A 556,162-nucleotide genomic window follows, 5' to 3' on the forward strand; every position below is an offset into this window, starting at 1 on the left:
ATGATTGATTATAGGCGCTGCTTTTCAACCGGAATTATATAAATCTTATTCTTGATTAACCGCTGCATATATATAGTACACTATACATATGCATACAAATTATTTACCTCATTTCTGCAACTTTTCCCTACCATTTATTTCTCAAATTACTCGCTGAAAATTCTCGGCCACTAGAGTACTAATACAGGGTACAGAGTTCCGGTGGAATAAAATATTCTTCAAGCTTCATTTGCTTTTTTCTGCTTTCATTTGGAATCGAATGAACCGTAACTTTTCCGCTGAATTGACATTTTTTCATCGCGAAGGAGAGTGTAGGGACGGAAGAGGGGGGGGGGGAGAGGGTGGAATATACTGCAGCTAAGAAAGTGCCTTTGCTCGATCACGGGAGGTGTGGAAGACGGATACGTTTGTCGTGTAACACCGTTGGTGCTTGAAACGTACACGCGAGAGGTATAAACCGTCGCGTAAGTTATTTAAGGAAATATCGAGACGTTAGGCTCCGTCGTTTCTAACCGATAAGCTCGTTGTACCTCGTATCTATATTTTTGTAAAACCATTGAAGAAATTGATAAGTTTGAAAATTCGTCCAGTGATTAATTATCGTCGGATTTTGATTAGCTCGCGACACACGTTAAGTGCCTCTAGGTTATATTTGTATGGGGTGCTGGGAATAATTGTTAGTTTATGCATTTAACGCCGGGCATTAATATTGGTATTTGTCCAGAGCTATTATTGTTGCACAAATGGGCGAATGGGAGAGTAATAGCTGGAGAATAATAATTAATTGCCGGTTAGTCGAGGCAAAGATATATTTGCGGGATAAACGTGTAGGCAAACTCTTCTTAGCGCATTATTCTTGCTCCGTTTGCCATAATTTTAGGTATGATGGACGCGTAATGTAACAAAAGCCTGACCAACGTGCCAAGCACTACCGACCAATTTTTGGCACGTAAATGAAAAACAATTAATGACTGTTGCATCAAATAAATTGCAAAGTCTGTCCAAATGGCAACAACTCATCGCGGAGTGACAAGTATAGCTGATAATCAGATTTCAAAGCTACGTACGCGACGTTTCGGAAGCACGCAATTGCAACGCGTGCAATTCCGAATAAGCAGGTAATTTGACTAATCCGATTCAACCTGCCAGCTCCGCTTTAACGGAATATGTATGTTTGTCGGATGCAACCTGCATTTAAATAAATCAAAAGTAATCATTCATTATTAACCATTTTGCAGCGTTGAAACGAGAATATATTAGGTGATTAGGAACTTATTATGCTTGTACTGAAAGCCACACGGTGTAATACGACATTACCCCTATATATAACTACAGTCTATATATATAGTAGTATACTGAAGGGTATTACAACGAGATTTTCTATTGAAACGTATCGGTATTGGCTTACAGGTGCATGGTGAACTATGGAGGAAATCGACTTACGTCTAAGTCTCTGAAAGAAAGAAAGATATATATATATATATATATATATTTTAGCATACACGGCGATAGTATCATGTACCTATATAGAGATACTGGAACTTTGGCAGTGTAATAACTTTGAAAAGTTGCCATATTTCCAGATTGAATTTTCTCAAAGTTTGCTTTAGTCGTGTTTCGTCTTACGTGTGTGATCGGCTTAAATTGCATCAAAGTGTCATTGAAACGTAATTAATTTGGAGCTGAATTTTTTTGTAGAATGGGAAAAGGCGAGGTGCTTTTGTTCGTAGATATAGATTGTCGTTCAATCGATCTAATTAATATAATTTGAGGGGGAAGCTGTTGTAATAAGTCAGCGTTGAAGCAGCATAGACATAAAAATATATATATAGGTGGACGCAAAGAATAGTTGGAAGGAAAAACTGGGTGATTTATCGCTGTGCCAGTTTAAACGAGCAGATCTGTATTAGCAGTGTTGTATATAGTGGAAGAAGCTTATGCACGTATAGTTTAAAGCGTAGGGGGCAGCTGTTAGCACGTGGTCCAGTCCAAGACTTGCAATGTTGGTCAGAAAGCTCTCCTGGAACGCCTCTAATCGGCAATTTGCTCCGCGTAGTGGCTTGCTCTCTTGCTCCCTTGAGTCACATCTCGACATTCCGCTATACTCTTCCTTTTTCACTCTGATCTTCTTACGTCGAATAATGTCCGGCACGAAGCTTAAACGAAGACAAATGTGCTGCGTGCTCCCTGTCTCAATCATTCAATTTATTACAATCATTCTACATTTTATCATCTAATAAGCAATGTATTTCTCGACAAATCTGACAGCAAATGTATTAAGTAAAATTTATAGTAAGGGAAAAAATTGCGAAAGATCGTCACTGGTATAAAGATAGAAAAATAACATCGACCCAAGCGCCAGTATAACGTTCTCTCTAAAAGTATACTGCTTCTATAATTACTGAATTAATATTGATCTGAACGAAGGACCCTGGGCACTTTACTTAAGTGTGAGAACCTCGAGATGAAATATCAGAAGCACATAACTTCGTTATTATTCTGTTTCCAGCGACCATATCAATGTTAATTAAACCAGTCCGACGGACAGAATGTAGCTGGTTATTGGTAATTAAGAATTTGCATCGCAAAGTGAATATCGCGTCTAACGATGCTTGACAATCCTTGTCCCATAGCGGACAAGCGGGTAAAGTCACGCCAAGGGATCCTGTACTTGCTACAAATTACGATCGAAAGTGTAGTATAATGGAGTCCATTAAGAGCTTCTTGCCAAAGTATTGATGAAATTCAGTATCCATCCCTCCATTATTATATACATATATTATATATAGCACTAGAGCACGAATGAAAATCTCTCCCTCTCTCAGGACACGCAAGATTGACAAAGAAAATGGCTAATAGGAGACGGGCGTGTAAGATATTAAGCCAACCATTATTACCGACTCTGAGACTTCTACCAAACAATTTTTCATCCGGAGAATGATTTTCTTTGAACCATTTATCACCCCCCGATACGGCTTATAACTTTTACAGGAATACTCTTCGATGAGATTTTTGATAGAATTTCCATCGACGTGGTCTCTCAGACACTATATATATATATATATATATACGCTTCTTTTCACTAAAGAGCTGTATCGCACTAATAACGCAGGAACCCCGTAGAGTCGCGACAAGGATGTGCGATTGCATACTGGAAGAGAGAAAGAGGAAAGACGCAGTGACGAGAGGGAAAGAAAAAAAGAAAGGTTACCGTAGTTTACCTTGCCTGATTAATGTACTGGGCACCGCGAGGGATCGGCCTGCTTGTCCAGGGCGCGGGAGTAAACGAGTAGCGTTATTAATTGATTTATAACGCGTCATCCCGCACAGCGTATGAAATGACTGCTCTGCTCATTAATTATTGTATTAATTATACCAAGTTACGTAACTCGCTTAAAAATTGCTCATATAAAATACCTGAATCTAAATGAGTATACAATGGTACTGCCAGTTTTTTCTCCCTACACAATATTTGCAGTCAATCAGAGAATATATGAGATGCAAAAGCGTAAAAATGTATAGCGTTTGTGTAAATAGGTGTAATTCTAGGGAGATGGCAAGTAGATACAATGTATTTCCTGCGAGCTTCTTCGTAGTTGAGCTCGGGACGTTAATGAGTTAATTTGGTTAGTAGTCAAACGTGATCCCGCAGGTCTACCGAGAGTTCCAATCGGAATGCATTAAGCCGCTATCGATCGAGAAATCGTGCTCGCCTGGGATCCGAATAGCGTCGAGGCTTTGACCGGCAATTTAAATCGCAATGGTGCACGGGGTGCATCCAAAACGTTTACTTACTTGTAGCTATATAGCTAGCGTGGGGAGACGCTCTTTGTTTTCTCACAAAGGGAACAGAATTCTACTGTTGACGCAGAGAACTTCGAATGAATATGCACGCACCAATCTGCTTTCGGAAACGTCAAAAAAGCAGTGACGTCGCCTATCTGGTTCTTCCCACCACCCCGGAACTCATCTCCGTAAAGTCAAAACCCTGCCCCGTGGCGCATTAGCATACTACCACCGGCTTAGGTGGAAAGTAACGCTGGCAAATTGAAATTTGCATTTTCCTCATATTTTCAAATGGGATCCAATTTAGTTGTAGGAATCGGTAAAACCATTTGTACATTTTCCACGGTACACCTTCCGTTATTCCAAATCTTCCTCAATGACGTTTTCTCTCATAATATTTTCTTCAGACTTTTTATTAATTCCTTACACGACGGTACGCATATATACGTGTTTTCACATTTAACGGGGCAGAGTGACTTGCGACTAATATATATATATATATAGGGTCGAAGCATACATGGCGCGAGATCCAGTAGCTTTATTGTGACAGCTGCGGACCGATACGGATTATCAAGTATGAATATTGCTATATACTCCATACTATATATATAGTATGGGAGGATCTCAGCAATCAGGTGGACAAATCGGTCAACTGATTTTAGCCGAGCCACCTCTCAATCAATGTTTGTTCACGATGCATCGAGTTCGGTTGTTCAAAACAATAACTTTGCGCGCATAATGGCGAGTGAACTGCAATCCTGGCACACGGTGGATGATAGGAATGCGTTATCATCGGATATCAGCATTGCAAATATGCGAGTTGCACATACGTGGCGACCCACTCCACTTACAGTTGTGTCCCCTCTGCTAGTTTCCTCCGTCCCATCCCAACTTCACCCTTCCTCTCCACATGCACATCTCCCGAATCAGCCCTTTCCCCCGAACAACTCTTGCTTCACCCTGGCATCCTCGCGGCCCACACATTCACGTCTGCCATGTTGCTCTGAATGAAAACAATATGTGAATGCCGATGCTAATGCGACTACAATACAAGAGGAAATATGCACTACACCACGTTACAATGTAAACGTATTATGCACGGATGAACAAATATGTTTTCAAATTCGAAACAAATTTACTGGAAGATTTTCAAAGCTTCCACGATATTCAGCCAAGTTCTCTCTCGTTGAATTAACATTTCTCAAATGTATAGTTAACATTTGATATGCGAATCTCTAACGTTTTACATCGTTTCTATAGGCTTTCTTCAAAATATCCAGTTTATAATCAAACGGATGATATATCATATAGATACTCGCATTGGTCGAAAGTTTCGAATTAACCCTTTTAGGAGGTACCTACCACTTCGTATATGACCGTAGCATGTGAAAATTTACATAATTCGATCTTTCAGGGTAATCTGATGAAGCTACGTTGCTGTAATATCGATTGTTACTGTTATCGCACGAGCGTTAATTTGAATGTGTGGTTCATGAGTCGCGGTTCGACGGTTCCATGCTCCTCTCTGCAGTTTCTATTTAGCATATCCTCATTACCATCAACGATACCCATCGTAAAGCAACGCTGCCGATAGAATTACCACTTTGCAATAGCGCAGTGCAGGAGCTTTAAAAAGGGTGAGGAGGGGGGGGGGGGGGGGAGGAGAGAGAGAGAATTGAAAAGGGAAAGAAAACTATCAATATTCAATTTTTCTACGTTAATTAAAGGCGACCTCTTGTCGGGCAACAAACGTATCCTACAGATTTTACAAAGAAACATTAAACGTTTTGTAATGTCTGCAGAGAAGAGAATAAAAAAATGTTACAAAGTCGAGAATGAGTGAGAAAGGGAATGCAGAAATGACAGGAAAGAAAAATGGGAGGTATTATTACGGTAAGAAAAATATTTTGGTTCAATAATATGAAGGGTGCCGAGGTTTTCTTTCCTGCGAGTCTCATTGGTTAGCGCGAGCACTGCTCTTGTTTAAATATAGAATAATGTACGACGTACTCGAGGAATGAACCGGGTAAAGTGGAGCGCAAACAATTTCTTGGCCGTCGTAGGTAGAAAATCGTTTCGGTTGGACCAATGCGGCCTTGGCAGGGCGAATAGCAAGAGTACCAGCAACTATACGACATCAGCAATGGTAGCTCTGAGAGAATCTCAGAAAAGGTTGCACGGCTTCCTTCCTCTTGACCCTTCCCCCCCCCCCCCTTCCTCTCTTCTTCCTCTCTCTTCGCCTTATCTCAAGACTCGTTTATACATCAGACCTACCATTTAATTAGAAACTTCTTTCCTAAGCGAAAACTAACGCTGGACTTCTTTAATTAGGGGTATAATATTCTTAACAGGGCATAGCAACGGAAGCCTACTTTAGCAGGCAGAAATGCAGTGTAAGATTTAATAGAATAGCTTGTTTTAACAGAAAAAACTCCAATCCCATCTTCCCATTCTCGTTGTTATTTTATAAGTTTTAATCTGATGTTCAAACTAATATATATACATGTACACACAGCAGCTCCAGCAACAGCTGTCTGTGAGCTTATTTGGACTTTGTTAGAATAGTTTTTAATTGCGTTAAGATTAGAGTTCGAACGATTGTAAGAGTTTGAATGCAGTAACGATCGTTGTTGTGACGTATAGCATCGAGGCATATTTTAATAAACGAGCTTGTTCCATCTCATGGATGTTCATGCTAAACAATGGTCATTGGCAGAACGGGCCATAGCGTGGTACACCGTGCATGAAACGCGAATTCACTCTCACACAAAACCCATACATTCTCGTAAACCGACCGCCAGGTTGGGTGATTTTGCAGACTACCGTTTCTCTACAGCATTAATTAGTGGATGATTTTGTCGACTCCGTTCAATGTGCTCACATTCGGCCAATAGCGTACAGTTAATGCGCCCCCTCGTTCCCGCGATAACTCTTAACCGTGTAGCGGGTAGTCGCGGGGTTGCGAGTCACGAAAGCATTGCATTCGTCCATATAGACTATATATATACACATACTATATCTGTAAATCGTCTTTAGTCCATCCCCATTAAGCCACAATTAAAGTTTTCTGGTATACCCCACACACATTTTTCCTATATTTTCATTATTCGACCATTTTGTAAAAACCCATTATATAATATACGTAAGAATGAATCCTTCAATATTTTATCGTAACACCATTGCAGTCAGAATTTTATTTTACGTATGATCAAACGACCCTTCGAGGACCCCCCAGATGCTTATTCAGTGATGTTTGGTGATCTTTCGATGTTTTCGAATAAAAGCTTTCGCGCGGGATGTTAAGCCAAACGTGTTTTCGATATTCCTTTCAGGTAGTGGCCGCTTTCTCGGGATCTAGCCAATTTCCTATCCATATTTTGCGGAAAAGATAGGATCGGACAAGCAAACAGGGTGGCTCAAAATTGAAGCGGAATCGTCGACAAAGAGTAAATATGCGACCTTCTCTTCTAGCATCCGCAGCACATTGAATGGTGGTACTCGAGAAAATCCGAGAAGAAAAAGAAGGAAGGTGTCCAACCGGCAGCGTGCCACAATCGTCCCCTAGGCCCCCGTCGTGAGGGACAGAGAGAACTTCAGGTAAAATATACTACATATACTAGTGTTAGAGCAATGTAGGGTATGGTCCATCCAGGCTTAGCACCTGGCCGTGAAATATCCAAAGAAATGGTGAATAAGCATGCCAGGTAGGCGTGAGCACATTTTCTCAACTACAACGTCATGTATATATAGGTTATAATGCCTGCGTATAGGTGTCTCCATTATTAATGGTTTTTTAAGCTCCAGACATTTCTGTAAAGAGAAAACGAGATTAAATATATATATGTGTGTCATTTCGATAAGAGCGTATAGCTATGTCAATGAGCAAACGATGAAAATTGATACGTTACCACGATACTTATTGGTCTATGTGCTCGTCCGAGGCTCTTTATCCTTTGCGTGAAAGCTCTAAAATAATTGGGGTTATCGAAGGCAATACGAGTAGGAGAATAAGCGAGGCTATGCAGAAATAGAAAGGAGCGTTAGATCGATAGTACCTTAACTCTGGCCCTGGGGATACATTCCTGAGGAGAAGTTTGCGTCCCTGCTCCTAGCAAGAGAGGCAAGGTTCATTTAACACTTGGACTAGAAGACTAAGTGGAAGGAAAAAGAAGCTGAAATCGACAGGGAGTTGGCGAAAGGAAGACAGACTGTTGGTCGAATGGTCGGGAGAAGGACGGACGTGGAAACCTGGCTAGAAGCCAGAGAGCGCTTGACCCTTCCATACGGTCACCCTTTAGCTTGGTTTAGTTCAGTGCTTTGTCCCCCGAGGGGCTTTCTAGAATTATCGTAACACTAAACCATACGTAACTCCTGTAACGCGAGGATGTTGTCCCTCCACTTAAAGCCAACGTCTTCGCGAGACTTTAGCGAAAACAAACTTGTCGACTTCGTTACTCCCAATACCCGTGACGTATGTAATATATATATACACTTTCCACACGCTCAACTTTTTTCCAAACCTCATCACTATTATATATTATATCGAGTCTAGTTGTTTACAGCGAGACAAACTTGGTTTATTATAATCGCGTTTAATTAATAATTCAAATTTATTCCAGCCAGTCGACATACGTATAGTATATAGAAGTCCACTCTCCGGTATCTCATCGAAGAGGAAAAAGTGGAGAATCGTCGAAAAGACTATTTTTAATATCTGTCTTCGCCGGTTGAATTCTACGAGTTTGCAAAGTCTTCCGAATGAGGAAAGTCTCAATGAATGCAAAGCTACGAAGAGCATCGAGCTTTCGCGCGCGCGCACGAGTGGAGATATACATTAAATCCTAACTCAAACAAACATTCAAAGTTTAATTTAGCGTGGAAACTGCTATTATTGATGCGGACTTGTTTAAGTGAATTATTTGGCTGAGTTGGGTGTTAAAACTCGATTGTTCTTCCGACGTACTTAGAGGAGGGTTGGAAGCCGCGAGACACTCGGAGAACCATTTTTCTCGTAGCGAAAAACTAAATGAATTACTTTAGCGACCGTTATTCACTGGTTTTCGGCACCCACGGCTTCCTGATGTATGGGAGACGCTCGTATAAGGACCATGGGGCGCCAGGCCACTTAAGAAGGGTGCGGTAGGCTCCCGAAACCACCATATTTTTCGCTAGTCTTTATTTATTGTGTGTTTTCCTCGGTGTACTCTCACTCTCTATCCGCGACTTCCCCTCGCTAGGTTCCTCCGTCTGCTTTTATTACCGGCTGAATTGTGATTTCGTCACGGATCCTCGACTTTGGCAAGATGCGCGCGGGCGCGCCTTGTGTGTGTATTTGTGAGTAGGTAGACGCGAGGCTATAGCTACGACGCTTCTCCCGATAAAAGGAATAAAACGGGAGTGAAGGTGGTTGCTGGGGTCTGAGATGAAAATGCCGAGTGTTTTGAGTGGACCAACAGAGGTGGTAAAATGGAATGTGCCATACACACGCACCGCGCGGCGACAAGAGATAAATGGTCATTATTTAGAAATACCTCGCACTCACACAAACGCACATTCGGCCACAGTTGCTCACCTCGAAGAATCGCTGTCACGCGCTTCTTTGCTTCCAGCTTGGAAAAAAAGCCTCGAGGATTAGAGACACAATAAGAGCTGCGGCCGGCGCTGGCGATGCTCTATGTGGGCGGTCCAGCAACAAATTTATTCGCCCCTTTGCCTCCACTATTAATAATCACCGTAATATTCTTCAGCCGTGCACCTCTCTTATCTCCGTTATATTCCAATATTCTATTATAGTACACGCGGACAAGTGTGATTTCTTTTCTTTTCTATTTTCATTTATTTTTATTTATATAATCAATGGTTTGCTTTCGTGAATGAGACTCTTCGGCAATTCTCGGAAATTACCTCCAAGAATATATTCCGTATCCGAAGCTATTTTCGAGTAAGCTAATAAGGCAGATCTAGCTCGGAAATTTGACTCGGGCAGCTATGATAAATGAGCGAATAATTGATTTACCGCGGATCAACGTAATTGAAGTGGAGACTGATATTAGAAGCTCCTTAACTTATTTGACGATCCAAGAAGCTCTTTCTTCGAGAGACCGCACACCGAGCACTATCTAACTCGCTCGAGGATACCAAATCGACGTTCCATAGAAACGCTAGTCGGAACCGTAAATTATAGTCGATACGTTATTGATTTATAGTTAATAATTCCTGCCAGTCGACATACAATCTTTGTGCTACTTGCTCGAAATAAAGGCAGAAGGAGGAGGAGGAGGAGGAGGATCGGGCTATAGGAAAAAACCTTTGCGATTGATTATATATTAATTATATAGCTTTAAATTATGAACCCTAATAGAACATTTATATATACACACACGACTTTCTCTGCCATTTAATGATACACATTAAGAAAGGATGGAACTAGAATTACGTGACCGCTATACGTGTACCTTTGATATACGTCGAAGCTCACTGAACTTGATAGCTATAAATCCGGATCGAGCGAGCGAGCGAGCGAGCGAGCGAGCCCTTAGTTTTAATTTTGCATGTAGTCCGCAAAACTTTTCTACACTAATAGCTCGCATGTTTTTTGCCCAGCTCCTACTTTCTCAGCGAATAAAGAAAGAACCGCATAGCATTCTGAAATAAACCTTTATCCGACAAATATTTAAGCGCGCACGACTGAAAAACGTATAATTTTTAGCTCCATATCGACTGTTAAAAACTCTCGGTCTCCGTAATTCAAAATTTATGCATCTCTACTATGAGAAACGGGTCATTCTGTGCTATCGCAAAGGTCAATGCTCATCGTAACAGCTATAAGCTTATCTCATAAGTGCAACGTATAAAGATAGTGATTTTATGGTTATACGCTTTTACACTCATTTTATTCGCGTAAATTTACGAATGCTTAAATAGACTCACGGTGGAAAAAGATTGAACTTCTCCAGTCGTATTTCTATATTATCTGCGCGCTTGTAACAGTATAATATATTGTATAATGATTGCACGATGAAGTGTTTATAATGCTCTTTGTTCATCAAACATTATTGTGCGTAATACGGGAAATCTTTTCAATTCCCTTGGTGATTCGTGCGCGAATGTCCAGAGGAATTTTAGAGATGACGTTATAACTCTGGTAGGTAATATCGGGAGTGAGAGAGAGAGAGAGCGAGAGAAGCGGAGTGAACGAGAGGCTGTGACGGAGTGACTGGAAGCTCCAACTCGACGGTCGACCCAATGCCAACTCCAACAGTCCAACTCGCTCGGACGGCTCCAATTGGAAGTGGAGGAAGTGGAGGCGCCCTCCCCGCCGGCTCCGCTCCCCGTCCGTGCGCGCCGCGCTGCGCGAGCGACCGGCGGGTGTGCGCACGAGCGATGAGCGAACGGCCGGTGTCGAGCGGAGCCGAGTCGGGCCGAAAATTGCCGAAGGGGCGCGTGGCGCCCTGTAAGAATCTCAGCATCACCAGTCGCGAGTCGGCCGCCGCGTTGTCAGCATTGAAATCCTGTGTCGTAGTCGATTTCCTTGTGGAATCAAATTGCACGTCGATCTTTTGACATCGCGTATTTTTATGCAGTGTCAAAGCGATGTCGTTGAGAACCAGTGTGAGAACTAAACCCTGCGAGAAGCGATCAAACTTCCCATCTTGAAAGTCAGTTGTTGAAGAAATCGAGAGTTTCGAGTATTTTTACCAGCCAACACTGCCTCGTTCACCTTTCACGATATACGAACGGATTCCGCCGATGGTACTTTGCATGGGATAGCATTGTCGGCAGAAGCGTTAAAAATAGCGCGCGAACGCACGGAGAACCAGTTGGCGAACCAACAGCAATGATTTTGCAGTCTCGATCGGTCCGGCAGTTTTTCGAGCGACGCTGTTAGTGGCGGTGTTTGGTCTAGTGCGGGGAGCATGACAGTATGCGGATCCGTTCGCCATTGTTTTTAGCAGAGTGAAAATTGTTTGATTCGATACTTGTGCGGGAGAGTTGGAAAAAGCAATGGGAGAACAACGACTGGTATCGCTGGCAGTTGCTGCGGGACAGTGTGTTGACGTCTCTGCGTAACAGCAGCGAGGGGTTATATTATATCTCGTTGCTTTAGAAAAATTAACGTGTTTCTTTTTTTGATAACAAGTGTCAAATTTCGGAGCATCTTGCATAGTTCAGTGTTTCGATCAGCAGTGCTTATATTCAAGTAATGTGTCAGTGAGGACGAAGTGATTTTCGTCCAAATTTTGAATTTTACGAACAAGTACGGATAATCGGCGACCATGTTGCATCACGGGCTTAAGCTGCTCTTGCTGATAGCAGCAATGGGAGTTTCTATACAAGGTAAGTCGAATTTTATTGGAACATTTGGAGCGACAAGGGCTTATTTTCCATCGCGTTTCAAAAGCAAAGGTCTCTCTTATTTGAACATAAAAATACCAGCTATTTTTATAGGCAATGCTCCGTTTATGTTACGCCGTGTTGTTCATACGTCCAAGCTTCGTATTACTCGACGTGCATTTTACTTGGTAGGACAAAGTAGAGGAGAGTATGTGGAGAAGAACGCGGAGCACACGGAGCGAAACTAGTAATAGGAGCGAGGAAGAGAAGGTCGGAGGTGCTAATAGCTCGTGTCTGCGAGGAATTATTTTCACGAGAAGTTTTGAATGGAGGAGAAGCGCGTACCTATCATACTCCCTCTTGTACTTTTCCAGAGAAAATTGTTTCTAGTTTCAAGCTTAATGCAAGAGAGAGAGAGAGAGAGAGAGAGCGACTTTCCAACTACAGACCCTACTCTATTTCATATTTCCGCAGTCATTAAATTGAAATTTGTTCTCATTTTAAGCCCTGATACTATATAGGATTGGATGAAAATTTCGAGATAAATTGTTGCTCCAAAGTTTCTCACGACGAAGGCGCTCGTGTCGAGAGATAACTACCTGGTTTTCAAAATTTTTCATTTTATGTACAACGTGGTCCAGGTAAATGCAAATAACTTATAAAGTATTGATTTTACTCGAACCTTTTCCAAGTGAAAACGCTTGAAATTTTCGAACGTGACAAAATTCGTACAGCCACGTTAGAAATTATTTACGATTAAGAAGATACGTGGACCACGTTGTATAATCGGGTCGAATCTTTGTTTTTCACCTCAAGAGTACATATATCGATCGCTTGATAACCGTTCGACGACTGTATTGTTCACTTTTGTCTCTCCTGATTGTTCTCGATGGATTTTCTTTGCTCTTGCCGCGAACGTAAACACGATGCACTCGTTGTCTCTCGCTACCTGAGGTTATCAAAGGCCAAAAAATCATTTGACTCGCGATAAGCGCCGCCGCACACATGTTTATCGCATTCAACGAATTGTTCTTCCTAGGTCAAGCGGTTTCCTCCTCGGTCGTGCATATATAAAAAGCCAACCGATCAAAGTGCATCAATTATCAATCGACTACTTTCCAGCGATCGTATTGGCACAGAAATATCTTTTTACAAAACAGCTCAAAGCGGTCTGCACCTTTTAGCGAAACGTTCAATTATCAACGCACATATAATTTAACGAAATGTACCTGAATGATGATTGATCGACAATGGATGATGTTTACACTCCAGTGGTTAACGAGGGAAATATATACAAGTTCTGATAGAAAAAATCAAACCATGACGTAAACGCTCCGATTTGTTTCGGACCTCGAGGAATCCTTGCACTCGGAAAAATTGTGCAATTATTACAAATTTGTTATTATAATAATGAAATTATTCACGATAAACTAGATCGTTAAATTTTGTTTAGTATTGTAGTAAAAACATTTACTGCTTGCAATTCTTTTTATTGTGTTAAGATGGATCCAGACACGTATAGCAAAACGGAATAACGTAAATGTAGAATCTGACGTTTACTCGCATGCGAAGCTCTTCATTGTCCTTATAGTACAGAGTGACTAACATAAAATGCAACCAGAGCATATATGCGTTAACTTTACGCTATCTCATTAACCATTACGTTTCCGGACTCACCTTAAGGCGGATCCAGACGTGCATCGGTTAATTGTAAAAGAAACGTGTTGCATTTAGTCGCGTATCACAAACTCTTCATTGTCGTTGTATTACGGAGTGTTTATGTAGTGTCATTTATACTTGATACGTGATATGGTTATGTACGTTCAGCTGCCACTTGCACATGTGGATTCACCTTAATAATGGTTACCATAGCTACTACAACGTTTTTATTTTAAACTTTATAGAAGAATTTTTCTTTCAACTTAGTGAAAATAATTTTAGTTTCAACAGAATCGCACTCTTCTTCCAATTATAATATATTGCATTATTCTTATATTATTCGAGATTAAACGTTTGGACGTTAAAAGAAATCCTCCGATTTCCGTAACAATTTTAGCAGTTGGAGAGTCCCATTCTCGTTACAAAGTGCGCGAATATAGCCGCGGCTGAGGAACGAAAACGGTCAGGCGGCAAATAATTTATGGTCGCGATTGCTATATAGACGATCCAAGTTTTTCTCATGTCGTACTAGCGCGTTCCGTACACGAATAATTAATCGACATCTACGACCACAGTCTAAAGATAGCTTTCCATGTCTGACTGACGTGTACATATGGTTTTCTGTCCTACGATCGTTTGTAGAAGCGATGCACTCTAGCTATGCATAATTGATACTGCTGCTCGCCCAGGTAGAACGTCGTCGTCGTCGTCCTCGTCGTTGTAGGAACAGTTTGTCTCTCGCTCTCTCTCTCTCTCTCCTTTCTTTAACGAAAACGCAAACTGAAGGCCTATTACCGGTAATTCAGCAATTCCCATGCGCCGTACGAGAAGTCTCTCGCCTGGCGCCACTGATTTCACCCCCTCCCCCCCCTCCCCCTCCTATCGACAGTTTCGTGAAAGATCGCAGGTGGATTGATTCATTCTTACTTACGGTGCTTACCTGAAAATGCACACCTCCACTACTATACTAGAATAGATTCTTTGCAAGTGAAAATAACGGTACTAATAAAAATTCCTATTATTCTTTTATCTCACCCTCCCCCCCCCCCCCCTTTAGTCGAAATAAAAGACTATGGTTTTTAGCGTGTATGTGACACATTGTCCTTTACATCCCTCCTGAAGTTTCCAAAGAAAGTTGTAATATATAGTGGAATGGAGACTCTCGCGTTGACAAAATTTGTCTTTCTCTCTGCTTCGTCGATGCGTAAGCGAAGATAGGGGTGCGCCGCATAACTTTGGAAAAACTACTTGAGCAGATTTCGTAGGACCCGCGTTCGCGACTCCAAATAAGCCGCGCGACTGTCAATCCCCGGAACGAGGGAATCGACACTTCCAATTTAAATATGTAAAATACATTCGTAAGTCGAGCTCGAGAGACGAGCTGCCGTTCTCCTTCTCGCCGGCGAGCTTCCGTTCTTCGTGCTACTTTATCAATTTAACTTTTTATTCGTCTGGAGAAGTACCTACGCTGCTGTCGCATGCTCGATCAAGCACTTTCCACCGTCCGGTGTCTGTATTACTGCAATTTTTAGTTCAATTACCCATCCGCGCGCGATCTCCCACCTTACCTTTTCCTCCCTTTTATCTTGTCGTCGCTTCTTTTACTTGGACTTGATCCTCGACCACTGTCATCGCTTCTCCCTCACCCTCACTTTATTCGCACTTTGAAAATTACCCCGCATGGATCGATCAGTTTTATTGTATAAATCAAACTTTATAGAAAATTGCAAATTATATATATTTTTCTTTTATCCCTGGTATATTTTCATTATATGGATACTATATATACCTAATTAGACGCACCTCTTGACTCAGCCACGTTTGAAATTCCTACAATCACCTATTTCTCTACAAATTGCAGTTACCACTATACCTTGCCGTCAGCACGACTATATACGTTTGGGAATGTAATTTGGCGAATGTAAGATTCGAGAGTAGGCTTTAATTAATCGACGAAGCCAATTCCAGTATTTAACTGTAAAAGGCAAACCTATAGTACAATATATAGTCTTTCTAATATTATCTTTCGTGCATCGCGCGTTTCTTCGTGCAGCTCTGTAATCGTTGTTGAAAAGCAATTAGAAGCAAGTTGGCCGGTCCGCGCTTATCCTAGCTGGTAAATTTTATTCCAAAGTCAGATGAAGATAAAAATGTATCTCCGTTGGGAATAATCAGGCTTGCAAAATAGTAGGGCGTTATTTTATTATAGCCGTTGTGCGGAGCGCTGGAGAAATACGAGGAGATAAGGCCCTCGCGAATGGAGTAGCCTGGTCGGGGCCCCTTTGATTTCCTCGCGTGGCCAATTATTGAACAGAAACTATCCTTTCCTGGCGTAATGGACCGTGACACTTGATGCATACTTGCACAGTAGCATTTTAGCCTCCCTGCACCGCCGGAAATTCCTTACCACCCGGTGCGTGAAAACCCACTCTTTTTCAGCAAATTGCGACTGACTGCACGCGTGCTTTCCACTTTCTACATTATTAACGAAAAACTCGGCTGACGAACGACCATTGAAACGAATATATATATATATATATATATATATATACCTATAATACATCCACACGCACTCTAATCACCCTTCGTTATAACTTTGCGTGTGTACACAAAAACTGACACCCGCAAATCACTCTAAAATAGTAAAAATATTACGAGCTCCGCGGAGTTAATTCGCTTATCAAATTGTGTGCCGTTAAAGAAAAATGAGTCTCGATTGAATACGAGTAGCGTGAATAAAATTTCATGCCATAATTGACAGCTATCATATATAAAATTGCTCGTAATTCGTTTAACAATTGCTGTGCATCGCGAAGGAAAAATGTTTGTCCAAGAAGTCTGTATTATCAACGTTCGCGTTGCGTTCTGATAATAATGCGTCAGCGAACGGCGTAAGCCTAGGTTGTCCGCAGATCCGAGCTAGTATCGCGTGATCAACGCGTGATAAAAAGCACGGTTTTTTCTCAAGCGTTGATGCACATTGCTGCGTGGGGATCACTCCGTTTACAGCATACTCAGCAGCAGTGAGACTGCGCTGAGCGAAAAAACAGAAGTAACGAAGAGGGTGCATGAAGAATAAGATTGGTCCGGGTCACCACCCTGTGCTCGCTGCCTGGTCGAAAGCACGATTTCCGCCTCTATCGACCAGATGTATCGCTTGTCGACTATCCGATCTCTCGATCGATCGATTAGCCAGCGATCCCTACCACTCTAACTGTTACTCGCAACCTGCTCGGATTAAATATCAAGCTTCTCTTGTCGAAGAACGACAGCTTTCAGAAAATACCATAATAAGACCAAAATTACATTTTCCAATTTAAAATCTCAGCGAATGACACTGCGTCATCTTACGATCAGTGACTTTAACTCGAGATACTTTTCAGGTGCAGCAGTGGTTCAATCAAGATCAGATTTGACAGCACGGTACGACGAGAAGATGCTCGTTCTCTTTCTGTTCTTTTTCTCTCCTTGTTTTTTTCAATTACACGCTTTTGGAGAGATGTTGTGGGAACCCAGGAAAGTCGTTAACGATGCGTGTCTTCCCTGGCCCTCTTACCATGGCATATATATATATATATACATATATACTACTTTACACCGTCGGCTACGCTTTTTTTCTCTTTCTCTCTCTTAGGCACACAATTTTCTCCTTTTCTATCGTTCTCTCGTTGTATGTATACAGAGCGCGAAGAGTCATCCACTTCTCCCTTTAAACACAGATGCCATCACTTGCCAAAACACACATTCACGCGTATAATACGTGCACTTGACGCTTACTTAGCTCGCCGCTCGCCAGTTGCTTTGGAGACATTATAGCGTACTCGCACGCACTTCGTCATCAACAGGGAGATTCCAGTCTAGCCTACGTCGCTATATCGTCTCGTCTCGGCTCGCCCTCCTCTCTCTCTCTCTCTCTCTTTCCCCTTGTCACAGTCCTCACGTAGTAGACATTGAATTATTATCAACGTGGCTCAACTTACCACAGCTACGATACCTTACGTCAACTTGAGAATCATCTCCTTCTAACCAATGCCATTATTTAGTAAAGGACGAGGTAAAGGGATTCTAATACCGAGGTATCGAGGTATTCTTTAAAAATCCATTGATATATTTTTGAATAAATTTTCAAAATAAAAATTTGAAGTTGTTTTGATAATTTTTATTCCATATATTATTTACTCGAGATTACAGTTCAGCATATTATTATTATTTTAATATATATATAAATATATATATGAATTACTTTTAATAGTTTGGTATGCGAGAATTTACCAGTCTCTGTTTATGGTGATATCCGTTAAGAACTAATTGATTATTTTTTAAAAAAGTGTTCGAAATGCGATATTAAAATGCAAAGTGATATTGGTAATTATTTTGGAGATATTATGACATACTCGTATGCACTTTGTCATCACCAAAGAGATTATACAGTCTAGCGTATACGTTATTGCTATCGTCTCTTTCGTCTAGAATCCCCCCTGTAACTGTAATCACAGTCTTTGCAGACGTTGATTTATCAACGCGCTACAACTTTCCACGGCTTCGACACCTTACGTCAACTGGAATCCTCTTGACCATTATTAATACCAAAAAGGAAGAGAAAATGTTTAAACTACAGCGATGATAATCGCTGCGAGAGTAACTGCGTTTGTTAAAAATGCGAAATGAAAATTCGAAAGGATGGTATGCATTTAATATTTAATTCAATCGTCCTGTTCCATTTTAAGGGAATAATCAGTGAGCGTAATTATTAATGGTGAAACGCACTTGTAAATATCATGGCGTGCGTCCAATTATTTAAAATCGTAGATTGGTGATAATTTTCCACTCATATACTGGTCCGAAGATCCACTAGAGTATTTTCAATATTGGTATTTAAAGGATGTCCAACTATTTTTAATTCACTCTGATTGCTGGAATATTGAATACCGAACTCTCTCTCTCTCTCTTTGCCTGGATAATGCCTGGTTTTCCAGGTAAGTATTATCGATTTACGTGACTTTAGCTCGAGTTATTTAAGCTGATAATGTTCTATTCCAGTTATGCCGCGTCAGTGGATATCCATTTTCGTTATAATAGATCGTAGAAAAGCTGCGTCTCGCTAGGAGGATGATCGGGGATTCGCATTGGTTGGGAAAAGAGCGGTACGTAAGGTGAGAATCTCGGGTGTCTCTCGGACTCGCACCGGAAACGGAGTCAAAGCTTTACGCGGTGTCGACACGTAGATGTATAGACCGTGCGACGAGCACGTTATGCGCAGCCAGCCATTAATAATTTCAAGTCCAGCGAGGAACTCGTATTACCAAAGCAAATATAACGAAAGACTCGGGGTGCTCTCTGCGCGAAGAAACCGAGGAGGAGAAAGAGGAAGGGACAGAGCACTTTCGTACAGCCGCCATGACCCCTTGTAAATATTTGTCGTCAAGTTAGTACCCATCCACGAATGCCTATACACTGTGTACGTCTGTTTGTTTATGCAGGACCACCGCTGATATTTAAACACAACTTTTTCCTCGAGAAAAACCAAGTAAAGTGTATATATATATTTATATATATATATATATATATACTATATTCTGTACCAATGTGAGGAATAAAGTCGTAGCCCCAGAAATGTTGCGACCGTTGTTTATTAAACTGCTCCTGGGGACACGTTTTAATATTCCTACATGGCAATGGTGTATTACGAGACCTTATATCGATTGATAAACAAGCTACCAAAACACACAACAGAAATAAGTTTCCTTCATGAAAATTAATGAGGCGTGGTTCGTTCGTTTAACGACTGGCGCGATCAGAATTTTCTGGATATTATTTTTAACGAGTCAGTAGAAATGGTCAACGCGCAAGTCTCTTGTTATTATAACGGATTATGCTATATTTGAGTAAGTTCTGTCGTGTAAGGAACGAAGTAACGTCAAGGTGCTATGTTTAACCATGCAAGCAAATGGCTAATCTTTGGTCATTCCAGGTTAATGATGCAAGTACGGTCCTTTCGGAGGAAAGTATATAGCTATCAGTTTCCGATCTAAGCAGACCACACAGGAACATCCTCGAAGTAGTAGCAATTCTTCTTGGTCCTGAAAGTTTTGCTGAAATGTTTCGAGTTTAGTCGTTGACGTTTCTTCGATGACCTTCTCTTTCGACTCGCTAGCATCTTCCTTCAGTAGCGTTTGCTTTGAACTTTACCAATTTTCTGGTTTCTAACTGTTATCCGACTTGGGTAATTTCCACTCCAGTACGTCATTAGTAGCGAAGTTTTCTTTTCGACAAAGGGGTCTCGTAAAAGCGCGGAGTAATTCGAAAACGGAATTTGAGGTTTTCGGACGAAATCACGCGATTTCCGTCGAAGCATCGGTAGTTTTAACTTGTGCCACTATTTTAAGGATATAACTCGTATAGTCTCATTTATATACAACATGTATAATATTCTCTACAGTGTATAATAGAGGCGAGCTTTCCTCGTTCCCCGAAAGCTCGCGTATGAATAACAGCTTCTTTCATCGGACACCCAATACCGGATGGCACGAGTGACATATTAGGCGAGCTTCGCTTTAAGCACGTGTATCAAAAACATTGGCGTTCTCGGAAGTCGGTCAAGTTAACACACGGCCGAAATTGCCCGTTCTAAATTTGATTTGGAAAAGGAAGAAGCATCGGCGAACTCCGTGTGTCAACACATGCAGGATACGAAGAAGACTGCGCATGCGCGGATCGCTCCGATGCAAAATATAAACGTCATTTGAGTATTCCAGTTGTAAATCAAGATATCTTAATAAGACGTTCCTCGCTATTTGTTCTTCGGAGATTGAATTCGCTGGTTACCCACGACTGCGGGGCTGGCACCTTGAGCGATGCAATAATTAAAAATCAGGACGATTCTTGGATCAAGAGTCTTGTTTACTTACGTCAATCCTCAACGGTGAACGGTGAGCGTTTACAAGTCGAGCAACTGGACTGCAGCAGCATCTTTCAAATGCGTGCCGCAGTTATGTATATTTGCACTCGGAGCGCTGACATTTATTTGCACAGAACTTCCTAGTACTTTGAAGTCTGCAATCTACTCGCACTCTGGGAATTGGACCGATTTTGCAGAAATCTTCAATCTTTCAGCAGCGATTATTCGAATTACCAAATGCTAATGCATACACAAATATTATTCGCTGGATTACCTATACATATACATACAATTATACACTTTCATGATTGCGTTTTAACAAATGCTTGAAAATTGTTTTCTCGCGATACTCGCGGTGGACTATGTTAAAGAAGGACGGAAGGGGGGGGGGATGTAGGAGAAAAGAATATCGCATTGTGCGCTTGATACGTCGATCACTCATCGGTACAAAGATCGTTTTCTTCTCATAATTCGTTACGCAAGTGCGGTGCTTTGGAGCAATATCAGTGTTTGGATTGAAGTTTGATATAAACAGCGTCGCGTAGGCTTTGATGGTTTGGAAAGTTGGCGCCTCGAAGAGATGGAGGCTCGGTCGTTTATTAAACGTCGCGAGGAACGCTTATCAGTGGACGGTTGTGGATCGAGGACAGACGGATCGAGTGAGATCCCATTTGCTTTGGAGCTCTATATATATATATGTATATTAGGAACTCGGGGTGCGCGAGCTTGCAATGGTAACGGTGCGATTGTCAGCGGCGAATGGGGGGATGTTATCGCGTGAACGCAGCTTCTCAGCTTTAGCTTTAGCCGAGACTTGGACTTGAAGTAGTGGAGTATAGCTGGGGCTAAACCAAAGTGTATAAAGAGAGCGTCAGGCTGACACGATTCTGTCGTGACGGCTAATTACAACGGAGCCCGTTTCTGAGAGCGGTAATTGGCGACAGGGTGGTGTCGTTTGGAAATAACACGAGGCGAATCGTGTGTCGGAACGGCAAGTTAACGCGCGCGCGTGCCTGTCGAGTTCGTTCGGTTGGCAATTTCGCACGCTCATTATCGTTTTCCTCTCTCAGGACGCGCGCTCTCTTGGTGGTCGTACTTCTTCCTTTTCACCCCCACCCCTCTCTCTCCCTCAGCTACTTCCCGCCTCTCCGTTATTGTTAGATTGACTCGAAGCCAAGAAAATTGGCCGGAAATGAGCCATCAAACTTCCTCTCCCGCATTGATTCAAAACTCCTCCGTTGGATACTACTCTGCATCTATGCGCGAATCTCATTAGTCGATTATGAAAATAATATATTTATTTTATCCTCTATATGCTCTTTTTCATTATAACGAAAGGTACATATATATGTATATACTCTGTGAATATAATTAGTGTACCGATCAATAGCGAGTGCTCCGAGTATAATCTCGATGAATGACCCTTATTAAAATTTTCTGTCCATAATAAATATGAGCTTTGAGATTATTTCGACATTCTTCGAACACGTTGAAGCAACCCCATCCTGATTCCATCGAGATGTTATTAGGCAGAACCGTACATAATTATCTCCACGTTTGAACATTTCAAAAATTTAGAGAATTAACAACCAAACGAATGAATAATCCTTTAAGAAAACTCCTATCGACGATCTTTCTCAATACAAATACTGTCACGTTTGCGAGTGATTCGATAAGAGACAGAGAGGATCCTTCTGGAATATCAGTATACATATATAATCCTTATGGAAATTCGTTTGGTCGGATCGAATTTGCGAAAATCTATGAATTTATAGGGATATATCCTGAAGAGAGTGGAGTGAAAAGTGGCGGGGTTCATTCATCGTGCAAGTTTCCCTCGATATCTGTAATTGCGTTGCCAAGTCAATCGAGTTAATCTCTTATTCTACGAAGATGACGCTGTAATGGCTTGGTGAATGGCGCGGAAGCGTCGATAAATTAGCCCGGGTCACACCCACTCAGCGATCCGCAAGCTCCACAAAGTATGCCACCCTAATTCAATCTTTGCTCTTTCAGTATACTAGGTACCGCGTGCCGGTGCCACCCTGCTTGCATATACGTATGTGTATGTATATATAGTAGTTGTATGTGTGTATTATTATAGTATAAAGCGTCGCTTATGAGCAAGTTCATGGGTTCGCATTGGGGTGAGACTCTTCTGTTTGGAACATCTCCCGGCTATTCCAGCCATTCTGCGATCGAACAGTGAGAATAGCCGGTGATGGTGTCGGTGTCGGTGCCACTGCTCTTGTATATATACAGTTCCCACATTCCGCTATCTAGCAGCAGTATTCACGTAGCGCGCGGTGCCACTGGTATTGGTACTTGGTACTAGTATCGGTATATAGACGGTGTACACTGTTGGTAGGTGCTGCGTATATACGCGGAGCATCCATATGTCGCATAACGCCATATGGACGAAAGGGAGAGACCGTCGCGTTATTCGAATTACATTATATTAATTGAATATGTCGTAAACGCGCATGAATCCATATAGCGATGAAGGATGGGATCGCGTTAAAGGGACTCGTATTTATTTGGAAACTCCCATCGATTTCCTAAAGCAATATTAATCCGAAGAATATATGCAGCCTTTCCTCCAGTTGAAAGAAACATTGAAAAATCAGTGTTTTAAATTTTACAAATCGATAGCTAGAGATTATCGAGTAAAGAGGTTTGGTTATTATTAGACTCGTGTTAAAACTTGTCATAAATTATAATGCGATATTTCATTTCAATGAATTTATTAGAAAGAAAATTCAATTGGAAGGTTATAATTCTACTGATTGGGGTGATATAATCCAGGGTATAAAAGTATTGGGTAGCGTTCTCTCGTGATTTCTTTTGTTTTTCGATTACTCGCCTCGCAGTAACGCCGCGGTCTCGTGTTTCTTCGTTCACGCACGAATGTCCAATGAAAATTTCACTCAAGATTATCGCGGATGCGTATATAGATGCAGCGCGATAAATTCAATTGTCAGAACTACTTGGGAAACGATTCGCTAAGTTTTTTACGGTGGTAGTTTTTTACAAGCGTCGGTTAAAAGCACATTTGCGCTTTCACAAGGAGATGACAGCGACAGCCGTGCGAGCGTCAGAATCCGCAAAACGTGCGAGTAAGCCTCCAGCACGCATTTGGCCAGCTATCTATCAGAATCTAAAAATAGGGTCTCGAGGAAAGAAAGGGAGAAGAAAGAAAGATGGAGAGGGAGAGAAAAAATACAAACTAAATGAGGAACACGGCACGGTTCAACGTGTACGCCGCTACAGTCGCGCGACGATCATTGCTGGAGCGAAGAAAAAAAGGAGAAGAAAAAAGAAGGAGAAGAGCTTATTTATCCGAGGTTTTAAAGAACAGAGGGTGACTGTTGAGTCTCGAGATATCGCTAACATGCGGCTCGCGACAACTTCATTATGCTCGATCTTCCCCCTCCGGGAGAACGCTTTTAAGCTTTCTCCGAGGCTCTGACATTTTTTTTTGCTCAGCCCGCAAGAATTCCATCGTCGACGACATTAAACCTGCATCCCTCTTCAGAAATTCTCTCATCCCTCTCTCTTCTTCTTCTTTTTTTTTCCTAATTTTTTACCTTGCCATTAATGGCCTATTCGTTAACTACAATATTATCGTCGGGAGCATTGTTCTTGGCTATTTGCGAGATATCGGGTAATCTCGCGTAGCGAAATTTTTACCCTGGGAAACGTCGTTACTCCTTTACGTACACACCTCGACCGATGTATTAAGCCTGGAATATATAAGATAGCGAAGGTATTATCACTTTGCGGTCTTATCGCATAATTTTTCATGCTTCGGCACGCTCGTAGAGAATCAGGTAAGAAGCATCGAGGCAGTCGAGGACCATAATGGTAACGCTGTGCCGCTCTTGTGCTAGTAAGGTTGTCGTGGGCGAGATCTTACGTTAGCCGCGCGCCGAACGTTCATAAGGACAAGGATCGTTCCTCTAATACACTTATCGCACGAGGGGTATATTAAGTGTCTATAAATTGTTTGGAAAGTGACCAGCCTCCGAGATAGAAACGAATGCCGCCCACTCAGGTCCGATCGGGAACGGGGAACGTACGGGAACCTACCTATATTTATGAACCCATAAAGACCATTCGAATAGTTAAAGTCAGTTAAACCGAACCACGATGTTACTTACCTAATTTCAGATATACCTCGTTATCCGAGATCTTTCAAAGGCATTCTTAATTGACAAGCCTTTTCACAAATTTACGAGTTACGACACTTGCTTCCGATCCACGCACATATAGTATATATACATACCTTTTAAGAATAATCACATTGGATGAAAAGAATATCTTGTATCTGTACAAATATAGAACACGGATAAGTCGTCGATTGATTCTTTCGATGGTTCATTGAAAGCTTCGAAGAAATTGATAACGCGATTTCAAGTATTAAAATAGATATCATCGTGAGAATTTTTCCTCGGGATAACAAAAGCTTTCCTACAGGAATATAAGGCTTGACAAACGCTAGACGTATATAGGAGTGGAGAGGAAAGATTGCGAAGAGCGATTTATTATTTATTATTTGCGTCAATAATCATGCAAGTACGGTGTCATCGTATATCAGCGAGGAGTTTGATTATCGAGGAGATTAGATCAAAAGCAATCGCTCTAATGAGTTTGATTGTTCCAGAATCTATTAGACGAGCTGACACCCGGCCAGATTTTATTCATTATTAACGTAGTTCGTCGATTTAGTAGCTGGATAAATTCAAGCTGACTCGCGTCCCTGCTATGCAAATCTCGCTGATTCCACCGAGTTCCAAGGAGAGCGAAGCTGAGAAGGGGTATATAGGGGAAAAAACGATAAAAGAAAAGAGTGAAAGGAGTAAAAGAAGGGGAGCATGCCGAGAAGGAACATCTTGCCAATTACGTACGGAAGGAGGGAGAGAGAGAGAGAGAGAGAGAGAGAGAGACGACAGTAATGACTAGTTCCTCGCATAATAACGATACGTTTACCTGACTTTTAATTTGCTCAACCGTCGCCCCTTCACCTCCTTATAGCTACTACCTATATATATGCTCACTGTCATGTCATGTTCCCCCTTTTCATTCGCCATCAATGATTACATCTCGATGTTTATCCCTTCCTCGAAACAGCACTCCACTGACATCATATGAACAATTTTTTCGATTTGCTAAAAAGTTAACGTCAATCCGTAGCCCAAGAAAATATCTTGTATCTTTAAACCAGCTTTTCTTTCTTTTGCCAAGTTTAGCCTCGATCAATTAGCAATTTTAACGCGCTTCTCCCTGTAATTACGGGAAAGATTGATTTGTGCGAACGAGTATCGGTTTGCTCGAGGATTCCCGATTCACTGCTGCATCTTCCGGGAAGATGAGAGAGAGAGAGAGAGAGAGAGAGAGGTGTACTCGTGGAAAATGTAGAGGGAAACCAGGGAAACTTAGGATAGTATCGATTGCGTTGCATATATGAGTGAATGACAGGCACGTTGCAGGTATGCGTGCAACGCAGCTATCTCGCACTATATATATATATATATATATATAGCTATATTGACAAGCAGAGCCCGTGTCGCGCGTCCCCTGTCTCCTAGACAAACAAATTAACTCCGCATCACGTTAGATGGCTTTGCACGATATCACGCACGCATCAGGCTGGACAAAAATTGATTGAACAACACGTGTAATTGGATTCTCTACTCTTTATTCCATTTGTCGATGTGCCTATTCGATGAAGCGAGCACGCTCGTCCGAAACACAACGGTGTTTCGACAGTTTCCTTTTCTGCCGCTGACCAAGAAGATTCGCCGAGGAATTTAAACGCTGAGTTTTCAACGATCGCAGCCTGATAATATGTAAATCAGTGGTAGAGACTCGTGCGATTATAAATTTACACGAGTCGGATTTAAATTTGTCGAGAAGAGAGTAAGTTTTGGTATCTGTTGAGCAAGCAGACAGTGCAAGTAGGGAAGGCAAGTAAGCAAGCTAGCAAGTATAGACATGGAAACTAGCTCGAGGCGCACGAACGAACGAACGAACGTACAACGGCAAATGCAGCAGCAGCAGCAACGGCATTATCGCACGAGTATCTCCTCGCTAGGCCGAAGTTTCACAAAGGTAGGAATTACTACGTTAACCCCGTGTGGGAAGGGAACTATGCAAAAACCTTGGAGGAGAAAACTATTTAGCGGATCTGTCCCCACGTGGTCATCGCTATATATATATATATATATATATATATATATATATGCTATCTTTTCGTTCGAATCGCGCGAAGGTTGCTCGCTCGTTCGCTCGGTTGGTCGCGTGCAATGCGCAACTTGCCAAACTTCTCCAAAGTATACCTATACGCTACATATACATAGAAATACACAGGTTCGTACACACGGTGACACAGAGACAAACGCGAATGGCCCAGTGTGTGTGAGCACGTGCGCGAGTTACTGTTGTAAGCCGAGCGTTCTGCACGTACCGAGAATCTCTTTCGTCTTCGTTATCCCCATTACGAGTTGGGCCGCAGCCGAAGTTGCTAAATATTTTACAAAGCAGCCTGCGGACCGTGTACGCCAATGCTACGAGAACGCTGGCAAGCTTTACCGAGCATGAGTACGGGCTTTAGCAAGGATTGGCCTATTGTGTATACTGCGGGAGGAATGGGAGAGTGGGGAAAGAGGGAAGCTCCGTATAGTGTAGTATGTTGTACTATATATATATATATATATAAAGTATCTGGAGGGGAATCTCCTTGTAATTCGTCGATGCCCTTTGGCACTTTGGGTCTTTTTACTATCATTTTAAAGCTTAATTTCCAAGGACAATGAGCACTCGTGGAAAAGAGAGCGGAAACGCTCATTAACTTGCCAACGTCAATGAAACGTCTCCTGCACTACTCGTCCAACTAACTCGAGCCCGAGCCATCTCCTTCACCTTCCTCCTTCCTTATTAGTTTTAAGTGAAATTTAAAGGTTCGATGCTTTATAGAACACAAGCCTTACTCTCCTTTTGTCATTATACAGACTTAATTGCTATCTACTTATCTCATTTCACTTTAATTTGCTAATATTTGTACCGAGAGGTATATATCACGGGCCGAAGGGAAGCTTTTCGGCATACAACTGGCTTTAGCATTTGTACACTTTGTAAATATCAATTCCAATCGTCTGAGCAAGCATAATTAAGAAACATGTATTTGAGCGTCGCGGTGCTCCACGCCCCTGAATATTCCGTCTCCGTTCGTTTCCCCCTCCCTCTCATCTCTACCTCCCCTCTGTCGGTCCTTCCCCTTATGTTGTAATTTCGACCGAATCCTTGGCTTTGTAAACTCGCAATACTACCTCCTTGCGAAACTCTGCCGTAGTATCATCGGAGTTAAGTTGCCGGACTTGGGAGAGATGCGATTGTTATTAACGGAGTAATCAAATCAAATCTTGTCCCTCTTCCTTTCTCTCTGCTTCTCTTCCTGTAGTCAACCGTGTATATGATCTATTACATATAGATTCGTCGAGCGTACTGGTTACTTGTGAAATCTGCGTCTCGAACGAAACGATTCGGAAATTAATTGGCCATCTCGTAGTCAGGACTCCCCCCCCCCCCTCCCCCACCTTCAGTATCTGGTCAAGAAAACACAAGAAGATAATTAGACGAAAGGGAGTTTCGCCTTACTGCTTATACCTTACTATACCAAACACAGCCACTCTGAAACCTCGCGTGCATTATTGTCTTACGGCCAAGTTTCACTCGGCGGCGCAGCGGTTTTCCCCTCTATGAATTTAATCAACGTAATTTTCCAACCACGCCCTCCAGTCCTGACAGAGTCGCGGCCTGCTTCGCATCCAACCATGGGACTTTCCCGAGGGTTGCAAAAGTCTCGAGTTAGAGAGGGAGAGGGGAAGAGGAAAGGTCCCGGGATTTCGAGAGTTTCTGGATTTAACGCACGCTACCCAGTGCTTCATCGAGAGTAAAACTTGTGCAGGATGAGAATATTCGACACGCCCACGGCTATCCACCTTGCTCATCCTTGGGTTACGTTTATATCTCCGAATTGCCCGTCAGCCCTTTCGCTGCTATATTCAAATCAAGATATGCTTAATGAACAGGAACGGTAGCCAACCTGTCACACGACTGCCTTCAAGTATACACATATGTAAGTGCAGACTGAAGAACCAGCACAGTGAAATATTAACACTTTTCGGTTATGACTTTGGGCTCAAGATGGAGAAGCCTGCTTTTTATTATTATACGTTTCGTGGCAAAACGAGGAAAAAATTATTATGAACTTCGTGCTAAATGGTACCGCTGGGATTAAAAGGGTTAGAACCGGGACAAGGCAGAGAATTTAATGAAAATTTCCAAGGGTTGGAGATCAAGCTAGCGGTAGCTATAGGTCGCCCTTATTATCACGCAGATGTTCTGGAAACTCTGCAACGGCTATCCAGGACTTTCCGCTTCATTAAAATCAAGAAAAAAAGCACAACTATCGAATAACGTAATTCGTCAAAGTAGACATTCCTAGAAACGTGCTCGAAATTCTCGAGCAAATTTGAGCTGACGCTCGTTTTTCATACCGGCTCGCCCGATGATGAGTCCGATGACTAATCGCTTTAAACGCCAAGTATTTGTCAATCGCTGGGCCCATAACATCTACGAATAATAGTCGAATCGGACTATAACGCGAGACGTTTCTAACGACATTCCCAGTCCGGTGAAACATAAACGTTCAACGGCCGGCCATAAAATTCTAACCGCGAGATTATGGTCCGGTTCTTTTTCTTCTTCGAGTGACGTATACCCAAGCATCGACTCTCACGACGGCGAACACGAAGCGTCGTTCGTAGGTCTTAGGCAAGCACGACATTCGACACTGGGACCGTGTAAAAACACAGAAAAGATCTCAGCCCGGCGCCGCGTACTGCACCGTCATATTTCATCCCCGGCTCATCGACCCTGGAACGAACTTTCCGAGCACCGGTTCCTCGCTCGGAAGCCCTGCGGACACCATTGCGAAAAAAACTCTCGCGCGTACGTCCTTTTATTCGTTCAGCCCCCCCCCCCCCCCCCCCTCTCCCACTATTTTTGCATTCCGCTCCTACGTCTCCGACGCGTGCCACTCGCGGCGGCAAAAATTTCATCCTGCGCGCGACCACTCTTAATATAGCTCCCCGTGGAAAACCAATAACTCGAACGTGCGCGCCGAAAGACAAATGTAACCCGGATAAAAGACTCGAAAGCTTTTCCAACCGGCTTTAAACCATTTGTGGAAAAACATTTGTGCCAATGCGAAAGATAAATGTTATCGTTCTTCGCAAGAGACTTCTCTGGATACGGTATAACGGGCCGATACTTTCACTGTTGACTCCGAATCATTCGTCGGAAAATATTTTCTCAACGTCAGGGGGACGCCACTTGGTAGCTGCTCTCTGCCTGCGCCAAAAGAATCTAAAATATTCAAATATAGTAGCAACCTTGTGTGTCAAGACACAATTGATCATTTTCGTGTTCGCCGCAGGAGGCTCCGGAGGGTTTTCAATGACGCCCCTGTATACCTATACCCTCGCCTATACCTATACATGCATGTATACATATACCTGTAGACAGGAGCTACATATCGGGCAAAACAAATAAAGAACCAAAAGCGACTAACCGTAAGCGACAGTTATTTGCTTATAAAATGCTTCTAATTATTTCTATACGGTTCGGCGAGTGCCTATATTTTATTAGAAATATACGTGTTGGTTGAGTGGCTCGGATGGTGTGCGTCACGGCTAGTCGCTAGACGTTGCAGCCGGGACCGAGGAAGAAGGATAAAAGAGAGGGAAGTACTGATGGGGGGAAGAGTGAGAGGGGAGAGGGGGGCGAAGTCTTTGAAAAATACTCGCGTAGACCTTTTTACTAGCTGATAATTTCAGTGTTGGAGCGACGCGTGGCACGAGGAGAACATTTTTAGGGGTGAGTCGCACGCGGCACGTGATACCCAATGGGACCCTCGTCGGGGCTCGTAGTCCTATGCATGTACGTATTGGTCCGGTTGGATTCTCAACCAGACCGGGTAGGTACGGCCCAACCATGAACCATCCAGAGTCCACCCTTACCTCTCATACTGGTAGTATACATACATACTGCTACGTCTCTCTACCACTACCTTTTAACTCTCGGTCTCGTTGCGCAGACTTCAACTCGGGGCACGAACAATGGGGACCCCTCTTTGTCATGCCGCAGTCGTCGTTCGTCAGATCGATATTGTTCTTTCCCTATATTGATTTTCTTTTTTTTCACCAGACTTTCTCCCTTCCCCTCTTCTTTACCCATCATCCACAGAAACTTTCAAATAACTCCGTACCGGTGTGTGCGATGCGATGTGTTTCCTCAAAATGTTCAAAGCTACTGAATTCTACCAGCAGCAGTCTCTCAATCCTAAACTTTTAAATTAGTTTATGATTGTTATTAGATTTTCGATAGTAATTTTTGCCGAGTCCATTACGGTTTCCGACTGTCCCTTATTTAGTCTCGTAACAATACTCAGCTGTGCTACCGCTTGGAACCTGATAGTTTACGCGTGACCTGTGGCAGTACCATTTCGCAGAAGATAAAAGAATTTTCTTGGATGGAGAGAGAGAGAGAGAGAAAGAGAGAGAGAAAGGGAGTCACGTGGTAATCGCGGTTGAAGATTGTCTTTGTGGCGCGGCGGAAGTTTGGGTCACCATAGAGACAGACAGTGTCGGAGGCATCTTTTTTCTTTTATTTCTTTCTTTTTTTTTTTTGGAAGACGGTGTCACACACCACACGTTGATAGCGAGGAAGAAAGGGAAAGAAAAATAGGTAATCGCGGCGGTTGGTCTGTAATTACCAAAGAGCTAGCTGCGAGTCAATACACAGTGATTAGAGCGTAATTGTATTAAATTGTACGTACGCATTGAAAGCGAAAAATCCGGGATTAAATAAGCGGGTAGGAATGTTTCTCACGTAGCACGTAGGATAGTTGATGGTGACTGGGTAACTTCTCGTTACTGCTTTTCCTTCCTTATAGCTGCCTCCGTGAATTTCTCCAGCGTTACACATTGGCCTGTTTGCTACGGCAGATATTTCCTTCTTCATACACTTGACTGCGTACAACCAGTACTTAAACTATAGTTTGCCGAGTTACTTCTCCGAGATGCCATCCTCCAAGATGCGTAGTTTTCAAACTCGAGTTAACCTTCTCCATCCAGACTAGACATAGCTTGTAAAGTTATCGATCTGTTTTATGCCAGAGCGCTTTGGAGCTTAGAGTATGCTAATTCTACGTCGGAGAATCACCGGTCTTGCCAATTAATACGCGTTTTTCTCATTTTTTCCTCAATTTGCATCGCTGCATTTTTACTCGCTGGACACTCGTCTCGATTTAGCAGCAAGGATAATGAATTTTTCTGCGATTGTATTCGAAACTCGTGCGTACAGCGTTATTCGAGTATTAAGATAGCTGGACACGACGCCACATGCAAAGAACGTATTTACATATGCAAATCCATATAGGCGGCTTCTTTTCCTTTCCAGTCATCCGTTGGATTCTTACGGCATTCGCCACTTTGGAATGACGAGCGAGACGATCAAGCTGCCCAGTCTGGCGCCAAACTCACCCAGCCGGTCATTAACCAACATTTATCTGCAATTTTTACTCCAAAACGCTTCGCGCAAAAATCTCAGTCCTTCCGTCGTCTTTCCTCTTTCGCAATTGCGATTGTCGAATGATCGTAATAAACTCAGTCGCGCGTTTTTCTTCCGTGATTCGGAAGAAAGTTTTTTCTCCTTTTTTTTTCTTTAAATCTTAAGTTATGCGAAAAATGAACAAGTTTACGCACGGTGTCCTCGTGGCTCGAATGACAATGTCGACACCCGCGAAGAAAACGACGACAATTCGCAAGATTGTGTATACGAAAATGAAAATCCTCGCGTGCGTGTTTTCTCTTCAGGATCGTTAGATGATTATACCGTTTATTCGCACCGCTTCTATTAATAGTGCTTATTACTCGTTTGTTCGTGTACTTCTGTTCTTTCGAATATTTCGCGACATGCAACACACGTCCCAGGTGTTTCGCGCTACAAGAACTTTCAAACTAGCTTATCTAGCCGGGATGAAATTTCGTGTCTTCGTGTATCTGCGCGCATTAAGTAAGCGTGGAATTACACCGAACGTGACGGTTTAATTAAGTTATTCTGTTGAACATGCCAGTTCGAGACACACAGAGACACGGTCGCTCGCGAATTTTGTAAAAATTCACAAAAAAAGTAGAGTTAATTGTAAACGTTAGTAAAATTTAATTGTATCACAGCATTATTATATAGTTTATGAGATATTTGTATTGATATAGATTAATAGTATATAGACAAAATTTTCTCGACAATCGCATCCCAGCGTAATTAAATTTCAACATGCACGCGCATACATTCCTTCTCTCTCTTACACACACACACACACACAAACCCTTATACTATATTAATAATTAATTAGTAATTTTGGGGAATTTCACTTCTCATCTTGGTTTTGAGATGACACTATCTCCACATGCATATATGCTTAAACACATTAGATAAACTCCAAGTTACACGAAACATCGTCAGTCAACTTACGTATACAGTACACATCTATGGGTTTGCGTATGTAAAGTTGGAGAGAGCGTTCGTTCGAGTCGGCTTCCTTGAAGAGGGTTTTGCTCGACTATTTCCTTTTGCGCGAATCTAAGCACGCGGAAATTCCGCAGCTATTCCATCCAAGCAGTTTTTCACTTTGTTTCACGCGAATGTATATTATATCTCAATGGGAGATTTACGGGGCCACTTTGGCTGCTATATAGTTTGAGCCGGGAGTAACGGAATTATTTAGGAATCGCGAGGAAACAAAGTTTAGACAATTTTGGGCAATGTATAATACGATTATCGGCTGACTATAGCAGCCATGCGTAAGAGCTCCGTTAAGATATATATATATATATATAAACGTCACCGGTGACTTAGCAGCTGCAGTACTATATATATATAGTTTGGTGAAATGTGGTAGCTTTCTCTCTCTCTCTCTCTCTCTCTCTCTCTCTCTCTCTCTCTCTCTCTCTCTCTCTCTCTCTCTCTCCTGCTGCCAGTCGATGCGAGCGATGGAAGGTTGGCGCAGGCTTCGATTTCACGGCCATTCGAATACGCGTCGCGTCGCTCCGCGTCGGCTTTGTGGGGTGAAAGGGAGGGAAAAGAGAAGAGACGATGATGCTTTCTCTGTTGGCTCACCGAAGCGCGCTGTATTCGCTTTTTCCACCCTTCGCCATTCGGACCCTCCCGCGGAAAGGGAGAGTCTATGCGTGCGAGAGAGGGATACAACGGTATTCAACAGGAAGTTAGGAGGTTTCCGGGGCTCGTGGCAGATAGCACCCACAGATACCTCGCGATGCTACCATCGGAGGTGATTTATAATGATTACCGCATTGTGCCAGACACGTCACTGAATAATGTATTGCTCCTATTATCATTAGAGAGATACCGCCTCTCCCACCACTGGTGCACGGGCGACGAAACTTTTAATATCATGCGAGACGCGGCTCGTCAAGCAGCAACAACTTCTGACGCGCCCGCCCGTCCAACAGACTCTCTGCCCATATCTGTCAAATGTTTCCAGACCCTCCCTTTATACACCTCCCATGCTCGATGACAATTATACACTCGCAGAGTAATTCCAAAGATTTCCAAATAATTAATTTTTAACTCTCCCCGTAATATAGCACAGGAGTATAAAGACAATGGAAAAATCTGTAAGCTGCAAGCATATCGCAGTCTCTTTTGATTAATCGTTCGAATCAACGTTCGAGCAAAATTCTAAACGTTAAATTTAATTAGAGAGCGGAATTAAATTGCAATGCGTTAGCAATTATTCGAAAATGGGAATTTAAATGGTGAATTAGAGAAATCGATTGTTGGTCTGGGCATGCAGGAAAATATATGAATTCGGTTGAAGATATATGTTACCGAAACCCACGTGCATGCGTTTGGTCCAAGTCTCGCTTGGGGAGCCCACGATCACGTAGACCGCGTTCAGAACCGGTCATTAGTATCCAGGGAGCTCTTATCAAGATTTAATATCCAATATTAAATGTACGTGGTGTGCAAGATCGAGTTTTAGATGTGGAAAATAGACGCTCTCGAATTGGCTAAAGGCGCCAGAATATCAGTGGCACTGACTACAACACCTGTCGTTATCAATGATAATCTTACACTCGACCGATCATGCGATCCCTTTCAATAATCTATCGCAATGTGCAGCGTGCACTTTAGATAAACGTCCTTTGAAGTTTTATCGTATTGCGATACTCTCTTTCTCTCCCTTTCTCTATATAAATTCTGTCCAGAAACGATTTATTCAATGTAGCTATATAGTGCCTTCCTTATTTATTGTTTCGCAAGAACACTTTTTAAGTAGAAAAAGGATAGAGATAGAAAGAAAACTAACTGGACCGAGGGTGGTAGAACCTACCACTATTATAGTGCAAGAGATTCGGTTGACATCTTAAAAACCACTACGTAGAAAGGCTTTTAGCGGTTAGGACAGCGTTGCGTCGTTGACGTACACACAGAAGGAACATCTCTCTCCGTTGGAGTCGGACTAAAAAGTGCATCACTGGTGCTAACGAATCCGCAGGGAGTAGATTAGAGGAGAGGACTAGCCAACAAAGAGGGTGGAAAAGTGAAGGACGGTATAGAGAGAAAGTAGAAGCTGAGGGGAGGGGGAGGGGGTAACAAGAGTAGTGGTGCAGACTAGTATTGGGGGACCATTGGTTTGAAGGGAGTAAGAGGAGGTGGGGGGGGGGGGGGGGAGCCCCTTTCACATTGCAGGGGTTTCTTGTTGTTTGCTGGTGGGGTTCCCGTTCGGGACCCGGTGTATAGTCCGTGTAGCCACATCCCGCAGAGGCGCTAATGCGCCACGAGACGTTGGTGTTTCGGATTTGCCTCGGTGAATCGATATACGCCGTCGGATTCAGTGGGAATTCTCCAACGTGGGTGACGCTGACCCCGAAATTTCGCGAGACTAATCCCCCATGTCGAACGCGATTCCGATTCTCACGGATATAGCTACCGCGACTGGGTCACGTCCTGTGATTTATTCGCGACAACCTCGAAAGGAGATAGCTTCGGAATACATTAAACTGTACCACCAACTATAAGCCGTGGCCCCGTGGATGTCCTTGTTCACCCTTGTCCAATCGAAATCTCGATACGCTCCGATGTAAATTATCGGAAAATCGCCGACCGTTTTGCTCCCTAAAATCGTGCCACTGATCGGCCTATTGGGAAATATAGATACCGACGACAAAACTGATCTACCCAGAACGGAATTACCGATCAGCTGACCTCCATTCAAATCCTAACTGGAATTAAACTCAGCTTTGGGATTAGAATTAAATCGATTGATATCTCGATCGTTGAGGGGGAGTCATCCGCAGCTTTATCGCTGCACAAACTTTTATGCTATAGTCTTATCACTCTAATCAAACAAATGTGCTCCCTGCTAGCTCTGTAAATAGCTTTGACCAGTTTTGAGAAATATCCCGAACGACGCGACCACTTGTCTATATATATATATATATATATTATATTCGCCAAAAAACTGATAACAGGGAATTTTGCTATTCGTGGGAATCGAGCCTTCCGGATTTCTCGCGTGTTTCTTCGTGTAACGGTTGTAGCGTGTATCGGACAGCCCGCGGATGCAATTGATGCAAATTTTAACTAACTTAACAGTTATAAATATAACGCATAATGGAGACCGCTTGGCGTAGGAAGAAAGAGCGCGTAAAAAGTTGGGAACTATTTGCCTGATCGGGAGAATAAGTTCTCGTCGAGGTTCTCGTTAACTGTATAACCGCGTATCAGAATAAAAAGAAGTTGTACGTGTAAGAAAGGATAGGTTATCTCTTATGAGAGCAATTAGGTCGAGTTGTGGAGGAATAAGGCGAGCACGGAAGTATATAGCAAGCACATCTGTCACTTACTTCGGATCTCAGACCTCGTAGAATTCGTTTAAGGTTTTGATCGAATGCACCCTTTACTCGATCATGGGTACCCGCCCATTTCCTAAGGCCCCTCGACGTTTAAATACTTAAGCGTTAAAACATCGCGATGGCGGTTTCCGGACCAGAAGTGTATCAATGCTCTCTCTCTCTCTCTCTCTCTCTCACTCTCACTCTTTCCTTCCCCCTGAAACTGGTCGCTGTATAATAGCTGGGTCTCTTTCATGCCCCCTCGTGCTTTTTACTCCCACTCGGCCGCCGCCACGGATTTGCCCGTGGTAAAGAGCACGACCAACCTCCCAGGGACTGTGGAGGCGCGCGTGTAAACTCTTGACCTCCCCGTAGCAAGCTGATCACGCGGGAACGGCTCTCGGTCGATTACTTTAAACGAGCTGGTGGTACACGATATGGAGAAATCGCCGCGACCGCTACGGCAAAATGACCAAGCGTGCGCTTTCCACTAACCTCGAACGTTAACGTCGCCCCGTCGCGTCGTCGCGTCCCTGTCCCCGTCGACGTCGACGTCGCCAATCTTCAGCCGCACCGTCATTTCCTACTCCTTCCCCGAGCAAATCGCTTGTCATCGGGGAGATTGTGAATCGTGCCACACGACATATAATCTTCGAATTCAGCAGGAAATCTACATATATTTACCTGGATATATATGTATATAGTATATATACCTATAGCTTTTTAGTCAAACTATACAGTAATAACCTATTTAAATCGAGAGTTGATTTGAGTACTCCATTATACGGCTGGATATTGCCATATATGTATACCGAACGTGAAGAATTTTGGGGGGGAGTAGAAAAGCTATAATTATAGTTCGAGCTAGAGGAAAAATGAGAATCGTAAAGGTTTTGATTGCGTTTGAAAAGAGTTAAGAAGGCGGCAGGCGCCGCAGTGAGGGTGAATTCGGCCGATGGCAAATTAGAATTAGGATCGATTTATGGACGTGCGGAGTGGAATGGACATACGAAGCCGGTGGTCTGTAAATTCACTATGCCAATAATTCCGTGGCATTCTATTCGGAGGAGCGAAGATCAAAGCTCGAAGGTATATCGATGTACAAAACCCAGTGCGGAAGAGATAGGAAGGGTAGTAGTGGGAAGGGGGGGAGGGGGAGGTGGAGTGCATAGACAAGCCCAGGCCGTAGTTCAATGCCCCGTGGGTCACATCAAAGCGGGAAATGGACGTGAAGCAGTGCACCGGCACTAGCAACGCCACTGCCAATGCCACCGCGGTTCACCCCCTCCCATCCTCGAGATCCCAGTACCACCGAGAGAGAGAAGAGATCGAGGAATGAAAAGTAACCAAAGGGGAGGAATAACGGAGTAGAAAGCTTCTCTCCTCTCTATTCCCTCTTCTCTCTAGCCCTTTTTCTACTTTTCTCCTGCTGCTACTTTCCTCCACTTTTCCACCCTTCTATACATATATATTCTTCGCGATTCCTGCGCTTCTTTCCATCCCATTTTCCGACCATCCGTTCATCTCTATCCGGCAATACCTTTCTCTCCTACTTTCCGCCTCTCTCACCCTCCGATGGTTCACCTGCACCGAGCGGCGCCCCTGCTTTTCCTCCCCAATTGACAATGCGCACGCCTTACTCGCATTGATATGGCAAGATCAGCCGCAAGATTCGCCGAAATTGAAAAGTGCGCTGCTAAGCTTTCCAAGCCCCTCTCGTCGTATTCTCGTCTGCCTTCTCGGATCTGGATAGACTAGTTTTTCAATTCTCTTTCTCTCTTTCTCTGTTTTTTTACCCCCCCCCCCCCCTCTCCACCTCTCGTTTCCCGGCTTTCTCAGTCCGAATATGTTTTCCTATGAAACCGGAACATTGAATAATTCAGTGTAGCTCGTTGGTAAAACGAGTATATACGCGTATATCGAAACGTTTCGATGGTTTGATATACACGAGAGAGAGGTAAATCATAACGAGGCTTGCAATAAAGGTTTTCGAATAAAGATTCTTTACGAGTGCAATGGCCGCGTATAATCCAGCGCGCGGTGGATATGCAAAAATGTTAATCCAATAGGCGCCGCGACTAAACGAATTATGCACGATAATTATTGATTATAGCGTCAATATTAGTACGGTGGCTTCCATTAAAAAGTCGCCTGGTAGAGCGCACAGCATCGGCATCCGCCGATAAATTTATCGATGAGATTTATCGGGATAGAGATACGTAGAGCTACGGCCTCCGAAAGCTCGCCAGAGACGGTTATTAATGTAGTATTAAAAGCGCGTCGTAACCTACCAAATACGTCCTCCCCCCTACCCTCTACCTTTCTCTCTAACTACTTTACGCCGAGTTGATCCTAATTTACGACTCGTCTAATACTACTCCAACTCCCCCCCCCCCCCCCCTCCCCCCTACAAAGAGACCAACATATTTTTTTAATGGCAATCGAGTCTTTGCTTTTTTTAAACACAATGCACAAAAAACATTTTCAACGTCACTTTTGTCCACGTCGTAGGTTTCGCGAGTAAAAGGATGGAGGAAAATACCATAACCTAAATTTGTATCACTCTCGGAGTCGATCCTCCACATGTTTCTCAGCATCTTCCATATTTTCTTCTTGGATTCGCGAGCTTTCAAGCTTTTACTACTTGGCCATTCGCCGGCCATAAACCTACCGACACATCATTCCCGAGGATCGTAGAGTAAAGTGGTTCCGAATATCCGCCAGCATTTATAGGAGCAGCGAGCCAAGGATCGTGACTAATATTTTGTCCACGGCGCGCTTTCCCTTCTCCTCTTTTTTTTTTTCCTTCTTTTTAGCCGGCACGCCACGTCGTGGCCCGAGTGTTTCTGCATTCCGGGTATTAAAGTGCACTCGCAAGTTCATCCACGGTGGATGCTCCGGTGAAAACGGCGCGAAATGCGCGTGTCAAACGACCGTGGTGTCGTTTCTATTGCGTATAGTTGCTCATAGTTGTGCTCCCGCTTCTCTTTCCTCGTCTCGTCTCCTCTTTTCCTCCTGGTGTCTATTATATTCTCTTCCATGGCCTTGCGTAAATTGCTCACCGAATAGCGATACATAAATTTAGAATGCGCGACCGTGAACTACGGGGATCCCGCGATACAACTGTCGTCTGCCAACTACTCTACAAAACTATGAGATATTACGAGATGGCTCCAAGCTGTGCAAACTCGTAACTGCTTTCTGAAATAAACCAGGATAAATCCTGGGGTTATTCCTTTCTTTATTCGATGTGCCAACAAATTCTTTCTCTCTCTTTCAGACAGAAGCTCGTTCTATGGGTGGTCCTCGGAAATAGCGAGGCAGCTACATCAAACTTGAAAAATTGCTGACACTTTCTCTGGGAATGAAAGATTTGCGAGAGTTATTATCATTCCGATATTATATATGGATACAATATTTGCATATTAACCGAGGAGGCAGAAAACAGAGGTTTTATCAATGGGATACCGTAAAAGCGTCGACTGTCACGCGCTGCAAATGGTCAATAAGATGTTTTTAGTTGGCAGACGAATAAATAGTTGCGGCCGAGCGGCGTAAACTGCTAACAATGCGGTCCGCATTTGCACCAGCGAGAATATACGTGACGTTTTTACGAGTCCGCCGAGAGTCTCGCGTGCCGACGATGCTAATGTAATCCTCTCTAATTAATAACGGCCTATTTATGATTCACTGTTGTCCCGTTTTTTCCCCCGTTTTTCGTCGCTCCTCTCCTCGACAAATACGACCGAGCGTTTCATCCGTTAGCGTTTTGTTTCGCCGCGCAAGCAGCGGAAAATTATACGCGCCCTTCATAAGTAGCACCGATGAGACACGTTATTGCGCGCGCGATTGCTATTCGAAACTTGCTTAATCTCCTCAACATCCACACCTGCGTTGCTCCATGGCTCTATTAAATATTTTACCTGTGCGCGCGATCGACTCTTCTCGTTTTTCCCCATTTTTCCGAGAACGATTAAGCAATAACCTTAATAGTATTCCCTTTCGCAGCACTATATATACACGCAAATCCACCAGATATTACATTACATACGTATATACGTACTGGTATATATTGTAAATACCAGTTTTTCAAGTTTTATTAACGATTTTCAATTATTTTAAAGCAGAGAGCAGAGCGGCTTCCATGCCATTTCCAATTTAATTATTAATTCCTTTTTTCGATCAGCTTTTGTGGTATTATTGAAAAAAGAGAATGGGGTTACGCGGATGTAGCATAGAGAAGCTGGGGTACTATTACAATAGCAGTTACGCTTCGGTTGTATCCGGGTAGTGGCTGATCAAATTGCCGGTCATTCGTAGAATCGGAAAAGTTCGGTAATCAAGAAAGTTTCGCCAGCTCCGAAGAGAGGTGGCGGTACGATGGGTGTAAGTAATGATCCGATATACCGATAATGGCGCCGGGCATCCTGCCTTATGTAACAACGTTAACACAGAGGGTAGCTGTTTGTATCACGATGCTTATACTCTGATCATCGAAGAATTTTCCAACTCCAGAGTGCACTGCGCCTCTATACCGTTGCTGTGCACTTGGAACACAACACTCGTCGTCGTCGTTCTCCATTTCCTAATTTGTACTCTTGCATCGATCATATTATAGTAGTCATAAAGAATTGGCTCGTTATTATTGCTTATTAAAACCACGTGATAATTTCGGGAAAATTGATTTTTTCGAAAAACTCTACGATATTGCATAGTTTTTCCAAAAGCCTATATACATACTCGTGTTAGATAAACGAAGCATCGTGCGACGAAATCTAAGGTTAAAATGCTCAAGTTAGTTTTAATTTGCACAAAGTCCTCGTATTTCACTTTCTGTTGAAGCCAGTGCAGCACAGTCGAGGGAGTGCTTGTAGCGATCAAGAGTTGAATTAAAAAGTTTTCTTGGACTTTCCGGAAGTTACAGGGTTTGATCGTTGACTATAGAGGGAAGGTGAGAAAAGATCTGGTCGCAGTTTGCTCGGGCGAGCAGTTTTCGATAGGAACGAAGCTGAGAGTCGAGTTTAATCAAATATATGAAGTGGATCTTAGCTATATATATACCGAGATTCTTGAGTTAGCTTTGGGGGGAGCTGCAGCAAACGGGTCGGGTCGATGACGTCGACGAAAATCGTAGGCGACGATGTCGACTTCCGGCCAAGTGCGGAGTTGCTACCTATACCATTTTCTTCATGACCACCGCTCTCGTAGCTGCTACGGTTTGTCGCCGCGTTCTTTCCGCGACACCGAAGACTCAGGACTCCCCAAAGGCGTCCGCCCTCCTCAATTTACCAAAACGCACCAGCCTAGCTATAGCTCCTTCTCCTAAAACATTAAACCCTCCTAAAAGTTTTCCAATATTAAACAGATCATAGACGTAAAATTACCTAAATTTCTTCAGAATTCTTCATTCACCGAAACAAACATATAATCTCAAATCGTTAATATAATTACGCCAATTATTAATTATAACCTGTATCGATATATCGATCAATATTCAGCTTTTGCTATTTGCATAACGCCGAGTTGTATAAATTTTTATAGATATAAATAAAAAGATTTTTTATGGGTCGATGTTGCATAAAATTTCACTAGGTTTAGCATATATTTTGAGTGTGCTCTTTGGGTTATCGACCTGCAAAGTGCCACGCGGTATTGATGCTCGCTACGCCATTGCGATGTCTTGGTAAATATACGCGTGGCCGTTTCGTCGTTTTTCCTGCGTGTGCGTGTATATATATATATATATGCGATAGAGGAAGGGAAACTTCCACCTTGGCGAGGCAACAGACCCTAAGAAAGCCCAGGCAAACCGAGGAAAAGACAGCGAGTTGGTTGTGAGAAGGGGAATGGGTTGGGTTGGGAGGAGGATAAGGAGAAAGGAGTGGGCATGGGGGGGGGGGGGGAGTAGGCATCCCTTCGCAGAGACCCAAGAACTCTCTATGGGTCCCCCGGGAAGCCTGCGCGCCCAGCGTCTCTCAAATTTCGGCAGAATTCACGTCGAACTCACCGCTTTTCTCTCTCTACTATCCTCCCTCCCTCTCTTCTCTGTGTATCCCTCGGTACCAATCCTCTCTTCAGGATTCTCTATTCTCTGGAGCCTCGTTCTCCTATACGAAACGCAGTAGCACCGCTTCCTCCGCCACCCTCCCCCTCCCCTTCACCAGTCTCCAGAAATTTCTAACGATCGATGTTGCCTAATTAACTCGGAAATTAACAGGCACGCTAAAATATTCCACGTTTCATTTGATTTCTGGAGTTTTGCTTCGATCTGGGACGTCTCTTACCGACTTTCACAAGATGGTGCACTTTGTCCATTGGAGCGTTAATCCAAATAGGAAAATGCAGGTTTATTTGGAGGGAAGAGCTAGGGTACCTTTGAAAAGATCGGTCACCGAGATTCGAGACGGTCCCGTGAAGCGTGTCGTTGCTTTTCCGTAGATACCAGGCCGGACATTTCTCAAATTGATTTGTCGGAGTACGATCTATGCACCGGATTCATCGAGACACGAAGGCCAGTTTCTGGACGACGCACAAAACACAGAGAACTCGACTACGCGTCGAGATGCCTATCGTCTTTTCAAACATTGATAAAGCGTCTCTCTCTCTCTCTCTCTCTCTCTCTCTGCGAGAATATGGCGATCGTAGTTGGCGATTCGCGAGCTATTTGCTCGTCGCATTAGAAGTCAGTAGAGCAATTTCCAGTTCCTTCCCGGTGGCTGCAGACGGGTCCTCTGACCTGGAACGAGACGAGAGATATCCTGCGAGATAGAAAACTCCCTTCCTTCGTGGACAGAGAAGCTTTTGTGCAGACTGAGCCTCTTTTACAGTGGCCAAACGCTAGAATGCTCGATATATATACGTATATATATAGTAATAGTGGATTGATGGAAAGTCTTGATCAATCTTACGAACTAGTAAAAGATACGAATCTAATACATAGTAAATGTACACGCGAAAATGATATGGAATGCTCGCTAAAATAGTAATGGACAATAATGGATTTTTCTGCAGGGGACATAAAATACGCGTAAATATTGATCAGAAGTTGAGAATCACTGTAATAGCGTAGCTGCGACGTGAGTAGGAAGGAAGAAGCGAACGTCTTGGCACGATATGGTTTTTTCTCCCTCCTGGATTTTCCGTATCCAAGGGTGGCCCTTACATTAGAGCAATATAGCTTTTACATCGATCTTCGACTCGACCCTACGCCACCATACTTGCTTTGTTCTTCCTTGGATAACAAGAGCATCATTCACACCTTCTTAATTTCTCTCTTTCTTCTTTCCTTCAATACAGCACAAATTTGCATTATTCTATATCAAATATTCACCATAAAATCTCCACATAATCAGTATAATAAACGACGTTGAAATTTGGGAATATCAAACCTGGCAGATATTGAGGTATCAGAATCGATCTGTGCTAGAGTTATAAGAATAGAGTTTTCTCTATTTATGCTGGAAAAGTTTTGTTGCGAGATAGAAACTATAAAGAGATTAATAAAACTCTGTGAATTGATATACAATGTATATGTATATATATGAGTTCGAATGCTGTAATTGTAAGCAATATAGGAGCAGCACGTGTTGGATGGAAGAAACGTCTTAGGACGAAATGGTTTTCTTCCCCTCGTATAGTTGATCCTTACCGTACGGGAGTCGCCCTTGCGTTTAGTCTTGGCATGGCAGCCCCTTAGGACGAAGAGCCATTCCTGTCCCCGAATTGCCGTTCCTTACGATGCCAGAGAAATTATTCGCACCTTCCTCCTCTGCTCACGGTATTCTTCATTCTCCCCATGGCTCAACGGAGAACCCCAGGAAATCAGGCTTGAGAGAGACGCCTTATCCCTTATCCAGGCTCGCCCGCGGTCCAACCAGAGGAAACTATTAATCTAAAGTCGAGAAGCGATCGCATTACTGCACTTTACCATTATGAACTTCGAGAACTCCTACATTCCCTCGAAAGCAATATAAGCCTATGAGCCCAATAGGCGTGGGAGGTGGAGGGGGCACTATATTACTTTTCTCCATATTATTACGTGCGTGCTATAGAAAGATAAAGAGACTTATCCAATATCACCATTACAACTCTCAATAATTTCTTTTCAAAGACAATTTTATTTCGCAATTACACACACACAATTTTCTTATTCTCATCCCTTTTAATTCATGTAACGTATATATCTCATTAAAGTATTATACAGTATACGTATGTATATGGCTGCGAGCAAAAGTTTCAAAGATTAATATAAAGTTTCTTTAATAAGAGTACCGTCCCTTTCTTATAATATTAGAGAAAAGATCGTTTTATGACGGTCACAGACCACTGAATATCGTCGTGTGCCGCAGGAATACCTCTTGAGAACGGTCGCGCTCGTAGACCGAAAGCTATTAATCCAAAGTCGAGAAGCGATCGTATTACTGCACTTTAACCATTATGAACTTCGGCAAGTTGGAACAGCTCCTCTGAAAACTCATATAAGAAGGAGGAAGGAACGCGTGGTGGACGTACTCGCGTAAAGGCGCGGCGACAGTGTGTATACCTAGCTTAGCTACCATGTCGCGCCATCCCCTTTCGTTTTTCTGTTCCAGCCGACCGGCCGCCATTAACTATATATACGTATAGCGTCGTAGCATCGTAGCGTCGTCGCTGCTAGCATGGCGCGAGGAAACTCGAGGGAACGAATTTGTGTGTAGAAAAAAGTGCCGGTGGTTCCTTTGCGCCGCAGCAACGGCGTGCACCATTTTCCTCGCCGTTTGTAGATGCCGTCTACCATTATACTATATCTAATGCGTTCAGGAAATAGTAGTACTTAGAAAGCGCTCGCAGGATGCGTTCATCATTCCCGGATCTCAAATTAGCCACGTCGCTCTGCCAGCTTCCCGAATAAAATTCAACAGAGCAAAGTTGGGAAGCGGCAAAGTTCGATTTAGTGTAAAAACTTAATGCATTATGTCAAAGTAAGTTTTGCTGCGGTAGAGAATGGTTTTTAAGAAACTTTTACAAGGATGATTTACGACGTCATATCGTCGTTTTTTTTGTCTCGAAGCGAGTAATTATTTTCCGTGAAATCGTCGGAGGATTTGTGGGACAAAATGGTCGGGATGCTATTAGTGTTATCGGTGCATGGGGGAGGACAAGGGAATAGTCAAAAGGACAGAGCATATACTATATATAATATATTAGTTATATCTAGACAGATGGTGTGGGTCGTCGAGTAATGGAGCGCCGCGCCGAAATGCGGATATGGTACTTAAAGAAATGTTTACCAGTAAAGTGCTAAAAGCATTTCCGGTCTGTTCGGAAGACTTAACTGTAAAAGTGTAAAGCGTGCCGCCCTAGGGCTACGTAAGAGGCGGCGTCTGGTGCAGGTGCTTGCCAAAAGCACGCAAAAGTGCTATAGTGGTGCTGGTACCTCTGCTAGGGTCTCCCGGCCCGTCTTTACGCACGCAGATGTGCTCATCTACCTACCTGGAAATATACAAGCGAAGTCGACCATTTACTCTCACTCCTTCCTCTCCCTTGGCATTATCTATATACCAACGCACCGCGTAAGCTTCCCTCAAAGTACCAGCATTTTCGACCAAGTCTACTCTAAATACACACACACACACACGCATAGGATCGCGTACAGACCCATCTAATACCTTCTCCAATATTAGTAAAATAGAATTATATCCTCGCAAAGCTCATCCTCTCGAAAAATGTTTAATTCGATGGCTGTATATATATAGTTTACTTTTCAGATACAGACGAATGAGAGAACGTAGGGTGAGCAGGCATATATATTTTATTGTGAAAAGGTTGAAAAGCTCGTGTTTTCATGGTAGCTCTTATGTCTACCGTGAAATTTGCAAGATGGGAAAGCTGGTGTTTCGTAATAGTAAACAAATGTTTATCCATGTACGTCTTTGACAGTGCTGGCTAAACTGTTGCCCTTGGTAGAGTCGTGCGTTTATAGGCGACATATAGGCGTGTGTACAGAAAGGGAGAATCGTATATACGTACTTAAACAAGCTGGCGACGGGCAGCTGGTAGATTTTGGGTTCCCGTAAAAGAGGGCCCATTCACGTAACACCTTGTAAGCCCGCAGGGACATCCTGGCCAGGACACCGGGGTGGGGTCCTCAAAAGTTGATACTATTGTCCACAGAACCGAAGAGCCTTTCGTCTCTTAACGGATTCTTCCGGTCGTCTCACAATTTTTCTGGCGTAGCGAAATCCCTGCTTTTAGCCAATTCACTGCACAGCCAATCTCTTACCTGCAAAAACAAATTTTCAATTCCTATTCGTTCTTCCAATACCCTGCACGAAATACGTATAAACATAATAATAAAAACTTCTTTATATCCGTTACGTGATATATTATTTTAGGAATTATGCGTTCTCCATTGAAAAGAGGCAAATGTCACTCGTCTGGATTGATTCATAGACTCGGTAGATTTACTTCCTCGTAGCTCGTACCGTCATGGGACGAGATCAGATGGTACATCAGATGTTTGAGGCTCGCGCATAAGGAACGAACGGTAGGAGCAGGGTCGTACATCATATCAACGTTGGCAATGGACCGGTAGAATACGCTTTTTTAACGTCCGACTATACTTGTGTGAAGAGACGCAATTAATAAAGTGTTGCAATCAATAGATCGTGATTGCTTGGGCCAAGGTTTACGTAGCGTTCCGCAATATAAGGTGGTATTATACGGTACTATAAGTTTAATATGGTAGATTTGCGCGCGTGTCGGAGAATGCTTTCGTTACCTGGCAACGCCAGAGATCTCAAGCACTCATTACGAAGATTAATAGTTGCGCGATATTGTGATCTAAAATATTTTCATTACGCTGCATTATCGGCGAAAGAATGTGCGCGGCCGTATAGGTTAAGGCCCCTCTCTAGATGTATATATGTATAGTATGCTGTGCATGTGGAGTTCCTATATGAAGGAAAGCAAGTTGAATCGAGGGTTCTTAGTTTTTTCATCAAAACGTCAGTCAGTGTATACTACACAGCAGCTTTTGATGATGTCTTAAGAGCCATTTAAGATCCTGACTCTCTCCAACAACTCTCGCTTTAAATATATTACTGAGAAAGAATGGGATAATTGCCAATATATAGAAGGATCGAAATATTCCTTGTGTGACAAGTTTAATTCGAATGATTAAAGGAGAAGAAGCAGGTAGGGAAGTGGGTTCATCGGATACTTGAAAAGTTGGCGAGTCTGTAAGAGGGACAGTGATCTTGTTCCCTTGTTGCCGCAGCTCGAGCCAGCTTTTCGAGAGCATAATAAACTCAATATGAATATAAATGTATGTAAATATCGGGCAAAGCCGGCATTGATCCTTAAACGCCTTTAGCTCACATTTCGATATAACGATGTCGGCTACTTTAATTGGACGTCCAAGTTTTTAATACAAATGGAAAATCGCAATTGAACGGGGAGAGAAAAGACCGCACGCGGAGGGTCAAGCAGATGCTTTATTTTTTTTCCTCCTCCCCTTCTTTTTGTTATTCCCTTTCTTGTAATTTTTGTTTTCTTTCCCGGCTATTTAAGTCCCGTTGCAGAGTGGCAATAATTCAGCAGTCGAGGGCGATGTTTTGTAGAAATTCATTGTTGTGCCAATAAATTACTCGCTTAAGGGTTTCTGCGATAGAGAAAAATGCTGATAAAATATGTAATCGTGCGTTGTGCGCCAAGGACAAAGGAAAAAAAGGCGTAAAATATACCGAGCAATAAATGTGTAATAAAATTGGAGAAAATGTAGAAGAAAGAAGTGCGTGAGCACGCAAACGCACGCATGAATAGATATGCGTGCGAAGGCGTTCTAGAAGGTTAATGCGCTTGGATTTTTTGCGAATTTCAAATTTATGAGCTCGATCTCGGCGTCGACGCTTATCCCGCCGGCTTTATCGCCACTTGATTATGCTCTCCCTGCCATATGCATCGTGCCCGAGCGTCATCGATACGCCCTCCAACGGTCATTACGTGCCGCGTCCTACGAGTACACACCGCGTTAATTAACACCAATTAACAGCCAGTCTCCCATACCTCTCTTTTTTCTCCCATTTTTCCCCTTTCTTTCCTTTTTCACTCCCAATCGACGTTGCACCACTGAAAGCTCACTATTTTTGTTATACAACCATTCTAGGCTGCACTTCGCTGATCAACCTCGTTCATGGAATTTATCGTAGTTTTATTCTTCCAAAGCAACTGCGCGCGAGTGGAGCTTTGGATAATTTCACGTACAAAAAACTCGATCTGTTCTCTTTCTGCTTTTCAATTCAGGCGATCCAATGTTTTCCGTCAGTTGTCAGGTGTTACGGTATACCGTCGATTGTGTAACATTGCGAGTTTTCTTATCTGACTCGATGTATAGAGGGGAGTTGTAGGAAGGAAGAGTGGATTTGAGTGGCGCGCGCATGACTAAAGCAAGGTGCCTTTTTCGCAGTGTAGATGAATGAGAGGGTGGTAGGAGGGGTGGGGGGAGTATTATAAGTAGATATTTATAGAAAGCAGCGGCGTTTGTTTAACGCGATCCTCGATGTGCCTCGGTGTCGAGCGTGCACAAAGAAGGCCGTTGTGTCGTGATGCTTCGGTCTGAAGTGAGCTGGCTGGTCCCAATACCTTGCCCATTGCACAGGCTCCTTACTGTATGACGTCACTTCGCACACGACCAGCTCGCGCGAGTCTAATATAACGTCGAAGCGTGCTTCGTTTCTTTCGCTTCATTCACTCTTTCCTCTCTCTAATATAGTCGTATTTACCATTGCACCCCTCCACCAATCTCTCTTTCTCTCTCTCTCTCTCTCTTTCTTTCTCTGTCCATATATATATATATATATATATATCCATTGTACCCGCAAACGTTAGACGTAAATGCTCGAGACATTGATGGCCGCCCAAGCTAGCCAGTTAACGTCAAAACGCCATGAATCACCAGTTTCCTGCATTTCGAGCAACTAAGATGCACGCCGGACAGCAAAGATCGATGAATTATGACTCTGTGTCAAAGCAATATTTATTGCGCATTATAATACTCTGACACAATACTCGATTTACGCTGTCCGATCCACGCTCGTCGCTCTTCTCATTAATCTTTTAATGTTTCGAGAGAATGAGAGGGGGGGGGGGGGAGGTAGAGTTGTGGCTTTTTGCTTGTGCAACTGGATGAAGTTTTTGGAAGCGATGGCTCGAAAGTAATCAATGCTCCGTGAGCTCGGAATGAAATGAAATGCTGCCTGCTCTCCCTTTTCTCCGTTCTATTATACGAAGAGCTCTCCGCGTCTGTGACGGACGAAAGGAATGAAATATGGCAGAAAGTATGGAGCTCTGTGATATTGTGCGAACACACCACCATTATACCGTGCCAATTCCAATCTCGATGCGTCTATCGGAGTGAGTGAGAGAAGAGAGATCCGAGATCTCTCGCATAACCGTTCAATGATATCCGACGGAAAGATTTATCCGACATTTTTCCCGTTACGGTTAAATATAACGCCATACACACACACACACACACACACGCACACATGGTTTACTTTCGAAATAAAGATTCTGCAATATTCAAAGTACTCCAAATTCTCCTCCTGAGAACTTTGGAGCTTTTAGCACGTGTTACTTTCCCCAATCAGCGTTAATAATTGAGCAAAGGGGATTTTCTTTAAAATGCTAATACTCTCAAGTTTCCCCGATTTGTATTAGTATTGGTGTATAGGTGTTCGGCATTCAGGATCTTTAACGATTATCTGCTTCCGCTCTGTTCTTTTCTCTGCTTTTTTTTTGTTTTGGCAGCGTTTACACGGGGATCTAGGGAAAGAGAGAGAGAGAGAGAGAGAGAGAGAGGACGACCTTCGCAACGTCATAAGTAATGCACACCATAATTACTGGGTCCATTCATTCGTGTCTTTCTAATTTAACGAGTTTTTTCCAACAGCACCCCCTTTTTCAAAACGGTTAAGACGATGTCGAGAGTCCAGACACCTCTGAATAAAATACACATCTCGCAGCGTGACAACGGAAAAAATGTATCTTTCTCTCTCGCTTTACTCCGCTCACTTACACGCGTACCGTACAAGAGAACCTGCATGCGTACAGGCATTTAAGCTCGCACGAAGATCGAACACACACATGCTGAAAGAGGTGCGTGCCACGAATTACAACTGCACACGTCTGTATTCTGCTTCTTCGTCTGATATTTATGATAGCCCGATTGTATTTACCAACTCGCTACATCGCACACCCACTCGCATGCATATCCACACACGTAGACACATTTGCGCGCCTTGCGTTACGGCGAATCCTCATCAAACTTCGCGGATTTACGTGTGCTTTGTAAGACGCGTTTTCCCACAGAAGCGCCACTACCAAATTCAAACGGAAATGTATGTTTGTTTTGTAGGTATGTAAATGCACACACACACACATACGGGTACGCGCGGTAGAAGAGGATACCCGTTAAATTTTCTACGTCACGTCGAGTCGCGAGATGCGATATTGTCGACCTGACACGTGCATCGCCTTGAAATTATCTTTGTATAACCCTGTACATACAAGCTAACTAACGATTCTACTTTGTCGTCTCATAAAACTTTTCGATCATTGAATGAAATATCAGCACCCGCGAATGCTACAGCTCATAAATATTCATCTAATTTTTATGACGCTTTACACATCAAATACTAATTTACCATACCGCTATTTGAACGGTGGTTCTAATGAACGCAGTGGGAATTTCTGTTTTCCGACAAAACGCCACGAAACGCGCGAAATTCTTACAATTCCTACTCCATCTTACGATACATTGAACTACCTGTTGCTGCAAAGTGCATTCGAGTCATAATAATCCAACGGACTGTAAATCGGACAATCGACTGGGTAAACCGTCCAAAGCATACATATATATTGACACTAACAGAAATAATGTTCCGATTACTCACGAATTATCTAATCTTCCATAGATACAAGTAATCTATACACACATATCACTGTAGTATATGCAATATATATATATATATATATATATATATATATAATATCTAAAAATGCAATCAAGTTTACAATAAAATTGGCTTTGAATTTCCGTGAGAAAGTGGCGTATATAAAGCGACGTGGACTATTTTCTGATGGATTTTGGATAAAATTGATCCTTCGAAACGCGTGCACAAAAGGGTCTTGGCACAGCTACTAAACGGTGAAAGTGACAGAAAGATAAATGCGTTTCCAAACATTCGCCATATAGGTATGTACTGGTTGAACGACACCATGCACTGCGTCGTGGACCTTTCGCCAGCCTTCGCTTCGCCTCCCCATTAGAGCACACTGGCCCTTGCTATATATATATATATATATATACCTATGTTCTGTGCCGTCTAGCTAACACAAGGATTAATCCCATAAGTAAATCTACGTTAGCCATTATCGTTGGTAATTTTACTCTAGCGGATATATTATGTATATCGTTGTACTATATCTCGAAACACGTGCACGTCTCACGATGGAAGAGTTTGCCTTTCGTATCAGTACAGACTTTTCAACGGAGCATCGATGATTTTCACACAAAATGGAGAACGACGTATAAAGGGTCCAAATGTCAATCGTCGCGTCGTTTTCAACCGTTGGTGGCCGTTCTTCCGCTCGCTAGGGTACTCATCCCTTTAATCTTGGCGTCGCGCCTCGTAAAAGCTCGTTTACGAGGTGCAAACTGTCTCCAGTACCTGCGCGAATCTATATCTATACATATATACGTGATTGCACGCTTTGCATTTCTCCACGCGCCATCTCGCGCCTCTCTCTCTCTCTCTCTCTCTCGTTAGTACAAGCGCTTTTCCTTATGTTTGACACAACGAAACTGAAAATAGTAATAAAAGGAGAAAAATGTAGCGCAGAGTTACTTAGGCTGAATATTTGCCATTTTTTGTATTCTCTATCCACTTTTCATGTTTATGCGTTAAATTTTATTTATCGTCTTGTTACAGCACGTAAAGTCGTACCCTTATTCTCGGTCATTACCTTTATTTAAATTTCTCCGAGTAGAGTATTTTATGTAGAAAGGCGTGCGAGCAATAATGTTGAAGGAATTCTGGAAAAACTGGTTTCGCGCAGGTTTATATGATGGGCTATCGGCTCTGCTCTCATTATTAGACTATCACGCTGTAATTGTGTTCGGATATCGATAAGTACATATATACGGTGGTGTAATTTTATATGTCGCCTTTAATCTCGGCGAGGATTCATCCGTCTTGCTTCTCTCTCCTTCGCGTCGCCATCGCAGCAGCATAATCGAGCATTTAAGCGCGATTTGTCACTCTGCCGCGGCAGGCGGCTCACTCCCCAATTACTTACTACGGATTAGACATTCCTGACAGCGCGGAGGGGCGTGCCGCCGCTATCCGATAGATAGCGAGATTGGCTACTCGCTCCCAGCCAGACACGAGAAGTATTGCATCAAGATAACAAAGCGATAAAAGAAAAATAGAAAGAGAGAAAATCGAATCATGCGCTGGTATGTCTAATACATGTGTGCAGGAGAAACAAAGCGAAATTGTGGCAATGAGGGGCGTCCTCCGTATATAGGGGGACCTCGATCAGATATATTACCAAATGCCAGGTTCTGCTTTTACTCACTGCGCGTCGTATAATGTACAAGCACGCACTTGCATTTTGAAAGAGGCAGAGGGTGCTAGAGAGAGGGAGAGGGAAGAGAGAAAATTGTAAATACACTTTTATTTGTGCAAGAGCCACTTAATGCACTACTATAAGGATATATATATATATATACGTTCACTGGCTGAAGAAAATTCAAAGAGGTTGTGAAATGATATTTGGCATGGGGATGGAGTAAAAGTTTTACAGAGTGGACAGAAAAACAAGAGATAGCGAGAGGATTAGGTGTGTATTAAAAAAGGGCAGGTAGCGTAAAGAGTAACTGCAGAGAGGGATCGACTAGGCGGTAGTAAAAATGCAAAATGCACGCCTGCACATCCTTCCACCCCTACCACCTCCCACTTTTCTCTATTCTAGCTACCAGTTTTCCAGAGCGCTTGCAGCGAAGCACGCACGAGTCTCCCCTCGTAAAAGGCTATGGAAAAAGAACTACGAGAGAGAGAGAGAGAGAGAGTGGGCAGTCCTTTGGCTCAACTTCCACCTCCACAGTTTTCTTTACGTCCTTTTACTTGCAGTTGCAAGCTTTCTAGATGCACGCATATATGGTAAACGCTACTTGTGCAAACGATCACTACTCACCCTCGACATCGTCATCGCTATCGCACGCAGCGGGGTGCTGCCTGTTAAATGCTAACCAAAGAAACGCAAGGAAAAAGTAACGGGATCGTGCATTCACCAACGTATCGAACCAGCACATCAAAACCAACATGGCTATATTTTTTTCTTTCTCTATCTCTTCCTTAAGAGCCGGACGGATCTTATCGACTTATCCTTCTTTATCATTTTTAGCCTGTTAAATTTGTTTTCACACTCTTTTCAATGATAAAAAACTGTATTGAACACACATGCTACACCGTTTATGTTAAAATTACTTTTTCCAAGTTTAGTCATTTTCTGTAAAAAAAATAGCGCTCTTTTATAATAATGGAATGCATATTTTTAATAATCCGGTCAGTGTAAGATATGAAGGAACGATAATTTTATCTTGGGAATTTTAGTGAAAATTCTTTCAATATAAAATTAAAATTGAGATAAAATGTCTCTGATCTCGTAAAAGTGTAGTCACTTCCGCAGGTTAGGTAGCTTTTGAAAAAGTTTGGTTTAAAATTTGCATATCCGAGTTAAAGGAAAAAGTTAGTTTGGATATGATTTTTTGTCCGATCACAGAGAAATTCCGTGAAACTGGACAAATATTATTCTCTGTGAGGGAAGAAAAATAAATTCGTTGGTCCGGAGGGAAGACGAAAGTTGAAGAGAGTGAGCAAAGAGTGGGAGAGGGGGAGGGGGGTCAGGATAAACATATGCGCAAAGCTACGTATGCGGTGTTTGCCAAGAAGATGGACTTTTACCGATGCTCCCAACTTTGACCAATAATAATTTAACGCATGCCACTTTTAGCTGCAGTGTCTCTCCCTTTTACCTGATCGCTGGCCGTTTCTCCCATGCAAAAACAATATTTGCCAGGGCACGCGAGGTTTCGCGATGGCTATGATCAATTATAGAGCGACTTCCGTATATACTCGCGGCGGGCGCATGTTCGTATCGTCTTTCACTGGCCATTGTTGCACCGACGCAAATTTATTATTCGATAGAACTGCACAAGCGGATGATCCGTGGTTATTGCAGTTCCGCGCTTTATCCTTCGTGCCTCGGAGGACGGTCTAACGGAGGATCATCGATTATTTTCCGAGGCGACAACGCACGCGTAGTCGTTGGCTCTCTTGCGCGCTGACTTTGCCATGCTCGCATGCCTTTCAGTTCCTTTTGCGCGCGCGCGCGCGCGCGATTCTCCAAAGAGGATCGGATCGAGAGTTTGGATCTAGCGGGCATGCAGAATAAGTCAGGGATGCGCGGCGCGATTCGTTGCGCGACGAGGAGACTGTTCACCGTGCCGCGCCGTGCCGCGAGCTAAATCATATCTCTCGCTCGGTCAGCCGCGGCAAACGCTCGCTCGACGCCGCGCTGCAGCTATACAATCACGACGCACAGTCTCTTCTACCACTCTTTTCAGTCTTTTCTCCTGCCCCTGCCTCGCGTCGAAACGCACACACAACGTAGCACGTAGCACCGCGAATAAACCTTTTCATCCTAGCCCTCGACTCTATACTACACCTGCACGTATGCATGTATGTAGCTATATGTACCTGGCAGACCATCCGACAACTCTTTCACCCTTCCATCTCTACATGCCAACACGCATCAAAGTTCCATTTATTCAATTATATATCTCGGCGATATGCTAATTAAGTAGGAATTTCAATAATAACGCAATTTTCTTTCAAGCACATCGCCCTCGATATTATTCCTGGAAAAAGTCCATTATTCATTAATTCCCGCATTGCCCGATGATATTGAACAGCGCGAGATAGTAATACAGTACCTCGAGATAAATCATACCTGGTGTACCAAAGCATTGCTCGAAAGCTGCGCGTTTCATTCAAATTGCAAAAGAGAACGCGCTATTCCATTGTCATCGCGTTGCTTTGTAGGTATACGCGTTTCTTTATGCCCATTGTCGGAAGCACGGAGAATCAAAGCAAAAGCAATGCGAGCGAATAATGGATGTTGCATTTTTCCGAAAATATTGCGCAGCTACAAAGTGGCGAGAGCTTTGAAAATTCAATGTTAAATAAAGGATGGCGGTATAAGCTGTTTGTGAATTAGACCAAAGTAGCGTAGTTAATATTGAGCTTAATGAGGTTAAAGCTGAAAGAGCTACGGTGCGGTGGGTATATAAAGGAGGTGGAGGGAGGGAAGTGGGGGGGGGGGGGGGGGTAGTGTAACCACAGGTAAAAGCAAACTGGCCCGAAGAAAGGGATTAATGTAGCTTGCGGCAGGACATTTAACGCGCGGTCAATCACAGGAGTTGGGCGGTCCTCGGTCGACCCCCGTCAGCCCCCGTGTGCTGGCTGCTGGCCTGCTTGCCGCGCGGTAGTGCTCCTCCATTGTTCCTGCCACGCGTCGTCCCTCTCATAAGCGCAACGAGAGTGAGAGAGAGAAGTCTCTGTGCCTCCTGCCTGGCCTGGTGTCGACGTGGTGGACACCAGCCAGCAGCAGCAGCAACCTAAATGGCTCCTTCGATCTACACGACCAATTGCTGTCACGTGTCCCTTTCATTTATCCCTTTGACGAAACGCACTGGCGTAAGAACGCGCGATGCAGTTCTACAGTCTTATTAAAAACCTACATTCTCTCTCTCTCTCTCTCTCTCTCTTTCTCCCTTTATACCCACTCGAAACACGCTTCCACGAAAGATATTTGCACTTCCATCCTATTTAATATTCCATCGCGATAGCCGAGAGCTTCGCTTTATTCCCATGCCATCTTTAATTGCGCACGAAACAACAACAGCTGTGAATATATCGTACGTAATTCAACGCTAACGCATCGCTGACCTTTGCGATTGCTTTCGATGAGAGACCAGATAAGAGAATTAATGTTTACAAGGATCCCTGTCGTCGCTTTTCGTTGATTGAAACTCTCGAGCGAGCGAGCGAGCGAGTAGAGCCAATATATATTTCAACGAATTATTCTCACTTGGACGAGAGAGAAAGTGACTGTCCGCTATGTGGCTTCGCCGTATTTGATTCGAGGAACTCGGCCACGCTGATCCATATATGCCCGCGCGCTATCACCTAGTTCAGACCTCGCGCGCGCGTGCTGCAGTAAATAACTTTTCTTATATATATATACGCGAAGACACATTTTATTTAACCTAGTCCCGCGATATGCTTTCAACGGGAGGGCCATAAAATCCACGTTGCTTTTCATCCTGCACATCGGGCTTGTGTTTCTTTAATAAAGTCAATATTAAAGGTTGGATCTCTCATTGAGAATAATATTTACGTAGTCGATAAGCTTTCCTGGGAACTATGGGGAGAAAAGCAAGTTTCATCACCGTTCCACGAGGAATATCCCTTTTAACGATTCGATGACATTATTCGCCAACACGCTGTTGAAATGCTTGGACAGGAATAATTTATACACTCCACACGCTAAAGTATCGGATTCTACGTGGCTTCTTCCAGTCGTTATTGAAGTTTGCCAGGAGGCTAGCCAACTGGGATGAAGTTTACAGAAGTTAAGAGAGATCGAAAAGCGTGTTGGCGGGACTATCGAGTGCTTATACGAAGCAGTGCGCAACGCGTACAACTGTGCAAGCACTCGAATCTCTCGTCTGGCCGCTCGTGAACCAATGGAAAAGAATAAGCGAGATTGGAAAGCGAGCTTCCCGGGGAATTAGCATTTTTCCACTTGCTGCTCGTTTTTGCCGGAACGCGCGAGCGCGCGCGCATCTGCCAACGTTCGGATCCGCACATGCAGCAGTGAGAATGAATTTTCTAATATGGGATTTTTCCCTCCGACTTGCTTTTTGTCCCTTTGCCGTTTTTATACGTGCCCATTGACACAGGCACTCTCTTCTCCAATCTCACAACCTCGTATGTAAATAAAGCCCCCTCTATCATATCACTATATACGATGTCTCAGGAAAGAACGCCTGGAATGGTTTTTGCATATATTCCTCCTAGCTCTTCTGCACACGAATCTCGCTCGCGCGCGTTCAAGACGATTCTTTCCCATGATTTTTGCGTGGTTGCTGCTCACTGCTCGATGCATATTCAGTTTCAGACATGCTGAAACGCATCGTTTCCATGCAGCCTAGAGTTACCGTGTCTTCGCACTCGAGCACTGTTAGTTTTATGCGATCATCTCACCGTGCGATAAACTATATCTCTGTCATTGGAGAGAGGCTATACACGCTTATCATTTTTCGCCCAGCACGTTTTAAACTCCACGCGGGTTATTTCCGTCTCAAGGTCAACTTAAAGTGTCACAGGGTGCGCTCCGAGTTACGCATGGGCGCGGACAAAGCGCTTAACCTCCTGCACATATAAACTATATACTCTGTAGAGAGAGAGAGGAAGAGGGAGAGTGGATGTGCACGCACAAGCTCGAAGACACACGTGTGTGAAGTATTTTTTTGGTGAAAATTACAATACACTTGCAGAGAAAGATATAGGGAGGGTAAGCAAAGGCACTTACGCGCGTATCGCTTACGCCCTCGAAAGAGAATCGGACGGGTCGGGTCGGGTCGACTTCTAGTACTTCTCGGTATCCAAGCTCTAACCCCCCCTCCCTCGCACTACTCTAGCCTAGTCGTCTCTCTTCCGGTTTCTATGGGTATCCGTTTCAGGACTGAAACCTAAGAAGTATGGAATGTAGCGGCTCGAGCAACGCCGCCACCAATGCTGCTGAAGACGGCGAGCATTAAACGAAAGGAACCAAAATGCAGCCACGTAATATTCCAACTGGCAGGGCATAATCTGACGCTGATAACTCGCTTACCAAATTACTGAAGCACGACGACAATTAATTAAGACCTGCTGGCCGAGAATTTGAATAAATTTGAATAGCAAATTGCTAGGAGGGGTCAGGCGTATTATGACATTCATTTAACTTGGTACTATGGCATCTCTATCTTGCAACGCGATGTGCATCAGCTTACTCTGCCACATGTGTCACGTACCTATATATACATACCTTATTGCTTTCGTGTTGCGAATCTCGTGCAATACCGTTTACATTCGCTTAATGCGACATGCCAATTCCTGATGACAGTCTCTCAATCTCTCTCAGCATAGGATGCCCCCACACACTCCTCTTTTACAAACCTTGCAAGATTATCGCTTGAAAGAGAATATATATAGAGTCAATAGCCGATGAGGTACAATGAAATGTATAATACGTAAATGAAAAGTACATAAGGCTACTATATATTAGTGTCGATCAAATTTGCCTGGAACCTCGAGTTCTCCTCCTGCTATAGGCAATCGATGCACGTTATGCCTTTGGTATATATATTATTGTAGCTACACTATATGTATAATAGACTGCACACGGTGAATAGAAAAATTTAACTCATAATAGCTATTAGCTTTCAATGCTTCTTTTGAAAGAGCAAATCACAGTTCGCCGCTCACTTTTATATATTGCGAGCAGCTGCAGCAGCCGTGAGTATAATTTATGGGTACTCCGTATCTAATTACCGTGTTCAATTGTGATTCATACCTTATTTGGTCACGCGAGTCTCATTTGACGTATAAGCTAATGATTTCGCAAACACTTTAACTTTCCGTGAACGTTTGGAAGAAGGAATGCCCGCGTATGTACTATGTATTTAAGTTGCTAATACGTGACTATGGGCATTCGCATCTCGTGTCAAGGACTACGGTGCCAGAGCGGAGATCGCGAAGATCGCGGAGATCGCGCAGCCACTCGCTTCTTATACTACTTGGTCCCCCTCCCCCCCCCCCCTCAACCCTCTCTTTCTCGCCACCCCACATGGATACGTCGGATGCAGTCACGTACGTAATTACGGCTAAAGCGGGATACCGGTCCGCAAGGAAAATAAATAAATGCCGTAATAATGATAGCGAAGCAAAGAGCGAGTTCTAGAAAGCAAGAATAATTTTAATCTCGCGGAAGCTATCACGGTCAGGCTTTGTTGTCAATGAAAATACAAGGTTTCCCGATAAACGAAAGCCACTGGATAAAATAACTTATTTATTTATAAGATAGTACACACTCTTTCTCGTAACATATGCTAAGAAGAAATCCTTTGATTTATTTGTACAATTTTAATAAAAGAATGATTCGATTATAAATAAAAATTATTTAAATCAAATGGTTTTTTCTCGTGTATATGTATCGCGTATTCATATAAAGTGGATGAAAGGAAATATCTTGTGTTATAATGGAATTTCTATCTTTATTTTTCAGGTAAGCGTCATCTCACAGTACTTGGAGATAAAAAAGGGGGAGAGATGAGTCGCAAAGCAGAGAAATTGCATATCATTCAAAGGTGAGGGAAATATCGAACCGAGGTGGCGGCGTACAGCGGTGCCGTACGTATAATAAAAGAATAGAAATTCAGCACAAAAGCACCGCGTCGAGAGCGTCTTTGCTTTTTTTTTCGTCTTTTTACATATTCGTCGAAGATTATTCGGTTGAGGCGCGCGCGCCACGAGGGAGCGCCGCCGAGTCTTCTCTAACCAGCTGGAGGAAAATTAAACTTTCGGTAACTCTTTAAAGAGCAAAGTGACAGTTCAATTTTCCCGAACGAGTCTCCAGACACTCGTACGCTTTGTCCTCGTTATTATAAGAGAATTCTTCGCCGTTGAGTAGTCCGGGGTACTTTCGGTACACCGGGTAGCCTATAGCCTCTTTCCTGGTGCCTTCAGCACGGTACGCGGCGGCACGGCGCGGCGGGGACAAAATTGCAAGCGGCGAAACTGCGAGCAAACAGGATTTGTCTTGCTGCTGTTGCTTTTCTTGAATAACACGGTTGCTCCTGGCTAAGAATTTTCTTCGCTTCTTTTCCTTGTCATTTTAATTTCATGTTACGTGTCTCTCAAGCATCCAATCGCATTTACCGCGTATAAAGCCTTGACGTCCGCTGCATCCCCCTTGACTTATAGCCACGAATTCTTTTAACGATTTTGCTATTCATGCTTGAACTTTTACCCACGTCAAATACCTTACTCCATACGTTTGCATCTATCTAACCTTTTTTTTCCATCGTTATTATTGTTGGAAAAGCCGACTCGGTAATTACCGTTATATATTTGCTTTCCAGTTACAGTACTTTACCGGTACATGGTCAGGATTAATCACGCAAACCACTATTGTGGCCTCATCACGGGTCTTCCCAATCAACGAGAGCGAAGCACCCCAAGTGTATCTCGTACATAGGCCGCATTGTACAATCCTAATAAGGATTTTTCCTGTGTATATGAAATATACTTATAATATATGCTTCGCCCTCCACTAGACTCTAATTTTAATATGCACTTAAGCTTCTCGGGACGATCGATAGACGAGGTTTTCTTAATCATAATTAATTGCGCAGGATGAAAAATTTCAACTAATTTCAATGGCCAATGAGAAAAGCTTGCTTGCATGATTGGGCACATCTCGAAAGCGCGTATCTACATGATTAGTGAATGGAAATGTGGGTTGCTTCCCCAACGATCGACGCATTTAACTTCATTAATTCCTGTCGTGGAGTACAATCCGGTGAAAGTGGTAGTCTCCAGCCTTAATAACTTTCGGCTCATCCTTCGGAGGATTCACCCTACTCGCTTACGAAATTTCAGAGAAATGCTCCAAGATACTACACTACCCCCGCATTTAGCTTCTTCCCTTTACCCCCCCTCTAAGTCGATTGACGATGTACCGTAATTTCTTCTGGACCGCCCTAGGGATAATGATTTTTGGGGAACTAAGATTGCTTTCATAGCGTAACGCTATTAGCCGATGTAATATCCAATAGAAACTCGAGTTGTTCACAGTAACAACATGTCAGTCTTCGCCAATAATCGGCCAATTAGTATCTTCGTTACAGATGCTCTTGTATAAAAATTGCGAGTGGTTGAAGATGATGGAACCGAACGGGCAATCGTTATAAACGTGAGAATAAAAGAAAAGAAATAAAATGTAACCAACGTTGACTCGTCGGATAATTCTCGACGGGATAGAGGTGGATGGTCCGGCAGTATATATATATATATATATATATATCTATCTAGTACGTATAGCTATAGGTTCCCACTAATTTCGTCCCTTCTTGGCCTCCCTTCAGCCGTTGGACCTTCATTTCCTGGGGATTCTCTGGCGAAGCCGCGAAACTCGGGCAAAATGGCCGCGGGTAGCCTCCCCAGTGCTTATATAGTTGTTGCTAAGTCGATTGCCTGGCGCGTTGCAATTTCTCCGCTGTAGCTGCTACGCCACCTCCGAGCTAATGATTTTCGAGATTCTAATCTCACCGAAGGAGAGACACGCTTCGTTTAGATTTCCCGACTCGGCCCTGCTGGCCGTCCTCGTTGCTCGAACGCTCGGCCGATATCTCGCCACGTCGACGTCGATGACGTCTCTCTTCTTCCAGCTTGGAGGATCTTCGCCTCCAACCACGCCCGGAGCTTTTCATTAGAGTCGCTTGCCTGACTTTCCGCCCGTCTGCCTGCCTGCCTGCCTGCCTGCCTACCGGAGTAGACTCTGCGCTCTATCCGAATCTTCACCCCCCCCCCCCCCCCTCCTCCTCCTTATCCTCCTTCTCAAGAGAGTAGGACTTCCAAACGCGCCTAAGAACTTTTCTCCTTCTCTATCTCACCGTATTTTTCCCTCCGGCCCTTTCTCTCTCTCTCTCTCTCTCTCTCTTCCTCTCCTGCTTCTATTCCGCCCTTTGCGTTACGTTTATCAAGCAGATAAGGACCCCTCGGAGAAACTCGAGTTTTTCTTTCCTCGGAACGCGTCCAGGACTATCGCCATGACGAATGGGTTGCCGCAGCGAGGGATCGTCTGGATCCTTAATGGCAGAAACGTCAGGAAAGATCTCTATCCTAGCGTGCTGAGAAATTAACGATATCTATCCTGGGACGATACAATTATGGCCTCCCTGGATGATACGAATCATTTTTTTCACACTGGATAACTAACTGGTTTCACCCTAAATTACGCTGATAGTGGAAAAATAATAGGCGTTAAATGCTTTAATCTCTCTTTTTGGCCGAAAAGCGTTGGAACTTTAGAGAAACAATAATACATTACGTACACACGTAGCTGTCCGTACGGATGAAGAGGTCGACAGTAAAGGTTTATATTATTATTATATTTGTTCCTTTCCATTTGTCATTTGACAAGCGTTCTATCAGCGGTGGCTTGATTTCCGGCTGGCCATTTTAAGCGTCGTTTTGAAATGACGAAGAGCACGAAGCGTGCTGTTGCAAGTGGGCGAGCGTTGCTAGGATTTCTGACGGCGAAGAACGGACCGTGATTAAAGTGGTAGGGGGTGAGGACCGAGGCGAGGTAGAGTTCGACACTTTGTGCCTAATTAGCTTTGGGCTCGGTGAGAAATGGCGGTTTGTCTCTCGCCTACGTAGATAATTTCTCCGCCACGTGGCGGCTAATGAGAATGGTTGGCCTGCCAGCCTTTTTCTACCTCACAACCACCGCTTTTCTTCCCTTCTACCTCACTCTTCGGTCCCAATCTCCCCGCGTTACATCTCTCTCTCTCTCTCTCATCTAGATATACCGATCCCTCCTTTTATCTGCTATCTCTCTCTCTCCCTCTCCCTTTTTCTTTCACTCGGCTAACGCGTGCTCGACGTCCAGTCAGCCCAAAGAAACCAGTAATCACGCATCGGTTAATTTTCACTAATGTATCATGCCATCCTCCACATGCATTACATACATGTATTCCTCATCGTTCTCTTCTTTATTTTTAGCCCACAGTGATTCGCCGCTGCAAATAAAATTACACCATAATTTCGCGCACGGCAGGAAGCCTATTTATATTCGCTCCCCAATATATTTCGTCTACCTACAATTCTCTTGCTCCGATACTTTCCTAATCTTAAGCTTTCTCTCGATCATCGTGGCATAGACCGCAACCACGTGTGAAATTATCATTAGACAATAATGCCTGCTCGTTTCCTTTCTATCTCCTGTACATCCGTAAGATCATGCCGCAAGCAAATTGCCAAGTGACGTAATTTTGTTAGTCTCCAAATGAGTAATCACCCACAAAATGATTGATGAGTTTCTGACAATTCGAATCGTACATATACGATGTTTTTCGTAAGAAGAAGGAGGAAAATGGGGAAATTGCGCGATGGTTATCGTAATAATTGGTGCGGTTGATTGGGAATTGAAGAAGCGAGCGACTACTTTGTATAGATAATTGGAATAAGCAGAAGACTGTCCTAAGAATCACGTTAGGTGGTCGTTACGTCGTTGATGATCGTTTATGGGGAGAATTTTATAGTTGGCGAATGCCACGGAGGAGCAGGAATGGAATATTCATTATAAGTTTAAAAGAAGCGTAGAGGGGTGGTGGTATATATAGTGGTGGTGATGGGAGGTTGGAGGGTTGATCGTGCGAGCCACCGGCTGCTGCGAGCAGCTACTCCAGGAAACATCAGGGAGGACGAGGGCGAAAGAGCAAAGTCCTGGCGAGGCTGCTTACTTGATAAATTATGCTAGGAACGTCCCGTTGCCCTACGATGTCGTTCGTCTTTGCAGAGCCAGGCCACCCAACTGGAGGTACTACGTACCGTACCGTATATATATACGCGGACTGGAAAAGCAGCCTTCGAGCCGGAAATGACGGACGCAATCCGTGCGGCGATCGTGCACGAGAGAGATGCGTGACGACTCACGTTCGGATGAAAGCTCCGCTCCATAAGTTTACACTTTAAAGGAACGTTCAGCCATGCTTCTCTGAAAACTCAATACACACTCGTGCAAATATGCATACCCATACATATATACTGGATACGAATCCGATCTGTCCCGAAAGAGCGCGCGCGCACGATTCTTCACTTATTCGCGTCTGCAATTTAATAACCATCCAATCCACGTTATTGATTCTATATTTCATCGACGATTGAATCCGTTCGTTTAATTGATGATAAGCCTATTATAAGAGGACAAGATTGTTCAGACTTATCGATCCGGTGCATCGAAGCTCGCGTAACGCAATTCGTGTTTAAACGTAATTGCATTTTTAACGGTCGCTTGACCACTGACGGATTCGTTCTGACCATTTCGTTTTTGCCAGTCCCTCCCTTTCTCTCGGTACCACTCGTGTTTTCTCTCCATAGAGCAGAGCAGCGCGCTCCTCATCCCTCTCCCCCCCCCCTTTCCTCCTTTTTTCTTGCTTTTCGCGGTTGGATGCGTAGAGGTTCGCGCGGCGGCCGAGAAGCGCCACGCCATTAGTTTTTTAGTGGCTCAGCATCTTCGAAATGAGTTTCTCTCAAAACCACTTGCGCAGGCGGATTCGCCCGGAAGAAGTGGGAAGAGGAGTGTCTGCGGTTGCACCGTGTGAAAAAGTGATAAATAAAAGCTAATTTTTTTCTCAGCCTACGCCAGTCAGCCAGCTCCAAAGGATTTCACCCCCTTGAAAAATTCAATTACCTTTCTAGATAATACGACGAGAGTCTCTCTCCTCTCTAGCTTCCCTTCTCATCCTGCAATTTTTCCACTTTCTTGTTTTTCTTATACTAATGACAATTCCAGTGTCTGGGAGATGAGCTTCGCGAATGAGAATCGTCGGTGATTTTCCCTTCGTTTCTCTCCTAATGCCGCCCGCCTGCCCGCCTGGCTGTTTGTGTGCTATATAGCGCGAGAGTCGATAAGTCTCATCTCGGTATAGAGCTAGAAATCCCATGGAAACGAAAATAAGGATGCGGATGAGTCTCCTTGGGATAAATGCCATATGCGTGGAAACTTTTGGCCAAGGGGATGAGGGAAAGCTCTACTACGATTAGCGGCATCGGAGCAGCTTAATAACGTATTTTGATATTTTTTTTTAACAATTTTGGCGAGGCAATGGATTTGCAAAAAACCCTGTATACATTTCATTGAGGTCGTATGTCGCGTGATCCTTCGGTTAGCCCAGAAAATGACGCGCGGAAACGGTTATTAGGCGATAAAGCTTCTTTCGACCGTCTCTTATTCTAACTTCCCACGTCGCGTAGTTATTTTGCATGGTATGTGTAAAATTTCGTTAATATTACTTGCAGACCATACCGGCTCTTCTAATCTTAAAATACCGTACTGTGCGTTTCTCTTTTTACCTTCTTTCAAATAGCTCCCTTCCTTTACAGGGGTTCGCTTTTTTTCGAGAACGCTGCATTAAAAAGCCAACACGTTCGGGCAATTATTTCTTGAAAAACATCGATGAGTAAGAGTCTCGGGTTATTTATGCTAATGTCTCGAAACGTCACAGTTGCGAATAGCTTTTTGAAACACGTGCTGTATGGTGTATTGTATAGAGGAGATTAAAAGTTTGGTTGTGGAGCAGCTTGTACCTTGGCCTCCCGTCTGCCTGACAACACTGAGTTTTCTTGTATCCTAGCTATTCCTTAGACTTGCTTTAGCAACGTTGCCATTTTACAGGATTAATGCTTAATTCTAACAGCTTTGCGACTTAATGTTTTGGAAGACTAAAGCGTGGATTAAGAACCGCGAACGCGTCCTTGTAACATCCTTCCTTTGAGTGGCCGATGGCCAGGTTTGTTTGAGCCAAAGACAAATTTCACTCGAACGATTAAACCCCCATCCCTCTTATTCGTCTTTTATCCATTAAACCTTCGAGCTTCGAGTCCAAAGTGTTTCGCGTTGCTGATGACTTTACACGGAAAGTGGGACAAACCTTGCTATGGTAGAGCAGACTTCTCTCCCATTCCCACCAATTAAAACATGCTTCTTCTATTCCATAAGTGAGTTCACCCATTCATGTCCCTATCAATATAATGGCAACACTGCTTTCATCTGCTTTTAATCAAGCGAGTGATGGCGTTATATGCTGAAAACTTTCCCCCTGATAATAAAGTACACTATACGTATGGATATTCAACATAGAAAACAAAACATTTTTGCGTAGTCTGCTGCATCAATATTCTATATAGGATTCCATACATGAACATATTTTGGTTTTTCCTATACGATGGACAGATTTCTAGAAAACTATTTTTGGATTCAATTGGATAAACAGTATTGAGAAACTATATATACGTAATAGTAGTCACTAACTGATCTATCAATCTTTATAAAAGCCATCTGTGAAAGATTTATAAAAATTGTTCGATAATAACTGATTAGGAGTATTTTATTACCGTTTTTGTTATTTTAGACTATAAAAATTGATAATAATTTGACAAAAGGGTTCTTGCATATAAATAAGCGTTAAATAAAATTATTCCACTTAATGTACGTCGAGTTTCAAAGCTTTTTAAAAAACTACTCGATGCATTCAGTAACCAGCTATTTCTATGCCACATTCGCTTAGCACGTATAAGCAGTTATTAAATACTAATTCTTATTAGCTCTAACTTCGAACCTTGGTACGTATATTTACATTGAAAAATCAATTATAATATAAATTAAAATGGAGATTATTGGAAAAATAGCGAGTAAGACGAACAATAACGTTAATTGAGACTCGACGAGCAAAACTTGTTGATGGATGCTGAGGAGTTTAACTGTTTGACGAGCACTTTTACATGTATCGAGAATAACGGATTGGTAAGCCAGCTTGAAATTGGCACTCTGGCTGTATCTTCGTCCCGTTAAAGTGCGGGTGGAATTTGATTTACATCCTAATTACGTACGGACAATAATTGCTCCTCTCGCACGGCACACGGATAAGGCTGCAGCACGTCGAGTTAGCCGTGTGTTAGTCGTAAAAGCAACGTTGCCCCGTCTACCTAATCTACATTCGAGGCATAATTTTTCCCCTCCGAAGATTCTTCCGTGAGACGAGAGGGGGATGAGGGGGAGGAGGGGAGGTGAAGAGAAAGAGAGAGCTTGGAGCGTTTGCCCGGGCATTTTCTCCGGCGAAAAAATATCCGCGTATATACCTAGGTTGGCGCGCATCGTAAAATTTATGAGACTCGAGGGAACTCTGGCCTGCGAGGAATTGGAATCAATTATTATAACCCGACTGCGACGAAAAACGTGCGGAATGCCTGTGAGCAAATGCCAACCTTGGATATACGTATATCCTGCCTCTGATAAATATCGTGCACGGTGTTCCTGTGTATCGTATCTGTATACCATCCTGTAGATTTCTGATTTGTCCGCGGTCTAATTCTTACTATATATATGTATATAAGTCCCAGGGGCACCATCCACACCCTGACATTTGTCAAAATGGTTCCGCCGACGAATCCCGTCCAGGAAATTAAAAGTAAACCGGGAGTGTCTCCGATCGTAAAGGGAAAAGTCACTCAGTTGCTCTTAACCGACAAGGAATGAAGATAAAGTTGAGCGCCCGTGACGATATTTGCGATCATCGGGGGCCGATCGGCTCAAACTTGATGCAAATTTATCGAGACGTGACTTTACAAAGTTCAATTGGTTTGCTTTCAAGCTGTCCGCACCGATTCGCGTCAAACTGTGTGGCCGATGGATTGTTGATGAGAAAGCGGAAGTCCCAATTGAATCGATATATAGGCCACTGCGCGATCATCCAAAAACTCGCGAAATGATAAATCGTTTCGAAATAATAAAAAATACGTACCAGAGTAATCTTGAATATAATTTGATCCTTGTGTTATTAACAATAAATAAGAAAGCTAGAGAGAGTTCAGTTTAAAAGAAATAGGATAGATAACGAATTGTGGCATTACTTTCGTGGATATCGGAGGATTTTGCAGACGCGACATTTCTATAGATCATTCATAAAATACATTGGCAGAGAGAGAGAGACAGAGTCAGATGGACTGAGGAAAGCTCGGACTGGAAAAGCTCGGGTGGCGCGTGACGTGACGTTCGAGGGAAACGGTATTTTAATGAAATCCGTAACCAGAGGCGACTGCGCGTCAGGAAGTGGCTCTTGACGGTGTTGGGACGATGCGCGGAAACGAGGCCACTAAGAGGGCAAAGGGCGAGAGAGGAAGAGCGCGCCTCGCGTATCCGGGGCTATACTCGACGATTTCTTGCAGCAGCGATCGTTCGTACGTCGGGACCGGATCCTTTCTGAAGGCGCGCATCGCATCGCTCTTCATCTATGTATATCTATCTATCTATCTATCTATCTATCTATCTATCTACCTACCTACCTACCTCTATCTTCTTTACCTTCCTTACTTTTTCTCCCTTTCGCTCTTCCTGCTCGGTGAAGCGGCTAAATTCGATCTGGGCAAAACGCGGGAGATCAAAAGGGCGGAGCCGCCGTGTGTTTCAGTCGCCCCGAGGCGCTGGATTTTTTAAATCAATTAATTCGGCCTCCACTCTCTCTCTCTCTCTCTCTCTCTCTCTCTCTCTCTCTCTCGCAGAGGGACCCTCGATATCACGCTTGGCAGCCGGCAGACGATTAAAACCTCCGCACAACGAACTGCCCTCTGTATAGTGTCTACCGTACCGTACCGTGCCACTCTCCAGAAATCCTTCAACTTCTCCAAGTCTACCTTTTATCCCTGCAGCTCCTTGCGTGACCTTCTTTCAGAACGAAAGAAAGAAAGCCTTTTAACGCCACCTCCCAAAATTGGCTCCAATTCCGAGCTGAAACTCTCGTACGTCTCGTGTGTCCTCCGTCAATCCGAGTTTGATCTATAGAAAATTAATTTATTTCCTCTCCGACACAAAAGAACATTCCCACTACGTGCTCGCTTTGTACGTTTGATGAAATTGCTCTTGTAATTTTTATTTCATTAATCTCGAGGCAGATCCGATTAAAAGATATACGAAATGATTCCTCGCCTCGCCCCGCCTCGCCACGCGGTGAAGACGAAGCTCGCCTCTTTAACGTTACAGTGTACGTACCTTCGGCTAAAAACATCTCTAGAGTCAGGAGGTGGGTCGAATGACGTTTCGTCGAAATTCAGGGGTTGCCGAGCTCTATTTTATTTAGCTTCTTGGGCTCCCTGCTCCTTTCGCGCACCCTCGATTCTCCCTTCTCGCTTCTAGGAATCGCGAAGATTCTCCACGCGAAGCAAAGCTTCGAGAGATAATGAGAAAATGTAGCAAGTCTGGTGGTTCCTCGTAGAGACCGGCCTTAATCACGGAAATACAAGGGATAGAGGATGGTCAGATTGACGAAATTATGGGGATAAAGTGGATTCGCACCCTTTCTCTTGACAGCTTCGCTTATATCGGGGGCGTCAAAGTAGTATTAGCTACCAAACACGCAGTTTGCCATGAAGAATTTGATTATTGCCAAGCTACCTCGTTCAAAAGCCTATATTACAACATAATACATTTCATCGAAGAACGTTTTCGTCAGCTTTATTTACCGTTATCCATCGTCTATACTGGATTATTTGCCAATAAGTCTGTATAATACGAAACGCTTTATTGAACTTGCAGCGTAATTGGCTTTTGGCTCAATTAATAATGTAGTTGTTCGTGCCACTCTGGGTAAACGAAGGGTATGATCTTGAAAATATTTGTACTGGTTATGACGTGACTTTTTCAGGCTAGTTTAACGTGGAGGATACGTGTAGCACGTGTTTTATATGGTGTGTGTGTGTGTATATATATATATAAATAATATTCAGTGTCACACGGTAAAACTAACGGAGACGGTTTTGAAGCGTCGTCCGTAGAGAAGAAACGTTCATGAAAGATGTAAGCTCGGAAAACGTCTTCGGCCCCCACAGGCAGCTGTCCTCCCCTTTTTTGCCCAAAATAAGGGTGCGCAGAAATCGCAAGAGTGAGAAACGCACGATCGATACGACCGCCTCCTAAGACAATTTCTTCTCTGGCTGTATAGGGTCGTGCGATGCTCCTTGTGGCCCTCGCCATTATCTCCAGTCACGTGTGTGTACCCGATATACAACTAAGCTCCTATATTTTTATGTAATATCTCTGCGTATCTTTTATGCATAAGATACATGCATACGCATGCTTTTCTCCCCGTTATTCAAGCTGCGAGCAAATGATTACTTATCACCACACGCTACTTGTTATCTCTAGACAAAAACCAGGAAAAATCACATTTTCCCAAAATCATCCCCTCTGCCTCTGCGAGATTTACCTAGAGACATCTCGCGTAACGTAGGAAATTCTCGCGAGCTTTGCCATTAATAAATAATTAGTCGACGTTATTTAGAATAAAGCGAAGCATTTATCGAGTAAACTAGGATCGTGAACCGTGAGTATATGCGAAGCTTAATCAGCTCGAGGCTTCTACGTTACGATCTCGCGTATATAAATACTCTGTGATATGATGAAATATAACCAAGACCCGTGTGTGTGTGCGTAAACGCGTGTTAGTATGCGCCAGGGTACCTGCACAAGGCCAGCAGGCAAAAGATCAGTAGGGGATGAAAAGGGATAAGAGAGAGAGAGAGAGAGAGAGAGAGAGAGAGAGAGGATCTATCCGATATGGTCCTATTTTTTTATAGGTTTGGACAGCTTCGGAGGTCGAGGGAGCTCCGATCGGGTCCCTTGGGGTTCCTCTCGTCTTAGGTTTCCCTCGGCTGGCTTCAGGAATTCAACGCCTGCACGATCCTTCAGTCCTCCCCTCGTCTACTTTCCAACTCCCCCCACTCCTCTTTCTCGCTCCTTTGGCTCTCTTACCCAGTCGAGGGATCGAAAGTAATGAAACTGTTTCTTAGGAAGGCCGCAGCTGACCATAGGAACCCTCGCGCCCCTATATTGCCTACGAGAGTAGAATTCCAGACACCGATCTTGTATCTATCGCTCCTTTCCTCCCTTTTTGTACCCCCCCCCCCCTTCCTCAGGAGCTTACACAAACTCGGAGAATCGCTGGTAAAGTTTCATGAAGTCTTGGGATCCAATCGCGGCTTTCGTTTTGCTCGATACGCGATTGTGTACGGGACCCTAGAAATCGACTTGACTCGAAATCGAACGAATCCCACACTGCTTGTTCGCCGAGACACTTTACCCGATCCGACGAGAATTTGAATTCTTTTCGATAGCCCGCTGCCACTCGCCAAACCTTCTTCCCTACTTGAAACTGGACCAGTCTCCTAGAGAATATATTCTCCACCTGAATTATTTCACACTTTTCTCTCTGCTCTACTACTCTCTCTAGCCTGTCAACTTATCTTATCATTTACTGTTTTCTGCGACTCGATATATTTTCCCTGTTTTTATCAAAACGCCACGCTGTTAAATATTTAATAAGCTATTCGCGCGCCCTCCTCTCTTTGTCTCATTTATTTTTCTTGAGAATTGCCGTCGTGAAATCAGGAGTCGAGTAACTTTATCGAGTTGTGGTTGTTAGGTGTGAAGTAGCGAAAGGTATAGCTAGCTAGGATATTGAGAAAGGGTTGAGAGAGGGAAAGAGGAGTGGGGGGGGGGGGGGTGTGTAGAGAGAGATGCTTGCCTACCGGGTACCGCTTACGGGCGGCAATAAAATGAAATAATACGATTTCCAGGGCACCGGTTAGCGGCCGCGATTCCATTCGCGTTCAAGCCCAGCATCGTGCCATGCATTAGTTTTATCACGTACGTACAGCAGACCTGAGCATTCTATGCCGGCCAATTCACCATTCCACAATTTAAAAGTCAACCTAACAGCTCAATTCAAGCTGATCTCGTGAGCTCCGACAATAACACTTCAAAAGCATATATTCAAATCATCGCACGTTTTCCCTCATGATTCTGCATTATCACGCTTTTCCTGCACAATTGTTCTAGAACCAATGTAAATTTAATAACTTGACGCAGTACTCCTTGTTGCAGAAAATTGTTAAATCGAATTTCTTTCGCTCATTCTCCTAGTGTCGAGATTTTTGGATCGAAGAAAATGGGAAAAGTAATGGGGTGAGAGGGGAGTAAGGGGCAGAGGAGAGGAAGAGGGGGGGATAAGAAAAATGAAGAAAAAGGAAATGAGGTGGGGGAAAATGGAGATAAAAAACTGCGCAGGCGTTGCCATGGGAAAATAAGCGTAGCAATTTCAAGAATAAAGTAGAGCTAGAAGGAGGAAAAAGGAAAATATGGAGTAAAGAGAGAGAAAGAGGTGGGAGTTACCTCTCGAGGTCGCCCTCTCAAACGTTTTAATTAGCACAAAGGCCTAGGTGATGATTAAGCCAACGAGGGATTTTCATCTTTCCACTTGGCACGCTCGTTGACTCTAGCCTACCCTCTTTTTTAATTCGTCTGCTTCTTTTTATTCGACCAACCATTCCCCCTTCCCCCATGTTTCTCCTTTTTTCTTCTTCGATCTGAACGGCAAAAACCAAGCAGATAAGCGTCCGGAATAGGGAGACTTATCGTGCCATAGCATTAAATAATTGCGACGGAATTCCGTCGTCCCAGAGACGACGTGCCTCGCTGGCTTCGCGTGCTTCGTGATCGATCTGCCTCGTTTGTATATGAAACTGGAAACAAAATATACAATCGATGACAAAAACTCCACCTGTCACTCGATTATTTATTCGACTTATTACTCGACTCGACTCCTTTGCATATACATCCTATATACCTATACTCTCGAGTTACAAAAATCGTGCTGTTGGAGCGAGAGCAAGACTTTTGAAATAAATATATCGACTTATGCTCTCTTATGAAATATACACACTTTGCTATTGCACGATGGGTAATAAAACATTTGGGGTATTTGTGGAATATATATTGCAAGAGGTATGAGGAATCCTTTGAATAAAACGGCGAGGGGGTGGGTTGTCTCTCGATCTGACATTTAACAGCGTGAATATATACGGATATACGTATGGCTGTAGAATATTAACCACGTAATTACGATTTGGGTCCTTCCTTGGGTAGACGATATTCTCGTGGTGGCAAGTTCTCGAGGGTGTTATTGCAAGGGTGAAGCTAGAGGGTGTCGTGGGTCTTCCTCCCGTTACTTTTAGCCCCCCAATTTACTTGGTGGCGCGGTAGACAGGTAGAGACGTGGTGGGCGGGTAAAGCAAACACTGCGATCCAAAGAAACGAACGTCTCCACTTCTCCGGGAGAGATACGCAAGCTACGCCGGCAAATTCGCAAGTTAGTTTCTCATTGTGAGATTCAGCAAAAGCTGAGCAACAGCAGCAAAAAAGCACCGCCTAGCTGAGTAAGTGTTCCGTTTGTCTAGAAGGCTGAGAGGGGGAGGGGGAGTGGGTACAAAAAGAGAGTAAGAAAATTGTCCATCAGCCGAAGGGTGGGTCAGAGGAAAGTAATTTTCATTTTCCCAGATTAAAACGGGATTTAATAAAGCGACATACGAGCTTTTAATCGGCCTCGAGGTTGCCGAGCGTATACGAGCATGGGACCGACTTCATTTTCTTAATTGACAGATATGAGATAAAATAAAGAGAAGGGAAAAGATTGCACGAGGAAACGGAAAGACTCGGCCGTAACGATTGCGTACGACTGCAGGGAGATAGGACAAAGAACCGTAAATTTTCCATTAGGAAACGATTTTCCCTCGCTCATTGATAATTGATATTTTCTTCTTCCTCCTTATTCGGTATTCAAAATACACGTCCATGGGAGGAAACGGTACGTTGAAAGATCTACGAACCTTTTTATTCATTTCTATGCCAGTTTGAGTATTTGTAGAACTTTACCAATTTAACATCTAATCTCGAATTTTAATTAACTGTTGGTATGTCAAGGTGCACCGAGATATAGGTATATACGTACAGAATTTCTGCTGCTGCTGCAACACGCGGTAGAATATAATAATAATAATAGTAATAATAATAATAAAAAGAGGGGTAAAAATGTTATAATAACGTAGCGGTTTGCTTTCATTAGAATAATACCGGAGTTCTCCGAAAACAAACATTTTCCTTGGCCGCAAACAGAAAATTAGTGGCTTTCGCGAAGCTATCACGAGCATGTCACTTAATGAACCTCGCGAAAATTAAGAGTATAACTTCCTCGGTAGTCTCGGTATGACCTCGTTTCCGTGAAACCACGGAGTAAAAGAGAAAAGAGAATGGAGGAGATTAGGTGAAAGAATAAGCAACGGGTTTTTAACGAGAAAGTAATTTTCTTCTAGCAGGGCTCTCTTTAAATAAAGTCAGAGACGTAAAATAATTCACTCGTGATTAAGAATCTGCGAAAAAAATCTGGAAATTTCAGCTTTTAAGCGATGCTGCTGGATATCGACTGACTGACTGGCTGGCTGGCAAAGAGAATATCCAGGATGGATGGATGATACACTATAACTCATCGCTCTCATCGATTTCAATTTCGCATAAGAGTAAATACGACGAGTGAACCGGCAAGATTGGCACGCCAGCAGGCATGGCCTACTGAAAAATAGAACGAATCGTAGGAAATGGAAAGAGTATGGCCGAAGCAGATTAATGAAAAGTCCACAGACTGTGTTCGGCTGCCATACCTGTAATTCCCGGGTTTAATTAACGGATTTGATCGATAAGCGCATCTTCTTTGTTCCGCTCGAAGCGTTCGACAGCTCCCAGTCGTTTCGCTGGAATCTAAACGCGACCGAAAGCTCGATTTCGTTTTGACCACGTGGATCGCGATTAATTCGCGGTTCCGATTACAAATGGAGTATCGGACTGCCTATATATATATATATACGCTCCGCACTGGTGTCGTTGCCAAATGAAATCGTAAATCTCTGATCGGTTATGCTGCCATTCGAAAATGCACTCTCCCCTGTCACTGCGCTCGCCCGACAAAGATTTGCGATTCCATTGGTCCGGTTAATATAGCCTCGTGCTAATAATGCCCGATCGTTAATCCTGCCACCTAATACATCCTTTTTATAGACTTTTATATCTCCGCCGCTTCATCCGCGATCATTTCACCGGCTTCATGATTTATTAGTATCTATGATATATGTATATGTGTGTATATATATACGTGCGGTTGGAATTTAAGCAGGTTTCTTTGTAATTTGGCATTCGGACAGGCAGTAGATCTATTTAAGCGATTCTCATAGCCATGCTTTTTCGTTCAAGCCGTGAAAGAGACACGTATAAGACAAGAGAAATAAAGAGATAAGAGAGAAATCGCCGGTTCTACGGTGGAGCCAAGAGAGTTGCTGGAAAATCAGTTGCTTGGACCGTTTCCATGCGTGGAGTGGGTTTCCTTGGCGTGCCAAACCTCTCGGATTCATTCGTTGCGCATACGTGTCCTCCCATCCACTCTACTGTAGCTATAGGGCCTCGCTTGGAGCTTTCCTTCTCTCATACTACTACCCCCCCCCTTTTTTATTCAATTTTTTTTATTCTCCTACCTCTCTCTTATCGCGTTCCCAGTTTGGCAAACCCCGCGTTTCCATGCCAAATTCTTGCTTAGTTCGTTGACTCCCCGCTGCCCGTCAAATTTTTCACACCGGAAAATTCGGCCCTCGTCATCACACACGAATGCCTCCAACCGATGAATAAAGATGCGCCGTGGAGTTCCGGACACTGTGAAACACTGGCATTTAAGCGGATTCCAGATTAAATCTTGCAAAATGCTAAAATATATTTTTATATAGGATATTTCGAAAGACCGCGGATTTGCAGTTCATTACCTCTGCTCGTATCAATCCCCGTTGCCTCTCTCTCCCTTTGTCCAGTTGTGAGTTTAACGGAAATTGGATGTTAATTACTGACCTTAAAACTTTGAATTAAATGATACGTACGGTGTAATGCATTCCCTCCATTTTGCGACCAAGTTTCGAAAATAATGGCGCGATCGCAATTTATCTCTGTAGTTTTGTTCGCATCTGCGGTAGAAGAGGGAGAGAGAGAGGTTAAAGGTTTAATAAATTTATCGGATCGTTGAATATTTAATGGCACGAGAAACATGTTTGAAACAAAATACAATGTATTCGAAGCAGTGAAAAATCTCGTAATTTTTGCGTTTCGTTCGTTTTAATCACATATCATTAATTGTGTTTATTTTGCTACGTGGTACAGGGAAGAGGAAGTACGAATTCTTGCTTAGGGAAGATTGAGTATGAGCAAAACCAACCGCTCTGCTGCTGTGCTTACTTTGTCAGGATAGATTTACCTACATAGCTGCAAAAACGCAAACGCGCCTGACAGTTGGAGATTAAGAGTAGATCGTATTACCGCATAGCCATATTCCATTCCCTCGCATCTTGCCGCATTTTCCAACTAAATATATATATATATATACGTACACACGCACACACCTATTCGGTATACGTACATACCTACTTTATAGAAACGTATAGAGAGCGTGTACGAAACAAATGAATCGTCACCGAAATATCTCGTGGTCTGGTAATTAAATTAATAGCTTATTTCCGAGCAGTCTGCTGGTGTGACGGTGAGCGTCGTGATAAATTTTTTCTCCTCGGCAGCTGTAGAGCTGTAGAGATAAAAAAACTGACGAAAGCTCGACGGAGAATAAAATGCGTGTCGTGTTAGTCCGGAATAGACATAGTCGTAGAGAGATGGAAACACAAGTTGGGGGTGGGGGTTGGAGGGTCGTAGATAGAGCTGCGTGTTACCACTGCGGTCGTAACTTGGCGCGAGCTGTTAGGAAGAAAAAAAAAAGAAAGAAACCGGTGGTGTAGCGTTTGACATTTTTACGATTGAGCCGCATGGTGGGGAGCGGATAAAAAGAAAAAGGCTGACCTCGGGGCTCTTTCTGGGGTTCTGCTCGTCGTCGCTCGATGCGCGTCTCTCGTTGTCATACCGAGAGGGGGGGGGGGGGAGGGGGAGAGGCAGAAGGCAGGAAACAGCGCGCCGTAGCGAACCGCGCTGTACTTGGCCGACTTGATTATACGGTTTTACTTGGAATCGTGGCTTACAGCGAAAGCTATCGTTCACGTGGAATACCAGCCCGGTGTATAATATAAACGCGCGCGTGGCAGCCCTCGAACTTCCCGGAAAAGCTACAACATCGCGCGACCAAGAGGAAAACGAGGCAGAACCGTGGGCCGAAATCAACGCGCGTTTACGGTCAAGGTGCGGCCTCCTGGCTTTACTCTCTTTGCCTCTCTTTCATCAGCAGTGATTTACGCTTGTTTAGCAACGTCCGTATTATTAACTCCGCTCGCCTGCTTATTCCCTTTGACTCAGACACGCCGCCTTAAGACGTTGCTAGAGGGTATGTGTGTGTGTGTATAGTTTCTTGAATGAAATCGCGTCGAGATTAAGAAAAATTACGAGATTGCACAGACGATCCTTGGATATATTGAATTGATCTTGGCAAGTGCGGAAATAGCAAATAGAATATTGAGGGCTGCGATGAAGTAGAAATGGAATAGAGGCTATATATATGTATATATAGCGGTGGTATATACAAAAGCGTGCTTGCTCCTCTATGGGAAAGCCCAGCGGATGATAATGGTTTTCGAAAGGGGCAGTTCTCGCGACAATTAGCTGCGGCGTGTCTTGGCAATCTGCCAAATGCAGTTTCGTACTTTGGTGCGAAGCTTCCCACACAGTTCTGGATATTCTCTCTTCTTAATGCTACAACGTCTAGTACACAAATTCCTTCCGAATTTTCCTCCAATCTCAGCTACTGTAACAACTCGAACATGCTTCGTCCACCTTATTGTTCTTCTTATCGTTCTTCATAATTTCAAGAAAAAATAATTAACGCTGGTCGTTAAAATTCCAATTGTATATAATTTAAGATGCAATTTCAAGGAATGTTTTGTTTGATTGTTAATAAACTACACCTCATTTATACTTGATTCGCGACGATAAGTTTTCTTTGAAGAAAAATTCTTTTATGTGTCAATTATCCAATATCCCATTATCGTTGAACTGAATGGACATAAGTCGGATATCATGATCCATTCTTGCGAGGTACGCGAGATTAATTTCGCGGACGGCGCTCCGTGGCGAGGAAGGGAAAGCCTTTAATCGTATAGCTATAGGTACAATCGAGTTTTTTCTCCTGGACTAATTGAAGCGCTCCGATCGGAGCAGCTGCGAGTAATAATAGATATAGCGAAAGAAAAGTGTCGGCGATGAAGAAAAACTTCCATCCGTGGTTGATTGCAGCAGGAGTGATCGACGATTCGCTGGATTTTTCGTAAGAACGAGAGCTGTCGGTAGACGCCGGTAGAAACAGACGTTGCCCCGATTGCTTTATAATTTTATCCACCTTTCCAATCCTTTCCCCTAGCTTTTTCGCCTCGCGTCACTTTATACAGCATTGCTTTTAAATTTATTGACATTAAATCGTTAATTCGTACTTTACAGACCACTCAAATATACGTATCGGTTGTATAATTACAGCTTTCGGTCGTTTAATTAACAATAATAACAATCGAACGTCGAATATTGATCAATTTTAAAGTAACGCGGTCGAACGCCACAAACACGATATTACAATCTGCAATTCTATACACATGTGCATGGTAATGTAGCCGGGATACTTGGCGCACGTCGATGCTCGATTGATTTTTATTAATTAATATAGGTGAGATTACACGGCGAAACTTAACAAGCGATTGGGGGGAGAGCAATGGTGGAAGTTATTGGAGCTAAATGTGAGAATTGAGCGATCGACGGATGGCATGTTGAATGTAGCAATTAGTTTGACAAATAAAGGCATCTCTTTCGGGCCATTTGGTTCTTGGGGGGGGGGGGGGGGGGAGGCGAGTACAGGAGGGAAAGGGGACGCGAGGCGTCTGAACGCTAATGGCGCGAGGCTTTATTAGCAGTATGGGGTAGATATAACGCAGGATATGGTGGTAGCGTGTGTCCTATTGCGTTCTGATAGGATGACTCGGACCTTCTGCTATGATCCTCCGACACATCTCTCTCGTGCAGGGAGCCGAGTTAACGTTGCTTCCGCGAGAAAATGAGATCGAACTGGAGATATACAAAGGCGATTTGGAGATTAGATCGACTCTACAGAAAGCACGGATATATCTCTCTGTGGTTTCTCCTTCGTTACTGGTTCCCTAGCTCCTTTTGTCCCTCGCCCGCCCCCTACGTGTCACACGCTCGTATATAAAGCGCTGCGTACCTTCCTTCCTCGAATCACCGCTCCTCCCCCTCCCACTCAACCCCTTACTCTCTTCCACCTCCCTATACTCTTCACCCCGTGTTCACCATTTTACTCGACGAAACACAAAACGCAAGACATCATTATTGATACGCCTGTGCGGGGTCGATGATAATTTAGATCTTTTCTTCCATTTCTTTTTTGACCAAGAAATTTCTCAATAAACCAATCTAATTGCGTATCGCGTTATTTGATATTTTCATTATCGGTCTTATCCAATCTTTGCTTCTTCTAATTTGGTGGGATAGCACGGTTACGAGACTGTGGTGACGGTGGTAAGGTGGGCGGCGTAACTTGATTAAGATTCGATGGGGATGGAAAATCTTTTCTGAAAGATCTTGTAAGGATGTAGGGAATTCCTATTCGTTTCCGAAGAAAATTCCGTCTTCGAATCCCAAGGAGGCAAAGCGAAGTCACGTTCCGCAGATTTGTTGGGAAAGACGAGGAGGAAAGCAAAGACGATTCCGATGCCGATGCGGGTGGATGGGGGTTGTCACGCGCGTCAAAGAACCGCGAGCTAAGACTCTGCTGTCGTAAATAGCTAATAAACTAGTAGGTGTGGAGTGAGAGAGAGAGAGAGAAGGGGTTAAGTGACAAGGTTGCTGCCTTCGAAGACTCTCTTGGCAAAGTGTCAGTCTTATCCCATTCTCCGTGCTTCGCTTGTCTTCCGATTACGATCCGTCGTCTGAAAAATCACACCAGACGTTCGATATCAATTTCTCTCTTACAATATATATATATATATAGATGTATCTGTCTCTTTGTCTCACGTTCGGTCTCGAAAAGCAATCCATTCTAACTTTTACGTTCTCTCTCTCTCTCTCTCTGAAACTTTAAAATCTTGAACTTTTTTCAATCTCTGGAGTGTCTTTCGAAAATGAATTGAATTCCCTGCAGGCTAATAAAACCTCAGAGAAATCCTTTTTTTCGATTAACGGCCAGCCGTGTGAGATTGAGAAAAAAATATACCTGACGGATAATTCGCGACTGCTGTGCGTTTTCTCTCGTTTCTCGTTTTGGCTTGTTGTGTGTTGTGTATGATGATCCTGGTAGCAGGCTCTATCAGCCCTGGCGTTAATAGAAGAGGGTAGGCAGGGGTCCTCGTATGGCATCGTCTCAGCGACGAGTAAGCTGCGACGGAACACGAAGAATAAACGCAATAACCGCAGTGTCATAGAGAAAGACGAAGAGAGGAAAAAAATTTGTCTCCCCCTTATATATAGAACGACGACGCTATAGGGTGTGACGGACACCTACCTGTCTCTCTCTATCCACAAGGAGCAAGCATTTCGCTCCTCGTACAGCCACAAACCACCCTCCATTCTCCAATTCTCTTTTCTTTTGCCACTCATTCACGCCCACGTTTTCCCTTCTATTCCAACCCCCCTGTCACCCTCCCTTTCTCTCACTTTTCCTTCCGCCTTCTCCCTTCTCTTCGTCTTTCACCGTTAACTCTATATATCCAGCAAGCTAGCTTCCCTCCTCCCCATTTTCCCAAGTCGTGTTCTTATATAGCCTTAGCACACTTGCATCTCTCCTTTTCTATCGCTCTTCTTCATCTAGCCTCAAACTCCCCTTCTGTCTCAACAGTGTCAATCACTCCACTCTTGACTTCCCTCCTGTCTGACTTTACCGAAGGTTCAAGGTGGCGAATTAGAACGAAGGAGAATTATAAATAGTGGAGTAGCGAATAGAATAGTTGCGTCTAGTATAATGCGGAAAAGCAGAACAGAACGAGACAGCGGTGAGAGGGAGGGAAAATCAACCAGCCATCCTGCCATCCAGCAATCCAGCAATCCAGCCAGCCAGCCACCAGACACCAACGGCAAATCAATACTCGCGTCGCAGTCGTGAAGCCGTACGCTAAGTCATCGGGCATTCGAACACGCGTTGCCTAACCTTCGATTCAGGATATCTCAACATTTGCTTTAAGCTCAAACCCTTCCAATTTGCGTACTAATTATTCATTCGTCTTCCAAATACAACCAATTCTACGCAATAATACACAGTGACACCACTCTTATACAGCTACTGTACCCTTGCAATCAATTAAATAAACTTTTCATTCGTATCGCATAAATATTTCGCAAGATTTATATTCCATTATTGCTCGTTTATAAAAATTTTAGAAAATATAGGAGAGAAAAAGTGATTTTAAATAATACTCAGTAAGAACTTATGCCTATTTGAAATTGTATGTTTGATTATCGGGTAGAATATTGTTTTGGGGAAATGGTAGATGCATAGGTCAGATAATAAGAGGAAGAAGATATATATGGTAAAATATATATATATATATATAGTAGGATGAGGAATGTCGTGTGATTACAAGGGTTCCGGTATTGTCGCTTGTACAGGACTTATGGGTATCATTCGTGAAACAGGTTTCGTATACTGGAGATGTAAGCTGTTCGGCTAGCCGCATATTCTGATATAGTGAAAAAAGTATAGAAGTAACACGTTTCAAAATCTACACCCAACAGAAATTTATTACTTTACTTTAACGAATGATTATGGAAATAACGAAGGATTTAAATTCGTAATTTTCCCCATTTTATTACATCAATTGCCTGTTACTTTGCTTACATAAATCTAAAATGATTCTTTACAACCATCTCGCACGGCAGTTCAATTCTCCGAGCTTGTAGAATTTTCCAAAACATCCTGGGTAGTATCATTGTCTTCCAGGGTGTGTGCTGATAGAAGGAAATTCACTTAGGAGACCAATCTTCTCGCGGAGAGACTCTTGTGAGAAAACGATTTCTTGGGTTCGCAGATGCGACTGCATTTCATGGTAACGATGGAGATTTGACCATGACCGCCATCTGGCACCTCGCTCCCTGCCTACCAAGTATTTCACGCATTTTATCGTCGGCCCTTAACATACGATCACACCATTCTTTAAACTTTGAAAATTCAATAGTGGCTCTCAAAGAGTCTGGAAAAATTCCGAGAAAGTTTACAAGGCTCGAAAATTGATTTTGAAGCTTGAGAAGAACAGTCGTTAGGGAAATGACGTATAGGAATTTTTTTTTCTATCGGTGTAGGCGATGCTTTGCTCGCCGTTGCGAATCGAATTAATAATTAAGAGACGCTTGAAAAGATTCGGTGTGAAAAAAAAGAGGGATGCGCTTCCGCACGATGACGATACGTCAGGCTGAATATATAACTATAAGAATGATGCATGCACGTACAGTACATGTACAACGGAGCTAGGATGACTGTACGAAACTATCGTAGATCGTTGGGAGGAGAGTTGAAAGAAGTCAGAGGGAGAGGGGAGGGGGGGGGGGGGGGAGCTGAAGAGCGTTCAGCTCTTTCTAGCTCTCACGCTCTCGTCTCTTTTCACTCGTCTCGTCTGGCGATTCTCTTGTCGGGCAGCAAGATTTATGATAGTGCGATTTACGTCGGCCTAAACATCGGTGCCCGTTGTCAGAGATCCTTATCGACCGTATCACTTTCAACCGACCGCTCTCTTATCTGCCAAGTACCATGCATTATTGGTAAAACGCATTTGCATAAAGTGCGCACCAATCTTTTTTCTCCTGCACGTCTCTCTATGAAGCTGAAAAAAAATCTCTCACTTTCCTCCTTTCTGCAAGTTTGCCTTTTATGCGATACCCTTATACATGCTCGAGCTATATAGTCTCTTTAATGTCAACATTAACCGAGCACAATTTTAATAAATACGGAAGCATGGGAAAAATGGAGACTAATTGACTACAAATTGTAAGAAAAAAAAAATTAGAAGAGCTTGAGGTTTATTACAAATTATATTAGATATAGCTGTATGACATTAATTGCAGTGCCGCCAGCGAAGAATTTCTATAAGTAATTGGCTGGCAAGGAAAACGCGATCATATTTCCTATGGGGCTTCCTCGCTATGATTCTAGAGTGCAGCGTAGAGAGCAGTGTTTGGCTGCTGCTTCCTCCGTGAGTCGTAGAACGCTTTCTATCCGATTTCTTTGAAGCCAAACGCACGGTATCCATTGTGACGAGTATTTTACCTTTTTCCCCTCTTTATAACGACATCAAGGCAAATGAGGTCGTTAAAGGAAGATTTCCTAGATGCCTCGTCGTATTAGAAGAGAGTTCGCTGATTCACTCGTTTACCCTAGGCTTCTTGAACATTTCCTTTTCTCTTCTTCAATATCCGAATATTCCACGAGACTCTTGCCAAGGACTCTATATCCACTTTGCCAATCGTTACGGAAAATCTGCAGTGCTTCGTAACTCCTTATAAGCTACTATAACTTATATTACAGCTTCGCCAGTCCTTCCTCATTTTTCTCCATCAATTAAAAATGCATCCTCAAGGAAAAGATTTTTTTTTAACGATGTTTATCATAAGCCTGCACACTTTTTAACGAAACCGTTTCGAGTCAACTTATTTTTAACGAGACGTGATTTTCAAGCGATATCGAGACAGCTGGTGAACATTGATGGGAAAATAGGAAAAGAAGGAAAAATTTATCCTCCCGGTTTAGAGTGGTAGTATATATACACATATATGGGTGAATTATATTAATGCAACGGGTGTGACAGGTTTGCAATACTATAGACGAGTCGTGGCTGCAGTGGTCGTTATTATTTGTTAAAAATTACACGATCGCATCACCCTGTCGGCGTCGATTTTATATCCAGCCGTAAACACATTCCGGCAAAGGGTCAGGTATCCCTCATTGTCAATCACGCGGCTGGACGAATTGTTTAAATAACTCCGCATGTTTACATATATGAGGCGAATCACGTTGAATGATTGATAACGCGCGATCGATCTAGCTTGTATAGATGCGCTTCGCTTGATTCCAGAGATAAAAATGGAAATAAAACAATGCAATTGCTACATATCCGGATGGTTGCGCGTGGGGGAAGCCTTGTATTTTTTGCCAATGTATCCCGGCAAATATCGACTGTTCAAAAAATTGGATTATCGCGGGCACACAAACCTGTTTGTTCCCTGTCACTGGACTGACACTGATCCAACGACGACACCACCGGGCTCGAGTGCCATCCAATGAGAAGTGCTCTAGCTGGCACTGGCTCCGCTCCGCTCTGCTCTACTCTGCTTTCCTATACCGACCAAATATTGAAAATGAAACAACAAAAATCCATGCGATTTGTAATTCTATACTCGCACGGTATTCCTGCCACTATCGATTCCTCCCATCGGCCATTCTTTCTACCGTATTTATCGATACTTTATCAATTATTTCTTTGCTCGAGTGTATAGACACTCGGTGCCTAAAATAGGAGAATATAAGCTGGACAAATAATATAATGGACGGGACAGCTCGGGGATTTTTTTTAAATTGTAGCACAGTTTCATTGAAAAACTTTTGTTGGAGCTGCTTCGAGCATAAGCTATTCTATATAGGTGTATTATTTGGTTGTTCGCAACACAGAAGCCCTATGCACGCGAGCGTTACAATGTTATACGATAGTTGCACCAACTAAACAATCTGCGTATTTTATGTATGTATATATATATATATATATACCAACAACTGGATGAACCAAGGCAAAATGTTGCCGGAAACTCGCGGATGGATGGTCAGGGAATAATATTGTAGCCGGTGCACTTGGTTTACTTCTTTAAAATTTTATATTCAGCGTTATAATGCAATGGACTTGTGCCGATTGACCTAAATATTACTACAGTTTGTATTTCCCATTATGGATAAAGTTTGAGACGGGAAGTCAAAGAAGGAAAAAAGGGACGAGAGCTGAACGGAATGGAAAAAAAGTCTCTTAAAGCAGAACAGTATTATAAAATGAAATTTTCAACTTTTCTCGTCTACCCCAAGTATTAATTCTTCATGGAGAATCAAATTTCAGTCTCGGATGTTCAAGGGAGGAATGATTTTAATAATAGAAGTGGAAAAACGTCGCAAAGTTTCTTCGGAGTTGGATAATGGAGCTTTTTTTGACAACACAAGTGACAAATCACCGTTTTACCGCGACTGCGCGGTAGACAGGTGTATTTGTTCTTCTTTCTCGAATCTTGACTGGCGCGACAATGAACCGGGCACGACGTCGAGCTGACCTAAATGCAAAGATGGGACGGGACCATTGTGCATTCCGCAGCTCTCGGAATATCCTGCAGCCGAAAAAGGGCTGCTACGAAAATGCAATGAGGTAGGAGGCGGATCGCTATAGGATATGACGGTGAAGGGAGTGAGAAGTGTGGCCGGGTAGGGAGATTGGAGAGAAGAGCACGGAACTTGTCGAGCGCCGCGCGGAGAAAGAACGGGCAAGAAAGGTGGAGGAAAAACGTTGGGAGAAGCGCGCCCCGTGCACGTGGTGACAGCGCGTACCCCACCGACCGACCGTCAGAAATACGGGAATTGAAATGAACTGAAACGCCTCGAGGTACAATGGCCGCGCCAGGAAAACCGACGAGGAGAGAGTGAGTGTGTTAAAAAGCAACGGGGAAGAAAAATTGTAATAGCGCCAGCCTGAAAGTCGGATGGAAAAAGAGCGAGAGAGTGAGAGAAAAGCAGATATATGTTGAGCAGCGAAATATGAAAACTCTGGAGGCGCTTTTAATTTAGCCACAATGTCTATTGTTTCTTGTGTACTTGCTCGGTCGGTCGGGGATATAAAAGAAAATCACGCGTGCGCTCGGAGCTTCGTTAAATCGACAGGGGAAGAAAGAGATTGCTGCGATGGATGTTGAAAAAAATAGATCGAGCAAGTAACGCACTGTGAACGTTCAATTAAATTTTGCCCACATGTGTGTATATATATATATATATATGCTACAAAATATAGCGCAACGAGTGTAAAGACAGTTGAAATCCCGTGTTGATGAAAGGAATAGTGAGATTTATATGAAAGTATACACTATATATATATATATATACTTTGAAGTATCTAGCGAGTACAAATAGGAGAAGAGGAAAAGAGAAGTAGGAAGAAAGACAAATAGAGGGAGATGCATGTATGTATAGACAGCTATAGGTGCATGGAGATCGAGCTAGAAGGAGATTTTTTAATATCCACGTGGAGTGTGGTCTCCGCACTCTTGTAGCGTGCAAACCCGCCTTAGTCAGGCTAATACGGAATTGCGTTTTACGAGCAGCAACGTTTTTTCATCCTCTTGCGAGGGCCGAGGGCTAACGTATCATTGTATATATATATATATATATATATATATATATACAGCGTACAGCGAGCAGCAACACGATCGCCCATCCGATTTTTAACGGAAGCACGACGCGCTGGAGAATGCTGAACAAGCCAACGGACAATGCGAGAGGGTTAATCTCGCAGAGAAGCTTTGAGAGTCCCTCGGCAAGATAATTGCTTTGCCAGAGATCCCAAATAATGGATTCTTCTCTGCTTGATTTGCTTTTCCTCTGATAGGGGCCCCCCTCCCCCCTCCCCCTACTACCCGAAAATCCAGCTTTTATTAAACTTCCGCAGTCAAATTCGGTCTTCGTGCACAAGTTGCAATGGCACGTCAAACTACTAATTACTCTACCGCGCAACGAGTGCAATTTCGTGCCGTGGAAATTTCCGATTTATATCTATGCGGACGAAACTTCGCTTTTGGAAGCTGTTGCTGTATCTGATGCGGCACGAAAGCAAAGCTCAGTTTTCGCGTTACAAAAGCGTTAATTGTAGCTCTCCATACATACACGTGTATGTGTACGTACGGTGGAATGGACTGTGCGGACGAGTAGCTTGCACGGAGATTGAGATGGTTCGTTTAATTCTCTGAGGAAGTAAATGGCGATAAATGCGCGCCCCAATAAGGTAGTAGATTAGTCATTATTCGGATGACCATGCACGACCCTGCAGCGAGAGGTTCGCGTCGGTTATTGCTGGCTGCCTCTGGCTAGAATGGTCCAGCTTGCGTCGGGTTGACGCTATATATGTGCATGTGTGTGTGAGCATGGGTGTGCGCAGCAGACATGCATACACCCACGCGTACCACGAAGGAAAGTGCAAGTGACCTTAAAACGACGCTCGTTTCTCTAACGGATCTGCTGCAGGCTTTATCCCGAGCTCTGCGAGCGAGGAAAATCGCTCGGTAATTCACGCTCTACGTACGTACAAACGCACGGCTGCGCAATGCCACTCTGTGCTACTGAATACGCTAGGCTTTCTTCATAGACGCGTACCCCTCCTTTGCTAATAATCCAATCAAACTGTAACTCTTGAGAGAACAATTTAAACCATATATATACATAGTATTATATACAGCGTGCACGAAAACTCCTCTCTTATTCCTATATTTAAAGCCCCCCCCCCCCATAAAAAAAAGCTTCAATTTTAATCCCCGTATAAGCAACATTTAAACTTTTTTATACTGCTATATTACTATTCAGCTAGCTTAAGAAAATTAGATTTACATTTTTGCCTTTTACTTCTTCGCGCGAGAATGATGTTTTCATCATGCAGAAACGTTGCGCGGAGGCAAGAATTTTCATAAAATTCTCTAACGTTGGGTGTAGTATAACGGCAGAGTTATTTTATTATCGTATCAACCTTAACATTTGCTGCTTCGAACGATACAGGCTACATTACTAAAAATTTCAGTAGGGGATTTTAAAAAGAAATATAATTATCAGTAAATTACGACGTGTGTTTAAGAGAACTGGGTGCTTGGGTTTTTATATTTCTTACGAGCAGTTTTGCAGCATTTACGACAAGTCGCAAATACGCAATATCTGCCTGTTCGTCTTAATCGCGGAGCCTTCCATTGTTCCACGTTATACAGCATCCCCCTGCGCACTGTAAATTATCGTTCTACTGCAAATTATTCCGGTGCTTCATCCCGTCCCTTTATTTCTCCCTTCTTTATCCGTCTGTCTCTTTCTGCTTTCTCTGTAACTAACTTCGCTCTCTCTCTCTCTCTCTCTCCCTCCCCCCGACTGTCTATACTGGCGAAATGGAGCGCTGCTGGCGGACGAAGAGGAGAACGCGAGTGGGATCGATGGCAAATAAATTCGTAGGGATATAAAGCCGCTTCGAAAGGCTTGAAAAGGGCTGAGGAAGGGGAGGTAAGCCGAAGCCATGGCGACATGGCTCTCTCGCACCGATTTCCGGCCATTTCCGTTATCTAAATGCCGTACATTAGTTTCCCACTTTCCCTGTCCTGATAAAGACGACTCCCCCAAATAAAATTGGTCGGACCTCCCTTCTGCTTTTTGCTTGTAGACTCGAAACTTTTTCCACTCTCGTTACACATACGTTCAACCTCATCCCTACACTTCCCTCGCGTAATCCCTTCGAGAAATTTTACTAAATTGCCCTCTCTAATTTGTAGTTTTCCAATAATCCTTTCGCATGAAAGCGTCACACGTGTACGTACCTTTAGAAGAGAGTATTTTTTTACAAGAGGGAGAGCGACGAATATAGCGTATCAGTAGAAATCGAAGTATCAATAATAGTTGCATGGAATTGTATCTGAAAAATTGTATTGGATATCAACCGCATTTTTCTCCCGTTTTCCTATTTGTCTCCAGTGAGATTGTTTTGATTTGCATTGACGTTTCCCTCTGGCTGCAGTTGCCGGTTACCAAGTGCCACATAGTACCGCTGAATAGAAATCGGGATTGTTTATTGGCTTTCGATAAGCCGGTACCATAAAAATAACCGTAAGTTAAATATACAAAGCCGGGGTTACGAGCCCAAAGCGTGGAAGGAAGGAAGCGTTATGCGAGAAGAGGGGGACGGCTATTTACAGGAAAGAAAGCGTGTAAGCAAACGTGACGCGGCAACACGGCTACGCGATGCGCTCAGAGAGATCTCATGTTTTCTAAGCAGTGTCAAATCTATAGCGCACCGCTATAAGCTTCGATCTTCCAACGGGAATCTATGCTCGACGCTCGAGAGCAGAACTCGCTCGTTCGAACAATCATAACAGCCTGGAGAGATTTTTCCCTCCAACATATTTCAGCAGGGACTTTTTGTATATCAATATAGACACACGTTTATCGAGTGAATTAAACGGAGCTGAAATCGTGACAATGATATAACACAGGTGAAGGGTCGGGCAGGTTGCTATTGGTTGCCCAGTGTTTTCCGGTTGACCGTGGGACCGTTTCGGGCCATAAAATTGGCGCGAGCTATCGCGAGGGGCTAAGCTTTCCGTGGATTGTTCGTTCGAGCATGTCTCGACCCCTATAGAGTGATTTTTCGTCGTCACCCGACGGCCCGGCCCCGCACCACGCCGAGCTGCTTCTGCCCAGCTCGATGATCCGGATCACGATATTTCAACAGCTATCCTGCCCTCCAATCGTCTGCTGCTGCTTCCTTCTTTCTTCCTTCCTTTATCCCTACTTCGTTATTCCTTTCATCCTTCTACCTATATAGTAGTCGCTCGTTTTCTACTCCGACAATTAATATTAGCAAGAGACAATTATGATTATTGGCAATATTTACGACTTGGATTCGTGTCATACTTGTTTCGATAGACGCGAGTTTATTCTTGGCTAATATTAGTAATATAGGGATATAGTACTTTGAATATACACGAAAGTATCCTCCAAATTATACATCTAAATGTATCTGTGTAAGTGGGTACATGTCCGATACAGTGACTGCTGAACTCTGATCAATAATCCATTGGTACAAAGACGCGATCGCCTGGAGAATAGGGTCAGTCAGACCCAAGGCTATTGGTCAATCTTGGCAGAGTCACGTTCCCATTGGTCTATTCCCCTGGTGCCCAATTTGTTGGTCAAGAAGAGATAGAGAGAAAATTGGCTTTATTATGTTTGGTCGGTCTCCCATGAGGCTAACGAATGTACAAGGTACGCCCTGTAATAGAAGAATGAACGAGTTTTTACAGACAAATTTTCCTCCATTTTCAAAGTTTTTCTTTAAATCTGTATTCCCGCGAAAAATAATAGTGCCGAGGAAACCGACTATTTCAGCAGAAAAGAAAATCTTCATCAATCCTTTATCCAGAGTTTTTAAGGTTTTCGTAACTCGTTAAATCTGCTGAAAATCAGCAAAGTTATCGTATGAAATAACACACTCTGCAAATTGGGCGTAAGAAGCGGGAGAGGATTTTTCAAGCGATGCAGGGAACTTTTGGATAGTCTTGTAAAAAAGCTCGGCTAAAAAGTATCCGAGTGCGAGCTGTTATAGCGAGAGAAAAGTTAAAAATGGCAGTCGGACAGACGGTGTAGAGCTCGGGTCAAGGGTGGGAGATGGAAGGAGGAAGGGCAGGAGAGTGGTGGGGGAGGGGAGCAGAACGAGAAAAACAGAGCCTCATTTTAATCCTCGTGGCGTTGGAGGATCTAGAGGGGAATCCAGTATGGTGGGGAAGGATAGGGGAGGGGGAGAGGCACGGCTTAGTGGCGTGTGTCTACGTGGCTTAGCTACGAATAAAGCCTCTTTCCACTGGCTCGCACCCCCGCCCACCTCCGCTCACCCCTGTTCTATCCCCATTCACCGATATGTGGAAAATAAAAGACGGAAAGTGAAAATAAAATGACCCTGAAGAGAAAAAGGATCTGAGTATAGGAGGAGGAAAAGTGGAAATAACGCATATACATCGGGTTTGGTGTAGCGCGCCGAGTGTGCTGGTAGTGGTATATATACATATAGGTACTATATAGTGGACGCAGATTATACGAGAGGTAGCTTTTGCATAGATGTATATATATGCATGCGAAATTCATAGGTCTGTGTATGTACATATTTCACGTGCGTAGAGGCACGTTTGCTGGACACATTTTGTGCAACGGAGTCGTGCCGCGCGTGGGTAAAGGACAAGGACGAGACTCGATCTTTCCGCCCCCCCCCCCCCCCATTGTATATATATATATATGTATATATATCTAGACGCGCATCTTTGCTACTTTTGCCTCTTTCGCCGGCTTTACTAAACGCACGAGTGCACAGCTGTCACAATCCTTCTTCGAGTGTTTCTCCATTTTTCGAGTGCTCCTACGCGATACCGTCCACTTTGCCCACCCAAAAATCTCGCATTTTCACGTAAGCTGTATTATATACGCGCTTCAACGAACCTTTTCCAAATATTTATCAGGGATGCGTATCTAAATAAGACAGATATAGAGCGTGTTATGTGTATTTTGCGTTGCGCGTCGCTCTCTCATTCAAAGCCCGCTCCAACGAAAAACTCACTATCGACTAGACTACTATTTGCTTTGTAAACTAACGAGTTTCAACTTTCAAATATTGTTATATTTTTAAATCTGTGCAGTCGACTATCTCCATCCACCGCTATCTGTATATTATTACGGATATTGATTAAAATGAATCGTACGCAACTATAATAGCAGCGCGATAACACCAAATAGAATGTGTAAATATTATTCTGCTCTTCCATTATTGCGAATCAGCATTTCAATTTGGAGAGCTGAAATTAAGAATAACTCGGGCTGCGCTTTGATCTGGCTTCGGGACTCGTATGGCATAAAAATAATATTCCATGGTGGCGCGGACGCTGCGTAGTGTGAAATACTGTTTTAGAGGTAGTACACAAGGGGGCGGTGTTGTAAAAGAAGAGGGGGAGGGACAGAAAAATGACAAAACTGTATTTACACAGATATATACAAATGTGGATGGAGGTGAAAAGGGAGGGAGGAAAGAGCGAGGCATTTGCAATAAAGCAATCGCTTTTCATTAGTCAGGTTTGCGGCACATGACACAAACCTGGTACGAGCGGAGATATTCGTTAATTAATCGCTGCTATTTTCATAAAATGCCAGGCAAGCCCATTTCTCTCATCCGTTTGGTACGTAATGATCCTCTAATTTTCGGTAACCAGCTATATATTATTGTTCCCCGCTTTCACGCTTTATCATTATTTCTTCCTCTTTTCTATATCGATATATCCATCACTAATCAATAATCCATATTGGACAGTCGTACGTCGAAGATAGGAATTTCGAAATTTCACCATTGATAATTAAATACTTGCCATCTTCCACCAAGCTTGTCCGACGAACACTTCGTCTTGAATCATCGAAAATAACGTGTGTGATCGAAGGAAAACGTTGGTACGATGGTATATAGGGGATAGAGACACGCGCGGATGAGGCTGAATAAACAAAACGATCGCGCGCTCGATTCGGCTCGGCTCGGACAGTGTGGCGCTATATAACCGCTAAAAGCTATCGACCGACCAAGGAAATGGAGAATCGCCGCGTTAGTCGCGATATTTACACGTTTTGTCGCTCACTTGCTCGTGAAAAAAACTTGGAATTGCACTCTCGGCGAAACTCACCAGCCAAATTGACCGCGTGCGTGCGTGCGTGCGTGCCTGCGTGCGATGTCAGTGCTGAAAAAGATCGATGCTGCGTCGTTTTACAATTATACTCGTTCAGTGTCAGTGTATATATATATATATATATATATATATATATATAAGTTTACACATGTGTGTACAACTCTCGCTCGTTCCCTGCGTCGAATCTTTTTCCACCTTTCAGCGCACTCCTAATACCTTCCTCGTTCAGGCGCACTAATAGCATAGACATATCGCGCGCGAGAAATGGCCTGGCTATCGCAGCTCTGAGAAGCGTCGAGTGTTAAGGAAGTACTTTTTGGTCCACCTGCGGAAACCTACGAAGAAAGGGGAGAAAAGGGCTCGAACGGCTTTTAGCAAACGCCTTCTCCTCGCAAAAGCCTATAATCCAACTCGTTAAAAATCCCCCAAAGCTTTTTCGCCTACCACGACTCTCTCTCTCTTTCACTATAGGATATATATATATATATATATGTACTGTATATTACATCGTAATCCTTCGTGGCTAATTTAGGAAAATCAACTTTTCGAAGGATCGAATTGTTTAGCCATAAAAACTCTTATATATATATATATATATATAGCTCTATCACTTTATTATGCAGTAGATTATTTTGTAAAAGAGTTTCCCTGTCGCGGCTCTTTCTCATTATTTCGCGAAGCAGCACAACGGCGCTTCAGGAATAAAAAAGAGCGCTCGTGCAATTGAGTTAGCCGATTAAGGCAATTTTCTGGATGACGTCAGTAGTGACATATTATTTATTTAGAATTCGATATCCATCGCGATCGCTGTATTATCAATCAGACGATAAAATCTTGTTTGTGGCTTTTTCGAAATGGCCAGAGGGTTCCATTAAGTGTTTGCGTTTTAGCCCAGCTAGTTTTATCTTGACGGATCATCGACCTGCTTGGCGATTGTTCGTCGGCGGCAGCGGTGAGTACGCGTCCGCCGCAACGAAGCGTTAATTCGATTTTAACGATTCGCTGCGACGCGACGCTTTATATTAACGCTCTAGCTATCTCATCGCGTAGCAGCAGGCTATTTCTACCGGTACCATTTCGCACGCAATACACCATACACTACACACCCCATAGCCATAGCCACCGTTCATCATAACCGCATTCTATCGACGAAACGTGCCCGGCCAGCTGGGATTTCCAATTTTCTCACCATACAATTGCCCACTCGTTTTTCGCCACAGTTAGCTTAATGCGTCGCTATCTTTTCCAACGCGTTCCTCACCTTCCTACCATTCATCATCCACGTTATCTATCTCGAGAACTCGTGAAATTGGCAGAAAATATATAATTTAAATTCTGGACCACTGCGTGTGTTACAAATCTTTAAGAAGATTGAATTTGATGAATTCTGCAGTAATTTGACAGTATATTATAGTTTTAGTAGATGCTGTATAATTTGTAGACTCTGAGTTGTGCGATGGATGTATAGGGGTATTAAAAGAAGAAAGGGAGAAGGTAGAGGTGATAGGGATCGTTGAAATGAGCGCAGATAGCGAAACGAAGACTTTGAAGAGGGAAGGAAAATTCGCGCATAGGCCTATACCATCAAGCAAACAGAGAGAGAGAGAGAGAGAGAGAGAGAGAGTGAATAGGATCCTCTCCTGGCCACTGAAACGACGAGTCACCGGAAGTACTTGACTCTTTTAAGGGCGCTCGTAACGGACCCTTTTACCGCTGGTAAAGCGCCGTCCAAGGAATATTTCAGTATCTCCGGATGATAAAAATTTTACAAGCACCTAGCCGGACGCTATTGCGGGACCGTGACGATCCGCCAGCGACTCCACTCGCGAAGCGAAGAAAGGGAATACTCGCGCGACGACAATAAAGATAACCATGGTAAACAGAGCTAAAGCTCTTAGATTTGTGATACGGATGCTGAAAAGTATCTCGTCAAGAGTTCGCTCCGCCAGAAATAGTAGGTAATTTATAAAACGATCCCATTGCGAAAACTTCTCCATTCTTAATCCGCTTAGGAGTTGACGCTTGTTCGTTTCTTTTGCAATTACTGCCTTATCGCGTCCCACGGGATAAAACTTACACTCGCAGAGGCTTCCTTCGAAACGCTGACCAGACCCCGGGATATAAAATTAACGCGTTCTCTCTCTGTTCTGCCATTAAGATATTGGACTAATATTCGAAAATCCTTTCGCTGATTGCTTTCGACGAGTTTCTCAATATAACGAGAAGAGGAAATAATCAATATATAAATATATATATATGTAGGGACGTAAGGCGCGGTGCGATCGTTCGTGCTTATATATGGAACACACGTGCAGATGTATATACATAATATATATATATACGTTTACGTTTGGAGAAATGATGCGTCGTTGTTGCTCCAGACGGCTGGCCTCATAAAGCGGTCAAACTGGTGAGACGGCGTAGCTATCATGTCATTCAACACTACAAACGCCTCTGCTGAATTACGTTATTATTCCAGCCTTGATATAAATTTCGGGCTTGATCAATCTTCATCTTCGTCTTTGTCCATCATCTTTGCCGTCGCCGTCGTCGTCGTCGTCTTCGTCGTCGACTCGGTCTAATTGAATAAGATGGAAATGCTGATTAAACCATCGGCGCTTTTATCCCTGTAAAGTAAACAATTATACACCATCCACTCTTCAACCATCGCTACATGTATATATATACATACCCACGCGTGATAAAATTAAACGCAAAGTTTGTCGAAACGTCGGATCTTCGACGACCACGTGACTACGCTATGAGTTTTACGAGAGTTAATTGACAGCTGGAAATGTTTTTCTTCTTGTTTTGCAAAATAAGCCGTTTGCGAGGTTTTTCCAAAGCACACGAGGGAGCTAGGCTATAGGATGCGCGCGGCAATGAGCCGACGCGTCATGCTGTCGAAAAGCCTGCAGCACGCATTCTGGTCGACTCGTCATGGTATGGAGTTCATTAGTCGGTGCAAAATGAAGCAAAACCGTCGAAAGAAGCAAGAGCGTTTTTACTTGGTAATTTTCTCCCATGGTAAAAGCGAACGAACGAACGAACGAACGAACGAACGAGCGAGCGAGCGAGCGAGCGCGCGCGCGGCCACCTCGCTCGCTATAGAGAGTGCATGACGCTCGATCGATTCAGCACCGGAGAACACCCCCTGTATATATATATATATATATATAGATTTGCGCTAGAATATAAAATTCCTTCGCACATTTGTCCATCCCTTAAAACAGCTTCTTCTTAAACGCCACATTATTTCACAGCCTCGCACTATTCTTTTATTTTCACTGTCGCTGCACAAATATATTTGGAAAACGTTATCCGAATATTAAACGAGAAATATATCGTTTCCGCGTTGAGTTGTCGCGCGTGTACCGGAGATTCTCCCGCGGTTCTTCTTCTTTTCAAGCCTGCTCACCGCCGTGTTCCGTCTGCTTTTCACTATTCCTCAGGTTTTGTCTTCTTTATTTGCTTTTTCACGCTCCCTCTTTCCTCGAGTCTCCCAGTGGCACGTTCCCGCTGACGTTAACCCGGGAGAGCGAGAAATTTAAATAAATTTATCGTTCCTTTATCCCGCCCCCTCGGCCACTACCGACTCTACCCTGGATTTCCTTACTCCCGGAGTTCCGCGATCCCGAAAATCTCCATGAGAGTTATCGCGCCTCAAAATTTGCGGCTCAGGTGCTTCCCTCGAGCCCCTTGCAAGCTCACCGGGACTTGTCACTACTCCGAAATTGTCAAGCGCGAGGGCCACGAAGAAATACTTTTAGGCGCTCATAAGTAACGCGGAAACTCTGGAGATGCGTCTTTCCGAACAACAAGCGCGCGATGCTTACTCTCCGCTAGACTCGGATATAATCTTCATATATATGTGCATGTGGTGTATCTCTCTAATAGAGATACGAATCTCTCACATTTAATAACTAAAAAGACATTACAACAAAAAACTATAATAAAACCGTCTATTTCTGTTTCAGGTAAGCGCGATTGATTGATTACCACATATATGTATATCGAGAGAGGGAAGAAGCGAGAAGATAAAGCCAGAATGGAATATGGGTACGTAGCAGTTAAATTTGACTGAAGATTTTATGAGAAAGGAATAGTTTTTTGTTGCAGTAGATATATATATATATAGTAGATTTTATTTTGTTTCGTGCCGAACGATTCGTGCTATTTCGCAAAGCTCTGTTCCTGGCCGGAGCCGGGACCGGAGACGGACGTCTGCGAATCTCACAAACCCGTGACACGGGTTATGTCTTCCAATCTCGCGAATCCTTCGATAGCAGTGTGGATAGTAGAGGGTGAGTGCTGGTACGGCTACGGGAGCTAGGCAGCAGCACACATCAGTCGATCGGCGTCTATTGAACTACGCCCGTAGAAACCACTGGTATCGTTCGTGTTACACCATATCCCCACACACTTGGAAAAGCCATCTATGTGTGTTATACCCACGACGACACTCGTGTGTATATGGTGTATACATAGCTCTCTCTCTCTCTTTCTCTATAGAGCACGGCGCCGACGCTCTCCGCCGCGCAGCACCACTCTAGCGTCGCGCGCGTTGTTTCATTTCCTATTCCATTTCCGATGGGCCATTTAAATCGCAGTTACCCGAACTAACTGGAAATGGAAGTCGTCCGCCATATTCCATCTTCGAGATTGCCAACCGGCAGAAAGGGCTCCCCATGTCCTTGGACCCCAGCGTCCACTAAAGCACAACAATGGCAAACATTGTCTGCCATTCCCTTATCACTCACAATTCGCTTTTCCGTATTCCCTTTTCGCTTTTTATTCGCTTGAAAATGTTCTACCTTATTTCTTTATATATACACAATCTCTATATCTTTTCTTTCCTATTAATATTATTTTTATATATATGCTATTTCACCGTAATTAAATTGTTCCGCAAGAAAATAAGAAATCTTTGCAACAATCTCCGTTTCGATTAATATTCCAAAATTGCGATGCGATCGCGGATGCCTATATTGGAAACATAATCTGCGATTAAAACCCGATAGCATATTTCGTTGTACCGAAATTATACAGGGATCGAATCATTTCTGCAGCATGAAATTGAGCTATTATTTGTATCGCTTTGATGCAATTTCATTTTTCGTTCTATTGAAATGATTCGATCTATTCTGGTATTACGTGTATTCTTCAATTAAGATCTATCCAATAGCATGCGTATTAATTTTATCGATAGAAAGCGATTAGGGACCATTCGTACATGCGGCCTAGTCGATAATAATAGCAAGCTCCATCTTCTTTCTATTTAAAATTGTATTCCAATCGCTTCTTTTTATAGGTCATTGCTGGAAACCTTAGAGTGTCGATGGAACGATTTTATTGGAAAATGGCGAAGAATAGCTGGCTTGTATAAATATTTGCTTTTAATTTGATTGGTTCATTAGCAACCAGCTATGCTGTCTCTATATATACGATAACGTGTGTAGTTTTATAATACGCAATATACCCTACCCATTCAGTCAATTTGAAAAATTTGTTTAGAAAATCGCTGTATAATACTCGAATACAGAAATGAAACTTTATTCCTTTGTTTAATATATACGTATATTTGGGGTGTACGAAAGGTAGGAATAATAGGTCGCGTGAGAAACACAATTTATAAGCAAAAATTCAAATTTAAAAATATATGTGGGAAAGAGGAGAAAATCCTTTATGGAAGTCTCTATATATTCTCGACAAAGCAATGCTGTTTTTGATCCCTGCCCAGAGAATAACTGGAACAAGTGGTATTTCGCGAGATTTCATACGCTGGTGAACTTGTACGCGAATCATATTGAACCTGACATTGTAGGGAAGTAAGATGGATGCATTGAAATCGTAGGAGGTACGTTGTTACATCGGCGTGTACCAAGTTGAAGAGCGACTCGTTTGAGAAGTACCAAATCGCTGCTAGCACAATATGTTATGTAAGGTCTTTGACAGTAGAGTAGACTCTCTTGACCTGGATGGAGAACAACCGATCCCGCCGATCCCGCCGAGACGCCAAGACGCCGAGACGACGATGGCTACTCGAGCGCGAATCAAGATTATAGAAGTAACAGGTGGCGCATACTCAACCACCACGTCCAATTCTATCATGCATAAACGCATGGTTGTGTGCAGACACTTGTATATGCCTCGAAGAATGACCTATAAGCGCCATTATAAAACCAATGCGATAACTGACAATAATTTCCTACGCAAACAATTTTTATTTTCCCATACCGAATGCAGGAATTTCTAAATGACTCATTGATGGTAAACATATAATAACATACACCCAAAGTGCCTCTCTAAATAATCGCCTGGTGCACCTCGATTTATCGAGCTTTTCCAGATCGATACAGCGATAGTGGTGAAATTGAGATAAAACAGATGGAGAATTCTATAGTCGGCAGAGCGGCACGCTTTTCAAGTAACAGGTGGTGCGTGGTACGAACACGATCATTGCAGAGGGACAGCGTCTATCTAAATCGTGTCAAATCTATTTCTCCGAAGGCATAAATGTGGCAGAATTATAATAGTGGCAAAAACCTGCTTCGAGCTAATTGGGAAGCGAGTGAACAATTATATGCTGGATCGGTTATCACTCGCAAACATCTGTATGTATATAAACGTGAGCTGCAGACCCGATAAGAGACGAAGAAGAAGTGGACGCAGGACGAGGTTTCCCTCGCCTCCACTACCCCCTTACCTATCTCGTTATAGGGACCAAAGCCAAGCGGAAGGGGGTTAATCTTGATTTGTCGATCTTACCGGAGACTGCTACCAGACTGTGAAGGGATCCGCGTTAAAAATCTGCAGGATTTGAAGCTGACGCTCTTAGGCTAATTCCATATGATGTATGAAAATCATTCGTCATCCTACTAACGAGCGGAGCGAATATTTGCCTCTCTCTGAATAAACGAGGTACGAAGCAATCGTGCTATTTTACTGTAGGCTTGTTTAACTGGCGAATATCTCACGGTCCAATTGTAATTTTCAATTAGCCTACGGCTGGTCGTGAGCAATACTGCTGTGTTGTTAACGCATGTAGCTCTTACTTGGACCGACTGTCAGCCCGTGTCAATGTTATCTGTAATGGACACAGTGAGCCGCGTGGGTGTTCGGATTGTGCAGAAGTTACACTCACCGACGACAGTCTGGCACCAGCTGGTAAATCTTGATTTGTGAATCCAAGAATGACTGCCATGGCGTACGTATTACAGGGTGGGGGAGGGGGGGGGGATAAAAAATACATATATATATGTACGCAGAACGCAGAGACGCGCGAGTCTCGAGTGTACGGCAAGTCAGCCAGGGTCAAGTCTACCTTTTATGGCCGGCGAAAAATCATTTGCTATATCTTTGTGATTAGCCAGATAGGAGGATCAAGACTGGAGAGACTGGAGGTTAGATTAATTCCGCCTGATATTGAGTAAAGTCATCCGTCATGTGTATACGAGCTGGAGAAGATATTCGTTCGAGCAGAGACGCGTAAACTTGTGTAAGGGATGGCGCTATCAGTCTTCGAGTATCTCGACCCAGTTTTGCTCGGGGACCGCGTAAGGACAGATTTAGTGCAGATGCAGGTTTAACCCTGGCTCATTGTCGACCTGAGTCATTGTTGACACTAATGCAGATTACTTAGATGTTTATGGCCGTTCAAACACGTTACGTTCCCACAGAGTTCGCCCGGGTTAGTTTCAACGGATTAATCTTGATTTGTCGATTCGAGGCTGATTGTCGGAATGATTGTAGAAGCTGCGGAATCCTGACTTAATCCGGATTTGTCAAAGGCAATTTGACTCGAGTTGCCGAATCATCTGTCATCTTTGTGTCAAAGTTATTAGCGAATCTATAGCTGCGAGAAGATTTATATTCGTTGGAAAAAACAGGGAAATTAATTGAAGCTGCTATTATAGCGCCGGGGCCATCGGTTCCTTTAATGAAGATACTTAAATGTAGGTATATACTAACGAGCTTTGTGCAGCTGTTTATTCAATATGCAACGAGCAAACATCTCGACCCAGTTTTCCTTGAGTCTCCATTGAGAAATAGCCCGTTCGGTTAAATGTGCGCTGAGTCAAGTTGGGCCAGTTGTCGGTTTACCCGATATTGTCAACGCTAATGTAAATTACATGGGTGGCGCCCATCCGTTCCAATAGTCCTGCTACAGCTTGTCGCGAAATACTCTCCTTCCCTTTCGGGGGCGAAGACTAATGCTGATTTCTGTGTTCAAAAGCGCTGTGCCGCAAGATGCTTCAAGTGCGGCAAGCGAAATGCGGCCAAGTCCGACCAAACTAGTGCCAGAGATAATTTCCAGATGAATTTACGTTTATATATATATATATATATGTGTGTGTGTGTGTGTGTGTGGAGCGTTCGTATCCCATCTTGGCAACAAGAGTACTTAACTCGCGATCTACAATGTTTAACGATGATCTATGGTTGTACATGAAACGTGAAACTGTGGATTATTTCTTTACGAAAATGAATCTAGGGTTTTCCAAATTGTTATGGATTTATCGTAAACTCTCCATGATAGTGATCATTTTGTCGTTAAGAAGTTCGCGAGAGTCTTATTTCTCTGAAAAATTGAAGCATATATATTCGACCTACGTGCTCATTCGGACAAGATGAAATGTTTCTAATGTAAGACAAGGTCCACAAAGTTCTGAAGCTGATATACCAATACATCCATTTTACCTTGGGCATGCAACAATCTCTCTTCCTATTTCTCGCTTACAAATTCTCATCGGCCTAGATTAACTCTCCGACTATAGAAGCAGTAAACTATATGTATATACTGGAGCAAGAGGTATCATGCTCGTAGACAGTTTTTGACATGAGTTTGCTCTTATTCTATAGAATTCGTCCATCAGTTCTTCGGTAACAGAATTATCTCCGCAGACTTGGTGGAATTACACGACTATGCAGCCAATTTCATGTAATTTCTGACCTTGTTCGAAGTAGAAGCATGTAATAAGGACAAGTCTAATTAACTATCTGCTAACACCCTAGAGGTTAGGCTACTTTTACGGTGTAATATAGATTGCGTGCTCTGAGTAAATTTAATCAAGATGTATCGCGCGACAAACGAATGTACTGTGTGATGCGATTAAAGTGGAAGGCACGAGTCGGCCCGGCCGTCCTACTCTCGTTTCACGCCTCGTTTTCTCACTGGTCACGGAAATAACCCTGAAAATCAACTAACCAAACAAACAATGTACCTATTTCAGGACTATCGTTGCCAAAGTAGTCAATTGCCAAACGAGTCTATCGCTATATCGAAGAATAGCTGTGTGTATAGGATCCGATGAGGAGCTTGGCTTCTTCGAGTGAGTTGTCTTATCTGTATATTTTGATGATTTCTAATTTCATGGGTAAATTCGGTACTCGGATATACTTACCTTTGACTAGCAGCAACGATCGAATACGAATTTCGCCGGGGGTCTGTTTGCCTCTTGAAAATCGAGCCAAGTCACGTTTAGCAACGGAGACCGACTTTCCGTGCGGTGAAGCTAAACCGAGCTTTGGCGTGAAAACACTGGAAATAATACATTGCTCTTCTAGTCTTAAATCTTTTTGATCTACCCTGTCTGATACAGCTATAAAGCTTTCTTTTATGATTCTAGCGCATGCGATGCTGAAGAAACCCGTGCGGCTAAAAATATTACTCTAACCATCGATATTAATTAAAGAAAGAGCTTCTTCTTCCTCCGCGTATCTTTATAATATACTAAATTTAACTAATTTTCAGGATTATTGCAGTGATATTATGTACATGTTTCTCGGAAAGAGCAGTAAAATTATAGATGATGAAATGTGTCGCGCAGACGAGAAAAGGGGGAAGAAAAAGGCAGCGCTGTCTCGCGTGGAGTTCGGCCACTCTCTTTATTCATTCGGATCGTTATTGAAATCGTTGTGCTTCGCTCACAATATCTTGGTCGCGGTATCATCAAAAGGCCTTTGAGAATGCGGCGGCACGGCTGGGCAAAATTTTGTTGCGAATCCTTTATCGCTAATTCATAGACGCGAATAAATGATCCGCGAAGAAGCAAGAGAACAGTGATCGACCACTTTACAGTTGAGATTGGGACAGAAATAAATGTAATCGTAAATTCTCACTTTTCGCACTTGTTTCACGTTAAACTTTTGTCGCGTTCCTTTCTAGAACGTTCGCTTCCTTCCCGCTTTAACTGGCAAAATGCCAGTCTCGGAAGGAAAAATATTTACTCTCTTTCTCTGTCCCTTTTATGCTGCAACGAAAGGAATAGCGATGTCTTTTTACGTTTCTTCTAAAAGTTTCTCTTGTTTTGCCGAAGGTACTTAGGAAAACGTTTGCACATTTTTATACCGTAGCTTTCTCAATACGGAATATTGCTAATCGTGCCAATGTGTTACAGGGGAAACATTCTTTCTTCCACTTAATTAATTACTTTAATGGAATTAATACTCTATTTTAAAATGCATGGGAGCCGTATTTAAATATTAATCCTAGCGCACGAAACCATCGTAGAGAGACATTGCAGTAATAAGAATGTATAGAGTAAACCGTAGCTGTGTATTGAAACAGAAAGGACACTGGCAAACGAGCAAGACCCTCAAACCTTTGTATAATACTATAGTATATACATTGGTTAAGAAAAAGGAATGGTATTATTTGCTTGGTCCTCCTTGGTCCGCACACCGTTATAAATCTTGCACGAATACCGAGTGCACTCTCACGACTACTTTACCTCATTTCCCCGAGGCAATAAAGGATCGAGAAAACTTGCAAAGTATGGCGTACCAAGGACAAAGGAATTTTGATATTCCGAGACATTCTTTCATGCGTGTTATTCTACTTATTCCATGCTTTATTATTATAAAATATACCCTCCTCTTCCAGCGACTTTTATATCACCATCCATGTTTTTAAGTAGACTAATAAATATTCGTATACGAGATGGTTTGTTTTTCAAACAGAAGCAAGAAAGGAAAACTTTATTAACCCAATTAAAACTTACCTGATACTAAAAAAAGCTGTAAGGCATATTTGCAGCATTACAGCTTATTAGGAGATTACGTAAATACTGCAGGGAGAGTAGCATTCGTTTAAGAGCGCAATGTTCAGAAGCGGTGAAGTGTGATAAAAGGAAAACTATCTTGAACCGTTGGAGTATTTTCTCGCTGAAATTGGGCAAAGTAGCAAAGCCTCCTATCATCCAGATGAATTTGTCAGGTGAATCTTCTTTGGGAGGCGGAGCGAAATGTAGTGTATATATATATAGTGTATAGTGTATATAGTTGCGTTGTTTACAGTCGCAATTTTGACGAGCTGCGCAAATCGCCCCGACACCCGTCATAAACTTTATGACACTCTTCCGAGCACGCACTTCTCACCTGCCTATCTCGCGCGCGAGTCCGCCTATAGGTACATATACTTTATAACATGCTATATTCCTCCTACCTTTCCTTTCGTTGTTCTCTTATTCGTATCGCTCATTCGCGATGATCACCTGCTCGCCCGTGGCACATCGAGAGTCGAGCCTCCATCATCCCCATCCAACTTTTTCCTTACGGCCTTACGAGGACGTTCCACGGAAAGAGCCGTCGATCTCTGCACGAATCCTTCCGAGTGCGTTTGCGAGGCTTCTTGCTCGCTCGCTCGCTCCCGCTTTATTGCGCTCCAGACAGATTAAACTCCAGAGCCGGCGTTAACCCGCGGCTTCCGGTTTGCTACTTCTCCAGATCTTCTCTCAACATGACAGCGAAATAAATGTATAGTTTAGCTCCGGTTCCACGGGGAGCCTTTCCACTCGACAATGCGGATATGCGCGCTTACACCAGCTACGCTTAATTACTCGGGACCGCCTCCATGCCAAGCACCTGTCCTGATATTAAACGCACGCTCAAACATCCTCTTTTTATTTTAACAAAAAAAAAGAAAAATAGCAAAAGAAAGAAAATATATACTTTATTAACTGGCAAAAACACTTGCAGTTTACCGTTTCGTCAGAAATTACTCCTAGCTACAGCGAAACACTCGTTTTTCTCGGTGGGTCACGACTAAAAAATTTCACTGAAAAATTTTACTATGTAATTTCGTATCCACGGGAGCTTTTACGCTCGCTCGTATATAGTCTGAATGATAAGCGCTTGCGCATGCGCACGCCAGTCCAGCGATAATGGTAAACGCGACGCTCTAGTTTTTGGTTCATGACACACTTCCAAGTGTGCGATGCTCGATGGTTTGAATCGCGGTATATATCGATCTGCAGTTATCCGAAGAGAATTTCGCTCAACTATATATATGTATACAACATAAACAGACTGGATGACTGCTTGTTGTTTACGGCAGCCGAGGGTACGGGAAGCGACGTCTTCGTAACGTTGGGAAATGGGAAAGAAAAACTGAGTAAAAGAGGAGCGAGAGGTGGAGGGGTTAGTGAGTGATGGTTGAGTTGGTGGATAAGAAAAAAATAGCAAATGTGTGGTGCTATAGAGGCTGGCTGGCTCACTCGCGATCCTTGGCGCGTCTCTCGTCGCGCGGTTCAATGATGTATCATCCGCGGAGGCGCGTAGCTAAGGTGCCTGCCAGCCACATCAGAATCCTATCATAGATGATAAATAATTCATGCCTGCGTCCGCTCCCCCCCCACCTCCCCCTCTCCTGACTTTCTCTCTCTCTCTCTTTCTCTCTCTCTCTCTCTCTCTGGCGGCATCTGTCTGTTGCTTTTGCTTCACCGCTCTTACCTCACCCCTTCTTTATCCACGTTTCCTCTTTAACATCGTGCCCTACTACAGGCAACATCGCTGCAAAGTAAACGCTTGCACAAAAGCCCTACTGCACTTTTCGCTCTTGCATCCATGTCACGATGCTGTATCGATCTTAACACTACAGGTGGTTTATTAGGATTCTTTAGCTCTCCCTCTCTCTCTCTCTCTCTGAAAGGGTCAAAGGTTAATCATTCTTTTATTGGAACCAACTGATTATTCATTTGTCCGAATTATCAAGCATTTCCATCCATTTATACTCAGTATTATATTTTTAACTTAATAATTTTATTAATATAAATATTGTTTAGTTTTACTGAAAATTATTTGTTCAGTGTAATTATAAATTTTTTCTATTGAGCGTATATTAAAAAAAAACTTTCAAAAAGTACATTATATTATTTTCGTAAAATATGTTGTTTATTAATTAATAATATTATTTCAGAATATGTAAAAATACAAAAGCTTGTAGAAAATAAAAGATGAATAGTACACGTGTCTCATTCGAGTAATCGGAATAAATGAGGAAAAGTCGAGAAGGTACATCTCCCGAAGCGATCGAAAAGAAGTCTAATCGAATTTTCGAATAATGGTAGGAAGAAATAGAGGCTTAAAAGTTGTTGAAAAAAGTAGATATGGAGTTTGAATTGGCAATCGGGATGAGCAAAGGGGAGGATATCTTTTTTTTCTTCGCGTGGTTTTCTTTTGTTATGGTATCTCTATGCTCCGGTATACTATAAACCTTTCATGGTAGAATGGACGTTGGATGGGTCACGTCGAATGCAGGTGCCAATGGTCATCGTAATGTGTGGGTGAATAGGAGTAGCGCGGAAGAGTTGACGAAACTCGTGTATGTATATACGCGCGTCTGTACTACACGCGCAGTGTTCAAAAGCCCTTTCTCCGAAGCTTTTGGCGTAAATGCGCGTATGTTATTCGCGTCGGCACTCGCCAGACTCGCCAGATTCGCCAGATTCGCCACTGCTGCCGCTAACGTCGCTGATGACAGATACCCCCCGGTGCTTTCGGACGTGCGGGGGTCTTCGTGAAACTCGCCACGTACGCGCGGATCGCTTGTTTGTCAGAGCCAGAACCGATCGAGAGTTTTCGCCTCTTCCTAATGGACCGGTTCGCTCGTCCCCAAAGAATCTCCCTTTCCTTTTTTCCCTTTTTAAACAGCAAATAAAATCCATCGGGCTTTTAGAGCCATGCAAGCACGATCGCCACATGACTTTCATTTTCTACTACCGAAACCCTTCTTCTCTCTTTTCAGAGATATCCTCCACTTTTGACACTTCTCTGATAACGCTATTCTAATTTATTCCTAAGGTTATATCCAATACTCTTTTTTTTTATAATTTATCGATAATAGGTTACGGCGGGGAACACGGTACACACGAGAGGAGGAAGAAAATTAGTTGTTAATTAAAAGAAGGATTATAGTGCAGGTGGCTTCGGTGTGTCGTTCGATAAGAGAGAATTGGCAACGGAGGATAGCCAGGGGAAAAGTTGGCCTGGCGAAACCAAAGAGGTATAATTCGAAATAGCCTATAATAACTCGATAAGAGGCAGACCTTTCGAATCGAGATGAAATTCAAGCGCGGTCCACTCTTCAACCTATCCAGTACATTAATTTTGTTTCAGCATTATTTACGTTCCTTATCGTTCGCCCTTCGTCGGTTACCAAGGCAACCCTGCACTGAAATTCATTCTGCCCTGGATAACCCGATAACGACTCTAAAGATTTTTCGTGATTTATCACATGCATGCTCGTCGTCAGTTATCTCGCACGCATCAATTAGCGTCCCTCAGACGCGTACGTGTATGCCTTTCTTCGCTCTCTCTCCCTCTCTCCTCTCCTCTGCACATTTTTTCTTTATTCCTATAACCGAGCCATTCTTGCCACGCTTTTCAACCTAAGCTGCAAAAGCACCATTCCCTTATTTATACCCGTCGATTTCCAAGCAGCGCGGATGCACATAACAAACCTTTATCCCGTACAGATAAAAGTTTCATTTTTTCCAGGAAAAAAAAGCAGGTTAAATTGGCCCGTACATTCGACTTTGGTCTCTAGCAGGGATTAAGCCAATTTTTCGCAAGATAGCCTTTTTTCGTTGTTATTGTCCAGCGAGTCGTTCCGCTTAGCCGAGTAAATTGTCAATTAGATAAAGTTGTTTCGCTCTCGGGGAGAACGGGAGAACGCATGCGAAAAATCTACAATTAATACGAGACCGTGTGGACGATACGACCTAATATCATTGCGGGCTATGAAACGCAAACGGGAAAATGCAAGGTTTTATCGAAGACGAAATGGAATTTTTATTTGGCCGAATTGCATCGCGCGCGAGAGACGCTTAGCTCGCAGCGACGCAACGCTACGAGGCGCCGCGCCGCGCCGTTTTCCTCTTTCCGCCCGCTAGAAAAATCAAGAAAAAGGAAACAAAGAAATGGCAATGACGGAGAGCGCTAGCGAGCAGAACGCCAGTTTAACGACGCGTCTCTATCGGTGTGATTTATTTAACGCGCGTGCATCCGTCGTTGACGACGCTGCGAAAAAGCGCGCTATCAGTGCCTTCGTGGTGCGCAGGACGCGATTGCCGTAACGAGCCGTGCGTTAATACGTAGATAAACCGTGTCGCCCTGCACTCTCCGACGAATATCATCTCGTTCACCGATATATCCCGTCAAATCCTGCTACCATTTCATTGATCGATTCGCGCTATAAAATACGCGTAAACCAAACGCTGTAATTATTCCTATACATTTATAAAAATTCTCAAGTATCTCGAGTGGATCATCTTAAACACAGTAACGTCATCAATATAGCGAAGCAGCTAGTCCACTTATCATCGTGAGAAATATCTAGTTCGGCTTGTCGTATACGGGGGAAAAAAGGAAGTCGGCTAATCGGGAAATTCTCTCTCGGAAACCCTTAATAAATCTCATTACTTCGATATGATAAGGTATTCCTATATCGTGCAAGTTGAAACGGTAAATAGATTTATAGTCTGACCTTTACATAGTCTGCTAGATGGCGTAACGGAAAATGTGGAAAATTAATACCGAAGATGCTGGCGCATAAATCAGCTTACGGCTTGCCAGGGGAAAAAATGGATAGTTATATATATATATATATATATATATATATATATATTTTTTTTCTTTGCCGGGGAAAAAGAGAGGGAGAACAATAAGAGTAGTCATTTAACTTGGAAATCCAAGATAAAGTACAATACGGAGTAGAAGGAAATTCGAAATTCATCTTCCTTTTAATCGGGTCGTCGCGCGGGACGACCTGTACCTATGTATATAGCGTATGTTTATATACACCAGAATACGCAAGAGTCTCACGGGAAGAAAGCGTGTCGTATTCTGGGCGCAACTGGCGTGCCAGCCGTGATTGGCAAGAAACGTCAGGACGGTAGGGAGGGAATTTAATTCGTGCATTCGATTAATCAGGGCCTTTTTTTGTTTCTTGCCTCGGGTTCTCGAAGGCGTACGCGCGTCTCTGCCTGCTTCTCTCTCTCTCTCTCTCTCTGTCTCTCTCTCGTACACACGCACGCACAAATACACATACCCGGTGTTTTTCTCTATCTTCCTCAGCACTAGGAACGTCGCATCGCGGGGTCCTCCACACGCAGATGGGTATGTCATATCTTGACTAATTAGGCTGGCATTGTCCGAGCAGCCCCTGGGACTCTCTCCAGTCATGAATTAATCATTCGTTCCCCGACACTCAGCCACTGACCAAGCATCGCCTATATAGCAGAATTTTCTTTGGCTTTTCGTTGATCCCTCTCCCCTTTCACCCTCATTATTCTCTGTTCGGACAGAATTCATTCGTTCGGAAAACGTTGCCTCATTGACTTTGTCGAATATTCATGTAATAAAAATTCAATTCTAATCATAGCCAAACCTTATTAATATTCAGTATCGACAAAACTTTCCCCCAATCAGAAGTCTAATATTATATAAAAGGTCGTATTTCTTTTTTCCAGACCAATTTATCAAATTCCATGGAATTCGAAAGATAAAAATAGAGGAGGAGCGCGAATAATGTACTACCTGCTCTTTTATTTTGCATAAATATAACGCTACTGAGTATAATTCTTCAAATGCTCTGCGACTACCTCGTCATTTGTTGCTTTGCTTTTTTCATGCCAGCGATGTACGCCTTCGTACTCTTAATCGGAAGGCGCGCGTTGCGGTCTTATTTCTTGCTCGACGCAACTGGCTCCTTTTAACGTCAGTCGTTTGTCAATCAGTTTCTCGAAGGCTCGCACGACTGTATATTGCCAATCGATTGGAGAGCCTGCAATTTTTGAAATGTTCAATAAAAATGATGTCCGACGAGAAAATTGAACACGTTTAAACGCGACCATATTATATAATATAGTAGGTTGATTGATATGTATATAAGGAATTTTTATCGAACGAAAAAATAAGTAGATGCATGGTAAGGGAGAGAAATCACCGAAGAGAATTAGTGGGCGTTGCTGATAATACATATATGGGTTGAGAGACGAGAAATCGTCATTTCGCGTTTAGCTTGAGCCAGCACGCTGACGACGACGACGACGACGACGGTGTCATTGTCCTCGTCCTCGTATCTGTCGCCGCTTGGACGTTACTCGCTGTTTTTACAATTCATAAAGTGCTTGGTCGTCGAAAATCCTCTAAAGCTGGTTGGTCTCCTGCCAGTCTCGATACTTTTACGTTTCTCTCGGTTTTTTTTTACTAGAAATAACTGCGCTCTATACTCGGGAAACGCCACATTTCGAATCTCAGGAGAGAGAGAGAGAGAGGACCATTCCTTTTCGTCTTTCGTCTCATGCTTTGCTGCTTGATTTCTCCCTTTAGGATCCAACCTTTCGAATAACCCGTGTGTGCGCTCTCTAAGCATTCTCTCTTCTATTTTGCACAATTTGCTCCCACCCCCCCCCCCCCCCCCTATTCAATGTCCTCCATTTCATTATCCAGTCATTTTCTACGATAAAATACATTTAGTTCCTAATGCGATGATTAAGATAAGACTGTGACAAGGAAAAATTTAACTTAATAATCGCAAGATGGGATGTGATAGATGAGTGGAATTAAGGAGATGCTGCGTGGGCGTAGACGGTAGTGGCAGGTAAACGGACAAGTAAATCATTGTAATTTATTCGAGGTATAGCTTTCAGTGGAAACAACAACGAAGGTAAATATGCACGTCGAGTGGAGTTGAGGCAGGAAACGGAAAAGAGATAGAAGAGAAGGAGGATAAGGAGGGGTTGGAAGGTGGTGGTGGGGACGATGAGCGAGAGTGAAGGACATAGAAAGGCGGTAAACGAAGAGAAGAGCGCCTCTTAAAATTCCTGTTGCTGCTCCCAGGTTGAATGTGGACCGATCAAAAAGTCCATTTAAAAAGATAGTTGGGGAGTGGGTTTGGGTTTGCTTTCGCGGTATGAGAGAGCATCTGGGCTCTCTGCGAAAGTTGGCCGTTGCTCCACGAGAAAGGGGTAGAGAAGAGGGCAGTTAGCTTTCCCATGGGGTCTACCTAGGAATCGGACCGAGACGACGCGACCAGCACGTCGCTTGACTCGTCCACTTTCAACTTAACTGCCCCAACGTAAACTGTACAGCTACTCGCATTCCCTCTCTATGTATATGCATGTACATATGCATGCACCTATACCAATTGCCCATCTCCTCTTCTCCCCCCCCCCCCCCCCCCACCTTATCCTTTTCCCTTATTCCAGCAAAGGAGCCATTTGCACAGACTGCGGACACCAATTTGCACTGCGAACATCGTTACGTAAGAACATTCAAAATTATACCTTTTTGCATTATCGGATTTTTGCCTTTTTTCTCCGTGTTCATTATAGTAGTATGAAGCACTCGGTGCATGCTTCGGATGCAAGGACGCCTAATACGAATATCGTTGACGTAATGGAAGGGACGCAGCGTTCCTCGCTAGACAAAATGCTGAGCGAATCCAATAGCGAAGAAGAGGATGCATATAAAGCAGTCCTTTTTCAGACACACACACACACACACACACATATAGGTATCTCTGCCACTGCGTTTTCTTCTTTTGACGTGGGCGAACTATTCTCAGTCAAAGCTAAGTCCCGTTGTGCAAGAAAGAGTGTTTTTACAGGCGGCGACCAGATTGGAAGCGCGCGCGCGCGCTCGATGCTCATCGTTGTCATGACCGTATTCGTCATACGTGCCCTTACCTCGTATCCGTCGCCCTATAGTCTTCTTCTTCTCCTTCTCCTTTTTTTTCTTCTTCTTCCTCGAGTGCCAGATACCAGTCGAGTGGCTAATAAAAATTCTACGTTTCTTGCAGTTGCAATTTTGCGAACGGTCGAGATCTAAAGTCGAATATCGATATACGAGCTAGTCGGGACTGCTGGAACCTCGTGATCATGCAGCAACACGCGTGACTGAATGTCAACGAGAAGGAATTCCACATCCCTTTCATTCCTCCAAATTCTTTTTATATCTCAAGCCGTATGATTCTACTGCGAATCCTGTCCAATACATTCTGACGAAAATAGCAGTCCTCCTGTACACACCGAACCACTAATGTCTTGATCCTTTACAAATTTATTTAATGTCTTCATCCCTGGCTGCTTTTTCAAAAGCTTTTCGCTCATTCATATTGAAAAGCTTTCCACTCGGCTCTTACTGCCCAGCAAAATAGAAATTTAATTACTTTTGCAGAACTTGTCAGTTATACCTGAAATTTATGTAAGGCTTCTTCGATCTCAATCGTATTAACTTCTATTGTTCCTTAAGATTGCCAAGTTACGACTGGAAACTTTGGTCAAGTGTAAGAGGAGCCTAGGGATTTTCCAGCCTTGTTAAATTTATTTCCAAGGAAGAATCTGTGTCTAGTCGATTGGCCAAAACTTCATTAACCTTAACATCGAAGAAGCATCGGGATAGAAACTTTCCTCCGTAGCTCCATGCCGAGAAACAAGGACTGATAAAGCGTCAGAGTCGCTTCTCCAGCTTGCTCGTCATTTAATAATATTCTAGCCATTCTGTCTATTGAGGTACTTGCAAAAGAGCCAATTACGGCTGATAGTTGCGAATTTAACGTCAACGCCAAAAAGGATTTATAAATAACAAAAGATTTAATTTATTCTATTGAGATCTTACGACAAATTAATCTAACATTGCCTAGCTCTTTATCTTTGACTGTAGACACAATCGCGCGTGTAATTAATATTTCTTACGATGTCGATTGAATGTAACGTATGCTCAAATAGCGATTGGAATTTGTGAAACAAACGTATAGACGAGCTAGGTGCTCGATATATACACAGGTACTGCTAGCCGAGCACTAATTGCCGCATAGTTGTGGTACATTTCGTTAGCTGTAGCCATAGGTAACTCGTTTAACACTATAGTAGACACGTGCACCTTCACGAGGTCTGGCTTTGCAAAACCAGTGAGCTCGGTTGATGTAACGATCCTGAAACGCGTTACACACAATTCGCTGTAAATGCCTAAACGGCCTAACAATAATTTGATTGAAAATACGACCGTTCGCACACTAGTCGTAAAACTGCCTTAACGTATCCACCCCCCCCCCCTCCACCCCCACTCCCTCCTTCACCACTTAATGAAACGAAAAATTCATCAATCCCTGTAACATTTATAATTTTACTATATACGAAAATATCATTTATTTCCTTTTCTTTTGTTTCAGGTGAGCCAATAATCCATACAACGATAGTCGCAGAAGTTCCAATAAGTAATGGTAAAGTTTGGTAATATTTAATTGCAATTAGCGAATTAGCGGTAATTTAAAATATTCAACGTAGACAAATTGAAATAAACTTAATGATGCAACTGTATCCTCCTATAATTGATTATAATTGAGCGCGTTAAATGGGAGCGTAATTTGAAAATATAGGCGTATTCGACGCAGGGTGCACGCGGGAGTATTTATTTATGAGTTTAGCGATTAGCGATTGGAACGGGCGCAGGCTGCAAGGTTAAAATTTATCGGAAGGGGAATACGCGTTCGCGCGATACATCGCGTTTATGAATCAAGATCTGCGGCAGAGACGATGGGAGCAGATTCGAAGGTAGAGCCCGTGTAGGAGCGAGAAGAGAAAACAACCAATGGGGGTGGGGGTGGGGGTGGGGGGGATGCATGGGAGTTGTCGAGACAGTACCGTATACGGGAAATATAAGTGCGGGCCTCGGGCGGATCGCGCGGTACGGGGCGCTCTTAACCTCGTTTTTAATATTAAATCAATTGCGCAATTTTAGCATCGAAAGCAATTTGGCTGTCCGTGCGGGCTCTCGAGATAGATGAAGCTTACAAAGGTTCTTTGAAGGCCCGGAGCGCGAACTCTCCATACGCAGCGCGCGTAACCCTTTAAAGCTGATGCATGCGTGGCTACACTGAAAGACAAGGTACAATCGGCTCGTCAATCAGCGATCGACATGATTAACGACTTTCACGTTTGGCTGCACTCCGCATGCGACTTTCGTCATTAAAATAATACCTGGAGAATCCCCTCTAACGGATACTTGCTCTTTTGTCATTAAGATAACATCGCTAGGCTCCAATCGATGAATTAGCTTGATCGATAGAAACGATGTTGTTGCTGTTGCTGCTTGGGCATCCAGATGAAATTAACGCTGTGTGATATATTGATTACTCGCTCCCTATTAACTGCCTGGCCAGACTTCTCTTTCACCGTTACAATAACGAAGCTGGATCAATTTGCATTACCTGACTTACACCGCTGGGCTGCAGGATTCTCGCACTCTCAACCACTCGCTCCTATTTGTTTCATCATTCATGGCTATAGCAACTTTACGATATAGCGACGTGTCTACTAGTTCGCTATGTGCTGCTAAACTCACGCGAGCCGATTCATCCTTCGAGGGGGGTCTTTTTTACCCTACATCCTCCCTGTTTCGTAGCTCACGACATTCGTTCGTAACGAGCTGTTTTCACGTACAACATTTCGCCCAATCGAGAACCAGCTCTTTTTCTTCTTCCGGTGACTTCACCTTCGCCTTTTACTCGACACACCGTTCTAGCAATTTCAGCAGTTTTTTAATTCTTTTTTTCCATTTGTTTTTATTGACAAATAAATCAGAAAAGAAACGTATATACGGTGCTGATTCATTTCTCATTTTCGCGTGAGATCCGCTTCCGGAATATTAACTGTACGGTTTTAGTAAAATATTAGGCTATTCCACGAACTGGCCGAAATTTATTGCAGTCTATTGCGTCGCGTTTGCAGTGATTTTAAGCACGCGCCCTTGAAGCAAGCATCCTTTAATTCATGGTAGTAACAGTTGAAACGCGATTCATCAAAGTTAAAAAGACGATGTCGAGGGCAGATGTTCAGGAATTATTTATAAAGCATGGATTATTTCGCTATAACGACTTGCCGAAAGCACTCGACCATCTGTTGCTGGAATCTTAAGCTCGGTGCTGTCCTTAAACTAAAGGTAATATTATTTTGAAGAAGCCGCCGCTGGCGCGGAGTAGTACGCGTATACAGGTACCTCCAGTGTAATCTCGATACTCGTAATGAAACCTTTCACCAAACCAGATGGCGAGTATAGGTGTAGCTGTATACAGCAAATTATTGCTATTTAAAGTACTTTGTATATAGTAACATTGTAATTATATTCACATACTCGGTCCATTCTTCAAGAGCAAGTATGGTTATATAGCTCATATATAAACCAACCAAAAATTTCATGGGAAAATAATTCGTAATAAGATATTATTGTTTCGGGAGTGCTTTATATTTAACGAGTTTTTTTTCAATCGATCAATCATCGCTTGGCAAATAGTGGACTGGCACAGAAAACTTGGAAATAAGAAGAATTATTTTTAATCCTCCATAAGTTTTTAATTAAGGATTTTTTGTATATATATATATATATATATATATATATAGTTTACGAGCGTCTGGTCCCGCGATAGGTCGCTCTGTTGACACTGGTATCGAATGAGAATATTACGAGGTAGACGCTTTAACACAGGCGTGCCGTGGCGTGTCGTCTGAGGGCGCATTTAATGATACGAGGAACCACAGGTAATGCAAGCCACCCGCGCCGTCGGTGACTAATACATCGACTGGCGCGCTAGCTCACGCACATGGCTACCTTGCGTCAACTAGAGGCGCCGAGATGCTATCAAATTATATACCTACGCATACACCGGCGACCAATAATTCATTCGTAATTCAGTTATCTAAATAGGACACCCGGTATATTTCGTCCTTTGCGCCTACAATTCTACACTTGAGCGTGTATGCCAGCCATTTAGTTTTCCCTCTCTCTCGCTCTCTTTATTCTCTCTTTGTACAGGCACGGCATTCCCTGCATTATGCGCATCCCTCTCACTGAAAACACAGCCAAAATGGAAAACGGATATCGTGCATAAAAAGAACCTCGTGAAAAAGGCTCGTACGCTTTACTAGAAACGTTATATCTACCGTCAATGCACACACACATGTACACAAACACCGAATGGCTTGGTTAATCTACGCAAGAGAAATAATTTGTAGAATACATTCAACGTTCTCCTGCATCATTTAATATTAAAGTTATATTATCGGGAATAAATTCTGCACGATACGACGCATCAATCCCCTTCGTTACACTTGAAAAACGTTAAATAGGAGGAATATATATCTGCGCTCTATTCTTGCTTTAGAACTATAAATGCTTACGCAATTCTCTAGCCGGTAAATTTGTGGTTCGTATATATATATATATATATATATATGTACGGATATACTGTTTAGTTCGTGGTACTTTGTACCTGGCTCGATGATAAATTTTCATGCGAGTTTGAAATAAAAGGTAGGGAGGAAGAAAAAAAAGGAGAGGAAAAAGATCGGTGCAACGTATATGTGCGAGTAAGTTGCGGCTCTGAATAGTTGGTAGCAATAAATTGACCGTTATATGGTGGTAGTAACTCGGCGGACACTCGATATTTCGAGTTTGACTAGCCAAGGCGTTGGCTATACTCGTGATCAATATTGATTTTATGCGAGCTGTGTGTGTGTGTGTGGCTCTCCGAATGAGCCGGGCTACTTGAGATTTTGGCAGAATGAAATTGCTCGATTTGCAATCAATATGTAAATACGGCGGCGAACGCATTTCTCAGTGGCACGATCGGCATATTACCGAATCGAGAGCAGACAGGACGGTGAAATAATTAAGTCGATGCCAGTATCGTGCGAGAGACGAGCCGAGTCGAGCCGAGCCGAGCCGGGCCGAGTCGTCCATAAATAATTTATGTTGGCTGTCCATGAATTTTTATGAACGATCGATGCATATATACAGGGGCTTTCCTACCAGCGCCTTTGTCATAACTGATCGGGTTGTTGAATGAACAGACCGCGGCTTAACTGGCGAAATAAGATGTTAACTATCAATGAGCGTTGTAATAACGATCAACGCAGCATTTTATTATTCTTAGTGTCAATAATCGAATCGCGCGACTACGGGTCGCGCGTATATATAACCGCATTATCTCCTATATAGTAACCTAAAAGCTCTTACTACTCCTATATGTATGATTGATACAGATATAGCATTCCTTCTCATTGATCTCAATCAATCTGTTACTTATTCCACGAACTTTAATTCATACCAGAGGCGCAAAGTGCCCCTCATCTGGTTATATATAATACCGCGACTGGTCTAAAATCCATCTAATTTCTTCTGATTTATTCTTGGACGCGGATCAAACGTCCAATAATCTGCTGGAAGGATTAATATCCCGAGTATTTTATAGGAGCCAATTAAATTGGCCGGTGGAGGACCAAGATCCTGCAACCACGTATTACATCGGATTTTTGCTCCCGGTCTAAAAAGTCTCGATGCTCGTCCCAATTTCCTCGGGCAAATTAGCAGCCGTTTATATGCAGCCAATCAATTCCAATTTCGATGATCGCTTTATTCAATTTAAATTGAAATTCATTTATCGTGCAGCGAGGCCGGCGATCGATTAATTTTACACTTTGAGCTGGGAGGATCTTGATTGGGCAGTGGTTTTTTTCGTCTGGTCAGAGGAAACGCATCAGGACGATGAGATTTTTCAAGAGGCGAGAGAGCACGATCGAATAGTGCTTACGTTAACGAAGTACGCTAATGCTTCGGGGCGCGTTAAGGCATCGGTCAGAAAACATGGCAGAGCAGCAGTTGGGAAGAGGAGAGAGAGAGAGAGAGAGAGAGAGCGAGAGAGGGAGGGAGAGAAGCTTGGGGCAAGAAGTTTTACGTCTGTAGCTGCGAGAGAGCAATTGCTCGGTAATGGCGACTGGCACGGAAACTGGAAAGTGATCAGGAAGGCGGCTTGCGTAATTTTTCAGCTGTGGCCGGTATAGGAGGCAGGAGTGAGCAGCAGAGTAGCGACAGAAGGCAAAAAGTCTAAAGTGGAGAGCAAAAGCGTGGAGGAAAACTCGTTGGTCCGCGACGCGCGATAAATTCCAGTCAAGCTGGCCGATACGATTGGTGGCGCCCGATATCCTCGTGGCAGCCCATTGGAACAGCGAAATCGCGTCTCATACCTGTAATATACCTGCCTATTACTAATACGCCTGGCTTTGCCCCACGACGACGTATTCATGAACGTCGTTGGCAATGCTGAAGCAGCTCATAGGCTTATGGCATCTATAAACATAAAGCTGCGAGCAACCCACTTCCACTTACCCTAGCTGCCTGTGCATAGAGTTGCGCCAATACAACGTTCCACCGACCGCGACGACGACGCACGGCGCGCACAGCGCCTAGGCCACTCTCGAGCATGCGCCGCCATATATAAATTAAGCTTCGCCGAGGAATCTTTCTCACCAGATACGCCATTTTCCTTTTAATTGCCAGCGCCAGACGACAGACTTTTCAAGAACGAGAGAGCAACAAAGATTCAGCGCGCAACTATGTATATATATATATATATATGTATACAGCTTACCACTTTCACGTACCGCAATAAATTGCCACTCTTAATGCGATAAAATGTCACTTAATTTCGTTACGTCATCTTTCCTCCCCTTGGATTCTTTGCCGGTCGAATTAGCATTTTACGCAGGTTCGGTCGTGCATTTATTAAGCAGCAACGTGTATATCCCTATATAGGTGCTGCTGCTCTGCTGCCGCTGCTGTGCTGCATACCCTGATGCATCAACGCTTTTACGCTCGGTACCAACGCTGTCGCTCTAATTGCATCAGGAAATTGAACGGAAGCAATGAAGATGACATCGGAGTGACAGCCTACTTCCTTCGAGATAAATGTAATAAAATCATTCCGCCTGTGCAATCAAACGTGTTAAATTCTTGTCGCGCATCATTATTTCTTTTAATCGTTCCTTTATCCCCCTTTCTCCAGCAATATATATATATAGATGTATAACTTATATATAGTTGCTTTTTCATCAAAAGAATCTCCGAGCTTCTGGCTGTTGGCTCACGTCTCGATGCATTATCCTCTCGTGCTGAAATGTACGTGTTAATCAAACTAATACCAGTTTTATATAGATATTTGCTGCGCAAGAGCATTCGCACCTCATCGAGTTTCATAATTTTAAACTAGGCGACAGTGCGAAGTATATCGTGTCGTATATAGAAACGAAAGAGGGAGAGAATGACGGATTGCCTCGTCGCGATACACATATATATGATTGGAAGGAATCGAGAGAATATCAGTAGGTATGTAGATTTTATCAGGTGGATTTTTACTTGTCACTCTGCTATATAGCTTTTGTATTCTCTATTGAATATTCGCATCGATAATTAAGAGAGAAATGCAGTAATGACTTATCAATCGAAATAATTAGCATAAATTTCAATCCATACGGAGTAAAGTGCGGCTAGAATATACATAGGCGGGGAGACATGGATGAATAGCCTGGGAGGTACGGGAAAGATTTATACTGCTGGGACGAGAGAGCGCACACACGTACGTTTAGCGATCCGATCGACAGGCTTTAATTAGTTGCACTGGTCTGTAAGCCTCCTTTCCACGACGTACAACACAACCCAATATTCTATTAGCAATATCATGGTCTGCCCAAATATATTAGAATTTACCATCGATTATATACGCCAATTGCCCGAACCTTTGACACGATAAAATATCCTAATTATAATATAACAATCTGCAAACAACCTTGCAGCAGGTGCTTTATTTGTAAACGATACGAATGTTCTAAATCAACCTATATACACATATGTGTGTAAATACTTTTGCTGCAATTTAATCGAGGAATGCATCGGTATGCAAAAGGCGTATATTATATATCTACATACTTATCTGGATAAATAATTTTACACGCCCTTCGATCATTCATTTGCCAGATGCTTGCGTGATACTTCAAACTGTCGTCTTACGTTAATCGAATGTTTCGAGTATCCACTAATTACCCGGCAATTGCTCAATCATCGAAAATTAACGGCCGTTAAGTAATTCGCTGACGGGTCGATGAAGCATTTGTCATTTCATTATCCCCATTAGTAAAGTTCGTTATAACGAAAAAGCTAATTTTATCAAGGTAGCCGACAATTTACATTAATTTAGGGCAAAACTGATTAAAAACAATAATACGAAATTGATGCTTACAGCACAATTTAGGAAATTATCAGCGTTGATTGCAAAGTTAAAAAGGGACGTTAAGAGATTGGAAGAATGGCTTCTTTCATTATTCTCTCTTGGAGGAAATCATAGCAATAGAGACGAAGCGTGCAATCAAGGCGAGATGCTGGAAGAAAGGAAGAGAAGCGAAGGAGGAGGAGGAGGAGGAGGAGGAGGAGGGCAATAAGAGGCGTCAGCAACAGTGGCGATTGGCTTTACCGTCTTGGCAACGGTGAGAGACCGAACGCGCCGTTAATAAATTAAACTAATTATCGCATGAGAAAAAATAAGCAAAGGCCACCCGCCGCGACGACACGAGGGACTCTCACCGAGCACAGCTGAGTAAAGCAGACCGTGGAAATATCTTCGCAGGGTATTGCGAGGATTCTTCATTCTCGTATAGTGGACGATAATTTCAGCAGGGTCTCTCTTGCGACTCGCATCGACGTGCGTGCGTGCGTGCGTGCCTGCCTGTGCGCGCGCTCGTCTCCCCCGGGATCATCCGGATAGGCCTCCCTTAATTGCGTCAATTAATACACGTCTTGAGACTCCACAGACCGCCACATTAACGTCTGCTCCGCGTTTCTCCCGAACAGCCCGAGCCTTCAGTCTTCATTCTGATCTCTGCTATTTCATTTTTTTCACTTTCCTTCCACCCCCTCCCCTCCCCCTCCTCTTCCTTCGCTCCATCTCTCTCTCTCTCTCTCTCTCTCCCACGTTTCGACTATCGAAAAAATCTTGCAACTTCACACCATACACCATCCCGACATTTTATTCTCACGTTCCAAGTCAATTATTTTGCATTGCCGACTAATTAAACACACGTCCGTGTTCATCTTATTCTGCGTCGTACCGCATGCAGTCTATACGAAGCGTGTGCACGTAAACAATCTCTCCACTCGGTAATATTTGCCGCGATATTTTACTTTCAACGAAGGCTCGTTTTCTTCTCGTTTTGTCCCTCGGCGCTTGACTAATTAAGCTCGAGACCTCGTCGGTCCTGATACACTCCAACCTCGTAATATTTTGCGCACTGCCTTGCATACTGAGAGAAACACTAACCGACCACGTTTCTCTCATGCAAAACCATTACTGATTAAGAATTAACCGTTGGGAGAACAGATGCCAGGACGTAGATGCTGTTGACCTTTGACGCTCCACGTCTTAATCTTGGCAAATCTCCACCAGTTGCTGGATACCTCTCCTCTCTTTCTACCTACCCCTCCCCTATTCCTTTTCCTGCCTGCTTAATCATTCTCTTTCATTTTCTTAGCCTCGAGTTTCGCGCAAAAACTCGTGTAGAATATCTGTATTAATGACTTAATTTATACCGAGGCTCAATATCGAGGTGACGTATACGATATTAATAATTTTGACACGGCTCATTTTTCCATTGGTTCGGCTTCGTCGTTGTTTTAATTAAGAATCTAACCATACTCGAGTTGAGACGCAAACGTGTACGTGTAAATAGTTTATAATTTCTGTAATATTGCAAATGTGTGTATGGATATAGCAGAGACACGTATATTAAGAGGATATAACAGGAAGGGTAAGATTGTTATAGCGTTGAGCGTATATATAGTTATATATAGTTTGGGAAAAATGAAGAGAGAGTGGTTTAGAGAGGAGGGATCGAGTGGAAGGTTTGGGGCGTGGAAGGAGTCACGATCCAAGCACAGGAAGAACAAGATCGTCCTCGTTGAGAGTCCTATTAATTAGCGAGCAGGAGAACCGCATCGGGACTGCCTTAGATAGGTATACCTAGCGAGCTACACGCTTCGCAAGACTCCAAGTTGAAAGCTAAGCACACCGCAAATAGCAGTCAAAGCCCCGATAGAGCAGATATTTAATTAAGCTATCCCTAGAAGCGACTGTGCTATCGGCATGTGCTTCCACCTTATCGCCCTTTATAGTCACTCGCAATTTTCTCGCACGCATATTCTATTCACCTAACGTAATTTATACCTCTCTTTATCGCTCCAAGTTTATCACCAATTTAATAAGCTCGCGCGAGCCCAGATAGAATGTATAAATGTATGGTATAAACCAAACAACGAATCTTGCCACATTTTCCTTCTTTCGGGCCACGAGTCGCAACGTACACAATATATATATATATATATATATATATATATACATATATATAACGAGGCTGAAAATAATTATGCAATAGCAAAAGATTCACCGAGAGACAGTGTCTTCGCTTGGCCAGACTTCTCGTCACAGATCTTGGTTTTCGCTCATTAATTTTACTTCTCTCGTGCAAAATTCCACGCAGAGGTGCCTCCTTAATGCACGACCCGTTATTATTCTGTTTGCAGACCGCGTGCGCGTTTGCAACGTCAGTTTCCCTCTTGCTATCTCACCCCTTCGGTTGCCCATCCACCACAATCCCCACTCACTATCTCTTTCTCTTTTTGCCTCTCGGCTGACGCTTCTACACTCTCTTCCTTAAGGTCGACTAAGATATTAGAGAGGGTGGCTCATCTCTCGGCCTCAGTAGCTGAATTGCAAGACAGTTTTTGCGATAATCCCTTGTCTCGCGCTACGAAGAAACAAGCTCCAAGGTCCTACCGCGCTCCTCTCGGCTGGAAACTTGTCAAGCTCCTTGCACATCCGTATATTCAAATTATTAACACGTAGCCTGTCGAGCAGCGGTCTATCGATCGTACTTAACCAAGTATTATAGCCCATTTGGGACAAAGTTTCTTTGCCAAGTATATTGTTTGTCTACGATCAGTTCAAATTTTATGGCATTAACTTCAACAGCTTAAACTTAACTTACCGAATATATCACTGCACTTTAATATACATGTACATATGTATAAGTGCTGCCACTCGATAAATCCACTTGTTCCCTAATTAACATTCTCCTATAACATTAACGACTGCGTGTCATATGGAAAATATCGGTAAATATCCATAGGGATCGAGAAGGAAAATTGTCTTTCCGAAGATGAAAACAGCGGGGACAGAACCGGCCGATATTAGAGCAAGTTAGAATGAAGCGAAGAGCGAAGAATTCAAAGTTATATCATTCTGAAATATGAGGGCGACGGTGAAGAGGACGACATAATTCATCTCGGGCAAACTTTCCGCAAAATTTAACATTCCAGTGAGAGTTTCTTTCGCCTCGAAGGTTCCCGCACCGCATCAAGATGTCTTCATCTCTATTCTCGGGGTGATACCAGTTGACAGACTGATATTATGCATGATGGAGAGACATTACATTCTGATATGTATAATTCCTGGCAAAAAGTGAAAGCCTGCGCAGAATATTAGGCTATCGAGATAGAATTGAATTAATAATAGCTGATCATTGATAATAACCGTATATGCATGAATTTAGTTTAGAGGGAATTTAGCACAGGGGAGAAATGTACGTTTATCATGTAATCCTACACGTTTATAGCGTATAGACTGCAAGTATGGAGAGTATACGCATTGTGAGCAACCAGTCGATCGGATACAATCAATCTATCCATGAAACTGTGTATATATATACTAGTAGTAATCTAGGCCTGGAATAAAGAAAGCGACTGGTACCTCGATAACAGCAGGATCCGAGCTGTTGCAAGGATCGATACTCTCGCGGTTCGACGATTGGTGCTCGGACCAGATATTGGGCTGAGGAAAGAATGCGAGGCTGGGGCGAACGAGTAGGTGTGATAAAAATGGAGGATGTTTGACGGTGAGAGGAGGAAGTGACGTAACGTAACGTTGCTGCGGACATCACATAAGCATCGAGACGCAGCGCTAAGGTGTGGATCAGCTTTTCGGCAGGTCGAAGATGCGGACTCCCACGGAACGTCCAGGTCCTCTCGTAAACACTTCCTACGCGAGTTGTACTCGCTAAGTACAGCGGCACACACAGGTTCGACCTCTTCATCGTTCCAAACATAAATCTCAAGTTTTCTGCGAGCCAAGCAACTGCAGCACGCGCCTGCAATGACGTCTTGATGCGTCGCTGCGTCGCGTCTCTCGAAAGCTCAGCTGTCTCCTTCGAGTCATCCTCTCATTATCCCATACTTTATACTTTGCGCCTTAAATCCTCCGGCCAACAATTTATCCGCTTATTAACGTTCAAAGCCCCATCGATTCGTTAACATTCCTATCGAATTCGACCGATCGTGGATTATCGTCTTAAAAGGATTTTCTCCAACTCGATGCTCGATGCTCGATAATTAATTATGCGTTTCACGTAGAAGCCCTGTGTGCTACGTGTCGGCGCTTCCGATTCTTCGTCGTTCGAGAGATAGCTCAGGCAGACTGCTATGGCTCCGGGAGCAAATTATTAGTTGGAGAATAGCGCCCCGTTAAAATTCGTGCTTCGCCAATTTGGAATAGTTTTTCCTTTTTTTATTTTTCCTCTAATTGGCTGGAAATTGGAGAATATCAGGTTGTTAGGGTGGGCGCCAGGAAAGCGTTGAATTTGTACGATTTTTTCTTTCGTGGGGGGATAAATAATCGGCTGTCACGGACTCGTTACGCGTATTGCCCACTCGTTTCTGTCTCGCCGAAAAGAAGAAAAGCTATACGAGAGAGTGGAGGAAAAAGTATTAAGAGCGAGAGAGAGAGAGAGCGAGTCAAGGCAATACGTAGGCGTTCTTATACCGCGATTAAAGGTAGCCCGATGCGAACGAGAAAGCATATATCGAGGCGCGACTGGCGCTATTAATCTCCCCATATAATTTTCCCTCATTTGCACGATTCCTGAGCGCGCTAAAGCTGGATGCACCGGCCAACGCAGCGCAAACGTTTTAATAAATGCACGCGCAACGCCGACCATTATGGTCAGCCCGAAATTACAAGCTGGAAGATTTAATCGTGTTAGTCACGACACCATGTGTATATAAGAAATGAGAAAGGCGCTTCGTACTAAAATTGCCCTCGAAATAAACTTAATAAATGTAATAGTCCTCGCTATTATCCCGAGATAAATCAATATTTTGCACATGCATGAAATATTAAATTACTTTGCCGAGAGCTTGTATCCTATGCTTTCGAAAACCTCTTTCGCCGGGAATAAACGTTAATTGCCATTTCCAAGCAATCTCCGACGTTCAATTATGCTTCATAATTTTTCTATGAGGCTTTGCTTGATTTTTTCTTTCGTGATACTCCGTAATAGGGAAGTGGGAGGGGGAGGGGGACGGGACACAAGGAGTGGTTTATTATCTCGCAAGCAGGAGGAGGACGCGTGGGCTGGTGGTAAGCTCCGAGAAGAGCGCGAAGGTAGCCATGATCGGAATCGCAAAACCATCAAATTCCACTGCTCGATCCCACGATGTTCGATCCTTATCCAAATTTTATTACGCGCGTCTGTATGGGTAAATGTAGAAATGTAGCTATGGCGATCCCTATACCTACCACGCGCCTTTTCGCGACGTCTCCAAACGTGTTTTATGAAGCGATGCTGGAGATCAAAGATCCCAATGATTTTCAACATCGTAAATCGTTTGCCAAACGTGGGCTGACCACTCGTTCACGGTAAGACGATATTCTCTTCCGGCGTGAAACGTGTCATCGCATCCGGTCCCACCCCTCCAACGCCAAAGCGTCCACGATACTTCCTACCATTGCGAGGAAATACAATCTTTTACGTCTCTCTTTATGGCACATCCATCTCAAAAGTTTGCGCACTCCAGCGAACAATGGATTTTCTATTTTTTCTTTTTCCGTCAATCGAGCTTTACATATTTTTCGACGGTATAGCGCAGGAAATATTTATTTACATTTATAGGTTGGATCGCATTGCAGATTTAGCGAGAAGCATTGAAATATATACACACACACACACACATATATATATATATGTAACGTCGATTGGCTTTTGACCCGTGATGTAAGGCGTCCGTTCACCCGGTAACTGCGTTACTCGACAAAAGTCTTCAACGAAGTATATAAGTATATATTTCGCAAAGCCCGTGAGTCCAAAACGCTCGATGGAAAAAGTTTATCTTGCGAAGGGAATAGAAGTCATTCCTGGAGTAAGAAACGCGCGCGAACCACTCTTAACTTGAAATGAGGTTTGCTGATGTTGACGCCTATACACACGAGGAATCAGTATTCTTCGCAAGTCAAGCTTTCTTCTCAAAACTATGTCAAACCACTAAACATTGAACGATGCTACTCTCTTCCTTCTACGAAAAAGAAAGAGAGAAAGAAATGAAATAACAAAGGAAAAATGCGTAACGATGCAAGTGCAGCAACATCGCTAATCAGTTTGTTCAACGTTAAATAAAATCCCCCTTTCAAGTTAATGAAAACATTCAATCCGTATAAACCGAAGCTTTAAACGCTTTATTTATTTCCAATCTGGGTCATAAAGCCAAGAACGAACGATCGTTTGGGAAATGGTTGATGTCCGACTATCACCACATAGATTTCTGGAAATCCCAACGGTCGAAGAAATCCTCTCTGGAAATAGTTTTCCAAATAGCCTTGGGAATTAACGAACTTGAACGCTATATAGTAAGCCTTTCCCGAGCCGACCGATGGATCGAAGAGAACGAACGAGCGTGTCCTATTAGAGCTGATAATCGTATTCCCAATGACGAAGTTGGAATGTGGACCCGATTCGAATAGAGTGAGCATAAAACTCAAAAGAGTTGGTCGCGAGTCTTGCATTTAATAGTGAAGAGCTGAAATTATCCTCCTGTCAGATTTATCATCCGACTTGTGCGTTCTTATACGAACGAAGGTAGGTGTGCGCAGCATTGACATGGGAGAATTGAATTTACGTGGAAGAGGAGTGTACAGGGATAGGTATAGCGGAGGAGGGAGGGTTGCTCTTTCGGCATTTCTTGCAGGAACAACAGGAGCGATCCGATCCAGCCGAGAACGATCGGACAAACGGACCTTGGCGAGTGGGTGGTGAACGGCCGGATCATTGAGAGAAGAGGGCCTATGGGGCTGATGTGGAATTGCCCGTTTCCATTCGGTTTTATTACCTGCCCGCCCCCATGCTCTTCCAACGAGCAAACGTTCTTCCCTTCAATCCAGCAGCGTCGAGAGCGCGCATGTGTACTTTCCTTCCTTCCTTCCTTCCTTCCTTGCAGATTGAGTTGTGGTGGCTCCTAAGCTTCTATCCAACTACGTAATACAAGAGAGCCGTCTGTACCCCAAGAGCAGACGCTCCAATAACGTCTCGCTAACGGCCAACGTCGTAACGCGATTCCCATACTGCTGTAACCTCTCTAAACGCTCTTCTCATTATACGACCTTCATCTTCCTACATCCAGAAAATAGCCACCTAGTTCCAACGGTCCAATCAGTTTGGTCCAGATAGAATCAATCTTCCCGCATCTCTGCCGATCCTTCATGACTATATACAATTAAGATCCATGGGAAATAAAACAAATCGATGAAGACTCATTAAACGATTACTCGTTATTATGTGGTGCTTTTATAATTATACTCTCGTTTCAATATTTATTAACAGTTTACATAAATAGTTTGAACAACGGTGCGGTTAAAATCCGAGTATGCTACGCTTCTAAACTAAACTTGTCTCTGAGAGTGCTTTGGATAGAACAAAGTCACGAGTGCTTGTCCAACTACCGCGTAACCTGGCTAAAGCTGTACCAGGCATTTGTGCCTGTCGCAGGCACAAGGAAAATTTTATTCTCGTCAAGTATCCGGTGAAAACCGTGCGTTAGACGATCCAACAGAAGCACAAATGAAAAAGTCACGACTAACCGAAAACTTTCTCTAACCATCCAAAAAATTTTAACCTTTCGTTCGTCAACATCTGACGCATCCCACATCCACCGAGATTTATTCCACTCTTTTCAACGTCGCGAAATTCAAGCACAAAAATTCCATTAGTTTGCTTTTGGAGCATCAATAATACGACGCATGGCGCGCGCGCGCGCTTGACGAACTTACCAATTAAAATTTTACTGGAGAAAAACTTGTTGGGTAGAAATTAAAGAAAGGATTTATTGGTCAGTATTTATATTCTATGTTTATATACACACGTATCTATGTATACAGAGAATAGAAACACTTCCGGCACACGGAGGAAATTTTATTGGCTTATCTCGAGTCTGCACGGAGGACTATAATGCTGGCGAATACTGGAGCGAGTAACCGTGACAAAATGTCAGCCGAAGCAATGCACGAATCTCGCATAGATCGCAGAGACTCTTGCGGAGACTGTGTGATTTATAGAAGCTTGAGTAACAGGCTCGATTATATCTCGATCAGCCGACAGCTGTCGCGAGTTGCTCGCGCGAACTCTTTAAAGTGTAAAAAGGTGTAAACCAACCTTTCAAAATACACGCTTCGTGCTCTTCGAGATGGTGTTATACATTCTAGAGAGCAATAAGCATATACACGAATCTTAAAATTGGACAAAATTACTAGAGATATATAGTCACAAGGTGTTCCTTTAAATTTGCCTAAAAAATATGTTTTCATTGCAGGTTAATTTTAAGCGTAGGTAAAGATTAATTAGACAGAATTTAATTAACGAGCGGGTGATATTGCCATATCGGTCATTCTCACGTTTCCATCTGACACGTAGCATTACGCGTATGAATCTTTGGACGATCGAGGCTACTACGTCCAGTGACAGGTTTTACGGGTGCTCGTGTTTGCAATTCGGCTGGCTATAAATCGCGCGCGGTGATAATTGGCTGAAATGCGCGAGCGAGGCACAGCATCTGGTTCCGTAAGTGGATTCGAGTCTCCGCGTTTATACCGGAACAGTCACGTTCGTCATCGGACGGTGAAGAAGTGCAGTCAGAGCAGCAGCAGCAGCAGCAGCAGCAGCAGCCTTGGTGTCGCTGGAAGCGTCGTTCGCCGTTCAACGCTCGTTTCGTCGCTTTATGACTTGCACCGTCGCCACTCAGCTGCCAAATTCACTCGCGACTCATTCGCTTTATAATGGCGCGACCGTATTATGAAAGATGCCAGAGCTAGGGTCCAGTGCGATGGCCACTCGAATCTAGGGGATGAAAGAGAGAAATCGTTCCTTTCCCACCGTAGTAGTTATATATACCGTATAGTTACGATGCTCGTGTCGGAACGGAAGAAAGAACAGTGGCAATAATACGGCAGCTCTAAAACATATCTTTATTGTCTCTCTTGAAATCTAATAATTTCAGCCTCGATTTGATACGTTCGAATTAAAGGCTTCGCGTGCAAAGCTGCAGCGCGATTTCGCACACTCCATACGGAGGAGGGGTTGAAATATTTTCATTCGGAAATTAATGCATGGTTTATCGAGAGGCACGAAGGCGCAATAAAATTTCCGTGGGATGGCCGTGAAAATTAAAGTCTTTTTATTACGGCTCGGCGAACGGCGGTATAAAATGTAAGTGGCGAGAAAAGTATTGTAAGCAAGACTTTTATCTTCTTAGTCTTTATATTTTATAGTTTTTCGTTCTTTTCTTTCAGCTTGTCTTACGCCCCTGTCGATTATCCTCGCCAACTTACCGAAAGTTCTTTTTTTATTATTTGCTTCCTGTCGCCGTGTCATTGTTGTCGAACGAACGGAATCTTTTTATTTTTGTCCGTTTTATAGCCCAATGTGTGTTCAAGCGAGTTTGGTTGCGGCTGAATCTATAAAACGGGTCGACTCGTAAAGATACGACGCACGTCTCACTATCCCTCGACCGTATAGCTTAACGAGTGTGTGACATGTCGCGCTTGCGGTCCGCACAGTGTTCACTTTTCTTCGTCCGCTTCAGTCCACAACCATCCCTGCCCCTATCAAGAATTCACCAAGTATGAGAGGGAAGGAGGGGGGAGGCAATCTATTCGAATTCGATCCCCCTCTCTCCTTTCCTCTCTATTTTTCCATTTTCTCCTCCAGCACGCAGGGGGCGCGTTCGTCCAATTTCAATGTAGGCACTATACACCCACTACGCACGACCAAGGGGTCCCAAAACACGAAATGCGTTTCTTCGTTAAGAACCGCCCGCGCTTGATGGACTTTTCGGATGAGGGGCGAAATCTACATTTCGCGTGACAGACTCTTACTTAAACTTTTTTAAAAAGCGAAGGATGTCATTTTAATGCCCCTGTGTATTACGTATACGCTCTTAAAGAAAAGGGAAAGTAACGTTGGATGTCAGAAAATTTACCATCGATAAATTAATTCACTTTATTCTGACGTTTCTCGTGATATCTTCTTTTCGTTCGTTTTCAGGTAAGCCTGACGCAAAGGGAAGAAGGCAGAATAATGTTACGATACAGTTATAGATTCCACAAGTATTATTTAAAAAACGGGACATTTTTGTTGGTGCGTTATGTAATTTTCTATTTTTCACACGACATATGGTAAATTATACAGGCTTTCAGTTTAAATCTGCCATTGCCTTATCACATATTGTTAATCGAAACTAGATCGTTGGGAGATATAAAGATTTATTTTGACGAAAATTGATTATGAAATCGATCCCTATTCACATGGTAATAGAAAGCTGTGTTGAACCTGAACTAAAATAAATTGTAACATCCTCTTTGATACGCTAATTAAATTCGGTTTATCGTGTGTAATTTATAGTCATAGCACAAATGAAATACTATCATTGGGGTAAACGAATTTACCATATCTGTTTAAAGCTAAATAGATTCAAACGAACCTAATATCTGGAGAACTCCATTAAACGTTTAAACAATTCCCGTCAAAATTAAAATAAATCGTTCCATGTGAAACGATTGTTTGTACGAGTGAATAAGGTTTATGAGGTTGATTATTATGTTCAGTAATCACGAAACAATAATATAAAATTTTGACGTGAATCGCGTGTTCGGGAAATTATTCGTGGATTATAACCCCAATGGTAAAGACGTTTCCTTTTCGCGTTCAGCCGATGAAATATAATTCCGTATAATCGATCTTACCCAGTTGGATAAATGGAGCACATTTGTAAGCACTCTAGCATGGTTTACGTTTCCGTCTTAATTAAAGCGATTCATTAATTTTCATTTTCATTCTTAGTCCTGATAAAGTCTCAACGATATTTGACATTCTCGTTACGCAAATGAACTATTAGTTTGATTTTATAAAGTGTGTCCTGAGACTCGAAGAAACTACGTCGTTCATAGGAAAAATGTGGGTAAAAATGACTGCTGCTGTAACTCGTAGAGATCCAAGTCCAAAATATATTCTCACCTAGTTTACGAGAAGACATCTAACTCTGTCGAACTCGGTCAATGATATTCAATATGGAAATGTAGCATAGCGAATTCCGTAGTCATGAATTTTTCTAGTCCAAGATCCAAAGATGATCCGATTCATCCTAAGATTGTTACAGTTCACCTATTTGAATCTCTTTGTTAGTTGTACTCTTTCGTCTGAAGTTCTTTGTGATTACCTAAATTCTTATTATAGTATATATATGCTATTAACTATAACTATAATCCACTTTTATCTCGTTCTATATATATGCCTGAATAGTTTGACACAGGTATGACGATAAAAAAGCTACAGTATGGTCAGTTGGCAGATTTTCGAGATATTGACTTATTATCTCCGAAAGCAGATTAAAATAAAAAAGGTTAGGCAGTCATAGGGTGGTGCAGAGATAACATCTGGCGTGCTTTCCGTGGTTCGCGACGTAGTTAACGAAAATTCATCTGGGGAATTTGATATAAGAGTGGAGAATTCGCAGGCTGCTAGGGCTAATCGTTTTCTCATCAACACCCCGCGTCTTTGCGCCTTGCACGCAGAGGTATCCATCTCGATCTCCCTTCCTGGTGTGGCGTTGCTTCTGCTGCTGTTACTACTCCTCCTTTTGCCCGTTAATGTCTTTATCACGAGACCATGCGCGCCTCTTGCCATTTGTCGATTCTGCCTGCCTGCCTGCCTGCCTGCCTGCCTGGCTGTTCCTGCCTGGTTTGGCCTCGGTTGCTCGTTACGTGTCCGCCAAATATCCGCTCGTTACGAAAACTCGACCCTGCGCCAACTCGCTTCTTGCTTAACTTCTTCAGTCTTCAATCATCTTCCTCCCTCCTCCCCTTCACACCAGCGTTATTATTTTGATACCATTACTGGTAGTTACGCACCATGTGGCCACCCCAACGTCATACAATTCTCCAAGTTCTCGGAAGCGTAGCACATTTGCCCCATAAATAATTACACACCGCTGTATCGATTATTCCCTTTGTTTAATTGCTCCTTTCACGCTCCACGTTTTCTGCCGCAAAATATTCTTTGTATAACCTCGACTGAATTAATTCAGATTAATATAAAAGTAACTTAACAATAATAACTCTCGCGGGATGAGCGATATTTTATCGTAGATTTGATAGAAAATCTTCTTCTTCAAAATGCAGTATTCTCGTGCAATCCTGAGGCCAGATTTAATTTTCAAATTGCATGCAGTTTCAGGTAATAATAAACTAGAAGCGGTGAATCAGAGTCTCTGGTTCTCTTGCTCTTTCCGTGGCAATTGTATTTGTCCTGTTTCATCGTCAATGACCTTACACCGCTTTTTCACGAATCCGTGGGGAATGCCAACATTTTTTCACCTCGCACCGCATTCATAGCACCCCCACGTTATTCTCTTTCGTCGCTGCCAACCTTGCACTTGGCTCGGTTCCCTTTTTTCCTCGATTTCTCGATGCTCCACCGCTAGTAGACCAGTAAAATCGCTGGGATTTTGCGCGAGCACCGAAAGCTTTTTTTCCCCGATTTATCGTTTTCATTTTCATGAATTTAATGAGCGAACGCGGCTAGGGGTTCCGTGGATTCTGGAACATATGAGTATAAAACACACGTTGGAATGTACATCGGGTATACACGTATCGCAAACACCACGAAAAATATCGTCCTTGTAAAGAAAAATACCAAAATTGAATTGATAAACGAAAATTATTGGTCGTTACGACTAAGCTTATTTGCTCGAGCTTAATCGATGCTAATGGAACTATTGAAATAAATCACTGCCTTCGTAAAAACCGGAAAAAAATATCAGGAATCCTGGACTACTGCAGTGATGCTTTATCGCGAAAATAATTATTTAATCCAATTTTATTGAACAATTGCAATGTGGAAGTGTATGTCGTATAAAAGCGAAGGCTTTTAAATTTCTATACATTTAATGAGCATTCGAAGACTCGCCAAGGCTGAATGAAAGCTTCCATTTCCCTGCATATACTATATATAAGCGCATACATCTGGTCCATTGAATTCTCAAGAAAAGCACCACGAATAAATATTTAAAATGGATGATAGAAGAAACGCAAGCGTGTGTCGGTAGAAATACACGCGTCAATATCGCGTTAGTTAAAACTCAAATCTGAATACAGCCGGCTCTCGCGATATTAGCTTGCGCGAATCGTGTATCGCGCATGGTTATAAAATGTAAATAAATGCTTTTAATTAAATTCTTGGCTCTTTTATTGCGAAATGTGGCAGGGGCGTATGAGACTAGGTGAAATCACGGAAACAACGGTGAAGTATGCGAGGATTGGCGAGGCTCGTGTAAGAATATATTTTTCATGGCGGAATGCTCTGCATATGGAGATAAAAAATAGAAGAGTATCACGCGTGCAAAAGAGAGAGCGTGTATGGCACCTGTGGCGAGCGACGACATAACGCGAAGTAACGGTACCGAAAGGCCGCGAACAGTAATATCGTTTGCGAGATTGCATTGGCAGGCAAGAGCGACATTGGCGGCAGCGATGCTGGGGGCGAGAGAGAGAGAGAGAGATGTAGATGCAGAGGAGCAGGAAGAAGAGTTGTTATAAAAGCACAGCGTCGCACCGCAACCAAACGTCGCCGGGTGCTTGATAAAATATGCTTCCGCCCTTTTTAAATAAAACTGGACACTCGCCTCTCTCCCTCTCTCAGTTTCTCTCAATACGAAGCCTCCTGCAACCACGTATGGACACGTCGTACATTCGCGAACGCGAACCTATGTTTTATGCATAACCCTGAATAAAATATGATTACAAAGTCCTTTTGATTTGGCGTTTCCAGCGACCTTCCTGGAGAACATCCCCCCGCCCCTCTTTTTACTCTCGTCGTCTCTTGCTCCGAAATATAGATACAATATGTATACGTGTGCGTTTGTGTCGATACGTTAACCCCTTTCCCCCTCACCTTAACACTACTCAGTAGCGGCGTTCTCCTACGTATATCTATATATATATATGTACATCCGCGTACGGAAAACTTCGCTACCTGTGCGTGTTTGCACTTGTTCGCCGCTCGGTACACGTGGGCGCTTTTTATGAAAGAACGCTTTTTATACGGCAGCACGTGTATGAATGTGTGTGCCTTTTTATTATGAAAAAAAAAGTTTGTATCGCAAACCCGCGGATTTGCATGCAGGCGAAACTAAAGAGGCAAACGCACCGGAGTAAGGTCTAGGGCAAGAGTGAGAGTAAAAGGGACAGGGGCTAGATGGTAGGGGTGGGGGGTGCGAATGAAATTGGTAGCCGAGCAAATCTATGGCGACCGAATGATGAATAAATTCCACGTTTCGTTTGCTCTCGCTTCCTTTTCTGTCTCTACTCGTACGATCCTTTTCAACCTTGCTCCTCCCCTCGCAACAGTCTCGCACTCCCTTCCTCTCCTCTCTTTACTTTCCCCGTTACTTCCACATCTATTGAAAGCGATTCTAGTCCCGGAATGCAATTATCGCCTGACGACGAAAATTTTCCCGAGCTTATATATATATATATGCATGTATATATACCGTGTGAAGGTTGCTCGGTGAAATGTTTGTCTGGAATGGACAACATTGGGAAAGAAATTGCACTTTTTTCGATAGCCAAGGTAGGATTTAGCGCAGTTTTAAGGTTATCGGGATAGCCGGAGAAAGTTGATTTTCCCTTTTCGCGTATAGGAGAGATCATAAATTAAGGTTCTCGGAGTATATCGTGACCAGAGCTCGCTTCATTGTACGAGGGTGACTCGTGCCATCCGACGAAACGCTTAAATTGATGCTGAATAGCCGAGCACGGGCCCCTTATACGACGACCCGCTCCATTATCGGGGCATTAAAAGCCATCGGCGGACACATACCACATGCACGGCCTTGAAACCAATGCCCGTGTATTTGTTCCACGCTGTTCCGAACTGTACGAGAGCTAGTCCGAGCCGAGGTAGAAGGAAGGTAAGAGAAAGAACGCGCGGATAGCCTGTGTATATACCACCCTTCTCCCATCTTTATGCAGTAGGCAATTCTTAGGTAGGAAAAAAATTTACGCCGAGAGGCTATTTCACCACTCGTAAAGAGCAAAGTGTGCTTTTATAGCATAATCACCAGCTACGAATAAGTCCTGGAACCGGAGATAATGTATAAAAGATAGATACGATTAGTACTTATACTGTCCTCTCGACTCGAGACAAATTCAATTTCTCCAAATTAATCATTTCTCTGTTTTGTCCAGGCGGACAAATTCGAAACTCGTTTCGATCCCAGTTTGACATCTGGAACGAAACAGCGACGTCGTAAAGTTCATTTGGAAGGGGGAATTTTTTTATTATCTTATATATATGTACGTCGGATATTATACGCTGGTAGAGGATTGCAGAGCAAAACACGATAATTCGTATATATATGTATATGTGGCGAGTCCTCGAGAGGATATGTCTCGCAGCGTCAAATGGGATTATCATAAATAGCAATTACGTAATGGCTGAACAGTCTCGCGTGTGTGGGGTGTATCAATATTTGTATGCGAATCTCATTGTGCGAGTACTCGTGCCACACAGGGCGACGATGCTTATTATTGAAGTAAGAGCATTCCTTACCGGGCGACTCGCTGCATTATCGCGCCACTAAAACCGATCGATCGACATCGCGTCAATAGTCTCACAAATAACCAATGAACGAGCACACGAAGCTCTATACGTATATATATAACCTTTTTACCTCGATTCCCTGAAATACCATCGATGCAGCTTTTCTCCCATGAGCTCATCATTGATAAAGAAAGAACAGCGAAGTATAAGTATAAGAAGAAAATTAATGACTGTCAAATCAATGAAGCATTGATCGAAATGTATACGGTTTCAATAAAAGTTTCAATACTCTCTGTTTTATCAGTGTTGGAAGAAAGGTGAATCTTGCAAAGTTTCGCGGCGAGTGCGCTGCTAAAGTTTCGTCAAGTATATTTTATAGTTTGACAGTGAGTGGATAGTTTCGATCGGAGAGAATTCCTTACGTATTTGCGGAAAGTAGCCGGGGCGAGAGTATATATATGTATATGCCACTGATACTCGCGCGTCCAGTGGATCTCGCGTACTTGGCGATAAGGTTGCTTCTACGAATGTCTTGGGAAGGACGATAAGTATCGCGGTTCATCGATTATTCGTAGAACGATGTGCTTTATGACTCCAGTCCGCTTAAACCCTCGCGCGCAGAGCTTATAGCTGGAAGCGGCCGATAAGGGTGCGCCGAGAATTCAGAATGCAACGAGTTATCTTAGTCCATAGAGTTCAACTGTTCCATACGACAAACATTTCTGTCTAAGACGTTGGAACTCGGAGAGTCCTCTGTCGTGATATATACTTCAAAGTACATTGTTATATATATCTATACCATATATAATGTATATGTGTATTAATAGTAACTTTAATCAATTTCATTTTTCAGCTCAAATGAGGCCCCCACGAATTACGGAGCATCCGTCGGACATAATCGTAGCGAAACACGAGCCTGTGACGTTAAATTGTAAAGCGGAAGGGAAACCCGAGCCGGTGATAGAGTGGTACAAGGACGGTGAGCTTGTACAGACTTCACCGGGTGACTCAAAGTCCCACCGTGTCTTACTACCCACGGGATCCCTCTTTTTCCTAAGAGTCATGAATGGCAAGAAGGAGCAAGATGGCGGAGTTTATTACTGCACCGCAGCCAACTCGGTCGGACATGTCCAGAGCAGAAACGCCACACTCACAGTAGCAGGTAAGATTTTTCCTCATTTTCCTATTCAAGCTGAGAGAGACCGTTCCATTGCTCAATTACGTCTCGCCAAACCCTCGCTTATTTCTTAAGCGTAATAGCCAAAGACGTTAAACGATCGACAGCATAATAATAATAATTATTATATAGGCTCGGTCGACTCGAACGGAAAGTGGACAATTACGTTCGAACGCTTCCTATCGAGTTTTCTCGCTAAATTTATTCGACAATTAAGTAACACTTTGGTTACTTTGCTACACATATATTTCTGCAAAGAACTCAATCGATTATTATTTCTTATACTTGAAAAAAAAAAAAAAATATCGTGCTTCTTTATCGATAAGGTTACGCAATTTTTATATGTTTACCTGTCGCTATAGAATCTTTTTTAGCGTTGTTTTCCTATACAAAAAAATAATAGCGAAAGATGAAGAAAGCTCGTTTTCCAGTTGTTCGCGGTATCAAGTTTTGAGCTGGGTTTGGGATATTTTGGAGATTAGAGCTTAAGACGGTGCTTAAGTGGCTTAATGGATAAGGTGGCCCTGGTAAGAGATAGGAAAGAGCAGGTCGCGTTGACGCGATATCGCTTTGTGTGCCGGCGGGGTCATCGAAAGGTCGATGCGTTAAACGACGCCAGGAGTCAAGTGCGGCAATTGATCAACGTTATTATTCCAGCTCGTTCCCTCGGCTCGACGTCAATTAAGAGATAACTCTCTCCAGCCGCTTCCCCCTCTCCCCACCCTCGCTCTTTATCCTTTCCACCCTCTCTCCTGCACCATCAACAATCTCTCCTCTCGATTCGCAATTCCGCCGTTGGCTTCGCGAGCGACGACGCACCCGTAGCAACCCTATAGCTCTAGCTATAGCTATATATATATACGTAGCTCTTTCTTCAGAAAAGACACGGTCCGTGTTCCTTCTCCGCCGAGGGACTAATGAGCGACCTCGTAATTAAATTTCATTCGCTAACGCGTATCTTCAACTGCCTTTGCCAATTTCAGACAATTTCAGTCCCTCGCAGCAGCTCACCTTGGATAAAATGATTCAGCGGTTCCCCGCTCGAATAACGTATGTCCCCTCGTCAACCCAGATTTTCTCTCGATCCTCACCGTCCCATTTCAGCCACTTGTATTATTTCTCAAGACAAACATCGATCGCGCTCTTTTCAGCACGTTGCCGGAAACGTTCCCTGCTACCTCGGGTGGCGACACGAAAAATGAATTCGATCGTCCGAATCGCTCCATATAAGCGCCACGTGACTCCGAGGCAATTCGCCACACTTGGAATTATCAGCCTTATTGTGTGAACCCCGTAATTCCAACCGTGGGACGTGTTTTTTGTCGGGCTTTCGCGTCCAGGAGAAGTGACTTATTCACTTCGCTTCGACACGTGGCAAAGCTTTTTGCGGAGAAATCGGATCGAGTAATTTATCGCGCCGTATATATGTATATGCCAATAGAGAGAGAGAGAGAGAGAGGGAGTGCAATGTGGATTCGTAGAATTTGTTGGAAATATATTGCTAATAGTCTAGCTCGATCCCACTGAAATTGCGTTAAATTGGGTAGAAAAAATTCAGTGCTTATCTCGGATGAAATCTAATGAAGCAAAAAAGATTGGAAGGAAATTGCATTCATCCCGGTACTTTCATGTAGGTTTTAGTATGCTAGAGAGAGAGAGAGAGAGAGAGAGAGAGAGAGAGAGAAAGGGTGGAAAATAGTGGGAGTTTATTGGTCGATTCACGAAAGGTAGACTATACGCGTTATCTAGCCGGTTTGATACAGCGAAACGCTCGACGCACGAGCGTATTATACGCCGCGGTACATACCAGCTTATTGGCCCGTCTCGCACGTTGGTGTCGCTGAGGGCATCGCGACGCGTAACGACGTCAAGCCGGAAAGCATTGGACTATCGCGAAATTGCATAATTCCCGCGTAAAAGCTCAGGGGAGCGATTAGCATTAATTATGTGATACGATGGGCTACATCGCGGCTTGTTTACAATTCTCCTCCGCGCTATCGAACGACATAATTTCACGGCGCACGCCGCACCGAGCTATCTTATCCCCTGACCCTTCTCACCCACCCACGCCATGCCACGCCACGCCACACCACGCCACGCCACGCCACGCCACGCTATCCTGCATAGAGTGTGTGCCCTGCAAAGCCACGCCATATATATACATATAACAACAACGTCCAATCCTACCGGCAGCTTTTCTTAACAGCGCGCGCGATTCGTACCCGACACGAAGTTCGTTCCACCTCGTAATCACTACTAGTGTTGGGTAATATTTGAAATAAATCTATTTTTAGTAGGCTATTTCGTGATAAAGTCGCGGTTTATGCTTACCTGCATAAAATACAGCTGAAATAATTGTGCCCGGGGTGCCCTTCCTTCTGACGCAACGCGTAAAACTTTCCTTACGAGATAAATCTCCATGGCCAGCTGCAAATAACATCTATTATTATAGGGGGCGTGTTTTGCCTATCTCGCCAACGCGACGCTGAATTAAAATTTGCACCCGAGACAGACATCCCCATCCAGAGAAAATTGCATATGATTACGCTCTAATGTGATATATAAAATTTTCCTCGATGATAATTTCATTGCCCGAAACAAATGTCGTTTAAGTATAGTACCATACACACCGTATCGGTTTAAGATTGTCGCCCGAGTAGACCTGAAATTACTACTCTGACGCAATGTCGTTACTTGCACCAGCTAGGATATCTCTATCCGTAATACGATACGATGTAGTACCTATGTATATCCTGCCAACTTTTCTTATCGCAAAAATGTCCACTTTCAAATGTTTCAATTAACGATTCAGTTTATACGACTCAAGTGTAAATACGGAATTCATCAAACTAGATAAATTTGTCGTGAATGTATATTACTTTGACGATTAAATATTAGTTTATAAACATTTGCAATTTTTTCATTTATTTTTTCTCGCATAGCTAGTTTATGCTATTTCGAGAATGTAATAGTGGGAAAAATGGAATTTCCAACGGTGTGGCATTCAAGAAATTAAGGCTTTTGTGAAATATGGCCAATTGAGTTCAACGACGACGACTACGGACGAAGATATAGAAAGTTCGTATTTCGTTAAGATTCATGATTAATTTTTCATCTCGTAATGGAAGATTCTTACGAAGGCTTTAATCATATTTAAATTTGCATCGAGCGAGCATCAAAGGATCAATAATAATATTATTTTAAAGGTTCTCAAGAATCGTGTGAATCTGTCAACTCGAAGATGAAACTTTACTGGTTCTGAAAAGGTTCGTAAAGTGGTATACATATATATATATATGTATATAGCATATGTTGAACCTGTGACCGCGGAAAGGTCCGAACGGGAATGAATATACCACATAATTACGTAAATGACTTTCGCTGACTTGTCAGCAAGGTGGTATAGTGACGCATGAATCAGGAGGCTCTGTACATGGTAGTAGAGTACGTATACAGTTGAAATTATTAAATTGTCCGAGCTTTAAACTTTTGCCCCAGAGCACAGAAGAGCTTACGTGTACATGGTCCGTGCAGTTGCACTGAAAACAAGAAACGACTATCCCACGAGTACGTAGAGATCTGTCTGCAAATTAAACAATTCGCATTTGACCTATATCCTGTTGAGATATTCCCCACACCGGTATGCAAACAGCTCAACTACCTTCTGCTTCGTCGAGGAGAAACTTTACGTGCGATTAATAGACACGGAAGCTCCTGTTGATCCACAGTCGCAACGACGTAAGTGTTTATGTACACTAGAAAATGTGCTTCAACAAATACATTTCCTCGCCTTAGAGCCTCGTTAAACTGAGACAGCAAAGAATGATTAATGGACTAAATTTATTCTACACATTATAAATACAAATTTGTGGAGCACGTCCCGTACAAGAATAACGAGACAGTCTTTGACATTGAAATTGTTTACAAGTGCAGTAAAAGCATTTTGTTCCATAAATTTAGGCGATCCTTGTAATTAAATAATTAAAAATTTAAACGAGGCGTGACAAATATACAGCAACAAATCACTGATCTGGTCACATGTGGAAGCATATGCGATGTTTCGCATTGCTCGAGCAATTTTGATTTGCAAATTATGATAGAGTGCTTAATTGATCCAATAATTTACGTAGAGATTGCTTAATATTAGCGTACTATTAGCGTCAAAGTGAATCCTTTATTTGATTTATGGAATTGCACAGATTACGATTTTAATTCAAATGAAAATAATATTTGCATATTTACGTGTCTTGTTATTTAGCAGTTATATAGCCGTAACATAGATTAAATATCCTAGCTACTCATCACCTAAAACAGAATAGAGAATCGTGTGGAACGAAACTGCATAATGGAAATTGTTAATTCTACCTTTGGAACTATACGAACAACTGCTTGTATTTCATTAGTTACTAAAGCCATAATTTATCTTCAGTTCCGATTTAGACGGAAGCTCCGTACTACGAACTCGAGAAGCTTTGAACAGAAACTCGGTAGTTTCCTTAAACTGGCCCTGCTATTAGTACTACATGTACACACACACACACACACACACACACATATATATATATATGTACAGCTATTAAATTTTCATGAGATGGTTATCGACTGTGGCTACTCTATTAATAATAATCATAATATATACAGAAATGAATTTCAATCATAAAGGAGTGGGCTGGAAATGTTTGATTGGTATTGCACTATTTGGAATTGGAGAAAGACCATAATTACAAATTTTATGTGAGCTCTGGATTAAAGCAATACTGGAGCACGACTCGTAAACTTATTATGAGACAGCTAGGGCACAAATGAAATGATGAGTTTCGATTTGATTCTGAGAAAAGGGTATTCGAGAGTATTTTAGATAACTGCTTGGGCGGAAGTTTGTAATTCGAGCGAACGGCTGTATCTCTGCACGGTCCTATCGAATTCGCACGGACCAACCGACGTGATTTATCACTGTGGACGTTGTATCTGGCGTTTCGGCCGCGTAGCTGGTCTATTATTCCGAGAAACAGAACTAAGTAAGGATAGCAGAAATGTTATCAGATATGCTAGTCTGTACAATGAATTGGTTAAGAAATTACAAAAATTAAAATACTCCATGTTGGAAATTAAATAACAATAGAGAGAATGGTTTGCTTAAGGCGATCTTATACTCTCTGTGAGTACTATTGCTGCAAGTAGTTACTTGGTAGAATTTACAACTGTCATTGCATACCTGAAATCAATACGGAAGGTGACAAACTGATTACTTGTCAAAAAGAAGTTCACAAAACAAATACTTAATATTATTTTGGAAAGAGAAGCTGTAAAATGTTTTTTCTTTCACTTTTTTATGGATTCAAAATGTACCTTTATTGGCCTATAAAATTATTTTACGAGAGAGAAAGAGTATCGAACAAAAATGATTTTTATATTTGGCAGGTGAACCTTCTCTCTCTCTCTCTCTCTCTCCCTCTCATTTCGGATGAATATAGCAAAAAGGTAGCTGAAATATATATACTGATATCCACGTGAAACTTCTCCTTGAATGTCTCAGTTTACTTATCTAAATATAAATCTGACTATTCAACAGAATTTGATGTAATTTTTAGGACATCATTATAATTAGTCGACTGAATGCTGGTGCATTAAAATATTCTCTGAATCCTTAGAATTTTAGTCAATGTCTCGGTGAATGTGATGGGAGTTATTTGAACATTTTACTGGCCTTATCATGTCTTTGACAAAAATATCTAATGTATATCTGGAAATTTACTAAATAATATATGCATTGTCTAAAGTTGTGTGTATGCCATAGTAAAATTGGTGTGATTACAAGGGAAAAGATGGCAAGAAACTAGTCGATGTTGAACGGAAGCACACGTGGCGGCTTGTTGCATAGTTTGGTGTATGCGAGTTGTTGGGTACCTGCACTCTTCAGTCCCCCAGTCAAGACACGACAATAGGGCGGAGGCCCTGAGCACGAGCACCCACACATACGCCCGCGTCTATCCCTATAGGAGAAGATCCTGACCAAAGGCATTATAATGCGTAGCTCGCTGCTTTAATGGGGACGTATGTAGAGTAGCCAGCCATTGTTCCACGAACGTAAAAATCTCATCGGGCTCACCTGACCGACGACCGGTGGATCATGGGCACCAGTTGCACGGCCCATTGTTTCGTTCCCAAGACCTCACGCGAGATCTGACAAACCCCACCGACCTATTCTCCTTTTACAAAATATCCCTACCGATACCAAATCAGCCCATACGTAGACTTTTAATTTATTAGAAAATAATCGTGTAATTTATTTATCGTTACCCACTCACCAACGATATATATATGTATACTATATAGTATAACCGTGTAGCAGCTGTAGGAAGTTATGTGCATAAATGCCCTCGTTCGTTACATTTACTTATTTATTGCCCATTTAACCTTTGTTATCTTTAACACACTCTTCATCCATGATTTGAATCGAATTTTAATTATTTTAACGATCGACGAGAGCGAAGGAGAAAGAACGAAGTTGATAAGAGGCGAGAGATCGTACGATTAAGGACTCCTGGAACGTTATTTTCGTGTTGGGCTGTTATGGCTACGAGTTAAAACTTATTGGAGTACCAGTGTTTCGTGTGCACGTTTGTACTTGCACGGGAGGAGTATAAAAAAAGGAGCATCGACAGATCGATCTTGAGATTCTCCGTGAAAGCATGATCGTATTAACGATCATCCTCCCTAGCGATGATTTTGCATTTTCAACAATCTTTTCTTTGCCAGACCGATCGGGCTCTCCGATGACATGCCTTTTCGACTCGATTACTCTCAGCTGCCTTTGCTGACAGAATTGAAAACGTGATTTTTCAATAATCATAGTCAGATCAATACGTTTCAATCGTGAGCTTCACTTTTTTCTAATACCGTGTTACGTTTCCAGTGTATAGGCATGCACTAAGCCAGAAGAATCAGTTGGATTCAAATAATTTATTCGGGGTTGCGTGATGGTATATTATTTTACACTTCTGCAAAGATTGACGAACCTTAAAGGAAAAGCTAGACTCTCTCAGCGACATTTAAATTGTATCGTATAAAAGAGAAAATGAGACTTATTACAGTGAAATTAATAATAGTCCTTTGAAAAAGACACATTAGTTTAAAGTACGTATATAACACATAGGATTTTATAAACTTTGTAAATAAACAGCATGGAAGAGTATTATTGGCATAAAATAAGAGATTTGAATAAAAATTTCTAGCGATGCGAGTAGAAAACGAAGGCGAAAATTGAAACAACCTGCGGCTGATGTCGGTAGTTTAGTATTTGAATAAGCTCAGGTAAACGATGCGCGGAACGACCATGCATTCACGAGTCATCATTTCGTATTTTCGTTGAAGGCAGACCGTTCGCACTTACGGTCTATCGCGCTTTGTAGCCTCCATTAGCTAATAGCGTGCGGCAGAAAGCTTTGGCCTCTGTTCTCTGTTAGATGCTTTCGATTGGATGAACGTTAAGACATGTAGAAGTTGTGATGTATAGAAGGTTAAGTGTACGAAGAGAGAGAGAGAGAGAGGGGGGGGTGGGGGTAGCACAAGGAGAATTAAGAAGGAAAACAGTGGTGTGGCCGGAGGAAAGTCGAAGAGGGGGATTATTTCTAATCTGTTTTCCACTACAAGCACAAGACTGAAGAGTCCATCAACTAATGAGCTATAGGGGATGACGAAGTGAAAGTGCTTCTTTCGGTCAAGGAGGCCTCCTGCTCTTCCCTGCTTAAACGAAAGAACTTCATTAAGATCACGCGTGGAAAATCACACGTAGTCACTAGCGCTTTGGAATGTTGCGGATCATCCTAATTATCGAAAGGGATAGCCTCAACGTCCTGCGGCAAGAAACCTTTCATCTCGACTATAAAAGTCACTATGGCCTATCAATGTCCTCTCATCAATTCTTTAAAAATCAGCTCTTTTCTTCTTTTCCCTTTTTTTTTAATGGTGATTCCCAAGTTACGATCAATTCGGTAAATTAAGACCGGGCGTCACATTGACGAGGGTTTGTCAAAACGATACATTTCCGTAGATCATGCTAATTGAAAGCCGAAAGCCGCAGTATTAATTTAGATTTACAGGAACGATTATTATACAGTTGTGTTTTTAAGAGATTCAATTTAAAGAGGGACTCATACTGGCGAGCTGTCTCTCTCCCTGTCTTGGAACATGTTTTCTTAACTGTAATTTTAACTTGGATAACGCGTTGAAATATAGACGTTACTGAAGCGTTTGAATAAAATTTGTATAGAAAGGAATCTGGGAGTTTATTGTATGTTCGATAATTTAACAAGATAAGTATATGGATAATGATAAACCGAGTCAACCCTGTAGCTTCACGATTCTCTTACGCACCGAGTTAGAAGGGGAGAGAAGCGAGAGATATCGGCAGGGTAAAAAACTTAAAAATCTTTTACGCTTATCGAGGGCATATACGAGAGAATTTCTAGTAACAAAAAGCCTCTCGTGGGAATAGTAACTACTCGCGTGGTTTGGACGTGAGTCGAAGTATCCTGCGTACGTGCTCGCTATACTGAACGTGCGTAACATGAAAAGGGAAGAGCAGCAGAGACAGCTAGCAGGTATAGAGGTGTTCCGATAAATAGAGATGCGGGTCAGAGAGAAGAAAAGATTTTTCATGCTAAGAAAAACGTTTCGTCCAGGGAAATACATTTGTAGTCTCCGATGCTACTACGTCTTATGGTACTATGCCAATCTAATGGATTTTTTAACCATATTTCTTATAATATATGAGCTTGGCCATTTTATTCCCGACAGTATGTTGCAAACAAATGATTTATTATTTGACGACGGCATACACTCCATGCAGCTACATTATTTAACGAGAGCATTATATAAATCGCTTTTTGCATAATTCCCGATTTCCGAGAGAGCAAGCGCTAGGACTCGTTACAGATGCTGTAGTGGTAGAATTTGTAAATATTTCGAGAGAGTAAAATATATAATAGTTTATGCAAAAATTTGACTGCGGTTCGCACGAGGGTTGTTTAGCGTAAGAAGCTTTGTTGCGGGGTTTAAAACGCTTAAAAATGCACACAGCTATAAATAAATGTAGCGCCTCGGGAGGATCCTGATGGGAAGTATCTAAGCAACGTGTATCGAGATATGGTGTGTGGTGGAATCGAAAAACAGGCGGGCGAGTGTACTGGCAAGCACCCAGCAGGCTGGGTAAGATTGCGCGCTGTGAATTCGTTGGTTAGGATATAGGTGGGGTAGAGAGCCTGAAGAAGCGAGAGAGAAACGGGAGAGGAAATTTATAGGGTCGATAGTTTTCATTGAAGAGGGATATTTCACGGAAATAACAGCCCATCCGCGAGTGGTTGAATGTGCGCGGTTCTCTTTACTTACAGTAGGTGCATCCGCGCGACTCTCCTCTCTCTCTCTCTCTCTCTCTCTCTCTCTCTCTTTCTCTCTGGCGGTAGCGAGTGCAACACCTCCAATCGTTTTTATCGAAACCCAATAGATTCTACTGTCAGCCACCGACTTGAAATTACAGGTTGCCTCTGCTACTGGTGCTGCTCCTGCTCGACACTATACCTACTTCTACGTACCCTATATATATACCATAAAGAGTGCAACTGCGGCTCGATCGCAAGCACCGTACTCATTCTCGATATCTTTACACGATTGTCGACTAAAGAGCGCTTATTTCCATTACACCTCGACGAACCCTCGTATATATACGGCACACTTCTTATTCCCAAGCAGAGCCTCTATTTACGATTTCCCATTGAAATTTTTAGCCGTCTGCTCATCGAATTATTCCTCGCTCGAGTTTTTATGATTAATCAACCTCGCTCCATTCGCTTTTATCGCCGAAGCGAGAATATTTGAAAATTTATAGTTCCTCTTTACGCCCTCGGCTTTTTTTCTTCCGTGCCGGAAATAAATAGCTGGGGAAATTTTCATGGCTAAGGGCAAATCGTCGAGCGGTACTCTCGCCGGAGATCAAATAAGAGACGTATCCATTGCAGATCCGGGGGAACTGTAGAAGAATCGCGGTGCACGTGTGCGCGCTATATCGCGCCCTGCAGCTCACCGCCACCGCGTCGTCTGCCACACTCACTCAGCCAGACTCTGGGCTATGCCATATAGCCCATAGCTACGTATATACCCTCGATGCTCCATACTCGCTCGCTCCGCGCGCGCGACTTTTCTAAACTTGAGCCATGCACTCACGCTCGATTCGCAGTTAGAGACTGAAGCAATTGCACCAGCTGAATCGTTCGAAGCGAGAGCGGATCCTCCGAGTTCTCGTTTCGAGTAAAGATCGTTTAACTTTTCTCCTTCCAAGGAAGAAGCCGCTACCATTCGGAGAGAAGAAAACTGAGGGATATCAAAAGAGCCTCCCTTGCTATATATATATATATATATATAGCTAGGCAATACCCTTGTCGGCGGATTCTATCGAAAAAGTAGTATAGGAGCATCCTTTCTCTCATCTGATTCCAAAAAGGCAAGGATTACAATTAAAGAAAAACTCAAGTACCTATTATTATAACTTTCTATTTGACTTCTCTTTTGAAAAATATGAAGAAGAGCTTAACTTCTTCTTTCGAATGCTGTCTACATAAAACCTTGCCGCAATGATAAAGCCAAATTCCATTTTACAGCTGAATCAGATAAAGAGTATTTTTATGTGAAAATTTGTTCGTGGTTGCATTTTTCTTTCTTCTTACTCAGTAAGGAAAAAAAGGGATGAAGCAAAGTTTTCCAACAAGGCAAAGGTTAAATTGGCTTTTTCCTGGAAACAGCCAGTAGTTTAAGTGCTTCTCGAGTTTAAAAGTTGATTCGAATGGTTTGATGCAAGCAATAGAAGTAAACCTAGTCTATTGAAATGGTCTTACATTAGTCCGCTTATCTACTCGACCATTCAACATACAGGCTGACTACGATGTTACAGCTTTTCGAGCACATAATAGTATCGCGTAGTCTTTCGCTTTATTCGCGCTCAAAGCGTATTGCCACTGGCAAAACAGGTGACGAAATTGCCTTTATTCCATCATTGTATATATTTTTTATCACGATGACCTTGAAAACAATCTTGGCAATAGTAGAACGTTAAATGATAATAACGGACTTGGCGAGAAAGTTTGGAAACGAGTAAACGGGAAAATAATTAGAGTTTGTTGGAGAGCACCGGGGTAGAAAATCCATGAGCAAAGATCGTTTAACTCTTGGCGACCAAGCTGGGGATCAAAAGACCTTGAGGAGAGAGAGAGAGAGAGAAGAGTAGGAGAAGAGTCAGGCACACGACGACAACGAGTCTCGTGACGGTGCAGGAAAGCGAATTCGCATAAGTAGCAAGAGGCAAAGAACGGAGCAATCGAGCAGAGTGCAATCTAGCCCGGATAAGCCTATTGAAAAACATAATATCTCGTATGCCCGCTCGCGGAGAGATTTGCCTTTTACGGGAAAAAATACGAGGCTCAATTTGCGCGATATAGTCAGGAATAAGGTGGATAGGTAGGCATCCCTTTTGATAGGGAGCACTTTAGACTTCTCTCCACCTCCTTCGCCATCTCTACTCTTTCTCCTCTTCTTCTTATACTCCTCCTTCCTCCATTCTTTCCCTATATATACACTTTATTCTTATTCGTTTACGTGCAACATTTCTCCATCTACCGCTTTAGTCTACCTCTTCGTATACTGATATATGTATAGAGAACACTCATACTGTACATAGTGTAGAGAGTACAGTATGTGTCAAAAGAGAGGCTAGACTCCTATGTTTTCCTTATGCTTTCTTTATAACCTGCAATTCTGTGTGGCGGCGGCAACCCGTGAGGTGAATACCGTTTTAATATGGGTTCCTGCGGGACACTGTAATTTACTAAATTGAATATCGCTGCAGGGTGAAACTGCTGGTGCTACCTTGGTGAGCCGACGAGCCACAGGATACCCTGGATAGAGAAAGAACGACGAAGCAAGGAAACGTGTAAAGGACAGGATCTTCCGAGCAAATTAAGTGGACATCGAGATAAATATACTCCACGAAATTTGCAGCTTCGTCGAAACTAGGAAAATTTAATAAGTGCATTATCCTTTGATAGAAACGACCCTTTGTACAGTAGCTTTTTATACAAATCCAACGATTTGATATATATAGAAGGGATATAGAGGGAAGCTTTTGCAATACAATTTCAAGCGCTGTGTTTTTTTTTTGTCACAGAAAAAAGCTATTATTATGCAGAATTAAATTGGTTGGTTCTATATTTATATAACGTGTGCTAATCCATTCGCTCCGATGCAAAAGATCTTCTGTGCAGGAATTCTGATAAAAGAATGATATAAGATCAATGTATAAAAAAGCGTGTCCTTTGTCGAGCAATGCGTGGCATCCAGCTGTAGCCCATTGTGTAGTGTATACTCCCGCACTCATTACACTCTCAGTTATTAAGGGGCATGCTCGATTACCGCGAGGCACGTAATAAAACACGATGGTCCACTATAATCCTGCCCCGCTTGCTTGTGTTAGTCAGATCGGTCATTCTCATTCTCTTTGAGTGGTTCGGTAGGCAACCGATTTAATCGAAACCCGCTTATCCACCTGTGAAAAGGGTCTAGCTCCGTCTCTAATAGAGATGCCATGACTATTGATCTTTTTCCATTCTCAAGACTGTCCAGCGTGAATTTTCTCTCTGGACAATTCTAATTCGTTGCTATCTCTTCAGGATCAAAGCTCCATAGTGGCTTTGATGACGGCTATTTAATTATTCGTAGGGCAAGAGGCCGCTTAGAGATCGACGAACCGGAAGGAGTGTGCATTAAGCAAACCTCACGCGCGTACCTCTCGTCTTCCGCTTGATGCGCGTTGCGGAACGTTAATAAGTCAAGGCGCGTTAAATCGCGGAAATCCTATGCGCATCGAGCAAGCCTAGACGATATATCGCACAGTTTTCGAACAATTGGCAAACTTCTCGGCCATTTCTAGGTGCTCGCCGAAGAATTTTATAAATATATATACATGTGTGTGTAGAAGCACAGGAGCGGGCCGAGTAAAACGCTCGTTAGAGTTAGGAAAAGACCCATATCGAGGCCTTTTTTGCTACTTGCTGGAAACTCACCTCTCATCCAACTTGGCCCATTTCGCTTAAGCATGCTGAAAATACTTAAATTGGCTAACATATATCACCTCTTGTTCCTCCAGGCCTCGTTATCTAAGCGACCCCTTTTTTCCTTCGCCTCACCCCCTTCTGTCGGCTATCTTCCTCTCTCTTCTTTCTGCACTCTTTCCCTTTCAGTTCCTCCGCGTCCAGTGAATTCGGAATTTAAATGAGAGTCCCGTCAGATTTACGAGGAATGCGCGCGGAAGCATGCGCGATGACACCTCCGACTACAATTAATTTGGCGCTGCTGGCTTGCAACGTTTTGCCCGTAGGACCGGACTGGACCGAAAGAGGTAGCTTGTACAACGTGTGCAAAATGCTGTTTTTCACCAATGCCCCGACATTTTATGGCCACGAGAAAATACGACGACCGACCCTATATACCAAAGATGCAATTAAAACCGAGCAACACATTTTATTTCCATACAAATATGATGAATACCATATATAGGTATATACTACGTGAAATACGATTGTGCGAAACAACCACGCTGATCCGTAAAAAGTTGGACGTTGATTTAAGGTAAAAACGTTTGTCTCTGCTGAATGCTCTAGCTAGAGGATATCCATGCAGCTCGGGGAAATCATTTCTGAGACACGTGGTCCGTGCTCCCGTATAGTTCCATTTATTCAATCTACTTTGGCGCGATCGATCAGAAACGAAGCCAGCCTAACGCCAGAGAGTGGCGTTAACTAACATGAGACCGATTAACGCGTAACCTTGAATTAACAACGTTTCGTCTTAATGATCGATTTACCATATATCAAAGCGACAAAGACGACTATATACTAAGATAGAATTTCGTGTTGCCAGCTGTATGCATATGGCTCTATTTCTTCATTCCGCGACTCGAGTCGTTTCACGCTAAGTCAGTTTGCAACCAAGTAGGTAATCGATCTCCTTCCTTCTTTTACTCCTTGATTGTCCTTTGCTTCCCTAAACCTTACAAATCCAACGTGTTATTCCTAAAACTGGAACAGTTGCTTTTTTCTCGACCCTCATCTTTGGCCAGTTTTCCCTTTCTCGTTTCTAGCAGATCAGACCAGTGAACGTAATTACCTTCGTAATTGGTTAGAAGATGCATCTTGGCTCTTTTCTTTGGTACAATGTGCAACAGGTGTGAGTACCATAAAATCTGATTAGAGAATCAGCAATTTTTACGAGATTAATAACCGCGGAAAATAAGTGCACCGAGCTACGAGGATTTTCGTGGCATTTAGAGTGTCATGAATTGATTACGCAAACATTTTTCGTCCGTACAGCTTCTATTTTTTGATATTGATGAACCGGTTCTGGATGATTTTCGTTTGCTTCCGTTTTTTTGCCGAGGGACCGTCGGGCCTTTTATGATCCATTACCGGTGGCCGCTCACGAGGATGAAACTCTCGCAGAGCTGGCCGAAGGCACGGACTTGCAAAAACGAGCAACAGGGACAGATTTTTGCGATGTTCTCTATGGATATGGCACGCTCGCATTCCATGCTGCTCGTTGGATCGAGGAGTCATCTGGATGAAACGATACAATAGTCACCTATGGTTTTATTGTCAAAGAGAGAGAGAGAGAGAGAGAGAGGGAGGAATTCGCTTAACCATTGCTGTGTTCGTCGTCGACTGCTTGTAACGAACGTGGGTATATCTATATATACCAAAGTACTCTTAGCTATGCAGTGAACAATATGCTTTCTTCCTTTCCCTCCGGTCACCTGCAATAAATGACCAATGATACAATTTTCATTATGGAAATTACTTGTAAAATATAATTGGATGGTTAACTCGTCTTTTCATGCAAGGTTAACAGTCGACAGATCTATAAATGAGTATATATATATATATCGGTATAAGATTCGAAACAAAGTTTTCTTCGGATTCCATAAAGATGAAATGTATATATAAGAAAGTTGAGAGGCTCTTGGAGAATCAAAGTACTCGAACTTGACAAGAAGAACAATTTTGCCTGTGTCGATTAAGCAAGCTTTCGCTCTGGACGAATAAAACTGGATTGGAACGCCAAGTGTGCGCACGCGCGCTATATATATACATATATATATATATATATATATATAGGTGCAGTGTAGCTGGTTCTGTTGTGTAGATAGAGCCCATGAAATATGGTGCAAAGATGACCGATACCGGTAGCCCACGAGAGAAACTACCTTAGTGCCTGCTTTTCTACCCTCCCTCCCAGTACACTCCCACCTTTTTCCTCATAGCAGCCTTCTTTCTTGGTTCTTTCTTTATCCGAGCACAGTCTTAAACCCCCCTTTGTCGCGCAGTCTTTGGCTCGCCAACGAAATCTCCAACGGAAACTTGCCAGCGGCATTTTTCAATAGCCAGGGACTCTCGCGTTTCGAGCCTACGATCTGTATTGTGTTGTCAATGTTCGCCTTCGTATATGCTGAATGTAGATATAAACAGGGCAGAGGAATGTGTCCCGGTCTGGTCGATGCTAATAAATATGGACGGCGAGAATCTAAATATATACCGCGCGGAGATCGATGTTTTCCGAACAGTTAGATCGTATTTTCTGCAATTTATCGCCGAGTGGCTGTCACTTTCTCACGTCGTACCTCCAAGTTTATTGCAGGCGCTACGCTATAGCAAACCTGCTTATTATGCTTTATCTATAGCTGGTAAAGGGTTATCTTGAGAGCGCGCTAAATGCATGTCTGCCATTTGGGAAAATACATTGTTCTGAAAAAGCACTCGGTGAACAGACGAAACTATTCCGACGATTCGTGCTAGACTCGCTATACATATAATAACGTTGATTCTTTCGTGAGAAGAAGAAAACACGCGCTTATATAGCTATTGGTTAAGCAATAGTTGAATTCAGAGTCGGAGATCCAAAGGAAGATCTTTAAAATCTCTTTGGAAGCAGGTTTTGACTCGAATCGGTGGGATCGAAGATCGGAAGGGATCTGAGAATAGAGGAGAGAGTTAAGGAGGGACGTGCTGTGCGAGGAGCGGGAACGCTGGAGAGGGGGGGGGGGGAGGTGTGCGAGTTGGCAGCGTTGGCGCACGGCTCCACGTTTAGCGTCGATTCTCGACGGATCGCACCAGATCGAACGTCGATTTCGAACGAGAGGGTTCGTTATCAGTTCGTTCGGTCACGGGAGGATACCCCGTCGATAATTTATCGGCTACTGCAAACTACGTTGAAGCCTCTCCCCACTCCCCTCTGCCGTCCTCCTCATTCCCCCTCCCCCGCACCCCCTATCCCATAGCCGGTGCAGCCACAAAGCCAGAGACCAAACTCGATTAGACTTTGCCGGTTCGACGAGAAAACGGAGATTCGGTCGACCAAGCAGATTTCCTGGGAGATCGTACGTCCAACCGTTCTCTCTGCTACTCTTCCCTACAATCACTTTGCGCCATTTCCGCCCTTCCTCCAATCTAAGCATTTACCAAAACTTTAAACACAGTTCGGAATAACTTTCCGGATATATAGGTCTCGCTCTCATTAAATTTTATAGATCATATAAAATATCTGCGGGCGTTATTGGAACGAAATTTGTGACTGTGTGGTACAGCAGTGTTAGAACGGATGTTAAAAGGAATGAAAAGACCTGTGAGCAACGGTGGCAAATGACTTTTTAATAATACCCCGCCGCTGCGAACAAGAGAGCCGATATATAAGCTTATACTATGCGCGATCAATTATCCATTGCGTGTTGATAATAATTTTAGTCGATCACAGTCCCTAAACTCGAAAATACTAAATGGATTTTAATGTGCGAGTTAGCAGATTGTTAGACCGGTACACTCCAGATTGCTCCTTAAATTCATCTGCATGACTGATAAGGAATTGATGTAACGAGTGATTGAATCTGAGAGTTATTACAATACGAGCCTATTAGCATTAGCAATCGTGCATCACATTTATTTATATATACATATACGTTTATTATTTAGTCACGTAATATATTATACATATATTTTTAAAACTGTTCGATGGTTCTCTATAATAATGTGAAATACGTATATCGAAGGATGGAAAAATTTAGACTCGTTCTTAATTAAGTACGTGATATAATTAGAAATACCTTTGCAAATAACTAGGGTATATAACAGTATAATTTCGAAATAGTGTCGAATTACAGGAATCGATTAGATAGACTGGTGGAGATTTAAATTTAGATGTTTGTGATCGCTCTTACCTTTTACGGTGGCTAGAGCAATATGATTTTTTGTGTGTGAGGGGCATTGGTGGCACGAGCTTCCGATAGGCAAGCAGCAGGCAGAAAGGCGCCTTAAAGGGCATTCCAGAGGCAAAGGAAGCGAGATTATGCGTGGCGTGACACGGTCGGTATTACTGATTACAGATTAGACCGCGAGAGAATAATGCCAGTCACCTTGCCCTCTGTTAGAACGATCCATAAAAAGCTGGCCCCTTTTGTGGCGACTCCAACATTGCCTTAACAACGACCGTGCCATGATCATGGTAAACCTATAATAATATTTATTTATCAATCCATATAATCGCGCTGCAAATTCGACAGAGAGCCGACCATCAAAAACCATAATAAAAAGGCTCTAAAAATCTCAAGTATTTTTTTGCATGAAAAGGGGAAATTTTCAGTCGGTTGAGTTCTCGCCGAAAGATTCGCTCTCGTGGCAACTAATCCGTAACGTGTATCGATAAGGGTGGAAAGATAAATATTTGCCAAAGATTACCTGAATGTCGTTGCGACTAATTGGAAATTCGTCAGGTTGACTGGGAATAACTTTGAGCGTGCATTTCGGGGGTAAGCATATAAACTGTTGATCGATAGTTTGCTTTCTTAGGTAGAATGCGAGCATCGCACTTAACGAGCGGTATATCGTCGTAATTAGCACTAACATCTACGCTCAACTCTAATTAGGAGATCGACTGGCGAAATTTTTTCGCGCATCTAATTACATCGTCAATACCTAATTATCCGTGGCAGTCGAGACATTGCCAAATCAGATCGGTGCTGCTCGTTAGTCCATTTGTATTATACCGATCTAGAGAAACAAGTTGCCTTATAGAAGCAATAAAATTATTTTCCGTGTAATCAGATACGGATGAATAAACATAAACAAGTCGACGAAAGTCTCAATTAGGAAGATTTTGTCGATTTCCTTGCAGTGCACGGCGTGGTGAATCGCGTTGAGAAATCGTTGTATTTGCGCAAGCGAAGAGCACAGCTGCGTCGAAAGTCTCTAGCCCGGCTATTTACTTGTTAAAGATCGTCTGCTTATTACATCACCTCGTAAAAAACAGTAGGACCATAATATGCGGCTAATCGCAGTTTGACTACCCGGCCATTAGGTCTGGTAATGCCGTGCTCTACAACCTCCGGAAGATAGCGACCTACCGGTATTAAGAATTAAGACATTACGGTTTCGATACAGTTTTTTTTAAGAGCGCTCGTTCGTGTTTAAGAGCCAGCCTCGTTCTCCCAAACGTGCTACTTTTCTTCTCGTATGGTTATCCCCACCTTGTAAAGAATTCACGGTAACGAGGAGTCGAGGCAGGACCAACGATAATTTTACTGGCCCTCGTTTAAGCAGATTTGTTGTTATTCACACTTCCCAAGCAATTTTCCTACCCCATCTTATTTTTATTTAAAGCTGCATTTTTTGTCTGTTGCAGGTAAGAGTCCCGCAGCCTTTTTATTAAAAGTGCCTACGCCATTACGTTTATATGGTAAGTCCGAGGCTTAAGCGGAGAGTCAACGTGCCGTAATTATTCTTATTAGCGATCGAGAGCATAGAACAATGCCAATTAAAAGGTTTGCTTTGCAATAGAGCATTCTTTTATGTAATTAGCATAATTGATATAAGGTTAAATGTAAGGCGCGACACAGAGATCGAAGCCTAGGATAAATAATAGCGAAAGGTTGGGAAATAAGCAGCGCGCGGTCTGGCTACATTTTGAGTAATAGCGAGGCGCATTACAGGTTTGAGAATATATTACCTATTAAGCAAAGATATATTAAGCCCTTTTATTGGATAGAAATGAGGCTGCGTTTATTCACCTACACATGGGCGGGCACATGTGTTTGTAGGAGCCCTCGGTTTGCTGGAGAATTACTGTAGCACATCGATTTTACGTTTAGTACGGTGCGTGACAAAGCACCCTTCGTAAGTCATTAGAACAATATCGAAGGTCTGAAATAGTGGCCCTTGGGCTAGGGCGAGAAGCGAGCGTGCCCCGGGGTCCTTCAATGCGACGTGGCATGCCAAGCCAGCCGCGGGACCGCCGGGACCGCCGGGAGACCGCCGGGATCACCGGGACGTACCTCCTTCTTCCACTCCGCATTCTCTCCTTTTCTATTGGATTACCCGATTACTTCGAGCGTAACGTTTGAATTTCGGATTTCGATCGGCGCAACCACCATCCACCCTTGCCGCGAGTCGCTCTCACAAAGTGTTTCATCCGATTACTCTACAATCTCGTCTCTCTCACACGCACACAAACACGCATACACCTTCTCTGCACAACTCTTTCCGCTCTTCAGCTATATGTATGTAGAGCATATATATATATATATACTCCGCAGTCTCCTCTTCAAACAGACTCACATGCTCTACGAAGAGTCGCCTAACAAATATTATACAGAAATCTCATCTCGGTGTGTGCCTCGTCATTCTTTAATCATCCTTCCAATTTCCCTTCTTCCCCAATCTTTTCCAAAAAAAAGTGCATTTTTATGCAAAGAGCGCCTCCCTCGATCGTCATTGCGATACTCGCATTGCACATACGGACACGATCGTTTTACCAATCACCATAAACGTTTGAGCGAATAATTATATCGTGAAAGAGTGGCTGAATGCTTCGTGTTAATATTCGCACTATCGATAAATTTTTTGTCCGTTGCCCTTAATTGAAGTAACATTTCGTAGGCGAAATAGCCGATAAATGGGGAAAATTTGGGCATTGCGCTAAAGTGCTGATAGTGAATTTCGTTTTTCGCAGGGAAAGCCAGAGCAGAGGCTTCGATTGTGTTGGTTCCGACTCATTGGACGATGCATTTTTACGAGGCTATTGCCTCGGCGGTTTAGCACTTCTCCGGATGGCCAGTGGCACGCGCTAATGGATCTCATAACGTTAACCGAAAGGAGCCGAGCCGAACCAATACGAAAAGATTCCACTTTTGGATTTCCCCTATTATCCACTATCGTTCCGACCCAACTTTAACCAAAATCATTGCAAATTACCAACGTGAAGAGAACGAACAGTAGTGAAATGTGTCCTTACACATTTTTACGCCTCGATCGTATTAACGTTTATGCGTGTATATAAATATGTATATTTATAGGTTTTTAAAAAGAATCCTTTCAGCTTTCAAAGCGCAAGGCCGAAAAGCCGATGATCGATGAAGATTTTATTTAAACAAATGGTCCTGGGTATAGTGCCTTTTAAAAATGCAACGAACAGAGCTCGACGTTGAGATTTCCAAGAGAAACAACAAAAAATTAACATTAGCTTGAATTTTCCAGCAATATACGTTTTTCGTCTGATGAGGATCACCTGTGCATTTTGCATTTTGATACAGTCGCCTGACGTAGGAAAGAATAATAAGCATCGTCTACTAGCACCTTGAAAATGGAGATAAATTTAAGGAAATAAGTAGCAATGGGTATATAAAGTCGCTGATGTTTAATCTTCGTTAAGGACGAAAACGTGGATCCTGTCGACCCCGTATACTTACTCACTGCAATTGAGACTGGAGTTGCCACTTTTTTGAAGGAATCTTCCTCGATCGTTGCTTCCACTTTACTCGAAAACATTTTAACGAGAGACAAGAACTTTGACATCTTGCAGATCTTATCAGTCAACTAGTTTGCTCGTTACAGCTTTTCGAAATTTCAATGAACTTTTCTTTTAAATTAAATTATAGGACTTTACTTAATAAATACTCTTAACAAGCAGGGAAATCTTTCGATCTCTAGACTCTGCGATGAAAGGGATGATAATCTTTACCGTATTTACATTTGTGAAAATTTTGCAGTATAAAGGAAACAATGGAGAATTGAAATAGAGGCAACAATTGCGACTGCTTGCATGTATATCAAAGAAATGTGCGTTTACATAAATTTCAACAAATATGTGCTTACATAAATTCAAACAAAAACGCGGGGACATAATTTAGGGAAGCCTCGCGCGGATCCCTCCTGAACCACGGTGTACAGGATGGGGAAAAGTGTTAAGGGTGAGGGGGAGGGTTGGATCAGTTTAAACAAACGCAGACGAGTCTTCGTTAAAACAAACATGCGTGTACATCAGCTTAAGCAAATGCATTGTGAGCGAGTGTTTGTCGGAGTAGAAGTCGTAGTGGAAACGCGGATCGAAGCCGCCCACTGATTACTCAATCAGAGCATTTCGCATTTTCCACGCTCTCCGGCGCACATTGTGTCCCGGCACGAATCGTGGCACGTGGTGCCTGCATCTGTCGCACCAGCAGACCCTGTCCCTTCTCTGCTCGTACCCTCCTCCCCCCCCCCCCCCTTCCCATTTCAATATTTTTTCTTCTCACTCTCGACAACACCAGTGCGAACCCGTATGCGCGTCCTTTTCTCCCCCTCATACTCAACCAGAGAGACTTCTATTAACCCTAGGATTTTTATGGCACATGTGCCACGGATGCGCCGAAAACTTGAAGAGGGGCCACGTGATTTCGCGAGTGCGAAACATATATATGTGAGAAACGTATGTACGAAGAGCCAAAGCCTGGGGAACAACAATTTAATGCGTATTTGGAATATAAGGAAGAGACGAGAGAGCCAGAAGGAAATGAGAAAGGGATGGGAGATCAGGGGAAAGAAACAATCAATCGAGATTTCTATTGCAGCCAATGCACTGACTTTTGACACGTGTCCGAGCATAGGGGTCTTTGTGTTTGTTGTTTATCGCGTTGTCTAATTGGCACGTGTAGCTATCGAGTCTCAGCTGTACACTCGTTAACGGCCTTGCTGACTGCCTGCTAGTCCTTCCACTTGCTCACTTCTCCAACCATAAAATATTGCCGGAATATGAAAAGCTTTATAAGGGTGTACGCGCGTGGGCCCTAGTAGCATGCGTGTACGTGCATGTGTGCGAGCGTCTGTAGGAGGGTGAAACCTGGGCCAAAACTTACGGTAAAATATATTCACGAATCACCAGATTTATCGCCTCCTTCATAAATTGATAACATTATTTTTCGATATGAATTTCAAAGGGTCGGATGGAATGCATTTTTCTCGCGCAAGTGCGTCGTCGCATGAATATGTCAGACGCTGAAATATCAAGCATTTGCCACTCCGGCACGAATGCAAATTTGTTACATGCTACAAAAGTTTTCTCGCTTCTGCGTGTGTGTGTATATGTGTATTAAACAAATCTTAAATTTTCGCAGAATCAGATGGATTTGATGAAAAAAACTCTATGAGATTTTCACAAATGACTGGCGTATATATAGAATACATGATAAGCTGAAATAATACACCAAGTAAGAGATTTACTTGAACGCTGAAACGGACGCAGAAAAGCATTTTCTTATTAGTCCTATAAAGAGTGGTGAAATCAGGCAAAGTCTTGGCGTTGCGAAACAAAAGACGAGCTTCTTCTTATGAAGGTTCTTGGTATAAAATGTAAGATTGGAATGCCTCTTGCCGGGAGATATTCAGCCCCGGCAAGAGCCCCAGGTTCGCCATTCGCTCGCAGTCTTGCTTCGCCCCGTGAAATATGACGTCCTTATATTAAACTGTTGCCCGGGCTCTTTATACTTTTACACCCCTTTATATACGGTAAGTAGAAGAGAGCCGGAGGGACGAGAAAGAAGCTAATCGATCAGAAAATCGGAGCATTATTAAATCGCGATAACGAATTTAATGGTATATGCCTTGGCCCCTGCTTCGCACTTGGTGCACAGATGCGTCGGTGCGTCGACTTTTTTCTCTCCCCACGCAATTTGTCCCGTCAAAAATCGACCCGGCCCTTTGTTATATACGCCCGACTCGTCGCGTACAGTAATTAATTGCTCGTCTTATGCTGCATCGTCTATAGGATGGACTGGTGAAAATTTCAATGGCAAAACGAGCCTTGATTCACTTATAGTCCCCGCAATATCCCTAGTGCTTTTGCTTGGCTTGCGCAAAAACTTTCATTAAATTGCTAAACAGACTCTCACCGAGTAAACTAACCATAGCCTACAGTTTATACCTCAAAGTTGTTTCAATTTTGCCTCTTGCGAGTCCGTAGTACATTAATGTCATTTCAACGCAAACACAAGCAGCGAGTTATAAAACGATTGCACAAAATTTTCAAAGAGTCATCTATTATTTGACCATAAAATATTAAATCGTTTTTTTTTCTTTTTTATAGGAATATTGAATAAAATTTTGTAATTTTAACATTTATAACACGATTAAAGGTCGTTGTAAAATCTGGTGTATTGTGTGAATTTGATATTACAGCGAACGGTATGATATTTGGAGAGGGTAATCAGCTTGAGTGGGTAAATATTATTCTAGAATAGGAATACGGAATTTTAATTAAAAAGGCTGGACGCGCGAAGGCGGCTGGATATATTTTTGTTAATTTTTTTTCATCGTTATGGGTTTCACGCCGCAATGATACGCCTCGTTCCGAGTAAAGGTTATTCGGTGGTCGTGACGGGCTGTATTTTTAAAAGACGGCTGGGGTTTTCTTGCCCTCCGCATGGCTTCTTCGTTTCGTCTCGTCTCCCCATCCCCTCCCGTCCCTTACTCTAGCCTCTATATACCTCAACTCTCGCGGGAAAAGAAAAAGGCAGATGATCCTTTGACGCGTGCGTGACAACCGTGCCTCCTCCTATCTTCAACCGCTATAAACCGAGATCTTCTTTCTTTCTTCCTTCCTTCCTTCTCATCCTTCACCGAACCTTCGCTATACTTTTATTTTGAAATTCTTCCTGCACCTAGTCGACTACTAATCGTTTTCAGAGAGAAAAAAGTACAAGGCCCCAACGTGATAGTTACCGAAAATCACTCGCCCGTTTCAATTAAACACTCTTGTCTAATATAAAGTGAATCAATAAACGCTCGAATAAATCAGTTTTCGCGCTATTACGACTACGATTATTCTATAATTATGCATAGACCGATAATCGAATAACGTGGCGCATTTGAATATTGTAATTAATGGATAAACACAAAAACCTTTTTCACCTGTTGACTCGCATAACGAATTTAGTATAGTATATATATATTGTATTATTCCACTCTGCGCGGTAGCTTTATAAATAGCCGTTTCAAATGGATCTCGCAGCCACCTACTCAACGTGGGTGGCTATATTTGCGTTTTTCTAAACGCAAGGATACGACTAATCCGGTTCAGCAGTGCATTAGCGGCTGGCAATTTTTTCAGACGAAACGCGAGAGATTCAGCCAAGGCTGCAGGGCTTTTTATTCCAAGTGCGAGACAGCTCTCGATGCTCGCCCCGCACTTCCTCCGATGAAGCAAAAGCGAAATGATCCTTTGACGCGTGAGTGACGTCCGTGGCTGGCTCCATCTGTCCCTATGTACCATAGTCAGAGAGTTCCATATCTCTCTCTCTCTCTCTCTCTCTCTCTTTAATTCTAGCTCCGTTTCTTCCACTCTCGCTTTCTCACTTTCTCCCACCAATCCCTCTTCATCAAGCCACACGTGATCCTTCTACTTTTATTTTGCCGCTCTTCCTCTCTCTCCCTCTCATTTGTTCGCTTTCTCTCTCTATCCACCATACCAACATCGGACTTACACTCGAGGACCATGAATGGGCCTTTGTATACACGCAGCTCGGTATGCGCACGAAAATAAACTCGTCGAATAAGAAGAGAAGGAAGAATCGACCGAAGAAGGAAATAAAACGAATCGAGAGGAAAAGGCACGATCCAACGGAATGGACAGGAATCTGACAGCGGGAAGCGCTGATTCCGAGAAACCAATTGCCTCCTAAAACAGTATTCCAGCTGGAAAATAAGAGCAATTTCTGACACTCGAATTAGCGGATTTATCACTGCGCACGCTTTACAGAGAGGTACGGCGTACGTGCAAATGAGGGAGGAGGGGCAGTAGGTGGGGGTAGATGAAGCGATAAAGTAGAAATTGGTCGGGAGAGGACGCTACTCTATATAAGTAAAGTAGAAAGTCGCTTTGCGAGAGCGCTAATTATCCGTTTCGCCAGCGTAGGAATTTGGTAATGGAGATATCTTGGTGTGTCGCATATATAGCTTATGCTGCTCGCTTGCGCGAGAAACAACAATATGTACGAGAAGGACAAACGACGTCGACGTCGACCGTCAACGAGAAAACCTCTAAACGTGCATGTGTTTGTGTATATATATATATATATAGGTTTATGTAGACTACCGTAGGTTCACGTAAAAGGAGTTAAAGACCATCCTACCGCTTACATGCCACGGAGATTTGCGACGTTTTAAACACAAACCTCTTCTCAGACTCGCCACTTAATGAGGATATCCGTGCTTGCTTTTACGATTCGTCTAAAAGCATTTTGCTCTTGCAAGCCGAGCAGTCCTCTTCCTTATTTACTCCCGAAGCCATTGCTCTAAACATTTCTCTTGCAAAAAACCTCGATTTGCATTTAACAATTAACCTTTTCTCGTTGTAATATCAAACCAAAGTTATGCATGAAATTTGCTGGAATATTTTAAGAATACAGTAGCAAATATAAGGTTTGGGAGGGAGAGGGAGTAGAATTGTTTTCTGGAAGGTTGTTTATTAGAGATTTTACGCCGTACCCAAGTAACACATTGGGCACAGTGCCTATTATACTGCAAGCTAACTTGGAGTAAGCGTATCTCTGTAGTCGTCCATTGTAACGTTTGTTCGTTTGGGATTTTACGCGATACTCGTATAACGGATTAGGAAGCGTGCCAGGAACTGGGCTAGAATTGAGATAAAAGTCAAAATAGCCGGGGCCAATGTACCGGCCAGTAGTAACAATGGTCGTTCCAGGGTGAGTTGCAGGAGATAGGAATTGCTGGCAGAAATTGATTCTGAGGAAAGCATGAAGCCTGGCCCATTGCCATATGCGAATAAAGCGGCTATGGCGTACTTTGCGCAAAACGAGACGGAGCAAGAAGGAAGGGTTGCTCATCTTGGGAGCATCTACTTGTCGGAAAGACACATTTTTATGCATAGCAGTCTTCCTTCGCTATCTTCCACTTCGATCTTGTAATGGGATCGTTTTAATCCGTATTAGGCCTCGTCTATTGTGCAGACGATTCGCTTTTACTCTTTTTTTTTACGTTTATCTATATCTATATGCACATGCGTGTTCTTCGACTCAGACTGCTGCCAACCCTTCTCATTTTCTTCATTCGCTTCTCTTCTTCCGTTTCTTCAACCCTCTTTTTTTTCTTATCTTGTATTCTCCAGAAGACATTTTCACATCGCTCGACTGCAGTTTCGAGTGAAAGTGATGAAAGTTGCGTGCCAAATTAATGACCTGCTTTATTTGCATTTCTTAACTGCCGATGCGTGATTGCCTCGCATAAATAGACGGTAATTACCTCATGTTGGTCACGAGTCACCGAGAAAATATTTGTTCTTTGAAAACTGTACAAGTTTTGCCATTGATTCACGTATATTTCACTTTTAGGCCGGTTATAATATCGTTTCCACTTCAGGAGTGCGGAGTCTTCGTGGTTGTAAGAAAAGCTATAAGTTTACAGTGAGATTTTTCGTGTCGTTTGAAAACCAGCGGTATATATATTAACGTATAAAGCGCGCTACCGTAGCTCGCGCTTAGCTTTCTCCTTTGACGATTGTTTTGAAAGGATTTCCTCAGCTGCGTACATATATATATATATATATATACATCGAAGAACGGCCCATCGGGACACCGAGGGTGTATATTTTTGGCCAGAAGTCGAATTTCGAGTGCACGGTAAACAGTGTAGACTCGTGGGGTTTCGTGCGTTGCTTTTATAGTTTTATGCGGTCGCGGAACGAAAAGTTTACTTTGTGAGTTCATGGCATGCAAGCGGGATTGAGTCTCCGCTGGTTCAGCGGGTGTAGCTTACCAGAAATTTCTTGATCCAATCCGAAGGTGAAGAAGGTCAACTTTTTCAGGCAGTCATTACTGGAGTCGTTTCATGACTGAAGTCAATGCCGCCTGACAAGCTAAATAAATATTGAAAGTCGAGAAATACGACACCGTGAGGGGAACGTTAGAGATATTATTCTTTAATTTTAACCATCGATGAACACAATCTACCATCAATGGCAATATTAATAGACAGTGCCGATCACCGAATCCACATCAAAGTTGAAAAAACGCTGATCGAGGAAAACTATATAAACAGTATTTTCCTACCATATCGTTCATTAGGAACAAAAAGTGAAGCCTTTTTTACTGTAGCTTTGGTAAAAAAAAGTTTCGAAGCATTGCAAACCCGTTTGCAAATGAAGCAGGCAACTTTGCAGTTGGAAATTCCAACCCAGCTATTTCTCAGGGAAAATTCTCTCTTTCCAGCTTGCTAAGTGGAACAAAGAGGTACGGTCAAACAAAGTGTTAAGGCCTTAATACACTTTAAATGAATGAGCTCGGGGCATTCGAATAGAGCAGTGCGCGTGACTCTGCTTTACGAAAAGTCTTAATCCAACAAGAGTGCTGGGCGTCGAAGAGCTTTTATTTACCGTTCTGCCGAATTATCATCTTGCCTCATTTTCTAATTATCGTACACCAATTTCCAGCAAGTGTTATGATGGAAATTTAATAAAACATTCCACTTGCCCAGCTGCACGTATAATCACACAGTTAATACACGTGAAATAGGAGGTGATGAAATTTTCCGGAAAGCATTTTCATAAATCACGTTGCACATCCACGTTCAAGAGTAGTAGCTATGCGAAAATGAGACGCTTCAACAGTCTCCATTTGAAAATCCGCAGCAGCCATTACTCTCTACGAAAATTTTCTCTTCTTGGCAAGCAAAACGATCGAACTGAGCGCTAAGGCTTTAACGCACGCCTTAAACTAATGGCGCGTCGGAAATATTACAAACGGAAGCTACAGACGGTACGAACGTTTTATCTCCAACTAGAACCTTAATCCGACCAGTCCACTTGTCCCTATAAATTATATTTAAACTATACGTTTGTCCAAATCCACGCAGGCTTTTCGTTACCGAGAATGAGATTAGCGAAAAAGCCTCGCGACGTTCAGCAACTATTTTCACTGTAACAAAGACCGTACATTGTGCATTCAAAGTCGTTCATTTTATTGCCCAAAGTATAAATCGCATTCAGCGATAACTCTACCTTCTTTTTACCATATTACCATAAATTTCTACCAACATTTTACTCATATTTCCATCTTTAAATACTTCATGACGCATCATCGATACAGCAAATTATGAAACACGAAAGCAATTATTTATTGCGTGGTACGCAACGAGGCTAAAGGACATTTTACGCCAAAGCTCAAATTAATCTTTCATAAAGTCGACCATTTTGATAAAAGGAGAATTGGAAATGAATCGGAGCAAATTTAATTATTGATCGCATTAATTTATTTCGAATAGGCCAGTATAGGAATGCTTGACACATTATTCTCATCAGCCCGTCAATTCATTCTCCATTCAATTCAATGCAAGATAAAAGTTTTGCATCTGTAGTATAAAAACTTATAACTGTACAAATCTCAGTTCATTTTATAACAAAATCTACTTATATATTTTTACTTAATAACACTTTTGACGTAAATCTATTCTAATACTGTATACATTAATAAAATTTTATTTTACTGCATTAATAGATAACTACATCGCAGTAGAAGCAAAATTCTCTGTGACTTTTCGAACAAAGCGCTCCAAATTTCTTTAGTAGAGTTTCTTGCCACGTACAAAAAACTTTCATTCAAAAATTTCATTGTTTCTATGAAATATTTTATAGTAAAGTTATACAGTCATGAAATTGAAATTGCGTATTGCAGAAATTATTGACTGGCACAAATGGGGAAATCGTTTCAATTTTTAGAACGGCAAAACTGTAAGTCCCTGTGTATTATTATATTATTACACATGACGTACATCACTACGGTAAATTATACATATATAGAATATATATATATATATACAATATACTGAGCGAAATGTAAAGAAAAACTGTAAATTTACGGTTAAAAATAGAAAAAGGAAGCGAGGGTTTCACAGAAACGCGAATGAAGCAGCAGAAATAAATGCTTTGAAACAAAGTGACGTCGAAGTAAAGATTGGATGAGAGGCTCGCAAATCCCTTTAAAAAATTACCAGCTCGTCGCATCGGGTACGTAGCGTCGCGCGTTGCTTCCATTAGCGGCCGCCATTCCTAAAATAACAGGTTCGTCGAGAATGCAAGGGGCTTGGCAGCCCTTTTAGCCCCCGCTCCTACCGTTTGTTTCTATAGTGTCACCCGACCAGGAGGGTTGCTTCCGATTACTCCCTCCTTCCCCTCCCTCTCCAGCCATCGCTTCTTCTTCTTCTCCTCGTAGCTTTCTCTCTTTCTCTCTCTCTCTCTCTCTCTCCTGTCTCTACATTGGTTTCGATCCCTATATCCATTTGCTACTGATGTCTTCTGACTTTCTGCCTCTGACTCAACCACCCACAATCGCCGTCGTCACCCATGTCCTTCGACGCCTATTTCGTCTTCCGTCCGATCATACTATACATCTTCATACTGCGCGACACGCCTCATCCCCCTACCATGTAATTTCATTTTCAACACTACATTGCAATTTTCCAATTTCACCAGATCCAATTTCTTCTGCTGATTATATCAGTAATACCAATTCATTCGCCTCGCAATCTCTGAATCGAAAGAGTCGTGCTAAATTTAGAAATCTGACTGTTCGCTCCTTTAAAAATACTCAAAGAAATAACTGTTTTTAAAGGGGCTGTGGTATTGCAGTGGAAAGTTTAAGACCGATTGTGATGGTGGGTACTGCAGTTGTTGTGATGTATAATCGCTGCTACGTGTTGGTTGAATTGCGCATCGCATGTGAGTCGCGAAAAATATCAATGTTACTGAGAATTAGTTACGTGCGAGATTTGGGAAGAATTCAGAGTTGAACCACTTTGCTCACTCGGCCTTTAAGAAATCGTTCGTGCGCGATAACGCGAAGACAACGGCAGCATACCAAAAAGGGAGTATATAGCGTTGGCTAGACACACGACACGCAGGATATTAAAATATTGAAACGCCGACTGCCATGCTCAGCTTTCCTTTATTCCTTACTGAAAAAAGCCTGCTTCTCCGCACTTGTGCGTTTTTCCGAAACTAAATTCGTAGGGGAGCGTCATCCTGCGTACCGTCAGGAGCTTTGATTATCGTTTGGAATTAATGGCCTGTCACCGATATAACCCTATTCCGGACAATAACCGATCTACGCGTTTCCAAAAGTTACGAGTTCCCCATACTATGTGTATAGAGAGAGAGAGAGAGAGAGAGAGATACAGCCTCTTGTTGTCCTATATACTGTTACCTATAACGTGATGTACATAGTACATGTACACGCAATATATCACAAACGTTTTCTTTTAATAGACTATTACAAATTGTACGATCGATTTTAACGAACTCTTTTAATTATAATTAAGATTAATTTTCTACCTCTCTATTTCTAATATCGCTGTATTCCTTGTATCTCATTGTTGGTATATACATTTTAAGTGCAATCAAGGGTTTGATTTATTAATACGCGGTAGTATCCGAAGGCTGTAAAATCTTCGAAATGTTTTTATCGAGTGTTACCTGTCAAATAAACGATTAAATCGGGTATTGTCGAGGTGTCATTTCGAGCGAACTGCTTGTTTTACGAGAGGCGTCTGTTGCACGCAGAAATCTCGCCCGAGTTATACGAAGGAGGCGATTCTAGCTGCGTCCATAAAAAAGCAGCTTCGCCTCGCGGTTCATATTTACGGGTGTCAATATGCGATAAACGCGCATTTATCGCTTGTGTTCCTCCGTCGCGTCGCAGCGATCTCGACGCTTGCAAACAGCTTAAAATCCGTTCGACGATTTGCCAACGGCAGAAAGCTTTACGAGCACCCTATTCGCTTCACTGTACCTACAGCTTTCCTGTCTATACCTGCTATGCCGAACCAGCTGATTCATGCACCCACGCACCCTTATTGTTCTTGTCCTCGGCCGTTTCCTTCTTAAATTATATACCTTCCAATCAAATAAGGAATAGTTGACATATATTTATACATGCACACACTGCTCGTCCCTACAAAATGATTCGCATGCCGACAATGTGTAAGAAACGAGTACATATAATACTCTCTATTTATATGTCCTGTGCCGTTATATTTTCTGATAATTGAGTGTCGAATAATAAATACAAGTTTGCGTTTATTCAGTTGCTATCGTGGAATCCTTCCTCTAAGACTGCACGAATATATTTTGGAGCTTGGGATGCGGACCCGTAAAACACCTGCGTCCTTGACTATTGAAGTTTTGTTAAAAAACATATCGATATTTCCAAGAATATAATAAGAAGGATTGGAATGTTCGATTATTCACGATAAAAATGAGCGATCGGTTATTTTCGAAAATAAATTTGACACGGAGGTATAGTCAAATTAAGTCTAATGACCTGGCGTGTTACAGGCGAGAGCGTGGTATCTGTGTCAGTTTACTGTCGTATGTTAGAAATTCTTGGTTCGACAGAGCGGGAAATGGGACGATGAGGAATCACGTGGTCATATTTGTGAGTCACGCACGAAAGGACGATAGGATAATATAGCTGGGCACTTGTCACGCGACCAAAGTCAAAGAGTCGAATCGCGCCACGATCAGAACTATATATACATATATATATATATATATATACACGCTACGCGTGCTACATAGTCTAAGAAAGACACACACACATATATATAGATATATAAGTAGATTGACAGATGAACGGACGAATGGATGGTCAGCGGAGATTTTTGATCGTCTCGTTGCTGCCAAGCTGCAAGAATGATCGTCTGCTTAGGTGAGGTCGTATAGATAAAAAGAAGTCGTCGCGTCGCTGTAAAGGAACAAGAAGAGAGCAAGTCATTGAGGCTATTCTGAACACGTTAGACGTTATCTGCCGTCACGTCGGATACGACTACTTCGTCCTTCAGCAGCAGCAGCACGTACGGCCACTCGCGTGTCCCTCGCGAGATAATACTCCCTCAACTGCACATCTCTACCTTTACTGTTTACTCCTCTTGTTTCTCTCTTCTCCTCCGTCTTTCTCTCCCTCCTTCCCTCTTTTACAGCCCAAGCCACGAATCCTTTTAAATTTCCCGCAAAAGTAGCCCACTGCGCTGATCGTCGTTAAAAATATTTAACTGCTGGTGAATCTTACGAACGTCGTGCCGAGCAGCCTATATTGGCTAATTAAAATAATGAATTACGTCGCTGCTACTTGATTTAGCCTCATTTTCCTTCACAAACGGATTTTATTATCCCGGATGACAGTTTGCTTTGCAAATTAAGAAAGTTTTCTCGTAAAAAACTTACTTTCCGTAATAATTTTATTTTACTTTATTTATGGAAAATACTTTGCGTCGTAAAGTGTCCCGGGAAGAAAACCAAATGTGGTTGGAAGAAAAAATAAAGTTTCAACGTGTACGAGTGGAGATCGATAAGTCGTGTTTTGACGCTTAGTCGATAAAAATACAATGCGAACAGAGAAAGTGAATCTTCTTGGAAGGTTATGATATGAGATACAGAAGTATCTGTTTGTTTTTTACTCTTCTTCTTCGTACCACGCTACGGACAGTTGGATGAATCCCTCGATCATCGGACTCGGTGTTGAAAAATGATGCGACAGTCTCGGCTCGGCGAAGGAAGCCAATAATTTATCATCGACGCCCAGCCAGTCGACCTTCTGACAGATTTAACTCGCTACCGTACGAAATTTCAAAGTGTGACTTTTGACACTATGACTATCTTCCAACTTGTCATAGTCCTGCAGAAAAGTACATACGGAAAGATGCGATAGAGTATAAAATGTACAGTCCTGTTGAAAAATATATAAGATCCTTATTTAGCTCTGCCTATGATGCAAAGTAGTCTTGATTGTATCATTAAGAAATAATAAGGGATTGTAAGTGACATTTGTAAGAGACTAACGAAGAATGACGGACGTGATTCGGAGAAATGATGAAAGCGGAATACAATGGTAAAAAATGTGCTTGGTATACTTTAAAAGGATGAAGGTATGGTGGCAAAAGAAAGGCGAGAAAGAAGCAGGAGACGTAGGTTGATAGGGGGCTGAGGGGGGCAGAGAGAGAGAGAGAGAGAGAGAGAGAGAGAGAGGGCTTGTGTGTATGTCCAGTCGTGGACCGTGGTGTGTAGTGCTATATATATATATATATATATAGGTACGTGAGGAGGGGCGTTCGCTTATTACCAGTTCACAATACGCAACGACGCCGCCAGGACGCCAGGTCAGACTTTGACCCTGCTCGGGGGAGCTTCGAGGAATATGCAAGCACGTTCAAATGGTAGTCCGAATGGCATGGAGCCGGCGTACCTAGACACAAACGCGTCACGTATGTGCCGGAGCAAGGTTAAAGAGGTCCTTAGCCAACTGGAGAAAACGCCATATTACGTATTCCTCTCCGTTCCTGCATCCAAACCGTGCGCGATTTCTCTTTTGATTATTTCTATCTCTCCAATCTGTTTCCAATTCACCTCTCCATCCACCAACAATCATCCCTCCTTCACTCTTTTTCATGACAAATTTATCCCTTTTCAAAAATCCATTTATTGCATTTCGTCAAAAAAGTCAAATTTCCTTTCATTCATTTTGTATTTTAATGTTTGTACAAACAAGGTAAAATTTCAGTGTGGGATACATTAATCATAGTGTATTATCGAGAAACGCATAATATGGTTTTTAGTTAAATATCTACATATGTAAATTAATAACGAGGCACACGAACGAGGGGGCTAAGAATAATCTATATGGATAATTTCAGATGTAAATATTGTTAGTATAAACAAGGTTATGAATTGGTTAGACGAATGCTTGGTTACGCCAAAGCTGCCAATGTTATAGCAATTTATTAGTTTATCTAGTGCAATTATTAGCAATATGTGGTGAGTTTAAACTCATTATGCCATGATCCGAAGCTTAAAACCGCTACCATACTAGCAGCGATAAATGGCTGGATTGCAATTGCGGTTCGTGAATATCATAGTACTTTTATTCATAAGATAGAGCCTCGTATAAACGATGACGAGGCAATTTCGATACTGATAGATGGACGCTGACAGCTCGGGGAGAGGAGGGGGGCAGAACAAAACGTTCGCTCTCAATGGACTCGAATTACAGGAGTAAGGACGATTTATAATGTTTCATCGAATGCTCGTTACCCCTTATCTAGAATCTACAACTTGAAACATTGTTGCAGTTACTTGCAAACGTTGATGGCTAGTCGAGCTGCGATATCGCGACTATCAAACGCTGCAAATTATTTGTCCTCGTTTCCGGTTCGAGAACGACGAAAACCTCAGGATTTTCGATAGTCGAACGATCCACACATGCACAGCAATATGGTAGCGAATAATATAAATATATATATATATATATGTGTGTGTGTACGCTAAACTGAAACGTCCATATTAACAATAGCCTTATGAAGCATCGGCGGTTACAAATTGAAACGTGTTATCGATTTGTTTCGAATGAGAAACTAGCGGAAGGCTTGTTGCCTGTTACGCGTGTGACTAAAATAGAAAATATGTTTTTTCCCTGTTGGCACACGAGTACCGCGAATCGTATTTCGAGCCAAGCAAAAGCGTAATTATGAATGAAAGTGCAGTGATCGCAGAGTATGTAGCGCGCTCTAATTATAGCGAGGTTAATTAAGACGAGGACGATTTCTTGACGGAAGGCAGACGTATAAAATATGACGTTCACGCTTCGTCGCGATCAAGTTTTAGTCGGGTCGTCAATGTCCGCGCGTCATCATCCCCGGAATCCGAGCGCAGACGGTAAGATTAATCCAATCAGCGACTGATTGACAAAGCCGCGCTAGCTAACTCGATCGCTGTGCGGTAAAAAGCTTTCATCGCCAGAGCAAAAGCTCTTCTACCAACTACGTAATCCTGTGGCAAACTTAATGGCGAGCGCTACAATAAGCTCGCTTGTCTTGCAAGCGGATTATTCATCGAATCCTATCTATATCCCCCACGATGTAAGGTGGTTAAAAAAATTCGCATGGTAATTAAACCATGCGCAACTGAAATTGGCAGAGAATCACGTTACCAGCAGAATTATATATATATATATATATATATATATATATATATATAGTAATTAAGTGTAATTGGAGACACGTAAGAGGGGTGAGGGACTTTGGTTGGAAGCGTGGAAAGGATGGCGAGGAATGCGAGCAAAGATAGGTGGATGGGACAGGATGGAAGAGCTGGAAGGAGGCACACAGAGCAGACAGGTCTTTTGAGAATGTTGCTGGCTTTGAAAAGTGAGACTGGGAGTGGTAGAGGCCGTTGGTATCGCGAGATCAAGCACCTGACCGCGATGCTGAGTCGTGTCCCAACTGTCTCATTAGCCTCGACCAACCGAAAGACGTTCTGCCGCCTGTCATTCTTTCCTCTCCTTCCCTCTTCTTCTTCTTCTTCTTCTTCTGCTAGCTGCTTTTACTTCTGCTTCTGCTTCTTCAATCCCCTTATCCCCCTGCTCTCCCATCCATTCCACTTCCACTACACCGTGCATGCAACTCCTTTACTCTCCTCGGTCTTCCTAGCACGCGCGCGCGCGCGCACGCCGCCGCGCCTCCCCGGCATATGATGAGGAAGACGTTTTCAACGCGCCAACGAATATTTTGGTGTCTCTTGGATGTTTCAGCAATATAATACTCGTGTTTTCAACGACATACTCCGTTGCCCGTCTCTGCTTAAGATATTTCTGTCAGGCAAATTGTCCTTATTGCCGTCGCGCTATGGCAAGCGAGAAACGACGTCGTTACGCCTTAGTTGCGATAACATTGCGCATAATCAGAACGTAACAACGGAGATATCGAAATTTCCTGGCTTGTCGTCGCTACGAGTGACACGTCACGGTTGATTCACCAATCCCAGAAGATAAGCAAAAAATCAAACTTAAGATTAATATGGTCGTGTTTATATACTATATATATTTAAGCTTGTGATTATTCTTATATATTATATATATGTAGTACTTTGGAGCGACGAGCGTTTGCGCGAATGTACGGTTTCATTGATCAAACACTCTACCTGATATTCTCCACGTGATATTCCAAGTGACGACTAGTAGATGCGATAGATAGACTCTCGAAAAAGTTGGTTGGATCATCTGGCAAATATTTCTCTTCTCTAGAAATTCGAATATCGTGGAAGACAGAGTGACAGAGGAATAACGCGTGCCTCACGTACGTTATTGTACGTCAAACAGATGTTATCGATAGCCTAGCCAAAGAAAGTCGTACACACGTGGAACGTAAGTGAGGCGGCGAGTCGCTATTAGTGTCGTCAAAGTTTGTTCAATTCCAACGAAAAGATCTGTCTATGATGCAGCACGTGTCCTCAATGTGGCGGTTGCACAAGAGCGGAGGAATAGAATTCCCTGGACTCCTTGGCTGCCTCGTGAGAAACGAACTGCTGACTTGGAAGAATCGTCACTACCATAACGTAGAGAGCTTTTTACCAATCAGCAGTGTTCAGAGTCAATTTAATTATCTTACCATTCAATGAGTTTGACTTAATTACTCTTTTCATTATTCTTATCAATCTACAGTCAGTTTTCAACAGGCTTTCGTATTTGCAAGCTGGATATTCTGATGTTTTCTTCAAAGATATATTAACAACGTTGCTCTACGACTCGTCTATACCAATGTCAACATAATAGATAGAAATTAATTGGAAACATTCCCAGAATGGAACGATCAAACGAGATTTATAGTCTAGCATCAATAAAGCATAGAATATATTGGCTTATCTCGATCATTGGTAGATACAGGATACATCTCGTAAATGCAAAAATAGAGTCGGAGATTTGGTATACGTATATATTATCATGCAAGCATCAGGAATGGTATGAGGGTCGTAAAGATTCCAAACAAAATTCTGCAATTAGCCGTTACACGCGTATTTCTCACGTACAAGTTTGCTTTGAATAGAGAGTGACGTTGAGATAAGAGCTGACATTAGCCGAAACTCCTATTCTCGACACTATACTATATTAGCTCTTCCGTCGAGATTCATGTTTCCTCTGGCTCCTTTTCATCGTTATTCCCTTCAGCGTTACTCTCATTGTCTCTGCCGTATCGTACACTTTACCATAAGCATATCCGTATAATTTGGACTCTGTCCACTATCGACGTTTCCCCCCAAGACCATGACATTCGCTTTCTACCACCTTGTCAGCTCGCACCAATGCCGAGAGAGTCACTTGAGCAACGATGTGTACCCTACACGTCGCCTACGTAGCTTGACTCTCTGTCCCTCGCTTTCCATCCACTCCGTGCTCATCCTACGTCGCTCTTTGTGCGTGTATCGATTAGTAGGGTTCCTATATATACATATAGTGTGTTGGTTTCGCCATGCACACAGCGCTACCCTGGAAAGGGCTCGTAGCTTTTAATCCACCGGCCGCGCTGTTCGGTGGCGAGCAACCCGGCCTCTATCGGCAAATACGCCAGGTCGACGATATCGTCCTCTGTATCTACCCTCGGCCTATGACGTCCATGACTTTTCAAGTCACTCTCCCTTCAACATTCCTCCCCCTTTCCTTCCTTCGGCAAGCAACCCGCTCACCTAAACTTTTCCTCCAATGGCCTCCGCAGCACTTGGACGAATTACACAGGAATCGATCGGTAGGAAAGATTCCAGCCATCGTCAATCTGAGGGTGTAGGCTATTTACTCCGAATTAACCCTAGGGCCGGAATATCCAACGGGGCGAATTTCTTTCTTGTCCTGACTAAATATTGTTTCAACAGGACTAAATCAATATTGCTACTAATAGAATTTTAGATAGCGGAACTTGTATATTGGTTCGGAAAGAGATACGTACGTATGTATACGCCGAGTATAAAGTTCTTTTGTAATTCACCCCAATTTTTCGCTGTAACATTTAATCAGATTCTTAAATACTGTTTGGCTTGCTTAGTCATGGTCATGATACTATAGTATTTGTACTGCTATAATAACATAGTGGTAAACGCACAGGAGAAATATTATTGCAGGATCATGATTTTCTCCGTATTTTATGCGACCATTATTTCAAGGGTGTAAGTTAAATCAGACAGCGTAGGATTATTCCATAATTTTTTTCCCTGGCACTTTATGTATACCGTGTATGTGTGCGGTATGACGGTATTTTATTGGCGTTCGGAGACCATCCTTCGCTTCCTTGAGTTACTTCCGGAGCAGCACGACATTATTGCTTTCGTTGGCTGAATTAATAATAGAAATCGATCTACAAGGCTGGAATACTTTATGGAGGAGCGTCCAATCTAAGGCAAGCATTAATTATTCCAAATTAAGCCCTTGGATGAATTAGGCTAACCAAGTTTTCAAGGGTATAATCCCACCTCGGTCTCTTCCCCATTCTGTTTCTGTATACCTATGCATTCTTGCTCACCATTCGTGGCACTTGAGCGCGGTGGAAACCGGGTAACTGCCTGGGTTCCCCTAGCTCCCTCGTAAGTCATAAAGGCTCTCTCTCGAACCTATGCGGGTTCCTCGTTGAGGAGGTGAAGCGGGAGAGAAGAAGGCAGGAGTGGCAGGAGGGCCGAGAGGGTCGTGAACGATGATTCTCCGGAGAGCAGGGAACGCAGTCTGGAAGAGAGGAGGAGAGCCGACAAGCTCGCAGAGAATGGATTCAGTCTAGGGATCAGGCTATAACCAGCAAAACCCTGAGAGACCTGAATAAATAGATAAATAGACTGAGATTTCTTTATTAAAGTGCAAATCTAGGATTTCGAGATTAGTCGAGTCATCCATATAATCGGTCCTATCTCTCTTTTAAATAACTGCTGCAGCTTTATTACGCTTGCTCGCACGCAACCAACGCTGTCTCGTTCCTCGGTGAATATGAGGGAAGAGTTGGTAACCTTGTGTCATGCGGAGAATATTCGTTGAACAAGGATCAGGCAAGTGGATAGCAACCGTGTGCTGGAATAGAACCTATAGCAATGATAGAAAGGCCAAAAAAAAGAAGCAAACTAGTAACACGCGTTTCTGAAAACTCTACACCCTGAGTTCGGTGAATTTCTTCGTCAAGAGGGGTCCTTCAACTCCAGAAAGAATACACTAGGGAGGCAAATTCTTTTTCGCGGCGTTAAGAGATGGGAGGATTCCTGATGCGCTCACGCGTGGCCGCACTGCAGGGGGAGCATAAGGACTTTGACAGCTCTTGGGAGTTGGATGGATTCAAATTAAATAGGGAATTTATTGAAATAATTAAATTCCACTCAGTCTGCTGATAAGAGATAAAGCACTGGCTGGCTGGCATACACTACAGGAGAGTACAAAACATTTTGTTCCACCCTTTAATTCCTATTTCTCTTTTTCAATAAGACGCGATAAACGTGGTATAGGAGAGTGGACGGAAACCAAGTGAAAATGTGGTCAGGAATGGCGTGATTCGTGCGTGCACCCAGCATTCAGGTAGTAGTAGAAGAGAAGGGGTCGTAATGAAACCGATTTGTCTCCCTTACAGGACCGTCGCATCGCATCCCACGCTCGCATCAGTTGTCCACTTCCCGTAGCTTTTCCTGACTTCCCTCATGCCACCTTCACCATCGCTCCACCCGTAACTAGCCCTTATTTCCCCCACAATTTCCATTACCCATCGACCAATACCCTATACATCTATATATATCCCCTGCACATTCTTACTGCTCCATTTCTCTATTCAATTATTTCTATATACGTATACAGCTATACTGCAGTTTCTGCCAATAATGGTCAAGTTGCATTTAACTACTTTACCTCCCACCAACGACCAAAAGCTTCACCTGCGAACTTTCTCACGAATATTCCTGCACAGCTACTAACGAACTATTAATTTCCAAGGATTAACTGGTTACACGAAAATTTAAGCAAGAGCTGAAATAGGAAAATTGTTTTTCGTTTTATTACCGGAATATAGATATACATAGAGTTAATACTTTATAACTTTGCACGATCGTGTACGTATATTTCACTTATTTCCATATCCGTATTTCAGATTTGCATTGTGATCACTTCGTAAAATATTCAGGGACACTGTGTGCACGGAGAGATTATTAAAATTGGTAGAGCGAGAAATAGACAGAGAGAAATGAAGTGGGGATGAGGGATCACTGACTGCTCGTCATGTGAAAACAGCGCGAAAATCACTGGTACGTCGGTGGATAATCTAGCGGGAAATGTCGTGTTGCGATAAAAAGGTGTCGTGCAGCCCTTTTTCCGACCATCCCCCCTTCGTCTCGCTTCTCCCTTTTTCCGTAAACTGCTTTTTATCCAGCCTGCGCTAGCTTATCGCACTGGCCGCGAATTCACTTATCTCCTTTCGGGGAACATTACTGGCTATGAGATCACAGATATTCTTTGCACGAAGCGGGCCCCTCGCTTGGGACCAACTGTTTATGGGAGGAACGGAGGCGGAAGAGGGGACCGAACGAGGACAGAGGGCGTCTGCGATAGGGGAGGAGGGCAAGAATTAAATGTTGCGTTTTTCTCTGCTTTCCTTCCTTTTTTCACGTTAATTGGCTGCTTACACGAACCCCCTCCATCTTCGAACGCGCTTGCTCTTTATTTATCCTACTTAAATCCCCGATTTTACTCCAGATACCAACCGTGTCTTTAACCGACTCTTCCCGGAGAAAGAAAAATACTTTTCGACTTTTACGACTGCATTCGTTTTCCAGACATATTTCTCCTAGCTGTGAAAATCGGCCATTAGGAAAGTTTCCTCGATTTTCGCCCATTGTCTATGCATATATACAGCGGAGCAGAACAAAAACATTTAATTAGCAAAATCTTTGGAGAATAATTTGAAAGCATGATTTATATTAGACTTACAATGAAGTAAAAAAGCGAAGGAAGGAAGGAAGCATTGAGAATGTATATAGGACTATATAAGTGGCTCGCTTCGATGATCTTATGGGAGTGAAAGTGGAAAGTAATCCTGTTTGGCGCGCGCGTATAGCCGAATAGCTTGCAGTAAACAATCGTCAAGAGATTTTTGTCGTAATTAAGCCGACTGGGTGGTACTGAAGCGAACAATGCTGGATTTGGAGCATTGTTACCGACCTTATCGGTACGTAGGCAGCTCCGAATACAGCTAAATGCCGTTAAATGCCGCTTTGTTGGCTGTCGCGGTTAATTACTATAGCGTCGCCGAGGATAATGTTGGCCCGACTGCACAGTCCGACTAAAACCTACTCAAACCTATAAACTTTCCAGCTCGAATCACGCTTTCTGCATGTTATCCCGTGCCTCGCGAGGAACACCACTAGCCGAAACGACGCGACGGAAGAAAAGTGTCGTCTCGAATCGATCATAAATCACCTTAAATTTGAGCAACAATACTCCTACAGCTTATGTGTGCATGCTCGTATAACGCTGTATGTACAGCCAATACACTCTCGCCCTGGACCTTACGCCACCGTTATTTCTCGTCTATTCGGCCGTAAACTTGTTACGAACAGCCATAAAATTTTAGCCGTCTGATTATTACGGTAATCATTCCCTTTCAACCACACCGCTCCACGAACACCGGACTTCATTATTATTCAAACAACGCAACTTATATATTCTCGGCATCACTCATTGGCTTAATTAATTTCGAATGCTTGTTATTAAGATGTTCATTAAATCAATAAAGCTATTATCAGGAGTCTCCTTGTTATATGGGTTGACGTGAACCAAAGCTTTGGCATGCATTTCGTTTTATTAGTATACCTTCGACGTTGCTCGGTCCGTCCTTCCTACTGTTTTAATACATATAGCTCTAGGTACTTTGCATGCATTATCTCGGTTGGGAGTCTGATTCGTGCTACTTGGAGAGTTTGATGTTGGTGAGGGAGAGAGAGAGAGAGAGAGAGAGAGAGAGAGAGAGAGAGAGAGAGAGAGAGATTGACAGCACTTAGCAATACACGCACAAATATACCGACTACAGAGGCCATGCAGCGATAGCACATTGCTTTTCTCGATGCTCGCACTGGCAGGGAATGCAATTTCTGCCGCATAGATCAGGTATGGGTATGGCTGCTGGCGTCATTTTGGGAGACGCCACATGGCAGGAAACTAGTTGGGTAGCCACTGCTTTATTAATCCTCGGACACCTATGGAGGCTCTTGGGTTTTACACTCCGTCGCACTTTCCCTCGATCCTCTCCTATTCGAGTCTCCGGACTCTTGCAGGACTCTCGGATTCGGTATACTATAATGTACGTTCCGTTTACACTTTATTACCAGGATTTATCCACACGCTTCTACACCTTTGCCCTTCACACCCACATCTACGACTCTATGTCAGATAGATATATTTACTTAGCTATTCGTGTGCTCCCAGCCGGCAATATATAATATACCTTCTGGCTACACTGCGTTGCTTCTGACCTTACACACATTCAAACATCTGTGCACTTGTACGTGTCAACATGGAAAGCCGGTAAGTGTGTGATACACGCTGATCCCTACGCAAAGTCAATAATACCTGTTCAAAGCTACATAATATCGCGATGAAGTTTAGTCCCAAGTTTACCGGCATACTCTCGATGGTTTCATCATTTTAACCAGCTTTTCCTCAAAATTCATTCCCTCCTATAACTATATACTATTTTCACGTTATTTAAAACGTGTACTGGAGTGAATAATAATAGTATTTGATGTTGGAGGCAATGACCAAATTTCAAAGTAAAATTTACATTTTTTTTAATTCGTGACACTTTTGAAAAGTGGTTAAAAATTAAAGGAAGTGTATAGTGATAAATTTCATGAAAATCATTAAAATAATTTCAACAATTTGGAAAGTGGTTGAGAGGCAGAGATGTCATGGTAATAGGTCATAGGCAATGCTTGAATTCAGGCACATCCGATTGGGAGGGACTTTGATCGCAGCTGGGATCGATCGAAAGAAAAGAAGCAAGGATCCTTTTTCAGCAAGAAAAAAGGAGCCCCATACCCATTATCCCATGGAATACTCGTTTTCTACGAGGTATTGTGTCTGGATAGCAACGGCCAATAACGACTCCCCCCTCCCCCGCCTTCTCTCTTTCTCTCTCTAGATTTCTCTCGCTTACTCTTCGACGATACGCCATCTCTCACCCATTCTTCTTCCCTCCTTTCCTCTTTACTCTACTCTACTCTACTCTACTTTGCTCTACTCGTCTCGAGAGCTCGCAATTACAAGCAATCTGACAATTATCGTCGAGTAGTTCGACCAATCCCGTCAACTCCCACGATAATGTCGCATTGCACAGCACCCACTACCACCAAAATAACATCATCAGATGAAGTAACGAACCGTCGACGACTGAATTTCCTGAAAGCATCGGCAGCTTCTTCCAGTTAAACAGTCTCACTAGAGAGCAATAATGCTGCCACCCTGGAAAACGAAGCTGTTTGTGCTTCCCCACAAATCACGTGACGTACATATCATATATATAAAACAAACTTATATCCATGAATCAGTTAGCACGATATATATATACATATAACATAAATAATAATCCTAAGTGCAAAGGATCATTTGGAGAACGGAGGTGGGAGAAGAAGGAGGGATTCGGGTCACTGCAATGGATGCTTTGGAAAGCGCTTGTATAGTCGATTTTTCCACAGGCACACGTATACATTTTTCTCCATTCCGACCAATCCCCCTGGAAGCTAGGACCTTAAAACCTTGGACGGAATGAAGCGATCATGGGGCTATTCCACCACTGCACGCCTGACTTATCCACAATCTGGGAGGATTAGCTTGATACGATATTCATAAGCTACGGAAGCTCTCCTGTACCCTCCCCTCCCATTCCTCCAGAGTCTCTCTTTATCTCACGACAAGTCGCAAGCTTACGCATTCCCCATTCCTTGTTTGGCGTACTATGGGCCTGCCGTCTTTGTCCCATGCGATTCCCCTCTCGTTTCATTGTACTCTATACTCTATTTCCTCGATTTCCCTGCTCATCCCCTTGCAGTATAGGAATACGCGCGCGCGAGTCGACGCTGTCGCGTTTCGCTCTCTCGCTTCTGCACTCTGTGTTTGTGTGTAGGTGTACTTGTCCATTACGGACGGCTCTTTCGACAAACTCTCCCTATACCATCGGTATTCACAGTGTCTATGTAAATGCACCCTCACCACAAAGCACGCGAGCGAGATCCGGGCACACCAAAGAGCATTACGGATATGCGTGGATATATAAACGGTCGTATCGAGGGCTCCCGCGATATTTCTCTCGTCTAAGTATGAGTGATATCATTCATTTGTGGGTGCGAGTATGCGCGACGCACGTACGTAACAGGGCAAAGTTGCAGCGTGTGCGTTAGTGGACCCCTTCCGAAGGGAAGTCTTGCGTGGGTGAGAGGCAAAACGCGACGGGATTATGTCTCTGAGTATGTGTGCATGTGTGAGAACATTTATGGAGCGACCGTTGCGAAAATCTGATGGAAAAAGATTTTTATTTGGGGATAACCTATGCCGCGGCTCGTTGCTCGATAAGTTTACAGCCAAAGTTTTCCATCGTCGTCGACTCGTCGCACCACTCGTGCTAATATTCACGTATTCATGCTGCGTTCTGCTGATTCACAGAGGTGATACACGCTCGTCAGCACACCGAATTGCTTTGTAGACCGAATTGCCATGTTTAATAAATCTTGTTTACGGAAACGTGTATCATTATTATTATTAATGTTATTATTATTATTATTATTTACCTTGGGCTTATATAATACGCGTAATTGAATATCACGCTGCTGTCGTGACGAATGAGAGCGCAAAAAAATCCCTCTCCCGACGTTAATAAAGCAACGGGCCATTGAATATTCTGCAGCGAAATGAATTAGCGCACGTTGAAAAGCTGACGTTTGTAATCCTTTTGTCTACTTACTGCAAAATTTTATTTATTATCCTCGAACCTTCATTCATGGCACAGTGCGTTATTCGACTAACAAAAAGGAAGAGAATTTGCTAAAAGTTTTATTTTCCATGCGATTGCGTTGAATTAGATGAGTATATTATATAGGAAAATTGGGGAAAGTTGAGAGGAGAAGTGTGGGATAATAAAATATTGGGAAATAGTTGTGCACACACACACACAGAAAATAGAAGGATTTCCTAGGGTAGCACGAACTTTAATCCTTAATATATGTGCTTGCGCGAAGAGTTCGAATATGCGTCACACACTGCGAGGACCATTCGGTTGTATAGTGGAATTGAGGAGTGGAAGCAGGGGGACGTACGGACGGTAGGAAACAGTAGATGAGACAGCAAACGTAGATTACGTCCACAAGAGTTTCGGTCGTAGAGAAGTCCGTCGAAATTTATTCTAGAATCAACCTCAGTGCAAAATCCAGCAAGCTCGTTTGATCTTAACTTCGTTTTGAACTTTCGAGCTTCTGAACGAGCACGATTACGGCCAACAATATCCGTATATCATCGGTTTTCCCACGTGGATGGCGAAACAGGTGGATGGTAGCAGCGGCTGGCTTATGACGATATATATTTTAACGAGCGCAACCCCGCTACGAAAGCTTTAATACACACACATATATATTTAATCTGCACATCATTTAAATAATATTATGCACCCACTCTTCTTTTCGTCAATTACTTCAAACGAATGAAACCTAAGAATTAATTTACTCCTAGGTTTTGGAAAGTTTTATATATTTTTCGTTATCAGCCATACATATCTCTCGATTTTTTTCCGCTGTATATATAAATTGTTTTATTTATGTAGAGTAAAACCGTCAGAAACAACGCAGAAATAGCTACACGTTTTTGAGCTACCCGCATACGAATCAACAATCAAAAGCTCACCGATAATCCCTATAGTTCAACTACGAGAGCTAAATTAACTTAAAAAGAGTCATTCATTAAAATACGTCTTAACAATTGTCGCCTTTACTTGATTTCGTCATCTGAAGTATTTACGTAAATGCATGTACCTACGTGGTATGGGTATACGAAGTCAAGGCACCAAAGTTTAGATAAAAAAAATCCAGGGCAGTTTGGCCATTCGTTTTGCTATATTTAAACGAGAAGCTCCTTTGCAGGTGCATCCTGTCTCGCGGTTATCCGGCATTTCGTGAATGAAATCCGGAGCTGCGCCATCGAAAATAACCGTAGCGATCCAAGGCGTACGGGGGATAAGCGCGAATTTACATATTCGTGAACAAGTATGAATGGTACGATGGCGTATCTGAATTTTCCTATCTTCGATATTCTATTAGACCCCAACAGCGAGCGAAACCACTTTCATCCGTGCGCAAGCCAGACAGCGGACAAACCCGTGCTCGTTCAAAGCTTATCCTATAGCGGCCAACAAAGGTACCAATCGTCCTTTTCCCACCAATTTTTTTCACCATATATCCGCTTTTTCGCTAACACTTTATCGCACTAGCAAATAATAAACTTTTATTGAGATTCATTTACAGTATAATATACTACCCTTATACAGACAGTCTCTGTTGTATATATCGACTGACTAAATCTGTATAGTGAATTATTCAGCACAGTCGTTATTATATTTATATTTAATTCAATACATTTTTTTTATTATCCTCTCTCACATTTTTATTCAAATTTATTGTGTTTCGATTAAATAATTTTCGTGGTTTTAATATTTATCTTTTGTAATTTTTCAATAATTGACAAATAACATATGTGGTAAAAAAGTTTTGTTAGCTCATCAGATTATACGAGTATATATGAATCCAGTTGAATACCATTATCATGCGTAGTGTTCCATATACAACTTTTGTCCAGATTCACTTGTTTAATGCAACAGGTTTTTTTTCTCATCGAGCAATAGAAACATTTATAGAGTAGACTCGTGACAATTTAAGAGAGTTTACTTGTATTACTTGGCGGGTAAGCTGGTTTATACTGTAGAACTAACGTGGCGCGCACCGGTCCACTGAATTACTTGGCTAACCTCCACCATGCCGGAAACACATAGCTCGTGTTGCTCCCGTAGATTCTACCTAATCCACGTAGTATCATGCTTAGAACGTTCCTAACAGCAAACGCGAAAGCCTTGAATATTTCCCAGTTTAATTACATTCAAGCAGGGCTAGATATAGCCGGGGAGAAGGGGGGGGGGGGGGGTATATAATCATAAAACTGGAGACCTCGCACACCGCTGCCCGCTACTATGGATGGACATTCACGCACGCAAACCGCACACGCAGAAATTTGCATGCGTGAACGCTCCTACGGACGAGCGACAAATCCCGAAGTTTCGTGTTTCAAACAAACTCGCGTGACTGCGAATTTTATATGTAGGACGAAGCCAATACGCGAAGCATTGACCTTAGGAAATTCCACGTGTCGATTATATGCCAGAGAATTTTCTGTTTTCAATTTTTCACACCGAATCTGTAATCAACGTATCTATGACGAGTTATATTCTATATATTTCGTATATATACTATACTGATTGAAAGCCGTATTAAACGGAGCTTTTATTTGTGAGACAAGTTAATTAAATCATCGAGGACCGCTACTTTTGGAAAGACCCTTGAGGAATTACGATCCTTAGAATTGTGAACGAGCGGGCAGGAATTCACGCGCTCAACCCGTACGTATATATATATATATATATATATATATATACATACGCGAAACGGTTATTTGCGCGCGAGTACGAGTGTTCCTGTATTGGAGCGGCGCGGCGGCCGAGGGTTCGTGAAACATTTGAATACAAGTGGCCCTCGTTCACCGCACCGAATCCAGACTCACCCGGAGGGAACAGAGTTTTCAAATTGCCTCTCCACGTGAGGAAACGCAATCCAAAATTGAGATCCTACGTGGTAAAAGTACCCCAGGACCAAAAAGAAAATAGTTTTCTACCGAAAGAGGAAAAACTAATCTATTTTACCACCTCGGATCCTATTTGTGTGCTTAGCTTGATAAATATATCAACGTAAATCTCTTATGAAACTCGTGACAAGAATCGTGTACAATTTAATAGCGAGATATATATTTGTTGAAAAACAGGGAAAGTGATTTTGATATACGGTAATAAAATAATTATTTGAAAAAGTTGAAGAAAATTGTTTGGTTCATCGATAGATCTCATTTATTATGCATTTTATACACTCGTGCTTCCGTGCGTTAGAGTTTTCCTGTTTTTGTATATACCTACTATCGTTGAGAATTTTCGGGAAAGAGGAATAAGGTTTACGAAGCTCGTAGAATCGAATACCGGAAGAGAGTCGTCGAAATGAAGGGGGGGGGGGGCGAACAACGAATGCGTCGACCTCTAAAATGACACAACCCTTACGACTCTTATGCTCGTGACTGTTTTCGACCTCACCCTCTTATTATCCAAGCAAAATCGAGAAAACGCATCTGGATATTGTGCGAAAGAAGTTTTCCGTGAAAATCACATTGAACGTCAGCTTCCGTTACGTTTTCCGTGCCGAGCGTTTCCAAAATAACGAGATTATGCTTTGTACAATAGCGCATCCTTTCCTTTATAACGATAAAACCTTCAAAGCTTTACTTTTTACCCGTAGACATTACGTAAAATTTAGATATGTAATATCTACGAAAGCTTTAATACATGCGAAAACTGATAGCAGTATTGCTACCTACTATACATAACATTATTTTAACTATGTCAAAACTATTTCGACCCGCATTAATTTTCAATAAGAGGTTTTACACTTTAATCTATTCTCTTAAGTTTCGGCAAAGCGTTTCTTCTCTACGTGTTATATGTATACTCTGTGTACATTGTAATTAAAGAACAAAGTTTCCTGTTATACGTAATTCTTCGTTACCCCCAACCCCCTCTCTTCCTCTTCAGTTCTCAAAATCATTCTATTTTCAAAGTACCGACTAATTCGGGAAACTCGAGAGCAACAGCTGCCACGTATTTAACGTGAAATCTACAACAAACAAAATATTCTACTGAAACGTTAAGTGCGTTTATCAAGGTATTAACGGAGGGATCTCGCTAGTAAAACTTTTCAACCTATCAGGAGGAAGCAGCAATGAAAGCTGCTCGTGTAAGCTTTCGAGGAAATTAAATATTACCGAGTCTCTCGATTACGTACCATTTTGCTCTGACAGTGACAGAGAAACGATGGAATATTATCGCAATGTCCATAAAAAATTTGAAAAACATTCGAACGGATATAAGACGAGAATGGCAGTATTAATATAGTATATATATAGTTTGTGTGCGATATAGCGTATTAGGATTTATCGTAGAAAAAGTCAGCAGCACGAGCACTGTCCGGCGTTATAAATTTTCACGCCTCCCTGCCAAAGTAAACTCGTCCTGACGAAAAATTTCCAAGAACGCCCGTGTGAGAGCATCGAGCCATGCTGGAATCTTCGGTTGATGCGAAATTCGACACCCCGGGTCGCGTATAATTAAGGCCTTGTAATCTGGTGAGGATGTTCGAAAAAGAGGCGGTGGTCTCCCAAGTAAAAAGCGTTATCCCAAAAGCGAATAAAAAGTTTAGCCTGAAACTTTAGAGAAAGAGAGAGAGAAACAGCGAGATGGAGAGGTAGGGTTACCGCTATCTACTTGCAGTATCTCAACGAAATCTCCGGAAATCTTATTAGCCACTCGGGAGAGATTATTTTCACCGAAAAATAGAAATGTCCAATCGGAGCTCTCTCGGGCTGGCTGCTGGTATAGAGCAAAAAAGCAAATGATGTATTTTGCCGTATCAATTAATGGCGGCCTTATTAGGGCAGGTCGATCCGTCTTAGCTGGTGCAACGAGTTATTTGCATCTAGATCGCCTCGAGGGAGACAACCCAAGTGTCGTTCCGCGCACTTATAACGTGGCAGCAAGTGACGTGGAAAAGTATACACGCTCTTTTAATTAACGCGCGAGTTTTTCTCGTTGGAAAATTTGATGGAAGAGCTCGCGATTGGGCAATTAATTTGAAAATTAATCATACTGAGAAAAAACGAGTCAGAAGACTCTGGCGAATCAGCTTGGACTGACTCGTTCGTTTAAACGCGTTGGAAGTCAAAGTGAAGTTGGCTGGAAGTTCGAGGAAAGGCGTGTGTTTGAGACTCGAGGAGAGAGAGAGAGAGAGAGAGGAAGAGGGAGAGGGAGAACTGTGGGGGTACGCGCGGAATGAAAGATGTATCGCCAGAGGGTAAGAAGGCTGCAGCTGCATCTTGGTACGCGTGTATGTATTTGTTTGCGTCGAAAAAGTGAGTGTAAGGAAAAAAAGATTACAAGTGGCCAGTGTGAAAAGTGAGAAACTATAGTGTGCGCGTGCGTGTGAGTCCGTGTCATTGGCATTTTACACGGATGAATATTGGCGAGATCGTTTAATAAGGACCGGTCCATCGAACGTGACACGCTTCTTGGGGTTTTGATGCGGGGGGGGGGGGGGGGGGGGGGGAAGGCGAGAGAGGCGGGACCATAAGTGGACCCCGGTCCCCAGCCCCCGGCCCCCGTAGCCCGTACACTCTGCCATAGTCAAGCCAAGCAATATTCCGAGAGCAATCGAGTTCTTGAGCCTTTTCAAAGCTCTGCTCGGCGATATCCTACAATCGCATGATCTCGGGAGAACGCCCAGTAACCGAAACGATCACACCGTATCCCATACATACAACCTTACCTGATGGCATACCCCAGACCATACTCATCGTTCCGATCCCATTCCACTGTCGCGTCCCACCGAGAGCTCTGATTTCTCCACGATATTTATCGATTTTATACCCTTTTCCAATTTTCAAATCAGCTTCGCGAAAGCTTGAAAAATGCACTTTACTCCTCCATTTATTCAGACGCTATTGAAATTTTTTCTCAATTTGCTTTCAGTTTACAGCTGCGGCGCTTACTTTTCCCTGAAACTCGAGGTGTTATATACTTTATTCTGAGAAAACATTAATTAACCGATTGAAATTATTTTACTGGAGCACATGGAATTTATGTCTCATTATTTTACCTTGTTTGTTGCAGGTAAGACGACCGTTGCGTGTATTATGTACCATATAGACTACTCATATATTTCCTACATAGGACTTGGTTTATGGTAAGTTTTAGTTGGGTAGAGAATTAATTTAATTAAACATCCAATTAAGCTAGTTTCTCGTCTACAAAAGTATGATTAGATCTAAGTATAAGCTTCATACAAGCCCGTCTGTATTCGATAGAAAGATTGCTTGTCGCTGGAAGCAATTTGCAAGTCAGCGGAGTTCCCGGTAAAGTTATTAATGCACTCTACTGTGACCTCGCGCAGGGGAGAATCTTCTTAAAGCAGCAACGTGGCTTTTCCTCGGATTTTATCGCGAAGACGCAAAATTTAGATGAACCTTGCGAGAGAAGCTTAATGAAAATTTATGGTTCGCACTTCGCGGCTGATCGACGAATAATCGCTGCGAAAAGATTCCGTTTAGAGTTTAGCGGTTACAGCTTGCCGCGGGTCAAGCGCGAGGCACGCACGCATTGCTTACAAAGTGTCTATTTCGAGCAGAAATAAACAACGAAGACAAGCAGAGCGTCTTGATGCGCGCGCGCTTTCACGTCTCGAATCAACTCCTTAGAACAATAAACCTTCCTACCGAGGCTCTTTACGTTTCATCGTTTTTCCTCTTCATTACGGCGCCAACCTCTTTGTACCAACCAAGAGTTGGCATTCGAACGGATCAAAAAGGAAGAGAGAGAAAAAAAAGAAACGAGAGAGAGAATCGATGTGCCTATTTTCAATGCCCGATTCGTCCCTTACTCTATATGCTCTCTCCGGATTTCGACATCTGAAAACAACGCAAACTCCTCTCCTCTATTACAAGAACATTATTCACACGTGCAGAATCCAATCAATGGTAACTGAACTATATATACTGAGAGCACCAGCTCTTCTTCGTTTTCCTTCAACTTCGTCTTTCCAAAGCACGTGACAGATGGAAGATTGAGACCATTTTCCGAAGCTTTGATCTAAGCGAGGGTAATTACGAAGCCTAGGAAATAGATGCGGAATTATATCAGCGGGCTACGAGATCTCGGGCTCGAAAGACAAGTACCAATCGTCGGGTTGGCTCGTAAAGCAACGAGAGACACGAATAGTTTACGTGATATTTCGCGGACAGCGGCAATGGACATCGGCAAGTACGCCCGGTACGCTCAGTTTGGCTTGTCAGTCGTCACGACGTCGTTGGTGTCCCTTTTACGAGAACATCTGCTATCCTATTTGACACGGAGACACGGGGATAACGCATCAAACCATCCTCAGCGTTGTTGGCTTATTTTCCAACCTCGTAAATGGTATATTAAAGAGACCGAGTTTATTATAGTCGCGACGATACCGAATTCGCCTGCAAAAATAATCAACACGTATATATTTATACACACACACACATATACTTATATGATCGACGGTTTCTCCGATGACCTGCTAAATATCTCACGGTCAGCACTTGCCACGAGTATATTTAACGACAGATTTATGTTTAACACGCTCGCGCTAGAAATTCATTTTATTCTTCTTTTGCGTGTTGCTATTAATCCTATAGATACATATATACACAAGGTGTATGTACACATGCACGATTTCTAATTATTTGCGGAAAAAAATTGTGCAGCGCGCGGACAGAGATGAATCGTGGTTCGATCTGATAAATATATCTCTACTGTACCGATGGCACAAAGGAAAGCAGACGAATCTACTTGGGACGATTAACGCATAAATCGCATCGACTCGCGTCGCTGCTTTATCGCGGGAGGATTCACGAGTACATTATACCGGACTATATATCGTCGGCGAGAGAGAGCCCACCTTGTTCTCTTGGAGAGGAACGGAAGGAGGCGGGAAAGGGCGGACCACCCCCGAGCTATAACTCGAAGAGAGCGGATCCTGTCGATGTGGTCTCACTTAGCTAGGTAAGAGGTAGGCAAGACTCCAGCCAGCCAGCCAGCCAGCCACCTAACCAACCAACCAACCTGACCAACCAACCAACTACTCGCCTATCAAGTCGATAGCAGTTCATTCGACGTTGATATACATGGATATATATATAGTACTACATCTCGAAATATCTACCTACACCTCATTTCTACTACCTACGAGATTCAATGTCTCTCTCTCTCTCTCTAACATTCTAAACATCTGGGAATAATTTATTCGAAAATATGCAACTGCTACTTGTAACTATTACTCGCAGCTTATTGTTCCATGCTCAATATTGTATGCTTAGCATTTCGCGGCAAATGAAAATTATGTAAAAGTTTTAATGAATATTGATCAGAGAAATTCATGAAAGTTAATGCAGGCACGCGGGCTTGTTACAAAAGAGTAACGGAGAGTTTCTGTAGCAGAGGCATGACCTTATAACTTGATCGCGAGGAAGCGGATGGTAAGGGTGGGAGGGGGGGGGGGGGGACCAATGTAGTGGGGAATATAAGAGAGTAGCGAGTATGGCGCATATACATATAGTTCCTGTATCTATTTCAGTAGTAGTAGCACTTGCAATTCCAGCTAACAATGCGAGGAGGAGATGTAGCTCACAGTCCATGTCCCATTTCTATTTCTGATTCATTCCAGAAAATGGAGCGACATCCTTGATAACTGGCGAATCACTCGTGAAGATTGGCTCGGGGAAATAGCCTCGGTTTGGATGCTTGGCGCAATTTTTCTTTAGCCTTATTGTTGCGTTTACTTTAATCTGCGAAAATCCTCTTGCCCTTTCTCGGATTCGAAAATAGCGCCGAAACGAATTTGGTCGGTGGATCTGGCTTTTCGGTCTGGGTTACGAATGGGGTCGAGCTTAATGTTTGCGCGCAATACTCGGAGGCATCTTCTTTTTCCATTGAAGTTGGCGCCATAACCGTTTCACAGTTGCAATTCCAGTCGCGCTCTCGTCGCTCTGCTCTCCACTATTTTTGGAGCTGGTTAAAGGTTAACGATTTTCTGGCCAATCGCTGATAGCCAACGAAATGAAGATAAGTTCGGAAAGTCTCGTTAGCAGAATGTACATCTCCGGAAAACCGGAAAAATCCGACAGTTTTGCCAATTGAAAACATTTCAGATTACAAACTTCGTAACATGACTTTTCACTGCCAAAACTCAACTCGTATAAGATTTCTCGAGGTACCTTTATTAAACTTCTCTCGTGCATCCGTCAAATTTTACAAGTAAAACGCGAGAACAACTTTTTTTGTCCAAAGTCTACATAATACATGTTTGATAAATAAATAATGTTTAATCATCGTAGCTTCCTTACAACAGTACTGCACGTATTCACATGTTTCGCAACTCGTAGAAACTTCTCACCGAAGCGATATTCGAGGCATATATAGTTCTTTTTTTACGATGGAAAATAAGAAAGATTTGTAACAGTAATTTGTAGTGGAAAAAATATTTCATGTTAATATATGTATATATAATGCAATATCTCGGCTTGGGTATTATCGGTATTTTATGCAAGATCGGCATCCACTCTCATCAAAATAGCTGCTTGCTCGTTAAAAAATTTCAAGATCGAGCAGTTGAGCAGCTAAGATGAAGCATAAATAAACGGATTAGTTGTAAACGATATACCGAAGAACTAAACCTGTCAAACATAACGTCAGATGCTTTCACGAATCGTTCAGCGGCATTAGCTTATCAAAGCAAACACATATTCCTGTTAGACTCGAGTAGTTGATCGTCTAGACAATTATGATACCTCAATTGGATTCTCGCTTGCCAATTCCAATCTTTCGAAGGAATCTAAATATGCGAGTATATTTTAATAACGTTCAACGCGAGAGAAGCGACATTTAACAATAGCTCAAACATCATCCGAGCGCTGATAGAATCTTCGTGTTTCCTGTCAAAATAAATACGTCTGTTATTTTATTTCTGTACTGAAACGAACACACACACACACACACATACGTCTCTATACATAGTTACACGCTGACAAATTCATTGAGCACATCCAGTTAATAGTATCTTCTCCTAGACTCGTGTCTTCTCACAAGCAGCCATTGAAAATGCACACATATATATGAGTGCAGCTTGACCGTGAGTGTGTGTAAGTTAATACGTGAACTCGCCTGTGCGTCTGCCTGCGTGCAGTGTGCACTTGTAACGACAAGATACTGTGTAGTGCTGGAGTGTGTAACCTTCGCTCGTCACACTCCATAATTCACGGAACGACCGCGTGAGTGGTCCTCTGTCGCGGTTTAAGCGCCTGAAGCTTTAAACCTAGACTGCCCGGCCAAGAGGGCCAGCAGAAGTAAAGCTGTAAGAGCCAAATGAAGGAAGTAAAGTAAAAGCTAGTTAGTGGAGAACGTAGGAATGGAAAATGAGAGAGGGAGAAAAGAAGCAAGTAAACTATACAGAGAGGCAAATTCCAAGAGACGTCGATATAAGAATAAGAAGAGGCAGCTGCGCGCGGTCGTTTGCCGCGAACGTCCTGCATGAGAAAAACATGTGCCGTCTTTGTTCATGATAACCGACTTAATCACACGACTGCGCGTTGGCCAAGCGCAGCTGAAATTCGCGTCCCCAGGCGGAATCTCCGCTGAAACCGGATCGCACTGTGCACGCGGATAACATAGCTCGATCTTCGCGTGCTGCTGCTGATGCTTCGATCGACTTCAACTTTACTCGCGTTATAGCCACGAGCGACGAAATCCTGCTACGACCTGTTCGTATCTGCGATATACACGAGTAGACTGACGGACAAATAAACGCATAGATTTATTCCTTTTGTACCCCGCGCATAATCATCGAAAGATAAAATTTGCGTTAATGAGAGACGACGCTTTTACTGCTCAGGCCATACAGCGTCATCTTAATGAAGATTTTAATTAACGAGTTTTCCGAAGAATTTTCTAAAGCCGATAAACATGAGCTGCTTAGCTCGGTGATGAAACGAGACTCCGAAAGCTTTGCGTCTAAAAATGTGATCATTTTGAATTTGTTTGAGATGGCAGAGGGAGATTTCACACATGCACGGATCGACGTATACTATAAGCTCTACAGTTGATATTTCGATATCACTGATGGAGTTCGTGCTAATGCGATATCGAATGGTAATAGTTCCGGTGAAAAAGTGTCGAAATGGTCGTTGGAGGAGAATGGCAGGAATAGTGTTCCTTGTCTTGTGCTCGGTATCGATCACTCGGGTCATTATCGAGGGACGTACACGTCGCGCCGGTTACGATAACATCCCGCCACGAGGAGTCCCTATAGTTGCTCGGTAACATTCAACGAGTTGGTGGGATAAGAGAGAAACAGCACAGGGACTCCGGCAAGGATCGTGAGTCATCGCGCGATTGGTAATCGCTGTAATATCCAATTGGCCACCAATGCCACTCACCAGCAAGATGGAGATAGTCCCCGTCTATTGCTATGCTATATATATATATACAGCTAGAGAAAAAATAGTACTGAAACCTCTTGAGAACTCGAGAGGTATGGTCAGGTACTGGTTGCATTAACTGTACGTGGTTTGGTAAATGGTATATATATATATATAAATAATGTTATTTGAGGCTACAATTGCAAGATTGTAGTAACGGAATAAATAAGTAGCCAGAGGTGAATGTGAAAATGATGACGCGATAGGGATTATGTAGAAACAAGAGTGGAGAGAGAGAGAGAGAGAGAGAGAAAGAAAGTAAGCTAAGGGAGTATAGTGTAAACTTATAAGAAAAAAGGGATAAGATGAAGAGGTGGAAATAAAAATCTGCTTGCCTGCTCTTATTCTTGGCTATTTCTTGGTCCTCTCTTATTCCTTTGGACCTCTCACGAAAGATGAGATAGAGGCTCGCCTCGCGGCGGTGAAATAACGACACGGCTAGAGTACCTACCGGAGGAGTACTTTTCACAGATCCCTTTCCTCCGGTCTTTTCTATATAGATAGAGCCAACGAGCACCGCTCTCGATCTTCAAGTTAGCAGCAAGCAAAACCCGTCTAAGGTAAATGGACCCACCCACCCTTCTACGAACCGTTCCTACGGGACTTTAGAGACTATTGAGAATGCTTTTTTCCAAAGGCTCCTAGAAAAATGATAAGCTCTGGGATAACGCCTGTTAAGACCAGCAACGCTTACCCCCTTCGTGTGTTTCAGTTTTTCAAATCAAGCTATATACCAACCTTACCCTCGTATCATAAGAATTCTATAGCTCTACTTTAATCCATTATCGGTTTATCCCTTCGTTCTTTTTTTACGCTTTAAAATGTATCAAACGACTTCCGAGAGCTGTATTTTCTTTTTCTCAGGATTATATTCTGAAATAATAAGATTAAGAGATAAATAAAGGCGCGGTCTGATTGAAAAGACTGAGGCAATCTGACCAATGGCGAGAAGGAATACTAGCGAGCCCTCGGTAACGCGAGACTGTGCGAAGGAAGAGTATAGAGTCTCTCGCAAGACCATCGGGAATGCTCTTTTCCAAACATTTCAAGAGGTACAGCGAAGGAACTCTTGGAAATAACGCGATGGTCCATTGTGTGCTGCGCTCGTAGCATTCTATCTCGCGAAACTCTACTTTCAAAGGCCACAGGACCTTGCCTGCTGGTTGTCCTAGTCTTGTGGCAAAGGGCTTTCCTTAGATAAAACAGATAAAACTCGTTTACCCCGATTAAAGCCAATTCCATGGAGAACGTCGCCGAGCCTTTTCAAGCATCTCTTTGAAAAACTTAGTACCTACTCCATTCAAGAATAAGAGACTGTGTAAGTCTTTCCGTGAACGTACGAATCTATAGGACTCTTGGATTTAATAGATTGCCGTGACAGTTCAACGAACCGATGGTTTAAGGTATATCTATTTCCCCCCTTTTTTTCTTTTATCTTAAAAAATCTATACGCTATAAATAATCGATAGAAATATTACGATTACACGTATGAACGAAAAAGCGTAGAGTACATTAAATTACAAGAAAATAGTTGCAATCATCGATTCGATTAGCGGCGGAATAAAAAAGACATTCTATTTGAGATAACAGCAGCAGCAGCCTATTACCGAAGAGGCCGACTCACAATGGGCATGTACGCATTCCGAGTGCAATCTGGTTCTCGACGAAGAATATTGGTGGGAAGAATGGGAGTAATGCAGGAAACGAGCAATCGCAAACAGGCTGCATCGGTGCGCGGTACATTGTAGCGCCAGCAGAAGCAACCGCAGCAGGGTACTTAGATGGAGAAAGAAATGGAATGAAACGTATTTGCGGGTTAAAGATTGGCGGAACTCGCGCGCGCAGTCCGATAATAGTCCTATAGTTACGAGGCCCCTTTACGTCGATAATCGAGTGGACTTTGATTTCTAAAAATGTCACGCTAGTCATGATAATAGAACAGCGATAAAAGCTAAAGGTATATATATATATATAGGAAGAAGGACAGAGAAGGCTTCGTACCGGAAGTGCACTTCGTCATGGGCTTTTCGGACTTTTGTCACTTCCGCGTTCCACCCCCGCACCTGCTACCAGCTCAGACGGGAGGAGAGAGAGAGAGAGAGAGAGAGAGAAGGGGAGGGGTCCTGGCTTTTGAAGCATCGACCACGTTATTTCCTCAGCATCATTTCACGCTTTCGGACGATTCGTTTCAATTTGTCTTTATGATGATGCGAAACGCGAGTAGGCCGGTAATTTTCGCCGAGGCTGCAACCACGGCTGCGCCTGCCGCTTGAAACCTGCACATGCGCCGACCTGTAATAGCACGTGCTCTCGCCTATACCTCGGCGTGGTGCGCCAACCAAGCGCGTATGTATGTATACCTTGCTGTGATGTATATATATATATATATATATACATATATATGTACGTGCACTATTAGCCCGATCGTTATTCCAAGGCAAGCGCTGGCTTCTCTCGCCTCTCTTGTCTCGTAGCGTCCGTAAAGCTACCACGCTGTTGCGTAAACTGGATGGCTATTTGTCACGAAGAGATACGCGCAGTCAGCTAGATTAACGGCATTAGTGGTCGACCCTGAAAAATGGCAATGCCACCGGAAAGATTAGTCATTGGTCTATGCTGAAACGCGATCGAAGCTTTTTTCACCCATCCACCGATCACCTATATATACCAAAATCATAAATCCTACAAATTTCCAATGAAAGACAAACACAGCAAAACTTTTTGTGCTAGAATATAAAAGAAAGTTTATAACAATAATAAAGGATGTATACGCAATATTATTTATTTGGTAAAGAGAAGAGAGAATCGTGGTATAAAAAATTGTTGAAAGGGAAGTTTCGCAGAATTTAGGAAGATTGGTCTGATTCATGGTGCAGAAGCTGAGTCAGGTAATCCGTAAAGGGGGTGCGTAATGCGGTTGGAGCATGTAGCCGAGTTCATGGGTCGTGTACGGTGCCTATTAGTCCGCTCGTTATTCCGGGGCTGCAGTTTCTAGACGTGACGCGAACGCCGCGTTGTGTAAATCGTCCATTTGTCAAGAAGAATAGGCCGGCGCGTATACGCATTGTCAGGGAATTCTGCAGGTTCGGCGATGTCGGTGCCGGTGGCAGAGAGTCGCCGCTTCGAGCCTCGAGTCCCGATGACCCCCCATTGCACAAATGCGCATTCTATTGCACTGCACTGTCGGTTGCAGCGAATTCCCAAGCATATGTAAATGCATGGAATGTACGTTGGTATAGCGTCGGCGTCGCGCCAACAACCCTCTCCCCCTCAAAGGAATAAGCATCCTCCAGCACTTATCCCGTTTTCCCAGAAGCAATTCTATGGGCGAAAGAGAAAAAAGTGGCGAGCACGCGCAATAAAGCAGATTCTCGCTACCGAACTTTGCTTGTCCATTAAGTCGCTTAAAGGAAGGTTCAGAGTTCGCACCTGTGGAATGCGGCATGCTCCTGCCTGATCGATTCCGCCGCGTATACACTTTGCCTCCTGACGCTTTAATCTTAAGACGCGCACCTCGCGCGCTCCTCGCGCTCCTATTACTTAATGCCTCCAAATCCTGCCGGAAGCCACATCGCCTCCTTCTCAACCCTCGTCTCTGCGTTACACTCCATCAAATTGAGCTATTCAAAACAGTTTAAACGTGTATTACTGCAAATCCACTCTGCATAGACGACCCTTAATAACTTTCATGAAACGAAAGCGATACACATTTCCGAGAATCAAACTTACAGGATTCAATTTGAAGCTTGGTTTCGTTATTATGGATATGAGCAGCGTTGCTGAGAGATGCGATTATAAATCTCGACTGGATAAAAGGATGAGACTTTGGTTTGCAAGGAATGGTTATATATACACAGAGTGTGCTGAAAAGTCTATTGCTCTAACAGATTGGCAGTATATACGCTCGCTATAGTCGCGCGCGCGGTGCAGTGATCATGTTAGGAGATAGACTTTGCTCTGCTATAGCGCGAGACACGAGAGATAGAGCGAGTGAAAATCTTGAATTAAGGGCGCATGTTGCTTGGCAAAGAATTACACGATTTACATGCGCCGGTGGTCACATATGCAATAGAGTTTTACAAAAAAAAATGCGATGCAGCACGATGAGGCACTGTGGCAATAATGATGATGATGATCGTCGTTATAGCAGAGCGATGCGGCTGATAATGATGATGATGAGAGCAGACTGTGAAGACGATAATAGCGATGACCGAGATAAGGATTGAAATGACGAGATCGCAGCGCAATGACGTCGCGAAAGTATTACTAGACGCACCCTGCGCGATGAAAGAATGCCGAAGAGACGAATGGATATAATTTAATAACTCTCGAGGAGTATCGCGAGATTGGATCGGGCTTCTTGCACGCGTATCGGTCGCTATTTCACCTTCGGACTAATAGATTTTGACAGGGTAGAAAGGTTTATTTGGTTGTGGTAATGAATATCGAAGCAGAGAGCTCCGGTGAAAAGGGCATAATCGATTGGTATATATATATATATATATATAGGAATGTTTGCTTTACGAGGCTAGCCAGACTCTCTGGAGGCAAAGAGACAAGCGTTAGATGAGTAGATAGTAATAAGAAGAGAAAGAATAAGTTATATAGCGTCTAGAGAGAGAGAGAGAGAGAGTGAAAGAAAGATAGGTAGACCGAGAAAACTTTTATTAGAAAGGACGCGCAGCTCCATCGGAGATAGGACTGATTCATTCCAGATGTCGCGATGAGAAGTTACGAGGCTCGTAATCCCGATATGCTGATGTCGGCCTGGAGTCCTCGGCTCGAGCAGCCGAGTCTGACCGAGTCGAGCTGGCCAAGCATCGACCTAACTCACAGGTCGTAGAAATACTATGGATATGAACCTTCTTGCTCCTCGTCGTGGCACGCCCACGCAAGAGCAGCTCCAATTTCGACGAGAGCCCATCAGAAGTGCAGAAAAAAAGATAGGAGGAAAGAAGAAGGGAGTGAAATTTTTCAAGAGGCAGCAGCCCGATGGTTAACCTCGCGAATCAATAAGGGGAGAAAATTTCGTTAGATTTACGCACGATCGTTCGAGCGGATCTTATTCCCCTATCGAACACCTACGTCAAACTTTTATTATTTATCGATTACTCCCATAAATGCATATCGAATGCTTATATTTGGTAGAACGCACGCTCTCGCAAGAGTAACGGGAGCCATGGAATCCTATATATATTATAGCGTGTGTGATAGGAGAAATTGAAGAAACGAATAAGCTGTTCTCTAGAGCTTCGTGCGCCTGTTTGGACCCAGCGATCCTGCATATTTCAGCAGTAATTTCACTCCCATACAATTACACCCACGTCGGACCAGCTGCGTAAATATTTGTCCCCTTGACGTAGAGGTAACGAGACGACCTCCGATACCAGCGTGAAACACACGAGGCCACGAAAACGACTGAATTTCAAATGAGTCGCGGCACACTCCACTTTGAGTCGCTAAACGACTTTCCAACGTGCTTTCCAGCATAATTTAACAATAATTTCTCGCTCTATCTTCTCCCGGATTACTCCCACGCTCGCGCTACTATCGGTCGCCTCTCAACCTCTCGTCAGCACCGGAAAAACCCTGAAAATTTATATTAACAAGCGTAAAGCCTGTTTTCCCCGAGATTACAATGGGTTTGCTACCGCTAAGTAGCACCATCGTTACCCAAAAGGTTAACCTCACCACTGGACCCACTCCAAGGACAAAAAGGAACATCGGAGGGTATGGGAGAACACCGATAGAAATCCAACCTGCAAAATAACCTCTTAAAATGGACTTTCCTCGGGACCTCATTAGCAGCCCTTCTGTACTTTTTGCTACCAAATCCCCAAAGAATTGCGCAATTTTCGCTAGCACATAAATGCAGCATATATAATCACAGCCACGAATTGTATACACCTAGAAAAATTTCTCAACTAATGTACAATTTTTCATTATAATCTAGTGAACAAAATTAAATGATACAACGATCAATTTATTGATATGACAAAAATGTTTATTAAATTATGAACTATTCGTTATGTCAAAAAATTGTTTGTTGTATATCAATTAATTTTGTTCACTATTGTATAACGAAAATTTGTGCGTTAGTGAACAATTTTTCTCAGTGTACGTGAGACTATCGATCGCATCAGATAATTTCTCTCTCTCTCTCTCTCTCTCTCCAGTTCTTCCCAGCTCATCCTGTCGATGCTTCGAAGAGCATTGGCTGCCTCTCCAAAGACAGTTTACGATTGCAAGACGCGCCAATAACCCGTCTTAACAAGCTCATTAGTCTATTTGCATGACAACTCGAGTACCAGGGCGGTTTTGGTCGGGTAGGCGATATACTATGCCAGTGAGACGATCGTGCGACGATATCTATCGTGAACCTGCGCAGGTCGAGTTTGGTGAAACTCTGTTAACGGCGAGCCTAAAAAGCTCGTAAAACCTAATCGCGTGCAAATATCATCGACGCGAAACGTGAGACGGGCCTGTCCACCGAAACCGGTCGCGTTATATCACGCCAATAACAGTCTACCTCTTTCTTACCCTCCTTAGCTCATTCTACTACTTCCAGCCTATTGCACTTCAACTTTTTGCGATACTTATTTCATACATATATATATATATATATACTATATCGCCTCGTATATAAAATTCATATAAATTGCAATAAATTGCAGGTGCAATAAGGAGAGAAAAAGATTAGGCGAACCCTAGCTGCTCTTTTGGTGCGACGTGGTATCGGCATCCTTTGTACGCGTGGGATGTGCGGGGATTATTGTTTTCTTATCGCGCTGTTTAAGGGGCATCGAGTTTGCTCGGGAACTAATCGAGTGATTTTTTTCTGCCTGCGGTAACGTTCCACAAGACTTGGCAAATAAAAATTGGGGGTCGCTCGTTATCTTCTCCTGCCAAAGGGCGTCGTGGTTCAGTCGCGCGGAAACCTCGTGCCCCATCAGAATGTTCCCTCGCAAAGTGTATACGTGTGTATAAACGGCAGCTCGATCTCGACGACCGAACGAACCAAGTCGTTTGTTTTCCCAACTCCCCCTCGCGCCTTCGGTATTAAATACGGCGAAATCTCTCGATGAGAGAGAGAGAGAGAGAGAGAGAGAGAGAGGACGTGGCTCGTACACATCGGTACCGATATCTCCTGCGGCAAGGGCTTAAAGATACTTACAGTTCCCAGCTGAGATAAGGGAGCGGGGGGATAGGGACACCACCCCCGCACTCCCCAACCCTTACAAACTGGCCAGGATGGGTCTATTATCGTAGCACCGCTTCTTGTTTTCAAGAGCGCTACGTCGCTTCATCCCGCTCAGCTTAATACGTAGTTTACGATGACGTCATTAAAATCCCTAATCCTCCGTGCAATTTGGCCATGCTCGCTGATGGAACTTGTCCCGTGAAATCAATAAAAGCCCTGTGTCAATGGAGTGTAAATTTAGATACATATATACCAGCTTATTAAAAATCTAGAAGAAGAAATATCAAAACATATTTATATATACACACGAAGGAATTTTCAGCAGTTGATTTTAGAATTTATGATTATTCCATTAACAGGACCGTGAGTCTCGAGGAGGTATATATATAGTCGTTTTAAGCGATGTGCAGACATGGTTTAATTGGTGTATCGCTGATAAGTGTAAGCTCGATCGAGTAAAAAGGGCAGGGGGATCCCTACAGTGTGGCGAGTGATGTTGCTCGCAGGTGCAGAAACACGATCGTGCAAACAAGCGGGACGTTAGGGAGGTTGCGCAGCAGCATTGGATACCTTCCTTCAGCAGCGAGTTCTCTACTCGCATCAGCCGTTGAAACGCGGACGTGTAGATAGCGCACGAGATTGCCAGCGATCGCCTTTACCCCAAGGATGGACGAACGGCTATCCTAGGGAATGATGTTTACTGCTTGCTGACGGAGAGTACAGTACATACGCTTTATGTATAAGTCGCAATGACGCATCGTTGAACACAAAAGCACCAGACACAGCCAGGTTACATCAGCAACTACATACTCTCCTCTGCCCTATATATATATATATATATAGATATAGGAGAAACGCGCACCTGCTGCCCCCGCAAACCGGACTTGCCACAGCTTTCCCGATTTCATACCAACCTCTCTTATGAACCCTCTTGCCACCTACCCTTCTCCTCCTCTCTTCACATCCGCTCTCTCTCTCTTCCTACATTGCGCGGTTTACAACTCAACGTCAACCCAAATTTCCTCTGACAAACTGGGCCACGCTGGTCACCAACCACCGAATCTTCTCCACTATACACCTCGACTAACCTCACTTTTCACATGCTGCATTCACCCAACTTATAAAGCCTTCCATTGGCTCGAGCTTGGCTCAACTTGCTTAATTTCCTAGCTCGAGCGAGCTTCTGAAACCCTCCACACTAAAGTATATAATTATACATTTTGTAAAATTTCAACGTGATGTTGTCAGTTTGTATTACATCTTCGAGAAAAGGTTTATATAGTTGAATTTGATATTTATTCTTTATTATTGAGAAGCAGCTATATTGTTACTCGTATTGCTCTTGCTGGGTTTATCTCTGTTTGCTATAGAAACAGATACCTGAGCCGATCGAAAACTTTCATCCCGTATACTGGAATTAACAACAAATTGGTTCGGCAGCGTAAAATTTATAGCCTTTTCTAATGGTAACGTTAACTTTTCAAACAAGAAAGATATATATATTATGGTGCATGATAGTTTGCCACCAGCTCTTGCCACCAGCTCCTCCAACTAGTTGTAGTCACGTAGCCTCGTAATGGTAATTACGACTACATATTTAACGTATTTACCACATTTCGCGTTAATTAATATTTATTCTTGTGCTGTGCTAAGAAACGAGGTAGCGGCGGGAATCACGCACCAAATCCTATGCATACTGCGCTTTTCCATTAATAGGAAGGAGTCATGGTTAATAAATTATTTTTTTTTTTTTTTTGAAAAATGAATCATTCTCTCGAAACTCTGCATATTAATTAATACTAATCGTTTTAGATTGTAATCGGGTCTACTATTAAATCTAAGTAACAATTAACACTGCAATAATTTATTCAGCAATCATATATCAAATTTTATTAGTCACGTTACACTTGGAAACTCCTGCCAATTATATTATATAGTACTGGGGGCCACATGTGGCATTTGAATAGCGAGAGTCAGTACGAATCTTTTGATTTTGATAAGGCGCAGCGCCGATCGAAGGCTTTGAGAGCGATTTGCATTTTATTCTTCGAAACTCGATTAACGGTTGGACTCGTAAAATCTGAAAAGCCACTCGCTATTCTTGGTTCTCAACGGGGGTCTTTAAATTCCCGCAGAGCGGCCGCACCAATTGAAAGGATAAGCGTGCGATTTGAGAAACGGAAAGGTATATATATATATATATATATACATATTTATATGGATGTATGAGGGGGAGAAATTCACGTGTCCTTCTCGTCCGACAGGCTCGTTAATTAAGAGCCATTATCGAAGTCTGGAATTCTTCGTAATCTGGCCATTGGCGCGAGTACCGATCGAAAGAAGGGGCATATATCGATCTCTCGCGCGCACTATAATCCCCGAATATTGGATCTGGTGGCGCGCACTACGTAAGATCTGACGAAACAAGAACGTCGTTCGTAAAAGACTGGCGAACGAATGAAATCGTCCCTCGCATATTCTCCTCGTACTTTATATCCCTAATAAAAGGTCGCCACGAAGCACGTAAGCCTCCATATATACATTGGCCTTAAAGCACCCCTATTATTGGAACACGAGCTGTTCTTCGCGAGACGTAAAAATGCGAAAGACAGAATTCTTCGTTGGTATAGCCTAAATATAAAATATTCTTTCTTTGTAAATGTTACCTCCATCGTAGCGTATATCGTGGTATTATGCAAGCAGAGAAATATATCTGAAATTTATTTCTCGATGTACTGATACCGTACCTACCTAAATCGTATTTCTTGTTTATGTACAGAGATATCGGAGAATGGAGACAAAAAAGGATTTTCTGGATTTTCGTTATGTTTTTCCACGGCTGTCAGCGTTTAAGGAAATCTGCTGTTTTCTTTTCCGCTCTCTTAGCGAGCGAGAGAAAGCTAGAGGAGCTAGGGTATTGTGAAATAAGGATGAGGAAAAGCATTGAGATTATAATAAGAGTTTTGGACGGCGCGTATTATCTCTCGGTTGGATGGTCTTCCTTTCGATGGCTTCTCTCCTTTCTATACTCTTTCCTCGGTGTATAGCAGCAGAACAACGAGACCATTCAGCTCAAACCGTGACTGCTGAGTGCACACTTCCTGTGCGTGTGTGGTGGTATTCAGCTCGCGTACCTGTGCCTCCACCTGTACCTTGCTGCACACACGGCTGAGGTTGCACATTGGCAAAGTGCATCCACCTGTACGTTACAAAGTGCGTTGCTGGACCGTATCCGTGCAATTCAAAAAGTCCGTACTTCCTTTCTCGGCTTTGCTGCAGTACACGTGTGCTTTTTCCAAGCTATCCGCACGTTCGAGGCCGCCCTTCGAAAGAATAAAAGCTTTTGAGCTATCTACTAAATTCTCAGCCCTGCAGCTTCTACGACCAACACTGCTTGCCTATACATATATCTATATGTTTTACCGTTGCCATGCCGCTGCTCAAATCGTTTTCATCATGGCAATTCGACAAATGTTTGGAGTAACTTGCGCCAACACTTTTCACGCGAGAAGCTTTTTCATTTAAATCCTCTTACCATCGCTTTGTTGGGATCCTCCTTAAAAAGAAGATCGAAGCATTGTAATTTCTCAACTATTTAAACTACGTCAGATTTAATTATTTTTTTACTTGTACAAAATAACTTTTAGTTTAACATAAAAACCAAAGTTTTTTTTTCTATTTATATATAAACAAAATCCGAGTTTCTACGGGATCAAATCGGACGCTGTATAGGTATGTTATAACAAATAATATAGCGATTAAATTAAGATTTCTTTATTGACGTTTGTCTATCAATATCGCTTACTGGAATCTCCTACGTTATTGTTGAATGGAAATTTTTGAAGGAAATTGTCGATCGCTTGCTTTTATTGAATTGAATAGTTTTTCTTTATAAAAAGACTATATAGATGGGGTATCCCCGCGTTGCTTACGATGGGAGAGATAGAGGGAAAATAGAGTCGGAGAGGGTATAAGAACGGAGCGAGAGATGTGGTGGTTGATGATAGTGATGGGGAGGGTGGGGGGGGGGGGCAAGAACCCTTGTTTGCGATGTACTCGAAGCACGCCACTTTTCCCTTCGACCTGTCCGAATGGTACTCGCGGTTTCTCGGGGAAAAAAAGCAATAGAAGCAGCATCGCACAAGTATTAGGCGGGGGCTCGAAAGACGCTTCCTTCCAACGACGAAACATCTTCTTTATTCATCCAGGAGGAATCGGAGGGTGCTCGATAACAGGATCATCGAATTTCACGGTGCGTGACTACCGAACCGAGGGAAAACAGGCGCATATAGGAGAGGAAGTGGTTTTGGGCGATTTCATTTGCTCGCTGACTTTCTGCCAACGACAAGCCGATAAAAGCTTTGACCCACTGGTGAAAAGAAGTCTATGGCGGCAATATGAGAATGTTACCTAATTGAAAAAGCGCTGCGCGCAAAAATGCAGGCCTTTGAAGCGCTCTTGAAATGTGCGTAAACATCGCTTCAAAGCCCAAAATTGACTATCCATCGAATCCGAAACGAAAAGCTCGATTTCACATCTTTTGCATAGGCGCGCGTCCAATATATGTAGCAGCGCATTTTTCGAAAAAATAAAACCGATAGCGGACTTTGTTTCAGGCTCCAGCTATATACTTGCCCCAAAAAACTATATGACTCTTTTGATGACTCATCGCTCTTTCGGAGAAATTTGAATTATTTTTTCAAATAGGTCGACGATGGCCATCGAGAGAGATCGTGATCGCCATTGTCGAGCACGATTATTAATTCAAGTCGGATGTTTCATCGTGGAATAGATCGAGCTACTGGTTCATTCGTAATTCCTATATAGGTGGAAATTGTTGATGAACTTTACGATGCGCCAAGTGAGATTTTATATTTTACGATTTTTCGTCGCGACCTCCTGCATGGATATATATGATGGGTCCTATCGAGGGCAAAGTTAGGCGCGCGATTCGTTATCAATCTTTCACCGACACGCAGATAATTAAAGCTTGACCGGTGAATGCGGCTCAGTTTCGTTCATGGGGAGGCGTTTTATGCACGGATTGCATGTCCAAGCCTAGCATCTTATCTTCAGCGCCATCCCAGGCTTTTTGCCGGGAGTCCGAAGAGATGGCGGCTCAAGGAAGAAATAAGGAATGAAAAAAGGAAGAAAGAAGAGGTAGCCGATCGAGCTTGTATTAGTGAAGGCGTCGTGTGTAGAGAGAGATAAAGGCTCGTTCACAAGACTCTATAGCGGCTCAACGATCTAAGCTTTTGCCATCTCAACCCTCGTGTCAAAATTTCTACTTAACGTCATTACCGATCTCCGCACAGGAAACCCCACTCAAATCATACTTCTCCTCCTCGTTATCCTTAATTAAACGCATTAACCATGTCACAAAGGTCGTTGGCTTTTGCACTCTCTATCTATCTTCCTTTAATAATATAATAACTATATACAGAGACGGTAACTTCATTTCAAGATAGTCGTAACGAGACTATTAATACAACTATAAATTATACTGGATACGCATCCATAATTGGCTTTTGTATTCCGGCTGAGTCGGGGGAAAGACGATGACTCTAGAAATGTGTATAGCATTCATAGGGAAAAATTTAAGATACCTCTATTTTAAAATTTTTTTTTCAATATTCTAGCAAAACACCGTTACCGCAATAGATCCTTAAAAATATTAGAATCGATCTCTAAGATGGCTCCGAGAAATTATTATTGATGTTTCATTTAAAGAAAAATTGAAATTGTATACCAGAAACGAAAGAGAGTTCTAATAAGTGTAATATTTCTTCAAATTTGACGAATGCTTCTTGACCCACCCTGTATAAGTAGGGTGAACCTGCATTCGGGGTACGTTTGAGGAATTCAAAAAGATACGTGTACGAATCGGAGCATGAAGAAGTTGACAGAGAAAAGTAGGTCGAATAAACGTAGTAGTAGTAGTAGTAGCAGATCGAGGCAGGATTTCGATCAGTCTTACTCATTTCGTGCTATTACCAATGCGACTATAGCAGCGTGCTCGGAATCTGAGAAAAGTTTTGTTACGCTCTGCGGCAGCGGCAGTGTGCTTGTCGATGCGTCCGCGTCGGTTGAAATAGGAATGGGAGTCGGGGGTCGGAAGTCAGTCAGGAGTAAGAATGAGAATAGAGAGGAATAGAAATGAGTACACCCGTCACGCGTTGCCCGCTTTACTAGCCGTCCTCGCGAAAGGCTCTTTGCACTTGAACTGCATACGGCTCCTTATACGATCCAAAGAAATTGCTTGTTTCGACGCGCCGCGATTTCCTACTTCAAATCGACATTGCCGGCACGTATTTCGAGCATCAATTTTTCAGATTTACCGATACCGTCGCACCCACAGAGCAAACGTGCCTTCTTTAACGATCAGCCAACGAGCAATAACTAGAAACTTTGTCCAATGTACACCATACTGACCCACAAAGCGTGATCTCTGTCACGCTTCGATACCTATATGTATATATATAGCTCTAAGTGATTTATTTCCCTCGTCCTTTGCAGCTGCTTTTTTCTATACAAGTGTTTCAATTAACACGGTTTTAATAAGCCCATCAAGAAAGGCCAATTTTTTTTTATCTAGGGTGCTTCGATCGAATGCACAGTGTGTTTTCCGTTAAAGCGCGAATTTCAACAGAATGAAATCAATGGGGATAAAATAAGCGAGAGAAACTGTTGCGGGTAAATTACGCGATACGTAAATAGCCGGAGAATACGTTGGACTTTTGTATTCGGGCATTTCCATCGGGTGACTCTGTTTCGGGGAAACTGAAAAAGTCAAGCACTTTATTACGGGCTGTTAACCGCAGACACTTTTAACCATTTATCTATTCGGAGAGTAGAAAGCTCGAAGCCCCGATCCATCGGAGAGACGGAATTCTCTTCTCCCCTCAGCGTGCCAAATAAAAAGCAACGGAAATAAAGCGTGACTTTGCCCGGCACTGTGCGGCCTCCGACGCTTCCTGCGGTGATTTTTATTCAAATGACTTTTTCGAAGAAACTAGCGCAACGGGAATTTACGGAATAACGCAGTTTTTCAACAATTTTCCTCAGACTCGCCAACTATTGCCTTTACAATTTTTTGAGCGTAACTCGCTCTCTCTCTCTCTCTATTATTTATAGCAGAGTTTTGTTAAAAGTAGGAACTAAAATTCATTATATATATTCCACGATTTTTACATTATAGGTACTCTGTCACTGCTATTGCAATTCGTAATGCGACTCGAAAGTCTGGACATGTAAATTAAATCTCGATTATACTCGCGATCTCTCTTCTATTAGTTTCACACTTTCGATCGGATAACGCGCGCAGGACAGGATTTTCTCTCTCCTCCCATATAACGTCCAAGGTGCAAGCAAGTCGATGGTAAACAGTGAAATTGCGCTCTTTGCTGGTCCACCTGCATGTATGCGTAAACAAAAACTTGAGACTCAAAGCCACAGCGACTGTCAGTGCCATGCTTTCCCAAGCTGCATCCATTCGAGAGACACTTTTGAATTAAATTGAAAGCAAATACATACCACAATTTATTACCGGAATTTGCCCAATAAATTTGACCGATAAAACAAAGTTAAATTTCTCCTATGCCATATTATTTTTCTCCGTGTATCCATCAGAAAATATATTTGTAAAAAAAATTAAAACTTAGCTTTTAGTTTACCGCGGACATTCGACACTTCAAACGAATCTAGTCGATAATAATTACAATCCGTAATTGACGTATAGCCTTCAAACATTGAGCAAATTTTTCATGAAAATTTCTGCTACAAAACATTATAAATTGGAATTCCGATCGAAACACATCATGATGCCCACACAAATTTATCAATTTATTACTCGAGCGTTGATTGCCCAAATCATTTTAAATTGAGAAATAATGTTTATATATGGACTAAACAACGTTAACGATACTCAACGAAATAATTCCATTTTATTGGATCGAATGTGGGGCAGTGTCACTCAAATTAGTAGATTATAGAACTTAGTCCTCTCTCTCTCTCTCTCTCTCTTAATAGAATAATTATTTCAATTGTTCGTTCGATTGCTAATAGAATAATTTTATCTGTTTCAGGTATGTACAAGAACGACATGGCCGAAGGTTTCCCAGTGTCATGTTTGAGCAATCGGTTGAGAAAGGTAATCGTTCCCTCGTCGTTGCAAAGTCTCGACGTACGTCACAAAGAAATCGTGAATCCCCACTACCCTTGCTTATATTTACCGAGTCTCTGTCTCTCTCACGCTCTCGAGCTTCTCAGACAAGGCAAATATTTATTCATTGGTTTAATTACGCCAACTTTACCTATCGAAGCCCGCGGTCACGATGCAGATGTTGAAATGGCAGATAAACATTGGTACACACAGGGTATTATGATCGGCGTTAATTAAAGCTCGAGGAGCTGTTCGCTTTGCCAACAGGTATATACATGTATATATATGTATATATATAGTCATGCACACAGCATGGAGAATGGTAATTTTTAAAGGAAAATAATCCGTTTAGTGTGAACGTTAATATTTGTTGCGACTGTCGACTGATAATCTGCGCTTGTGCGGAGAAGGCCATATTTATAGGATAGGTTAGATTATTGCATGGATCACAGCTGTAGGGCGAAGCTTTGAAATGCAAGAATCGTGCATCTCTCGCGCATTGCCGGGAGCGTAGAGCGGAAAAGAAAAAGGGAGAAAAGATTTCGAACGACCAATAACCCCGATAAATAATGACATACGATTTTAATTGGCGTCCCTCGACGCCGCTCGATCCGCGATAGGGAGAAACGGCAATAGCGGGATCAGATATCGATTCAAATGAGCTTATTATATTTTGGCTAAGGAGAAGCACGCGTGACTTTCTAATGATTAATGAAGTCCAGAGCTATAGCTCGCGAAACACACTCGTTGAAACTTCCGCCGAGTGTCAGCAGGACACCCTAGCCTCGTGATCGTTCTACGTCAAACCAGATGAATTCAATCTCGCCGCGTCGTTTGATGCATCATATTATATAGTATATTTTATATATTCAGCTGGAATCGCGCTAGAAATTTTAGAGGATAATTATGATCCTTTGAAGCGGTATAAACCGGCCAGTCGGTCATATTATACTCTCGCTCCTCCATGGCATTATTGATTTGAAAAATTTTCATCTTTCGAGTTTAATTAGACGTAGCCCGATGAGCTTGGTTCTCGATATGGTGATTCGCATAATTAATCGATAAAATTTACGACAGCCGTGAATTACGAGCCATACAAATTGCTTTGGCGCAGGGTGATCTTTTTTTACGGTGACCATTTCGGATCGCATAAATTTGGGAGATTTGAAATTTTTCGCATGGGCAAAGAGAGCGGGAGAAGTGGGGAGTGGGGAGGGGGGAGGACAGCTGAATCGTAGAGGGGTCACCCCAATATTCTTCCCCCTCGCGCTTACGAACGGCGGCAATTTTGAATCCAAAAATGTCACCGCGAGTTATTGCGGAAAGTTAGCGGCAGTCGCGCGAAACGACGGAGTGACGTGCCCGCCTCACGAGATAGCAAACGTCGATCGACACCCCGAATATTAAAAAAGTTTCTCGGAACTTCCCAATAACAAATTACCACCGTGAGCAGCCGAGGACTGCGATAACCAATTCACTGCCACCAATCTCTCTCTCTCTCTCTCTCTCTCTCTTTCTAGCTCCCTTAGAAAAATTGTCGAGCAGTGTAAAAATTCTTGTTACTTTACTCATATTTAATTTCATTAATAATCGTTATCGTCCCTGAGGAAAGAAACGATCACTGTGATAAAAGAATCTTCGCGTTCACATTTATTTAATTAGTTTTTAAAATGTGGTTGGATAAGACCCGTGAAGTTCTCCAATGGAGAAGAATAACTATTATAGAGAAACTTTCTAGACCGAATAATCCTATCACGTGGCGGTGGCGGCGGCGTCGGTGGCGGACAATAGTTGCAAGTATGAAAAGTCCATCTTATACGAGTAATCCCTTCGACACTCGCAAGGAAACCGGATAGACGGACGGGGGATGCTTTAAAAGCTGAATGTCAGAGAGCTTTCCATACGTGGTAGCGATTGGTCACGTGACAAGACGATGCGGAACAGAAAGCAAAACGTGATAATGTGGCGGGGTGTTAACGCGATTACGAGTCTTACGAACCGTGTTGGTCAGCTTAAGATTTACAGGTCGTGACGCTTCCAAAGCCAACATTGTCTACTGTTACATTTTATTTCGCGAGATTTACTTCTCTCATCCCACTCTCCTAATCCTTCGACAAAATCTGTATTGCATGGGAAAAGATTAGAAAAGCGGAAAAAATTTCTGGCTTTTCTCGACAAAATTATAATCGTTCAATCTCCGAAGGAAAAATTCTTTCCAATACAACGACCACAAATCTATTATGGAGGCATGTGGCACACACGAACAACACGCTATAACTTTACGACAATGACAGGACTCGATCGGTTAAAAACCGTAACGATCCGAAGCCAATTTGTATTTCGCGTTTTATTATCCCAATCGCGCTCTTGAAGCACACCGCAACTTTTTACACATACATATTTCATCAGGATTACATATACGTAGAACCGTTATGATTTCGCGGTTGAAAGCTTCGCATTGGCCAATCGTGGCCCACCAATATCGTCGAGAGCGAGAAATATAGACAAACCGAAGCCGAGTCGAATAAAAAGGCAATAAAAAGCATTAAAGGTCGATGACGATTTCTCTGATTCGTCCTTTGAGAGCGAGAGCTCCCTTTTTCCTTCCTGGAATACAGGGGCCCGGCAGGAGAATTTGTGGTGGCTATTAAATTTATCGCGGCGATAATACGTTTGAGCAAATGGACTCGTGCTTTCGCGAGTAAATTACTTTGGTATACGAGTGAGCGTTTCCGAGAAGTTCGCCGTGTAAAATTGCGCGTCGAACGCGAGCAAGATTCGAAGGGCCGGGGTACGTGGTACAGTTACGCGGGGCAATATCGATAAAGCAAGCACGGTGGACAGGTGAAATTCGTACGATTAGCGAACCACATTCGCTTAAATTCGTTTGCTTTTAATTGGTCGCCGACGAGCGTTCGGGGAGTTTTGCAGCAGCGATTTAAATGAACGGAAGGACCACCTCCCCCCCCCCCCCCTCTTTCTCTTCCGCCGCGGCAGTACCGATTCAACGAAATAACGCGCATTTGTGGCCGCAATTGACCCAAACGAAGTTACGTTCATTCGCGCGCAAGCACACTGCACCTGTACTGTATAGCAACGCTATAGCTACCACCACCGCGTTCGCCGCAAACCTTATACGCGCGGATTTTAACTAATTTGCTAATTTTGTGCATCATTAAATATCGCTGAACGTCTCTGTGCCTTTATTTATCCCATTCCTGCCGAAGCAACGACGCTATACAGAGTATATATAGAGTTTCGCTGAAGAGACACCCTTTAACGAATACACCGAGATTTATGAATGATCGTAAGAGCAGGCAGCTCCTATTTTGTTGAAATTTTCGCAAACCTCGCTCCGGAGCGTGCAATCTCTCTTTACACTTAATTCTGGAATGAACGAACGTTCCTTGGATGTTTGTATAAACGCGCATAAGAAACGGTTTTGTTGCTCCAACTGTCAAGACAGATTGAAGTTATATTAAATATAAGAGAAGTAGCTCGATATAAGCAAGCAGCAACAGCAGCAGCAGGCTATAGGAAAGCGAGGAGAACGAGGGGAATTATGGGAAATTCGATAAAGCATTTTGCTGCAAGTGGAAGTTGGTCGTATCTAGCTGCGAGAACGTATCGACGCTAGCTGGGAAAGGACGTTGGCAAAGCAGTAGCAGCGGAACAGCAGCGTAGTATAGCGAGACTATCGATTTTCTACTGGTGAGTGCGTGACAGCGAGCTTCCATCTAAGAAGCAGCTTTTCACGGTATTAAGGGGAATTTCGAGCTTTCAGCCCCTTCATTAAGCGCTGCACTGACCCGGTCAGGCGTGAGAACAACGTACTGGACGCTGTTGTTGCTCTTAATAAGCTATGTAGCTTCTTCTGCAATGTGTAGCTATATGCACCGTCTCACACCACTCGCGTCTACCTCAGCAGCTTCTCCCTCGCTTAACTAACCAGCCAATAATTGAAAGCAGAGCCAGTACCAACACCTACGAAAACGAGCCTGCCAGTTGCTACTGCACTAACCGTGCGACTTACTACTGCTTCATCGTAGCCGCTTTAATTGCGCGAGAAAAAGGAGAGACCGCCGCGTGTTTTTAACAAAGCTGCTGGACTTAACCAGCTTTACTCGACAAAAAGTACTCTCATGCTCCACTCGCAATTATCGTCTATGTTTGATCTTGCAATACCGTGACTAATAAAGCTCGAACATTATACAACCTCTTTTAATAGCTGTAAAACATAATGCGCAATATGGGCGTTCGCCGATAGAAATTAAAAAAATTCTTTTTTCGACTAGCATTAATTGGACTATTTTATTATTGTACAAAACTAAGTGTGTGCCTCGTGGTACAGATTTTAGACAAAATATATATATATATATATATATAGCGATCGATACAGTGTTTTAATGGTTCTTTCAAAACAACCGTGAATATATAGGAGAAAAATGTTTTTCGTCGATGAATTGGTCGGGCAACTGCTGACAGATACTGATATGATTGATATACGCACGCACACGTGCGCAATAGAGAGAGAGAGAGAGAGAGAGAGAGAAAAGAGTACTGGCTTATACAACGAGCCCAACGCGTTCCGTGCTTCTGGCACATAGCTTAAATAGCCGGGCAAACAGCGGTGCGGTCGTCCGTTCAGCCGGAAACACGTCATGGAGACAAGTTCCGAGAAACTCTGCTGCGGATCACTCTCTTTTTATTCCAGTCGAAAACTCTGTAATTTTATTTGCTTAATTCCCAATCGACGTTCCTACAATTTTTTCCTCTTTTAATTTCGTTTCGCTCGTAGGTAGAATTTTTCTCCTCTACTACTCATCCTTTTACGCTCTCTTTTTATATTAAGCAAAATAAATGAGCTTAAAGTAGATGGCCGCCGTTTCGTTTACAAAGTGATCCAATTTCACGAATTGACAAAATTTATGTGCTTTGAAGGAGAATAAAAAGCTGGATGTATTACAGGATGTTTCATGAAATATCTGGTTTGGCTACGTGCAGCTACGTTGTTTATCGCGCAAACAGGAATGAGCGATACACGAAAATCTGGGGATCGCAGGGTTATTAAGTTGGCGGTCGAAGCGCAGGGACGGCTTTCCGTGCGGTATAACCTTAGTCCAGGTCCGAAAATAAATTGGCGACCAACGCGTTCGCGTATTGTCCGGCTGCACCGTCATCCGCCACTGTCCGAACCCTTGTCAAAGACGAATGCACGTAATTAAGTGGAGTGGTCGAGAGTAACTCGTCTCGTATACATCCCCTCCCCCTCCCCCTACAAGAAACACAATTCCACCTGCAATTGCTCCTTCAGATTTTTCAAATCGCTTAACTCCTCACGCTTTTACTCACTTTCCAAATTGCTGTCTCGTCCTCTCAGCACTGCACTCGTGCACGCTCCAGCGAACGCCAGAAACGACGTCTTGATTGAATCCAATCTCGCCAAAAAGGCGAGATCTCGTTCCTGACAAACCTAACGCACAGCCCCTCATTTTCAACACACATTCTAATTACAGTCTTATATATAAATCTGTGCCATTGCCAATTTCCACACGCCATGTTTCTTTATTTATCTCCTCGTTATTTATCCATTCCACAAATGCTGCACGAATGGCGGACGGAATTCTCTGGTTCGTGGAGGCAGCACGGTATAGCCATAATAAAGGCACGAGAGCGCGTATAAGGGTTTGATCGTAAACCAAATCCATGTAGAAGCACACTCGGTACAAAATACATGGTATAGCTGAGTCTGAAAGATTGGCAAGCAGCTTCGGTGGGACTCTCTCTCTCTCTGTTTATTTCTGCACTGCTTTGCAGTCGCTTCTGGGAACAGGTTCCAACAGGAATCGCGGTAATTACCTCGTCGATGTACAGTGCCAGCGAGAGGCAAGCTGGCCAAATTAACGCGAGACTCGTCCCGAGAGAAATAGCGTACACGATTCGGTGACGCGCGCGAGAAAACACCGCGGTGCATGCTGGCGTATAAGCGTGCGGCGATCAAGCGACGGAAGAATGAATTTATTTGCTCGTCGAGGTGACGACGTTGGTCGAAGGCGCGAACAAGCTCGTCAAAGAGAGTCTCCCCTCTTGTACTTCAAGGCCGTTAATTCGCCAAGATTATCGTACAGTGTGTGCGAAGCTGCGTGATGCGAAATCCGATTGCGAACGTCGCCACTCGGGCTTCGTTGCTCAGCTCGTAATTTGGCCGAACCGCGATTCACGCGCGACTCTGGCTCCTTCTTAGCTCCCCCATACCTTATTCCAAGCTGCTTCAAATTACAGCTTATTACTCTTCCCATAGAAACGCCTCTATAGCCCGTTTCCCGGAAATTCCGAGGATCGCGTCCCATCCCAAAACCCGATGGCTCATGAAAATTTCCCCATCGCGCATATTATATCATTTCCGCCAACAGCAATGCTGCGATATCTGCAAACAAATTGATTTATTGGCTCTCGCAACTTTACGAATTCAACTCGCGCGCACCTCGTTTGATTCTCCATCGACGGAATTATTAAAGTGGAAGATGTATGAATGGAGGGTTTTAATCGTTGGTACTTATATTTTGTCCAGTAATTCGTGGAGCACATTTTATTTTTATTTTTTTTTCACTGGACGGTCATGGAGTGGTGGGGTTACATAAAAATGCATAAATGGCACGTGCAATTTGGAGTGAAATGCAGGGAGGTTTTGGGTTTGAGGCTGCAGTGGAAATCCATCGGGCGTGCCAATTGACTTAAGCCGATAAACGGGCGTTCGTGCGATCGCGATAATTGCTTTAATGCGCGTAGGCGACGCAGCGGCCAGCGCTTCACTCGCCGGAGCTGCAGTCAACGTGTACAGAAAGGTAGTTCGTTATTCCCGATGCAGATCGTGCAACGTTGCCCTCCCTGCAGCCCTATGGCCTATACGGTCAGCTTCCTGTGCTGCCCGCAGCCCCGCAGTCCCGAACGTCCCCTGCGGGGCCCTCGCACCATTGCACTACCACCACCACCACTGCTCTAACAACTATAGCCCAGCCACGGCAGGCAACACATAATTGATTGGGCTGGTTCGTTATGACAGCCGTCTCATTAAGATGCGGCTAACGCGACCACCGACGTTCATTTGTTCCATTAAACCAAACTCGCGATACGTGCCTCTCCTATTTTATTTCCCCCACCCGAACCGCCCACTCTGCACCCCTAATAATACCATCATCTCCCTGGCTCAGGCCTAAAAAATACTGAAAAAAGAAACCATGCTGCTCCCCCTCCCCCGAACCATTCGTCCACGTAGCATTTTTTTCACTCGGGTCAACAGTGTTTTTCTTATGACGCGCGGTTTATCCTCGTCTGGAAAAACAATGTTCCCGCGTGAGTAAAATTAGCCGACGCGAGGCCAAAAAGAGTGTGTGTGACGCGCGGTGCATTTGCTCGCCTAGAGTCCCAGGAATTTATTAGAAAGGATAAGATAAATATTCGTGTGCTTAAGCGACTAACGCGGTCCGGACAGTGTGGGTAGAATGTAGAATAATATAGTATTTAGCGTAACGCGTTACCCTTGTCTAGGCTAGCCGGATGGGGATGGGGGTCGGTGCAGGAGAGAGAGAGAGAGAGAGAGAAAGAGAGAGAGAGTTACGCTGGAAAAGGTTTCGGGAAGTAAAGCAGCGGCCAAGCGAAACAAGAGGGTTGAAGCGGGTCTTTTAATTGTAAATTAGCGCATACTTCGTCCGGGGAGGGGGGAGGGGGGAGGGAAAGTGGTAGCCAACGCATTTACTTTCTAAACAACAAGCGAGCGTCGCGCGTCGCGCGTCGCCCTCGCCGTCACTATATGTGCATGCACGATTGCAACTGCGTATTCGGAGTCTGTGCCTTGCGGTTTCGCTCGTTTTTCAGCGAGCAACGGAGCTTCGAGAATTCTCCACGCGAACTATAGCGACCAGCACGCCGTGTGCGTGCCTGCTTGGGGAACCCTTTACCACGAGCTACGGGACTCATAATTTATCGCTCGCACGTGTGTGTCGCACTTTACGCTTGGACCCGGACGAGTAGTGACGCGTTAACCGATAAGCTGCGAGAATTGTTCGTAGCACGCGAATTATTAACGAATACCATGCTGAGAAAAGCAAAACTATATGCCTCTTATATATATTAGCTTGGCTAAAAACATTGGGTCCTCGATCTTTAGGAATCTCGTCCAGTCTCCAGAAATAGGGATGCTTCCCCTATAAGTAAACAGACGGATTACCCTTGAGCCTCTTCCCTCCCTTGGATTTTTCCCCTTTCGCATCTTTGTTTCTTCCTCGGGGACCAACGTACCCCCTCTGTCGCTCTCTTTTATGTTAATTCATCGTATCCCTCTGGCAGGGACTACAATTATCCTAATACTTTAATCTCGGTGATCGCATGGGCTCCAACGCAAACCGTCCACTAATCTCTCCTCTGATGGCGATCTTTCGATTCGACAGATTAATTTCAACTTGATAAAAATTTGCGGAATTGAAATTGTAAGATTTGTATGGAAGATGTAGGGGAGCTAAGGGCTTTTCCTCGTGGAGGAGGACGAGTTTCCATCGTAATCGTAAGGGAAATTGTGATTTTTAGCGGATGTGACAGGACGGGAGTACCGGTGGCAGTACCGCGGTGGTTTCGGGATGGACCTGTATTAGGTAAAGGAATTACATAATCTTCCGGAGAATTCTTCTTCGCCGCTTTACGATTTGCAATAAAAGGCGGTGATGGGAATACCACTGCGTGGTTTAACCTCAAGGATGCTGCTCTTTACGTCCCGAATTCGAATCTCGACTACCCTGTACATCTCGAGTGACTTTAAAGTCCATAACTACGTCAGCCGTTCCGGACGTTCGTTTCGTTGGTTTCGCGTTAAACCGGGAGCTGTCGTATCGCGCGAGTAAAGCTCCACGCAACTGCGCTATAAGGAAAATAGTAAAAACTACCGATGACACTGTTACGACTAACCTACAGGGAAACCTAAGACTTCTATCTCCATAATGTCGCCACTACCTCCAACAATAACTTAAACCGTTCGTCGCAGCTCACCTTCGTACTTTTTCTCCAGACTCTGTATAAACGCTTTGCGCAATCAGGGTTACCTAAAAAGTGTTGGCGGTGTTGGGTACAGAGAGAAATAAAGGGGAGAGAGAGAGAGAGAGAGAGAGAGAGAGGAGGGGAAAAAATTAAATCCGAATTTTCACGGTAGGCAGAGAGAAGCTCATCGCGTGAATGGCGGGGGTCTACTTACCGCTTTAGTGCGGTGAAAATAAAGCGACATGACGAATAACGGAGACTCGCAGGTATCGTTAACGGCACGGCAAGAGTGGAAACTGTTTTTATGCTATATTCACGGGTCTCCCATGCTACGTGCAGCAGCGAGTCTGAAAAAGAGTACGTCGCGTTAAGCGCTCGTCGTGAAATTCGTCGAAGAAAAGGAATCGAAAAGAAATAGAGTCTCGCTGAAACGACCTCCGCGTCGATAAAACCAGAATGAAATGCCTCCCGCGAATCGTTGGAATGCCACTAGTCTCCACCGATGTCCTTACTTACTTAAGGATGAGGTGTGACGCTCTATGATGGTCCTATAAAATAGAATCGTTTTCCTGCCCAGCATCGTCTAACCAACGATTCCACTACGATCCTGGATCAAGCATGCAATTAACCTTCAAAGTTCCTACCGTTACGTTCTGCTTACCTCCTTCTCTACCCCTCAATAATAATACGCGATAAATGGAATAATAAGAGGCACCACGGCTCCCTTGATTTACTTGCCATCGTAGCTCTTCAATGATTAATATAAACGCAGTAAAACCTGCACTTGAGCGTCGTGGATATGAAAAAGCTGTTTCATTACAGTTATCAGGGGATTTAATGAAGAAAAGTTGAGAGATATGGAGTCATCTGTCCAAACGAGACAGTGGATGGAGGACATAGGGGCTGATGGTATAGGAGATGCGTTGCTGTACATGATGATCACGCTTAAAGGGTGAAACGAAAAGTAAAGCGAATGGCGTCGGCTAGTTAATGGGGGCAAATCGGGAAATGACAGGATCGCCAGGACCAAAAACGATATTGCCAGGAAGGGTGTTACACTTGAATTAAATGGAAGACGAACAATCGAGGAGTTTCCGGAGGCGAGTTGTGCGACTCTAGCGGGAGGAGTCTATGGGACAGGGGTAGCGAGAGCAAAAACGGAGGGAAGGGGGAGGGGGTAAGACGAGATGGCGAGGGCCACTTGGCGTGTGTCCGTAGACGTAAAACGGCATCGATCATTCTGACGTGAAGCTCGTGGAGACGCCAAGAGGAAACCACCGTTCTGACAGGCTACATAGGAGCTATAAGCGCTCAACGCGTCTTTTATGCAAGAAAAAGGGAGCGTAGTTACGCCCGGCGACAGATCTCATTCGCTTATACCTTGTTTTCCCCTCTATGCTCATCGCTTTCTTTTCATCAGCTCGATTATCACTGTCAGATACATTTTTCACATGATATTCATAGATTCACCGATGATGAAAAGAAACGGACAAACTCGAATAAGAACAAACCATTATACAGCTTTGTCGTTGCATTCGAAAAGTAATTTGCGTGATTTCTCCAATTTTATTAAATTAACGTTTAGGCCAGAGCCACATCACCATATAGGGAAAGAATTTAAAAAGAGTGTTATAGATGTAGCTAATCTCGCGCGACGCATAGGGACAGTGACTAATGAGGCATTTTGTCCGTTACACGATTCACTCGTCATCCTTTTATCGTCGTCCCATTCCTGATAATGGAGAAACGGCATTTAGCATTTTTCATTGGGACGGAGTATAGATATGGCGTTCCGTATACGAGCTCGCATCTTGCTCAATCCCCAGAAGCAAAATGAGCCAACACGTACATTGCATACGGCCGGCTACAAGTTTACAACGAGCCTCGTGGTGCGTCCGCAACCTTTTCTACACACGAGAATAACCCCTTCTTTACTCATTCACTGTATTTCCCCAGCACCACGTAATCCTCTAAGAAAGGGCCTTCTCTTGGACGAGAGTCTCGAGCTACTGTCGCATTAATATCTGTCCAGTAAACTTTTCGACTCCCATTATCACCGCCATAAAATTCCAAATTATATATACCTGCAGCAAAAAAACATTCACCGACCATAAAACGATTATTCAACTATGCTAATGGTAAGCGCGACACCGTTAGAAGAAAGCTTTCAGGAAATCCGTAAAAAGAATGTTAAAGTACAGAGGGCACGGTCTAAAAAGCTTCTAAAAATCACCGCGTTAACTTCTTTTACTTACCTAGCTCCCTTTTTAACCCACCGTCTCGTGACTGTCCTTACGCCAGTGCAGCGAGGTTCACAATTAAACGGCGCTTATCTTAATTAATACATAAACAATTTTCGTGAAATAGAAGCCGAGCAGAGTCTGTATAGGTAAGTCGCTAGAGAGTTACTTTTTGTTGGTAAATGCAAGGAGAGGAGCTGGTTCCTTGCTCATTTGCAGAGCCGCTTCTGCTGGGGGCTAAGAGGAATGGTAGAGGAGGGAAGAGGGTGGGGGTTGGAATTAGCGAGAAAGCAAAAGGAACGAAGTGGCGTTTGTAGCGAGGCAACTGTGGAGTTTTCCAGCTTGAATTGAGGCGCCTTTCTGTACGAAAGACGATATCCCCTAGCTCCTCGTAGCTTCTTAGGACAAGTAAAGTATCCTATCGTACAAGAATTTAGCGGGAACAATAAGCGGGCGGCCGTTACTTACGGCCCGAGAACGTAATTTATATTCAAATGAGAATACGCCATACGCCGCGCAGTCATGTCCGGGGTAAAAGCGGCTTTCACCCGACTCTTGTACTCTGCCTTACTTCTGTATTCTGCGAGAGAGAAAGAGAGAGAGAGAGAGAGAGAGCCGGCCGGTATATCGGGACATGTTCCTGCCTACGCTCACAATCAGCCGCAGCTATATAAGAAACTGTCAGTGCTGCCTGTAATTGGTATTTATACTCGCCCGAGGCAATCGCTCGATTCTTTTTTGCCATCGGCCTTCAAAATCATACCCCCACCCTGGCTGCTACTCTTCAGATCGATTCAATCGTATCGTGTCACGCATTTTCATTACGCTTCCCATAGTATACGTGCGTGTATATCATTATATTGCGTGGCATCTATTGCTCGGTAATTTTGCAGGCATATCTATTCATTACCATGTACAATAGCCAGTTGGCAGTGAATCAATGCCTCGGATGGCCCTATGTTTATTCATAGATCGAGACTCGTTAATGGATTTTATGGGTTTTACGGTAGGTGCTGCGGTATACGAAATTCTAATGAAGAAGAGCGAGAGAGGGGGGGGGGGAGGAAAATAGATGCAGGGTATGGATAGAGATAGGGACTCGTGGAGAAAAATCAGTACAACAGTGCATGTACGTACGTTGTGCATGAATTAGTTTCTGTTGAAGAGGGATGATATAGATAAGAGGAGAGGGGATGGGGAGGGTATACGAACAACGTCGGAGAATGTGGAATGCGAGGGTGGAAAGGTAGAAGGGACAGGGCGGGGGTGGGTAGGTGATGAAAATTACTCGACTGCTGTCATCCAGCGGAAGAGTTAGAACGTCTGGAGGTGCTTTTCTCGTACGGCGTTAGTTCGCGCTCCCGCAGAATCCGCTTTCATCTTTTTACGTGAGAGCTCGGTAAATATTTGGAGACAAGAATAACGGCGTTCGGTCATTATCGAGACGTTTATTAGCCCCAACAGCCGAGCGAATATGTTTACGAGTATCTGCCGGTCGGTCGCATATTTTCGCGTGGTACGTCGTGTCGCGGGTCCCGCTCTGCCTTAAACGCTCGGAAATAGCTTTAACGCCTCCGGAGACAGCCAAACCACGTCGACTCTTTACCACCTCGCTATCCCCTCCCTCTCCTCTCGGTGCAACCCTGATTTCTCCAAATAGAATTCTGCATTGTTTCGACTCGGCAAGCATGCGGCCGTCACGCGACTAGATCGTAAATGCCCGTGGAGTCGCAACAAAAATTTCTTGACGCATTAAAGCGTTGACTGAATTAGGTAACTTGCTTCTAGGAAGAAGCAAACTTCTTTGTCAGCGAAGAGTACCTGCCCCCCCCCCCTACCCTCTCTTTACAAAAATCCAGACAGATTATTCAATGGTATATATACACGAGCCCTGATGTGTTTATATATTAAAAGTTCCTAATAAACTATAATAAACCCGTATGAATTTTGTCAGCTTGTAAAGGATTTTTATTCGTCCATCGAACCTGCAGATTTGTGGAAAGAAAAAGAATAAATTGCGAATCTGCGTGGAAGGGTATGTACGGAGTGGGAAAGTTGACTGTCAGAGATTAGATTCCAAAGATGTGTGTGTCACTGGGCAGAAATGCAGCGGAGAAAATTAATTTGAACTCGAGCTAACAAAGTCAGAGGAAGAATTCGCGATATCCAGGAAAGATTTGCAAATGACACGAGTGTGTTGCGGCAGAAGCGAATAGGGAGAAATTAATCTGGACATGAAACAAGCCGACCAATAAGCTGGTGCATCTATCCGCGCGATCTTACAACGGATTATAAATGAGAATGGTAAAGAGAGGAGAGGTCTGCGATCGGACGGGTTCGCGCTACGTGAATTATGGTTGTTCTAATTATAATGCTGTACGCGGCGGTATCCTCGATGCATCGCCATTGCGATGATAAAAGAAAATCGCACCGAAACATTCTCGGCCTGTTCGTTTCTATCTCTGCCAGCTTCTCAATCGTTCCATCTCTTCGAACCCACCTCGATTTGTCTTTCCCGATGAACACATGCCTAATGACTGAGATTCCGTGACAAGTGATAAATAGAACCGCATTCATCATTAATAGCACTTTCCTGCTACAAAACTTTTCGATATTTTTCATTGGATAAGAGCGACGGAGCTCATCGATATTATACACTGTACAGGTATTAAAATCTTACTCTTAAGTGTTATTAACGATTTTAATAGTCCATGGAGAGATTAAAATATATTCCGAGAAACTTTTTATCCAGCCCACAGCGGATCGCAATGAGCATACCGAGCAGCGAGTGCCAGAAAGTCAACTGCTTGCATAGAATAAATGAGATTATGTTCACTTGAGCTTTCAATAGAGGACATTAGCGCGTTATTATTATTGCTCTAATTGCGACGAGGCTGTTGCTATATATAAGAAAGACTATCATAAGGAAGGAAGACACCCACACGAATATAAAAAAGTTGTAATTTCCTAATTATCTCTTCCATCGAATGTTGCCAATCAATTCAATAAAAAGTTACTTTTAATCAACTACACTATCTCTATTGATTCATAGGGTTAAAGAAGAAATCTATTAGACGATGACGCAAAGAGAGTAGGAAGCCTGCATCCAGCAGATATCCGCCCCCGCGAGCAAAAGGCGCGCAAGATGATTCGTATATTAGAGCTAGTATTTAGAAATGAAAGTGGCAAGTGTGAGAGATGGAACGAAACGGATGTAACGGCAAGCGAGGCTATGCAGTATGTGAATTACTATTGTTCTAATTATAACGTGCCGCACCCTTATATTCGCGTGCACGGAGCGTCCCTAGAAGGCAGAAAATCTCAGCCGGATGCCTAGTTCGTACCAGTCTTCTCTCTATATTTTTTATTCATCCTTATGCACTCTATATATACACGTACACACTTATATATATTTAGAGTATCACGTCTTTCGTCCTTTATACTTCAGATATTATCTCTGATATCTCATCCTCTCCGTCAGTCTTATATTTCTATCTCTCCCATTGCACTTTTCTCTTGTATATACCTTTTGTATTTTCATTTTCTCAACAAACTCTTTTCTTCCCTGGTACTCTCACGCTCTCGCGTGCTCCTCTCTCTCTCTCTCTCTCTCTCTCTCTCCCTCGTTTCCTCAGTTTCCCGGAGGCTCCAGAGAGAAGATTTCTCGTTACTCGAGCGCGAATCGCCCAAAGGGCACGCGTCATTATCTGGAGCGTAGTTGCGCTTACCGTTGCGTTACCCATATAATGATATGCATGCTCTTGGGCGAAAAATTCTTGCAGACCGTGCGTCTGCGAGGCGGCTACGGCCACCCGGGGCAACCAGCGGAGGAAGAGAGAGAGAGTTAGATAGATAGATGGATGGATAGGTATAGATAGATAGAGAGGGAGTAGTTGGAAGGTCGGACGTCAAGAGGAACGGATACTGGAGGAAAAGGGGGTATAGAGTAGATGGAGAGGAAAGAGGCACCGAGCGAAACATCCTGATTGCTAAATAATCGATGGCCTCGGGCTTTCACGATCGAACGAGGGTGCACAATATACTATGCTATATATTTCCTTTTAGCCAAGTTCTTCGCTTTTATAACTAAAACTCTCTACTGGACCAGGGTCCATTCGGGTCGTACCAACGATTAACGAGTGCCTATCCTATATAGTCCTATAGGCCTGCGATATTTGTCCTCGTCGACGCCTCCTCTCTCTCTCTCTCTCTCAGTGCTGCACAATTTCCATCGACGATAAGAATCGTGGTAGGTACCATCCGCACCTTCGCACGATGGTTAATCGGCTTCGATGACGCGAATCAGCACGGTCCATTGAACTTGGGCCAGAAACCGTTTAATCGTGCAAAGAGGTCATGCCGAAGTAAAAAGGGCCTCCGCTTGGCAAAGTCGACGGGGTGAAAGGGCTGTTTGGCCGAGCTGGAGGAATAGGGCTTGGCATGTTGGTCTCTAACGTAACACAAGAGTCAGCGCGTGGAACGAGTCGATAAGTCTAATGCGTCCGTGAAAAATGTCGGGCGTGACGTCGTTCGCCACTACAGAAGGGTAGATTCCAGAGATAGAGAACAGGCCAGTCAATATCGTAATAGCAGCCACCGTTGTTTTGCCCTCGCACTGACCCACCGCGGCCTTCTCCATGAATAAAGAAACTTCTACATATACACCATTTTTCTATAGCTGCAACATAAAAAAAAATTTCTCCAAACTCTTCTGCTATATTATGAAGTATTTCAAACGGAAATTTTCCACGGTGAAAAGTAAATAAATCCTAACCATATTTTTTCGATTTAAAAACAACGTATTTCAACATTTTCTCGATTTTTGCCTATATTTTTACATGAAAAACGCAAACAAATTTTAACTGATATTCTTGATCAAAGCTTTGCAAATATCGAAGATAGTTTTTATGTAGACAACATGATTTTTGGTACTGTCTGGTTTTTTATGGTATGTATTATAGTTGCGTATACCTATTACACAATAATATTAGTAGCAAATGTATTGATTTGGTTGCAGGAGAGAGTTTGATTTGTTCGGAAAATGGTTTGAAATATGTTGGATGGGATTATTTATATAGCGTGTGTTTCACTGATAGAAATTAGGAGGAAAAGTAGAAAAGTTATCGCGTAATGACGATCGACCGATCGTTTTCGATGAATATTTATCAATTTGTAACGTATATTGGGAATCGTTGAAAAGTTTGGACGAGTAAGTTGGCACAGCGCAGTGTGGAGTGGTCACGAAGCGCCGAAAGTTTGGTCCCAAATGCCTTTGATGCGATGCGGATTCTCGCGAGAAAAACTTTGACAGTGATGAACGAAAATGCATTCGCGTTAACTCGCGCACGGCAAGTTAAACTTTTCCTCCCGGCATTCGCTAACTCAGCCGACCGACAACGAGAAGCTCAATTGGGATATCGTCTGAATAACGAGGGAACGCTGCAGGAATATATGGGTGTCAACGGGACATTAATTCATATAGAAACAAAAGTGAAAGTGAAAGTGATGAAAATCACGGTAGATTATAAATTGCAAATTAAACGTGTAATTTTTCCACGCGTCCAGAGGTCGAATCAAGTATCCTTCGCTCGCCATTAAACTCGTATTTATCATTTATAAAGTCCGATTATAGCCAAATGACTCTATCCGCGAGTTGATTGAATGCTGTAGCAGAACGAGACTAGCGAGCGCTCCTTGCCAATTATTTTTTCAAGTTTTACCCTACCGAATTCCCTCTGTATGCTGCACGCGATAATGGAAGCAGTAATTGATTTCCAAGACGCGGAGCCATTCGTCAAGTAGGGAAATTCGATATAACCATTATGCGAAGGTTTATGGAGTGCAGAGGAGAGGCTGGGAAAGCACGGGAATAGGTGGCGCTTCGGGGTTGCGATGATAAAAAGTAACTGTCAAGACTCGAGGGAGTGGGACGAGGTAGAGTTGAAGAGAGAAAAAACGATCGTTACGAAATTAGGGAATTAACGTTTTTTCCTGGATGGAAAAGGAAAGCTCTTGGTCCCCTTGGCCTGCACGGTGGCTCGCCTCGCCTCGCCTCGCCTCGGCTCATCCGTCTTGCTGAACGCGGAGAGAGTCGGCCTCTCGCGCCACAACCTCGTTTTTTCTCACCCTCTCGAGAAGTTTGCAAGGCTCAAAAGGGAAAAGGGAAAAGGAGAAGGAAAGAAAGAAGGGCATCCGTCGAGGAAAAAGCTTAGGGCGGAGCCACTCGAACTGACTGAGAAAGTCTCGCCATTAGACGGCCAGCCAGTAGCAACTGGCTGCGAGTAATTCATTCGCAAATATAAGAATAACTGCCGTTGAAACGAGAAAAGTCAAAGTAAAAAGTGTCGAAACCTTAACCATTCTTCAAGAAATACCATGACGGAAAATAAGGGGACTTTGCTGCTATATATATATAGTATACATAGTATAGAAAAACCTCTTTTCAGTCATCACTATGGTCTTACGGAGAATCCGATAATGCATATTAAAATTATACAAGGTTCCATGGAGAGGAGGGCTCGTGTAAATGTACGATGCAGCAGCTTTCTTCGAGCGTCCAACAATAAAGCACTCCGGCACCGGTTCGTAGGAATAAGGAGCGGGCGAGGCCGTGATGAGGAGGGAAGAGGGGTGAGAGGAAGCTCTCAATAGTGCAAGAGGTGGAGATAAATGGCGAGATCGAATAATGCTGAAAGTTGGTTGCGCGAAGGAACGTCGTCTGTTGGGTAGTCGGTTCGTTTTCTTCGGGGGTGTTAAGGTGGTTTAGGAGTGCCGGGGAGGGGAGGAGAGGGGAAAGAGAGGTGCGAAGGAAAAGAATAGGAGAAGAGGGAAAACGAAGCGATACTGCGAGCAAAGTGAGAAGATTGGGGGAGAGGTTTGGAGTCATCGCTCTAGGCTGTGTTTCTTCAACGCTGTTGGCGAGAACGAGTACATTCTTGGAGCACACGTAGCTATGGTACTACATGTATGTGTGCCCCGAGGCTTTCGGCGAAGGAGGAAAAAGCTGGAGAAGTGCTTTGCCAGTGCAGTCGTGCCAATGATGCCTGACCCGTGATGCATGGGTGGTCTCCCGCAGTAAGTATATCCCCCCCCCCCCCCTCCTCGCCACTCCAGGCGCGTCTCTCTGGAGTTTCTCTCATCCATCGGTCCCTGCGAGAGAGCCGTCTCCTTATACTCCCTCCTTCCTCCTAATACCTATACCAATAAGTCACCATATAGCTACTATATACCTGCGCCCCTGACCCCCTCTTCCTCGCAGCTGCCTGCACAGGTACATCAGGGAGACGATCAAGGAAATCTCCTATATATGCTGCTGGCCTAACTGCTGCCAACAAAATAACACTGGCAAAATTAATCTTGCCCAGCGGATCTGTATCTACAACCTACCGCGTCATCCGCCGGCATATTTATTGGACTGGCAGCGAGCAACTGGAAAAAATTCCTCCTTCGCTCCATCCCTCCTGTCTTGCTCGCGAAAGGAAATTAAGGCCTATAGCGCCCCGGCACATTTCCGTTTCGGGTTAGAATTAATAAGGCATTATACAGTTTAATTGCCAATGAGTGCTTCGTAGAATCTTTTTCGAATAACGCTTCCACCAGCGTTATTTATTTATTTCTTCTTTCTCTAGACTGTTATATTGCTCGCGATGTGCATCCTACGCGCTTATATATATTCGCCTATTTTATTCCCCTCTCGTATATACCGATTCCTCTCGAGACTCGGCCTTTTTACAAACTGACCACGTTCGAGATAAATCATCTTTTATTGTTCTTCTTGGTAATCCACGCGATCCTTCGACTCTCTTGTCAACGACAAAGTCCGGGGGCCGTGCGATAAAATTCAATTTGGACGCGTCGCGTCGCGTCGCGTCTCGTCTCGTCCGTCCCGTCCCGTCTCGTCGCGTCGCGTCGCTCGAGCGTTTTACAATCACGAAATACTTTCTACCGTCGACTTACGATGTGATTTTATAGGACGACAAATCCGGACGGGCATATCGAATTCACTCGTGGATTTATAATGAGCGGAGTGACGTTAAAACGTAAAAAGCCGGTGCCTCGAGATGGAGAGGGCCTTTCTCAATGCCAACGGAATTTCCGTTCCGGGTTTAAATCGAATTAGTGTCAGTAAACTCCCTTCGAGGCGCGACGCCTCCTCGACGCTCCGCAAAACGCCAGCAGCGCGGTTAATAGACGCCGGAGTTTCTGCGTTTCATCGCGACTGCGAGCTTCGAATTAACTCAGTTATATCGTCGTCCCCCGCCAAATCCTTTCTTATCCACTTTGTACAATAACTTGGCGGAACCTGTTCGCTCTAATTTCCTTCTTACAATACCGAGCCAATTCTGCATTTTTCTCCGACCGTTCCTGCCATGCAGACGCATGGACGATGAACGCGCTATACATATTGCGTGCCTCAGCCTGTATATAGATATATATAGACGCATGAGTCCATAAGTGCATATTTTCATATGACGTCCTTTTTTCAGAAAGGCTTGCGAGCTATAGCTATAGGCGAATGTCGAAAATTCAGTAGCCCCAGCGGGTGCTGTAATAAGCGGCAATTACGAGGCTGTGTGCAAGGGTGTTCACGCTCGAAGGCCATTAATACGAATTACTGGCGCCTTTATGTTTTCTCCTGCACACCACGGTAAGGGCACCGCGGTAGAGAGGGGGTCGTACCTGCTGCGTACCCCACGAAAATGAATTATACTTCATAAATTCGTTACGTACTGCAGCCATGCTTTAGCGCTGCTTTTGTCCTTCTCGTTGCGCGCTCCTCTCACCTTTCTCCTTTTTTTCTCTTTTTCATTTTGCCAGCCATGTATCTTGCCCTTATACCGTTCAGACTCCGGTTACGATCAAAGTGCGTGTCATAGTGTCGCTACACTATTCTTGCGTACTACGCGCATCTGACGTATGGGGTTCATTGTATCCACGTGACTCATCCGAAAAAGCAACCGGGCTTTAATTGGTCGCCACTGCTATACCCATTTGCGTATGTTTCGCACCAATTAGTCGAGATACTGTGACGAGTGGTGCGTATATAAATCGGTTCTGGGGGTACAGTCGCCCTCGAAATTCCAAACAATGAGCCTATATAGATTATACATAGGTATATACGTTAAGGAAAAAAAGAGTAGGCCATCTTGGTATAAAAAAGTAGTAATTCTAAAATATTAGTATATATAGGGTAGAATAATGCAGTGAAAGAAGCAACGTGCATATCGAGTGCAATTTCTCTAATTTCACGCATTGAAATTAGTAGGTTTAGTTGGTTTTAATAGTTAAAAGTAGAGTCCGGCATGTGGCCATTCGTATTGTCGTTGACTGTAGAAAGGGCTTTCCGTGCACCTGCGTCTGTATCATGTACGTCGTATAACACATACTGGATGGTGGGACATCTAACATATATAGCCTAGTCTACACAGAGAGGTCCCCAAGGGTAAATGTATACTGCCTTAAAACGAGATATAACGTCGCGTCTAGGTTTGAGAGGAGGGTTTTGCCCGTGGTGCATGCGTATATATAATATGGTACTATATATATTTAGGGATAGGTCTGTGCTTGATTCGAGCTGGATCGGACGTGGGTTATTAAGCGCGTATAGAAACCGAGCAGGATGAACCCCGAAGCGGCAGCTGGCGATATCGGTTTGCGGCCATTAGCGACGAAAAGCCATTTTGTAAAAATTATCGAGGAAGTTGGTCGCCGGTCGCCGTTCGCCGGTCACTGGTCGTACCACACCGAAACAAACGAACCTTGCGCGATCGCCAAGCTGCACCGCGTCTGTGTATGGCTCCGGCCCTTGGTCTCCTGGGATTGCAGAAATGCACTACTAATGGCCGAACCGTGTTGCACTAGAGGATTAATGCGATCGAGAGACCCGCCTGCAACGCTATACACTCCGGCTTATACCGTAACATCCTCTGGAAATTCCACCTTTTCGCTCTATTAACGAAATCTTGCGATGAATTCTCGAGATTCGCTTGATCAAGCCGACCAATAGAGATCCTTTGCGCTCATCAGCATTATCCGGAGCGAAATACATTGGTATATATATATATATATATGTATAATGGTACTCGGCAATATATATGTATATACACGAATACCAATTCAAACGCAAGAGACTAAAATAATTAATGAAGAGAGATAATGTTTAAGCTCCTCTGATACATTTTAACAGGAGAGAGGCACTATTGCAACAAATTACGGGGTGTAATGGGAGCGGTTGAGATAAGATTATCTACTAAAATGGTTAAAGGATGGAAAGCGCTATAATGCTCAAAGTTATTTCTGCATAATGCAAGATACGACAGTAATAGATACGACAGACTCTTCGGTAGATATCCTTTTATTATATTTATTTTATGATGGCGACAGAAACTTGTATGTGAGTAACGAAACGCGTATACACATGTTACACATAAAATTTCATAGCGGCATATGTCAAATTGCAATATGATACCTGCGTTGTATCTCATAAATATTCACCTGAGTAGACTTGTTTCTTCGACGTTATAAAAATAACAAATTGTCAAAATATGAGCATACACCCCCCACGCGAGTAAATCTATAGTATATATTTCTGCGATATTCCAGTTTTAAAATTAATTTGAAGGGTATTCGTGTATCTTTATTCATAATCGTTTTCATTTTTTGTACAATAATTATTTTAACAAGTTCCATGCCGCCAGTGTAGTATATATATGCTATATACCTTACCAATGATAAATTTAACGTGGAATTTTATTACATAGTACAGTGCGTAACGATCGGTCCGTTGTCCAGCGTGACATCGAGTTCTCGTAAAACTCAGTTACGAGGGATTTTCCGAAGCATCTGAAACCGAGGGAAACTTTAATTCCTGACTCGGCTATCGTCCACCGATTGAACGTCGTACTCGTTTCAGAGTTTAAAGTACCCGCCGAATATAAATTTTTTTAATATCTGCCTGTAAGTGTACACATGTGCGTTGAGGTAATGAATTTATAAGCATAAGAAGAAGAGAGGCGTGAGTATAAACGTGGGTTGCCTAATTTGGACCGTTGTTGCCTTAATTGGACCACCAACGTAACCCGATCAACATAAGAATTTTCTATTTTTAAATAGTAGAAATTTATAGTATGTATATAGGCTACTGCTGCTTCAAATTAAATAACTTTTTTTTATATAGTCATTTCAGAAAGCAAATTTATTGAAATAACAATCGCTATGATAGATTTGTTACCAAAGTTTAAATAAAATTAGGTTAAGTTGTAATGCAGCCGATATAAAGAGAGAAACAATAGGAGATGATCTATTGCCTGAAATATGGCATATATATCGTACTATATAAATATGTTGCAGCACACTCTATAAAAGAAAAATATATTATATTGCATTAATTGTGCTCCTAAAAATTGATGGCCCATGTTAACTAGGATATACTGTATATCGGAGTACACACACAAATTTTATCTGTGATGTTTTAAATAAAATTGGTGCATCATTCGTTTATCACTATCGGTAAATAAATTTATTTATTTATTTATTTATTTATTTATTTATTTATTTTCTCACTATATGTGTATAAGATATTCGACGGTCTATACTTAGCATTTATACACATAATATATATATATATATATTACAATTAGTTATTGTGCTTTTTAATTGCTATCTATTCCATAAATTATGTAGGCGGTCGAAATTCGACAAGCCTTTCTTGGACTATAATATTACATGTTTAGAATAAACAAGCGGTACTTCGACAACGGATGAATTTATTGTAGCAAAGGCAGTATTTCAAGGGAACTCTAATTTGATAGGAAAAAGTAAAAGGAGTGGATGAAAAAGTTGTAGGATTTACGAGCTTTGAAATTCTAGATGGTGAAGGTGCGAGCGTGATCCCAGCTTCCGAAGCAATGTACATTAATTTTTTACGATCTAATGGCCGCCAACGACGCCACCACCACCACCACCACCATTGCCGTTGCTTTGAGAGGGTAGCCGTTAATTAAGACGCTTGTATTACCGATAGAGGGAGAACTGCCCTGGGGCCATCGAGGGTGAAAGCTTTTATACCCTCTTCCCCTCGACCATCTCTCTTGGTTTCGAATAAAGAGTGCAGGGAGAAAGCGAGCAGCGACGAAGAGAGAGCGAGAGCGAGAGAAAATGGGAGGGCCCGGCTAAATTGTCCTTGGCACCAGTGTTGTTTGTCTTCTGATTTATGCGACTGACCGTCCGTCGATCGGTAAACTTTAATTCAATGTTCTACAAATTGCGAGAGGCAGGAAAGCCGATGAGGGGCTCGGGGAAAATCACGGTCGTTTTCCATGCCGGAATTCTCACGAGGGTTAATTTAGGGCGATTTCGCGCGCCACGCTAACCAAGCTGCAGGATCGAGCGCGTCTTTCGCTTCCGAAGGTAAGGAAGGACAATAGCATTATTAATTGATAAATTCTTGCTTCTAGACACATTCCAATATCCGAGAGATATTCGCATTAATCTCGCTACCCGTCTCTGTGTGCCCCTTAATACCCGTGCAGCCCTTGCTGTCCATTATATAGATACAATGTATACGTTTTGTACCATGTACGTAGTACATCACTACAGATTTGTTCTCGGGCAGATATTTATATTAATTCCCCTTTACCGCTTGTGAAATTGTATCCCTCCCCTCCCCCCCCCCCCCTCAGCCTAATTTATAATCCATCTTAATTCTCAAATACTCGCGAAGGCTCTCTCGGTTGATCCGCAATAAGGTTTTTCGCTCTAATAATTTCCACTTGAATTCAGGCTCAGATTAAAAATTCCTCCGTGATTCGCTCGGGACGGCGATAGCTTTGTAAACGGCGAGCCGGACTTTCCAAGTTTGCGCGAGGCGCAAGGGAGGAAGATAGGAATAGGGGTTGGCCTGGGTGCAAAAAAAACTCGGGCTCTCGGTAAAAAGCACGACTAAAAAGTGGAAGCACAATTGAAGGATTCTGACCGGAAGCGCAATTCATGTAGCGATGGCAGAGCCGGAATCGTTGGACCAGAAAGTATCGATCGAGCGTGTTCGATTTTGCCCGGCTCTCGCTTGGATTACCCCGGTAGAAAGATGTCCCTAAAGCTACGGAAGAAGGCCACTTCAGTCAGCTTTTTGTTTTGACGCGCGATTCAATTTCATGGCCTGCTTCATCCGAAACGAACTCGTAATGCGGAAAAGAGCTGGAATTGCCCATGCAAGCCCGTTCACCGCGCTATACTCTCTCTCTCTCTCTCTCTCTCTCTCTCTCCCGTCGAGAGTATATACCCCTCCCCCCCCCCCCCTTCCTAATATATTTAACTCAAATCAATCTTTCCTGGGCCATCGATATACCAACAGTGTTAATTTACCAGAGTTCTTTCATCCTCTCATATTCAAATTTCCTGGCAGAAAGGATAAAATCGTTAGATTAAAACGTCAAAGTGCAAGTAGAGTGGGTGCGGATAATTATGTTTACTAGCTGTGTCAATAAGTTTCATCTATATGGAGACGGAGTAAAAGCTATTATGGATAGTCAGGAAACTGCATTGTAATTTACTCGTATGTGATTTCATTGTTCAATAGACAATACCTAATTATTATATATTCTGCTGTTATCCTATAATTCATATTACAGTTTAATAATGAAATAACTACAAACATGGTTATACTGGTCTGGAACAAAAGCAATGTTAATTAGTGAAGTGTATACGAATAATATACTTAAACAAACAGACAATTATAATGACACAAGTTATATTAATTATAAACTTATATGCATATTTATATTGTGTGAAATTCGATAAAACAACGAATAAGATTCCATTGTAGCATAGCTTGAACTTTGCGAAAAAGTAATGAAACCTTGGCGTAATAACGTATAATATTAAATATACGCCCGTGCTATATTGTCGTTTTAAGCCCCTCCCGGTATGAGAAATTGGTAATTACCGTAAATCACGATGAAACGCAATTTTAGTCATGGAATTTTCAATACTCATTCAAGTCGATTACAATGACTAGAGCTCGACTTTTCCATTTTAGTTTGAGATCAAGAGTTTCGCAAGTTCTCGTCGCGCAAAGTTCGATATCGCGCCTAGATTGATCTTACCCAAGATTAAAAACTTTCTTTCACCTTCTTGGGCAAGACTGCACTTTGACGTCTTAATTATATCTCAAGAACTACCAAGGCTAAAGCCAAGATTAAATAATATCTAACTTGGAGATAATATAGGGTATATCTTATGCGTTCTGTGTCAGAAACTGTATGTGTAGCGTGTACATATACTTTAACTCGCTTTAGGTAGTAGTTAGATGTAAAAATTCATTTATCTCCGTAACCCTACGAGAGATATCAATTTTTTGCATCATACCTTTTTGAAAATCCTTTTTATTTAGATTCAAATGGGTACTACGCAAAAATTGCATATCTTTTATGATTGTATTGATATAAATGTGAAATGTTTAGATCCACACACTCTGAGGCAAATTAAAGTATACACACTGCATAGATGAACACATTTACTTTGTAGTGGAACGAGCTGGAGTTTCATGCAAAAATTTCTGCAATTTTAAAAATTGAATTCGAGCTTTTGTAGATTTTAGATGTTTCTTGAAAATCCGCTTTGATCAACGACGAGCCATTTTATCGGAATTTCATTCCAAAACTACTCTACAAGTAATGGTAATTGCAATCGCAGGTGCACAACATTCGCTTTTGCGCGATTTCTGAATAATTCAAGCGACTCGTGCTTCAGCGACGTCTTCGAGTCTTTCGCAAATACGCTTACGTGCACGCTTACTTACGGAAATTCTACTTACACTTTGTGCTAGCTGCTCGCGACCTTCACATGTACATAGAACTGTCCCGAATTATATAGAAAAGAGATAAAATACCAATTTCTATACATATAAAGGTATAAACATCTCGGGTCAAGCACAATTCCTAATCAACCGAGTCTATACTATGTGCAAAAAAAATCAAACAGTTTCGATAAAATAAATAATTAATCGAATTGATAACTTTTTCTTGCTTGCGTTGATTCTTCGTTATCTTTCTAAACATTAATGTGTAAATAGAGAGAGAGAGAGAGAGAGAGAAATACATCCCTATGGAACTGCGATGGTGAAATGAATTGTTCCGAGAGAGAATTGAACGGAAAGTGCTCAATGAAATTCGTCGTAAAATTGATATCGTACTCATCTCGAAGTATCGGGAGCATTGATCGTAGTATGAAAGCATCATTAGAAAGATTTAGAGAAGTTTAACGATGGATGAATCGATCGTGGTGTGGGTTCCTTAAGATTTGATCGTGTTGCGTGTTAGAGGTGTATGAAGCGGAGAAGAATCGATAGGAGTTGAGAACGAAGGAAGGAAGGTATTTGGGCGAGAAGGAGTGTAGTAACGGAAGAAAGGAGAATAAAGGAGGGAAGGTTAGTGTCGTGGGCAGACTAGATTTTCGTGGAGGCCCCGAGATTGGCGTTCAAATGAGCGTGCTGAATTTCTATTATATTTCCGGCGAATGTACATCGCGTGAGCTAGGAATTGCTTGGCGAGATCGCCAAGCGTAAGACTATATATATATATATATACCGAACGAGACCGACCGACCGACAGACCGACCGACCGACAAGCTTACACCGAGCGGCACCCCCTAGAAAACCACCCGATCATTCACTCTCTGGGAACCTCAGACCTGTTTCGCCCGCCTTCTCACCACCATTCTGACGCCAGCCCTACTTCCCTTTTATCTTTTCTCTCCTCCATCGACTATCGACTCCTCGTTCATCCACTATTATTATTATATTATTCATTCTGCTATATACATCTTACGTTACACACTGCACCGCGAATACGCGTCAAAACAGCTGCATATATATAAAAAAATCTTGCATAAACATTGCTTATACACACTTTCATCGAGTTAATTGAAATCTGAGACAGTGCAAAGGAGAAATGCGATTGCTAATCGTAGAATTAAATTACGCTCTTTATTAGACAGAGCGATAGAGAGAGGGGTGGGGGTAGAGAAGGGGGTACAAATCAAGCAGCCGCTTTTCAGTTAAACCGTGGCGTGTTTGCGATCCGATAAGATCAGCCGGCACAAGTCGGAACAACAAATATCGTATATTTGTACTTGTCAAGCGCGTTACAATTATATCTAGAACGACGCGTATACGAGCAGGACTAAAACGGGTTAGTGTCAGGGACATTACCGTTAGCGATATCATTCATGCCAAGCCGCCTATAAATCTTTCATTGTTCAACAATAACCTTTTTCATCCGCGCTAATTATTTTTTCCGCGGGCCTTTGCTTCTCCTTGCTAAGTTTTAGCATGGAGAGCGCCGGCCGGCCGCTCGCCCGGCGATAATAGCGAATTATGCACGTGCCTGTGCGTACAACTGGCTCGTAAATTTCTATAAACGTGACCGGTATCGCTGGACCATTGCCGGACACTCTCTTCTTTGTTCGGCTTTACACAGCGACTTTGTGGCGATGAGAAGAAAAAGCAAATGACCGAGCAGCAAAATTGCGCGTATATATCCTTGTACCTGAATACGGCTGGTTGCATTATATTGAATGATGGAGTAAAGTGAAAAAAGCGCGTCACGACCTTTATCGAAGCTGCAATCCTGTGGAAGATGCTCGACTAAAAATTGTCCAATAGAATTAGTTTTAAAATAATAACGGATCGTCATTGGCAGCTTATACTAGCCACACAGTATTTTCTACTTATATATATATATATATAAAGGTTTGCTCATTTTATAAATTGCAGCGCGCGTTAATACCGTGAAATATCGCGCGACGTAACTCGATTCGACCGCTACAAACGATCGATTCCTTTCCCGATATGTACACCATCGTTATTGGAATCCAATGAAAAATTCACCGCGCGCTCGCCGGTTGGCCAATAATTCGCGTCGAAGCAATACGCGATCAATGCTTCGATAGCCCGATATAGTTTCGATTAAACGCGAGAATAGATGTCACTGAAATCGAGAAGGTACTTGATCAGTTCTTCAATCAAAAAATATACTGCGTCGCTTAATATTCGTATATAAATATAAAGTCCAAAAAGGGACTTATTCCTTCCAGCCGACGATCACAAAAATATAAACTCAACCAAAGGCTGATACAAACGATCGTTTACCACTTACACGCGAAAGCTGATCTGTATTTAAAGCAGCGATATAACCGCGAATCAAGAGTAGAAATTTATTGACATTTTGCAATATATAATATCGGTATAATGAAAATTAGCGGTCGGAGCGTGAATGATATCGAGTTTGACTATACATATACATGTACTTTCATGAAATTTTTTCAGACATGAGGCATTTGCACTAACAAAGTACCACTCAACAGTGTCAGAGTGGGTCTCGCATCTGGCACCGCTTGTAAATTGGAAAAATCAACGGCGAACACCTGGTTCGCTGAGTGTATAGTGTGGATCAAATTGTCGCTGGTCACTGCTGTAGAGACACGCGTGTCCAAATCCAAATCGCGGGGGTATGAGAGTGTCGGGGAGAGTAGGGTAGAGTATAGATGACGTAGTAGCGTCGATGAACGTTGAAAACTATTGTACGCGCATTACATTCATTTACACGCTTCGTATGGCCAGCCAACCAGCCAGCCAGCCGGCTCCGAATGATAAAGGGAGATAAATAAATGTAGGTAGCAGGGAAAGAAAGAGAGAAAGAGAAAATATCCGGTGGAAGGGGGAACGAGAACTCAGCCCGCTTACCGAAATGCACGATGAGAACCAACTGGCGAACCTTTGATGTATCAATTACTGAATCGCGATACTGCAAAGTTTATTAAAATAGTCGAGTTTTATGTGCAGCCAGCAGTTCACGCGACGCTCCAAATTACGACAATTTCAGGGAAACACACAGTTTTGCTTTGACTTTATCAAACGCTTTCCTTTTTAATTGATTTTCATAACTGAAATACCCTTATCTTCAAAGTAATAGAATAAAGTAACAAATAATACCATTGGTCCACCGTGGTACTTATGGAGGCAATATTTAAAGCTCCGAATATGAAAGTGACGATAGAAATTAATTCAGAACAAATTTATGTGCTATGGATTCACCGAATACCACAAATAGTTTATTACCATAAACTATTTCATTAGCCGACCATTCTCATCGTTCGTCATTAATTCTCACTTGTTGGAAACTGTAATTAGTAGAAAATATGTAAAATTATAACACTTATTAATGTTAAACTATTGCTTGACATTCCACGTCGCTCTTTCCTCTAAATGGAATGCCCGGGTAAAGGGCTTTCAAATTTCATCAAAACCTCATTATTCCAATGTTTTCGATGTGTCGGTATATATCATTCAAGTATCCGAAATATCTTTTCATTAATTAAACAAATTAGCACTGGAATAAATTTATAGAATTATATTAGAGGAATAGAATTTCATGCGAGGTTATTATAAATTCCACTCGGGTTAAAATATCGTTAAATCATAAATGGTTCATAATGGCATTGCGAGCGAATTCTTGTGAAGCGGGTCGCACATTTTACACTAGTGTATGGATTGAAACGTCCTGAGGCTAACGACGTATCGACTATCGCGTTCTCGTCCGTCCAGTTTCCGTTGAATTTGGTGCCACACCATCCGTATAAAATAGAGCCAGTGTTTATCGCACGATGGAAGTGGAAGTGGCCCGATTTCCCATCCTCAATCGTTGTTTCCGGATCGTTTATGCGGTCCAATTCAATTTTATATATTACTAATCTGCCAATGGTAAGGAAATAAAACTTTCACCGTGCCTCCTTCGCATCGATTGCAGTTTCTATAAAATATAATAGTTCCTCCTAAAATTCTATTGCTTGTTATAACGAATCGATCTTTTTAGTTTTCAGTCTAGAATTTCCGTATCCCGTCTTGACGAAAATTCTTATTAATAGCAACAGATGGTTCTTCATCGAGGTAAAACCTGCACTTCCGTTTCATTCTCTTGAAAACACAGATACAAACTGCTGCTACAGGCATATTCGCGCTTCCGGGATGAAAACATTGAGAAAATTTCTATAAAATTGCAAGAAATAATAATAATTTACCAAGGAGAAAGAGAGAGTTTTGTATAATTTTTGTTCGTTCGTTTGATTGACATTTGCCAGGTTTGGTATAATCATATCAGCAGGTTTTTCTTCAGCGGTAAATACATTAGGTTAATTATATAGCGAGATAGGCTAATAAATATAAGAACGCTTAAGATAATTTTATTCCCCCAGACATTCGCCGCGTTTCTCTCCCCTAATGTCACGGGGGATAAAAAGTTTTTTCGCTTTCGCCGAATCTATACGGTATATATATAGCCTTTCCGTCTTTATAGTTGAAGACGATCCTCATCGGTTCGGAGACCTTGATAAGAAAAACATGGCCGCTCTCTTTATTCACCGACTCGTTTCTTAGTCCGTCTTAAAAATCGCGTCGGGGTAGGTTTTTTTCTCTGAAAGATAAAGCCCACCTTTAGCCCTAAAGTTTCGAGAATCGATCGCTTTACGTCACGCCTCCTCGAAATTATTGCCCCCGCCTACCAAGGTCTACTTTATCCGTTTCTCCCCTCGGCCTTTTTCTTAGCCGCGACTTTCTGCCAATCGTAAGGAGGAAAAGAGAAACGAGTTTCCAGAGTCTGAATTCGCGAGCAAAGATATCGTTCGGGCACATTAAGACACGAAGAGACCGAGGAGTCGATAATCACCAGACTACAGCACATAAATCCAAAGTTATCTCGAATATTTTAGTAGCCCTACTGGGAATTAGCTGCCATTCTTGCCATCTACCCAATCGACCAGCCAATTTCCAATATCCACTTCATTCCATCGAGGCCGGCATTTACCTCCTCATCTATATATATATATATATATATATTATATAATCACTCGCGATACCTTGTCGCATTTGAACATTGAAAAACCTGCTGACGCGCCAATAAGACTTTTTCCATGCAGCATTCGAACGTCTCGCACCGAGTGCTCCACTTTTCTTATCTTTCGCGTAAATTTCACCTGCAGAATTCTCGCACAGATGTGTATACACTTAACAGCATTCTTGACGAAACGAAAGAATTTGATAATGTACATATTATAATAAGCTCGAAGGCGGTTCGTCAGGGCGACACGATAAAACAGCATTTAGTACTTATGCGGCATGAATTATATATGAAGACATTAATGGGGAAGATCCATCTTGCGAAGGGCGCTGGGCGCGTCGCGTCGCTCGCGTCTCTCGAAAAAAGATGGAAGGCAGATCGCGCTGCGCGGTCGCTCGATCAAAGGGATGCTAAAACGTGGAATTAAGCCATCCCATTTCCCTGCGACGGGATCACCTATAGAAGAAAATAGTTTATCTCGACAAACTTTTTCCCTCCCGTTGAACAAATTCTCACGGAATTCCCTTTAATTCTTTTATTTAGGAGTCGTTGCGAGAAGGGACAGGAATAAGCTAAAGGGAGGGGGATCGCAGATTGGAGAAGCTCTTTGGCCTCAATTGCATAGGGCAAATTTGGTTTTTCAGGATAGTTTAATCCCCCTGGTGAGGTTGTGAAAAAGTCGCTAAGCTTGCTTTGTTATGTATATGCGTATTGTACCGTCGCATCGCGCAAGAATCCTATATGGACACTGTTGCATGGGCTAAATGTAAATGTCGCGCGTCGCGAGATGACGACGACGATGACGAGAGGGACGCGTCGCAGAATCTCGAGACAGTAAATGCACGCACGCGCGCACTGTACGGGAAGGGAGTGAATTAGCATATTTTAGAATTGCATTAATTACGCGGCCCACCACCATAGCCGCTGTGTTGCCTCGTGCCGCGCCGCCAGGGAGAGAACGCGGCTTGAAAGAGAGATGTCGCGTCACGAAGGGTTGACTCCGATGAGACTGGAGACGGAGTGAAAAAAGGTGGAGGGGAGGCGGCAGTAGAGAACGGCGAGTAATATAGGTTCGCGAGCGCGGGTGAAAAAAAAACCAAGAGGAGAAAGATTGAGAAGGGAAAGGCTTAAAGAGCGCGTAGGTTGACCGGACCACAAAGAAGTCATTTAAGAAACGCATTTGGCAAGAATAAGAAGCTAAATGCGAAAGAAGGCGAGGACGCGTCGAAAAAGGAAAAAATTGTGATTGACAAGAATAGAATGCTTGAGAAGTGGCGGTGTGCGAGCACGAGGAGGAGGAGGAGGAGGCTAAGATTACGAGGATAAGCAAAGAAAAGAGAGATAAGAAAATGAAGGAGTGAGGGGAGAGAGGTGTAGGTGGCAAGGAGAGCACTGCCATCGAGAAAATAAACGGCGCGAGTACTATACAAACGAAAAGCGTCGTTTGTTCTGGTCTTAACTCTCGACATCTTCAGAGTTAGACGTTTAACGACGAGTGACGCGACGTACCCTAAAAGCGTATATGAAAAGATTGATAACCCAAAGAACGCTCTTCTTTCCAAACTTTCGAGAATCTATCGAAGAAGAATCTTCCGAGAGAAACTATATATATATAGAGTATATCTCGTGCGTGATTTTCATGGTCTAATCTCACCTCGTTCCGACACAAGCAACTCTATATTATAGTTTTTCAAAGTTATATTATTCGCAAAGCATATAATGGGTGTAGAATGGGAAGATCGAAAAACGATGGAGCTTGATGAAGCTCGGGTTCTTTGTTCTCCAGAGGGATAAATCTCGAAGGAGATAAAATTCGGAACGCCCCTATTGGGTAGTTGCTTTATTTTGGCATAAGTAAGGATTAGGTAAGAAAGAGGGTGGGAGGGGGGGGGTGAGCATATTGTTGTCAGGTTTGGTTGGTAGCTTTGGAGAGTCGGGCGACTTAATTAAGCGGATGCCAAAGTAAATTCATGGTGCGAGCCATCGGCTGTCGGTGATTCAGAACTATACATCTGCACGCTATTTCGGCATTGGCGTTGCTTCTGCCGGTGTTGCTGTTGCTGGCGGTTCTACTTCCGTCTCTGTTGCTCCGACTGTTAACGTCCTGCTCGAGCTCGCGCGAAACGGTGTTCTCCAGTGATATATGTTCACGAGCGCGTCAGAGGGCCACGCCTACCAACACCGCGGCCTAATTGAGTGATCGAGTGCCCTTGCGGTGTCGGCACCCCTGGACGTCTGTTGGGGGATGCTGCTGTGTCTACGTCATTGCATTCTACTCCCAAATGCACCCAGACTACCATACTATATATATATTAGTTACAAATTTCTCTCGCTCTCTCCCTGCTTCGTCTCTCTACCCTGCACCCCCTCACTCTCTCCTGCAACTCTTTACCAACCCGTATATACATGTATACTCATATTCCAAGTATATTCAGCCGCCATAAAAAAATATCCGATCTGCTTAATGCAAGCCTGCTGTGCGCCTGCGAACTGTTTTTTCTCGTAAAATTAAATATTTTTTCCTTATCCTCTTTTTCCAAGCGTTTCGATACTCGAGCGGAGAGCGTAATTAGCAGATTGTTACAAGGATGCCCGATCTTATTTCCTTCTAATATTCAGCTCCGAGTTAATTATACGTGACCCTAATTAGAGCTAGGTATATTATATGGCGATGTAATTAATGATATTTCAGGGTATGCGTGGTATGTGGTCAGAGTCTGTAATGTCTGCGAGTGTAAGATATCGCGCACGTTTCATCACAGAGACTTGGTGCACTACTTTGACGGACGGGTTGCACGGCAATTACCATACACAGACACTTAATACACGTGGTATATAGCTCGGTTCTATCGCGAATAAGCGGAGGAGACGATCGTGTGAAATCCAACAGTGCGCGTCCCTATATCGATCAACAACCAACAATTTCCGGTAAGGCCGATCGCGTGTTTTCCACAGGCGTGCCACACGCATTTACACCCGGCCTTTCCACAATTTTTTGTTTTTGATTAATGACCTAATCACTTACCAGTTATTTCGCGTACAAGAATAATGAGCTCTGCTATATATACCTACATATATATATACACACATATATATATATAACCCATTCATCCGTTGTTTCGGACGAATTCGTGGGTGCTTGCCAGCTGCTATGAAAAACCAAAACACAGGATTGTCGTAAATAATAACGAGACGAGGTCTCGCAAAATTTAATACTTTCAATCTGCTTCTCACGATTATACAGAATATTAATTTTGTTTACTGCAACGAGTGTAAAAGTTGCGAGAACGATTCCGCACGCACAGACACCGCTGTATATGCATATATGTGCAGTTTAATGGTGGCGAAGCCTGCAAACTGGTAATATAAAAGAAGACTAAAAATATGTTTAATCCTTGAATGTGTTTGGGCATTGTTGGAGAAGCGTATGCGCCGTTGACTGTTGACAATGAAAATTTTTAGCGCCTCATGCAAATAATCGTATTGGGGTGTATCGGCGGCCTAGTGCGATGTATTGTTTTCAAAATTCCACGTTAAACTGAAATACTATGTAAATATAATGGGGAGAGTTATAGCGAATAATGCATAACGATCGTGCAGACCGCGCGATAAAACGGAATCGCCGTTGCCGCGCGTGTTTAAGGATCTAGTTACGCGATCTGCCGATGCTAAATGTCAGCATTTTGCAGAATTTACTGAATTTTAAGCGTGCAGCGCTTGTGAGTTCAAGCTGCACCTTATATTGCTTTCTGCATGCTTTTCTCACCAGTTATTCGTCTTTCACTGATAAGCTTCACGCCGGATGTTTGCGTTTTATTAAAGCAGCGATATACAATGTTCATGCTCAAGCTCCAGTTACCAATGACACGGCAGCTTCGCGCTAATGGGCTCCAACAAGTCGTGACCAATGGCGTGTGATTCTCGATTAACCCTTCTCTCATGTCGCCAGCTGATTACGAACGTGAAAAAAGTCCAAACACGCGTTTCGTTCGTATACGAGGAAAATCCGACAAATTATTTCGAGTATTTAGCGCTTTCTGTCCATACGTCTCGATCACCCGATCCTATATCTCCGTATCGTCCTTAGACGCGCGTATTAATAACACTCGCGATGCTCGTGCATCGTTGCAGTCATCGTTTAATTGTAAGAGATTAATATATATTATGGCTATGCAATTTCTCATTGACGCAACGACGTTCTGCACCACACTCAATTGTCCCCCACTCGTGCACCCTTTATCTTTTCTGGACTGTGATCGTTGTCTCCTACGTAAATATAATTGCCTTAGCCCTGATTGGAGATCTAGAATTGAATTACTCTCCGACTCGTTGATAAGAAATATTGTACTTGTGGTTGGTTTATCCGAGCGAGAGCAGATATGCATATACGCTTTTAGATGGATCCGGTTACCTACTCCTGATAGAATTTTTAAAACTTGCCAGTCATAAAGTATTTTAGGTATATCAGAGGGAAAATGCATGCGAGTGTAAAATTGAGATGATATCGTGGACTGTGTACGTAGACATTGCATTTAACGTTGCTTTTCTTTTCTGTTACAGGTACGTGGCAAACTTTCAATTTGGATGAAGCAGCGGGAAGGTAGGCGTATCGTAATGGCGAGCGTAAACAACGCGAAACGGTTTCATCGCCGTGAGAACACGCGTGCAACAAAGTAAAAATGTCCTTTTCAAAGTTCCTCTAACGAGTTTCTTCCTGTAGTACGTATACGTCAACCGTTGCTTTAACTAACACTAGGCACACCCCTCGCCGTAAATCACGATAAATTATTGACCGTTGCTTGGCTAGATTGTCATTCTCCAAAAACAATATTTGGTTTTTAGTATATATAATAATATATATATATATTCATATGTATATAAAGAGAAAGAGAAAAGTATAAAACTGACCCAGATACATATTTATTTCTGCATTTCAAGTTTTCTTTAAAGATATAATATATAGCGACAGGAGGAATATTAGTTTTACAATATTTTAGAGCCACAAACAACCGATAGACGCACAAACGTTTCGTGTAGCAGTTTGCTAAGCCGGTAGTAAATCGAATTAAATAAGGGTAATAAAACGTCTGGCGAGGAAAAGTATCGGTACCGAGTCTGGGCTGGCAGGTATTCATTAATACCGAATGCAGCTTTGATTAGCGGTTCGGTATGCTAATTCGCGCCATTACAAATCAATGGCACAAAGTTAGCCTAGAACTAATTTGACTTTTGTATAATGAAAAGTGCATGAATATTAAATAATTCCTTTTACTCGATTCGACGGGATAAAACATTGAAACGCCGGATATCTACGGATAAAGGAGCGAGTGGAAATAACATACTTTATGCGAATGTTAGAAAGTCTCCCCTTAGGATTGGCTGGGAGGGCGTATATATATATAGCATAAATTGCGGTGCTTTGCTCGCAATCCAATACAGTGGCCAATGGGGGATGTACCTATACACGCGTGAGGGAGAGGATACCGGGTAAAAGATGGCTATTAATGTGGCATAAGGTTTTGACTAACGGTTACACATGCTAATGCCAAGTATTAGCACGTAACAGGGAAATAGCGAGGAAGCGTGTTTCGTAAGGAGAATGCGCAGCTTGCCTGAGAGGAGCGAGAGAGACTCCGGAGAAATTGTCCTATGGATACATAGCGCGAGCGAGGAAGATGGTTGCGATTCCTCTATTGGTGCGAAGGAGATAGAATGCAGCAGGGGTACACAGACACGTGGGAAAGGGGGGGGGGGGGTTGGGAGAAGGAGAAGCAGTCGTCGGTACATTATACATTACGTAGAACATTGTCAGCTTTATGAGGTCATACGTTATCGCGCGTACTTGCACGCACTAATATGTACATATACTGCATGTACACATCGTTGTGTACGATGAAAAGGGATAGCAGCAATTCGGAGGAGGCAGCACGCCACTGGTGCGAACGAGCTACGCAAGAAACGGATGCCCACGTAGCTGACGGCTCTGTCATATTAGCAGGAGAATCGCGAATTTATTCCGCGTCCTGCCGCATCGCAGGAACATTATGCTCGCCGATATAATCCTTTTCCTCGGCCCCTCCCCCCCAAGACTATGTCTAAGGCTACCCTTCAAACATAATATACTCGCGAAGAATCTCACGAGGAAATATCACCTGTGTGCGTCGCAACACTTACATACGTACTCCATTTCATGCCAACAGAGATATTCGGCTATATTTATTTATTCATTTGTTTTGATTTTATTTTTTTGAAATTATTTAAACATCGATACAACCACCGTGGGTCGATAGAATTTGTGCGCAATCGATTACTCGTCGATGTGGGAATTCGCATCAAAATGAAAAATTTATTGAGCGTCGTGCTATATACATATACACACGTGGAGTATTACACTGGTGCGAATACCTTGCTAAGTTCACGGATACGTGCCTTATGAAACATGGTCAAGGGCAGAGTTCTCTTTCCGGCTAAAAAAACGTATATTGTATATGATATATGTACGTACAGAGCACGCCATTAATACTCTTTTTTGCGATCGTATATCTCTTCTTCCTTTTTTGCCATACGGCGATATTGAAAAGGGCCATTAAGCAAAGTGTTCCTTTTCTCCTTTATTCTTGGTTAAACTAAATTCCCAGTATCACACGTATCTTGCTAATATTCATTGCTTTTCTTCCCTGATACGTCTTGTAGTCATTTTAATACTTCGCGTGTAACGTCATCCCTCTCGAAGAGAAGACATCAAATTCATTTAGAAATGTCCATAATTCAAATTGTCAAAGTCTTTATGTTTTCGCGAGATCTCCATTATTGTTAGAGTGCAAATTTTTAGTAAGTCGCAGTTGCCTTGCCGGTTGAAATCAGGGAGTTTTGGCAGGTTATTAAAATATAGAAGAGACAGGAGTGGCGGGGGGGGGGGGGGGGGGGGATCCGTCGCGCAGCGTAGAAAATCGAAAATTTATACGATGTCAAGCTAGTCGCATAGCGAGCCGTCGAGCCGCACCCGTGCGGTTTATGACGAATGGTCAAGGACGCCACGTTTTACGCGAAATATATTCTCCGGCAGTGTCGACGACTCCCCTGAGCAATTAGTCGTACGACACCGTCTGTCCACCGTCGCATTCCACTCGTCTGCTATAGCTATAACAAAACGCCAAATATCTACAGCAGTTTTGCCACTCCAACGACTCACCTTTTCCTCCTCGCCCATCTTTTTTCTCGGCTCCATAGTCAAACATCGCGAGATGGTAATTTTCTCAAAATATTTCACGCATCCCCTAATTGAATTTTTACGAATAGTAATAGCAAGCTGCTGTTGGAAGCAAGGGTGCATAGCTTTGATCCACTACAGTGAGAATTTGTCGACTGGAAAATACATCCGTTGGTTTGTAGTATACATGTTTCCCATTTAATGAGGGAAAAACAACAAGCTGCAGCAATAGCACGAGCAATATATGTTACCTATGATACTATATATAGCAAACCGAAAGCTTTACGAGAGTAGGTAATGCGCTTTTCGGAGAGACTTAATGCAATTCGTTGGCGCTAATCGATGCGGTACATATTCAAATGCGTCGAAGGCGCAAAGGTGGAGTAGTAGGACGTTGACTGAATTCGATTCTGACATCAGTCAAGATGCCATTAGCGATTGGATATTTAGCCAGCTGGCGCGTGCGCGCGCGCGGGTGCGTCGAACACTCGCACACATATATGTATACACGTACACAGGCTAGAACACTCCAGTTCTTGATCACTAGTGATTTGCAATCAGGCTGGATAGAAAGTGGTGGAAGACGGAAGGTGGTAACCCTCTCTATCCTCCGCAGGATGGAAGAGATTTCGCTCTAACACATACTACCCACCATCAGGAAGGAAGAGAAGGTGGTGGTGGTGGCAGTAGCGGCGACGACTATTCGACCATTTCGTTACGTTGAGAAACGAGAATCGATATGCAAATAAATGGAGTTAAGGCTTGATATATCTGCTCGTATTCGGTCGAGACTATCGCCCTTGGATTGGTGGAATAATATAGGCGTGTGTGCGTTTGTGTGTCGGTAGTGCAACTGCGCTTACAAATGTACGCACACACTCCACTCTTGCTACCCCCTCCCCCCTCTAACACTGTATCCACCTCTCGCACATTCTACACCAACTCTACAGCTAAAATGTTTCTACGCATATGTATACACAGTGTGGAACCACCCACGCGCATCTGTCTGTAACTGCGGTTTTGCCTTCGCACTTGTAATTTCGCCACTGCTATTCCTAATCTCCCAGTTAAGCCTCCCTTCTGATTTTCCTGATAATCCCCGCGTAATTCCATTTTAATTTATACCTTTAATTGCTTCCACTAAATTTCAAAACCACATTACCCGAGTTGAGTTTCGTAGAAAAATTAAACCCTGTGGAATAAAAGGGTGAAGGAACTCTATTATTATTATATGCCAGGGGGATACGATATTACTATACAAAATTAGCAATGATTTTTCCTTATTTGGCAAAATTTAATTTCGTAGTAGCGAAATTCTATTTGATTTTATCAGCATACTTGACAAATCCGTTCCTCGATATGAAACTTTTAATTCGCCCAAATATATCCGAGCTCCGAGTTGAAAATGGGATGGTCGATACGGGGGCTTATATACCTGAGCTGAAGCGAAGGGTGTAATTTTGGAGTATTATTACGAGAAATGAATATGGATGGAGGCGCCGCGCACCGACGAACCTAACGACGGACTGACGGATGAACGAACGAACGAAGGAAAGTCGTTAAGGGTTAACCTATCGAAGAGGCGCTTCTCCTTTCTCACGATCGTCGAGATTTACTTTCCCGACGATCGATCATTCGATGCGCCGCGGTAAACGCCCCGAGCATTTCGCATCCATCGACCGCACACACGCACGCGCGTAAATAAAAATATTCCGGAAGAATGCATAAAATTGATAAAAGCTTTATGGGGAGCAAGGTGAACAGGCGGGAAGAAAGAAAGAGAGAGAACGAGGGGGGGGGGGGGAGCTAAAAAAATGAAGAAATTGGTATAAAAGCAGGAGAGAGGTAGTTCGCGAGGGGCGAGGCGTTCGATAGTGGGCCAATAATGGTGCGCTTCATTAACGTGAGACGTTTTCCAACGCAAAAACCGGAAGACGGTATAGTGGGAGCTGTAGAGGGTGGTAAGTATGGTAAGAAACGAAGGGGGGTGGTATATAGAGGTGGGTGAGTTACGTTCAGCGTCCGGTTTAGGGGAACTGGCCCCGTGTGCGGTAGGGCTCGCCAGACAGAAACAATGCAATTTAAATGTTAAGCGAATGAGCGTGCTGCCGTGTAACAGCGAGGACTCGCAGTCCCCGAGCACACACACACACACACACACACTCTGAACGACGATAGGGGGAGGGAAGAGAGACATAAACGGGAAGCGAGGGAGGAAAGAGGGAACATGGAGAGAGAGAAGCTGAAGCTGAGGGCGGCTCTCGTGTACGCAGCGAGCTTCGTGAATTCGAATGCGACAGTTAAATCGAACCTCTGCTCGTTTATTCTACCTAGAGGGGTTGGCAAGCACAGGGTGCGAGAGGGTTGCGAGAGGGCGTTAGGAAACAAATGACACCAACGTTGACAGCTTTTGGATTCTAGCGGAAAGTTGCACGAGCCTAACGTGGCGTATATAACCCTATGACTCCTGTACCTACATACAAAGGATATTGCTACAAAATCGTTCAAGGATCGTCCGTCCAGTCCCTTTAAATCCTCTCCACATCCAACCTTCGTTAATTAAACTCGAGCTTTTGTAAGAAACTTTACACTCGTTTAAATATCGCAACAATATATTCACTGTGGTTGTTGAAAGAAAGAAACGATCGAGTTACATTTTGAATGTTGGAGCTCGTTAGTGTCATGGGGTTAAGGGGTGCGGAAGGGTTAAATGCAGTTGTTCTCTCTCTCTCTCTCTAGAGATGGAAGGAAGTCGTCAGAACGCAACGCAGTCGTTCCGGCGCGTTACGTAGTTCTGAGAAACTGCCTCTGTTTCCGCGAGGACTTCCGAAACGAGAATCAGAAGCTCTCTGAGTGTAATTCCTTCCTTATTCACCGCATTAAACGCTGCCACATGAATCGACGCCGCTATACACATTCGCTACATTTACCGCATTACCAAGCTCCCTTGTAAATTAAATGACTTGACACATGGAATTATTTCCCTGAGCCAAGAAACACCCTTACATCCTAGCCTAAATACTTCCCCTTTTATTTTCGACGTTGCAACGCGTAAGATTAAATTGCCTAACAGTTGGGGTAGTTGAACTGTGAATGGTAAAATGTGGAAAAAGTTGCAGAGAGAGAGAGAGAGAGAGAGAGAATGGGCGAATGAAAAAAGCGAAGAAATAAAATGGAATCAACGGAATCGGAAATGCATTGGGGTAGATTGAAAATCTGTAGAAGCTGTTAAATTCGAAGAATTCGCAGGAGGCAGGAGATATTTGTGGGTGGATGCGCGTGGCACGATTTCCGGAGAGTAGAGTAGCGATACGTGTTACCGCTCGATGAACCGTTGAATTCGAACTGGACGCTGTCCAATCGGTACATCCATCGGGACGGGAGAGAAAGAGCTGCATGAACAAGCGGACGGATAGCCGGACGGATCTCGAATTGGTAAATTGAGGGAGGAGGAGGAGGAGGAGGAGGAGGAGGGGGGGGGGGGTGAGAACGCTTAGGCAGGAGGAACATCGTACTTTTTCCCAATTAGCAAGAACAATTTGTCGAGCGATCGAGCGAACCAGCCAGCGAGCGAGCGAACGAGAGAGCCTCCAGCCAAACGACTATACCAGCTAGCACGAGACAGGAACAATTAATCCCAAGATTGGTTTAATTTGCTCGACATTATCCAATCAAATATCGAATCAAATTCAACCGACTCCCTCTCTCACTAACATCCTCTGTCCCCATTTACAAACCTTGTTCGGCCCTTGATTTCTCGATCAACCTAGTCCTTCTCTACTCGCTTATTCTATCAAATGCATCTTCACTTCTATCCCTCATCAATTTTATGTATCGTTTGCCCTCTTTTGCAAATTTTAACCAAAATACTTTGCCTTCCGCTTTTTAGTTCGGCCCGACCAACTCCGAATCCCTCGTTTAGTATCCATTATGTTGATACTGGAGAGAACTTTGTTCGCCAATTATTTTATGGCTATAACCCTTCATCCTTCAGGAGAATTCGCGTCGACGCATGAAAAATTCACGAGATCCCTCATCTTGCGTCAATGGGGCAGTGCATTGATCAAGCCCACCCAGACCGTTTCAGATCGCCCTTCAAAATGGAGCTAATTTTACGAGTTAAGAAAACTAAAAATTCAAATTACAACCGTTCGACAATATACCCGAATCACGTATTTAATTCACCCTAAAAATGATGAATCACACTCTCGATTCGATTTCATCCTGTACCGAGGAAAATCTCTCAGAAATTCAACGTCGAGGATTCCCGCATATTTCGTTAATTACCTGTCATTTGGACGAACATGCTTGGGGAGTATCAAGAAAGAATGACCTATGATTGGGGGGAAAAAAACATAAAAAATAATGTTAAAAATTTGCGCGACAATGAAAGCATGATTGAATAAACGTATAGATCCTCGTGTGCAATTGGTTGGCGCTGGAGTTTAAATTTTCACGCGTCTGTTGCAATCAGAACAGCGATCATCCATGAGTTAGGTGCGAATTGCTTTGCGCGATCGATCGAACTCGTGATTTGTAGTTTATGCTCCAATTGTCGTTAAAGTTGAAACGCGCGGCACTACATCCGGCTTCGCCTTTTCCGATCGGTTTTATCAGATTATTATCGATGCTATACGAGCCTCAAACACGCACAACCATTCTCATTCCCCATACGCTTTTGCACAATACGATTCTTCACCAAAACTACATTGCTGAGCAACGTCAGCCACGAAAGCCATGTTACCTGCGAATTTACTATCGATGACTATCAGGCGCTGAAATGTTAGCTAATCCAAAATTCCCATTGTAAATTGACCCTGGCACAAATTATAGTTGAAGAAAATAACACCAACATTTTTAAATTTAAAAATGCAGCATATATAGTAAGTACGAAGTTAAAGGAAATTGAAAACGCTGCTGCACGATTATAGAAACTTTTTATCCTGAATTACACTCAATACATTTACAATATACCACAAGTCTAAAAGTTAGCAGTTTTATTCTATACGCCCATTCGTATATTTTCTTTATTATATTCCAGCACGAGGGTCTTATAATTTCATCGTAAATACATCATATATACGATAATATAAAACTTGTGGTAGAAAGGAGCGCGATTTTACGGTGTATACGGGGAAAGAGACCGTGCGGCGGTGGTGTTCGCGCGAAGAAAAGAAAAAGAGACGGCGAGCTTCGTGTGTAAAGCTACGAGAGATATTAGAAAGAGGTAATAGTAGCTTGTAGAGTTAATGGAAATATAAGGGAATGCGTGGAACGCAATGTCCTCCAGTGCAGGGAATGGGATAACCCTCGTTGCATCCACAAGTATATATACATATATATGTAGATATACAGAGTGTGTAGACACCGTGATACGATAAACAGAGATTGGAGACTAATGTTCGTTCTTGTGGGTGAACCGACAGAGTCCATTTGGCTGAAAAGCAAAACACCGGCGGATAGGCCTCGCATATTTCTTTTGTAGTTGCATGGTCCGAGTGCATTCACATCGGCTCCTGTGTGTACACGCCCACGTACGTATGTACGCTCTATTCGCTTCTGTTCTTTTATAAACTCGCATGCCAGTGAATGAGAGAAGCGAATTTTTATCTCGAGGCTCCGCGAGATGCAAGCTCGGAGATAGGTTCGGGTTTCTCGGACGCTAGAAATCTTAACGCCTTATAATCAAGACTGTCGCGGCTGCCGACTAGCACCTCGCCTCCGGCGACATTTAATTTACCACTATACGTGACCCGGCGGAGTCCCTAGCTACGTTGGCCATACCCAAGACGGAAACTTTCACTGCGCGTTATCCTGAAAATCGATACCCCCGCTCGCCTTTCCACGTATATTACTATAACCATACCAGATACCGGAAACGGTTGGTAACTGCGTATTTCCCTTAGGATCGGGACACACAGGACCCGGCAATAGGTACGGAGCACTTATTGTTTGAGCAACACCGGCGCGAATCCACTAAATTCTCCTGTTTACGCCGTACCTCCCTCTAAACAACCCTCGCGCGCATGGATCCAAACTCTTGTTTATCCGCGATCCACTCGAATTACGGCTAGCCGATACGCACCATGCAAATTACAACTTCCTGTTGAATCATTAACAGTCAACACTTTACCGAGTTTCCCTATATAATTTTGCAATTGTTTCAGAAAATTTCTCCTAATAATTTCATTAAACGTTGAGCGAGATTATTAAAAGATCTGGATTAATCGTGGCTGATGGAAATTTTTTGTCCAATGTTAGGCGCGAGCAAAAAGTTTAATTATAAAACTGATTGGACAAGTGAATTGTAATATAGTGGGGTGTATTAATTACATTCGAATGTATCCGAGCAATCTAAAAGCGCGGGTGAGTGTTGGGAATTTGGCGGCAAGTCCGCCAATGGATATGAATAATATGCACGCTCTGGATACTAGTGCATGCACGAGAGCTGCACGTATTCCTCTCTCTGGTGTTTCTCACGTGGCTCGTAGATAAACCACCTCGTGCAGCGATACAGATATGTCGCGGTTTAGACTTTTTTTATACATGACTCATCTTGCAATTCGGTAATTTACGAGGTCATTTTTCTCTCCGCTCATTACGTACGTTTTCGAAAAAAGCCAATAAATCTCGCGTATATATATATCTCACTGCCGTTCGGAGAGATATATATTTATACAGAGGAGAGCTCTCGCTTTAAGCGTTTCGATCGTTACGATTAACTTAATTCCAGCTTAAGACGATAACAGAGGAAATATTTATAGGTTTTAGCAATTACATCTGCTAATGGAGCGATTTAATCGGCTTTTTCGCCAGAAGAGATAAAACTCTTAGCCAAATTGAACTTAATTGACGTTTCATTCTCTCCCATGCTGGTACTCTCGCCAGGATATCATCGTTCCTCGCACAGATAAATCTAGTTTCATGAAAATCCGTTTATATCTCCACACTGCTTAGGAATCTTGATAGCGGCTCGAACATACTAGTTATCCCTGCACTATTCAACGGAGTATATTAATTATATATACAAATACATATAGCTAAGCGCAACACTGTTCTACCCATCGGATCATTTTAATTAGTCGATGGGAGGGACCGAACACGCGTGTATATCATTTTCATTAGCTCCGCGAGTCACAGAGTTCATATACGGCAGCCTCTCCCACGGTACCAATGTTAATTATTCACCTTTGTATCTGTTTCCCTGTCAAGCGAAGCCCCTGCAACCCCGACGGAGAAAGCGAGTTTGTCGGTGGCCATTTAAGGATAGCCACCCGCGCTTCCCTTTTAGTGCACGCACGCGGAATTCCGAGCGAGAAAACCGGCCGCGCGCAGCAGTCTCGCTCCTCTCCCTCGGTGCGCCGTGGTATCTGCTCTCGGGGCCCCCGCTCATCGCTTTAAACGGCACTAGCGTTCGCCGGCGATGATCACAGGAATCGCCAATCGTCGATTCCTTCCTCCTGCGCGAGCTTCCAGCGGCTACCATTCCGCTGAGAAGCAAACCGCGCACCACTATATACACCTATATATACTATATATAGTACACGCTATAATACAAGCCCGAGCTCTACAAGGCTCGATACTTTGGCGACGCGTAAACTGGTTTCGCGTGTCGGGACATCGGTAAAGCCACTTGGTTCGGCGATCCTGCAAATGCAAACGATAGAATCGGTAAGGACCTTAGAGGCAATCTTCTTGGCAATTTATTGCAGCTACCTCGGACCTTCGGCTCTCTTACAAATCTCGAGGATTAACCAGCAGCGCCGCGCCGGCGCGAAAAGCCCAGCCTTAAGCCAGGTTAGCCAGCCTCAACGTGCCAATGAAATTCGAATAACCGTAACGAAAAATATTCTTAATAGAATATAAATTTTAAAGATTATGGGACTTGCGAAAATAGCCTACGTATAATTTCTGATATCGCGTGCGTCGTGGGTGTAGGATTATCAGAATCTTACTACTAGATTTCGTGTTTTAGGAAATGCAGAATGTACGTAACTATAGTATGTGTGTGTGTGTGTGTGTGTAGAATGGAGCGGCGTGCGATCGGCGGTAACGCATTGGGACGTGGCACGCATGTACGCGGAGAAATCGTGGCGGAGAACGCTAGGCGGGTCTCTGCGGGTGAAACGTTTGTCGGGTCTCGAGTGGTCTGAACTGACAGGAGGAGACAAGAATGAGGGCGCTCCAGTTCCAGTCATTTGTTTCCGGGCCCGAAATGCCAAATTCTCGGGATGTATCGCGTGCTAATCGGTTGTATTATACAATACACGTCTATGTGTACATATATATAGGTACTGTTATAGCAGGGCTCACCGGACAATGACGCGTAGAAAGCGAATCGACCGTTCGTGGCCACCTGATATCTCTGCTACTCAAACTCATAAATTACCCAATGCTTGACTGGCCTAACCTCTTAAAGAGCAACGCGTGACTTTGCCTTTACCATATACCTACTCTAATACAAAATACTATATATGTACTGGACTAATGTAAGAGGGAAACTTCAAAGTAAACCGCTTTCCCTCTCGAAACTCGCGTTTGAGAAATTACACAGACTGTTTTGTCGCGCACGACAAAGCTGTCCTCAGGATGTCGCTACTATTTCACCAAGCTTCCATCCACGAGAACAGTTAGAGAAGCAACGAAGAGGTGGAAGAAGCAGAAGCAGCAGCAGAAGAAGAAGAAGAAGAAGAAGAAGCGAACAGACTGTTATAATTATTCGCGTATTCTCCCTGGTTTGCTTAGGCTGAGTTTTCCTCGAAACTATATCACTGGAAAAAACTTCAAAGTACACGTTCGCTGCTGACCTCATTTATTACTGCAAGTAGAATTTCCAAGCACCACGCTGCGTGCCATTAGCGTGTCATTGCTGGCGCCAATGAAATCTCGCGCGCAGACAAGAAAATTAGCGATCGCTTATAATTGGTAATGCTTGGTTGCTCGATAGAATCACTTGCGTAACGCTGCAATGACAGCGGTAATAGAATTGTCGTGTAGAAAATTTCGTGTCTTATCTCATCGGTGTGTGGTCTTGGTGAAACTGGGATATGTATATTAGTATGTGTGTGTAATATGTGAGAAAAAAACAAGAGGGAGAAAGGAATGTTGATGCTGTTGCCGCAAAGGATTTTCCAAGGCAGCGAAAAAAGCAGAGGAAAGAGGAGAAAAGTCAAGAAAAAAGCTTGGCGCGGCTAATGCATGAGAAATGGGCCAGCGAAAAAGAGATGAGATCGTCAAAGGAAGCGACGCTGAAAGAAACAGAAAATTATGCGAGGTTTAATTTGCTATTCCAAAAGGAGGAGTTAATGGAATTACGAATTAATTATTATGCTTATGAGCTTAAGTCGTCGAGTCGCGCAAAGACGGAAGAATTCAACTCGATTCGCCAAAGGTAAAACTATGCAAACGGAAGAAAACTCGCAGTTTCATTATTCGCAAAGGCCCGCGATAAATTGCATCGTCTTTAATTTAAGAATATAATTATGTTTCTGGATGAGCGAGGCTAGTTTTTTCGATAGACTTATCCAATTGCGTTTTTTGCCTGAAAAGAGCTTGGTATATAACGGTTTGAGAAAAAGAGAGGGCTCGAGATGGTGGGGGAGTGTAGAGGGCGGGTAATTGCAAGAAAGCCGAAGCTATGTCACGATCAGCGGAATGATGGAGGAGTCAGAGGCAAACGATCGGCGGTAAAGAACGAACTGACAGCGCGAAACAAATTGATCTTTCTCGTCCCACCTGAGACTCCCTCCAAGTGGGCAGAATAAGAGGCTAGAGGGGTGGAAAAAAGAAAAACAGTGAATCAGTGGACGGAGATGTCACGTATAAGGAGAGAGAAACGTGAGAAGATCTGGCAGTATCAAAGTTCCGCCTCTCTCTCTCTCTCTCTCAAACTGTAAACGAGAGTGAGAGTTAAGAGAGGGAGAGAGATGCAGCGAAGGGAAAGAGATAACGTGGGTTGCGAGAGGATAAGAAAACTCGAGGAAAATTTCGAGATGAGGAGGGAAGGAATAAGAGGTGGCCGCGAATGAGAGAGAGAGAGAGATCATCGACTTACTCTTTCTCTCTTTATACTCCCTTCTCCCCCCCCCCCCCTCTGCCTAGTCGTTCTTTACACAAGCCAAAAGAAACGAGAGCATCTCGAGCAAACGACAATGTTTTGCCACGGATCTGCTGCTGGATGAAAGGATGACTTTGGCGGAAGGGGACTCTCTCGGATGAGAGAGAGAGAGAGAGAGAAGGGAAAAGAGAGGAGAAGAAGAAGAAAATTCTGTAAGGTCGTGGGCCGCATCGTGTCGTTGCATCGCGCTTCTTATTCCCGCGCAAATGCTCTCTCGCAGAAATAAGACGAGAGCCGATTTCCACGTCGGTCGCTCCACGCCAAAACGCAGTCGACGATTTTCCGGATTTTTCACGAAAAATCAACTATTCCACCGAGAAACTTTTCTTACCTTAACGTCGCAGTAAACTTATTTCGCTACCATTTTTATCTCCAGCATGAAATATGGATCGCTGAAGCTTTTCATTCGCATTACCTTTCGCTATGAGAAAACCTTTCTCTAATAATAGTACCCCGTATACTGGATAAAAATGATCAGATTTATACGGTAGACCAAGCTCTTGATATCATTGACAGTATCTCTGCTATTAATAACTTTAAGTCCATCGATCGATTTTCATTCATGAATTAATCAAACTTACCTCTGTGGCAGATCCATGTAAATGCAAAGAACGATTGGACCAAGACAGAGTTAGGGCTGGCGATGCGGTGTCGTGCAACGAAGCATGTTATTAGATTGAACCTGCCCACACGACGATCCCTCCTCTTGTCTCCTTTACTGATTTCCTATATCTAGACCTTTCGAGCAGTACCTCCCCCCCCCCCTCCTACTTTATGCATTTTTACTCTCCTCGCCAGACGCACAAACTTTCTTTTTCTCTCTTCCTTCTTCTTCCCCCTATCCCAGCACCTGAATTTCAATCTCTCCGCAGAGTGAAACTCGTGTGCGAGCCATTAAACGCTCATAATTATCACCTGTATCTCTCGCTATTCGCGCATACGTTATTTATCCTTTTTACGTACTCGCCTCCCCCATGTCCCAATTACCCATCCTCTTTTCTCTCTCTCTCTCCGTTCAGTCATGGCAAAATATCGTTGTAATGCCACGTGTAATTATTCTCATCCCGAAGGCGCGATGCATAAAATATTTGCTGGCGTCAGCTTGTCCCACGCTCCCTCCATAACTACATCTATCAAGATTTTTCATTATGACGGCGAATACTCATTAAAATATTAATCAATATCATTCTAGCTACGTCTCGAGCTGGAATGATAATTTCTCTGCAAATATAGCTCGACGCGTTGATTATTTCAATCACAGTGAAAATGTTGTCTGGTCGATATCTTAATTCGCAGCGATGCATGAAATTTCTAAAGCCGTCGAATTGAAGCCGATAAGCACGTAGATATCTAATTATTGGAAACGCGGAACTAATGGCCAATTAAAAGGGCGTGTATCCGAAAATACGTGGAGCTGCGTATAGTCTCTGTAGTATATTGACTATGGCTATATATATAGTGCGTTAACCGTGTCTTGATCCGTATCGCGTGCAACTGGATATTTAACGATTTAATCAGAAGTCAGAGACCGTTCATTATCGCGCCCGACGAATACATAATTTATGCGCGTACCGGGAATACTCGAAGGGTTGGTCGATTTTTTTTCTTTAACGTCGCGATAAACGCGCTCCAGTCCCACGGATATCTCCCGGTCTAGTTTACCCCTGTCTTCGAAGACTGCAATCGTAAAATGCTGCTGGCCGAAGCACGTGAGAACTCACTGACAGCCAATAGAACCACCAAGCAGGACTGGTCGTTGCTGCCCACAAATCCTGCGGAATCGACCACTCCTATCAATCGAGCCATGCGCCGAGCCACGCTTTCCCTTCCACGAAAGTAAACATTATAAAATAGAATGCGATTGAGATCAAATAGAAAATCACACTGTTCCAATAAATATAAGACAACTTTTTTCCAATTTTTCCATCCACGGAAAACTCCGATGATTGCTGCTACAACCTCGACTCCATCAGTATCGCGTACATTAATTATACAGGAAAACTTCTCTCGGCAAATAATTAGACTGGCGCTTTACATGTATTTTTAAGTAATTTTTCTAACAGTTTCTGCCGGAACCGTTGGAATTTTAAACGAAGTCTGTAGATAGCGTGCATGTCCAGTATAATACGATGCATTTTTCATTAACTTAATTGATGTGTATACGGGAGGAATGGAGCTTGAAGTACTTGTAGAAATTTCGTCCTAGTCGTATAAGGGAGCGAGTGAGAGGGAGAGAGATTGCAGAGTATAAAAGAGAGCCGGGAAACAAAGTAGAAAGTAGAGGGTGGGGGAGTGAGGAAAAATTACTTGTCAAAGTTAATGTAGCGTATAAACGGCTCGAGTCATTGCAGTATCGCACTTTATGCTCGCGAAACTAACTACGCGTATTCGGTTTACCGTATAGTCTTATCCGATATAGGAAGAGGGGGAGGGGGGGGGGTGGGGGGTGCACGATCAGTGCGTAAACCGGCGAGACTTGTCTCGTGTAGGCGCGAGTACGCGCATGTGCGCGTGTACCTGCATCGTTCGCCGGTCTACAGAAGTACACCATCAAAAGCGATACAACATCGTGTACAGTCTAGACAGTCGATCATTAGATATACAACGAGACTCGCAATTTCCATTGATATCGGGCTTCTGTTTCAACACTGCCATCGCACCGCGCCAATATATGTTTTCTTCCAGCACCTCTCGATCGTTCCAGTAAAATCTTTTCCTCGCACACGATGCGTCACTCGATCTCTCGACGAGAGTGCCGGATATTAAATTGATATCGCCGGATATACATATATATATATATATATATATATATTATAATTCTAATTTCCCGCTAGTGATAGTACTACAAGCTGATAGCTGCAGTCGATTCGAGCAGATAACAGTTCCGTGTTTAGGAAAATTTTTCAATTCGCGAGAGGGTGCGATTCGTTTGTCCAACGGTCCAAAAATCGTACGCGAGTTTCGAGAAATTGGATTGATCCGTCAAATGGGAGATTGGCTGCCAATGTAATCGCTCGCGTAGTTTCTCTTGCCATCAGCCACCCAGAAATTTCTCGTTTTGTTTCCTCCATTTCTATTTCTCTTATTGCTCTTCTATTTTTTTCGGAGCTTCCAATCGCGTATATATAGTAATACGCGCCGGTGATCATTTTTAGTGGTGCATTGTCGAGAGCGAATGCATCGGAAAGATCGTATATAGGAGCAACGCTGCGGGTCACCGATTTCTTGGGGGAGGCGAATGAATTCTGAGATCGCGATACAAGAGGGAAAAGTTGGGGAGGGGGTAGGGGCTTCGATGCTCCATTTCTCAGCTGGCAAGGCGTGAATCTCGATAGGAGGCCGAACCAGATGAACGAATAGAGAGGAAGGAGATCGGCAACGTCGATTGGCGCATTCCTCTGGCACGCTCGACTCGCTTTATCCACGTCGATGCGAGAGCTCCCTGCACAACTCCAATTCTCTCTCTCTCTCTCTCTCTCTCTCTCTCTCTCTCTCTCTCTCTTCCTTCCTTTCTCTCCTTTCTCTCCTTTCTTCCTCCTCCTCTTCTTCTTCCGTTCTCCCTTAAGAAAGAACCCGAGTCCCTCGCGATATTATCAGCCAGAAAGGACGGTAAATAAATAATCGCTACACCCGCGCCTTTCGCGATAATTTTTCCCTACTTTACTTTTGACTCTGTGCCAGCTATCTGCAGACAAGCGATTTTGTTAGCAGCTAAAAATTCGAGAGTATCCCATCTAAATTCCACCGACTCCGAAAGCGTAAGGAATTTATATACTTTATTCACTGACGTCAGCGAATTTCAACAATTATCGTAAATATACAGCGTACCTACACTAGGTACTCGATTTCCAAACTGGGGCAAATTTTATTTAAGTTCTCAGAAATATTTTATAATAAGGGTATAGGGATGAGGGATATTGTAAAAAGTTACGATCCACGCACGAGTCCAGAAGTTCCGTTTAAAAATACCGAGGGATGAATAATGGATAATTGAGAATTTTGTGGTCTAAAGATCGCTGCAGTGAAATAGACGAGTTCGGAATAATCCATATACTCTATTATACAGAGCAAAAAGGTAGAGACTGTTCATACATCACTGATAAAGGCTTACGAGTTTTGCACTCGGCTATATACGTGGCACACTTTTTTCTGCGAGTGCACATGCAGCCAAGTTTTATTTATATAAGCTTATCACAATAAGTGTCCTTGGTAGGAGCACGGTCGATTAAAGGTTCGACTGGAAGGATAAGTTAGCAGGTACGAGAATACGTAAGCACGAGCGAGGCAATATCTGTTGGCGAGCGGAGAGTAGGAGGTATCTCGTTCGCGCGCCAGACAGAAATAACGTTTTCTTTATCGAGCCGCGAAAGAACGCAGGTAAAACATGCAGCTGTTATCGGATTGGCGCGACACTCGAGCGGAATCTTGTATGTCGTACGTCTCGTCGTACAGCACTCATTATCTCGCTGAAGGGACCAATTATAAATTTAGGAAAAAATACGGCAAACCGATAGAGACACGCGACGCGACGCGACGCGACGCGACTCGAATCGACTCGACATCGAGGCAGAGCAATGTCGGTGAGCGATGTTTTTTCCCTTATCTACCAATACCTTGTCAAGATAGTCGAAGCATCGTTCAGGCTGGTCCTCGACAAAGGACCAAACATACACCTTACCTTACTACCCTTATTTCCTTGCTTTTTGCAATTCGACGCGACTACAGCTTGTCCTCGCGTTCACAGATAACTTCTGCAGCCAGGCGTTGCTTTAAAATCTCATTCCAACTTCAAAGCTGAAACCCTCGGCGCTTCTCTCACACTTTCCAAAGCCTCTTCGAGCTATGAAGTTACTTTGACTTCTCAACTAGCCATCTTACCTTAAAGCTCACTCGTTTACATCGATGGTCCCCACGAAAAATAATTGATCTTTGCTCTACTTTATTAATCGACGTTGCTCGCTCTTTACGTATCTCTTGCTTCCTTCATTCTTTGGCCTATGATCCGAGACTATGAATAATAAATCACTTTGGTTAAATGATTTAGTTTATTATGTATATTTCTGTGGTTATAATTCAAGTACTTTGGTTTACCTCGTATTACGTAGCAGCATCGTCAACTTATTTCAATACCCCGTGGAAAGAGTATTTAGCGGCGACTAAGTCGTCGAACGAGAATTTGGAGGATAATTTTTCCGCGAGAATCCTTATCCATAATAAACGGTTGAGGCTAGAGCAATAATTTATTTTAACGTTATGCATTTAATAACGGCTTTATTGCAAAGTACTAACGTTTACGGTGCCGCGCTCGTTTCCTCAACTATACACAGTCTTGGTTTCAATCGACGTGTCTTGGGACTATAAACGTACCACTGACTTATCTGCGGCCAAATCGCATTTATCGTGCGAGCTTTTAGGGTCTTAAGCTTGGCGTTTAATCCGTTTAGAGAGAAAAGCGCGTGGTAAGCAATCGAAGTAAATGCTCGAAGGCGCCGGACTTGCGATGAGTGCATTCAAGTGACTGAGCAAGAAAGAGGAGGAGAGTTCGAGAGAGAAAGAGAGAGGAAAGAGGCAGAGGATTGGAGAAGGGAAAATGGTTTGCCCTAGCAGTAGTGGCAGTGGCATATACTGGTTAGCCGGCACGAGCAAGAGAAGGAGAAAAAAGAGAAGAAGAAATTAATAAAAGCCCCTTCGTAATGCTCCTTAACGGTTGGTTTAACGCCTTGGGACAGAAAACGAGCAGACAATGCTGGTTGGTAAAAGCCGGAAAAGGATAAGAGAGAAGGAGCCAACCTATATATATATATATATAGATATGAGAGGCCAAAGAGACGCAGCAGCAAAAATTGAGATAGCGGTAGGCGTCGAGGATAAAATGAGCGCTCCTTAAAAACTAAACTCATAAAACTGAATGAGTCCTACTCGAGCTCACCATTGCATCGCCTCGAGAGTCGCGGTCACCTTTTTTTCGTGTCAAACTTTTATGAGCAAAATTGCACAGGCATTACAACTTGACGTATGCTTGTAAAAATTTCTACATAGCAGAAGCTTGTTAGAAAATTGCTTGACCCACATGGGCAAACGTCTTCAGCCATATTGCCATTTCATAATAATGTGCATAAACCAGCTGCAGCTATGTATATATATATATATATATATATATATATACCTATAAACCCACAACATTTTTTCTACACCGCGTTATAAAATTTCGAAAAAATTACAATGTGAGAAAAAAAGCTACGTGGATAATTTTGTCTGCGAAATATAACTGGGAGTTATGAATTGAAAAGTCAAGTATTATGCTAATAAGGCGTTGGCACACGTGTTTGAAGATACTGCATGGTCGAGAGGAATGCAGTGTCTATCGGTGAGGACGATCTCGTGGTGGAGGCTTCTTTTGGCAGAGAAGCTTTCACGATGGTTCTGCGATATCCGGACGGAGCTGCGGATAGGCAAAAAACTTATCGGGTGTTACCGAAGAAGCGGAGGATAACGAAGAAGAAACGAAATGGAAAAGGGCGCGTTTTGCGCGCGTGTGTGTATGTGCATATTTATAGGGTAGTAAGAAGAAGAGCGTTTCGAGTGAGAGAGAGAGAGAGAGAGAGGTAAGAGTGCCACATGGCCGGTTGTCGACCGGTCGCGGTTGCGTGTTTAACGCGAAACCATGGTAGACCGATAAATCAAGAACCTGCACTGGCGCCAGCTTAGCTAAACTTTGTCGAAGCCGATGAATCCGTCGAAAAGCTGCCGCTGCAAAAAGGAATGGCAGCGAGGATGGTGTGAGAGAGAGAGAGAGAGAGAGAGAGAGAGAGCATATACACACGATCGTTACGTGAAACGTTCGATTGGACTTTCTACGCTGTCGATGGAGGAGGACTGTTTGGTAGTTGGTAATAAACATTCTAGAAGATGCTAGAAACAAGAATCAAACGAACCGATCTCCGACGTATTACTTCCATAGAAAAATAGCGCCGAGCGCTTCCGCGAAGTTTTCGTCGGTTGACACCGCACCGCTATATAAGCGAGGAGTTTGGGCGGCGACTTCACTTCTGACTTGATAGTTAAGTCTACGCGAACGTATATAACAAATCAGCGATTGCCAATGCGTACTGAAACAGCATTCGCCTAAGCGATACGTATTATTATTAGTTAAACGTTATTGCGCCATTAATTGTAACCAAGATTACGAATATTTAATTGAAACGCAACATTCACATTTGTAAGTGCGACAACATTGTAATTGAGAATAAACATTAATATTCGATTATAAAAGAAGAATTGGGAACGAGTCATTATTCCCCCAAACTACAATCCATTTGGTGCCTCTCCTGTGAGGTAGCATAGTGCGAATCAGAGGTCGTGAGTTATCATAGTGCGAATTATATAAAATTGTATCAACTTACGACAAGCTGCGACAGGCAACGAGACATTGAGAGGCGAGGAGACATTGAGGTGCGGTCGAGAATCGCAAATCGGGACAACGAGTAAGTAGTAAGTTCTGTTCTATTGTGATTACGGTGCCAACAATGTCCGATGAAATTAGATTATCGATACAGAAAAGGGCGTCATTAAAAACCCAAATTACAACAGTATCCAATTTATTAGACAAAGGTAAAATTGACAATGCCACGTTAAAGCTACGTATCGCGAGAATAACCGCGTTATTTCATGCGTTTGAAGAATCAAACGACGAGTTGATAATAGCAGATCCAGGTAGTGGACATGATGTCGAAGCGATTAGTATTACAGAAAAATTTTATACATTAGCAGGTAGGGCGGAAAATATATTAGGCGGTACAAATTTATCGGAAAGATGTTCAGTAGCATCGGGGGGAGGATCCCAAAATAATATCGATACGAACTTATGTACATTAAAAAGAAAAATTAAACTACCGACAGCCCCCCTACCAACATTTGACGGAAACTATGAAAATTGGCTTAATTTCAAAAATACATTCAACAATCTGATCGGTAATAATTCAGAATTATCCGACATGGATAAATTTTATTACTTGAAATCTGCATTAACAGGAGAAGCGGAAAATAAATTAAAAATATTTTCTGTAGACGGAATGAATTACGCCAAAGCTTGGGAATTGCTCGAAAAGGCATACCAAGTCAAACGCGTATTAATATCAAGACATTTATCTCTAATGATGAAAGTACCAAATTTAGAGAATGAAACGTCTATTGGTTTAAGTAAACTCGCTGATGAGATGCAACAAAATGTTGCATCCTTAAAAACATTAGGCGTAGATATAAATTCGGAAATTATAGTACACATACTAGAAAACAAACTTCCTAAAAATACGTTAGAAAGGTGGGAACAAACTTTGAGTCGCGATGAATTCCCAACTGCGGATCTAATGTATGAATTTCTTTATCGTACCGCCGTGTGCGCGTCGAAACGCGAAAGGGCCAGGAAATCCGATACACATCGAGACAAACACGAGTTTCAAACCAAGAAACGTAAAGTCACATCATCTAATAACCAAACATTTCTTGCAAACGTAGACAAGAAATGCGTAGCATGCAAGGAAGAGACACATCCTTTGTTTATGTGTAAAAAATTTAAGCAATTGCCGGTCGATAAACGAATCGAATTAGTTAAAATAGCTAAATTATGCTATAATTGCATGCGTTCACACTTGGGTAAAGAATGTAAGTTTTCAGCATGTAAGATTTGCGGGAAACGACATAATAGCTTATTGCATTTCGATTCGCGCTCAAACACACAAATTACGACACAAATACCAACAAAATCAGACGTCGCGAACGAGAAATCAGATTGACCAAAGGCCACAGTAAAGGGCTCTAATGTTAGTTTATCAATGGTAACACCACAACTAACACCTCAGCTAATTATGAGTGCAGTAGTAAAAATTGAAGGGGATAATAGTCAATATATAGAAGCTAGAGCCATATTAGATACGGGATCTACGGCTAATTTTATTACTGACTCATTGATCGAACGTATTAAATCGCGCGCCACGAAATTGTCGTTACCCATCAGTGCGTTGAACAACGTAACTACAATTTCACAGGGCATAATTAACATTCGCATAAAATCGATCGTTAATCAATACGAAAGAGAATTAACGTGTTTGGTCATACCCACCATCTCAGATTTAGTCCCGACAGAGAGATTTCCGAGACATAGATTAAAAATACCGAGAAATATAAAGCTAGCGGATCCGGAATTTCATATACCAAGACCAGTAGATCTGTTATTAGGATCAGGAGTCACTACTTCATTGTTTTGCGTAGGACAGATTCGTTTATCCGATCACAATGAAGATGCGTACGCGCAAAAAACTCAATTAGGTTGGGTGATTGTCGGCGGAATCTCGTCTACAAAGCCATTAACGCCATTATGCCACGCGGCAAACATAAGAAGACCTACAAACATAGGTTGGATAACGGAAGAATCCAATAGTCGAAATGGCACGGCAAAAGATTTGGAACGTTGCGAAAAACATTTCAAAGATACAACGAGGCGTAATTCTGACGGACGATACGTGGTACGGCTGCCGTTTCGCGATACGAATTTTCGTTTAGGAGATTCTAAGTTAATGGCTATGAGACGTTTATCGTCTTTAGAACGAAAATTAAATAAAAACGTTGAGTTCAAAGTGAAATACGATCAAGTTTTAAACGAATATCTACATTTAGAACACGCTCAAATCTGCCGCCCAAAATCCAACGGTGGATACTACATGCCGCATCACGCAGTAATCAAAGAAAGTAGCGACACGACCAAAGTCCGCGTAGTCTTTGACGCGTCAGCCAAGTCAAGTAACGGTTTATCGCTAAACGAAGTGCTTATGACAGGGCCCACCATTCAGAAAAAATTATATGATCACCTGATTAGATTTCGTACATACAAGTACGTCGCAACCGCGGACATTGAGAAAATGTACCGTCAGGTATTGGTACACAATAGTGATCAACAGTTTCAAAGATTCCTATGGCGGCAACACGAACAAATAGAAACATACCAATTAAAGACATTAACATTCGGAATTTCATCATCTCCGTATCTAGCAATTAGAGTTTTGCATCAATTGGCCGATGACGAAATAGAAACACATCCGCGTGCCGCAAAAATCGTTAAAGAACACTTGTACGTAGACGACTTATTAACGGGCGCGGGATCTATCGATGAATTACGGGCCATTCGAGATGACATTATTGACTTATTATCTAAAGGAGGATTCAAGATACGTCAATGGGCCGCGAATAGTCCGGACATATTATTGGGCATCACGAAGACCGACATTCATGCAAACTTTACGATTAAGTTAAACGATACTTTGAAAACATTAGGTTTAAATTGGGATACACGAACAGACAGTTTTTCGTACTCGATAGCTCAAGGTCAAGATCAGAAATTACCTACGAAAAGAAACATATTATCAAAAATTGCAAGCATTTTTGATCCCTTAGGATTGATTGGACCCGTAACATTATACGCAAAAAAAATAATGCAGGACGTATGGCGTCACAAATTAAATTGGGATGAATCAGTTCCGCAGAAGATATACTCTGACTGGCTAGCATTCGAAAAACAATTAAATGCCATTAATGAAACGGTTTTCGAGAGAAAGGTGATCAGCGACAATTCACGCGAAATACAATTACATGGATTCTGTGACGCCAGCGGTTCTGCCTTTGGAGCGTGTATATACGTAAGATGCATAAATGATAATGGTGACGTATCAGTAAAATTACTTTGTGCAAAATCTCGCGTGGCGCCATTAAAGCCGACCACAATTCCCCGTCTAGAATTAAGTGGAGCATTACTTTTATCAAAACTGTGTCTCGAAGCAACAGATGCTTTACAATGTAGGATTGATAATATTACCTTGTGGAGTGATTCTACAATCGTTCTACAGTGGATACAAAAATCTCCGAATATCCTGAAACCATATGTTGCAAATCGGGTGAAGGAAATTCAAGAGATGACCAAGGAATTGCAATGGCGCCACGTGCGATCTGAAAATAATCCAGCGGACATAATTTCGCGAGGTCAATTACCAGGTGCATTGACAAACAATCATGCATGGTTTTATGGTCCAGCATGGTTAAATCAGGCCAAAACCGAATGGCCAGAAGAGACGGTAATAATAAGCGAAGTTCCTGAATTACGCAAAAACGTATGCTTGATAATCGTGCCTGAACGTATGGATTTCCTAAAAAAATATTCGTCATACAAAAAGCTACTACGAATCATCGCATATTGCTATCGGTTTTTAAGTCGTAAGACAAAAATTAAAGGGACGTTGCAACCGGATGAAATTGATCGAGCGGAACGATGGGTCATAAAGGAGCTGCAATCTTGTGTATTTAACACCGAATTACAGCAATTAAAAACTAGGGATAGGAATTTAATGGGAAAATTCGCGAGACTTAGTCCGTTTCTAGATGAACACAACATAATCCGCGTGGGGGGTCGATTACATAAGTCAACGCTAACCTTCGCTCAGAAACATCCGATTCTTTTACCTGGATCGCACCCGTTAACTGATGCGATAATACGCGAAACGCACGAAAAAAACTTTCACACAGGGGTACTAACTACGTTATCCTTGATAAGACAAAATTTCTGGATACTGGACGGTAGAAATCGAGTCCGGAAGGTCATAAACAAATGTGTACGATGCATTAGGTTCCGACCTGATACTACACATTACAAAATGGGCAATTTGCCCTCTAGTCGTGTGCGAACGGCGTTACCTTTTGAATCAACGGGTGTGGATTTTTGCGGGCCTTTTTACACAAAAGAAAGGAAGTATCGTAATAAAACCCAGGTAAAAACTTATGTATGCGTATTCGTCTGCATGACAATGAAGGCTATACATTTAGAAGCAGTTACTGACTTGTCTTCTGACGGATTTTTAGCAGCCTTAAGACGGTTTGTTGCTCGAAGAGGCTTACCTAGACACATACATTCGGACAATGGAACTAATTTCGTCGGTGCGAATAATAAACTGAAAGAATTATACATTCTACTCAATTCGTCCGCACATAAAAAGAAAGTGACCGAATTCGCGAGCGAGCGTAGAATACAGTGGCATTTTATTCCCCCTTTGTCGCCGCATTTCGGCGGATTGTGGGAGGCTTCTGTCAAAATGTTTAAACATCACTTTAAACGCGTTGTTGGCAATACCGTGTTCACTTTGGAACAGTTCAATACTTTCGTGAACGAAATTGAGGCAGTCCTTAATTCTCGACCTATGACCTCACTGTCGTCCGACCCTAATGACATAATTGCGCTGACACCTGCACACTATCTTATTGGGAGAACCTTTACTACATTACCTGAATCAGACTTCTCTTCAGTTAATGAAAATCGTCTCGCAGTTTGGCAACACCTATCGAAGATGCGTCAAGATTTTTGGAAGACCTGGAACCTGGAATACTTAAATTCATTGCAAGAGCGACAAAAATGGTTCAAAGACGGCCCAGTTTTGAAGGTGGGCATGGTGGTCTTAATAAAGGAGAAACACGTACCATGTTTCAACTGGAATCTCGGACGTATCGAAGAACTACATCTGGGAGAGGACGGCATAGCAAGAGCTGCCACCATCAAGACCAACGCCGGAAAGATCAAAAGGACAACCAAACTATTATGTCCATTACCCACCGAAACATTATAAAATTGTAAACCCTCATGAAATACTATTAACGCATGTATGAAGCGTTGTTGAACATGTTGTTCAACGGGGGGAGCATGTTTGGTAGTTGGTAATAAACATTCTAGAAGATGCTAGAAACAAGAATCAAACGAACCGATCTCCGACGTATTACTTCCATAGAAAAATAGCGCCGAGCGCTTCCGCGAAGTTTTCGTCGGTTGACACCGCACCGCTATATAAGCGAGGAGTTTGGGCGGCGACTTCACTTCTGACTTGATAGTTAAGTCTACGCGAACGTATATAACAAATCAGCGATTGCCAATGCGTACTGAAACAGCATTCGCCTAAGCGATACGTATTATTATTAGTTAAACGTTATTGCGCCATTAATTGTAACCAAGATTACGAATATTTAATTGAAACGCAACATTCACATTTGTAAGTGCGACAACATTGTAATTGAGAATAAACATTAATATTCGATTATAAAAGAAGAATTGGGAACGAGTCATTATTCCCCCAAACTACAATCCAAGGACCCTCTGCGAAGCTACATAGGAACCTTTAACCCGTGGCTCTCCTTATACTACATACATACGTGTAAGTAAGCATACGGAAGCTTTTCTTTCGCTACCTTGAAAGAGCCAACTTGTTTACAATGAACTCGTGACCGTTTCTCCTTATCGACAAAAATTTCTAGTAATTCGCCCGACAGACAACAGACCCACGGAACAAATGGTGAATCGCTGACTAAGCTCCGCGGTTGGTAAAAGTCATGAGCAAACAATAAGAAGGAAGCTCCGTCTCTATGCATGGAATGTTCCGCATCGACACCTTTATTTGTAGAGAGCCGTAGCCTTGTTTATTTGTACTGATCCGCCTTTATTGTGTTCTCAAAAGATATATAGGCCGAGTAAGTTATTCAGGACACGCTAAGAAGGGATTTCCAGAGTGTTTATGTTGCGCTTGCATTTATCGAGGGAACTCTAAATTCTAGCAAGATTTTGTTTGAGCTACCGGCGAGGAAAGAGAGTAGCTAAACTCGCGGGATTCCGCACAGTTGCCTATACTTACCCTCCACGCTCTCGCGCGAACCTCCCTCGCCAAACCTTCGAACAATGGGAATCTTCGAAGCACGATATGGAAACCTAACAATCGCCCATGTGATACGAGTGGATTTATATTCCAGTAAGGATTCACTTGCATAAGGAATAAGGACGATTAGAAATTATATACAACAGGATTTTCCAGGCAAGCTTATATACGTGTATGTAACGTTGCCTATTTTAATTTCAACTTTTCACACAATTTAGGAGAAAAATTCGCTATATGGTATACACCATATGTCACCGCACATTATACGGGTTATACACTAGGAGTCATAGGGCAAGTAAACGAAGCTCGTAATTGAATGTATCAACGTCAGATTCCACACTACATGATAAATCGGCTTAATAATTTTTTTTACCCACGAATGCCTTCCCTCTGTCATACAGGCTATAAATGGTATACTTAACATATTAAACGTCCAAAGTGGGACGCACGGATTGAAATGATAATGTAATCGAGAGAAGCTGTACGATGGTGTGGTAAGATTAACGGATAGCGGGTCGTTTAAGGTTTCGAATGGATTATGGGGGGGGAGCGCACCTTGCGACAAATCGATGTGGCAGCTGGACAATGTCTGTCGGTGGATCTCAGCGGTTGATCCGATGATATGCTTCGGAGAGACGAAGGAGGAGGATGTTGGAGGAGCGGGAAAAAGTATGTGCGCGAGACACACGGCGCTTGGACGTGGCGGGTGGCACCTGCCAGGTCTCTGCAAGGGACAGGATTGCTCACGAGTGTAGACAGAATGCTCGATGCTGAATAGGAACGCGACTCCGAGACCGAGGCCAAGTAGTCGAGACTAATGGGCTCGATCAGACGTAACCACCTTGGTTAACCCTCGACTCTCAAAGCCGTGCAATCTGCATGCCCCGCTGTCCCTGAAGCCCTCTTCTTCTCTCCCTCCTCCCCCACGACCAATTCAACTCGCCACTAGCGAGGCCCCGGCGCCCAGCAAAAGCATATTTGCACGCGGAACTCTCACGCTGATACCAAGAGCAAGATGAGGCACGTCGATCTTATCATACGACTATACTCGCAAGATTCTAGTGGCTCTACTATCTTTCTCTTATACTGTACACTCGGTACCGACCCACTTGCGCTAAGTGCTACAAAGTGCCTTCTGCTGCTGCTGTGTTGCTGCCGCCGCCGCCGCCGCTGCTGTTGCTGTTGCTGTTGCTGCTCCCCAAAGCTTTTCTATCATCCTATATACTACATAATATCGAACTGTACGTGTAATAAATAATGTAAAATATTGAAATATTTTCCCCCTTGGTAATCTCGCGAAATATTATTATTCCTTCGCAATATCTCCTCAGGAGGGGAAAGAATGTAATATTCTTCCTTTCAAGGAATTCGACCAATTACGCTTATCGAGCTGCCGCAGTATCATCGTGATAATATTTGGATGCTTTCGTAAACAGAATTTACATTCGAGCCACAGTTATTTTCCAACTGGTTGTCTGATTCGGTCTCTTTTCTCCAGCTCTCTGCATGCCTTGGAGGCTCGTCTCCTTTTTTTCGCAATGCCTTATATATATATGCGACACACCACCACTTTCTCCCTTTTCCTTTTTTAACCATTCTCGCGGGCCAATTCTCTCGAGTGTCTACGTGTGATTGTGTGTGTGTACTTATTCTATTCATCGAGAGTGGCCTGCCAGCCACGGTGATGCCCAATCGAGTCTCTCGGGCGGTTATCAAAGAAGCTGGTGCCAATGACAACATAGCCGAAAGATTCAAAGGAAAAAGGAGGAATAAACTGCGATGAGAAACCGGATTACTAATATCAGCATGAAAACGTCAGGTTTTCGACGCACAGAATTATACGCTTTTTTCATTGCCATCATGAATAAAATCGAGTTATAAAATGATAGATCGGCGTGCATGGCTCTGTCCCAAATATCTCCGCATACTCGAGTTGGCGAGTAATTTATAAGACTCGTATTTCTCACGCTTTTAAAGCGTGTTATAACAAATGTTCGCGTTGAACGAGAAAATAGCACACGATAGCGGTAATGAATATTTTCTAATCGCACATTTTACAGTGATGGTCTGAAAGGCAGTTGTGAGTTAATTGCCTCTCTGTGTTCGAGTGCGTATAATGCTGGTTATATTTGTTGGATGTTAATTCATTAGGAACGATCGTGGAGGATTCCAGTTGATAAACCGAATTGGTTGTAAGCGCTTAAAGGGACGAGAGATGAAGTTTAATTCTATAAGGAGGCGAGCGAGCACGCGGGCACGCGGGGCGCGGGGCGTCGAGAGCTGAATGTCTGAAGTTGGCTATATATTTGCAGGGCGCACACCATGTAAAGTGTACGTTGCTGTGAATGCGAAATTATGGGCGCGATAGAATAATTTGCGTAAATAAATTGATTTGCGGAAAGAGGGAAGGCGTGTTGCGGCAATAGAATGGTAAGAGACGGGTAAAAACAATACGTCGCTTAAAGCAAAATGGGGTGGCACAGGACGCGTCGTAAAAAGCAGAAAATCGCTGTTCGGGATGCTTTTGGCACGAAAGAAGAATGCCAGATATGGATACGTCGATAAGTTCTTCGGAGTTCTATTGACTTGCAAATCTGTTTGCGACTCGGGGAGAAAAGCATGCGGAGAGAAGGAGGAGAAGGGAACGGAGATATAGGAAAAGCGTTGCCACCGTTTGCAGCATCCGTCGATAAATAAGACGCGTCGACTCGTGTTTCGAATAATCGAGTAGAATATTCAGATGGAATTTCCAATATCGTCCCTGCAAAATGCATGAGATCAAAATTAAGTCTCTAAAAGGCTCCCCTCCTCCGGATACCTCAAAGCCCTATTTCTAATTTTCTATTGTACTGCCATCACTTTGAAGAAATATGCCCTTGACTGGTCGTCTTCAGCCGTCGAACCTTATAAAAATTTCTCTTATTTTAACCCTCGGCGAGCATTTTCAAAGAAGATTGCTTCTTATTTCCTGTCAAGCTACGGAAAACTTGCTCTCCTATTCTGTAGGTTAATTGGACGGTACCTTATATACTGTTATCCATAATTGTCTCGCTCGTCTTGCAGAAGATCTGCGCCGCGCCGCGCCTCTCTAAAAGCGTAGAGTCCAAGTTTTATTAGCTGGAGGCAATGGCAGCTTTTCGAAGGCCTCGATATATCCCCCGAGAACGATATTTCCAAGCGACATAACTCAACACTTTTTTTTCTTAGAAGCATTTTATTCTCCTTCGTGGTAACGACAGTGGTGTGGAGAGGATGTAAAAAAGTGCTTTAACACATTAGTCCCGCTCTCTGTTTAGTCTCTAACGGGTGTCGGAAAAAATAGGGCCAGCCAGTCCCGACTCCGGCGGCATATCTTGGCCAACGAACGAAAATAAGAGAAAGGACTCTCTATTTCTGTCGGCAGGATGCCGAAACGTAAACTGAATGGCATCTGCGGCGTCTGAGGGATCGAGCAAAAAACCTGCCGAGGATCCCTGTAATTTTTCGTTTAGCCTGTTACACGAGCTCTGGCATGATCCCACGCGGCACGAGCAACGGACACGATCAATTTGCTATGAGAATGACTTGAAATTCAAAAAAACTACCTTCTACCGCCCACGCTATATATATGCTCTCACACTCGGCTACATTTTTCACCAATTACTCGACACTTAAAAGTTTTTGTCATTCGAATGTACACGCATATATCTTAATCTCATGCAGGTTTATATTTCCATTTATTTGATAATGGCAATTTCAAGCGATCTGGCGATCGGTAAAATGCTTGACACGGCACGTTTCTTCCGAGATATCAAATATCAATCCCAAGGTTTACAACTTGGGAGGTCTGGAAAATCCTATAAAGCAACCTTTTCGCGACACACGACTGTATATGTATAGCTTCGCTATTGCGCAGTCGTAGAAAAATATTTTCTTACGGGGGTGGTGGACGTACTCGTGTGACAGTTCTATATAACGCTAAAGTTAGAGACATGTACATATCTTACGCGTATACGCATACAAACGAATTTATGTAGCTGCGAAACATCGGCAGAATTGCACAGTCATACTTGATTAAAGCATTGATTAAATAATTGTGCATTAATGATATACCTATAGGTTTGTCATAAGGTCGTTGGACACGAATTTACTAAACTATTAAAGGAGGCATAAAACCGATCAAGTTTGCAGGTCGATCTTTTCCCGATATTTTTGCGATGAGCATAATAAAGTATGGTAATACGAGTACGAAGCGGAAGATTAATTAATTAAAAAGGCTGTGGGGAAGAATTAAGTTGGTCAGTGGTGGGGTTCCTGAACCGACACGGTTTCTCCATCATCTCGCCCTACTACCCGACAAAGGTTCCATTATCATAAAACAAATGAATAACGCACTGGCCACGACAATCTTACCCTGGCTACATTTGCATTTCCTGTCAGACTCGGAAGGAGGAGCTATAATAGATGCGGCCAACGCACAAATTTACGAAGCAAAGCGTTGCAATCGGTTACAATCAAATATGTAAATGAAGGGCGATATTTGCCGGTATCGTCCTTCGACGTTCGTCCCATCGGAGAAAATCCACAATGGATAATCTATATACGTTTACAAATAAACAAATATTGGTCGTGCAATATTTTTTTATGTACATTTCAGTGTATTTGACCATCTGGTATTTTCTTTTCCTCCACTTATGTACTATATATGTGTAGTATCGCGACCCAATTCGCTCTCACTACATTGTTTTACCCAACCTAGTTTCAGACGTGGTCTGAGCTGGAGTCTCGCAGCTCGTAATTTTATCTCACTCCTGGCGGACTGTTATTTTTAAATAGAGTATAAAGCACCGACCATAATTAAAATTGCAGTATTTGCTCTGGCAATGGCACGATGGTAGCGCGAATTTCAAGGGTCGCTCTGATTCTTCAATGGTAAAACGTGAAACTGGCCTTCATTAGCCTACGATCCAGTTGAAAGGTATTATGCGAATGTCGCTTTAAATATGAATAAAGTTTGCGCTTGAAAAAAATCTACCGTCTTTTCAAAAGAGTTTCATTATTTCTCGTGACTCATTGTCGAGAGATTGGTTCTTCAATTTACTCAAAGATCTGTTTTAATTTTTAAAAATCCTTGCATTAATATTAATTTAAGCATGCAGTGCTAACCTGCCTCAATCAAAGTCCGCATTAAACAGCTCGGGAAAATCTATTAAAAAAGCTCGATATAACGGTTAGCTGAAATCCATTTTATTTCGTTTTCCGCAACGCTGCCGGGCAACATAGACGAACAAATAAATTCGCATCACACGGTAAATTATTTCAAATAAAAAACATAAATCGTGAATTTAATCAAAGAGCGCGGATGGTGTGACAGCAAAAATCGTGCTTCTGGCGTGAAAAGCCACAAATCAGCAGTTTTTTGTATAATAAAAACCGAAGGAAAATCATAACGCTCTATTTCACAATGAACAAGCTGTAACTAATACAAAGCAATAAAATTAATCAAGCGAAATGGACTCGGTCCAATCATTCTATTCCCGTCCGTTCCTAATAAAAATCATGAAAATATATAGCTATAGAGCAATGTTCGGGGCTGCTCATAATTCGTCGGATGCGCGTTGCTCTTTTAAAAGCAAAAGCGTAATTTCAATTTTAGAAAAGCGTGTGCGAGGACCAACGCGGGATAGGGACGATGAGTGAGTGTAGTGAAATTGGCGAGAATTTTCCCATGTGCAGGATTTTATTTTTTTGCGTGAAATACGTCGGAAATAAGTTGGGCCCGGGGGACATCTACGGTGAAAATAAATCAGGCTGTTGCAAGGTTAATCGAGCTTTATCCGACGGTTGTTACGTTCGTGAGGCTCGTGAGCGACGGGACAGGGACGGTAGAGGGGAGAGTGGAGAGCGATGAGGGGGGGTGTAGCGGGATGGCAAGCGTTTTCCAGTCGATTCGTCGGGTTCAGCGAAGTGCATCTCGACGGGGATCTCCCGCGTGGACGTCCATCGACACTCCAGGCGCAAACGTGCACTCCGTACAATTTAAAGCGGCCCGGCCCGCACATGGTGCACGATTCCAGTTTCCATATACCTATACCGCTAAAGGGCCAATTTCCGGACAATTCTCTTCCCACTTATCTCGCTTCTTATATATATATATATATATATATATATATACTCAAGTCTGATCTAACCCGTAGTGTAGAGGATACTTTGTTGCAATTTATATCAATATACACTCCACAGTCGACTATACACTTCCTTCGAGCACGTGGAAATCAACCAAATTCTTTTTAATCCTTAAAACTGTTTTACACATGCACATATATCTATATATATGTATATTAACCGATTTAAGTGACGCAATTATCGAGGAGGTTGGTACTTTCGGTCATGGTTCAGAATTTAGCTATAGTGTCTCTCTCTCTCTCTCTCTCTCTCTCTATATATATATATATATATATATATATATATATAATAATAAGTGAAGCAAATTATTAAGTGGTCCGAGTATAGTTTCGTCGACCGAAAAGAGAATCCGGTTTAATTAAAGTCGAGGCACTACTGCATCACGGGGTCGTGTTTAGGCGCTGACGTAAGCGCGAGCTAGGAGAAATATATAGTTTCCGAGCTGGCAGGAAATCGCGGAAATGATCCGCGAGATAAGCCAGGCACGATGACGAGCGAGGAAAAACGGGTTAACGGAGAATCGGGTCAACTGCGGCTTAATTCTAGACGAAATAAGCTTCTCCGAATGCAAAAGGTGCAATAATGGATGCATGCTGCTGGGAAATAGCTATCAGAGCTTTCGACGCTTATTGAAAATGCGATATAACCGCGAGGCGGCTGAGAGTAGTGGGCGCAATACCGCAGTCCGTAAATTTCCATAGTGAAAAATCGAGGGCAGCATGGAAAAATGCTTCCCGTTTCTGCCGTTCCTGGCGTTTCTGCCGTATCTGGCCTGGATAATGATCTTCGACCTGGTTGCCGCTTTGCTGTGTGTGCGGCAGAACAGCCCCTAAATCCACGAACCTACGCTACCATCCCTCTTCGACATTTCGAATGCAGCCGGAGTAAATTCGCCTAGACTGGAAGTAAATCTATTTTGATAGCTCTGCAAACAAGTTTCATGCACTTAGCTTGGTAATACCGGATCGTCAATCTTTCGGCGGAAAATCATTTATGGGCGACATTGACGTGTAACTGTCGGAAGCGCGACGCCTCCGATGAAGCTAACTCGATTAATTGCTGTCGTCATAAATTATGCAGCGGTAAGATAATGGGCTTAGTTGCGGATTAAGGCGAAAATCGTTTTAACCGATTCATCCTTGGCTTATCTTACGATATTTTAATATATCCTACATAAAAGTTTTTGGCTAATCAAACACCTTTTTTTATATCAAAGTTAGCAAAAGCGAGTAGAGTAAGCGCGAATAAAAAGCGTTAAAATAATTATAACAATTTGAAAGAAGACCACACGCGTATCCTAGCTGACGTATTATAGACGGAAATTACTCGTGGCTGTTCCTCAAAATGAGATGTTTCTGCTCCAATTCACGTTCGTATCTCGGGTAATATTTTTCAGAAACAACGGAGCGAGTATAACTCCGTCTAGTCGCGTCTCGCGCGTAACTAGGTCTCGGGGTTGCAAATTTAGTGCTGCATTACTCGCAAGTCCACATATAAGCTACTCTCTCTCTCTCTCTCTCTCTCTCTCTCTCTCTCTCTCTCTCTCTCAGACACGAAGAACTCTTTCATATTCTTTTTACGTTTGGATCATTACAGTCTTCCTGGATCTGTATTTTAAATTTAGTCTCTCGCGCAATGCTTGGAAATTTAAGCCAAGTGTCCTCTTCGGGGATGCATCGCGTCAGTGTTTTTGGCTTCTTCGAGCCAGCTACTCTGCCCGAGTGTGCCATTCTCTCCTGCACTTCAAATATATTACGCGAGACTGAATTACACGTACGAGACGCGCAACTGTTTCTCACTGCATTTTGCGCTCGCACAATTCACCCTGTCAGAGCAGCATCAAACGGATCCAACAGACTACAAAGTGTCGTTCCCAGCGAACGAAAGCTTCTAGCCAAATTATAAGGCTCCTCGCGAACGATGAGCATTGCACGGATAACGAGTACCGGCGTGCAATTTAACTTGTATCGTTTATAAGTAACCTTGCGGTATCGAGCTCGGTCTTCAATCTCTCTCAACCGAAATAAAGATATTTCAAATTGAAGCTGGTAATTGACTGAGACGATATATATATATATACTTGATCACCAAGAGGGATTATCAAACTTGTTTTAGAAATGGGAAAATAAAGTAGGTTCGACGAGAAGAAAGTTGCAAAGATACGACGGCTCGGGAGTAATGGCAGAGCACTCTGGCTAAACCTGCGATATAAGCATGATATAACTCACATTAAGGGAACAATCAAAATTGAGATTACGGTACTGAATATCCGCTTATCCTGGTCGCTGTGCAGCTGAAATGCCGATCTCAGCGCAGCCTACGGGGATGTTTCGCGTGAGATGGCCGCGTGACAGCTTGATCACTCGAGCGTGGCTCTCCAGTGAAGAAGGGAGGAACACGACGGACACTATGATAACCTGTATATCGATCCCTCGCTTATATATACTGCATCACTTATATCATTTGCTTCCCGTAACACGTTTCCTGTTATTATTTCTCAACCCCCAAGTAATCACGAGAATTTACAATGCAACGCGCGCGAAAGAAATAAAAGGCAAAGAAATTTGATAGTATGAATGAATAAATTGAAGCGAGACACACTGGGAAGAAAAGTGTGATAATCATTATTTATTGGAGAGACTAGTAAGGAGGTTTCAAACATCGAACGATTGGAAGTAATAAATTAAGGAGACGCGATAAGTTAAAAAAAACTGGTTCCAGAAGGAACACGCGAGGAGAAAAAAATTTATATATATATATGTATATATATATCCGAGTCGAATGATGATGCAAGTCTGTATATAAGATGCGAAAACTGCAGCCCTGGGGGTGATTGCAGGTTCAAGGGGAGAGAAAAAAAATTAGACAAGGTGAGAAAGTAAAAGGAAGGTTATATAGAGAAGGATCGATGGGTTGGAAAGATATAGGGGTGAATTCAGGGAACGGGTGTAGAGTAGGGGCAAAAGGAGAGAGAAAGAGAAAGAGAAAGAGAAAGAGAGAGTGCTAGAGCACCGGAAGCACTTTATCCGCGTGGAAGGCTAGAGATTAATGTACTCCTTAGATGCGGTGGCTACATCGAGTAGGTTCGGCTCCAATGCGGAAGAGCTATTAGCTTCTTGGTTTGAATGTATGTGCATTATACATGTATATATATATATATATATATATATATATATGTAAGTATTTATATAGCAAGCCTTATAGTAGTACGTTGTACCTAATAGCAAAGCATCTTGCCTCGACCTTAACCCTCGAAATTTTACCAGCTATTCTCACATTCTGCTTATACTCATTCTTCAACTTTACCCTTCCTCCTTGCGAAATGTTTCCTCCAGAAGATTGGAGAAGCTCGATTATCGTTCTGGAGAAAAGAGCAAAGCAGTGGAAGAGGTGTCCTAACAAACAGGGTCTACGCGAATGAACACTCTTAGTAAATCTTATTACCTGGCTGATAAACTTTGAGCTTCCTCTCTCTCTCTCTCTCTCTCTTTGCATAAAAGAAACTATTAACTCTGAAAATGGTAATAAAGTAATTTTTGATAATTAACTTTTTCTTTATCTGTATATAGTGTACGTAATATTCTCTTATGAAATTAAAATGGAAAAATTAGTTATTTAGCAGGAAAAAATAAAAGTTTCTACCTTATTCTTCAAGAAGATAAAAGCTGCTTTGTATTTTTGTGTTTCTTGAGAAAATATGAAGAGATCATAGTTTATAGGTCTGGAGAGTTATGAAAACAGAAAAGCTGGTAAAAAAGAGAAGATTGGAAGTGGTATTTGTCGGATGCTTTTTCCAGATATATATATACCAAAAGGACTTTGATATCGATCAGAAATGAAAAGTAGCTGAGGATTTTCGTGGTAAAGCGATGGACATACGTCAGACGAGAGGCAAGCAAGCAAGTAAGCAAGAGCAGGCGGCAAACGGGCAGAAAAGCAGACAGAGCCAAATCATTCTTCTGACACAGAGTTTACTCTGACGGCAATTCAGACTTTTGGCATTTCATTCTCGTCGAAACTATGGTCAACGAACGTTATGTATACGGCTCGGAGATAAATTTTCCGCTGTTCTGTCGGATCCGGCCCTTCCTACCGATTTAAATCATACATATCTCTCTTGTTTGGTATCCTAAAGTACATATAGACTTCCTAATTGAAATGAAATAGCTGATAAAGTTTATATCGCTTCGCGCAGATAAAAAATCTAATAAAACGATGACTCGAGAGACTGATTAATAAAGTTTGAGGGAATTTAAATCAAGGGATTCGCGCAGTAATAAGTTTAAGGGCGTACAATCGATAGAGTGAGTTTTACTGCAGCAGGCTATACGTGTATTCGACAATTGCTTTGGATTTTCCACGATATTCAGCTAAATTTCCAAATCACAATGAGTTGCCAGCTGGCATTTTCCTGGAGCGATGGCTGCGGGGAGTTAACGAGTTGCGGCCCCCTAAGTTTTTTGATGCGAAATAAATAAAAAATGGGTTGACAGCAAGCGATTGCCATGCCGACACCCAACAAATTAACCAGAGAGCAAACCGCTTCGTCGAAACGCTAGAAATGCCATAAAACATCCATCTTACGTGCCGCACCCAATCTGTTACAAGCCACTTGCTGCCAACAGGATTTTGCCAAAAAGGAAATTCACGCATCAGCCTTGTTGCAGAGACATTTATTAAAGCGACTCTGCGGACTCACACGGCTCAGGAATCACGACTCGAACCAATCACTTTTATCGGTCATTAAACAATGATCCACGCTAGCAGAAACCACCTGTAATTGATTAGACTACCCGTGCTAATCGCCTTGGCCCATTTCTCTTGCTCAACATAAACTAGTCGCGTGCATGTACGTCCACCGTTAATAACCAACACATATGAGACCGAAGCTCGTAAAATACACGTGGAAAAAGCAGTGAATAAGAAAAACTCGCTGATTGATTACAGTCGGACGGAATTGCTACATTATAAGATATTATTTGATAAAAGCAAAAGATTCGACACGGATGTTTCATATTACCGGCACGGTAAGAGCATTTTCCAACAAGTCCTGTGAAGCGAGTGGGGCTCGTAGATATCGTCGAGGGTGATATTGACCGCGAGCTATAACGTTTTAGATATCGAGTATTTTCCGCTGCTTTCGTCCCGAGGAAAACACTAAGTAAAAGTTGCTTTTGATGTTTACAAGGAAGATGCAGCTGGAGTTTATATATACACTTATTAAATATACATATATGTCGGTGAAATAAAGATGGATTCCGATATGGTCGATTCTGGAAAGTCTTTCTACGTAGGCATATATAGAGTGCGATCGAGATTCCACAGGGAATCCCTGGTAAGCGAAAGGGAATAAACGTCGACGCCATTAGCCGACGTTTCCATGAGACGACGCGACGCGCGAGACATTATCGTACGCGGCTTATTATTGACTCGCGAATGGCAAAATGCAGTGGACCGGCCAGTTGTCTATGGCTGGTTACGTGCGCAACGTGGGACAAAAACTATATGGAAATTATTCAGTGTCGCCAGGGACTCTTTTTGTTCAGAGCTAGAAAATATTCCCGTCGACTGCCGCCCATCAGGGACTCGAGAGCGAAAGCGATTTTAACCGATCGAACTAGACAGCGAGTACCTCGTAATCCAGATTTACGCCCAGCCGCTCGAATGCCAGGCCAGCTAACTCGACTCTTCCCTAAATTGCGCACAGTCTACGTGCTCCTCTCTCTCTCTCTCTCTCTCTCTCTCATCCCACCCGCGCGTCTGTTTAATCTCTTATACTCATCAAGCCAGCGACGTTTTTACAACTCCTCTCACCCATATGATTTATTCCAACTTCAATTGACATAATTATGCATTTATCATGGAAAAAGACAGGCGAGCGTTTCTCTATATATGCGCACGAAACTCATTTCACATTTTCCTTGTCATAAAGCCACACTGCTTGTTTGTAATGAAGCATAATAGGCGATAAGACAGTTGGAGAAAATGCAAATCGTAAGTTTTCCCCTTATTTACCATAAAACTTATCCAGACCGGATTTAGAGAGCAGTATATAGCAACACTATATAGAGTGGAAAGTTTATCGCGCAGATGCGTTTAAGGACGAGGCACATGACAGGCTTTTGGGATTTTCTTATGGCTGAAAAAGCTTAACGATTTGCTACTTTTCGCGTGCTCTCTCTCTCTCTCTCTCTCTCTCTGCAGTCAGATTCGAGCTGTTTCGAATTTACGGCGCGATGGCTGACGTCCATTAGTGTTGTCTGCGCCGTTAAGCGAATCGGTGGCGGCCCAATAAAAGCACAGCCGTAAAAGCTTCTTAGACGCGATGATACAGAAGCTATACTTCTTTACTCGGTTTTCGCTCTTTCTGGTCATCTCTCTCTCTCTCTCTCTCTCTCTCTCTCTCTCTCGTTTCTTTTATTTGTACATATATGTAGTATATAAAAGATCCGTAACAGACGATTTGCGGCTAGTGACGTTTCGATTATCTTGCCACGATTACTGGGAATGTCTGTTATATACTATATAGGTATATACATATAACTGATATCTATATCTATCCTGAAGGAATAAAGCGCCAACCAATCCTGGCCAGATCAAAAGCCGAGATTGCTTCGCCGTTGGAAACCATCGGCCGATCTCTGATGAGATAAATGCTGCTCGCTTTTTCAAGGATTCCAAGACTTCTTTGCGATTTACTATACACACACATATATATATATAAAGTGTATATACATCCACTGCCTCCCCTCTCAATTACCAATCTGCTTCATAGAGTCACCCGCTCGGCAGCTGCATCCTTTTCTCACCCTCGCAGACCTTAGTCTGCTAAGATCGAGCGGAATTCTGCCAATCCCGAGATACGCGGAATTGAAAAACGAATGAACCTCGTTTGCCATTAATTCCGCCATAATTCCACTTCGCTCCGCATTAATTCCACCTACAAATTTCCTTTATTTCTTCGAAAATTCTTGAACGTTAACTATCCTATATTTCCAGCTGAATCTCTCTCATCGATCTTCGCCTCGTAACTTGGTTGCTCCAGTTTCTCAGAGATTGATAAATTCTGGATTACATCCCTGGGATATCCCGGCTTTTACGCGAGTGTAAAATTTGATTGAAAAATAAAGAGGAATAATGGCTATTCGGTAATAGCGGAGTATAATAGTGATATAGTCGTGAAAAATTTTGGAAACGAAATATGATAGAGCCGTGGCCGTAAATCGGGAAATTTTTCGGAGCAAAGTGCGGAGCGCGAGACATGACTTTGGCTAAATCATACGCGTGTCCGTGTAATGCCGTGCGCAATAAACGATTTACTGTGTTGTCGCCGGGAGTCATCAATCTCCTCGCGAAAGGGCGTTGAACTAAAATCGCTTTGGTGTCTCGCCGTCGCTCGAGCGTGAAACTGAAAATCGATAAAAAGTAGAAAAATTCGGAAACGCGCCGCGACGCGCGCGTAACGAAAGGTGAAACGGTTCTTCGACTGCGAATGCTCGCCGGGGATCGCGCGGGGATGGGAGAGATGAGCTTGGAGGCTTGTTGAAGAGGGCGATACAAATGAAAAGGTAGCGTGGAAAAACAAAAGCCAGTTTATAGAGCGTGGGTGGGCGCCTCGGGGGGTACAGTTTATCCGGCGAAATAATTAAGTGTTCCGAGCCTGAGGCCTCTGTTCCCTAATGAAGACCTCAAGAAGCACACTTCTCACCGGTTAATATTTTTCCCGCGCGCCCGCGCCGTATATACCTCATCATTTTGTCCGGGTCATGAGAAGAAACCTGCGATCCGTTTTATGGTCCTTCGTTCATCAACTCCATTATCATTTCACAATTTTAATGCGCGGCGATACAAAAGTCTACCCTTCTTTATGGAGAAAAAAAATGGCCGGGCTTTCGAAGCATTTTTGCTGAAGAATCGCAGCGAGCCACCGAGCTCGGGAAATTTTCTTCAAGGGGAATGATGCAATCTCGCGTCTAATCGAAATCGGTAGATCAAGGGTAAAGTCATTCTTCGCTGTAATCTAGTCGTAGGATGAAACGTTGATATACTTGGCTCTTAGAAAAGCGAGTAACGAGTTCCGTATCTCATGGAAATACCCGCAGCTTCAAATAAATCCACCATATATTGCCCTTATTTCATTCTCCAGGTGATCCATTCAATCTGTCGTGCCAGCTTCAAGACAATTGTAGCTGGATCTTCAACGGCGATCGCCATATTTTTCCTCGGCTCTCCGCTTCGATGAAAACTTTATTCTTGCCAAATAACATTTTCGACATTGGCTTTCGAGGGGAAACAGGCCTGTTCCAAAGTCTTATGATATATACTAAGCTTCGGACATTGCGAGAATAACGCAAATATAAGCATCTTTTGTGGGGGAGAACTGAAAGGTTGTTAATTGAGAAGAAATTTGATGAAACACAACGCTCTTGTGGTATTATATAGATTCGCCAACTTGAAACTTCTAACGAGGCTGCGTTCGTGGGCGACTTGTGCAGAGAGTGAGCGCAGAAGAAGGATGAAGAACAGAAGAAGACCACCAGGCTCGGTTGTTCGGCTGCTCGCTTGGTCGGCTCGCGAATTCGAAGAAGGCGGAGCAATAAATTCACCAGTCCACGACCTTGCCTAACTTAAGCCGGCTTTAACAAACCTCTAGTAGGAATAGAAGCTCCTTGGGATTTGGCTGGATTCCAGCCACGATTCGTTCGTTATTGTCTGGAAAATGGGTCGAGTATAATTACGCCGCTTCTGCACTTTGGATTCCAATCTCTCGGGCCCGTCGCTACGCCCTGCAGTCTCTGAAAAGCAAAACCGCCGTCCTCGCTTTTCTCTCAACCTTATCCCAAAGAATCAATCGCACCTTATTCCAATACCACCGAACTCTCTTTATCCTCAAAGTCTATTCCGTGCGATTCGTGTAAGCAATTGTTTACAACCGTTAATTAAACAAACAAACAGTTCTATCGACTCTGTATTATCTAGCTACCACACTTTTAAATATATATCTAATCAATGCTTTTATTTTTGTTACAGGTATGTATCACAGCAAATATCCGAGGGAGGGGAAAAAAAGGAAACATAAGCAACGGTTGGTGAGTCGATCGCATGCAAGATTTTAATAAAAAATAAAGCAATAAGAGAGGGTGACTTTTGGATTCGAGTGGAGAAAATTAAAGGCTTTTGTTGCGCCATTGTTAGCAGATTTTAATCTCTTAATAAGATAGACATCTGCCGAGGAAAAATAAGTAAATATCACTTTAATCCACAGTCACGTAAAGTACTATCTAAACAAGCGTGAAAATGCGGTAGCGTTTACGATAAAAAAAATAGGGATTGCGAAAGGATAGGAGGGGTTATGAGATAGAGTAAAAACAGTTGGACACGCGACCGAGCATAGATAACGGCGCTACCCTGCGCGGATTGTTCGCCAATTACGTCATGCGGTCACGTGTAGAGTATTAGAGAAGATTACGTTAGTTAGTAGCGATAGTGATTCTGACCAGTCATCCGTACAGTCATCCGGTCCAGCTGGCTAGTCATCGTCCTAGCTGATTGCGCAGGTCCCTTTCCTAATCGTGTCTACCCCCCTGCTGCCCTTCGCTCCTCTTAATTAGCTTACACCTGGCCCCCTCACCCTTTATATCTACTATCAAGTTCATGCAAATATATATTTTGAAAAAGTACCATATATTAATTAGTATACAATATTATTATTATTATATATATATATATATTATTTATTAGATACGAGGAAAGGCCCCGAAGGCGATTGTCAATAATTTCATCTGGCATAAAAGCAGAGGGACAGAAGAATAAGGCGAGGCAGCAGGAGTAATCTATACCCCATGCATGCTAACAAGAAAATTTAATATCAACTTACTTCCGTTATTCATTTAGCTTATCTCGTTTCATCTGGCAGCATTCTCTTTCATCGATCTCTTAGCTTATAATTTAATCGATTGCTTTTCTTCCCGGGCGATTGTCAGGCGTGTATCGGACGCGCACCTCTTGGCAGATCGATACGATCTTCTCCGTCGAGGTGAAGCCGGTCGCCTGCCAATTACAGCGGGGTCTGCACACGACGATACGACAAAGCACGCGGCAGATTTCAGATGCAACGCGCCAGATAAGCCGAGCACGCCGGACAAACGCACCGATCCGAGCTTGTGTTAGCTGCCCAAGGCGAAAAATCAACTGTGGGAGACTTCTGATCCGCTGACGTGCAACCATCAAAAACGCCTCCGAGCTTCCCTCTTCCGCACAGCTCACCTTTGAAAAGCCTCGCTCATATATAGAGATTCTTTTAACAAATTTTACCAAATTATATTATAGGCGCGCTATAGCGTACACGTTGTTTCCCGTTTTCATTTCCATTGCTTGGTCGATCGTTCGATTTCCCTTTGCAAAGGACAATCGAATGTTTCAGGGGAGAGAAAAATTGATTTGATGCACCAGTTACGGTAGTTCCGGAATGTTCAATGTTGATTTAGCCAGTGTACTCGGAGGGCAAGCATAACTTGACAGTTGTAGGAGGGGTCGGCCACCCCTGGCAGCCTTCGAGGCATTTTCCAGTAATCGCGATACCACCTCCGTTTCGGTTAGCCTCCCTCGCACAGTGACTCGAGGCGGTTTCCCAACGGACGACGGGAAATTCGCGTCCCCGGAATTAATCGTCAAAGGGATATATGGGAGCTGCAAGATCCTGCAGTTTCCGGGCTGCGGGCAAATTTTGCGATGCTATGTCCTACTGTCCCTCATCTAATTCCCTAATCGCCAATATTCGCAGATTGAACGAAAAAACTCACTAGCCATTTGGTCCCTTCAATTAAAGCCCTGAACGGCTCTTACGATCAACGCTGTAATTATTCCGTTTAAATGAGATTACCTCTCTCCTCGAGAGCTTCCTTTATTCTCCTCGCTTTCCTTTTATACTTCTCTCTATTGCCATTCGACTGTATTCTTCACTGTTTATCATTCTACCGCGACTTTGTTTTTTCAATTTTAATATTTATTTAATTAATTTTCTTGTACTTCGTTCTCGAGTCTAATCTAAATGGACTTTAGTTAATTTTCCATATGGTGGAGCACAGAGTGCGTCACTCTCGAAAGCTCTGACAACAAAGCGTAGTAAACTTTTTCTCTTTATTTGTTCCTCTTTTGCGCGTATTCCTCATTAAGTCGCGGCTTACTGCTCCATCGTTTTTTATTCTGCTTGCCCCCTTTCTCGAATCCGAGCTACCGCACGAGCACTCGGACTCGGATGACAACTCAAAGGGCGGCGACTGTTCTTCTCCTTTGTTGGTCGCGCGACTTCATTTTATTCTTCTTTGACGACTGCAACGTCGGCGCACGACCTTCGAAGGCGTTTGGAAAATCGTTTCAGCCGCAGCCAAAGATTTTTCCTCCAAGGAACACTCGCAATCTCCTTGCTTTCTTCGCTGTTTCTGCCTCTGAAACAGATATTAAATCCTATTAATCTTTCTTCGTGCATGCATTTATACCAATATTTCGGGTTTTTATATAAATTCTTTCATTATACATTATAAATATTTGCGAGTATTTTTATACATTTTTCACGTTTCGGTTATCGGATATGTCATACATTTTAAAGCCGTTTTATTTGAGCATTATTACGAAACATTTGTCGAAATGCTTTTACTCTCTCCAAAAAAAAAACCATTTTATTTTACACGTATGATGGCATTGAAAATTATTTGCTAAGCTCAGTCTGCAAACAAAAGTAAGCAGTTTCCATTGAAAAAATTGAATACGACATGAAATTTTGTTGAAAGTAAAATTCACAATATAAAGTCCGTTATTAAATTTTCCATACTACTGAAATGATTTGCAGTATACGTTAATTAAAATTGAAGTTACAAAGGACAAGGTATGAAAAGATAAAAATATAATTCATATACATATAAGAGATGGCCTAATTGGCAGATTTTCAGTTGGTAATATGGCGATGGCCCCCTCCCCAAGGAAAGTTGCTAGCAAGGATCGAGGAAAAAGGTAGCATAGATCACTCGACGCACTGGCAGCGCAAATGAGTTATCGTTATAGAGGGGATGAACTCAGAGACAGAATCGGTCGGTGAGTGAGCGAGACGTGTATAGCGTTTTATGGGTTCATGGACCAAGTTGTTCGCGAACGTAAAGCAGCGGGGAATCCAGACTAATAATGACTCACGGTCTCTCCTCGAAAAGTCCCTGCCTGCCTGACTGCCTGGTAAGCCGAGTCGGGCGAAAAGCAAGCCAGCTAGGTTGCCCCACGTTAACATTGAGCATTCATCGGACGTCGCGACGGCAAACGATATAACGCACAACGCAGAAACCACAAACGTTCATTAAGGAGCCCCCGCGTGTATTTGTCTCTTTCCCTCCTAATAAAAGATTTACTCCTTATTCTTCCTCTCTCTTGGCCCGTTTCTTCCACCCTCCCCCTGCGCGCCGCTACCCTTCGCAAATTACGTTTTCTTTCGTACCCCGCAAAGACCTCTCCTCCCTTATTTCTCACTCCGACCATTTCCTCCTGGTCGTGATGTAGCAACAGCGCGAAAATCCATTCGAAGGGGCATTAAAAGACGATCATTCGGTAATGGGCATGGCCTGCTACGCTACCAGAGGATAGGTATTAAGCTGCTAAAGGCGCTTTTTAATCGTCTTTTAAACGTAACTCCTCGCCCTACGGAAACCAGCAGAATTACTTTGGCAAAAAGGAAATTTACTGCCGCGCGCGTGGTTAAAATACCTTTTTCACCGGGGTGGTCCATTACATCAATCCAATAATTTTCCTTTCCTCTTCTCAACCCAATAGCTTCTATTTCTCTGTCTCAAGGTGTACTACCCCCATATACACGACTTTCAGCCAACACACACACTTCACATATAGACTGTGTACTATTTTATTCTTCATAATTATCGTTGGATCGTGTACCAACCAAATAAACCGGTTTATCTAAACAAACTTTAGCAGTATGTGTATATATATATATATATATATATATATATATGTAGGAAACTTTTATTAATGAAAGCAGATATTTCGGAAGATCGCATAGCGCCTTGCTATTATAGATGTTAGATTATCATATAAACAGGCTGAAATCTCATTTAGCAATAGAGCAGTGCGGGTGAGAGAACGATCGTCGGGACAGGATTATTATAACGGGTAATCATTCGATAATGGTTTTTCAGGTGGCGTATTACCAACCGTCAGATATGAAGACGTTAAAAGTGCTTTTTAATCACCCTTTAAATGTAGGTAATTTCATATACTAAGGAAAGGCAGATAATTACTTACCTCTGAGAAGGTATCTAAAACCAAAAGGAGATAAAATCCAACACCACTGAGCGCTCCGTTAATTTCGATTAAGATATCTTGCCAAGTTTAATGAGAAAGATAATAACTTTTCGGCAATATCGCTTTAAATCGCACGAGATATTGATTTTATCACTATGTTATATTTTATCCGAGTGAAAGAACATGCATTTTTCAGTAAACTATGGTTCTTTTACAAGATACCTCGAGAGGTATCATTGGGTCAAGCGAAATATGTTTACTTGAAACAAGAAGCAAGATGGAAAACAAGATACTTGATAAGATCGCGGAATATTTATACGCATTTAACCGTCTACCGAGTCAAATGTTGATATAAATGATTGGATACATGGTCGAGTGTCGCCAAATACAGGACGCATCGTCCAATCAGAGAAACACGAGACTTTTGCAGCCCTTATTAACGCAGAGATAAATATGGATTAGGATTAAGACGACGTTCCCTCGTTAACTCTTCATCGCCTGGCAATGTTAAAATGTTTATCTCCAACCACCCCTCCCCCCTCCTCTTCTTTACTACTTCTCTACTCTTATATGATTTTACAGTTCCAAAAGAAAATCCCGATGCTCATTTCGCAACGTTTATCGAGGAAAACGAGCAAATGGACGACAAACTAAAACTCGTTCTTATATACGTGTATCCGGAACTCGAACGTGAAATGATCCGTAAAATGGAGAAAACGCGATGGGCAACACATAAATTAATCGGTAACGGATAAAGTAACTACAGAAGTAGCACACACTTTGCCTGAAGATTAATAACGAAGCGTATTAAGCCATCCTTCCAGCATCTTTTTCAATGATTGATTTATTATATTATAAATTTTACTCTCAATCAAGGTTATCATTTTTTACATGGAAATTATTACTGCTTTAGTCATAAGCTATAATAAAACGTATAAATGCATGGCATACCAGATTTAATCCACCGAGCAATATTTATTAGAATTTTCGTTAATTAAAAACATTGAAGGTTAGGTCCAATCTGCTATTCAGAGCTCGCATAATGCACGCATGCTGACAATATTGTTAAATTTCCTATTACTATATATAGAACCTTGCGGTTTAAAGTTATATAATTAAGCTATATACTACCCAGTACAATTCTAAATCGAATTTTCAAAATTGCAGGATTCACTGCACATCTATTGCTACATATTTGATTATTAATAATGTAAATCAAAGATGGATTTATATCGTTTAAGCTCGCTGGTATCAACATTTTTTACATTTTCATTGCAATTCTAATCCAATTATTCACTGTTGTAATTAAGTCGTATACATTTAAAAAATATGAAGATCAATACCCATTCTATCACAGATAACATTTATTATCAGACGCTTTTTAATCAATTAGCCAGTAGCAATTGAAGTTTTTTAGTAACAAATACAGCAACTTTATTACGATGAGCTATGCTAGCTAGGTTGTCAATTCCAAGGACTAATAAATTTTTTCCAAGTCCTAACCGCAATGAGTTGCAAGATTTCATCACGCATCGCAAATTTCATCGCCTGTAAAATATCAATTATTTTATAAATCAGGCTAATGCCACGTACCAATTAAGAAGCTGACAGTTTTTAATAAGCGCAAATTGAGAGAACCGGATATTCGAATTATAGTCGAGGAAAGAACGGGACGATTGAAATAATTCTTCATTAATTCACCATTAAGATAATAGTGGAAAGTTTTCCCTTATAAAATCTGCGACGTTAAGTGTAATCTCTCGAGTGGAGAGTCGAAGAAAATAGCGGTGCAGCGTTTAGAGATAAGGAATAACAGAAAAGTAGGGAGAGGAAGGGCATTTGCTGAGAAAGGAACGAATCGTTTGCTAAACGGACGAGGCAAATCTGCCCTTTGGCAAGTCAATCCTCTGCTTGGTTGAGTGCACGACGAAGTTGGACAGGCGGTTGAGCAGCGAGGGGGCGAGGAAAGGGGAGATGTAAAGAGGTAGAGAAAGAGGGAGGAAGAGAGTTATAAAGGGGATGGGGAGGAGAGGAGGGGAGGAAAATGGCGATGCTTTGAGGTGAGAGGGCAGAGTGATGGAGAAAGATCGTCGTATGGGAATGATGAGCGCTCGTGCTGCAATGAATCATGCATCTTCTTTTCCTTCCCTCTACTGCACGTTGCCGCCGCCTGTTCACTCTCTAGCTCTTTTCGAGCCTCTGCCCCTGCCTGCACTCTTAACTCTTCATTCTCCACGTCTTTCCTTCCTCCCCAATAGGGGCTGCCTGCGCCTGCACTGCTGCAGTCCTCGCCAGCAAACAACTCGAATTATTATCGCATGCATTGCCCACCGCAGGCTACTATGAGAGCCTCCGGCATGGGTGTGCAACATTTCGTCCTTCTCCATTTCTACCTTTTATCTTATACCTGTGGTGGCCACTTCCTCTTCCTTTCGTTCCTTATGCCACTCTCTCATCCTTAGCCTCTGCCTCTTATCCTGCCTGCCCCCCTCCCCTCCTCCTCCTCCTCCTCCTCGCTTCCCTTCCCTTCAACTTCTTCTCTCTTCCTTTCTTTGCTTTATCTCATGCTTCAAGCCACGACCCTTTGTATCCTTTCTCCTTTCTCCACTTTGCCGCTTTGACTGCTTTGAATAACATCCAATTGTCGGTTTGGTAAGTTATGCATAAATTCATAACTGAAAGTCAACGTCAAACTCAATGCGGTAAAGTTGAATGCTGAATCTCGGTACGCTGAACAGTTTTACTCGATGCATTACGTTGTATTGAATTGAGATCTACCGGTGGTTGCCAGAGGTTACTATAGAACGCTATTATATAGAGCTCCGCGCATTCGCCCCGATGCCCAACACATGTAAATTTGCGGCTACAAGTAGTTAATTGTCGTCAAATTGATTATTTCCTCGTGTGTAACTGGGTCACTGGTCGTATCAAAATAATTATGGTCCCATTGCACTACGCTACATTGCATCAGCTGACCCTTTATTGTGTTCCATCCAGCATACTGCAGTCTTCCCTCTTCCGATTTTATATTACACTGATATCGTTATATACCTCTTTTCAACTTGATGTTGTCCTACAGGCTAATGCTATGCGAAAGAAAAATATTTTAGTACAGCTGCAAGTTTAATATTTAAACTCGCGTAAAGAGAAATTCATTTTCTGTCCAGTATCTTGTCAAGATTGGATGCTAGATTTTGTATATTAATTCTTCATGTTTTAACTCGTGCTTTTTAGCAAAAGAGATAGGTCGTATAGTGGAGTTTCCAGCTTATGCAAGGTTTTAATTAATCATATACATACGCATCGCTAGCAGGACATGCAAAGCCACACGTCGTTCCTTAATGTTTCGATGTTACTCTCGCAAAGCTTCAAGCAGCTTGAAGCCGATAACGGAAGCTTCGACGAGAACGGAAAAGAGTCGCCAAACTGCATTATTATTCCTGTACAATGCGACGCGCGTTATTAAACCTCGCGTTCTCAATGTATTAAACAATAATAAATTAATGAAACAAACAAGAGACTGCGTATTTTCGATCGCTAAAAGGTTACAAAAATTAACTCTAATCTCTCCCTGAAAATAATTTCTATCGAGTGAGAAATTATTTTTGATTCAAATAAATGTTGCTGTGAATATATCCATTGAGATATGTGCTCGATCTTAAAAACGAATATTTATTTGATATTAGTAGTTATTTACTTGACATTGATAAGTTTAATTTAATAAATTAAATTTGATTTAAATAAAAAGATTTGTATTCTCAGTGTAGCAAATATGACACTATTTCGCTTTGTAGAAAATTCATTGATTTAAAATTCGAATTGTTCGAATTGTACCGTAAGCAAAATTTAATGAGCAAATATTCCTTCTTTTCACAAAAACAGTTCTACAAAAGGGTACAAATAGCCCACGGCTATCAACGTAACTGAATATACGCTGTAAATATCTGTATTGTAAATTTTCCAACGTTTTACAGAAAATCGCGTTATCCACTGTGGCAAATTAATATTATTCGTTCGAGAGACAATAATTAAAACCTTTTTTTTAATAGATATAGATAGACATAAACTCATTTACTGTAAATCTACATTGATGTTTCACTGCTTCACCATAAGCGCAGTCTGTATAATCTTTAAAGACGAAAAACCAGAGAGGATAAATAAAAAATTATTTACAGATTAAAGTGAGAAAAAGTAAAAAGTAAATAGATTTTTACGGTCAAAAGAGTTTCCCGTTTAAATGTTACATTATATAAGAGTGTTCACGAAACGATGGAAAACAGTCGCAAAAATAAAAAACTCATAGACAATGTTTGATTCCCGTGGCAATTGAATGAATGGCATCGATGCTAATTACACTAATTGCGCATATATTCCTGTCCGATGCTCCTTCCCGGCGTTCGCAAATTCCCTTTCGACCTCCCGTTGCTCTCGAGGACCTCTTTCACCCCTTTGCATCCCATCCATCGAACCCTCCCTATATTCCCTTCTATTGCGAATATATTCCAAAGGTCTTGCACGTTTCTCTCCCGCTCGAAGAGACGCTAGGTAAATTCTCGTATTAACCGAACGTGTTTCACTCGTACACCATTTTCCTGGTAATATAATGGCAGAGTGGCTTCCAAGCGTAAGCTGGCTTTGTACGTCGGGCCAATTCTCGGTCAGCGTACCTACACATTCACTGCAACGCCATGCTGGAATATGCCACAGGTAGTGGCACTGGAAAAGCCCAATACTGAACCGAACTGAAGTGAACTGTCCGCTATTCTCTACCTAGAATCTCGTAAACTTGCCTGCACGTGTAACGCGACTAATACCGAGAAATTTACACTATATTCTCCTGTGTGTACTGCGTGGACATGGCTAGTGGAACGATCACGTCCCCAAGACGCGCATATTACGCACGAATACTGATCTCTGCGTTTACTCATCAATCTCTGCAACTTTCCTTTACCGAATATTCGCAGCTAAATCTCTGCGCACATGTTTGTCGTGGATTGTATATAAACACGCGTATTCCCCTCGCAAAAAGTTCCACTTGTCCGTAAACGTTCTTACCATTTTCTGTAAAGTTGAACGCCGTTGGCGAACAAATATAGCGTCGTACGGTGGATAAATGCTGGGAAAATATTTTAATTAGTCGTAAAAATTGGGTTGAAGAGGTAATTTTCGCGTATTATAAGCGAAGAATAGGAGAACAGGGAACGGTGTGTTTGCGGAAGGAACGGTTAACTTTCAAATCGGTAGGCCCACCAGGAGTCAGCGTGCCTTGCAAAGAGAGGAACTCTATACGAGCATTTGCATTGAATACCCTTACCCACTGACAGTGCACCTACAGATAGTACCGTCGGTGCTCACGGTCCGTGTACCATTGTGTTTATTTATGCACTTTAATTATATCAAATATGGTACGCGAGAACTGCCTCCATTATATCTTTGCACACTCCCCCCCCCCCCCTCCCCCTTCTCTTTCATCCCTTCGCGTGTTTGTATCTGTCTCTCTTTCTCTCTTACTAGTAAAAATGGTTCATTTCCTTAAAAAAATGATCATTTCACTTTTCTCTTTTACCAAATTTCTCTCACAATATTCCAATGGAAGATAAGGGAGAGATATTTTTGTGTATCAAGAAGAAAGGTATAGAAAATCGCGTCGAACGTGGTTAGAAAAACATGCGGTGGTCGTGTGCCAAGATCGTGCGTGTTTTTTTTTTCTTTTTCTTTTCCTCTTTTTCTTATTACTGCTTCCTAAGGCAGCATTGTGGATGCATAGCTGGCCTTGCACCGTCGAGTTCCTCCGGGATGCCTAAGAAGCGGACCAGACCTCGAATCATCCAAGGGACGCTTTTCCATGCTTCGAGCGTTACCAAAGAGAATCGTGCAGGAATCTATTTTCAAAGCGAAGGACGCACGCTCGACCGCGTGGTCCATCCTATATAGTAGTCTCTTGCAAAAGATCCCCGCTGAAGATTTTACTCACGTAACGGGATCTTGCCCGCTGTTTCTCCCCGGAATATCTGCCAAAACACAACAAAAATCTATACGCTCGCTATTTCGCCACAAGTTGCCTATTTCCCGGGCATATTATGGCAAGCTCAAAGTTGTTGGAAAAAAAAAGCAGAAAGAATCTTTACCGCAGGTACATAGTTGGGAATTTCCCGGAGCTAATTTCAGGAGCGGAAAATTTCTAGTTACGAGCAACTTGTAGCTTCTAATTATGTTTTGAGAAAGTTGCTAAGACAGTTGGCCAATAAAAACGAAAATCCCACGCACCATGGGCCACTCTGGCGATCGGCCAGAAGCTTGTGCTCCGGTTACGTGCCTCTTTAATTCTCATTAGAAGGTGGAACGATGCTTTATGGCAAGCTCGAGGCTGTGGCAAACTTGCGGGAGGGAAGAAAAAAATGCTACACGTACGAGACGGTCACCCACAATACCATATAAGGATTACACCGTGCTCTCGTATGTTCTTATCTTAAAGTATATCGTTACCCTCACCACTCGAGTTCTCCTTGTTCCGCAAGCAGCGGTCAGTGGCCATTTGCTGGTCAATAGCGTGGCCACCAGCAGCAGCAACAACTGGTCGCCACCGTCGCCACCGCCGCTACCACCGCATCGCGCAATTTCCCTCGGCGCGCGGCGTGTCGCTTATGCAAGATGCAAATGTCGGCGTTAAATTCAAAGTGTATACATCTTTTATTTTCACATGCCGCACTCCACGTACGCACGCTACACAATGAGAATCCCTTGTACCTTGCCCCGCCATTACCGTACATATTCAGCGACTTTTTCCCAACTGGACAACAGCCCGATAACGACAAGTCGCCTTAAAGAGATATCGCGTTCAGTCGAATCCTCTATATATTGATCTTTCCTCCCCCCAAATTCACTCTCGATCTCTCCAATATTAACTTCGTCTTCTATCGATAGCTCTATATAGACTACACAATTTTTATCTATATTCTCGTGGCAAAACCGAACACATGCAACCATGAAAAACGCATCATTGGAACTACGCTAAAAATTCTTTTAACTTATGATTTATTTTTATAATATAGCAGAGGACGGAGCATAAATGGAATTATTGAGTTTCAGCGGAAAACTTTTTCACGCGTTAAACTGCGGACGATTGATAGACTCATTGTTTCGCGAACGAACAAAAGTAACAGAAGAATCGCCATAGCAATAATGAAATTTTCCGAAAAGAATTATTCCTATCAGATTTTCCATAAACCAATTATTTTCTCGGTACCGACTTTGTACCTTGGAGAGGTCGGTCGATGAGGAATTTTATTCGGCGCATTCTGTCCCCCGCTCTGCATTGTTATCGAGTTATATTGTATATTAGATTTTTGTTTCCGTAAAGTCGAGATTTTGCTGAGCGCGTTATTCATCCCGCAGGAGAGGAGGGAGAGAGGGAGGGGGGAGAGGGTGGAAGGTTTAAGCGATTCTTCGTTTAACGAAGTGAGAACTAGGCGGATCAAACCCGACACGCTTCACTTGAAGAAATATTAAAAGCGATGAGTGAATCGTGTCGCTGTGCAGGAGACCAACCCCATCTCCATGAAGCAGCGGTAGCAAATAAAAGCGAGCTGTAATTTACCCAACTAGCCCGAGGTATTCGCAGAGGGAGCGCTTATATAGCAGCAGTAGCGGTAACATATAACGCATATACATATATACATATATATTTTTACTATAGTATATACTCTTCTACAACGTATAGTACTCGCCTTGCATAAACTCGAAGGAAATTTTTGTATTGAGCTCATTAAGAGCATCGTAGCAAACGTCTCACTGCTCTGGACGATGTATATATACATACCTATGATTCGCTGCAATCATTAATCCAAATAAGGTACTTCGGATATTTCATAAATCCAGCAGGATGTTAAACAAATGTAACAAGCATTCACAAAGGTGAATCAATGTTTAAGTTGAAGCTGCTAACTGAAACAAATTTCTTGTCCAACACTTGTTGAACTCATTAAAGTAGATGAGGTAGTTTGAGAGTTACTGGAATTTCGCTAGATGTAAAAGTGAATTTAAATTATGCTTGCAGATCGTTAGCAGTGTGATGTGTAGGGCGTGTTTGTTTTTTATTTTTTGATGATTCGCGAAGAATCGGAGCGGAGAAGGGAAGGAGGGGGAGGAGAAGGGTGGGTGATGATGAGAGATGGGAAGACTACGTAGGCGTGAGGTTAAATAATGCAAGTGGTGCGCTCCACATGCGTGGAATAGGAAGCTGCGTGCACTCCTGGGGACCCTCCGGCAACTTTTCGATTGCGTGCCAGGAAGAGAGAAGAGCCCGCTGTGCTCGCGCTCGATGCAGATTTTATTGTCTGGCTGCCGGTGGACGATCATTGTTCGTACTCGGAACGCGATTGCATCCCGTCAACCCTTCACGGCTCCCGTTCTCTTTCAATTGTCCAAATACACATAGTATATATATATATATATATAGGAGGGTACATAGTTTGGTGCCCGATTGTTTCTGCCTAAGATGCCTAGTCTCGAAGCTCAGCTCGTTTTTCAAATTTTTCCCCCTTTTCTCCAACTACTCCCCCCCCCCCCCCCCGTTCCTAGCTCGTATCACGTAGAAACGCACAGTTGTCCTCGCTTCCAGCCATCACCCATTAACGACCCATAAATTCATAATTTACGTCCCAAGCAATGATAAATCATTCTCAGGAAACAATTAAAATACAGCTTTTAAAAGCGACGTCAGTTACGGATCTCTCTTAGAGATTTAGATATTATATAGCACGGGAGAGTCCGCAGCTGGTTATTAACGATCGAAATATGATTTTTCTCACTTCCCGTCGTAATAGGAAAATCGTGCGAAGGTGTAGCTACTTTCACCGTTCGCTATCAAAAGCATTGTGCTCGCGCTGCGGCTGAGTGTGCACCGCGCGACCGATTATAAATTCCCACAGTAAAATTTGTCGGGGCAGAGGCTATATTTTAGAAAATGACGCTTCGCAGTCATAAATAAATCAAGTTTTGCGCGCGCGTATAAATGCCAGAGCATTGACAAACTGTACTTGGAAGAGTGGCTCTCTGGCACAACGTTGAGATTCGCGTGGTCATAATGGCATAGGTCAGTGTAAATAAGTATATATATATGTACTCTCTAGGAGCATATTGAAATTTCTTAGTGCGCGGCAGCGGTAGCGGCAATGGGCAATGGCGCGTCGCTATTTGTACGCGTCAGTAGCCGCGAATTTCTCCAACGTCAGAATTTCTCTCCTAATGGCAATAATAATGGACGTTGCAAAGAGCGAAGCGAACGGTGCGTAGAATCCTGTAAATTCGTCCGTCGAGCGAGCAATGACGAGAAGATCCCGAGGAGATCCCGAGGATATGTATAATACACAGGTTTATATAGGTATATTGTGATTTGGGATGAGTCGCGCTCAACACTCTCATTAGTAGAGCGTATATAGGAGCTTAAGGTAGCGTGCGAGGGTCGACAGCAAAGTGGGACCTAAGAGAGCCCTTGAATTTTTTCGCTCCAGATCCAGCGTCTGTTAATTGGAGGTCGTTTGCCTACACACAGTCTCCGAAGGGTCATTCTCATTTTCCCCTCATCCATCCTTTCGATCCTTTCTCCTTCCCGTACGCTTTTCCCTCTACTCCTTATAGTATATACGCGCGGCCTCGTCCCTGTGTGTGTCTTTATCTATATAGTCCTCCCCTTCCCCTCTTGCACTCCTTTCTCCATTACTTGGCTCTCCTTCCTTTCGCTTATCCACCAAAACTTTCCAAACATCCCCTCTCGTCTCGTTACTGCCAGCCAGCCAGCCTTTGGAACTCGTCGCTTATCTCTCTGCCTACCGTCGCGTCGCCGAAACATCAGCAAGATTCTACGACGCACTGTCAAGATGAAAACTTTCAAACTTCAAACGTCCTTTCTGAATTTATCAATATATTATATGTATATTATTATAGAATAATCGTTATCAACAATATTGCGAGAACTTGTTTGATCGAGACAACCTGCACAGCAAATTGTACTTTTCACTCGTTCATCCAACACTGCAAATTCTCCCCAAAAACTCTTACGTCATTTAACGCTTCAATTAACACTGCGCTACTGTATTAACCACCCCTCGCATTACGTCTCACTTCACGTGATTCGCGCTGGGGTCCTTTATCGTCCGCCGCAGTATATAATGTACCAACAGTATTTACATATTAACGCGGCAAATTTTCCCTCGTCCTATTAATTATCAAAATGTTATACGCGAAGCGTATATATATATATATAGCACCTAATGCCGTTTTTTTCCTGTACAAATGCTATTGTTATGGTAGAAAAGATTGAAAACTCGTAAGAAACAAACGTAAAATGCATTATGCATCGCTGCGACCCGACTGAAATCGTTAGATTCGTGGCGTGTTTTGGGTCATTGGCCATAAGTCAGGTGTATATATATATATATACTCCCTGTGTATTCGGTGTACATATAATAGGAGTACAAAGTTATGCTGAATGCGAGAGGTGCGACTATCGAAATTCAAATCCGCTCAGCCGTCTGCATGAAACATCAGGCGTTGAGAAAAGTGAAAAAAATAGAGAGAAAAGAGTGAAAGACGGAAAGGAGGAGAGAATGCGAAAACGACAGGCCATAAGGTTTCCTATAACCGCGCGTATCACGTATATAGCGGGCTCTAAGAATTTTTATAATCCCGAGGCGGTGAACGCCCATGCAGGAAAGCAAGAAACGAGCGGAAAATCATGTGATAAATCGTAAGTTTTAATCCACTTCCGGTTGCGGCCTGCTCGCGCGCAGTTAACGATGATGAAGCGCAGCGGCAAACTGCAGCAGCCCCCGGCCGGAGCAACAACCACGAATCGTGACTCATCCTGCCTGGCCGAAAAAGATTGGACCGTATGTGCTACCTACGTGAAGAAGGGGGACTAACGCCCTTTTGTTTTCCTTTAGGGTGAGGCTCTCTTAGGGACTCACGCTTCCTTTCTTTTACCCCCTCCCCCCCCCCCCCCCAACACACCCATCTCTTTCCTCACTTTTGCTTTCTTTATCATCCTATGCACCGACTCCACTACACACACATCCATACACACACACACACTCCATTCCTCTTTTGTTTTTCTCCATTCACGCGACCGCATTCGATCAGCATCCCGACCGATCTTACAAATGCAAATTAATGCCCGACCTCTCGTAGACAAGTAAATTATTCACGCAGCTAGAAACGCGACTTTGGAACCACCTCTAAGGTCGAGACGTCGCATTTTGAAATTTAAATCGAAACGATTGTTCGTTCCTCCGGTCGACTAGCCTGCGGACGTGATGCGTCAAGACAACACGGTCTCCCACCTGCTTCGAAATTTTGCAGAAAACCGATCGCAAAATAATTCCCAGTTGCACGTACCAACCAAAATAAACACGCCGTATTTATACGCGCGAGATTAATCGAGTGGATGTAACCGGGCATTTGCATTCAAACTGATATCTCCGGGAGACAGTTTGCGGTCCTATCGTAAAATATAAGAGAAAACTGTCTCTCTGCTACTTCATAGCTTTTAAAAATGCAGCTATTCAATTATAGTGAAATCTCTCGAGGAAGGCTATTAGAGTGGGATAAAAGAGAGAAATAGAGTTTCGCCAGAACGTGAAAAGCAATTGAAATAGCATTGAATTTTGAGAAAGAGTAGCAGTGGGATAGGTGGAAGATAAAACTTTAACCTTATACACCCCATACAATCTTTCTGAAACTTGGAAAGGAAAATTTGGAAAATGGGATCGCGTTAAGGCTCAGCATGGTTTTATTGTATTTCCTATCTACTCTGTATCCGAGCTGGACCTTAAACGCCTTAAGCCTTGTAACGGCGAGAGGATGGAGCGAGAGACGTGCAAAAGGCCCATTTATATATATATATGAACATCATGAGACTACTTTCAAAAAGTAAAGAACTTTATAACAGGTAAGTTTTCCTCGTTGCTTATGTTTTTTCTTCGCAATAACATCGGCGAGTCGCAACTTATAGACAGACTTACTTATAATTTAAGTATTCCATCCAAATATGCTCGTGAATTTACTTCCCTTTTATTATGTACTATAGTTTTCCCAATTCTATCGCACTCCAACGTCATTTTCTTCCTCTGATTCTCCAGTAAGGGTCCAAGAATGAATGCAACAGAGAGAGAGAGAGAGAGAAAGAGATGGGACAGTTTTCTTTCTCAAGCAGTCTAGCTCCCAGTTTCTTGTTCTGGTAGCCTCTTTGCGTTTACGTACTCCTCGAGAACGATTTCGCTGAAATACGATGGAGAGGAGACATTCGAGTCGGCCGATTCAGCTTTCGCGCTGCTGCTACAGCCTTAGCGCCGCGAAACAAGGGGAAAATATCACCAAGGAGCTGCTGTAAGATAAAAGCCGAAGCTGAAGCATTCCTTTCAGCGAGCCCTTAGGATCGACTGCTGAAATAACTGTTGAGGCCTCCGAAAAGAACTAAAAAGTATTCCCGTGAATGCCAACAGCCAACTTTTATCAGCTACTCCTCAAGAATTGTCCATTCCGTTTGCTTTATGTTCGGACCCATTCAAAACCACTCGAAACTGTCAAAGGACATTATTGCACAGTAATTACTTATCATTCCAAAGATAATGCGAATGCTTCGCTCTTTCTTTCCTCAACTACGTAAAAATCCAGAACCCTTTGTTCGAATAAGAGAAATTTCACGAGCTGCAGAATTCCTCAGCCTATTTTAGATTCGCCATAATTCACCTGGGCGACTCCATGGGCCTTTCAGATAATGTCGCGTTATGTAAAGAGGAAATGCAGCGTACACGCTGCCATGCCGCTACAAGCAACTCCGAATTAAACGAACAATTGAATCGCTCGTTATAGAATAGCACTTGCTGCTATATGCTTCGATAGTCGATTATTTTTAATGACTTAATCTTATAAAACAGAATTCTCAGTATAGCGCATGTCTCCCTCTCGAAAAATCTATCTCTACAACTTTTCCTAAATTACTGTTACATTGGGGCTCGGTATAATTTTTACTTCTCAAGGGTTTAACAGCAGCTTCACCTATACTATACAATAGATTATTCCTTGCTTATGCAATAGGTAAGAATACCGAAAATTCTTTCGAGCACTTGTGTCAACACTGCGTACAAAGTATTAATGCTCCAAATAATAATCCTCAGTGATTTAGCTATATATATATTTGTCGTTTCGTGCTTCTTTCTGCATACCTCATCTTTTTTCTTCGCGGTAGTGTGCATAACAGAGACGAATGACACTTATGTTAGGTCGCAACTCGTCGGCCTAGTTTCCCCAATTGATAGGAACACTTGGATCACTGATAACGAGCAACGGATATGTCAAAAGCCTCTGCCTTCGTGTTCTCTCTCTACTGGAGTCAATGAGATACTCATTACTACAAATATCACGTTGGCGCGGCCAAGCGCTTCACGATACATTGAAGAGTCTATTAAATCCTCGAGCATCATACAATTTATCAGATCTCTACTTTCCCACACAAATTATCAATTTCATTACCTATCCATGATATAATTATTTCGATACAGAATGTCTTTCTCTCTTTCTTTTCTATTCTCTGTCATTAAACATTTTAGCCCAGATAAACAAACAAACAATAGTACACAATTAATTGATGTCGTTTAAACTCGTTGTTATCGGTACGAGATTTATATCCTATATATATATATATATATTTCGATGAAAAAGAGGATAGATAATTGTTTGGACCATTAGTGTTTTAAAGCTTTATCGAAAACCTCTAGATGGGAAATTTTGATTGCGAGTCTCGATATTCGCATGTCATTGAAAGCTCGCCGATGGCCGAGCGTTAAAGAGCCTGGTAGAAAATGGAATAACGAGTTTAATTTAGCAAAGCTCGCAGTGGAAAATAGAGCGAGGTAGGAAAACACAAAGCAAAGTATAGGATAAAAAAGAACAAAAACTCGTATTTGTAACGTCATAGAAGGGAGAGGCTTTGCGCTTTGGATAAGTGTAGGCCAATATTTTGTGTATACCAACAAAGGTAATTTAATCGTCTGGCAAGCTCTTATAGGATGGATTTAATTAAATAGGTGTTTGGATGATGTCAACGGCCACGCATTCAAAATGGCACGCATATACGAGTCGTTGAACTGTCAGTTTGCGATATGTCTTATACTCTCAAGATTTATAAACCTTCCTACAGAATCCTTGTAGAACCCGTTCTCTCCCTCAAGCCTTTGATACACCTTATACTTACCAATTTAATCCTTCGCCAAATTTACCTCTCTCGAGCATAATCTGCACCTTTGAAAACTCACACTATATTTAGATAATCTAAGGAAATTAATAGACTTTTGACTGTTCGTGTAAAACCAAAAAATAACCTTACCAGTTTTTGCATACAGAGAGAATTTTATATGCAAGGGAAATATTACTATTCTTAAGCTATATATATTAGAATGAAATATGTAATTCCTATAATAAACAGGTGCACAAATATTCTTATAAAATATAGTTTTAATTTTCTCACGACTTCTCTATATATTTAAGTATAGTATAATTGAAGAGTGCAGGAGGGTGGGGGGGGGGGGGTGAGTAGAGGGATCAAAACAGGATCAATTGGGATTCCAGTGTATAGAGTGTAGCGTGCTTGAATGGAAGTTTGGAAGAGGGGAGGCTCCTTTTCTACGAAAGTTCCAACTAAAGGAGGATGTTTTGCGAGTGTGCGATCTTCGATTAACGCCCACGGTACCGGTTAGTTGATTCTGTTAATCCAATCGCGTCGGGGGTCGTTGGAGGGCATGACACATCGTGTAGGTACATAGGCTTGTAACTCGGTTACGGTATTTGCAAGCACGAAGACCCTTGATGTTACTTTACTCGTCGCCAGTTGGACCCTAAACCTCAAAGTAAGTGGGGTCCATGGGCATCCCGGAGCTCCTTCCGCAGCAACTAGGGACATTAGCTGATTAGGTCCTGTACATCGTACCCCCCATTGCACATTTTCTACCTCGCCCCCTACGCAGAAACACTCTTCTATCCAGCCTGCTTATTACGCTAATTCCTGCACGCCCATCGATAATCGTCCGTCCCGTCTTCTTTTATTTCCTAAACACTCTTACAGATCCTTTGAGAATAATCCCACTTCGTTCCGTGCAATAGTAAATATTTGATATTTCCAAAGAGGAAAGTTTTCGTCTTTCGGCTTCGTCGTCGTCAAGTCTTGAAACGCAAAGCGAATTTGACAAGCGGCGCGTGGTAAACGCGACTAGCACCGAGTCACCGAGGCCGGTGTGCGATGCCTCTCTCGTTATCCGGAGGAAGCAGCGCTATAATCCGCTCCGGTTTTAAGCCCGACGAAATAACAGAGCAGCCGGATGGGTCGCGCGTGGTGTAGGTGAGGGGGAGGGGGGGGGCTTTAAATTACCGAATGCCAGTGTAACGGCAACCTGTCGTTATATCGTGGCTAATGTAAGGACCGGGGCATTTGTAGCGCCACTACGACGGCGCTATAGTTCTCCGTTTAAACAGCGCCATTATACAAAATCGCTCATTCCTCGTTCTGGCAACAAAGATACCATGCATAGTCAACCGCCTAATTGAACCGGAAAACAAATAAACTCCGATCGAAAGACTTTTTCCAATTAGATGGGAAATTCTCTCCTCTCTCTCTCTCTCTCTCTCTTATAGTCACTCCTCGATCGAATCACTCGTTATTCCCAAGTGGACACGCCGGTGCTCCCTCGATTTCTCTCCTGCAGAAAGAAGAAGGAACGATTAACGAGTATAGCCGGCCAAGCTCTTTGGTGGGCAAAAAAAAATTTAATGAGAAAAGCAGCTGCTTAGCATAGCGCTGTCGTTGTTACGAGTTGGCGTCCGACTATATCCTAACAAAGTTACGGTATGCCCATTAAAACTAGCGTAGCCACGATATATCGTTACGCGAACTTTCAAGTCGCCGCGGCTCCTGTGCGGCTCTTGCGACGTCACTCATTAATCGTCTTCATCCTGAAATTCACGATGGTACATGTTTCGGACGGACAGACTTGGATTAACCGTTTCATATGCATTAGGGGATATAATGGAATTTCGATAAATTTTCTACATAATTTGCCAATAATCCGTTTTTAGATCGGCTAGACGCGAAGTGGCCACAAGTATCGTATAATCTAATTACGAATATCAGTTGAATTAGAGGACGTTATTTCCAGTTGTTCGGTGCGCACGTCCTGAGATGGGTACGGAAAAAAGGAAATATTGATTAGCCGATTGAAAATAGCAAGTTTATAACGGTGATTGGTACTTAATGTTCGTACGACAGGTATATGCATAAACGATATAATCCCATAAGTTAATTCATATTAACATGCAATTAAGACGAAGAGAGAAAAGAGTTTTGGGCAAATGCGCGCAGCGAATGCGATTCGAGTGGGAAATCGTGCAGGTTAAATTCGCTAACGATCCTCGCGAGTAGGGTTGAGTGGGTTGGGAGAGTTGGTGGAGAGGGGAGGGGAGGGGAGAGGGTGTCGTGTCAAAATGGGATCGCGTGAGCTTGGTATAAGGCATAAATAAGCGCGCTCCTTACACCGCCATTCCTATGTAAATGCGCCGACGGGGAGCGTACCCGTAGCTAGATAAATTTACTCAGCTAATTTTAGAACGGCTTGAATACGGTTATAATTTTGCGGCACTCCGCGCGCTGCCGCTCTCATCGATTTAACTTAACTCGGCGTTTAAAGACAAACGAGGCTCGCGGATGATAAACCTGCGGCGAGGCCGTTTCGAGGCCGGTTAAAAAGCCATGTCGCCCAAAACAGCATTTTCCAACCAGTCAGAAAACTCGTTATGCACTATATATATATATATATATATGTAAGGAACAAGCTTGCGCCAAACATCCATCCGCACGTCGTCGTTCCGTCCACTCTTTCGCTCGCTCGTTCGGTCCTTCCTCCTTTTGCGGTAAGCTCTTATTAAAAAATGAATAATGCATGCCACCTTATCGCTCGGTAAATATCTTGTTTCGCTCTTATCAACGAGTCCGTTAAAGCGCCGTGCTTTTTTCGCCTTACATATTTCTCAATATCGTAGCCGTCTCGTTAATATAATGCTCGACAATTTATATCCCTAACACCATATTTTCACTACCTCACCTTCTTAACTCGCTTTTAATATTGGCAAATCGCGATTCCTAAGTTTCTCCACCCCTTTTTTCTCATTTCATTTATTTCTCGCTTTTATAAATTCCTTGTTGATTCGTGCAATTGCTTACGTTTGAGCTTTTATATCCCCACGCGAGATCGATGAACGGTATTGATTGAAGGATTCGCCTGGAAGAATCGAGGAGATCGATAAAAAGTTAATATAACAAGGTACGGCCACCTCGATGCAGCTGAAAGAGGCGATTACGGCGATTTACGCGGAACCTTAAAGCGACGACGTGATCATTATTAACGTAATCGAAAGAGTGGCCATTCGCGCTTCCATTTTCGTCCCGTAATTTTATAAATCGTTGGATTTAATCTTAATTGGCCATAACTTTGCCTTCATCGGGCTATTAGCGAAGCTCCGCTTAATCTCTTCGTGTACCCTTACTCTTACAGTGTCTCGTAACGTGCACCCCTCCCCCCCCCCCCCTGCTCTTCTACAGTTTGCGAAATTTTCTCACTTCTCTGCGTCGCCTCTGCGCGATTCTTTCCTTTCTCCCCCCCCCTCTCTATCGTGCTTTTAAAGCCACTACTGCGTCATTTCCTCTGGATATCCCCGAATTCCACGACGATAAAACTTCAATGCGCGCGTTTCCCGTAGAATTGCCTTTATCACCGAAAACGGTCTTAATTCCACGAACGGTTGGATTATGATTCAATCGTTTATACAAGCCGGCCATATAGCCAGACACTGCAACCAACACGCGAACATCCACGCGTATTTTCCTAAATCCTGTAACCTACGGGTGTTATTTTTAATTGAATGGCCGGACGTCGTTTTTTTATCCGAATCCTCAGCAATTTTCCACGCGTTATTCTCATTTCGTTCTCAAATCTTTATACGAGAATGTTTCTCCCTTCGTTCGTTTAATAGCTCTCCGGAGCCTTTTTTACGACTCTTCGATATTATATATTGATAAATTTTCTAACAAGTGTATACACACACATTCGCACAATCTTTTTTTTTATAACGTGACGTACTCGGTTTTAAAACTACAACTACTTTTTCAACGAATAAAAAGAATAGAGCGATATTTGCTTTTTTCACATAACGCACGAACCGCGAAGGATCTCGTTAAAATATTTTAGCTTTAAAAAAAAATTTAAGTTCAAGCACGCGGCTATTATGGTTCGTGAAAAAACAATTTTTCGTACTTTTCTTACGTCTCCAACATCGGGATAATCTCATAAATAACATGTGATATATTTTATTCAGTATTATAAACTTTAATGATTTTACAAAGTCCATTAAAATCGTAGGCAATGGAGAATATTAAAATTCCGTCTTCTCGAGCATTAAAATATTATTATGCGTAAAATTTGTGCTGTCAGACAAAGTGAGATTATTTATTAGCCATTTGCTAGGAATATACCGATGTTTGATGGTTGATCACGATCGCGGTGTTGAAAGTACACCTATCTCGATGAACTACGTCATCAAGCTAATAGAAGGATAAATGAAATACACGCGATAGATCAATTTGCGGCACTTAAAGGATTAAGAATTGCACGAGTGACAAGATTCGCCTTTTACCTGCCACTCTGCTTGACGTTCTTTGAATTCTTTTCTCCTTGCAGAAGCAAACCGCTTTTATCACTTATGGATAAGTACGAATATGTTATTTACAGAAGATTACACGTGTAATGTTCCGTACAGCTTGTAGATCGCTGATTTGATTTTAATTATCAACGCTTTCTGCAGATACGTACATTAACCACTATATATACATTTTACATATCACGGAGCTAATTTCAGCTTTCTATATAAGTTTTACCTAGAAAATAAAATTCTAATTTTTATCACGCAGTATCTTGGCTCACACTTGCAAAAGCTATGGAAGAGTTATTTGCTACTTCTTCGAAAGCTTATTTATTTCTTTTTATTTATAGCTTTACATCTTGCACGCGGTTTACACAAAGCGGCTTACAAGGTAGTGGTCTTTCGTGTCTTTTATCGACTACGACTAATTTGCAAATCACAAAGTCGAGAGAGTCTAGACGCGAGCGAGCCTATTTTATTATGCTTAACGAGTCCTACGTGCCGGCACGTTCGTTTTGTAGCATCACTATTAATTGAAGGGGGCTGCAAGCCTCGTGATTTAAGATTAATATACTACGTACCCTGTCTCGCACGCTGGGCTATCTCTTATACTTCCTTTTGCTTTTCACCTCGATTCTCTTCTCTCGACCACATCTGCTGCTGCTGCTGCTGCTCTGCATTTGTGGAATTTGTACATGCGCCCTTCTCTTCCCTTCAATTTTTTAATGCAAAATTTGACCCGCTTTTGCACTTTTAACTATACAAATGAAATCCATCAGGCCAGCAAAGGTCCTTTGTTTCACTTGCAAGGTAAAATCCTTTTATTTAATTAAAAGCAGAAGGAAATTAGTTACGTGGAATTAAAAACAAGCCAATATACTTTTCTACGTTGTCAGTGGATAGAAAAATAACTGCTATAAAGTTGGCAGAGACAGGCTTTAAGTCGCATCGGTTTGAATAATTCACCGAGCAAGTTTTATAGAAGAAAACGAAACAAGGTAGGTATAACGTACTCCCGAAATTTCTACTTGCCGAAAGTTGGGGAAAATTTTGCAAGTTGTTGGGAAACAGCTAGGAGACGGGGCATTGAAAATAAAGTATACTTTCGACAAAGGGATAAGGTATACCTATACGAAGGAAGGGGAAAGGGAGCAAGATCGGAATTGCATTATCCGGCAAACGGAAACAAACGGACACGTCTCTTTCCCTCCAATAACAGCCCTCTGTATCGGGCCAATCTAATTCGGCTTTCCGACCACCGAGATAACTGTGAACAAATGCTGTGAATTACGAATTCCCCGTTGCCTGTCAAAGTGCATCGTTCTCCTGCATATCGGCCAAACACACGAGCAGAGACGAGGAGAGATCGTAACCCTGAGATAGGGAGAAGCAGAGAGTGGGAGAAAGCTACTTTATGTTGGTCCATACCACAACTCCCCTAGGGATTAATATAAACATTAAGTCGCTGACAACGTGCGAGCAAAAGTAATTGATAGAATTTCTCGTGCAACCCATACGAATTAATTTGCCATCCAGAGCTCTTACACCTCTGCTCTACCTCCACGGTATAATCATAACGCGTTGTACTCGCAATAAACTCCATTCACCATAAAGAAACATTATTACTTTATGATTAAGTAAAAAATTAGCTACCATATATATATTAGTGTTATTATTAAAGACTAACAAAAAAAGTACCTGTGCTTATTAAAAGGGAGATTAAAAATAATGACGACCATAAAAAGTATATTTCTGCGGATGTTAAGGGAAAGACATGAATAAATAAATGTCGTAAAAATGGATAAATGTGATATTATAAAATTAAAATTTTGTGAAATAAAAGTACCTTCGTGAAAGGTTTGAATTAAAAAGTCACTTAAATATTAAAATTAGAGTAGGTCCATTGTCGAAATACAAGGGGAATTCAGCGAGGCTCTAGTGTGCGTTAGTTTCATCGTACACACATGTTGCTAGTGTATAAGCGTAATGTAGATTCTCCCCTCGACATTAATATAAACATTAAACTGGTAACTGTATGTCGACGACCACCCCCGTGGAACGCGGCGCGCCCGCGCTTGCATTAACTGGCTGGACCGAGGGATGAGCCGTCACATTCGAAAGGGTACATTTGCAAATTTCATTCCAAAATCCAACAATTAATACTAAATAATGAATTCATCATTCAGTTACTTGAACACCTCCGTTCGAACGATAAAATTAATGGCAATTCTGTTATAAAATGGTCCATTAAATATTATCATAAGAAGAAATTGTTAATATAAAAAGAGAGAAAAGAATCAACTTATCTCCCTGACTATTCTTATAGCCGCAAGCAAGTATAATAGAAGAAACTCGTGATTTGATTGAGAAACAAGAACGGCCGAGTGAACGAATAAAAATGTCTGGTGCTCCGGTTGTATATAGAGCCCGCGGACTACCTATACACCCTATTAGGAAGTTTTCCAATCGTCGAATATCCAAATTAGGAAAAGTTGAGTCGAGCACTTATTTCTCGCGTTGGCCGGAACTTGCTTTTGCCTCGTTTCCCTCATCTCCCGGATATATATACTGTAAAAAACAATGCGCGATGCGAATGGGAAAATATAGGAGAGGGGAAAAGGGAGGAAACAAGGATCTATCGCGCGACGCGCGTCGCATCCCTCCGCAGTGTTAGGCTCGGTGAAATGTTGAATTTCAATTTGGCTGGCATATTACAGATATACGCGGAGGTGCGAAAGGTTCGCTGTTACTCCGCACGATATAAAGTTGCATTTGCGATAACGCGCGCTTATCGACAATTCGAACAACTCTATATACGAGGTTGTAATGGTCCGGGGAGTCATTAAAAAGGCCGTCTTTGCGGCAAGAACGAGCGGCACGTGAGAATCTATGGCGAATGAAAAGTCGTAACGCGCGTGTAATGGCCAGGCGCGTTGCGTGCTTGTGTGTGTACGGGGACAAACGCGAGGCGACCTGCACATAGAGCTAAACAACGAGCTTGTCTCTCCTGCCCCACGTTACGTATGTATACACACGTACTTATCGCGCGACGCTTGGAAAATTGTGCGCGAATCTCGCCAACATAAAACGTGCCACGCGTCGCCATTTAAAAGATCGGTAATCGTCTTGATAATTAACATTCGCGCGTTTATACCTATATTACACCTAACCATCGTCTCGAATTACGCAGAATTTAATGCCCCATTATTGGCAAACGGGGCGAGCCTATATATCGCGCGCGCTGCTGCCGTCACCCCCCCCCCCCCAACCCCCGCCTCCACTGTCATTTTGTCAACATTGACTCGCCGCCGTTAATCGCTCGAATCGTTAAATTAACTCCGTCCCGAACACGCAGTATGCACCATCGGGAGATCTACCTACCTGCGACGATTATAACAGCTCTGTACCGCACGAGCAATTAAATTATATCGCGTCTCTTTAAGATACTAAATTACTGCCAGCAATTACACTTGCTGGGAATTTATCTTCGAATGCTCGGGGAAATATCGAGGAAAGTTGTTGGCCGGCTGAAGAACGTAGGTGGGAAATGAGCAGGAAAAAAAGTGAAGAAACTTGGAAGGATGAGAAAAAAGTGGAAAAAGTGGGAAAAGCTAGAGAGACGGAAGGCGGACTGGTTGGTGAAGGTAATTCGCGATCCCTCGCGCTGAAGCAAGCAACTTTCGTCATTAAGTAAATTTCAGGAGCGTTCGTTGTTCTAATCTGTAATTTAATCCGGCGAGTAAAGTCAATGGGGCTGCGGCTACGTATAATCGCGTTTGAGACAGATATTCAAATGTTCCCGGAGAGTGCAGAGCGCGCGCAGTTAGATAGAACTATAGCTATAAGCTTCGTCCCAATCGAGCTGGAGTAGTCACGTATTTGGCATATAGGTATACACACCACCGACAGCCGACAGGGTGCATGGAGGACCCAACTTGCTCAAGGAGGTCCGCGCGTCTGCGACAATGTCGAGTCCCGAGAAGCTGAGCAGTCAAGGATCTTTCCACGTCTTCCGTGTAAATGGAATCGTCCTTTGGACGAGTTCCTATTAGCCCAATGCAAACCCGTGCAACGACTTAAAATACTTCAATGACTTTCAAAACGAAACACTATATATATATATACTCGCCCAAAAATTCACCATTCCATCGCAACAAACAACTATTATAAGTTTTCGAACGACGCGTTGTAATTAACTTTTCTCCCGCCAAATGTTAAACGGTCCATTTGATCAAGATCGAGGGAAGATATTCAGATTTTACGAGGTCCGATTCGTCGAATGCTTATACGCCAGTAACGTTAATTACTGCCTATCGGGTTTACATTCGAACGAACGTCGATTCTCATTAAAAGTTTTAAATTGGACAACTGGAATAAGTGATCTTTAGGCACTAACGAGCTGCAATAACGACGTACACGTGGTAAGAATTTTTCCTTTTATCAACAGCCACGATCACGCTATATTACACTCTTTGTAATGATATCTGCGCCCACTGTACGCTCGAGATTTTCTTATTAGCCATCCGATTTTCCATGTACCTACATTCGTTCGTTCATTTTAATTCCTCATACTTCGTTAATTATTACGGCCAAGCTTATTACGTGCTCATTATCATCGTTGCTCTACGCTTGTAATCCCCTGAATTTCGCAGTCGTATATATATATTTTTCAGCAATCTCAGTCGTAATTACGGGGTCAAAGAAGCAATTAAAAGTCTCAATTGATTAATGGATCGAACTGTGTCTCTCGGTATTTATTTCGGTGTGCATTTGTACCTGATTTGCCAATGCACACAAATATCGCGTGTATATATATATATGTATAAAGGAGTGTTGATTGTCGTAAAAGTAGTAGCGGCAGCGGTATCGACTGAAATTTGCCTATACGGTCGTTAAGCAGCGTCGTTACTACTTCCTAATATCGTTATTTCGCGATGCTGCGCAAGAGCGTGCCAGCCAGATTCATTATAGTTTCCGCATCATTAAGACTTCCCGGACTGGTCGAACGATTTTCATCCGCTCCGCGCCGATAGAACTTCAGGATCCCCCACCCCCGTTCAACTATCGATATTCCAGCAACCACCACCGATATAACCAGGCTCATTCAGCCTTTTCAAGCATCCTATTCACCACTAAATAAACTACTTAGCGGCAAAAGCCGGATTTACTCGGTAAATTCGAAATTACCTCCAAAGTACCGGCACACTGTGCATATAAGTACTATATGTATATACATATAATATAACACATTATTACAGCGAGATATTGAAATCCGTGGGAATCATTCGATAATGAAAAATAGTGTCATCGTGTTTATACGGCATCGAGGCTGTAAAATCGGTAAAATCATTTGAGCGTCAGCGATGCTTCGTGGATCGATCGAGGAGGCGACGTCCCAAGATCCATAAATCGAGTATTTCGTCACGGACGTGGATTTCATTATTTAGCAGCTGTAGGGCGAATTCGGAAGTGGGGCACGATCGGTTTGGATCCGTCGAAGCTCATCCGTGACCCAGTGCTCTTCCTACGGGATGTGCTGCAGCAGAATGGCAGAACGACGCAAGGGAGCGCGAGACAACAGGATAACCGGCGGAGTTGCAGCCTGCAGAGCTCGCGCCGCCTTTCCGACAGACTGCACACACGTGTAGAAAACAAAACGGTCACGTGTCTCTCATACGTTAGAAGAGCGCGTGGCCAGAATCCGAGACACATCCGAACAGTTCGCGCGTGCATCCTATTCCTGCTGACTTATAGTGCTTTTATATATCTATATTTATGTATCTTTATAGACGCGCGATAAGCACACGCAATTTCCCCCAGCCCCACCGCACGTTACAATCTTATATACGTCTTCGATGCTCATCTCGCCCTAAACTCTTGCTGCTTTTTCTTCCGCTCCCAGCAGTCACGCGAGATCTTTTACAATTACCTCGCCAAAGCTTTCGTTTTTCACAGTGAAAAGTTTTCTTGCGTCTCAAATGTGTAATATAGGGATATATACATATATTTCTGTCCTCTGTATAGACTCGAATTTCTTTATAGGCGCGTGCCTCTCAAACTTGACGCAACGCTTCTTCAGCATCAGTGAGACTCTGTGGACTTTGTCGATATACACGCGTCCTCTCCAAATCTAACGTATCTCATCCTAATTAATTAACATTATACTCGAGAGGGGGGGAGATAATAGGTGTACGCGACACAGATATGTTAGGAATGTTTTCTTTTAAATCCATATAATTACAGGGGAGGAATTTCTTGCTAAATTCGAACTTTCCATTTGTGCGAACTCTTCTGCCCTGTTAATTCCAGCTGACTGATAAGTTACCGGTCGTGCAAGATACGCGCATTCACGGATAGGGGACACTGTTTGCTTTGCAGTATATGTGTGTGTGTGTTTTTAGGAGAATACATTCAGGTTTGCGGCGCGTGAGATTCATAGCAGTGGTCCAGGAAGCTTGACATTCTGATGGGGTAATCCCCGTTCACGAGGCACCGAAAAATGGCCGCTCGTACTCCGTGACGCTCAGTGACGAATAGGTGGCTCTCCCTGCTGTTTACCGTGTAAACAAAAATATTGCGAGTACGTGCTCGCTGCGGTCAAGATTCAAATCGAACTTTTTCCGCGTTAGCCGTCCGTCTTCTTCCATTCGAAGCGCTGCAACACTGTAAAAAAATAGCTTTGTAAATTTTTGACAATTTTCAGGCGTGAAGTTTAAAAACTGTTTTGAAATTCGGAGGATTATCTCGCGCGTACGATTGAAGAGTATTACGTTGGTGCACTGCAAACATGCGGAGTGGAATATTTTTTTCCTCGGAGTAAAGCCGATGCTTACATAAATCTCAATTATTTCTGAGAGATCGTTGTACGTTGAGTGGACACTTTTATTGCGCTTCTAGGTTCCTCTGCTGATCCCCAGCGCTCCACTCCTTTCATCGTACCACCGTTCGTTAATTACGTGAAAGCACAGCTCGAAAGCTCCTCCGCTTTTTATCGCAAACACGTAAGGCTTTTGTCTAACTCATCGATAACCTGGTCCATGCACAACGTACCTCTCTCTTACACTCATTTTTTTACCCTCTCAATTATAGTTATAACACCGACTAATTTTACGCCAATTTCCCTCATACATATATGTATAACACATACCTACCTTTCCCTGGTTAACGATAGCGATCTCAAATTGCGCGAGTCCAACGACAGAGATAAATTCCTTCCGACCCGGTAAAGAATAAAACTAATTTTCATCAAGCTTAACCTTTGTTCCGAGCTCGCTTAACCCTTCTTCGCTGCTTATAAAAATCCCCTCTCTCCCTCCCCTCCTATCCTCTCTTCGTTCTCTCAATCTCTACATTGTACAATCAAATTTATAGCAGCGTGAAATCCTATTTACGGGCACATTCATAATGAACTTAATTAAAGTTCCGGAAAACTTCGATTAAAAGTACTCGCATGTAATAATCTTCCCATTTCACGTGAAACGGAAAATATGCGCAGTTGATATTCAAATGCCTTGATTTTTAATAAGTATCATCGTTACGATTATAATCGATAGCGCAGTTTTAATTGTTTTCATTTGAGATTTCAAGCTCCTATAGAAATGACCGTTTACTGAAAGCTTTTTACGTAACGAGACTCACAAGCGAAAAATCGCTATAATTATCGACCAGATGTATAATTTTATAGTTTACGTGAAACGAATTAGAGCCGCAGGGAGGTCGCGTTATTTTTCAAAGCCTATATATATATATATATATAGAGAGAGAGAGAGAGAGAGTCTATGCTCTTTGGTGATAACGCGATAAGGCTTTTGAGAAGGCATCAATTCTTTTTTGCGCATAGCTGTTACGAAGCGGCGTGTTCAGCGACATTTTACGATACTGTAAATAATGGTCGAGTTTATGACGACGTTGTATAAAGTACGTATACCACCCTGAATAATGATTTTACGATCGTGCGCAACGAGCGTAGCGGTAAATATCGATAGATAGGCTAGTCGAGCGCGGAGAACGCACATTTCTTCGATCGTAATCCTTCTGGCCGATCGACGCATTCCATCGCAATCGGCCTGTTCCCTCCAAATTAGATTGTCGCCTCGCTCGCGCCTCGCGCAAAGAATCCCGATACGCTTATATATAGAAAGTTTCTTGCTTAACCCAATAACAAAACAAGCGCGTTAATCGTCTTGCATCGCTAATCGACAACGATCAGGATGCATCGATTGGAAGAATCTTGCTCGCTTCCCCGAGCATGTTACAAGAATCTCTATGCAACATTTCATAACGAGCCCATTTCTTAAGCGAAACGCATAAATTTAGCAATGGGCAGTTTTACGAGAAAATTAATGACGCGTGCTATTAATGTATTTGATCTACGTATTATATTATATTTACTCGTTGCCCACATCGTATGGCGCCAATTTACTTATCACTCGTGATTAAAGCAACAAAGAGCTAGCATATGCATGCTCAACGATTAACTCGAGATTTAATGTACAACGGTGTCGTAATTCTGCTTTTGTCGCCCCACCCCCTCCCATTCCCATCCCCCACTCCTTATAATCCACCTTTCTAAAGGTCACGAATTACAAAGAATCTTTTGAAGCGAGAGTCATTGAGAAAAATGCCGAGAACTAAACGTCGACAGGTCAGGATGTCTTAATTAACAAACTTATCTCGGCGCAAACTATAAAGACGTAATCTCTTATATACGATTCGACGAATCGAGGGTTCATGGAGTTCGTATAAACAGTAGACGAGGCTCTCGTAAACGTCTCTTCGTACTCTCACAGAGACGTAGCTTGTTCCAAGAAATCACGTCAGCGGCTTATAAACATTTGCATTCCATCCAATTAATTAAACGAAAGAATAATTGTTTCTTTATCGCACAAACACGAGAAATTTTCTTAGTAACCTCGGTTGTCGGCTGTCCGTTAAATAAATCCTGTATTGCAAGTTTATTTCTCTTGTGTTCCAAATACTATACTATTTTTTATACATACACAGTATATGAGTAAATGTTTGCACTCGTGGATAGCAAAAAGTTATGAGAAAAAGCAAGAGGAAGAAAGAATTTGTATACTTGTGTATTCGTGGAAGGGGTTTGAAGGATTTCATGTTACGTAGGCGTGTGACTCGAAATTTTTCTAGCTGCTGAGCCGAGTTTTATCCAGTTTCCGATCGCAGGCTATTTCACATTGAGAGATGGGGTTAAAGGTTAGACGAGCATCGTGCCTGAAACGACTAGAAGGGCAATTCTTAAGGGACAGCTCGCCCCCGGCTCTCCTCCCAGGCTTTCCAGGCTTTGCCGGCTTCTCTTCGATGGAACATTTCCTAAATGGTCGGACTCCGGCGTGATAAATGGTAATAGTATACGCCGAGGCGACAGGAATGGCGATAAATGCGAACAACGTAGCGTTTTCAGCTCCCACCGAATCTCTTGCCTAGCCAAAAGTGGATTTACCTTCGTGTGAAACTCGCAACTTTGAAATATCCATTGAGGTATATATACTCGACCAGTCTTTTCAATGAAAATATTCATGTTTTCGCTACTGCAGAGAAAGAGCCGCGCAACGTTCGCTGCATTTCATCATAATTGGCTAGAGAATCAATGAGAAAAAGTTTGGCGATCTGGGTACTCTTCTACAACAAGGAATAAAAAGTTGAACGAGTAGGACAATTTACGTAGTCCGTAGACTCTGTCGAATCAATCTGAGAAATGGCGTTACGATCGATTTACGTTGAAATTGCTTCAGCCGACATTCGCCTCTTATAGCTTTTCAAATTGCCTATTCGATATACGTACACACGCATATTACATATACATTCGTAATAAACATATGCTTTTTCCTATCATTATTATCCCGAACAACAAACTAGCACAATAACAATACACGTTAGAGATCATTGTAGCAAATTTGAGAGAGTTCCCCCCCAAAAATTACTACATTTTTCCATAAATAATTGCGCAACACGGTAAAAAAGAATGTTTCTTAAAAAATAGAACATTCGAAAAAAATTGTACGTTTGCCTGTAACACGCGTATGGCGTAGATTTTACCAGAGCGTAGAGAGAATAATTTTGTATATACATATGTACATATATATGGAAGCTTGGTGGATTGCAGCGAGTATACGTTTGATACGCTTGTAAACAAGCTTCACGTTTGCACGATGGATTATGTTGCAAACCACGTGACCGGAGCGAAGCTCCGTGGAGCAAAAGTGATATATTGAAAGTTAACGTTAATAAGCCATTTGTATGGGTGGCGGCTCGAGTGAACCTGCCTGACCTACGATCTCCGGCTCGCTTCAGGGTGAAAAACTTTGGCGAAACACCTGGCGCGTATAATACATATATATATATACACTGTCGTGCATCATATAGTATATTCATGTAACTATAATGTAACGGATGTTAGCAGGAGATGAATTTGCAATGGAAAATCGGAAATCGATCTTTTTCAGCGGCCTAATTCGGTATTTGGTTTGTTGCAGTGCTGCGAGACGAGTTTCGAGCGGAGCCACAAAACACGAGGGTAGCGGCTGGGGAAACCGCTCTGCTCGAGTGTGGACCGCCCCGAGGTAACCCGGAACCGACCCTGCTGTGGAAGAGGAACGGTCACGTTATAGACTTGGAAGCCAACAAACGGTAAGTTATCCGAGATGACGCAGTTGCACCGGGAGTCCGGGAGCGCCCGAGCACCAACAGACCCTCCACTTGGTCCACTTTTCGCCATCCGAGCCGTGCAACCAACTGGATCCACCTTAAACTTACCTAACTTACCTTCCAACTATTCCACTTGGAAAGAACTCTTTCGTAACAGGAGGAAGGAACCTATACAAACATAATATAGTATACGTATATTATACACTATATATAATACAATTATAGCTTTTACAACTCCAGCTATCTTACGCTCGATCGATCTGTACTCTCATCCTTGTATTTAGCTTCAAGATCTACTTTGCTAATACATGCACACCTCCAAAGAGCATAGCATAATCGATTCACGTAAAACTATAACAATCCCCCCCCCCCCCCTCCCTCCCCTTTCTCTCCTAACTTTATATACGCTCGCGTAAAATCCTGACGCAATCATCGTTCCTCTCCCATATTACGGATTCAAAGTTTTCTCGTTAAGCAATAATAAAATCCAAACGGAGCGAGTCATTCTTTTTGTTAATTTCAATATTTGAGAGGGAAGCATAAAGTCCGTATGATTTTCATGGGATTTTTCATTAGTTGTTTAAACGGCGAGGATTAAGGAGTAAAGGGTCGCGTCGTATAAATGGTCTAATGAATATCTCGCAGCGTCTGGATTCACGAAATATTTCCGACAAAGCGTCTGATCGTCCTTCGTGATATCCCCTGAATTTCGCGGTCACGGAGCGCGCGCAGAGTAATTTCGCGCAATTAATTTCGCTTCTTCCCGGTTCTTCGGCTTCTTAGGAAAGAACGAAGGAACCGCAAGGATTGCGACCAATGGGAGGGCAGATTTGGGAAGCCGCGACCAATGAGAATGAGGCAAAGACACAAGAGCAGCTCGTAATCTACCAGCGCGTTATTTGCATGAAAATGGCTCTAAAGGATGTCCCCCATTATTCTTCCACCTTATCTTCGTCCGCCTGCCCCTCCGTCCAAGAGACGGACTACTCGTTCGTTATTCGGATTCCCCACAGGCACAGGCGAGAAATACCAAGTGTCTTCCTCTACCTTGTAACGTCTACTTTCCTTCTGACCGGATATACATCAAGAAACAGTCGGCTAAACCGCATCTTCCTCCTCCTTTATTTCCTTCTAAGCTAAGCTCAGCGATCTTCTCCAAATCTCATTTCCCACCACTTATCCAAACTGGACTCGACATCCCCCCCCCCTTGGGTCCTCCTTACATAATACCCTGCAACACCAATATCAAACGAATAGCACCTGCAGACCGAATTAATTAATAGCAAGGAACACGCCTTTTCCTTCCTTGGAAATTTAAAACGATTTATTCAAATAGATAATATTTATAAAGCTATAAATAAGGCACTACAAAAATTATATCATAGACTCGATGTAATAAATTAACAATCCGTTTCGTATAAGGCGCAGATTCTGGTCTTGATCGTATAGCTGCGAGTAAATTTTCTCAAGTCCCGGAGAAATATGAGCGAGGTTTTTGAAGTTCTGCGTGGAAATAGTTCAGTTACGTCGTGGGGTTTATAAGTCCGAGCAAGAGGGTACAAAAGGTCAATGTTCAAGGACAACTCGACGCGGTTGGCGGTTTTAGGGGCTGCTTTCGAGAATCCAAGGCGGATTTCTCATAGTTTTTCTCGCACGCTAACGAGCCATCGTCCTTTCTCGCATTCATCGCGGGCCACGTTTCAATCTCGATGGATTAACGCAATTAAAGTTTAATCTCACCGGGCGCCCGACGCTCCTTTTTCAAACGGCGTGTTGCCAACGAGTCCCATTGTGCCCCGGCGAACTGCAAACCACGCTCACTGACACTCGCCTTTTCTTACCTCATTTCCTTCTTTGTTTTCATCCTTATCCCTCATTCACTGCAAACCACCACCGACAGAGTCTCCAGCCATTAGATATCTTTTATAATTCATTTATTCTCACAGAGCCTTATAATCTCATTTCGCATGCCACTATATCAGATCTTCAAATCTCGGTGAAAAATTTCAACGTCTTTTATACACAGCTTTACTATTTGCCGCTATTTATTTTTAGAATCACGGTAAAAAGTATATTCTGGCCCTAGCTTCTTATTCCTATTAGCAATAAAGGCTAATCCCCTTTTGAGCAATTAGGACTTTTTTCCATCGCACTAATCGCATTAAGATTTCTTTCTTTCCTCCAATGGGGTAAGACATCAGAAATGATTAATTACGCCCTTTTCTGGGCCTTTTCTTCTCTTGATAGATTACAGTAGATTCTCGCACGTTTGCTAACCCTTTCTGCTTTTTCGTCGTTCGTAGGCCGAACGGGTAATAAATTGGAGCCACTAATAGAAATGAAATCTAGTCGAGCTGGAATTGCGGTGAGCAGGAAGAAGGAAAGGGGTAGACGTAGGTAGAGCACTGTGCGGCGTACCAGCATTGAAATTAATTGACACTATAAATTAGAGGACGCAATTGAGAAGCCATTGATATCGCGCCAATGTCGTTCAGAAAAGTCTCTACTCTTGTCGGCGTAACCGCAACTGCCAAATCAATTGCCTCTAAAAGAAACGCTGACGTGCTGCTATACCTACAATAGTCATTCAGTCCTCGCCATTCCATCTACCTTCGGAACATTAACAAGAAGCATTTTTCTTATTCCAAAACTTTTCAAGTTCGATTCTGTGATAAAACAACATCTACTGGATGAGTACCATTATATTTCTTCTAGAATTCCCCCTGAAGTACAATTTATAGCGCTTGAATATTAAGTTATGAAAAGTTTTACTTTTCTTCAAGTACAGACCAATGCAACATACTACTATCAATGAGTCAGTCATTAAATGAAAATCATTACGTTAAACTCCTTGGGATTATCATGATTTTAAGAAACGTTTATAGTCATTCCTTTACTCACTCGATAAATACATAAATGCACTTGAAACGTGTAGCCTGAGGATTAACAAGTGAATGTGATACACTCGTGTTTCAGGATTACCCTCGTAGACGGAGGAAACTTAATGATCTCCGATGTCAGGCAGACCGACCAAGGCAAATACCAATGCGTGGCCGAGAACATGGTTGGAGTGAAGGAATCCGCTGTAGCAACTTTAACCGTGCACGGTAAGGAAAATATTCAAGTACATATGTGTACATCAGCGAGCAAAAAGCTGTTATTCCGCCAGCACAATAATGGACGTAATTTAAAATTTCAGTTAAACCATATTTCATGGCGATGCCAACGAATCAGACTATTTTAACAGACCAAACGGCGGAATTCGCGTGTGTGGTTGGGGGAGACCCTCCACCGGAAATTCTCTGGCGAAGAAATGACGGCAAGATGCCAATAGGCCGTGCAAAGATTCTCGAGGACAAGAGCCTCCGAATCGAGAAAGTTACGGCTCAGGATAAGGGAACGTATATTTGTGATGCAGGAAACGGTGTTGGTGCCATATCAGCAAGCGCGATCTTGACTGTACATTGTAAGTCCGAATATATATAATATATTGATCCGTTCGTTAAATAAGAGCAGCGAAGAATTTGACACGAAATTTTAATGGTTTATTGTTCTATATTTAGCAAGACCAGTGTTCACGAACTTCCCGAAGGATGAAGCTGCCAACACTGGCTCGGATGTTTCGTTTTCCTGCGCCGCGAAAGGCGCACCAGAGCCGTCGATCTTTTGGTCCCGCGAGGGCTCTCAGGAGCTCATGTTTCCCGGAAACACATATCAAAATCGTTACGCAGTCAGCGAAGACGGAACTCTACAAATTAAGGGGGTCGTCAGGAAAGACGAAGGTCATTACGTTTGTAGTGCTATCAGTCAGGCAGGCGCTAGCACTGCGACGGTATTTCTTCAGGTATTACAATTTTTCAATTTAAAAAAATTGGTACATTATATAATGGTACGATACGTAAAAAATTTATAGGGACTAAAATGGAATAAATTAACATATCTGTGCAAATTTATAGATCACATCGGTTGAAGAAATTCCACCGCCAATAATAGAATTAGGACCAGCCAATCAAACACTGCCATTGAAGTCTGTAGGGACTTTACCCTGTAGAGCGGTGGGAACTCCAATTCCCAAAGTCCAGTGGCACAAGGACGGAGTTTTAATACAGCTCGGTAGCCGAATCACTATGGCCAGCAATGGGACCCTCATCATCAGCGATCTTCAGGCCAGTGATGCGGGACTTTATACTTGCATTGCTTCTTCCGAATCAGGAAACACTTCATGGTCAGCCACATTAGCCGTTAGCTCTACCACCACCTTCCACAAAACACCGGATATACTGGCATTACCCCAAAATCCTAGCAAGCCTAGAATAGTCAATACTACCAGCAATTCTGTTACCTTAACGTGGAGCCCCGGTCACGAAGGACAAAGCAAAATTATCGGATACAATATAGAATACTTTAGCAGTAATTTGAATACTGGATGGGTCGTTGCTGCTACAGGAATTATAGATGACACATACACTGTAAGCAAATGTGACTTCGTTAAAATTATATTTCTTCTAATATGCATTATAGCGAAATTATGACTCAACAATATTGTTTGTTCGACAGGTCAATGACTTGAAACCAGACACCAACTACGTGTTTCTGGTTCGTGCTGAAAACAGTCAAGGATTATCATTGCCCGGTCCTCTATCGGACGTTGCTCATACGACGAGCGTAGATCAACACTCCGTACCACAGATAGAATTGATACGTGCGAGAGATCGTCTGAACAGTGAAATCTTACACTTGAGAGAGGTTCAACCGCTCAGTAGCACTAGTGTTAAAATCACTTGGGACGTATGTATCGTGTTTTATTTTTTACATTGTTTTATATTGTTAAACGAATTGTCGCATTAATTTGAATTTTTCCGCAGATTCTTGGAGCTGCCGATTTAGTGGAGGGCCTGTACATTAGATATCGCGAGGTATCCGAAAAACCGGAATATCAAATGGTGACGGTTCTAAATGCGGGTGCTACCAGTTACGTTTTAACCCGATTAAAGAAATATACAAAGTACGAATTCTTTCTCGTGCCTTTCTATAAGACAATCGAAGGTAGACCGAGCAACGTTAAACTCGCCATGACTTTGGAAGACGTGCCTACAGGCGCGCCGGAAAACGTGCACGTTGGCATGATCAACATGACGTCAGCCTTTGTTCGGTGGGCACCGCCCCGTAAAAGTGAACAAAACGGTCAATTAATTGGGTACAAGGTAAACCTAATTTACATTGCTTTTAGCTTAATAATTAAAATGCAATAAAAGAAGATCCATAATAATTGATTTCGATTCAATTACAGATTCAGATTAAGAGCAATAGCAGCAATAAAATTTTGGGACAAATGTCATTAAATGCCTCAACGACGTCAGTTATTATAAATAGTTTGACAACCGGAGGGCTGTACACAGCACGCGTCGCTGCTTTGACGAGGATCGGTCTTGGACCATTTTCCAGTCCAACCCTTTTGAACATGGACCCTGGACAATCGACGCAACTTCCGCCACGAACTGATCCGAGCCATGGCGGCGCATCGGTGGTCAGAGAAACTTGGTTCTTGGTGCTGATGATCACGATGGTCTTCACCGTTCTCGCCGCGCTTCTAGGCGCCCTTTACGTCAGACGTAGACAAGCCATGAGTAAACAACTGGGCCATTTGAACGTTCCAGTTGGGACGGCCAATGATATTTGTCAACTGAACAAGGACACCCTCTGGTTGGAGCGAGGCTGGAGACCCACCAACACCTTGCAAGGCTCCAACGACAAAGACTGCGAAACGAAATTGTTGAACAATCAACAAATGCTGGCTCCGGGTATAGTGAGCATGACAGGCTCCGAATATGCGGAAGTGAATTTAACTACTTTCTACAATACGAGGAAGCAGTTGCAGGCCCCACCGGAGCCTTATGCCACAACCACCCTCTGCGTGGGCAATCGTAGTCCCGACTCCATGGAGACCAGTGGACAAAAATCCAATTCGAGCGATTCTTGCGTGAAGCCCGATTATTCGAGCTTGGACTCGAATCAGGAGCATAACAAATCCACCATGTCTCCTAGCAGCGATAACGCTAGCAGCGTCTACACGGACGAGAATTTAGAGATGCAGAGGAGACAGTACAGGATACAGCCGGCAAACGAAGGCCAGCCGAGTATGCCCAACTGGTGTGACATGCTGCCGCCACCACCAGAACACCCACCGCCACCAGGAACTTCCCTCGCCGGTAGAATACAACAGCAGCAACAGCAGCAAGCTGCGTTCAGTCCTCACTTGGCCAAGAGAAATGTACAGAACGACCTTGACGGTTCTGCCTCTGGCAATTCCCAGAGTCCACCGACACCTCCGAATAGAGTAGCCAATACTTTCAGCTCCTCGCCCACACCTTGGAACGCGCAATCTCAGTTGGACAATTCCAATCACGGCAATCATCAGCAAGGCAGATACACCACCCTCCCTCCGCAAACCAACCCACCGCCCGTACCGTCCTTCCCACAAAACTTCAGCCACTACGATTATAAGGCTCAGGAGAACGAGTACGAAAGTGGCTCCGTGATTTACGGGCATCAGAACGGCTTGGCGGATGATTACAGAAATCATGACTCTGCTTATAATCGTATAAATCACCCTAATCCCCATACGAACGACGATATCTATCGGCGAAACGACGATATGTATAGAAACGACGCTCTATATCAGCCGGAGAACGACGAGTGGGACAGAAAGTCCTGCGACTCCAACACCCATTCAGACATGTGCTGTTCTTGTTCAGAATCCAGTTGTTTGTACGCCGAGACGATGGAGTACAATAATCAATTTGCACCGGCCTGCGCTCACAACAGGGGTGGTTCGAGGAACAGAAACAACAGGAGTCCGCGTAGAAGAAACAATAGGACGGCTTCTCCAACGTACAGCAGTGACAGCAATTATTCCTGTATTCCACAGAGGTCGTGTAGTACTGCCAATTCTCAAGAGCGGCTCAGGCATAACCGGAGCAAAGGTAAGGACTGCCGCATACGTCGATTAATTTTCCATAGAATTAATATTAGTATTTTTCCCTTCGATTCGCTTCTACAAGATTTTTCTGCAATGAAAACGCGAGGTACTATAATTTTCTATCCTATTAAATAATTTCTTTCTCTACAGACAAAGTGCCTAGTTTTCCACGAGCTGGTGGCTATCCACAGCACAACTCTTCGGCGTCGAATACAATGAGCAGTTCGGGAAGCCAGAGATACAACAAGCTCAATAGTATCTTCATGACCGGTAACAATGCGAGCTCGGCTTTGGAGGCCGGACGTTTGAGCGATCATCGCGACAGCTAAATTAGTAGGCGAGAAGGAAGCTACGCATGATCAATTGAATGACCTTCCATTACAACGAACGTCCTAATTACTCTGGGCCATTGCACTGATAGATAAGGCGTGCGAATAGCAAAGTACCACCCGACGATACGTATAGGTAATCGATATGCCAATAATCTTCGAGTGTGTATTTCTCTATTCAGTTGTTGAGTATACTCGTTATAGATCGGAGTAAAATTATTCCTACTAACGCTATTCCACATGGTTCGAACATCTTACCGATTCTACATCCCTGTAGCATATGCATGCCTAAACTTATATTTTGGCATGATGTAAATAATGATCCGCGCGTGGAAATACGTTCAAATCGATATAGTAATAAATGCAGAGATTTTCCACGTCTTACCTTTAAGATGCGCGACTGGGGACTGTTTCCGATATTGAAAGAATAATTTATAGAGGTATAAATATAGCTGTCTATAAGAGAAGCGAGAATAATGATCGTAATTTGAAAAGTGGTAATGATTCTTTTTCACTGAAAAAGCAACGTGCGCAATGTTCATTGTTCTATGTCAAAGGGCTTTCAAAGATGATTCAAGGATGATTAAAAGCATCAATTTCTTTCAAATTCCGAATGACCGTCTGCATTTATAGATATAAATCAATGTCTATCTTTTTCTGAAACGACAACTGATAAGAAGTATTATTTTCTCTTTCTTTTTTGCAAGGAAATATTAATTAATACATCGAGAAGTGGCACTTTTTTTTGGGAAGCTTATAAATTTTTGCCACAGACAAATAACGGATATTATTTTCGATATAACGTTCCTAAATCATAAGGAAACTAAAGCCTATTGTATTAATGATTAAGACGAAAAGTACTGGACATGCAATTCTTCCAAAACGAATATATTATAAAAATAATAATAATAATAATACGCTAGAAAAACAACAATAAAAGCGTATCATATCAAATGGTTTTTGTATACATTGTACAAAGTTGTTTAAGAAGATTAGTCATTAGTCTTAATTTACACATCATTAATATATATAGTATGTATAATTATTAATACATATATGTATAAATATAGGTACTAATGGGTATTAAAGATCTAATGTAATCAATTCTGCAAATGAGCATGACTCGACAGATAAGTGAGAATGTGAATACTTTTAACCAACATTAATATATTAATACAGATGTGCAAGCGATGAATTTAAATTTCAGAATTCCAAGTTTGATTACAAAAATGTCACATAAGTGAATATTTATTCGATTTTTTTTTATTTATACATTTGTTAAAATAACACTTCTATTGAATAACTGTAAATAAAAATTGCATTTCTTTTAAATTTGAATAAATTTAATGAATTACTTTTATATTAAGAGAAATTTATATTTTATTTGTGAACAAAAGAAAAATAATAGTTTTTTGTTCACACGGAAATCTGCTACAAAGTATCAGACAGCAAATAGGTTACATCAATACGATTGAATATATTGTAAAATAGGACCGCTCAAATTTTATATAATTAATTTGATATTGGACACACGACACTGCCCATAATAGACTATATCATATGTGCCGACTGCAACGTAAATTTCTTTTACCATAAACACCAGGAATGATTTGTTCATTCGGTATATCAAAACACTGCCGTATTTACATTAATTTAAATTAAAATTACTGTGTAAATATCCTACGTTTTGATTTTCATAATTTAAAAATTTCTATAAGAATAAGACTCTTAAATGAAAAATTGCGTCTGTAATCTGAAAGAACAGAAAATAAATTTTTCCGTGAAAATGTATGATTTTTTAAAATTGTGTGTAACTATAGAATAAAATATTAACATGGATTCAAATCACTGTATGTTCTTGATTTAGTTGAATTAAATCTTATGAGCATATAGTAGACAAAAATCATATGAATATATATTATAAAGAGAAGTAAAAAGTGATAGGAAATAAAATCCATCCAAATGATCGAGAAATAATTAAATAAGAGAGAAGAATCTCATTTAGATAAAATGAAAAAAAGAACATGAACAATGTTGGGATTATAGATATTATAAACGAATAACGTGTAAAATCTATGTAATCAAGTGGATGACAGTGTCTATATTTTAATCCAGTGGGAAAATTATCGGCACATCGAAGGTTCCATGAAGATCTAGGCTGTAGTAATAAGTTTGCCAAAATTTTTCAAGTTTTAACAATCTTCTTGATACTATAGCAACATCCTCAGCATATATAATTTATAATCTTTATTAGAATCAATTTGTAAATACATTCAGTGTAGAGAGCAACAGAATGTTTGGCAACCACAAGATATAAAAAAAACTATACACTTACATTTTTAAAATTAATGTTAATGCCCGAGATCCTTAAGGATCAAAATATTCTGTAAAATAAATTAATAGTGGACACTTAACATACACAGATATGGTGAACCATCGTGCCAATAAATAAGGGAAAATATAATGTGTTATTTTTATAATTTGTCATCTTTGTATAATTGCTACGATGGTTCAGAATATGTAAAATAAATTGTGAAACTAAAGATTGATATACATAGTTTTAGATGTCAGATGAAGATTTCCGTAGTACGTAAATTGCTCTGGAGTGAATACACGTTGTCATCGTATACTTTGAAAATACACAAATAGCTCAAAAATCTTACTCACATCAGTGTTAGATACAGTAACGTACTCCATATTATAACTACAATCAACTACAATCTGGCCATAATTTGTGCAGCTACTCATGCAATTGTTCAGTTTTTTTTTGTTTCCAACATAATCTGCTTCAAAATATGCACTGTAAATACATCCGTTATATTATCGTAACAAACCAATACTCGAAATTGACAAGCTTTTTGGAAGCCGAACATGAAAAAACAAGTGATTTAATTAAGGCTACTAGAAAGCTAGAGTTGCGTAAAAGTAATCCATATCATTAAAAGTTCATGCAGCGGTTAGCATTTGTAGCGTTATTAAGACGTCAATAGGAGATTAATTATGGAGGAAAACTATTTACTGTACGATTGTAGCTGACAATTGTAATCAAAGGCTGAAAATGTGTTTTACTTGACTCTTACTTTTTTATAATTTGTAAATATTGTGAAAGCTACAAAATTAGTTTAATATGTAGATAATTTATTTATTCTCCAATAAGTGATTATACTATTTGGTGAAACGTTTGTGAAGAAACTTCTGTATTCAAACGGCAAAAAGGAATAAAATAAGGATATACATAACTATGCGCACGACTGTAGATAATTCATAACAATCGCTATCGTCAAGTACTACTTATACATAACATGATATATATGTATAAATATATATCATTGCATATTATAACAATAACGATTAATAAAAAATAATGTTAAAAAATTTTAAACTGCAGTTTTTCTTGATCCCATTTGAAAAAAAGTAGAAGTATCGTGTTACAAATTATATACATAGTGTTGACTCGTGTCAAACCGCAAAAGTCATTTATAGAATCCGTCAGTTAAAAAGTCCTAAAGTATGCACGTAAGAAAACATTTGTTTGTTTCAATACCTATTGGAGATGTCAAAATTTTACCGAAGCCCTATCTAAATGCAAATAATAAGAGGTTTTAAAAAAATACTATATGCAAAAATTTAATATCTGTTGTAATTACGGAGATAAACATTTTCTTACATCTTAAAATTTTAATACTCCACGTTGTACAAAATAATGTCATGAAATAGTTCTACCAATAGAAAGTTCCGAACGAGAGTTTTTATTACTCAATAACTGTCTAATTAAGATTAATATGATAAAATGATATAAGAATTATATTCTTAAAATCATTCGCTCTATATGCATTTATCGATTTGGCATCGGACCCCTTTTACATAGGGTGTCTCAGACCACTCATCCACCCCTATTAATTTTCATAAAAATTGATCTATTCGGAAATCTACCAAATGGTATTGTTTATCTGTTTACCAAATATGCCCTTTCGTTGGGTTGTATTTTCAATTTCCAGATAATATTGGAAATACAATATTCGGACCAGAAAAATCTATTTTTAACTTAAACACTAAATATTTTGCATATTCTTATAACCTATCTCTCAATATTTTTCAAAACACCGTATAAATGTATTAGTTATCCTAATTATTTACGAGATATAATGCTTCAAAAATCGTACTTGAAAGTACACTGTGCTAAAATAGTTTCAGAGCGTTACATGTGTCGCACGTATTCATTCACGTACATTAATTTGAAACATTTACATCCCTTAAACTTTCGGGTTCATTTATACAATTAATTGATAATATGCTTTAGAAAGCTCTCTACATTGGCTACAAAAATATTCTATAATTCCAATAAAAAGTATATCATTCATTAAACAAAAAATCAAGGCGACCATGTTTTGTTATTTAAAAACGATTTTGTATCTTTTATTGTTGTATTTTGGTCAAAGGGCAATGCTGCCTATTAAATATCCTAAAGCATTTTTTCTAAAATTATCAAAGTTTATGAAAAATCGTGCGACCATTACGCAGCTTTAAATACAATTTTTATAAAGAATTATGAATTTATTGCTCTATTATTAAAATAGTTAATTGACTAAAAAATAATAATAAAATGAACAATGTATAATAAACCATTTAAACAGTTAATTTCCCCCACAATTCGACCCTCTGCATTTTCGTTTAGGCGGCTTGTAACGTTTGTTAGAATCACCCATCAATGGATTATATTCTATAAAATGAATATATATTATATTAAATTTATAAAGATGGAATATATTTCTAAATGACAACTTTTTATCAATAATACCTGATTTTAATGATTTGGATTGTGATCCTTGAGATGTTCCAGGACTGTTATTATAATTTATTACATGTCCACATGTATCTTTTTGTACTAATTTAGCCAATTCTTCTTGTTTCTTCTTCTTGCGCTAATAAGTTAACAAATTAATGCACGTTAATGGTATATCTTGCTTTGTAGCCTTTTGCTCTTTGAATGCTTATAAATCTTAGTTTCTAAAGCACTAACTTACTTCTTCCTCCTTTAGTTGTGCTTCTGCCGCCATCTCAGTATAAAATTTTTGCATTCTTTGACGTGCTGCCTCAACGCCAGACAGTCTTTCTTGCATTAAATCTGGATCTTAAAAAATTTTTATATTTGATTTGTTTTAAAAATAAATTATCAAAGAACATATATACAAAAAAAAGTACATACTTTTATGATACTTGGCTGCATACTCTTCTTCATCTTTTTTTTGTTTCCACAGAATATAATGCTTTTGAATATAGGGAAATGCGTAATATAATAAGACTGCCAAGCCTATAAGGTACCATCCCATAGAAACTATTATACTCCAACCTATGGCAATAGAATTGATGTATTTTTTAGTGTAAATTGTAAACATATTTGTAAATGTATATTATAAAAGAAAACTTTGAATTTTTTTTTACTATACCCCTTTTTAAATAAAACATAGGGTTTAAGTAATAATAATAATCTATGCTCTCCATGTTTTAGAGTTAATTAAATTAAAAGACAATTCCATAAATTATCAGAGCTGTCATTCCCGATATTGGAGGTATTATCAGTGGCTGAATTAGGATTAATTCAATTATGACAGCACAGCTGTAAAAGTAAAAACGATTAAAAATATTTATGACGTTAGCGTGTCAAATCAACTTCAAAATGCTAATCATCCAAAGTGTTCAAATTCGGCTTACTTTCAGGCGCTTCCGCCTTTAAAAATACTAGTAATAAATATGATACAAAAGGATTAAATGAACTATGGCTCTTTATTTTCTTTCTTTCCAATAGATTCCACTATATATTAAGTAATTTTCCAACAATATAGTATATTGTGATTAGTTAAGTCAGTCAGAAATATTATCAAACACGTTGTATACACTATATGTGCATTTTATATTATTACAAAATGTTTTCCCACATTTCCTCTAGCGACCGTATATTAGAAGCTTAGATAGGTTCACGTGTGCACGATTTGTCACAAGTATCTGCAATTTTCCAAAATAATTTGAAATATACATTTTATGTTTGCAACTGTGCACATCTCGTCATAGGTTATGTTTTCATCAAAAGTTTGTTTATTCACCTACACCTTCACACTCAAAATGCTATAATATATGTCACGTATACTATAGAGTCTTTTAATCAAGCTCAAGCAATGCAACTTTCTGTATTTTTCGTCTTTAATCTGCTCTTATTGTTGAGAAAATGTAGAGAAACAGATGAAAAACAAACAGAAAATAGCACTCCAGATTGCACTTGATTGAATAACTCTATAGTATACGTGACATGTATTATACCAACTGGAGTGTGAAAGTACAGGTTAAAAAGGAAAAACCTCAAGGGAAAAGCTTGCCTCGATGGAAACAGCCATAACCAAATTATCAGTGGTGTTCCGTTATTTACTGCCTGTACTGTAACTATAAGATATGTCATATATAAAATATATTAGAAGATTTCAGCTTCTCCGTTTCTCCTTTATTACTTACTACTGCTATACCTCTTCTTTACTCTTCCAAAGGCCTATTTACAATATAAATTCTGTCAAAGCTCTCGGAACACTAATCATCAATGGTTTTCAATGTATGTGTGTATAAATTTATTTTATGTATACAATCCGTCTAGACCTAGGTTCTAGACTTTGGTAGGCTAATAATGTATATAGTTTTTAATTATTTTTGGCTAATCGAAAATATTTTTGATATACTTTTTTGAGAACTTATAAATACAGACCCATACCTTTCCAGCTTTCACTGAAACAGCTAAACTAAAACCATTTGAAATTGAAACTCACCTCTTTTGAAAGTTATGGTCCACTCACCTCTCTGTGATCTTTTGAGAGTTTGTGACGATTCGTCCCTTCTCATTTCCCCTCCTGCCACTTCACTCACTCGCCTTCAAACCTCTTAACGCATGTGTCACAAGATATTTCACAAGTAATCGATTTACAAAATTGTCTCGTTAGGCAAGTGATTCATATCATTCTGATTATTTATAAAATTTGTATTTTTTCTGTATGATCGGCAAGATTTTGACACTGACCATGTTTATTTGTTTACTCTCAATTTTTTATACTCGATAAGTTTCTTTGCTTTTAAAAATAATAATAATATTACTTCATATGTATGAGTACTTTATAAAGAGTAAGTAAAATTGTGTTAAAACTGTTGCAAAAAAGCAAAAACTAGGCGTGAATATCTCATAGAAGAATACCATATTATTATTACTTTCCTGTATTTGCTGTAATGTTCGATTATTATAATTTTCGACTCGAGAGGTCTATTAATCTTGATAATTAATTTTACATGATATTTCGACTTGTATGGTTTTTATATAATTTTAAGGCTTTCGAAATGCGTCATTATCAATCTTATCGTTTTCAGTAACATAAATAATGGATGTGGCGTAGTGTGAGAGGGAGATATGCATTGTGTTCATGTTGCTGTGTTCATGGTACATTGGAACTTTGAAGCTTTGAATAACCTCGAAATCTGATCTGACACTTGGTCACGCATTTGACGGACGTACAAAACATCATGGAAGTTTTTCAATCAGCCTGAATGTAAATGATCCAATGATTCATAAAAGGGCTGTATGAACATTTTATTGTCGGCAACCGCCGTAAAGAGAATCATTCTTTTCTTAAGAATTTAAATATTATAATATACAGCCCTTGAAAATGAAGAAGAAGGTAAAATATATTATTGTTACTTTTATGATAACAAACAATGTACTGAATTTAATTTGGTGTGTTTGAACATTAATTTTTTTAATGTAATACAATACATCATTACACAAGTATAAAGGTTTTGGAATATATAATTATATTAACAAATACTATATTATTTAGGTATTGTTGATGGGAAAGAGTGGGTCTGGAAAGACCAGTATGAGGAGTATCATATTTGCTAATTATATTGCACGTGATACTCGCCGTTTAGGGGCTACAAGTAAGTTTTCTATAATTTCTATAGATAAATTTAATTTTAAAATGTATCATTTCTTATAGTTGACGTTGAGCATAGTCATGTACGCTTCCTCGGTAACCTTGTGCTAAACCTTTGGGATTGTGGTGGTCAAGAAGCATTTATGGAAAACTATTTTGCTTCTCAGCGAGATAATATATTTAGAAATGTAGAAGTTTTGATTTATGTTTTTGATGTGGAATCTCGTGAATTAGATAAAGACATGCATTACTACCAGAGCTGTTTAGAAGCAATACTCCAAAATAGCCCAGAGGCTAAAATATTTTGTCTTGTACATAAAATGGATCTTGTGCAGGAAGATCAAAGGGATTTGATATTTAGAGAGAGGGAAGAGGATCTTAAAAGACTGAGTCTTCCTTTAGAGTGTACTTGTTTCAGAACTAGTATTTGGGATGAAACTTTGTACAGGTATGAATACTTACAATAGAATAGTATGTTTGTTTAATCGTTATTAAAAATTTGATTTATTCATAGAGCATGGTCTTCAATTGTATATATGCTAATACCTAACGTAAAAGAATTAGAGCAAAGTTTAAATCAGTTTGCAAATATCATTGATGCTGATGAAGTACTCTTATTCGAACGTGCCACATTTCTTGTGATAAGTCATTGTCAAAGAAAAATTCACAGGGATGTTCATAGATTTGAAAAAGTTTCTAATATAATTAAGCAGTTTAAATTAAGCTGCAGGTTTGTAATACTAAACAACTTACTGCAATTAATTTTTAATGTGTTATCAAAAAAGTATTTATTTCTAGTAAACTGGCAGCACAGTTTCAAAGCATGGAAGTTAGAAATACGAACTTTGCAGCTTTTATTGATGTATTCACATCAAATACATATGTAATGGTTATCATGTCGGACCCTGCAATTCGTAAATGCTTCTTATTTTATCTATTCAATTAATGTGCTTAATTTAATTTTATCATACACACTTATGGTTTTTTCAGCATCAGCTGCCACGCTAATAAATATTCGAAACGCAAGAAAACACTTTGAAAAATTGGAACGTGCTAGTCAGAGCTCAGCCCTAACCAGATAGAAATCAGCTCGACCCAGGCGCGTCGTCACCCGGGTCCAGACTGTTAATCACTGTTGAATCTAAGAGTCAAATTTGAGAATACAGAGACTGCACGAGGTTACGGCAGTTGTTATTGTTTCACGATTTCGAGCTTATATTAGTAAACTGGTTAATGATAAATTTAGACAAAATTTGGTTTTTATTGAAAGAAAAAAATTTTTATTTTTAGCAAAATCAAAATTATGCTAGCTACCAATCATTCAATGTGACTCATTAAAATTTCCTATAAAGATTATATTAAGTAAATCAATCCTGACGCAAAATAATAAGATATAATTCTTTAAATTTATTCATGTAGGTGTAATTCGCGTAAAGTAACATCTTTAGTCTATTTAGAAGTTCATTCTTGACTCTTAGATGACACATGGTTTCCTGGATAAATATACAATCCTGCTCTTGGTTCCATGTCACTGATATTATAAGCCTGATCCTCAGTCTGTACATTGTATGTTTCTGGCTCGGCCAAAGGTATACATATATATATTTCCATGTATCGTTCAATTATTAGTTTATGCGTACTTATTCAAATGCATATTTCCAAGCTAAGAAGGATAACTTTTCAGCTTTATAAATTCTAAATTTATAAACATATATACACTCACAATCATGTATTGTATTTTATAAGAAATATAAATTTTGCCATTTCACTAAAAGATTGAAAGGACCAGAGGCAAAAATAAAGGTAGAGTTTTTAATGAAAATAAAACAAAAATAGGATGGCTCTACGGTTAGATGAAAGTAGCTGATATAGTAATAATCAGCTATTATATCATTTTTGCTTCTACACCTTTTAAATGACACCAGATACTATAGCAATAATAGATTCATGAGGGCTCATTTATAATCATAATATCCAACTTTTGCAACATTTAAATTGTATATTTGATGTAATCATCCAAATATTTGTATTAGCTTCATGCAGCATATTTTTTAATCGAGCAAATAAAACAAAACAATAATTGATTGTCAGTGTTATACTCTATTATAATTCAACCATAATTTAGTGCAATAATAAAAGGAATTATCAAGTCTTGTGACGATCATTTCAATCGTTGTATTGCACTAGTATCCATTTAAATTTCCCGCGCTATCAAAGACAAATGGTGGATTTATGTACTGTCATTGCAGAAACGTGGGTTTGTGTACTGTTTTAAGAACATAAAAACAATGGATAGAATTATTAAAGGAATAATGATGTATCGACAATGTCACCGTGAAGGAATGGTTAAACAATTTCAGAAAGTTAGAGATAATCCAGAGGTATGTCAATGAACTTACACACTTTGCTCGTTGCTTACGTGTATGTGTATAGATTTGTGTTTATTTCACACTTCGTGCCACGTGCTTCTCATTTAAAAAAATTCAAATCTACTTCAAATGACGATTATTGTGTACAATGCACATCAATTTTGTTCTTTTTTTTCTCAGTTAATCATTTTTACGTTGTCCATGAGTAAAAAACATTTAGTGTTTATGTAACGCATAAATAACTAAATATTTATAGTTCTGGAGCATGTGGAAAAACTGATAGCTTTATAGATAAGAGATTTTTTGCATACTGTATCACGATGACCGTCTACTCATTATTCAACCTCTTCTATTAATATTTGGAGACCTTTTCCTAAATGAGAAGAAGAAATATCTTATTAATAATTACTAACGATTAATAATATGTTTATTTTATTGAGATATTATTTAATACGACCAAACAAAAAATTGTCAGTTTTATTTACTAATAAAAAAGAAACACAATAAGTACGGATCGTGTTTCTCTCGGAATTGATTGAAATAGATCTTTCATAATCGAATTACTCTCTTGTGTTACTCTTATCACAGCCGAAAGCCGTATTCTTTACTTGCATGGACTCTCGGATGATCCCAACTAGATTTACGGAAACAAATGTTGGAGATATGTTTGTTGGTATGTACCTTTGTATGTATTAATGGTCCTTTGTTTATTAATGTATAATAAAGAAAATAATAATACATAAAATTTGTATTGTACCTACAAGACACGCATAATGTTAGAAATGTTGTTAAAACGTTCCCAAACACAATTTGACATATTTTAAAGTGATAGAAACGTTTTGACGCTACATGTTATATACTGATAAGGGTATAAATCTTGTTCTAAATTCATCCGTGGACCCCGTGGTATACTATGGAACACGCATTAACACAAATGAAATTGAATTCTGCTATATCAATTTACAGTAAGAAATGCAGGGAATGTTGTACCGCACTCTCAACATTTTGTGGATGAATTAACAATGTGCGAGCCAGCGGCACTCGAACTTGGATGTGTAGTGAATGATATAAGGCACGTAATAGTTTGTGGCCATAGTGATTGTAAAGCTATGAATTTATTGTATGCCTTGAGGGATGAAGAGTTCGCTTCTCAGGTGAGAGATTATTATCATTATTTTTTTTTTGTCAAACCTAATCATAAATTATTAATAAGAGCCCGTTAATTTTAGGTAAACAGACGGATATCTCCACTAAGGGCTTGGCTGTGCGCCCATGCACATACAAGCTTAGAAAAATTCCAACAACTAGAAATTACAGGTTTTCGTGAACCGATATTATTCCAAGCTGAAACACCATTAAGAAAATTTGTGGCTTATATCGATCCAGATAACAAATTTGCTATAGAAGACAAACTATCACAAGTTAGTAAAATATTGTATATTTTCATAATAATCAATCTAAAAAATGATTAATTTATATTTTTCAGATTAATACACTACAGCAACTTCAAAATATTGCTTCATATGGATTTTTAAAAAAACGCTTAGAAACGCACGATCTTCATATTCATGCCCTTTGGTTTGATATTTATACCGGTGACATTTACTATTTCAGCCGAGCAAATAAAAGATTTATTGAAATTAATGAGTTAAACGAAACCCCACTACTACAAGAAATTAAGAAATATTATTCATAATATTCACATTTAGGTTTTATTAATTTTTAAACTACAACAATTTCAACTAGTAAAACACATTCTATTTTTTAATATGCAATATTGTTATTTAAAGGATCATGAAATAATTTGAATTAATTTCGATAGCATAAGATTTGTAATTGTTGATATTAGAGATATTTTATATTTTTTAATTCTATACACACAATATTTCATAAAAGAAAGATTTATAATGAATAGATATTTTTTGATGACTATTTGTTAATTTTATAAAGTATTTTTCTTTGACGGCGACATAAAGGAGATTTCGTGTCATTTGACTATAGTACTCAGAATTGCCATGTTGGCTCCATTTTGTTATCGGACGCAGTGGCTGAGATAAGTTAAACAAAATTAATTAATATAAAGAAAAATGTAAAATATTGAACTACAACAATAATTGAAAATCAACTTTTTAAAATTTGGTTAAAAGTAAGGAAGGCAAGTACATGGCTTATAGTCAAGTAACACGGGTTTTACATGTATTGTTAGAGAAAAATTCTGCATATGGTCATATTAAGTTTTTATATATTTTATATTTATATTAAATCTAATGTATATAAATGTAATTTATTTTATATTCAAGCAAATAAGCTGAAAGTAGACTGTATGTACCTGTTGACGTATACACAACTTTTACAAAAGTCAGAAATATAAACACGCATTTATTAAAATGAAAATGTTTAAACGATAAATTTCTAGGATTATATACTTACCATTAGATAATTAAGGCTATACAACTCTATACAGACATATAATAATGTATGAACTTTATTTTTGATGAATCCAGGAAAAGTAACTATACAACATGAATGCTCATCCTAATGCACATGTCTCGCAATTACTTTCTCCTTCGGCGTGTGTTGAACCGAATCTTCCAAGACAGGTTTTCCTGCTAATTACAATGCATTATTCAAATTCTTTATTTCGACAATTATCAGCCCCACACGACTAGTTAAAAAATAACATATCATAACTCTCGAATATATGGAAAACCATAGTTTATAAAGTCAACAAGATGGTTAAATAAAGAAGAGAATTAGAAGATCAATCGACTCATAGTCTCTAGTAGCACTTGTGCTGAATATAAATGGTCACGTGAGAAAGGATGAGAGAAAATATTAGTGGAAAGTATAAAGGATCGTTAAGATGAGTTGATTTACTTGAATTGTTCATGGCGAATTTTGCTAGTGACTGAGGCAGAGCTCGGACTTTGAAGAATAGGGGAAGAAAGGAGTATGGACTACGATGGATGGACGAACGGATGGATGGTTTGCAGCCAAGCGAACTAGAGCATGCCACTCCCGAAAGAGAAAGCAAAACAACGAAAGAAGGTGGTATACGCGCGCGCGCGGCTTTAGGACGCACGAGCCAAAGCTGTTGTTGTCGGAGTAGCGTGCAAATACATGCGCATTTCAATGATATCTATGTACACTTATACTATATATACCATACTGTACGTGCAAACAAGCCGCTCACTGGCTGACTCGAAGAGGAGCATATGCCGCCAAAGTACGCAGCGCGCATTTACAATTAGACGATCCTCGACACGCAAAAATTGGCTCGTTCGACTCTTCGAGCTCTTCGCGCAGGTAAAAGTGACCATCGCTACTTTTTCTCTCCAAGGAAAACTCCATCCTTTACGTTCATGCTAGCTGATTCATCAAGATAATTCTAACGCGCATAGTCTTTTCCTTCCTATATATACATATATATATATATATATATATATTTCAAACAAATTGCTACACACTCAATGAATATTTTTAATAACAACAATCCCTTAAATCTTCCTCCAACGCAGACAATCATTTATCTTTCATTTTGATAATTATACTATATAACATTAAACGTACAGGTATATTCAACAAGGACCCTGATCATGACTTTGTGTTAAACTCGTGTAAACGTTAGCCAGAATAATTAGAGGAGCCACTGTAGCAATCAATTATTATTTTGACTCGACATCCAGGATTTAGGATTCTTGTCTAGTCATCGGCTAAAGTACCGAACACACTCACCAACGTTAAAATATTCAAGAAATATTCGATCAACGAGTCATTGCGTTAACGGATCCCGCGAGATCGATTGATCGCTCACGCAGTGGTAAGGTCGCAAACTTTTGTTTTTCTTTTTATGGCAAAATAATTAAGGTCTAATTATATTGTTTAAGGCTGAACGAACCACGAGAGTCATGGTTATTGGAATAAAGTACAAGAAAGACGGTGGAGAAAAAGATAAAGAATGAAAGTTAACGAAGGTGAGCGTTTTGCCAGCGGGTTTCCTCGCCTCTTGCTTAGGCTGTAAAAAAAGGAACAAGTGGAAAAAGAGGAGAAAAAACGTAGTAGTAGCGGGGCAAGTAGATTCGTGATGTACGTAAGTGCAGTTCGCGTGTTCAAAGATGCGAAAATCATAGTCGCTCGCGCTTTTCAACGATAGCCGGTAAAAGTGAAGAGTATTTGGCGAGGGAAACTTTATTCTATGTCGGGATATGCCCCCCGGTCCCCAGTCTTCCTTCCCACCTGATTACAGAGCCCAAGATCCAGCCAGCAGGCCGCGGCTGTGTTGGCACACTGGCCTGGATCGACCATTGGTTCACGCATAAGATTCTCACTCAGCGAATCCATCCAGGAACCTCACACCTCATGCTAATACGTGATACATTTCATATGAAAGTTAAGCTTGTAAAACATATAATTAGTAGACTGCGTAATCTTTTGGATTCTCATTATTGCGTAGAAATCCTTTGCTTCGTGCTTTTTTTCTTATGTTTCTCTATTATATACAAAACGCTGTATAGAATGCTGCGTATATGATATATTCGTATATATGGATTCTTCGTGCATTACGAGCGAAACTCGCCTCGTGCTCTATTACCTAATGTTTAATTTAAACAAATATCGTTATATTGCGTCCTGAAAATATTTTCTATATTATTTATTTACAGTGCAATATTCGTGAGACGGATCTCATCGCGTAAATTACCTTAGTTGGAGGTCATAGGTAATCTTTTAAACGAGTTTTGTGAAAAGATCTGTTCCCGGGGTAGTCTCAATGTGCTGACAGCGTTATATCTGAATTGGTCTCGGTTGCGAAATTTGGGTGTACCGCAATTGTCGTGCTGGTGAACTTACCTGAGTAGAAGGAACAAAGCTATGGGGTATACGAGCTGAAGGGGGAGTGATACCGGGCTCGCACCGGGCCTACTTTGCGGCCACGGCGAGGCCTGCCGAAAGCACCTGCACACCAGGGGTGCCTAACCTTGGCGAATCAGGAAATCAAAAGAGAAACTATCCGTGCTCATTTTTCCACCAAACCCTACCTGCCCATTCGTCAAAATTCACTTGCGTCTTTTATCTTGTTACACTCCAGTATACAAATATATATATATATATATATATATATATATGTATATGTATATAAACATTTATTTCACTAAAATATTGGAACTAGCTCGTTAACAATATTATTGTTTACCAGAATGTGCAATCGTCCTTCCAAAGAATTCGAAAAGGTCGCTTATTAATATAAGGCGCGTGTCTGTGGTGATTGCAATTGCACCAATTAATCTCGAAATGCGCTTCGTAGTTAATTACTGCACGCTCGACGAGCCTTCTTATGGCAGTCGCGAAATAATAAGAAGCGCGAGGTTTTGGTAAAATATCACGAGCGTAGCGAAGTGATAATGCCGCCGGTGGCGGAGCGCTTTATGCTTCGAAACACACGACTGCCCGCTTGGACTTTTTCTGCAAAACGCATGAAAAAAAAAAAAAATGGAAAAAAAGAGATCGTGCGAAATCGTGACATCGTTCCTAAACCTTCTCGTGGTCCAAGAAATAATAAGGTATAAATATATATACATTATATACGAAGAGATCCGAGACTAATTTTTCGATTGGTAGAAAGATTAATTGATTGGGAAATTCGTGGATGAATCAAACGAAGGGAACCATAAACATTTTATATGTTTCTTATACGTGTAGATTTTATTATCGCTTTACGCTCGGACACTGGGGCGCTTAAAATCCTCACGCAGACCGTGTGCCCCTTTCCGTCCAATGTGCTTCGCCTTCCCTCGATCATCGTACCAGTAAAAGTGAGTCCCACATAAATAGCTATAGATCGTTTAAAAATTTACAGATGCGAGGAGCGTTTGACAAGAAGGATCATAAGGATTATTAAACTGATAACCTTTTCGATTGACCACAATCCTTATATTAATCAGTATCTCGATTCCTCTTATCCTTTTTTCTTGATCGTTCCAGAAATTCACGAATTTTCTTTTTTCCGTGCACGTAGAAAAGGATTAATTCAATTCGGGTCAAACTAAATCTCTCGAAAGATTCGTTCGTTACGAAACTTGATTGTAGAGTGTAGATGAATTTTAATGTGATTTTAGATTTTAGTTTTTACAAAAAAGGAGAATAAGTAACGCGGCGTCTAATCCGTGTGAGAACGGGTAAGAGTCTCGTAGCTCATTAGGGACATTGAACAGGGTCAAGTTCGTGCGAGTGCTGTAGAAGAGAGAGAGAGAGAGAGAGAGAAGGGGGAACTATGGAATTGTATTTTGACTCGTTTCTTGACCAAGTCTCTTATACTTTTTGGTAGCTGATTTAGGCTGATTTAGGTCGAGCGAGTCACGAGCGCGGTGCGTTTGACACGATTTCCTGATCGGTTGTGTGTCAAGATGTAGGCAGATCCCGTCATTGGTGGAGACGGTACCAAGGGCAGAACGGCCCCCACGGACGTGTCTAGGCGGTCCGAAATGCCCGAAATTCTAAGCATCACCGTTAGACTAACGTCTAACTGTATAATCGTGGCGCAACTTGTGTACGAAAACCTATCCCCGCCATTATATCTCTATACTCTTATTCTCTGTCCTTTTTCCTTCTCCCATCTATACCCCCCTCCCCTCCCACTTTTCTACAGCTCTTGAAAAATTTTTTCCGACAATAATTCTATGAATAGGCCATTTCATTGGCTACTTTGATAAATGCTCGATCAAATCTATTAATTCGATGATTCCATCTTGTCATCACCGAATACGGAACTGAATCGAGACGATAGCATCGACATTGATACAATGAAACAAATGATTATCAACAAGATCTAAATCACTGCCACAGGAGTAGCTGGATTCTCAATGCACAATATAGTGGACTATAGAAAAACCTATTGACTATATTTCTCGCGCCCACTGTCCTCCAAACCAACTCAATTCTTCCAGTCAAAAATTCCTCGCTCGATTGAATCCTGAAAGATACCGCGTATAGGTAAATAAATACACTCGTTACTTGTGTTTTGATAAGTTTTGGAATTTTTTTGAAAATCATTCTCGACATATCTTTGCGTGAAAAGTTAATTGAATATTTTAGCCTTCATAAAATATAATCGGTTAGGAGTCATGCGGACTTTATATTAACAGGAACGTAAGAAACGTAGGGATAAAATGGTCGTATTGAAATCTAGCACGTTTGATTTTGAGCAAAAATGATGTACCCTTGACACGTTCATCGGTCATGACTCGCAAGGATTAATCAGCGTCTCGCACGACAGGCTGATCGATAGAAGCCGAACAAAAATCACAACGATCTATTAGGCAAACTTACTGGTGTGTCGAATGTCCTACTACGATTCGTCAATTTTTGCACGGCGCTTGCAGCAAAGACGGAATTGAAATGTTGCAATTGTCAGAGGACAACGAACCCAAATGACAGCCTTCAGAGATCATTTACCGATCAAAAACCACCGAAGAGAAATTAATTGTAAAGCCAATCGAGAAGCGATTATAAGGAGACCAAATATAGGTCATTAAATACCAGCTACATAGTTTAATTCCTTCCCACAGAAGTGTACGACAATTATTGGGATTCGTTGATTCTTATTTGACACTGTTGATAAATTTAAAATATTATATATATTCCAGCAGTGATGGTTTTGTCGGAGATTGGGCAAAGTGCTCCATTATATTATTCTACAATAGATGTATATATAGCTGTGCAGTAAATGATGAGATTTTTTAAGATGTTCGTTTGTTGCCCGTAAAATGGAGTGTGGACGATAAGCATGGAGAATGAACAATGCGGATATATTGGTCGCAATATCGTGACGATAGTGCGATATGGCGAAACGTGGTCATACGCTGCAATAAGACGTAGCGTCGTTATGTAAAGCGAAGTGGCGACAAAACTTGGCTCTTGAGATGAAGAAAAACGAATCCACCGTTCTGGTGCGAGAGCTGTGGATACCTAGATAGCTAGGCTACCGAGGAATTGGGCAGCGAGCAAAGTGTCGGCTGATTGGTTACGAGCCAACTCTATTCGCGCGGTTTACTCTCTCTCTCTCTCTTTCTCTCTCGTACCGATCCGCAATTCATTTCTTTCTTGCACAGCCGCCTCAAGTTTGTCCAAGCAGATTTTCTTGCTCCTCTTTGCTCGCTATACCAGGCTTCGTCTCTTACCCAACGATCAAATCCAACCGCGATCGTCGACGAAATCCCGCGCGAGAAATCGACACTGAAAGAAACCGAAGCAACGGCAATTCTCTCCGAAATATAATCACGCGTACGCAATTACAGAAAATAAAGAGCAAGAAGCGAGAATATTTTCAAGAGGCCCGGTGAATATAATATTTTGGAATCGATATGAAGAAATCGTTGGAATTACGATCCCTACTGCGTGCGTATATATATACCTAACATCTGTTAAAATGACCGAAAGAATCCTAAGAACTTTCTAAGACGAGTGTTGAGACTGAGACTGGCTGAAAACTGCGATAATTCATCGTGGAGAAATTACTTGGCGTTGCGTTGTGATGAAATGGGCTCGCGTACGTGCGAAGGAGGCTGAAATAATATCAATCGTCGGGCAGAGTATAACGTGGATTGGTGGTTTTAGTGGGGCAGTTTCTTAGCGGCTGAGTTATCGCGAAATATTTTCGAGTAGGTGGTTATGTGGGAAGGGGGATTGAGGGAGGGAGGGGAAGGGATCTATCGTAGCAAAGGTTGCTGCGTCGATGTGTGCTTTGGTGCGTGTAGCACAAGTTCAAGAACAATGGGAGTTGCGATGGTTATAATGCAGATAGGATTTTGCCAGTGGGCAAAGTGGCGGCGATTCATTGTAGCGGTGGCGGTGGCGATGATGGTGCTGTGGTGCTGGTGCTGGTGCTGGTGGCGGCAGCTCTTGTGCCACTAACCCACAAACACACTTACCTATGTTATACTATGCCGCATTGCTGCTCTGTGTGTGTGTGTGTGTGTGTATGCGCTGCCCCGTCGCTATGCCTTAATGCCCGTATACACGCTGCCTGCGCGGTGAAAACGCTCCTATAATATATCTACACAAGCATAGCTAACTCTGTCTCCCTTGTGGTACACCTCTATATACGTGCGTCTATATCAAAGTCTTATCTATTTATCCATAGCGAGGATATCCTCTGAGATATAAACACTGGCGACGATACTAAATCCAAACGATCGACTCTCTGAAACTTCCAACCGCACAAAAGGAAGTTTCAACTGGTTATACGTACATATTATACCCAACCATATCCATTGGTAACTCAGAATCGTATACGTGCGACGCGCCTTATAGATATACGCTCTTCCTGGATAATTCGCAAAACGTTATACATAGGTATATGAACACGAAAGAGGAAACGAGTCAAAGGGGCGACAGTGAGTCCTCCAAGAGAAATCGTTGGGAGCTGCTAATTTTAATATACGCTATTAGACTTTATTTTCTCGATCCGCAAATTCATCCAGTTTTATTGATTGACCATTTGACTCGATTTTCACTGAACTATTTCAACCCGTATCGAAATCGCGGGAATATACATAAACAAACCGCTCGACGAGCATTATTTAGAACAGCAATGTCAGGGTCGGTCACGCCATTGAACTTTAAACTTTGCCTACCAGCACTTTGTCCAATAGGATCTTGATGCCTTCAACTTATCCGGCGATCTTACTTTTCCTCCTAAAATACCAATGCAGATTAACCTAATAAATATATATATATAATGTATCTCCCATCTATCCTTATACTTGAAAGCATCCAATTGGAAGAATTTTAATAGAGAAAAGAAAAAGGAAAGTTTGTAACTGAGGAAGAATAAAATTTAGAAAGGAAAAGAATATGTACAATTAAGATGGTTAACTAGTTTTTGGTGGAAAAAGTGGTAGAAATCAGGAGGAAGTGTGGTGTTTCGGGGCTGTCGTAGGTCTCGACCGTTGATTTTTGACTCCCGCGGTTTAATTTTGACGCGGGACACTTTGCTTTATTACGTACAGGGCAATGCGTCTGCAGTCCGTAATAAAGTAGAAACATATGGCGCACCGATCGTTACGCGTCTAGTTTAAAAGGCATTAAAGTCCTCTTGTACGGGGCGTTAAAGTCTCTCTTCGCAGCTTTGATGCGCAATCACTTCACGCATCATATACCCTAGAGCGCGCGCGATTTACGCAACCAAAATATTAAACAATGTACCCGTTTACCCAATTAACGTTAATTCTATCTGTATATTTCTTTTTGCAATCCAGATGGATAATTGGACGTACGATAATTATTTTTAAGAGGAAAAATACATTTGTTTCTCTCTCTAAGAATGGTCGATGATTCTACAATTATATAGAATAATAGTACAAGCATGTACGTATAGTGTATGGTGTGGGACTTTGTGAAAAAAATCTCATGGCAGAAGAATCGCGTTGTTTGAAGAGGGATGGAGAGAGAGAGAGAGAGAGGGGGAGAGAGACTAATGGTTTTTTTGAAGGGCTATGAGAACAAGAAGCGTCCATAACGGGCCGAAACTTGCACAGTTATAACACAACACTCGTATAGCAGCATCCAGCTGTGCGAGCCTCTCGAGCAATGTACAACTTTAAAAAATCTTTGACATTCGACATTGAGCACTGAATATATTCCACGTGCATACGTTGGACAAGAGAGCGATAAATAATATAAATTAAGGAATGAATGTACGTATACTCTTTATAGAGATAACACTTGGGGCAAACGTGCTATGGACAGAGTGGCGCTTTACTCTCCATCTCAATTGGCCCACATAGTAAACAGGACAAGACTGAAAGAGTGATGGTAACCCTGCGTATCTCAGGGGCAGAGGGGCTATGCTCGACTTTTTATTTTTACCATCGATACGAAACCACCGACTCTAATCCGAGCAGATTGCTCGCTCTGAAACCTCCAATTCGTTATCAGCGCGAAACCGCCTACTCTTAGTTTCGCAGGGCCCTACATACTCCCAACCTCATCAATTTTTCCAAAGGAACCATAACGCTTCGTAATCTGGACTTAACCTGCTTTCGTCATAGAACATTGTAATACGGTCGATGAAAGATCCGAAGATTCCGTGAGGTTGAATCATCTTAAAAGTCTATGGAAAGCATTTAATCAGGTTTTCAATTGATAATATGACGTGGAAGAAATGGAATAGTAAGCTGAAGGTGCGCGCGTAGAAAGGAAGTTTTTGCGGGGATGAAAGTGTAATGTGTAACAGTAAAGCTAATTAAATTCATAGTTGAAACGCGTAGTCGAGAGTAATAGGTGGGATTGTAGGAGGAAAATATCTATAGGGTGGAGTTATAGACGTCGAAAGAGGAAGCGGATGTTGAATTCGTATGCGGATCCGTTATCGTCACTCGTATTCGCCTCGACCCACTCTTGATTTCGTGCCATGGGATGTAGTCTCGGTTTGATGGTAAACAACCTGGAAATAAAATCTGACCATTTTTTTTCTTTCGTTGGCCCAATTAACTCACGGCTATATATCCAATATAATATCGACTTATTGTCTTATGAAAAATTTATATATAACAATTAAATTGACTCTATACCACTCCTAATGAAACAGTTGCTTAAGTTATAATGAAATCATTTTATACGTCGTTAACAATTGAGAGTATAAGCGTTTTCCACATTACAATATAGCTTCACAGGACGAAAACTGAAATTATTTTCAATAGTATCGTGATATAATGCAACGCTGGAGTAATCGTGAAGAGCAAACTGTAAAGATTTCATCTGTTGCTCTGGCGTGCTCCTCCCGTTGGCGAAGGCGAAGTCTTCTTGCTCTAGTTGCTTTGCATCGAAATTAAAAAGGACTCGCGGGTTATCCAAGTCATCGTGCAGTTAAAGAAACGGTTAAAGCAAGCGTAGTAACAGTATGCGCATAGTTTAGATGAATTTTGATAAACTTTTTAATCTTCTCTGGATCCATGTCTTCATCATCCACACGATCGTATCTCGAAGATCATTACAATTTCTCTAATTATATTTAGCCTAATTTGAGATAGGTGTAAATTAATGAATCGTGTGTATATGTGTGAGCGGAACATTTATTGTACAGTGTAGCACATTAAATTATTATAACACTTAATAATATTGTTCTTTTGTAGCATATATACGTAAGTATACAAATACTTAAAATTTTTCAGGTAATTCGGCAGGTGTTTTCAGTGTGTATATATATAAGGGATTGAGGAAATTGAGGATCGAGCGTTAATTTTTTGATTACTTTTACCGGTACGGATCTGGGTCGTTGTTTCTTTTTTTTAACCTAGGGCAATTTACAAGGAGCCTTTACCTAGTTACACTTTTGGAATACGAGATGGCACACTCCACTTTGGGGTACTTCTTTGGGCCTGGTAGTTGGCGTGGTGGTAGTGGGCCGGACTGCCGAATCCGGAACCTCGTTTGATACTCTCTGGAGGGGCCTCCACACTCATCGGTATGTCCTCATTTTTTTTAGTGCCCCGGGCCACTCCGAGGATCCGCGTGACTTCCTCAACGTAACAGGCCGAGGCACCGAGTACGAGTACGAGTACCTACTACGTAAGGCAGCACTGCCAGCAGCAGCCTTTTCCAATTCCACGTGCGTCAGCAGTCTCGCGCTACCAGATCTGCTTTTTATTTCAGCCCAACCTTCCTCACCGGATTGCTTACAATCATTGAATTTTTATTAAGGCAAAAGCTCTTTATTCCCCCTCCACTTCTTTCATCCCTCTCTCGATAACCATATATATAAATATTCAGTTGCAATATATCGACACATTTCTTTTTCTACATCCATGGCACTCCAAATGTCTCGTCGAATCGTTTACAGCGCCACAAACTTCCAAATGGGAATAAAGTATTATAACGAGCGAGGAAAAAATCGTCTGCGATAAAGTATGTAGCGAAGCTCGATACATTAATTCTTATACGACAAATTGTATATGCCAAAGTGTATATATATATATATATATATGTATACACACCTATAACTGCATACAGCGAATGGAATTTAGTAGGCCGTTATCCTTTCTTTATTCTGAAATGTATCCTTGGAAGAAATGGAATCTCCCAATAGGAAGCAAAATTGACTGAGATACATCTACATACTTTCACTCGCAGCGCCACTTACGATACACACGAGTATTTTCGGACTTTGCGTGCTTTGCCGTGCAATTTGCACATTGGCTTCGTCGTGGCGTGGCGTGGCGTGGCGTGGCGTGGCGTGGCACTGGCCACCATGATAAACAATTACGAAACGATTGTTCAAAAAGGTTCTAGTACAGCTATACGCTTCGCGCGTCTTTTATATAACGACGATACTTGACCGACCGCGAGTGCGTATAACGCAAGCGGCATTTTCTTTGCTCCACAGATTTCCTGCTCCAAATGAACGACCAACCGTTGGAACCTACCCCAATCAATCACTCCTTATCTCAACGAAAAAAAAAGAAAAACAGTTAAATAATTAATCGATAAAGCTAGACGATTATTAAATGTACTGTCATAATATAGTATAAAGCTAACAAGTGCCCGTGGAAAAGTGCGTAAAATTGGAATTTTCATTCGGAGCTGTGAAAGGCATATATATATATATAAACGATTACAGTAGCGCGTTAATTACGATGGAAAGGAAGGTATAGCAGCACTATATAGAGTGGTGGTGGTGGTTGCGACGATTTCGTAGCAGCCTAAGGTGCAATTGGCCAGTCGCGGAATTCCTCAAGCCCGTAATTTAACGGCGAGCCGTTGTGTAATGGGTTTAACATCCGCGTTGCAACCATGTGTGGAGTTCGACCTAGCACCGGCACCGGCCAGGCCAGCAGCGTCTACCTTGCACGGTGTTCATCCGTGCTCACGTGTGCGTGACACTTATCGTCGCCTATCTCCTATATTCCTATAGTCGTCGACAAATGCGGTATAGGATCGAGCATCGATGCTTCGCGTTTCACGTCGTTCGCACTCCCTCCTGCACCTCCCCCCGCATCACACACACACACACACACACACCGCTATACCAACGAAGAGCAAGCGCTCGTCCGAGTTGGCCAGCTCGCACGAGTCAAACTCCTTAATCAGAAAACGCACCGCTGCAACTCACCAAAGTCCTTGCCAAGGCCGATCGAGTCTCACATACACGCGTGCCAGCGCGCACACATACGCACATGCACACTTTTTCCAATTAGCAGACTTCTGGCAATCGTACGCCGCTTTCCTAGCAGCTCGCTCGATACACCTCGGAACGGATCTAAACTGACTTGTCAACTCTCGCTCGACGTAAGCGTCAGTCAGACAGTCGTTCTACTGTAGTTGTTCTACTGTCCAAATATATCGTTTCTCGATTCCACATCGAGAATCCTCATTCTCTCTATTATCCGGAGATTACCTCGCAATGCAAAGCTTTCGTCGATTTTATTACTGCAAAAGTTGCTTTCTTAAATCAACGGATTCCTTTTGATATTTTCGGATGGATGGTTCTTTTAGTTTGTAAATTGATCGTTTTGCTCGATTTCATATCGATAATCCCGATCTCCTTGCTTCATCTAGAGAGAGTTTACCTTGTAATGTAAATAAGCTTTGTGATCGATATTTTGCAAAAAAATATTTTATTTCCGAAAATTGACAGTTGCGCTTTGCCAACTACAGTCGCACGTTTGTTTTACCTTGCAAATTTATCATTTTACTCGACTCCACACAGTGATTCATTATCTTTTTATACTACACGGAGATCAAAGCTTGTCGTCCAAAAGTTTGATCGAAATTTTTGCAAAAAAATGTATTAGCAAAGTGAGCAATGTGATTTGCAAAAATTGGAAAGTTGTACACTTTTCGGAGTGATGGTTGAAGCCCGATTTGCGAAATTTATGACTTGGGGGCTCTGGACGGACGCTCGGTAAAATCTAATTGGCAAAGTGCAGAGATTTTCGAGAGTTGTAAAGACCAATGAAAGGATGCTCGGTGGCCACATCGAAGCCCGCAGACCGTTCGACCCGTCAGAAGCCATCGTAAATTTTTACAACCACCAAGATAGTAAACCACTCTTCTAATATTTTGTTCAAATCTTTATCTTACTTCTGTATTAACAATTTGAGAAATGCATCGAGTATCTCGGTCAGACTTATTATTTCGTTTCACGAGATCCATTTCTAGATGTAATTGTGTAGTTGAGTATTCTGTAATTTTTAATACTATTCCTTCATTGAAATAGTCGAAATAAAATATTTATTATTAAACACGGAAATACTAATTTCGCCGAAAATTTTCAGCTGGCCAAATTTTGCTCGAACCGAATATACTACTTGCACTTGCCTAAAAGTTATTACTGTGCCGGGAGGTCAACAAATTTTTATGATTTTCGCAAAGTGGAACATTATCTTCGGTCAAGGTTATCTAATTCATTGTATCAAGTGCAGCGTTGGGCCATAAACACGAAGACACGGATTTCCATTCAGTGGCCACACCAGGGGCCACAGACCATTTTTCCGTAAGGCTACCGTAAATTTTTCGTGGTGTTAAATAAAGTTTCCCACTGTTTTCGTGTCCAGCAATGCCTCCGTGTCGCGATGGACAAGGTGCTGTGACTGCCTGTGACAACGAAGTAAATTCAACGAGAAGACCTGTTTATTTATGACGCAGCTAGATTTCGCAAGGTCAAAGTCTCTTGGAAAATTTTTCCAAAGCTCCTTCAGTGCAGTAATATTTGATTTAATTAATAACTCCATAAAAGCTCAAAAACAGTTGTCATGTATAAATTATTTAATTCATTATTTCGTGATATATAATAAGTATTACATTGTCAGTTTTTATTGTTTAAAATTTGAGGACTGAAAACTGGTAATATCAATCTTTATGAAAGAGTTTGTTCGGTATTAGCGGTAGTTGAGAACTCTAGTAACTTCCACGATTCTATAGACTGATTTACAACATCTGTAGTGATCGGCATATCGAAGATCTCTACCTGCTCCCTGAACCTTTCTAAAGGCGTAGTCTTCTTAGATGTATCACAATGGCAATGGGCTACTTCAGTATCCAGTAAACGCAGTGTCACGTTTTGTCGGTCTTCATTGCTTGTACGAATAAATTCTTAATTTCAATATAATATACACTATTTCTTTGATACGATACTAAGACAAATTCAGAAATTCAAGTCCCTATTCTCTTCAACGTCATGTACCAAATTATCCCACCTTATGCCTATAAGCCTTTTTCAACTTTTTATTAAAAAATATCTCAACTTCCTCAATGTAAATTTGTCGATTAAATTCGTTTGTAATAATTCGCCCTATATATGTGCTATAAAACGTAAAAGAGAGGATTTTGAGAATTTCGAAAAATATAATCCAAGAAGAAATAGGCGTTTAGGGTTCTGTCTTGGAGGATTTTGCGTCATAGGCACGTGTTGTAGGTAACAAGACAATTTAAAGCAGTCTATCCTGGAGACGTAAGACGAATGGGAAGAAAGGGTCCTGAAGGACAGTGTGGCGAATCTCACGTGGTCAAATATCTTCTGTCGGTGTTACGAAATCACTGCAGGGTGGCAGACCATGAGAAATTGTGCTAGGAAATATTTAGACTTGGAGCACTTTGCGCAGACAAGCGACGCGTCACGCGGATTATTCACGGACCTTTCTGTCTAACGCAACAAGGCAAACCCGGAAGAGAATCTTGCGGGTTCGTTGCACCAACAATGAGGCAAAATGCTCCTTTTTCGGAGATTGTCCATTCGTTAGGGTTCGCGCAAAACATTTCCGGGTGGTCCGCTACACCAAACCGATATTCTCCTAACAGTGAACATTGCAGTAACCTTTCCCGTTTGAAAACCGTGAATTTGCCCATCGAACAGTTCACCGTGCCACCTTGAAATTCATCAATCTGAATTTATCCCTTTTTTATAATCCAATTTGAGAGGAAAATACACCAAGATTTTTCTTTATTATCAGCGTTACGATAATAATTAGTGGCTCAATGTTAACCGCGAGTAACTGCGGGACCTTCGGGCCTGCCAATGACTCCGAGTATTCTGAGGACGCGCGAGCGAAGAAATAAGAGCGCTAATTAGTTCAATGAGGTTTACTGATTTCCTGATTGGTGGAGGAATAAGCGCCAATATAATTATCGAATCGTAAGAAGGGCAAAGCAGAATGGAAGCTCGTAACGAGATAATTGTAAATAAAGGAAACGCAATTAGATGATGAGTAAATTCAAGCTAGCCTTAAAAGATTTATTACTTGCTCCTTGAAGGCACGCGTGAATTGTCTTTTAATCGCTCAACTGACAATCCCAACGCCCTGGCCGACTTATTGCTTCCTTATGGAAGTCCTTCGGGAGTTTGCGCATTTCCCAAAAGGCCAAGCGTGTTCCGGATAGATACAATTTGATTTATTGCGTGCCGCATACTACGCAAAGCACTAACATGTGCTAGTATTTTTCTCCTTAAGAGTAAACAAAAAGCCTCTTTTTTAATAACCATAGTCTTAAAATTAACCTCTATTACACCTTTGCGCAAAAGAGTGTGCATACTTTCTTCCATCGTATGACAAATATTGATAACATTCGAGAAATGTACTAATCTAATGTATTTGAAATTAATTATGCTATAAGTAAGTACATGGAAAATTCATTTAAAGTGGTAGAATATAAACGATGGTTTTGCGCAGGCGGTGAAGCGTGGAATATTTCGATTAGTATGCCTAAGTAAAAATCGAGGAAAATGCAAGAAAGCCTCGGAGAAGCTACAATGGGAAAGATAAAACCATGGGTATAGTACTATACATTGCAGAAGAATTTCCTATTCCCAAAGCACGTTCCAAGCACGCGTACAGGCATCTTAATATTTGCTCATTGAGTTTACAGTGAGCAACAAAGAGACGTCCATGAGAGTAGAAAATTGCGTGAGAACACGTGTATATAGGAAACAGTTCATGGGGGTTCGGAGCTTGAAAGAATGGGAAGATGGTAAATATTTGGAGAAAAGGTCGCGCGTCAGGGTGTTCGGGACGCGTGACCATTGTAAATTTTGCGAGATTTCCAATAAACGGTCGCGCGGAGCAACGTCTGGTATACACGTGTTTTCCCGTGCGCACGCCCGGACATACTTTTCGCGATATCCCAAAGCAAAGTCCTCGTTCACGTGCTGTGCTTTGCTGTCAGCACGCCGAGTCGCTCCTCACTTTGTTCTCGGCAAACGTGCCAAGACTGCTCTAGTTCTTGTGTCTTACGAGCCTAATAAGTGTGTCATTAAAACCTTTTCGTACAGCAGCACTCGCGCTTACCCATTACTACATATAGCCTTACTTCACTGTGCATCCTCACAAATCACAATTATACATATATGGATATATGATTTCAGCATAATCGTAATATTGTTATCTTTAACAGAACAATAAATATATAGATATTTGATACGTTTGAAGAGGAAATGAAACTCGATAAGCGGTCGTTTTCGGTTTTCCTGTGTATATATATATATATTTATATACTATAAAAGGTAATTAAAGTGCCAATTAAATTAGGATGGACATCTGGTGGAGAAAAAGGTATTTGGCAAATTACTCGTCAATTAGATTCCATAAAGGAAAGATTAAATCAGTTAAAAGTTGGATGGATGGATGAGGCGGTACACTGCTTGCTGGCCTAAAGAGGTAGGCGTAGTCCTTTCGCATTGCAGAGGCAAATATTTTGACACCACAGCCTCCGGACCTCGGATAACTGAGATTTATGAGCTTTCTTTTTACGCCCTTGAGAGGGATAAGGGACGGGCGGCTAGTACATTCAACTTCACCGTTAGGATTTTCGTCATTGCAGTAGTTTATTGCCCTCAATAAAAATTGCTAAATGCGCTTCTGCATCCCTGACTTTACACGCAGCCTCCGCTCGCAGCCCATTTTCTGCCTTCCAAATTCTGCCCAGCCGCAGCAGGGCATAATATTACTATAGCTATGGGAATAAGGAAGCGTGCCTCTGGTGAACGAGGAACGGGACGATCGACGAGGTCCAATTTTTCTTCGGCGTTGATTCTGCATGGAGCGCGCGTATAAGTTGCATACGCAGTTGACAAAAAGAGACTTTAATGCTGGAGAAGCGGTATGCAGTGTTCATTAGTGCAATGCGTATGGACGATGGATCGAAGATGGGATCGATTAAAGGAATGCTCGAGTATAAGATGGTTCGGACGAGCCGCTAGTTAGCTCGACCGAGGAAGATAAGATCGCGAGGAAGGAATGACTAATTTGACGTGGTCTGCGATTTGTTGGAAGAGGGAACGCGGTCGAGTGGTACCACTAGTCGCAGCAACGAAAGTGTAACCGACTTGTGCAGCCGGTAAACCGGCATCCTTGCGAATCGGCGAAAGACCCACTCCTTCCCCCACCACCCCTCTTCTTCTCTCAACACTTACCGCAAGCAATGCAATTCCTCCTCGTTACATAGCGCCGTGGAGAAACACCTCGCACCTCCCACACCTCTCCCAATCCAGTTAACTATCATGCGCCCCCAAGCGAAGTTGCATCGGCGGCTAATTAATCGAAAGTTATACAACAATTATTATGACGCAAATCGTCAGCATGGTTGTCTCGATTCACAACCAGTCAATAACCAAATTCCCATGGAGATGCATCCAACTCGGGGATTCCCATTGCGAGATAATTGTTAAACTAATGTTGTCTATTATATATACCAGCTTCGCTGTCTCTAACAGTCACGGTAGAGTGGCTTTTTCATCTAGTGACCCGTTGAGTGAAAAAAAAATATATAAGTAAACGTGTCTCAGGGAACCTTTACAGCTAATTGCAAGCAATTGCGTGTCAGGATTGACCATTCGGCGTTAGGGATTTGCAGAACGGAGTGCGGCTTAACTCGGAGAAACAGAGAAAAAAATGAAGAGATGTACGAAACCGTGCGAAACGGTCCTTTCGTCAAGGACCGTGTCTCTGGGTCGTCTTACGGTGTTTCGGCAACTAGCGGTAACCCTTTTTTTCAGCATCCCAAAAGTCCCGTTTTTCATCCACCAAGGGCACCATTGCCACCAATTGTCACTGCTCTAACTGGCAAGGAATGTTTTTTTTTTGTCCAAGAGTTACCTATTTTTTCTTCGGCAACGCAAGTAGTACCTGGTGCCAATAGTGCCTATAGTTTACGTCTGGTATAGATGTTACGGCTAAACGCGTCTATTTCTCCAACAATAATATAAACGCACCGCGACCATACTGAAAATAAAACAATTAAATTTATAGTTACGATCCATAGTTTTATAGGGGGAAAAAATTGTGCAATTTATTCCTTTAGGAAAATTCGAGCTCTGTACCGATGGCCTTATGCTTCTTTGGTAAACGCGTTCCCGAATATCGAGATGATCGTTTGGGTGCAATGGAGAATTCGCATGAGCAATATATTGTTAGAACGTATGTACGAGTGTTAGGATAAGAGACCATGACGAGGTATGTGCTGAAAGCGTAAGAACATCCCTTTGCCTGAGTCTAAAAACAAGCCTTTCGCGGCCTTAATCGGCGCTCCAGCTAACTACAGAAATGGCTGCTTTACGATGAAATATCCACAATACCATATTACGAAATTCAACCAATTAAGTCCCAAAGTCAAACGTATCAAATTAACATTTACCTATTATTATCATATTCTATATTTGTGTGTATATGTTCTATATTCTACCTTAATTACACGCTAACGAATTAAGCTCGAGAATATTAACTTAAGGTTAAAGCTTTTTGATAATATAATTTGACGAGCATTTAGCGAACGCAAAGCGAATTTGTTTGACTGGCTGGCATGCAAGTATGAGCGCCAATAATAAGCGTTTGACGCTTATTTCAGCGATTTGATCGTGCAGGGGAGAAAGTTGTGATTCTTCAGCCTTAACACTCCGATAAGATAAAGTAAAAATTAATTACATGGAACTATTAGCTTCGCCAGTCGTGTAATTACCGCCTACCTTTTGGTTCTATAGGTTTTGGTCGCGTATCGATAACGGTATTGGACATTACTGCGGATAATGGGATTAAACTGACAAGAGACGCGTTTAACTTGTCGCATACTACATTCGTGTGTCTTTTAATGGACGAATTACCTGGCTAAATATACGGGATAGAGAAACAGAGTTAATCTGATAGTGGTGGTGTATGGTAAAATAAAAAAAAAATGCAAATAAATACACGAGTACCGAGCTTTCACCAGTTGTCATTTTGGAATGGGATGATTAAAGAGTGCGGTAGAAATGGAGTGGAAGAAAAAGAAGAGAAGGAGGTGGAAGAAGAAAGTGGATGCGGGAGATTAGTGAATGCGAGATTATGTATTATAAAGAAGGGAAGAACACGGAGGGAAAAAGAGAGAAAGAGTGGGAAGGGAAGGGGGGGGGTTATAAGAATAAGTAAAATAAGGTGATAATGCGGAATATGAGGGAGGGATGACGGAGAATGGACGGATCGCGGTAATCGGGGACTAAAGGAGCTGGATGGTTGAGTATTAAACTGTGCGGTATAGTGGTGTGTGCGTGTGTATAGCCGTAGCGAATGGTGGATGTTGGTAGGATGTAGCGAGCGAGAGCGAGATAGCGGTACGGTAGTGGGTGAAATGGTGGGGGTCGCGCCCCACGAACTGTCGGCACGGGCTGCCTGAGTGTGGCGAGGTAGGGGCCCCTGCCGGTCGTAGCGGCAGACTCGTAAGGCCCCTCGCAGTAAGGGCCTACAGGCCATCCAGTTCGCTTCTTCTTCGCCTACTTTTAGAAATTAGTCGTATCTCGTCCGGCGCCTGACGAGCGAGGCCTCTCTCCAGCAAGAGTCAGCGCACGGTGTATAGCCCCCTCTCTCCACGCAGTGTACACATGCGCGATCAGTGAAACAACTCCTATCGAATTAAAAAAAAAAGAAAAAAATACAAGCAAAAAGAAAAAGAAATTGCATTAAAAAAAAATAGTAAAAGGAAAATAGAGTCATTATAGAGTTGAGAAGAAGTCTGGACGTGTACGAACGATCGCTGTCGAAGGAAAATCGCAATTTCTGTCGGAAGTGATATCGCTCCTTGTGTGTATATTCGGCTTGATTGGCTCTCGTGTAGCCTGTACAGTGATTAAAAAAAGGGGGAAGGTGGACTGTTGGGTTCATGAGAACTTTCGCGAGGCAGATGATTAACGAATCGTACTCCCGGGGGCACAGGAGGCGAGCCTGGTCCAGGACCCTATCCAGCGGGCGCTCATCCTCCTGATCCCGAGGAGACCTTCCGGCATTGCCGCAAAAATCTGTCATTCGTCGCCGGAAGTCTAGGATATCCAGAGTGAAAGTTTTTTTTTAGTAGCGTCGTATCAGGCGTTGAAGAGTTTTTTTTTTGACAGATTGCACGAGGTGCTCGGCAAAGGCTTGTGTGTACCTTCCGGTCTCGTACGACCTTCCTTGTTCACGTGCACGTCCTTCGCGCAACTGCTTAGTGCCTGACAAACGTGTCTTAAAGAAGAAGAGAAGAAGAATAAAAAGAAGTAGTAGAAGAAGAAGAAGAAGAAGAAGAAGCAGAAGAGAAAGAAGAAGAAAAGAGAAGAGGATCACCTGGTGAACAGTGCCTCTTTCTGTGGATAGATTTATACGAGGAGCTCTCACGAGGACATCAACAATTCCACTCTGGATACCACGCTGCTCATATGTAAGTCTCGATCTCGTATGCCTCTTCGAGTTTTACTTTTAACTTCCTTCCTACCTTAATTACTTATAGATTCTGGTCGCCCATGAACACTTGTAATAATAATTCAATATCCAACGATTGCTCTCCGTCAGAGGCCTCAAATCCTTCGAGCGACCGATCGTTGTACTTCATACTTTAACGAGGGAGGATAATTATCGTATTTATGAATTACGCCGGCCTCGTCTGTTAATTAATTTGACCAAGGAATTTAATGCTTACTTAGAGTTTATATAGTCTTTGTAGCATTGACACCGTATCTTGACTTCGATCTTGCCTAGAATTTCTCGTACCACGTACGTACCACGAATCACCACGCTTTCTAACGATCGGTCCAAGTACTTGTTATACGACATCAGCGTTACTAATTTTTTCAATTACATTTATTACGGATTATTGCTCCTAACATTGGAAAATTATCATTTTTGCATCAGCTTTTTATCTACTAATTGAGGTATAATTGCTTCGTTACCAAGGGGCATAACTCGCTTAGTAATCGGACTGATATTTGCATCATTTTTTATCTTTCCCATTCGATCGAAAATTCTAATAGTGCCGACTGGAATGATCCAGGAGTCGAACAATCGAGACTCTGTTCGTGTAACCTAATGGATTATTCAGTTCTTCGCTATTTTCATCTCTATACGAAAATTTCTATTCGAAACAACGTAGAGGCAATTTTCTAGAATTTAGGTATACATATATGTATAAACAAGTAAGAAGAAAGTATAGAAGGATTTTTGTAAAATAGAATTTTTCCAATTTGCTAATGTTTTTCTAATAGATTTAAAATGATAATTAACGGTAACAATCTTTCTGATTTTATCCATGAGATCTGTAATGTTTCAGTGGGTCTTAAAGCAAAGGCTAACTGTTAGTAACGGGTACTGTAGCCGTATCGTAAAGCGTCTTTCGGTATACGAAATTTTTCGGTATTCCATTTCTACAGACCTACTGTAACGACAGCTGTAGGTTTTTCATCGTAAATTTGACCTATGGGCATTTTTCCTTCCCTACCCCCGAAACTCTAGTTGAACCTTTAGTATTCAATTACCGTTATCTCTCCTTAAACGTAGGCATTATTCTAAAATAAATTCATTCAACGAGTTATAAGCTACGGTGAAAAAATATCAAGAAGAAATTTGGCAGTTTTGGCGGGAATTGTTAAAGATTCGTGTGGAATGTCTACATACAAGGATACATCGACAATATTATTACTCTAGCAAACGTTCCTGATGGATACTACAAATTATCGGAGCTTTCTTGAAGCAGCGAGATTTGTTGAATTCATGACACTGGTCGAGCAACTGACCGAGAAATGCATTCAGAAAGTGGAAGACTGAAATGTGCAAGTCATCGATCCAATGGCTACGCTAGTCCGCTGATTCTTTGACATTTAAATGTTGGCTCGGCTCGACTATCAAAGGTTTGGGAAAATACGGAGCGACAAGGACTACGACGATGCAACAATGAGGGAAATTCTGGAAAATCTCGAGCGGAGAAATTTTCTCGAGCTTTTCTTCCGATCTGCATGTGGCGTGAATTTTTCATGAGGACAAAACACAGAGACATTTTCTTGTGTTCGAATTGCGAGATTGCCGGACAATTTATGGACGAAATGTGAAAATTCGTATCTATCTGTATAGTATGCAGCTAATGGCAAGGCAGTGATAGAACGATAGGTAATCGGTATTCGTGCGGCAGTTGATTCCGGTCAGCCGGATCGGTGCCAGGTATTGGATCTGCGTTTTCTGGGGCGACAATTTTCTTTCCTTTGCTTTGATTTTCAGCTCGATTGAGTCGCGATGCGTGGATTTATTAGCTTCGAATAAGCTGCAATTTTAGCAGATAATCTATATATTCCGCGTCGTTTACGGTCCATTCTCGTTTGGCTCGCTCGTTTCTCGCTACTGAGTTTCGTCATTGTTCCAGAAGTACGATTCCAATAATTTGCATATAATTGTCCAATCTCACGCATCGCATCTATGCACGCCAGAAAGAAAGTCTCGTGTCGGAGGAATGGAGAACTGCTGAAATTAACGAAAAAAATGTTCGCACGATAAAAATCACATTGGCGAGTGTAATGGACGCGCTTCTATTTCGCGTTGCGCTAAAATCATCGGGCTCAAATATTTCACGTAGATTTTTATCGTCCCTGTTAACCTAGTGCCTTTCTTTCTTTCTATCCCTAATGACTGTGCGAATTTGCAGAGCGCACATTGTAAGCATATAAAGAGAAAGAAAGTAACGTCAGCTGCATATAATATAATTAATTTCATCGATGTCTCAGTGTGATAAGAATTGTACCAATAGCCGCGGCGTGCACGCAAATCTTTTAAGTTTGCAAGAAATTTTGCGAATTCTCAATTAACAGTGGTCGAGGCAAGAAACCCTCGATGCGTCTTCGCTACCGAGGTAGCAGCTCTCGAGCCACGGACGCTTCGCGCGGAATCCATTAAGCCTGAAAGTAGTATAGCTGCTAATAAAGTCAGCCGATGTTAGAAATAATTTTTCAGACGAGTCCGGCGAGCATTTACGCGCATTCCGTAGTAATGATCAGGATAGGAATAGTTTGAGTGGCGGTAAGACTGAACCTGAATTGAACCTGCCAGTGGCCCAGTGGCTTTCTTTCGCCAGGAGTCACGACGAGCGACGTGCACCGGCCAGATCGATCGGCTATGGACGCGTGGAGAAATGTATGTATATACGGGTACATTACTCATGGATAGAGAAGGAAAAACGGAGCAAAAAAAAACAAGCGGAGAAAAAAAGAAGAGGCGTACGTTGAAAGAGTGAGAGCAGCGGGATGGAGAGGGACAGCGAAGAAAAGGAAGAAATGAAGCGAGATGGTTGAAGAGGGGCGAGGGGGGAGACTCAGGCGTCTCATTTCACTGTGTAGTACGTCGAAGGAGTAGCGTGTGCACGCGCGAAAGGAGGTGTAGAGCAGGAGGAAAAGAAATAGAAAGAGAAAGAGACGGAGCGCGGAATGGTGAGGAAGGTGGAAGAGAGAAAGGGAATGTGGGGGAGAGAGACGGAGACGTCGAGAGGGAAGGTGGGGGGGAGAGTGGTTTATGGTAGAGGCACACAGGAGGGTACAGGTAGAAGGAAGAGGAGCGAGGGTGAGGGTAGGAGGGGATGGAAATAGGAAGGCTGGTAGGAGGTAGCAACGGGTGGGAGAAGGACGGTAGAATAACAAAGTGGTGGGGGGTGTCCTGGCGGTTGCTCGAGAGTAGGTCAGTGTACCACATTAACCGGTATTCCAGCGCGCGGAGAGGGGGGCTTCCGACTCGTCAGTTCCGCAAGCAGCTAGAGAGATACCGAGCGAACGCGCCCCCGTCTGCTCTGCCAAGCGCGATTTTACCTCGTCTTACAGCTATCCTAATGTGATTCTGCAGATCCGGATAACTTTGTATCGTCTCCCTCGAACTTAGTGGACCACACGAAAAATTCCTACATCGCCATTTCTCCTAGTCTCACGCAATATCGAATATTTTTTTTCCATACATCCGTCCCCCTTTTTCTTTCACGCCGCTCGATCGTCTCGTCGACAATGGAGATTTTTATCGATCGTACTCGTGATTGGAAATTTTACCTTTCGTCTCGCTCTATTGATAACGTTTAGCATGCTGTTTTTCTAGAATGTTTTTTTTCTTTTTGATTAAAAGGTACTTTGTTCTTTTTTCCCATCGATCGGAAACAAAAATTCGCCTCATTTCGGACCGGGGAAAGTTGACCGGGTTCCGGCGAATTCAGTCTGGTTTCGGATAGTTGCTGGAAGCAAGGCAGCGGCGACACCTCGTCCTCGTCGTCTTTAACCTTTACCTTAATGGTCGTGGCACTTTCTCCGTTGGCCGAGCCGTGCCAGGTTCGCGGCTCTCGCGCCTTTTCAGCGTGCGTCTCGCTCGTGTCCTCCTACCGGTATACGTGTGCGTCATGACGTATTTTCATGCCGATATAGTTGCGCATACCGGAGCAGCGTTCCATGGATTTTCTCTCGTAAGGACCTTGCCCACCTGCCGAAACAACCTTTTCACGTCGAGGTCGAGGCACTCCGCGAGAACTCAAATAAAATGTGCAGTGCATGTAGCTTCTACACACACACACACACGCTAGAATAACCATTATTTCCCCTTATTGCTCCTATCTCTCAATACCGTTCTTCTACCTCGAACCGGAAGAACCTTTGAATCTCTTTCCGACACTTTAAACGACTCATATTCAAATGAGCAATTTATTGAATAACAGACAAACCGTAATCGAAATTATGCAAGGTTCTCGGAACAATGGCTATTGCATAAGCATAATTGATTTTTCGTTCGATATTTCGGCGAGCTAATGACTCGGAGGGGTTAGCGCTCTTTTGTTGGTCGTTCGCATTACGTTTGGTCTCGACGTTGCTGAAAAAACGATGCCATCGCCCACATCGCAAGACCAGCACGAGTTTCGATTAACGGAATAATAATGAATCGTGATAAAGTCGAACGGTTCGCGTTTCGGCCTCCTGGAGGCCCGGCCTATTTGCATAGGCAAGCACCGAATTAAAATCTTCGCTGTTTTTCTTTCACTCGAATCCAACACCACTTATATACATACATATATATAACACTTATGGCCTTTGAGATTCTTCCAGCAAAGAGATTAAGGGATTTACCGAATAGCTTCGAGTTTACCAATACACAATTTTCATTTCGTGCCCACATAATGATACTTCCCTTTCCCCGTGTCGACTAATGAAAGCGCTAAATACACCCGAAGCCCAATATACCGCTATGACAGATAAAGATAGTACCCTCATTTTGGAGTATCGCGCTATTAAGGCGAAAGTGCGCGCATACATATTCCGGACTGATTTACTCTGGCACAATGCATTCCACAAATTAACTTTGAAATCTGGAAATATATCAATTTTAAATTCGTACAAAACGTTGAAGAAGCTTAATAAACTATAATATTATAATGGTTTCTTTCAGGTATTTTCGAGTTTTCACTCGAGACGCAATTATGGGGTATATTGCCGGAAATGGCCAAGGGAATTTCACGTATATTAGTGGTTTTCTGATTGCGCCTGTTGTCCAGCAGTCCCAAGACTGGCGTGATTCGTTTTGCAGCCTTATGTGGGTCGGAGCGGGAACGGCGATTCGCACGCGCCATTTTTCGCATTGAAAAGGAAAGCCGTGGTATAAGGCATACAGCAAAATCTCCGAGTGCCCGCGCGTAGGCTTCACCGTCAACGACGCGCTCGCGCGCACTCACTCACTCACTCGCCTGGCTAACGGTGCCTCGACCCACTTCCTCCATCGCCCCCCCCCCCCCCACCCTCCTCCTCTCTCTCTCTCCCATACAGAGGATCAGAGATATAGTTCGAGCGTGTAGCCGCGCGAACAAGTGCGCGCCACGTGAGAAGCTGCACACATATCTCTCATTCACGTTCTTGAGAATCGGCTACCATCGTGGGTCTGAATTTTCTTGTGCCGGAATTCCTTACGCCAATTGTTTCTTTCGCCTATTCCCATATCACCCGATCATAGTCAAGATCTCCTTTATACGCTCTGTCAGGGTTGCTTTGAAAGTCAACCGCTCCCCCCCTCCCCTCTCTCTCTCTCTCTCTTTGATACGTTACCACAGAATTTGATACGAGAAGAAGAAGAAGAAGAAGAATATCAGAGGAATCGAAAGAGTTTAGGTCGGAAGTAGGTCGACGCGGAAGCGGTGCGAGCTGCGTGCGCCATTTTTCGCAACGAAAAGGAAAGCCATCTGACAAAACCAAGTCGATTTGCGTAGGCATCGCTGTCGTGCAGCGGGTTCTAACGGTGTCCCGACCCACTTTGAGCTTGTACCGCGGGGGCCCGGCGAGTCGCCTGGTATAGTTTCGGCCCACAGTGGGGTAGGGTACTTGCCGATGTGCCGAGAAGATCCTGCGTCACTCCACTGTCTCACAATGCTGTATTCTTGCTTCCTCGAGAGCCATTCCTCATTTTCTACCTCTTTAACAAATCACTCTTTTAATTATTAATGTAGGAAAATCACATTTCTCGTTTACTCGCTTGATTCTTATAGCAAGACGAATAAATTTACGATGCTTTAAGGAGACAGTAATCGGTGTCTGAGTATAAGAGAGCGAAGAGCAAAGTGGTAATATGGATCGTTAGACAGACGATTTCGCAGTCCATTGCAAATGCTCGCTGCTTCACGGTTAAGCGGATCGGTGAGCTCGGTGATCCCTCAAAGGGAGTTCCTCGCCCCATGCACACACACAGGTGGATGCAATATTTGGAACGTAAGACAATCTTCGAGCGGCGCAATGCTCCTTTTGAGCGCAGATTGACTCAGTGTATATTAACTGGACGCACACACGCACACCTGCTTATACAGTAGAATTTTTGCAGCGTTACGTCAACTCGTCCAACAGGGCACTTCTCTTACGCAATAATTTCACTCGAATCCCTCCGCGTCATGATTCTCGGAGAGAACAGCATGCCTTATATTTGACTAAATAAGTCGATAATCTCCCAAATAGAGAATCTTGTTAGAAGACTAAAGCGAGGACTTTAAAAGTACGTCTTAAACATGTACAAAAATTGGTTTATATTAATTTTAAAGAAAATTAAATTTATGTAGTAAAGATTAAGATTCAGGCAGAAGAGATAAGTTGCTCGAAGGAGTTTGTAGAGCCCAATGTATCCGCGTGGAACCGATGAGCCGTTGGCCGAATTCGTGGTGGTGATGGTGGCGCGAATCGGGTGATCCCATTGATAAGTGGCTCGCAGCCATTGTCGTAGGCCCGAAAAAGAACGGACGGAGAGTATCGCTGTGAGGCGAGGAGGAAAGACTCGGAGGGTCCGGTGTCCACGCCAATGGATAACGGTACCAGCCAACGCGTTACGGCTCGTCGATACTCCCCACCGCTTCGACTACCACCACCACCATCACCAGCATTGCCATATACTCGTGTATCCTGAACAGAAGAGGTCCACGCTCCGTGGACAAGGACGGATTGTGGCCGACGACAAGGACGGAGTGGCCCGGGTCTGACAGAAGGAGAGGGATGGCGGGGGGCGCCACTGGGGGGAACAGCCGACCATTTGCATGATTCTCATGACGTGCTTGCTCGACCACGCGGATATGTCAATCGGAACGAAGCCAAGAGAGACCCGATTCGCGCGTTTTTCGTCCCATCAGGAAAAGAAGAGCCTGCACTGTACAGTTCTTATGTCTTTGCCATAAAAATTATTCTAAGCTATCGAATAAAAGCAATCGTTGGATATTGATGACGCGTCTTCGTAAGAACGTTGCATGCTATTGGTCGGTCCTACATCTCGCGAGATTGCCGGTGGTCCCAAAAGCAAGAGGTCCCCTCCGCGATGGCCGAATTTGGCTCTTTCTCTTTTTGACCGCCGTTGGTACCGTAGTCGAAGACTCGGCGCGGTTCCTCCACAACACGTTAGCCTTAACGCCACGAAATATATTTTTAAACGCGGCAATTTGGTCGGTCGAGTGTACTCGGCCGTAGCTGGCTAGCGTGCCACTAACCTAGTTAGCGGGAGCAAGTCTTTCTTCTTCAGAGAAGTGGTATCTGCCTACCTAACCTAACGATACACACGTACACCAACCATCTACCATCGCACCAGCCTACCAACCTACCTACCAACCGTACCACCATACTACCGCGAGCTGTCAACGTTCAGGATGCCCGTGTGCTACAGAATCATACGACATGCTTCGCTTCGTCCACGGATCTCTTCCAGTCCCTCCTTCATCCTTCTCCGTCCTCTCTCTAACGAATCCTCCATCCAACTGCACACTTCTAAAGCCGAGCTTCTTTCTTCGCTGCTACCAATCGATGGCATTTCTCTGGAGGAGATCGAGGGCTCGGGGGGAGTAGTACGTAACGCGTATGGGACGAAAATGAAAGTATCGCGAGTGGTTTTCGAATGCAGATCCTTATTGTTGCAGGTCCCCGCGGCGCCGTTGGCGGTTGCAGCACCCCCGGCAGTAGAGTGGATCCCTGGTGGAATCCTGGTCCCCTCTTTCCCTCGACGCCCGGTCCGCCAAGGATCGACGAGGAGCCCCCGGATAACGGCCGAGGTTACCAGATTTGTGGGCTTCCCAACCGGAACTCGAATAGCAACAACGGCAGCAGCAACAGCAGTAGCAACAGCAGTAGCATCAACAGCAGCCCCCATATACAGACGCAGCAGGTGGAGCAAGGACCGATCGGTAGCAGGAACTGTACAAACTCGCCGACGAGCCTCGGCCACGTGGACTCGATAGCGAGGCATCCTAATGTCGTAAACTCCGGATGTAACAGCAACACCAGCAATCTGGTGCTCTCAGCATTGCTGGCGCCAACGTCCTCCTCCAACCCAAACGACGATCTCACCCTGCTGAATTTGACGAGCGGTCACAGCAACGTCCTGTCATCCCTATTGGCATCCGCACCGTCGTCAGCTGCGACGCCAATCGCGACATCGTCTTCCCGTAGCTTGCACTCCGCCAGCAACTCTTCCTCGCCAGATTCCTTGAACGGCATCCTATCGTCGCTGAACGTCAAGGTCAAAACGGAGCAGACTTCGAGGATTCGCACGGACGAGCGAAGATCCGCCACTGCGTCTCTCTCCTCGGCGTCGTCGGCATCTTCCTCATCCCTGTCGACGAGCTCCACGTCCAACTTCAACGCGTCGCTCCTCAGCTCGCTCTTATCTACCTCGAGAATCTCCAGCAATTGCGGAAACGACGACGACGAGGACTTGCTATCCAGATCGGGAATCAAGCTAGATTACTCGCCCTCGGACGAGAGCCGGCAGAACCAAGCCGATCAGCAAGGGCAGGGACGGTTGCGAGGAATCAAGGTCGAGTATCCTATAAACCGGCAAGAGGTGTTGGAGGGAGAGGAGGAGGAATTGGTGGCCACTTCTCCATACGACATTATTGGAAAGGATCTATCTCTGCAAAAGCAACAGCATCAGCAATCTTGCAACAACAGAATTGCGCCAGGAGCCCTGGTCAAGGACGTCATCGTGTCTCCGACGTCCGACATTGTGATCGACATGAAGTACGAAACCCAATCAGGTCCACCCGCGGCACCACCGCATTTGACGTCGACCGGCGTCGAGCCACCGCACAGTAGTCAAGGGACCGGAATAGTCGTGGGTGGATCGCCTACCGAAGTCGTGGGTGTCGAAAGTCTCTTGCTTTCGCCCTGGGGTGCTACTGGACCGGATTTCTTGGAGCCTCCGGATGTCAAACAGACCGCAGCTGGACTGCAGGATGCTTGGGACACGATTTTGTTAGGTTCGTCCGTTGGGGTTGCGTCGGCCCAGAGCCTCGCGGAGCTGAAACCTCTGCCACCGTTTACGGGATATACGGGACACTTGAGCATCAACGGTATACCGGGTCACCATTATCACACGATAGCCTCTTCAGCCCAGAGACCCACGATTCCATCCTCGTCCCCCACGCCGTCCTCCAATCAGGAATACTACGAGTCTCCCGTCGTTTCGTCGAGTACTCCGTGCCCTCAAGGTAGTCAGAAGCAGCAGCAGCAGCAGCAGCAGCAACAGCAGCAGCAGCAACAACAACAGCAGCAACAGCAGCAGCAGCAGCATCACCACCATCAGCACCAGCAACAGCAGCATCATCACGCACAGCAACAACTGCCACAGTCAACTCAGCACGTGGAGTACGATATAGAGGATATCGCCGAGATCATTGGATCTGCTATAGCCGATACTACAGTACCTGGTGGCGGAAATGGACCTGGCTCGGAGCACGATCCGGACGCTTCGAGGGACTGGATCGACATCGCCGAGTGGATCGACACCGCTTGTTCGCCGAAGACCCAAGAGACCAGCTCGCCCAGTCCGTATTCCCAAATTTATTCGACAGCCACACCCTCGACACAGACCCAGCAGCATGGATCCACCCTGCAGAATCTTCTGACCCACGGTTACGCGCCGTTGCTGCAGGCAAGGTTACAAGCGGGCAACGCTGGCCTGCAGAACGCCTCCTGCGGGGAAACCCCGTCTTCGACGAGTCCCTATCCTCCCGTGAGTCCACCTGGTCGAGTCTCCACGTCGTGCAGCCCCGATCACCTGCTGCACTCGTCCTATGCAGCACCGTCCCACACCAGAAAGAGGTCAAGGCCAGCACCTGGGTCCCAGAACCCCTCGAAGAAGAATCCAGGAGCCAACGCCACGGCGCTACCCTATGGCACGGAGTCGGGCCTGATCGGTGGTAAGGAAAAACCGGTTCATCGTTGCTCCATCTGCAATCGTGGTTTCCTCAACAAGAGCAACATTAAGGTGCACCTGCGGACGCACACGGGTGAGAAGCCATTCAGGTGCGAAGTGTGCGGCAAGGCGTTCCGACAAAAGGCGCATCTCATCAAGCACCAGCAGATCCACAAGAGGATCGGCAGGGATTAAGCGGGGACCGGCCATCTGTTCTCTGAGAGCAGTTGATCACTCTGTATACCAACGTCGACCTTGGGCCGTCGGTTGGGATGAGCTGTGGAGGATGCGCTGGTCGGTTCCTCCGAGTCTCCGAAGATGAAACGATCGGAGCGCCGCCGATTCGCTTCTGACGGCGATCTCAAAGATCGGGCGGACGCAAAGCAAGCTGGTAGCTTCGTCGCTGATAATTAACTTATCGGCTGGATCAAAATGGCGCCCGAAAGGCCCCTCTGGGAGAAGGAACAAAGATGGAGATGCTGCGTGAAAAGGGCAAGAGCACTCTTCATCTTCGTCTCCCGGCAACAACGAATCTTGCTCGTTGGGTATGAAACCCAGGGCTGGATCGACCCTCGCACGATCCGCGTATCTTAAAAATTACCTGAGCGAAGTGAGACGATCTCGTGTGCTGTGTATCGACGACGGAAATGAGCGAAGCCGCTGTCGCACGGTGTGTACATACCTAATATAGCTGGCACGTGCATGCGCGCGCATATTAGCGTGCCAAACCACAGGGCGTGTCTAATAAAATTTTAAGAAGAGTATATATATACATATATATATATATAAAATCACGTAAGCTCTATAAATATTTATAAATATAAATATATATGTATATACGTATACAGGGTATCTGATTATCTCCTGCCAACCGGAAAACCCCCATGGAAAAGCCGATTTTGAGAAGAAAACTCTAATACCATTTTTTAATATTGTCAATGTTTACCGAGTTATATAATAATATGTTCAGGCCAAGAGTTGGAGCAAATTATTTTGCAGCTTCGTAAATATTAATAATATTGAGGATATTTTTTTTGCAGGTATCATAATGATGGTAAATAAACATCTAATAACTTTTTTTCATATTACTAATATTTTTCAAGATACATAAAAAGTCGTCTATGTGTAGATTTATTACCAAACATTCTTATGTAGCTCTTTAAATATCAAGAGTACGAAAAGAAAACATTGTTTTTCTTTTGTCTATTATTTTGTATGTATAAAATTTTATTCTACACCATTTTTTATATAGTTCCTATTTATCAAGTTACATATATAATAATGTCTATGGGCTATTGAATTAACCAATTTTCACTTAGTCGGATTTCTGTATAATGTTATAAATATTAGCAGTATAAACAAAGATTAAACCATTTTTATCACTATTATCATAACTACAAAAAGCACTTATAATTTTTTTCAATGTTATTACTATTTATCAAGCTGTATAACAATTTATACTGACATTTGCAATAACTGTATTATCATGTGGTTCGGTAAATATTATCAATATTAAAAAATTAGACTAAAATTTTCTTCTCAAAAGCGGTCTATCTATCTAGAGTTTTCGGGTTGATAAGACATAATCAGATACCCTGTATATACAGTATGTAGCAAATGTAATACGCGTAGACGTAAAAGGAAGTGACGAAAAAACTATACGTGAGGCGTCGAACCCAAAAAAGTTTTTGGGGCTACGCCATTCGATGTACCTTAGCCCTTCCAAATACACGGGGTCCCTCAATTTACGCGGCTCTCTTCTAACACACTTTTCACGAAAGACCCCAACTCAAGCAAGTAATAAATTTTCCAATAATTTAAAAAAATACAAGTTTATAAATTGTACAAAAATAGCTGTTACTACAATGACCAATGCTGCTTTTGTCGCACGCGTTCAATTTTACGGATAAATGTGCAGATAATACCAATAAAACTATTTCAATTTCTTTTGTTAGTCCTATGGTAAGACTAATTTTTTAAATGGTTTTGTGTTTAATAAATTCTGTAGTGGACAGTTTAACTCATAACATCCAGGGGTATAGGAGATGAGGGGGTACTGCGAGGGTGGCATTATACTGTGTTATAAGTTTACACCCTACGCCCAGTATCTATACAAGGGTAGAATAAGCCCGAAGTGGAGGCCCTTGCGTTGCGTGTCCGTGTAGATATTTTGTCCTCTATGCATAGCAATACTTTTCTCGTACTCGGTTGGAATGGTATCGTAGAACGTAGACCGCTGCACACACGATAAGATATAGATCGCTATACTTATACAGACACGCAGCACGAGGATCTCCACTTAGGATTATTGCTCCTCGTAAATAGATACTGGGCGCGGCGTGGCATTCCACACTCATTGTAATATCACCCAGAGAGGCCTCGACTAGATGGATTCCGTCATAGTTTTTGAAAGAAACATTATCAATTTTGAAATTTCATGTGACAAAAATAGCTTGAGATTTTTATTACTGGGAGATGTGAAGCCGTATCAGTGATGTCTGTACAAATCCACGTGGCCTGGATACTCTGCGTAAATTGAGGGATATGTTCAATCTAATTTAGGCTCTATCGCTTGTTTCTGTTATTTATAATGCTTTTATATTATATTCTTTCGATGCTCCTCCCTCACCCACTCTGTTACATCCCAATCTTCTCTTTCTCTCTTATCCCCCTTTCTTCTCTCGCCTACCAACTTTTATTTATTTTCAATGTTTTCATCTCTCTACTACCTTTGTAAGATATTTGATCCTTAATGCTACTATTTAAATCTGTTCTTTTCTTGTTTTCTCTTTAGCTTTTTCTTGGACGCACCGTGTGCAACATTTACGACGACTAGTATTCTTTATTAGATTTATTTATACGTTATTTCTTTTCCTTCGGCCTCTCGTGTCAACGCTGTTGCTTGTGAGGTTTGCGTACGGGTTTTGATAAGAAATCTTTTATTATTTTCTTTTTAAATGAAATTATACATGTGCGTCTAACTGATCTATTTGTTCAAACGAGTCGTCGTCAAGGACGAGCCACGAGTCTTCGAGAGATCCATCAGCGGAGGGTACATTGACCATTTCCTTCTCGAGTACCTTTCATTGCCAGATCGTTGAATAGTGTCGACGTATCGTCGAATCTTTTATTTATTTAATCCGTAATTCTAGGTTATTGTCCCTCGAAATATTGATCCTCGAATTCTCGTTGTTCTCACGTCCAGTGTTGCAATGGTCCGCGACTGCGGAATGTATATACAAGGGATGTTTTCAGTGTTCCAGGAATTAATCGATAGTTTAATTATGCAAGACTCTGGTCGGTTTCGATATATTGCTTTGTTTCTTAATCACGAACGACTTTGTAGAATCGCAGAAAAAAATATCTGCGTTAAGTAGGAAACAGAGGTCTTCATACTTTGGATAAATTTCATGAAGATTGTTTTAAACAAAGCCTAATACAGCAATGAAATAAGTCTACATTCAATTGTACAGTGAGCAAAATTGTAGAATTAAAATATAGTATCGATAGAAACCGACCGTACAAAAGGGTTTATCTACTCTGTCTGAAGCTTTGGAAACATCACTTGTAATTTGTATAAAGTCAGAAGATGTGGTTTATTTATAAACAATTGATGTTCAATTAAATGATTGTTACCGTAATGTGAAATTAGTCATCGTTCTCGACTATCTTCTTAAACCTCTCTTGCCTCCCCCCCCCCCCTCTATTATCCCATAATATCCACAGATTAACCCAAAGCTGTCAAAGTGTGAAAATTACCAAATTAATCCACTGTTTTGTTCTTCGGCTTAATCTTAACGTTGATTAATCTCATAAATCTTTTTCAATAGATTCCTATCTTAAAGAAGCAAGTCATAATTTTTGATGCAACAGTCTGCTGTGATACTTATCGCTTGAGCATTAATAATATCGACTAGCTGAGCTGTGTAGCAGTCTCACGCTATGCTGTGTTGCATGTAGCCGGATGCTCTCTTTGCTCACAGGCATATATATGCATGCTACTTTTTTCTCTTACTCATGTTGAACAGTGACTGTCTCTCAAAGAGCCCGTGTGAACTATGATTTATTCCGAACTTTCTACCAACCGTTTGAAATCAAAATTGCAGTACCACCAACGAATCGATGAAAAACTGAGGCGAGATCGTTTGTCAAAGTTAAGATTTTTTAAAAAGGGGCTTAAGAACCACGTGGGATGACAGAGTGAAAGATAGTAAGTCTAGGGAGAAGGATAGCTGCTAGTGGCGTGGGTAAATCGTGACACCTGTCAAGCAGCTCACTGGTAGAGAAATACATAGGTTAGCGGTATACATAAGATACGTGGCTGGACAAAAGGAGAAGTCAAAGAGATAGCTGGGTACAGCTTCCGCGCGTCGACAACGGGAAAGAATAAAGACTACCGCGAGCATTGTGTTGAACGTAATAATATAACGGGGTTACGGTCCCGAAGGTCGTACGTTTCTCGGACCGAACTTGGAGAGATATTACACGTATAGTGGAATACTCGAAGAGGCCTAAATGGGGAACGAAGGACGAAGAGGTAAATAATAATAAAGACATGCCACGGCGCAACGGAGATCGTTAGTGTTTCCAGCAGTTAAAACCTAACCTGAGAAAGAAGCTACCGCACTGGCTCTGGCAGTTAGAGCTATGACCTACATTTTTCGGCTGACTGGCTGGACCAGCCAGGGCTTCCCACTATACTCGAGCCTACTCCTCGACTCTAGGACCAACATCCGAAGAATCCCACATTCTTCACACTCACCTATATAACCAAGCCTTTAAGAATGACTCTATCCGAGGCATGGGCAATCGCTTTAATAACGATATAAATGATTAATTCGATAAATAAGAGAAGTACGATGAATACTAATTATTTCTTTAATTTTATTTCGGCTTGATTGCAAACAATTATATTTCTCGATAGTCCACGCTTGGCCTCCTTCCGCAGGGCGTAGAGAAATTTTTATCGAGCCCGTATGTCCAAAGAAGATGGCGGATATCAGGTGCATTTCCACCTTCCCCTTTCATGAAATTTCGTACTCTCACTATTTAGCAAGGTGCACACAGTGTCTTTCGCTCTTCTTTGTTTCCAAACAGGATTGGGAATGACAAGTAAGTAGAGTATACATAATCCTTGTCTGCTTTCTTGCATAAACATCGCAGTGACTGACGGGCGTAAGGACTGAATATCACGATCTTCCGTTTCGTTCGAATCGACTGGATCTGCCACAGAAGGGACAGGGGTGATTGACGAAGACTGCGCCATAGAATTCTTATAACGATACACTACAAAAGTTTTGTAAAGCAAGAAGAACCAGCTGAGAAGCAAGCGGAAATTAATGCGAGCGTCGAAAAGCATCAGGCAGCATTCGGAACTTCCTGTTTGCGGAAAGAAATGCTTGGGGAGGTTTCGGTGGTTTTCGGGATGGCAGAAGATAGACGCTTGTAAAAAGGAGGAGGAGGAGGGGGGTCACAAGGAATAACTAGTGTGAGGCAGTCGTCTGCTGTGCTCGTGATTGGTATGATTGGCCGGGTGAGGTGTTATTAGGTTCGAGATATGGAGGATTCTTAAGACAGGGGATACAGGAAGAAAGATACCGGATGTATCGGAGAGTGGAAGAGAGGGAGAAAAGAGGGGGAGGTAGGAGGATCCGTCTGGTCGATGGATACAATGGTCAAGGGGGAAGGAGTTTTAAAAAGCAAGTGTGGAATGAAGCGAGGCAAGCAATGCAAAGGCGCAGCGGAAGGTAGCGTGCGCGTTTGCATTTGCGTTTGCCTTTGCCAGGTTTGCGAGAGCTAAACTCAACCACGCTGCTCTCACTGTGGACAGTCGCTTAAAGAAAGTCTTTCACCATGCGCCGCTCTTGTCAGGTGGGGGAAAGGGTTGGGAGAGGAAGAGGGAGAGAGGAAGGGGAGAGGACTAGCTGCGTTATACCACACTGGTACACTTCGTCGCCGGTACCAGGCAGCGATGTTCCACTTACACGGCACACTTAGCAACCCGCCTCGCTTCAGGATCCTGAAGAGTGGGTCTATCCTTAGGTCGAGCTCAAGCCTCCAGTCTCAGCCAGCTCCGATATAGTATACTCCTCTAGCTGGCCCAACGCGTCAAATTCTGCCACGTTCGATCAATTACAGCATCTATATGTATTCCTCCCCTTTTTCCACTATTCGAACTCCGCCGCCTCCCCCTTCCCACCAATATCAACGATTTTCTTTTTTTATTTCTCTCTCTCTCTCTCTCTCTCTCTCTCTCTCTCTCTCTACACCCATCTTCACTTTTATGCCACAATCTTTCGCGGGATGAAAGTTTCAAATGTTGCAATTTCTTTATTAACGCTTATGTGATTTATATTCATACCGAATTTCCCTGAAGAAGTCAATTAATTTTATTCTGTATTAATTGTACATAAATTACTATTGTAAATTATTATCCGTTAAGAATAAATCGATGTGATGTGCATTTTATGTTAAAACTGTTACAATACTTAGCTATTTATTATGAGAACAAAACTTATTGATTGTAAAATTAATAACATATATATTATATATTAATGATTAAATATACAGTTCTATTTTTTATTTATTACTGATTACATCATTCATTCTCTAGTACGAGGAAGTTGAAACCAATTATTCATAGAGTGATATTGTTGGAATGTTGGTCAGCGGACAAAGAACGGTAGGTGATTGGAATTTTATTGAATGTATTTTTTCTAGACCTCGTTATAAAAAAAGCTACTCGTTATATTTGACACTCGCTTATGACTTTGTCTATATGTAATGGTAAAGAAGACTTGGTTTCAATTGGTCACCTAATATTATCTTGGCCAGAAAAGTATGTTGGATTTAACGAACGAACAGCTTAACAATAAAATCTATTGTTATCGAATTACTTTGTAATGCTTCAGTAAATTACAGCCTATATCTGCTTCAAATAATTGAGTATATTTGAATCATGGCTACACGTTGTAAATCAAATATTTTACGAAGGATTTAATTAATCCAAGTAAAGATATAAAGAGTACATTTGATGAAAAATTAAGAGATTCCTTTTTTCATAACGGCCATTTAAAATATACTTAAAATTTCATACAGCTGACATTTAATAAAGTATGTTCAAAGTAAATATGTTTTTGCTCGTTAGTGCATAATTGAATAAATGAACGAATCTATTAAGCCACTTCAGAAACCAAAGAATTCGTTTTCAATATCGTTTAACTCCTGGAAGAAACGTGCAATTTGATGAATGTTAAATTCCAACTGAGAAATCGAAATGACTTCTTTTAACTATCTTTTCCAAGTTCGACACGCTTTCGAGTATTTGAGGAAAGTGCCATGCTACAAAATTTCGTGTCTCGCACACTCCTTAAACGACTTACTCCATATTGTTCTATTATCACCAGAAATAATTACAACAATAAATACTCAACGTCTCGTCGGGAGGTTCAGCTTTGTCAACTGAAAAAATTAAATTAATATAGTTACGATATCACAGATAAATCCACAAAAAATTTTGAGACTTCTCAGAAAATTTCGATGCTAAATCTCTTGCTACATCTATACAAGGTAAATGGGTGGATTGAATTTCGTAAATGGACAAATATAATTAAAAACGATTCGGATCATGTGAGTGGTACGGTTCACACAATTACCTTTTTGAGATCCTTCTCAATGGATGAAGGTGGGTACGTAAAACTGGCGGCTGAGCAGATATTACACATACACAAATATACATTGTATGTCAATATGACAGCAGTAGTATGTATCGTGCGTCTGACTCCGTAATGTAAGTCTCTATTCCCGTGGTAAAGTTCCCATCGTATCACACGCTTCTGATCCTTTCAACGCAATCCACCATGTCAGATCGCATCAAAAGATTTTTCATTACTCTCTTGCTGATCGTCAACTTTGTATTTGTGGATAACATCGATAATGGGGGGGGGGGGGGGGGGGGGGGTAAAAAGACAGATTTCCTCAATCAATGTTATGACAAGCCTATTCCGCAGCAGTCGATAATCGCAAAAATAAGTGTCATATGTATTATAGCTACCATAATAGGTGGTTTTTAATTTCATTCGGTGTAATAAGAAATGTATAAATTCAGTATGGGTCGAAAATCAGTGGAAAAAATTGACGACAGGATTAATGTAATCGATAAGCCAACGAGCGAATTGAATGTGATATGAACGATATATGGGACTGTGGCGCGTGGTATACGTGAAAATTTATCGCGATTGAATTTTGAGTGCTTTACATTCTCCACTGAAAATGGTATACGCGCTGAAAGAGGTAGGAGAGAGAAATACAGTTAAGTATTCGTTGCACGCGGGATGTATATATCTAGCTGTTCTTGCCTTTATCTGATGCTCCATTTAAATACGAATTCCTAATTGCCATTGTATGCCTCCCTTCACGTCCGATTCACAATTTGTCGCATATCAATAGACCACGTGAGCGAGGTATGGTATTTTTGACTATTGTCTTCGTTCAAGGGCCACTGTCACCATAAAATTCGTCTAAGCTGCCCGCACCTAACGGTAAACAGGTGTCTAAAGCTCTAATGATACTCCGTTGCTCCGAATGAAAGTTAAGAATAATCTATTATTCCATATGCATATTTAAAACTTTGGCTTCGCTTGTAAACTAACGCATTAATTGGATCTTGTAAAATATCCACCACTTTTTTGCTCTGTCTCCGTAATATATTTGAATATTTGTACAAACATTCCATTTACCTCGTTGCACTATTAATTATAATTTAACTCTTAATGGACCTAGAATGGTCCAGCTAACTGTAAAGATCATGGAGTAATTACCGATGGAAATCATTTGCCGTGGCATTGCAACGCATTTGCGTAATGATTTATATATAGTATTCGTCCAATAAGAATATTTAGATACAACCCGGAATTCTTGTGCATCTTCTGTTTCACACGCATATATATATATATACGGTGCATTGCACTGTCCATGTAATTTCTGTATCTGAAATGGACAGTTTTGATTGTTATAGAATTGAATCACCCGTAGGACCACCCAAAGATAATCGAACCGTCGTGTATAATGATCGACACCTCCAATTAATTAAAGGCGCTCGACTGAAATTCAATTAGCTCGAACGCACCTGCCTAGAATCGAATCACGGAATTTATACGCAAACGCTGAAAGATTCACTCTATATACAAATGCTTTCAAACTCAACTGAATCGATCGGTCACGTGATGGCTATAACAAATTATGAATCCACAATTGTCCGTGTAAAGGAAGAGATTTGTAATTAACCTGCTTTTTAAAGCAATTAAGGCAAAGCGCTTTAGAGTGTTTGCGCTGAAAAATCGTATTCTTTATGGTGGTAATTTCGCGTCTCTGCGTTTAGTTAAATTGGTCGTGCGACTAATTTCTTATTATTATTATTCTGTGTCAATGGTTTTTATTCATATGGTATACCGACAGTTGTTGTATTTTCTTGAGTTTTTTGCCGTTTCAGGTAGGGTTGGTCAGAGGGTAGCCTCGATCACGGCTAATGGGCCGAGCGCACGTTGCGACTCGCTTAACGATCAACTTCGATTTCTCTTGGCATCGGAGCAAGCGTACACGCATGGTGAAAACTTTATAGTGATCTGTCGAAAATAACGAAAGACCTCCCTGGAATAAGTCACTATGGGTCTCTATATATGTGCATAATCAAGTCGTTCATAATTGTTAGTCTCTATATTATAGAGAAAAAATATCTATATAACAGCTTCGAGGACTCTGTACACAAGATCATTCATAAACACCTCCCGTGCATGCAGCCACGCACCAGGGATTGACAGTTTTGGATGAATGGCTAAGGAAACGAATGAAAGTACTTGGTTTTCAATGATTGGACAGAGCAAGGTGGATGATGCGAGCCGGGAGCAACGTAAACGTTAGTGAATAAATAGTTGAAAGTGGAAATTGCACGTTCTTCGTGTCCTATAATCGTGAGTTAGATAAGAAAATTCCAGTGAGTAGTCAGCTAACAAATATGCCGTCTACTCCACTGTGGCGTTCCATGGCATATTTTAGATAACGTATAATTTGATTCTCACACTAATGAAGCTTCGACAGTAAATTCGTGTAACGATCCACGACTTAATAGTTAATAATTTCGCCTGTATAGGATAATAATTCGAATAAAAGATACCTGCACCGGCAAGAAATGTGCCGTTTTCGATGATTCATCGAGCCTTTTTCGTGGACGCGCGTCTGCTCAACGAGGGACCGTCTTAATGTTCTCTGCAAACATAATTGCAATGATCTATTAAAAGGGGGACTCCTTTAAATAGACGACAAGACGCGCTTGCTCAGCCCGATGATATATATTCACTGGTAAATTACTCGAGCGACGCATAAGTTGCTGTTCAATAATAGTAAAATGCAAGGCCTTTGAGACGCGACGGAAGAGCTATGGGAGGGACGAGGAGGAAGAAGATGAGGAAAAGAAGGAGGAGAGGGCAAGAGGAATTAGAGGATGTGGTGAAAAGGGGATAGAGATAGGTGGATCGTAAAGTCTGCAGAGTCTCGTGTAGAAAGCAGCGTCCAAGCGAGCGCTGTTGGTGAACCACCGCAGAGACCACTCGCTCGTGTGCTAGCTCAAGTTAGTGTGTTCTCTCGCGGTGTTTCTCGTGCTGGTGGGACCTTGTTTCATGACCCACATAAAGCAAGGCCGTTAACACTACTTACGACACGCTCGTATAGGTGCGGGACCCCTCCCTCCTACAGTCAGCTACCATGGCTACCATCAACCCAGTCAAAGCATCCCCGCCATTCCATTCCTTCGACCCCCTCCCTCTCCCCCTGCCCCGCCACTCCACAGCCCCCATTCGAACCAAAATTTTCGGCATCCACCTGTGGAGGCCACACATCGTAGATCACACAGCTGTATAAAGTTTTGTGTATATACCCATCCAAAACTCACGATATCCCTCTATATCCCCCCCCCCCCCGTTTTCTTTTCCCTTCCGCCTCTCAAGCTCCGTTCCCCACTCCCCCTCGTGTGTAGCTCATGTACCTCATTTAAATTACCAAAAGAGGAACGCAGCAGCTCCGAGATGAGTTTCCAACCTTTATTTCGCCAGCAAAATTACTTCCCGCTTAAACGATCGTTACCGAGATTTTTAATGAGATTTATATAGCTCATCAATTCTCCAATCACGACAATCTTAAAGGCGATTCCCCGTAAGTAGAATAAGAGCTCTGAAAAGTCTCTCGGTAAAAATGATACTCGAGGCGGAAAGGTTGGAATTATTACGAGAAGCCGAGTCGCGACTGTGCAGAAAAAGGTTATTTGGATGTTAATATTTTCACGGTAGCAGCAAAGCTCGGCATATTTATCGAGCCTGCGTTCCCTGCTCGCTGCGTAATTTGATTAATCGTTCTATCGGCGGCAAGTCGACGCTTTTCAATTGAACGGGGAGGATGCATGTGCGCTGTACCATAAGAGCTGTTTACTCGGCTTTGTTTGTAGGCGAATGGATAAGTGGGCCGCAGGAATCATCCCAAGTTCGCGCTTATCGGAGTAATCAAAGATCAAACAAGGGGTAATCACGCCTCGTGGCTAATCGTTTTTCGCCAAGAAAATTTGTCGAGGATATATAGGCGGCTGATCGCGGTCCTGGATCTTCCTCATCGTATGTGGCACTTGGCGAACGTGTTGGTTGTTAGTCCAAGCGCGCTCGCGCGCTCCCTCTTATACACTTACGGAACGAGGCTCGCGCGCGGACGCAGGTACGTGTGACCTACTAAAGTACGCGCGCGCACCAACACTGTGCCAGGCATCACCGTGCGAGAGCGCGGGACCAGGATCCGCTCGGAGATCCACGACGTGCCTTGATCTTGACTCTCGATGCAAGTCGAGACCCGTGAACCTCGCTCTCCTTCATCAAGCCACGAGCCATCCTTTACAATTACACCCAATCCACCTCGCGAATTACCAAATGATCTCCTTTTAATTGCTTTCTATATATATATATATATATATTCATTATGCATTATTTATCCCCACTTGCTTTATCCAAATTCTTCATAGCGTACATTTCTCATTTTCTTTTTCATTCGATATAAACACTGACATTTTTATCTATTTTTGAGTCGCAGAAAATCTCCTCGATTATTTCATTCATTTATCGAAGGGCTTTTATTGTTTGATCAGATTTAATTTATATTATAAGCAGGTACGGTCGAACAATTGCAATTTTCTTTTCAATTTGATTGAGTCGATTAGATTTTTACCCGCAATTTCATATTGTACATAGTTTATTTAATATTGATAGGAAGAAGCGTGCAACATGCCATGGATGAGCAAGTTTACCTTGATCTTGATCCACACCGAAGGTCCAACGACGATCAATACCCTGTTACTGTTCTTTCTCCGGCAGCTTGAGTACCATTACCCTAACGCATAAATGCTCCTCAGTATTATTAAGTGTTATTAAATAGCACGCATTGTAGTTTACTGCGCGTAGCTTATCGTCTCTTCGCAGAATGTGTCATTTCAGCCTTTGACTTTCTCCTTACCCGGTCTTTCCCCACTAACATTTTTAACGTCGTGACACCGTCGATCGGAAATAACATCAATGCACCAAGAATCCTAATTTATTCGAATTATCTTACTTTCAGTGTCTTGCTTGTTTTTATTATTCTTCGTAAATATATTATTTCTTTCCTCTGATTATTTATATATCAAGTATCGTTGTCCGAAAAAAATGTTCCTCAAATGCGATAAATGAAATTTTAATCCATTCTTTAAAGATCTTGACTCAATATTTTTATTCTCATTCTTAACGTCGTTTTTTGTTCGATGCATTTAACGTGATATTAAACGGTAGCTTTTGTGCGTCATTTTGCCACAGGACAGTGCACATCCAACTGTCGTGTAATGCATTCGACTTTCTCTCTGACTGATGCTTCTGCGTGAGTATCATTAACGCGCAGATGTATTGATTGAGATCTACAAGCAAGATACCAACTTTTTATTGCCTTTACGATTTCTTCTCAAACTTCAACATTTTGTTAAATAATTATCGTCGTCCTCGCACAACATGTAGCTTTCAGTTCGCTGCAATTTACACACACATACACACATATGGCAGAAAAATTACTGTTTATAATTTAAATTTGACATTCGTCTAAACAATTAAAATCAAAATTAATCAGTCAAAAATATTTTTTAACAGAAGCATTGAGAAACGAAAGCTATGCAATTTCAAGATATTTTACATTCTTCTACCTTTTACTTTAATTATACGACGAAACGCTTACTAATTCGGAACTTTCGAAAGATTAGCTTACTTTTCAAACTTATGTCCTATGGAGTACTTATATAACTATATGAATTTGTAAGCAGCTCCATCTTCCGCAGGATCTTAGAAATCATATATGGATATAACGTTAAGCTATTTCTGATTTGCATTTAAGTAATTATAATTTTCTTTATGAAAAAAAAATATTAATGTCATTCTTAAAATACAATAAATTTTTGCATTTTTTTTATTATATCGTGTCTGCTGCTTTATTTGCCTTCAGAGGGTAACTCGAAAGAAGTTGTTGTTGCGCGCGCGCACGTTTGCGTAGATGGTAAAATCACAATGTAATTTCTCTCTTTACCGGCTTATCATCGCATCGGTAACTAAATTTTAATTTTAATAAAATATTCGTAAATTATTTAAACATAGTAGTAGCAAAAATTTGTATTGAATATGAAATTCAGTGTGCTATTGTCAATATATGTTTTATAATATTATATTATATACTGTTTTTTTAATTGAATGCTTTTGTGTTCATAATATAATTTGAAATCTATTCATTTCATATATTTTCAGATTTTTGTTGAAAATATCTTAATAAATATGTTGAACAAAGAAATTATGCTTTTATTTAAATTTGAATGATTGAATTTTGAAAGAAGCTAAATTAGTAAAAACATAAGAGGCAACGTTAAAGGATTATTTAGCTGTTCCTTTGAAAAATGGATCGGCCAGTTCCATACACCATAGAAGGGCTTCCACTATATCGATTGACCTGAATTCTAGAAGGGTACATGTACTTGAAGGCCTGCAATTTCGTACCGTTCGTGATCACGCGATCCTATAATTATGAAAGAACACTTACAAAGACTGATGTACTTTAAACTCAACTTTGTAGCAAAAATCAAGGGTCACTTGGGGTTGGAGAACAGCTATATATTTTTCATAAATTTCCTTTATTGTACTCCATCTTCTCTCGTACAACAAGCGTTACAATTATTGTGAATCCAAAATTTTCGGTCCCTATTAACGTGCAAAAATACATTTCCAGCTTAAAAGGAAAAGAAACTTAAAAATTCATTGAAATTGCATTGGTAAAGGACCCCTAAAGATTCATCCTGTTATTCCCTCATCCAAGTAATTTTTTTACAAAAAATCCATATAAAAAAGTAGGAGAAGGGCGCAATAATGCTTTCCAATAAATACCACGCTGATAAAAATGGCACATCCTTTCAGCAAGAGCCATGCTATACAGTTCTGAGGTTATTCGACATAATCCATGAATTGTCCGTTACCAACTAATAATTTGTTAAAAATACTATAAATACTTTTTCGTTAGTATTCTTTCAGGCTTCAATTGATCAAATATATGTAGCGTTTCATAGTATCAAACAAAGATTCAACATATTTGCTGAAAAATGCAAGGGAATACAGAAAGAAGATTTCTTCTCGACTGTTATTCGTAAAATAAAATTACAAACATTCTTTTCGTTATAAGAATGAAAAAGTTCCACAAAGTTTAATTTGTGCTTAAAGGAACCTTTGACTTAGCATTACTCGCAATCCTTTCCCATTAAATAACGTTTCTGGCAAAGTATTGCACTCTTTGAATTCTTTTACACATCGATATTAATTTTACGAAGAAAATTTATTGGTCGATATACTAGAATTTCCATAATAATTAGCCATGATGCGTATAAGGACAAATAGGCGGGTTCGTTTCATCGAACATATATTTACAAGACTTTGTCCTAAACAACTTAATCGAGCTTACACGATTTTCACCAGTCCATAATTTTCATAAACTCACGGATTAATACGCCCAATAGTTTTAACCTATTAAAGACTGCTGTGTATACTACACTAACATTTACATAAAAAGGCAACAGCCTTGATGAGTTTATCCAGTAAGTACACATTCCCAAACGAACAAAATGTGCCTGACTTAGGGGGAGAGGGGGGTGGATGCACTCACGATTACCGTGCATACCGATCAATATATAATAACAGGCATATACACTTAATCACCGACTTTCAAGATCCGTAAAATAAAATACATTCTTTCAGAAAAATAAAACAAGAAGCACTATACACATTCATACAATACAGCACATATTGCTTAGTTTACCGCCGACTCCTGAGAATCGGCAAATAGACGTTCGCAACAATACAATTATCGATAAGATCCCATTATCTTAGGGGTTCTATGAATGATCTAATTACATCCTCGTGCTAGGATTGATTCAATACCGTGTATTATTATATAGTACTAAATAAGATTTACTCTCTTCCATGTCTACCAACCAATGTAGCACGCATAAAAAAAAAGGACTATTTTTCTCTCAAGTACAAGCTAAAAAGGACTTAGACAATAACACCGTGCTGTGCGAGAAGCTGTTTTCGCTGATGAAGACTCGGTGATTCCCCATCAATTTCGTCAAGTCGTGTCCCTTCGAAGGACTTTGAAGTTTTCAGAGTACTCAGAGCTTTCCGACAGTTGTTCGTAGTCATGTCGAGAGATTTGGAACTCCGGAGAGAAGCATTCGCCAGCTTCCTGATGGTCTCTGAGATTGGACATTTGATGAAGTCAGCTCTCTCTCGCTCTCTCTCTTTGATCCTTTGATTATCATCCACCGCTAGCAGAGGATCCTTCGATTCATCCTTGGCGTCTCTCTGACGATTCTCCACGCCCTCTTTGGAATCTTCCTTCGACGTTTGAAATCGCTTTACCTCGGACTCGGCTATCTTATTGCCTCTCAGGACATCAAGTTTCTCTTTCTGTTCCTGAAATTTCGTTTGCGGCTGCGGCCGCTGCGAATCGTCTTCCTTCCTATCATCCTGACCGAGCAATGATTTTGGCGGAGCCTCCACGTAACCACTCTCGTCGCTGTCAGCTTCCTCGTCCAGCGAATCAAGCGTTAGGAAGGAGGTTTCGTCATTTTGCAACAAGTCGTGGCTCACTCTACTCGGATATTTCTCGATCATTCGCCTCTCTCTCTCCTGCGAGTCATCCATCCTCCGCAAAACTTCACCCCTGGGCCTGTAGTCCACCACTTCGTCGAAATCCTCCACGTCCTCGAAATCGAACAAATGCGAGCCCCCATCCTCGATCTCCTCCTCCTCCTCCTCCATAGATTCTTCCTCCTCGCTTCTCGAGGAGAACCTATTTCTGCTGATGATGGTTGATCGTCGGTGAAATCGAGGACTTCCGGCGCAAGTCATGAAGTTTGGAGAACCCTCCGAATTACGACGAGGTCCTTGTACCGAGCCCAAAATGTCGTCGGAGAATAAAACTCTTCTGCGTGCTCGTTGCTCCGATTCCCCTGGAAACCATTTTATCCATCAGTTGTATATATTTGTTAATTTTGAAACACGCATAAACTGTTTCACTCTCTTATTCAACGTACATAAACATTGAGGAGAAGACAAAAATTCATAGAGCAGAGGAAGGATGGAAATAACGAATGAAAATTTACCTGGTACGTGATGATCTTCTGGTCCCAAAGCCCTCTCTTCGCTAGTCGCTGTGCTCGCAGTTTCGCAACCGCTGGAAATGCTTCCATTTTCATCGGAGGACTCGCGATTTAATGCATCGAGAAGTCGGGCCAATCGCCAAGTATCCTGATCGTGCCAGCTTCGCGCTACGCTTTCCAACGATCTCAATTCCTCGAGAAGCCGTTGCTGTTCAATCTCTTCGGCAACCGCATCTTCCTCTATCGCCGATAGTTTCGGTGCACTTTTGGATCTCTCCAGTGGTGGCCGGTAATTCTGCCCACCGGTGCTCAGCAGTAGTTTTCGTCGAGGTAAGGAAGGATTTTCGTATAATGCATTTGCCAAAGACAATCTGAAATAAACGAGAAAAATTTATATAATCGAGTCACACGATGTATACCAATGCGCATCTTCTTATTATACATATAAAGTTTTACGGTATAACATTTAAGTATTAGAACTCGCGACTGTAAACACTGCGAATGCATCCTAGCATTGCACTCACTTTCGAGAGAGAGAGAGAGAGAGAGAGAGATTGTAAAAGTCCGTGCGTTTCTTTCCGGTATGTCAATAGAAACTCTGACCTGGATGCCTACAGTTATCGACAAGCGCCTCGTCCCGAATCGTGACCGGTCGGTGCGCGCTTGACTCGTACTCGTACTCGTAGTATATACCTACGATCAACGATCGTGCCTGACCCGAATTGTGATGCCAAGGAAAAGGTTACGACCTCGCAAGTGCGACTGCCTATGATCATGAATTTCTCATTGCCGTATCGGCATCCGCAGACATTGACTTACCTAATAAATCCGAGCCACGTGCACCCAACTCACTTATCGCTCGCTAATTAATCGCTTTATCAGACCGCTAATGAAGCCTACCAATAATATTTTCTTCGCACACTATACAAAACGCAACAGTTACACGCGAAGAGATACTAATGAATTTTAATAGCAACATTTTTAACTTCTAAAAATAATACCGAATGACATGTGCAGCAGCCAGTTCTCGCTGAGTGACTTAATAGAGATAATCAGGAACAATTATCGTTGATTTCATCGAATCTTTGCACTTATATAATGCAAGTATTTCAAGCTCACGATTATGTGGTTTCCAATAATTACCACCTGTCTACAGAGAGATACGTATTTTTTTCTCGCGCGATACAATATTAATGATCAAGTGTGTAATCGCTAAAAATGAATAATTACAATGTTGGTTGGATAACAAACAGCTTTGGAACAAAGTTGCTAAAAGTCCACGTGCGAGTTTGATGCGCTGTGCTGAGTGCAGGTTACTAAAGCTTTTAGGAAAACTTGTTGAACTTTGTTCGATGGCAAGCTCGAACTCTCTATTAGTTATACGCATGCATTTTGTATAAAAGCTTCGCTCCCTAGACCAACCTGAACATTAGCTAAAAATTTTAAATTTCCAGGGGCTGTGTTTATACGAATATATTGTATGAGAAGAATGAAAAGCGAGTCAAGAAATTATAATTAAAAGTAAAGGAGGAGTTGAAAGGGTCGCAAAAGATTCGCATAACGTACGAGCCTGCCTTTTAAGAGTATTTTTCCCCCTTTTTTAATTAAGGTAGAGTGGCAAAAATTACCTGGCATTTTGTCTGGACACTTTGTCTCTCCTGAATTCGAGCAGAGCTTGCTGAAGTCTTGTATTTAGAGTGGACGCCAGCCTCCTGGCGGTGGACTCTTTGTTGCAAAGTGCAGCGTGGCAACGGAGTTCGGGCCTGAGCCTGCGGCCCTCGTGCCTGTAAACCCAGACAAAGAGCCGAGGGTGAGAAGCAGGGGCTGTGCAATAAGTCACTCTGTGAGCCCAGTATTCCGTCAAGCCGTGGTCCTTCGTTGTTGCCGTTAAACCGCCATTCGTTACCGTCAATCGCATTGTTACATCCGGTCTGCTGCTACCGACGTAGTTCCGCCACAACGTCGAGACTGGCTTCTCTACGCAACCTTCGCCTGAAAATCCAATAATTATTCAAACTAATCAATTTATAAGAGCAAGCAAGTTATGAAATTATCGTGAAGAGTGCGAGAGAGGGAGGGGAGGAGAGGAGCAGAGCGAAAGTCAATATAATTTGAAATAATTTATTGATTTTGACGCCTTGTACATGTGTACCAGTAGGTACTCGACGAAACAGGTGTGTTTATCGTTTACAGGTGCGCTCGGGCTTCGGCTAAGCTTTCCAATAGATTTTTACTGGTTCTTGGAGAGTGTATTCAAGGTGCGCACATCTTGACCTTCGATACAGTTCGATTGGCCGTTCCATGCTCGGATCGGATTACCAATTTAGCGATACAGGAAACGTATAGGTTAGGTACAGTTACGTAGAGCTGGAAAGCACGGCTGCATGCTGGCTTGGCAAGAGGCAAGAGACTCGAACAGTCTCGCTCGAGGAGGAGACAGGCAGGTGAAAGAGGGAAAGAAGAGATGGCGCTCTCGAGCAACGGGTAGATCGGTAAGTAGAGAGTGGGAGAAAGGGGAAAACATATCGGGGACTATCGGGGTAATCGGAGAGCGTCGAAGAGAGAGAGAGAGAGAGAGAGAGCGGAGAAGACTCTGGCGCATGCTGGAACCTGGAGCCGCTGGCTGGCTGGAGGCTCAGGAGGCTTCCACGCAAACAACCAACGAACGTCCCAACAAAATGCCAGACGGCACGCGATCAAGATACTTTGGTTCGTGTCAATCGGCAAAAAAGAAAAACGGAAGAAGGTTTCTACGACTGAGACACTCGTGTACTTGGAAAACCAGTCGAAAGACTCGTCGTCTGTTTTTACCGGTGTTTTTACTCGCTAGTCGTTTTTATCCGTAATAATCCGCTTTTATGTTAGCTACGCGGATCATCCCTGCAGGGGACAAACCTTGCTCACCAGCGGAAATATTTTCCCCGATGAAAAATCAGCCAGGAAAACGATATTGATCTACTCTTGTACCGAGTTTTACCGAGCTAGAGCTGACGACTGTCAACAACCAGGAGCATCTCCGAGACCATCGAACGTTGATTGGCTGAAATTGCAGAAAAAGACACGTAAGAAAAGCAAAACGACTGAAATATACTCATGGATTATATATACGATACGAGAGCAACACGCGTTTACGCGTTGCATAACTGATAAGACTCGAGCGATGTGTCTTTTTTTCAACTCTGCGGATATTCCAGCTCGTTCTACATAGACTCGCTTATATTTTCCAGGACTCTTTCCGCCATGTTAGATAAAAGTAATAACGTGCTTTCTGTTTTGCATAAGCGCGCGGTGTCCGAGTAAACCCGAGTCTTGATATTTCTTCGGCATTTCTATAAAAAAATAGATCCGGTATGCGTCTTTCATGGAAGTGTCTCGATTGAACTGGAGAGCTCGGTCGCCCACGCGGGTGCCTAGCTGAATTTTGGCCAGGCCATCGAGACCATGAAGCGTTGCTAAGTGGTGGAAACCAGTCATGCCAGAATTGCCGCTTTTTTCGTTTGTAAGCTGCGTATACTGACTAGAACATTTTCTCCAACACACACACACACGCACAGCTTTGTCCCTACATGAAAAGAATAATGCTTCGCACAAAAACGTTACAAATTTTTACGTAAGGTGCATATGTTCCTGTAATTAAGTGCGTGTAAAATTGCTCTGTATAGTCGATACGCAACTTTCAAGTATCAGTTGTGCCACGTGCATTTTTGATACATATATATATATATATATATATATGTATCCCTTCGAGTGGGTTTTCCAGCTTGAGAAAAGTGACAATTCTGGCAAGATTCCTTGCAAGGATTCCTATACTGCTTGCAGCGCCACACAGTGTGAGAAAATTGTGTTCGACGAGGATGAAGCGGGCGCTGACTGACTATCCATCGGCGATCGTAAAGCGTTTAATACCGGAAGCAAGCGAGGAAAAAGGCAAAAAACGACCTAACAGACTGGAAATAAGGCAAACGTTAACATTCCAACGATGAAAGTCTAATTGTCGGGAATATTAAGCCTGAATAAGCTCTCATTCTTCTTTAGCTTGGGTCTTTTTGCGAATGATGCAACCACTGTACAGCTATTTTAAGCTTCCCGTTGGATTATCCGTTTGAAAAATCGATCGGTCATTCAATTTGCAAGAATTCGATAGCGATCTAAGCTCGAAGGTCGATTCGCGCGTATCAGCGGCCGATAAATCACTGTTCTCACGTGTCTCGGATGAATCCGGACCCTTGAATATAATTTTGTCCTTTTATCGCTGGCGAACGGCCGTGCACTCCGATAATTGTCCAACGTCACTACTACGGCAATTAATGTTTTTGTTTATTCGCGCAAGTTAATGAAGCTATAGGCTCCTAACGATGCATTGAATTGCAGTCATATGGCCAATGTTGCAGACGGTGCGTAACAAAAGCCATTTATAGCATTATATATTACCTTATTCCAAACGTACATCAAAAGAACATGTATCCATAAACTGCTGTTACACAATAGTACAGAAATAGATATATAGTCTTTAATCGAGGAACGCTGCAGTCTTTGCATAATTACCTCGAGAAATGCACAGGTTCGATATTGCTTATTTTGGTAATAAATTCGAGGGATGCAATGAAAATACGCTATATCGCGGCGTGTGTGCAAAGGAAAGCTTTCCTTGGAACCATTCCAGTTGGCTCTTCAAAAGCGGAAGCTGAATCAGCCAAGTCGATTATGCGTCTCGCGGTCAATAGAGTAGCAATGACCGTCGTATAAATCAGCTTCCAGCACTCGCCAAACTATTTCTTATCGTCAACAGAAACAACACAGTCTATTCGCATAAACAAATAATCAAAAAAGAGAATAAATCAAGCGCGGACAAGAACGCGATGTGTATAGATTTTTGCCAGTGTGTACTTTCCTCAGGAACTCGCGGCGAGAGTTTTCCGGAATAGGCCATCGTCTACGTAACTTCCGGGATGAGCTGGGAAAAGTGCGTGGTACATCGCGACGAGCGAACGTGACAAACGAAACTCGTATATATGTATATATGGCACGGTATGTACAGGCATATTATACGCGGTATAAGTGTGTATTGGTGTAAGAGAAAGAAGAGGGCAGTGTTCAGCGTTCAGCGCTGAATTATCGCTGCAGCGTTGAAGACGAGCGAATCGGAAACGGCCCAGCCGGAACGACGCGGAACAGGAAGTGGCCGAGAGACTCGTCGGCATAACCAATTCCTTCTTCTCTCGCCGAGGATTCTCCAGGCAACCGACATCAACCGCTAGCCCGGAACACTACCTTCGAAATTAGCCAATTAAAGGCAATGCAGCTGATTTTTATCCTCGGCGCATTCTCCACTCATCCTACGAAACTCCCTTCAATAGTGGAGATTTGCAAACACTCGGCGGAGGAAAGCATCGAGCGGGCGCGTTCGAGCTAGTTGCTTTAATCCCCCCACCCGCTCGACGTATTTATCCGCATTTTCCTCTTCCACCACTGCACCACACAATACACACACGTATATATATATATACGTACGTATATGGCTGGCAGAAAATTCGGAACAATAGGATTTTATTTGGAAGCAAAAAATGATCGGCTTTAAGATCGGGAGAAAAGGTTACTCAGCGATCGACCTTGCGCACGTGTGCGGGCGATCGCGGAAGGGAAGCATCACCGTGAATATTATGCAAATGCCTTCCAGGAACTTTGCTAACAGATGCTTCGGGTATATATATATATGTTTAGGGGCACGTACGGTAGATTTGTTAATATGCTCGTTTCATTACTCGTTGCTATATAATTGATAGGCATTAAGATGTTAAATTTACCCATGAACTTGGGCTTAGGGGCTCTCGCTCTATAGCGGTTTGCTTTAACCGGTACTATATATTGCCTTCGGCGTTAGGCAAATCCCTGGACCACAGATCCCGAAGAATCTCATTTTCTCACTACATACATATAGTCATTCCCATTGATAGCTTCCTGTAAAATTTCAAGATTTATTACGACTTTGCCCGCTTTGATTTATTTTCTTTATCTATTCGATAATCGAACTTTGTCGCATTTTTCATGCATTTTGAAGTCTCTTTTTTCATTCGATACACGATGGATGTGCAAGCGATCATACTTCCTACATTTCCTATCGCGTTTTTCTTAGAATTCTTTTATATCAAAGTTTTATCTATCGCTTATTGGCGATCGCGAATGTAATCTGAAAATATTTATTGCATCGGATGCAAACTTTTCCGCGCCAAATCTGTATTTTTCACTTAAAAACACTCAACGTTTGAAAAACTGAGAAGCGATAAGCTTTGTTGTTACCAACAGATGAAATGCACAATCTGCCGGTGGTTTCCGGTCTACGCCTATTTCGCAAGGATCGTATCGCGGTTTTCACATTTCTTTTATAGTAAATATATATGAGCCACGTACGCCACACGTTATATCAATAAAGCTATACGCATTAAGCAAAAGGAAAGTAAATACTGCGCGTTAGCGTTGGAATTATTAGATTATGCATCTTTGATTATGCGAATAAAATGTATATGCTTGAACGGGAGAACAGTTGTGCGTCTGAATCATTTATTGTTTCAGATCATCGGTCAATTAAGATTTTATGCCGAAGATATCGCAACAACTATAATCCTGCTTTAAGCTTTGCTACTATATGTCACTGAACATGCCAGATGCCACAACTGTAAAATTAATTACGCCGGATTAATCTCATTATCGAAACATTGTCGAAATATTTTATCGCTGAGAACTCTGATAAGAAATATTTCATTCCCGCTACTATACTTTATTATAGTATTTGTTAAGATAAAAACAAGTGTTTATAAATCTCTAGTTTTATAGTGGAGCTTGTCCATATTTTACTAGTGAAATCTGGTTTGTTGGAAAAATGTCCAAGAGGCAATGCGACGTTGAAATATGCCAGACGAATCTGGAGCTGTCGAAAATAAATGTCATCCATGATAATAAGTTGGAAAAATGAATTATGCGCGTCTTACGCGCCTTTCCTGCATTAGAAATAAGTTTACAGCGCAATTAGGGCGATGTACTCGCTATTAGAATATACTTTTAATTGTTCTCACGGCGCAGCTTAGCCGTTCATTAAATCGAAATTGATTGCTCGTAAAACGCTGCAGGTACATTATCACGAAAGGAAATTTACAATTCAGGAGTAATTACTTTCGTGAAGATTCTAATCAAACTCGGAGAAATTCTTGATGACTTCCTCTCTCTTTATAACAGCGAATCGATTAACTTCTTCAGAAAGATGTTATAATAAAATTAATCACTCTTTGTTTCAAGATCATCACGCCTGCCAGTAATATTATTCCCCCTTTCGTACAGTTTCAAGCGTATATAAAAACACAATATTTTTCAGTGCCACATGTATATAGGTTTGCAATAAAATTTTATTAGAAAGATAAGTTTGTTATTCCATAACCACGGCGTTAATTGTTACAAGAGATAAGATAAATTAAATATAAAAATGACCAAATGTCTATTAACCGACAAGAACAGGATGGCTATATCCAATTATACTTGGAAGATAAAAATAAATGGTTTAAATTTTAAATAATCCATGCTATCGTTCGGATCATATATTTTGTACTAAAATGATACGTCATTTGAGATAGCTCATAAATGTTTAATCCGATCGCTATTTTTAGACATTACTTTTATCTAGTTTAAAAATAAAATTTCAAGGCGTCGAAGGAGGACGAGAGAGGAGGAGGGGGAGGGGCATATATATTAAACAAGCATCAATCGAATTTCTAAGAAAGATGCTTTTTAACGTTTAAATGTTAACTCGACAATAATAAAATGCTGGAATTCTATAGCTGTACAATCAGTACGGTAAAAAGATTAGCCAACAGCAATGAGACCATTAAATAAGAACCTACATATGTCAATATGTAAATTACAAGCGAGTGCTTGCTTAAGCTCAATTGGCACTAAAAAGATTTACAAATAAGTACTGTGCGCGCATCATTGGACTCAATTTATCAATACATATTGGCCTATTTGCACAAGAGCGTCGATTCTCGATATATTTAAAAGTGATTTCCTTCTTATCATGTACGAATGAATTAATTAACGAGCACAATGCAATATTTTCCATGTGTACGTGTATATTAAGAGGCTGCCAGTAGCTACCATAAATTGATCTTTTTTTCCGTAAATTCAAATTAGCTTTAGTCCCTGAGAATCGTATACGCGGGAGGGAAGAAAGCAATGCGAAGGCCAACAGGAACGAGTTCGGATAAAACTGGAAACTGATGCGCGAATTCGGCGAAGCCAGTTGGAGAATTCTCTCTCCTCGGCATCCTATATTTATTATTCTTCCCGCTGGACTGAAGCCTCTCTCTCTCTCTCTCTCTCTCTCTCTCTCTCTCTCTCTCTCTCTCTCTCTCTATCTATCTATCTATCTATATGTATGCCTCACCGTCTACACTGTCTACTGCAGACTGGTACAGCTCCCCCGATATCTCAATTCTTGGCATTAAAAAACCAGGATCAAACTATACGTGGATTATATATGTTATAGAACACGAAACGATGACCTTGACTCTCGAGACAGGTCCTCTGACTTTTTATAATGCGTTCGAATGCGATTGAATATAGAAGGCATGGAAAATATAGGGATCCGGACGCAACGGATTTATTTCGTTGATTTATAGTATCTTCGAAACGTGAAGATGCTGCAGGTTAATAAACGAGGGACACCGTTTAAATGTTGAAGGAAGGCTTTCGGGACTTTAATCCGTCCTTTTAAACGATTATTTTTTTTTCTCATTTACTCCTCTTGGTACCTAACTGTTACGTGGGAAAATCGTGGTTAACGGTGCGGGGCTTTTGCGCGACCCAACGCGGAGAAGAGAAAAGAGATAGAGAGATAAAAATGGATATTGCGCGACCTTCCAGGATTAGATGAAAATGGCTCGTGATTCGGGATCGGTAGTTAAAATATACAGGATTAATTAATCGCTGCGAAATACTATAGCGATCCCGAATAAACGTACCGTAATAATGGCGCGTTCCTGATGATTAAGGCCGACCCAGTGCGAAGCGAAGGTATGCAGAGAAAGTAGGGGTGCCCCCTTCTCATACGCCTATGTCCGGTCATTGCACCGTATAATTCTCCCCCCTCCACTTGTCTTTTTTCACTTGGCGCAACCTTACCGGGACACCGCAAACTCCCGTGTCGAAATTTCGTGTACACGTTTTCAGGCGAAACCATCGTCTTCTACGCTTTGAATACCTTCGCTTTCTTCTACTTTTAACCTAGCCAATAGCACCGCGACAGAAATGACCAATTTCTATTTAAAGACTCTCCATTGATCTCTCGCAACTCTTTTCAATTCGCAAGGTCATTTCGGAAGAAAAGATTATGAGCGAAAATAATCGTACGTGTGATAAAGTTGATCCTTGATTTAATCGCTCTGCTAATAGTTTTCTATTATTTTAGGTGATGGGTATAGTTTTATAGGGATCAAGCACTAATTCAGTGCGATTGATATTTAACCTCGCGGTAGATGCAGGCGCAGTAGCAGATTATTAATTGGAATGAAAGCGTTAGAGTTAAGTTTTGACGGTACCGCTTAAACGAAGCTTATCTTGATCAGGATGTACCGTAAGAAGAAATTTTTAGAGAGATAAAATTCAGTATTGAAAGTTCATTCTCGTGACCTTAAATAGAAAGCGTCTTAGCTGGTGTACGCTCTTACGTAAGAGCGATTTTCAATAATAAACCGTGAAGGTAAGGTGAACCGTATTATAATGGCAAGTGTACAACGTTTGTACGAGAATCTCTGGCAATTTTCACCTCTGCGTCGGTAATACACAAACTGGCCTACTTTTGAAAAAGAGCAAATGATTATTCAAGAGGAAAAATAAAATATTTCAAGAGAGTAAACAGTTGGAGAATCAATAGATTGTGTTGATAGAGAGAACTCGTCTATATCCACGAGACTTTGTAGGGAGGAATACGCAGAGGACGAAGTATCTGTGCAAGAGGCTTCGATTAACGGCTCTAATTACTGTTTGTCCCTTTAGTTAATTACAGTCGATGTACACAAAAGCTGGACGGCGATTAAGAGCCGATGCCACCGCGCGTTTTCACCGTCTCCTCTTCGACAGCCAATGATAAATTGCGAGGCACAAGTGGCTGTCATTAACTCGATGCCGGCGTGACGCCATCTATACTAATGTTTGCATATCGCTCACTCCCTCTGACAAAGTAAGCTTGTACCTCGGAAGATAAAGTGCGTGGATGCATAAAAGTGGAATCGAGTTTTTGTTCGCTCCCAATCCTTTTTCTCCTCGACGCGACGACCGTGCAAACAAAACCAAAGGCATTTCCCAGCCATTATACCCATCTCCCGAGACAATCAGGAATCCGACAAAAACCCACTAATGATTTGTAAAAAGATGAAAAATATTTTTACCACTCGCTAAAATGCGTTAAAATCCGTTAGGGGGAAAAAAGCTCTAAATGCAAAACAGGTTATTTCTTTCGGCGATCGATCGGTACGGACGCAGTAAAGTTCTCGAGTGAGAAGCATGGAGAATGGCTGCGCTAGAGGAGAAATAAAAAGGTGTTATTGTTTTGTCTTCTCCAACTCCGTGCCGTGATATGTTGATTTCTCGGGGCAATAAAATGGATAAAGCTAAAGGAATCTAGGATAAGTCGAGTTTTACGAGCTTAGCGGTTTGAGATGGCCGTCTTCTGGCAGTTGATTGTTTACGTGGCAGTGGAGAGAGATTGGTCGCGGAGAGAGAGGGAATAAGAAAATAAGGTTGGTGGATTGAGAGAAGTGAAGCGAAGTGAGGCGAAGCCAAGTGGAGTGGAGCAGAAGTGAAGAAGCGAGTGGCGAGAGCGAGATCTGCGTGGTGCGCTATCTGCCGAATGATAAATTAAGCGCGAGTGAGGTTAGAACGCTCGTAAAGCGCAGTCAATGGCGATCTGCGTGTCGAACGTGTATCGGTGCCTGCTGAGTGCACGTAATACGCATCAGAATTGCAGTTACGCGTGTATAAACGTATATTTATATATGTAAAGCCTACGAGGCTGAAAATCCCAGAGAGCCAGGACCTTCAACCCAACCACCACCCCAACTACGTTTTCCAAGCATCGCCGTATTTCAGTGGTCTATTGCTCACAGCTCAGTTTTACTCGCTCGTAACTGTAATTAGCGTCTCGCGAGAGCCAAGTGCCTCCAATAAAGTCGGTAAAATCAACTGGAACATTCACGATAGCAATAAAATCCTCGCCAATTGCTGCAAAAATTGCGCTACAAACAAATTTATTCTTCGCCCATACTCGTAACATTAGCAAGGCGATTGTCATTGTACCTCGTATTCGTGAAACTTTCCATAAATAAAACATTTGCCAATTTCGTCAATAGAGGGCTCATCCTGCACAGGGTGTCGCTTAAGGTGGTTCTTGTCTATTTGCATTTCCTGCAAATAGTTATCAACAAAATATATGTTGTTCTCCGAAATTCAAAGGATATGATGCATTTTTTTCGACCTAGCTTGTCAAAGAAAATCTAAGGAAAAAATGACTTGAAAAGTCTGATTTTAACATCCCATACAGCACCAAGTGACTTAAAAACATCTTTTAAATGTATTTTAGTCAATTGGATGACTAAAAGATATGTCTATAAGAGAACTTTTAGATAAATATGCTCTATGTGTTGCTCTTTACAGAAGACGAGACGCAATTCCTATTTATAATATTCAAAAAGCATCTCACAATGACTTTAGATTAAACAAAAAACCAATTTATTAATGTATGATTTTCGTACTTTTAAATGGCATAAAGAAAATTGTGGATTAGCGAACCGAATATAAAGATATTAATTGTGTGTGAAAAGTAAGAAAAGGAAGTTCTTGCAGTGGATTCAGACTGTACTAGTCAGACATAATTTATAGTTTCGAATTAGACTAGCTTCTGCTTAATAATTGGAAAATTATTGTTAAATTATCAAATAATAATTCAAACAGAATCAAAAAGAATATATTTCACTTTTATACTTGAGGTTAAAATATTTTTTGGCCAGCACGGTCCAAATCCATCGCAAGAACTATTTTAAACGCTCCAAAATAGGGACATACAAAAACGTTCGTTTATCTCCGTAACTATTTTCTTTACCATCTTTTTAAAAATCCCTCTCTAAAATTTACATCCCGAAATATTTCATGTGACGCGACGTTAGAAAATTTTAACCAATATATACAATATCGACCATGATAATAATATGTATAATATGTTGTAGATAGCCTTGTATTTGCTAGTTGAGTCGAAAGAATCATGCGAAGAGCGATAATGTGCCGTAACGGTTATCATCGTAAGAATTGATGTCGCGTACATATTTACCGCGTAATAGCAGTAATCGCGCCGATACATTCCTTCGCTTTGACGCTGTCTGCTCGCGTCCTGAATGGCCAATCGCGACGAGCGGTTTCTTTTTACCAGCAACGGCACCAACAGCACCAACGAGAGAAAAGTCGAGATGTGACCAGGCGCGCAATATTTCAGGAACAAACCTGAAACTACTCGTTGTCGAAGCGTTAACCGATAAATTCGTCGCCATATAAATCCTATAATAGTTAACGAGCTTGTTACGATTAAAGTACACTGTAAGTATATACGGAGGGATGTGAGTTAAAACAAAAATATTATGATTTTCAGGTCGTCATACCGAGAGAGTTTTAGCTTGTTTCGGTAGAATACGAGCTTCCTTCTGCGAACGCGGACGATATAAAACGCGTTGACTTTACTTTATGACCTTTTTCTAAGGATTGTGTGTAGTACGTGACTCCTAACAATAATAATGATAACAAATTAATAACGAAAACAATGCGAATCGCCTGGCGTTCCATAAACTTACGTGACAGATTACACAAAGCTTCGTAGAACTCGACATAATAGAGTAAGTATGGATCACCAAACGAGTAAATATATTTGAGTAAAACTTTGAACTTGACGTGCACGTTGAAAAATAAATAGAAGATTCAATAATAACGTTTACGTAAAAAAAATCTACTTAAGTGCGGAGAATAGATAAGAAAAAAGATTTACGTAATTCGCTTGACAGTCGTAAGAAAGATTAGGTTCTCCTCGAATGTCCCTTGTTAGATATAGTCTGAACAATAACGAGCAACGCTAATCTTTCGTGCTCTTTGTCCGTTGCATATTTCAATGGCAAAACTTTTTAGGAGGCTTCGTTCAGGAAGGTAATTGCACGTTGCATGAAAAATAAACAAGAGGTGGAAGTATAGATGGAACAAGAAACTATTCCATTATAATAAGTCATTCGGTCTAGAATGTTTTCTTTTTTTTTTGTCAGATTCCACGCTGTTATTTAAATGTTAGTCCAAGTCGTCAGGAGACGTGACAGACGTCATGAAATTGCAGAGCTCATTAGGAATATCACCGGACCGACAAATATACTTGTTAAATTTATTAGATAATTACAACGCGGATGCCACTGATTAGCATGATCCGTGTAAATGTCAACGATCGATGCAGAAGGTATGGAAATAGCGTAGGATTAATATTGGTGAGAGGAGAAGCACGGATATGCAGCAGCCATATAAGAACCGAGGCAAAGTCAACAAATGCGTAAACAAGTCATTTTGTATATTGAAAAGTGCAGAGTTGCATTGGCAAAGCGTGCAGCGACCGAACCGAAGGATGCATCGCGGTTACATAAAGCTGCGCGTAAATTGCGTATGGCTTTAATGTTACCGCTGCCAGTTATTAGGATATGAAGCAACAAAACAATCCTAATAGTTCAGTAACAACATGCAGGAGCTCGGTATGAAATATTTAAATACAAAGTAAAGAAAAGACCTTCCCCCTACCGATATATATATATAGCCAATATATCAGCCTGTACAAATACACATAGATATATATGCTATACTCCGAGCTATTTCCCCAAGAGTCCGTCACCGCAAAACGGCAATCCAAAGCTCTCCGAGGCTTGGCGAGCTACTGCGATTTGTGCAGCGAAACACGCATAGAAAAAACCCACGCTAAGATGAACCGACGCGACTGCAGTACGCAATCCTTTCGCAAAGAGTATCCAAAGGAAAGAAAGCGATTGAGGCCAATCGCGTCTGATGTGGGTTTTTATCGAGAATCCTTCCTTCTATCGCCATTAATCGAAGCTTTGAAAACGACAGAAACCTCTCTCTCTCTCTCTCTCTCTCTCTCTCTCTCTCTCTCTATCGGATGTACAATTGAGTAGCGAATCTAAATATAGGAGGTCTGATAAAAAAAAACAAGACCGAGATAAAAGCGAGACGATCGAGAGCGGATAATATTGGATAATTTGCAGCTGGAAAATGATAAAGCGGGGCTAAAAAGACGTGGAAGAAGAGCGGTTGGATTGGGGGATGGGTGGAAACTTGGCCTTTCGTGCGGAGATTATCGAGGAAAAAGAGGGAAAAAAGAGGCGGTGCGGCTGTTTGGAAAATAAAAATGTGCATGTGCGTGAGGATGAAGCGGTTTGTATATAGGCTCACCTTTGGCCCATCCGGTGAGTACGTTGCCAAGGTAGGCGACCTTGTAACAAGGATCGTACTCGGTGATCGAGGCGTTTCCTCTGTGCCGTCTCCAGAGCCTGCCCAATCCTCTCTTCAATGACTTGAGCGTCCTCTGGCCGAATTCCTTGCCATTCGCAGGGTTCTCCGAGCCACTTCCGGTTTCCTCCTGCACAGTATCACCGACGACATCTCCCATCGTCTTCATCTTCGCGCACTAGTATCGCCAATTTTCCTCTATCTTTCACTCAAAATTGATTTCTTTCTCAGCTTTTCACTTGGAGAAACTACAGCTTCCGGCCGTGACCCGACGATCCCATTGAGATTTCTAACAATAAATTCACATTCTGGATTTTTTCAACGCTGGGATTGTTGGAGAGCTTCCGCGAAGACTCGCCGCGCTGCGATTGGACAGGGATGAGGAAAATGTGGAGGCGTCGTTGCACGTATAACCTTGGTGGATGTGAGTGAATGAGCCTGATTGAGGTCACGAGCGACCACCACTACGACGACAGGCCAAATTGTGAAACTCGAATAAATCTCGAGGAGACGGACAGCGGACCTTTTGCCTCGCTGCTCCTCTTGCTGCTTTTTCTATCTTCTTTCAAGGTCGATTCACTGCTGCTGTTCTCACGGGCGATCTTGAGTCGACGCTTCCAACCAAATGACAAATCTTTCTTCCGGGATGGAGTTCCCTCGACCTGGCCTCGCTACTGTCACGGCTTCTCCGAGCTTTCTGAAATTAGAAAATAAAACATTCAATCAAATCTTTCTCTCTAACACGGTACACTGCACAGCTTCATCTAGTACGCCATTTATTCCCCATTCTCATTAACACTCGATAAGTGCTCGTTGTTACGTACCACAGATTGCACTCTATACCTATAAGGTTGCAATCCATACCTTATAATAAAGTATTTTGCACATTATTTAGAACGAGTATACTTTATACTTTATCAATTTTAAATAGGAAAATTAATTTATTTTCTGTGAAATGAAAAAGTATATTGACTACTTTATTTTTTCACGATTAACTTTTAGTTTTTTCATATAAATCTTCATTTTTACTTTATTTAACGTTCGAAAAGGTGGAAAACCTAACCGTTCCTCCTAACAATTACTGCAATTATGTGCAACAATGCTTGTGGCTCGATAATTTAAATAACGTCTGCAAAAGGTGCCAGCAAAACTGGTCATATATGTTCTAACGATGCGTTCAGCCGTTTAGAACGGGGTGACGATTTTAAGTAACTTGTCTCGTTATTCCGAAACATGGATTCGCCATTCGGGAATCCGGAAAGTCCCGTTCTCAGATATTAGCGAAAATTGTAAAACAAACAAAAACTAACGATAGCCTCCTAGTGACGCCTAGAGCTAGCGATATAAAAAAGAGGAAAATAAAAAGAAATAATGTAATGTAATATCCCGTTTTGAGAAATACAAATAAATGATTACGTTAGTCATGCACTACTTGCTCGAAGAAGATGTAAGCCAAGGGTTTTTATCCGAGATTATTTACACTATAGCTGCAATGTGGTTGGTTATAACGATAAAGGATTAAAGTGGATTTTTATAGACAATCTTTGATTTTGCATGAATCTGTTTGATCGAGAAATGATAGGATTCGTAAGACCTTTTAACCTAAGGAACAAGCGTAATTATAATTATGCCAGAGTCATAATTTGTCTCTCTTTATTCAAGCGACGGCGGTGTAACAAACAAACTAGTTGATCAACATAAGCCGGCAGGTGGTGGGGAGATTGATTATTTAATTAAGGTTTTATCGCGCTCTAAGCTGCTAATAACGAGACAGAAGCAGCAACGCCGACGCCAGACTACTCGTTCCATGGCGATTGTTTTTGCGGAACAAATTAACGAGTAGAATCGCCAGTCGTTATAGGTGTTGATGCAAAAACTTATTATATGATGAACTAGCAGTATCTACTGGCTGTTGCTACCAATAGAAAAATTCCTATACGCTCTGTGTTATATAGATGCTCTCTTCGAGTATCTTCTTATTACGAAACATTATGCGAAATAGTACCGTTTTTTAAAAACAAAAAAAGAAAAACAACAGACGCTGCTGAAACACGCACGCTTATATATATATATAGAGAGAGGAAGAAAGTAGCTCACTAATTAGCAGTCTTAAAACCAAATTGTAACTCTGATTCAAGTCCAAACAACTCTATAATTATTCGATTAACTAAAGCCTACCGCTAGCCGTTTACCCGTGTCTTTTTAACAGAGCCATCGCAGCCAAGGAATGTCTGTTTTTCTTTTCCTCCTTTAAGATTTAAGCATATCTCGTTATGGTATATCTTTCCGCCACACAGCGGCAATTTAAATGAGAATGTGATTCGTGGAATTTGCGTATCTCCCGGCCCTTCGAGCTCGGTTTGTCTTACGCAACAGGTTTCAGTATCGAGCACGTTGCAAGGGTATATATATATGTATAGGGGAGCAACAAAACCGTAGGGCATCACGTGCGGAGAGTGGCAACTGGCAGCAGAGTACTCGCAGTTCTCGCAGTACTGGCACGGCTTGACGAAGCCAGCAAGGGCCCTCTCGCATTCCTACCTTCGTGATCTCGTAAACGTGACGGGCTTATGGCAACGGGCTGTCGCGACCCAACGTGCGTTCTACGAGAGCCCACGCAATGTTCGCGCACGTTCCCAAACACGCCTGATTCGCGATATAAGTTAATCCGCTTAGAGAGATATGGTCGAAGAAAAATCTTGCCGGCTGCGCCAAAACATTCTTGTAATCGGCGATGAGGCATCGTGCTGCCAAATGCACTGCTCATTATCTATATATATATGCTGCCTATAGCCCAGATCATCGGCCATCGATGCCTCGTAACATTATTTTTGACACGCGGGCGTCCTTGCGTTTTCTAGACGCAGCTCTCCGACTGGGAGATACGATCGCGCACGACCGTATAGGAGAGCAGCGGCGCCTTATCTTGGCCCCGATATTCCCAAGCTTCGTTAATATGCAACATGGCAGAGGTAATAAGTAACAGCTGGCAATAATAATTTTGCGGTGGCGTGCGATTTCCTTGTTATGGTCCGTAGGCGGTTTCGCGTGGCTTTTCAATTAGTTTTGGCCGAGATTCGTTTAAGTAAGAGTTACGCGATGCAACGACGAGTCGAAGTAACTGTTGAAATTCGTTAGTCGAGCCAAGTGGTTTGCGCGGATTGCGCATATACACCGCGTGCACCGCGAAACCAGGAGTGCAAGGATGAGCGCGTAGGAGTAGCAGTTGCCAGATTGAGGCGCGCTTTGCTTTGCTGACTTTTTAGCAGAAAACCATGCAGCCAACGACCACCGGCCACCGGCTTGCAATTCCTTATAGCTATACGCGTTAAGAAGCTGCGCAAATCAGCAAAGTAATCTCTTCGACTATTAGCCACAACGGCAGAAATATCCTCGAGTCCGGCGGACGTGCCGAGGAAGTCCCCTGTACATCGCGTGTTACCAGACTGGAATATCTTCCGAGTTTGTCGTCCACTCGTTTCTCCAAGTTTTTAAACCTTTATAAAGCTATATACAGTTTTTCCTTCGAGCTACACAATTGGAACAAAGGTATATATATATATATATATATAGCAGGTCCGTCAAGCTCGAACAATCGCAGCCAGTGATTTCGCTGCGTGCGTTGCGCAGCGATCGAGAGATTATTGTAAAAATGTTGCAACGAGTAAAATATGTGGTAGAGACGGAATGAAATATAATAATCCAAGCTAACGCGATTCGGGAGAGAGAAAGCTTTAATAGTATATTTTGTTGTTCGTTTTCTTGAATATTCTGCAATTTCTCGACGTGGCGTATGTCGCATTATGGATGCTCGCAATTAAGTACTCGTTGATGATAAAAACAAAACTGATTCGTGACGCACGCGAAACTTCCAGTTCCACGCCTAACATTTCCAATTCAATATCCGTCATTGTATATGAAACAGGTGTACGCGTGATCTTTGCGTTCTATCCAACTCGACGAGTTTGTTTACGCGAAATTTCAATCGGTCTCCAATGTACATATATGCAGGAGACTATACGTATATCGATTTTGCACGCACTTGCTTCCTTCACAGCAATTGGCCACACGCGAGAAGGATCATGCTGCGATCCAACACGTGGCGCGCGCGACATATTTCTTCCTCTCTATCGTTTCGTGCCTGCCCTTATACTGTATCACCTTTAATCGTCTTCGCGTTACACCAAGCTTCGAGTGTCGCTACTATAGATAAGCGCACATGGTGAATTCTTCGCTAATTCCAATTGATTCACGCGTCGCTTCGCCCCCCTTCGCATCTATATAACTATATGGTAGTTTGAAACTACTTTTAACGTTGCTTTATTAGTCGGCATAAATAATTTTCCGATGGACTTGGAACTTTGATGAAGCCGTGCTTGAATGATCTCTATTTACGGATGTCGCGAATTAGCGTTGGTCTTGGAAACATTGCAGTTGATGAGTTTACTCTCGAAAACGTGTACGGAAATAGGCGAGTGTTTGGTCGATCGTTGTTGCGCTTTACGCGAACTTTGACTATAATAGTGGGTAGTTAAGCGAATTTAGTTACAGGTGGAAACGCGACAACACGAATGAATATTAAATGAACGGAGAATAGTCCATTCGTCGCTAACGGATTGCGTAAGAAATGTGCAGGCCAAATGGAACAACGGTAATTATATATTTGTGTTTCTTTTAATGTTCCATCATTCATGGAACGTGCAAATGAAGTCACGACGGATTTTATTTCTTGGAACACACGTGGATCATTGAATAAGGAAACTCTGAATGGACTGGGAGAGAACTATCAAAACCGGTTAACAATAAAATAAATGTTACTTTGCTCCAAAATGTATTACTTATGCGCATACACGAATAAAAAACAGAAAGGAGGTGTGTATGTGTGTGTGTATAATGTCGCTAGTTTTAACCGCCTCTTAATTTATTGGCAGTGCGTTAAAGGATCAATTACACACAATTATCCACTCTGTTCGAGGAAGCCAAACACTTTGAGGAGTAAACAATGGAACCTCTGGCGGTGATTTGACAAACTATGCAGAACCTTTGGGGGGATAAACATCGAGCAACTTCACCTATATATATATAAGAGGAGGCAGTCGATTGTTTAGCAGAGATAATGAGCGATAATTGCGCAGCTGAATGTTATTTCCGGATAATAATGAAGATATACAGGTCACTTGCTGGTGTGGGAGTTTATTGCAAAGGTTTCCACCACTTGACCCCTCATAATACAATCGATCTTACTTCTTGCATATACGCGCTTCTAATGTTGCAGTCGCGTATAGAGCATTCTGACGAATCAATTTCGTGGTGGATAGGCGAAGTTTAGGAACGATATTGTGACCTTAGGAGGGGGGGGGGGGGGGATCGAAGCAGAAAAAAAGTGCAAGCGTCTCTTAATACGAGCACAGGGGTAAGATTCTAGAAGCGTCTATCCAGTAGGTTTTTAACCCCAATAGCGACAACGCAGAGTGAATTAATTAGCCTCTCGTAAACAAGTCGAGGACGTTTGGTTATCAGCCGTGCTCCTTGCACTCGTGCGTTTGACAAGCATTCCTGAGGAACTGGTATATCGGGAATAGCTATTATTGAAAATGCATTAAAGATAAACCGTTTATGTCAAACGATATTAAATCGAGCGCATTAGCCAAACATCTGAAACATCGACTTCGCTAAGTGTTTTTATAAAAATCTTCCATCTTTTCATTGGTCGATGGATCGAGGTGTTTCGCTCCTCGAGCTATTATTAGCCGATGTGTTTCCCATTTTTATTCTTTCTCGGATGCGCACACACGGGAGGAGGAGGAAAAGCGGGATGAATAATTATGCTCGCTCGCGAGAGTTTACACGTAAACTTATCCGATACGATAAAATTACTCCGATAGGATTTGTATTTTGTAGATAAAATCGTCGCGTCCGGTGAAGAAGGGGAGGCGAGCGCGCGGCCACTCGGTAGAGAATCTCTGACATTCGTCCGCGCATCGCCACTTTTCGTGTACGCGCGAAAGGCACAAGAATTTATTGCCTCGTTTGACGTCAACGTGCAATATGCCATTGCAGCTCACGCCTTGCCTCTCGCAATGGCCCGATGTCACAAAGCGATACGAGATGGCACGCTGCTCGCAAGAAATCCAACGCTCGGTTGCAGCAACATTTACGACTAATTATACAGGACTCTTGGAATTGGTTGAAACGCTCGCCAACGCGGACCGAACTTCTATTTCAGCAGTTCCATCATTGCGCTACTCCGCGCGACTCGCCACTCGGCTAGCAGCAGTTCGCTTACCCGGAATACCGCGAAAACATGCAAACGCCCCTCGCTCCCGTTTGCCTATATAGATATAATATCCGAGGCATCGTATCGTTGGGCAAAAAAGGAAGTAAACAGTGGATCTCGAACTGTGCGCTCGAAGAAACACGGAGCAACTTTTAGTTTGACGTAGGAAAAATCTCCGTTGGATATGGATACGGGAGGAGGGGGGGGGGGTGGGAGGAAAAAATGCCTCGTTAGCATATTTATCATTCGATACCAGCTCTGTTAAGAAAGATGTTGTTTCTCGATGTGTTCATAGGTGCACGAGCGTGTAAGAGCGCTCGAGTATAATTCAGGATATGGAGCGTGTGTGTTTCGTGGAGTGTTTGGACGCACACGTAGGAGATATCGGATAACTCGAGAGGAGTTTACGCCCTCGAGTGATCCATTAATATCGGCTGCGGGGACTCGGGGAGTCTCTCGAAGCATCGTGGGGATCCTTGACCGTAACGAAGGACCAGTGTGCGGCGAACAAGTGGAAAAATCCTTGGCAATCATACGGCACACGGGATGATAGGTGGACGTGGTGGACGTGGAATCCCTCGTTACTGCCATCTGCCGACGATGCCAGGTTTCTGATTACAAGTAGCAAATCGCCGCTGCGCTGCCTTGTCAGCGTGCTAGAGCGCGCATGCGCATTGCGTACGGACAAACGCTTGTAATAATGCGTCCTTCCGGTTTCACTCTGCCTGCGTGGTGCGTTAAGTTCGTATACGACGTCCCTATGTACACACGTATGTACGCATACCATTGTCCAAGCGTCGTTTATCGGTTATCACTTATTATTCTTAACGATTAACGCGACACTCTTCTGGCCGGTACTTGGAAGCAGCTTCGCCCCAAACCTTCTCTCGATCATCGGCTGACGTTTAAATCGACCGATTAAACGACTAAAGGCTGATTCACGCTGTACACCGATCCTCATTGTTCGTTATAATCAATAAAAGATTTACGGATGTCAAAGCTCAAGAGTCTGTCTTGCTCGATCGAGAGAACATTTTCAGGTGTACATATATGTGTATATATATAGGTTTGCATGTTGGAGAAAGGAGAGAGAAATTTGACTATGCGATCTTTGACACTCCGTGCCTGATCGTGGCTTTGATCGATCCTCTTTTTCACCCTTTGTAATAAACTGTTATGTGTTGCGATCTCGCGTGTCAAGTGTTTTGCGATATCATGCCGAGAAATCGATACTTGGATAATATTTACACGTATGACACGAGCGTTCTTGCACGCGGCTATATCAACGATCTGGAGCAGCTCTGCATGGCCTTGGTAACGAAATATCTGTAATGCTCGGCGAATATAAGATTTTTCAACGCAAGCGTGTACTCGGAGGATGATGGATGAAGCTGATAGCCGGGAAGAAAGCATGGATAGTCCTGAATAATGAAACGTATCCGTCAATATGCAGAATGCTTTATTCTCTCAACCCTCCTCTGGTAGCCCTGGCTCAGCAATATCTCTACTCTCTAGGCTGGATGACGCTGTAGATAATAATTTACAGGGAGGCCGTCTCGGTGGAAAGAAATCGAGTAATCATGAATTAACATTATACTCGGTGCACGGGCAGACCAGCTGCCGGTGATCGAACGATTTCGATAACGATCTAACTGCACGGTCGCGATAGATCCATGCATTATGCTGGAAAGCAGCTTTTTTCGAGCCTCGGTCAAGGATTGTCCGTCAAAAGGAAATTAATAAATGGTTTTCCCAAGCCCGCCTCGTCTCTTCGGTCAAGGACACGCATTTCTTACAGACTCTGAATGGCGCCGATGAGCGATTAGATAATAAGTGCCAGCAGCGTCAACTAGAATTACTCGCTGTTGCGTATTGGTGTCCTGCCTGCTGCCGTCGACCGAGCAATTTGCATTGGACCCAATTATCCCACTGACTCTTCGAAGAAACAAGCAACCTGCTCCTGCAACGTTCGTCATGCCCACTTCGTCATGCTAATTGACATTTTTGCATACTCAAACATCCCTCCGCCCATATATCTCATCCTGCTAATTCAACCAGTGACACTCGTATATACACGCGCCTCTAAATTCTCCACAACATGAACGAATCCTGTGCTTCATATACCCTTATTATTATTTTATCTGTATATACATACGTCTCGGACTCGCGGTTTCCGCTACTTTAGAAATCTCTCTTTCACCAATGTCCTTATATATTCCGCATTGGAGTTTCGACTCTCGCGATTCGAACGAATAACCGCAGTTCCGGGCAGTAAATTTGTCCAGCAATGCTACAACACGTCGAGTCGAGTAAAATCGAGTAAAACACGCTGGAACGAGTCACGAAAACTGTGGCCTTGTTTCAGTTTTCTGCTAAGAATAACGATGAGAGTTGTTCGGCGCACCAAAAAGATCTAGTCTCTTCGAGGAATGATCGCGAGAAAGCGTCTCTTTGGCACTCTTTTCACCGACGGTCGTTACGACAAATAAATCTCTTCTTAAATATCACCCCTTTTCTTTTGTTTTCTTCTGTTTTTTTTTTCTTTTCTTTTCTTTTCGTCAAGCTGTAGTTTGCTTTCTCCTCGATGCTATCGCACGGGAATCCCTCCATCATCTTTAGGTATACATATATACGTACATAGCGATTAAATAATATCACTGCTCCGTCAATTTGCTTCGTTTACGATGCGTTACTCTCCCAACGAGGCAATATACGTTTTTAAAAAGCGACGACGACGTATAATACCTATTAGATGCACGGCAGTATATATACAGGCGCGGTAACTATAGAGTTTGACAAAATCTGCGCGCGACCTTGTTTGCGCGGAGAATCACGATGAGGTTGGAGTTGCGAAAAGCAAGCAGAGGAGAAAGAGCGAAAAGGTCAGAAAGTTTCCTGTTTCTGGTTGGTTTCGCGCGTTTATGCGGTATGTGCATGTGTACGAGTCCAATTCTCATCTCGTAAAACCACTCGTCCGTCCCGACCAGAGCTCGGAGGCTTTAGCGATCCGATCCAAACAGCCCGGAAAACTTGTGATATTTTCCACTCAACTACCCAGTTTCACCACCGATCACAATAAAACTTTATTTTCCGGAATTTCACGTATTGTTTCATGTAATGCAGTAACACCGTCCAAATTGTTTTAAATTGCGCGCTTTTTTGCTCCATTTCCGTGTTCCGAAAGAGTCGGCACTAACGCGCGCCATCGTTTCGATAATAATTCTCACTGGATCGAGGCTCGTTCGAGACTGTTTAGGGAATAACGATGCTGGGTCGATCGTTAAAGGTATTACGTTACGGAGGCTGAAAATGAGAAATAATCACCGGGGACGCGCTCCTCCTTTGATAATAAGTTTGATCGAACAAGCGATTAATTCGTTTGGCCGCGCGCGGAAAGAGGAGGGGATGGTGGATCCGCAACCCTCCTTTACGCGCGAGGCAATCATTAATAAAGTCAAACCGATGAGTTATTGCGCAAATAGAGATAAAATTGCAGCGTGAATGGTGGCGATGCAAGTCATTGTTGGCGCTATTGCAAAAATTAATAGGAACAAATTAATTCAGTCATTGCGGAATGCATCCATTATCATTAAATCTACTGGTTTCTCTCTCCTTCTCCCTTCGCCTCTCGAGTTCTTAACCTTATACGCCTAAGAACAGCGGACTAAGAAGTCTAATACTTCTGACACGTGACAAATGACTCGTAACGAAAGAAAAAGCGTGGCTAATGCTAGTCTTTGGACTTTTTGCCGGCCTTTTTTCGCGCACGCGCCATCTCGCAAAAGAAAAAAATCGAAATTTCTGAAAGACGACGACGGTGTACGCTGATCGCGAGGGTTAGGCCGGCCTTGATAACAATGTATATTGTAAGTAAGAAACGAAAAGTGACGCGAGGCATCCTATACGACAAGAATCGCAGCTAGCTTTTCCTATATATACTGCCTTGGACTAAAAATTGAGTTATTTCGTATGCAAATAGAGCCAGTTTGTATTCTTAGGAGGAATGCATCGCTGAAGAATGTTCATGGAAATTAGCAAACGGCCTGTTTGCTGAACCGGACCAAGTGTCTGAGAGCACGCCGCGCCGCCGCGCTACATCGTGCCGCGTACTGCTCGAGCAACAATCGAGGACCAGATTTTAGTCTTGGAACATCTGCTTTAGCATTTAATATATTCAGTACGTTGCATTCGGTATTCGATCGGATTGGCTACGATAGACTCTGTAAGACTCTGTCTCGGGGGCGTATTTTTTTCCTTTTTTCTCCTCTCTTCTCTCTCTCTCTCTCTTTTTTAACGAGCCGCAAGAGCCTCGCAAGTGCGAGGAATCGGATCGTCGGATGTTTAGCATGAGGGAACAAGGCGTGCAGCATCGTTGGTATTCGAGAGTGAACGGTAGTTGAGAGGGCAACCATGCGGTATCACGCTTACGCACGTGCGTGTGTCCGTACATGTATACGTATACGTATATATACACGAGTAGAGGAAACAAACGAGCTGCGTGAATTGAAATGCAAAACTGCCTAGAGAACACTGGGGGTCTCCCGTTATAGTTAACAGACTTGATCTAGTTTGATCGCGATGGGGAAACTATCCGGTTACTATATATATATATATATATATTTATATAGTAGGTACACTCTCTATACACTACAAAGCAGAGTGAATCAGAGCCGAAATAACGCGTTGCAGAATTCCACCAACACTTATATTTTCAGGTAAACTGGATAGAGCGATCGTATATAATTATTATCATTTAACATGTATACATATAGTATAACGTACGAAAGATTCGAGTAGCAGACGGATATAATCCAAAAGCAAAACACGAGTTACGCAAGGTATTATAGATTAGTCCTTATCATCGGTTGTAGCATATGATATAATATTTAATAAAGATGACAGACGTCTAAGCCTTTTAATTGGACTACGCGAATATATAAGCTTTGTTTGAAGAAGGAGCCACGCTATATAGTAATTAAGAGTAACTGTCGTAATACGTTATTTCACTTGGGCGATTTTCTCCAGCATTGTTCATCGGTTTGTTGATCAAAGGAGGGAGCGTGACTTTTCATTCGGTATACAATAATTACGTTTGCCTTGTCTCGAGAGTCGAGACTCCCACGACTGTCATATGACAGGAGGCGAGTTTTATGCCACGGTACGACGGTTCGTTGCAATGTGGTCCTCTATACACACGCAAAAAAAAGAAATATATATATATATATATATACTCGCGAAAGTCAGACGCGCGCTGCAGCCTGCAAGAAACGAAATGTTGCGGATCGACCGGATTCTTTCGAGGCACACGCTTTAAACGACAACTGGATGCTGCTGTTATTGTAGCATCTCTCCACTATCGTAATCCAAGCTTTCCACTCTACACGCATATCATTATTGCGCATTGCGACACACCTCCGTTATGAGCGGAATTCCACCTCAATTAGGCGTATCTCGCTGCTATTCGGAATAAAGGAGAAAGAGGGGGTAGAGGTAAAAATAAGAACCAAGTAGCAAACTTTCAAAATGGCAGTATTATTTAGTAGAACATTAGAGGAGTAGATTATGGAAAAATGCGACAGGGGGTAGAGCAGTTGGAAAATTATATATTGGCATAGAGAAGAGCAGGATAATAAATGGTATGCGTTAAAAGTACATTGGACAAAACGCAAGCAAGAAAGTGGGGGTCGAGAAATGATAGGTCGAGCGAAACACTGTGATTAGATGTTAAAGTCCTGCGTTTCTATTGTAGTATAATTGCATGCAATTATGGAGGGGGGGGGGGGGTGGGAGGGAAAAAACCAATACTGCAAGCTGATTATCGGTAATGGTGATTAAAGCTTGGCAGCAAGAAAGTAGAATGGGAGATGTAGTAGCATGGTTCTCTGTATACAGTGGCTATACGGTAGCGTTCGGGGACGGTCGTAATGATTCGTGATAATTGCGGCTGCTAATTGCGCTCGGGGAGAGACACGGGACAAAAGTGCACCTGCGCTTTCCATTGTGCAGCTAGAGCGATATATATATATATATATATATCGATAAACCAATCGCTATAGTTCGAGACTATATATTTTCCAAGGCGTAATGAGCCTGGAGGAACTGGATGCTTGTGCGATCCTGTTGCTATCCCTGCACCACTAGTCAACCGCTATTTTCACCCTAAACTATTATCATCGTTAGGATAGGTATACATATACCTACTGCGCGCCGCGCGGCGAGTCTATGCAACGACAAAAAATCCCACCAATCGAGCGCGAAGAAAGAAGCAAGGTTCGCGTGTGTATAAGATCAAACAGATCTGGGCGAATAGTGCCAATTAAGGGTTAACCGATGCAATTATTGCGATTTCGCCACGGAATCGCGCGGGGGTGTGGAAAGGGAAAGAGAGAAAAGGAAATGGAGCGTGGCTTGTGTCCCACGATATTCTATGCTAAAGGATCGTTGGCTTCGGAGCGCGCGCTCTGCGTAAGTTTACCGTTTAGAAAAGTGAGAGAATAGCATAGTCCCTTATTATTCTGTTGTTATACATATATATGTGCGTGCGTGTCTATGCACGTGTGTGTGCTATGGCAGCGGGAAAACTTGCTCGGCCAAAAGCTATAATGACGCTTTCGTCACGGATGCTCGCAATGGCCGCCTCGCTTCATCCTTTCATCGTTTACAGCGAGTTTCGTCGTTTTTCCCTAAAGGAAACGTCGAAAGTATAAGGAGCATGACGAGCGGTTGCAATCTCTTCGATAGCTTGCATATTTCGTACGCGTGAAGCGCACTCGTTTAATTATACGATGCCGCCGAGTAATTTGCTAAAACATAATTTGCCTCGTTAATGAACTTAATGGATAGCGCAGCACCCCTGTATCTATCGCTATAGTGTGTATTATAAGAACGTCGTAAAACGTTTCGCTGGATGGCCATAGATGCCCGTCTATAATATATAATAACGGATGGGAATCGTATATCGAGCACGATTCGCCATACGCTGCACCACTTCGGGGTCCTGCAGATTTCTGGATCAATCGAACAATAATAGTCGTACATATTAGCAAAAAGTCTGAGTCAACTATATATATAAAAGTTTATCGATAAACATGTCGATGAACTGTGTAGATAAAAGTGCTAAATATGTATGCATGGTAGCATTTATAGAACTATAACTGTAAACTATAATATATATAACAGCTCCATATTTGCGTTTCGGCTTTGTACCAACGACAATTTCCTCTACCACTCTCTCTTTTTTCCGCCAGCCCGCAAAATTTATGGTAAAAATACACAGCAAAAGCATAAGGGTGCGCGGGTAGTAAAGGATGGAACGGTTTGGTTTGATAAAAGAAAAAGTAATTTATGTGGCAAATATCGAGGTAGAGCCGAGAATCGACTTTTGGGGATAGACGCGTGTGATGTGTGAGTGTTAATGTATCGTACACGTGTGTGGAGATATAGTAGGTGAGAGGGGGAAGGGGGAGGCGAAAGATGGTAAAGCATCGGCAATAAAAAGGCTGGTAGACACTCGTGTAACGAGCGTCCTCGTCCACTGCCACTCGCCAGGTTATTGACTTCGCGAAACTTTCGCCCGTGCTTTCAAGTTTCAGGTGGATCGCGACCTGCCCGTCCTCCTCTTACCTCAAAAATCATTCCTTCCTTTGATTCTCCTATATATACACACATATATATATATCATAACTTACATTTCGTAATCCTCGAAAATCTTCAAGAATGCAAATTTTTCATGGTCCAACAATTCTATTCAATCTTCAACATTTTTTTACATGTATATATTTGCAATTCTATTGCAAATTTGTGATGAAGAGAAGCAAGTGGACCAACTGGTTACAGAGGTTACCAGTTTACCCTCGATTAACATCTTAATTATTAAACTATAATATATCAATTTGTAGGGAGGATGCAGTCTTGCTTTGTAGTCGATTCTTTTGATCGAATGTGTTTCATTTCGAGTCGATTTGCTGTATCAGAGCGTTGCTATGTCCATGCTTGTGTGTGTGTATATATGTTTAAAATAGCAGGAAAATTGGAAGGCGTTTGTGAGGTGAATTTCTACATTGCAGCAAGGCGTCGCCAAAGAGGACGCGGAGCGTCTTGCGTAAGGTACGAGCTGCATCAAGGATGCCTCGCTCGCCGGTTGAATCTTCTCAAGGAAGGAAGTAAGGAAACCACGAGTGTGCCGGAGCTTTCTCACGAAGAAGCATCGCTATCAAGGATCTCTCGCTGCATTCTAATTGCAATCTCTTACAGCCGCCTACGAGTAACCGCAGTCATTTAAATTTGTGTCATTACATTCCTCGCGTCCTCGTACGCGCACAATTACACGCTCATCCTTCCACGTATGTATACGTCTCTGTATGTGTACAAATGCGAAAATTCAATCTTATGTACAGTATACACATACCTACAGATATGTACCACTACAGGGATAAAGCTGGATATACCGAGAGCGAAGTTGGTCCCTTCGTCGATCGCAATCGTTCTCGCTGCGAAAACCCAGTAACGTATTTATAAGTATACCTACGCTATATTTACACCTGAGAGAATTTTATCACGAACCGGACTCTCGACGCTTCCAGAAATAATTCCAAGAAGTCGTTGCTGTGACCGATTGTCCGGCACGATCGATTCTCATGCATCGACGGATCGAGTAATTGGAGAAAAGTTGCAGCTTCGTGGAAAAAAGGAAAATTCTCGTGATTATATTGGGGGGTCATAAGAAATAAGGTGAAGGACAGACTAATTAGTCGCGATAAGCGGTATTGTATTTATAAGCCAAGCGATGAATCTTTCGTGTTATATTCATGAGGAAGCACACACGCGCTAACGCACGTACACACGAATAATATACTGTCTGGAAAAATACAACAAGTTTGCATAAACCTTCGAATTGAATGGCTCGACGAAACGCACCGGGCCACTCGCTTTTACTTATTATTCATACGAGACATACGGGTCGAATTGAATTTTGCCACTCGTTCCTTTATTCTCCAATTCTCGTCATGTCGTTCGCGTTGCATCGGAGGAAAATTTTCAGTTGATAAATCTGCCGTATCGGAGAAAGTTTCTCTCTTAGGCCGCACGGATATTAGCATGGGGACAAAGCGCGCTAACTATACATCTATATAGGAAACGAAGGGGGCCGAATTCCTCGAAGATAAAAGTTTCTCCAATCAGAGTTGGAGAGAGATGCTGAGATCGGAGACGGGGACCGGAGAAAAAAGCTTCGATCCAGCGCTTTCCATGCCACGGAGTCTGCTCCAGTTAACGCGCTTCCCGCGCGCGCGCATCAGTGCTCAACTATATATGTATATATATATATAGGAATTGAAATTGCGAAGATCTGCGGCGGAAGAGCGATCGATCGAGGGAGATATGATCGGGTCCTCGAGTGACGAGGTTATTGACCTTTCATGAATCTTGAGAGATCGGTTTTCTAATCGCGCGCAACCGGGACAAAGGAACTCGTCCTCTCTCTCTCTCGCACTCTGTCTCATTCTGTCCTTGAACCCTAACGCCGGATGCCAGCCACCTGCCAGTGCCGCCGTTCCCGATCGCGGACACTCTGTTCGGTCCAAGAAAACTCTCCTTGGAATGCATCCCATCCCATTCCTATACCTGTAACCATGCGCAATTTATCGCTAAATTACAAATCGATCTTCCAACCAAACCTCCCAGGCATTTTGTAACTTCTCTCGCGAACCAATCGATCCTTTGGAAAGCCTAGCTCCTATTCTCTCGCTGTAAATCGAAACTTCATTTTCACTATTATAAGTTCACTGTATCATATATATATATATATATATATTAGAATAGATCGGCAAGTATTTGAAGCAGCCGTTGAACTAATTTCCACGATACCGGGCGCGAAGTTGGAAGATTGAAAAATAAACACGCGAGCATTTGTTGCGCGCGCGGTTACGTGATTAACACTCGTTGCGTGGAGCGATCCTTTTTCTCGATATTGTATATTGGTGAAGATAATCGCGTTCGGTTGGGGAAAGTGCGAGGGGAAGAGGAAGTGATTTGAAAGAGATGAGCGCGAGCCACGCGCCAACTTCGAATTCAATTCTATATATATAGTGCGTGCAGAGTATAATATAGTTCCGGCTGCGTCGATATTCAGGCTACGTGCTTGTTTACGCGCATATATTCTCTGCTCGATCGTCCAAAGGGCATCGGTGTCTGGCGAGAATTGGAGGAAGCCTCAATCCACCAACAGGTTCCCTTAACGATTTCAAGTGTAATCCTCGCGATGATGCGTTATAGGAAAATTTGCCCGTTCGCAGCGCAATTTGCGCTCGCTTTTATTTTCTCGTGGGTATATATATATATATATATACGGCATACGCGAGAGGAACCTTCGCACCTGACAGGAAAGCGAGGCGTTAAAGCTTGCAACGCACGCGTCAAAGACCAATTGAAATTCAGTGTCGTTACCTCCGCATTAAACGCGTCCGATGAAACTGTCTGTTTGCAAAACGCCAGCTCTTTACGACCCCACCCAACAATTACGCTTTATCACCTCGGACACATCGAACCATTGTCAATTTAAAAATCTTGCCGCTCTCGAAGCTCCGGCAAGCCCGCGGCAATCCGCCAGCCTGCACGAGTTTACATCGTTGCGCCCGTAAACGCGCTCTTCTCTTATTTTTTGCCTCTCTATAATCTCAGCCAATCTAGCGCCGATTAAATATAGACCTGGCGTTAATAGTATTTGCCAAGCTCCTATCAAACGCGATAATTAGTACAAATATTATGAAAGTCTTATCTGTTTCAGTAAACCTGTCAGCTGGGGATATATGGCTGATAGATTTCTTATTTCCTTCTAGTCTGAATGGCTAATGTATATAGACGGGACGGATTCGCAAATGTCTAGCTATATTATTATTTTTAAGTAATATATATATATTTATCTATGGTGTAGATTCCGACGCGATTAGAAACGCGTCGATAAGAATCGTTATTATTCGTCAACTCGTTAATCCAGTCACGGATAAGTAATTCTTTGCAAGAAGGGGGGTGACGAGGACAAGTTTTTGCAAATTTCTCCCGTCCATCGGAGGGCAGTGACGCGAAAAGAAAGAATTTCTCTTGGCGTATCGCGATGCTATAGCAGCCAGCCAGTCCAGCCATATAAATCGCCCGGCGATCGATTTTCCGCGGAAAAATCGTCGTCGTTTCATTCGAAGCGTTTTAGAAAGTCCGGAAGGTGGCAGGAAATTGCACCACGAGGATTTCTCGGCTCTTTCAGATCCAAAGGTACGAATACTTTTTTTCCTTCTCGAGTATAATGTGCCACCTTCGAAGCAACCGTTAACGCGATTGTTCCAGCAGTTTTTACAGCCACCGTCTATTCATAAATAGGTTTAGTTATTTTTTTTTTGTCTTTTTCATTTTTTAATACTGCTGAAACCGCCGAGAGACTTGAACTCGGAATCAATTTCGATTCTTCGCGCTGCCAATACTCTCTCGCTTAATCGCTGTACCGCCGCCACACCACGCATTTCTACAATTCAAACTCGAAATCACTCGCTCCCACGTTATATAGCTACCTCGACCGAGCTAATTATCGCATAATACGCCAGCCGAGCTATCCCTAATTGGCCCGACCATTCTCTCATCAATATCGGCCAACGAGCTTCGCATCCGAGAACTATTACATTTATCGTCCGATTCTCAGGGGCCAGAATATAAGTGTACCGCAGCTATATTTATTACACGTATAACGGGCTCTGCACCATTCTTTTCCGCCTCTCGATATGAACTCTGTCGAGATTCGCCTCATATTTACTGTATTTATTTTCTCCATGCACTCTCGGAACCAACAACGACGCATCGCTCTCACTATGCGAGCCGCTATATATGCATGTATATGTATACATATATACGTGGAGGCTCGCGCACCGAATACACTCTTCTCCCTCTCCGTTTACCTATATAGACGCTGCAAAACACGTGTTTACCGGCTGGCTGTCCTTAAGGCAGAGTTCCGACGTTTTACATCGCTCTCGAGGCAAAGTTCATGCAAATCGACCGCTCGATCGTAAAACGCTCAATAATCGAATCCGTTAACTGTCGAGCGAACGATCGTCACGAAAGGTCCCGCTGCTCCACGGGCTACGGCGAAAGCTCGGAAAAGCGGGAAAAGCTTGCTCCTGGATATTTATACAGTTCTATCGCGGTCGTACTCGATTTCTGCGCGAGAAGATATAGGCCGACACACACGCGCGCGCGTTGACCAATAAGAAAATCGGCAACTCTTACCTCGCGATCACCCTCGAGTCACGCCTTGGCGATTTCCGAGGTTCGCTCGAGGATCCCCATCCAATGAAAATCGTAAAATCGATGCGCTAATTGCGTGCGTTTAAAAGACGATGACTACTTCCAGTTAATATAGGTGTGATAAAAACTTTATCGTTGCTTGGAAATCAAATGAAATTCTTATTGAGAACTTCTCAAGGTTCTTATTTTGTTTCAGAAGAAAGAGTTTGAATCAGGTAAACGTATATATATATATATATATATATATATATATATACAGTAACATTTTTTCTCTCCGATTTTCTAGAATATATAGGAAGGATATTTTTGGAACTGATATGATGGACTGGTTAATTAGAATCCGATTTCCGACGCTGGCTCGTCATCACCGAATAAAAAACGTAAATAGATGCGTTAATCGCTTTCAAAGCAGCTATAATGCGCGAGATAAAAACGATCGTTGCTTAGAAATCGCATTGGATTCTATGAGAGATCCTCAAGGTTGTTTTGAAAAAAGAAAAACCCGTTCGTGTGATCGCGGCATTTTCTCTTTGGAATTTTGTTGAAGAGAAAAGAAGATTCGTGATATTTTTGGCCGATGATCGTATATATATATGGGGTTAATAATTAATTTGGGTTTACAGTGGTTATTATTCTGATTATGTATCGTTAAATGGAAAGGTCTCGCCGGGATGATCTTACAGCACGCTCCGAGAGTAACAGTACAATTCTATGCACTTTCACAAGTTCTTCCATACATTAATCATAGCGGCAAAGTCCGGTTTGAATTTGCATTAATTACAATACAAAGTGCGGCTATCTGGCAATAGCTCAGATCTGGCACGACTTTAATTCGCATTGTATACGGAGGACGAGATAAGTTTTTCCAGCTAAACTATCAATTTTGCCTGGAAGGAAAATCATAAAAGCAGCAGAAGTCGGTCTTGGAGGAGAAAGGCGTCCTCTCTTGAGCATAATCCAGTTCTCCAAACTTTTTGCCTTGATCCAAATTTTCATTTGGAATATTTAATTTATTTGTAACTCGCGCAACTGCGTGACACAATTATAAACGTCCAGTCTTATAAATATATTAATTATTAATATATATATATATATATATATATATTCCCGTTTAACTCCTCGACACTCTATATACTTTACATTTGCAGTGCACATAGTTGGAATTCCGGAACGCTTCGGACTATGTATATATATATACCGTTAATGCATAAAAAATATCCAAGGAATAAAGTGAAAACCACCATGAACGTTTTCCCAATGAATCGTTAAAGCGCGTATCAAATTCTTGGCATTTTTCATCTATCCAGTTCATTAAGCGGGGGGAGCAGCAGAAAATCTATTGCGAAAGAAAGTTGTATCCGGTGCAGAATTCAACACACGAAAGCTTTCTTTCCGTTATGTTGGAAAATATCGAAATTACAAAGTGGTATAGAGGAGGGGGGAATGCATGGGTAGCGTGAGAATATTGTTTGGTGGCTGTTCCTGGTAATTGGCTTTTGACATGAATTCTCGCCAGGACATTGGAGATCGGTGAAGGATTCCGGGACCCCAAGTACCGTGAAAGCTGCACGGCTAGGGTACCTGCGTTTCATTAAGGACGCGATTGGGTTTGAGCGAGGTCCAATCGCGAAGGAGCCAGGCTTCTCGCTCGTAGTAAGTAGTTAGTTGCCGTTGTATCATTCGGCCTATCTCGCGAACCTGCCGTGTGTGTCAGAGTTAGTCATCGCTGAATCATGAGGTATGATCCAGCGCGAAAGGGCAGAAAAGTTGTGGGGTGGGGCAAACACGTACCGCGCATGCACTTGCACTTGCACCGTTCATGCTGCATATATATATACAGCATATATGCATGCAGCGGTACGGGCACCTGGTCGCCTTCTGCGTGTTTCGTCCGTTTCCTTTTCCCGTGAGAACGCCTTCTTCCTGCAAACTCTGCACGACCTATGTTACCTGCTACTTCCAACTTCCAACCACCGCTGCGACGACAGCTAGGCCACACGTGTGCCTCTCTCCATCCCTACAAACCTCCCGCATACACTCTTGCGAACATCGGTGGAGGGGAACCAGCAAATCTATAATATATATTTATATACTATTTCTGACATTCAAATATTTCCCGTGTTATTTTAACACGTTCTTATCGTCCCTCCATCACCTCCAACGTCCTATTTTTCAAACTCTCCTCCAATTACCCGAAACACCCGATAAAAAGACGATAGATAAACGCTCTCGATCCCGGCATCTTGCAAAAACAGCAATTTTCCACGTAATTATACAACGTATAGTCTGCCGCATCGAAAATCAAGAGACGAAATTCTTCGTAAATTAAACGAAGTTTGTTGAAATTGTGGTGAATTTTAATAGGAAAAAGTGTGAATTTTTGAGGTTGGAATTAAAAATCGAAAGAAGAAATTCTTTACACGTGCGGAGGGATTAATTGAAGTTTACCGAGGTTCGATAACAGGTGTAGGACAATTTTTTGTAGAGCCGCTCGCGGTTATGAGATAGGATTCCTCGTTGGTCATCATTCAGCAGCAGCAGACTTGCAGCGAGCGATCGACTCAATGATTATACGTCACGCCGCGGCTACATTGCTTTCCTTGTAGATATTACGCGGAATGAGCCACCATACTTTATGCATTAATCCTATCTCCCTCCTGACAGCCTAATTAAAAGCATCCACGTTCGCGAATTTCAAGCCTTTTCAATGGGAAAAACTGTTTGTTGGGTTTTTTCAGTGGCGTTTATATATACATAGAGAGAGAGAGAGAGAGAGAGAGAATATATTTGCTAGAGAATTATCGCGGCAATATCGCTCTCGCGGCGATCGAGGCACATTAAGGGACTGAGCTACGAGATGCGCGTACTTTCATTAACGGTATTAATTCATCGGTGGTCCGATCGTGGCTGATTAACGATCTCGCGGCGGCCGTTTGATACAAATTACGCTGTCCAGGCCAATGCGACGTACTCTCCGTATATATATACGCGTGTATATATATATATATATATATATAGTCACGTAATTCTAGGCCCTAATGCAAAGGGTACATATCCCCGTGAGCCGATATACGTATAACCAACGAGCTGTGCGAAATTGCACGTTGGAAATGCCGATGAAAAATGTCCACGTGAGGAATGTTACGGGATATCGTAAAAGTCTCCGGCTTTGCACGATATACTATATGGAAGCTGGTAGTTTCAATTGATATTGGCGCCATTGGCAAATCTCGTCTTATTCCAGCGCTCGGCAAACGCATCGCTCCTTTTCTCCTGCTTTACCGATAAATTGCCACGTGCACCATCCTCTCATCCTGGCTCTGCTACGTCCGCCAACCGTTTCATCCACCAAACCGGCAAAAATCGGTAATTCGACGTCCCGCGGCGTAGTCCTCTCCGAGCCCGTAACGCTCCGTCGCTGCAATGTGTGTGTTTATATAGTATATGTAGCGTGTGTGTATACCCCTCTCGCGAACCTCGGCCATAAACGATCCTCTCTCTCTCTCTCTCTCTCTCTCTGGCGCGACGATCGATCGGCCCCGTTAATTCCTATCTCTCCAATAAGCTACCACTGAAAATTACCAGAAGCAAATTTCCCTCCCATTGTATACTCAAACGATATAATATCTTTTGCACCGGACCTACTCCCAGTGGCCAGATAAGAAACTCGCAAAGCGCGTGTGATTCATGCAATAATGTCACGCGAAGTATCCCTCTGGAGGGACCCGGACTAGTCACACTCGCAGAGATGCGAATCAAAATATTCTTCTCTCTAGGAGCTATGATATTATACGTATATAGGTTTTTGCACTGGACATTTTTAAATTTTTCATTCATGATTTATTAAGGTGAATCCAAACGTGCGAAAAAGCAGCGTAACGTGACTCTATCGTGCATCAAGTCTGGATATGGCAATATACATAGGAACGCTCCCTAACGATACGTATAATGACAATAAAAAGTTTGATTCGTTACGTTGATCCGTACGTTATTTCTTGTCTGGATCCACCTTTGAAAGAGAGTCCATAGGAATTATAATTTCTGTTGGGTGCGAGCTATCGTGGTTCCAGTTGTCGATGATCATCTCCATCGACTTCTCAGGCCAAGTGTCTATCATACTTTCTACTGAATCACGATGATATCTAGTTGAAATATTGGTCTATAGACTATTAGCACCCTGCAAGGCGCTCGCAGTCTTCTATTATAAACACTTTATCGTGTTAAAATACGCAGCGGGCTTAATGAAATCACCCGCTGTATAAACTCAGCGTGAATTACTCGTTTATATATAAACTGCACTTGTACGTATGTATATATAATATAATAAATGGTAGCTGTGCATTTGAGCGCCAAAAATTTAGAATATATCGCAATCGATTTATTTTCCAGGCATAGAGAATTCCGATTCAACGTCGAGTTTAAAGCGACGTGCGGTTTGTCAGGTGTATCGTTGTTACGATTGTTGATGATCGTTCGGCTCAACTCCTAGCCAAGTGTCTATAAACGCTTTGTGCAGAATCATGACGATATCTGTTGAATTATCGGTCTATAGACGATTAGCACCCTGCAAAGCACGCGCAGTTCATATGTATAGCATAATACAACGTCGTGTTAAAATACGCAGCCAGTTTAATGAAATCGCCCTGCGTATAAACTCGGTAGGAGCCATACTCGTTTACATATATGATAGCTACGCGTTACTGTACGTTAGTTTACTTGCTTTAAAAGAGATACGATAGATATACTATGTATGTATATGTATACTGTACAAGGTAGGGCTTCGCGTAATAAATATCTGCCATGTTAGGTGCGCTTTAATTAAATCAACTCTTGTGTATTTTGAGAGTCGATTCAATTTGATGAAAAAGCGTAAATTACAAGCCAACCAAAAGCCTTCATCAGAAACGATTAATTAATCAGGCTTGCGCCTAAATTACACGCATTATCCTGTGAGAGTAGTTTATTTCATTTTCCCTTTTTTTCTTATGTAAGGGTTTTCAAAAATTCATTCTCATTTTCTTGCAAAATTTACTCAACTGTATCGACGGTTCTATTTAATGCTTGTAATTATTATTTTTACTTATTAATAAGGTATAATATTATAAAAATATCCAGCTGTTATCCGTTCGTATACAAGAATTCTTTTATCTAGAGCTCATAATTTTCTTCCCATTCTCACTATCGAAGCTCTTTTAAAACTTTGCATCAGTTTTTTAATTGAATTTCAAGCAGATTTTGTTCGGATTAAAAGCATGCTGATTTTATCGCATACTTGTACTGCAATTTTCATGCATTGACCTTGGCAGAAACTAGAGAGAGAGAGAGAGAGAGAGAGAGAGAGAGAGAAGCACACTCTTTATTCATTTGCCAAACGGTATCTGTGTGGAAACGACGACGACGACGACGACGACGACGGCGACGCGATTGAATAATATATCGATAAATATGCGCCTATAGAAGGAATTCAATTTTACTCGCAGCAGCCGTGAGGCTAAACGTGAGAAGAGGCAACATTTAAATCTCAATAATTGAATCTGTCCTCCGTAACGGACAAGGCCATCGCGCGAGCCTCGTTCCAACGATCAGCTGGAGAGCTACGTGAGATTTCGCAATAGCGATATCAAACGTACTACACAAACTCCTCTTCCTTCTTTCCTGCAAAAAATTATGCTTATCTGGAATACCATTGTTCCCAGCCCGAAAGCATCCGCGTTAACTCATTCGTGCAGAGATCGCGTTAAACCCCGCACACGCTTGAAAAATAAACTTCGTACCGCCACATAAGATAATTACCTACGTACAGTCATTAAAATTGAGCAAAAACATTTAATTATATATAGTACACGGCATGTCTATTATAAAGGCGCCATCCCGAAAAATTTAGATACAAACTTATAAAATATTTAAGTTTTTTTCTTATTTTTCAAAATTGAATATGCATTAATAAATTCTTTCATTCGAAGCTTTTGTATTAATATTAGTTTTATAAACAGTTGAATCACTTTGCTCTGATACTAGGTGAGATTTTGAAAGGATTAACCTTTGACCATTAGAATGCCTTAAATTGATAATTACGTAAAAATGGTATAAATAGTTTTTTTCTTATATTTAACATATTGCTACTTGGCAGTTTTAAAGCGAACACCATGTATAAATTTACTATATAAAGAGGAAAGTTTCCAAGGTCAAAGTAGAAGAGACGGGTCCTCTGGAATAATATGAGAAAAAAAATGCTAATCGAGTGGATGAAAACCATTAATAAATGAACCAGTTAAGGAAAAAATGATTAATTTTCACCGTCTCTTCGATTCCATTGAAAACTGTCGTTTGTTTCTCTAATAACCTGTATGCTTTTCATGAATCTTAGATCAAGGTGTGCGCCAATATTTTTCTCCAACTTCCGCTTTAGTTTTTACAAGCCTTCGTGATAATTCAACGATACGGTGCTATTATTTTATCGCTTATGGCAGTATTGCGTTGTAGCCAGTGTAATAAAGCTAGATAGAGCCGCAGTAAAATTAAAACGAGTGAAAGATTTGGCACGCGGCCCGGTTTTCGATATTTTCCATAAACGCTTTTCACGCGAGATTTTCTTCGCCAGCGAACGTTTAAGCGTGAATAACTGCAGCTCTACGTGGTCTTTATCTCGTTATCAGTCTAGCGTAAAGCAGACTCAACAGAATTTACCGACTTAACTGACTTTGCTAGAGTCTCGATGAATTTTCGCAGTTTCCGTTGCGTTTCATGCCGTCTCGCCAGCATAACGGTTCCCTCCGACCATCACCTTCCCCGGAAAAGCTTTCGCCAGACGAGTTAATTGACTTATCGCGTTTAATAAAAATTTTTACTTCCCCTTCCCCCTATCCACATTTATATATTACTCCGTCACTGATCCTTAATCGAGAACAAAAAATTTATAACAATTTATTTTGCTCGGTCGAAACTTTTATTTATCATTTCACTCCTTACAGAGGTTTTCCCCTCTTTCCTAAACATACTTAAATTACAATTATACAGCTTTTCTGGCTCATTGTCTATTCCTATTATTTTGTCCAACTAAGGTATATAAAGCGGGAGATGGGGGGGGGGGGTAGTTTATCTTTTCTCGGAAAACAAGATTCCCGTTGAAGGGAATCTTATTAGGTGTGTACGAGTCACAATTGCTTTTCTCTATTTCTATTGTTATATCCTCTCGCGCATTCTCATTGAATCCTATATACTTACAAGGATTGGTATTCATCTTCTCGACGTCTGCAAGCTTTTGTTACGTCTCGTTGAAAACTCGGAGCGTTCGGTTAAAATACAAACGGCCAGATATTCTTTTCCTAGAATCTCTTAAATTACATCTACGAGGAAACCCCTATGTACATGGCAATTTCATTCATCCCAATTGCATTCTCGCGTAGTCAAATTTACGTCTGAGAATGACTTTTATTGGTCTGCGTGAAACTTTGGAATAAAAAGAGAAACTGCGTCTTAATGTTCACAGTCAATATTAGTAATACTCCTGGCGATATTTGCTTTGTTTCGGAGCTCTCTTATACTCGATCGCGATATTTGAATTTTCCATGCACAGACGATTTTCCTCTGGATTCTACGCATTCCTGAGAATCTTGGTTCTCCATGGCTGAGCCGCGTTATAACGTCAGCTATTTACTTCCGCAGCTAATTACCGCGTGTACTCTACGTTACAGTCTAACAGCAGTGACGTAAGGAGACGAAGGAATCGTCTTCGGAGTGTAAAAGTGCCTCGTTCAATTTGTAACAATCAAATCGTGCGAAAAATTCACGCACAGCCATGTATTTAGGTGTAAGAATAGAGAATCATGGGAGATCGTTCGAAGGTTTCTCTGACAATTTTCGGCTGCGAGAGTGCGCGACCTTAGAGAGCTTGCCCCGAGGTCATAACGGCTTATAATGATCGATGTTCGATCGCTGACAATGAATACCAAACGTTGGGCAAAAAGCCTCGCGCGTTATTAATAAATAATCAATGCCAATTTTCAATTATTGCTCTTGGGGCTTGATAGCCCTTTGCAAAACACGTTCCGGCGCATAAATACGAGAATACGTGACCGGGTCTCACGATACGGTGCGTCGTACTTTCTGGAAAAGACTAGCAGGGATCATTAGCAAGCTTGTATAGGGTGCTCAGCGTAACGGTCCTATTCATTTTTAGACACTGCTGGTTAATTTTAGAAAAAATGCTTCTGATGAAAAATATACAGGAACATGCTTTTAACAAGATTCAACAATACAATATAAAATATTTGCTTTATTTTTTATAATAAAATATATATAGAGATCTTGATTTTTTTAAATAGTGACTCCTTATTTTTTATTACATACTCTTATAGCTTATCTCAAGATCTTTTCAATGCCTTCTTTTCTATTTTTTATTTCATCCAGTTGTTTACGAGATATTTTAATTTTAAATTATTCCTAGGTGAATGACTATGTATGTGTATGCGTATAGCTGACATATATACTACTTCAGCTATGCACACAACTATAGATATATATATATATATGCAATTTTAAATCGAAATATCTCGTAAGTGACTGGAGGAAATGAACAAATTGAAAAGAGGATTTTGAAAAGCTCTTCAGATGGAAAACTACAAAAATATGCAATAAAAAATGCTAGAGTTTTATTTAAAATACCCAAGGTGACCCTGTTTTATTATTTGAAAAGGTTTCGGTATTATATTCAGAGGGCGTTTCTAAATTTTGTTTCTAAACTTATCAGAAATGTCTGAGAATTTGATTCGTGACTAAACCATTAAGCTGAACACCCTGTGGAGTATAAGTGTCTCCTATCCACGGTGCGCCAATTTTACTTTAATCACAACGTCCCTCGACACGCCGACTCTCTCATTAGAATATCAATTTTTTACAAACTACTTTTCATCGAAACAGCCTAATTATCGCTGAAAAATCCATGAGAAAGAATAGAGGCACTCTCCGTCATTTGGCTCCGATCCAACCACGCTTCACCTTCATCCGCGTTTAGCTTTTCAAAGAATTTCCATCTCTATTTATTTTCAATATAGCATCATTTATCTTCCCTGTCTCGCTTAAGCACACCATCCGTCAATATTTTCAGTCTATTTACATTTCAAAGCCAAGACGGAAGCCAAACAAGATGGCAATTGCAGATTCGGAGCCACCTGCGGAGGAAGTTGGAATTATTGTGGAGTTGTGAGTTCGATCAAGAATAAATGTATATATATATATATATATATAATATTCTCAAACGAATGCTGAAGTAGTTTTCAAGTGTCACTGGTAAGGCTGAGGTGAGAGACTCCTTGTTTACATTTCAAGTCAAAGCACAGCGGTAGAAGCCGAAGAAGAAGAAGAAGTGGAAGAAGAGAAAAAAGAGGCGTGTAGTTAGAATAGAGAGAGAGAGAGAGAGAGTAAAGAGAGTTGGAGAGGGAAGGGGGACGACAAGGATGTGCGTGCGGTTGATGATTAATTCGATACATGAAGAGTTGAGAGAGCATAGGTGCCGGTCTCCTGTAACATTGGCAGCGAGGCCTAGGCTCAATTACCTGGAGCGATCGCTAGCGCTTGCAATCAAAGGACTCGGAGGATCTTTGGCCGAGCGAGAATTTGCATGTACGCTGAATATGCGGGAGAAAAGAACGGCATTATTTACGAGGCATCTGTGCAACCGAGTCGGTGTGCTGGATCAGTTGACGTGTGTGCATGGTAGTGCGCTATAGGACTATGCGGGATACCTGCATCCAGAACCTTCCTCGCGATACGTAACGCAAAAGCAACCCTCCACCTCTCCGCCTCGGCTCGAGACTCGACCTAACTAAGTCCCATGATAATGAAGCATCCCACCTGCATCAGACATCTCACAACAAACTTTCGAGACAAACATTTGCCCGGTAGACGCTTCCATTAATCAAATTACCACCGCGAGACGCGCGCGACGCCAAACGCGAACATCCCTCCCTCTCGAATGTATCTCCTTCTAGTCCCATACACGCATACACCTTCGACACAATAACACACGATCTCGCTTCAATCCTTAAATGCGCATCAGCCGTTTCAATAAATAGCCCGCTAATAGCGCATTCTCCCTTTATCATGGAAAACAATGACCGCGCTCTGGCAATCTCATTATATATATCTCTGGTAGCCTTCTTCGGCATATTTTAATTAGGGATTTATCAGCAGCGAACCTTTCAATGGCTTCGCGTTTTCTCCCTTATTCTTCCCTTCGTCCCTGCAGTTTTCAAATTACACCGCCAAGAGGAATCTTCCGGTAACCTTCCAGTCCTCCTCTATATATATATATATATATACGCTACTAAACCACTGCATTGCGATAGATATATACGCATCATTATGTAATTCTCCCGTGCCAACCTAATCGTGAGAGCTCCATTATAATTCTTCCGCGTTAACTATAGCAGCTCGGTAGAAACGACGAATCTACTATTTTTAGTAATTAATTGATCAATGATTCGCCCGATGTGCAATGACGTTCATTGCGCAAATTGAACGGGGGTAAGTAAGCGGATACTCTTGTATATCTCGATTTTAATTTGACGAGAAAAAGCTTGGCTCCTTGGTACATCAAACTAATACGGTATAGATTATAATTGGTCGTGTCGGAAGAACGCATTTGACGTCATTCGTTAAGGAAAAAACATTATGTCATATGTAACTATCGTGAAATACCATCGAGCATAATAATCGCGTCTGTTTTGCTTGTGAATCTCTAAAAAAATATTGTACTTTTGACAGATATGTCGAAGAATGGTTATTCTCCTCTGTAAAACGACAAGAAAACGAAACCACCGGTCGCTCCTACAGAATTTTACGTTAATTTTTATTTGCTAAACAGCTCTGCTGCAACTTCGCGCTAGATTGAGAGAGAACTGGCTGGGATTATCTCCGAGTGACGAGGTCGGTAAAAAAATATACAGAAATGCACCGGACGATTTAAATTTGCAGCTGAAGAGTTTTACGAGTGTAGATGGTACCGAGGACGATTGACGTCACCGGTACAGAAAGGGACAATGGCGTATTGCGTCAAGGTAAATGACAGCAGCGAAAATCATATATATTTCCGAGCAAAAGATTACAGCTGCGGTTTTGATGGTTAATAAAGCGTGTGGTTGATCCGATTGCACTCTCAACATTTCGACACGCTTCGTTCTATATATAATTGATAGTACAGGCTAAACTTGGATTCTACCGGTATCATTCCCCGCTGATTTCCATTTAAAATTTAGCAAATACCACAGAGTGTACGAATTAAAGCACTAGTTTTCGAGGAATTATTGAGCAAATAAGAGGCAGCAATTTGAGTAATCGCGCATCCAGGTCGATAATGCGCGTCTCGACGAATCGTTAAGTATACTCGATCGAGTTTCAAAAGCGTCGCTTTGACGAGGAATATCACAAAGGAGTTATACTCGAGAAGCAAGGAAAGGTTGAGCGATTTTCGTTTCGCGTCAGTCACGTACCTTTTGTTTACGAAATAGCCCAGTGCTGGAGAGAGGCCTTCCTTCGGATGTTTCTCGATGGAGAGGAGCCAGGTCGCAAAAGTCACAGTTCCGTATTATCGTCACGCGCGCAGCAACGATAAAACAGTTCGTCAAAGTATTAATCGTGCACGAGAACGTGAGTGGTACACGATATACTTGAATGTACTATCGCGCCGGTGATGTATAGCTCGTATTCGAAGAGTCGTCTCTCAGAACATTGGCAAAATTTTATTTTGCTCCGATGGAATTTCTGCTGGAAGAGACCAAGAGATTTTGGAAGAATCGACGTTGAGAAGATTATCGGGCTTTTCCGGGGATCTCTCGGATTGAATCGATATCGGGGGAATTTGATCGGAAAAGTGATAGGGCAGCTGCGTTGCTGCGCACGCCACGGCCGTGCACCAACTGGCGTGACTACTGTTGCCACTGCCGGTCGAGGTTCCGACGTCGTCTGACTACCGTCGGCGCTTAACCACTTGCACGCGATTGGTCCGTGTTACCCGGCTCCTCGGCCGTCTCTCTCGCTCCCTCTTTACTCTCTTCTTCTATCCACCATGCTCACCCCACTCCCACTAACGAGCCACAACCTGTATGAGCGAGCGACTCCGAAGCTTCGGAAGCCTCGCTCATCCTCCACCTACCTACTCTCTCTCTCTCTCTCTCCCTCTCCCTCTCCCTCTCCCTCCTTCACTCATCCACGCATCAACAACACAGAAACGCTAATATGTATTGGTTTATGTACAGGTCCACACGCACAACGCACACCAACGATCGCGTTCCTGTGAATGAATTCCTGTATCTGATAGCCGTCGCTTTAGGTATACTACTGTATTCGCAAAAAATGTGTATATATATAGTGTGTAACGCAATTTTTGATAAGCACCCTCTTTAGTGTAAATACGGGGATCGAGCTGGTACGGGCACCTTTTCAACAATATATTCGCATTAAATCGAGAAGCTGATACGCGGTGCGGATTCTTCTACTATCTACTCCATAACGAAACGCGAAAATCTGTAATGTCCGTTCCACTACAGCGATATTGTGGAATATACTCGATTTCACCAATAGTTCCTGCGTTAATGAGAATTGGCAATTGGCGTTTTATTACATAGGAACGTCTCGCATATAAAATACCATTTTGCATAAAGCATTTCCACATACCATCAGCGCTATACAACTTAACTTACTAATGGTACGTGAAAGTATCAGCGACACTCGTCCAATATTAATTTTATTACTTTTCCTATTTTCATCCTTCTACATTTTGCAACTAGATAAATTGCATCGCGCACATATTCATTGTTATAAATAATAACGTAAGAAAATGTTATTTTCATTGTTGTTGATTGGTTCGCGGTAAAGATCTGTGATTGAGCGGTAAAAAAGCGTTTTATGCATCCAATTAGAAGAATGTTTACGTGAGAGAGTTCGAAGATCAGCATAATTTTCGCCTTTACGAGAGTATAGGACTGGAGAAAGTAGATTTTAATCCTCCCACGCGTAATCGGTGCTCCATCGTCACGACGGGAAACGTTGTCGATATTATAGACGTCTGGGACTGATACCGATCGGGTCTCAGGTAAATTTGCAATATTGCCCATTTTCTCCCTACCCGAAAATTTCGCTGAATAGCGCTTAGGTATATTCGCGTCGGTAGGGTTGCAATTCGGAGCAAAGTGATTGGGGCTAAATGGTAGCGCAAACGATTTCCTTGCAAAATAGCGAAATCACAAAATTCTTGCTTACTTATTGTAAATGCGGTAAAAATCGCGTGGAACTAGTTGGTTATCACGCGAGAGAGGATACGCTGTGCTGCGCGTATTAAGGATAACGCTCACGTGGATGAATCCTTAACTAATAAGTAGCTGCGCGGCGAATATTTTCTCCACTTTGCAAAATACTTATTAGCCAATTCCGTGCGGATGTTGCAGAAGTCGATGAAGATTTCCCGATTCGATAGGAAAACCACCGCAACTGCAGGATATACGGCGACTAAAAAATCCAACAGTGCAGAGTTCATCTTAAAAATAAAGAACGATGGAGGGGGGGGGGGAGAACTTCCACAAGATTAATTCAAGCAAAAAATTAATCCTGGACGCATGGGAAGTAATAATAATGTTTTAAAGTCAATGGCAAGATTTGCTGGGAAATAAATCTGGAAGAAAGTCTGAGAGAGCTTAGAATGAGTTATGGTGGGGTAGGAGGAAATGAAATATTGAATGGGAGAGCAAGGGTGATAATGTCTCGAGTTGCACGTTGTAGCAATAATAATGCTGAATCTGAGATGCATCGACTGCAGTTATTTAAAGTATAACACGATTAGCATTTTTACCAGAATTCTGCTGAACGTGTATATATGTATATGTATACTACTACACAAAGACGTTCGCCAGGACCAAACGCAATCTGTTTATAATCATCCGACTGGAATGTATCTTTTAATACGCGACAGTATCTACGACGTAGGGCAAAACAGTTACAATCTCCTATCTGCCTAAGGAGAACATTATTCTTAATCCCGAACAGTGTGTCACGCGTAATCGAACTCGGCGAAATTTATGATTTTCGCACGAGATTTTATGTCCACCTCCCCCCTGTATACCTTTTATCCAACGCGTGGTTCGTATTTATTTACAAACTCTCTGGACAGAGGCAGAAAGAGTCTCGTGAATCGCGGATACGATCTGTAACTTACGCTCATTGCTCGACTTAAATTTGAATCAGTAATCGGAAGATTTACCTCGAGCTCCGTCTAATCATTTAACGTTGCGATACAAGATCGCGAGATTGCTGATTGCCAAATGAAAATCTCCAATTGTATATACGTGAGGTGAGTCTGCAGAATTTTTCTGTTTGAGCACCTGCGCGGATTAACATCCGTGCTGTGATCTCTCGATACACAATTGTGATTGTGTGCGTGCATACGTATTAGATTTATACCTGTATTATCGGTTCATTGAATCACATGGAAAAGCGTAAATTTTAATCAATTAGTTTCAAGTGGTCGCTTGATAAAGCAGCGACGCTCATGGTGAGTTTTATGTGCATGTGAGGTGGCCGTTGTCTGCTCTGTTTCTTAGGTATGTATAGGCGGAAAGTATAAAGTTCTCGAATGCGACGGATCGGAATGAATGAGAACACGAGCAAAGGGAGAATCGAGCGAGAAGAAGAAGGAGATGTTGCATGGAAGAACGAGTGACGATTCGGAGGCTCCAGTGACTAACCTCCTTTTATCAAATTGACCCTAAGCGGTGATTAAATCAATTGAAAGGTCTTGCGCCAACATTAAGCCAAGACCTTCCATTTGACAAATCGAGTTCTAAGACCCGTAAGAGAAAATCACCAAATTTTTTTCATCCAAACCGGTAAACCGGATGAAGTCATTGTAGAGAGTTTTACGTGACACGCGATAATAATAAGCTTGAATTTAATTAAATTATACTATACGTATAAGCACTGAACGAAATCTTTATTGCGCATAGGTTCAAAATGAGACTGATATATATATGTAAATAATAGGAGGAAGGAAAGGAAAGAGCGAAAATCCTATCGGTTCTATGCATGAATAGAACGTTAATAATTGTAAACAAAGAGTGTAACGCGAGTATTTAAGAAATAAATGATCGTGAGGACCTTCGTCCACGAGTATTCAGACAAGTGTCGGTTAGTTGGATGCGAAGGCAACCGTGACTCTTCATAATTTCGCTAGTCGACCTCGATGAATTTTTGCATAAATTATACACGGACGTCCGAAAAATAGACATTCGATCGAGAAACATCAACCTGCAGAACGATCTTACATTTTATTCGATATTTTGTGATTCGTCCTTCCTATTCCCAAGATTTCTGCAGAAACTCCACTCGAGTCTATAAAGCTTATTGCAGTATATAAACAACGTTTGAACGATGTTTACTCGTAAATTGATTATGCAAAATGAAAAATCCTGTTTTTTTTTTTTAACACAGTTGATGTTTCTTTCGAAATAAACACGTATGGATTCATCCTGCTTCCTATTTGGTCTCATTTAAATTCATATTAATTCATTCCTTTTCCTCAACGCTGTGTGGCTTATCCTAAAATATAATTGAGTCATAAGGTCGTACGATTAAACTAAAGGAATGAAGGTTGAACCACCTTTAGAGCTAATGGTTAAAGCCTTGTTCGCGCTTATATTTAAATTTGACGAGTTCTCGAAAGTCCCTGAATTATCGTGAACATAAAACTTATAAGGATATCGTTATTCAGGAAAAAGGAAGAAGCCAATACTTCGTAGCACGGAGAAATTGCATAAGAGGTGGAAACAGGTATTTTCACTTAAATATACGAAAGTTTAGAAGGATGATCACATATAGACCTTCCACTCGAACATCGAACACTATTTTGGTCGAAATTAGACAGGGGCCAAATATTGCAAAATTTTCCTTAGAGTGTTCCGTCATTTTCAAGACTCATCGCGGCTAAGATACTTGAGATTCTTCTAGCGACGATTTATTGACTCTCGGTAGAAACGTGAATGTTTTTAGGGTTCAAGGTAACGGACGATCGAAGAGACAAGTGCATATCACGTTTGCTGTACGGGTATAGATATACACGCTACATTCCTCTTCTTATCGCCCTCGCCGTTAAATAAAGAGATACGAATCTGTAATTTATATAAGTCAGTAATTAGCAAGCACATCGGTGGAAAAAGTGCAAAATATAATATAAATTACCCGATAAAATGCTTCGTTCAATTTTCAAATTTTTGGATATTTACCAATAACATTTCCGTTACATCCGTCTTGCCAGATAAATCTCAAGTTATACGAAACAGATGTTAATGCTCGTTTAAACATCTTTTACGAGAAGCCTTCATTCCAACCAGATGGTTTTGATTTATAAAAGATATTCTGCCTTATGAAAAAGTAGAGTCTAGACGGGGCAACTTTCGAGTCCCGTTAAAAAAGCAATTCAATGATATTTACGCGAAAATCCGAATCGTGGTATACAGGTAGAATGGATTGGCAATAATACTTTTTACAACTATTTTTAAATGTAAAATTGCATTTGAATGACAAAGGGATTTTTTCAAATACGATATGAGATGTTACTCGAATTTTTCATGATCCAAGTCTTTGAAAGAAGACTAAAGGATTATGTCGTTCGAATTATCCTTCTGCAAATTCATGAATTATGTAAAAATTCGTTATATGTTGTATTATGCAGATCAATTATTAATACTTGTAGTTTTGAAACTAAATTTATTATAAAAGTAACAAAATAGTCATTTCTCGCAAAAAGTACGCTATAAAAAATTAGATTATAGTAATGCTATAAATAGAGGACTTGTCTTGTTCGGTTATGATAGCCGGCTGCTATCTTGTATTATCGCAAAAGAGAAGGTTTCAATCAACTTCATTTATTGATAATTGATTCCTCGTTTTCTTGACAAGAAAACCAGCAAAAAAAATGGCGAAATGAAAAATTAAACCATACTAAAGCGAGCAGCATATATTATCGTTTATCCAGCTTTCAACAATATATCCCAGCAATTCATCCTGCTCATTTTTGTCTTTCGCAACACTCGATCGTCGAGTGGGGGAAAAAAACGAGTATACTCGAGTATTTATTACAATATTCCTTTTCTCTTGAATACTGCATATATAGAATAATAATAACATTGAAAAGATTCAGCACATGATTCTAGCTGTCAGAGAAGAATAATAGTTCATATGTCGAAAGAAAATTCTTTTGTTTATATTAAAGATATGATGTAGTTTCCTGATGCACACATACACACGCACACACGGAGGGTCATAAATAATCAATGTCGATTATTGCAAAAAGCATAATAAGGCATGCCATTGTACGTGTAGCGGTTGAACGAAGGACGATGTAAGGCTCTAAACCGATCGAGATAGAGAAAAAAAAACAATTGAGGAAGTCCTAGCATAAAAGTCAAGTCGGAAAACAAATTGCAGCATGAATACATATTTATATGTGCATCGGTATGCAAGGTTTCGTTAATTTCGAAAAAAAAAGCAAAAAGAAAAGTATGCGCTCCTATATAAAAGAAATTGAAGCGCCTCATCAGAATAGGCCATTAAACAACCATTAGCGCATCTATACGTTCTGCTAGGTTTTATTTTGGGAAATTATAAATATATCAATACTAATCAATTAGGTGGATCCCGCGAGCAATTTATATACGTATGTTATATACGGATACGGTAAATGCCACTTATAACCATCAAAACAATTAAAGCTTAATCAAGCAGTATGTAAGCAAACTGGTATAATGTTTTACGATATAATAACGAAGCTGTGCCAAAGTATATAATAATCGATAGCAGCTGATCAGTTTCATCGATCTAGGCGCCTAGCCAGTGCACAAGAAGCAATTTCATCGATAATCAGGCCATTTCAGCATGACATTACGATGCACTTCTTTGCATGGACGGATACAAAATTCAACTCGATACCTCGACTGCTGCTGTAATATATTCTATCTAAATCGTTCGGCTACAAATAACTATCGCCACTTGCTCTTACTTGGCCCCCGGCTGTACTACTTTTTATACCACCCCCTCCCCTCCCCCGTCACACCATCTCACACTTACTTTTCCATTCTTCTCTCTCATAACCCCCTCATTTTTCTTCCTCCTCGCCAGAGTTGTTAAAATTTACAGGGTCCACACGAGACACACACTCTATAGCCAAATAAAGTCAACAGTAATAAGATGTGGTTCGCTGGAGAAATCTCTGTCCAATAGAAATAAGATTTATCTCATTGTAGCTAGTTAGATTCACTCGATATGGAATGAGATTATTGCTGGCGATATAGCGGTGCGGCGTTTGATAAAAGGCCTCTCCTTCCCTTACCAAATCGAAGATCTGCTGCGCCCAGGGCACGCCGGTTGTTATCCCAAGGTGCTCGACAACTCGCCATCTTCCACGCCAACCTATATATATATACTACTATATGAATGTAACAGCGTCCGATACTCCGCGATGTCCGATATCATCCGATATGGCGAGTCAAATGAGAAACGACCGCGAGATCGATAAAAGCCGCGCTAGAAAACTTTATTGACGAAATGAGTCGTACGCCGATTTAGATAAGACAACCAGGGCTTTTACCACCTTTCGATATTCATTCAGCGCGATAGCCGCTCTATATTATTTTGATAACGGTCACGCGTCTTCTTCTATCCATCCAGCCTTCGTTTCCTGTTTACCCTCCCCCCCCCCCCCCCTTACTGTAACAAGTCATTTTTCTCTCGCGCTAAATGTCGTATCATTAAAAAGCATCCGTGTCTTTATGCGTATACGTATAGCACAAGCTTATACCCACTTTTTACCGATTCCACGCTGTAATTACACACCTCTCAATTATTATTTTGAAATTTCTTCGTAAGAGTGTCTGAAAGTGAAAGCACTTTGCCGAGAGGAGAAAGTCAAATTTACGGCTTCCACTTCATAGATCCCGTAAACGTCATTGATCAAGCGAGAAAAAAGTGAATAACTCTCCTTCCTTTTTTACGGAGTAACGTTTTTACTCCGTTTGTTTTTTTTTATTTTGCACTGTTTAATCGCAAGTGCATAAATGGCGGATATAGCAAGCGGCTGTTTTCATTATCGAGCTAACTGCGAGTAGTTGGTCAATTAGCACGTACTATAGAAGGATATTGTGGCAGGTAAGTTTCAAACGACATCGAATGTAGATATTAACACGTTCTGCCAAATTAACGAGTGTACCGAAAGTAACGTTAGAGAAGCCACAGGTTTTAATGAATTTTATTTTAAACCGATAGTCCATCGTTTGTGTAAGATGGAATTTTTTCAACGGCTGCTGTGACAGAATAAACAAGGAAGGAGGAAAAGGATGTTATTATTTCTCTAGAAATAAAGGAATAAATAATATAAAAAGTTAGCAATGTTAGAGAGGAAAATATTGAGAACGTAGTTCATATCATTTTCATCTTGATCGAAAATATCTTTGTGTGTCTGTCTTCACAGATACACTGAAAATGCTACAAATTTACCATGATTTCTTAAAAACATATTGCAATTTAGTAAAATACTATGCATACTTATCCAATTTAATATTTGGTAAATTAGGTTATTGCTTCTCTCTCTCTCTTTCGAATTTGCTTATTTCTTTTTTCTCAGGCAAATGAGTCCCCCAAAGAACATCTGATTTAGGCTTCAAACAGTTCTGTCAAATTAGCAATTTAACCTAAAGTAATATTAGATAAGCTATATAATATGAGTATTAGAAATTAATTTGAAACAAATTGTCCATTGATTGCGCAAAATGAAATGTATCAGATGACTGTTTCGACAAAGTAAAATAAGGAAGAAGGAAGGAAGGAAGTAAAAAAGAAAAAATAGGTGGTGTGTTAGAGTGAGAGAGAGAAAGGGAGAGAGAGAGAGAGAGAGAGAGAGAGAGAGAGAGAGAGAGAGAGGAGAGCGTTGAGAACAGAGTGCAGTGGGGAGGGCAGAGAAGTATATATATGTAGAAGCAGAAAGTCAGAGTTGTGAATAAAGGTAAAGAAAGCCCAGGCAAAGCAAGGCAAGAGGCGCATTCCTGAGCGAGTCGCTTGCGTCGCTGCGATCGCGATCGACCATGCCCCGACGAGCGGGCCCCGCATTCCTTCCACCTGTCAGAAGGTGGGCCCGTTCTCACGGGGAAGGGATGAATCAAGCGCACGCTAATAAAACGGACCTGTCGTCCCAAAAACCGAAGCTTCAAACTCATCGAGAGCTTCCTCCGCTTGATCCTCTACAATTTCAATATGGCTGTAATTCCATACACTGCAAAATACACACAATCTTATATACCTCTTCAATTTCCATGTTTTCTTCTTGGTGCGCACCACATTCCTCGAATTTTCGACTCTTTGCCGAAAACTTGTCTCTGTCACGCGAGAGACTCGATAGTGGAGCTCCTCCTGTCACGCCTGGTCCAACTGTTGCTCACACAGGCTCTCCTGTATTCCGAATAGAACAACTTTTAGCGCACTGTTCTAGCGAGTCTTTGGCCGCACCACCCACGGGTGCAACTGCACTGCACCGGGTGTGCTTTGCCAATTCGACGAAACACGAGACACGAGACGAGGATGGCGAGGATTAAGGATAGACCTTTTGAAAATTATTTACGATCAGTTATTGGGAATTTTTAGCGCACTCTTCCATGGAGCGAATCTCGATGGTAGCGCGACGTTCGCCACGACAACATAACTGGACACCGGTTGGTAGGAGAACTGGAAGAACTGAACCGAGGAGAAACGAACTGGTGGAGGAGTAGGAGGAGAGAAAAGAGATGGAGAGTGTGAGAGAGTGTTAGAGAGAGAGAGAGAGAGGGGCGGTGAGAGGAGGCGAAGCGCAGGGAAAGCACCGTGTGGCATGGTATGGCAATGCAATAGAAGGAGGGACCTTAGAAACCTCTCTCTTTTCCACTTTCAGAGTAGAATGGGTAGAATACCTCGTTGCTCTCTCGGCCGTAGGGCCCACTACCTCGATATCTCTACACATTCATACGGGCCTGAACCGAACGAACACCTGGAAGTACACGCGACTGCAACGGAAAAATGCTTCCTCTTCTCCAGCACTCTCTTCCAATCTTAACCCCGATCAATTTGTCCCTTTTAAAACAAAGGTAACGCGCCTGGATCGTAAAACCAACCACTTTGGACTTGCTGCACTTTTCGATAAAATCCTCTTTATTGTACAAACTCTGAGAAAAAAGCTTATATTTGAAAAACTTGGAACCAGTTACGTGCTGAAGCAGTTAAAAATATTTATATTGCTTTTCCGAGGTACATATAATAGCAATGTAAAAAGGATCGTTAAATAAGAAAAAAGCAATTTGCTAACAGGTCAAAATTATTCTTCGTTTTCTGTCATAATGATTGCTGGAAATTTTCCAGCAGAGTGATTAATTTCAAGCCAGAAAAAATTCGTTATCTTTGATGCGCTGACTACGCGCGAGCCAGTTAAAAAAATTCCATAGATTTATGAAAATGAGTAATCAGCTGGCTTCTTAGAGAAATAAACAGACAAGTCTAATTTCTGCCTTGACATTTAATTTGCAATAAATAATCGTAGCTTGTCAGTATTTGTTATAAAAGTAATGAAAAATTTAACAAATCATCGATATGGAGTTTACATAAAACTTTAACGCATGCCTTTTTTGACAAGTGGATTTGTATCGCATTTTTTCCTAACACGTTTCATACCTATATTTATCAAATCATGACTTACAAATAGCTGCCTGGAACATTCTCGCAATTCGCGACATCTTTTTCCTTATTAATTTAAGGTCGTTAATCTCCGGAGCACTGACTTTTCACTTAATATTATAATAAAACTATTTTTATCCGTACCATTAATCGATTATCTTGTTATGTGTATATAATTATATAGAATGTAGGTAAACTTAAGAGAGACGAGTACTTTTATAGTTTTGTAAGAATGTACAATAACCGTGAACAATTTCTTTCCAATTACTATCATTGTAAATACAAATTGTTTACAAAATTACGATTTGATTGAATAATCATTATATAGGACTACTGCAAAATTATGTAATAGCTTCTTTTGCAATTGAGGTCAATTGCGTTGTGCACGCATTGAAGATGCGACGTTCATGATGCAGATAGAATATTTTGAATTATGTGTACTATAATGATGGATATTGACATAAGAGATAAACATTTCTCCAATCAAAATTTTTTCATTTATTCGTGAATCAGAATTTAATTAATAAACTAATACCTATACTACACTACGCGATGGTCCAATTGATACATCAAATTTAAATGCACATGCAAATATTTACTTTTTTAAGTAATCAGGCTACTAAATCAAAGTGTCACATATTTGCAGACAAATATATCTATAGGAGAAATTTAGAAATTAAGTAATTAAATTCGGGAACTAACATTTACGTGTACGCACATTGATAAAAGGATAAAATAGAACAAAATTATAAACGTGTATGTACCACGGAAAAGATAGTTCCTTATTTTTCCAATAGAGGCGCGAGTTACGTTATTACAAAGTGCGGGAAAATTAAAAACTACATTCTTTGTAACATACTTCTGTAAATAATTTTTTAAATTATCACTGTTTATCTCACTTATTTTTTTACCGTCGAAAAATGTGCTGTAGCCAGTCTGTACACGCCCAACTACAATTTGGTTTTTAGTATATATATAGAGAGAGAGAAGTGAAACTACAATTTTTATTTCATCAGTGGAAAATTAATAAAGTAGTCAATTATTTATTTGAAACATATATAAAAGCACAAATTTAAAGTTTTACGTAATAAGTATTCATAATTATAAACAAAAGTTTGAAACATTTTATAAATCTTCATTTTTTACAACACTAAATGCATGTGTGCATTTTGCAAATCTTTGCCGAACTCCTTCTGTATTAGCAATATAGTATGGAAACTGTAAAATTCCGTTACAAGCAGCTCCAAACTCCCCATTTTTATTTAATGCAATTACTCCACCAACAAAATTTGGGTAATGTTTAGCAATTCTACCAATAGCAACGGCTGCAGCATCTGTAGGGGATGCACCGCGGCGCATTTCTTCGACAGCTAAGAAACTATTAACAGATGTAATAGATAATTAGAAAATATTAGCTTCGTTTTGTGTGTCACTCTCTAAAAAGTACCTGGGCAAAAATCTCATCATTACATCTCCATCTCCAGTACCTGCAGCAGCACCAACTTCTTGATCGGCATACGCACCTGCACCTGGAATTGGAGAATCCCCAATACGCCCCGGTATCTTATAAATTGCCCCATTAGTTGAAGTTCCAGCAGCAATGTGTCCATGTACATCCATAGCTATGACTCCAATTGTATCATGATTATTCTCATCTATAGTCGGTATTTTATTTCTTAGTTGATATTCACTTGTCTTAAACCTTTGGTGATAGTTATTTATTGGGTGATATGGTCCACAACTAGTCTTTGGATTAGGCTCCACATTCTATACAAAATTTTTGTTATTTAAGTAGCATAAATAAATGTTTTATTAGACAACATATTTTCACTCCTTTTACCTTCCAAAAATTACGTTGGCAATGTTTTTTTTTCCAGTTCTCCCATACCAATTTAGAATGGTCTGTCTGTAGTGACTCTGATGGAAATCCAAATTTCTGAGCAAACTCTGTAGCCAAACTTCCACCGAGTAGAGAATGTTCTGTATTTTCTAAAACTTTACGAGCAACAGAAATTGCACTTTTAATATTTCGTAATCCTCCTACAGCACCAACATCCATTTTCACTCTAAAATTAATTAAGATAACTGAATGTAAAAAATATACTCGGCTATCAAACATAATGTTTATTTAACTAAACAAATTGATGAGCTATATTACCCATCCATAATCATTGCATCCAGAGTTGTTTCACCATTTTCATCTGGGCTACCTCCAAATCCTACTGTCCCTCGGCACTGGTTTTCTTCACAGATTGAGCATGCTAACTCAATAGCATCAATCGCAGTTTGGTTTGACTTTTGTATTTCTTCCCATGCTTAAAAATAATTATAATACATTTTAGTTTATTCATCTACAAAATCTGATAAATCTTAATTGAATTAATATTTCTGCTTTAGAATATATTACCTTTCTCTGTAGCTTCTTTGTAGTCCCATGTAACAACAATTAAAGGATTTGTACTATCAACTATTTTCAAGGAAATAAAGAAAACAATATTTAATAAAAAAACTGATTTTTTAAAAGTTTCAATCATTTTCTTAAAACCTCCTTTCAAAAACCTTTCTATCGATTCTTTTAACTTATTATGTAAATTATAATACTTGTGCTAACATAAATATATAGCTGTGAATGTTAATAAAGTCAATTAAGGTTATATGCAGTGTAGGAGATACAATGGAATGAATAAAGTTCAATATACCAACAGTAACTAATTGTAAAAATACCTTAACCGCTATTTATAATATGCTTATCAGCAGACATGATATCAAATATCAAAATAACAAATCAATATTGTCTTTGATTTATATATTTATTTCTAGAAAGAACTTTATTAATCGCTTTGTTATTAATACAAAAAACATATTTTTTAAATGTATAAAAAATTGAAGTTATAATGCTCGTGTTTTTTTTAGGACGTCAGATTGTCACCCTCAATCGAACATGTGCCTGATGGCTCTGTCTGAATCATCTGAATGCTTATATGAGTGATATGTGCTCAGTGACAGTGCTGTGCTTTCCCCACTCCACAGATGTTTCATTCAGTATGTATACAGTAAGAATTGCGAGGGTGTGATCCGTGTGATTATATGTATGTAGGTAGGGTGTGAGAATATAGTATCCCCGTGTCCCAACCCCTTAAACCACGATTTAGAATGGTTTAACATTCTAAAAATTCACCGAAGATATAGTAATTGTATATACCAATTTTCCAAAATTCTTTTAAACAAATATTTTGTTGTATTGAATAAAATTGGGGTGATGAATAGAACGAGTAGGAGGAGTAGGGTTAGAAGTTAGAGGGGCTAAAGTCACTTAAATTTAAGAGTTGTATAACCTAAAAACCTTGTGATTCTTCCGTGTTTTATATTGTGCATTAAAAACATGTCGTTTAAAAAAGATCTTCGTTTGCTTGTAAAGCCTTATTATTTAATAAATTTATTGCTAAGTATCTCATATGTGGTATCAAAACGTATTCCAATTGTATGCAATTATATATTTGCACAAGCTGAATGTGAACTGGATGGAGTAAGTATAAAAACTATTTTAATCTTGAAATTATTGTTCAAATTATTTTAAGTGCAGTAATTATACACTCTTTATTTTTACAGAGAGAAACAGAAATCCTATTTTTTCTAATGATAGTAATAATGTTCAGAACAAGAAAAACTGGAAGTGTAACAATGATAAACTATCTTTCATCTAGTTTTGTTTATACCAAAATCGCAAATTTAATACTTTGGTTCTATGCAGATATACGTATGGGTATTTTATTTGGAATTATTTTTATTTGTGAGTACTATTTCATTGCTTAAGATGATATCAAATTTTAAGGATATGTTTGTACATAAAGAATTTTCTTTCAGTATGTGGCTTGGTACTACCTGAGCCTACATATCAAGGCCCAGAAAAGATTATCTACTTACGAGGAGCAGAAGGTTTGCAAGAAGAATTAAATAGAGATAAGGGGATTGTATGGTTGGTAGCTTTTTATACAGCATGGAACCCAGCATGTGTAAATTTTGCACCAATTTTTGCAGAGTTGTCTGCAGAGTAAGTTTATATAAAAAGTATAATGTATTTTCTCTGAAAGTAGAAGAACTGAAAGACATTATATTATTTGCATTCTTTTTCATCTTCGTAGATTTGCTTTAGAAAATTTTAAATTTGGCAAAGTTGATATTGGAAGGTATCCTGATGCAGCTCAAAAGTATCATGTCAGTGATGCTAGTACCAGTAAACAACTGCCTACATTAATACTCTTCAAAGAAAGCAGAGAAGTAGAGAGAAGACCAAATGCAGATCGTAGAGGGAAACTTGTGAAATTCTTGTTCTCCTTGGTATGTGTTTCAAAGAAGAAACAAAATAAAACTTATTACTGTAAACTAATTAATTTATATTTTAGGATAATATAAAGGCAGCATTTGATTTGAATAATGTTTATAGAGAGTGCAAAAAAAATCCTATAAAAAAAAAAGAAAAGAAAGCTTTGAAAGCTGAATAAATTTACTACAATAAATTGCGTAGACTTTCGTGTGATATTAGCGAAAATTACGACGTTTATCAAATATTGCTTCTACTATGTAGAATAAATACTAAATGACACAGACTTCTTATAAATAGCTATTTCATTTTTTCTTTTTATTATTACAACCACGCTATAATTTATATCTAGAAATATTGTTACAATTTATTAATTAGTAGAGCATTATTTGTATGCTGTTATTGCATGCTACACAAATTATGTATAAAATACCTACAGTGTTCATAGCTTATTTATTATTTGCTGAAATTTTACAAAATATAAAAATTTTTTAAACACATTTACATATTATGTAGAACATACTTACTTATATTTCAACAAACAAACAAATAAAACTACTAATAAATCTTTCTATTATGTGGGAGGCCATAGAAGAGTGACTTCTGCGTGAGCTGATTCAGGCAACCATTTCAGATATGCAGACAATAAAACTATAAATTTCAAATCAATCTTATTTAAAAAAGAGTTTGAAAAAAGTTTTATTAACTAGATAAGCATACTTACATGTATTGTCTGAACTCCAAATTGCTAATAGTTTATCCTTTGACATTACCTCTTGTGATAGCAATGCTTTTGTTATTGCCTCAGTCCGTGGTATCAATCTGTACAAATAATTATTTTATAACTACATAGTAAAACTAATTGTTACTTAATAATTTAGATGACATACTTAGACCATGTTTTGTTGATGCTACCAGGAGTAGATAATAAAGATCGAGTATAACGTTTGAGTTTTCGACACACATCTCCTTCAAGAAAAAAGCGTGCAAACCACTTTACACCTTCTACACTTAATGGGTATTCTGAATTTATTAATGGTAGCTCCCATCCAGCTTTACCAATACTGCCGGTTATGCGACACATAACTTTGTCAGTATTAGAGTCATACCTGTGTGTAGATTCGAATAACACATTTGTTAATAGTTATATCAAATTAGTAAACCTATAGAACTTATTAATATTAAATATATTAATTCTTTACAAACCATGGTGGAGGATCCATCAATGGTTCACTTAAATTACAAAGTGTAGGTGCAAACTTTGGTAACCATTCTGGTTCTATAGCTGTAACACCACGCATGTAAATTTTGTTAGTTTCATATACTTCTTGATAGACTACCCATTCAGGCAAAGTTTTTCGTAAAACACAAGAAGAATGCATAAAAACTGGATCTTCCATTTCTAGAGTTCTGAAAAAGAAATGTAATTATCAAAATATATCGCAATAAATTAAAGATAAACTTAAATCATGTTACACACTTATAAGCATATTTCCACTTTATCTTATCTTGATCTTCTTTAACTTCATCAGGTGGAACCTTTCGTGCTATCTGATCTGCCATACCAGAAAGAATTATTTGCCGCAATAGCTTCGCTTGTGAATCGGTTGGCGGAGCCATTCTAAAAAGAAGATACACATAGTTTTTGTTTCGAATAAATTGACTGGTACACTTACTTTGGATCAACCGTCAAATTTAAATTCGGAATATTTAAATTAATTTCGTTTGTGAGCTGCTGTCTTAGCTTCCTGATTTCAATCACTGCTTTGTGTCTAAGACCATGTTCCTCGCAAAAAGGTAACAGTTTACCCTTCGATCCTGCGTACTCTGCAGCTCCAATAGCCCGTATTAAAACCATTGGATCACCTAGCAATAAGCTATTAGCGGTTCCAGCCCACAATCGGCGTGTTTGTGACCACTTATTCTTAGTAGATCCCTCAACATCAAATGCTTCTATTAAGACTTCTTGAACGGAAAGGGCTGCTACCATACATATGGTATAATTTAATAAATTATGTTGATGAGAGAGCGCTAACATTTTTCCATAACGAGGAGCAACTGGAAATGCTGCAATGCTATGTCCCAACTGAGTTACTTTTGCATTATATTTATCTACAATAGAAATATATTATCAAATGTAAAATTCACAATGTCTCTTATTTTGTAAATATTTCTTACTATGAGTATGAAGCGGCTGTTCTTTTAATGCTCCTAGAATTGTTAAACGGTTTTCAGCAAATTTTAACTGATCAATATCTGGAGGAGAAGGAAACGGAAAATTTACCACTTTATCAATATTCATGACTTTCATTTGTAAAACCAAATCATCAACCGGTTTTCGTTTAATTTCAGACTGAGTATAAGGCTCGAATTGATCATTAAATACTGCAGAAGAATATAGCCTATACAAAAATGATTACATTATCTGATGCAAATTTTTATAAGATACTGATATTTATGTACCTGTAACAATGACCCGGTCCAGTTCGACCTGCTCTTCCAGCGCGCTGGTCTGCACCAGCTTTGCTTGTAAAATTAATTCGATACGTAGTTACTCCTGTAACTTTATCATACAATCGCATTTTACAGCGGCCAGAATCAACGACATATTTTATATTTGGTATTGTGAGAGAAGTTTCTGCTACATTTGTAGCTACTACACATAAGCGGTATCCTTCAGGAACAGCTTCAAACACCTAAAAAGGAAATTCGAAATGATATTAGCATAAATGAATTATAGGATGTAATAAAATATTATGATATTAAGAAAATGTTTAACCTTTGCTTGCTTATGTTTTGGCAGCAAAGAATAAAGTGGAAGAACCCATAATGGCTGTACATTTGATAATCCGGTTAAATCAAAAACATCTTCATCTGCGTCTTCATCATCGTCAATTAACTCATCATCATTTTCATCTTGATAGATTGTATCTTCATGAGTATCGTCAATTGGTACAACGGAGAAACTAAAAATGTATCATACATTTCTTAACTTACTCAATGTTTTATTATCATCTCATTCTACATACTCATCCAAATTGATATTTGGTAAATCGGATAACTGCTTCTTTCGTCTTTGCTTATTTCGTCTGAGGGCTTCATTAGCATTGAAATCGTCGTCCGATTCTTCTTTATTTTCAGTATCACTTTTTTTCTCATTATCGTCATTGTTATCGGATCCTTTGTCATCCTCCTTTTTTCTTTCAAAACTTTTTTCCTCTTCCGATTTGATTGAATTTACTTTAGCAGAGTCATATCTTTTCCATGGGAAAGCTTTCCTTAATTTGCGCACAACTGAATTGACTTCTCGTTGACCTATCAGAATACAAACTCTAATGAAGACAAGGAAAATAAATATAATTATACTGATTTAACTCATTTATACCAGTTAAAAAAATTAAAATTCCTCCTTCCGGTAGACGAGTATGTATTTTAACAGCTTTACGTAAAGCATCTGTCACATAATCAGCGCTTGTCTTTCTATTAAAATGAATAGTTACAGGAAATTGTCTAGAGTCTACAGTGATTACCGGCGGTTTTATTTTAAATAATCTTGTATTTTCAACGAATTCTTCTATCCGTAACGTAGCTGACATAATTACAAGCTTTAATGGGTCATTTCGTTTATAGCGTAAAGGCACTATACGCGATAATAATCCAATAAGAATGTCAGTATAAACACTACGCTCATGGGCTTCATCCAGAATAATAACAGAATATTTTGTTAATAAGAAATCCTGCAGTTTAAGAACACAACAATTATTTAATAAGTGTACATAGATTTATGAAGTAATAAATGTACTTTATACTTACACTTTGAACTTCTTTTAACAAAACACCGTCAGTCATAAATTTAATTTTAGTTTCTGGTGTCGTGTTTCCTTCAAATCGAATTAAATAGGAAACTTCATTTTCAGAAAGATTCATTTCTTCCGCTACTCGACGGCTCATGGACATTGCGGCTACTCTTCTAGGTTCTGTAACGCCTATCATTCTACTCTTTGCATAGCCAGCCTCATATAAAAATTGAGGTACTTGTGTTGTTTTACCACTTCCAGTTTCTCCAGTAATTATAACAACAGGATTTTCATTGATTGCTTCAACAATAGTCTGTTCTTCAGCTACCACAGGCAATTTCATTCTAGCAGCTTGAATATCAGGTTTTCTATTGACCATTACAAAAGATGCTGGTATGTTTTGAGTAGCTACATTCTTATTTACCTCTGTATCTAATGATTCTACAAACCATCCCTTTATTTTTACCTCTTTATTACTTACAGTATTATTGTTATTTGTTTTCTTCACAAGTACTTCTGCTTTTAGCAAGACTGATTCATCCTTCTTTAAACTACATTTAGAATCTAAACTTTTAATTACACTTGTGTTATCTTCTTGTATTGTGTTTATTTTATTATGTGTCTGTGAATCTTCTTTTACACATTCTGAATCTTCATCTTCATTGCTTTCTGACTCGCTTTCACTTGAAATCTAAAATGACACAGTAAAAATAAGTATATATTAATCTCATATCTATATTATCAAATGTGCAAAAAAAAATTCAAAAATACCAATTTGCTTACATTAAGAGGAATAACATTTGGATCAGAAGAGGTGTTTTTTCCTTCCTCAGAAACAAGTGCAGAAATTCTTTTTTTCTTTGCTCCTTTAATTGCATTTGTTACAAATTCTTCCTTATCTTCATTTTCATCATTAGTATCAGCAGAATTTTTTATCACAAGTGTTTCCAACTCTCTTAAGTGACGCTTCAAGCCTTTTGTTTGTATAGTTGTTAAAGAAGTATACTGCTTCAATTCATCAATCGGAGCTTGAACTTTTGCTAATTCATCTAATAACGATGCTCTCTATAATATTATTTATATAATTTAAATATTTAAAACGTCTTTTTATTATTATCAAGGGTTAAAAAAATTATTAAAAATATTACTACCTGCAATTTCTTCTGCTTTCTCTCAACAACTTTCTCTAACTCTTTTCTCCGTTTTTTTGATAATAATCGAGATACACTTTTCTCCTTATCATTTTTTTTAGTTTTTCTTTTTGTGCTTGGTAAAACTAAAGCATTACAAGTATCATAAGAATCAGATCGATGGTTAATATCTAGGACAATCTGAAAAATAATGTAATAAAATAAATATGTGAATTATTAGAAAAAACATTTTAATTCTGATAAGCTACTACATTTCTATTACCTTTTTTGTTGCGGAATCATCAATTTTTATTTCAGAAACATTTCGTGCTTTCCAATTATAACCTTTTTTCCCCATTTTAAGATATAATGGTTCTAGCTGAAAATATTTTTAATTAATTTCATTTACAAATAACAATTAAACATTCTTGTTTTTTAAATATTAAAATATTTTAATAAAAGCTAGCAAAAGCACACCAAACTTTAAAGAAATTGTATAAAGTGGAATATAATGTACATTGAACGATATGAACTCACTATTAACCATGTTTAATAGAACAAAATTTTTAAGGTTATAGTAACGCAAGGCAGTTTCCGCAGGTTGCAACAGTAGCACGTGCAAGCAAAAGCAGCTCAGGCTCAAACAGCTGTCAAGTTTAGTTCAAAAATTTATCGGTAGAGGTAAGAAGAATAGATAATCTCAAAATAATAAAATTGAATTTATTTTAAAAAATAAATATAAAAATTGATTGCATGTATGTATAAATATACAGGAAAGCTCGTAACTACATTAACAGATTTTCTCTGATTATCTCTTATTTTCCAATATAAGTATCACTGTTAATACATGAATAATTAAAATTATATGTTATTGTGTTGAGCTTTTATGTTTTCATCAGATAGCTTATAGTATATCTTTACAAACTCTAAATTTGAATCTTTTTGAGATTTGTTTCATTACCTCTGCATTAATTTTTTACTTTAGTCATAGTTAGATTCGTGGATGACTTATTATTTTAAACAGTTGTAAGAAATAAAATATAATTTTATATATTTTTGGTACTAGAGAGAGGTTAAAATAGGGATGACTTTTGGACATCAAAAATTAAAAATGTTTGATAACTGCAATGTGTAACAATTAAGATTTTCATTACTACAACAATGGAAGGCTCAAAAAACAGTACAAATAATTCATCAGCTAAGAATACAGAAAGTGGTAACAGACCAGGACGACCTGTAAGTTGATCCAGCCAATCCCATTTATGGCTTATTATTTCCTAACTTTAATAATGTTAATTTTTTATAATAGAGGGGTTCTAAAGAGAAGGGACAGAAGAAACAATCATCGGTCGATAAATTAGGACAAAAATTTCTTAAAAATTTTAATCCTGAGCAAAGCGAAAGGGAGAAAAGAAAATTAAATAGGAGATTAAATCAAGGAGTTAAAAAGATAATAGTTCACGATGATATAGGAACATATGTACAAACAGGAGACAATTTTTGCGATTGCCTAAGCTTTGACTGCGAAGGTTGTCATTTCCCATGTCCTAAATGTCTCTCTACTAAATGTGGTCACGAATGCAGGTAAACCTGAGAAACACATTTATATTACAGCTACAGCAACGTTATCACCGATTAACAGAGTCTTTTCTCTAATTTAATAGAAATAATCGCAAATGGGTGTATGAATCCATAGAACACGAAGGTAGTGAAAACGTAACCAGAAATCCAGTATTAAGAGAGATAACAGAAAAGTAATACACTGTATATTTTTAATATTACTTTTGTATAATAGTATTTTCACATTGAATAAAATTGCATTTAATCAATAGTACTAAAGTAATTCAATATAAGAGTTTTGAAATTATTAAGTAGCTATGGTATGAAGGGGAAAAAGTTGAGAAAAGTTGATTTTATGATTTATTGAGGAGTCGAACCGAGTGAATAAATTTTTAAAGATGATCGGAAGAGAGAAGCAAATCATCGTAGGCGATGATTAAAAAAGATGGAAAGAAAGTTTGAATGACATAATTGAGCCGCGGGCTTGTGTTTGCATGTACGCCTTCACGTGAAAGCGCTATTGATTTTCTTGTGAGCTTTTGGCGTAGTGCGCACGTACCTAGCTGCACACAGAAACACACGAGGAAAGAGGGGGACCCCCCTTGACGGAGGGCGTGCGCTGCGTTTTCATCCAAAATCATCGAAGTTCACGCGGGTGAAAAGTGTCGAGAAACGAGCTATTCGCTATGCCGATCCTGTTAATATTAAAAAATCGAGCGCGTTCACACAGTAGGAACGGCATGGGCATTAATGACTCGAACAAAAAGGCTGCCGGTGTCTGAGATCCGAGCACCCCGGCGACGAGTGTGCAATCGTGACGAGGCCAGCCAGTTCTTCACTGTCTGTCAAAGGAAATATCATCCGTAGTATCTATAAGAGAACGCAACAACGACAACAACATCTAGTAACAACGACGACTACGGCGACGATTATCTTTTCCACGCAAGTGCCACTTTCCCAGCGTGTCTGTGACGTTCGGTCAAAAGTTCAACCGCTAGGGAAATACCCTCCTTCAAGCCAAAGGCCCAGCTGAAATTCTCGTCTCCCTTGGCATACCAGGCGAGTGCAGTGTCATCCTTATCCCGCTTAATCCACAACTTGCATTATTTCCTTTTTTTTTCACCAAAGACCAGTTGTGTGCACTATGGCAAATTCTTGCCCCCCCCCCCCCCCCCATATCCAACCAGAATCAGTAGACCATCTTTATCCGGTATCTTATCCAATTTGCCAATTATAGAATTATTCATTACAATTTGTAATCATAGTATTTTAAATTTATAATCTTTCATCCGTGGTGAATCTCTGTGCAACTGTGGTACACGTACAGGACGCATGTGTGTATGTGTGTGCGTGTATTTGTGAAGAGCGGACGTATGTGGGAGGTAAAACATTTCATTAGACGATATCCTATCATTCATTCGTAGATATTTCATTGAGTTGCATCATTTCTTTTGATCGGTGAGTCGTTCGGATTTGTTTCCTACTCCGATTTTTCACTTATTTTATTCAGCTGCCTCGTAAATCAATCAGAAACTGTAGGCGTAAGCTTTTTACAAGGCTTTTCTCTTTACAAACCAGTCGTAAATGCAGAAATAGCCAAGCTCGCGTTTCTGTCACATATATCCGTATATAACGGAAAAGTTTTTACCGTTACGCCGTGCTACACTTGTTCGGGAACAAATTTCTCCCCATTGCAAAAGACTTTGACGAGCAATCATAAGACTCTACACTTTTAAACTCGGCTTTTTGGATCGATGATTATTTTTAGTTAGAAGTATTGTAAAATCAATAAGACGAATGCTGAATGGATAATAAACTTGGAAGCGATACAATAATTCAGCTTGGATATAGAACGAGTGCTTAATTAAGTTTGGGTCATTCACCCACTGGAACGGGCCAGGAAAAGTAACTAATATTTTGGCTATATCGATTTCAGACTAGTACTCAGGCTTAATTTCCAAAGTATATATCAATTATTTCGCAGAGATTGACCATGTGAGGATTATTTAAAACTTATGTTTTTGCAAACCGTCGAAATAATTCGTTTGCTATTTAGTATATATATATATATATATATATAGTCTATACAAGCAGACCAATTACAGCAGTTCGCACACGAAGAATGAGATTCGTGAGAAAAAGTAGAGCAAATATATATGTTTTCTATACATGTGTGTGTACTTTACACCTTTCGTTACAATTGTCAAATTCTATTTTCGGGGTAATTAAATCGTAGAGTGGATACACCTAGTTATACGGAGTAATATGCAGAGTTCTGAGAAGAATTTGAGCGAAAGGAGAGAAAGGGGGATAAAGGGAGGCATATACTATATAGTAACGTAGAAGAAGAACGAGGTGCAGGTAGGCGTGATTTTCAGTCGATGAAATCTGCAGGCGTTCCATGGTGATTTGTTGAAACGCCGTGGGTGCAAATGCACTTGTTTTCACGTTTCATCGAGAGAGGAAATTGCATCGTATATAGTGAGTACGCTCCGTTGATTTCGGGATCGGCGCTAACTCGATTTGCTAGAACAGGACGAAGCGAGCTTTTGGCTGTCAGGCGCAGAGAGAGAAATCCAAAGTCGAGTAGCCGCTTGGCTTGGCGAATTTATAACTGGAAATCTTGGGTTTTGACAGGTCGGCCCCGCGAGTGAATCAGCCTATAGGGGTGGGTACGTTGGAGCGTGGCGAGAAGCAAGTTTCGAAGGCGAGAGAGAAGAAATCGTTGCATTTGGAATTGTCGCGGGGAGTCTCGGGAGACACACGGAGGCCTTGATCACTCTGGGGGATCGGTGAAGCGACGCGCAAGAGAGTGGAGGAGCTGCAATAGAGATCAAAAGGCAGCCTCGACAACTGGACGACGGGGCAGGAGAGTTAGAGCCGACCGAACCCTGCAAGCTTGGCCCGTGCCCATCGGGGCCTCAGAGACTCAGGACGGCAGATGTCAGAATGCCGGAGCAGAGTAACGATTATCGCGTGGTCGTTTTCGGGGCAGGTGGCGTCGGCAAGACGTCCCTAGTGCTGCGCTTCGTTAAAGGCACCTTCCGCGAGTCTTACATACCCACGATAGAGGACAACTATAGGCAGGTAAGCCTACGAACGCACAGTCAACAACAACAAACACGTACTCTCTCCTCTATATTTCACTCCTTCCTACAAAACTTTTATTATATATCCTATATCGATTGATACGACACGGTGATTATTCGCATTACTTCCCCCCCCCCTCCCCTTCAATTGGTCATTTATTTATAAAAAAACTCCGACAATTTCAACAGCTTTGCGGAACAATTTTCAGCCAATTTAACGTTCCTACAATTTTCCGTGGTAAACGGACGCTCTTAACGAAGTCATATTTTTTTTACTCTCGCGTGTCTAGTGTAGCTGGCTAAATATTTAAGGAATAATAACTACAGATGGCTGCGGACAGTTTTTGCTCTCCCGGTTGGTTGCTCGGGGGTAGTTAAACAGGAAAAGTCTGGATATAATTTTCGTCAGCTCCGAAGCGGAGTAACGCGGCGTGAAAAATTGTTACCGCCCGAGCTAGGTAGTTGAATTGAATTATGAATGTACGCGAGCTGGCAGAACTGCTTTTGAATTTGAACGAAATCACGCTTCTCGTAGCGTGACAATAATGACGAAGGACTAATATTCCATGAGGGATTAATAAACGCGCAGCATGATCGTATAATGCATCTGACGGGGGATCGAACATCTAGCTCCTACTGCATATTGATTATAATGCGTAGAAACTTCTCTAATAGCCACACTAATCGATTAATTAGTCAAATTACCAAGCCATCCGTCAAATACTATTCCCACGTAGAAGTTAATGGTCGTGATTTTGAATAACTAAGCAGCCTCTCGTTGTGCAAGAGTGAGAGTGTGGATTTGCAGTAATTTCACGTACCCACGTCATACAAGCGTGATAACGGAATTACTTTTCCATTCCGTTGTAAGAGAAAAAAACACTCCTGTAAATTTGACGTAGGATTAATCGTGAGAATTGTCCAGAGTGCTGTAGCCGTGGGTGGACAAAGAGGAGCTTTATGGTTGACGAAAGGTTAATCGCGTTTTATGGGTAAATAGAGCGCAACGGTCGGAAATGGGAATTCTACGCCGCCCAGCGATAACTCTCTTCCCATCCCATCCCCTCTCTATTTCTTTAACGTAACCTCTGACACAGATAAGAATCTATCGAAGCTAATTAGTATCTTTTATCGTACAATATTTTTATCATTCGCCAGATTTTCTCTTTCTCGTTCGTTCGTTCCTCCAATGACACTTATATAATCCACCGACAAAGCAAACGCTCGCTCACATCGATAATTAGAATATTAGTTTATAGTGCGTTATGCGAGAAGTTCAACAACGAGACACTCGACTGATCCTTCACCTTTGCAAACTATATATATATATATATATATATATATACATAACGCAGAGTAACTGACACGACGTATCGACGTAACAATAAATTACGTAGAAGTTGAGAATACTTTTGCAGGAGAACGAGCCAACACAAGTCAGACGCATAAACGTTCAGGACGCAAGAGCTTCGCTCTAATTCTCGTTGGCGTAAAGCGGTATTAAAGTTGCTTTAGTTTTTTTTCACGGAACTGCTGCAACAATTTTAAAGAGCGCAACTACGATCTAAAGAATATACGAGTGGGTATGGAGGAAAAAGGGGGAGGGGGAGGGGGGGGAGGTGAACTTAAAAAAATGTCGCGAATCGCGCAGAGAAACTGGTGGGACCGATGCTGTGTGCGAGAGGAGAACGCGTGCAGAAAATAAATGAAAGCGAGCAATTGCAGCCGTGAAATGAAAATTTCCAGGTGATAAGCTGCAATAAGAACATTTGCACGCTTCAAATTACGGACACAACGGGATCCCATCAGTTTCCCGCGATGCAGCGGTTGTCTATAAGCAAAGGTCACGCCTTCATCCTGGTGTACTCGGTGTGCTCCCGGCAAAGTCTGGAGGAACTTCGACCGATATGGGACGTCATAAGCGAGCTCAAGGGAAAGGACATCTCGCAAATACCCATTATGCTGGTAAGATCATTCACGAGTACAACTGCACAATTTTCCACCATATTTATTCCCGCAATTTCGTCCGTCGACCAATTAGTAATCTCAGCAACCAAGCGAAACTTTGGCACAAAAACTGTCGAATCAATTCTCAGCTATATATACATGAATTGTGTTGCTATAATCGAACCAATCGAAAAACCAATGCTCCCTTTTAATGCTCCATTTCTCGAGAGAAACTTTTTTCCTCGCGTATAATGGGCTAAAAGCTTTCCTATCTCATTATCTCGTCTTTTTCTTCCATTTCCCTGTCAAACGCCACCGGAAATTCTACATAAATGAAATTAGTATCGATTTGCCAATAATGTCCCGGTCTCGTTAAACTTCGCTTCAACCTTCATTCGTCGGAAATGAAAAGTCTGATCTGCGAATAATATTCCTTAACGACTACTGGAGTACGAACGAGATTTCTGAAAAAAAAAAGAACTGCAGTTTCTTCAAACGCGCTTTTACTCAAAACGAACGATTTATTTAAACTTTATATTATCAATTACCAAAATGTATACCCAGAACTGCATAATAATCCATTTAACCGTATACTATCTACATATTGCTCATTGTAATCAACTGGATAATTTCCATAACGAAACACGTTCATTTTATGCAAATGAATATATATGTGTCTAATTTTCAAAATCCTCCAAGCATTGAAATTTATTGCATAATATTGTAGTGCATAATACGGTAGCGCATAATACGGTAGCAATCACAAAGCCACGTGGAAGGTCCCATGAAAATTTAATAATTAGCTTGTGCACGCAACTTTAATTGATCGTCCTCTCGTTTGGTTGCTGCATGTATATGTACATACGTCAGGTTAGAAAAGTTTTCTCGAGGGGGAAACGTCGAAGCAAAGTTGTGGAGAAGTTGAGTATGTTGGGGTAACCTAGATGAAAGCTTGGCCATAATAGAAAATATCTTTGTTCGAATTGTCCAACAGGTTGGTAACAAGTGCGACGAGAGCCCGGCGGTACGAGAAGTATCGACGAGCGAGGGCGAGGCGGAGGCGGCCAATTGGGGTTGCGGCTTCCTGGAGACCTCGGCGAAGACCAACTACAACGTGAACGCCCTCTTCCGGGACCTCTTGACACTCGAGAAGAACCGTTCGGTTTCACTACAGCCGGTCCAGAGCAACAACGCGATAAGCCTTAAGGAGAAGTGTGCGGTTATGTAATCACATCATCCACGCGACTGCTACACCAAACCAATATACCAACAAAAACACACCTCACACACACACACACACACACATGGACACACCTACAGAGCTTGCGTATCCGAAAGTATGGACGATATTCCAGCGAATCTCGGGAATACACGGGATACCCATCAGCACAACACCAAGTAGCCTAGTGATCGAACAGCAGCAGCAGCAACATCAGCAGCAACAGCACACGAAACAATGTAACAACGATTGGTATAAAAGACAGCAACTTCTCTCAGTCATGCTATTATCATGTAGTGAAAGCAGAAATGAAACACGGATATTTAGTCGTCTCGTCATTATCCTCGTGTAAACTCATTTCGAGGTTCATTTTCATATAGGAATTGACCGAGACCAGATTGACACGCGAGTTTTTCCATTCGCACGATTAGCCTCGGAAGACTCGGGCCAATTGGCTCTCGACAACTTTGATCGAACATCGAAAGAGGATCCTATATAGTCTTTTTTTCTCATGCGTGCGCCAGCTGCACCGATCCATCCAACTTTTATGATAAATTCAGTCCATCAGCTTCGCTCTTTCCAAATCGTACAATCCTCTGCAGCAATCTCGATCCTCGTTATATCAGTCGCCTCGTGGACGAATTTTAACGCATTGCCGATTATCCCCTTCCCCCAGTCCGACCCTAATAATATTACTCACCCTCATTCAATCACCCTATTCAATCCTGTCCTACGTCATTGCACACACACACACACACACACACACACAAACATCACGCGTATACTTATTTCCTTCTATTCCATCCCTCACCTCCCCCCTCCCTATACAACCACTCCCACCCCTGCGTCGCTAACACCCACGCGAGATTGATCGCGTACTTCGCGCGTCCCTCATTTTTATACTTTTCACCACTTCCCGACCAATCCCACTTGGAAGTGCTGAAAATGCGAAAATTCGTGGACTGTAAACGCATTATTGAGCTGCGCCTATTTTAAGATGTTTGGTCCCTTTGGAAAAATTTGTTAGCGGCGCGCTTTTTCATCGCTCTTGTCTATATGATAATTATAATAGAGTATATGTATATATATATATATATATATACATAGAGAGAGAAAGAGTAATATAAATATAAACATATAATAGAGTAATCGTAAGAGACCAGGACCACACGAGGAACGATTTGGATCTTTCATTCTTCGTTGCACAATAACGTTTCAAGTATACATCTCGGAAGATTGTGATAATAATTAGTGAGCAAACGGCGAACAGCGACAGAACGATTGTAACGAGTCGTTGACGCGGTAGGTTAAACTTTCCATTGACCAATCAGCTGCTCTTAGAGCTGCTGACGTTGCTGGTTAGTTTTGCGACAGTTAATTCGAGCTTAGTGATCATTAGGGACGCAACTGTGAGCAGGCAGACGGTGGTACGCGATAATATCTGCTGTTAGCGAGAATTTTTCATTTATGCATAAAGTATTCAATTCTCGTTCTTCTCGTAACAATTGTTCCAATCTTAAAAAAATTTTCAAACGTGTCAAAGTGGTTCCTCGTGAAATACGACCGGTTTTCCAGTCTGACGAATACGAGCTACCTCTCGGTTATAGCTATCACGTTGAAGACCGTATACACGCGAAAAACTCCTTTTTAATAAATAATATCAATGATCCACTTATAAAAATATTATATCGATTATCTGTATTCATATCAATGATTCATCTAACTGACTCGTCAATGGATTTCTATCAGTGTTATATGAAAAAGTACCAAAATATCTTGAATTTTTTAGAGTTATCATATTATAAACATTAGAAGCGTATACATATAGAGTATATACTATAGCGTTATGAAGAAATTATTACATAGCGATATTACGATAAGTTTTGATCGGTCTTCAAGGTGGTAAAGTAGATGATAATAAGTTCATGGTTATTTCGCTTCAATTCAAGAGTTTCCTATTCCTATATAAGAAGCAAGCGAGATTTTCCCGAAGCTTCTTGCAACTTTCCAAATAAAACAGCAATATTCCGCTATTGGACTTTGGTATTTTCGTGAAATCTCGCAAGCTGGCGCCGCGCATTCCGAGAATACTGCAAAATGATAAGGAGTTGCTTTTTCACGAGCTTTAAAGTTTTCGTGCGCGAAATGAGATGAGAGTGGAGGCGGACGTGAGAGGCTAGAAGAGAGGGAGGAAGAGGGAGAGAGAGAGAGAGAAGAATAATGAAATATATAGTGACACACGAACGAAGAAGCAACAAATAGATAAGAGTTGTTACCAGATGATTGGTTTTTGTTGAATAGTTGTAAGGTTTTTGTAACGAAGCTAATTAGGACATATTATTCGTCACGTTGAGAAATATACACGATCACACGTAGCCACGCACAAACGTCACACCAAGTTATATATACACTTCATATAAAACAGGTCCACGAGAACACACGCACATATACTTAGACTCTCACGTGTATATTATTGAGAATTTGGAATGTTGCATTTATCAAAGCGCCCTACGCTTTCGATATGTTGGCGCATTACATTGATATCCGCTTTCCATCATTTTCTTCTTTTTTTTCCATTGTAAATAGACCGCGTACGACAGAATTGCATATACGTGATTTATCTCCTTGGGAAATCAGTTTTTCATGGCTCCAGGCGAATGCTTGAAAATCGAGGCCGGGCGTGGACAATTGGTCAAACGAGATAAATCATTCTCGCAGCGATCATTTTTCACGATCGACTGTACAATTCTACGACTTATTGTCGATGCAAATACACATCCACACACATCACGCATAAATTTCACGCTACACCGAAATATATATATATATACTACACACCATACCCTCAAATATGTCTTCCGCGCAGAGCCTCTATATACAGTTCTTCGACCATATCGAATCTTTGCAGGGCCTTGATTTTCTCGCTACTCCCAATTTCGTTTATTCCTCTCATCAAATTATCTTTTCTTTCGCAGCTACGAGTGCAGCGTTGTTAATAACAGATTATTCTTTCTTTCCTTCCTATATACCACATATATACTTACATAAATATATATATATATATATATATATACAATAATGCAGTATATTTATTATTATTATTATTGTAGTTTTCTATGTGTTAAAAGTATATGTAAAAATCTAATGACTATATAAGAATCGTTGAAACGACAAGATATACCAGAATTTTTCCAAATTATAATAAATTGTAAAATCAGACTTTAAATTCATCGTTTCTTTTTTTTTTGTCTCTCTGAATCCAACGCCGCCGTTGCGTCGTAGGAATATATGCGAGGCGATACGCGAGCCATTCCGAAATGAGAAAGATTAGTAAGAACCTCGCTTGAGACGCTTTTCGCATTATGCAAAGCCTTTTTGGCTATGTGGACGGCAAGTTAAGCAGAAAGTTAGCAGCAAACATTAAGCGAGAGGACAAGTTAGGGTGGAAAAGCTAAGCTAACCGAGTTGCGGAGAATACAACGCAAGAGCCGCTACACATATCGCCCTCGCACAATGCTATATACATATATACATACGAACTCAATCCGTAACTGCATTAAAGCTACAACGATGCTCACTTTTACGACAACGCTGGACTCGCATATTTCTCGCCTTCGTACACATTCCAATCTTCACTCTCCACCCAACACTAAATTCATTTGCTTTCCGCAATTTATATGCGTTCGCTCATATTTTCACAGCCAGTAATTTACATACGAATTCGATTAACGCGAACAATTCTTGCAGATTTTTTGCTAATTTTCATTTACTCCTAATGAATTATTATTTTCAACAAAAGCGAGTGAAAGTGTGTTTTCTTTTTTTTTCTTTCTTTTCTCTTTTTACGAAAAGATTCTTGCTAAGAAGAAACGAGACGTGAGAAAGTTTTGGGAGTGAGCTTATATACCGAAAATAATAGAGAGAATAATGCGAGTGGTAACTCAGTTTGCGTCGATAAATAAGAGGTCCGATGATGGATCATCATTAATGATGAGAGGGGCTTTTACGAACATAAAAATGGTATATAATTACTTTAACCTAGCTGCTATTCATTGAGAAAATATACACAGAGTATCGATGATGGTAATCGGACGATGTACTTCATTGACCGAATGACGCCATTCGCGAATCGTCTATCAAAGCATCCGTCGTTATGTGTACATAGGCAAACGAGGCTGTATACATGACGAGGTTCGTATGTATCGTATATAGATATATATATAAAGCAGCAGCAGCAGAGCAAATGAGCATTGTAGCGAGCGTCATTAGTCAGGAAAGTTCCTTCAAAGATAATTGACAATACCAATAAAGGGTTAAACGAAAGCAGAAGAACCCGTGGAATACGCGCACTTTATACCAGTATAGCGAGAGTGAGTATAAATTCTAAGAGCGCAGTGCGACCACGAGAAACGAATCAATCGAGCAATTCAGAATAATTCCATTAACCCCGCTGGTTAACTCGATCGAATTGCTTCATCGATTTATTCTCGTCATTTCTTAATAAGGCTTATACCCTCCTATTTGTTTGTGCTTTTAGTTTGCGCTGTAGTTTAATCGCTAGAGAAAGATTCAACGAATTATAACCATGTTTTCTATACTGGTCTATATAATACCTTGACCATTTGTCCATTTTCCCCCTTAGCTTGTATAGCTTCGTATTGTATAGTCAACTTAGCTTTAAAGTGGTAGTTCAAGGACGACGAGAATACACGAACTATATATATATATATATATATATATATATATATATATGATTAAGAAAACGGAAATTAAGGAGAGGGACGGAAGCTCCGTTCTGTACGAGATTAAATTTCTGTACGATATATATTATCAGTGAGTTGTTATCATCGTTATTTCTATCATTATTATAATAATTGTCATGATTACCAATATCAGAGTTCACGGACAAGCATAAATCGTGTAATTTGCGGAAGGGGCTGAGGTAGGGAGAAGAAGACATATCTTATATATTATCGTTACGAGTATGCCTGGATACATAAATACGAAGGATATACATACTATAATAAGTATCGATGTGTGTTATAAGAGGGAGGGAGGGCCGATTTTATGGATGACAAAATATCCTTATCCAACGAACCATCGCGATAAAATGATAAGAAAGAAAGGATGAAAAGGTTCTTCTTCGTGGTTGAGCGATAAAGTGTATTCGTACGTCTCTTTTTACGAATATATCTTTTTTCACGTGTCACGTACGCACTTGTTTAAGATGAATCGTTATCCGATTGATAATCTCTTAGGTATAAATTGTAAATAAGATTTTCTATATATTGAAAGTTATATAAATATAAATTATATATATATATATATATATAACGATAGACATATTATTACAAGATACGTGACCTAAAAAAATATGTAGCAGCGTAGACTCTCAGACGTATTACTCGTAGGGAAATCCTTCCGGGAATTTGTTGGAAAGAATTTTGCGCAGATTAAAGCTCGTTGAAAAGATTCCAAAGTGATTTCCTTCATCATCGATTGTACGGTACAATTTCGACTGGCGAAAAAGGCCTTGGTTAGTATATTTATATATACTATACAGATGCTAGGGCGAAGAAGAATTGTAAGAGGATTGATTTTGGAAGTCAATTGGGAATTTTCTTAATGGGTAAGGTTCGATTGAAGTTACGTCGGATGAGTTAAGTCATAAGAATAATAGAAGTATAAGAGGTATACAGAAAACAAGTAGACAGTCGATAGGTATGTAAATGGTGCCACGTAGAGTTGTAGGGCCGTGATTCGAAGAGGAAAGAGGGGCGAGGGAGTGGGGTGAGATTATAAAAATTACAGATTTCACCCAGCGACCGACGAGGGAGAGCTAGCTCGACGGCGGCGATGGTGACACGATTGCTGAAATGATCAAATCGAGCCCTGAACTGCCGTCCAAGGTCAGCGAAAAATGCTAATTTATTGTTAAAAGCGATCACTCGTCGAACCTGACTTGATGCAATTGCACAAAGTATCCTCTGAGTTTTCGGGGCCAATTGCTGTGACAAAGGGAGATTATTCGACAATGGCTATATATATATATATATATTATACAATATATATCATATATATAAATATCACTACTATACTATATTTCTTGTATATTATTGTAACGTTTGTATCATATAAGTTTGCGACGGCTTCACGTCGGGTTCTCCTCCTCTTGACTCGATATATTTAATATTGTTCGTTATAGTTCCTTTTTCAATAATAGATCATACTTCATTAAAGCAATGCATCTTACTGATCGACGCGCTTCGTATAGACAATGCTTATACAAAAGTGTTTTAAGCGAGGTACTGCACGAAGGAGCCCATCGCTCCTATTTATTCAATCCATTTGCTCGTTTCGTCGCATCACACTTGTACATCTGTAATATCAATTCTAAGATTTAATCTACTTTCAAACGATGCCAAATCAAGTTCGATCAATTTTTCAAATAAATTAAGTCTATAACTCGCTACGCGTTCCTTACTTATAGTCTGATCAATTATGGTCGCGTTATTCTTCAGCCTAACTCGCGTTCGTCACATATTCCAAAGCCACATAAATATACAAAGAGAGATATTCGATCAAATCTAACCATTGTTATAGCAATCTTTCCTCTGCTGTGTATAATTGCTGTACAATTTTTTACTGGATCCTGCCATTTTTAAATATCGTTCTTTTTCTCGCTTCTCTCATATCAAAGTTTATTGCTAAAACCTACAAGAACATTACGCAGTAACGCGTTGTATGCCAAACAAGTTTGTTAATATGTACTCTTGCAATAGCATTTTTTTTATAACGTAAGTGCAAAGATAAAACTTAATAAAGCCATGAAGCAGAAGATTTAAAAGCATATATATATAATGTTTGTTATCTTATATAATGATCGCAGTGCAACGTACCAATTTTTCCTATTTCAATTTCTAGTTTCGACTATATATGTATATTTACATAATACACTATAGAACATTTCGATGAATGTTAATCGATCATTATTTAGCATAAAGTCATTAATTGGCTCTTTCGCGTTTAATGAAACGAATGATATACTTTAGGTAACGTATTGTTGCTATAGAATTAATTATAATGAATTTTTCATCGTGCTCGTGCTAATGTGTTAACGAATACGTGGATCAAGTGCAGATGGGCACGTACACCTATATGATTCATATAAAGGCAAAACTATTAATTGCAGGAGCTTGTGATTAATTTGAAAGCGATGGACTAATTTTGTTGCGAGTCAAATTAATTAATTGATCAGAAGAAGTATATATGTATAATAGAGAGAGAGAGAGAGAGAGAGAGAGAGAGAGAGAGAGAGAGAGTTAAAGCCTGAATAGAGTTTCGGACAGCCGAGTGCAATTATATATTTAAAGCAAAGAACATTCCTATGATGAAATATTTTGAGGGATTAGAGAACAAAAGGGTCGGTGCTTCTCAAAAGCCGATCTGCATTTTCCAGTTAAAGATAATGGACTTGGCAAGGTCGAAATTGCATTTGGTTGGCAGAAATCGGAAAGCGCGTAACGCGCACGATGGAAGCTACGGATTGTGTAAATGGAAGCGTTTAACGTGCTACTTTTACGTTATTTGCTTTTCGCGAAAGTACCTATCAATTGTACGAAAAGTTGAAACGAGCTTGGCTGGCTACCTTCGTGACGGTACCGAGTACCGACAATCTCCTGTCTCCGTAAAAATAAAGTCGTCGATCTCAGCGGCATTTTCGTCCTGGTCGATACCAACGACAATTGTATTATCGCTGCTGACGATGAGAAAAAAGTCAGCATGCCACTAAAACGAGCTAAAACTTTTTGACTTTTTATTCACCAAGCACAATGCGTACTTCAAGTGGACAAACTTTTTATGATCTAACGGCACGATCGACCGAAAACTACTTACAGTAAAAGAGTCAAGTGAGATTCTAACTTGTAGCAAAAACTATATGCAAAGATAAACAAGACAAAATCGAGCAAATATCCTATTCATATTTTAATAGAGAAAATTGACACCTCGACACGCGTTTCCCTCTATATACCTTTACAGTATTTCAACGTAGAGCTATAATTGGAAACAACTCAACCACATCGTTCCTAGGAAGATTCGAAAATATATCATCGCGAGCAACGAAGAACTATATATGTATATATTAATTAATTTTAAACTATACACGATTAATAAGAGTATATTGAGTTATTAACGTATATTAAAAAATACGTTTAAATCAAACTATTTATCTATTATAATAGAGAATCAATGGGAGAAGGAGGAGAAGAGGAGGAGTGTAAATTTCGGTGGCAATATCAATGTCTCCATGTTTAAGTCAAATGAAACGAAATGCGCGTTGAGTAATCGACCATATCACTTATATCCATATCAATGAAAGCCTGTAGCTAATTGCGTGATTAAACGGTGCACTTTTTTCTCAGGTTTCTGCCAGGAGAAGGATAAATGGAAAGTTTGGGAGAGAGGGTGGGGAAAAATCACCTAGGAACGACGTGAGCTTATTAGCGACGTTATTAATGAAGGTCGTTCGTGCCAGCTTGCGTATTCGTTAATGAGATTTACTTAGGCTTAAGCTTCGCTATTAAGTAATCGAATTGGAGTAAGTTTTCTTTATCAATCTGCGTTAATTCACGACGACGAAACTTACGATTAGCTCTTTGCAAACGCTCGCGTCAAATACGAGACAGCGACGACAAAACTTGACGAATTGGTCGAAGACGCAGCTAACTCTCAAATGTTCAACTCATTTTCAAACACGATTCTCTTTCCATCTTATTTCTTCTTCGATTCGCTCGAGAGAATTTCCTGCTTTTCTTTCAGCTCTTTCGAAAGATTTTCGTTAGGTCGACAAACGTCCATTTTTCTGCTGCATTCGATCAATCGCAAGTTCAGAAACGAACGAATCACATATCATGGCTGCGCATTCCGCTGTATAAAACTATTACGAGAGTATACATACTGCACTTATATATAGAATGGCCCAAGAATGTCTAGTAAATTATAAGCGAATATGGTTGAATGACCGATTTATTATTGCGAAGGCTCATTCGTTATTATCCACTTAATCGTTAACCGGCTACGAATCTGTACTCGTCATGGAAAACTGCGAATTATACGATCTTGATTCTTGGCAAATTGTTTACTTTATTTCTATCATACCCTTTCCTAAACTGAAAATTATACTATATATATATATATATATATAACATGAGTGTGGAAAAGTTGTTAAGTTTTGCAGAATTTATTATACAAATAAACTTCACCATGTTATGTAGATCTCGCATCCTTTTTTAATCAAAATCACATTTTACTTATATATATATACTTTAAGAAAATAGATTCTTAGCCACGAGTTTCAATTCTAATCTTCTAAATTGAGAAGAAAAAACAGCTCTTCTCCTAGCTTATATTGCGACACATCTGTTCAAACGTATTGCCAGGGTTTAAAATAAACATGGAAAGTATGGCCTGAAAACGAAACCCCAAACTTTTGACAAGCTGTAATGCGGCACAGCTTTACAATTTACAAGAAATATGGACCAATCTGACACTTCATAGACGAGATTTCAAAATAAATCAATTTGGAGCAAATATTTGGATAAACGATACTAAACTTAAAAGTCTGCCGAGGCCAACTTAACTATATATTGATGAGGGGAACAGCGGCTGCGTCGATATTAACTTTGGGTAATAGCGGAAAATTCATTGTTGCGATTACAGCTATAAACAAGATAAACTTGTTGCAAGCGACAAATATGTTATAGTCAATTTGGAAGTTGGTAAACTCGCTTAATCCCGATTGACTTTGGATGTTATCTGATTAAGCGTAGGACTGCTTAAGCTTAGAGAGTTGAACAATTGTTTTCCGTAGTTCAGCATCGTAGTATTAAGAGAGAGAGAGATGTATAGGATAAATATATGTACTGAATGTGGAAACACGTAATAAATTAAAATATAGCTAGAGTATAAATTAAAAAAAAAATTGAGTTTTTCACTACGTTAACATTGTAACAGACGAAATACTATAAAAGTGTCATAGGAACCAAAGTAATTTCCTAGCTAACTATCTCGTTGTATCGTATAATAAGAGAGGATCGGTGAAACGAGATATGAACTAGAAGTAGAAGTAGAAAAAGAAGAGAAGAAGTTAAGAGAAAGGTTGTCTATATAGGTAGGAGTGGCGAGGTGAGTAAACACGATGGAACCAATCGTCGAAGAAGGGTGGTCCAGCCGATGTTTGTCTTTTTACCCCCTGAAGGGATGCTGGAACCGCGCGGAAGCTGACACCCTGTACTGGCCAATGCTTCCAATCGGCCAATCCGCTTTCGACAAGGAAGAAACAAAATCACTGTAGAGATTAGAACGAGATTTCTTAGCGCACAAGTCACTCAGTCAACTATTAACGATCGCTTTCGAGGGATTTCGCTTCACTGCCGATCAATTTATTCCGCTGCATTACCTGTCGATTCATCTTCGCCACGAGCGACGTGACGTAAAACCATTTTTGTCTGTGCAAAACTTATCGCGGCTCCCTCTGCTTCTGTATTTGCTCAACATTATACGTCGTTAACTTCTCACAGTGAAATCTTACAATTGCACGCTCCGACGAGAAGCAACTTTAATCGGAAACCAATTTTTACGAGTGATCCTCCGTTAAAGTGAACTTTTCCTCCAATGACCATGCTAAAACAGTGATTTTCCAAAAATAATAATTATACAGAAACGAGCTTCTATATTAAATCCATTACCTTTGTATGTTTAACGGAAACTTAAGGGAGGGCGGGGGGGGGGGGGAGTACATACATAGGGGCCGGAATTTTCTTTCGCGGCAAGTGTAGAAAAGGCGAGGCTCGTGGTAAGGGGTGGTAGGAGGGGGGAGACGCGAATGGGAATTGTTTGCAGTGCCACTGCGTTTGGAGGAAGGAAGAATTTAGCGGTGGTAGCTGGATTATGCAGGGCTTAAAGAAAGTTGTCGGGGGGCAGTACCGGGGCTAGATATCGCGTCGTTGCTCGAGAGGTTGAGTAGGTTTAGGGAGGAGGGGTGAGAGGGGGAGGGAGGGTGTGGGTTGAATAATAGTCGACGAGGTAAGGTCGATCCTCTGAAAAACGATATCGAGCCGGGGTGAATCCAGAGGAGCAGACGAGGGACGAGGCTGGAAGGAGGTGGTCGTGTTTGGGAGGGGGTTGGATGTCTGGGGGTGGGTTGAGAGGATGCTTCGCGGTAAGAGCAAGAGCAAGTCTGACGCGGAGGAGGAGGAGGGCGAGACCAAGCAGCGGAGACCAAAATGCGCTCGTTGCAGAAACCACGGGCTCATTTCGTGGCTGAGAGGACACAAAAGGGAATGCCGTTACAGGGAATGCCTTTGTCCGAAATGCTCCCTCATAGCGGAACGCCAGAGAGTGATGGCTGCTCAGGTAAGCGGAAAAATCCTCGCATAATTCCTCACCGATAACACCGCCGAGTGAGGCTCAATTAGTTAGCCTTGCGCCACTTCTTGTCTCGATCGCACAACCTTCCCCAACAAACTTTTACCAGCCGCTCGCGTCAACTTTTCCAAACTCCCCGGCCCTCGAACTCTGCTCATTTCCTTATCACACTTTCCTCCTCCTCCTCTTCCTCTACGATAATCAACCGGTTCATCAGCCTATGGAGCAATTTTTTACAAATTTAATCCAACTGAAAATTAGCTGTCGAGCACGAAAGATCGTGCAGCAGCTATACCTCCGAAGATATATAACGGATTTTTCCGAATATAATCATCATGGCAAGACTTGACCGTGAATTATGTCAGGGATAATTAGGATTTTGGCGAGGGATGTGATTCGTCTTTGTTTACGGGATTGGTGGTCGGAGAGAGAGTCAGCGGGAGGGGTTGGGGGGGGGGGGAATTAAAAGGAAGCGCAATTGAAGGAACGGTTGCAAGGAGGTTTATAATAGGTGGGGGCGGGCTAATGCGCCCAGAGGACATTAAGCGCAAACAGGGCTGTTAAATAGAACAAAACGTTATTCATTAAGCGCCGTAGCAGGGTAAAGCAATCGCGCCTCGAGTGCATTAGTTTGCACCGCAAACGTGTATCTCGCGAGAGCGTCCATCCTGGCCACCACAAGATGGCGAGGGGATGGAATTAAATCCATTAACGCCCGGTGTAGCATTTCATTTCTGTTTGCATAAGCATTATGATACTCGATCCTCTGTCTACACAGAGGGACTCTCGACTCACCCTCGCTACACCCCGCACAGTCGAAGCTCGTAAACGAGCGTAACCGTGAATCAGCAAACTAACAGCTCAGCGGACTCTGCACGGTGTGAAGATTCGATAGTTGGAGCCACGCATATATAATCGCTGGGATCACAATTGTTTTCGGTCATTTCAACAAATCCCCAAAATCTCCATATGCGTTGTCTGCAGCTATCACATATTTATATATAGTTTTACAGCTATATATTCTTATGGGAAAAGGATTCTTAATACAGTAGGTGGTCCAGATTGGAATAACACGTGGCAAATGCCCCCAGATGTATCTCTATTGACATTGGCTACTAAGAAAACACATGCAGTATCGGTTAACCGGATCCATTTATAAGCTCGGAAATGACACGATCGTTCGTGACCTGCTTTCCTATTGCTGCTAGATTCAATCGTACATGTATTTCTATTCGCGTGATATGTCTCGTTTTACCGCTCCTACAAATTTATCGTTTATCATTAAGGTTGATATGATGGAACGGATAGTGTCAAACTCGTTCCATTAAAGTGCTTCCGTTTTAATCATCCAGAACGCGAGGAATCTTTGGCAACATTTTTGGGCAATTATTAGACAAAATTCAGCTTGTCAGAAACACGCTTGTTTCATTTCTTTCTTTCTTATTTAACAATAATAATAACAGGTATGAATGTTTTTGACAGTTTATTGGGGAGAGTATCGATGGCAGTGAAAAATAGAAATTTTTAGTTTTTTAATGGATGTACCAAGGTGGCGTTAAAGAGACAGCAAGCTGCGGAGGATGCCATAGCCCTGAGGATGGCGAAGGTGGCAACCGGCCAAAAGCTCAATCGACTGCCACCAGGAAAGATATTTGGGATGGCTGTGACAGAGCCAAAACCCATGACTGATCCGAGCGAAGATGTATCGGATGCTACTCGTAAAGTGTACCGCGACGGTACAGTCCTGGAACCCAGAGATGGAGATGTCTTTAAGGAATCAACTTCATCCTCTTGTCGCTTGCAAGCACCACGAGTATGTATATATAGTTACTTCATTTTATACGCAACTTCCTCCCCCACCTTTATCTCTCTCATCTCAAAAAATGATAAACATCAATAAACGTTTCAAAAATTTCTTCCAATTTTTCATTCGACCTTATCGACATTATTCAAATTTTCATTTGGTGTATTATACCAATTTTTGGTCTTTCAACTCGTAGATTCAGTCGGGCGATAATAACCGTTAATTGCGTCGTTTCTTAACATCAAACGGCTGAACATTAGATGAGAAATTAATGTACTATATTCAGTACTGAGAATGGAAATATTAGCAGGAAATTTATCAGCGGAAAATTTTATTTGACGTTTAAAATGAAAGCAGTAATGACCGTATAAAGCTTTTTGATTATTTTAATGAATATTCAGGATATTCCCGGAAATACTAGCATTTTTGATTAAAACGTTAAATTTTCCTGTGTGCTTTTCACTGTAGCTGAGCGGAAAACAAAACTTTAATCTATTGTTATTTATGTATATGCATTTTTGTTTACGTCGAGATTTAATAAAATCGTGAAAGAATGTTGATAGATATGTATGGGATAAAAGTTGGTTTTTCATATTTTCAGTCATAAAGATGCAAAACTCTGTTAGAATAAATCGACTATATAAAATAGTATACAGTAAATTTTCATAAATTTATTGTCGACTCTCGGGGATTAATAAATTGTGCAAACAGTGGGTTGGCCTTTACAATGAAAGATTTACAGTGATGCTGGTAATTTATAAATTTATAAATACCCGTATTATAAAATAAAGTCTGATTTTCAAATAAGTTTATAGCAGCACCTATTGTTGTGCATCTACGTACTTTAGATCCGATTATGCAATACTTGATGGATGCAAAATCAGGCTATACGTTTTGACTGGGCTGATTTGATAAACCGTGGTACAATACGATTGGATTTTGTAAACAGACGTGTGTGCTTCAAACTATTTACCATTTCTACGAGGCAAAGCTATTGCTTTCGAATCGTGTGTACTAAGCACAATTTAACGGAGACGCTTAATGTATGATTTCATACCTCTCAAAATCCCATTCGTTTAACGCAGACTCTAACGACCCTAAAACGAATTAGCTGAGGGCAAACACGTTGGCTCATTTACGATGCTATATTGTTTTGCGTTTCGCGTTAATGTGTAATAAACGTGTAATTGGCACTTGACGCATTCTTTACAAAGGCTAGAGTAATTTTATTTGTAAATAACAATTTGAGGAATATTTAAACCATAGCCAATAAATCCTACGTGATTTGATAATGTTCCTGGATTGAAAATGTAAGCGAAATAATTGGTGGTCTGGTTTGCAGAGTAGCGAAAGCGAAGGCAACGAAAAGAGTTCTTTATTCGACGTGCAAGTCAATCCGGATGCCTCGAGGGAGATGGCTCCGTCGCAAACGTCAGTGGAGACCCTCGCACGGTTGTTTCCCAACACAAAGCTCTCTGTACTGCAGTTGGTTTTGCAAAGATGCGGGCAGGATCTGCTGAAGGCAATCGAGTATTTTGCCAACGAGAGCTTGGGTCTCGGAACGAGCTCGTCTTCGGCCTTTCGGCCACCGCAGTCACTTCCGGAATCGAGAACAACCCCACCAGCGGAACCATTGAGCAATGCCATGTTCAGCCCGATTTATTCCAGCCTCGGTAGAAACTTCTACGGTGATGGATACTGTTTCCTCAACATCGTACCAGATCAGCTTGCCGGTGTCAAGGGGAACCCCAGCCTGGACCAAGATAATCTTGCCCTGAATGTCCAATACAGCAATTACTTTCATTCGAGCGTCCAGCAACAGCTGCGAGAGCGTATGTGCGCTCAGGTCAACGATCACTTGGCACCCAGACCTAGTTTTCTCCACCTACCCCCTGTTCTCCCCGGCTTCCCTTGCGTACAACCAAATTGTGCTCAGTGTTCTTACAAATTTACCTGAGACTCGAACAACTGTTCCCCGAAACCGTCGCGTTACCTTAAGAACCTCGCCGAAAGAATCTTCAAAACTGTCGGGAATTTCAAATGATCAGTTCTTTCTTGCTTCCTTCGATTTTTCTTTCGCGGATATTTCACGTAACGAGACCAGCATACTTCGCAGCTGCCAAACTATAGCTGCCCGTATTTTCTTCTTTCTGGATTCTTATATTAGATTCTCAAAGAAACCTGCAACTTGTCTATTAGGGTTTCTCTCGCAGTCCAGACACATTTCTTTTAGTACGCTATTATTACTTTGGCTTCGCCTCCGTATACTTTACTTTATAAGGATTTATACATTTTTCATCGCAAGGTGTGAATCATGCCGGTGTTGTAAAATAAAAAAACGCGTAAAGAGCATCGAATCAACGTACACACCCTATGATTTATAATTGTGATAAATATACATATATATACAAACTTGCTGTATTAGATAGTAGTATACCTTGATATGTGTAAAATAAAAAAGAAATTAATTCACAAATACTTACCATGTGAAATCGAGAAATTTCTGGTTTTATTGTCTACGTAATTATGTAGCTGTATAATTTTATAATTATATTGAAAGGAGGCCAGGTATTAGCATGAAAATATGATGAATGAATTTCCGGAGCGTGTCACAGTTACAGAAAGTAATATAAAATATTACGATAGGTAAGGAAAATCGAGATTTTTCTATCTTACATTAATTTCACCATTCATCGTTTTGTCGTTTCACATTAGGAGCTAGCGCAGCATCACTAGGAACGAACGGCTAGGCAGATAAAAGTTTTAAAGGAACAGAAGTTTTCCGATGTTCTCATTTTTCCTTCCGACTTCGCTCTGAAGTATGAAGTAGCTCGAGGCAAACGTTTCGTCTCTGTATATCCCTTTTTTTTCGTTCTATCTTTTTCTACCTCCATTGTGTTTAACGGATGTGAAGTATATATTGGAGGGCCTGAAATAAGTTCTAAAGCCAGTTTGTTAGAACGAGTTACTCTAATTAGTTACAGCGAGTATCGTTGTGCTTAATCATGAGTAAAAGTCGGCAAAATCATTAAGTTGCAGCTTCCTATGAATTATGACTCAAGCTCTGTACAAAATATTACTACGACAAATACAATATACTATGAAAAATGTGAATTACGCAACCTACGCACGTATTCCGTTTAAAAGGTCTTACAATTCCTGCAGGGTGTATGTACTTAGGGCTAATCTTACCAATCCATAGCGTATGAAGTTCGTGCTTGATATCGATGGAAAACTGTACGAGACGAACATTTTCAAAGATCAGGGAGCTTCGTCCTCAAAGTATACTACGGGCAACAGATAGGTCAGGTCATACAGATATGTATCGCTTATTATTGGCAAATCCTAAAAGTACATGCCGATAAAAGTTTGAAAGAAAATGGCATGGGTTGCGGAAAAAAATACTCGAATTTACTTCTATATACGAAGATTTATTCTTAATCTTCGAGTCAACAAAAAAAAACGATTAAATAACGACTTTTTTCTTTTTTTATAGGAAAGCAAACCGAAAATGATAGCGATGGAAGCTTTATTTTATTGTTAAGAAAGAATTAAAATTGTGTGAAATTAGCTATTTGTTAATTAAATTTTCTTGACATTGTCTTTTGTGAGTGTGTTTCGCGAGATCACGTTTCTTTGCAAAATAAGATAACAATGGTTTGCGAAGAATCTATCATATTTGCAGGAGTGATAGAGCATCAGTAATTTAATCTTCATGATTCGATTGGCCGGATAAACAGGGTCGGTATTGTGGAACAATCCTGAATGCCCGGAAGGAATTTACTTTGCGTTCAGAGAGAGTTTTGGGAAGAGAAAATACCATGCCCCGTACACTGGGGACTTGGCAATGCAAGCATCATATCGTGACTTGAATTACAAAGCATACAATGAAATTTAACACCGCGTCGAGAAATGTAATCCATTTATGGAAGATATGGTGCAGTATGGGGAGCTGACTCCGAGCAAATGATACATAATGAGAATGATTTCTGTCTCCTAATAAACGGAGCGTGATTAAATTGACGACCTTTCAACGAATACACATTGAAATAAGCTGATTAGTGTTACTTTATAGATTAAAAAGATTCGTTTTAATATCCACAACAATTCGAATAAGGATACAAATGGAAGAAAATTTTACGTGTATAAGATTTTATTAATGCAACAAATTTTTAATATTAAACATTGCGAACTCTTGGTATAATAATATGTATCAATTTATGTTTAAGATATAATAATTTAAAATGGTGTAGCAAATTTATGGATTGACAATGATTTGATTGAAAAATCTTTTTTCTCAATGAAATACTATAGCGTAAAATTTATTTTCACTTCGCTTAACTACAGGCACATAAGTTGGAGCTTAAACTCGTTTAATACTAATGATATTAATGCGAGATGAAGAAATGATGTAGTATTTACCAGAAAATTAGATAAATATGTGAGAGACATATTTAACTATTATATACATCACGTTTAAGACTGGTATTTCCTAATGTATAATATCAATTTGTTTTTCATATTTTAACCAGTTATTAACAATGTCCAATATTTTAAGATATATATATACCATGTTTCACAGGAACACTAACACTTTTTTGCACTTTTATGTACAGATAGTATATTTACATGATTCGTATTTACAATGTTCCTTTACGAAAATATTGCAAACATGTTCTATAATAGTGAAATCATAGTAATTGTGTGCGATAAATTAGCCACTCTCACCCGTTCCCTTTTTTGAAAGTTAATAATGTTCGACCTTGTACTAGAGTTTGTATTACAAATTTCTAAAACTTAAAAAGATATATATGAATTACTTCAATGCTAAACAAATAAAACCGGGCTTTTTACTTAAAACTTCATTATTTAAAATATGAGTTTTTAATACATGGTATAGATTGTAATGATTGGTCTAAAGAACGTACCAAATAAGCAGCTTTGAAAAAAGAATTATCTCCTAACAAAATATATCACAGCAACCAATGTTTCACTTTTTAACTGGTTGGACGGTACTCCATTGTGCTTTAAAACCATATCACTGCACTATCCGAAAAAAATAAAAATCTTTGGTAGTTTTAGAGAAAATTGTGACACACACAATCAAAAATTTATTTAACGATAATTCTGGAAAAAACGAAAAGATTGAGCTGAAATTTTCCATATAAGTCTTGTAGCTACCACTTCCTAATACAAGAACACTAACGCTGATACAATTCTGAAAAAGATAGTTTACCTTGATACTTTAACAGGTAATAAGTAAAATCATATGTTCTTGTAAGTAAACTTAAATACTTTTTGTATCAACACCGAATGTCAAGCATTAAAAACTCATTTTTTAAATAATGAAGAATACATAAAAAACATTTGTTTACGTTTTGCCCCGAAATAGTTACTATTTTTTTCTACAAACTAAGGGCAGACTAGTACACAGGTTATAAAATTAAAATTTTTAAAATGGAGGGATCTAACTTCATACACACACATGATGACCATTTATAAGTTTCTTAAAATATTCTATTTCATGATGAATATTATGAAAACTGATATGAATTATTTATCTGAAATTATAGGACATAATAGTTACAAAGTTTATTAATGGAAACCAGAAGTATAAAGAAATCGACAATATTTTTATATTTTACGACAAGCCTCTTAAAACCGAAGATGTGGTTTATTTTTAATCATATGCCTGAAAAACGTTAAATTAGTTATTACAATAGCCAAATCAATAGAGTTAAATCGTAGAGGTTGCCTATTTTAAATTCAACTTACTTGTCTAAGCGCTCCCAGAATATCATTAGTGCGGCCCTATCCAAATGTCGTTTTGTCCTGCTTAAATTAATTACTGTTACTGCCCATCGGGCTACGTTTGTATCCAGTCTCATCTCGTCATATTTTAAATGAAATGCACAAACTGCGATTCAAAAATGTTTTATTTTGGAGATAACTCATTATGTAACGATAAAAATAGGATTAAAAAGAAAAACTGAACTGAAATACGTACTTTTTGAAAAAATTTCGACGGGATTGCCGTCGAAGGGCCAGCCTTTAAATTGCCAAGCAGGGCCCATAACGAATACCGCGACAACTCTATCCCAATCGGCGTTTGTCAATTTCTGCGGATTATCGACGACTCTGTAGGGGACAGTTAGACCCCCTTCTTTCCGCCTCTGTAGAAGAATTTCGTTTTCCCTCTTCGAGCCTTGAGCACGTTTTTCTTCATTGCTGACATACCTCAAATCTTGAAGTACATCTTTAGCATTGTACATAGTTATTAGGGAAGTGTTGGCACTAGGAATAATAATTATGGGTGTTCTACTAGGCCGTTTGTTTTGTGCTGCTTGTTGAGGTGTAAGCTTTGCAGCAGATGTGGGTAACAAGCCAGTTGAAGGATTAGTAGTAGGATTGCTTGGTGGTTTCCTTACTGCTGGATTGGTACCCTCTGTCACAGATTTCAATGTCATTCCATGATAAGTACCCATAGTATCAATTTTAAAGCCCTCTGTTTCTTCCTTCTGGCGAATAAACCTTTCTTGATCATAACGATTATAAACAGCAGGCTGTGGCAGTGGTCTCATTGAAGTCGACCGTGGTGTTACCATAGGTGTAGGTACTGTTGGTCCTTTCTGCCTACCTTCTTCCCTTGCTTTGATGCTTTGAAGAATTGCAAATATATTTTTGGCAAATATTTTGCCACTACTTTGTAAAATTGTTGCTCGTGTTCTCCACTGTCTCTCTCTAGAAACTATGTCTTTTGTATCATCTACGTCCATATCCAAAATTACACGAAGATCAGAACCCATTCCAATATCATCATTTTCCTTAATAGTTGTTCGTTTTTTAGCAAGACGTTTGGCTTTAATAGCTGCTATTTTTTCAACTGACATAGTTTCAGATAACGATTTAATGTTATCTACTGTTACTGATGCTTCTTTTGGAGCATCCAATCTAGCCGCTAGTTGTTCTTTAACCTTTTGGACATGAGTTTCTTCAAAACGAGGCTTTTTAGATGATCCACTATCCAATCCATCTTCAGCTGTTCTTTTTACTTGAGTTGGGATTTCTAATGGTGCCGATTTATCTATGGCGGCTGATGTAGCAGTCTCTCCATTAAGATAAGCCAGTAAATCTTTTCTGTCTGGACGACGTACAACTGGAATATTTTCTGCAGCTGCTTGTCGCACATATACTGGATGTGTAAGCTGTACATGTTTTAATAAAAACAGGAGACACTCAAGTGTATAATATTCCTTAGGAGTTCCTTCTTTACCCGATCTAATAAAAAATAAACAATCGTGTAGTCAACAAACTTATTTAAAGACCAAAATCATTATTTAAATGATTCTTCAACACCATTCAACAATTCATACCAATTAAAGCAATATCTTAAATTACCTTACTTTTTCTACCTTTTGAACCAATTATACTCGTCCAAATATTAAAAAATAATAATAAAACAATTTACGAAAAAACTTAAGTATAAAACAGGTAAATTATTATTATAATAAACTTCGAAACGAATTTATCGAACGGCGGAAGACTAGACTGAACATGGTAAAAGTTTGCTAACATTCATACTAAAATCAAATAACTCACCCGTATGTCAAATAATTAGTTTTAACATTCTTAGGCCAAGAAAATTCACCAAAAATGATCTGATTTTCCCGTTCAATTATCTCTTTTTTATTGACATTGTACTGTCGAAGTAAACTTAATGGGTCCGCCATGATTGCACACTACATACCAATTACCACTACCAATAGTACCAGCCACCGCATATGCTGTATCCATGGGGTGTTTACAAACGCATAAACGCTGCCTAAGCGCTGAGGAAGCGTAGATTAAGCGCTGTCTGTTTTCTGTTGAACACAACGACAGCTGCTGCTTAAATGTAGTAACGTTTTAGCAAGACTCCGCCATCTTAGTTTTAAAACTTCTGGGCTACTGACTGTTAATTCTTGAATATTCCTCCTAGTCTATGCAAATTTACTCCGAATCGAATAATTAAAGTAGTTTTTAAAATCACATGTTTTTATTTAAAAAATATTTTTTGCGATCCCTTTTACGGTGAGTTAATGTGTGAAAAGAGCACACTATATTCTATAGTTTTAGTTTTAATAAATACGCAATGTCATTTTCTCTTTAGCCATTGTACTAAATTAATACTAGCTAATGTGCGATTATAACTTATAGTTTATAAGCTTTAATTTTAAATTTAATTGCAGGAGAGTAAAATGGCAAGAGAAAATAATGAATATCTTACCTACGAGTATAATGGACAAATTTTTAAAATAAAGGGAAACAATAATTTCCATTTAAAATTGCAAAACAGTAATGTATTAAGTTTATAAAATGTACAACTTTTATGTGTATGTGTGTGTGTGTGACTTTGTGAAATGAAAAGAAAACTTATATTTCAGATCCTAAATTTTGTCAAGAATATTTTGAAAATGTATCCAATGATAATTTGGATGTATTTGATGAACACATAGATAATGAAAATTTCAGCAGCATGCAGTCTGTTGAAAACAATTTTAATGACAATACGAATGAAGAAAATGTTAGTTACGTAGACAATGTTTTTAATAACGGCATAGATGAAGAAAGTCTTAATAATTTGGAATATGTAGATAATTCTTTCAATAGGAGTGTGAATGGAGAAAGGAATGGTAAGTAGTAGTAAGTACTGTTAAGAGCGTGGTAGTTATAAAACACTTTGAAGCATAGAAGCAAAAAGAAATGTCTCTCTCTCTCAATATAAATGTAAGAGATATAAAATTTTGCACACAACCCTTTCAAAATATATTATTATTTGAACTCAGAAAACTTTTATTCAAAATGTTGATGAGTCTATAACATTTAGAGAGAACTGCGTATATGCATGTTTTTGTATCTTCATGTTTAAGGACATTTTACTAGCTGACCCTACATATATTAAATAATAATTTGTTATAATAGTTTAACCAAATAGTAGACCTTAGTTGTCTTAGTTGTTAAAAAATTTTTAATTAAAAAATCTTGGTTCCAATGAACTTAACTTGTTTTTAATAAATGTTTTCATGTTTTAACGTATGTTTCAGATCCTAAATCTGTTTGGAATGACAGAGAAATAAAATTCTTGATTGAGAAGTATGCCGAAAGAATAGAGAAATTCAGAAATCCTAAACTCAAAAATAAAAATTTATGGAAGGAAATTGAATTAGCTTTCAAAGATTCAGAACTGGCAAATATTAAAGCTGAAGCTCTTGATCGTAAATTACGTAATTTGAAAGGAACTTATAAAGCGATCAAAAATGATAAAAGGAAAACAGGAAGAGGTCGACCTACCTGGGAATGGTTTGATTTAATGGACAAAATATTTTCTCCCGATAGATCAGTTAATTTTGCAGGAGGACTATGCAGCATGACAGAGTTAATCAATAAGCCCATTGATTTCAGAATGCACAGGTAGAAACCTATTTCCTACTTTTGCTGTTATGATTATAATTTTTGTTATAAAATTTAAGAATAAGATTTTTCTAAATGATTTGATTATAGTGAGTTTGAAAATAATCCAGATGATCCGTCAGATAGTACTTCTTCAAATGGGGGACTATGTGATTCTTCAAATAATGAAAATATAGATAATGATACAAGCAGAAGAAGAGAAGTTAATAGAAAATTATACAATCAGCGAAGTAAAGCAATTGAAATAGAAAAAGAAAAATTGGGAGTATTAAAAAATTTGGAAAATAAAATAATTACTTCTGATAAAATAGAAAAGAAGTTTGATATATTAATAGAAAATCAAAAGCAACAAATGTCTCATATAAGAAGAAGAAATGAAATTTTAGAAAAAAAAAATGAGTTACTATCAAAGTTAATTGACATGCAATTTAAAAAATAATAATTTCTATATAGTTTGCTCGTTTACAAACAATCATATAAAAATAATTTAAAACTCGGCAGTAGATTGGCCGCGTCGCTTGCAAAAAGTAAGAAATAAGATAATTTAAAAATTCGTCTATAAATTGCACTTATTATATTCAAAGACTATAATAAATAAAATAATTTAAAAAATCGGCTGTAGAGTGGCCTCGTCATATTCAAAGACTGTAATAAATAAAATAACTTAAAAAATCGGCTGTAGAGTGACCTCGTCATATTCAAAGACTGTAATAAATAAAATAACTTAAAAAATCGGCTGTAGAGTGACCTCGTCATATTCAAAGACTGTAATAAATAATTAAGCTAAAAATCTCTCTCTCTCTCGGCCACTGCCTGTTTTTATATGTCATGCAGAGAAAACTTAGTCTTTATACATGTCGTGTAGTCATTAGTAAATAAATATTATAATAAATAATTCATAATAGCGCTTCTTTTCGTCCTGGCATCTTCATTCTGTAATTGATCCTCATTGTCAGCAATGCCATTTGTATCATATGCACTATCATTCTCATTATTTCTATTTTCAATTTCAGAAATTTGTGCTTGCTTATTAATCAAAAGAAAATTATGTAGAGTACATGCAGCAGCTATAATGTGATTAGCCATATGTACAGAATTCACATCTAAATACTTCAATCTACGCCACTTTCCTTTCAAAAGACAAAATGCTCTTTCTATAATTGAACGTAAGGACGCATGTTTCGTGTTATAATTTATTTGTTGTGCTGTTAAAGTTCCATTATCTTTAAATGGTGTCATAACATTTAGAAGCAATGGGTAAGCAGAATCTCCTAAAATATGCTGCATCGGCGGTAAAAGAGGATTTTCTGCATTTATTAATTTATAATAAATTTGACTACTTTTGAATACTGCAGCATCATGCGCTCGTCCTGGCCGACCTATTAAGCAATGAATAAACTTTCCATTGTAATCGCAAGTCCCTTTGCAAAAAAAAAATTTATAAATTAATGAGGTAATGTTACTTCAATCTTGGCTAGCTGTTATAAAATATGTTTAAAAAACTATTAAAACCGAGAAAGTTAGAAAATTTATTTCTTTACCTTGTAAAATAATAGAATGAAAATCTTTTCTATTATAATAATCATTGGCATTATTTGGTGGTTGTTTAATAGGAATGTGGCATCCGTCTATTGCTCCAATAATACCTTCAAATCCTGCACACCTTCTCTGAAATACCTGCAATTGATATTGTAGTATAATTGACATATTTTTAAACTGTCAATATGAACATTTAAATGAATAGCTTACTCGTTCATTCTCTTCACATTCTACAGGAGTAGGCCACCTTATGAATTTAAACATTAAGTTTCTGAGTGCCCAAACTATTTGTTTAAATGAGAAATGGCAACTACTTATGCACAATCCAAATCTGTCACTGACGGATCGAAAACTTTCTGGAGTTGCTAATAACCATAAAGTTAAAAGAATTCTTTTCCTTAAAATATTAATTGGAACTCCTACGACATGTGAGCGTAACAAAGTTTCCAATATCTAAAATAAAAAATAGTTGTACAGAAAATATTTGTACCACGTATACAGGATTTCAAAAAAGCTGACATGGAAATATGGGATATATTTTCAAAAGCTAAGCAATTTTACGAAAATAAGTAATTAACTTTTATTACATTCGTTAATCTATATCTTAATGGCTTTTAACCAATATTTCATATGAATCAAATTGTTTTAATTTTTTATGTGACGCTATCCTTACTTTAAGTATATTCTTACACTGTATGTTTCTTTATCCATTCTGAAATTGTAAAAGAATTGCCGATCTGAATACCGTGGTATGTTTTGGTTAAAGAAATGCTGATCATACTCTTTATTATGCTTTCTGAAGCGTATCAATATGTTTTCGTTGCACGATGAATGGCCCGCTTCTTGTATAATAGTTTTTCCGGCCGCTTGTTGTCCTATATAATTAATAATTTTTATAGAAGTTTATCGCTCTCAATATAACAACATGCAGCATTTAAATATATATTACATAATTGCATAAATTCTGTCATCCCCATTTTTCTGTTATTATAATTAACATTCAGTAGCAGTCACCGTCATTTCAACATCATGCAATTATTATAGTTAGCTTTTAACTATATCGCGTTAAGAAATAACGCTATAAGAACATCTTGATAACAATTGTCATGAACATTAACCCGTTATAATATGACTTCATTAGTGTTAAAGAAATAACAGATATCCTAGTTTTATTGATTTTATTAACCCAAATTAAAATATGGAGTGATAAAATTTATTGCACATGTATAAAAATCCCCAAACAACTAAATATTTCGAAACAATTGATTTAAGGGAAAAATTTAATTATATCGTGTAAAAAAAAAAATAAAAGAATGATTTCACCTACTGAGATTTAATACAGACCCTGTTTGAACAATAAGACTCGAAATTTGTACACTACATCACTTCGCGTTCACCACCTTCACATCTTTTTTTTAAAGTGGTTTCAAAGGATGTTTAACCAACAGATATGATTACACTACACTGTTTGTTATATGATTATTATTTTATTTTGACGTTAAAATTGATAACGCCCTACTATTTGATAAGCTGCAATGATTTTAACTCGGTTCACGATAGAAATTATGCAATTATTTTATATATATATCCTCACTTTCATTAAATTGAACGCTCTGCTGTACGATAGGTTCGAAAATTTCTTCGTCTTCATTAACATCAGAATCCTCATCTAATAATTCATTAAGAATTATATTATGTAAATTCTCACTCATTTTTAAATTTTGAATAAAAATGCGCGCTTGTAATTTAAAATAAATATCGTGGCTTCAACTTCGAGCACAAATAAACTCTTTGAAAATATTTGAAGGACTAATGTGTGTCCTCTATACGCAGGTCTATACCAGAGTTAAATATCTACAATGGTTCAAAACAAAAACGGGGATAAGTGTATATGTTTGGTTAATGACTATACACATAAGGACAAACTATTTAGATAATTGCTGCGCCTCTCTTTTTCTCCTCCTCTCTTTACGATTCTTATTGCTTTTACTCTCCACTATACATGCCCGAAAATTAAGCGACTTTAAATTTAAACATTTTTGAAACGGCCCTATAATAATAAATATTACTGTGATGTTTTTGGAATTTGATAAAGAAACTCTTGAATTATACGGAACAATTTTTTATTCAATTTATATAATCAATTTCTTTAAAATAGCAGCATTCGTAAATAATTTTTTTCTGGTTAGAATTTCCGCATTTTCCACGACTTTTGCGATACCCTTTATAACATATATATATATATATATATATATATATATATTATTTTGTATAAAAATTCTTCAAATAAATTACAAAAATATAAAAGTAAATAAAATAAAAATTATTGGAACTTCCATTAAAAAAAGAAATATCAATAACTATAATACATGCAACGCAAATTCCATATTTGTTTTATCTGTGCCCCTTTAATCCATACAATCTTTATCTCAAAATTTTCTCTCAGGCCTTATTAATATACTTTACAATTGACATATTTGCCTGCAACTTTTAAAAAGAGACGCTCTGAATAACATTTATAATAACTAGACTTCACACACTCTTATTTAGGTGAAATATTAAATTTATAAATCGATTTTAAAAAGAAATATATACGTAGGTCTGTTTAATAATTTACACACACACACACACACACACATCTGCATATATTATAATCTATAACAAATTAAAGGTATATTTTTAAATTATACAGTTAATTATGATCCTGTGCATTTTAAAATCAATCATAATTGGCGCCACATTGACTTCAGCTAGCGCGTAACTTCGCTGCATGTTGTTCAACAAATGATGAGAGCCGCTGAAAATCCAACCCGCTACAAATTGCAGCAATCGCTGAGGCAGCGGTTATGCGTTTGTAAACAGCCATGCATGCACGTATTGCACGATTTATACACATATACCCTTAAATGATTATATATATATATATATATATATATACACTACACTGACGCACACACCGCACAACACACACATATACTGCCACTATACTTACAGTGGCTCACAGTTTACCTCACTCATCTCTAAACTCCATTCGGCAGTCCCCATTCGGCATTCCCCAATTGTCCTTTTTCACCTAACAGTAATAGAAAAAGATAACCTATGCTTAAGTCGGTCTTAAATATAAGTAACGACCATGAATACCGGCCTTAAGCTTATGCAGTGGCTGGCATGCAGACTGCAGTGAGCTGCACCGACTGTACATACATATATACATACATGACATATGTCATACTATATATACTACATTACTACATTATAGTTACAATACTCAAATTATGGATGTCAGGAGTCAGGCAGGACTCAGGATGTGCTCAAATGTTCACCCTCCAAAACTGCATCACAAACCGCGTGAATTTAAAAAATTATTTGGTTGTGTTTATTTTGCTATTGAACGAAATATTAAAATCTAGTGTGAATTTTATTCTATTTGTATTATGAGCATACGTGATAATTGCAACTATATCACGCAAGCATAGCAATTCCAATTAATCCATCTTGTGCATAAAAAGCTTCGAATAAAAATGATTGCAGCTGAAAGTAGAAAGAAAAATAATTTTATGCATTTCATGTATCTTGCTTAGGTGCAAACACTTGAAATATAAAAATATTATTATCAATTTTATTTGTCGAAATAATTCTTACAAAACGACAACATCTTAATAAAATCTTTCGAACTTGGAAAAGTTAGATAACTATATTTTTATAATAATTAGCGGAAAAATAAATTACATGGAAGGTAAAGAAAGGATCTCCATCCGTGTCATTTCTTCTTTCATCTGATCGCATGATGTGAAAGGAGGAGGGCAAGAGGCAAAAAGGGTACGTTCAGTGTACATACATATATATATGATGCTGTATTCCATATGTGTATGTGCTACTCACTACACTTATACATACTTCACTACCACACACGTCAGATTTTGACGGCCTCGGTAACTATGAATACTACTACAAAGTACAATATACATATAGCTCATATAGCTGTTGTGTTGTGGTAGGTTGTTTAGGTTTGGATCTTTATATTATATTGAAAGAATTAAATAGCCTTTCATATACTCACGTTTTTCAATATCACTTTTCGGCACGAATAATTGTGTAAATAAACATTTGTTAAGCAGGACACAGCAGAACCTATATTCTTCAAAGTTGGCTGGTAATAATGCTAAAAATAGGAGTACATAACATACAATATTTGCCTACAAATATTATTAACTATTAACAATTTTCTCTTATTAATTTGTGCCATGTTTTATCCAAAAACCAAAGAAATTTGCTTATTTAATTTTTATTTAATTTTGACAGATTTATTTCTCTTATTATTTTTTCTCTTTATACTCATTAAATTTTGCATATGAGATACTTTTATGATAAATAATTATTTTAACATTTATCAGAAATTTAGATTTCAAACCCATCTGTAAAATGAGTTTCCCGGAGAAGCAGGACAGCATCACAAAAGATGAATGGGTAGCAAAGCTTGAAGAAGGCTCCCATATTCAAAGAGTTTCAATGAATAATTTAATCATGAATTATCTTGTGACTGGTAAATTTTCTAGAATTAATTTCTATAATATAAAATTCAGCAGTTAAATTCTTATATAATTTTTATTAAAAAGAAGGATTTAAAGAAGCTGCAGAAAAATTTCAACAAGAGTCTGGAGTAGAGCCAACAATAGAACTTAGCTCATTGGATGATAGGATCCGTATTAGGGATGCTATTAAACATGGAAGGATTCAAGAAGCCACAGATTTAGTGAACCAATTACATCCAGAATTGCTGGATAATGACAGATACCTTTATTTCCATTTGCAGCAGTTACATCTTATAGAATTAATCCGTTCAGGTAGAATTGAAGAAGCACTACAGTTTGCCCAAGATGAGTTGAGCGAAGCAGGAGAGTCGGATGACAATATTCTATGTGAGCTGGAGCGTACATTAGCTCTATTGGCTTTTGATGATCCTCGCAAAAGCCCATTTAGTGATTTGCTCCATCCCACTCATAGTCAAAAGGTAAAATTGTAAATAACATTTAATAATTTAATTTCCTTATCTCAAATATTATTACTTTTACTTTCAACTATTAATAGATAGCAAGCGAGCTAAATGCAGCTATATTAAAAATGGAACACAGAGAATCTACCAGTCCTAGATTAAATAATCTATTAAAAATGATTCTATGGGCGCAAGATGAATTGGACAAGAAGAAAGTGAAATATCCAAAAATGACCGACTTAGGTAGCGCTACAATTGAGAGTCCAAAATAATTACATTTGAAACAGATGAAAAAAGAGTTAACGATTTATTTATTGCAATACTAAAGAAATGTAAGAATTTATCTGTATTACTGCATAATAGGTAGAAGATGATATGAAAAACTAAATACTTTATAACATTTCAATTATTAGAAAAATGTAATAAATCTTTATTTTCCATTATATACTTAAGAATAATTATAATTAAATATTATACATACATACATATATATATCACAAATGGAGTATATAAACCAATCTTGTACTGATTAGAGATATAGGTAATTTTTTGTTATCATTTGTATGAAATAATTGAAAATATAGCTGTAACATAATGATAACTCTATATTCAGACCTTTCTTATTTCATACTTACATTGCTATGTAAGTGTTTACAGAAATTGTGTTAGAAAAAATTTTGTGTATTTTGCTTAAAGTATCAATAACACAAGTTTTATTAAATTGAATATTTCACATACAAATTGTTAACCTTTTTTGTGTATTCATTTAAACATTAAATTTCTACATAAGTCATAAAAAATATATAAAATATTACACTATTACACTATTTATACAGTAAGAAACAAATGGCTGAAAAGCTAAATTATGGAGTGCATCTTAAAAGAATATTAAAACTGTTTTCAGCAAATAATTTGTCTTGTTATTTATATTTGATTACATTTAATGTGTGGGTGAACATTAAATAAATAATGCTACCAGCCAAACATATATTCCATAGCTTTAGAAACCAAACCAGTTGATTTTTGTGGCATATTTTCAGGAGACCTTACAGATTGAGGACTTAAATGTTGACTATATCCAGCTGCTAAGGGTCGGGCTTTTTGAATTTTAATAGGAGTTTTCATAGAAGTATCTCCTGGTACCAGTCTTCTAGGTCCGGTAAAAGATTTAACACTGTTATTTAATTTTGAACAGTTTTCTTTATCAAATCCTAGCAAAACACCTTCATCTGTACAAGGAATGACACCAATCATAATTGAACCAGACACAATGCTACAGTTGCATGAAAGTGCCCTTTGGGCTTCTTGTTCTGATGCACACTTTAAATGTATCCAGTTACATTGCTTCAATGGAGCAGCATGATGATCTACCACATGAACTCTACTAGATACATATGATAAGACATTATCAACTGCATCTAGTGAAAAACCGAAAACTGTCACCCACTGCAAAAGCCCTTGGGATTCATTGGTATTTAAAGTTGATGGATTATCCAAAAATGGGCTATTATTTGTTATATTAATTAATCTAGTTGGAGTACATGTTGTGTTTATAATGCTCTGATGTTTATTCGGAGTATATCCTAACATTGATTGTGATGTCTCTAAAGAATCAAATAAGCCACGTGTTGGAGGACCACCTGCATGGCTTTCTGTACCAATCTGTGATGTATTAGGGCTAGTGGCACTTCCAAAAACTGCTTTTTGTCTATTAATCCTATAATCTGGTGTTCCATAATGAGAGATCGGAGATGTAATTCCTTGTTGACTCATGACACTTAATCTTGCTTGCTATAAAATATATTTAATATTAGCAAATAGTACGTAATACTAATAATCGATAATTTAAGTGACTAATTTGATTACATACTGTGTTTGTATCACCTAACAAGAAGCCTGGCAGATATGCAGAGCCTGCACCAGGACTATTAGGTGTTTGAGCAGGACTTCCAGCGGGTGACCCCAAAGCCATAGGTTCCATCTGAAAAGTAGGACTTATATTTATTTTAGAATTACATAATTACATTCCTTTTAATTACTTATTAACTTGCTGGAAAAGTGAAAATATATGTACACTGTACAGCCAGTTTTGTAGGTTATCGTAGCCTTAATTGTTGACAATTGGAATATATAAAACGAATTTAAACTATAAAGAAATATTAGAAATATATAATAAATAAAATACCATAATGTTTTCTTTTAATGACGGAATTGATTATCCTTTAATTAACCGTTCCTACTTTTTCAAAATTCAAAATGACTATGAAAATTAGTCTGCTTCTCTTTGCTACAGTGGGCGCGTTCCGTTATTTACTGTGAGTACTAGTAATCTATAGTTTGCGTGACATTAAATATAGCTTTTCAGTACTCGCAGTCAATCCGTTTGTTTCTTTTCGCTGCACTATCGAACTAATGCAATTAGTTGAAATTATGTTTTCTCCACTCTAACTTATTGCACTAGTGCAGCAAACAGCGAAAAAGAACAGACCTAATAGCGGAACGGGGTCAACTAAAATTAAGTAAGTATTGTGAAGATTGTGAACTTGTATATCACAGTGGTTGCGTTTCAAATTTTAAGGAGCTAAGGTAGCGCTATATCATGATTGGTCAGTTGAATCAATTTGACCAATCATGACACGTATCTTACCTATGTATAGTGCTACTGTAGCGCTAAAGTTTTGAAACGCAGCCAGTAATCGCGATGTATGGCATTCCTAATTTTTCGATGCATTTAGGAATCGCTTTGAAAAGACACCAGGGTACCGATTCTTGAAACTATCCTAAATTTCGTATGTGAAACTCTACAGTTTCCGTTATTGACTTTCAAATGATCACAGTTTCAAGAATCGTGCCATTCGTACCCCAGCCAGGGCCGCCAGGGCAGCCACTTTACCAAGTCCGCCATCTTGAATAGTACTACGCTCTATAGTAAGTGAATTTTGATATAAGGAATGCAGACTGCACAAAGTATACTGCCAGCCCGGTTCCACAAGCCTTGTTTAAACTGGATTAAGTTAATTTTGCTATATTTTATGTCACATAGAATATAGCTTAATTAACTTAATCCAGTTTAAACAAGGCTTGTGGAACCGGTCCTGAACCGGTCAATGGCTTATTGTGGCTTATTGGTTGTTTATATTTAGTATTGGCAGCTGTGTTTGCTGCAGTTTAAAACCTTAAACAGAGCTGGCAGTAATTAAGCTTTGTAAATTTTAATTTTTAAATAAAAACTGAACTCAATATTTTTATTTTTTATGCAAGTAATAAACAGATAAATATTATGACAGAGAGCTTACAAGAACCAGCTCTTTTTGTAGGAGATTTGGAAGATATTAACCTATCTCTACCACCAGCTTCAGGAGAAGATTATATTAAACGCGTGGTGTAAGTAAAGTCATTACCTAGTTTAAATTAATTGATCTGTATTAATTTATTTAAATCTTATAACAGATTAGAGGCACAGCAGTGTGATGATATTGTAGTAGCAGAGATTGATAGAGCTCGCTTAAGAAAACCAACAATAGATATCAATCCTGTAAGCCACACTATAAAGTAGAGAATTAGCCATTTAAAAATTCTGATTAAATTATGTTTTAGTTTTCAGATTGTATTGAGGCACCAGATACACTAGGTCCAGCTATAGAATGGCAACAGTGTCAAATTGTAGATTTTTCTGAAATACGACTATATATAAGAGAATTGAAGGATATGATAAAAGAGTTGAAACACAATAATTCACCAAAAATAGTTCTAGTATAAATTTTAAGTATTTTTAAGAGTTTCTTCATATTTACTAGTTTTAATGAAATATCTTATTGCAGCCAAATAAGGATGATCAAGTTGGTTGGATTAATCTCTGCTCAGGTATTTCAGATGAAGAAACTCAATTGTTCAGGCCTACATTAAATATAGTATTATATTTAAGCCAGCCTTTAATTGAACAGATATTAGAATATTTAGTTGAATACATCGTTCAAATAGGAAAGATTGAAAATAGATTGGGAGAATGGATATTTGCATTACTGGTGGTCCTGGAACAGCCATTAAATCCTGATGCATGTTCCTGTTTAAGGTCATTGGCCAGAGCATGTTCAATTATACGAGCAAATTCGGTAATGTCTTTAATTATTCCTTCATTTGATTCATTCATAAGCTTGATATAAAAATACTTTATTGAATAATTTGATAAGGTGGACTTCCAACAATTTGTTATTATGAAAAGCATTAAATTTTAAAGGCAGGAGCAATCAAACCACAGAAACCACAGCTATAAACATAATTTTTTTTATTAAAATTGCGTATAGATAATAGTATTAAATATTTAAAAAATCATTTTGTTACAACAAGTCAAAAAATATTAAGAATTGAACCTTTCTTATACTACATTATCTATAACTTTCAGGTAACACTCATATTTAACTTTTTTACAGAAAAATTTAGAGATGCAACAAATTGCATCACTGAACTTATTCATTTGTCTGGTGGCAAGATATTTTCGTCAACTGGATTTAGCTGATATTTAACACATCTACAATTATAGATATTTTAGAAACAAATTATCGATTTGACCTTTTTATTTAGTGAATAAATTTTTATAAAACGTAATTAGTGTGCTGCCAATTGTAGGTTGTAAAAATTGCATGACTTTTATTAAATAAAATTATTTTATGATATTGAATTCATTAAATTAAAGTCAAATTATCTTAAACTATATTTTCTTGGTCTTGAATTAATGCTGTTGCCAGTCGTTCTAAATCATCATAACTTAGGTGATTCACTTTGTTCTTCAAATCTTTCAGTAATTCATCGACTATCAAATCTGTTTCTGATTTTGTATAATAATGCCTTAAAACTCTGGAAACTTCTTCCTTCAAAAGACGAATTCCATGTTTTTGATGGGAAGTCTTTGTATCACTGGTTCCTTCTTCAGCCTTCTTTATCACCAATAAATTTAGCTTACTGCCATCTTTAATACCAGGATAAAAGCTTAATGGGTTTTCATCTGAAAATATATAGATATAATGATGAAGCTTATCAAGCTATAATCAATAATCAACAATAAACTGCTTGCCTGCTAAAGCTTTCCCAGTGAGTAATAATCTTTGTTGTGGTACATCAATGCCTAAAAGGTCACTTACCTTATGCTTTAATTCTAACACTGTTTCTGTTGGAAGAATCTGTAAGTAAATTATAAATTTAAGATAGAAAAAAATTATATATTTATAGAAGGTTATTGAACAAAAAACTGATTAATTTTAAATATTAAGCGTTATTATTCATTAGTTGGTACTTCATAGAAGCTAATAATGTACAAATTTATTAAATTTTATGTATGTAATATTACAATTTTGTGTGCTTGAAAAAAAATCAATGTGTTACTCACATCAACGACGCATTCTTTTCCTCGAAGTTTTTTCACGATTACTTTCATCTTGATGTAATATTATCAATTTACGCTAAGTATAAAGAAATTAATGAACTGGATGGAATCAAATTTGCTGAAATAGTAAAGCTTCAATTGACACTGGTGATAAATTTAACATTTTATTATTAAGAGGTTATATTTTGCGACATACGACTGAATGAATACTAGTGAATACCGGAATATGAGGTTTTTAAGCCACTCTCTCTATAGTTTATTTTTTAGTCCAGTTTTAATAAAATCTACTCCATACTTCGATGTATTTTTTTCTTTTGTGTGATTTCCTTTCCTTTTCCGTTTTCCTTTTCAGAACTTTAAACCGTTTGAAGACAGCCGTTAAAGTGCGTTAAAGTTTCAAGCTCAACATCAGGATTGCCAATCTGTTTAAAATATTTCTAGGAATAGGAGAAACCTAGGGATAATACTTCAAAGTACATAGGAATAAACTCGTGGAGGACACTTGGCACTTGCTTCGAAAATTGAAATGTTCAAAGCGCGGCAGCCTTGTGTTTTTGGCGGTTAATCCGAATATGACAGGTTAGTTTCAGTCAGTTTCAGTACATTACAGTATTCAGTAGTACGCGCGACCTAAACAATCACGGAAGTTGATTAATTTTGAAGATTATGAGCAATGTCAAGGAAGAGATTAATTCTAACGAAAGTCAGGTTGAGGATAATGAAGAAACGATCAAATTAAAATTTGACGAGGATGGAAATGTAAAAATAACGCGCAGAAATGAATTAACACCTTACTTTAAAGATAGCGACAATAGAAAAAATAAAATTCATTTATCAGCGGTAAGAAATTTGTATATTTCATTTACGTTGAAGTCATATGAATTAACTTTTGTCTAATAATAGGTACCAGAAATTTGTAAAATTGAGCCCTGTCAACTTGGTGTAGATGAAGCTGGAAGAGGTCCGGTCTTAGGTCCTATGGTATATGGAATTTCTTATGCTCCGTTATCTAGAAAACAGCTTTTATTTGACTTAGGGTGTGCTGATTCTAAGAGCCTGACGGAACAAACAAGAGATGCTATTTTTGATAAAATATGTAAGCATGATGAAGAAATGGGATGGGCAGTTGAAGTAATATCACCTAATTTTATCTGTAATAGTATGTATAAACGCTCCAAATCATCTTTGAACGAGGTATCTATGAATTCTGCCATTGGATTAATTACAAAGGCTGTAGAAGCTGGTGTGAACATTGAAGAGGTATATGTTGATACTGTTGGTCCACCAGAGTCATATCAAGCAAAGTTAAAAAAGCTTTTTCCAGACTTTAAAATTGTAGTGGCTAAAAAAGCTGATTCCACATATCCAATTGTGAGTGCAGCAAGTATATGTGCAAAAGTATCTAGAGATCATGCTTTACGAGCTTGGCAATTTGTGGAAGGAATAAGTATTGAATCTGATTTTGGCAGTGGCTATCCTAATGACCCCATGACGAAATCATGGTTAAAACGTAATATAGATCCTGTTTTTGGATTTCCACAAATTGTCAGATTTAGTTGGTCTACAGCAGAAACAATTTTAAATTCTGAAGCAGTGCCGGTGGAATGGGAGCCTGAAGAAAATGCTTTAACCAATCAAGATATATCACATTTTTTTACAAAGTCACCTCAGAAGTCTGTGAAAGTGCATAAGAGCAAACATGCCTTTTTTACTGAACGACACCTTTCTAGTGCAACTGATTTATAATTCGAAAGCATGTTTAAAATTAAGTTTTTCAATATTGTGCAAAAGATTCTATGCTTTTTATATAAAATAAATTATACATGAAAATATTGGGTTTTAAAAACAAACATTTTCAGACCACAGTCCATATTATTCTATTTTCTTTATTTGATGAAATAACGCATTTTATAGTTAAACTTTAATTTAAATGAAAGAGTGTTTACCGTATGTACATATATACAGAATACTTTTAATCTTATTATAAACGACGATGTGGCAGTATGCATATTTACATATTCCACCACTATAATTAACAATTAGGAATGTTTAGCGTAAAATTTTCAGATATCTTTGGTAGACGCACGCTATACTCACACACTTTACAGCAACGCTAACGTTACGATATTATATTATGGATGAATGCTAGCGACTAGAGTGTTAAAAGCTATAAATGACGAGAACAAAACAATATTATAATTTTTGCCACAGCATTTGACTTTACGTGGATAAACTTTATTTATACAACCAAAATGCTGGGACATGATGAATAAGATCGAGCAGGAAACATTTCATATACTATATATAATAATATACCTTTTTAATTAGTCTATCCTCTATAATATCATAAAAACAAAGGTTATGAGTTTCTCGATATAATAATGATCTTTTCAGAATTTTGTTTTCTTACAGTGAAATTAAAAAAGTTACACTTTCTTTGGTGTAAGGTTTATTGTACAGATACAAGCTTTGAAAGCTTTTGTCTGTCTTTTTATATGTATTTTTTATAATATACTCTTTTCGATTTATTGAGAGAACTTGAAAACAGTTATCATAGAGCATCATGAAAAATCAAAAGTATTGCATGAAATCGAGGTAGATTTTTTAAGGACTTCTTTTAACAAATTATCGGGCCATATTGAAGCAGTGAAAGCAATAAATGTGAAGCATCGTTTTGTATAGCAATACGTACTGAATATGTATTTACCGTACTAATACTTCCATGCAAGTATATCATAGAACTCTCAAAAGAGCCGAAGGGAAACCAAATGTACAAAACTGGATGCTGTCGTAGTTGCCGATGATTTTATCGACTCAAGTTTGTGCTCAAGTTCGCTCAGCAATGATACAATTAAAAATATCTATATGATATTTATTAAACGTTAATAATAAAATAATTGTGATTTATGAAAGACTACAGATTTACTTTTTTGGTGGTATATATATATATATATATTTCTTTGGGATTTATTATAAATTAATATACATAAGTATAGTCTCGTTTCGTTGGAACAAACGGATATAATCGGTTGAAAATATATATATTATATACTATATAATATATAACATAAAGTGGAAATAATTAACCACTGTCAGTATTGGAGCTCGATAAATCTGACGACGATGTAAATATTACCTCATTTTGCAATGAATATACAATGAGCTTCGCAGCTTTCGTTCGATTCTCGCGGCGCGTTGAATAGAAATTCGTTAACATATCTGATACTCCTGATATAGTACAATTACACATAATTATATATATAATGTACCGTCTCTGTGGACACGAGGAAAGTATCACTATTTGCGTGGATTATAAAAAATATATGGAGAATAAACGTCGATAATCCGTAAATGCTCGTTGGTGAGTCGACATAGAATTTGGCGTTGAGGCCTGAGGGGATGGCGAGCCCCGGGTGAATGGGGTTGTTGTTCAAGGGGTTAGCGAGAGGTCAGTACTCGTCGCTCGGCTCTTCTTTTACCGCAGTAGAAGTAATCCAGCGATCAGCAGTAGCAACACGCGAGATTCCATTTCCGTCGTGGCGTGGCTGGCTAAAAAAGATAAAAAGCCGCGAAGATATCGTCAGCTTTATCAACGTTCAGATAACTAGCCGAAAGAGAGATTCTCGGCGACGTGCTATAAAGGCGGACGGGGATGAGTTTGCTGCTTGGAAAGTACTGTTTTTAACCGGCGAAGAAAGAATGGTGAAACAAAAAGTGGTAGGAAAGTGGGAAAAAAGGATTGAAATCTATGCTTTAATGGAGGATATTTTAGTGCTTTTCAACGGTTGCAGTGATGCGCACTCCCTGCACGTATCGCTTCTCGCTTTCTCCATCCATCGCCTCGGCCCTCGTTCCCCCCGTACCTGTACCGCTGCTGTGTATAGTATCTCGTGCAATGGATCGCGTACCACATGTGCATGCACCAGGCCAACCCATGAAAAACGACAAAAATCCCGAGGTTTTCGTCAGTAAAAGTTTTCCCTGTTTATTCAACAACTCTATAGTACATTCGTATATATATATATACCTCCGTATGCAAACGCGTTAGTATGTATGTGGTATGTATATACAACACATAGACGTGCATTTAGCGTGTCACTGCACGTTGACGCGAATATAGGATAGGAGGGATGGATACGCAAGATAGATGAGTATATAGGTATCTATTATCAATATATGTATATGTATATATGTACTATACATGGATGCAGCGGAGTGGCATTAGGTGTAAGGTATGTGGCATAACGATTGCGAGAAGGATTGCAAGGGATTGGCTTATAGCGTATATATGGGAGAGGGGAGAGAGAGAGAGAGAGAGAGAGAGAGAAAATAAAGAAAAATTACCTAGGATATGCTCGGCGTGCGTGTGTCCTTGCGCTCTTGTCTCTCTGCTCTCCATTACGGGCATTTTCAGGGTCCTTTCACCCTCTATGCTGAGCTCGTTCGATTTCCAATATACGTTCGCTATCGTCGCCAAGCATTTGATCTTCATGTTGCCCTTCTTGAAGTGCTTCGCACGCACGGGGAACTCCACACCGAGCTCGGCCGTCTCCAGACCCTCGCGATTCACTTCGATGATGCGAGGCCCTCTTAAGTATTGTGCATCCACCTGATAGCGGGCCGAGGACAGAAAGAGACAAAAAGAGACAGAATACAGAAAGCGAACACGTCGGTCTCGAGACGATGACGCAGCCAAAGCCTCCGAGCTTGCATATTGAGTACCGTTGAGAATAAAAAAACTTCTGTTTTCGCCTCTCCCCGATAGATAATGCACGCTCGGCTATTTTCACGCTACCTAGCTACCTATATACCAACCCACCCACCTATCTAACCGGATAGGTTGCCTAGGTAGCTCGATGGCTTGCTTACAAGCTGCAACCTAGCTCTTCGTGCACATGCAGTAGAAAGAGAACGGAAGATGTGTGTATCACTTCTCCCCTCTCATATACCACCTATACTTTTCTCCACTCGAAATTTCCTACCTACCTTCCTTCCTTCCTTCCTTCCTTCCTTCCTTCCTTACTTACTTTTCTCCAATACCACTCTTTTTGCCAAGCCTCTTAAACTTTTACTCTTTTATTTAGAAATTAATCAAGAGAGGGCAAGAGAATGAGGTCCACGATGAAATTAAGAATTTGAAGAAAAGTATATACAGGGTGAGGCATTTAACGAGCTTCGTAGCACAGAGGTATAGATTTATAAGAAAATATTTATCCCGTTCACTATATATATATTTATGTATATAGAAGATGCTAATATTTTTGCACAGTAACTTTTTAAAACTTTTTTCTATATAATCGCATTGAAAGAGGTCTTACGTGAAAATTGATATCTCTCGGTGTCTCAAAGTTACGCGAAGATAAATGAATTTTTCTTTCGGATCTGTGCAATGTCTCAAATGTCTCATCCCACATACATAAATGTAGGTATTGACTGACGTTAAAAGACTCACGGATTCCTCGTTGATAAACCAACTGAGCGTTGCGGCTGGTTTCGATTTAACCGATTTGCAATTAAACCGTACGACCTCCGAGACTTGATATCGGTGTCTTCCAGATTTCCCAGTGATAATAGGTCCCTCCTCGGGTAAAGCTATTAAGAAACGTCATAAAATTATATGACTGTTGGACGAACAATCGGCAAGTGACGACGAATCGCGTACTAATAATATTTCTCTTTCGTCTGCTTTTATCGAGACTGCCAAGAATCGGAGAAATTGCTTCATAATGGAATAATATAACTCCATTTCACCTAAATGTTGTATAATGTTATACTCTTCTATTTCCAATAGAACGGAATTTTGTCAGCTGCGATTATACGTTTTAATTAAATCTTTCGCGTTTTTCCATCAACCCGTTCAATTCTCCAAGTTTATATATATATATATATAGTATATGTACCACAGTATATACTACACCTTATGTAGATCGTTTATGTGAATTTAGAGGATTCACTCTCGCAGCTACATTTTCGTCTCGTTGCACCGTCATACTAAGCCGCAGTTATATATCAATGGAGCAAAACGTAAGATGCTTTTGAAATGCAAAGGAAAGCTGCGTTTAATCTTACCAACAACTTTCATATCGGAATGATCGGAGACTGTTTGAAAAGACGGCGCCTCTGCAGAAACTTCACATCTGTAACGACCGGAACTCATCAGATTTACCGAGGACAACACAACCGAGCGTTCCGTGGAATTGTGAATCTGCCAAACAAATCAAGAACATTAGAAAATCACCGGTTTCTCGGCAAAATTTCATCCCCACCCCCTCTCCTCTCTATGATACTTATTGCAACGCGCGCGTTAATCATAAAATATGTATTAATTGTCACTCGAGTCCGTCGTTAGTGGTAGAATGCTACATCACGCATAAGTAGGAATTAATTCCTCTCTCTCTCTCTCTCTCTCTGTCAATATATAGAACTCCAGTGTGTATCTGTCTGCTTAACGTTTCACGAGTTAGCTTTGCGTGCGCGGTCAGAGGATTCTCTTATTATCCGACAATCAACTTTAATTACGATAAACGAATGACAAAAAATAAATATATTATAAAGAATTTTAACGAACCCTCCAGTTCTGTGAGACTGTGAAAGCAACTTTTTATATAATAATCCTTGAGAATTTATCACGAAATAAAATTGCGTCAACACCATTATTGTTTGTTACACGAATATGAAAAAGATACACAAGCAAACTGATGCATTACACGATAATCCAATCTATAAAAAAAATCTGCACGAATATCGAAATAATTGTTCTCACTATTTTTAAGGTTTTTTTTTGTAACGTAATAATAGAGGTAAAGTTGGAAGGCGTGTAATTGCATCCGGTATAGGCTTTAAACGTGAAATGTAATATTAAAGCCGTACGTATTGCTTTGATTGGAAATGAATAAAATTCTGTTGGAGTGGATCGAGGGAAGCGGGAGGGTGATAACTCACGGTAACTAAATATATATATATATATATATATATATATATATATAGCGAAGAAACTCTTACGTCAACTGTGACACCGGGTAAAGGGAAGACCAGTACTGGTGGCATATCTCTCGGTACGTATCGATAAAACTCGTTGCCGTCTTTGTACCACTTAACCGAGTAAAGTATCTCGCCATCCAAATTGAAATTGCATTCCAGTCGAATGTTCTGCCTCCACACGACGTACTGGGGTATCACAAGGTCCAGCATTCTCAAGGCGTCGATTTCTGAAACGTATAAACATATAGTTTATATATATACGTATATGTTAAAGAGTACAGGGTTCGCGAGGGGGTGGAGGGGGGGGGGGGAGAGTGTCGATGGATGACGAGGGCTGCTCCGGTACTGGGTGAAAAGGCCGCAAATACGGCCGGCTGCGAGTTAGTTAGCTTCCCACGCGTTAAATGCTTGCAGCCTCTTGCACAAATACTTGGCATAACTGGCGCTCTCGGATTCCCCGAGTTCTCAAAGCGATTAATTTCACAAGTGTCAACTGGAAGCAGCGCGGAGCCGTTGGAGCCAGTGGGAAAACTCGAAGAGCGCGCGCGGAAATTCGGCGAAATTATTTGGAAGCTCGAGTAGTGGAGTAAGTATAAGATGGGTGGGGGTACTTGAGAAAAGCTCCGTGGAAGCTTATTAGCGCATGATCGAGCTCCTTTGCTTAATAGCTTCCGACTTGGACTCCGATTCCGATTACGGTTGGCGCAAGCAAGCATCTCGCGCGCGCGAGAATAGAGAAGCTGTGCGGGACAGTGGGGCACTGGTGGGCTTTGCTATATATATATAGTATAGCTGTGTTCGCCGAGAGGCGAGTGGAGTGGATTGGAGGAGAGCTAGAACGCGCGCTAGAGAGAGAGAGAGAGAGAGAGGGAGAGAGAGAAGCAAGAGTGAAATAAAGGATGAGGCAGCGCGCTCGGAGGAGAAGGAGCAGGAACTGGGGCTGCAGGGAGGGTTACCAGTGAAAGGGGGAGTTTTTCTTCTCTACTCGCGCAGAGCACCGACCAATTTGTTTTAACGAGCGTCCCCCTGTCGCGGTTAATCCATAATTGCGAAGATCACGCTTAGATTAATAGCGCTATTAGGCGAAAAGGCGAGCGCGTCGAGCCAAGCCCTATCCGTCCTCGTCTTTCTTTCACGAGAAAATTGATGACACGCGCGATGATGGCCAGTTTTACAAGTTTCGGTCCCACGGCAACCAACGAACGAGCAACTTGAGGCTTCGTTCCAGCTACCCTCGTTCGCACTATGAACATGCGATAGTTAAAGTTTGTTTGCTGGCGAACGATTTAATTGTGGCTTGTAGATTAATTGCCCTCTGCAAGTGCGAGATGGTTCCGATAGGTTCCGAAGCTTGTGTGTATATCTATATATCTATATATATCGAGAGAGAGAGAGAGAGAGAGAGAGAGAGAGAGAGAGAGAGAGAGTATAGGTATGAGAATGCGGGAGAGAGAGAGGAGAGCGCGATCGGCTGACAAATTGAGACGGGAAACGCTTGGATTCATTACTGCAGAGGTAGGACATTATTTAATCAGCGGTGTCGCGGACGACAATAACTTGAAAGCACTCGGTTCTCTTTGGCACGGAGTGCTCGTGATTTCGAACAGGAAAAGGGCGTACGTGTACTCTTATTCATTCTCCGTGTACTCGTGTCGACGTCATCCTGCACCTACCTACCTCGCAAGAGAAAGAGAGACACCCCGAGCTTTCACCCATATCGTCAGACAATTTTATGTAATACATATATATACACACACTACGCAATATCACGCTCGAACAAAAACTGTCGCTATATATATACGTGTGTAACGCTACTCACCACCACCACCGCACGACCATACTACCACCGCTGTATCCCTCCATCGTCGGCGTTGTCGCCACCGTTCTGCCTTCTTTTGTGAATTCTATCTCAACTGCTCGCGCGAAGAAGCAATTACGAGAGGGAGGCTTCTCCTTTCCTCCCCCTCCGAACTCACCCTTCCTTCAACTATCTACCACCATCTCCTCTCTCTCTCTCTCTCTCTCTCTCGCATCTTTTTTTTCTACCCAATCTTTCTTACCTACTTCAAGGCTGCGGAGACCCGGGGAATTCAGCAGGGAACGGAAAAAAGATCGGCTGGATTAATTAAATGAATGGTCAAGTGGCCCAAGAACGTTTATGCACGCGCTCGCGTTAATTTTCCACTCCTTCAAGATTCTTGCTTCATGGATTTTTCAGGAAGTTGACCAATTACAAGTTGCCAAGGTAAACTGGACTAATTAGCCGAAGCAAAATAAATAATTCCTGCCAACCGGTATTATTTGCCATGTCACTCTCTCTCTCTCTCCCTCTGACAAGATAGCATATCGCGAGTTCATCTGTTGACTCGGTTGATTCGATTCAAGTCATTTTTTTTCGAGCTACCCGGTGTCCTATAGAGGCCTATACGTGCAGCCCCGGAAGGGCTTAATTAGGAAAACGATGGCGATAAGGATAATTTGCAAAACGCGCCGATGATCTCACGCGGCTGCCAAGGGAGTCGGTTAGTCGGTACCCATACTGACACGAAAGAGAGTGGGAGGAGGGGAAGGGGGGGAGGGTGCTAAACACGCGAGCCCTTGCTAATCTCGAGAGGCGAGCCCCATCGCGTCATATAAAATACTTTCTCCCCCACTTCATCCCCTTATCAAGCCATTTCTGAATCACGGCCTTAATCCTTTACTACGTAGCGTGGTATGAATAAGCGAAAAGTCGATAAAGCATATAATAACAGTCGAAAAACAGCGGCGCGGCGAGCTGCGACTGGCTGCGAGTGGTTGCGACCCCCTAGCGATGAATGCACCTGGCGCCCACACGCTTGTTTTTTCCACAGGCAAGCACAATCGAGCTCTTATATGATTGGTGAACCGCCCTCCCGTGTTTGGCGAGAAAAGGAGAAAAAAAGCTGGAAAAAAAAATCTATCGGATCAAGCCAACGCGCGTTCACGCTCATTGATTTATATCATTGCCAAATCCTCTACTTTCCACCTACCCTCCCCCTTGCCCCTTGTGGCAAGCCCTCCCTCTCGACATCTCTGTCCCTCCCCTCCGGCATAGTCGCCGTTTCATTCCGGAGATTCGCACGTTAATATTTCGGGCGATAAAACCCCCGCGCCAATGTCGAGAATCTATAGGCCTCCCTCCAATTGGAAATAATGTAGGGATATCGATTCTGCATTTGCAGAGAGTAAAGTGTCCTATTGCAGTTTGTAGGCGAATTCCGATATTAACGATGCAAGGCAACAAGCATTAAGGGGGTTGCACATTGTGTGACTCGCGGTATTAAAGGAGCCATGAATTTTTCAGCTTCTCGATATTCGCGATAGGGGCTGGTAAAGAAGTTTCGAGTGGCGTGAAAATGTGTGAAGAGAGAGAGAGAGAGAGAGTGGAGGGGGGAGGGTTAAGTCTCTCCTGCCAGCTCAACAGTTCCTCGGTAAGCCTTTAGCAAAGGGGACAGAGAGCGATTGTTTATAGCCCTCTCGGCATTGATTCGAAGTTTTATTAAGGAAAAAGCATGACAGTACTGCGGGTTGCTTGTCAGGATAGCAGGGGAGGGTGAGAGGGGACTGGGAGAGTGAGGAGTGGGGGGTGGAGCTGAGGTTGTAAAGTTGTCTGGAATCAGCGGCGTTCCTTTTACAGGCGCGATCCTTCTTAAACGATGTATCAAAAACTGAAGAGGGTTTCGCTGCTCGCTAAGCGGCTTATCTCCGATGCGCAACGTGCTTTTGCTTGAAATAAAGGCTTACAGTAAAATACGACACCTGTACTTTACGACTGTTGCGGGGGTGAGATAGGTCGAGACACGGAGGAGGAGGAAGAGCACGAGGAGCTACCGTTCCATTTTTGAGAATACAAACGAATGAAAGGCGAGCAACGAGCGAGCATTGCTGGAAACAGTAGTATAGAAATGAACGGGAAGAAGACAAGGGGCGTAGGGGGGGGGGGGGGATGCGAGGAGGCGAGCGTTCAAGCGCGACGGCAATGTCTCCGTTTGGCTCTCGGGAGTCTCGGGACTCGACTCGACTCAACTCGACTCGGGGTCGGGACTCGGGCGACTCGGGACTCGACTCGACTCGACGCGACGCGACGCGACGCGACTACTCGGGTTATGTGGATGCAGTAAACGCAACGGCACGGCACGACCAAGCTTCTGACCTCCTTGTCAACTGCAGCAACTACGTCCATTAAATATTTCTTTCCCCCCATTGTGCGTCAAGCTGAACGCTCCGAATCATTAATCTAATAAGAGTCCTCCACAATTCTTCCCACCCTAATATTTTTATCTCTTACCCCTTTTCACTATTTCACCTTATATCTCCCCCTCGAGAACAACGACAATTTCTCTCGCCATTTCAAAACTCTAATATTTCTTTAAAACGTTCGCTTATAAAGTAATACCCACGTCACCTTCCATATTATATTCTGCATTTCTTTCATCCCAATCGAGTTTCGTGAAATTTCAACGCTGTGCAGAGGATTGTGTAGATGTTAAATGAAGATATTTCTCAAGTTAGCATCCGGATTGAAAAAAAATCATTTTTTAAACATGTTTCAGAAATGTCTTGTGTACTGTTGATTGCATTATAACCATTTTTGTTTGTAGTAAAAAGATAATCAAATTTTTAGGACGGTCCAAATATGTTGGCTCTCCGCTTAAAAAAAAAAAAAAAGAAAAAAAATGTCGGAAAAAGCGTATTTTAGTTCCAAATGGTTTGTAGATGTTTTGTAGTAAAGGAATTTTTATTTCTAGTTTTATTTAGATAACAAGTTGGAGCAATTTGCAAAAATTCAAAATCTAGTTTCTCGTTCTTTTTCAAGGTGTTACCTTTTAACCCCACCTGGATTTAATTTAAAATCGTTTATAGAGTGGTAAAAGCATGTGCGATTTGAGAGGAGGAAAGGGAAAAGTCCTAGGAGTAAGCGGTGACATGGGGAACCGCCGTAGGCAGGAGGTGGGGGGGGGGGGGAGGGGGGGGGAGGAATGTAACACACGAAGCGAATAGAAGAAACGAGCCAACTGCGCGTGTTTAGATCTGACCTGCTAAGTTTATACTATTTAATGTTTATTTTTATTGCGCTTAAACAATATTTATTGTATTTTTTGTTTGTTATATACAGAGTATTTACTACACTCTCCCCAAAGCATGAACGTAAACTTTCATTTATCTCTGTGTGCGTATAACTATAAGAAATATCAATTGCATGGGACTTTTTCGAAACTTTTTTCTATTTAGATGTAAACAGATATAATCTTCATAAAACATGCTTATAAAATCTCTATTTTTAAATTACTTCCGTGAAAGCTATTTCTACTTTACTGACAGAAATTTCTATGGTGTAGTATGCTCATATAAGATTATAAGAAAAATCATGACACAAAGGAGAAATTAAATTTTTGAAATATTTTGTTTTCTATAAATTGCTGCAACTTTTCCTAAAAGCTACAAACGAAAAGTTCTTCGGAACAAATATCTACGAACAATCCAGAATCGATGTATGTTTTCCCGATGTTTTTCTCTCTCTTTATTTTTTTTTTTAATAGGTTGCTAACGCATTTAAACTTTCATAAAAATTAGTTTATCTCTTCACTACAAACAAAACCGTTTATACTACTATCAACTGCGTACAAGATACTTTTAAAAATGGTATTTAAATAGATGATTTTGTTAAAATTTGAGTGCCAACTTGTGACAGAGGTGAAATGAAGAAAATGCTATTAAAATTATATACGTTTTATCCCCTTAAATGGGTGCGAGAGAATGAGTGAAATTTCAGAGCGATGAACTGCTCTTTCGAGCCCATTCGATCCTCGTCCACACTTCCGGTGAAGCACGCATCAAATGATATTCGATGGTGAGTGAAATTTGCCGCGAATTGTCGGCTCTCGAATTTTATGCACGCCTCGCACACTTGCGGAATTCGACAATTCACGGGGCGACGTTTCTCTCCAATTTGTTCGTTCGTTCGTTCGTTCCGTGTCGTTCGAACATCTCTAAATGTAGCTATATAATGCGCATAAATATTTTTAAACCTATATAGTATCTCAGTTATTCGCCTCACTCATGGCGCCGAGCGCTCAGGAAGGAAACTCAATTACAGCGTAGAACAAATACACTGACGGAGGAAGAATTCGAATGACGTTTAAAGTCACATAAAAATACTCCATTGTCCTTAAGCCATCCAATTCGTCAGATAAATAGAGCCTGTAAAAAATTACGTGTAGCTCTCCCACCGTATTTGCAAAACAATTACCTTTCCTCCACTTTACGAATGCAATAAACTCAAATGAATATATCGCTTGTAGCTTAAGCGTCGACCGTATAATACGTATATATTATGCCATAAGAGTTATACGAGCTGGATTGAAAATGAAACTGAAAATAGGCCAGAGGAATATAATAAGTTAATACGAGGAATATAGTCTATATACCGTATATATATATGTAAAATTTCGCACAAACTAGATGTATAGATTTATTAGTCTGGATGGGTGCACCGCCATACATATATACATGTATATGTATAGAGACGAGCGAATTGAGCGCGATTCGTAGACGTGATTAAGAAAAGGAGTTATATGTGTACATGTATATCTATAGTGTGGCAAACGAAACTGGTATGGGAATGCGTGCGGTGGAGTGTGCGTTAGAGGGGGGGGGGGGGGGGGGAGAGGAGAGGTTTGATGGGACTCGGTTGATGAAAAGGCGAAAACCGCAAGGATGCTGAGAGCGGTTCCACGGGAATTTGAGCGAGGGCGTATTCATCGTGGGTAGGATCGCTCGCTTAGTTCACTCGATCGTTCTCCACTTCCGACAAGTCGTGTAATCAGACGACAAGTCGTCGTCGGAAACTGGAGTTGTGCTGTTCGCGGTGTAGCGGCGGCGGCGGCGGCGGATTTCGTACGCGGATGGGAAAGGGCGTACCACGTGCGGGATCGCGTATTGCGTATATGCTTCTACCTGCACATATATAGCTCCATATACGCTAGAAGTATTATTGTAGTATTGCTGTGTCGTGCTTGCTCGGTTTAGAAATTGTTGCCTGTCTGCCTGTCCGCTTGACTGCCTGCCACTGGTACGTTGCGTCGTGGGAGGGGTGGGGGGGGGGGGGGGTTCTTATTCACCAGGGGGGTCCCCGTTTCGTCGTTGAACGAACCAAACTTTCCCCCTTTGCGCTCGGTTCTCGTCGCTAGAGGCGCCACGCGCGCAAGCACCACTCCGACGCTATATAGCTGCGACTCTGCCTCTACTGGCACCGACTCTCCTCTGACTCTGACTCAGAGAACAATCCGACCCCTGCCGTTCAATATGCATGAGTTATCATTCGTAACGCTCCGGGAATGAATCATATATTCGCGGCCGCACTCGTTATTCTGTTCATTCTCTTTCCCTGCTCTCTCCCCTTCTGCTTTCAGTACGCCCCCGCAAAGCTCTCGCTCTCGATTCCACATTTTGGCTCGAGTCCGTTACCACTCTCTCTCTCTCTTGCGCAACCTCTCTCCATCCACCTATCTCGGCAACGTCACGTATAACACCCTCGGTTCCTCTCACTCGCGCCCAATCCTCCCCCCTATACATGTATATATATATATATATATATATATATATATATGTACTTTCCTCTTTCTCGCACTCTTGGCAGAGGTATTCGGTTGGTCGGTAGTGATACACCCGACGGCATCCCTCGTCGATTTAACCGAGATGCGGCGGGCTCGTAAACAGCGATTTCGTTCGGCGAACCCCAAACCCTGTGATTTGCTTCGAATCTGGGGTGAACCGTTCGACAAATCACATCGCAGGTATAAAGGGTTGCGGATGTACTTGGTCCTGTGTATGTGCGGATGTGCGCATCCATCCCAGGAGGCAATGGCCAAGGGAGGTAGGGAGGGGGGAGGGGGTGGATAGAGAAAAGTACAGAGAAAGGGGATAGGAGGGAGCTAGGGAAGGCTGTTTGATCGATTCGATCGGTTAAAATTCCTCGTGCGTCCAGGCTGCTGACGTTATTATCGCAACGAGAAAGCGAAGCGGGTGAGCGCGAGTAAACGTGTGTGAAACTATACGAGAGTGAGAGAGGTCGACGTCGCTCTTCCGGGACTGACGTCATTATCGTGTCTTGACGTTTATGGGACATCGCCGAGGATGCCTCGATCCTTCGCGGAGAAGACGCCAATTTTACGGGAATCCCCCGGATCGCTTTATTTAGCGTGGAATTGGAAGCTATCTCTTATCCTCCAGCAAGCACCTCCGCAAACTCACTTTCTACCACTCTTCCTCCATAACCATTCTCAACTACCAACTGAAACACTCCTCTCTCCTGATTTCCATTCCTCCACGATTATTCGTCTTATTAAAAAATTGACTAGAATCATCCCCTTTAAAGTCTCACAGCCAGAGGGAACTCTCTCTCTCTTTCTCCAACTCCTCTCAATTATTTACACGCTACGAGTTTTATTAAGAAAGGAACCGAAACGAAGCCCTTTTTCACCCTTTGCTCTACGAGCACCTCCTTCCTTTAAGACCTCTTCGCGATTACCCCTAATTTATTTAACAGCTCTCTGTTAAATACATACGGTATAAATGTCTTTTTCCTCTAGCTCATTTTTCAATTGCTACTATATAATAGCGCTCTGCAGTCTTTCTGAAGCCAAAGGCCTGCAGAAATAGCTCGCCAGGATTCCGTATAGAAATCAGGTTGATGGTAAATCGTACGAATCGATCGATTAGATTGTACTATTTGAAGCAATTATGGTTGAAACGAAGGATTAAAACGAGTCACGTTTGATTCGGCAGCTGAGTTTAGCGCAAATTAATCTGATTAATATTGGTATCTGTCTTTCGTGTCATTAAAACAATCAAAATAATGCATGCTTTGAACTATTGATTTGGTTGCGCAATGTATATGATACAGCCAAGTTCGAATGTCCTGAAAGGGGTACGAGAGAATCCTCCGTATTTTTTTAATCCGTGTCGCATAAGAGCCGCAACGTTGGCCGCTTCATGGAATATGCATAGATATAAAGTTTTTGACGTCTCTTAAATAGCGTACCGATGGTCTTTCTGCCTCTGAATGCCCTGTACAGGGGTGAAAAAATATTCCACTTTTAAAAGGTTCCAGAAGATCTTCCAAAGTCGAGTAAGAAAGTGGCAAGGTTTTTAAAAATTATCCAAGTTTTATTAACCAAATTAGAACGTTCTTTAAATAATTGTTTACTGTTGCAAGAAGAAAGAAGTTTGCACTTTAATAATCATTTTTCGTCATTAGTTGAAATACCACTATTCTATATGTATATATATAACGTCACGCTTTTCATCAAAAGTATCGTATATACAGTTTTATTGGATCTTGAAAATTATTTTATTCGCATTGATTTTTTCATATTGCAAGGCTTGCAGAGAGCGTTTGGCAATTAGCGTAATTAAAACGGTATGGATAGCACAAGCGTGTACTTTCATCTGTAAAAATAGGTTTCACGGCCTGCTTATTATAGAAACTATATAATAATTTGATGTACGTTGCAGTTTTATATTTTTGGTGCTGCTGGGCGAGTCAGTAAATCAATAATTATATAGTCGGATGAAATTTCAGTGAATAACGTGCATAAGCATCGGATGCTGGTGATGAAAGAATCGAGCTGAATTCCATTGCTGTATGCAATGGAAAACTTCATGTTAAATTTGAATGGAAAGAATACAAAAATTGTATATATATATGTATATGTATATACTTTAATAGTACAACGAGCACATAGTGTATACATAAATATTTCGTGCTTAGTATAGACGGATGTCGAAAAGATCGATAAGTCGCTTTAATTATAGAAACTTTCAATGGATTATAGATTGTTTTACTTCATAGAATTTTGTTTTATTGATAAATTTAAAAACAGATCATCCAGATGTCGTATAATTTTAGTTGAAACGATATTTAACACTTTAATTAGCGTAACCCAGAATCGCGCTTATATCGTTATTATTTTTCTTGTATTTCACTCAAAAATAAAAGTATAACCTAAAGAAGGATAAGAAATATTTAAAGCGATCTTAAAAAATGATTTAACCTATATATATAAATATATATATATGTAATTAAGAATGATTTCATCGCGAGGGAATATAAACCATTATAGACAACTAAGTGGCAGAATCTACATAGCTTAAATACTCCAGACCCTTTACCATCATTACTATATCATTTTCTTAAATTGATGTGATTTAAAAATAATTTTATATACGTTCGACTTGACGTGATTTTCCGCTCCATACAGAACTTAACAGCAATCTGATATTCCATTGAATTTAACGATTAAGTTAATTTCACAGTGTGATTTCAGTTCGTTATTCGAGAATATAAATATTGTAATGTCGATGAAATATTATGATTTTCTCATTGTCTTTTTCTTATCAGTGCTTTAATTAAATCAGTTTATTTGGCTGCGCTGGCGGACGTGGAGTTTATTTCGATAATTCGGATGGTGTCAAAATTGAAGAAACTTTTTGCGTTAAATGCATGGGAGGTGGTGTGGGAAGGGGGATGTAGTGGGGAGTAGGGGTGGAAATCGGGCAAGGGTCCAGAAGACTGGCAGGCAGACAGGCAGCAGGGGAGGAGGGGGGGGGGGCAAGGGAGTAGGCCAGGCAGGCAGGCAGGCAGGCGGCATGCACAGGCAAGCAGACAGGCGGGGTGCAAAAGTCCATGGCTCGCAGCGATTTATATCGTTTTAAAGTTATAAATTGGTTCCTCTCGATCGAACCGATATGCGCTCGGCCAGCCGCTTTGTTCCACTCGAATCCTTAAATACCTAAAACACTATATTATTTCCGGTCGTCTTGCGGCAACTCGAATTGGCGATTCCTCCTTTCTACGCCATTCGTTTTCTTCTTATTCCTCTTCTTTCTGTTCTCGACGCACACTGCTCCCTCTTCAACTGGCACGTAGAATCTCAGAAAATTTATACGACCGATCGATCTTGTCTATTCTTGGACGTCATTTACCGGGCTGCGCTTTCAAACCTCAAAGGAATCAGATTCTCAAGGAAAATTATTTTATGAGTATAAATATCCGAGACCCTGGCATCCGGTTCCAAGCTCGGTCAGTGTGTATAGACTCCTGTGAGTCTGTGTGTGTGTGTGTGCATGCGCGCTCGCGCGCTGTCTGTGTGTTTGGTTGATCGTGACATTACGTTTGCGCAAGTATATAGAGTTACTTGAATTTCCTGGATCGCCTGGTAAAAGAGCAAGAAGAGGAGGAAGCTTTGTGGGCTTCGCTAAAAGGTCTCGATAGCGAAAAATATGAGTGAATTATTCGCAAGAAGTTACAGTAACAAATTTCAAATTAAATCACCGGCTATATAGGTACTCTCCTCCATAAAGGTGTTTATCATTTTGGTGAAGAGAGAACGAGGATGAGGAAGATGGAGAAAGATATTTCACTCTTCGGCGACGGGGAAATTATATTATGTGCATAAATATCGAGTTTTGTGATTGGTTGAACGCCACGGAGGCCCGGATTTCCTGAAAGACGTGAAAACGGAACCGTACGGAGCAGCTAGTCGGGAGCTTTGAAAGTTCATGCCAAGCGTGTATTATCGATAGCACCGAGCAGCAACCAATGAGAAGCCTTCTTCCGAAATAATATAAAGAGTGTATATAATTTTAGTATCCGTCGCGTCGCGCACAGCTTGTATTTTACGCAGTTTTAGCCGAGAGAGATGTATATGTATATATAAGTGCATATATGGGCCAACTCGGACATTACACAGATCGAGAAAACGAATATTGCAGCATGGAAGAAATTAGGAAATCTCATTAGAAAATCTACGATAGATCGTAAAATCGTTTATTCATGGAAAATTGCGCAATTTAGATGCGTATCTAAAATTCGTCCGAGTCGCGTGGCTCTTATCCAGTGCTGAAATGAATAAAAATTTTATATTGAATTAAATTGCAAGTTTAAGTAAATTGGGACACGATCGGATTAAAAATCGATACCTCCTTTATTATTCTAGAGAACGGATATCGGTTATTCGAGGGCTTCAGTTGAGCGAAATGTACACCAACATCGTTTCTTCCACGTTCTCTTACGCGCGCTGCTCGTTCGACTGGAGGAAAATCAAACTCGCCAAATCGCAAATCTCTCTCTCTTTCTCTCTCGTCTCAGATATTCTACTTCATAAATTCGATTATTCGTAATGAAGCTATATATACATATATATAGTGAGAAAAATAAAGTATCACCAGTCATATCGCATTATGTTTTCATGAAGAGCAGCTACCACGGAGAGCTATATATATACACACATATATATATAACAGTTGCTGGAAGAAAAGATTTTTCAGAATCTTTGTTAGCCGAAGAAATCCCATTGACACTTGTGATAGATCGAGAGATAACTTGTTCAAGATAGCACGGCGTTTCGTGCGAAACACACATATATACACAAGAAAAGTTTTCTCCGGTTTTTGTGCTTGAAAGAAAAGGCAAGTTGTGGAAATAGGGACTGTGCATTATGAATATAAATGACGAATTGGACGATTGTACTGTTAGCCGGTGAGCTTGTGGATTTTTCGGAGGCAAGTGAGCAAGTCTTCGAGTATAGAGGGAAAAATAGTGGAGGAGCTGTAACGACAATGGCAACGGGAGCTATAGAGCTATGGTATACATATACTATATGTATATGTATATATATATATATATATATATATATACGCGCGCAGAGGGAGAAAAGCAGAAACGGTGCGCGACAGGACGTTTCTGATCGAACTATTTACCTAGAGTAAGCCGAATCCTGCGACTGCAGGATAACGAAAAAAGGGACGATACGGAAATAATAGCTGAAAGACGATGGAAAAGAGAGAGACTCGACGAATTTAAACGGATAAGTTCAAAGACACGCTTCTTAATCGAAAGCAAGTAGTCTGAGAGAAAAGTTTCGCTTTTTTAAGACTTTAAATCGAGGCTGAAGCAGCCACGGCATCGAGTGGAAGCCGGATGACTAAAGTCCTCTCATAAATTAAAACCCCTTCATAAATAAAAGACTCGATTATGGTAATTGAATATCCTTCGAAAGAATGGACTATCGCCGTCAGAAAATCGAGCGTATTAAGCTTCCCAAGCTAATGGAACGCCACTAATATTATATAGTTATAGATATCGACTTTTACATCTCTCGTCGTTGCCTGGGAATGCCGACGGCGCTGATTTCCTGGTGCGAGTCGAAATTTCACTCGGGACGGTGTGTACCACACCACACCACACCACCACCCCCTATCCCTTCGAGTTGCAGCTGAGCTCGGGCTTTCCTCAAGGACTCAATAGACCACCCGGACAACCAGCCAAATTCGTCCTGGCGCAAATATATTATCCTTCCTGCCTCTCCGTTTATCTACTCCTTTCTCCCCCTCTCAACCATTCTCTATCATCCTAATTGCTACCACTCGTAAGACGAACACTGCACCAGAATTGTTCGATCCGAGCCAAAAAATACCTACCATTGGTACGTCGATAGCTGGCCAATCAAATGTTTCTACTTCGTGCACGCTTTCTTCGGGTCAATGGTGTTTCACATTTCCCTTAAAAATCTCCAGTAATTTGTAATGTGTTGTACGGTATACGTATATAAATATATACGAACACACACATTCACACACGTGATAGTATATGTTGTATATGCTCGGTCTCTAAACAAATGGCGTAGTAGGTAAATATTGTATGGACGGAAGCATGTAACAGAAAGAGATGGAGATCTCCATTTTCATGTTAAATAAGCAGCTTAAACATTGGTGGGCGGACGTTGTTGGAGGTTTAATGTTTATTCAATGGACAGGGATATGTAGCTAGTATCCCATAAAAGTCCGAATGTTCATCCAAAATATTTTGTATGAGCTTCTTGAATCGGTACAGCGAAACCACTGGTACACGTTAATGCGTTGCGCCTGGAACATCATCCACTCAGAGCTAACAGGACACGCAAAAGTTTTAGATACGTTTCTCCCGTATGGCGGGAGTATTGCAGTATTCTCTCCCTTGCTCAACATTATACAATGGATGCTTGTCACAACTTCTCTCTCTCTCTCTCTCTCTACTTCCTTTTTTACCTTATATACTCTGCTATGTATATATATATATATATATATCTCTGCCAACATCACTTCACTTTCATTAATGTTTCCCAACCGAGAAATTATCGAAGCTGATTAGCCTCGTTGCAAAAATAGCTCCCATCAAGCGCGTGGATATAGTATAGCGAGGAGAATCTCGAGAAAATTCTAAAAATTTCTTATTCCATTACGCTCGTGGACAAAGGGAAAGTTCATAGACTGTTAAGCCGACTTGAGCGAAAATTCTGGTAAGAGAGAAGGAAACTTGTTGTAGTCGAACCGTGGAAATAAGTGCATATTCTTCGGTTGTCAAGGGACTTTTACCTTGCATGTACCTATAGTATTACGTATATCTTACGTATTCACTGTGCACAGGCTAAAAGATATATATATATATATATATATTTTCGTACTGCCTGAAGCATCATCCGATCGAGAGCGTCTTATCTTTAATAATCTATTATCGCTAGCTTCACGGTTATCTAGGTTACCTAGATGCTCTCGATCATACGTGATTGGTAATCTGCGATAAAACTTAATTAGTCAGTAGAAGCGAAGTATATAAGATGATAGCCCGAAGAGTGCACACCCTCGAGTCGTCTCATTATTCGATCAATCGATCTAATTGCGGAAAGTCAAGCATCGGCTCGCAACTTCGAATGCCAAGCGTGGATATACATATATACATAATGTAAGCTTATCGAAGATGGCTTACAGGGTCACGCTAAATGGTGTCACCGCGTACCGTGGCTTTCCCCGCACGATCCAAATTGTAGCTCGCACTCGACTGGCCCCGAATTGACACACTGTATATACGTATAACGCAAATCAAGATTCATTATTCGTCAATCTCGACGCAACCGAGCAAAGTTCGGCTTTGATTCGTCCCTATCCGACGACATTGTGCCACTCCTCACCCCCCCCCCCCCCTTCCTCGATATACCGCGCTATTGACGAAATTAATATTCACCCACCTGGCTGAACTTTATCCATGCTAATCGCTGTTAAATCTTTGGCTAGCCAGATTAACCGTGGAGCGTCGATTATCATCGACGATAATTCCTCCCGTAATTAACTATCGAAAGCTGCGATTTGGATAGAGCCAAGTTTCTCAAAGTGGAGCCACTAAGTAACAACGAACGCGAGCACACACATCAGCTTATATTATATAGCACTGCACCTAGTGGAGATTCCCCCGCTAGCTTGCTAGGCAGCAGCAGCAGCAGCAGCAGCAGCGTGCACAGCACGCCTACCAATAAGCCCTTCCGCTACAAGCATCCACCTGCTATAGTACTCCATACTCTGATCCGTAACAACCTCGACTCTTAGTGCATCCATGTATATATATGTGTATATATATATGCATAGCTAATATATGTAAAACAAAGCCGCGGCTTATACACATAAGAATTGATCCACGTCCGGTGATTTTCCGGCAATCCCACTGATTTATGCCCAATCGATTATCCAAATTGGTAATATGCTGGTTAAATTAATTAACGTCTGTTGCTGAATTATTCGCAAGCGCCAATCAAGTTTTCGAGCTACAAGTATAAGCAACAATTATCCGAGTGGAATTTGATTTAGAGTGGTTCACCGCGTTTACTTGTGCTAATTTGGATTTATGCTGATTTCCATTGATGCTACAATTAAGCAAGAGTCTCTCTCTCTCTCTCTCTCTCTCTCTCTCGAAGGTTTGGCAGTCGCCAGAACTGCAGGTGTGTGGCTGTAGCGCTTATAATAATTGGTAATATATTATGAAAGACAAACTGTGGGAGAGGGGAGGAGGGGATGGGGTGGAACTGGTGGTGACGGTGGGGAGCCTCTGAAACGGCCAGTAAATCTGTGTAGAACACGCGGAGAAACGTGTGTTCGCATAAACTTGGCTGTATTGCCGGGAGCGTCATCCATTCAAGTATTCCTAGCCATATTTAAGCTGCATTCTGAAATTAACCACGCTTGCGGTAACATTGTTTTAGTCCCGTCAAACTTGCGAGAAAAGAAAGTGGAAAAGGACGGGCGAGACGTTATCACCGCAGCCATGCAGGTTAACTTTTGGAATGTGGTGTGTGTGTGTGTGTCTATATGTGTGTATATATATAAATATGCTGGTAGAGGGAAGCAGCGTGATAGGGTGGGTATAGTGGCGAACCAAATAAGAGACGACCAAGTAACGCTGTAGAGCGCGAAAGAGGGAAAAGTGGCGAAAGGAGGGGGTAGGGAGAGCAGGGAGCAGCAGCTTCATTCTTGTTGACCATCCCGGTAATACTCGGAACGCGTTGTTCCTGTTCAGCTGGTGGATCGTATATAAAGACATAACTAACGCGTGGCCGTGACAAACGAGAAGGCCAGAAACGTTTAGATTAGCGACTAGCAAATTGCATTCTGCCACTTGGGCTGGCATTTCTGCAGAAAGCCGTAATGGCGTAATGCCGTATAGAGTGGAGAAATAACGGACGGTTCTCGCTGCTTGTAAATTGGCGAATATAAAGTGGTATAATTATTGCTCGAATTGTTAATTTGAATTCGCGGGCGTCGGTTGTCGGTTGCTTGCTGTCGATGGCAGTATCTGCATACACGTGCTAGTGATAGGAAGGAGGCTCGGAAGCAATTTTGTTGCAAGTTGATAGAATTCGCGAGATCTTCGCGTTAATTGGTAGCTTCTGCCAAAATTAGCTATCTCCGACTGCCAAACAGATAGATCAAGTTCTCGGTAAGTCTAGGGAAACTCCTGGCGGTGGCAGAAGCAAACGCGCTGTACACATTGACTTTCGCGTGTTGCCCGGAGTATCATCCAGTCCGTAGGATATCCTTATTTACCGTGTCGGTGGAATCTCCGTCGGCGTAGGAGATTGAAGTTTCCAGGATTCAAGGTTTCACGGAGGATTTGCCGAAGCTCCCGTTAAGCGAGAGGGCCTTACAGATATTGCTCGCCGTGCTCTCCTTCCTTCGCCTCGCCTCCTTGCCTCTCACCACACCACTATTGCAGCTTCTCTCTCTCTCTCTGTATATATATAGCTGTACCAAAGTATATAGTTTCCCCAACAAAACAAGCGCCTCTCTTCTTCGTTATCTTAAAATATTTCCCCTGGAAACAATCCACTGTCGTTTTCTCCCTCCGACCCTCCCATTTTCATTGCAGCTACGTTTTCCTCTTTCGAGAGTAAAGCGAGCGGATTAAGTTCCATGGTAAATGAAATATCAGTAATATGAGCGTTATAGCTATCGATTTTTACCTACACGCTTAGCCTTGAGCGTAATTCAATGGCTTCGAGCGCGTCCCGAGTGTCGAACTACCTCGATGAAATCTCGTGCGCACTAGGGAACCCTTAAGAAACCGATACACTCGCTTTTCCTTCCCATTCACTCTTTTCTCTCTCTCTCTCTCTCTCTATACTATATATCCAACCAACTTCCTATTCTTCTTCTTCTTCTTTTTCTTTGTCGTCTTCTTATTCCACCACCGCACCTCTTTGGCTCCCGTGTTGCGCTATGAAGTAGCTTCGAGATGTTTGCAGTGTCTCGTTTTAAGCACGTCACAAAGCAGTTGTTAAGTCACATAAATTACAATTTCCAGTCGAAAGCCGATGTAAATTAAATGCTATAAAGAGAATAGACGCAGGTACCTATACTATAGACGTGTACCAATACAGTGCGGAATAAGTATATAATATAACTTTAATACTATATATATATATATATAAATATACATCTGTGCGTAGAGTAATTTCTACTAAGCTATTTAATCGCGTAGATCTATATACCACCAGATGTATCGTACTACGTATAGTATATAATTGAACTAAAAATAAGCATCTGGGTACATGTGTATCGCATATCCGTGAAAGGCTAGCTTATAGCGTGAGCGCGAAGGGGCTTGGATTATTCCGTTTTTACGTTAATTGCTTTATCTCGCTGAGCAGGTTAAAGTTCATTAGAGAGAGCTTCCTGCCCGTAGGTAAAAATAACTCGACCATCTCGCGAAGGGTAGCACGGGAAAAAAAGTACAAGTCCGAAGAAACTTGATATCGCGTAGAGAAAGAACAATACAGATATCAAGTCTCATAAACGTATTGCCGTTTGTTTTAAAGAGACATCGCATTGCGATGGATTTATGCTAAATGACGCGCTTAGTGCAGATTTGCATGGCGTTCGAGTTACTCGACCCGAAAACTCTGCACTGTTTTCCGATGTTTCTCAAATCTGCCATGAAAGACTCGCAAAGATCGTCAAGGTTCGTTAGGGAATTTTCCAGCGTGTAATTGAGAAAAAATTCTGCAGGCTCCGAGTTAGTACCGACAGAGAGGGAGAGGGAGAGATGGAAAACAAAGAGAAATAGCGTATGCAGTTGGAATTAAGCAGATGCGATGAGGTTTTATAGAGACGTTTGCGTTTGATTAAAAAGGTACGCGGGGCGTCAACGAGGAGATGGATCGAGTGCGAAGGTTAAACGAAGCTCGAGCGTGATTTGTAGATCAGGTTCGAATTGTGGGAGCTATAGATGGAATCTCTCTCGTGGCTTCTCAAGCTTACTGTGGAATATGGTTTAAAATTGCCGGCATTCCATTCACGGGCTAAACAAATGTGAGAGTCGACGGAAGAATAATACCACGCGTGCACGTTTGTATCGGCTTTCACATGCTTCATTTGTTTCGAAAGAGCGATGCGAATTGCTGCACTGCGCGAGACGGGGCTTTCACGAAATTTTCTCAGATCGGCAACGAGCTCTATATACCTATATATATATATATTTAGAGGAGCGTTAAAGTGCAGAGTACATGTCCCACCGACGCTCTCTATTAGCAAAATCTTCCTTATTCCCACACACACACACACACACACATATATATATATATATATATATATATATACACTAGTTCTGCTAAACTCGATGGAATAAAATATTTCCAGTAATAAGCTCCTCGGTCATCTTTGCCCCCACTACGCGACACGCGAGATCCTTCCATCAAATTAACGAAACTCGCTTTCCGATTGACATCCGTAATTTAACAATAGCCTTTTCATTCGATATTGCTAATACTCTCTTTCTCCCTTATAACAATACAGAAATAATCCGCGGGGAGTTTTTGAAAACGCAGCCTGGAATACCTCTTCTAAATTGCGCAAGATTCTTCATCCGTACCGGCCGCTAAGCCAATTAACCATTTTCAATAGAAACTCGTGAGCGAGGGATATTTTTTTTTAGCCGCTCCGCCGCTTCTAATGCTTAAACATTGAATGATTTCGCGAAAACTTTGTTTGGTTTCATCGCGATTTACCGAAAAACAATATCGAATAGCCAATAACCCCGTGTAGCATCGATTTGATTCTCGGACGTGTTTATAAGGTTACTTATTTATAGGAATCTGGCAAAATTAGCACTTTTCCCCTTACATACAAGCCATAAATCGAAGAGCAACATAGTTAATATAACCGTCCGCATCTATACAAGCGGCTATATAGCTTTCTAGCGGGGGAATACGACTAAGCTTTATATTCAATAACGCGTAAAAAATAGTATACACACACATATAAAGTTTTATATTTTAACGTTTTCGTGTAATGCACTGGAATATCGAGTTGGCCGCACGCGGCCTCGGAAACGCACGCGTGCATACATACGTACAATGGACGCAAACCAACCCACACCACCCGCGTAGTATAAATTTATATTAAAATATTTATATTTTAGCAAGACAAACTTCATTCATTGCAAGTGGATTTATCGTGCAAATATTTTTACAAGAAAATTGGCCATTTTTTAAAATAGCACGTACAATACAGCCAATCTAGACGCTGATGGTAAATTTATCGGAGAAAAAATAATACGCGCAGCCAGCGAGGTATAAGTTTTTATAGATTTCAGGCATGAGGATAAAAAAAACACATAGGAGAGGTAGGGGTAAAAAGGCAACAAGAGATACAAACCGTATTGATGATGTATCCACGAACGGAAGGGGAGATGTACGAACGGGCTACAGCTAGTATGCGTCCTCCTATATATATATATATATATGTACGATATGCTAGTTTTTAGTGTCTCGCGTTCATTCTGCTTAAAAATCAGCAGTTTCTACGCAGCGAATAAATATAAGATATTCGAGAGAAACAGTATCAATCGTCCGTGTTAGTTGAAGCATCGATTTTTCTTTTTGCAGTTTATCTAGCATGCAATTGTAAAATCCGGCTTCGATATTGACGCGATGCTCTAATACTTTCTGCCAATACATCTAGTCGCTGTATACAGCTTAGCTTCAACGTATTAACGGATAAATTATTATACATTCCTCTCGCGTATCTCGCTCGTTTGGAAAATAATTTTTTCGCTCCACGTTACCCGCGTATGTATATATATATATATACCGAAGGCGACGAGGGAGTCCCTAGTTTTTTTTAGCAGAAAAAACAAGGAGGGAAAGCGAGAACGTCGATGTACTTATCATAAGAAAGAGCGTTCTGGGATAAGAAGCCATTAACAGACGATAAATTATCCGTGGGTTATATAGTATCGAGAGAGGCGAGAGCGTTTTCCGCTGAAGTGTCATTTGGCGTCAGGCGTTTGTCCGTCGACTAAAAATCGCGAGAGAGGGGGAGGGTAAAAATAGGAGGGGGAGAGTGAGAAAAATAGAAAATAGAGATCCGACGGAGAAATAATATCGTTGGATGGGACGCGATGGTGGACGCTCGTGCATGGTCAGAGAGAAAAAGAGGTTGAAGGGGGGAGAGGGGGCGGGGGAGGGAGCTTGAAAGAAGGAAAAGCATCGGCTTTTATATGGCTCATCTAGCCCGCAGCTACCGTCCAGCAGAAGCGTGGATTTGCCGAAGCGCGTCGAATTTCAAGAGCGCTCCTCTTGATGCGAAGGGAAAGAAGAAAAGAAAGAAAGAGAGTGAGTGTATATGAGAGGATAAGGCGGGTAAAAGATTCGGCCGGTGTCAGAGGAAACGAGAGTCTTATGGAAAGTTATATTACGTGTATAAACGTCGACCTTTACGCTCCGTCTAACAGGCCACCGCCACTCCGACTCTCTCCTCCTCTCAAGCGTGGCTCTTTCCTGCGCGAGATTTTGTGGATTCGACGGGCTACCCTCTATTTCCTCCCCCCACAAATGAAACCCTACGAAAGTAAATTATACGTCGCGGAAAGAACGAGATGATATGGTCTTGCGGCCCACCAGGAGAGAATACGCTACCGGAGCGTTGTGCAAAAGCAGTTTATGTCGGGAGCAAACGTAACTCTATCTCGCTTTGCTACGTTCTCGCGAAAACCGGAAAACTAAGATGGAACGTGCCGCAGCTAGAAACTCCTTCACTTTCTCTCTCTTACCCCCCCTCCCCCCTCCTCCCTCTCCTTCCCCACACCTCTCTATCCGTCCTGGCAAACCCATACTGCACCCATGTATATGTGTGTGTACAGTATATACGACAGTATTATGGACCGCTGTCGCGCTAAATTTCGCACGATTACAATTTCAATTAGTTGTTCCTTGCTTTGTTGCACTCGCTTGCGTGCACCGCGCGATGAATGGTTAATCGAAACTGCAGATGCTGTAAACACCGCGAATCGCCGTATGTTGCTCATTGCATATAATTACGGCGCAAGCGTCTGGTTTATTAGTTTTCCCGCCTGTTTTCGGTAATGTGTATATATATATATATATGCATTCTTTGCCCCCCCCCCTACCCTCATACTCCCTATTCCAACCAAACGTTCTCGTACCCTTACCTGCGAAGCATATACCACACTTTCGAATCAGTTTTTACGCTCGTTAAAGCTACCCTCACTTCTCCTTCTCATTCCTCTCCCCTACAATCGCACTTTGTTACGACGAGGAGCGAGAAATTTTTTCCAATCGTTACACCAGAAGCGCGCAACTAACCAACTGCTCGATTGCCATAATGCGGCAAAAACTCGATGAAACGGAGTGGAATAAAGCCTTTATTATTTCACCGGAAATGAGAGCTAGATTTTTAAGAAGCTTCGATTCGTTTTTTTTTTGTCGACTCGTGTTTGTCCTGTATAGATCGGGGTACGAAGGATGGAGTATGCACAGGGTTGTTCGTGTAACACGTTCACTCTACGTAATTTCTAATGTACATGAATCGTACGAAATTTTGATGTTTGATTAACCAAAGTGGTTCCACTTGCAAAAATTACTGTACAATTAATCGCATAACGCAATTATACATAATTTTACTGTAAGAAAAACCTTAGTTGTGTATTTTGAAGTTATTTGGAGTAAACGCGTGTTAGGTGGACTACTTTGTGTACAGTACACAATATAGAATTACCGTAAATAACCATGAGATTCTGTCAGTGAAATTATAATCATTGAAATCCATTTAATAGCAGATAACAGATATTTAATTAATAATAATACCGCGTGAATCTAAAGTTAATCGAAGCACACAGTTGTATGGAACGATTAGCGGGTTTCGCGGTGGGAGGGAGAAAATGATTAAAAAACAGTAGAAACGTAAATAAGTGGTGGAAAATTGGTTATTCGGGGTAACATTCGAGCGATGTGTATATATAATATTTAAATAGGATTATAGAAAATCGAATTATCGAAAATGTGAGATACAATAAGGAAGGAACGAGAGTTCTGGCGTAAAAATGCGCCAGATGCCTCTCGCCGTGTGCAATAAAGTCGCGATATTACCGGATATACGTTCTCTCTCTGGCTATAATGGCGCATCAGGGATATCCATCTTTACGCGTTCAGTCTAGGCTTTAATCGAACTTAGCGGAATCCCGAACGAGGTTCGTCGAATGACCATATCAAAGTCTACGGGAAAAAGAAGGAGAGGATCTCTTCCGCGTCTCTCTCTCTCTCTCTCTCTCTCACCGTTAATGCATCGAATTACATTGGGGGCTTTACGTTCCGCGTGAGCCCTGATGCATTTCCGGCCGCTGCACTACCAGTACCACTAGTACCAGTAGCAGGCAGCAGCAGCAGAGCAGGAGCAGCAGCAACACTGCTGATTCACTCGGCGGAATAACGGCGCGCCGTAAAACTCTATACGAGTCCGATTAAATAAAACAAGAATAAGGGAGAGTGTGGCTCGGGATGGGGAAGGGTGAAGGATATCGATCTAGAGAAAGAGAGAGAGAGGGAGACGCTGGGCGTCCCGTCGTCAGCGTCCTCGGCACCTCCACTACCACCTATACCTATACCATATATACCTCCTAGCGGGATCTCGATTTTCGCATCTCGAGTGCTCCGCTCCGTGCCGTTCTCGGATGACGCGCCGAGTGACACGTACGAAATTTCCGCCACCGCCCTTGCTTCACTGGCTGGGGCGTCTCGCACCAGTTAAGGAGACTCCACCAACCCACCCCACTCTCTTATCCCCTTCAAACTCCCAACCCTTAGGGCGCGCAGTCCAAGGGATTCGATACGAAACCAACCAGTAGAATTGCACCGCACTGACTCCACCGAATGCTTACCCTCACACCCATGCACTTTTACTATTCCAAAGACATACTTTTGCAAAATAAAATTTTCCCCCTCTTCTCCTTCTCAATCAACTCTCTCTCTCTCTCTCCCTTTCTCTCCCTCTCTCTTCTAGATTTCTCATGACTCCTGCTTTTTGCCAACGAGAAGGAAATGAAAAATTCGCTCGCTGCGATAATTAAGTAAAAATGGCCAAGTAATCTGGCGAGGCGCTAGCTGCGTTTCTTGCTGCCTGCCGGGTTTTTCCATGAACCTAGCTGCGTCCTTTTTTCTTCTTCTTCTGTGGAGGAGCGGAGATTTAGGTAGACGATGAGGCGTTCGGACAGAAATCTCGGAGAAGTGTAGAAGGTCGGCAGCGACAAACGAGGCGAGCTCGTGCAAAATTACATCCTAAGAGTGGATATCGATCTCGAAAGCGCTGGCTTCCACAGCGGCTCCGATGAGTTTCTCCGTGGACCAGGCCAAGCCAAGCCGGGCCAGCCCTGGCTCGCCTAGAGGATCCTTGGCAAAGTCTCATCCCTGTTGGGGTTAGATAGACAAAGAGGGAGGGGGGACATAGAAATATATATATATAGTATAGCATAGCGTATATATACGGGGAGAAAAGGGATATAGAGGTGGATGGTTGTTGGACAGCGCCAACTTTCGCAGGACCACGCGCAGGATGTCGCTTCCTCGCAACAGTAGCGAAGTTCACTCGTGATTTAGCCTGGCCTAGCTCTCGTCTCTCCTAGGCACCGAAATCCCACGCAAGAGCCATGCACCGACAATGGTAAATTAAGCTGAAAATTTGAGCCAAGGGAAGCGAAGGTGGAGGGTCCGGAAAAAAATCTCATCCTTATCACCGAGTACCGTGGTCCCTGGTCCTTGCTCCATGCTCCGTGATGAGCTCCTTCGAATCTTCGACCCTTCTTACAGCCGTCGGGATATTCGAACGATGACTCGGAAGAATTTTTTGGCTCCGGAGGAGGAAAAAGAAGGAGTCGAGGTCCTAGCTGAAGAAGAAGAAGAAGAGAAGGGGCGGCTTGTGGATGATCGTATAGGTGCGAATCGATCGCAGGTGAAAAAGTTACAGTAGCCAGCATGATGGTTGGCTGGTTTTGCGAGGTTGGCCCGCTCGACAGGACCGTGGGTGTGTCCAGTGATGCGTATTTCCGGTTTGTCGAAGCGCGACACGTTGCGCGAGGGAGCGTATAGCAGGGTTCTGGAGTCGCAGGTGTCGCTCGCGATTCGACTTGGTGTCGGTTTGCGGTAATTTTACACCCACCGCCACACAGCGAGAAGCCCTTTTGCCCTCGTGCCAGACAAAACGTGGGCCAAGTGGTGTCGAGTTGTATCCCTCCAGAGTCAACGACGAACACGTGGAAAGATCGCGTAAGCACATCAGCGCTAGCCCGACCACCCCGTATCCTTTCCAAACATCGATTAGCCCGAGAAACGCGATACCAGAGAGATAATGCCGATTATTTGTCTTGCCCTTATATAATACATCACTTTCCACCGGCCCATTAATTCATTCATTAATTTCATTTCACTGTAGCGTCCTTTATTTAGTTGCCTCGAATTAATTTCGTTCAATTAATTAGACCGACGCTCTTATATAGCGAGGAAAACCTTTGATAATATTTCTAAATAAGGTCGCCGAAGGTATTTCTCGTTTGCGTTGTGGGGGGAGAAAGAGCGAGAGAGAGAGAGAGAAAGAGAGAGGGGGGGGGGGGGTGGGTGGTGTAAGTGAGAGTTGGTAAGGAGGGAGGTTGGGGACGGGGTGAAACACAAAGAGACTCTTAATAAAACTTATTCGATTGATCTGTTGAGATTTTTACTGCTCCTAGCGGACTTTTCCTCGAGCATACTTCCAACTTTTCCGCGTAGTTTCTATTAATATTCTTGCGTTTTCACCTTGCGCTCTTTTGGTACAGGCAGAATGAAAATTCAGCTTGACGGAAATCTCCGGTAAGCTCGGGAGGCTTTTGCAGGGTAAAATAAGCGGGCTTCCCCCTAGCTATATAGCTTATGCAATATGCCGCGTCGAGGTAAACGGTTAGGCTTGGCCCGTCGATTATTGTTATCGAAAATGCGGAAGACCGCGTTCTCGGTCGCGTGTCATTGGCAAACATCAATTAGGCGAGGCCGAAAAAGGACACCAGTCACCGAATACTGTACTATATAATTACCGGTCTTTGTTGTTTGGCTTGCGTGCATGTAATGGATCAGCAAGCATATTGTTTATCGACGATACCGTTGATTCGGTTCTATGCATGTATATATAACACAAATCGAAAAAAAAAGAAAAAAAAGAATTCATTCGATGCTTCGGTGCACCGTTCTCGAATTATTGTAACAGTTGAGCGAAAGATACTGGATTTTTGTCGGTTTTTACTTTTCCATGAAAAATCACGAGGATCCGTAATGCTTAATAACATCTACATCGACCCATCTTAAATTTACAGCCATTCTTCCCTTCGGAGCGTTATATCTTTACTGTCACTTAGTCGCAAGAGCTTGTAAAACTCCCTATCTTGCTATTAAATGGAAATCTTAATCTAAAGTTTTCTTTTTTGACTTTTTGCTCAAGGACTAATTAAAAACTTTGCGGCCATTTATAATGATAATAGTAATAATAATAAGATGATAGTAATGATAATAATAATAATGATAATTTTCTTTTTCCCCGCTGCTATTTGCGGTGCTTATTTAGATAGCACATTTTGCACTGAAACGAGTTGAATAGGGTAAGTTGCTCAAGGGTTTCCTGCAGCATTAAAACACTGTGGAGGAACTTGCGAGTTTACACTTCGTTTAGGAAAATCGATTGAGCTACTTTAACGAGAAGGCAAAAGTCAATTATGGAAAATGACAATTATTTTATTTTCCTCTATCCTCTGGAAATATTCTCTTTTTGCACGCCGCGGCTGTATACCGACCTGTCGAGTTAAGTAAGATGCGAGCTCTTTTAAAGCGTTTCACGCCAAAAACGAGAGAGCGAGAGAGGGAGAGCGAGAGAGGGAGAGAGGAGAGAGAGAGAGAGAGAGAGAGAGAGAGAGAGAGAGAGAGAGAGCAGGGAGATTGAAACGGAGGAAGAACAAGCGCACGATGATGAAGAAGATGAAGAAGAGGAGCCATTGAGAGCAGCCTTGAAGAGAAGGGTACCGGTTATCTCGCTTTGTTTAGGAAAATCGATGGAGCTGCTTAAATAAGACGTCAAACGTCAGTCACGAAAATGCCACTAACTTATCTCACCTTTTATTCTTTGCAAGAAACATTACTTATTACAAAAAGGGAGTAACTACGTGGAATAATAAAGAAGCTGTAATAAGAAGGTTCTAGCAGGGGAAATATATAATAATTGAATAAATCGAGTAGTTGATGGTATAATTGGTATACAGGAAGCTGTAGAGGTTCTCTCTCAGCGGTGTACATAGAGTCGAATTGAAAGGGGAATCAAAGGAGGATACTTTTGAAGGTATATATTCATGACGGAAGATAAGAGAGGAGAAATGTTGGTTTCCTGTAGAGACTGCGAGAGACGTTAGCGAAGGCGAATGAAAGGAAGTGACTCGCGATCTTGCGTTTCGTTTAGGAAAATCGATTGAGCGACTCGAACGAGAGGGACGTATATGTATAAGCTGGCGGCGAAAATGACAGTGGTTTGCTCTTGGCTTTTGTTCGGCTTGCATGCAGCTCACGCACCAGCGGCGATGGAGCTTTGTGCCAGGCTTTAATAAGGATAACAAATGACTAGAGCCGCGGGCCACCCTCTTCTCGCTCACCTCTTCTATTTTCCCCAGGCTCTACCTCCACTACCTACCTTTTTTAAGCCCTTCCACAGCGGCCTCGTGGTTCTCGCTGCCGTTCTCCTATTTAAACTGCACGCTTTTTACCCTCGTACCATCGGACCAGAGTATATATATATATAGATCGCTTCGTCGTGCTTCGTTCACCAGGATACAAGAAACGTCTCGCTGGACGAAGGCGTTGGAGAGGCATAGCCTCGCGGTCTAGCTCCTGGGGGAGGAATCACTCTGCCGAATCCGCAAAGCGGACCGTTCACGCAAATCGATTCGAAATCCTGTCGTGGCGTGTAACGTCCACGCGCGAAAAAGATGCTGCTGCTTTTCTCCCTTTTATACTCGAGGGACGTCGCTTCATGGAAAGAATTGCTCGAGCAAATCCGCCTGGACCGCCCACGCAAATCGATCGGTCGACAGCACGAGCCACCTGCTCTTTTTCCAGTCATCTCTCTCTCTCTCCCTCTGGGCGCCTGGAGCTTCCGGTTCCTCTCGTACCTTTTATCCAACCGCCGTATACCCCCATACACGCGTTTATGCATTAATATTTCTCGGCAAGATCCTCTACATCGATTTAACTCTATTCCACATTTTATCCCGTCCCTTTAAAACTCGAATCTCGCAGCTTTGGATAAAAACCATAAAGCTTCCCCCCGATGCTTGAATATTCACCGGGTATCGAATGATTAATAAAGTTTAGCGCCAATTTCGAGTTATCGTTTTTATCGGAGAGGGGATCTTCCTTGAGTTTTTTTTTTGCGTCGAGACAGCGCGAGAGCGCGTACATGTGGGGAGGAGGAGGGAGGGAGGAGGGACGGTTGCTGGGGGAATTAGACCGTGCTCCGTGTTGATTCCATGCATCTCACGCAGTTGGTAGGGGGGGGGGGGGAGGATTCGCGCGAGTCTTTAATAACGATAACAAATGACGCCAACCGCTAGTCTCTCTTTCCCAGGAGAGAGAACTGTATTCCATTCTGGACGGCTAAAAAAAAGCGGGCAAAAACAATTTCTCCCCCCTCCTTCCGTGCGGCAAGAGTGACAAGCGACGAGCGACGAGTGACGAGTGGTACGGTAAAATTTCACCAGCGGAAACGTCCGTGTCATATGTATGCGTTAGCTGGGATATTTGTACTACGGTCGGACAGACGGACGGACAGACGGACAGGTGGGAGAGCCCATTGTTCGGGACTCTGGCTTTAATTGACGAAGGCCCTGAAAAGATATAAAGCAGTCAGAAGGGAGGGAGAGAGAGACAGAGGGAGAAGTTGTGGAAGCTCCGGTTCTCTCGCCAGTCTGCACGATTAGCCTATATTTCTCCGTTTCCCTCACGGGACCCCGTCTTTCCCGGAGGCTTCTGCGGGATATCGACTCCCTAGCTCCTATCCAAGAGATTTTATATTAAGCCCTATGAGGCGTTATATCGAAGCGCAACGTCGACTCTGGATTATAAACATGGAATTTTCGAAACTCGATTCAGCGTTGCTCGAATGAGGAAGGATTTATGAAGGTTGGTTGATTGGTGGAGGGGAGACAGGAGGGGGGGGGGGAGGCAAGATGTACAGAGATAGAGATCAAAAGAAGAGGGACAAAGTTCGATGAAGTTGCCCAGGTGGCAATTGCGGCTTAGGTATACTCCGTAGATATATACATATGGACATATATAAATAAATAGACGCGCACGCACGCGCCGGTTTATAGCAGCAGTGGCCTGTGACAGCGCAGCAGCGTATAAGACTGTCGTATAATTCGTGAGATATTTTATTCATTTAGAGAAGCCTCGAGAAACTTGTCTTCATTCAGCTCACGCAGAGCGTTGACTCGCAAGGGACAGGTGCCTTTTAATAAGGATAATAAATGACAGAGCAAACCCATCGGTGCTAGCTTTATTCCTGTCGAAATGTATAAAAATTCTTAAACTGGTATGTGATATTAAACTATGTATAGATTGCTATATAATACGTATATATATAGAGAAGCTATAGCATATCGGTGCAAAGAGTAAAAAGCGCTCACGCACCACTAGCCCCGTTGAAGAAAAGGGCGTTGCGGGGTGGAGGGAGGGGGGAGGGGATGGCTGTAGTTTGAAAAGTAATTTAAACTACCTGCAGAAGCGTATAGTTCCGAATAATAAGGGGAAGCTTCGTATTCTCATCTGACGCTTTGAGCCGAGTGCGAAATGCGAACGCGAAATATTTTAGTGGAAACAGGCTTGGAATTTTGAGGAAATATACGGTGAGAATGTGTGAGAATATGTGCGTGCGCGATGAAAGAGAGAGAGAGAGAGAGAGAGAGAGGGGGGGGGGGATCCATGGCAATCCTAGGAGGAATCGTTCTTGAAAGGCATAACGCACACGTAGACGGGAATACGTTGTATGTATGTAAAGAGGTGAGATAGTGGTAGGAGGGGTGCACGAGGCTGGCATTGGAGCGTAGCCGTTGTGTGGGGAGAGGGTGAGTCTAGATAGCAAGGAAGAAAGAGAGAGAGAGAGATATATATATATATATATCGCGCAGAGGAATCGGCGGGGAAAACTCTATAAGTCATGCGAAAACGCGGAAGTACTGCAAATCTTCGCACTCCCAGGTATTCTGTCTGCGAGAGGCCTTGCCGGGTTCAACCATGCGCCCCGGCTACACGGGAGGGACGTTTTTATAATAGTATTTTCATAATAATATATGATACATTTGTAATGCACCATAAAAAGCTCGGCGTCCCACCTCGCGAAACCTTGAATTTTACTTTCTAATTCGCACTCTCCGCTTTTTGGCGTTCTCCACCTTACGCTATCCACTATATTATATTCCTGCCTATCTCATCCGATCTCATCTCATCTCCATGTATCATCTCATCTCGCGTCAAATCGCGCTGCACTACGAGGTCGGCCGAAACCAACCGAGACGAGCCGCTAAGCGATGTAAACGAGAAGCATATATTATAAATATTTACCTCGCTACTTTTTTTTTTCACCCCTCTGATTATATATATGCATGTATACAGTACGGACTCTTCCATTTCCAATAAAAACTGAATAACGAGCGTCGAAAGGAAGCCAATAAGTATAAAGGAAAAGAAAGGAAGGACGGATGACGGGAGATCCGTGATAGGCGACTGCATGCCGAGCCTTTCGAGACTGACGCGCGTATATATCGCGTCCTACCTGCACCGCTTTTTACTCATTATCGTTATCCGATGGAGCGATATACAGATATAAAGAGCATTTTTTACTACTCCTATATAAACATTTAAAGTGCGCCATTTTATTCCCGTGAATTTTTTCCTCCTTTTTTCCGCGCGCGGTAGTTTCGCCTGGACAAGAAAAGCCGTTTCCGCAACTATTTATCGGTGGACAGTTTTGCATGAAGAATTGACGAAATCCTGGGGCTGAAATCAGAGCTTAAGCAACAAACAAGTATTTCAAGCGACCGAGGAAAAAGCGTGTTAATAATGCGAAGTATTCCGCGTCAGGTTTTGCTCTCTCGGCTCGTCGAGTTTTATGCAACCGCGCGGCTACGGCTACGGGGGATAAAAATTGCAAATACTGCTACAAGCATTTTATTGTTTCTGGGCTACGGAGCCGCGAGAGAAGTAAATAAGAGGTAATAGCGCCGTCGAGGCTTTTAAACGGGACCCTTAAGGTGTTTCCGATCGAATATAAACGTTGGAGAGTTGTACGCGTAAAAAGATCTCGAGTTGATCTTGTCGGTTCGGTCTCGATCCGGTTAGAGTATTATCTTGGAGAAAAATACATTGGTGAGAGAAAGAAAGGGGAAGAGCGAGCGAGCGAGCGAGATGGTAAAATGGGGTTGGGAGGGGGTGGGGGGTGAGAGAGTGACGTGGGAAGGTAACGTGGAAGTTCGCTATTTACCTCGCACATCTTGGAAAGGTGCTGGGTGTGCGGCAAACAGAATCGAAAGAGACGTTTCGACGGTTTTTAGAGAGGGACAGAGAGAGAGAGAGAGAGAGAGAGACAAGAGGGGAAAAAGGATGAGGTAGGTAGGTGCGCGCACGCGAGTCGCTACGTGGACTCGTAGAGAGGAAGACGTGACGACTCTTCGTGAGTGGCTAATCGGTATTCTCGTCTGGAAGAACCGCTGCCGCCACCACCGCCGCCGCCGCCGCCACCGCCTCCGCCGCCTCCGTCGCCCGTCGAGCTCGAGAGGAGCTACGGAACTTGCCTCGCGCGCTGCAGTAATTTCTCCTTCGCAATCGGCCCTATATATATATATATACCGTGTCTCAACGACACGATTGCGACTTAACACTTTCGAGGAATCTTAACCGTGTGTGCGTGATGTGTCTCTCGCTTTACTTTTCCGCCGGTTTATACGCTTTTCCCCTATCCGCACTTTCAACTCGAACATCTCTTCTCTTCACCCTCCTTGCTATGTGCTGTGTGTCGCTGCTCAATCCGTTTAGCTCGTGTTTAGAGATCGTGTGTCACGAAGCAATTACCGAGAACCGGGGAGAAGAAACGAGGCCGCCAGTAGTATTCTTTCGAAGGTATACCAGTGTATTTTAAAACAAGCACCAGACGTACAAAACACCTATTGAAATTTTCAAATCTCGTAAATCGCTCGGTTTAAAGGAGCTTCCCCCGCGCTGCGCAGTAATTTTTCCTCAAATGGACTGGCGTAACGAGAATCCTAGCAGCGACTCGTTCTCTGCCCACCTCCCCCCTTTCCCCCTAGACCGTCTCGACGGCTCTCTACCTCGATTGCTCCGTACATAGGCAAGCTCTTCGACCGAACGACGAATAGCCGATTCCGGAACGTTACTCGAACGAACCTCAATAGCTTACTATTTCAATAGTTACTGCACCGCAACTTTTTAAGTGTCTCGCTCGAGAGCGAGAGGCAAGGCGAGGCATGCCTCCACTGCAGTTGGTTCTCGCTTTCACCTGGTTTTCTCGTCGTTGCCGTGGCTCTCTCTCTCTCTCTCTCGCTACTCGCGTCCTTTCGAAAGACTCGAACGGGAATGGAGAGCTGCAGCGAGGCAGGGAGAGAGAGAGGATACAGTAGTAGTATCCGAACGCCCACTCCGTCGAGCCTTTTCCACTGATACACTATATACTATACTCGCCGAGTACTCCATCGTTCCAGTGTTCTACAAATTGCTGTCGCAATGGCCGTCGCTCGGGAAAAGTCATTATTCCGCGTCCCCTTCGACATCCCAAACGAGTTTGCGGCCCTATCCACAGCTCCTATCCTCCAGCCTATCTCCTGCACGACCTGTTTGCCCTGCCAGGATATTTCCCAACTACTGTATACTACGATATAGTTATATGTAACGGTATACAATATATATATATATATATATAGTAGATCCGAGTGTGTCCACGAGTGGCAGCATCGGTGCAATTAACCGACCGAACTCGCTCGTCGATGTTAATTTTGTCACGCGCGGATCGTAATAAATGTATAACTCCAGCTGCCGCTCTTGCCGCAACCTCCCAGCTTATTCATATAGATGCACTCGGGATGCAACCTGTGCCACGGCCCTGTTACTGCATTCTCACCATCGGCCACGAAACTTTTCACCTAGCAATTCTTCTTCGCAGCCACCCGCGGTGCGAGATTCTCCCAGCTTTCCAAGCAATTTTCAAACCGTTTTCGCTACCCCCCCCCCCCCTCTCTCTCTCTCTCTCTCTCTCTCTGGCGTCGTACTGCTTCTGGCTAACCACCCAGGGGTGAAAAGGGCGGTGAAGGGAGGAAGGGGAGGACTCCTCCCCCCACCCTCCTCCTCCTTCCCAACGAAAAAGAAAGAAAGGAGAAACAGGCGTGCCGGGTCCCGCTGCCACTTCCGGTCTCGGTGATTTTTTTGCCGACCAACCACGACGACGACGACAACGACGCTGTGACGATTGCCACTTGACCCGGACGGTAATATCTTAGACGTCGACGTTTTAAAATCTCTCAGGTGCTGTTCACGCTAGATAAACTTCCTGCTCGGTAATTTTTTTCGGATAAACCACTTCGAGAGCTGGCCTTCCTCTGCTCGTAAATACTCTTTGTGCTTGTGTGTGTGTGTGTGTGTGTGTGTGTGTGGGTGAGCAAGTGAGTGAGAGCCCTGGATCTTCTCTCGCGGTCTTAATGTAGTTGTGGAACTTTCTTAGACGTCTGACACTTTGTATTAATATAAAAGATGCGCGTGGCCGCGCGGAGACCGTGTCAAGGAACGCGCTTAAAGAAGAAAGTACTTACTTTGAAAATGTGCGGCGAGCAGAAGGAGAAAAGGACATAAAGAGGAAGAAGAAGAAGGGCCAGCTTTACGAGACCCGACGATCCTTTGTTTCAGTTTTGTTAATGTTTAATAATGCTTAATTAACGACAGCATTCCTTTAATTTAGATCGTTTTCAGCGATTCAACGCGTATCCGAGAGCAGGATGCGGTTTTAGCAGATTTCCGCCCGACGGCCAAGTAGATAAAACCCAACCACTCTTTCTCCGTCTTTGCTCCAATTGGACTCTCTGATTGGATTATGATATTATTGTATACATTACGGCTGAACGAAATAAATGTTTTTTCATCGCGATATAATGGAGCCTCCGCAGCAGCGCGTGCTATAGCATCCCGACGAGATTAAAATACTCCCTCGCAACCTGTTATCCAATTATGAATTTTCCACTTTGCGAAAAGATTGCTCGGCTGACCATTGGATTTCTCGCTCTGGATATTCCTTTCTTCGCCGGAGGAAGGCGGGAGTGTGGGGAGGGTAGAAACAACGAAGACTTCTCGAGTGCAGAGAGAGGCGCGAAACGACTAGGAAGGACACACCGAAATTATACAATTACCGAAAAGTTTGGACCAACAGTTTCGTTGCTCGAATTTACATTTAAAACAAAGTTGTAAGTTGACGCGCTTCGAGCAAGAAACGTGCATTAAGGGGGGATGGGTGGGTCGGTATACAACGCGAGACGAATCGGTGCTGGTATAATAAAAGTTTCGGAGAGCGGAGAATCCGTAGAGAGTTGTTGGAGAGCGTGGGCTAGTATAGAATGGCTAATCAAGGATCGATCTGGTTTAATGAAATCGAGATAGGATGGATCGTTGGACAGAAGGCGCGTCGCTTGTCGAATTTAAGGGGAAAAGGCTGTATGGGTCGGCCGGTCGTTTGGCTCGAGCCCGACTGGGGCAAAAGTGTCATTGGGGTCGTTGATTTTCCCTTATTCTGTGGTAGGAGGTGGCGGGGGGGGGGGGAGGGAGAGATTCGCGAGTGGCCATTTTCGTTACTTAAAATTAATGGCTTCCCGGCCCGAGGTCCATGCACAAAAGCCGATTGTACGCTGTCCCGGGTAAAGGTTATTTTTCCTTTGCCTATCCATCTGCGGCCCGCCACGTCGGAATCCACGTCTTTTCACGCGCTTCCCATTCGCCATTCTCTCTCTCTCTCTCTCTCTCTCTCTCTCTCGAACACACGTACACACTTTACTTTATTTCTCCTGCTCCTCCTCTCCTATCTCTCCTCGGCATCCATCTCGCCCTTTCCACCCGACTCTTGCTCTCCCTGCTGGATATTGCTCGTTGACTCACTCTCTTTCTCCGACCCTCGAAAATAATTACTGCTTCTCGCCGAGTAATTCCGCAACGAGAGTCACGGCAGTTTCGAAAAGCTAGCCGATAAATTCTTCCGAGCTCTCGCGAGTCAGACTCGATTTGACTCGAGTCGAGTCGAGTCGGTTTTGGTCTCGGCCCATTTCGGCTCGCTTCACACCCCCTCCCCTTTCTTCCTCCACCGCTTCAAATCAACCAGCAGCTCCAAGCAAGAGTCGAGTCGAGTCGACTCTCGTTTTCGACGAGTGTCGGTGGAGCTCGCAAGGAACGCGGCCTGGACTTGCAATCGATACGGATGGTCGGGATCAAACAAACGCCGTAATGGAATAGCCGGAATGAAGGACGTCCACCCCCTCCCACTCCTCCCCATTCCCTCATCCGATTTCAAGCAAAGTTAAAACTCTCTCTCTCTCTCTCTCTCTCTCTCTCTCTCTCTCGCTCGCTCGCTCATTTTCTACTTTTTCCTCGTCGTGCTCTTGTTTCCCTTTTTTTGTTCTCTCGCTACGACGAACGAGCGATGGTTGTAATGGCTCGTTCCTGTAGAGCCACGCGACGCCCAACTATACACCGAGCAAAGTCCAAGTCGAAGCCGACGAGGAAGAAGCCGAAGCCGAAGCCGGTGAAGCTCCATCGACGGCTGCTGGCTTTAATTACCGATCCGATTGCACACACTGGCCAACGACTAGTTGGCAACGAAATCGTAGAAAAAGAGACTGGAATGGGTGGAGAAGGTTGGACGTAAATATAGAGAAACGGAGGGTTGTTTCTCTCGTTGCCTTTGGTAAGAAAAGAAAGGACGGCTGTACGCACACACACACACACACACACACACATATATATACTACTATAGTACGAGGGGCCAGAGGTACGAGTTGAAAAGCAGAGAGTCGAGAGGGATAAGAGGATTAGATAGTACGTTGGAAAAGGCGATAGGGTCGCGTAACACACGCACACACACTCATATAGAGAAAGGTGTAGGGTTTAGGAGCACAGATAGCCAGAGAAGAGAGGAAGAAAGAAAGAAAGAAAGAAAGAGAGAGAAGGGGGGTGGGGGGTGAGGTGTGGTTATTGGTTTATGGGAATTAGGTGGGGTGAGGGGGAGTGGACGGGGCACCTGCACAAGAGGGAATTATCTGTAGGTGGGATCGAAGGGCAACGGACCTGGCAATGACACGGGGTACCTGGCCGCGCACACGTGTGTAACTCGTTCTACCTGCGTGCACCCATTGACGCCGGAGCGTGGTGGGCAACAATGCCAAATCACCGGATACGTCGCATCCGCAAAACTGATCGGCCGACGGCCGGAATTTCCGTCCTGGCCAACCGGCACGGTCTATGCATGTCGTACATATATATGATACATGCTTGCGAGTTATGCGTGCCTTGCATACGCGTGTGTGTGTGTGTGTATATATATATATATATATATTCAGAAGTAGCAGTAGCCTTGGCCACGGACTGCGGCGATGCTGAAGCGTGCGGCATAAGCGAAGGCCATGCAACGACGATGAGCAAATCTCGAATGGCAATTAGCCTTGGCAAGAGAGAATCGTGATGCGATTTGGCTGGATGCGCGGGAGAGCCGCGAGGCATAGATATACATACGTTACCATGCGTTACGCTATAATATGGAAGGAAGCAACCGGACTATTGGTGCTACGGGCCAAGTTCGATTGCTTTCCCTTAACTGTCTGACTGCTTGGTTTCTCTACTCGCATTAACACACACACACACACACACACTCAGAGAGAAATTTCCTTTCCATCCGGACTGCATCCTCATCGAATCTCTACCTTCTATACCATATAGCTCTAGTATATATATATATGTATATATCTATCTACTTCTCTTCTTCTCATTCCCACACACCGCATCCTTCCTCCGCACCAATGAATTCCGCAATCAATTTCTCTACTTTGCCAAAGGTGAACCGGTGTCATGAATATGATCCGCTCCGTTTTAGCCAACTTCCCCTAATGCAGTACCGACGTACCTGCAGCCCCGTAGTTAACGTCGAAGCCCCGGCTAATTGAGTTAATTAAATTCCTTCCGCGCTGCGCCGAAATTGCAATTAGTCCGCCAGACAGTCGATCCGCATTTGCAATCAGGATACGCTGCGGATTACTTTTTACGCTCGATTTTCAGATGCGTTTCGCGTTTAAGGCTCTTTCGAGATTCGTTATCGTATATATAGACACGTTCGTCGTCGCAATTTAATCTCTCTCTCTCTCTCTCTCTCTCTTCCTCCAAAACACAGTGTATATATATATATATATATATATCTATATCCGGTTTTTAAGCCTTTTGCAACGGCCGTATCGCTAACCAGCAACGAGATCTATCGTTACATCTGCATTGCTGATGCGCCGTTCAATTATCAGCAATTTAGATTTTAGCCATTGCTGTAATCAGGCAAATCGACGAGAATGGCGATACCGCGAATTAGAAGTTTTGCCGCCTAAATACAGTTGACAACAAAGCCAATTAAAATGCGTTTGCGTATTAAGCCCTTGGCTAACTTTTACACGACGTTCCACGTGGTATATCCTCCATTATACATTCTACGTCTATATATATATATATATATATATATATATATATAAATGCGAGTGTGAGTGTGCGTGTGACCTCTCCTCTTTCCCCTTCGTTTCTTTCCCTCCCCCCCCCCCCCCTCTCTCGATCTACCTATTGCATACACATAGCCTAACTACCGCTTACGTAAGCTCGGCGCTGATTGCGATACATTTGCGTAGCCAAGATCTCACTCGATTAACGCTTATCTCCGCTTCTCAAAACTCTATCTCTTTTCTACCTGGATCTCTCGACTTTATCCAATCTCGTTTCCTCTCTCTAATACTCCCACACACAGATACACACACACACACACGCGCGCGCGCGTATAGACACACCCACAAAACTCTCCAACTCCCCTATATATATATATAGCCCCATCGCAATATCACCCTCTCTCATCCCCGGTACCCCTCACTAATTTCCCCGACACTACATTAGAAAACGCCAAGTAATTACTCGCCATTTCATTCAATTGTGCAAATTCTAATCCACTCAAGTCCTTCACCGTACCCGTTAAAAAATATGTCCGGAAGATTTTACTGTTAATTGCGGACACAAAGGGAATAGAGGCGTAATCCGCTTAAATTTCAAGGCCTTTGCGAAGGAATTAGAAATATAACGAAATTTTCAAAAGATTCCGATGTAAATGACGAGAATACGCATGCGAGATGGAGGATTATGGGATTTAATGACTATTAAGATTTTACCGTGAGGAAGTTGGATCAAATTTTTTTTTACGTACCTCGCTAATATTCACCGCAGGAAAAGCTCGTTACTGTCCGCGTGGCTCGCAATTACGATACATTTTCCCGTGGAAAGTTTTTGCACGATTAAGTGTAATCTGAATGGCGAAAGTTCATCTCGAGAGGCGCCGCCGTGAGGAGGGAAGTCAAAATATGTCGCATTAACGTCGTCCTTTTCACGAAAGATTGCCAAGATTACCGGTTCCCAAGTATTTACATCCTCCAGCGCGTACAATGCTTCTTGAAAATATCACGCCCAAGAGGGAATTAGCGCGGTGGATGGCATCAGGCGTGGCGCGGCGTAGCGCGGTGCAAGAATAATATTAGGAGAGACCAGTGTAATTCTTACGAGTCTCTTCGTGAAATTTCTCATAAAATTAGGAGAGTATTGACGGGCTGCTATACATATACCGTGTATATACATATATATGTGTGTGTGTGTGTGTGTGTGTGTGCACAGTTTCCTCGGGAAATTTCGCAAGAGTCCACAAAGGGAAGAAAGCTGCGAGAGCGTGAGAAGGAGAGGAGAGGAGGGAGAGAGAGAGAGAGAGAGAGAGAGAAGGGGGTACGTAGGCAAAATATACTTCCGGCAGTTTCTGTAAGCCGTGAGAGGAACGCGCGCGCGGGGTGTTCTTGTTTCCGAATGGGACGTCGAGGAGCGAGCGAGCGAGAGGGTCGAGGGGGCAGGGGTCGCTATTCTTACTGCAGGAAGCAAAAGCGGAGCGGTTAAACGGCGCACCTCGCCCATTAATCACTCCTGATCGCGATATTCTACGTGTATATGCCGTGCGTCCGTAGTGTTTACACGGGCCTTTTATCTCTTATCGCGAGAACTCCGTGTGATTTTGCAGTTTGCTCATCCGCGCGCTCCTTCTCTACCTCCGCGCGCATTTCCCTTCTATAATAAAGATAATTTCAGCCGGGCTTTATTATCATCGACGTTGTTCGCGCAGTCCCTTTAAAAGGCCCTAACACGCCTCGCTTTATTCCGAAATATTAAAAGATGCGAGGTGTCAGCACTAGTGGCTCTAGCTCCCCCCCCCCCCTAGTGTCAGTAGTAAAAATACCTCTATACGCAGACGGAAGAATCTTCCCTCACTCTTTCGCCTCTAGTTTCGTTCTGCGATAAACATTATTTTAGCTTGGTTTTATTATCATCGACGTTGTTCGCAAAGTCCCTTTAAAAGTCTCCGACGCGTCCCGCTTTATTTCTAAATATTAAGAGACGCGAGGTGTCGGTACTACAGTGGCTACGAACGCCAGTAGTAAAAATATGTGTGTACGCGGGCAGATCCTGCCTCTGCCATTTGCATTTCTCCTTTATAATAAAGATAATTTCAGGTTGCTTTTATTATCATCGACGTTGCGTCCCACATTATTCCTAAATATTAGAAGACCCGAGGCGTCAGCGATATTAATGGCCGCTCCGGTGTCAGTAGTATAAACAAATGTGTACACGGACGGACGAATTTTGCTTCGCTCCCTCTCTCTCTCTCTCTCTCTCTCTCCCCCCCCCCCCCCGTCTCTGCATTTCTCTTCTACGCGATAAAGATAATTTCAGCTTGTGGTTTTATTCTTACCAACGTTATTCCGAAATATTAAAGGACGCGAGGTATCGGAAGAAGCTGAAGCTAGCTAGCATGATATCAGTAGTAAACGTACACGTTTATATGGCATATATACCCATAAGAGGACACAAATATTTAGCGCCACTCTCTCCGTTTACATTGCTCTTCTAATAATAATTTCAGGACTGCTCTATTATCATCAAAGTTTTCCCCGTAGTCCCTTTAAAAGGCCCTAACGCGACTCGCTTTACTCCCATTAAAAGACGCGAGGTGTCAGCACTGGTAACTGGTAGCTGCTAGCGTCAGTAGTAAGAATACGTGTGTGCGCGGACGGGCGTAAGTTGAAAGGGCAAGCGCGCCGCGACGAAACGCCAGAAGGCAAACGCTGCACGAAAAACGCTTTTAAAGCGGTAGGAACGCGGCTTCGCGCTTTATCGTCAACCGTGTTGTTCAAATACCTCGTAATTAAAGACGCGAAGGTATATAATTAAGCGAGTCGCTTTCGTTTTTCCCCGCTTTCCGAATAACAGCGACGAGCTCTCGGCGCTTTTTAGCGATGAAAACGTTATTAAGCCCTACAAAGCTAAAGAGGGATAGCAGCTTCCCGTTGATTCTTTTGTAGCGTTTATGTATTGTGTAGAGAAACGCAGACGCGCATACATCGACGTGCACATCACGTATATATACATACATAGCACACGAGGCTACTCGGGGTACATCTCGCGATGAAAGACAACAATTTGGAAAATGTGTGTCCCGGTTTTTCCAGGCTACGGGAGGTAAAGGACCAGGTTCTTTTCTGTATTACCTTATTGTTGTCTGAGAGGACGCTATACACTACAAGTCTAGAGGAGAATAGTGCTTTATAACGGATGCGCTTTATCTTTGAATTTGTTGTGGGAAAGTCGTGTATCGGTTTGAGAGGAATCAGCGATCGTTTGGTAGGATAAATAGGGGCTTCGATTGCGTAGCGAACCAGACATTCGAAACCAAAGGATGCCGATTGTCCCCGGTAGTAAATATTGGCTAGCGTGTCGCGCGCGCGGCTGGTCCTTCTGCGGTCACACGCGATACGTGTGCAAGCCGAGCCGAGCCGAGCAGAGCCGAGTCGAACCGCGCGACGCATGCTTGGATTCGCGCACACAAAGTGCTCGTTCGCGTGTGTATTGAGTGTCATACCGGAAATCCGTATTGGACTGGTCGTTGATAAGGACTCCCAGCACATTCTACGGCTTTGCCCTGGAATCGTTCCATCGTCCCTTGCTCCTTGCCCCTTTTCTTGCCATTTCCCCTTATTGTCGTTTTCCCTTGTTTCTCTCTATCTTTGTCATTGTGTGTGTGTGTGTGTGAATACATTCAGTCTCGGCGCTGTACACACTGGCTTCTCTCTCTCTCTCTCTCTCTCTCACTCCACGGTTGACTACGATCTACCGCGTATATAGACTCTCTACGTCTATATAGTCGAGCAGCTAGTCTATTCTCACACCTCCAGAGTCTCTCACGGTTAGCGCGCGGGCGCGCGGGCGCGCGAGCGAGCGAGCGAGCGACCCAACCGGTCGTGTCGACGTATCGACGTTGAGAAATCTTTCTAGTCCTCTCCATAGCCACGACAAAGCTTACCCTCGTCGCTAGCACGGATGTTAGGGTCGGCCAAAACAATGCTGACAAAGATCTCTGTTATCGGCATGGTGTAAAGCTGAAATGGCGCCTGCGAACAGCATTACTTTGTAATCTGATGCCCGGGCAATGCCACCGTCCAATGACACGGCCAAGCAGGAAATTAATGTTTCCCTCTACCCAAAAGCAAGAAGACAAAAAGCAAAGCCTTTGCTTTGCGGCAGATGCCCCAAAATAGCGCAATCTCCTTCTTCCTTCCTTCCTTCCTTCCTTCGTACTATATATATATGTATGTATGTATGTATACCTCCTCTTACCTATCAGCAACACATATACAAACACACCCACACACCAAAGCAGAGAACCCTTCCCTATACCATCCCCTTGGGTCGTTAATCGTCCACTGTATACACGATTTTTAAAGCTACACTGCAGGTACTATAGCTTCGCGTCCTTTTCACTTACTGGATAATTACCAGTCGCAAATTAAACTTCCGCCACCTTGCGCCCCTTGCCACCATCCCGTAATTGGAATTAATTTTCATGCAAGCCTTTCCGCAAACTCACCGATCGATCTGGCCGATTGTCACGCCGTTTAATGATATCAAAGCTTCTTGTGAGTTATACGCTGGCACAATAAACAAACGCAGATGCTACCCCGTCTCCCCCACCATTTTTCCTTCATCGTTCGATGGCTAAACTGCTGTTGTATAATTACTCCCTGTGTCTGTGTACAATTTATATAGACATATATTTAAACTATATATAAAAAAAGGCAGAGTCTATAAGGACGACAGAGAAAAGCTGTCGATGAATCATAATAATGGATTCTCCGATATATTGCGTGTCGCGCTGCGTCGAACAAAAGTGACGAGAAAAAAATGAGGAAAGAAAATATTGATCAAGTTTTTTGGCCGGATGAAATATAATGCACGAGGTTGGTTCCTTAATCTCTCTGTACAGCGGTTATCCGTCAATGGATTATAATTAATTCTTGCTGCATGGGCGACCGTACAGTGTACAGCTTCGTAGCTCGTATAGCTCGGCATGAAATTTTCAGGATAAAAGTGGTGCGCGAAAGAAAGAAAGAAAGCGGGAGCTGAAGAAGATTCGCCAAGGCGTTTGCCAGCTCTAGGATAATAATAACGCTTGATACGTACGCCAACGCTTTTAGAAAGGATAAAGCTGCAGGAAGAGTATAGTAGGTATAGCCAGCCGCTCGGGCGGGCGGTGCTGCATATAACCGCGAGCAGGGCGCGCGCTGCTCTATCGGACAATCTCGTTTCAATAAATGGCTTATCGGATCAGAGCGCTCCGCGCTAACTTCCAAACGTTCCGAGGTGTCATTTTTAATTAGCGTTAATTATTGGCAAACAAATAACGAGAGCCAAAGTGCGTCAGTGTTAGTCTCTCGCTCTCTCTCTCTATAGGTGCATATAGTATATATATGGGTGTGTGTAGCACAGAGCGAAGTGGAAATTTCATTGAACAGAGTACGTTCGTCCAAACGATCACAGCTAATTACCATTTATAATTTGACAGGGTTTCTTTATCTGGACTGTATAGAGTGAAACGCGATATAGTTCATTAAACGGTTTCACCTCTGACCATCTGCCGATTCTGAATCCGGGGAGTAGCGAAAATTGACCGTTGATTTGCAGAGAGCTCTCGATTATGGCGAAACGTTAATTCCCGCGAAGACCCGCATACACAATATATAATATATCGGTTAAGCGATCAGCTTCCCTGCGATAACAGAAGGTTATATCGAAAAGCGCAAATCACGCAGGTATTTGTCAAGCGCAATTATATATGCGACGCGATCAACGAAGATAATGAAACTCCCACCGATCTACACCGTTCTCTCGCGTACGCGCGCTTGTATTACCACGCAACAAACGCTCACATTTACAATGCATCGATGCTTAATTATTCGCGTGATTTATTTGCTTCCAATTAAATAATATTCAAAGTGGTAACGGCCGATAACAAATCGACTCTGAACAGTCTCGCGCGGAAAAACATATAATAATTATTGCACATTAAATCAATGAACGTGTGATTTACTTGTTTATGCGTATTAGAGCGACTGGTGATATATCATTAAAACGTCGTGTGGATTAAAACGGTGGCTCGAGGAGAAGAGGGAGGGGGGGAGGGGGGGGGGGAAGAGGAGAGAGTTCGCTCGCAGCAGGGTCTCTGCCGTGCCTGCAGCATGTTTTTGCGTCCCTCTAGTCTGCTCGTGCTTGCTCGCGCGCTTCTGCTTCGACAAGCAAATTTATAGATTGAATATTTCTGCCTTGTAGATAGAAGGGAAGAGCGAACGGGGGGGGGGAGGGCATGTTCTACTCTACCACCTCTGCACTCCCTCTATATGTATGTGTATATGGCGCGGTGCTGCGGTGCGCGGGCCAGTCAGCTGTAATCGCTGTCCGAATATAATGAAAGGGCGCTTGAACACGGTCTCGTTATGAGCAGGAAAAAAGGAATCTAGTTCTCTCTCTCTCATACACACACCGCGCACAGCGCTACCACCGTGCGAAGACATATAGTATCGCATTTTTCTTTAGGACCCTCCAATTTCGAATTTGGCCTCTGGTCACGCCACTGTCCGGCCTTGTAACGACAAATTGCTCGACACCACGCAAAAAGTCTATCGAGATGAGACGGGTATAACGGCCCACTATCCAACGCCTCTCATTAACAATACCTCCCCCATTTTCATCCCCGCACACACCTAGAAATTAAATTTGCAATAAGAGATCAATTGCACGCTCATGCGCGGCTCTGCCCTTTCATTCCACCTACAAAGATTCAATCTCCCTTCGATATATGCCACACACACACACACACATATATATATATATATATATTCATAATTAAACGCATTTTTCGGAAGTAATCCTAGCTGTAGCGTTAAGCTCTCCATTATGGAATCCTCAATTTTGCATCGCAAAAATAACTCAATTTCGTTATACGCTTTCAAATAATTTACTATTCTTTATCCATACTATTCCGCCTCTTTCATTTTGCAAAAACCAAATGGAGATACGAATTTGCACAGCGCGTAATCGCTCTTAACGTTCATCAAAACTGCGTTATGATTTTTTGGAGGACCTTCAAATATGCTGGCTATATGTATATATTAGGGTGATCGTTAAAAATTGTGTGTTTCCATTTTCACCGAGGCACCCTTTTAATCTACTCTAAATAAATAAATAAAAATATCCACCTAAAACCTGGACGCTGAGAAAAAGTCCTAAAGCACCCCTCAGGACGTTTACCTTTTCACATTTAAATATCTTGGAATTTTTACGGGCTGTGAAAACTATTATTGGATTTTCCATAATTATTGCTTAAAAAAGTTGTAAACAATATACAACTGCCAAGTATTGCTGTTAGTATGGGAAGAAATTTTGTGTCATCTAATATTCTTTTCCATACACAAAGACTGGCACATTACTGAAATCAATGAAAAATCGGTTTTAGGGTCAATTTTCATGATGTTTGAATCTTTGCGTCTATGTAAAAGAAAATTTGCTGCAAATTTCTACAAATACAAGAGTACCTATATTTGACAGTTTTATACGATTAAAGAATTTTTAAGAACAAATACGAAAAATGCAAAATTCATTTCCACAGTCCGCCAAAACTGCATGTTATTTAAATGGGAGAAGGTAAGCGACTTGGGGGTTACTTTAGGGTTTTTTCTCAACCTACACCTAACTTTCAGGGATAATTTTTTTATTTATTTCGAGCAGATTTGGTGGAGATTCCTAGGTAACAGAAAAATGACACTTCTTTAACAACCATCCTAATCTACATATATATATAATGTGTTTAATTTTAAATGACAGACTTGAAATATTTACTGAAAATTTTATGTTTACCGAAGAAATTATTTCAAAGATCCTCTGCCAGTGGTTTGACCGTGAAAGATTTAAGCCTGAGGTTTTCTAAATAGAATTTATTTCTTACTGTGTATTAGCGTAGCTTATCTCAAGAGCATTGCAAAACACTGTTAAAATGTATCGTTGCGTTGATGACTACGGGAAATATTTGGTTTGAAATCGCACGTAGGTGTGTATTTGGCTGAAGTAGGGCGCGTGACCGATACGCATTCTCACGCGTATTCGCTCGAATACATACGTCTAATTTCAAATGCAAATATCTCGCGAATGCCTGTGGATTAAACGGTACGTTCATTCAGTGTTTTTTAAAACTCTTGGAAGCAGTTACAAGAGAATGTAATGAAAAAGGGGTGCGCCGTTTAAAAACACCAATGGGACCTTAATTAATCTAGCCTTGAAACGACTTTTCAAGGTCATATATATATCGCACGCAATAACAGAGTTTAACTTGCCTTACACAAACAAAAAAAGAAAAAGAAAAGAAATTTTCAATCGTCTTTTCAGAAAAGGCAATTTTCGAAAAGAATATGAAATCGTCATTTAAAACGGAACACCCTGTATTAATATAATAACCGTCAGAGAAGAAAGAGAGACGAGAAAGAATGGAGGGAACGGGAATCTTTTGGAGGGACGAACAACAAGGATACATGGCAGCGAGCACATAAATGTATATATATATCGGGTGAAAAAAAGTGGGTTAACGCAGGGTTGAAAATAAACAAGAGCGTTGTATTTCTGGTTGAACGTGACCCGTTGGAAACGTGGCGCGTAATTCGTGTATGGAAGAAAGCAACGTAACAGGGCGAACCGTCGTCGTCCGAAAAACTGAAACGTCACGAGGCATCGCAAGGGTGAAAAAGGAAGCGAGAGGAGGAGGAGGAGGGTCGGGGGTGAAAAAGGGGATGCAGAGGTAGAGCGAGAAACGGTGACGGTGACGGACAGCAAAATATAATGGGGCAAACGAAACAAATGCGTGGTGTGCAGAAAATGTATACTATGTAGCGACGGTCGCGTTACGGATACGTATCCGTTACATATTTAAGCGCGTTTTCGCGTTTGCATATGCGTGCACGCATTTGATACGCTTAAGCTGAAAGCGTCTGCACACACGGAGTCGGCTATGTGTGTAGGGGTCGGTAAGAGGGGGAGAGTAACTATTGCCAAGCAGTCAACACCAGCACGCTGCTGGGTTACGTTGGTTCGCGTTGGGAAATAACGATATCGCGAGTGACCGGCGCAAACGTACAGGGATCGCCTTGCGATAAACTTGTCCTAACGGTATTTCCTCGTGGTCGTAGCACCGTAATAGGTTTTTAATCTTTAACGGGCACGTAACGATTACGATATAGGCGCTATTACAATATACGGCCATTACGTTGTACACGAGTGGCTCGCTTTATCGATGATATTTGCCGCGGCACGTGGTGAATATATATATTCATAGGCAACCTTTAATAATTTCTACCTGCAGAGGTACAACTACGTTAGTACATACATACGAACGAGCCACCGACGCGACGGCCACTCTTCCATCATCCCTCCGCCTTTTCCTTCCAACTCGCTACTCGGAAAATCTTTTTACCCCCCCCCCCCCTCTTCCCTCCTCCTCTCTCTCTCTCTCTCCCCAACAATATCACACGCACACTCAACCTTTGGCCCTTTCCCGCCGCTCCTTTATTAACATTCCACTCGGCCACTATATTCTCTCGTTTGTCGCTAATACATACCTTCCACGTCCAAACAAGCGCTATGCTATATAGCGTCTTGGTTCGATGCGCACCCAGATTATAATTGCAAAAACCGCGTGGAACGCGCTAACAATTAAAATCAGTATTGTTCATTGTATAAATGTAATATAAAAGAGAAATTATTATCGAGTGTGATGTACGAGACGCACATGCTTCTCTTTCTTCTCCCTCCCTCCCAATCTAGCTCTCACGGAAAGTAATCCTTCTTTTAATCACTTTTTCATTACGCGCAATTATTTTTTTATACGCGAAACGCGTAAGCGTGCATAAAAAATAAGAGGTCCGGAGTGGTGCAGGAGGATCAGGAGAGAGACTCGTACGTTAGGAGAAATGCTGAATGTGCGCGACGGAGTATAAATACACTGGTCTATATAAGTTTATATAAATTCAAAAGTCCGCGTAAAGCTGGGGAGAAGCGAGCCCCGAGCACAAAAGCGAGCAGTCGTTCTCGCGCGACACGAATATTTTAACGTCTCGCGAGTTTTTACTGTGTGCATTTCGATGCTCGAGCGATACGGCCAGCGTTGAATAACATTTGAACCGGCGCGGTGCGCGGAGGTGCCTGCACCTTCCATGCACACTGGCGTTCTTAAAAGCCTCCTTGTGCTGTTCGCGTAATAGAGTCGCGCGCGCGCGCGGCCATTTTGCCTCATTTGGCAAATTACATTTTAGTCGGCAGCGCGCGCTCGTCTAGATTAAAAATAATTACATAACGAAGAAGGGCAACGATAGGCTTTCCAGACGCTTTCCCCGTGCCGCGAATAATTCCACGCTGCTAAAGAACCCGAGCTGTATGCAGGCTATACCTTATATATATGGCACATCCTACCTCCGCTAGCTTCTGTACTCTCTATACTACTATATATACATAGATATACACCTTTGTGTAGAATAGTGTAAGGTGGGCTCGAGTGGCCGACTCGCCTGCGCAGCTATAAATCAGTACGTTAAAAACTGTTATATATAATAAAGCAGTTAGTTAATAAAGATAGCGCGCGCCGAGGTACTCGCATCCGCGAGAGCTTCGAAGGGAGAGAGAGAGAGAGAGAGAGTTGTTATAAATTTTCAACTAGAGCACAGTCGTTAGGGAAGAGTTTGAGCGGCAAATTATTATGCAGCAATTGGAGTTTTTAATGCGACCCACCACTCTCTGCTTTACGTCCAAGCACGGACCTCGGTGCGGTTGCAATAAAATCGTTATTGCAAATCATAACATTATAACGTTCCTCCCTCTCTGCCATCGATAATTTTGTTAGATAAATACAGCGAGCGCGTATTATCACGAGAGAATTGTAGAAAGAGAGGAGGAGAATTAATGATTAGCGGTGAATCAGTCAGTGGAAGACACTGTTCCAACATATAGATATAGATATACGCGCGTGTATGCGTGATATTCGCGCTGCGAGGTTTGCGTGGCTAGTGAATATTTCGGGGATAGCCAATGCCACGGAAAACATTTGGTTCAGTCAGGAGGAAAATATTTAGAAATGCATAACAGCGGCGGGCGAGCATATGTCGAGCGATTTCCGTGGTCTGGCCTCGGCCCTCGGCCCTCGCGGGGTACCCTCGATGCCCTCGATGCCACCCTCCTGGCCTAGCTCCTGTCTTGCTCGCTGCTTGCCTATATATATATATATATATGCACTATAGCATAGCTCGCCCCATCCCCACCCACAATTCCCTATTCCAACATACCCAGCTTCCCCACACACGTCGCTCATTCACCGTATGTGTGTTCTGGCGCATGAAAGTGGCGCATCGCGCGTATCCAACTGACCCCCGACTGCAGGAGCCACGAGCCACCCTTGCACCTCCGTTTATTTTATAAACACGGAAGTAATTCGTAGACTCGTATATTCTGCGCTCGAATCCATATGACCTTACGGAGAAGGCATGTCGCTATGTTTATGTGTATATACATGTCCGTGTGTACTCAACCACACACACATACACACACACACACATATGTATATATATAAAAACGCAAGACAGACCACCACTTGGAGCCGTCGGAAACAGCGAGTCGAGGCCAGCAGCGTTAAACTACTCCCCCAATGTTATGAATAGCCGAGCAACCCTTGCACTCCAATACGAGTAAGACGAGCGACGTCAGAGTTGCTGTACAAGTGTGCATAAGTGGTAGGAGAACTAGCAGCAACAACACCGAGCCACTGGCAGTACTGGCACCGCCGCCACCACCGTCTTGTACTCCTCCCCCTCCATTACCGCTACCACTCCCTCCTCCTCCTCCAACACGCTACTCTCTCTCTCTCTCTCTCTCTCTCGCATTACAGCAAAGCCACCGTTGGACTCCGCGTCCGTGCACTCCCTGCACCATGCTATGCCAGAGCAACCCCAGGCTCACTGCTTCCGGTTCTGCTTACTGCATAGCCAACGGCAACGCCGTCATGCGTGCTGCTGGCTCTATACGGAATTACACGCACATTTCCATCCCCTCCAAGCGGTGTGCTCACTGCCGTTAACCCGATAACTAATACCCCAACAATTCGATTTTCCTTATTATTTCATTAGCCTATAATGTATACGCACAGTAATCTCCAGCCCTTGTTTCAGCCTATATAACGCAATAAGATTTATGTCATCCTTTCTACAATAAAACCGTCGCACCCTTTGACCTCTCATCCCCATTCAATCATAACTCCTCAATGAGCTTCTATTTTTATCTCATTCTCCCGTCTATATACCCCTATACTCCTCTACACTCGTAGCGTGTAAAGTTCCTGCACAACCTTTCCTTCCCCGCTCTCTGCTACAGCCGCTGCTTTATTAATATTTCCTTTTACGAAATCGCGCGCTACGAAGCCGAGACTCATCGATGCCTCGTCTATTACGTGACTCGACGCGATTTGTTACACAATTTAGCTTTTTTCCTCCAACTTCTTCCTTTGCCAGTCTTTTTTGCCGCTACACCGGGTACAATTAGCCACGGGATATGTTAATACGGTTAATCCGTTTCTCATTAATAACTCGGCGATGATTTTCCGATCGTCGATAGCACAGCTGAAGGGGTGCAGGATAGCATTTTAATTAAATTAGTTGCCACCTTTTTTTTGCCACTCTCAATCACGATTTTCGAACGGATGGCGGTTTGAGTTATACGCACTCCATTAGTGTCAGCATCGCCCTAAGCCTTATATCCCATCAGTCAATTTCCATTAATAATTCATCGGACACCGCTGCTGCTGCAGATTTGGTTCATCCCCCGCACGAAACTGTATCCTGCCCTTGCCTCCAGCTCTTTCGTCCCCCCTCCCCCCCCCCCCCTCTTCCCTTTATTTCTCCTTTGTTCCTCTCCCTCCTCCAAACGAAGATTTCGTTTGTGTCCGCTCATTAGCCCCTCTAATTGCTCATCTCTTTCACTCCCCCCCCCCCCCCTCCCATTGCAATCTATCATTGCAATGCGTGTAATTTTCAAGAATACAAGCGTGTCGTTATTATGATTGTGATACGGTATTACGTCAGTTATTACTATTGTTGGAGTTAAAGTTTAATTCGGCCAAGTAATTGCATTTACTTTGCACACGGGAGAGGTAGGTGGCTCCCCGTCTCTTGCACAAGAATAAATTATATCTTTTTGCTCTCTAGAGCGTCTCTCTTTTTCCCGTTCAATAATCCCAGCCACGATGCATATCTCTTGCAAAAGCTTCGGACGGACTCGAAACTTCTTTCCGGTTAATCAGGACTTTTCAATAAACAGCTTGCCAGTCGGATGGTGCACTGCACAGTTTTTAAAAAGAATTCAGCTGCACGCGGGAAAATGAAACTAATTAGTTGCCCTTGTCACCGCAGGTGACGCACCGCTGTACTCCGCTGGACTATGAAATAGTTTAATATACTATATATACAATGTATATATATAGTATATATACGTACATAGGAGTGGATAGAAGAGGCGGGGAGCGAGGCGCAGTCGTGTTTTTGCCAGAATCACATTTCTTCCCGAAATTTCTCCGTGTCATCCTGCTGGCTCAGCCGGCGAAGGAAATCAGCCGCGAAAAGTGTCCCGTGGGACTCGCCGCCAAGAATGGCGTAATTCAGAAAACAATTGGCGGAAGACGTTCACGGTGCACGGGGCGTGAAAATTGAAATTTATGAATATAAGGCTTTCGCCGGGGAAACTAGTGATATAAAATGAGAATTATCATTATCGCTATCGGCGGCGCAGCGATAATTGTTATTACTGCTATTAGCGTTGATTTTGAACGGAAGCCAAATCACCCCTACTCTCCCTCGCGTTTCCGCCACCAATGGGGCAGCTTCGCGTTGGTTTGTTGTACGTGTGTTTGTGGTCGTGCAACCGGCCGTATTGCTGCATGCATATCATTATATATAGATCTATAGACTGATAGATAAACATCGGATACCTATGTGCTATACATACGCGTCATCTATATATATATATATACGGTCATGGATAAAGTCGCGTATATATGTAACCTAACACGCGAAATTTTTCCTTTGGTTACACCACGTGTGTGTTCATCGGGATGGAAAGGCTGCAGGAGAGAAGAAGAGTGTGTGGTGTTTATGGTAAGAGGAATTAAGTCGGTACACGCGGGTGTAAGGAAAAATAGTGAGGAAGGGAGAAGGGGGGGGGGGGGTCGGTGGCCGACAGATGGTACTCGTCACGCAGGGATGGATGGCGCGTAGGGCGTGTGCCGGGGCAATGGTAGGTTAATCGGTTAAAATCGTCGTTAATTGAAAATGAGTCAATTTAGTGGTAACGCGAGACGTCTCTCCCCTGCACCGTCGTCGTCGTCGTCGTTGTAATATGACATTTGGCTCGTGATGCAAACACGCAGGCGCGCATAATGTTGTCCTTCGACAACGATAATCCTGTGGGCGCCCACGGTAAATGCAAATCATTAGTTCCGTATTTCAGGAGAATGTGTTCACTGGCTTAGCTACGCTGGCATAATTGTCGCAAACGAGAGATGCTGATTATTCGCTAAATGACGAATTAAGCCAAGGACGTTAAACACCGAACTAACGATGATATTGCGAAAGGCGCGCCCGATCCCATTGCATGGAACTTTCCTCCCGTCCTTCGCTCTCTCTCTCTCTCTCTCTCTCTCTCGGCGACTCTTCCCTCGCGCTCCCCTTTCTCTTTGTCTCGCATACCCTCGTAAACGCTCCTCTCTTATAAGCATCGCGACCGTATCAATGCGAGAGTCGCCATCATTGGATCGAATCAAAAATCTCCTACGCCAAACTTCCAAACGCCTCTATTACATAATACTTTCTCTATTCGGTACATGCCGTCCAACTTTTGCTTGCAAACTTGCCTCAATCCAAACCAACTTTTTTATTCTCCACTGTAACTTTGTCCGCTGTGAAATTGTTATTTAACAAGAACTTAACTGGGCTAACATGATTTTAATAAGAAATTAACCGGTGTGCGCAGCGAGATACTGATTACTCATTTATTGCCAATCTTTCGGAGGAGCATTGATCGAATCTATGTATACGTATATATTGCATTAAATTATTGAGGAAATAAACTGAAGGGGGAAAGAGGAGGGGGGAGGGGTGGGATCTCCGCTGTTGCGGTTGGTAAGCATCGACAGCACGCTCCGATTATCTATTCTGGTACGCGTTATATGTAAATCCAAGAAGGATGCTTGGTTACTCGATTTCCAAGATTATATTCCAATTCTTGCAATTTAGAAGGCAAGCGCTGTAACTTTTCTCGCTCAATTTAACCAAGCAAAGGGCTTTTGTTTTCAATTACCGTTCAATTGCTATTCATAATTCTCTTTGCCGAAGGTTTATTTGTTAACCGGTGTAAGCACTATTCGTTAGCGTTGCACCGACTGTGAAAATTTCACTTGGAACAGAAAATAGTATTTCTCGCATCCCCTGCAAGAATAAACATTTTATTGTTGGAGCGTGTCGAATTATTAATCGAGCGCTCGATTACTTGCTAATTAATAAATAGAATATGCAATGATGAAATTGTAAGCATATTGCGCTGTTCAGTAATTATGGCTGCTACAATGCCACTCAATTTGACGTATTTTCAATTTAATCCAGGCTGGATTTGTCCCGATGCCCCACCGAAGAATCATGGAAACACTTTCAAGTGCACATAGATATCCTTTCCTCTGCCAGCCTGCACACTATCTTTCTATAGGTTCAATCACCGTCACAGAATTCAATTGAATTTTCCTCGATTGATCGCAACTTTGCCCGCTAAAGTTTGCTTCTTTAATAAGTCTTCGACAGTGGAATTTTAACAAGCGAGTAACGAATCATTAGTTTGTTGCTCTTCCAAGACTCTCTTATTTATATACGACAAGAGGTATATAGGGGTGAGTGGTGGGGGGGGGGGGGGGGGGGGGGAGCTAATTATTTGTCCAATGGCGAATGAAGCGGAAAACAAGAATTTAACGAATTAGCCGATATCGTAGGAGCTGCATCGATTGTTTCACTGAAAATTTACAATCGACTGTTGGGAATCTCGGTGGGAGTCCCCCACTCCCACTTCTAATTTCTCCCTCTCCCTCTCTTTATATCCGCAATTAATTTACAAAGTTTGAGATAACATTACAAAGGCTTCATTGCGCTCCCCTTTGATTCTTCCTCCATTTTATCGTTATTCGAATATGTTGTACATATACATATATGTATATAGAATACCTACTATATATACACAAATATATATATATACATATCGGAATAGCGATATAACGCCACAGACGCTTTACCCAATCCAATTGAATCTCTCCTACCACCCCTCGATGCAATTTTTGCTTCTACTCTCCCGTGCTTTGTTTCTCCATTCAGCCGCAATTTCTTGCGCAATGGATTCGAAACGATAAAAACACAGCATGTAAATTATAGTACATATATACTATGTATTTATAAAATATATATATACATTTAAGCCACATGTATCGTACATATAGTATAAATTTCAAACCTAGCACGTGGTTTATCGAGCCGATGGGTCACTCATTGATTAGTATTGAAAGGTTTGATTACGCTTCAAGTGAAAAAAATTAAACGAAAGCTGATAAGCGGGAAAATCATCGATATGGCACTGGAGGCGAATCCATCGGGTAAAAATCAAAAGGCTGGTAGGATTCGACTCGTGTTACGCGTTTAGGCGAAAAAAAATGAAAAAGAATATTCCGAAGGTTTTTTTACGATTCGTCCATTAAATCATAACTGGCAGGGTTTTCTATGTCGTAAAGGGAAAGAACACGAGTGAGTGGAGGTTGTGGTGGGTTAAGGAGGAGGGAGTATGTAGAGATAGAGCGAGAGTGTGAGGAAGGATAGAGACGAAGTATTGTTTGATGTTTGGAGGGTGTGAGGAAATTTGAGGCGGATCAACGGCCATTATCCCTTTATTAGATGGACAAGATGACACTCGAGGCAGCTTTGGAGTCGCGAGTGCAAATCCAGTGATGTGTTTACCGGCGTTGGTAAGGCCGCTTTGTCTATTTTACGTTTACAGTTAGCTAATGCTGGGGATAAATCTGTGTGCGCGCGAAGCGTTTACACGCGTGAATGCTTCGAGATGGTGTGAATGCCTATGAGCAAGCACCATGAGAGAGAGAGAGAGAGAGAGAGAGAGAGAGAGAGGGAGCAGTAAACAACGCGAGCAACTTTCACGAGGACTTTATAGAGCTATTATATAGCGAACCATTTCCGGCCAGCTCTCTTCACGAGTGCTACACCCCTTTCGAGAGAGGGGGGAGGAAGGAGGAGATGGTAAGGGGGGAAGGGGAGGCTAAGCTCCCTCTAAGATAATTGTTCATCAAGGGTTGAGTGTCAGCCACGAGTTAATGCCACGGTAGTACACGCGAAATGGCAGCCCGTCAGGCCGAAATTATCCCTCGGAGAGCTTAATATTCCGCAGACGCATAGCTGGATATAAGAACTGCAATTAAGCCTCGCAATATCCTTAGAATTAGCACCGGCCTCTCATCTTTATCCTTTGTGAAATTTTCATCT

General features: G+C 41.7%; 21 protein-coding genes across 34 annotated transcripts; 13 read left to right on the forward strand and 8 right to left on the reverse strand.

Annotated features, from left to right (window-relative positions):
- The first annotated feature begins 11,281 nt into the window (after nucleotides 1-11,281).
- On the forward strand, nucleotides 11,282-329,711 carry LOC136786220 (roundabout homolog 2-like). Of its 2 annotated transcripts, none has more exons than XM_066747816.1 (11): nucleotides 11,282-12,123; nucleotides 136,903-137,211; nucleotides 320,135-320,288; nucleotides 323,283-323,413; nucleotides 323,506-323,772; nucleotides 323,870-324,150; nucleotides 324,263-324,775; nucleotides 324,864-325,094; nucleotides 325,172-325,510; nucleotides 325,597-327,289; nucleotides 327,436-329,711. In XM_066747816.1, exons 1-11 carry the CDS (start codon nucleotides 12,063-12,065, stop codon nucleotides 327,612-327,614), a joined length of 4,158 nt encoding a protein of 1,385 aa, XP_066603913.1. In that variant the 5' UTR covers nucleotides 11,282-12,062; the 3' UTR covers nucleotides 327,615-329,711. The 2 variants fall into 2 exon arrangements, with proteins under 2 accessions (XP_066603913.1, XP_066603914.1); XM_066747817.1 differs by lacking the exons at nucleotides 11,282-12,123; nucleotides 136,903-137,211 and adding exons at nucleotides 272,568-272,677; nucleotides 286,632-286,690.
- Nucleotides 329,712-329,846: 135 nt separating this feature from the next.
- On the reverse strand, nucleotides 329,847-334,544 carry LOC136786223 (selenoprotein S-like). 3 transcript variants are annotated; one of them, XM_066747820.1, is made up of 9 exons: nucleotides 334,424-334,544; nucleotides 334,119-334,278; nucleotides 333,986-334,049; nucleotides 333,327-333,617; nucleotides 333,062-333,231; nucleotides 332,821-332,964; nucleotides 332,639-332,745; nucleotides 332,413-332,536; nucleotides 329,847-332,334 (listed from the first exon to the last, which is right to left on the reverse strand). In XM_066747820.1, exons 5-9 carry the CDS (start codon nucleotides 333,114-333,116, stop codon nucleotides 332,249-332,251), a joined length of 516 nt encoding a protein of 171 aa, XP_066603917.1. In that variant the 5' UTR covers nucleotides 333,117-333,231; nucleotides 333,327-333,617; nucleotides 333,986-334,049; nucleotides 334,119-334,278; nucleotides 334,424-334,544; the 3' UTR covers nucleotides 329,847-332,248. The 3 variants fall into 3 exon arrangements, with proteins under 3 accessions (XP_066603917.1, XP_066603918.1, XP_066603919.1); XM_066747821.1 differs by lacking the exons at nucleotides 333,327-333,617; nucleotides 333,986-334,049; nucleotides 334,119-334,278 and having other exon boundaries at nucleotides 334,424-334,499; XM_066747822.1 differs by lacking the exons at nucleotides 333,986-334,049; nucleotides 334,119-334,278; nucleotides 334,424-334,544 and having other exon boundaries at nucleotides 332,639-332,739; nucleotides 333,327-333,960.
- A 38-nt stretch (nucleotides 334,545-334,582) lies between these two features.
- RagA-B (Ras-related GTP binding A/B) lies at nucleotides 334,583-337,660 on the forward strand. Its single transcript, XM_066747818.1, has 7 exons — nucleotides 334,583-334,772; nucleotides 335,013-335,320; nucleotides 335,480-335,579; nucleotides 335,639-336,023; nucleotides 336,090-336,305; nucleotides 336,374-336,489; nucleotides 336,566-337,660. The coding sequence occupies exons 2-7, from the start codon at nucleotides 335,309-335,311 to the stop codon at nucleotides 336,655-336,657; spliced, it is 921 nt and encodes a 306-aa protein (XP_066603915.1). The 5' UTR covers nucleotides 334,583-334,772; nucleotides 335,013-335,308; the 3' UTR covers nucleotides 336,658-337,660.
- CAHbeta (carbonic anhydrase beta) lies at nucleotides 337,038-340,684 on the forward strand. Its single transcript, XM_066747819.1, has 6 exons — nucleotides 337,038-337,164; nucleotides 337,825-337,956; nucleotides 338,533-338,617; nucleotides 338,911-339,098; nucleotides 339,174-339,365; nucleotides 339,431-340,684. Exons 1-6 carry the CDS (start codon nucleotides 337,144-337,146, stop codon nucleotides 339,638-339,640), a joined length of 828 nt encoding a protein of 275 aa, XP_066603916.1. The 5' UTR covers nucleotides 337,038-337,143; the 3' UTR covers nucleotides 339,641-340,684.
- A 27,626-nt stretch (nucleotides 340,685-368,310) lies between these two features.
- Nucleotides 368,311-369,666, forward strand: LOC136784727 (uncharacterized). The gene is made up of 3 exons (XM_066745606.1): nucleotides 368,311-368,509; nucleotides 368,578-369,478; nucleotides 369,579-369,666. Exons 1-3 carry the CDS (start codon nucleotides 368,311-368,313, stop codon nucleotides 369,664-369,666), a joined length of 1,188 nt encoding a protein of 395 aa, XP_066601703.1.
- Nucleotides 369,667-369,671: 5 nt separating this feature from the next.
- Nucleotides 369,672-371,048, forward strand: ich (zinc finger protein ichor). Its single transcript, XM_066747111.1, has one exon. The coding sequence runs from the start codon at nucleotides 369,672-369,674 to the stop codon at nucleotides 371,046-371,048; it is 1,377 nt and encodes a 458-aa protein (XP_066603208.1).
- Nucleotides 371,049-385,061: 14,013 nt separating this feature from the next.
- On the reverse strand, nucleotides 385,062-441,473 carry LOC136785977 (trichohyalin-like). 2 transcript variants are annotated; one of them, XM_066747371.1, is made up of 5 exons: nucleotides 441,078-441,473; nucleotides 402,121-402,874; nucleotides 389,226-389,589; nucleotides 387,601-387,968; nucleotides 385,062-387,447 (listed from the first exon to the last, which is right to left on the reverse strand). In XM_066747371.1, the coding sequence occupies exons 2-5, from the start codon at nucleotides 402,344-402,346 to the stop codon at nucleotides 386,489-386,491; spliced, it is 1,917 nt and encodes a 638-aa protein (XP_066603468.1). In that variant the 5' UTR covers nucleotides 402,347-402,874; nucleotides 441,078-441,473; the 3' UTR covers nucleotides 385,062-386,488. The 2 variants fall into 2 exon arrangements, with proteins under 2 accessions (XP_066603468.1, XP_066603467.1); XM_066747370.1 differs by lacking the exon at nucleotides 441,078-441,473 and adding an exon at nucleotides 432,232-432,696.
- A 1,990-nt stretch (nucleotides 441,474-443,463) lies between these two features.
- LOC136785796 (N(4)-(Beta-N-acetylglucosaminyl)-L-asparaginase-like) lies at nucleotides 443,464-445,422 on the reverse strand. Its single transcript, XM_066747072.1, has 6 exons — nucleotides 445,202-445,422; nucleotides 444,885-445,100; nucleotides 444,636-444,792; nucleotides 444,318-444,543; nucleotides 443,925-444,244; nucleotides 443,464-443,855 (listed from the first exon to the last, which is right to left on the reverse strand). The coding sequence occupies exons 2-6, from the start codon at nucleotides 445,009-445,011 to the stop codon at nucleotides 443,603-443,605; spliced, it is 1,083 nt and encodes a 360-aa protein (XP_066603169.1). The 5' UTR covers nucleotides 445,012-445,100; nucleotides 445,202-445,422; the 3' UTR covers nucleotides 443,464-443,602.
- Nucleotides 445,423-445,572: 150 nt separating this feature from the next.
- LOC136785797 (thioredoxin-related transmembrane protein 2 homolog) lies at nucleotides 445,573-447,295 on the forward strand. Its single transcript, XM_066747073.1, has 5 exons — nucleotides 445,573-446,003; nucleotides 446,087-446,267; nucleotides 446,342-446,528; nucleotides 446,620-446,815; nucleotides 446,881-447,295. Exons 1-5 carry the CDS (start codon nucleotides 445,860-445,862, stop codon nucleotides 446,977-446,979), a joined length of 807 nt encoding a protein of 268 aa, XP_066603170.1. The 5' UTR covers nucleotides 445,573-445,859; the 3' UTR covers nucleotides 446,980-447,295.
- On the reverse strand, nucleotides 447,233-452,354 carry LOC136785795 (probable ATP-dependent RNA helicase kurz). The gene is made up of 16 exons (XM_066747071.1): nucleotides 452,263-452,354; nucleotides 452,009-452,104; nucleotides 451,747-451,926; nucleotides 451,379-451,660; nucleotides 450,612-451,286; nucleotides 450,184-450,535; nucleotides 449,828-450,113; nucleotides 449,578-449,764; nucleotides 449,262-449,494; nucleotides 448,977-449,200; nucleotides 448,475-448,910; nucleotides 448,279-448,419; nucleotides 448,005-448,208; nucleotides 447,689-447,907; nucleotides 447,523-447,620; nucleotides 447,233-447,449 (listed from the first exon to the last, which is right to left on the reverse strand). Exons 2-16 carry the CDS (start codon nucleotides 452,081-452,083, stop codon nucleotides 447,373-447,375), a joined length of 3,669 nt encoding a protein of 1,222 aa, XP_066603168.1. The 5' UTR covers nucleotides 452,084-452,104; nucleotides 452,263-452,354; the 3' UTR covers nucleotides 447,233-447,372.
- LOC136785798 (ARL14 effector protein-like) lies at nucleotides 452,297-453,545 on the forward strand. Of its 3 annotated transcripts, none has more exons than XM_066747074.1 (4): nucleotides 452,297-452,406; nucleotides 452,792-452,961; nucleotides 453,035-453,309; nucleotides 453,390-453,545. In XM_066747074.1, exons 2-4 carry the CDS (start codon nucleotides 452,887-452,889, stop codon nucleotides 453,481-453,483), a joined length of 444 nt encoding a protein of 147 aa, XP_066603171.1. In that variant the 5' UTR covers nucleotides 452,297-452,406; nucleotides 452,792-452,886; the 3' UTR covers nucleotides 453,484-453,545. The 3 variants fall into 3 exon arrangements, with proteins under 3 accessions (XP_066603171.1, XP_066603172.1, XP_066603173.1); XM_066747075.1 differs by lacking the exon at nucleotides 452,297-452,406 and adding an exon at nucleotides 452,432-452,480; XM_066747076.1 differs by lacking the exon at nucleotides 452,297-452,406 and having other exon boundaries at nucleotides 452,518-452,961; nucleotides 453,368-453,545.
- A 353-nt stretch (nucleotides 453,546-453,898) lies between these two features.
- LOC136785730 (GTP-binding protein Di-Ras2-like) lies at nucleotides 453,899-462,770 on the forward strand. Its single transcript, XM_066746965.1, has 4 exons — nucleotides 453,899-454,344; nucleotides 455,923-456,372; nucleotides 458,121-458,339; nucleotides 459,316-462,770. The coding sequence occupies exons 2-4, from the start codon at nucleotides 456,235-456,237 to the stop codon at nucleotides 459,547-459,549; spliced, it is 591 nt and encodes a 196-aa protein (XP_066603062.1). The 5' UTR covers nucleotides 453,899-454,344; nucleotides 455,923-456,234; the 3' UTR covers nucleotides 459,550-462,770.
- A 7,981-nt stretch (nucleotides 462,771-470,751) lies between these two features.
- On the forward strand, nucleotides 470,752-475,154 carry LOC136785547 (doublesex- and mab-3-related transcription factor A2-like). Its single transcript, XM_066746625.1, has 3 exons — nucleotides 470,752-470,955; nucleotides 472,517-472,780; nucleotides 474,114-475,154. Exons 1-3 carry the CDS (start codon nucleotides 470,752-470,754, stop codon nucleotides 474,726-474,728), a joined length of 1,083 nt encoding a protein of 360 aa, XP_066602722.1. The 3' UTR covers nucleotides 474,729-475,154.
- Nucleotides 475,155-476,916: 1,762 nt separating this feature from the next.
- On the reverse strand, nucleotides 476,917-480,503 carry LOC136785546 (parafibromin-like). Its single transcript, XM_066746624.1, has 4 exons — nucleotides 480,371-480,503; nucleotides 478,779-480,049; nucleotides 478,547-478,688; nucleotides 476,917-478,463 (listed from the first exon to the last, which is right to left on the reverse strand). The coding sequence occupies exons 1-4, from the start codon at nucleotides 480,499-480,501 to the stop codon at nucleotides 478,427-478,429; spliced, it is 1,581 nt and encodes a 526-aa protein (XP_066602721.1). The 5' UTR covers nucleotides 480,502-480,503; the 3' UTR covers nucleotides 476,917-478,426.
- Nucleotides 480,504-480,665: 162 nt separating this feature from the next.
- On the forward strand, nucleotides 480,666-483,111 carry LOC136785782 (putative uncharacterized protein DDB_G0282499). Of its 2 annotated transcripts, XM_066747043.1 has the most exons (5): nucleotides 480,666-480,841; nucleotides 481,000-481,105; nucleotides 481,195-481,443; nucleotides 481,855-482,221; nucleotides 482,312-483,111. In XM_066747043.1, exons 2-5 carry the CDS (start codon nucleotides 481,009-481,011, stop codon nucleotides 482,658-482,660), a joined length of 1,062 nt encoding a protein of 353 aa, XP_066603140.1. In that variant the 5' UTR covers nucleotides 480,666-480,841; nucleotides 481,000-481,008; the 3' UTR covers nucleotides 482,661-483,111. The 2 variants fall into 2 exon arrangements, with proteins under 2 accessions (XP_066603140.1, XP_066603141.1); XM_066747044.1 differs by lacking the exon at nucleotides 480,666-480,841 and having other exon boundaries at nucleotides 481,000-481,110.
- Nucleotides 483,112-487,371: 4,260 nt separating this feature from the next.
- Nucleotides 487,372-489,284, forward strand: LOC136785608 (glucose-induced degradation protein 8 homolog). Of its 2 annotated transcripts, none has more exons than XM_066746754.1 (4): nucleotides 487,372-487,913; nucleotides 488,155-488,303; nucleotides 488,380-488,771; nucleotides 488,849-489,284. In XM_066746754.1, exons 2-4 carry the CDS (start codon nucleotides 488,183-488,185, stop codon nucleotides 489,023-489,025), a joined length of 690 nt encoding a protein of 229 aa, XP_066602851.1. In that variant the 5' UTR covers nucleotides 487,372-487,913; nucleotides 488,155-488,182; the 3' UTR covers nucleotides 489,026-489,284. The 2 variants fall into 2 exon arrangements, with proteins under 2 accessions (XP_066602851.1, XP_066602850.1); XM_066746753.1 differs by having other exon boundaries at nucleotides 487,653-487,913; nucleotides 488,377-488,771; nucleotides 488,849-489,276.
- Nucleotides 489,285-489,456: 172 nt separating this feature from the next.
- Nucleotides 489,457-491,051, reverse strand: LOC136785607 (nucleoporin NUP35-like). Of its 3 annotated transcripts, none has more exons than XM_066746752.1 (3): nucleotides 490,828-491,031; nucleotides 490,624-490,734; nucleotides 489,457-490,544 (listed from the first exon to the last, which is right to left on the reverse strand). In XM_066746752.1, the coding sequence occupies exons 2-3, from the start codon at nucleotides 490,732-490,734 to the stop codon at nucleotides 489,726-489,728; spliced, it is 930 nt and encodes a 309-aa protein (XP_066602849.1). In that variant the 5' UTR covers nucleotides 490,828-491,031; the 3' UTR covers nucleotides 489,457-489,725. The 3 variants fall into 3 exon arrangements, with proteins under 3 accessions (XP_066602849.1, XP_066602848.1, XP_066602847.1); XM_066746751.1 differs by having other exon boundaries at nucleotides 489,458-490,544; nucleotides 490,793-491,031; XM_066746750.1 differs by having other exon boundaries at nucleotides 489,459-490,544; nucleotides 490,939-491,051.
- A 787-nt stretch (nucleotides 491,052-491,838) lies between these two features.
- Nucleotides 491,839-493,322, forward strand: LOC136785471 (gem-associated protein 2-like). Of its 2 annotated transcripts, XM_066746524.1 has the most exons (6): nucleotides 491,839-492,137; nucleotides 492,204-492,288; nucleotides 492,351-492,506; nucleotides 492,575-492,617; nucleotides 492,735-492,865; nucleotides 493,184-493,322. In XM_066746524.1, exons 1-6 carry the CDS (start codon nucleotides 492,034-492,036, stop codon nucleotides 493,274-493,276), a joined length of 612 nt encoding a protein of 203 aa, XP_066602621.1. In that variant the 5' UTR covers nucleotides 491,839-492,033; the 3' UTR covers nucleotides 493,277-493,322. The 2 variants fall into 2 exon arrangements, with proteins under 2 accessions (XP_066602621.1, XP_066602616.1); XM_066746519.1 differs by having other exon boundaries at nucleotides 492,575-492,865.
- LOC136785485 (ubiquitin-like protein 4A) lies at nucleotides 493,022-494,490 on the reverse strand. Of its 2 annotated transcripts, none has more exons than XM_066746538.1 (4): nucleotides 494,354-494,490; nucleotides 494,137-494,251; nucleotides 493,825-493,930; nucleotides 493,022-493,755 (listed from the first exon to the last, which is right to left on the reverse strand). In XM_066746538.1, exons 2-4 carry the CDS (start codon nucleotides 494,182-494,184, stop codon nucleotides 493,457-493,459), a joined length of 453 nt encoding a protein of 150 aa, XP_066602635.1. In that variant the 5' UTR covers nucleotides 494,185-494,251; nucleotides 494,354-494,490; the 3' UTR covers nucleotides 493,022-493,456. The 2 variants fall into 2 exon arrangements, with proteins under 2 accessions (XP_066602635.1, XP_066602629.1); XM_066746532.1 differs by having other exon boundaries at nucleotides 494,330-494,486.
- A 90-nt stretch (nucleotides 494,491-494,580) lies between these two features.
- Nucleotides 494,581-495,943, forward strand: LOC136785462 (ribonuclease H2 subunit A-like). The gene is made up of 3 exons (XM_066746508.1): nucleotides 494,581-494,712; nucleotides 494,797-494,973; nucleotides 495,037-495,943. The coding sequence occupies exons 2-3, from the start codon at nucleotides 494,800-494,802 to the stop codon at nucleotides 495,877-495,879; spliced, it is 1,017 nt and encodes a 338-aa protein (XP_066602605.1). The 5' UTR covers nucleotides 494,581-494,712; nucleotides 494,797-494,799; the 3' UTR covers nucleotides 495,880-495,943.
- A 56-nt stretch (nucleotides 495,944-495,999) lies between these two features.
- On the reverse strand, nucleotides 496,000-548,210 carry LOC136785658 (uncharacterized). Of its 2 annotated transcripts, none has more exons than XM_066746832.1 (6): nucleotides 548,162-548,210; nucleotides 501,136-501,341; nucleotides 500,203-500,338; nucleotides 499,586-499,725; nucleotides 498,478-498,742; nucleotides 496,000-497,682 (listed from the first exon to the last, which is right to left on the reverse strand). In XM_066746832.1, the coding sequence occupies exons 2-6, from the start codon at nucleotides 501,322-501,324 to the stop codon at nucleotides 497,609-497,611; spliced, it is 804 nt and encodes a 267-aa protein (XP_066602929.1). In that variant the 5' UTR covers nucleotides 501,325-501,341; nucleotides 548,162-548,210; the 3' UTR covers nucleotides 496,000-497,608. The 2 variants fall into 2 exon arrangements, with proteins under 2 accessions (XP_066602929.1, XP_066602928.1); XM_066746831.1 differs by lacking the exon at nucleotides 548,162-548,210 and adding an exon at nucleotides 516,201-516,225.
- Nucleotides 548,211-556,162: the final 7,952 nt, after the last annotated feature.

Source organism: Prorops nasuta, unplaced genomic scaffold, assembly GCF_024137725.1.
Source record: "Prorops nasuta isolate Cenicafe-Biocafe unplaced genomic scaffold, Cenicafe_Pnas_1.2 PNAS00003, whole genome shotgun sequence".
Lineage (NCBI taxonomy): Eukaryota > Metazoa > Arthropoda > Insecta > Hymenoptera > Bethylidae > Prorops > Prorops nasuta.

Excerpts from the sequence above, each read along its gene's own strand:
- LOC136785462 (XM_066746508.1), top strand. The coding sequence starts at position 494,800 with ATGAGCAATGTCAAGGAAGAGATTAATTCTAACGAAAGTCAGGTTGAG. Across the intron at positions 494,974-495,036 it reads ATAAAATTCATTTATCAGCG|GTACCAGAAATTTGTAAAAT; the intron begins GTAAGAAATTTG and ends GTCTAATAATAG.
- LOC136786223 (XM_066747820.1), bottom strand. The coding sequence starts at position 333,116 with ATGGAGAGCATAGATTATTATTATTACTTAAACCCTATGTTTTATTTA. Across the intron at positions 332,965-333,061 it reads TATGTTTTATTTAAAAAGGG|GTTGGAGTATAATAGTTTCT; the intron begins GTATAGTAAAAA and ends CTATTGCCATAG. Across the intron at positions 332,335-332,412 it reads ATCCAAATCATTAAAATCAG|AATATAATCCATTGATGGGT; the intron begins GTATTATTGATA and ends TTCATTTTATAG.
- LOC136785795 (XM_066747071.1), bottom strand. The coding sequence starts at position 452,083 with ATGGGGAAAAAAGGTTATAATTGGAAAGCACGAAATGTTTCTGAAATA. Across the intron at positions 449,495-449,577 it reads CAAAACATAAGCAAGCAAAG|GTGTTTGAAGCTGTTCCTGA; the intron begins GTTAAACATTTT and ends TTTCCTTTTTAG. Across the intron at positions 447,450-447,522 it reads TTGGAGTTCAGACAATACAT|TTTTATTGTCTGCATATCTG; the intron begins GTAAGTATGCTT and ends TGAAATTTATAG.
- LOC136785658 (XM_066746831.1), bottom strand. Across the intron at positions 500,339-501,135 it reads TACCCGGTGTCACAGTTGAC|ATTCACAATTCCACGGAACG; the intron begins GTAAGAGTTTCT and ends TTTGTTTGGCAG. Across the intron at positions 498,743-499,585 it reads GGTTTATCAACGAGGAATCC|GTGGATGCACAATACTTAAG; the intron begins GTGAGTCTTTTA and ends GCCCGCTATCAG.
- LOC136784727 (XM_066745606.1), top strand. The coding sequence starts at position 368,311 with ATGCCCGTGTGCTACAGAATCATACGACATGCTTCGCTTCGTCCACGG. Across the intron at positions 368,510-368,577 it reads GGGCTCGGGGGGAGTAGTAC|GTCCCCGCGGCGCCGTTGGC; the intron begins GTAACGCGTATG and ends TTATTGTTGCAG. Across the intron at positions 369,479-369,578 it reads TTGCGAGGAATCAAGGTCGA|CAACAGCATCAGCAATCTTG; the intron begins GTATCCTATAAA and ends TCTCTGCAAAAG.
- LOC136785547 (XM_066746625.1), top strand. The coding sequence starts at position 470,752 with ATGCTTCGCGGTAAGAGCAAGAGCAAGTCTGACGCGGAGGAGGAGGAG. Across the intron at positions 470,956-472,516 it reads AGAGAGTGATGGCTGCTCAG|GTGGCGTTAAAGAGACAGCA; the intron begins GTAAGCGGAAAA and ends GGATGTACCAAG. Across the intron at positions 472,781-474,113 it reads GTCGCTTGCAAGCACCACGA|AGTAGCGAAAGCGAAGGCAA; the intron begins GTATGTATATAT and ends TCTGGTTTGCAG.
- LOC136785782 (XM_066747043.1), top strand. The coding sequence starts at position 481,009 with ATGGCAAGAGAAAATAATGAATATCTTACCTACGAGTATAATGGACAA. Across the intron at positions 481,444-481,854 it reads TGTGAATGGAGAAAGGAATG|ATCCTAAATCTGTTTGGAAT; the intron begins GTAAGTAGTAGT and ends CGTATGTTTCAG. Across the intron at positions 482,222-482,311 it reads ATTGATTTCAGAATGCACAG|TGAGTTTGAAAATAATCCAG; the intron begins GTAGAAACCTAT and ends ATTTGATTATAG.
- LOC136786220 (XM_066747816.1), top strand. The coding sequence starts at position 12,063 with ATGTTGCATCACGGGCTTAAGCTGCTCTTGCTGATAGCAGCAATGGGA. Across the intron at positions 320,289-323,282 it reads GACTTGGAAGCCAACAAACG|GATTACCCTCGTAGACGGAG; the intron begins GTAAGTTATCCG and ends CTCGTGTTTCAG. Across the intron at positions 323,414-323,505 it reads AGCAACTTTAACCGTGCACG|TTAAACCATATTTCATGGCG; the intron begins GTAAGGAAAATA and ends TTAAAATTTCAG.
- LOC136785797 (XM_066747073.1), top strand. The coding sequence starts at position 445,860 with ATGTCGTTTAAAAAAGATCTTCGTTTGCTTGTAAAGCCTTATTATTTA. Across the intron at positions 446,268-446,341 it reads ATTTGGAATTATTTTTATTT|TATGTGGCTTGGTACTACCT; the intron begins GTGAGTACTATT and ends ATTTTCTTTCAG. Across the intron at positions 446,816-446,880 it reads TGAAATTCTTGTTCTCCTTG|GATAATATAAAGGCAGCATT; the intron begins GTATGTGTTTCA and ends TTTATATTTTAG.
- LOC136785796 (XM_066747072.1), bottom strand. The coding sequence starts at position 445,011 with ATGATTGAAACTTTTAAAAAATCAGTTTTTTTATTAAATATTGTTTTC. Across the intron at positions 444,793-444,884 it reads CAAAGAAGCTACAGAGAAAG|CATGGGAAGAAATACAAAAG; the intron begins GTAATATATTCT and ends ATTATTTTTAAG. Across the intron at positions 444,544-444,635 it reads GATGCAATGATTATGGATGG|AGTGAAAATGGATGTTGGTG; the intron begins GTAATATAGCTC and ends AATTAATTTTAG.
- ich (XM_066747111.1), top strand. The coding sequence starts at position 369,672 with ATGAAGTACGAAACCCAATCAGGTCCACCCGCGGCACCACCGCATTTG.
- RagA-B (XM_066747818.1), top strand. Across the intron at positions 335,580-335,638 it reads TCGCCGTTTAGGGGCTACAA|TTGACGTTGAGCATAGTCAT; the intron begins GTAAGTTTTCTA and ends CATTTCTTATAG. Across the intron at positions 336,490-336,565 it reads CATGTCGGACCCTGCAATTC|CATCAGCTGCCACGCTAATA; the intron begins GTAAATGCTTCT and ends TGGTTTTTTCAG.
- LOC136785798 (XM_066747074.1), top strand. The coding sequence starts at position 452,887 with ATGGAAGGCTCAAAAAACAGTACAAATAATTCATCAGCTAAGAATACA. Across the intron at positions 452,962-453,034 it reads GTAACAGACCAGGACGACCT|AGGGGTTCTAAAGAGAAGGG; the intron begins GTAAGTTGATCC and ends TTTTTATAATAG. Across the intron at positions 453,310-453,389 it reads AAATGTGGTCACGAATGCAG|AAATAATCGCAAATGGGTGT; the intron begins GTAAACCTGAGA and ends CTAATTTAATAG.
- LOC136785546 (XM_066746624.1), bottom strand. The coding sequence starts at position 480,501 with ATGGCGGACCCATTAAGTTTACTTCGACAGTACAATGTCAATAAAAAA. Across the intron at positions 480,050-480,370 it reads ACTAATTATTTGACATACGG|ATCGGGTAAAGAAGGAACTC; the intron begins GTGAGTTATTTG and ends ATTTTTTATTAG. Across the intron at positions 478,689-478,778 it reads CGTCGAAATTTTTTCAAAAA|TTTGTGCATTTCATTTAAAA; the intron begins GTACGTATTTCA and ends TTTGAATCGCAG.
- LOC136785977 (XM_066747371.1), bottom strand. The coding sequence starts at position 402,346 with ATGAAGACGATGGGAGATGTCGTCGGTGATACTGTGCAGGAGGAAACC. Across the intron at positions 389,590-402,120 it reads ACTCACCGGATGGGCCAAAG|GCGAAGGTTGCGTAGAGAAG; the intron begins GTGAGCCTATAT and ends TTGGATTTTCAG. Across the intron at positions 387,448-387,600 it reads AGAAGATCATCACGTACCAG|GGGAATCGGAGCAACGAGCA; the intron begins GTAAATTTTCAT and ends AATGGTTTCCAG.
- LOC136785471 (XM_066746519.1), top strand. The coding sequence starts at position 492,034 with ATGACAGAGAGCTTACAAGAACCAGCTCTTTTTGTAGGAGATTTGGAA. Across the intron at positions 492,138-492,203 it reads GATTATATTAAACGCGTGGT|ATTAGAGGCACAGCAGTGTG; the intron begins GTAAGTAAAGTC and ends ATCTTATAACAG. Across the intron at positions 492,507-492,574 it reads ATTCACCAAAAATAGTTCTA|CCAAATAAGGATGATCAAGT; the intron begins GTATAAATTTTA and ends ATCTTATTGCAG.
- LOC136785730 (XM_066746965.1), top strand. The coding sequence starts at position 456,235 with ATGCCGGAGCAGAGTAACGATTATCGCGTGGTCGTTTTCGGGGCAGGT. Across the intron at positions 456,373-458,120 it reads TAGAGGACAACTATAGGCAG|GTGATAAGCTGCAATAAGAA; the intron begins GTAAGCCTACGA and ends GAAAATTTCCAG. Across the intron at positions 458,340-459,315 it reads CGCAAATACCCATTATGCTG|GTTGGTAACAAGTGCGACGA; the intron begins GTAAGATCATTC and ends ATTGTCCAACAG.
- LOC136785485 (XM_066746538.1), bottom strand. The coding sequence starts at position 494,184 with ATGAAAGTAATCGTGAAAAAACTTCGAGGAAAAGAATGCGTCGTTGAT. Across the intron at positions 493,931-494,136 it reads GAAAAGAATGCGTCGTTGAT|ATTCTTCCAACAGAAACAGT; the intron begins GTGAGTAACACA and ends ATTTACTTACAG. Across the intron at positions 493,756-493,824 it reads CACTGGGAAAGCTTTAGCAG|ATGAAAACCCATTAAGCTTT; the intron begins GCAAGCAGTTTA and ends ATATATTTTCAG.
- LOC136785607 (XM_066746750.1), bottom strand. Across the intron at positions 490,545-490,623 it reads TGTTAGGTGATACAAACACA|CAAGCAAGATTAAGTGTCAT; the intron begins GTATGTAATCAA and ends TATATTTTATAG.
- LOC136785608 (XM_066746753.1), top strand. The coding sequence starts at position 488,183 with ATGAGTTTCCCGGAGAAGCAGGACAGCATCACAAAAGATGAATGGGTA. Across the intron at positions 488,304-488,376 it reads CATGAATTATCTTGTGACTG|AAGGATTTAAAGAAGCTGCA; the intron begins GTAAATTTTCTA and ends TTTATTAAAAAG. Across the intron at positions 488,772-488,848 it reads ATCCCACTCATAGTCAAAAG|ATAGCAAGCGAGCTAAATGC; the intron begins GTAAAATTGTAA and ends AACTATTAATAG.
- CAHbeta (XM_066747819.1), top strand. The coding sequence starts at position 337,144 with ATGTTTCTGGCTCGGCCAAAG. Across the intron at positions 337,165-337,824 it reads TGTTTCTGGCTCGGCCAAAG|AAACGTGGGTTTGTGTACTG; the intron begins GTATACATATAT and ends CTGTCATTGCAG. Across the intron at positions 339,099-339,173 it reads ATGAAGAGTTCGCTTCTCAG|GTAAACAGACGGATATCTCC; the intron begins GTGAGAGATTAT and ends CGTTAATTTTAG.